This window comes from Dermacentor variabilis, chromosome 8 (assembly GCF_050947875.1).
Source record: "Dermacentor variabilis isolate Ectoservices chromosome 8, ASM5094787v1, whole genome shotgun sequence".
NCBI lineage: Eukaryota > Metazoa > Arthropoda > Arachnida > Ixodida > Ixodidae > Dermacentor > Dermacentor variabilis.
The window spans coordinates 55,810,104-56,315,358 of record NC_134575.1 but is presented as its reverse complement, the minus strand read 5'-3'; the positions used below and the strand labels follow the sequence as shown (position 1 = coordinate 56,315,358).

General features: G+C 44.6%; 3 protein-coding genes and 2 long non-coding RNA genes across 11 annotated transcripts; all 5 read left to right on the top strand.

Annotated features, from left to right (window-relative positions):
- The first annotated feature begins 28,696 nt into the window (after positions 1-28,696).
- LOC142591405 (uncharacterized) lies at positions 28,697-61,583 on the top strand. The gene is made up of 7 exons (XM_075703733.1): positions 28,697-28,786; positions 29,308-29,420; positions 38,257-38,283; positions 38,876-38,902; positions 53,326-53,399; positions 56,136-56,237; positions 61,362-61,583. Exons 1-7 carry the CDS (start codon positions 28,697-28,699, stop codon positions 61,553-61,555), a joined length of 627 nt encoding a protein of 208 aa, XP_075559848.1. The 3' UTR covers positions 61,556-61,583.
- Positions 61,584-79,338: 17,755 nt separating this feature from the next.
- LOC142591036 (uncharacterized) lies at positions 79,339-335,860 on the top strand. 7 transcript variants are annotated; one of them, XM_075703412.1, is made up of 8 exons: positions 79,339-79,489; positions 89,499-89,585; positions 100,809-100,900; positions 103,453-103,604; positions 108,561-108,587; positions 331,008-331,081; positions 333,073-333,174; positions 335,614-335,860. In XM_075703412.1, exons 2-8 carry the CDS (start codon positions 89,528-89,530, stop codon positions 335,805-335,807), a joined length of 699 nt encoding a protein of 232 aa, XP_075559527.1. In that variant the 5' UTR covers positions 79,339-79,489; positions 89,499-89,527; the 3' UTR covers positions 335,808-335,860. The 7 variants fall into 7 exon arrangements, with proteins under 7 accessions (XP_075559527.1, XP_075559532.1, XP_075559529.1 ...); XM_075703414.1 differs by having other exon boundaries at positions 79,348-79,435; XM_075703417.1 differs by lacking the exon at positions 89,499-89,585 and having other exon boundaries at positions 79,345-79,489.
- LOC142591037 (uncharacterized) lies at positions 115,426-123,243 on the top strand. The gene is made up of 3 exons (XR_012830311.1): positions 115,426-115,519; positions 118,109-118,210; positions 123,006-123,243. It is a non-coding gene; the product is annotated as an uncharacterized LOC142591037 (long non-coding RNA).
- Positions 151,886-229,088, top strand: LOC142591035 (uncharacterized). Its single transcript, XM_075703409.1, has 9 exons — positions 151,886-152,041; positions 162,017-162,258; positions 164,088-164,172; positions 183,811-183,872; positions 191,613-191,764; positions 199,004-199,030; positions 201,571-201,597; positions 219,105-219,206; positions 228,786-229,088. The coding sequence occupies exons 3-8, from the start codon at positions 164,115-164,117 to the stop codon at positions 219,166-219,168; spliced, it is 390 nt and encodes a 129-aa protein (XP_075559524.1). The 5' UTR covers positions 151,886-152,041; positions 162,017-162,258; positions 164,088-164,114; the 3' UTR covers positions 219,169-219,206; positions 228,786-229,088.
- A 46,344-nt stretch (positions 335,861-382,204) lies between the features above and the next one.
- On the top strand, positions 382,205-404,711 carry LOC142591034 (uncharacterized). Its single transcript, XR_012830310.1, has 3 exons — positions 382,205-382,292; positions 385,296-385,478; positions 404,631-404,711. It is a non-coding gene; the product is annotated as an uncharacterized LOC142591034 (long non-coding RNA).
- Positions 404,712-505,255: the final 100,544 nt, after the last annotated feature.

Below are 505,255 nucleotides of genomic sequence, written 5' to 3'. Positions count from 1 at the left end.
CAGCACGCTCAAAGGGTGGGGGAGGAGCTGAAGTGGGGCAGGTGAGCGCGCGTCTCCTTTTAAAGTCCTGATGTTGCTGCAGTTGTTGGCTGAGCGGGTGCCCAATCTTGAAGGTAATATGCGTTCAGGTAGAAGGTTGGCGAGCTGCTCACATAGATACCCGGGATATCTGTTTGTGGTGGATTCTAGGGCGCCTAGTGTTCGAGGGCACGTAGCATCAAGTTTCTGCATTATGAGGAGGCAACAGACAGCACAAAGCGTGTGGGTCTCTATTGCTGCAAGTCTTCACTCCAGTGGTGCGACAGTAAGTAATCGCAGTCGTTTATTGTGATCCTTCAAGTGTTGCCCAAGCGTTCGTGATGACATTCCCGTTAATTTTATTCTTGAAGGAATGTCATTTATACAGCCGATAAAACCCCGACAATTATTCATGTAGTTGTCTTTCACTTCGGCATTGCTCTAAATGGCTGGTTTTTTGGGCGGAACAAGGAATTGTTAAGTCTTTAAATTAACTGGGCTTTGCTCAAATACCACTGTAGCGTCTTTGATTTAGTGACAGAATTGTGCAAATTTAGGTATCCTACGATAGAAAAGCATTAACAAAAGGTTAAGAAGCATAAAAGAAATCTGAAACTTTATTTTTAAGGCTACACAGTTCCCTAATATTTTACTGAGACAAAAACGTATTTCAAAAGTGAGGTAAAAACATACTGAGATATTACATGGCAAAACCAAGATATGATTGAGTCACACCATAGTGGAGGACTCCGGAATAATTTTGATCACCAGGAGATTTTTATAGTGCCCCCAGTGCATGAGACACGGGCGTTTTTATATGTTGCCCCCATGGAAATGCGGTCACTGCGGCCGGGATTTGATCCCACGACCACGTGTTTAGCAGTGCGATACCATAGGCGCTAAGCCACCATGGCGGGTACAGGTGAGGTCCTTTACAGCTCTCTGCTTATGAGTGCTAAGGCTAGCGCAATCTATGGTCAATGGTGCGTACGCGGTCGTTGCATGGCGGTCATTGCCTTTGTTATTTACCGGCAGTTAATAGTAAAGGTCTTGCTACTGAGCCTAATGAATTGCTTTCGACTGAAATGTTCGTTTACTTTTCAATCAAAGGCCGCAAAGATAGCCTACAATGTCTACATGTCTACGGAAAGCACCAACTTGCTGTTAATTGCGCTACTAAAGAAAAGCGTCAAACGAAAAAATTTCATGCCTACCAGACCACAATGCCAAAGTACTTTGATGGACTTCTGATTTTTAGAAAATGCGGCTGTTTTGGCGTTTTAGTTTTTATTCCGTTAGCATTTGAATGCATTCAAATTCATGCGGCACTTCACGCATTTCTGGATGTTTCTATCAAGAGTATGTGCGGCTTATAGGACGTGTTACAAGATACGACGTGTGGCTGGCTACCTGAATATTAATGGAGACTAAACTGATCAAGGTTGTCGCGAAAAACTCTACCAGGCTCATCAATAAACACCTTCCGTAGGGGTAACAGACTGGTGCAGTGTGCGAGGTACGACACAACGTACCATGGGGTCGCAGCGCCTAGAAATTTACCTGAGTTTTCTCGCTGGTCTCTCGCCATCGACCATCACCATGTCTGAGAACGGAGGTGGACAAACGCCAGCGCCAGTTGTACCTGCCCAAAGGTCAATGCCGGTTGGACGTATGCAGCAGTATACGGAACAATGCTCGTTCGCGTGAAAAGCGCGCCAGGATGTCGACGAGTGAGCTGCTAAAGCCGTTGGGACTCAGTCACTCACCTTAAATATGGCGTACTGTTTCTGGGTGAGACAGGGTTGATGGGATGTGACAATCCGGAAGACTCCCTAACAACGTGGAAGCGCTTCTTCAAGAAAATAATCGTTTTTGGCGACTCCAACACCAAACAGGAACACGTGGACCGAAAAATAGCTCAAAGAGCTCAAATTCCTGGTGAAACGTACAATACATACAGGGAAGAGAACCTCAAGTTGTGCAAAAGAATGAAGTCACAGATGTCTGAGGACGACCGAGCTGTACATCTCCCCAAAGAAATTGTGGATGTCGACAATTCTCCTATAGACAGAGAATACGTTGATTCCGCCACAGATTTTGGACGTCACTGCCGTACACTGCCGTCTCACCGGCGTCGGTGAGAGCCCGGCCACGGATCTTTCCTCTGCTTTACGGCTGGTGGTTCGCGAAGACCTTCTGTGACACAAGGTACATGCATGCAACGTTATGTGACAACGTGCTGCCTATGCTCCGCAACACACTGTTCCTGCAGCACCATGAGCTTCGTAAGACCGTCGGTATGATTCACGGACATCAACCACAGAGGAGTTCCGTGACCACATGATAGCACACTAACGCCCGCACAAGGACATGGAGAACACTCTCACCGCGGCAGGTTCGCACGCAGGCCGACCGTTATCCTATGCGGCAGGCTCAGCCATTTTGCTCTGCTACACGCGACCCGCCGCCGAGCGCCCATAGGAGCAGTTCATCAATCGTCGATTACCTGTGTGCATCAGCCAGTGAAGTTCGGCCGACCGATGATGTATAGGCGGTACCGCGTTCCCCTTGTTGACAGCACTCGCCATCGCGCACACAGCCAGGAAATGTCGCTCCCCATTACCAGGAGACGCTGTGGAACCGTTCTGCAACATACGACCGGGGCTTAACACTATCACCCGCTCCACGCGTTAGCCGGTAGCCGTCTCCGCGGCATCACTACCCGTCGCCAGCACCTGAAAACTGCTCAGCTCGCCCGTTGCAGGTGAGACAGCTAGACATTCTTCGATGTCGACGGAAATACCTCCACACATTTGAATGTTTAAGAAAAAGGTGTTTCAATAACGGCCTTACTGGACACGGAGGAACCGTTTCAGTGATGAGCTTTGTGCTTAGACGTATCCTAAAACGAAAAGTAGTATTCGTTTGGATCATGCCGATACATTTCGCCGAGTGAATGGGGAGTTGTTGCATCTTTTCGGGGTGTGCAATGTTGACGTTATTTTGGATGGTGAGGTACATAAAGGAGAGTTCACTGTTCTACCTCATTCTACACATGACGTAATCTTGGGCCTTCTTTTTTTAAACTGTGTGGTGCTACTGTCAACTGCACAACGGGAAAAATTATTGTAGGTATGAGCTTTTCGGCTGCCTTCATGAAAGGCCCGCCGTGTAACAAAAGAGTGATTTATGTATCCTGTGATACAGCTGTGCCTCAATTACCTGCAGCCTATCTTTCAGTCAGCTGTTTCCTGACCATTGAAAGAACGCCTGACGCGACCGTGGGGCCCGTTTATGTGAGATGCATCAAGAGGAATGTGCTGATACCCTATTGTTCGCTGTCAATTCTTCACGGTCACGCTAGCTTGTGGACTGTAACCTCTCTCATTGAATCTGCAACACTACCTGGGCTCCGAAACTTGCCGCCTACCATGGGAATGAATTGTAGTCACTCCCTATTCTTACAGCGGCCCGTGATTCTAGGTTGAACGCAATTTCGTTATTACAAGCTCTTCTGCGGGCTCCTTCCCTCTAACTATTGCGTACAAGTCGTTTAGCACTAACCAGCGTAATCAAGCGCCAATATTCTTCTGAAACATGCCGGACCATTTGACATTTCATAGCAAGTTTCCTCCACTTTGTGACGCTATTTCGGACCCTGCAAGGTCACTCGCCGTATTGGCACACAGGATTGCGAAGTCATGCCAGACGGCAACAGGCAATCACAGCGGCGCTCCTCGTGACCTGAAGTCATCCATGTTGTGCGCTTTAAGCCCTTGTACCAGCTCTGCGAACTCCCAGACTGTTTCTTTGTTTGTTTGTTTTCATACAACATGTGCTTAATTACTTGCCCTCATATTTGTAGCATCTGGATGATGCTCCCAAGAGGGCGGCATTGATGGTTGGTCTTATTATATCCCTTTTGCAGGACTGTATTTCACCCGCTAACTTAAATTTATTGCTAGGCGCAAAATGCGCCTTCGTAATTTAGAACTTACTCGAATCTTATCATTGATTCCATCTGTTGTGTATGTTTTCGCCGAACATTGCGCAATATTATCGCACGCGGGGCACGAATTGTGTAGTGCTCTCTGGAAGCTACGCAGGCGTTATCTGATTACTCCTAAACGTTCGATGAGTCATGCAGAATAGCCGGCGTGCTTGATTCGAAGGTCACACGATCACCGGCTATACTCGGAGCTATTCTTGTGCTTGGAGTGTCACTTTTGGGGGTATAATTTCGCCCCAAAAGTTAGCTTGGTGATTTAAGTTTTCCTACTGTGTTCCTTATCTTCACTACATAGTGAGAGCATGTATCAAATTTCCACGGCTCAAACATACGCCTTACGTGCTCAACCTGCATGTCAAACACTAGCTTGAGTGTTTGTGCTGTTGTTTCCACTTTCTCCACTCAAACGCTAAGGAAAAGATGCACGATACCAGCAGTTTATACCGATACGTCTGACGTCTAGTTTATAGAACATACGTCTAGTTTATAGAAAAGCGTCTGACCCGAGAGCATCTGAACAAGTTTTGTGACTTCCCAAACATAATGTAAACGGAAATTCTGGGTATTGTGCGATATACTGCTGCTCTACTAGACTACTATCAAGGAATCACGGTATTGGTAAATGTGGGAACACCTGCACGACGAGCATAGATAGTACGAGAAATATGACGCCCCTCCTTGTTCTATTCTTGGTGACTCACCAAAAGAAATCGTGCTTTGAGACCATATGCATGATCATATCGTCTTTCTTGGCTCCTTTACTAAATAAATAGGTGCTTGGAAGTGAAATGAGGAAGAGATCTCAAGACAACCGTACGATGATAAAGGTGTCCAACGCGTTAAGGTATGTAGGACACTACTTTATCATCCTAAAATGTACGGCAGGTGCTGTAGGTGAGGTCATCAAGATACATACATCATTTTACGGCGGCTCCTTGACGGTGCAGTAAAACCACAAGTATCGGTATTAGGCAAACTAAATACTTAAGATTTAGTGCTCTTCTTTAAACAAGGACATAGAAGCGGCCGGTATGCGACCCCTCCTCTAAGAACAGACTCTGTTATTGGTCAGCGCACTACCTTCGTGTGCGCTGACCAATAACAGGATTTGCCCTTCGGATTTGACCTTCGGACTTAGGATTTGCCCTTTTCTCATAATACCTGCAAGTTCAAGGGACAAGTGCAAGACTGTCTCTGCAGGTTTTGCAAATGACCTTCTGGACAGCTTGGCTCAACGGCTTCTTAACCTTTGAGAAGATATAGAAAAGTGTAACTGTCATATTTGCGTCAGTTCCAATATTCATAGTTTACCATATAGGCTCAAGACGTTCGTACAACGAAGAGATCTACGAATGAGGTCCCCACTGCAATTTATCTGGCCTCTGCGCAGGCAGAATTTAACCCACAAAGGGCAAGACGCTCTGCTTGCGATAAAAGAACCGAATAATGCTTTCACAGAGTGCATAAAATAAACGTGGTTAACGACATTTCATACATACGGTAAACCTACGTAGGTCTCATTGGCAGCCAAATGAATTATAGACTGCACGAGAATGCCACTTTAAAAGTTGACATTGACTTTAACATACCCTAAAGTAATTCAAGGCGAAAGCACGCCGGCTCGCTAGACATTCGTTACATTGACATTTTAGTTCTATGCGTTCCTACTTTCTATGGTTTTCTTCCACTAAGATCGTGGGTTCGTGTGATGGATGGTTCAAGAGAAAATTCATCGACCGTGAGTGCAATCACATCTGCAAGGTGTGTTATAGAATGTGGTTTGATCACAGCCTCACGCAATTCAAGAGTGTGCGCAAGCTGGACCCGAAGCTCGAATCTAGCAAAACTGCGACAACAAAACAAAACACTCCTAACAATCGCGCTAAACACTACTTCAAACTTGAGAAAACGACCACCAGCGTCGCCGTTTTGACAGCTTTCACTGCGTGGAACTGGCTTTCCTTTCTAAAGATTGTGGTGCATTACGAACGAGAAAGAAAACTGCAGGAACGTGTTAACGAACATCGCATTGAGCATGGCGTGCTGCTAATAAAAAAATTACAATGTCGGGGCTGATGCGTTTACCGTGCCATTTATAGCAGTATGGAGTTTGCGCCACCATGGCTTATCGTAGCGGTCAGCAAACCAAGCCACAGACGCACTGCTCCTCCATATACAACACCCTGTTTTCTTCTTATCCTTCTCTCCCTTCTTCCCCTTGCCCACATGTAGTAGCCGCACGTTCCGCGCCCTGCAACAACAACGCGCAAGCAGCCATGTCACCGTTATTTTACATATCTTATGGTCTTTATTGAGGGCGTTGAAATGGTGATCAACTAAAAGTAGCACATTAGCAGCTGCTGGATATAAATATCTTTACAAAGCAGGCCACAACTAGCTTTTTGGGAATATTGACATTAAGGTAGCAGTGAGAAAGGTAGTAATTAGGTAGTGAGAAAGGTAGAAAGGTAGTAGGCAATTTGGCAGAACACAAAAATAGTTGGACTACACCATTCACTAGCACAACACTACCGTAACACCAATCGAATTTCAACAAAGCAATATTTGTATATGTGTCCAACCTCTAAGTATCCAGTAGTTTCAATATATTCTTATGTCATTCATTTATTCAATATTGCAGAAGTTATACACATCAAAGCCGGGTGGGTAAAAAGACAATGCAAATATAAACAAACTTAACTTTAGAAACATCAAAGTGTTACCAAAGGCAATAAAGAATAATTTCAATCGCTCACAGTAGAAAGGAAAATGAAAACTTGAATAAATCTCACCGTGAAAAATAAGGTGTCAGCCAATTAGGATGATGCTGGGGACTATGCCTTGATGTCAAAGACGATAGATAGTGCTATGGTTTAATTGATAGGTCTCGATTACAAAGGAATAAACGAAAATGCAAACGTAAAGATTTCCTTCTTTGTTGGAGACATTGAATGATAGTAGGTTGCATTATCTCAGAGCGCACAAAGGTAACAATTTTCTTGTAAGTTCTATCTTACGGACTCCTTAGCAATTTCTATAAAATTATTGCGCACCCTTTCATTCATTTCTGATGCTCTCTCTAAATTATTTAGTCTCATTTGGTCTTTATTTCAATTACTGTTCTTTTAAAAAATAATCACTGTTAAGTAAGATTTCAAAATTTATGGATAAATAATGCTTTTTGTATGTTGTTTATTCACACCAAGTTCTGTCATACTCTTTTTTATTTAGTCATAGTTTCCGCACATGCTAAGACAAATGTTGCTGTTACATAGCTGTCGTGTACAAACTAAACATACTTCCCGTGTGAACAGTTAAAAAAACAATAAGGGTAGGGAGGCATAACATATAAAGAAATACGAGAAGAATGAACCACGTTAGTTACATATAAGACACGTCATGCTATAGGTGAACAAAAATAATTGAGTGATGTTGAAAAAAAAACCGCTGATGTGCCAAACAATTCCAACCGACAAACTGTTAACAACAAAACTCATTCTCAACCATTCACAAATTATTGGTTGCTGCTTTTACAAAAGCTTGCAAATCGCGACACTGTACTCTGTCTTTTGACAAGTTACTGCCATCTTTATTGCTTACAATCAGGAATTCAATGCTTGAATGAATCTGTTGTATATCTACGTGGCTTAATGTGTTTGGAATTGTTTGTGATAGCGTTAACAGGATTTTTTTATGTGAGGTGTTTCTCTAAGTCTACTTTAGTGACCCCGCTCTAAACGCAAAATAAATGTCAGACTTCGAAGCTGCATTTTCTGCCTGACCATTACGTGGCCAACCTTGCTTCTAAGTTCGCTGACGTACTTGGTTTCAGCGCATGCTTTAAAATTAAACATCAAGACCTTATTTTGTACTCGCCCACACATTAGCGTGTTTTCTTGAGTGCACGACTCCTATACATTACATGCATAAGTCACTGCAGGAAGTACAGCCATTTTGTAAGTAATTGCTGTCATGTCTGGGATGCGTCGTGAAGTTTTTGTCGTAGTAACCAAAGTTTACACATTACCTTATAATAAATGTTGTTCACATGTACCGACCAGTTAAATTTATGTTTGAGGTGAATCCTTATGTATTTGAATTGTTTAACCTCAGCTACTTCTGTCCCGATGGTGCTGCTGGGAATCTTTAGCGGATCTTTTTTTTACATATCATAGGCATACAAACTGCTTTTGGTGCATTCAGTTCCCTTTTCCACTCGTCATACCAGAGATGAATTTATTTAAATAGTTTCTAAGTTCCTCTTGGACATTAGAGTGCATATTTTAGCATACACAATGGTGTTATCTGCTTCATATTTGATGACTATTTGTGGCAAAAACCAGCGTCCATATCGCTAATATAAATGGAGAAATGCAAAGGGCCTATAACAGCCTTGGGGCACACGCGATTGAACTTATTCATTGGTACTGCAAGCATAATTTAGTGAAACGAATTGTTTCCTTTGTGGCAAATGTGCGTCTATTCGTTTCAACAGCTGACTATTAAAAGGAAACGAGATGCCGTCCTATGCACCTTTCTATGGAATATTCTATGGAATGCTTGCCGGCAAAAATATGTGTTTGACTCTTCCCTATTGGAAAATCTCGTATATACGTGTTATACGTGGATCGTACATATGACATTATTGGATATGTGTATCGTATACCACATATACCACATATGAATTCCAGGGCACCATATTCAATGTATGAATATGAAGGCCACGTATCCCGTGTATGCGCCGCGATACGAGGGCCTCGTAACCCACATATGCACAGCAATACGATGGGAGGGCCTTGTACCCCATGCGTGCGCTGCCTTACGCTGAATTTGGGCTTCGTGTGCTGCACAACAAACACATATTATTGTAGGATTCATATCCCCTGCACCACCTGCAACATGAGGTCGTCTTGTGACGGACTGTGCATTAATTTAGCCTATGCGGAGATCTTCATTTAAGAGATATACATTCGTTGGTTAATGTATATCTTCTCAAAAAAGAGAGCACGTGCATTCGAGGCGTTCTAGAAGTGAATTTCTGCATTGGACGTGGGCCGGGCACATACCGTCCATGCCCTCCAGAACTTACTTACCTTATAAATGCAATGTACCATGGGGACTGTGTGCCTCCGTGCTTTTACAGGAATGAGCCCTCATATACTGATAACACTTTATTTACGAAAATATATGCACGATGTCGAATGCCGGTATGCACTTTATTTACACAACTACATGCCGTAGAACTTCGATATTTCAAACCTTAAACTCTGGTCACAGGTTCCTCTCGTCTATTCCCTGTTTCAAGATACGGTGCATGTAATGTAGGCATTCGTAGAAATGGTGCGGAACAGTGTTCTCTTCATGCTTGCATGCTGGAAGAATGGTTGTTGAGCTCATGTACACATTCAAAAGCTTCTATAATGACATATGTGTAACTTGCACATAATGGTCCATGGCAAAACAGCACACAGCAAGATTAGCCCTTTGAAGGTTGAATGTTTTCGCCAAATACGACATTCAAGGGTATCTTCTTTTGCGTATTTGTAAATTCTTCAGGGAACAAGTTCAAGAAAAGTGTCTTAATTTGTTCAGAACAACAATAAACTGAGAACAAATCTTTTGCATTGGTACAGCATAATCCGTCCATACCATAAATAAACTACATAGGTGGGTGCACTCAGGAAAACTACGATCTTGGGCTCTTCAGAAAACGAAAAGAGTGAAAAACCTTTGAAAATCTCTCCTCTTGGCAACGAGAGGAAATGAGTGCGCAAGTCTCCCCAAAAATGGGGGGACGCAGGTACGGCAGAATTATTTTAGCGTACCAGTGCCCGCGTGAAAACAGATGTACAAGCACTCCCGTGAGCATTAAATCAATGAGTATCAAGCGGGCACCCTTTCGAACATTAGAAACCAGATAGTCATTCCTTTTTCGAGTGAAAGAAGCAGAAACTACCTGTGGGACGAAACCGCAACTAACCACCGTGTGCCCAGATCTGCGAGCAGTAGCAGACACACCGGTGTAAAAAGAAATGAAACAAGAACCAAAGCATGTTTACCATGCCATGGCAAGGTAAACATGGCATGTTGAGACATGAACAAGGTATGGTTTGGCATGGTTCATGCCAAACCATACCGTCTTTTCTTTCTGTTCTTTGCAGAACGGCTTGGTTAACATTTCCTGGTTTACCAGTTGAATGCTCAGGATGATGGTTTGTTTTTTCTTGTCTCCCGACAGTCTGCTACTTACGCGGCGGCTGCTGCTGCGGCATGCAAATATGAGTTAGTACGTGATCCTTCCTTGGTTCTGTCGGCGTTGTTGCAATTTTGATATCTTATTCACGTTGCGTTCCCCTCTGATTTCCTTCCACAGTTTAGTGTCGTCTAGCTTGTGGTTCCTCCGGCGACAGAAGGTCATTGTTGCCGGTTTCTTCGCTTATTTCTTCTGTGAGAGCGGATTTCTCTACGCTCGTTGCAGAAATTTCTTACTGCGTTTGTATGCCTGTTTCCATTAGCTTCACATGCTTTGGCGGATTTTACCGAAAAGATTGCGCGCATACTCTACTTGCATTGTTTTAAAGTAAAAGAACATTGGTCTTGAACAATAATGTGACAATTAACAGACTATTTACTGAAAGAGAGATATAACACCATTATGATATTAGAAAATTGTGCTAAATGTCTGACTAACACCATTCCAATAAAAAATTTTGCCTTATTGCAAATCTAAGGCCATACATTCGCATTAAAATTGTCAGGAAATGTCAGTCAAATATCTCCCTGGCGTCTTTTCGTGTCTCTGCCATCATATGCGTTCACATAGTAACCTAAGGTTGCCGACTTCAATATCTGTCATAAGAATTAGAATAAAGCAATCTCACCTTTAATAACATATTTCGTAGATCATCCATCAGAATGAATATCTTCCATGCAGGTAATAAATATCAGACGTGAGGGAGATATTTGATATATGTAATTTCCTTGCACTAATGTAATACTTTCTTGTGAAGAGAACATAATTACAATATGGAACAACCAATGCTATACGTTGTAGCGACGACATTTTGAAATATTATTCTGCACGTAAAAATAAAGGAGTGCACTCCATATCTTTCTCAATATATCTAGCACACACATTTTACGAAATGCATGAAGACAGCGAACGCACTAAATAAGCTCAATATACAGATGTCTACTGAGGCAGCAGCCGGTATAAACTCCTTCATAGTCAAATAAGGCTTAATCGTGGGGGCGTAACTAAACGGTATGGCTAGGTTAACGAGACAATATTACAAAGAAACTTGAGCAGGATGTCTTCAAATATCGTAGTGACGCGTAAAAAACAGTTACTGCAGTAACAATCTGCGTCTAGTGTCTAACTTTCTAGGTACATAACTGATCGAAGCTGTCCAAACGATTTTTATTTTTTCAAATTCACACTGCGCGTGGCAACAGCAGACTGGGAGTGATTTGTCATATCTGCAAGCGAATGTTAAGAGGGAGAACATGACAGGAGGGTGGGCAGCATAACCAATTTATGGTGCGTTTTCTGATTTAAAAGTCATAATAAAGTAAGTAAAAGTGGCAAAAATCCGAGGAACCATTTCCGCCTGACCTATGTTCTGAGTTTTTGTTATCGTATTTCTGCATGACATAATTTTTTTCATCATGAAGATGAGGGAGGGTGCGAGAAAAACCTGAAAAGAAGATTTAGTAGCTGCCGCCTCCCTGAAAATACACTTTGGCAACTACAGAGCACGACACGCATTTAATCGACATCATAAGGTGGCATGTACAGCAAAACACAATAAAAAAGCAAAATAAGAACAGTATTATCAACTATAACACAACCCATTTTCTTTGCAACGCAACATTCAAAAGAACACACTGAAACAACTTACAGTATCCCAATAAGCACATGATTAGAGACTACCAAACCAATGAATCAAAGCACTTTTAGAAATTTGAAAAGAAATCACGCAAGTTCTTTCTGGATGACTCTTACGGAGCGTTGTTCTGGCTGTCCCATTAGTTCAGTAACTCAGGAAGTTTGTGTGTATGCATTTCTGTCCCCTAATTACTTCTACCTCATTGTACTTACCAATTTTGTGCTTGACGAACTTGAAGATTTCTAGATCTTCCTGTTCAAGCAGTCTATTTATAGAGAAAGTGTCCATTGCTTTTTCTTTATAACTTGTATGCTACAATAAGGCGATTGCGGTACAGAGAAGGTATCTGTAAAATATCATGCGCAAGAAAAAGCGTCATTCAGAGGCGATCGAGACCTAAGCTTGATATGTGTAAGAGTTTTTTTTTAAGAGAGTATAGCATTCGTAGGTTCGTGGAAAAGATAGATCACCACACAAGATGACAATATGCCACATGGGAAAGAAAAAGGAAGTTAAAATAAGTTTAACGTTCGCGGGGAGAGTTTGTTTCTTAAGGTAAGATATTCCTACGCTACTGTATAACTCTTTTGTAAACTAAGGTGGTCGTCCCAAGACATTGTATCTGAACATATTGCTCAAAGTATCTTAAATGTCTTTACTGTGTGTAATCTTGAGGCAGCATATCCTAAAACTGTATCAGTGACCGCGTCCCTATTTCCTGGGCGGACAAGCAGAGCTTTTTTTGTTAGCATTATTCTTTAGTGCATTGTAACGAGTCATCTTACGTAGTTGCGTTAATGTTGTGTTTCGCTTATTCATAATGTCTGATAATGATATGCCTACGAAGAGAATAGCCGTGTCATCTGCGTAATTTACAAATTTTATGACTTTATTGGTATTTATAATGTCATTTATGTACAAGGTAAACAGAAATGTACCAAGAATACTTCCTCGTAGAACACCAGGCTTTTCATCGGATGAGTGGATATCTTTAACTACGAACTGGTGCCCGCAACCTAAACGAGAGAGAATCGCCATGACTATGCCATGAAATCCATACTTTTCAAGTTTTCTAATAACGAGATATGACTAAAATTGTCCAAGGATTTGTAAATTGTACATATATCCCCAGAGACAAAGTGTCCTTTATCAAAAGCATTCAAAATCAACTCCTGTTGTAATAGATAGAGATCTGTGGAGTGCATTTCCTAAAGTGAAATAGTGCCGAGTGTATTTTCTCATGCTTATCGCAACAGCTGGACCATCTTGACAAAATTTCTTTTTCCAAGCCTTTCGAAAAATTGTTTATAGTGACATCGGCCTATAGTTAGCGATATTAATTTTTCTCCTTTTTTATGCAATGGAATTATCTTTGCGACTTGGATTTTTTTCGAAAAAAGCACCTTCTATTAAACAAGACATGTGTTAAGCAAGCTGTTAGAAGGTCTGTAACGTATTTGACAGGTGTTTTTAATACCATCTGCTTCGCTGCTAGCACTGTTTTTGAGTTGTAAAAATGTGGAGATTACCTCACTCGTTGTTACAGGGTAAACAAAAAGGTTTTTGTCATTGCAGTGTTCCAAGTAATCCAGAGTGTTATCAGTAGCTTCTCCAGTATCGAGATTGACAAAATAAATGTGGAACAAATCAGACAATTCTGTCTCAGTGAATTCTTCATTAATACGACTCACTTTCACTAACTTATCAAACGCGCTCAACGGCTCATTGTTATATCTAGTTTTTTTTTTTCATGTTATATCTGGTCTTGACGCTGAAATAGAAAAGTGCTCCTAAAGACGGTTCTCTTTTGCCATAACGATTTCTTCCGTTAGGCTTCGCCGAAATACTTTATAAACTATGAGCAAGTCAAGATCACGAGTATTATGAAATTTCTTAGACATTTTATTCTTATTCTGAACTTTGCATAATAATTCCGGTGTAATTCATGGCGTACTAATTCTTTATCTTTGTGAAAACTTGAGCGATAATGAAGCGTTGTACAGTGAACAAAAATAATTTAGGAGCCTATCATACGTGCAGTGAGGATTTTTTTTCAAAAAATATTCCGCTCCAATGAAACTTTCAAACTTTCTATGGGAAAGCTTCCAACATGCGAGGTGTAATTTCTTGAAAGGGCAATGGTTGTGGTTTATGGTTCTTAGTGCATCTTTATGTACACATACATATACCCTATCCCAATCGCTGATATTTGTACTCATAAAACCCACCTGTAAACGAGATGGCTGTAAATTTGTTATGAACAGATCAAGGAAAGAAGAAGAGGAGACGGTGATTCTTGTAGAAATATGGTGGTAAAATTATTGCACGAAAATGAAACAAATACCTCTTCTAGTTTTATTTTGATAGTGACATCTGTTTATTTCATCAAGATTTTTTTACAGTAAGCCGTCACATTGAACATGATGCAAGAGAACACTTCCTCCTGGAACTTGCGTTTAGGTCATGGCTGGTTTAAATAATGGAAAGGTGAGCCGGACCACGAGGACGCCTTTACTTACGGTGACGTCGGCCGGATGTACCATTGCCTATGTAAAAACATCAGGCAGCATTCGTACTCATTCATATGGGTAACCTGGTTGCACCGTCCACAAGTTGCAATGGGGAGGTCAAGACTGCGAAAACTAGGTGTGTACAAAGCGACGCCATGCATACCGAACCATGAATACAAGATGGTATGTGTGCTCTATTTTCTCCGGCCTCATTTCATTGGGGCTCAGCAAACTCACAGAAATATAACAGCGAACTACGCATCCAGAACCATGCAAGTCCTCCACGTGGCGCATAGGCTTTCTTGACCCAACTCAATTTCTCCGAGTAAAACGCGACACAAACGTTGTAAAGGTCGATGTACACACAACCTACAAACAAAATAGCGTCGATTTGCAATTTGAATATATGAGAAAAAAATAATTCTGCTGGCGCGTCTGATACACGCCCCCCTTTTCGAACTGCCGTTTCAGGTCTGTCTCAGTAGGAGCGGCTCGCCCCACTCAGTTCTTTGCAACATCATCCAGATGGCACTCGCTTTAGCACATTCGCGGCAGCGGGCAGCACCAGCCAGGGGGGAAAGAAAGAAATAGTGCCAGAAAGTTCACCTTCGTGCATTTGCCGCCAGCGTTTCCAGGAAACATTAGGGTTACATAAGCAGTGGTTGTCGGGAACCGTGACAAGTAGTTAGGGACCTTTGAATCCTATCGCATTCCACTCCTAAGGGCAAAGCTTAGGCGTCTTACATGTTTTTCCTCTAGCATTGTTTAAGACATAACGAGGGATTGCGCAATCGTATCTCATAAGAAATGTCTAGGCCCTCACTCTGCCTCTCGACTGCATCTCAAGCTGCTGCGTATTCCGTAATGAGAAGTGTCGGTACTTACAGTTAAAGCCTTTTGATGGTCGTAGGTGAGTGAGGTAAACATTATTGCGAGTAATGCGCTTTACTAGTAAAAAAGCGACTTCCCAAGTAGCGTTTTTGGCGTTTGGTTTGCGTGTTCATATTTTCCTACTGAACGGGACCGGTTTTGTGCAGACTTAGTGCATTTTTTTCGTGTGTACATATACGCTTCCGCTTGAAGCATCAACTCCAAAAACTTGCCTGGGCATCTCGATTTCTGTTTTGTTTTCAACCACCCCTTAGTCATGTTTTCCCATCTAGAGCGTCTTTCTCAAATGTGAAAAGCGAACGAGTACTTTCTCAAGCTTTGATGGCTAGTAATATTTTCCCATAGGTATTTCCAATGTGTAAGCTCTTTCCAATACTTGCATTTTTCGTACTTTCCAATTTTTTCTAATATTCAGTAAACTATTTTCGTAACCAACAAGATGATCACAGACAGGCGACATGAAAAACTCATTACTAATAATGTAGGTGATGGAAGCGGGAAGTTAATTTACGCGCAGTCGCTTAATTCTTGAATCAAACATTCTAGAAGTTGTTCTATAGCCAACCCTAGTTGGCAGTCCACTGGGAAGAGGAAAATAAGATGGAAAAAAATTTTTATGCTTTCGTTTTAAGTCAGTGAATAGAATGAACATTAGGGCAAAGGCCGCACATAACGTGAGCCATTACTCCAAACGTAATAAGAGTTGGCTAGGAAAGAGCTTAGGCAGTATGAGTTTAAAAGTGATTGCGACTATTTTAGATATGATCTATACGTAAAGTGAAATATATGCAAACAAGCACACACACGTACACACACTTTAACACAGTGCACTGGATGAACGTATCCTTAAAAGAACAAATATAGACTGGGCAAGGCAGTCGTTCATACTGTGCAACACCAGAACACAAAATTCATAACGCCGCTCGGAGCTACCAAGAAAGTACACCTATTCGTGGCGCAATAATATCCACTTCAAATATTTTAGGATAATATATTTTAGCCAAGGGTATGAAAAGGCAGCAATGTCTGACAAGACAAAACGGTCGAGATTCGCTATTGCTATTGCGCAAGGTTGTATATGTGTAGGTGAGATTGGAGGTAGCACAGTATCAACAACTAAACTGTCTTGCTTATAACAGCATTCTTTTAAAAAATTAGTTATGCCCCAGACAATTATTGGACACAATGATGGCACCAAATCTGGAAAATATTTTTCAGCGCACACATACTATATATGTTCCCAATTACTTACCAGACATTTCTATATCACATCAGTCAGGGACCCTTTGTGCTTCGTACATGTGCTCCAATAATTAAACTTGAAGTGCGTCAGTGTAAATGAGTTAAGTGAGGTAAATTTCAGAAGGGATATCTGGTTGGAGGTTACCTTACCTTACCTCTTCTTACCTCTTACATTTCTACTGGTAAGAGGTCACCTTACTTCTTACCAGTGGAAAAATTCTGTGCTGACCGAACACATAATTTACTCTATTCACGTTCCAAAGTAAACCGCTAAGCGTGCCTCTGGTAAGGCAATTCCGAGATGAATACCTTAGACGCTTTCTGCTACGAACAAGTTCGATACCACCACGTCCGTACTTAAGCATTATTTCTAGAAATATATAAAAATCCTCAAGTCTGTTTTGCTGTACCTTTGTCGCCGAATAAGGATAATTGGAAAATATATGGCATAGCATAAAGGACGGTAGTTGATATCTTTTCTAAACAGCAGATACGTTCGCTAATTGAGAAATAATTTAAATGAGCTTAATAAATGTAGCGACATTTCTAGTGATTCCAGTGATTGAACTTTAAACTAAAGCACACACAAGCTGAATGTTCGTGACTTGTTCGCTTATTAAGCTGACTGAGACTGCAGGAGCTAGATGGACGTTCTTAAAAAAGAGTTTGCAATTACCATTCTTATCACCATGCTACACATGCTTTCTCACGATAGCTTTTAAAGCATTGAATGATGAGGCAATACATTTTTCATGTCAAAATGGAGGATAAAAATGTCAGACGCGATACCATTTGCCAAGCGGATCACAGCTGTTTGAGGACGACCTTAAAGTTTACGAATTACAGCCGGGTCCGTCATTATTAAAGCGGGAAACAGAGGCCTTCAGTGCGCAGTCTAAGCAGGATCTGTACTTTCGTGCCTCCATTCTCGGTTGTTTCGCACTGGCCCCGGCGAGGTACTTGCGCAACTCAGCCAGCTAACCGCTCTTTTGAAGAAACACTATCACTGGCGGATGCCAGTCGATGCACGAAAAGGTTTCAATCTTTGCATATTTGTATTCTGTACAACAGAAGAATAAGTAGAATAAGGTATGTGGTTTTGAGCTTTCTATGCATTTAATTTGGTAATTGTGTGGGGTGTCCTACCGTGTCGATTGCCTTGTTGAAACCAAAAGAGATGTTAGCAATTACTGAGGATTGGCCCAAACTTGAAATCAAATTATATGCAAAGGCTAAGAATTCCGTGTTGTTAACTAGCAAAAAAAAATGCGCGACGATTACGATACTCTAAAGTGTGAAAGTTGAGCGCAGCTCAAATGCGCCTTTTCACTCGGCTATATATACACGACCGTGGGCAATCGATCGCCGGTGGAGCACGGAAAAGGGAACAAAGTGTGGCGCAACTGCATTACTTGTTTGGATATCGCGAGAGACAGCGCATAGGCCATGTTCGGGCGTGGTGTAAAGCAGGCGCCGCAGGCAGACATCCGCTAATGCAGCGCTTCGTTTCCATACATAGTATCGGTGGACGCGCTCGCAGCATGCCATCGGAAAACCGATGAAGCCGCGCTACTCTGGCGCCATGTCGTAACGGACGCCACCGCAAAGCCCGTCTTGCCCTGCAACACGTTTCTTCTACTCACGCTTTCGCCATACTCACCTCCTGCACTTTGCTTCTCATGGCTACGCTTTGCTCCTGCCGTTCGCTTTACTATCGCCGCTTTTCATCTTCCGCCGCGTTCCCCTTCGCTCTTTCATCCTTCACTGCGCTCCTTCTGTCGGCTACGCTGAGGGACAAGACCGGGGCAAAATGCAGGAACCGGTGCCTAAGAGCTGCGCTATAAAACGTTATGTTCAAGCAAAGGACTCAATTTGTAATCGCATATTCTAACGACTAACATGGAAGAAAAATTCCGTAGAAACATGATTTCCAAGTGGGCCTGAACGAATAAAGGAAAGCTAAACGAGCGCACGAGAGAGCGAGAGAGAGAGAGAGAGAGCAAACTAATGAAGAACATTCTTGCCGAGTCCGATTGAAACCAGTAACGTCATAAACGTGCAAAATACTAACAAAATATTGCACGTCAAAATTTAATAAGATGCGGCGGTAACCCGGAGGGCTCCAAGAGCAAAATCTTGAGCAAGGATCATATGGAGCTGTCCTCAGTCATCACGTATTAGCCCACGCCCTTAATACAAGTGCGTATAGATTAATTAGAAGAACATATGAGTACGCTTGTGTAGTTGTACGAAATTTGTGACTGTTGTAAACACCGCCGGTGACGCATATATTTTTGCATGTCAACTGATACTTCAAATGCATTTCCGTTGGCTCAGACTTCCTGAATCTTGGATAACAAAAAATTATGAGTGCATCGGGAAGTAGCTCATTGAGTGTTTGCAAAATATAGCAGGCAAATATCGCTCTAATAATATGACCAACAGTTCCAAGCTACCTTACAGTTTGCATACCTTAGTGGCATGCGGGAACTTATTCAACAGAAGTAACCGACAATGAAGTAAATTTAGCGGTTTCAAAAGGAACAATCTCAGACTAAGTGAAGAAGAGACGTGGGTAACTGGTGGACTCTGATGATCATAAATTCATCTATATATAATGAACATCCCAAGGTATCAAACGAATAGAAAAGTCGCCAATCGAAAATAATAAAGAATATGCTGTTAGACCAAAAAGATTGCAGGTGCTTGGGCAATAACTGAAGCAAAATGCATCAGCATTACGTCGCCCCTCCACGAAGTTCAGGATTCGCGATATATAACGACTTCACCACTTTGCAAAATCTTGTGCAGGAGCTCACTCGGCGCACGTCCTAGCTCTCTGACGATATAGAAGAAATAATGGTGGTCTGGAGCAGACCTGCGTCTATGTTGGTCTGCTCTTCACTGGGTCCTGTGAAAGGTGTTGTCAAGGGTTCGGCCAAAATTCATTTAGTCAGCTAACACGGTTGTGAAGTTGTGGTCACTGGCCAAGTAAGTGGCTGTTATGTTAGAGACGAGATGAATATTTGACAGCCCTACCTGCTGCAAAAATAAACAGAAAATGTAACTAAGGTTCGCCGGTTCGCTTCACTCATGCCAAGGATAGACTCCTGCAAGGCTAGATAAACTATACAAACTCTTTCTTTTTTAGTCCACTTGTTAAATAACAGCCGTCTGATAACCGAATGCTCGTGCCCGAAATGTCTGTTAACCTTTTTCTTTACATACACCTGAGAGGCGGTGTATTCGCTATAATATAAAAAAGCACAATTTTTTTAGAAATTCAGTTTCTTCCAAAAATGGTCAGTATTCAGTTTCTAGATGTCTGTGCAATTTTAAACGTATAAGGACATTTTCAAACTTGCTGCCTGCGCCAATGACGAGATTTAAGCTTTTCAAACAATGTTTAGGGAGTACGCGACAAATGCACCACTTATAAAGCGGGAAGCGATTGTCTTTTCACGCTTACAGTTTCTTAAAAAGCAAGGATTAGCTTCCGTAGCCCTTTGCCTCGCCAAATTACCAATTGTATATGTAGATGTTGGAAGAGCTTCTTCGAAGATCAGAGGGATAAACAAAGAACGGCCCCGAGTCAATGAAGAAACAAAATTAAATGTGTGTTTACTACACTCAGTTAAAAACAAAGGCCGCCTCAGTTGAAACAATTACGGGTGAGAGCTTGTCGACACAGGCTTCGCTCGTACTTATCCGCGCGACTGTTCTTGTTCTGTACATGTGGCCTCTGACGAACCAACACGTTATTTATTGTAGTTTTCGTTAAGTTTGTGCATTTCTTGACGCAGCGCGAAAGCCACGGTAATCATCCAGGTTGCCTAATAACAAAATTAATTTTAGACTGGACATGTTATAATGGACATAATAAAGACGCCGAAAAATCTCCGAATCTCGCAAACGTGACATTTTATTTATACATCTACAGAAACACGTCGAAGTGTTTCTGTTGCTAACGAAAGAAGCAAATATTGACTTTCAAAATCAAATAATGTTAACGCGGTATTTCACCCCTCTCTTTATTGGAGATTGACCAAACTGTCCAGGCGTTGAAGTCAAGAATTGACATAAGTAAAATTTACAGATTCAAGGGGGGGGGCTGTCCGTAACAACAAGGGGGGTCGGAAAATCACTGAGTGTCAGGTAGCCATGTCATATGTCCTTTTTGCAGGTTCGCGACCAACATGCACTACAAATTTATCTGTTCCCTCCTTTTCCTCTCTCGCTCTATATTCCTGTGCAAGCCGTAAATTTTACAGAAGTCACATAAGACGCGCTAATAGAAAGGAAACGCAATCGAGGATGGCATAAAATTAGGTGGGATGATGAAATTATCAAATTTCCTAGCACAGTTCCCATTCATCTAGCCAAGACAGGAGCAATGTGACGTCACATGCAGATGATTTCATCCTGCAACTGGTAAGAAACTAGGCTGATGATAAAAATTCTGTACGAGAAATTGTTGCCCAAAAATCAGCAAAACCTGTTCATTTGCGTGGGAATAAATACGTAAGTATGCTTCATTATACAAAAAACATTGAGTGTTCTTATTTTTTTTTCCTATATTGGTAGTTCCGCCGAGTTATAACTAAAATGTGCGTCAAAAGCAACGCGGTGCAGGCTTGCGTTACGTAATCTATGAACAAAAAGAAGCATAATAATCAATAAGTATGTTTGTCTATGCTTTCATCTAACAGCTCACAATTTAAAACAAAATACTCTCATTCATGTTAACTTCACACCCACAAGAATTAGTCACTGAGCAGCTGTATTCGGTTGCATAATAATTACCACTGAGCTTCGATTTTAATTAACGCATACTGAGTATATTTCTCTTTTTTTGCATTTATAAGACTAAGCTGCAGCTGCATTTTAGGTAATTTCCGGGAGATCGCATTTTCTTGCATAACAAATGTTTCAGTGATTACCATTCAATAGTCCCTATTAAGGTTGTCGCTCGAATGTTATTTTACTAGGACGAAAGAATTGCTTTCGTTTTGGAACACACCGCGGAGTTACGCAATGAAGGCCTTTCTTATTGTGTCTCCTCAGTTTATATTGGTGAAACAAAAGGACAACTGATATGGTACTGCTGTTGATAATTGTATTTACATGGGAAGTTTCACAGATCACGGCATGTAAGTGAAAAGTTTTATGACTGAGTTGTGATTGAGGTGTCCTCAATTTCTTTTTAAATGAAAAGTATTACATATTGTGCCGTGCGTAGCTGCTCCATACGAGTACTTATATGAATACACAAAATTTGATTCTTAGATCACGTGTAGTTTGTAAATCATGAAGCAAATAAAATAACTTAAACCTGCGATGAAAGAATATGATTCCACAATTTTTGTTAGTTTTGCGTTTGGCTTTTCTACTAAATTATTGTATGTGTGTGATGTTTGGATGCACATGTCTGGACAATGGCCAGAACGTGGCAGGAGCATCCATCTACAAGCTAGAGAATGACCTCTTATGTCACACTACTGCTAAAATGACCAATTAATGAGCGAAGATGTGTCTACTTTCTGAGTTACATATTTACCAAGCCATGTGTAAGCAGAGAGTTTCTGTCTATTAAATATCAGTCCTCTCTCCCTCTCCCCTTCGCTTTGCGGAATTGTGGCTATGGTGTTGGGCTGCTAAGCACGCGGTTGCGGCATAGAATCCCAGCCACGGCGGCATCATTTCGATAGGTGCGAAATGCTAAAACAGTCGAGTAATTAGATGTATGTGCACGTTAAAGACCCCAGGCTGTACGAATTTCCGGAGTCCCCATTACGGTGTTCCTCATAATCATCAAGTGGATTTGGCACCTAAAACCCCATAATTTTTAGCAACCGTCACCAAGTCTGGTAGAATTGTTAAGAGACGATTTGGCAACGGAGTTGATGAATAAGTTTTGTTCTTGGTCGATTTAGATCGACCACAAACAAAGCTGAGATCAGATAGAGATAGAGATCACTAAGGGCTCTAGGTTTTTATTCATGTTCGGGTGTCCGAAATACCACGCGCGATAGCACTTTAATTTTGCAAAATCTAGGGATGGTGCTGGAACGTACTTCCGTGCGGCTGAAAGCACGTTCCCGCATGACGCGCTAATTTATTGTGCCGGACGCATATGTGGTGCGACGTGGCGCTGATGTCACGCTGGTTCTACTTAAACTGCTTTGGAAATAAAGATGAGGCTTTTTCGTTCGCCGGCGGGTTGAACTACCGACGCCTTCGGTGGTTCGCCGATAAAGCACTGATAGCGGTGGACATCACTACCACAAGGTTCTTTTCTTTAGCGATTCCTGTCTCAAGACTGGTTAGCGCAGTTAAACCACAACATTGGTTAGTTTTGAACTGAAGAACGCATAAATGTGACTCTAACACCACTTCACATTGCAGAAACAAATATTTACCGTTCTCCTAGTTTTGTCGACTGCAAAATTCCTTTAGCTTGTGATACATAAAGTGGTACCACAGAATAACAGATCAGTTCGTGGAATGACTCAATTTGCTACGCCAATAAGCTGGATGTATCGGAACGTTATATTCAATTCTATATCCTATGATGTTTACGAGGCCACCCTTCATCGTGCCTTTATGCTTGCCTTCGAGATTTGGGCAGCTTAAGCTGACATAAACGCTTTAGAACCAAGTTCCACGCAAGAAGGTGTAGCCGTCGAACTTTCTTCGGAAGTTGCGCTGGTAAAGTGTGCATCCTTGCCGCTATTGTACGACTCAAATTTCATAATTTGACAAAACACCTGGGTTTCTTCGTGCGAAAAGAGTTTTCCCGTCCGCCGAATTTCAGTGTACCAACAATTACCTACCGCGTCGCGCAGGCGCTTGCACGACGAGCACTCTTTAGAAATTCTTGCGTATAGATTTCTCTGTTGTGCAGATTCGTAGCCCATGTTAAGGGGTAGACGTTTAGCGGTGCTGCTTACCGGAATAATTGACTCGCATATGCTGAGTTTCTGACAAAACTGTAAAGTTATAAATGGATCCAGTTGATTATGCACTGCATTCAACAGCGCCGATTTTCGCTATAATCAGAGGGCAACTTCAGAATGTGGTGGCAAAACAGTCCAGAATGCTCTCTTTGCGGCTTATCCTGTCACTTGTTGAAGTCATTGTTGTCATTGTGCAAAACATACCGTTCACTCAATCGTCTGTTAATTTCTCCTGAAGCAGCACAGTGCAAAACGGGAAGCGACATGGGCACGCTTGACATATTTCACCATTGCGAATGCCTTTACAAAAGGTTATTGTTGCACTACATAAATATTGACAATTCGCAAAAGAGTGGCCCTGTAAATTGGCCTTAAACATGCCCTTCGTCCAGCTATTTAGGATATACCTGAGTCCAATCATTTTTGCTCTTCACATCTATTTCACCACCACCGTTTTGCAACGTCGGAAACAAATCTAATTAGGCCTGTCCTTCCTTCCAGTGTTTCATCCCGGTATATTGTTCTCTATGACCCTCGCTAATGGTATGATGGTTGATAATGAAGAAATAACGTTTAGAAGAGGTAATGGGATGCTGTACCAGAGTGAACTTAGACAAGGCTTTCGCTCGAGCCCTGAAGACCAGCATCGCCTGGTGAGCAGGGCCAAGCTATCAGCTCAAGCCCACGGCATCCTGGACGAGGGACGCCGCCCACCTCGGACGATTTTACCGTCGGCTCATTTCAACTAATAAAGTTTATTCCTCCTCTTCCTCTTTCTATAATTGTCAAATGCACTTCAGAAAGACAAAATTACTCGTGAAGAAATTGAAATTTCTACGGCTACATTTATTACACGAAATATTTGTTGGCGCCCAGTGTGTCTAGTGGTAACTCAGTCGGCGATATTCATAGGATACTACCTCCAGCGAGTTCAATGACTCCTATGTTTTACGTATAACTGATGTTCTTCACAGGAAAGGAGTGTGATTAAGCTCTCGCTCGAATGCAATCGTGAAAATGCGCGTCTACATTACGTCATTTTATGAAGAGCCATAAAAAATCAACGGTTCTCCACCTTCTCACAGCTTCTTTACCAGCTGTATTCTGCTTACATATTATGTCAGCGGTCTGCCGGGACAGCAGGAAATGAAATCGCTTCGTCAGGGTGTGCACATGTTATCTACGTCCGGCGCCGACAAATACTTACCTAGAGTGATTTGCTTCTCCAATTTGGACTGTTGGCTAGTGTGACTTGAAGTATATGAGTGTTGATTATGTATTTGTGTAAAATGCATTTTTCATCGCTTGACACAAGTACGTTACACGGAATAATGATAATTAACTTTAGAGAACCCTGCTTTAAATTGCTCGAAGGAGCTTCTCAGCGGTGCCCTTATAGTAAAGATCCTTAGGTAATTTAGCTCGACTGCTTCAAATGATTAATTTAAGTGCAAGTTGCTTTAGCTAACTGCACCTTAATGCATTTCATGCTCGCAATAATGTGCTGCAGCCGGTGACCAGAACAAAAGAGACCCTCCTGCTCCTCTGGAAGCTCGCAGAGATCCTTTAATTCCAGAGATATGCTTAGAAAGACTTTTCCAAGTACGTATTCTCCAAAATTATTTCGTTCTCATAAACTCTATTGAGTGTATCGCCATATGCGAGCAGAAGGGTCAAAATAAATTCAGCAGACCGGTATCTTGAACATCACAATTTTACTTGTTCGTGTTCGGGGGCAAGCGCACATGTTTCATACATGTCTTGTGACATCACTACCCGATAATAAATAAGCTGTTACCGGCAGCTGTCAACACCTAAATAAGCTTCATTTTTCTGAATACGATGAACGCTTTCCCCAGAGTGCAAGGGTTTACTATGGGATAAGTTCTTAGCGCTTCAATATCGTTTTATTAGCTGCGATACCATGTTTGTCGATCGGAAGAAAACACGCCTCGCGTTATATCTTGGGCTGGTGACATGAATATAACGCTTTCTGTTCCTTTATATTCTGTCCAGGTGCAAACTGCAGTGAGATTAGTCATTAGGTACCACCTTGTGCTACTGTGTGCACAGCCGCATTCCAACGCACATTCTACCCATCCACATATCACAAAATTTTGCTCTTTGGGCACATTAAAAGGCCCCACGGAGGAGGACGGCCTTCTCACGTGCACTGTCATAGACGTCAGCATTGACTACGACTAAATATTGCGTTTGGTCGGCCTCTCACTGTAGTTTGTGACGTCAGCTCGCAGTAACGATGATGTAGGGCCCAGCGGGCGTTCGTCTTTATGGGATATTCCCTGTTTCGTAGCGGCGGAATCACACAAATTTATACTGGTGTAAATATACCGGTATCAATATATAAAAACATATATATAAGTACCCCACTGAAATACACACACACACACACACACACACACACACACACATATATATATATATATATATATATATATATATATATATATATATATATGAGAGTGATGCTACAAGGTAAACCGAACAAGTATTTAATTTCAACAGTTTTGATCGGTGGTCCGATCTTCATCAAGGTTTACAAAAAATGGCAGTTCGGCCGTGGTAGTGAGGACACTAGACCGGCTACCCGGTCGTTCTTAAATACATAAAACCGAGAGGGACACTTGTGACAGTGATTGACTTTCGGCGCCTTGGCGGATTTACAGCTGCCTTTCGCAACTATGCAGAGCAAGAGGAAGGCAGAGTCCCATTTATGGAGAGCAAGGAGGTCAGCGAGAAGAAAAAAAAGAAAAGAAGAGGAAAAAAGCTAGAAAAGAAAAAGAAGCAAGGACACAGGAGGAGGGAGACGTAAGTCGGAGAGCGAAGGCGGCAGGAAGTAGCGGCAGCTAGCTTATTGTCAACCCGAGGCAAGGAGGGAGACAACGGTCGCGGCGCAGCACCAGTGCGCGTGCTGCCGTTGTAGCGGGAGAGAGGGCAAGTTGAATTGGACAGCGGGGGGCACAATAGAGAAGGGGCCCAGAAGGAAGACAGAAGAGCGGCAGAAGAGACAAGTTGCCGCTCTTCTGTCTTCCTTCTGGGACCCTTCTCTATTGTGCCCCCCGCTGTCCGATTCAACTTGCCCTCTCTCCCGCTACAACGGCAGCACGCGCACTGGTGCTGCGCAGCGACCGTTTTCTCCCTCCTCCCCCCGGATAGGCGGGAACCTAGCTGCCGCTACATCCCGCCCACTTCACTCTCCGACTTACGCCGCCCTCCTCCTGTGTGCTCTTTTTTCTTTTTCTTTTCTTTCTTTTTTTTTCTCTTCTTTTTTTTTCTTCTCACTGACATCCTTGCTCTACATACATAAGACTCCGCCTTCCTCTTGCCCTGCATAGTTGCCAAAGGCAGCTGTAAATCTGCCAAAGCGCCAAAAATCAATCACTGTCACGACTGCCCCTCTCGGTTTGATGTATCTGAGAACGACCGGGCAGCCGTTCAGATGTCCTCACTGGTAGGGCCGAACTGCCATTTTTTTGTAAACCCTGATGAAGATTGGTCCACCGATCGAAACTGTTGAAATTAAATACTTGTTCTCTTTACCTTGTCGCACCACTCAAGTTCATTACTTTTGAAATGTAGCCTGAAGAATACCTCCTTGCCCGCTATAATATATATATATATATATATATATATATATATATATATATATATATATATATATATATATATATATATGTGTGTGTGTGTGTGTGTGTGTGTGTGTGTGTGTGTGCTTTATTTATTAGACACTAAGATTCTCTTCTCTGGTTCCATTCGCGGCAACACTTGTTAAGTGAAAATACGGCATTTTCTCGGTAATCGTATTTAGGTTTGATGAAAGAGAACTACATTTTCTACAGTTCTCGTGCGGCCATCGGAGGTTGCTCAGCGCCGGTAACACTGCGTTCTGCAAATGTAGACGCACCAAGCAGTTAACAATCTCATGGTTAGAGAATAGTTACAATTTCTTTCTCTGCCTTTGGGAATATAGGTTTTTGAGTGTTATGCCGCAAAGCGTATATCATTCCGTAGTTCCTGGCATGCCTGCTCCTGAAGGTGAAACTATATCGTCATATTATTGGCCCATATTTGAAGAATCTTTTTACAATCTCTTGGTACGCGCTGACAATATTTTCTTTTAAGGTTCAACCTAGTGCGCCTGTTTTGTGATCGTAAACACATCGCACGGGTATGATTTTCGCCACTTGGACCAAAATTTTCATTATCACAGATATCTAAGCACGTATAATTACATGTGTGCGTGAACAGCTTTGACTGTTCCAGCTTTATTATGTGTAGCTATATTTCGCTTCAGTGTCCATTTCTTTTCCCGTAAGTTTCTTCAAAGTCATTCAGAAATTCATCTACAAATGATGGACCAAGACGATTGGATTATCAGTAAATGCTACTGTGTGAAGTCTACGTTCCAAGCAAGTCATACCGGTGGATGTGAGAGGAAGATATACTGTTACAAATATGTGCCAGTCAGGTAAGTACATTCTAAAATTATTTTTCGGCTCCAAACTATCGGGGCAGAGCCTGAAAAGGCAGTAAATTACAACGCATTGGTGGTGTAGTATGTAAGTGCATGTAACTTTTTAAGTATGAACGGTGTTGCCAATACTGGCATTAAGCTAAGCTGATCTATCACAACATGCTACGCACTTCAGCAAATGTAAACTATGTGCTTAGCATAGCTCACTGAGGAGACCGGAAAAAGTAAGTACAGGACTTTTGCACCGCTTGAAGACTAGAAAAAAGTCTATAAAAATTGTTTTTCACCCACATGATTCAGCCCCCGAGTGCAATTTTTCAGTTGGAGTCGCTCTCAAACGGCTGTCATTTGCATTAAATATAAAACTTGGGGCATATTTGGGCATATCTGTCGTATCTGTGCAACTTTAGCCATTTCACGTGTCACAGGAAATATATGGTAGCCACAAAGGAATAGATGGTATCAGCAGGCATATGATTTTTCCCTTCGAATGTGGTGCCTGAATTTAGAAAATTAGAAAAATCTTAAATAGCTCATCTCTAGGTGACCGCATATCTACACGCAGTGTCCTGGTAGTGTAAAAGTCTGATTAGTGTATGAGGACTGACGGAAGGTGGGCTTCGCGGCTGTGGAACTCACAGACTGCTAACCCGTACATCCTGATTATGCAGGTTTTCTACCGTACCATGGCCCTGCTGCCCACGTCGGCCCTACTGGCAGCCTCACCTGCCACACCTGGAAGCTACCCGCCTGCTATCACTGATGGTGAACTTTATGTTTGTCTCTCCCTTTCGCCCATGCTTCAGGACGTCCAGCAGTGCCTCCACTCCCGCTGTGGATCGTCGATAAAATCCAGCTGCCCTATCGCCGTCGACAGCATCCTCTACGCGACCTATAAAGAAGCAAGCACCTTTCAGTGCGCACTGTGGGCTTCGCGACTGCGCCGCTACACAGACTGCCGACCTGTTGATTCTGATTTTGCAGGTTTTCGCCCGTATTATCGCCCGGCAGCTCATGTCTGCTCTACTGACAACCTTGCCTGCTACTCGGGGAAGCTACATGGCTACTAACAATGAAGGCGAACTTTGTGTTTGCCTCCTCCTTGTCGCCGATGCTTCAGGACATCCGGCAGCTTCTCCACCCGCTGTGGATTGTCGTGTAAAATCCAGCTGCCTTACCGCCGTCCATAACATGCTTTACGCCGCCTATAAAGAAGCGACCACATTTCAGTGTGCACTGTGGTCTTCGCGGCTGTGCCACTACACAAGCCGCCTAGCCGTTCATTCTGATCATGCAGGTTTTCGCCCGTATCATCACCCATCTACTCATATCTGCCCTGCTGGCAGCCTTGCCTACCACTCCGGGAAGCTACCTTCCTGGTTTTCCAGCGTCCCCTGGTTCGGTGTTATTGTGGGTGGCATGTGCTGCTGCCAAAAATTATATACAGCTATGAAAAATTCTATGTGATCTGTCACACACACTGTGATCACACTATGTGATCGGTCTCAGAAACTGGGGTGCAGCGAAGTTTTCAAATTGTTTGGCATAAATAGTGAAACTCTGCGCCATTTCATACAATCTACTTGTAAAGATTTCACTAGGGTACTGCCGGTAGAACCCCATTTATTGCTCTATTTCTCCGGCTAACCTCGTCGTCTTCTTCTCTTCTTCATTATTCCGCTGGCGATGTGGATTCCACACACTACCAATCGGTTGTCCTCGCCCGCACGATGATAATACGGTAGCACGTTCCTAATTCAAGCCTTTTCAACTTTTTCACAGGGTCCATGGTAGTATATTGTCTTCAGCAGTTTTTGTCTAGCTGTCGTGATAACGTAGTAGGGTCCTGTAAACGGCGTTTTGGAGTCAAGTCCCTTTCAGACCAGAATCCACGAATTTGGTTCAATCTCCGGAATTTTTGTGCAGTGTCTGCGGTCAAAATTCTTTTTCATCGTCGCTCTATATTTTTTTAGCTGATGAGAAGTCTTGGGATGTTCATTTAAAACAATTTGTTTCACTAAGTCCAATTCGTAGTCCGCTGGTAGCCATGAGCTCGTTCCCAATGCTCCAAAATTGGGGCCGCATCCCAGGCCTACTGTATGTGATCTGTTGTGATGTGGAACAGCGGCTTCCAAGGCGCATTCTTCTAATCTTCAAATCCCTTATCACTCGCTCTGCAAGGGAATTTGCTTCCGTATAGTAAGGTGTTGGGGAGTGAAGGGTGGTATTTCTTTTCTCAGCCCAAAGTCGCAGTTTTTCGCTTTGAAAGGCTGGGCCAATGTCTGCGACGACGACTGTGACGTTCTTGAAGAGTTCTCGTTCCAGTAATGATATCACGCAGTTTGCGTCCTCCTTTCCAGCTTTCGAGGCTGCAAGATGCGTTCATTTGTCCATGGCGGCAAGGAATGCTTGCGTCCTCCTAGCTTCACCGCCCTTTTTGATTTCAGCGACATCAAGATGAACAACTTTGAAGGAGATATCGCAATGCTCTGGCAACATCGTCCTGTTGCCTCTAAGCTTCTACTTGGCTTTAAAAACTGACACTCTTGACAAGTTTTCACATAATTTGTCTTCTTTCATGTTTTTCCAAGTGAAGCGCTGGACTATATTATGGTGTGTCTTCCAGAATCCGTCATGTCCTCCTGACTCTGGACTAGTGTGGTAAAGCTTCGAGACTGTTGATACCTAGGTCTCCGGGACGCAAATTTTGCCATTGTTCAATTTCATTTTCCGCGTGCCTTCCCAAAGCTCTAATACGTATATATTTCTAGTTGGGGCTTCATGCGGCACGTGGAGTCGAGATAGAGCATGGGAAAATAATGTCTCTGTCCAGGGCAATGTATGACGTCAAAACTAAATTGTACTTCGCTAACACATCGAGCTATTCTGCCATTCGGCTTCGATAGCTCTGACAGGTATGTCAACGCCTGGTTGTCTGTAAACAGCATAAAGTGGTTGCCTTCCAGGCAGCTTCAGAAATATCGCAAGGCTAACACCAGCGCCAGTGCTTCCTTTTCCGTAGTTGCATAATTATCTTAAGTCTTCGTAAAAGTGGAAGAGTAGTGACCTACTACCCTCAGCTCCTTTTCTTGGTGCTTTGTAGCATCAGCTTCGTAGAGTATGGTGCCCCCTCCATAACAATATGCGTCGGTATAGAGGTCAAACGGTAGCTGGAAGTCGGGGAGCATTAATACAGGGTCCAATGAAATATTACGGACAGGCTCAGTGTAGCTATTATCACACTCTTCTGACCACACAAATGGCACACCCTTCTCGCTCAATGAGGTGAGGTATTTGGTTTTTCTGGCATAGCCTTTTACAAATGCACGGAAATGGCCCATCAGTCCCAAAAACACTCAGAGGGAGTGAACATCACAACGGTTTCACCATTTGCTTTATCCGTTGAACACTCTCTTCCTTGGTGCTTTTCGTTTCACCATCAAACACCCTTCCGGGGAAAAGCAGCTTATTACAAGAAAACTTAAATTTCTCCAGGTTATTTTCATTAAAATGAAGAATTCATTTCATTTCTTCATGTTAATAATGTCACTGATCTCGGGACCGCATGGTCCCCAGATCAGTGACACGCGACACACCAAATTGTTTCGCGTGTCAACATTTCTTTCGCCTGGAGAGAAGCATTCGTTTTCCTATACTCGAAGAGGGCAAGGACCTTGCCCATTCATTGGTTATAGAGATATAGCTCTGACGAATTCTTTATGCAAACTATAACAGAAAATTATTGGGCATCGCGTCATCTATTGTCTGCGAAGCAAGAATATACTCGGTCCCATACAGTGCAATTCTACGGAAGGTAGATCCAAAACAGATCACGTTGTTCTATTTGAGACAAATATCCGTGATGCTTCTGTCCACAAACAATTTTTCTTATCAGTATTTTTAGATTTAGAGAAGGCTTACGCCACAACTTCGCTCTTTATAATCCTCTGCGATGTGTCTGAAATGTGTCTGAGACAACTTACAGAATGTGATGAATGTGATTCAGAGCTGCCTGTCCCATTGTACGTTCCGTGTTAGAGTTTGTGACGTTCTGTCCCATCCTTTTATGCAAGAGTCTGGTGTGCCACAAGTCGGCTTGCTGAGCTGCTCTCTTCTTACGGTCAGAATAAACTCGCTCCATACTGTATTCCACGTAGTATGGATAATATTTGAATGAAATCCAAATAGGTTACAAATCACGTATTCTAAGTATCTGCAGGCGATGAGTACAGCTTTTCTTAATTAAACTGTCCAAGTGGGCGGAAGAAACGGTTTTAAACTATACCCTGAAAAAAAGTAAGTGCATGCTGTTTTCTGACAAGACAGGTATGCAGCCGGACTGCATAAAAGACCTCAAGGGAGATCGGCTATCTGTGAGCCGTGAATGAATATTTTTAGACATCCTTTCGGATAGCAAATGAACTTCTTTCCCGCACCTTAAGTATCTGAAAGGAAAATGAATCAAGGCTATGAATCTTCTGAAGCTCTTGTCGCACACATCCTGGGCAAGCGACAAGGAATGCCTCATAAGATTGTCGAAAAGCCTAATATTATGATGTCTTGACTACAGCGCTATAATATACAATTCTATCAATCACTGCGCATTGAAAACGTTAGGTGCTATCTGCTAATTACGCATCCGCCTTGCTACAGGCGCCTTGAGACCTAGTCCTGGGCAAAGCTTGTACGTTGAACCTAAGGAATGGTCTCTATTGTTCCAGAGGACATATTTAAACATTTCCTACGCCTTAAATTTAAAATCAGCTGTAGATCATCGGTGTAATTCAATTATTCACGACTTCTCCAAGGCCACTCTGCTACGTTACCACCCAGCCATTAGGCCTCTTATGTCCCTCCGATTGGAAGCACTGTCGGAAGAAACCGGAATCCCCCCTTTAGAGAACGTCGTGGTGGCTCCTACTAGGCTCCCACTGCCTTGGCAGTAACAGATCATCCAATGCGACATTTGTTTTGTAGAAATATCGAAAAGATACCTGATGCGCATACACATTCAAATTCTTTTAACCTTAAGGAGAAGTATGCCTGGGCTCAATTTTATGCAAATGATTAGCATGCTCCTCCAGTTCAATTCATTAGACAAATTTCACCCGAGCTATTGAGTTTATTGTCTCATTTAGTCTAGTTCGAGACCTAATCAGTTTTCGAAAATGTAAGAACAATGTTTTTAACGAACTATATGCTTTTATATGCTCTCCTTATATGGATAGACAGGTTATCACTCTTTGCTGGGCACGTGACCACAGTAGCATAAAAGGCAACGAAGCTGCCGAGAAGAACAGCGACACCGACACAAGCATACCCCTTTCAGCCACGGACCTTAAACCTTAGAATACGTCGCAATTTTAAGAAAACCCTGGCAGGAACATTGGGATACTCATGTATCAAATGAGCTACCCTTGATCAAACCCAAATTAGATTACTGGATAACAGAGAAAACACCACATTTCAAGGAAGTGTTCCTTTGTCGAATAAGAATAGGTCATACCTTCGACACACACTCTTAGCTTTAACTGGAAGTGACCCTCCCTCATGTCCAAGGTGTGGCGACAACCTTACAGTTCAGTTAAAGTACGGTCTTCCACAGCAGAAAAATAAAAATTGAGCGTAAAAAGTACTTCCATTCGACGAGTCATCAACGCATTTAACTTCACAAAACAGTTTTTCTAAGTACTGCTTTTTAACAAGGAAACACTTTTCTTGCTCTTTAGATGACGTTAGCATCTTATAAATCATTTGCCCGGGTCGTGTTTAGCATATGCTAGCCTTTGAGGCTGCAGCGGCACTGCCATAAGTTTACAGAGCACGTGCCTCTTACCCCTTGCTTTACATCAAGAGCCCTTTGAGGAAGTAGTGCTTGTATGCATCCTTTCATATCACTTCTTCCTACCGAAACTTAATGCCTTTTTATCATGATTTATTGTAATTGTTCTGATGCTTATATTGTTACCTAGGAAGACGCAAACGGAAAGCTATATACAAATATATTTACAAGGGAATACGCCGCACCTGGCCAAGAGGCAACAGCCCGCGCTAGCCTCCAATCGTCGTCGTCTTCTCACTGCTTGCCTCTTCGTCATTGCGAATATTGTTCCGTAGCAACATATTTTCCGCAGTTTACAGCGAACCATTTTTGTGAATCCTTACAGCCAGATCACATCTACATTTGGAACTAAATTTCACCACTTCACACATATTGAGCCATTCATTATCATATGCCATGGCACTCTTTGGCCTTCGGCCTGGAGAAAGTCTGGTAACAAAGCGTTATTATTGAGCACAGTACTGAAGACACCGACCTCTGGCTAGTGAAAGATGAAGGCGACGATACATTGTCCTTGGTAGCGCACATTCTGTCCCCCGTAGCGTTTAGGGCCGTTAATGGGTGCCTCTCCAGGCGCCGTAGTAAATTTGGTTATACGCTCGAAGTTGTTACGTGTCCACTAGGGAGCGTTCTGCCGGAAAAATTATTCATGTCGGCTCATTGATAACCGAGGTAGATGTCCGTACCACGAACCTATGCATATCGAGACTCCTTCCCCACTCGCCCCGTTTAGCTTTCGCAAGCGAAATTCCTTCACTGGGTTCTTCCATGCAGGACTTCGAAGATCGCGTGATATCTACGTCACTGGCCCCGCCTTCTCTTTTCTTTGGTCTTCGCTTTTTTTTCTGGCGCTACGAATTTCCGCTGACGGCGTCGCGGGCGAGCTGTTGCCGCATTCGCGCACCGCACGATTTTGCGCGTTGCGCAGTAGAAAACATGATTAGCAGTATAATTCACTGCTACATGAGTACTGAGGTAGAACAAGCGGACCGCAGAGCATGATCACGCGCTGGAGCACGGTAGGAAATGTGATAGTTTCGGTACCTGCGCACCTGACCGCACGACGGTGGGAACAAGCAGATGAAGCGGAAGTACATCTCTCTTGCTTTGGTGCGAAGTAAAGCGAAAAGCACGCAGACATTCCGTTTGGGGGTCTTAATATTTCTCTAAACTTCAATTCGTCAATTCAAGCAACAGATCGCACAAATAAGAGATGGTGCCCTGAATAGTTCTCAAAGTCACGTGTCACCACGAGCGACGTCACACTGCGGACTCGAGTAGGCATGCGCAGGGACGCGACTACGTCATCCTCCGGCTTGGAGCGCAGCGGCCGCGAGGATAGTGAAAAACTGCGTTCGGATTGAAATTTTCAATCCTACCGTGGCGCATAGCAATGTAATACTTTGCAGACACGATCGTTATTACGCAATCTGTGCTCGACGCTTGTGAGCTCAATATGGCAAGGCTTGGTGAAAGGGCCTTTAATAAAATCTGCTGCAAGTCTGCATTGAGGAGTTAGAGCACCGTACTTAGTGGACGTGCTGGGTTGTTTTGCATGATACAGGAACTTTAGAGCCGGATGCCTGACCTCCGGTTCAGCCATCAGAGATCCCAGCTCATTGCATGTGCCTCCCATACCCCGACCCACCATCTGTACAAGCGTGCCGCGGCAGCGCGACACCGCTTTCTTTAGCAGTTCAAGCTGCAACTACGTGAAGAATTGCACGGCCGAGTATGACCGAGTAAGTGCTTATAAGAAGCAGAACGAGCACCTGAAGCTCACAAATATCTTATTTCACCTAACTGCCCTGCCTAACCTCTCGTTCTGGAATCTTGAAGCCGACCGCATTTCCTGCCCGGATTTCTCGCAACTATGACAGGTGCTGAGCCATGCCGCCATGCACCGGCTTGGCGCGGTGTAGTACTTGAATAGTCGAGCTCGACGCAAGGCCCAGGGGTCCACAAACTGTATCCTAAATGTACTCTCTCTTTGGAAACGCGTCAACTGTAATCTATTGTCGAAGCGGACAAAAAAAAGCACACAGTGCGCGAAATATCTGACCACTCCTTGCACGTGGTTGTTGCTAGAAACACCCAGATGGCATCGACTTCATTTATGTTCGCTAAATTAATGACGACCTTTGCAAGAAGGATGCCTGAGCATGCCTTGCAGCTCATGATATGGCAGACGTTTCCGCGTTGGACCTTTGCGACGACGCGTCTGACCACATGGTTTCATCCCTACCAATAAATTTATTCACAGGATGTAGCATCGTCAACTTTCTTTCTTCAGTAGTGCAACTGTGCCGGTGGCGTACATTGAGACCCAAATCCGCTAATTACTCACAGGTGTTCCTCTAAACCTGCCTGTTGCTGTACCCCACACTTAAACTGCCACTCACGCCCGACCGCGTGGTATCCGTTTGTGATGCGCAAGATCTACTGGAACTTTTACACGTCATCAGCGTCTTCACGTCCGGTTCCCTCCCCCCTATTTCTCCACCGCACCTGTTGTGATTAGTCCGTGATATACATTTATAACCTGCACAAGTGTTTACGATACGAACACATGTCGTGAACACGAATGCACGCATATCCGTATGTGTCTTCCAGGTCTGTGTCCGTATGTTGGTTTAGCTTTATTTACCGCCTTGGGACACTTGTTTCACTTAATGCAGACACCTTCTTTGCTTCGTGCATATAAATTTGCATATAAATGGCATTTCTTAATTTTAGTTTGCCTAGAACCTATAACAATTTGCCTAACCGGACGTGTAATTCTTCTTTACACTTTGAAATGTCACACGAAATGAATAGTGCGAAATTTCCGCACGTCCCCAAAATTTGTACATTCCCCCTTCGGCCATCTGCCAAACTCCACGGCCTCGCCGCAGCGTAGCTCAGTGGGCTCTGTTTTTATAACACGCTGATAAAAAAGCCGGTCCAAATTTCAAGAACTGTCAAATATCAACGTTGAGGAAATGCACCCTTTTATACGAAGTGTATTTACTTGTGAGGACTTTCGTACGTCGCAGCACAATTTGGGCCGGAATTAAAACACTGCCATCACCTAGGAGGAAAGTTGCGAATAAGTTAATAGAAGGGCAAACTCCCTTAACACTAATAACCTGAGGTTGTTGAAATTTTGGAGACCTTGTAGCATGGTATTTTAAAAAAATTCTGTCCAATAACTTGGGCTGGTACATCGCCGCAAAAACCAACAAATGGCTACAGAGTTAAGGTTACAAAATACATGGCATGAGTGGGGCTAGAATTTATTAAATGTACGTCATGAGTAAGTAGTGATGACTGTGTAATAAAGAATGTTCGTCTCTCTAAACGCCATTCGTACAGCCCACTGCAGACCGGCTATTTCTCTAATATACCACAATATGGTGCCACATGCAAGTTGGGTATTCTTGCGCTATGCAAGTTTGGTGTTCTTGCAGTGTTGCTGTTCGTTAAGGTGACAAATAGCAAAGCTGAAAGGTGGGTGTGCTGGCAGTCATGCATGGTAAAGTGCGCAGCTGTGGGTGAGTGAGTCATCTGCTTTAATCGCTAACAAGGAGTCACCATTTCGATTAGAGTTTAATAGAGCATATCATGATCATATTTCCTGCATTTTCCATAAAATGCACATGCTCATTGAGTTCGCAAGGTGCATATATATATATATATATATATATATATATATATATATATATATATATATATATATACATAGATGAGAAGAAAGGGGCTTAACCAAGGGGCCAGTTGTTTTTAGTCGTATCTTAAGAAGCCCAGTAACACTGAAACTAAGGACAACATACGGGATATTACTTGTCTTTCATAAATGGAATAGGGAAGCGATAACTTCATGAAAATTAGAGTGGAAAAAAGACAAGCTTGCCGCAGGTGGGGAACGATCTTACAATCTTCGCATTACACGTGTGATGTTCTGCCAATTCAGCCACCGTGGCGCCGTTTGCCCGTGCACTTCCTTGGGTATTTTTGGTTCCTAGTAGAACCCTGAGAGTGTTAGCCAGCGCCACCACTCACAGACCTTGCCGGCGGACGTAGAACATCTTTCCTGTCGCAGGCATCCCAAGAACGTGATCTTTTTGGATGAAGGTAATTGGTCAATACACCGACACAATGCTAACTGAAGGCTTCAATGCTACCGGATTCGAGACCCTCGTTATGTAATAAACGAGAAGAAAGGGCGTTAACTGAGGGCCCCGATTTTTATTAGTCATATCATAAGAAGCCAACAAACACTGACACCGAAGAAAGGATAAGGAAAATTACCCGTACCTAATAAATGGAATAAAGAAACGCTAAATTCATGAAAATTAATGTTGCTCAAAAAACATCCGTATTGAAACAAAAGCAATGCTAAAATGCCATTTTATCTCTTTTCAGCTATGCCCCTGAAACAGTCAAAGTGCTGTAAGTAAATTTAAAGCTACCTCAGCATTGGTGCAGCGCTGTTGCAGTTAACAAGGAATAAGAAAGATGTCTATATCCCTCTGTGAAGAGGACGTTTGTTTTATTAACAGAGTTGATGCTAGCTTGCTTGTTTATAAGTTAATTATTCGACCATAAAGCATAATATTCTCCATCGAGTTGTGATGAGTTGGACTGGAAATTATAACAATGGGGGTGTCATCCTTACGATTCAACGTTTACAAAACAGTGCAGTAGTAAGAAAACCAGTTAGCCCTCCGTCATATAGAGCAGTATAATATTTCGACTACGGCAAGAGAGGCTGGTAATAAAATGAAAAAAAAAACATATTATCCTTAGTATGCTTTAAATCAACCATTTATTCGCTTATTCTGCCTGCTTTAGTTGGCCGGATTTCCGCAATTGCGGCGCGTGCTATCTCAGGGCATTTATTTATTTATTTATTTAAATAAGGATGCAAGCTGCGAATTTGGCAACGAAGGCATGGGAGGTTCACAAAAACAGTAAAGTTACTAATTTCTGAATGAGTGCTCATAAAAAGAAACTATTGAAATGGCATATTTTGCATTTTCAGGATCGGAAAAGAGAGGATGATAAGAAAGTACGTAATGTTTTTACTTTTTCAAGATTCTTCCCCTCTTCACTGGAAAGATTAACGGTTGGAACGCAATGCAAAGTGTACTTAACGTCAATAAAAATGATGTGTTCATGAATGTGATGCGGGAAAAACGTGATGCAAGAGTCATATATATTTTGAGAACCGCGCCGGACTGTCAACGTCTGATTGACGTCGACTGGAGATTGAATCGTCTTTCAGCATTTTTATACAGCGTTCTTAAGCTTCATTCGCAATTTCTTATTGTGTGCCATGGTTGTCTGAAGACGGAGCGAGTGCGTGTCAGCGCTAGTCTCATTCCATTGCGCTCCCCGATGTAATGACGCTTCCCAAATGCGAGAGTGATGCCCGGCTCCTCGATGGCATGAAGGCGGAGTCACTGCGAGTGACCACCTCTGACGTCACTCATTTTGTGACGAGAGTGGCAGGAGCGTTGGAGTTAAAACAGCACGAGCTTCGCGATTGTGTAACGTTTTTAATCTGCACTATCTCCTGCAAAGGCGCATTCAAGACGCTAGAAACACAGATATGCAATATGTAAAAGCGCAGGTAAATCGCTACAAAAAAATCGCCTTTTACAGCGGCGGTACATGTAAAAGTTAACGTGGTTATTTTAACAATATAAATGAAGAATTTGGCAATGTAAAACATGAAGTAGAAAGCCTAACAAGATCTAATAAATGTTTTGTTGACGAGACATGAAACTGCATGTTGTAACTATCAACATCATTATCATCATCATCAGCGTATTTATTTCCTGGCCTCTCGCTGCGATCCTACCGGCGATCTACAATTACCCGACCTGTGCAAACCTATTCCAACTAGCGCCCACGAATTTCCTAATGTCATCACCTCACCTCGACATCTGCCTTCCTCGACTGCGCTTCCCTTGGCACCTAATCTGTAACCCTTATGATCCACCGGTTTCCTAGACTACGCACAGCATGGCTAACCCTGCTCCGCTTTTTTCTCTTATTTCAATGAAAATATCGGCTATCACGGTTTTCTCTCTGATGAACATCGCTTTCTTTCTGTGTGTTAAAGTTACGCCTAGCATCTTCGGTCGATCACTCTTTGCGCGGTGCCTAACTTGTTTTCGAGCTTCTTTGTAAGTCTCCATGTTTTGCCCCATATGTGAGGTCCTGTAGAATGCGCTGATTGTATACCTTTTTTTTCAAACATAATTACAAGCTTCCACTCAGGATCTCTCATTGTCTGTCATATGCGCTCCAACCCAGTTTTATTCTTCTGTTAATTTCATTCTTTTCATCAGGGTCCCCTGTGACTAATTGAGATAGGTAAAGGTACTCCTACACAGACCATAGAGGCTGACTGACGATCCTGAACTTTTGTTCCCTTGCCTGGCGATTTATGATGATCCTTGTCTTCTGCATAATAATCTTCAACCCCACCCTTACACTGTCTATACTATGGTTCTCAATCATTTGTTGTAGTTCTTCCCCAGTGTTCCTGAACAGGACAATGTCAACTGGAAATTAAGGTTACTGAGATATACGCCGTTGATCCTCACTCTTAAGTCTTCCCAAGTTAATATCTTTAATACTTCTTCCAAGCAGGCACTAAAAAGCATTGCAGAGATTCCCTCTCCTTTGTAGTTACCTTGCTACTTTCCTTGTGCAGAATTAAGGTAGCTCTGAAATCTCTCTAGATATTTCCAAGATATGTACATAACTCCTACACTCCTTGATTACGCAATATATCTTATTCCTGATATCTCTACTGAATCAAATGCCGTTTCGTAATCCATGAAAGCCATATAGAAAGGCGGATTGTACTCTGCGGATTTATCGAGTCCCTGATTGATGACAAGGATGTGATCAACTCTAGAGTATCCTTTCCTGGAACCAGCATGTTTCCTTGGTTGACTAAATTCCAATATTGTCATTCGTCTGTTGAGATGAAGCTCGGTAAATATTTTATGTAGTAGAAGAAGTAAGCTAATGGGCATTTAATTTTGCAATTGTTTAAGGTCTCCCTTCGTGGGGATTACTATAATGTTGGCATTCTTCTAGTCCTGTGGGAACTTCGAAGTTGATGGAGTGTTTGTATAAAGGACCGCCAGTTTTCAAGCATTAACCTTGTTCTATCTTTGATTATATCAGCTGTTATTCCATCTTGTCGTGCCGCCTTCCCTCACTTTATCTCTTGCAAGGCGTTTCTAACATCATCGCTAGGTATAGAAAGAGTGTCTCCAATCAGCTCATTACTACTTCGAATGGAGGTATCGTGGGTGCTCTGAGAACTGGACAGGTCGGTAAAGAATTCCTCCGTTTCTTTTACTATAACTACGAGATTGCTGATTATATTACCTTACCTATCTTTGACTGCATACACCTTGGTTTGCCCTATGCCAACTTTGCTTCTCATTCATTTCGTGCTGTGTCCATATTATACTGCCTCCTCAGTATCTTTTTTGTCATACTTTCTAATATCGAGTATTTTCTCTTTGTTGATCAGTTTTGACAGTTATGCGAGTTGTGTCTGATTTCTTGAGTTGGACAGTGTCATTCTTTCACGTTTCTTTATTAATAGCTATGTTACTTGGAAGAGCTTACCTACTGCTTTCCTTGGTGCCTTACTTCCCACATCAATTGCTGCCTCACAAGCCAGCTTAGCTACGGTCTCATTCATTACCTCTACGTCATCTTCATATCTCTGTTCTAAGGCTGCATATTTATTTGCAAGTACCAGTCTGCATTGGTCTGATTTTACCCTCACTGCGACTAGGTTGGCCTGTTCCGTCTTGAGCAATTTTATAAATATGTGAAATATGGTGTTTTACGTGTCAAACCACTTGCTGATTATGAGGCACGCCGTAATGGAGGACTCCGGAAATTTGTTTCATGCACATGCACCGATAAGTAAGTACACGGGTGTTTTCGCATTTCGCCGCCATCAAAATGCGGTCGCCGTGGCAGGAATTCGACAGCAATTTTACTATTTTGCTCTTCATATTGAGATAAGTCCTTGACCTCACCATCTTATAGTTACCACACGTTACGCTAACACTTCTACATCGTGCAATATGCTGTGATCGGCCGGAGGTACGAAATATGTTTCTTGTTTCTCCAATAGAGCTTCCCCATGTCCACTTCCTGTTTCTAGGCTTCCTGAAGAAGATGTTCATTATTCAGGGCTGTTCCTATCCGCAAATTCTACCATCTATACTCAAGTGCTTACGTGCTTGTTCAGCAGCCACCTTTTTGCCAACTTTTGCATTCTAGTCACCCATGACTACAGTATGCCGAGTCCGCACTTTTTCATCGCTAATTCAACATCTTCATAAAACTGTTTTTTGTCATCAATATCGTGACTGGAGGTTGGAGCATAGGTTTTTACTAGCTTCATTATAGACCTCCTATTTACAATAATACGTGTACTGCTACCCTCTCATTCTTGTTGTAGAATTCATCAATGTTTCCCGTTATGTCCTTATGAATTAGGATACCTACCCCGTATTGCTTCTTATCTGGTAGTCATCTATAGCAGAGTATGGGGCCGTTATTAAGGACTGCATAATCCTCACCAGTTCTAACCTCACTAAGGTCAATGATATCCCACACAATGTCTGATAACTCCCGAGAGTCTTGCTAAGCTCACGTCAAACTGCAATTGGCGCCGAAAGGACATATTCATTGGCAGATTTCTGTAAAACTGCGCCCTCAAAGCCCAAATTTATCTGCTTTTACCCTTAGTGCGTCTAGGTTGGCCTATTTCTTCAGGACGAATTTGACTAACGACGAATGGGCAGAAATATTGGAAGGTCTTTGGCATACCTGCACAATTTGGGCACATACTTTAATATAATAGACGCGGGAATTCGCATCGAAAAGCCAACGTCCTTGGTTCGCCCTGCTCAAGAGCGTTGACCAATAGGAGCTACTGCCAAACTCGTTTGACGATTTGAGGCTTCTATTGGCCGAGAGAGGAACGGGTGGATGTGGAAGTCACTGCACGGAGATTGTCGCGTAGGGTTGAACGTTGTGGAAAGTTTTTCATGGGTGGTGGCTGCAGACGCCTGGCGAAGCGTCGCCGAAGCAAGAGATCGGGAGATCTGGAGTCAGCGCTCCAGCCTGACTTTACTGCTTCGTCAACAAACTTGGAGAGTACCTGGTGCCTCTTCGGACGCCGCCATTCGATCATCAAAAAAGCTTCCAGTAAAATACGCGGTTCCCACATACAGTTTCCCGCAAGGTCGATTGAGTAGACCTCGTTAAGTGAGGACTAGATTTGCGCACCCAAACCCAGATACGCCCAGAATGGAGCGGAAAATCATCCGCAACGATGACTATTCGTCATCAGACAACCACCTCGCCGATACTGACATAGAGGAAAACAAAATTCAAAAGAGGAAAGGTAAGAGCGTCCCGGCTGGACCATTACACTGAACTTTAGTTAGGCATAGAGTGTTATCGTGCGTTGAAGATTCAGCTTGAAATCGCCATCGTAAATAGGGGCACTGCCACGCGTGTGCGAAGTGATGTTGGAGAGTCGACACATGAGAGCGGTCACCTGAGGGTGAGGCAATGTGCAAAAGTCTTTGAGGGAGCATTCAACAAATTTTCATAAGAAGGTGAAGCAACAGTACTGGGAGGGCCAGTTGTTAGCAAGCTGCAAAGGAACACAAGACGCCGTTGTGGTCGCGGTAGTTGCCGAATGGTTGACACATCCATCGACGCTTTTTCCTTTTTCACGCGAGAGCAAGATCGGCACTAGGCCACGATAAAATTAGCCGCCCTCGAGGAGGTAAGACTGTTCTGATCACAATACTACAGGTGGCTTTACGGCGAATCTATATACTTCTACCCCCAATGCATATGCCGTGCCTGTTGTCAAAAATGTTAACCTGTCCCAGGGATAGTGAACTACCGGGTCTTCACACGGTGGAGTGGGTGCAGTGTTTAAGCACTAATAATATTATACTTAGTAATAATAGCCAATAATAATAAATGGAATAATTAAATAACAATTTCCATGTATTTCTCGTATTTATACGTCCACAATAGAAAAGGGCATTGTGGGTCAATCCCGCAGATACCTGACCAACCCTCGGTATAGCTGAAGCACCCTGCAAGCCCTCCGCCTCTAGTATTAATGATAAATAATAAAAATGACTGACATAATCAAGATGCGTTCTATTACGTCGATGGATATACTGGAAGCGTTTGTGAACAGCACATGTGCTCAAGAGCAGGATGGATTGTCTTTTACGCAATGGTCAAAATGTATGAGCAACTATACACCTTCGACTTGGGAGAGGACAGTGCCGCTTGGAGTGAGAATTTTTAAAACGTACAGAAGAAACACGGAGTTGTGATGTCCACTATATATATATGTATGTCCACTATATATATATGTATGCATATATATATATATACCCCGCAGGGGCGTCTGCGCAAGCAGGCGTTTGGTGTGTTGCGACACCACGTACCCGAGCACACGAGGGTTGGACCCTCCCGCGTTTAACCGTGCGTGGCTTAGCCGTGTCCGGGGAAAAGGGGATCCTGGGGGTTGAGCCGATGCTGGGCGTCCGGACCTTTAAGGCCCCCCGGCGGAGGCAACACACCCCTTTGGCCTCGGCTTCACGTAGACGGCACCCCCGGACTGACCCACCCGGGGGAAATCGGTAGTTGCCTTTTCCTGTCCTTCTCTCAAATCTTCGTCTTTCTCTCTAACTTTTGATCTCTCCTGTCTTCTCTTCATTTCTTTTTTACTTCCGCTCTTCCCGGCAGCAAGGGTTAACCATGTGTGGTGCAATCAACCTTGGTTGTACATATTTGGTTATAGCGGAAACGTACAGTTGGCGTCCGCAGGACTTGTTTCTTTATAAGACCTGTGGCGTCCCCTTGTTGGGCTCCATGGTGGGCGGCTGCCGTTACTGCCGAAAACAGCATTTCCTTATGGATTATTCCTTTCCAAAACTCCCTGATCGCCCTCATAAGCGAGGGCGCACCGAAGAAGTATTTAAATTTTTTGGCCGACACACTGAAAACTTTCCCCGCTATCAAGTCATACATTCTGAGAAACCTGGAAAGACAACGAGAATGATCTCGCCTTTCCTGGTTTCCAAATGTCTCACTGAAGCTCTTGGCCCAGGCTATAATGCATCTAGGCTAGCAAGTGGCGACCTCCTCCTAGAACTCCGTGACAAAAACCAGTACCAAAAACTAAGTAACCTAGTGTCTATTGGGGACACCCCTGTTTCAGTGGCCCCACACCGCACCATGAACACCATCCGTGGTGTGATCTCTGAAGACGACTTAATGAACCTGACCGAGGCTGAACTTTTGGAAGAGTGGAAAGATCAAAATATCATCAACGTAAAACGAATTAGAATCAGGCGCGACGGTAAAGAAATCGATACTAAACACCTAATTCTCACATTTGGCTCCAGTGTACTACCAGAAACAATAGAAGCAGGTTACATTAAGATCCGAGTAAGGCAGTACATACCTAACCCTCTCCGTTGCTTCAAGTGCCAAAGATTCGGCCACAGCTCGCAAAACTGCCGAGGCCAATTGACCTGTGCTAAGTGCAGTGCACACGAACACCCCACTGAATCCTGCGATAAACCTCTACACTGTGTAAACTGCGATGGGGACCACGCGGCATACTCGCGGTCTTGTCCATCCTGGAAAAAAGAGAAAGAAATCGTAGCAATTAAAGTAAAGGAGAACCTCTCATTCAAAGAAGCGCGTAGGCGGGTGTTCAACCTGCCAAACAGCTTTGCCGATGTGGCGCGTCAGGGGGCAGCGCCACAACGGATTCCGGCAGCTGTCCGACCCACAAGCAGTGAGTCGGCAGTTACGCCACCTGCCCCCGCGGCGGTTGCAGCTAGCGCTGCTCCGTCACCCCAGCAGAAGGGGCCATCCACCTCCGGGCAGATGCCCCCAAAGGCCTCGTCCAACGCGCCGAGGCCTTCTCGCCAAACAAAGCGCTCGGAAGAGCGCGTGTCCAGCGCATCGCAGGAGGCGATGGACACAACAACCAGCCAGACGGCGCCACCAGCGCCTAAGGAGCGGCGAGCATCACTCGACCGCTCCAGAAAAGACAAAACTCCCGTCACGGCGCCTGCAAAGCGCTCGTGAACTAATCTCAGTCTCTTAAACACACAGCACCCTACACATATAGCATAATGGATACACAAATACTACAATGGAATGTTAGAGGACTTATCCATAACCTCGACGACATTCGAGAACTCCTACACAAACACAATCCCAAGTTGCTGTGTGTTCAAGAGACACACCTAAAATTAACGCAGACCGACTTTCTAAGGCAATATGCCACTTTTCGCAAAGACCGTGATGATGGACTCTCCTCCGCGGGGGGTGTAGCCATAATAGTCGATCAGGGTGTTGCATGTCAGCAATTAAGTCTCCGAACCCCCCTCGAGGCAGTTGCAGTACGAGCTGTGCTATTTGGTAAACTAATAACGGTTAGTTCGTTGTACGTCTCTCCTTCTTCTCACCTTACTAAAACAGACTTTGAAAGCTTCATCGATGAACTCCCTCCGCCATATATAGTCGTTGGTGATTTAAATGCACATAGCCCTCTGTGGGGAGACACGCGCTCCGATGCACGTGGGCGCCTGATGGAAAACTTTCTATTTTCTTCAGGTGCATGTTTATTGAATAAAAAAGAACCAACGTACTACAATGTTACACATCAAACGTACTCGTCCATTGACTTGAGCATAGCTTCCAGCTCATTATTTCCGTACCTGGAGTGGTCTGTTCTCAAGAACCCCTATGGGAGTGACCATTTCCCAATTACATTAAATCTAACAAAACCAGATACATGCTCGCCCCATTTCCCTCGATGGAACGTCGAATCAGCAAACTGGGAACTGTTTCGAGAACTCACATATTTAGGCGAGTACGACATTTCCGATTTTAATATAGACGATGCTGTGGCATACCTAACAGGTTTTATTATTGACGCTGCAACAGAGTGCATTAAACAATTTAACGGACGGGCAAAGAACCGTCGCATCCCTTGGTGGAATGACGAATGCCGAGAAGCACGCAAAAATCAAAACAAAGCTTGGGGATTGCTTCGCAATTCTCCAACAGCTGAAAATCTTATTAATTTTAAACAGGTCAAATCACAAGGCAGGAGAACACGTCGACGTGCAAAGAGAGAGAGCTGGGAGCGGTACATATCTGGGATAAACTCTTACAAAGACGAGGCAAAGGTGTGGAATAGGCTAAATAAACTAAAAGGCCGGGAGACGAACCCCCTGCCCTTATTAAGTACCCAAGGAGATGGCCTGGAAGACCAGGCAGACTGCCTGGGTGAACATTTTGCCTATATATCCAGTGCATCCCACTACACACAATCCTTCCTCAAGTTCAAAGAACGTGCAGAGCGACAGCCCCTTGATCGGAAATGTGGCCATTATGAAGATTACAACCGCCCGTTTAGTCTAGCTGAGCTCAAAAATTCTCTTGCTTGTTGTAACAGCTCAGCACCAGGTGGTGACCGTATCATATATGAAATGGTCAAGTATTTGCACCCTGAAACACAGAAAGCACTCCTCTCACTTTTTAATGTAATGTGGGCCGCTGGACATATTCCATCTTCATGGAAAGAAGCTATAATAATACCCATACTCAAACAAGGAAAAGACCCGTCCCTACCTTGTAGTTACAGACCTATCGCTTTGACAAGCTGTCTCTGCAAGCTCTTTGAAAAGATGATAAACCGACGCCTAATCTATATCCTTGAGAGCAATGGACTACTAGATCCTCACCAGTGTGGTTTCAGAGAAGGTAGATCGACCGTAGATCACCTTGTCCGCATTGAGGCAAATATAAGGGATGCCTTCATACATAAACAGTTTTTTCTCTCCGTATTTCTTGATTTGGAGAAAGCACACGACACCACATGGCGCTTCGGCATTATTCGAGACCTTTCCGCTATGGGTATCCGCGGGAGTATGCTAAGTATCATTGAAAGTTACCTTTCTAACCGCACATTTCGTGTTAGGGTGGGCCATGCCTTGTCAAGGTCTTTCACCCAGGAAACTGGGGTTCCACAAGGTGGTGTGCTAAGCTGCACACTGTTTATTGTGAAAATAAATTCTTTGGGCATGGCTATCCCACGAACAATGTCATACTCTGTGTATGTAGATGATGTGCAGCTTGGTTTTAAATCGTGCAACTTAACTATCTGCGAACGACATGTCCAGCATGCCCTAAATAAAGTGGCAAAATGGGCTGAAGAAAACGGTTTTAGGTTGAGCCCACAGAAAAGTACATGCGTTCTGTTCACGAATAAGAGAGGAATAGTATCATGTCCTGCTATTGAGCTGTCTGGTAGCAGATTACCGGTACGCGCCGAGCAAAAGTTTCTCGGCATTATATTGGACTCTAAACTGACATTCATCCCGCATATTAAATACTTGAAGGCTAAGTGCCTCAAGACAATGAACTTATTGAAACTTCTATCAAGTACAACATGGGGCAGTGACAGGAAATGTCTCTTGAACTTGTATAGGTGTCTTGTTGGCTCACGTCTTGACTACGGCGCTATAGTATATCAGTCCGCTACACCAAGTGCTTTAAAGATGCTGGATCCTGTCCATCATTTAGGAATCCGCCTCGCAACCGGAGCCTTCAGGACAAGCCCCGTACAAAGCCTTTATGCAGAAGCAAATGTATGGTCCCTCCATCTTCAGAGATCATATAGCAGTTTTACATATTTCCTCAAAGTAATTTCAAACCCTGAACACCCCTCTTATTTATGCGTAAACGATATGACCGATGCCATGCTCTTCAATAACCGACCTGCAGCGAGAAGACCGTTCTCTTTGCGTGCAAGAGAACTTAGCACGGAAATGGATGTCCCAGTTCTCGAACAACGCCTAATGCCTCCAGCTAAGCTAGTACCGCCCTGGGAGTGGCAGCTGATAGAGTGTGACACATCCTTTGTAGAGGTCACTAAACATGCGCCAGAGACACATATCAAAATGCATTTCTTGGAGCTCCAGTATAAGTACTCGTGCACAGAGTTTTACACAGACGCTTCTAAGTCGCATGCCGGGGTGTCCTACGCAGCCACTGGTCCATCCTTCTCGAAACCCGGTGTGCTGCACCCTGAAACAAGTATATTTACGGCTGAGGCCTATGCACTGTTGTCGGCTGTGAAACATATCAGAAAATCAAATCTTCAAAAAACAATTATATTCACAGACTCCTTAAGCGTCGTAAAAGCATTGAAGCCACTCTGTAAACACAAAAACCCTGTACTTACTGAGCTATATTCCATTCTCTGTAGAGCGTATGTCTCTGGCCAGCATGTCATCATATGCTGGGTACCTGGCCATAGAGGCATCGAGGGGAATGTACTAGCTGACGAAATGGCTACATCACTCACCTCACATGCAATTATTCCTACGGCTGCGGTCCCTGTTACAGATCTGAAGCCTCTCTTACGGAAGAATCTGCGAAGCCACTGGCAACGCTTATGGGACATGGAAACTAAGAATAAGCTTCACTTGATTAAGCCAAAGTTAGGTTTCTGGCCCCCGAAAACGAAAACACGACGTACTGATGTCCTATTCTGTCGACTCAGGATAGGACACACCTATGGCACCCACAATTTTTTACTGACAGGAAATGAGCCTCCAACGTGTGGTAGATGTGGTGAGAGGCTGACCGTTCTTCACGTGCTCCTGGAGTGTCGGGAATGCGAAGCTGAGAGAAAGAGACATTTTCCTCTTGTATATCACCACCACACCCCTCTCCATCCAGCAATGTTTCTTGGTGAAGAAGCGTTCTTTGACACCACAGCCGTCATAGCTTTCTTGAACGATGTAGACTTGCAAGTTTTTAGCCCCATAAATTCATAGCACATCCTCTTCTTAGAGGATGCCGCTGTGATGGTTGTCTTGCAAAGCACGTGCTTTCAGGCCCTTGCATCCCAAGGGCTCTGTTAAGGCAGCAGTGCTTATTGCAAAAAGTATATCTATGAGATATGTCACTATGTGATAATTATCTTACAATGCGTATTTCGTGTTCATTGTACAGCCCATTAATCATTGGCATAATTTTATCTTCTATAGGTTTTTATGCACACTAGAGCAACTGTTTTTAGGCTCCTATACAGCCACCGTATCATCTGCATTCGTCAATCATAGCTCCATTGTGAACACATTAGCACCGGCCTGGCGCTCTTTGGCCACACTTGGCCCTTGCGCCAAAAAACACCACACATCATCATATATATATATATATATATATATATATATATATATATATATATATATATATATATATATATATATATGTAGTCATATGACAGAGACATGCCCAAGTAGGTTATCAGGAAGTTCATGGGCCACGCACATTGCATGGTTCAGCCGTGATGACAGCACCCTTGTGATCATCGTTGCAAATTTCGATGTGTACTTTTCAGGAATACACCAGAAATGGCGCACTCCGTGTCTACTAGAGAAGTTCCGTTTGAAGTGCCGCACCAATCCAAGTCGCTTAAGTATTCAAAAACAGTCGTGTATCAATTTAACTTTCGCCAAGAATTACCCTAATTTTGCGACCGAACCAATCAATGTATAACATAGCACTCGCAAGCTTATCATCACTAGCATTACTTGATAAAAAGAAGTAAATGTACCCCTGTCTAAACATATGCGATGCGCTGCAGTTTGGCAGGTAATCCACCTCCACAAAGTGAAATGGCTCCAGAATTCTGTAACTTTGGAAGGCAAAAATTGGGAAGGCGTTCACCATTCCCATGCGCAGCTATCTGAAATGATACGGAGAAGCATGAGGGGCATTGTCTCTTAAGCAGCTTCTGGAAATCCTACCAACTTATTCACAAACGCTCCAGTACTCTCCCAGTACTCGAAGCCCTTCCTCCACTTGGCCTAATTGAGCATAGGTCAAGTGGAGGAAGAGCATAACTGAGCCTGACCGAAGAAGACACTACATTTATTAAGCATATCTGGGCAATGTGAAGAAAGTGAATTGCCTGTTTCTTTTGAGGAGTGGCATTGCCATCAAGGTCCTATCGATTAGGTGCAATGCTGAGTGGAGGAGCGTCTTAAGTTGGCCCTAGTGGCGGGCTATTTGAAGGCACGCCTATTGGAAGAAGATGCCAAGCGTCTACAGCTTTGCCATGGCGAGAAGTGATTTCATGCCACCTAATTAGATCGTGGTTTCGGCACGGAACACCCTACACAAGCTCAAAATACCTAGTTAGGGTTTCGAAACGCACGCAAGAAGGTGCATAGGCCGTCGACCAGGTGCTGGCGACACATCCCAACCATTCACTGTTTCTGGTGTAGAACGACGAACCAACTCACTGCCCAATGCCCCAACGATCACGGAGACAAAAGCGGGCACTGTTGAAAAATCATACCAACCAGATTGCATGATTGGACTCGTCTCTGTATAAAGGGTTATTTTTACCGCCAAAGGTTACAAAGCTAGGGATTAGCGTGAGGTCACGTCGACCCTGTGTCTGACGTGATTGACAGTACAGGAGCGGGTGTAATGCTACTGTGGGAGTATGGGGTGCTAGTTGAGGAGAGTCTGCCTACCTTCAGCACTGGACAGCGGTGACGGTGAACCTGGCTATTCTGCTGTTGTCTGCGTGCGATGCAGCACACACCGCGATGACAGTCTGTGGTATGAGAGATGTAATCGCTCACACAATCAGCCTGATTTCCGCAAATATTTGGTGGTAGCTATACCGTTCTCGTCAACCCAGTGGTTGACGTGAATGACAGCCCAGCAGCGGGTGTCATGGTTTTCTGGGAGAATGTGGTGCTAGCTGAGCAAGCTGTGTCTAGCTTCTGCTCTGCGCAGCTGTCATGGCAAACCTGACGGTTCTGCTGCTGTCTGCGTGAGATACAGAACACTCCTCGCTGAGAGTCTGTGCTCTGACAAATGTACTCGCTCACGCAGTCATCCCCATTTCCGCAAATACTTGGCGGGAGCTGTAATACTGGCGTCCAGTAAAGGGAACCGTATCAGAGCTTTCTATAGACTATAATCAAGGCCTAAGAGAGACAAAAGAGAAAAAAAGACAAGAAATGCAGTCAGCCTCAGTACCTGCTCGCTACCGTGTGCTGCAGAAAGGGTAAAGGCACTGAACGATGAAAGAAGGAAGAGAAAAAATAGTCAGAAAAATTCACACAATAACGCGATGATGTGATCCAGTACTTTCAAAGTCGGTCGCCCAATTCAAAAGCGTTCAAAAACTTGAGCAGAATTCCTAATGTCTTGAGTGCCGGAACTCGTCAGCACGCGAGCCCTTGAACTTTTTCCTTAGGCCCAATGTTACATTTAGTCTTAGGCAGTAGTCGGTTACCATTGAGATAAAATCCGATCCAGAAAATTGATTCCGAGCAACAAGATTTTGTTTTGCAGTAAGGACTTCATAGTTCAAGGGTATCACCGACACCCACGGCAGCCCGCCTTTGTATGCGACTGCAGTTGTTCCTAAAGAAGAAAGCAACTGCAATGTTAGAGCCAGGCAAGCGCAAGCAATCGAGTCGCACCTTTTGAGTACGTAGAATAGAGACACTGCCTCTCAAGCTCATACTGGAACAGTAGCCGCTCGGTTTGGGGGACCATGGGTTCACGCATGTGAGCATCGTCGTGCGAGTCTAGACTGCAGTGGAATTGGCTTGATGCGAATGTGATGGCGGAGCTATGAAAACATTGAAGGCCAGCCGTTTATGCGTGGAGTGTCGTTTTTTTCTGACGCAAAACAACGAAAGTATCATACATTGGTGCATGTTGTAACAAGGCCTTCTGTTCGTATTTCAACATTCGCACAAGTTACGACGAAAACCACCTAAAGCCTTTCGTCAATTTTGTTATCAACGGCGTGCTTCTCAACACATGTCTATTTCTTTCTTTCTTGATGGCTATACCGCTTGAATTAGTTTCGTTTTTATGAAGCATGTACATATATTCTCACGGTGCACGTTTGTTGCGCCTACAATGCATGCACAGACCTTGCATACTGCTATATGTTTTTAAATTTTTTCCATAACTTTTTGTGATTTATTTGGCGCTATGGATGTTTACTTCCAGGTAATTTTTACTGTTTGTTGTGCTTATAGTTGTTTTTATGTGTTCTTGCTTTTAAATGGATGTATATTGACGCCGCTTGTTTTGAAATTTGCAACTATTTCCTGATAGCAACCCCACAATTCCCTTTGAAGATTCGGCGATTGCGGTTATTTGAAGTAAATACAGAAATAAAAAAACTACGTTTTCATATCCTAGACTTTTCATTTGTATATTTGCAAATCATGCATTGCTATAAATGAAGCGTTATTTGCAAGAGTGTCTGGTTAAATGCATGCAGTTGCAGTTTATCTTTCAAAGCATAGATTTTTTTTTTCTCAGGGAACAGTTGGTTGACTTCCAAGTAAATACCATAGATGTGCTGATGAGTGTCGATATCAAGACCATAGACGGCAGTAAGATATCAATATTTTTATTACTTTTTGCGTGAAGAATAACAAATAAGTGTAATGTTAAAACATGCATACTGTTTAAAATGTCCTGTTGAGTGTTTAAACGAGATATTTATATGCTATGTGTGCTTTCACAAAATTGAAGAAAACGTCGTAGTTTGTTGATCACTGATGGGCAATGACATTTGAAGTTGTCGTGACTAGCGCAAAATATAGAAGAAGTTTGCGTTATGAGGTTTACTATTAAAAATACAAAGCTATCCATCATTTACTCAACTAGCTGCAAAATCAATATTCCAGAACGCCCTACATTAATAGTACCGCTCAATACAGGTAAATTCTTGTAACGATGTATTCGGTCAATTGAATTTTTCATGAGCTGAACAACCTTCGCCAAGTATAACAGGATGTAAATTGACAATGCTGCACTTCGGCGACGTACTCGCCGTGGTTGCTCAGTGGCTATAGTATTTGGCTGTTGAGCACGAGGTCGCGGGATTGAATCCCGACCACGGCGGCCGCATTCCGATGGGGGCGAAATGTGTAAACACTCGTGCACTTAGATTTAGGTGCACGTTAAAAAACCCTAGGTGGTAGAAATTTCCGGAGTCCTCCACTATAGCATGACTCATAATCAGAAAGTGGTTTTGGCACGTAAAACCCAGTAAATAAATTAATTATATTAATTACTTCGGCGGCAGTGTGTCAATAGGACGATGTCTGCTTCACTATCTCGAAGCAAGCCTAAAACACAAAACAAGACTAAAATAGGTATGCAAAATCAGGACGTCCCTTTCCCCTCTCCTTGTGCTTAGGCGAAAACATCAATCGCGCGGATTCTACTGCTTTCCGGGATGGCTAAATGAGTGTTAGAATCATACTAGAAGAGCATGGTTAAAATATGTCCTCTGCTCACCCCGTGGGACGGAAATTTTGGAAAAGCAAAAGGCTTACGTCATGATGGTGTAGAACTCTTGACTCCTGAGCAAACATTTCGACAAAGAGAATGTTGTATGGAGATGAAAACTTGAGGTTACAGCCATCAATTCCTGCAGATGGTCGTAATAAGCGACGAAGCTTTGATTTCTGAATGCACTATCGAGCTGAAGTCGGAGCGGAAAGTGTGTAAAAACGAAGGTTAGTAAAACTCAACAATCTTGCTAGAGAGCAAAGCAAAAAATCAAGGGATATTGATCGTTCTTTGCAATTGTGCATAACGAAATCATACCGGTAAATCAAACTTTTATTCAGGCTTCACACATTGAGGCCCGAAAGCGTTTGAAATATTGTTTGAACAGCGTGCACCAAATTTATCAAACGAGGGCTGCTGGATTCTGCAACATTATCATGGCGCTGCGCTTTCCAATTCATGGTGCGGGAGTTTCTCGCACGATATTTCATGACCGTTTTGAAGCGCGCTACCTTCACTCCTAGCTTGATTTAATCACAAAAACTGTTTGCTTGTTTCCCAGTTGTAAACTGGGGCTCTCGGGTCGTCACATTGGTGATGTGCGTACAATTCAAAAGTAAGCGGAATTACTGCTGATGCGATTCAGAAAACAAGTTACAATGATGTTTTCAGCAAAGATAGATGAAATGGAACCTGTGGAATGTTTCTAACAGGCAATATATTTAAGGTGAGGATATTGGTGTCAGAAAGTTTGACATCAAATTTTCTATGAGTACTTGCGGAATTAGGGATCAACAAAAGAAATTGTTGTGATAAATGTGGCGCAAAAAATTACTTCTGCAAAATTTGCTTCGGTGCACATCAGTGCACCTTAGTACTGTGTTTGTAAATGTTATTGTGGCCAAAATATAAGTATCTATAGCAGCGATATGCCACTTGGCAAATTGTGAAAGTTCGTATCGTTTATGCCTTGTCATGGTTATAACGTGCAGTCAGAGTGTACGCCCCTATTTATTTATGTTTGGCGAACCACGTGATGACCTCAAAATATACCACTTCGTGGTGAGCTCAGAGCAACAAAAGACACTGAAGTATAGAGTTCAAGAATAATTAGACGTGCTTGGACATTTCCCGAAGAACCTTGTTAGGCTATTGTAACTAATGCGTGAAGAAGACGATGGATTGACCACAAATGTAGCAGAGATCAGTTAGAATTCCTGCATACAAACTTGCTCAACTCACAGTCTTCCTATAAGGACACCCGGTATGTTATTATGGTCAGGCTCTTTGGGAGCAAAAATATGAATATTTGTTATCATTGAATATATTTGAAACATGCCCCAATAAACAGCACTAACATTCAGCTGCAAGAAACGTTTGTCAGGGAGTCGATGAAATCCTGAATCTCCCTGTGTTGAAGTCAGACAGCCATTGAAATCTCAGTCAAAGCTGTGGGTTCTATATCTTAAGCATTCTATTTTGGTTAAAGCTCAGTTATGCGGCATTTGCCACTCATTAGACACTGGCTCAAATAGAACAAACTTAAGCACACGCCCTTTGAATAAGGCAATGAGAAGTGTTCAGAATATTTCTCGTAGGAGAAATAACGAACATTACACGTTTACGATACTGTCATGGATGCGTTGTTTTAGAATAGTGTGTCGGTTATTTCACACGAGACAATTACAGCTTACAAGAGACCTGTTCGACTACTGCTTAGTGAAGTGCAAAAGTGCTAAAACTGTGCATTTTATATAGATAAATTTCTTCTGTGTAAACTGAAGGCACTTCTGGACTCTAACAAATATCTTATTCTATTTTATTACTAGTTGTGCCCACAGAAGACGCACCTAAGGAGTTTCCTCACACTTACCTTGTGTTGAAGGCTGAGGAGAATTGTTTACTTGTTTCATATGGTATAACAGATAATGGTAAGATTTTTGCCTATCCTATAGGCACAGTAGAGGTGAATGTTTGATAGACCACAAATCACCAGGAAAATTTATAATCTACTTTAACGAGTGCCATATTACTCTGTATTGAACGGTGGGACTCCTATTCCGCTACTTCCACTACGCTTACCTCTTTTTTGGCGTCGAACCTAATTGTGCTCTTGGCGGGAACTTCATTTGCATTTTGGAGAGATTTGGAGAGAGTGGTTGCCATTGTGAGATACTCATTTAGCGAGGCCACAACTTTGACCCCATCCCTTGTAATTCCTGCACTGCATTAGTAGAACAAGGCTGTTTGTACCAACGAGGCTGATAGCTTCTAGCCGAAATGTGGGCTCAGAAAGACTGCCTTTTCCACAGCGGCAGCAAGCACTGAGAGGCGCGGTTTTCGCAGAGAAACAGAACTATGCAGACCACACGAATAATTCATAAACTGTAGCTCACCTGCCAACGATTGCTCCTATGTGCAGGGATGTTCTCCCAACAGTTGTGAACCTTACTCGACAGCGCTGAATAAACCGCTGATCATTGTCTTTGACAGGCCTGGCAGCTTCTGCACCCTGTTTAACCTCAGATAACATTAGGTGTTGAAATATTTCTTCGTAATTCTTGAAAGCTTTAAAAGTTTCTAATGAACACAGCATGTGCTTCGCTATGATCGTTTGGACTTGGCCGCTGCTCAGGAATATTTGCAGTGGTGACGATTTCCGCAATAAACTCCGTCGTGCTTTGGTGGAAGACTGCGTATGAGATCGCTGAACAGCTTGGGACGAACTCACAAGAGCATTTTCTCAAGTGATTGTCGCCATTGGCCCGACATCTTTACTAATACTACGTCCAGAATCAGAATTGGCAGAAATTTGCCTTTAAGAACAATTCAAATTTAAGAGCTCTTTTTCAATATGGGCATTTCTCTTTTGTTTCGCTAATGAAGTACTGCGCTTTGTTTTCTTTCTGATATTTTAGAATGGTACACCCTCTACATACTGGCAACGCACTCGGTCAGAGTCAGCATACACGTTCGTTATCAGCAATGAGAACTGTTATGGTTGTTATGATGCCAGCAACGAAACTATTATTACGGCGACAGGTACACCATTAAGAAAAAGCCCTAAGGCTACAATAGTTCGCAGCAGCAACATTCAGCTAATCTTTATGCTGAATATCAGGTTATAAAAGAAGGTAAGGCAATGCCGACAATAATTGACGAATGACCCCGATTGAATACGAACCCAGATTTTCACAGCTCACATAGCACTCACGCATATCATCTTGCGGGCTTATGCGAACATTCATTACTGCACCATTTTCCTTGAATGCTTGCAAGTGGTACAGCTTTGCAATGAACTGAGCCAGTCTCACCTGTCTATAAGTATGGTTGTGATGGAAGTGCTTAGTTGCTTGCGGAGTGCATCGTAAAATCAATCGACGTCATACGTTGTACAAATGCTCCATAGGCATAACGATAAGATCCCGTGCCTTTTTGTCCTTCTAGGATATGTTTCATGGGCAGACTTACCTCCTACTGTAGAAGATTTGTAACCAGCAAAACAAAACCTCTACAACAGCATTATACGTACTTGTAACAGCACGTCTGTGATTGGAGCACAGTCTACTTTTTCTCATAATGCCGCAGCGTATACGCAACACCAGATGACATCATTACTGAATCTTTGGGCTAGTTTTGTTATCTAAAACATCTTTGCTGCGCGGATGTTGTTTTACTTATTGATCAATTCCCTCATTGGTTCTATAGACGCTTCTATAACATCTGTGTACTGTGATGAAAAGATACATAAGAAAAGGCACAGTTTGAGAGGCAAAATGAACGATGCGCGATAACTGAAAAATACAATATTTTGTGCGATCAATAACTTTATGCAACACACAGTATAGAAATTTACGTCAAGGTGACCTGAAGCTTTCTCTACTTGCGTGCTTGTTATGCTTTGAAAATGATAGCTGGAACAGAACATTGTTTAAGTAGTGCCCTGGTGCAACCCCCTGTATTGTGATAATGCAAGTTGCCAATCTCATTTCAAATATTTCTTATCGTCAGCAAAATCCTTCACACATTTGGCAGGGATGTGTGCAGTGGTGACGAATTCCGTAAGAAACTCCTTCGCAATATTGTAGTAGACTCGTAAGAGCCCACTAAACAGCTTGAAACGAACTGAAAAACATTTTCTCATCTTCTCGTACCCATTTACCCGTCATCTTCTCTATTAATATTACAATAAATAAATAATAATAATAATATTAACACATATTTCCACATCCATAGTTCTCTGAGGTCCAGAAAGAGTGCAGAAGCTGCCAGGCCTGTCAAAACCTATTATTGGCTCTTTGTTCACTGCTGTCGAGTATGATGCAGAACTGTTGCTAGAACATCTTGCCAAATGAGTTTTAACAAACGCGAACACAAAACTCTCTTAGCTACGAATAAGCGAACCGAATGTTTTTAGGGCACTGCGCAAGTTTTCAAAAAGAGTTCATCAGCCTAAGCCACATTCTGTGAAAATGAGTAATAGTTGCAAGAATATATTAACTACATCTGCAAGAACAATTCACACTAATCGAAAAAGCTGTCGCAGAGATTGAAAAAAAAATGATTTTCTAGGAAACTCTGCGCAATTTTTTTAGTAATGACCCTTCCTTGTAGATACTATCTCTTTTATGAAGTCACAATAACATTTTTATACATGTTTATGGCTGCAAAAAGATCCAATATACCCCTAAAAATTGATATAATTGTAGTTTCTGAACTTGTTTCAAATGCACAAGTCACTCGGTAGTATTATCATTTTTGTTATCTATACTTTGGAAGAAATAATGCTCAGCTACAATGTACAAGACCGGATATACAATGGAACATTTGTAAAACAAAAATAAAACCATATTCTCTTCTCCTCAAAATTTGACCATTGGCCACATTCTATAAAGTTCGGAACGTTTATATTTGTATTCAATGCTACTAATGATATTTAATGTCAAATGCAAACTGCCCATTTCCGGCACGAATGCTTAGGTATAGTTCTACACCTAATTTTACTAGCTGAACAAAACGCCTGCCTCAGTATAACAGGTACCGACAATAATATGCACAATAGTGCAGCATTCGTTAAATGCCTTAGTCGGTTTTAGAAGTATGTTATTCGTGAATAGAAAAATAAGAGTAGAAGGAAACTTTTGTTTCTTATCCGGGTTGAATTCGGGGATCTGCACTTCCCTAAATCCAAATCTCATCAACTTCCCATCTTCCTCAGAGTCAGCGCCCCCAGTAGGATCAAAGCAATTACAGAAAGACGCGGCATGACACTGTGAACGACGTCGTTCCCACAAAAGCTCATTTACCGGAGTGGCTGTCATCTTTGCAATCACTGTGTCACATTGCAAGGCACTTGGTTAAGTTGCCTCCACAAGAAAAAAAAACAATTAGTGAAGAAACGAGTCCTTTCCGCAGTCCCTTCTAGGTTGGACGGCAAGTAAATAGAAACTTCTTTAGCCCTCAAATCAGGTGCGGCACTAGTAAATTGCCCCTTCCCCGTGCACAGTCATTATAATAAAGACACGTGACCCTGTGGTGCTACCCTATGTTACCAAGCTATACCCGTTTCATGATTGGACATTTTGGATATACCACGAACTGGTAATTTCTGGTTTATGGAGTCTTAGCCTCTTATTAATAAATGCATGTGATATTGAATACCACGTTTGACTTGATTGAATTGTCACTTGTCGTGAATACGCCGAAGGAAACGCACTGAGCTCCAGTGACATGTTCGTAGCAGGCCCCATTTAGATGTCCAGCATGAGCTTAAAGGGGTCCTGATCCACTGTTTATTGAAGTGAAGGAAGGCATCGAAATTGAACAAACGCTATATCAGAAATATTGTGCCGCAAGAAGTACTTGAATGTGTTCAGGAGAAGCGGAGTTATTGGCACTCAAACTCTGCCTGCGCAGTGTTCCAGTTACTTCTTCACTGCTTTGCACTGCGAAGGCTATGGCGCTGTGGGTCGTGCCCCCAACGCACTGTCTTGTAAATGTCAACGTGGCGTGCAGTTGAAAATTCATGTCGGATGGTAATGTAGACGCCACGACTTCCGCCTTTGGTGGCTACGTCGCGCTAAGCATAGATGGAATGCGGTTGGCCTCAGCGAGCCGCAGTGCGCTGAGCCAGTGGACTCTTGGCGGCACCCCGCGGCGGCCGCGGTAACTACTGCATGTAGCCCACCGCAGCTTGATGCCAACTATCAGCCAATAGCACCCGTCTAAGAGAATGACGAAACAGCGTGCCTAGAAGCGGGTGAGGACCGGGTCTTATGTTGCAATGAGAACATTTCAGAGAAAAAAAATGTGACTTCCCTATCTGTTCGCGAGCTTCACGCCCCGCTTACGACGGCAAAACTTGGCTGAGAGGTTAACAGCAGCGTATGCTACCCGCGGGCTATATTATTTCACCAAGCCTCTTTAAAGCTACCTCTTTAAACCTCTTTAACCTCTTTAAAGTTACGATGCATTTCAGCATTCGGAGGTGGGCTCTATATCCCAACAGTGAAGCAGTTTTGACGTATTATTCTCAACGTAGAAGTGTGTGATCGCTGCCAAAATGCACACTACAACAACAGAGTCGGAGAGTTTTTCGCCGGCCAGCGCCTTTTGCTATGTTCAGAATCTCCGCGTAGCAATGTGTCGGAAAGAAGAATGGTTAATCGTAATACCGCTACATGCACTGTATCATTTCTTGCTCGTTTCCCTTTCCACTGTGCTAGGGCGATCTTTGTTTAAGAACAAACATATGTTTTTAGGTTGCTGTCATTTTATGCTTCATACCAGCTTTTATCAGAGAATATGACACGAAGTATGGTTACTTTCCTTGGTGGGTGGATTTACTTTTTATATGGTAATGTAAGCAGTTTAAATAAAGTGCGAATGTCAAAGACCACACATGCCTTAATAAGTCAGTGATCTAAATTGATTTCTATCTAGGTACCCATAAACACTTGTCAGAAGCTTATTTCCTTGGCCTGCTTCTCTCCTTCAGCGGTCATTGCTATTTGAAGTTTCATATCCTTTTGAGTATCGTCACTTGCTGCTTTCAGGAGTGCAAAAGTGTCTGCTTTGGGGATTATCCGGAAGCAATGTTGACAAGAAAACTGAGTGCTATAAGGCCCTACCGTTGTATTGCCCTGAAAACCTATACGATATGACGGAAACTAATGGTCCATGCCTTCAACTCGACCGTGACGAAGAGAGACGTAACAAGAAAGCACAGCGGGATAAAAACGCACATTAGCACAATGACCAACAAAGCATTGAAAATAAAATAAAGACCTTGTTATTGTGACCATAGCCTTCCTATAGCATGATCTCAATACTACTTCCCCTGCTGCGGATACGACGTGGTTCGTCCTGTCATCCGTAGCTTCTGCTATTTCATCCAACACCTCGCGCAAGAAATTCTTAACAAGTAGGGCTCTGTTTAATTGTAGAACAAGTTGGCCTGGAATACAAGCCGCGTAAGGATCCCAGAATGAATGACAGCGCTAAACAAAAGCAGTGAAGAACTGAAAGTGACACCTACTAAGCTTGGTTAGTTGCTTATTCTTCGAAGAAAAGCAGTAATAAAAATATGAAACAATTGAACAAGGGGAATAATACTCGACAGTTTTGTAAGTTCCAGTGTCAAAGATGTTAAAGTTGTAATACGGCTTCAATAGCACGCAACGTAGCTATGGCTAGGTAGACTTTTCTCGTTGTTTGCATTCCCTTCAAAGAATACTCAGTCATTGATTTAATATATATGGCTATGAATTGCGCATTGCAAATATTCTTTCAGTGGTTTTCGATGCTTGCACTGCTATGGTGAAAATGTTCATGCAACACTTTCTTAGATTACCCCAAAAGTCCGAACCTATTTACCACCGAACTACGTGAGTGAATGGATTCGCAACCAGCCGCCACAGTGCCTTATCAACACTAACGTCTAAAAGAATAATACAGCACACACTGGAAGGACAAATAGCTACACATAAGTTAGTGGACGCAACCTGATGGTAACATGCGTAAGTTTAATATAAAGTAGCTATTCTGTAGAACGTGTGGCACATTGAAAATAACTGTGTAACACAAGAGTTGAATGCCCTTCGTACATGCGCAGCCTCAACAGCTATCACTGCTGGGCATGAAGAGAGAGAGAGACAAAAGTGGAGGAAAGACAGGGAGGTTAGGCAGTATAAGTATCTGCTGACGACCCTGTGCTAGGGAAAGTGGTAAATGGACTAATATGTACATATATGCTTCAGTTGCTTTGTTTTCTTCTTTCCCCAGTTAGTCCATTTACCTATATATATTGCGCTTATTCGCGCTCAGAATAATCGCCAGTTAACTCTGAATACTGGTATAAGTGTGGTGAACCGGAGAGAAAAACACTTTAGTCATGCTCAGGTTCGATGTGTTTCCATATTGTACTGATTCAACTGCGGTTAAGTTAATAAAAACATTATGATCAAAAGGCGGTTACAAGAAGTTCAAACGAATACATATGCGTTATTCTCGGTGCGGGCTAGGCGTTTTCGCTCCATGTTTTGAGTTTGCCTGATGGCTTTAAGAGGTTTGACCGTACGGCTTCCTCCAAATTTCCGAGTAAATGATGGTATGAAGTGTTCTTGCTTAATATACTGGGCTCGATGCTTTGATGCTCCAGGGCTGTCAGTATTCCTAAACATGCAGCTCAAGACACTCTGACAAGGATGACATGAACACAGCGAAATGAAAATTCCGAATTTAGCACGGTGGTATCGCTACGACAGCGTGACGTCGCTAGCTTAAGGTAAATGGGGTGACTGCGAGAGCAGACCACGATGACTTGATCATGATTGTATGACGGCGGCTGTGTGAGGACAACAGCGTGAACGACTAAGGTGTTACGAAGATGGCGTTCAGATGACAATATGAAAACAAAAGGTTAATTAATATGAAAAGGCGGTGGTGCGACCCCAGTGGTTCGTCGATGATGACATGAAAATGAATGGATGACATCGGCTGTATGAAGATGGCATGCCAATAGCGTAATTAGCACGACTGAAGATTTGTTTAATGATGGTGGGCAGATTTTTCTAGAGAAACTGGCCACACTGTATACGCAATGCCTCATGACCTCGAGCGTACCGGAATCTTGGAAGAACGCTAACATAATCCTAATCCATAAGAAAGCGGACGCCAAACACTTGAAAAATTATAGACCGATCAGCTTACTGTCAGTTGCCTACAAACTCTTTACTAAGGTAATCGCAAATAGAATCAGGAACACCTTAGACTTCTGTCAACCAAAGGAGCAGACAGGATTCCGTAAAGGCTACTCTACAATAGACCATATTCACACTATCAATCAGGTGATAGAGAAATGTGTGGAATATAACCAACCCTTATATATAGCTTTCATTGATTACGAGAAAGCGTTTGATTCTGTCGAAACCTCAGCAGTCATGGAGGCATTACGGAATCAGGGTGTAGCCGAGCCGCATGTAAAAATACTGAAAGATATCTATAGCGGCTCCACAGCCACCATAGTCCTCCATAAGCAAAGCAACAAAATCCCAATAAAGAAAGGCGTCAGGCAGGGCGATACGATCTCTCCAATGCTATTCACAGCGTGTTTACAGGAGGTATTCAGAGGCCTGGATAGGGAAGAATTGGGGATAAAAGTTAACGGGGAATAGCTTAGTAACTTGCGATTCGCTGATGATATTGCCTTGCTTAGTAACTCAGGGGACCAACTGCAATGCATGATCACTGACCTGGAGAAGCAAAGTAGAAGAGTGAGTCTAAATATTTGTCTGCAGAAAACTAAAGTAATGTTTAGCAGTCTCGGAAGAGAACAGTAGTTTACGATAGGTAGCGAGGCACTGGAAGTGGTAAGGGAATACATCTACTTAGGACAGGTAGTGAGCGCAGATCTGGATCATGAGACTGAAATAATCAGAAGAATAAGAATAGGCTGGGGTGCGTTTGGCAGGCATTCTGAGATCATGAACAGCAGGTTGCCATTATCCCTAAAGAGAAAAGTGTATAATAGCTGTGTCTTACCAGTACTCACCTACGGTGCAGAAACCTGGAGGCTTACGAAAAGGGTTCTACTCAAATTGAGGACGACGCAACGGGCTATGGAAAGAAAAATGATGGGTGTAACGTTAAGGGATAAGAAAAGAGCAGATTGGGTGAGGGAACGAACGCGAGTTAATGACATCTTAGTTGAAATCGAGAAAAAGAAATGGGCATGGGCAGGACATGTAATGAGGAGGGAAGATAACCGATGGTCATTAAGAGTTACGGACTGGATTCCAAGGGAAGGGAAGCGTACCAGGGGGAGGCAGAAAGTTAGGTGGGCGGATGAGATTAAGAAGTTTGCAGGGACGACATGGCCACAATTAGTACATGACCGGGGTTGTTGGAGAAGTATGGGAGAGGCCTTTGCCCTGCAGTGGGCGTAACCAGGCTGCTGCTGCTGCTGATGATGATGATGATGACGAATGATGATGAATGACTACAATTTGATTAAAATGAAGTGACGGAGGACTACCAATGATAAACCATGCCGGCATGTCGCCAACGTGATGAGTATGACGACAACAATGTGGCAATAACACCATGACAGCTACAGCCTAACGATGACAGCGTGATAAGTTTGGTATTACGAAGCTCTGAAATGAAAACAGCGTGAAGGCGTCTGTTCGATTACGGAGGCGGGATGATAGCGTTTGAGTACAACTACATTACGAGGCTGTATTGACGATATTCGAAAGACGAGGACTGCAAAATCACGACGATTGCAAAATGACGACATGAAACTTCAGCTTGGCACAGAATGCATCAGACCGTATAATTCATCACGTTTGTGTGTGCTCGAAGGCGGAGACTAGGACCCTTCAATGAACGGACCCGAGTATGACTCAGGCCAGCCAAAATAGGCATTTCACGGCCTGGCGCGGGCCGCGCTGGGCCCGGGCCGGGCCCACGCAGTGCTCTAGTAGGAAACGTTTAGATTGCCGAGCCCGGGATTTCAGGTTACGAGGTCACAAAATTATCGTAAGCGTGCGGGCGCACCACAAAAAGAGTTTCATGTCCCAACACGAAGAAGGCCAGTACAGGCAGTGCCGTGAGTCGTATGTTTGCCGCCGCTGAGGTAGAGAGCAAGGTGTTCGCGACGTCTGTATTTGGTTGTGACCATAAGAAAATCAGGACTTGACGTAACTTGCAACCTATCGTGATTATTTTCGCACGCAAACATATTGGTGAGCTTGTAAGAGGGTTTTAAAATCCGTCTTGTTCTCTTGATTTCGGACATTTCTTTAAAAACTTGAGAACTGTGGGCACGTTTGTTTTCAGGAACATATACATTCCAATTTTCTACCTCCAATTTCTGCATTCTCTTATAGGTTCACCGAAGCATAATTTTGTATAGTTGTTGCGGCAAAGAGAAACGTGATAATCCGTCAATCATAGTAAATTTGGACATTAGAGGCTGGCAATACCAGGAAATCTTAGAAGAGTAATACGAATAATAGCATACAATAATACGAAATCTTAGAAGTTATGATGCATGTGTTGTTTCTTGGAACAGCATGCATCAAAGTAGGTTTTTCTGCATTTTATACGATCGAGCAAAGCAACTTGAATATTCCACCCTTGATGTCATTGCCCTCGGCGTAGATAAATACAGCCTGGAGAGCAAGCCCATGAAATATATCAAGGAAAATTCTAAAACCTGTTTAGAAATGTCCGCGAACTGCTCATTTGAGACGTAATTACGCGCGGCTATGGCCCTTTGGGAAAAATAAGTGCGCCAGAACCAATCTGACGGCGACTGTCGACGGTAGTGCGTAAGAAATAAATCGATAAAGCTGCACAACACATAGCCCCTTTCGAAACGAGTTATGTATGAGGTGCGTAAATCAGCAGAACACCTTTTTCACGCTGCCCTAAGAAGACTCCGCATCATTTCGTGTGGACTCCGAAATGAATGGCACGTCGGTACCTGCGGATGCTGAGAAACGCACAAGGTGGAAACCGAGCTCCTTTCTCGCGCTTTATTTTTTTCGAAGGCGGTGTGCCATTTGGTGGCACTGTCGAGATCTACGCGCGTGGCCTCCGAGAAGAGAAGCGTGGCGCTGCGGTGATTGCGAACGCTAGGCATTGCTTCCTGGCTTGCCACGTACTCAGCGGCACACGCTAGGGTACCTACATTGGAATGATGGTGAGATAGAAGAGCACATGCCCAGTGAATCCAAGGTCCGGCTAGTAAAGCGTTGCTGTTAAAGGTGTTCTTTGAAAGGCGGTACGTACCAAGTTCATTAGTGGCGCAGCCTGCAAATTTGCCTTGTTGCTTATCTTGAGGAACTCTTTACACGATGCTTACATTCCCCTCAACATCGGATAAATTTAAGGGATCGTTTTCATCCTTGTAGCGCGCCGCATTCCCGCTTGCGAATACCTAAAGGCGTTCTCTCAAGAGCGGTGTCTCTCAAAAACAGTTTATTTTAATACCAGCACAGCTCCAGTGGCCCATACCCAGCGTTCCACATTGCCGTCAAAGAATTTCTTCGAACAGCGATGACTACCCAGCTACACTTCTACCCTGAAATATGTCGACGTCAAAGATGTTCGTTGAAGAGCGGCACGTTTGGGAAGATTTCCGCATGATGACTGACCCAATTTGGTGCTTTGGACGGCTAGGAACTGCGTTACCTAAGCACACAGCACGATGCACTACCCATTTGACTACAAACTACCCATTAACGCCGCTACGCAGGAAAGCGTTTAGACACAAAGATAGATAAGAACATAAAAACTTATAAATATATAACACCCAAAATTACGTGATATATACAGCGCACACAGTACTGTGGACACGATGCTGTGTGGCTTCTTATCTTGTTCCACGCCTTTTTAACGCTTGGTAAATAAGCATGAAGCCCGAATACACCCAATTTATTCAACTGTTATTCTCTAATTGTGATATTTGCAGTCGCAAGCGGCACTCACGAGACCCGTGAGGCGAGAACTTTTGTTTGAATTTCTGAATACCACTCATTATGGAAACAATCCCCGCTTGGCCAGCTCTTTTACTCACTGGGATATGTATAGGGGGAAGTTAAACCACTGCATTCAAGATAATCCACAGTAAAATGTCTGCTTAGCTATTCAGGGTTCGGCTACGATATGGCTCGTGGTCCATGAAGCCACATTGACATTGTGGGAGAAAATTAGCATCAGTGACTTACCACCTACGCCAGCGCGGACCAAAATAGGCGGGAAGAGTCCATGGTCAAAAAGTTCACAAGCTTATGAATTTGTCAGCACGTATGCGGAACAGGTTTCTAGAACCTTCAGGCGTGGAAACTGTTTTGTGACTGAACGAAATAGAGTATATGACCTAATGCGACGTGTCAACTTACGTGGTAATTCCACATGTTACCTGTTTAGCCTCATAGACCCCCCCCCCCGCACACACGCGCACACATACACAGATGACACTCGCGGAGTTCTTTTTTTTTTCAGGAATCACTCCCGTTGAATATGCGCCGAAGAATATTTTATCGGACTGTACAACCATGACTGCACTGGGCATTTGAGTATGCCTTAGGACTTATATTCTAGGAAGTGACATAGGCGCCTTATCAAAACTGCTCAGGGCTCTTGTCAAGAATAATGTCTAGAAGAAGCACACCACAAACATAGATGGGTTCGTTCATTGGCACGTTTTCAGTGATAAAATATTCGTGGATGCCTGAACATCGCGAAAATCTGATACCCTAAGTTTTCCGCTCTATTTCGACGTAAGACCAAGAACAGTTTTTACATTTTTCTAATTGACTGTGAAGAGACTAATATCTGTACTTGTAAGTATTGGTCATTACGAAAAGATCACAACCTTATCCGCATAAATCTATAAGTGTTAGAAGCCAAAAAATTATTAACGCCTATTCCAAGATAATTGCTATTGGAGTACTCATATGCTTAAACGACGAAGCGTGAAGTAATGTTGCGGGTTTTATCATAACAGTGACCTTGTAACAAAACCATTCGCAAGATCTCGCGTTGAAAAAGCAAGAAGGGCTTTCGTGTACCAAAACCTGGATTTCATGTGAGCCACGTTGTAGTGGTCTTCGAATGTATTTGGGGCTCACGTGATTCAATCAGGTGCGTCTAAATCAAATTAACCGAGTGTTTTTAAACTTTGCCTTCAGCGAAATGCAGCCAATGTGACTGTGATTGCGATCAAATGAGAAACCCCTACCTCCTTCTGCGCCTAGTTACCGATGAGCGTCATTTCTGTTAACCCGTTTCTATTGAAAGCTCAATTCATGTATATTACCTTAGAATTGCGAGCGGAAAGAATGAAAATACTGGCTTTAATTAAAGAAAGAATTAGGGCGAATGTACAGATATGTTTACGTCACTGAAAAGCTCGTGATTCTTAAACACTTCAGTTACTTAACTAACAAAACGCTGGTTTGTGCATTCAACCCCAAAAGTAACCTTAACGCTATTGCATTTCTCCGCAAAGACCGGGAATTACCTCGAAACTGGCGTTATCCTCAGAATTCGTTCTAAGTGGATACGCCTTGTGTACTCCAAGCCTACGAGGAGACACATACCCACACGTTTAATAGTCTGTAAGACGTGTTCTATCTAGAGAAGAAGAAGGAATCGCTGCCAGGTGGCCGATGACACGCGTTGTCACGGGGAACTATCACGCCCCGCAATAGAGCACGCAAAGTTCGCTGCAGCAGGCGGGTTCACGCACTTCCGACTTGTGGTGCGCATGTAGGAAGTGTCCTCACAACCGGAAAGAGCGTTTCCAGCATCTTCACGGATACTGGCACTTTCTGCGTTCGTATTAGCAGGCGGATACTGAACTAGCTGGGCCCTGTTCCTGCACCAGTATCGATGTTAACCCAGTAAGACCAAGGCTCATCAGCTGGAGCTTGTACTGTCGCTTTGCAATTGAAGTTTGTCAACCAGACCATGTCTATGTTGAAGAGCTACGGCAGGTCGTGGACTTCATGAAGTCTTCCGAAGCTTTTCCTTTGACGTTGCCGGTATTGTTCCATAGTTCCAAAGGGTCTCTTGATTTCGCAGTTGGTGTGTCAGCTGGGTGGAACTGAGAGGAAGCTTGGTTCTTAGCCGACGACCTATCAGTAGTTCCGCAGGGCTATACCCATGCTTCAAGGGAGTCGACCTGTAAGCTAGTAGCGTCAAGTAAGGGTCTTTCGCCTTTGTCGAGGAAGTATTGATGATTTTTACCGCAGCCTCAGCAAGCCCATTGCTCTGAGGTAGAGAGGGCTAGAGGTAATGTGCTTGAGGGCATAGTCCTGAGCGAAGAGTGAAAACTCAGTCGACGAAAACTGCGGGCCGTTGTCGGAAACCACTTCCTCAGGAAGCCCGTGGCGTGGGAAAAAATGACTTGCAGTGATTGACTACAGCTGCGGACGTAGGCTTTTCGAACCCAGCCAGTTCAGGGCATCTTGAATAATAATATGTTGCCATAAACCATCACGGGCTCTTATAGTGAAATAAGTCCACTGCAATGCGTTTCCAGGGTCCTCCTGCAAATTCGGAACCTTTAGTGGTATTTTTTGTTATTTGTTGCTTTGATGCATTGCTGCCATTGCTTCACCAGGGACGTGACATCAGCTCGTATAGTGGGCCACCAAACACAATCTCTGGCTCGAGCAAGTGTCTTTGTTATGCCGAACTGCCCTTGCCGAAGGATTTCGTTTTCGCAAGAGGCAGGGACGACAACTCCAGCAGCGTAGCGAAGTTAATCGTTCTCCAGAGTGAGCTAGAGTCGAGGCTCGTAGAAGGGTTTTAGGGCCACTGGTAAATCTCGCCTGGAGGGCCGCTCTTTATTTTCTTGCTCCACCGGTGAAGTTGTGCACAAACAGGGGGTGTTTGTTGAGATGTCTCTAACCATTGAAGGCCGTGTCTTCTGTGTTTTTTTTCTTTTTTGGAGAGGCGCTCTGGAAAGAGTGTCTGCGGCTAGAGGGTCTTTGCCTGGAACGCATACAATCTCGTACTGGTATCGCATCATTCTCATCTTTAGCCTCAGTAACGTGGGTGTCAGGTGTTGAAGGCTCTTCGACATGAAGCTGGTAACCAACGGCTTATGCTCCGTCTCCAGGTTGAACAGCTTGCCGACAGGATAATCCCCAAAATTGTCACATGCCCAGACAAAAGCAAGAGCCTCTTTCTCGATTTGAGCCTAACGCTTCTCGGTCTCTGAGGGTAATCGTGAAGCATAAGCGACGACAGAAAACTTGCCTTTCGTTTGCTTCTGCCGGACTAATGCACCAAGTCCGAAGGACCATGCGTCTGCACTGACGATCGTTTCTCTTGATGGATCGTAAACTCCATGAACAGGGCGTGGCGAGAGCACCGACTTTCATTTGTTTAACGCCCCGCTGCTGTGGAACATTCCAAGCAAACCATAGCTTCTTTGACAGTAAGAGAGTAAGTGGCTGTAGCACTTACAGTGATTTGGAATGAATCTGGCTAATTGTGTTGCCATGCCGAGAACTCTCTGCAGCGCGGTCCTATCTCTTGGAATCTCCATTTACAAAATGGCTCCAAACTTCTTTTCGTCCTGTCATATTCCACCTTGGTCTAGCCAGTGCCCAAGGAACACAAGGCACTTGACCTTAAACAAACATTTGCTTCGTTCAATGCCAGTCCAGCCTTGACGAGTATCGGAAGCCGATTTCTGAGTGCCTCATTATGGTCATGCTCGTTCGAACCCCAGATAAGGATTTGAGAGACAACCCTGTTGATGCTTTCTCAAATGCGTGACATTTGCGTCTCAAAGTGTTCAGAAATAGACGCAATTCCAAAAGGTAACCGGTTGAAGTGGAAATTCCACAAAGCTGATATGAATGTGCTGAACTCGTTAGAATCCCCGAAACGCGTAATTTGCAAAATGCAGAGTTAGCGTCCAGCTAGACGAACCCTTTCGCCCCATGAAGTAGTCCGAGAGTGTGCTCCACGGATGCTAAAGGATGCCATTCTCTCATTACATGGTGGTTGAGTTCTGTAAAGTCCTCGCAAATTCTGACGTCTCCGCAGAGCTTTGAGACAACTACCATTGGTGTACACCTCTCAGTCGGCTCCTCAACAGGTGATATAACACCAAGTTTCTGCATTCTTTGTGTTTCCATCTTTGTATTTTCGTATAAGCAAATCGGGATGCATCTCCGTAAGCTGAGCGCAAAAGGTTTCGCTCCTGCTCAGAGCTGCATCCGGTGTTCTCTGTGCAGCTTGCCAAGTTCCTGGCACAACGATGATACTTCTTCTTCTGGGTTCACTTTCACAGCAATGGCGTTTATAAATGTGAACATTCGGAGTTCTCTGATTGCTGGATTACCTGGGTATGGAGTGCTCACCTCACTTAGGATGTAAACATAATGAGTTGTGCCACGGTCGCGGTAAATGAACTCGAGTTGTGCCGCTCCTGCGGTTACAAGAAGCTTTCGATCTGGACCATATAACTAGCAAGGAGAAGCTGAAAAAAGGTGTTTTCTTGAGTGTCTGAAATATCTGCTCTGGGAGGACGGTTTCGTCAGCGACAATGTCAATTTTGAAGTCTACTTCCTTGCCTTGAACCACCAAGAATTTCGCCTCCCACGTTCCAGCATCCGATTGCCTTCAAGAATCGTGCTTCTAAGGTTATTCATTGGGTTCCAACACAGTCAAGGCTCCTCGACATGCATACGAATGCGTAATGACACTTTTACGGCAGTTCCTGCAGACTAACGTGCGTGCTGGGCAGAGTGGGAGGGTGCCACTCTTGACCGCGCCAAGCGCATGTCTTCTGTAAGCGGTTTTTGCGGGAGAATCAAGATGACTTGTTACGGCCCCGTGAATACCTTCCGTTTTTGTCCTGGTTTGAAGAACGCCCTCTTGTTTGGGTACCGCATGCAACTTTGTCCACAGATGGCACTTATTTGTCCAACTTATTTGGTTTCTGACGGACGCTCTCGATCTGGCGGAAACACTGAGGAGCGTTTTAAAGAATGAGCTCTGTATCGAGCTGTGACCTGGTGGATAACTTCTTACCTTTTATGCCACTACCGGGTGGTGACGCACGTACTCTTTTCGAAGGGAGCTGCACTCGCAATCTTTTGAAAGTGTAAAGCAAAGTAACGAAATCTTCTGCCTACTCACCATCTTGCTGCTTTCTGGTGTTGAATCTGGCTCGTTCAAAGATTACATTGCGTCGCGGCAGAAAGTATTTGTCGAACTCCTTCATGACTGCATCGAATTTCTTGGAGCCCGTCTACTTGATGTTGCTTGATCTTCGCGCACAACCCTGAAGAGGTTCGGAAACGTTCATATATTTGTTCCCACTTCGGCCACTGGTTGGGCTACGAGTAGTTGAAGGCATCCGTTGGTTGAATTGCGAACGACGCGATGGCCTCGAACGTCATAGGTTCGCCGGCGTTTCATTGATGGTGCCTCCCTTCGCATGGAGGGTCACTAGGAGCCGCTGTCCACTGGTAACACCTGTTCTTTTGGCACCATTGTGCAGCCAAGAAGGAAGAGCGAGATGGCCAGACGAGGTGTCACATAATCACACGTTTAAGAGTCTCTCAGAGGTGTTCCATCCAAAGAAGAAGAACGACGCGCTGGAGATCGCGATCCACCTGCCGTCACGGAGAATTATAACGCCCCGCTTTCACTAGATGGCAGCATCTACAACCAAAACACCCCGCCTGTTCTTTTCGTTTTTGAACACGGTAGCGTTAAGGGCATCGGGTCGCCATTAACTGTTAAAGAAAACTCTTCCGGAACAACTCATCCCAAACCACGGAGGCTTTCCGCGTGGCACGTAGGCATTACTGAACTAATTGAATTTATCGAAGTAAAACGTGTCAGCGAAATCGTAAAGTACGAATGACACACAGCCTGTAGACACGATAGCGAGGGATTCTTATTTGAACATATCATAAAACGTAAATCTTTTACGCGAAAACTCAAACTCAAACCGCTTTTTCAGCTGCTGTTTCAGGTGTTCCTTAGTAGGAGCTCCACGCACCACTAGGTTCGTTGCAACAGCATCCAGATGGCACTTGCCCCCGCGCAAGCGTAGCAGCGGTAGCACCCGCCCGGGGGGGGGGAGATAAAAGAGGGCAGAAAGCTCGCCTTCATGTCTAGCGCTCGCTATAAGCGCTTCCGGCTAAACATTGCGGTTACATGAGCAGCGGTTGCCAAGAAATGAGAAGCAGCCAGGGATTTTTGAATGATATAAGCGAAGTAGTGTTTAATACATAACTAAGACTTGCCTGATCGTATCTGGTATACTCTAGTCATTCGTAAACAATCTCTCTCACTCGACTGTATCCAAAACTGCCGCGTCTTCAGTAACGAAAAGTGTGGGTACGTAAAGCAGAATCCCTTCTGCATGGTCTTAGATGAGTGGGGTACATAATATACTGAGTCATAGGTTGTACTATTAAAGAAAACGATATGTCAAGGACAGGGTTTGGTGCTATGCTTGGCGTGTTCATATTTTCCCTTTGAACGAGATCCGCTTTCTACAGGCTGAGTGTAATTTCTTGTGCGTACATATACGCTTGCGCTTGAAGAATCAGCTCCCACAAGTTGTTTGGGCACCACGATTCCTGTATTCATTTGAGTCACCCCTGTCGTCATTTTTTTCTGGTTAGAGCTACTTCCTCATAAGGTAAAAGCAACGAGAGCTTTTTCAAATGGTTAATGGCTATAAATATTTTCCTTTAGGCATTTGGAATGAGTAAGCTCCTTTCTTTCTCAATTTTTATTAAATTCAATAAGCAATTTTGGTAACCGATAAGATGGTCAGAAAAAACCGACAGTTGGAACCCATTACTACTGGTGGAGGTGGTAAAAGCGGGAAGGCAATTTGAGTACGCGCTTCATTCTTCAATCAAATATTTTAAAAGTTGTTCTTGCATTGCTACGCTTCACATTTGGCATCAATGGCCAGTTGTAGATGACAATTAATTTAGAAGAAGAAAATTAAATCAACTGAAATTTTTAAGCCTCATTTTTGGTCAAAAAAGACAATGGACGTCTGGGAAAAGGCGGCACGTTACATAGACCATTACGCCAACAGTTGCCGATAGAACAGCCTAGGCAATACGACTTTACATATGATTGTAGCTAGTTGAGACATGTGATTTGTATGTAAGTAAAATATATACACAGATGTCGTTACAACACGAATTATTAATGGCTTGAGGCACTGGTTCATCTAGTGGGACACTGCAATGCAGAAGTCAAAAAGGTGCACGGAGGTACCACGAAGGCGCACTTCATATAAAATTATACGGACGTCCTTAATGTTTAGTGAATGAAGGGTGAAACACACACAGTATTCGTAATTCAGTATTATTCCCTAATGTATTTTAGGGTGACATTATTTTACCGCCACATGACTGAAAAGACTGCAACTGCCAGGGCGAAACGGTCCAAATTTGCTAATGCTCTGGCGAAGGTTTACCTAGTCGTATGTGAGGTTGTTGGTAGTACATTATCAATAATTAAACGTTGTTGGATATTTATTCATTTATTTATTTCACAGTAACTCTAAAGACTTCTAGGGAGGGCATTGCATTGGCAAAGGTTGCATCTGTGAGGCAAGGAATTGTGTGTACATATAAATACAGTACAAAAACAAAACTGAAATAAAATTAATTACAGTGCATCAACCCATTAAAAAAGAAGAAAATAAAAAATAAATATAGTTTATCAGTACAACAACTTTAAATGATTTGCACAAACTGTGGCAACATCACGGAACCTTTGGTTATCGGCGCATGAAAAAAAAATATGTTTACAAATCAGACAGTGTAACGTTATACATTAGTTGTGCACGGTACTGCATAGAGGGACTGTAAATTTGCAGGGATTTGTTTCCGTGACAATGTGCGATGGCAGGTTATTCCACTCTATCGTGGTGCGAGGTATAAATGACTGACCAAATGCCAGGGAGCGACACAGGATTCATTAGACTTCGCAAGAATGATCCCGATGCGGAAAAATGCCTGAGGGTTCACACATGAACTCGTTGTGAAGAGATACGCGATAGTAAAGCTTATGGAATAGTGTAAAACGACATATAACAAGTTTTTTTTTTAAATCAGTTTTTCCATAGAGAAATATCGAACACATTGACAATACCAAACTAGGAGTATATTTTTAGGTGTTGGCATGTAATGTATGTTCAACATTACTTACCGGACGTTCCTATACAACGTCGGTAAGGGACTGTTCGTGCTTCGCACATGCTTTCCAAACAGTGAATGCGGAAGTGGGTCAGAATAAGTGAATTATGTGAGGTAAATACAAGAAGTAACAAATGGTTGGAAGTTATTACTTTAGATCTTACAAGTAGGAAAATTCTATGCTGACGAAACACATAATTTACTCAATGGAATTTCGATCTTAGACATTTAGGCGTGCCTCCGAGTAGAGATTTTCGAGATGGTTACACCTAGACGTTTTGTGCTATGCACACCCGCGAGCAAACGAATACGGACCAGCGATCGCGCGATAAAAATTATTTTCGCCTCTGTCTCTGAATGCAAGGTGAAAGTAAAGATTGCAGTCCAAACTTGGCATTACGAATTTTCTAGTGCACTCGTCAGTTGCCGTTTATTCGTGTTATTCACGGAAAATTTCTCTTATTATGCGATCCTCTGGTCCGTATACTCTTGCTCACGGGTGTGCAGTTTTGATGCCATCAAGTCTGTGCTTAAGCATTACATTACAAAAAAACAGAAAAATCCTCAGGTGAGTATTGCTGTACTTATGTCGCAGAAAAAGCCCAAGTGCAAGATACGATGCGTAAAATAAATGTCCGGAGTTCATACCATTCCTGAATAGAAGATATGTTAGCTAAGTGAGAATCACTCAAAATGAGCTAAATTAAATGTAGCGGCTTTTGAACTGAGTCCAACAACAAGCGCTAAAGCTTAGTGAAGCTTAGGGTGCGCGATTACATTGCATAGTACATTTCACTAAAACAGCAGCAGCGAGATGGACTTTCCTACAAAGAAATGTGAGTTTACAGTTAGCTTTGTCATCATCATCATCATCATCATCATCAGCCTGGATACGCCCACTACAGGACAAAGGCCTCTCCCATACATCTCCAACAACCCCGGTCATGTACTAATTGTGGCCATGCCGTCCCTGCAAACTTCTTAATCTTATCCGCCCACCTAACTTTCTGCCGCCCCCTGCTGCGCTTCCCTTCCCTTGGGATCCAGTCCGTAACCCTTAATGACCATCCGTTATCTTCCCTCCTCATTACATGTCCTGCCCATGCCCATTTCTTTTTCTTGATTTCAACTAAGATGTCATTAACTCGCGTTTGTTCCCTCACCCAATCTGCTCTTTTCTTATCCCTTAACGTTACACCTATCATTCTTCTTTCCATAGCTCGTTGTGTCGTCCTCAATTTGAGTAGAACCCTTTTCGTAAGCCTCCAGGTTTCTGCCCCGTAGGTGAGTACTGGTAAGACACAGCTATTATATACTTTTGTCTTGAGGGATAACGGCAACCTGCTGTTCATGATTTGGGAATGCCTGCCAAACGCACTCCAGCCCATTCTTATTCTTCTGATTATTTCCGTCTCATGATCCGATCCGCCGTCACTACCTGCCCTAAGTAGATGTATTCCCTTACGACTTGCAGTGCCTCGCTGCATATTGTAAATTGCTGTTCTCTCCCGAGACTGTTAAGCATTACTTCAGTTTTCTGCATATTAGTTTTTAGACCCACTCTTCTGCTTTGCCTCTCCAGGTCAGTGAGCATGCATTGCAATTGGTCCCCTGAGTTACTAAGCAAGGCAATATCATCAGCGAATCGCAAGTTACTAAGGTATTCTCCATTAACTTTTATCCCCAATTCTTCCCAATCCAGGTCTCTGAATACCTCCTGTAAACACGCTGTGAATAGCATTGGAGATATCGTAATCTCCCTGCCTGACGCCTTTCTTTATTGATATTTTGTTGCTCGCTTTATGGAGGACTACGGTGGCTGTGGAGCCGCTATAGATATCTTCCAGTATTTTTACATATGGCTCATCTACACCCTGATTACGTAATGCCTCCATGACTGCTGAGGTTTCGACTGAATCAAACGCTTTCTCGTAATCAATGAAAGCTATATATAAGGGTTGGTTATATTCTGCACATTCTGCACATCAGCATACTACAAATTTTTGATGGATGAGATACTCACGGTATCTACAATTATACTACAATTATACTACAATTCCATCTCTCTGCTCGGTCCGCCATACAAACACCTACCAGATTTCTCCGGCCGCTCGCTCCCAGACGCAAAGCTTTCCGCCCCCTCGTCGCAACCCAGCTGACTGGCGCACAGCGGATGATAAACCTATCTGTTTTAATTGTTCTCACATTGGACACATCGCCCGTCATTGCCGCAAACATTGGTCGTCGCCTGCTCGGTGGTCGTCTCCGAGTCACTACCGCCAAGTACCAGACAATCGTACTTTCTCGCCATATACGCCGACTAGGAACATCAACGCCGACAGTGCTCCACCAAGATCCAGCCGATCCCCGTCTCCGCACGGTCGTAGGTACCGTTCGCCTCTCGTTCAACGCTCTTCGTTGCCTTCTGCAACCGGTCGCTTCCCTTCGGGAAACTAGGCGGTGCAGCTCCCGGAGGTGAAGCTGCAACACCGACCCGGCCCACAAATCCTCTGTTGACCCTGCCTACATGTGGAAACCTGCTGGACATTGAAGTTGATGGCGTTCCTGTTCGATCTCTCGTTGACACAGGAGCGCAGCTTTCAGTTATGAGCGCTGCTCTCCGCCGAAGGCTCAAAAAGGTTCGGACACCCGCCGTACCGTGCACTGTGCGAGTCGCCGATGGGAGCACTTCACCTGTCCTTGGAATGTGCACAGCACGTGTGACCAGTGGGGGCCATTATGCCGTTGTTCTTTCTATCGTCCTTGAACACTGTCCACCCGACCTAATTCTCGGCCTCGACTTCCTTTCGAAACACTCTGCCCAAATTGACTGCTCCGCAGGTGTACAGTTGGACCTGCCGCTTCCTGCCGACGCAACCACTCGTGTTTCACACCGCTTATGTTCTGCTGAGTTTGCAAGACTGTCTCCACAAGCGGCTACAAATGTCCTCCTTACGTCCTGTCCTCCCGTACCTGATGGCGAGTACGTCGTGTCGCCGCTTACTGACGTGGTTTTGTCGCGCAGTATTACCCTACCGAGCACCATAATCCGGATCCGCGAAAACTGCGCTCGCGTGCCCATCCTCAATTTTGGATTTTCGTCGCGTGTGCTGCCACATGGTATCGCCATAGCGCATATCACTCCTTTGGAAGAATTTGAGATTTCTTCTTTGACCTCTGAATCCTTCGTCAGTACCAACGGACCTTTGTCACCCACTCCTCCGTACTCGACGCCTGCGGACGATGTTTCTATGATCGCCCCTGACCTTCCTTCCGAGCAAACAACAGCTCTTCGTCACCTCCTGTCATCTTGTCGGGACATCTTTGATTTGGACGACCGTCCACTTGGCCAGACATCTGTTGTCACGCATCACATCAAGAACGGTGACGCCAGCCCCATTCATAGGCGGCCATATCGTGTATCCGCAACAAAAAGGGCCATCATACAGACAGAAGTAGACAGTATGATGGACAAGGACATCATTGAACCTTCCAGTAGCCCGTGGGCATCACCGGTTGTCTTAGTAAAGAAAAAAGACAACTCATGGCGCTTCTGCGTTGACTACCGTCACCACTACAGGATAACAAATTGTAGCCAGCAAGTAATAAAATCGGCCACATGGCTCTGTCCATATTGTTTCTCCGCTTGAATAAAGAGAAAATGTTTCTACAGGTCACAATGCAGGATACATATGTCAGACGCTGTAAAAGTTCTCAAGTAGAGCAGAGTTGGTCTAAGTTAACCTTATAATTTGGCAAACACAGCCAGAAAGGTCAATATTATAACAACGAGCAGAGACCCTCAGTTTATCGTCTAAACTGTATGTCTTCCTTCCTTTTTTTCTCAGCTGTGTCGCACTGCGCACGTCCGAAGAAACAGAACCACTGAGGGACGCCAATCGTAGCCCGAAAAGGTTTGAATGTGTTCACCTATCTCTTCTGAGCAGCAAAATAATCAGTAAATTTAGGTGAGTGGTTCTCAGCTTTATATGCACTTAATAATTGTGTGGGATGACACACGATGTCGCATGTCATATCGCAATCTCAGGAGATGCTACCAATTACAGTGGATTGGTCCAAACTTCGAATCAAGTTATATGTAAGGGCTAATATTTGCACCTCAAAAATCTAGTTGGAGAAATCTGTGCTGATATCTGTGTTAAAAAGAAAACGGACGCTTAGAGTACTCCAAGACGCGAAATTTCAGCGCAGCTCTACAGGTGTTTTTCTTTTGCGATATATTGGCTGGTGCGGGCATTTTGTCTCGTGCGGCACAGGTCAGACGGAGCAAAGTTTTCCACGACCACCGTTTTTTTTTTCGGGAGAGCGCAAGAGGCAGCGCGTGTGTGCCGCGTGAGCGTGATTCACAGCAGCTGCCGCAAACAGACCTCCACTCATGCAGCTCTTTGTTATTATTTGCAATATCAGTGGGCGCGCTCGCGGCATGCTGTCGGAGAAGAGACGACAGCGCGCTACTCTGGGGCCATCTAGTAGCGGCCGCTGCCGCAGAGCCCGTCTTGCACAGCACTACGTTTTTTCAGCGAATCTGTTTTGACTAGGTTCTTTGGGATTTCGCGTCCGTCGGCATAGACCAACAGTTTATACACCTCTCCACCGACAACGCCTATTTCGCAATCCTTGCCACGAACACCGCCTCTCTAATAAGATTGTGCGATACCGCTGCACACGCAGTACGCCGGCCACCTGTGCGGTGCACTTGAGCACACGTAGTGATTGACGTAGCCGCGATTTAATAAAACACGATTGCCTCTACACATATTTTCGTATTATTGCCTTGTGACGTAGAGATCGTGCCACCGCCTTTATCATGTTCACTTTGGAATCAGCATGGGCACGACACCTATTGTTCAATCGACACTGCAGATATTACAGATACCTAGGAGTCCATTTAATCTCTATTCTTTGCTGGTCTTCACACATCGACAGCGTTATAAATAAATGTAATGGCATCTTAGGTTATATCCGTTGAAACTTCTCTTCCGTTCCATCATCAATAAAGTTAATTTTATACAAGACGCTGCTTAGAAGTAAAATGGAATACGCTTCACCAATTATGGGACCCACATGCTGAGACACTAACACAGTCTCTCGAACATGTTCAAAATAATGCCTAGCGTTTCATCTTAAGCAATTATAACCGTACGGCAAGCGTAAATTCTAAAAAAAAACATCGTGTAACTTCCACCGTTTACTGCTCGTCGCAAATTCTCACGCCTAGCTTGGTTTCATAAAATATGCTTCCATAATTCATACCTGCGCGATAATCTTACTTTATCCCCAACCTACATAGCTCCTCACATTGATCATCATCACAAAGTTGGAGTTTTACAGTGTCGCACTAGAGCTCGTCACGAATCTTTTCTTCCGAGGACGAAACCGCCTTCTCAGTGCGTTGATTGCTTTAAAATCCACGCACAATCTCGTACAGCCATAATCGACAGCATCGCTTCGGGCCTATGACAATGTCACTTGCTGCCATTATTTTGCAACTTTCTTTTGCCCACTCTGTAATAGTTGTCGTCTCGAGGTTATAATTAATGAAATTAAATTAAATGGAAGAAGACCAGCGGAAATACAATGAGCGTCGACACAAATAGAAGTGCGAACGAGCGTGCCGCGAACGTGAGGCCGCCCTTGCCGCTGCATCCAGTCCGACAGAGACGACTGCTGGCGCAGCTCTCCGTGAAGAAAAGCAACTCGCACGTGTCGAGTGGCTTTTGTGCAAGCGGCGCCGTCGAGCGAATACCCCCGATGATGATCGGGCCCGTAAGGCGAAACGCAAGCTCGACGCTTACCAAGAGCTGCATATCACGCAGTGCAAAATGCATGTCGCCCCGCGAGGTCCCACAATCAGAACGCTTCCCAGTTGCTACGTCGACGTGCGGAGACATAGAAAAAGCAATCATAGCACTAGGTGCACTGGACTGCTTTCTTCACAGGGTGCAAGGGTTCTGAATTTTCTTCTAACGCTTTCGCCGTTCTCTCCTCCTCCGCTTTCCGCTTCAGGGTTCCGACGCACCCCCACATCTACGCTTTCCTGCCTTCCACTCGCATCACTATCGCCATCTTTCATCCCCCGCTGCGCTCCTCGTTGGCTTTTTCATTCCTCGCTGCGCTCCTCCTTCTATCAGTTATGCTGAGGGAGGACACCGACACGAAACGTAGGATCGGGTGCCTCAGAGCTGCGATTGACAATGGTATGTCAGAGCTACGCTTTAATATGTTAGCGCTTGCACCATTACCCCTTTTAAGATTCAAGGCACTATCTCATATTTTATTCTGGCCTCAAAATGTTCTATGTTTAATCGTTGCGGCATTCTTCCCATTTTTTTAAGGTCATCTTTGTGTGTGCTTCAGTAAGCCTTTTCTTCGTTTATGTTCGCGCACAAATACTTGTATTGCTCGACTACGGGAATGACTTGCTGTTGAATTGACACTATTAGATTACTCGTCCTTTCATGAGAGATCATATTTCCTGATTTGTTGGTGCTAAAGTGAAATCCTAGATGCGCCCCTTCAATGCCAAATATTTTTTGCAAGTCTCTGCAAATCTTCCGCATTATCTGCTAATAGCTCCATGCCTCCGATTGCTTCAACACCAGAACCTCCTTGCCACCGCTTATCCATTACGCATGTACGGCCAATAAAAAATAATTCACTGGTCCCATTCGTCTTTGTACGCCCTTAACATAAAGCGCTAAGACCAATGGAGATAGACTGCATTCTTGTCGATGTACTTGCTGAATTTTCCCGACTTCGTTACCTTTTTCGGCCTTCCCATGCAAATAGTTCTCGGTTGGCTCCCACTCCGAACACGTGCAATCCTCCATCTCTTGTCGCCTAAGAACTTGCACGCAAGTTGCGGTATTGCTTCCAGGTAACGTCAACTCGACAATGTCGCTAACAATATACGTGTCCGTTGCAGTCGAGCCTACGCTGAACATCCGTCCATGCCGATTGAGCCTTCGGCGGCCGATCTGACTTCACTGCCTCCCAGAGTACTATGTACTACCCACAGTACATAGTACTATGTACTACCCACAGTGGCGTCCGTCACGTCCAACGCGGTATTATTGCTGCTATCGAGGCCATATTTCACGTTTCTGCTGCAAGTGCGAGCTGGAGGAGCGTCGGGAGTAGGACCTGTCTGAACGCAATTTTTCCAGTGGAGCCTCTTTCCAAAGCCGGCGTTTACCTTCACCTCTGCTCCGCTCTACATCTCCGCCCGATTCGACAGAATACTTACCGTTCAGATAGACGCCGCTCACATTCGCCGTTCCGCTGCTTCACGTCGACAGTATGGCGTGTTTCACTCAACTCCAGCGTTCGTCCGGAAAACTAAGTGTGCAGTTCTTGCAGGAATAACGGCACACATCAACCGGACTGAAATTCCTCGAGTGTGGAGGTCCAATCTACTTTCGGTGTTTGTTCAAGGGGTAGCCGTAAATTCTTTGGTGAGCACATGCGCGACAATTTCAGTTATTCATGCTAAGGCGGGAACGGTTCCCGCCTCAGGACGGTCACGGCGCATAACGATGAATCGAGGCTAATCGCAGTCCAAGGGCGCACGCTTCGCCCTTCTGCTCTTCGTACTGTCAGTGTCCTGACCGATGATATCTTGCGCCACATGCAGTTAACTGTGTTGGCCCTGTGCGCTCATCAACAAATTTCAGGGTGGAATTCTATCTTTTCTGTTCCAATGACCATTAGTTGTGGGTAACGCGTCGTGCATCTTATCGGCACCAATTTATTGCCTGGGGATCAACCTTGCACGAAGTTATGGCCGATCGCTGGAGACTGCCGCCCCACCTACAGCGATGAATGCATCGTGCCCAATAAACTTATCTCCTCTACCGGCCTTCATAATTGTGATGCTGTTTCTTCCTATAGCCTTACTACAGCTAGAAGCAGCGACTTGCCTCCTTCACAGGTGCCCGCATGTGCCCACTTTGTTGAAGAAATACGCAATTCCTTTTCGAGTCCGTTCGTCGACTCTGGGCCAAACCACAGCTGCAGCGCATCGCATTGAGATAGACGAAGCGTCTGTAGTGCTCCAAAGTCCATACCGCGTTCCTCACCGAGAAGAAAATCACGGAAAGAAATGTCGCGGATATTCTACAACAGGAGCGCATCCAACCTTCTTCTAGCCTTTTGTCATCCCCTGCTGTTTTGTTCAGGAAAGAAAACTATTACCTACTCTTCTGCGACGATTAGCGGGCCCTCAGTAAGATCACTCGAAAAGACGTATATCCTATGCGATGCATTCATGAGGCCCTTCATTCGCAACAAGGCGCAGAATACTTTTCAAGCCTCGATATGCTTTCTAGCGAAAGGGCTGATTGCTATGCATAAAGATTAAAATGAAAAGAACAGCGCTTGCCACACATATGGACTTTATGAATTCAACGTCAGCCTCCCGGGCTACGTAATGCACCTGCGAACTTTTGACCGCATGATAGACACCGTGCTCTGTGGTTTGAAATTAAAAAATTACCTCTGCTACCTGGATGACATGGTCGCAATTTCATCAACATTTCTTCAACACCTGCAACGCTTGAATAAATTTCTAATGCGCCTTGCCAATACAGGTCTACAGCTCAACACGAATAAATGTATTTCAAGGTCCTGCGGCATGTCCTCAGCAAGGAAGGCCTACGTCCTGTCCTTGATAATGTTACTGCGGTCCTTCACTTCCAGCCCTCAGAAAGACCTAAAGACTTGCGAAGCTTCCTTGGCCTCGTTTTCTATTTCCGTCGCTAATACTACACCAACTCCTTGTTACCAGTGTACCCTTCGTCTGGCCTCAAGAATGTGAAGGAGCCTTTAACATGTTGAAATGACCCCTTACGTCTGAACCTGTGTTTTGCCACTTTGATGAGACTGCATCGACTCTCTTGTACACAGGCGCTAGCGACCGTGGCACAGGTGCAATTCTTCTAGAACGCAATGGCTCTTCGCGAGACAGAGTCGCGGCACACGCCAGCTACGTTCGCAATGATGCCCGGAGCAACTATAACGTCACTAAGTAGGAATGCTTGGCTGTTGTTTGATCCATACAAATGTTCCTTCCTTATTGGCGCGCGCGTCATTTAAGAATTGTTATGGAACACCACGCCTTACGCTAGCTCTCCAGGCTCAAGAACTTGACCGAACGTCTGAGACACTAGATTCTCCACCTGCACAAGTATGACTTTTACGTTATTCATAAGTCATGCAAGAAACACGCAAGACACTGCTGCCCATGCTCGTTGGCCGTTTCCTGCTCGAGCCGCTCGACACCTCTGGAACTGCGCCGCGAAGCCGCTTTTCCAATTTCACCTTTACGCTGATTTCCACCCTAGTCTCGATAGAACGCCTTGGTGCGGATTACGATCTGACATTCACATCTCGCCAACTGGCTGACCCGTATTGTCAGTGTATGACAAAACACCTCTCTGACGCTTCTTCTCCAGCTGACGCGCGGCTTCTGCGCCAACTCAAACAATTCAAGCTGATAAATCGTGTGCTGTACGGCGCATTTACCACCCTGACGATCAATGCTGGGTAGCCGTTCTGCCATGCATCTTCGTGTCCATATCCTTGAAGTATTCCACGATGACATGATAGCTGCCCCCCATCTCGGTTTACAAGAAACCTACGATTGCATTCGAAGCCGCTACTATTGGCCTGACCTTTCTTCTAGTGCATCGAGGTACGTCGGTTCCCGTTTCCTGTGTCAGCGTCACAAGCTCCCAACCTCACTTCTGCCGGTGAATTACTACCCATTCTGTGTCTTGCAGGAGCCTTTGAGGTTGTTGGTATCAACCTTCACGGGGCTCTCCCTGCTACTCCTGTAGGCAATCGCTGGATCGTAACCGCCATCGACTACCTGACGCGCTACAATGAGACGTCAGTGACCGCAGGCTCAGCTTAGGAAGTTGCCGACTTCATTCTTCAAGATATCATTTTATACAACGGTTCACCTCGGTCACTGCTGAGAGACCGTGGAAAGGCCGTTTGCTCACCGCCACTAAACCGCCGAATACCGCCAACAAAACTCCTTCGAACTATCATCCACAGAATAACGGCTTGACGGAGTGATTTCATCGCACGCTTGCCGACATGATCACCGTATACATTCAAATTGACTATAAAAGTTGGGACAAGCTTCTGACATTCGTCACTTTCGCCGGTGGTGCGTTCAACGCATCACCCGCTATTCGGCATTTTACCTATTTTACGGACAGACACCTCCTTCACTTCTCGAAGTTTACTTCTTCGATTCCCCTCTCAACCCAGCAACATCAAAGAAATCGTTTCACGAGCGGGCAGTGTCACAGGCTTGCTCGCTTTAACACAGCTGCCAGAGAACAGCACGGGAGGATTATTTAGGAAACATTCCATCGCGTTGTGTCCTTCCGAAATGGTGATGAGGTAGTCCAATTGACGACCCCTCGAACTCATGGTTTGTGTGACAAGTTCCAACCGCGATTCATCGGGCGATACTTACTAAGGGAGCTCACATCGTCCATCAGTTATTACACGACTCTTCTATTTGCTACAACAGACCGCTGTTTCGGCAGCACTGAGGTCGTTCGCACCTCCCGTACGAAACCCTTCACTTGGCGTTCTGCGTCGACTTTACATGCGGCCAGGGTTGCCGCTTCCACATGGAGGGACGGGAGGGGGAATAGTGTGGGCGTTTATTACACACGCCTCTTCTGTATGTATATTATCATCATCGTACGGTCGCCGATCCTCCCCTGCAGTGCCGGGGGCTCACCATCGGGTTTGTGCCTTTCCCGGTTCGACGCGGGGTACTGAGGCAAAATATGCGTCGTTCCAACAGACATAATAGCATACGTATATATATATATATATATATATATATATATATATATATATATATATATATATATATATATATATATATATATATATATATATATATATATATATATGGGTAGTGGCCGTGGCTAACACTCCCAGGGTTAGACCTAGTAGCAAAACTTAAGTACCCCAGAAATTGGATGGGATGACAGCCGAGCCGTAGCTCCATTGGTAGAGCATCGCTGCTGTAATGCGAAGACGTGGGATCGTTCTCAATCTGCGACCTGTTTTTTCTGCCTCTTTCAATTCTATTTATCTACATTTTCTTTATTTCAATTTGTAAGTACAAGTATTGTCCCCTGTGTTGTCCTTGGTGTCTTTCTTTGTTGTCTTCTTGCTAAAAAGAAAAGGGTAATCGATACCAGCTACTGTCTAATGAGTAATATATTGAGGGATCAATGCACGACTAAATATTTGGGCGTGATGCAGTCGGGCAACTGCTATTGGCGCGCGCACGTGGACTATGTAGTTGGAAAAGCGGCAGTTGCTATGAATTACATTCAAAGAAATTTAAAATGTGCAAATTCTAACCTTAAAAGCACGGCGCACCTAACTTGTCTACGACATATGTTGGAATATGCTTGTACCCTTGGGGACCCGCCACAGATATGTCTTATAAATGAGCTAGAAAAAATACAGAACAGAGCGGCCAGGTTCATCTTGGGTAGGTACGGGAGGAAGTACAGTTGCACACCAATGAAAAAACAGCTAAACAGGGGATCCCTGGCGTCTTGCCGAAAGAAACTGTGGCTAAAGCTTCTGAATGAAATCTATCACAACAAAACTGGAATTGGTAGGGAAATGCACATAAAACAACCAAACTCTATATCGGCGCGCACTGACCACCAGCGCAAAATTTTAGAATACCGGGCGAGGACGGGCCTGTATGCCAATTCTTTCTTTGTTAAATCTACCGCTCAGTGGAATCGACTGTCATGTGGACAAGTGTGCAGTGTGAATCAAGATGCATTATTCTCATGCTTTTAACCCCCCTGCTGTAACGCTTGCCGGATAAGCGGTGATATGTCTGAGTAAATTAGTAAAGAACAGCATTATATATATATATATATATATATATATATATATATATATATATATATATATACATATCGAAAGAGAGAAAGAGTTACGGTAATATTTCTCTAGAGGAGCGTCGATGAAGAAGACGTAGTTGATCTGGCACGCGCATTCGACTGTACGGTTCACTGCTTCATATCCTTGTAAATATATTGTAAATACGTTTCCCTGTTACATTCGCCACCACGTAAAACCTTTGTGGAAGTGTTGTGGTTCTCACGCAAGACGGACCACTATCAGACTGGTCTATTCCTATGCTGCTGGTGAAGGTGTCAGGAATGGACGTTCTTGTGTTTTTCTTTCCCGAGCATCGGTTTCTGCCACCGCTCCTTCTGTTATCTCTTTCAGACACACGAGAGCCCACGGCCACTAGCGAAGTTGGTAATAGAGAGGCACTATCCACGCCGGTTGACAACGGCCGTTGGTCGGTGACTTCTAGATGGCCGACGGGCGGGTCCCCGACCTTGTGCAGAGCACTTCTTTATTCGAAATTCTACAGCCTCGCCGCTAACACAGCTTCGCTCGTTGCCACACACACCTGCTTTTGCCCCTTCTCTCCTTCGAATGAACTTTATGTATATATACTGCGCTGAGCAAAGCACACATATGTCGTTTTGAAAAATAGAAGTCCACTTGTCGAAACGTTTACTCCTGTTTCACCTTATTCTCGTTTAGTTCATCGTCTTGAATTTTCATCTCCCGCCTTCTCCCTGTTTACCCAAGAAATAACTGAGGATGTTAGTCAAGACAGATAGTAGTGTTGAAGAATAATATTCAGAAAGCAAACGATGTGTTGAATAGCCTGGCAAGAAAAGGAATCATGCTCGCCAGGTAGCCTCTATCATCTCTGCTGGAGTAGGCTTACCTAGGTCAGATACTGAAAGGCGACCCCAGATCTTGAGAAGGAAATTGACAGAAGATTAAACTAGGGCTTGAGTGTGTAGGCTGGACACAACTAAATCCTGACTGAAAGCTAACTTCTGTCATTGAAAATAAATATACAATCATTGCATCGTACCTTTATGAGTTTAGCACCGCGCATGGGACGATGGAATGAGATGTTTTAGGCATAACGTTAAGATAGAAGAAGAGAGTGGCTTGGATTAGACAGCAAACTATGATAGCCAATATTCGGGTTGATATTAGGCGAAAAAAATGGAGCGTAGCATGACATGTAATTGGTAGGTCAGATAATGGGTTTGCCGTTCCTTTTACTTAAGAGGTGTGAAAGGAAGGGAAATGCTGTTGAGGATCGCATAAAATTAGGTGGGTTGACGAAATTGGGCAATTTCCTAGCACAGTTCAGAATGAGCTAATCAAGAAATCAATATGAGGTCATATGCACTGGAATTCGTCCTGTAATAGATATGAAACTAAGCTGACGATAAAGATTGTGACTATTAGAGAAATCACAGCGCAAAAATCTAAAAATATATGTTCGCTTGCTTGTGAATAACTACGTAAGCATGGTTGATCCTACAAATAAAAGCACTCAGAGTTGTTATCTTTCCATAAATGGGTAGTGCCACGAAGTTTTAAAGATTATGTGCTTGACAAGTAAAACGATGCAAGCTTGGGGTATGCAATATATGAAAAGAAACTACCATAATAATCAAAAAGCTCATTTGCTCTGCATCCAACTTATAGCTCACAATGTAAAAACAACACTCATGTATTTCAATTAGCTTCTTTGCTACATGAATGCAAATCACTAAACAGATGCAATTTCTTGAATAATAGTTACCACTGTGCTCTCGCATTTAATTGACGCACATGTAGTATACTTGTTCTGTTCTTGCAATTCATAGGACTAAAAGCTCCAGTAGATTTTTAGGTAATTTTCTAGACATCGTATTTTCTTCCATAACAAATATTTCATTGATTACCATTGAAAAGTCAGTTTTGAGGTTCTCGTTCCAGTGGTATTCTACTAAGACGAAAAAATTGCTTTGTTTTGCAAACACCTTACATTGCCGTGTACTGAAGGCTTTTGCTATTATTACTTCTCAGAATATATTGGTGAAACAAAGGGAGAACTAATGCTACTGCTGCTGATGATTGTCCTAGTTACAACTGATGTTTCAAAGATCACAGCATGTAAGTGAAATGTTTCGTGACTGCAATGTAGTGGGGGTGTCCATAAGGTGTCCAACTGAAGTACTTGTGCCACTTAGAGGGAGGAATGATTACGTTGGAGTTTCCTTAAGTTCTCTTTTTAGACGACATTGTTATACTGATGTCGATACATAGGGATGAATGATCAACTAAAATTAGAAGCACTCACTCACTAAAAAGACCTATTTGTAAAAAAAAAGTTCGATCAGTGCACACCATTCAATGCAAATCAATGCGATCGCTTTAATTCTGCACAAGTAAATGTTACTAAATACTTAAAATAAACTTATTCTCAAAATATGTAAAATAAATAACCTATAGTTAGGATGGACGAACCTTTCTTAATTGGTGCATCGTACTATATTTATCATACACCAAGCTTCATTGTCGTTATTTCGTAGTCGCTCCACTCTAGACGGAACTAGATTTATAAGTAATAAACAGCTTTCTAATCCGATGAACCTGATACCAGTCGTCCGCCATAGGATCCCGCAGTCTAATCGCCTATTCCGTTTTAACATAAAACCTCAATGGGGGCACATCCTTAGAGAACCAAAATTTAAGTGGATTAATACCCTTTTATGGAATGCGTGTTCTAGTAAATGCTGATGTTGATGCAATCTGTTTGTAGCGATAAAAATACTTTTGAAATAATCGTTTCGGAGTTTACGCATTTCGATTTGCTGTGTTCTGCACTCCTCCTGCGCATTATGCCGGAGATGAGTGAAGAGATGAGGTGCCATAAGTAAGAATTCCTCTAGCGTTTCGGAACACTAATCTTTGCTGGACAGAGGAAGATCTCAAGTGCATTGTAAAGAAGGCTCATTTTCAGCCAAACTCAAGTCTGAAGCACGTTTCTGGTAGCTCCATCCGTGCACGTGCTAGTCTCGCAAAGCTCAAGGCGGACGATACAGTTGCCACAACGTATTTTCTTCTGGTTAATTTGGAGCTCTTACTGTAAAGAAATAAGTCGAGACAATCTGTCTCCCTTCTTGAGTATCGAGGTCAAGGCCTGGTAAACCGGCTTGTGTGGCAGCTCCTGCCTATGGACTAACTCCATTTATTGGGGAGCTGATACCTCAGCACTAATTGCATAAAAATGTAGAGTTTTTGGCGTCACGAGAGAGCAGGCAGTGTCGCAGTTCTGCTCCTCGTCCAGTGTTAGCATGTTGGCTCTCTTGAAAGCTGTATCTGGGATTGCGCTGGCTTCAAAGAAAAATTGAAATCATTTCAACCAAGACGTTCAGGACGAGCCGTTAAATTCTGGTAGACAGCTTGTAAACCTGTGGGTAGCTATGGCGTACAGACAACGTTGCGTAGCACGGGTGAAAATCCACTTCGCCGTCGCCACTACTATGAGCCCTGTTGTTTTTCACATGTGCGTACGTGCAACCCGTCGTCGTCCAAAAAAAAGGGGGGGGGTAGCCCAGAACCGTTAAATACTTCATTATTTCAAGGACCGTTGGAGGTGGAAGCCAAGCTGAGCGCCGAGGGAAAATCGAGTGTTGTGCTCCACGTGATACAGAGTTACCAGCTGAGGAGTGCGTTCCCCGAAACCGCACAGGAGCACTAGTCGGGCGCCTCGGGGACAACGCAGCCTGCACGGTAGCGTCGGAGGTGAGGCGCGCTCGAACGCAGCACAATCTTCCCGGGTAAAAGTAGGTGCGACACACACAAATCTTAGTTTAAGGGAGCTGATACGCCAACCTAGCTTTCGACCGAAGGACGGTGGGAGTTGGCGATATTTTTTGCTTAGCTGTAAACGTCTGTAAATTCTGTAAACATCTGCCTTGCCTAAAAATCATAATCTATAGATTGCCCTAATATAATCTTTTTCTTCGAGCCACTTCAACAGCTCTTAATTGGTGACCTGAGTTGTCATTCTAAGTATTGATGCCAATGTTTAACTGCTCCCTAGAGGCAGGGCTTATTTCTACAATCACTGCCTTTTTAAATAACCTTCACCCGGCAGTCACGCCACTTAATAGGAATTTTGAATGCGTTAACATAAGGCACGTCAAAGAGTAAGAAGTGTATCTGTGCCAAGCGGGGAAAACGGTTTACGTGGTAAACCGTTTTCGACGGTTTACCACGTCGAAAAAGGTCGACGGGAAACGGGAAAACTTAGCCTCGCCGCTAACACCTCGCCGCATGGGTTTATGTGCCTCGCCGTAAGGGTATATGGGCAGTGAAGCCAACGGTATTCTGCTCCAGACCACCATCAGTGCATTTTCCTTCTCGAAGAAAGGGGGCATGTAGAGTGAGCTCATAATCAGCGTTTTACAGTCAGGTGAATGCGGTTTAAATCACGAACCCATAACCTTATTAGGGTGGAAAGTATTGCTAACGCATTTCTGTCGCCAATACATTTCTTTTGTAATTATTGCGTGACCAAATTTTTTAACCTTCTCATTATTTGTTGCGACACAGTCAAACATCGTTTTTTTATTTTGCTGTATGCTATCACTACGTCTCCGTAAGTATGCCACTCCTAGCAACATCTTGTTTGATTTCCATGTACCCCTAATCCATATATGCTTTTTACACGTCGATTTGAGCATTTGCTTTCCATACTTCGCTAAGGAGCGTGCTTTCTCCTCCCCCTAACTGAGGCACAGTCCTTCTCTTGTAGTTTTCCCGTGCCTTTAGGCAACCGTAGAGACAACCTATCTGAGACACTAGGTTAGCATGATACTAAGCTAGACAGGGTAACTGGTGCATATGGATGGCTATGTCATGCGATCTCATGCTGGCACGCTTGCACCCCTCAAAAACGACGTGCAGTTACCCGGTGACGTCGACGATAAACGTTGATTGTAGATAAATTGTAGCTTAAAATAAGAAACGTCAGCTATGATAAATATCTAGAACTGGCTTTCGGAAAAACTAATTAATTTTATTATTGTAGGCAAGATATATATACACTATAAGTGGATCTGTTTGCTGTTGGAATGGTATAAAAATTGGGCGAGTACAGTGTTCAGCAGGGAATTATTTTTCAAACAACGAACGCACAAACTCCTGGGACACCTGAAAAAATTGATTATTCATCCCCTTATATTGCTGGCTATGACGCTGCTCAGCGCAGCACGAGATTGTTGGTTACGTCACGGGAGAGAGCGACAGAAAAATAATATAAATAATGTCCTTACTGGAGTCAAGGGGGGCGGGATCCGGGAGACAAGCCCCATCAGGACTTCCCCTTCACAGGCGTCGGCCAGACATTGAGTCGTGGTGGCGTTGTTGGCCAGCCGGACTTCCCATAGTTGGTTCTGCAGGCAAGTGCAGAGCAGCGCAGCCTCCCACTGCTCGGGCATGGAGATTTTAAATTTAGCGTTGGTGCTGTCTTTATAGGCATGTGTCACTACGGGACAGATTGTGTAGTCGAGGTCGGCGCGAGCCACCACGCGCGCTTCGCATTGTGATGTGTGAACATCTGGGTAGATGTGACTGTACCGTGAGAGAGGGAAATGTGCATGTGTTTTATATTCGTCATGTTGTTGTCTGGTACTTATTGATTGACTTGTGACGTGGTCGCGCCTAGAGGCGACTGCATCTTCTTCAGCCTGCTGGGTTGTGTGTCGTCGGCGAGGTTGCTTCTCTGATGATTGGTGACACGCCTGCTGGACGATTTCTCGGGCAGCGTCGTGAGCGGCTTCGTTTCCGGCAAGGCCCGAATGGCCTAGGGTCCATATTAGCTGAACTTGGCAGCGACGGGCTGGGTACGTCCTTGAGAGTGTGTGGTTTCCTTGGGGTAAGATGGGGCTTATGGTGAAGTGGCGGAGAGCCCTCTTGGAGTGACTAATAAGTGCATTTCTTATAGAAGTAATAATTAATAATAAGGCACTTCTATTGAAGTGCATAGTAAGGTTCTACAGGCGGTGAAAATTATTCCGGAGCGCACCACTACGACGAGCCGCATAATCAGATCGTAGTTTTGGTACGAGAACTCCAAGTTTATCAGAATGAAGATTGTTTGCTTACTTCATTCATTTTATATCTTTCTATCATCTTCTTTCTATATCGCAATTGTCTATGAATATATCTATCTAACCTCTTACGCCAACCCAGTCGACCTAGTTATCTATCTGCATAGGTCACTAAGCGGTTAGTTCAGGATCTTGATGCCGCCGTCTTTGCAGCTTCGCGATTAAGCTCTCGTCACGCCGTCACCGTGATGACATCATGGTCATGCAGTAGTCATGAATTTATTCTGATAGCGTCGCCCTGAATTCTACGTGGTCACTCCGGCATTGCAAGTACAGCTTCGACATTCTACTTTTGTCATGCCATCGCCGTCATACACTGGTCTTCAACCTATTGTCATTGTTCTCATATAGTTGTCTGGCTATTGTCACCATTTTCACGTCGTCATACAGTCGTTGCATACATTCGTTTTTGTAAACGTGGGCTTCTCGGCAACGCCACGCGATATCGCAGGAAAATGTACCAGAGAGGAGCACGGCTACCATAATGAGTTTCGCAGCGCTTGCACGCATCGGCGCGCCATGCATGTCTGACATCACTCGCAGGGTTGGTGGCGGTGGCACTAGATGGTGTTCATTTCTTTAAGGCAAATGCGAATGAGGACTCGCGCTGCAGCACACGCCGCATACAAAACACAAATCGACGATGGCGATACATTCGCGCGCTATACTGATTCCATGATAGAGTTACCGTGGGGACTCATTGTGAGATGAGTTGTGGCAAATATTTCTTGAATATGACACGTGGGGAAATGGACAAGGGGTCCCATGCAAACGCCGTCTACATGAATACATAAGCCCAGTATCAACGAATACAATTCGTTGGTAAACCAGAACAAGTAACAATTAGTGCGTTGCTTTTGAAGGCGTCCGAAGCTCGAACACTATCGTGCAAGATACCGTCGAAGGACTGCTCCAAGGGTGATGTTCTAAGGAAATTTTTTGACTGGAATTGGAATGCCGTTGTGGGACCTTGGTAGATTACACGTATGAAGACAATTCGGACAAGTTGGTTCGGTCTCGCCAAATCACGTTAATGTTTTTTTACGCTTTGCAGCCTTTTAACGTGAAAGTACATTGATATCTCGATCCCTATCTCTAGAGTGGTTAGCGCCGTTAAGCCCTCACATTGGTTAGCTGTTAACTAAAGAACGCAAAACTGTGGCCCCAGCATAACCAAACATTGCCGAAACGAATACACACCATTATCTTATTTTTGTCGGTCGCGAAATTCATTTAATCAATCACACATACGGTGGCATTAGTAAAGAATAAGGTACTTTTTTAAATTGCTAAATATGCCACGTGAATGAGCGGTGCGTATAAGGCCGTTATATACGATCCTATGACTTCTGAGTTTTACGACTCCGCCTTCCATAGTGCCTCCATTCTTGCTTTTGACATTGGGCCACCTTATACGGATATAAACTACTGACCACAGTTGAGCCATAGCTCCACGTAAGAAGCTAAAGCCACAGAACTATCTTCTTATTTTCCATTTGTTAAGTGTACATCTTTGAAGTAACTCCTTGTGCCTCAGGTTTTCAAATTTCACGAAAAACCCTAGCTGGTTCTTGTGCAATGAGTTTTGCCGTTCGCGAAATTTTATTGTAACGGCTACTGAGCGCATCACTGAGGCGCTTAAACGACGCGCAATCCATACAAATGCTTGCGTGCAGATTCATTCGGTTATTTATATTCAAGGTATATGTGAAAGAGTAAACTTCTAGCAGTGCTGCTTACCGCAATCAATTATACACATCTGCTGAGTCTGTGAGCAGTGTATACAATGTGGCTGGTTGATTCATCTTTAGCGCTCTGTCCTGTTTACTCGCTCGTCCTGTGTTGCGCTATTGATGTTTTTGTTCTAATGAGTCTGTGAATCCATTGTAAAGCTACAAATGGAGTCTGGTTATCATGCATTGAATTGGATAGCGCAAGTTTCTGAATAAGCCGAGGGCAACTTCACTGTGGTGGTACACAGGCAATCCGGAATGTTGTCTCTGCGGCATGCCCTGCCATTTGTTGAAAACACTGCGTTTATTTATTAGGCTGTTGCTTTAGTCTGAAGCAGTACAGTGCAAAAGGGAAAGTGCCGTGAGTAAACTCAGCATATTTCTCTATTGATAATTACATTAGAGGTCTCATTAAGGTGAATCCGTACTATTGGTAATATTGATCGTTATCTTCATCATCGCCAGTCTATTTTATGTCCACTGCAGGATGAAGGCCTCTCCCTGCGATTTTCATTTAGCCTATCCTGTGCCAACTGACTCCAACAAGTGCCCGTGGTTTTTCTAATTTCATGGCCCCACCTTGTCTTCTGCCGTCCTCGATAGCGTTTCCTTTCTTTTGGCACCCATTTCGTAACGACAAGCGTCCACCGGTTATCTGACCTGTGCATTATATGACCTGCCTAGCTCCATTTCTTTCTCTTAATTTCAATTAGTATATCCCGTTCGCTCTCTGATCCAAACCGCTCTCTTTCTGTCTCTTAACGTTATGCCTAGCAATGTTCAATACATCGCACTTTGCGCGGTCCTTAACTTGTCCTGAAGCTTCATTGTCAGTCTCCAAGTTTCTACCCCATACGTCAGCATCGGCAAAATGCACTGATTATACACCTTCGTTTACAATGATAGCGATAATCTTCCAGTCAGGAGCTGATAGTGTCAGTCGTATGGGATCCAACCATTTTTTATTCTTCTGTAAATTTCCGTCTCATGGTCAGGGTTCGATGTAAGTAATTGATCTAGGTAAACGTACTCCTTTAAAGAGTCTAGAGGCTAACTGGCGATCCTGAACTCTTGTTTCTTGCCAGGTTATTGATCATTACTTTTGTTGTCTGCATATTGATCATCAGCCCCCCCCCCCCTCTTATACTCTCTTTGTTAAGGTCTTCAATCATTTGTTGTAACTCGTCTCCTGTGTTGCTGAACAGAGCAATGTCATCTGCAAACCGAAGTTTGATGAGATATTCGCCGTCGATCCTCACACCTAAGCCTTCGCCGCTTAATAGCCCAAATATTCTTCCAAGCACGCAGTCAATAACATTGTAGAGATTGTGTCTCCATGTCTGACCGCTTACTTTATATTATCTTCTTACTTTTCTTGTGTAGAATTAGGTAGCTGTCTGTACGCCTTGACTACGTAATGGCTCTGTGACTGCTGGTATCTCTACTAAATATAGTGCCTTTTGGTAATCCACGAAAGCCGTATAGGGAGGCTGATTGTACTCTTCGAATTTCTCGATTACCTGATTATTGACATGGATGTGAGCCACTGTAAAGCATTCCTCCCTGAATCCAGCCTGTTCTCTTTGTTGGCTAAAGTGCAGTGTTGTCATTATTTAATTGTAAGTTATCTTGGCAAGTATATGATATAGTACAGTGAGTTAACTAATAGGCCTATGATTTTTCACTACGTAGCGTCTCCCTTTTTCTTGATTAGTATATTTTTGACATTCTTCCAGTTCTGTGAGGCCCTTGAAGTCAATAGAACCTTAGTATAAAGCGTCGCCAAATCTTCAAGCATTATGTGTACTCCATGTTTGATTAAGTAGACTGTTATTCTATCTTCTCCTGCCGCTCTTGTCCATTTGACGTCTAGCAAGGCCCTTCCAACTTCATCGCTAGTTAAGAAGGAGCTTCTGTAACCTGTTCTTTACTACTTCGAATGGAGGTGTCGTGGCTGTTTTGGGTGTTGTGCAAGTCAGTATAGAATTCTTCAGCTGCTTCTACCATATCTTCGAGATTGCTGTTGATATTACCCTGCTTATATTTCTGTACATACATGTTCGTTTGTCCTATGCTAAGATTCTTTATCACTGATTTAAGGCTGCGTCCAATTTTTGACGGCTTTCTCAGTATTTCTCACGCGATAATTCGAATGTCCCTTATCTTCACCTTGTTTATCAAGTTTGACAGTTCCGCGAATTATATCTCTTGAGTTGGACACTTTCAATCTTTGTCGTTTCTTTGTTAGGACCTTTGTTACTTCACAGAGTTTGCCTACTGGTCGCCTTGGTACTTTGCCTGCCACTTCATTTGCTGCCTCGGAAGCTATCCTAGTTATGGTTTCATTAATTAACTATGTTATATTCGTCTTCCTCTTATAAGGCTGCACATTTATTGGCAAGTACCAGCCTGAATTTGTCTGTCCGTACCCTTACTACAACAAGGTTGGCAGGTTTCTTCTTGACCAATTCCTCTTCAATTTGAGGTGAATCCTAGCCCTCGCCTACCTATGATCACTGCACTTTGCTCTGCCTAAGATTTATGCATCATGCGCAATGCGAGGTTCGGCAGAAAGTATGAAATCAATTGGCTCTATTTTTCACTGTTACGGCTTTTCCATGTCCACTTTCTGTTGGGATACGCTTCCTGAAGAATGTGTTCATTTCTCGCAGCGTACTTCTTTCTGCGAATTCTATCAGCATCTCTCTCGCGTTCTTAGAATCGACGCCATAGTTGCCAATTGGTTGTTCACCCACCTTCTTTTCCCCCACTTTTGCAATGAAGTCGCCCATTACTACAGAATGCTGAGTTTGCACTTTCCTCTTCGCGAATTCAACATCTTCATAAAAGTGATCTACTTCATCATCATCGTGATTGGAGGTTGTAGCGTACGCTTGTACAACCTTTATTCTAAACCTCGTATCATGTTTGACTATGATTACTGCTTACTTCTGGGAACTGCTGCAGGATTCGTCAATGTTGCAAGCTATGTCCTTACAGATTAGTAATTCTACCCCGTATTGCTTCTTATATGGGAGACCTCGAAAGCAGAGGACAAGGCCTTAGTCAGCACTGTATAAGCCTATCCAGTTCTAATTTCACTAAGGCCGATGTTGTCAAACATTGTCTGACAGTTCCTCAAAGAGTCCTACTAAGCTAGCCTCCCTCGACAGAGTTCCCGTGGTCAGTTTCCAACGGCAGCCGGTCATGACCCAGATATTCTTAGCACCCTCTGCTGATGTTACAAGTCTCGCCGTCCCCCTCGCAATATGCTCCGCAGCTGCTGGGGTTGGGGTGCCATGGGTTAATTTTAAGAATCATCAGGAAGGTAGTGGCCGAATACTGTACCAGGCAGGTCAATTCGTGTTCTGGTGACGGAGTGTCGTTGTTGACGCTTAGAGGGCCTTGCTATTTGGTTGTAAGTGGAAAAGGGTAGGCTCACTTGATCTCGACATCTTTTGTTGGTGTGAGGCGTCACTCCGAACTTGGATATTTGGCACACTTGAAGAAGTGAAAGTCGAGCTCACCATCCTCAGTTTAAAAAAATTCATACGGGGTTTGTAACGCCTTTCCCACTTCTGAATGGTGCTTGCCTCAGCTCGTTAGTTGCACCTACTACAACTTGTTTCCAGCGGAACGTAATCACAAGGGCAGAAAGGGGCAATGAAATGCACTGGGCTAACAATTGAATGCTTATTGTTTATTTTCCACATTTTTGAGGTAAAAGAAAGCCAATACTTATTTTTTATTTTCTCATGGAAATCATCCCCCTCTCAGGTTGAAATGTCGTCTTTGCGCAAGAAGCCCTTTTCTTTTTCTGTTAGTACTATCAGTGGTGTACTTGCGTCTGAGTGCCCGCTTATATCAATACTGATGGCTTCTAGAACTTTGCACGTCAACTTCCATCTGTCTTTTTTTTCAAAAAGCTCCCTAAAACAGGACAAGTGAGCATGCAGCATCTTTGGAAAGAATCTACGCTGGGCAACTCGCTTTTCATTATTGCCAGCACCACTGCACCATTCAATTTTACGACATCAGAAATGTATATAAAAGTCCGTACAAGCTGATGTGTGCAATTTTAGAGCCATAGCCATTGACAGAAGCGGGCAATTATGCATCTGTACACCATCGGTAATAATAACAGAAAAGGAGAACGGCTACTTGAGCAAAATAATATTTAACACTGAGAGACGAAAAGTGGCATGGCGAAAGAAATAACAGATAACAAGCGTCATGCGCTACAAAATGAGGGGGAAATCAACATAATACACATTCTGTTGCAAGCCCAGTGCCTCTCGTCATCCCTTCCTGTCCGTATCAGTAGGTTCTGCTGCAAACCAATTGTGCCTTTGCTAAAGATTATTGTAGCACTATGTAAATATTCGTAATTCACAGCTGCACAATGGAGACTGCGGGAAAGTGGCCATAAATATGTCATTCGTCCAGATATTTAGGATGTGCCTCAATCAATACAATTATTGCTGCTCTTGATGTCAATTTCATTATCCACCGTTTGCACGGTCAGAAACATGGTACAATTGAGCATATGCTTCATTGCAGAGTTTCATTCCAGTTTATTTTTCTCTAGGACTGTAACTAATTATATAACGGTCAAAAATAAAAGATATAAATTTAGAAGAGGTACTAGGGTACTCTTCCCGAGTGCACAGACACATGGCCTTCACGGAAAATGGTCTATCCTAACAGGCTTTTTAGTCATGACCTTATTTTGTTATAAGTCTGAAATGTGCTTCAGATAGACACGATCTTTCGACAAGAAATTCAGGTCTCCACGGCTACATTTAGGGCACGGAATATTGTTTGGTGAAGAATATTTGTAGTTATAACTGGGTCTGCGATATTTGCATGATATAACCGTACAATTAGTTATATGAAATTCCTCCGTTATAAATCTAACTGATGTTCTTCACATGTAAGGAATGTGATTCCACTATTGCTCGAATTGAATCATGGAACTGCGCGTCTACATTACGTGATGTAATGATAAGCAATGAAACATCCAGGACTCTCCACGCATTCATAGCTCCTTTACCAGCAGTATTCTGTTAACATACTACGTGCGCGGTCTACCATACAAGCAGAAAATAATATTGTTGTTTCATTAGGGAGTGCGAATGTTTGCTACGTAAGGTACTCTCAGCCGGTAAATACCTCCATACAGTGATGAGGTCCGCCGATCTAGACCATTCGCTATTTTGACTCTACACATAGGTGGGTTGAATAATTATTTGTGTCAAAGATACTTCTCATCTCTCGGCACAAGAAGTCTCAACCAGATTAATATAGTAGTTATAATGTAGAGAACAACCATGCTTAAACTGTGCGCGATAACTGAGTGTTGCCCTTATAACGAACATATTTAGGTAATCTACCTCAACTGCTTCAAATGGTTAATTTATGTAAATTTTTTCCTTAACGAACTGTGAACTGATGACTTTCATGCATGGAATAATGGGCTGCAGCCGGCGACCAGAACCAGAGAAACCCTACCGCACAAAAAGAACCTGACGGAAAATCTTTATTTCCACGGATACCTTTACAAAAAGTTATGCGGGTACGTATTTCTCAATATTATTTCGTTCCAGTAAATCTTGCTGGGTATATCGCCATTTCCGAGCATCAGAAATACAATAAACTCGGCTCACTGGTGTAGGGAGCATCAAAATATTGCTTGTTTGCCTTAAGATGCAAGCGCGCCTTGTTCATATATGTATTTTCGTTACAGCACTACCCGACTAGAGATTAGCTATTACCCGCATCTTTCAACGCCAAATTATGCTTCATTTTTTCTGAATACGCAGAATACATCCTTCAGAATGCAAGGGCCCCATATGGTATCAGTTCTAATTGCTTAGGATTACCACATTTGCACGATCATACGATGTTTGCACAAGCACACCTCAATTTCTTGTTCAAGTTTTCCAAACCAAATATAACGCGCCTGGCGTTATATTCCGGTTGGTAGTATGAACATACTGCCTCTCTTTCTTTATTTTTGTTCAGGAGGTTCAAACTGCAGTGAGCTAAACCATTAGGTATCACCGTAATTGCTATTGTAGACAGAGCCGCGTTCGAACGAACACTCTATCCATCCAGAAATCACAAGACTCTGCGGTGAGCACTTCCGAACTCTGCCATGGAGGACGGCGGCAATGTCACGGGCAGTGTCAAAGGCGTCAGTGACTGTGGCTAAATGGTGTCTTCAATCGTTCTCTCACTGAATTTGGTGAAGAGAGTTCGCAGTAACCATTAACAGAGAGCACCGCGGGCGTCCGTCTTTATGGGAGATTTTGTGTTCCTTCGTGGAAGCTTCACTTCTAGTTATGCTCTTAATACCATGTATATTATATTTTTTTTACTTATTTTATAGAGCTGCCCAAGAACAGCTTTACGCCTTAATATTGGTGCACTTGTGTCGCATAAGGAACATAAAACGTAAAAACTAAACATTATATCTCGAGCAATAGTGGCACAAATGTAAAAAAATATTTGATTATTCAGAGGCAGAAGTCAGATGATGAGCAAGTAATAGAACTGAGTAAATCAAAATCACACACACGCAAACACACACACACACACACACAGACACACACATATTGTCACGTGGTTGTGACGTTGAAGAACACAGTAGCAATACTGTGAACGACAAAACTAACTTGGAATGGGTGAACCTGTGCCCACAAAACAGGCTACACATATAGCACAACGATAGCGGCTAACACCGTCGGCGACCGCCGAAAATCTGATCAATGGGTCATGCGCGTCGGCTTCTGTACATCAATCGTCGAATGTTCCAGACTAATCGTTGGGACCCGCGTGCCTTCCACAAAGTTCCACACCATTCGCATCAGGCGATGAAATCTGATAACATAAGGTTCGGCGACAACAGACACCGAATAGAAGCATCGATAACTTTCCAGAAACTTCGGATACATGCAGGCGCGTCCCGCGCTGTGCGATAACATTTGTTAGGCGGCAAAACGTGGTCGCCCTATAAATATATTTACACCTGTTTTATTGGGCGAACCTGTGCCCACAAAACAGGCTACACATATAGCCCAACGATAGCGGCGAACAGGGTCGGCGATCGTCGAAAATCTAATCAACGGGTCAAGCGCGTCGGTTTTTTTATCCATCTCGTCGAATGTTCCAGACTAATTGTTGGGACCCGCGTGCCTTTCAAAAAGTTCTACACCATTCGCGTCAGGCGATGAAATCTGATAACATAAGGTTCGGCGACAACAGACAGCGAATAGAAGCATCGATAACTTTCCAGAAACATCGGATACATGCAGGCGCGTCCCGCGCGGTGCGATAACATTTGTTAGGCGGCGAAACATGGTAGCCCGATAAAGATAAGTACACGTGTCATTACCCCCCTCTTAAAAAGCATCGACATGTGTGTGTGTGTGTGCGTGTGTGTGCGTGTGTGTGTGTGTGTGTGTGTGTGTGTTTGTGTTTGTGTGTGTGTGTTTGTGTTTGTGTGTGTGTGTGTGTGTGAGAGAGAGAGAGAGAGAGAATCCTTTTTCTGAGAAGAAGAGTTCCTCCTCATATTATAGTCGTGGCAGCATTGGTGAGGAGAAAATACAGTATTTTCTCTTCAATGCAATCTCCGTTTCACCAAATATTTGCATTTTCTACCATGCGCGAGCGCACATCAGCGGTTGTGCAGTACTGCAAACACTGCGTTATGTAGAAGCAGGTGCGCTGTGCAGTACGCCACGTCATAGTTCTAGGATACATACAATTTCTTGCTCTTCCTTTCGGCATATTCGCTTTCGAGTGTTGTGCCACAACATTTCCTTTACTGCCTGCTCATGAAGATGAAACTCTATGATCATATTATTGCCCAATCATAGAGGAGTCACTGTGCATCCTCGCTGGACGCGTGGACAATAATTTCCTTTTGGAGTTCCACCAAGTGTGCCCGTTTTGTGATCGTAAACGCATCGTGTGCATCTCATTTTCGCCACTTTGACTCCGATTTTGATTATCAGAAATAACTAAGTATAAATCTTTAAACGTGCTCATGAATACCTTGCAATGTTCCCAGATTTGTTATTTGTAGCTACCATTTCACTTCAATGTTTATTTATCTTTCCCAAGTTTCTTCAAACTGATAAAGAAATTCATCTACAAATGGTTGACCTAGAGGATTGGATTAACCTCAGATGCGAATGTGTGAAGTCTAGGTTCCAAGCAAGACATAGCGATGGATGTGAGAGGACGATGCACTGCTACACGTGGGTGAAGGACTCGTAAGTGAAATCTCACATCAATTTTCATCCCAAAGCTCTCGAGCCAGAGCCTGAATAAAGCAGAGTATTCCCATGCAGACGCAGTGCAGTGTGTAAGTGTGAAAGGCATTTTTGCCAAGACTGACATAAACCTCTGGAGATCACTCACAACATCCTTGGCACAGCATCATATACAAGCTACCTATATGTATATGTATATATATATATATATATATATATATATATATATATATATATATATGACCCATAGATGCGATGCTGTTGGATATAGCGTATGTGTCATACGGGTGATGTGGGGACAATAAATGCAATGTGGAAGTGTGTTTTTTGTGTGGAGGAGTTAAAGGCAGCGCGGGATATGCAGTGATCTGTGTTTGAATCATTTGTTTCATGAGCACAGAAGCCCATGTAGATGTGTGCAAAAAGAAATGTGCACCTTACAGAAGAAAAAGGAGGCGTAAATAATTTAGCCTTGAGCACTATTTAGTTGAATCGTTCAGCATCTTTGCGATAAATCAGTTCATCTTTCGCATTCGGTCTACTGTTGGCACTTCCGGTACCTTGTTTCGACGCAGGCGACAAAGTCATCTCTTGAGAAATACGAACGTGCATTACGTATTAAATAGTTAGGTCAGTTGCCCGTGTGTAAATTAAAGTGTTTTTCAAGATGTGCTAGGTTAGATATACTCACTCGTGATAGCCTGCAACTTCTCAGGTGTCAATGCCTTTCTCAGTGGTGCCTGCTCATCCTGCTTGATGAAGCATTGTCAAGCTGCTCGTATGAGGCTCCTATTCCTCAAGTTAGGGATACGCCACTAGGTTTGTGGCTTCCTTACAAAACACGCAGTCTTTTGCCCGTGCCTTTTTAAGAAAGACTCCTTTGTCAAGGTGCACCTACATGGAAGAGTAACGTTCAGAGCCAAGTAATAACTTTATCTTTAAGAAAAATGCTGTGTCATAAAAATTCTCCTATAAAATAAATATCACCTAAAAGATGAATAACAAAGTGCTTTACATGAAAGGCACCCGCATTATGTTGATCTGGTCATGAGATTTTTTTTGTTGTACCAGTAATATTCAGGTATAATTTTCAAAGTTTCATTAGATCTATAAGGAGCCTATGTGTATGTTGTGGAAGTCATCGATATATAATTGATAAAAGCCTTTGAAGCAACAAAGGGTTTGCATACTGTTCTCTGGAAAAAAGGGAGTTGGTATGATTTGCAATGCATTGTGTAGCAGAGAATTTTATTTCCCTGTGACCATGCTACAATGCTCCGACAAAAGAACGCTGTGAAAATATCTAAGCTGAAACGAGCTGCTTAGGCTTGTATTCTAGTGCTAAATAATCATAGAGCGACGGCTTTGTAGTCGCCTCTGAACACTCACATGATGCTAAAATTAGCAACTTGATGTCCAATTTATGTTCTTGTGCGAGATGACAATATTGGTGCGGCACTTGTACAATCTCTGGAATTCATGGAATAATTTGAAAAATTTTTGTAGTAATAAGCTCCTTAGAGGGCATATAACAACTTCCAACATATCAGCAAAATTTGCTACGCAGCCTCATCAGCGGCCCTTTAAAGTGACATTTTTATTTTGAATCTAACCATTTCCTCACAGTTGTTAAAAATGTGGTAGGGTAAATACAGTAAGCACAGTCGAAATCGGATATAGCAAACCAACAATATTATAAGTATAACAATTTTATTAAGCATAAAAAACGGCAATAAAGTCCTCTTAAAAGTTTTTGTATCAATTTTTATTTTGTGTACCGAATTACATATACATCGAACTTTTTGTGGCCCGCCTTCAGATTTAATATAAACGGGTTCGACTTTATCAACACGAAAAATCACAAGCATGGTGCAATTTGGATACTCGGCTTATATGATGATGGTAGTGAGCTACCATCATCATATAGCAACAAGCAATAATGCATCAGTGGTGCAAAACAATTTTCTGAAAGATAAGTGTACTCACCTCACTATTTATGCTAACCAATAGTGGAGTTAGCTTTGCCACAGCAGTTGAACCCTAAAAGACAAAAGATAGAGGGTTAACAACTAGCATAGGTAATTGATTCCACACCCTCACACCAGTGCATGTAAGCTTGCTCTTTCTTGCATATGCACCTACCTAGCTATGAGAGACATATGCATCTTTATGGATATGCCTAAATGCGCGCAGTAACATGTTACCGAAATGAAAATGCACTTTTGCTTTAAAACATAATAGTGCTAGTGCACTTCATCACAACTCTGTCCACTGCTTTCAAAGCGATATGGCGTTTAAACTCCGAGGAACGTTAGCCACAAGAATGGCTTGTCCATTGCCTACCCTCCCTTGAACATCAGTTCAATTGAAACATGCATAGATGTGACCATGCACCATGGAAGACTTTCCTCCTGTGAGTTTCATACAGTTCCTTAATGGTTGGCTATTGGAACCTGCAGATTTATTTTAGCTGCAAAGCACCTGTTCGCGCGACAAAATGTAAAAGAAATTACTGAAGATTTGAAGGCGTCAGCCACAATCTGATAACGAGGCGCGTCAGAGTAGGGGGCGCCTGGTTAATTCGTACCATCTGCTGTTCTTTACTGCGGATCTAAATCAAGATGGAATAAATTTACTACAAGAACTTAGCTAAATGAAAATTTTACAAACGTAGTACGTTCACGGTACTCTACACAGAACCATGTGTCCTAAGACGAACCCGTCTTCACACGCACTTGCAGTGTCCGATAGGCAGGGAAGCTCAGTTAATCGCGACAGGGGTGGTGTCACGCCCAGCGGACGCAACTTACGCTCCCATTGAAATTTGTGCGCGTGCGCTACTCTTGCTGAGGTCGTCGCTTCGCCCCGTTATAAGTCACTGACCGGCGGGCCCGTAAAGGCTGGCACGGTATGGCAAATGTAAACTGTGCAGTTCTACGCAGATGTCTAGGTTGGCTTTCCTGCAGTGCGTTTCCGGTGCTCACGCACGAGTCAGTGAAACATAGAAACCTTCGGTTTGAAAAAGTAGATTCGTAGGTGACCATTTTACTAGGAAGCGCTACTATGGTAAGTCGGTGTTTTCCTTGAGTAGACCTCGCACAGTTAAGCATCGCGTAGTTTCTGAAGTTAAGCTTTATAGCAAATTATGTTGTAGAGTATTTATTTTTTCGGTAAACTACGGCAAATTCTAGCGTTGGCAATCGGGAACAATTGGTAAGTTCTGTTAGTGACGCATGCCTTCCCTAAGTTTGATAAATGTATATGAGCCGTGGATATATGTAAACATGTTATATGTCGCTGAATGAAACTACCAGCAAATGCGGTGATGTAACACTGCTATCTTCACATACGCACACCTCTGTCCTGCGAAAGAAAACCATCAATTGAAGACATTTCAACGCTCAATACAGCTACCGCTTAATCTGCGCGTCTGTCGCGTCCCTTGGAAAGAGTATTGGATGTGTCATCTAATGAATGATAAAAAAATGAATCGCAGGCATCTTATGGATGACGATGAAGTAAAAAAAAAGTTATGAGTCAGCGTTCCAACGAACCATGTTGCACGCCACAAACAATTCTACCAACGAGATTATTAGGCGTTGTAGGAGTTGTAATAGTGTGTGCCAGTAGTAAGAAGGGCAATATAACCGAACCTAATCGAAAATGTATCAGAATAATATCATACGGCAGAAAGAACAGAAAAAGAAGGTGTAGACATTTAACAAAAGCTATTTTGAGAAGGCCTACATGTATCAATGTAGATACCTAATACTAAAGCAGATATTTTTGTTTGCGTGCCTTACTACATATCATGCCATGATGAGGGACGCTTACGAGATGTCGCTCACTAAGACAGCACACTTGGTTCTACGGATCTATTTCGAAGTTTGGGTGTACTGCATAACATCGTCTGTATTTGTTTTTCCCGTGTGTCTCTAAGTGTGTTTAAATAATTATTATCTCCACATTACTGACAGAACTTTTATGATATACATAACAAGAATCAACGATTTGCGAAATAATAAGAGTACCAGGCTTCGGTGTTAGACACTCTTTGTTTGAATCCTGTCGTTCTACAATTCTGCTCCTACCTATTTATTGAAACATGTATATACTTAGATATATCCAGACCATCATCGCGGCATCGACGCAGATACGAGAAGTTTCCTTAGGTGTTCATGCAGTTGATATCGCGGTACAGTACAACAGATCGACTAGGTCTCGTTATTGCTTCAGCAATCTCTGAATTAGAGCTGCATCTTGTTCAAGTATACCCTAGCAGACATTCACTGTTACTCTATTTGGCGCACACTGAAAAATGAATCCTACATGAAATGGCACAGACATGACCCCCAAACGATGCCAAATCATTTGTACAAAGCACTGGCGTGGATGGTGTGTCCTCTGAGGGGTGATATGGTGAAGCTGTTTAGTAGCGCGAAAAAGCAGGCCTAGGACTGAATAGGCAAAGAACACCGTCGGACACATTTAGTAAACACTCCCCGTTAGAGAAACTTGGGAAAACCTCAAAGCGTGGATTGATTCAAAATTGACGTCTATACGCAATAAACTGCACAGATAAAATCAGCTTAGGTGCCGTACATAGTGCCTTTTAGAGTAGAAAGGTATATTAACTCAATTTTCTTCTAGTCTTCCACTGAGTGATACAGGCAATAATAGGCTACTATTTCTCTATTTGTATTCGCCTACTATGTACGCTCCCTCATTTCACTTGTTGTCATGTTTGATAACATCTACGCAGAAGTCACTAATCATTCCTGTGACACTTGCTTGTCTCATAACGTTGATTGGCAGGCTGTGTGTGCGTATTTATTTTAATTTGCTACGATTTCTATCTGAATTAAAGAAACAAGGGCTTGGCTTGTGCCCTGGATAATGTTTATGGTGTTATAAATAAAAAGAAATTGTGAAAATGGCGCATTTTGCATTTTTCAGAACCGGAAAAGAGACGATGATAAGAGAGTACGTAATGCCTATTTTTTCGAGGTCCTTCTCTTTTCTAGTGCAAAGATAAACAGTCGGACGGCAATTCAACGTGTAGTTTACGACGATAAAGGCATATCTTTGTGAGTTAGTTGAGGGGAAATTCTGAAGCATGAACCATATTAATTGTTGTAAGAGCCAACCCGGCATGTCTACATTTGATCGACGTTGACTAGAGGTTGAATCGCCTTTCTGCATTTTTGTAGTACAGGCATAACTTCCGTTCGCAATTCCTTTAGGTGTGACATGGCAGCATGAATACGAAAAGTGTACATGTCAGTGCTGGCCTCGGTCCATACCGCTCTCCAATGGGATGGAATTTTTCCACACGACGGTGATCCACAGCTTCTCACTGCGCTGAAAATGGAGTCACCGCATGTGACAATCTCTGACGTCATTGCTTGGGTGTCAAGAGCAGCAGGATCATCGCACTTAAGGCTGCTTGAGTTTCCCGATTATTCTACATCTTAAACTGCACTATTTCTGGCAACGACGCACGAAATACGCTAGAAACTCACGAAGCCATTACACAAAAGTACTGGTAATATGTTACAATATATTGTCGGTAAAAACGGCGGTATCTAAGAAAGTGACGTTGTGATATTTAGAATAATACTGAGATTATTTACTCTGAGCCATACAGTAGAAACGCTCAGAAGATCTATAAATTTCAGGTTCACAGCAGCCGAAACTGCATGAAATATCTATAATTGCTTATAGATATTGAAAAGTGAGTGGCATATATGCATCATTTCGACGCACATTTTAAAATAGGAGATGCGGGAATGCGCCTCTAAAGACCAGCGTCCTCGGTTTGCCAAGCGCAAGCGGTTTGACCAATAGTAGCCACTGCCAAACTGATTTGCCGAACACAGGGTTGGGCTGACCGAGAGAGGCAGGAGGACGCGGAGGTGAGCGCGGAGGTACCGTTGTACTCTACCAGCAATTGCGCTTTGTGATCCTCGAGTGTTGCTCATTGCGCTTTCTATGTGGTTCTCGAAGTCGTGGTCCTCGCCCCTCTGTGCCGCTCTAGGAGCAATGCCTAGTTAGTCATGTTGGCGGATAGAAGAATTCTGGATGGCTGGGGCAGTATATATCCACAAAGGTTGGTTCCGCTGGCTGCTACCCACAGTAAGTGGCAAATCTTCGGCGCCGCCAGAGATAACGCGACTGTTCGTTGGTAAAATGAACATTGTTGCAAGATTACGTGCAGCCATGAACCCATGGGAACCAAATGGGCAGTTCTTATGCAAGTGGCTGCTTGTTTCGGCAATGCTTCGCTTAGCGTCAGATAACAGCACCAAATAGGATATCAGCGCACTAGCCTGATTTTTCTGCTTAATCAACGAAAAACGAAAGTGTCTGGTGTCTCTTGGGACGCTGCCACCCGACCATCAAATAATCAAATAAGCTTCAAGTAAAATCCCTGTTTCCCACACACAGTTGCCCGCAATGCCGACTGAGCAGGGCGCATTAGAGGGCAACTAGGTTTGAGTACCTAAGCCCGGATAACCTGGCACCGTCATAGCAAACAGGACGGAAAAAGTTGCCACGACGATGACTCTTCGTCATCAGACAGCCCCCTCTCCGATGTTGACGTAGAGAAACGCAAGAGGCCAAAGAGGCAATGAAGGTGTGTCCCGAGTGGTCAAATACACTGAACTCCCCTTAACCATAGAATATTACCACGCCTTCAAGACCTAGCTGGAAATCATAACCGTAAATAACGACACTGCCTCCAGTGCGGGAACTGATATTGTCCAGGCGACACATGAGACCAGTTACATGTGCGCGTGGCTATATACAAAAATCTTTGCGGGAGCATTCGAGAAATTTTCCTTAGACGCTGAAGTACCAGTACTGATTGAGCCAGTCGTTAGTTAACTCGAACCTTATTAGGTTGCAAAGGAACACGTCACGCAGATTGTAATTTAATAATTAATTTCTTTAATATTTGGGGTTTTACGTGCCAAAACCACTTTCTGATTATGAGGCACGCCGTAGTGGAGGACCCTGGAAATTTTGACCATCTGGGGCTCTTTAACGTGCACCTAAATCTAAGTACACGGGTGTTTTTCGCATTTGCAAGCAGATTGTGCTCAAGGAGGTTGCCGAACGGATCACGTATCTATGAACGCTTTGTCATGCCCGGTCCAAATCGGGACTAGGCCATGATAAAATTAGCCGTCCTCAACGAGTTTAACTTTTCCTCGTCAGAATACCACAGGCTGTTTTACGGCGAAGCTATATAACTCTAACCCCAAAGCATTTGCCGTGTCTGTGAGCAAAAATATTGCCGATCCCCAAGGTTGTGCAATAGCGGGCCTTCGAGCAGTGCAAGGGGCGCAGGCTTCAAGCACTCCGCCCCTAATTATATTATACTTAATAATATTAGAAAATAATAATAAATGCAATGTCTGAATCAAGATTTCCATGTGCTTTTCATATTTGTGCTTCAACGATCAAAAATGGCAGCAGGTTGCCATTATCCCTCAAGAGAAAAGTATATAATAGCTGTGTCTTACCAGTACTCACCTACGGGGCAGAAACCTGGAGGCTTACTAAAAGGCTTCTACTCAAATTGAGGACGACACAACGAGCTATGGAAAGAAGAATGATAGGTGTAACGTTAAGGGATAAGAAAAGAGCAGATTGGGTGAGGGAACAAACGCGAGTTAATGACATCTTAGTTGAAATCAAGAAAAAGAAATGGGCATGGGCAGGACATGTAATGAGGAGGGAAGATAACCGATGGTCATTAAGGGTTACGGACTGGATCCCAAGGGAAGGGAAGCGTAGCAGGGGGCGGCAGGAAGTTAGGTGGGCGGATGAGATTAAGAAGTTTGCAGGGACGGCATGGCCACAATTAGTACATGACCGGGGTTGTTGCAGAAGTATGGGAGAGGCCTTTGCCCTGCAGTGGGCGTAACCAGGCTGATGATGATGATGATGATGATCAAAAAGGTGGGCGTAAGCCAATCCCGCAAATACCGGGCCGACCATGGGTGGAAGTGCAGCACGCTACGCGCCATCCACTTCTAGTAATAATAATAAATAATAATTAATAATAAAATCAAAAACTAGATAAAGATGTGTTGTTTTAAGTCTGTTGATATACTGGAAGCGTTTGTGAACAGCATATGGACCAAAGACCAGGAGCCATTCTGATATACGCAATGGACAAAATGTATGTAAAACCACCCGTCCTTGACCCTCAAGGGGACAAGACCACATAAGGAATTTTTTTTGTGCCGTCTGAATGAAATGCGCAATTGTGCTATACACTATGTATATATCTACACGCACACCCCAGTTTGATATCGGGAAGTACATGACGGCGCACTTTGCATGGTTTAGCCATGATGACTCTGCCCCTGTGATCACCATTGTAAATTTCGTTGTGTACATTTCAGAACGAGACAAGAAATGGCGCGCTCAGCTTGTGCTAGAATTGTTGGGTTTCAAGCGCTGCACGAATCCAAGTCACTCAACTATAGTCGTACACAACTTTATAAAAAAGCCGGAGTCCTCCACTGCGGCGTGCCTCATAATCAGGAAGTGGTTTTGGCACGTAAAACCCCGAATATTATTATTATTATTAACTTTATAAAAAAGGGGGCGTTTACTTATCCGAGGCGGAGGCACATGAGCACCCACCAATGGGCGCGCACTCTGGACTAACGTCATCACCCGGACTGCCGGTGAGCCCGCCGACGGAGAAGATGGCCGCCCGCGCCTCGAACTGGGCGAGGTCGCGTCAACTGTGTGCTTCAGCACCTCGTCAGAGTGAATTCCAGAACTGTTTATGATGGTCTATCATGCCGGAAATATTACTACGATCTTACGATGCCGCGTTTGTGCCATGTGCGTTTATTCTGATCCGTGATCCGGCGAAGGAACATTGCAGCGAGCGTCGCTGGCGCTGCGCTACGCTTTGCCTGAAAACAGGATTCCGCGGCGACCGCTACGAACCCTGCGTGTTTGTTCCATGTTGTTTTATTTCGCTCGCGAGTGACGTTACGATGAGGAAAGTTTTCCAAAGACTGGTGCCTGCTGTTAGGGGCGGGCGTGTTCGTGTACTGTGTCGCTGCGTTTTTCGTCGGACGAAGTGATGGAGCAAAACCATTCTCAGGAGAAATCAGAAAAGTGTGCGCGCATGAAACAAACCTACGAGTCTCTCAACAGAAAATATTTACAGAAGCAGCCTTCAATGCAAAGATTTGTCGCCGTCAACTTAGCGTGAACGATTATTGTCAGCAGTGAGACAGCCGAGCGTCTAGCGACGGTGTTCGAGCGTTGTGTAGCACCGTCGATTGATTGCTGTCTACAAGTGCTCACTGTACGCACAAGCTGTAGAATGCGTGCTGTGAAATTTCGAAAGCACAAAAATATTATGCTATTTAAAACCAAGAGTGTTTATTTAAAACGACGAATGAAGCATTTTTGTACCTTCCCGCCTCGACCGTATTCTCGCCCCAGTATTGTATAATGGTTGCGATAAATGCATTGTTTTATATAAGTACTTTTTTCAATAGCAACTGATTCATATTAAGCTTGGAAAACGAGTAGTAGATACGCCGTGTACATGTAAACAAGCGCAAAAGCCATGCAGCGCTGCTCTTTCTACTTTTGTCACTAGCAATGAAGCTAAAGAGCAGACGACGGGCAGCGTTGTAGCTGTAGCTATCCGCTACTATTTTTCTGTAGCTATCCGGCATGTGCTGTAGCACATGAGAGCTCTACTGAACCAGTCATCAAAATACAAAAGTCTTTATTTATACCGAGAATTACGCGTTTCAGGAGCATGATTTTTCGAGCGGGACTATTTTAGTCGCGGAGGCAATCGGCTGTCGCGCTTCGGTCATCTGGGTGGGGCCTCCCCTTTTTTCTAAAGTTGTATACGACTATAGTCCAAAACAGTCTTGTATAAGCTTAACATTGGCGAACATTTTCCTAATGTTCTGACCCAACCAATCAATCTATAGTATAGTAATCCCAAAGAGATTGTTACTACCGTTATTGAATGAAAAATTAGGTATATGTACCCTTGTCTAACCCTGTGTGATGCACTACGGCTCCGCAGCTCATCAACCTTCCCTGAGAGGAATGGCTCCTCTATTTCTTGTTAACCAGGATATGGAAAGTTAAAATTGCGAAGGCATTTGCCACGCATCTGCACAGCTATCTCAAATAGTATGTTCTAAGCATGTGAGTTGTCCTTTAAGTAGGTTCTGCAAATGCTACCACCGTATTCACAAACACTCCTCAACTCGTAGCTCTAGCTTCACTTGACCTAATGGAGCATAGCGCCGTGGCCCGACCGAAAAAGACACTACGCCTCTTGAGAATATTTGGGGGATGTGATTAAAGTACATTGCCCATTTCTATATGGGGGCGGCACTGGCACCAAGGTTAGCTAGTTTGTGTGCAGTGCTGACTGGAGGAGCTTTGTAAATACGGGCTAAGTCGTGGACCAACTGAAGACACGCCTATGGGGAGAGCTTTTAAGGGCCTGAAGCACGGTGAAGGCGGGAAATGGTTGGCCGTCAAACCAGGGCTGGCGGCATGCCCTGTCCTTCCACTGTTTTGCGTGCACCTCACTTCTTGATGCCCCCACGAGCACGGAGACAAAGCGCAGACCGTTCAAAAATAAGAATCCCCAGATTGTCTGATTACACGCGGCTCCATAGAAAGCATAACTTCCGCGAGCCCAAATCTGCAAAGCTAAAGGTCAGCGTGCGGTCACATCAATCCTGTGGTTGGCATGATGAACAGTACGGGAGCGGGTGCCATTATTATCTGGGAGAATGCGGTGCTAACTGAGCAAGCTGTGCCTTAGAGCATGGTAGAGCTAGGCGCAGAGCTGGGCAGCTGTGACGGCAAACCTGGTTGTTCTGCTGTTGCCTGCATGCTCTGCAGAACACGCCACGCTAATAGTCTGCACTCTGACAAATATAGTCACTCACACAGTCAGTCTGATTTCGGCGGATGCATGGTGGGGGCTGTAAAACTCGCGTCGAGTAAAGGGACCCGTAACAGAACAGTCTGTAGAGTCAGGGCCCGAGAGACAAGAGGGAGGGAAAGACAGGGAGCTTAGCCAGTGTAAGTACCCGGTGCCTACCCTGTGTTAGGGAAATGGGTAAGGGGAATGAAAGGTCAAAAAAAAAGAATTGAAGTAAAGAACGCTCACACAATGACGGGTATTACATGCCAAAACTTTCGAAATCGGTTGCACGATTCACAAGCCTTCAAAAATTTGAGGAGAGTTCTGAATGCCTTGAGTGCGCAAAGCCGGACTCAAGGCATTCTTACGGACGAGTTTCTTAAAATTTTTTTTTCATTTAGCCCAAAATTCAAATAGGCTTAAGCAGCAGTCGGTTACTGTTGAACTAAAATCCGATCCCGGAAAGCAATTCTTTGCTTCAAGACTTGGTATTGCAAAAGCTAAGTATGTCATTGGAGCCACCGATACCCACGGCAGCGCACAATTGTATGCGACTGGCAATTGTCCCCAAAAGAAACAAGCATAGTGAAGTTTGAGCCTGAGGCAAGTGTTAACAATGTCGTCGCAGTATTTCCATACGTAGAATAGAGGGAACGCATATCAGGCCTACACTGGACAGTAGCCGCTTGGTTTCAGGGACTGTGGGCTCAATCATGTGAGTATTGTCGTGCGTTTCTAGACTGCAGTAGGATTGGCGAACAATGAAAGGGTAGATTTTGTTGTTCGCCAATCTGCATGTAACGCGTTGCTCTGAACGGAGCGTAACTTGAACAGTGCCTAACAAAATACATGCAGCTATCCTTTGTAATTTAATCGCTTGAATTTCGTTCCAGGGAAGGTTGGGTTGACTTCCATGCTACTAGCATACGTGGGTTGACGAGCGTCGATCTGAAGACCATAGTAGGGAGTAAGAATCATAATTTTTATAAATTTGCTTGCTTTATGAAAGCAAAAAAGAATACATTTGCCACTTGTATATGGTTTTAAATCTTTCGCACATTGTAGCAATAAGAAACTTTGATCTTCCGCTCCCTTTCAATTTTTTTTTTGAAATTCACGCTTTCGTGGTCACTGAAACGAATAGCTTGACATCTTCAGTTCAGTTTAAAAAGCGATGTTTTATATAATGATCTAACCCTAAAATCTATATTCGAGAACGTCCTAGATGTTATCAGTACTCCTGAATGCAGTTATATTCTTGTAATAATCTGTTCATTGAATAGAATTTTCTTTAGCTGAACCTGCACCAAATATAACAGGATTTAAATTGACAATGCTGCGCTTGAAGATGTTGCACTTAGCTGGATGACAATCGACCATACCCAGTGGTAGGGCCCGCAATGGTGTTTGAAAAGAACATGGTTCAAAAATTGCGTCTGCTCGCCCCGTGTTCCGGCAGAAATATTCGAAATGCTAAACGCCTGTGCTATGATGGTGCAGGAACTCTTGCCTTAATGGCAAGAATTTTTACTAAGAGAATGTTGCACTAAGAGTAAAACTTCAGGTTACAACTATTAATTTTTTCATACGGTCGTAAGCAGCGACGACGCTTAGACTTCAAAATACGCTATCCAGCTGAAGTCACAGCGCAAGGAGCGTAAAAATTGTTGGGAGCTTGGTTTAGCGTAGCAAAGTAATATTCGTTTGGACAGGTTGAGAACGAAGAGTTCTCAACCGTTCTCAACGAAGAGTTGAGAACGAAGAGTTCTCAACCGTTCTCAACGAAGAGTTGAGAACGAAGTGGCTTCAGTGGTGGTACTCCTGTCGGACAGCCATCTCAGCTTCCGAGAAAGAGCAGGGGCAATAAAGGACCCCCACTCGGAGGGCAGGCGAGGTAATTGAGTTTCCCACAAATGGTGAACAAATCACAGTCACAGATGGTCGCTACAAAATAAAGTAGAGCAAATGTGAAAAATTTTGCGGGAGTACAAAGAAATACTACAACTGATGTTTACGGTTTTTTCGAATTGTGCGCCACAAGATCAAACTTAAAGTCGAGTTTTTAATCAGGCTTTCCACATTGAGGCCCGGAAGCGTGTGAAAAATTTTCTGCGCCGTGTGCGACCCAATTTATTGAATGAGGGCTGCCGGATTCTATACCAATATAATGACGTTGAGCATTCTATTAGATTGTGCGAGAGTTTCTTGCACAAAATTTCATAACAGTTCAGTAAAGCGCTATGTTCACTGCTAGCTTGATTTAGACACAAAACCTTTTTCTTTCTTTCCCAACTCTAAACTGGTTCCCTGTGGTAATGACATTGGTGATGAGCCTACTATTGAAAAGGAAACATTACTGCTGAAGCGCTTCAGGAAATATAACTTCCAAGGTAGTTTTCAGCAATGGAAGATGAAAGCGAACATGTGTATTGTTTCTAAGAGAGAATATATATAAGGCGACGACATTGGTGTGAGAAAGTTTGTTACAGAATTTTCAATGAGTACTGCGCTGAATTCAGTATCGACGTACAAAATTTTTGAGATGACATGTGTAACCAACATTTCACATTTTTTCATCAAATTTTTCAATGGTGCGCATGAGTTCCATATATTACATTATTTGAAAGTGTAAGTTTAGCCAAAATAGCATTATATTTAGCAAAGGCATGTCACCTGGGAAATTGGGAAAGTTCGCCCCGTTTAAGTCTTGTCGTTGTTAGAACGGGCATTAAGAGTGCTCGCGGCTATTTATCTTAGTTTGGCAAACCACGTGCTGATTCCTAAATATACCACTTCCTGACCAGCCCTCAGCAACAAATGACCTTTATGTAAAGAGTTTCGACATTAATTAGTCGTTCTTGCGCATTTGGCGAGAGACTCCGTTAGGATAGTGTAACTAATTCGGGAAGTAGCACGACCAGCCAAGCTGGAAAATAGCAGACATTAGTTACCGCGAATGCATACAAACTTACCCAAGTCACCATAATTATATTAGGACACCCGCTATGTTATTAATGTGAGTCTGTTGGGTGCAGAAATATAGTTTTTGTCATCGTTGTATATATTTCGTACTTGCCGAAATAAACAGCATTGATATATAAGAGGAAAAGCCGCTTTTCAGAGAGACGCCACAAACCTGAATCTCCCTATGGTGAACTCAGACAGGCATTTGAATTACACTAAAATTCTGCGTTCTATAATTTGAGCATTGTGTTTTGGCGAAAGCTCTTTTATGTAGCATGAGCAGCCACGATGACAAATGCTCAAAGCAGAACAATCTTCGGCGCACAACCTTCGTTTAAGGCACCGAAACGTGTGGTGAATATTTCCCGTAGGAGAGTGAGTGAACCTTGCACGTTTGGTTTCATTAATTTAGAATTGTGTATCGGTTATCAGAAAAAAAAAACAATTTGAGCTTACAAGAGACCTTTCACATTATTACGTAGCAAATATTTATACGCGCCACAACTGCACAATTTATACAGCTGGTTTTGTTCCGTATAAATTGAAGGCACTTGTGGACTCTAACAAATAATTTATTGCATTTTATTTCCAGTTGAGCCTACCGAAGATGCACCAGAAGAGTTTCCTCATACGTACCTTGTGTTGAAGGCTCAAAAAAATTGTCTGCTTGTCTCATATGGTCAGTCAAGTAATGGTAAGAGTTTTGCGCATCCTGTAAGCACAGTCGTAGTGATTCTTTGATATACAACAAATCATCCAAAAAAATGTGTTACCTAGTGGGACAAGTGCGGTCTTATAGTGTATTGGACGACGTGACCCATATTTCGCTACTTCCTTTACGGTAACGTCTTTTCCGCGTGGAACATAATTATGCTCTTGGTCAGCACATCATTTTTATTTAAAAGGAATGCGAATAGAGTGGTTAATATTTTGAGACACTCATTTAGCAAGGCAGGAACTTCCAGTCCCCATTGTCATTTTTGCGGTGTGTTGTGGAGCAGTGAGCTCTACACCGGCGAGGCAGGTGGCCAAAATGTGGACTCGCATAGATTACCTTTTCCACTGCTAGAACTGAGACGAGTGGTTCTGACGCAGGTGTGCAACTACGCAGAGCACACAATAATTCATTAACTGTAGCTCACCTGCGAACGATTGTCCTTACGTCCTGGGATAATGTTCTCATATCACTTGTGCATCGTCCCCGACAGCTCTGAAAATGGGCTGATAGTAGGCTATGATATGCCTAGCAGCTTCTGCAATTAATTGTTCGGGACTTTCGATAACACTAGGTGTGGATATATGTTTTCGTGTTTTTTGAAAGCTCTAGAAGTTTCTAAGTATTTGCTCCCTCACGATCACATCCAATTGACCCATACTCAAGAATATGTGCAGTAGTGAAGGTGTCGGTAAGAAACTGCGCCGCACTTTTGTGGATGGCTGCGTACGAAACCACTGAACAAAAAGGGTCGAACTCACCATGGTATTCTTCTTCAAGTGCTCGTCGCTATTGGCCCGATGTCTTTTCCAATAATATGCGCGGCATCACAGTGGCCTGAAATTTCTTCTTACGAAAATTCTAATTTAAGACCTTCTTGTGAATACGGATAATTTTCTTTCCTTTCGTGAACGGAGTACTGCGCTCAGCTTTATTCCGCACAATTTTTTTAATGATACACCGTCCAAATACTCGTTTTGCACTCGGATAGCATCAGCATACGAGCTCGTTAATAGCAATGACGACTATTATAGTCGTTCTGGCGCCAGAGTCAATTCTCAGGGCGTCAGGGGCATCATTCAGAAAAAGGGCTAGCGCTAGGATTGTTCGTAACGGCAACATCCAGCCAATCCTTATGCTGAATTTAATGTAATGAAAAGTGGCAAAAATACCCAAAAAGATTGACGAAGGAAAAGGTTTCTGAACACGACCCCAAAGTTTTACGGTTCACATCGCACGCACATATGCCATCTTGCGGGCGCAGGTTGGGAAAGTTCTGCACCACGTTTATTCAATGATTGCGAGGGGTATAGCGTTGCAATAAATTAAACCTGACTTTCATGCCTTAAAGATAGGGTGTCATGGAAGTTGTTATGCGCCTACTGAGTGCAACGGATAATGAATCTACGTCGTGCGTTGTATACGAGCTCCAAAGGTGAAATGATCAATTCTTGGCCCTTTTTTGCTTCTAGGAATTACTTTATGTATAGACTGACCTCGTTCTGCACAAGATTTCTCACCAAAAAAACAAAAGTTTACACAAGCAACATACGTACGTGTAACAGCCTGTCTCTGACTGCAGTGCAGTCAATTATGTATCATAATACCGCACCCTAATTGCGACACCAGGCGGCATCACTATCCAACATTTAGGAAGCTTCTGTTGTCTTAAAGCTCACTGCTTTCACGATATGGCTCACGCGATTTACCAATTCTGTCTCTGGCTGTGTAGATAGCTCTTATGATATTTCGTATAGCGATGCAAAGATATACTTAAGAAAATGCACATTTTGAGAGGCAGAATAATCGATGCGCGATAGTTCAAGAAATAAAACAATATTTCTTACGGGATCAGCAATTTTCTACGGCAAACAGAAGTATTCTTCAAGGAGACTTATACCTATTTCTGTTGTGTGCTTGTTGTGCATTAAAAATTTCAGCCGCAACAGAACTTTGTTGACGGCGTCTCCCCGTCTAAGCGCTTATAGTCGGATGATGCAAGTCGCAACACCGATTTCAAACATTTCGAATTGTCAGAAAAATCATTCACACATTGCAGAGGGTTTCGTTGAGTTTTATGAAACACAAACACATACCACTCTTAGCTGAGAAGCCGTCAACTAAATCCTATTAGGGCACAGCGCTAGTGTCAAGAGAGTCAATCAGCAAAATCTCATCCCATGGGAGTGAATATTATTTTAAGAAATTAAACTACATCTGCAAGAACAATTGACACAATTTGACAAGACTGAAATAACCTTTTTTGTAGAAAACTCTGCAGAAGTTTTTTATGATTAACAACACTCATAAAAATGACTCTATTATAAAGTCCCACTAATATTGATCATTTTGATGTATTTTTCTGGCTACAATAAGTTCCATTATACCGTTGGAAAGTCTCATATAATGTAATTTCTAAATGTATTTTAAATGTAGAATCAACGGGTAGCATTGTGAGATGTGTTATTCATATTTTCATCTTAAAACTTATTGTGCTCAAACAAACAGGGACGAAGAATAGAAGAAACACAAGGACGAGCGCTTTCTAACAACTGGTTTTATTTTTGAAGAACCACCTGCTGAAATAACCACAGATCTGCGCGATCTAGTCAACAGAGCACGCCTATAGCGCATATAATACACACAGATCTGCGCGATCAAGTCAAGAGAGCACGTTTGTAGTACATACAACACTTGTGATAAGAAACAAAGACGTGGACCAAAGCCACCCAGTCAACATAAAATCGCAAGGTGTATGAAACAACCACTTACGATAGAATGCGTTAAAGATGTGAAGATAGAAGTGAATTTTCTTTGCCTAACAATGAAACCGATGGAAGGCTGATGCATTTTTGTTTTTGTTTTTCAATCCAGTGTGCTTCCAGAATTTCCCTCGCAGTTTGATTCCTATTCCTATGCAAAATGTTGGTGCTACTAAGACAGGGGGAGAAATCACGTTCTTGGCAATGCATTGCCAAATGCGTGCTAGGGTGACCTTTCAGACTGGACAAGCAGGTGGTTCTTCAAAGATAAAAGCAGTTATTAAAAAACGCTCGTCCTTGTGTTTCTTCTATTCTCCGTCCCTGTTTGCTTGCGCACAATAAGCTTTAAGATGAATCTGTTCCAACTAGGCCGACTCGCAGTCTTGATCCATATTTTGCAACGAATCATGCTGATAACAACATAATATATACAATGTTGCAGTGATAAGACAAAGATATAAACAAAATCTTATTCTGTACTCCGCCTAACCTGCCATTGCCTATATTATATAAATTTTTCAATGTTGAAACATGTAAAGTTAGCAGCGACTAATGATGCTTCTTGTCAAATGGAAACTGTCCATTTATGGCACGAGTGCCAAATTTTATGCATAATTTTCCACTCATTTCTACTTCCCAAATAAGAACGCCTGTCATAACTTAGGCACCGAAGACAAGAAGCATAATAGTCCAACATTTGGTTAATTTCTTAGTGGGTGTGAGAAGTACGGTATTCAGGAATTGCAAAAAAACTAAAGTTGAATAAAAGAAAAGAATAACAGTTGATGGCTATCCGGGTTGGATTTAAGATGTGCACTGCCCTAAATTGAAATCCCATCAACGCCTCATTATCGTCTGAGTCAGCACCACCAGTAGCACCCAAGTATGAAGACGCAGCGTAATAGTGTGATTGGCGTCGTTCCCACGAAAATAAAGTTACCGGAGCGCCTATCGTCCTTGCGATCACTGTGTACACATCATTAGGGACTTGGTTAACTTGCGTCTACTGGGGAAAGAACAATCACTGAAGAAACTTGCGGCTGCCGGAGTACGTTACAGATTGAACTACACGTCAATAAGAGCATCGTTAGCCTTGAAATTAGGTATGGCACTCGAAAACCACCCCTTGCTCGCGCATAATGGTTTCAGTAAAACTGTATTATGCAGCAGTGTTACCACATGCTGTTATAGAATAACAGCTTCATTTTTATGCTTTCTTTGCTTGTCACAAACTAGTAATGACTTGTTTATGGAGTCTTAGCCCCGCATTCAGTAATGCATCTTAAGTTGAAGTCCACGCTTGACTTGATTTAAATGGGGATTGTCGCGAACACGCCGAAAGAAACGCAATGAGGGCCTTGGACAGGTTGACGGTAGGCGCCATTTAGATCTAGTGGAGCATGAACTTCAACTTACGATGCACTACAGAATACGAGAGTTTGGCTCGATATCACAACAGTGAAGTTGTTTCGGCCCGTGATTTTCCATGTAGAACACTGCTGTCGATTTCCAAAACACTCCGTGCAACAACATGAATAATTCATCACCGGCAGCCAGTTTTCATATGATCAGAATGTCCGTGTAGCAACGTATCGGAAACAAGAATGCTTTTTCGTAGTATGGCTACAAGCACTGTATTATTTCTTCCTCGTGTCCCTTTGTCAGTGCGATACGGCAAAATATGTTGAAAAAGAAATAGCTATTTTAAGGTATTTTGCTTTTAAGCTTCATACCAATCTTCGTTAGATACTTTAGTACGAGGTATTGATGCTTGGCTTAGCTGCATTGATTAACTGTTTATATGTCCCGGATTTATTGTTTATTGTAAGTAGTTTAAATCAACTGCTAATATCGAAGACCACGCAGGTCTCACTAGATCAGAAACCTAAATTGATTTTTGTATAGATAGTCCATAAAAACTTGCCGGCAGATTATTTCCTGAGCCTGTTCCCATTTTGAGTAGCCACTCAAGGTTTCTTATGTTTTTGAATATCGTTTACTGCTGCTTTCAGGAACGCAAAGGTGTCTGCTATGGGGATTATCTGGAAGCCATGTTAGCAAAAAAACTCAATGCTATAAGGCCCTCAATTCGTTTTGTGCTCCAGACATATACGATATGACGGAAACTGCCAGTCCGTGCCAGCAATACGATCTTAATGAAGACATGTGAAAGGAAAGCACAACAATATGAAAAGAGACATTAGCACCACGTCAACCAAATTGTAGAAAATAAAAAAACCTTGTCTATGTGCCCACAGCATTTCTATAGCATGATCGCAATGCCACTCTCCCTGCTACATATATGATGCAGATTGTCCTGGCATCACGTAACTTCTGCTATTTCAAGAAATAGCTTGCACAAAGAACGCGGAACGCGTAGGACTGTTCAATTGTAGACGAAATTGGCTGGGAACACAAGCCGCGTAAAAAGACATGAATGAATGACAGCGCTAAACAAAAGTGAGAAAGAACTGAAGGTTACATCTACTAAGCTTAGTGAATTTGCTATTCTTTGAAGAAAGCGTCTTATAAAAATATTTCATAATATAACAAGCGGAGTCATATTCAACATCTTTGTAAGTTCCAGTGTTAGGGTTTGCAAAGTTGTAAGTTGTAAGCAAAGTTGTAAGTTGTAAGTTAAGAGAAGCCTACGTAGTTAAGGCTACGTAGGCTTCTCTCATTGCTTGTATTATCGACAAGAAATACTCCGTCATTGATGAAAGAATGATACGGTTATGAGTAGTGTGTTGCAAATGTTTTATAAATGCTTTTCTAGGCTCGAACTTTCATGTTGATAATATGCATGCAATGCTTTCATGGAAGGTGGCAAATGTCTCAAGCTATTTACCACAAAACAAGCTAACTGACTCATTCCTGCAACCAGCCGCTACAGCGCACTACCAGCACTAACGCCCAAAAGAATAGTATGTCCCACTCTGGAAGTACAAATACGTACGCATAAGTTATGGGACGTAACCTGATGGTAACCTGATGAACGTAACCTGATGGTATGAAGTACTCTTTTGCAGCTCAGGGCAGTAAGCCAACGAGAACATGAATGCAATGAAATGACACTTATGAATTCACTGTGGTAGCACGACGACAGCGTAGCGTGGTTAGGTTGACAATAAAGGCGTGACTGCGAGCGTATGGCGATGATGGCTTGATCTTGATTGTACGAAGACGGCTGTGTCAACACGATAGCGGGATGACGACCGCGTTACGAGGATGGCTTGGCGATGACGGTATGACAAGAACGGGACAAGGAAACCGAGAAGGCCACGCTGCGACTCCGACAGTTGGTCAATAATGACACGAAAAAAAATGCATCACGACCACTCTATGAAGAAGTGGCAGCACAATGGCGTCATAATCAAGATTGAATAGCCACAGCTTGATTAGAATTAAGTGATGGAGTGACATTGATAAAATTATGCCGGCGTGTCGACAATGTGATGACGACGAGTATGACGGCACTGCTGTAATGATAGTAGTATGACGAATAGAGGTTGATAAGGTTGGTATTTCTAAGCTACGAAACGACAATAACGTGACCCCATCTGTACGACGACGAGGGTGTGATTTTGGCGTCATGACTACAATTACAAAACGAGCCTGTGAAAAAGACATTGGAAAATCGAGCACTGTATCATGACTAGCACGAGTGCGATAGCAGCGACGACTGTATCATGACCAATAATGCGAAACGACCACGTGTCATTTCAGCTTAGCACAGAATGCCTTGGGCCATGCAATGCATAACTTTGGCGTGTGCTCGAAGGCCGGACTTGGGCCCTGTAATGAGCAGGCTCGAGTCCGGCCGGCTCCCGCCGAAAGACGCTTTCGACTGCCCGGCGTGAGGTGAGCCGCCCCACGTTATATCTGTTTCGTGTTCTGAGAAATCTGTAATTTTTTTAGTGAGTGAAAATTTTTTTTCAGCATCGCACTGCTAGAGTGTCGAATTTCAATTGTCGGGGTCCGAGGTCAATATCAGGCACGTTTTCTGTCCCGGCGGTGCTCGTTTACTTCTTCTTTCGGTCGCAGTGATTATGGGTGGTGTTATATCTGTAATCTGCTCATAATTCAACTCCTACTCAAATAGTAAGCGTTTGCTCGGGCACTATCCAGCGCCTCAGAAGGAAGAGTCCCAGCAACCAGCGCCACACTGGCTTGTATCGTGTATGGTAAGGGGCCAGTGCCCATGGATTTTGAAAAGTTTGCCAATGATGTTTGTCGGTTCTTAAATTTTATGGGGTGGGAGAAGTTAGGCCTTGAACGGAAAAGTATTGACAGATGCTATTCTCTAAAACCAGAGTAATCATCGCTTTACTAACGCATCGTCAAGACATTTTCTTCTAAACATACATTTTTTTTCTTTGCGATACCTCATTCACAAGAAATACCCACTGTTTTCAATGCATTTCAGCATAAAGCGAAAAAAGTGGCTAAAACTGCATTCCTGAATGCACTTTCAGACCACGGTAGAATTTTATAAAAGTTTACCTTAAGCCACTCCTTTCCAAAAGCAAGCTTCAGTTGATATCGTCACCAATTTAATAAATATTGTTGTGTCTTGACGAACAAAGAAAAGTATCTATGAGTTCCAGTTGAGTAGCGCAGGACGCCATGAAAAACTCAATTCAGCGTCAGTGCGCCAACCTATAACAAGATAATGGACCATCTTTACGAGATATAATGCAAGAAGGCGGCTTTTGCGATCAATATTTGAAGAGGTAGTTGCTTTTTATCTGTTTATAGAAATCTTGCGTTCAAAAACCGCGTAGGATGAAAGTGAGAAGATGAATAATTAGGTTGTACGCATGATGTGTTTCACGTATGACCATGACTAAATGCGTTTGAAAATCCATCTACCCAGCTATTTCTAATGATAAAAATATCTGGTAAAAATTACGCATAAATAACACATTCTAAGTAGGCTATGTGGAAAGCAGACATCATACTCCCAATGCTGTTGACTCTACTTCTGAACTAGGTATACCAGCAGCCTCGCTGCCAGTCAACCGACGTAACGATAAAAAATTATTTCGCAAAACTGTTTAAATGTTCGGATCTTTTAAGTACAAATGATTCTTCCACGTCCACAGGAAATCATGTATGCAGAGAAATCGGCGGCTTACATGTTTCTAATAAGTTTTTGATCACATTTTTTAATGTCAAAACCCATATAACTATATGCTCTGTGATTACTACGTTTATAAGTAATGGAGTACCATAATACTTCCAAGAACATATCGCCTTAGGATTTTAAAAGAAATTTCTGCATTTCAACTATGCATAATATGCCGTTGATTCCATAAAGGGCCACAAACTGCTCTTTTGCAATGACACAGTTATTCCAAGTTTTACCTATATGCAGGCAAGTAAAGAAAAGTAATTTGTAGCCAACAAAATTGTTCAAATAGTTCACCACCATGGCGGCTATAGCATTCTGCTGCTAACATAAACTGAGGACTTGAAATTGCCAGTCATGGCAGTCGCATTTCTATAGGAGCCATAGGTAAAGAAAGCTCTTGCACTTAGATTTAGTTTATCACATTTATTGATCCCTTAAACTTTGCAAGACTATTGAATACGGGAGCATGCACCCACAAAATATAACAAGCAATTCCAAAATCAGCCGAAAGAAAGGGCACAATTGTAGAACAAGCATCTTTCCTGGTACTTCGAGTGCGGCAATATTTATTGTATCAATAATGTATTGTTCCACAGCACTGCACAAATAAGCATGATCAGGCGTAGTAAGCATTTTATCAGGTAGCTGGTTCTACATATGTCTAAATGTGAAAAGACTAGAACGCTCATGCTAGGCACATTATGCAGATAGCACAAAGAAAGCTTTTTGAAGAGTTTTGTAAAAACATATAGGAGGTGCCTTGCCATGTCTCTTTTTCAGTCACAATTCCCCTTATGGGCATCTCCTCTTTGTGTGCTTTTACAGAGAGAAATATATTCAGGAGATCCCTTTTTGCACCACCTGTGGTATTGTTGAGGTTTTGAAAGTTCATGTCATCATACAGAGCCAAAGTTTTCTTCCTTAATTCTTTCGGTGAGCACTTGACGGGCAGGAAATACTTTGATATTGCTTGTTGAGCTGTTTCTCAGAAGACCACTTTGGGAAGTACTACGAATCTCCCCACTTCGTCAGACAAAAGTAGTGCTAAGTTTGTTTTTCTCAAAACAGAGCGTTGACGAATGAAGAATGGCTTCAAAGGCGTTGACTGTCTTATGTCTAGAAAAGTGCATAGTAATGCCAGTTTTCATGTTTGGCACACCAGTAAATTTTTGAAGGAAAGTAAATTAGCGCTACCCGTGTGTCACGAAGAGGCTAGAGTCACGGCCCTTCCTAAGGTAGTCTTCTGAAAAAAATTCATCAAGGAGTATCATAAAATTTCATAATGGTCAAGTGGTCAGGGAAAGAATTAAGGTGAACTTGCAAAGCACCGGCAAGGCACTAGGCGTTGCAAAAGAAGGAAGCGCCTCGATGTCTCTCCTCAGAGAAATGCAGAAAAATGGGATGTCATTCAGGGCTCTTTGTGATTCAGAAAGATTTACGGCAATGCACTTTCTCTAAATTATTGCAAGGGTATCTGAGATTGCTTCAAGTGTATGACTGTTAAGTCATGCCCAATTTGGAGAGTGTCCTGAGCTATCTTTCCAAGCATGAGTATCTAGTGCAGCTGCTATTTACTTTTTTCTACTGATGTAGTAAAGCTTTCTGTTTATATTCCATTCCGCAAAGCCAACATTTTGTGTTGTCTGTAATGCATAGATGATTTTGTTTCTGTTGGGTTTGAAAACTCTGCTAGTTAGAACATCGAGAACTTTAAAGAGTTTTTATAAATTTAACCTTGCTCTACGGCAGTCGCTTTTAATCGCACCACTGTCCTTCAAACGGAAGGGATTTTTACAGGATCATGTACTGCTCCTTTTTCAGGTTATGTCTTATTCTCTTGTGACAAACGCATTTCCACATCCCTTGACACAGCATACGCAGCTAAGGCGTTAACATTTTCAGATTTGTTGATGATTACTCAGTTATACTAAAGGATGTGTCGGCAGAGCATTTGGAAGAGCCTGTGAACCAACTGCTTCGTGTTTTTCATTCTTCCGGCAAAGGGCTCAAAGTCACATTTCAGTTGTCTGAAGAGGGACACCTCCATTTTCTCGATATCAGTAACATTTTTCAAGGTGGTATGGTGTGCGGAAGATATCATCCACGGTCCAGGAAATTAGTCATTAGCGAGAATTTCGGCCATCACAAGATCTTCAAAAGGGGCACCGCGAAAAACTATCAATAACTCTAGTGAACATCACGTTGCATGCAGCCTTAAGCTTCCAAGTTGATCGCCTGAGCAGTGCAGGCGTTCCCGCAGAATTGTTCGCTTCGATATCGAGAAGCCTGACGAAAGAAGTGAATTTGAGGAGCCAGGCATACCACAATAATACTGAAACCAAAAGGACGTGGCTTGTATTTTTGTCATATATTTACGACCTGTCCTACAGTATCAAGAAGCTGGCTGGGAAATGAGGTATCCCAGTCGTTTTTTATGTGCCCGGTAAGCTTGCACACATGTGCAATATTGTGAATTGTGCTGCCAAGGCTGGCTGCACAACAAAGCACACTACACGTTTCGAGGAGCGCTGAGTGGGTGTGGTGTGCTTGATCCCAGTTTTAAATGGGAAGTGTCACTTAGCCTGGCCGGCTAATGCGCCAATGAAAGCATTGAAGGAGGGTGAGCATTCGGTAGATCACTTCCGGCAGTACTCATGCATGTACTAATTTAAGGCACCTGGTTCTGGTGAATGCTCCAACGAGCGAGCTAGAAATATCTTCGACGCCTTGTGCATTAGCAACAAAACTGATAGATGTGTGAGCATTCCTTCCCTAGCATCATTTAAAAATTAAATTACAGACTTTTACGAGCCAAAACCACTCTATGAATATGAGGCACGCCGAAGTGGAGGACTCCGGAAATTTTGACCACCTGGGGTTCTCTAACGTGCCCCTAAATCTAAGTACACGGGTGTTTTCGCATTTCGCTCCCATCGAAATGCGGCCGCTGTGGCCGGCATTCTATACCGCAAACTTCTGCTTAGCTGACCAACACCGTAGCCACTGAGCAACCGCAGCGGCTTTCCCTAGCCTTACATGCCAAGGAAAAAGGGTATTTCAAGCGGTGCTTGTATTCTTTGCAGTTACCCCTGCACCTTCCGCTTCTTCTAGTATTTTAATGCGCAAGTATGTGCATTGCTCTTTCTTCGTCATTAAACCCTTCAGTTGATGTCTAGCAAACGTCTTGTCTATGTGTCTCTTCTTTGTGTTCGCGTTTCTTTGTGCATCTTATCATGTCCAAGTTCACGTACCTCTGTGTTTATGATTTATGTAATGATTGCCTCATAGCTTCAGTTAAGTGTTATAGAGGTACAAGCTGTATTTTCGCTATCAAAACTGCTCACACTGTGATCAGATGCACAAAGTGGGAGAGCTTTCTTTGTTGGCTGGAACAACCTGTAGCTCTTTCTGCACATTCCTAAATACTCTGCTTGGTCTCGCAGAAATTGCCTACGTGTTGCTTGTACATCGTCTTTAAAGATTACTTTCAAGCAGAGGAGTGCCATAGTAATATATTTTCAGCCCTTACGCTAATGCCACTACGTGCAATATATTTTCAGCCCTTACGCTAATGCCACTACGCGCACCTGCTCTCTCCGGTTACATTTCTTGCAGAGTTAGACATGCTTCTTTTATTAACAGTACTTATTGGCAAAAACTGGCAATGCGGTATACTTACTAGATGAAAAAGTTTTTACTGATTTCGAGAAAAACTTAAGCCAATGCGCTCTATGAAGATGGTTGATCAGCGAAGCAATGAGGAGCAACCTCCAAACTGCTTTTTATATTTTATCTAGGAAAGATAGTGTTGGCTGCCAGCACCGCGGCAGCCTAGGCACCCTCAATCGAAAAGCGTATGCCAGGAGCGCTACGCGTTTGCCATTGCTAACGGGCTAGTGGCGTCACTCACCACTTCGTGCACTGGTGTTGCCGCGGCCGCATATGTAGCAGCTTTGCTGGGAACACATGCAAGGGGTGCTACGCACTACTTGTTACGTGCCTAATCATGAATCATGCAGTCTGCATGTTTGTTGTGTGCTTTTTCTTTATTGAAAAAATGCCGTGCTGTGGGTTGTACGTGAGATTCCAAAGAAGGTAGACACTTTTCGCCTCAAAATTCATGGAATGGTTTCTCTGTCGACGGATGCAAAATAGGCAGGATTCGAGCTATAGATGACAGCCTTGCTACAAAAGAATTTCCAGTGATGTCAAAAATTAACTTTACCGGCAGTGCCGCATCTCCCGCGAGGATCACAGGGCGCAACTGGGTGTGGACTGAGAGCTTTCACAAGAACTCCAAGTTTCATTACAAGCTTCTACTAGTCATCAGGCTGAGGTTCCATTTAGTCAACAATAAAGAAGCTAAGCAACTCAGCCGTAGCATTTTGGCTTGACAAATTAATTGGTTACAAGGCAACAAAGCGCGTGCGACGAATTTTGGTGCACTTCGATTTTAGTGCTCATGTTTCGCTAGAAAAATCAATTTTCATTTATTATACTAAATAAATGAATATTTCCGCTGCTCCTTTTTCTCATATAATACAGTGAGTTGTAATCTCCAGAAAAGCATAAACTAATTGGCCGCCATAGTAAATAGGCATAGAGCAGCATGAAACTGAAGTAATATGATCCAGGCTTTTGCCTATATGGATATTTGATGACTGCTAGAACATTACAAACACATCAGGAGGCACGAAAAAGAAGACGTCACACCAGGATACAGAAAGCACCAGGCTAGCACAAAAACACATTACGTTGAACACACCAGGGTGGGCTCACTGTAAACAACAGGATCGGTACTCCAGAAAAATCGCACCCATATCCGAAAACGCACTCTAGTGTAAATTATCTGATGTATTTTTCAACTCGGTTATTGCACATAGGTGCCAAAACTACAAAGTATTATCAATGAATATTCGGACATAATGTAGAGTATAGAAGATTTTATTGTTTTGTATTGTAGGTCATTGATCACAACTATACGAGTATGCTACATTTTGAATTATTTTTGGTCTATTGGCTGCGATGGAGGATGACCCAGATATCTCAGTAGCATTCTTATGTAGTTGGAATGTAACTGTCCGTAGACAAGTTGCAGTATATAGATTAGAGAAAAAACAAATCATTATGTTCCATTTCTATAAAGGCATTGTTTTGAGTGATTATATGTACAGCAATTTCACTAAACACTTCATTGCAATTCAGGCGTGGAAGATTTCTGTAAATAAGGAAAAAAATATATCTCACTGGGAAAATATATTTATTTTTATGAAGGTACACATTAAAGCAAATCCAGCACATTGTTTTGTGCAGTACACTAAATATGAAACTGTAACGATAAATAGGCCTTGTAGAGTGAGTCTAAAGCATAGATACTTTAATAATATGTGAAAAGTCTGTCACAAGATTGTAAGTGTAGGTGGGTAGAGATATCTTTAAATTACAATGCGTAGTTTTCACAGAGCCTAACTGGCAATCTCTAGTTCCTGTATGTGCATTCCAGGTTATGAATTATTCTCTCAGTACAACACTTTTAAGCGGTATAGAATTACTTCTATGCAATTTTTTTCTCAGCATGCTACGGGACAGTTGTCGTTGTTCTCTTGCTTCTTGTTCTCTCAATAAATGCTCACGATATTCCACCGTCCCATACAGCCCACCTCTATGGAGCTTTGAGCAGACGAGATGCTGTATTGCACAAGCACTGCACATAGCACATACAATAATATAGGCCACTTAGTGGAGCATTACCACTGATGTTCCAGCCTGTCATATCCAGCATGACACCGAGCATGCTGCCCACCACCCAGCAAGATGCCAGTCACTTAGCATGCTGCCCTTAACCAAGCATGCTATTACCATAATCCACCACAGTGATGGATGATGGATTCCATCATGCCTAGCAACGGGCAAATTTTCAAACTGGTTTCCATAGTTGTTGTCACAACTGTGTACAGAAATATTAGGCAGTTACGCCACATTTCGAGAACAGAGGTCTGAACCCTTTCTTTCTAGTATTCAACGAGGTAGCTTTTTTCTGCAACGCAGAAATGCTTTCTCAAAGGCGAATAAGTGATATATTATAGGGGGGCGTAAAAAGTATCGCAAGCTCGTTTTCGCAACTTTTGTTGAAAAGAAGGTAATGAGCACATGAGCAACAGTTTGCAATGTGATGAACACGGTTTAAAGTATGGGTCAGGTACTTGCGTTAGTTCCGACGGAATCACAATTCATTTTTCTCGTATTTATCAGTAAATCACCACTGGATCTTTATGGATGCCAAGCATGTTTGCGTAGCCACGTATGTGGCAGTTAGCAGATCCCGAGTATGGTTAGAAAACAGTTTCGGGTGTTCAAGCGCCCTGCTAAACGATTTGTCGCTGTCGGTGATTCAAGATTTGGGCGAAATGGCTATATTTTTTTGTTCACACTAGCGCACAGCGTCCGATACCGCAGGCCATGGCTAGTCTGCTGGCGTGTGGTAGAAGCACAAGACTTCCTCGTGATTCCGACGTACTTTTCGCCGTGTCGCCTTGTATGCCTATAAATATATATAATTTCTCTAGGTACAGTGCAAGGCTTGCCTGCTACGCTCTTCTGTTTAGGACTGCACATTCCCTGCCTCTGTTAACCTTCGGGGGCATCGTTCGCACGAATTCTATACAATAAAGGTACGTTGGTCACGCTGGTCATTTCCGATTTGCAACATAAAAGTGCTTGATGATCGGTCCCACCACGAATTACGTCGCGTACGTATCACGCGAAATTCACGTCCCTTAAGGTCCACACTAGTTTTCTCCCTTACGCACGAGATGGCACCACTTGCACGAAAGCGCTGTAAACCAGGCGTCGCATGTAGATTCTCGCGTCTCAAACGTCACGGAAATGGCGTCACGATAGGGAACGCTATTTATAGAGCATCTACCACGAGACGGCGCCATTCTGCCGTTCTCTGGGCTTCGTTGTTTGGCGGCTTGTGGTAATGACGCATGTTGCACCACGTGGTTCCTCCTCCACGTCGTTTTAGCCTGCGAAGCCTGGCTGCCTCGGGATCTTAATAAAAAAACACAGCAGCAGTAGTTGCGCGCCACTTATTGTTTCACTTGTATTAGCACCAAATTATGCGTCTGCGTAGACTGCCGCAGAAATGCAACGACGTTGACGGGGGAGTGTCTGAAGCTGACTGCATAGATCCGACGAGAAGCATGTCATCCGGGTGCACAATGCACACTGGTAACTGTGCCTCGCGCATTTGTGGAGGTGAGGACGTCGCCAGTTACCGCGCTGCATAACACACTTCCGAGCAGCAGCAAAAGGCTCTTATTTTCGGCGAAGCTGCTAGCCCACCCGAAGCCGCGTACAAAGAGAAGCCACAAGAAAGCCGCCGACCCCCAAATACTCTGTGGTTCTCAGCAGCGGACAGCGACTTCATCAATCTATTTACAGAGAATCCCTTCGACTCCGCTTATACGGTTTGCTAACACCTGTGCTTTCAGGTGGACAAGCGCAGTGCTTTATTACGTGCGATACGATGTCTCTGGGGAATGCTTCCCGGTCGCCAGTCGTTCGGCAACTTTCGATTTTGTGTCAATTGTCGGGGATCTCTGGCACAGGTAGAGTGCTCGTGATGTCTACTTGAAATGGCTTCACGTACCATCTGCCGTCTCTCGATTGTATGTCCAAACGACCAACAATGCTGCAATTAATTCTGTGAGTGCACCTTTTACTATTGTGTTAGGACCGCTTCCTATGAAGGCGGCAAAGAAAAAAAAACGAAATGGTTGTTGGAAATGCACATGTTACGAACGTGTTCAACATCACAGCGTTTTTCTGTTTGTACGTACGATTCAGCAGGTAACGAGATAAATGCGGAAGGGCACGTGTACTCCTGGAGTGAACGCAGTCGACATTTTAGGAACGTGAGTGGCGACCGACCAAAAGTTTGACTAGTGCAGTCAACATGGTGACGAGGACCATCCAAATTATTTATGCCGCCTTCTCAACATGGTTTCACGGGGCAAGGAAAGATCTTGATAGTGCAAACTCGTCGTTCTCGAGCGTAAGCGCTGCAATTCTTCATCACCGATGTTTGCGTATGCCGGTTCTTTTAGCACTGGTACAGTTTTCAATATTTCGACTTGATTTAATCTCTCACGTTTTTCATTGTCCTTTTAGCGTGCTCAATTTGCAATGAAGGCTCACCAAAACAAGCCAACTGCCTGATCTCCGGTGGTGAAATAGTTCATTAAACCAGAGCCTAGCGCACTGATGAGTGCCGTATGTTCGCTGAATAGGGTGAAGCAACATCCTGTGAGAAAATAGTGGAAGTGCTCATGAAGAGGTAATAACATGGCGAGTTGAAACAAGCGCGGTCCTGTCTACTTCCTTTCTGTGTCCACGTCATATGCGTGCTTCAACCTAATTTCAAACGTGAATGAAGAGGTAAGATGCAAGAGGCTTTTAATAAAAAAGAAACACCGCAGTGCATCTCCGAGCCCATGAGTTTATTTGAGAAGCATCTCAACGGTTTTCAGGCGCGATCACTGAACTGCTGAAGAACTGCTCCATTAGCTATACCAGGAACGGCCACCCCAAGACTTGTGGGGCACCTTACTTCAGGTGCGTGAGAAGTATTCCTTCAGTGAGTAGAGCCTTTATGGCCACCAAAACCATTTCTGCCACATCGGTCCAGGCTGGAGTTGATACCACAAATTCTTTGTAGGTCTTCTTGTGTTTAAGCCTTGTGGCACAGGTACCGGTAAAAGTCTGTCGATATTTCTTGAGCCAATGAAACATAATAATATTCTATGAAGTAAGGAAGACTTCCAAAGGTTTCCAGATTGACAAGCAAACTTTGATGCCGTAACTCTTCTTATTGTGGCCTAGAATATCCAGAAATGTTAAGCCGAACTGGTACTTGGCCAAATTGATTACTAGGTCATTCTATTCAAGTCCGTTGTAGAGCAGCCAAATGTGTTCAAGATGAGTTTCTTGTGATGCGTTGGCAACCAGTAATTCATTTATATTAGCGAACACGAATGAAAGCCGATAATTTACAGCGTCAGTAAACCGTTGAAATGTCCTCTTTAGGCACTCTTTAGGCACAAGAACATTTAGAGAAATTAAAAAAAAATCCAAACCGGGTTGTAAAGGTGCTTTCAGCAATATCTCCCGCCATGTAAATGTTGTGGTAGGCATATGCCAGTTTCATTTTATTCCATTCTCATTCTTGTTGTACTTCACATACCTTCCTGGTGCTATCTAACAACCTAGGCTTGTATCTATGTAAGTGTCTGTGTTTCCTTCTAACTATTTCCCACCTACCTGGGTCAATGGGTAGACTATGGTCAAATGGTTCGCGCATCGGACTGTTTTGCTGAGGTAAGAGGGCTCGAACTAGCTCACCTACCCGATCAACTTTGGTAACCCAATGTAACCCAATGTGGTAACCCAAAGTCTCGAGGCAGGCGTCCAGGGCCGCTTGAATGATACGGTTGTGCAGAGTGGACATGTCATATCTAGCACGAGGCTTGATAACCACTGTGTACCATGATGTCGTTGGCGACTCCTGAGACGTGCGTGTCGGTCGTGCAGGCAGGCCTTCTGATGAGCGAGGTCTTTTCAGGGCTGCTGGAGCTATATTTTCATCCGATGGAAGGCGAGTAGCTTCCGTCGTTCTCTTGGCCGAGGTGTGCGCCACGACAGCAGGGCTGTTCTGCTCCATGTTGGTGGTATCCATCCTAAGGGTACCGCCTTCGCACGTCGCACTTATCCCCATGAAGGAGACGCTCCTGACTTCAATATCAGTTCCATCGGTAATGTTCCGCTCTTTCGACGCAGCGGACAGCAGCTTCGATACTCCGCACCAACGCGGCGAGTGACGCGGGGGTACTCGGACTCGTGAAGCCGCGTAAGAACTCGAGTTGGACGACGCAGCAGGAGGGTGTAGATGACAGACGTTTTTAGATAGGCACCAGTAGTAATTACGAACCGGCAAAGAGGTCCATAAACAACAGAGTTCCAGTAGCGGGGAGAAAAACCAGCAAACAGGGCGAAAATCCGGAGCTGCGGAAAAACATGTACGAGCGGAACGAGTGCTCAAAGTAACTTTTATTGGGCGAATCTGTGCCCACAAAAACAACCTACACTTAAAGTACGGCGACAACGACCAACACAGTCAGCGATGGTCAAAATCTGATCAGCGGCACAAGCGAGTCTGTTTTATGCATCAGTCGTCGAATATTTCAGAGTAATCGCTAGGACCAGCGTGCCTTCCACAAAGTTCTACATTATTCGCATCAGGCGCACATGCAATCAGATAACACAATGTTCCGACACAGAAAGCGGATGGAACCATCGATAGCATTCCAGAAACTTCCCATACATGCGGACACGTCCTCCGCTGTGCGATAACTTTTGTTAGGTGGTGAACCGTGGTCGCTTCATAAAGATAGGCAAGTACACGTGCCAATAACCCCCTCCTAAAAAGCATCGACTCAATGCTGCAAACAAACGAAAGTAATAAAAAACACCCGCAGCAAAGAAAGAACTAAATAAGGAAGTTCGTCAGCCTGCGTAAAACAGTTCAACACGCACTACGGGGACCACATTGTGCGCGGCGTCGCTGTGACTGCGAAATGCCGTCTGGCACGACCTCATAGTCCAGTGCACAAATACGTCGGGTCACCTTGTAGGGTCCGAACTAGCGTCGCAATAGTTTCTCACTGAGTCCTCGTCGGCATATCGGGGTCGAAACCCAAACACGGTCGCCGGGCTGGCACTCGGCGGAGCGTCGTCGGTGGTTGTAGTGTCGGCTGTCGGTACGCTAGTGGTTCTTGATCTATAGGCGGGCGAGCTGTCGGGCTTCTTCGGTGCGCCGGAGATAGGCACCGACGTCAATAATTTCTTCGCCAGGGAAGTGCGGCAGCATGGCGTCGAGCGTCGTCGTCGGGTTTCTTCCGTAAACCAGCTTAAACGGCGTGATCTGTGTTGTATCTTGAACCGCCGTGTTGTAAGCGAAGGTTACGTACCGCAGAACGACATCCCACGTCTTGTGTTCGACGTCGACTTACATTACTACCATGTCAGCGAGGGTTTTGTTCTGGTGCTCCGTGAGAATATTCGTCTGCGGGTGGCAGGCAGTTGTTCTCCTGTGGCTTGTCTGGCAGTATTGCAGAATGGCTTGGCTTAGCTCTGCTGTAAAGGCCGTTCGTCATCGGTGATGAGACCTTCTGGGACACCATGTCGCAGTACGACGTTCTCAACGAAAACGTTTGCCACTTCGGCTGCGCTTCCTTTCGGTAGAGCTTTACTTTCAGCGAAGCGGGTGAGATAGTCAGTCGCCACAATGATCCACTTATTTCCTGATGTTGACGCCGGAAATTGTCCAACAAATCCATCCCGATCCGCTAAAATGGTCCGCAAGGTGGTTCGATCGGATGCAGTAATCCTGCTGGCCTTGTCGGTGGTGTCATGCGTCTCGGCATGTCATGACGTAACGGGCGACGTGGGCGGTCAGACGCGGCCAGTAACACTTTTCCTGTATCCTCGACAGCGTCCGGGAGAATCCGAAGTGCCCAGCGGTTCGATCCTCATAGATAGCGCGCAGGAATTCTGGGCGTAGCACTAACGGAACAACACTGAAGTAGTTGGCGCGGACTGGTAAGAAGTTCTACTTCACGGGCAGGTGCTTTTGTAGCGTGAACGAAGGCAATCTACACTTAAATGCCCTATGGCCAGCATCGATGTTCCCTTGCAAATACTCGACGAGGCCTTTAAGCTCCAGGTCTGCTCATTGCTGTTGAGTGAAATCTTCTCCGCTTATTATTCCAAGGAAGGTGTCGTTGTCCTCATCGTCTTGCGGTGGGTTATCGATGGGAGCGCGTGATAGGCTGTCGCCGTCAGAATGTTTTCTTCCGGACTTGTAGATTTCTGTGAAGTCATAGTCTTGCTGTCTGAGGCTCTACCACGCCAGCCGTCCGGAAGGGTCCTTTAATTTAGATAGCCAACACACCGACTTTGAATGGCCTACCATATAGATAAGGGCGGAATTCTGCTGCAGCCCAAATTATGGCGAGACATTCTTTTTGGTCATAGAATAAATGCCTTCCGCTTTTCAAAACGACTGGCTAGCATAAGATATCACCCGTTCAAGTCCATCTTTCATCTGGACTAAGACGGCACCGAGGCCTAAGCTACTGGCGTCAGTGTGGATTTTGGTATCGGCGTCCACGTCGAAGTGCGCAGTACCGGCGGCGACTGCATGCGTCGTTTGAATTCTTGAAATGCGTCAGCCTGCGGCGTTTCCCACTTGAACTCGACATCACATTTGGTTAGATGTCTTAGCGCCTCTGCGGTGTGTCAAAAGGTATTGACGAAGCGCCTATAATAGGCACACATGAAAAGGAATCTACGCACTGCCTTCTTGTCGATGCGCTGCGGGAACTTTGCGATGGCAGCTGTCTTTAGCGGGTCGGGGCAGACTCCAGATTTACTGATGGCGTGGCCTAGGAATAGAAGCTCATCGTAAGCGAAGTGACACTTTTCCGGCTTCAGAGTGAGCTCAGATGACTTGATGACCTCTAATACTGTCACAAGCCGCTTAAGGTGCTCATCGAAATTTCCGGCGAAGATGACGACGTCATCCAACTAAACAAGTCAGGTATGCCAGTTCAATCCCGCTAAAACCGTGTCCATCACGCGCTCGAACGTTGCAGGTGTCGAGAAATGTCTAAATGGCATAACCTTCAATTCATAGAGGCGGTCTGGCGTGATGAAGACGGTCTTTCGCGAACCCTGTTCTTGACTTCTATTAGCCAATAGCCAGACTAGAGGAACATGAAAGAGAAGTACTTAGCGTTGAGGAGACGATACAATGCGTCGTCTATCCGTGTGAGGGGGTAGACTTCCTTCTTCGTGATTTTGTTCAGTCGACGATAATCGACACATAAACGTACGGTTCCTTCCTTTTTCTTAAATAAGACAACAGGAGACGCCCACGGTCTTTTTGATAGCTGGATGATGTCGTCGCGTAGCGTTTCGTCGACTTGTTGTCTTATAACTTCGCGTTCTCTCATCGAAACTCTGTAAGGGCTCATGCGGAGTGGTCGAGCGCACTCTTCGGTTATTGTGCGATGCTTTGCGACTGGTGTTTGTCGAATTCTTGATGAAGTCGAAAAGCAGTCTTTGGATCGTCGAAGCAGACTTCTGAGCTGTTGCTGTTTAATCAAGGGGACACTTGGATTTATGTCGAAGTCTGGCTCAGGAACTACGGTCATCGTGGTAGATACGGCAGAATCCGAGAGGACAAACGCATTGCTGGTCTCCAGAATTTCCTCGGTGTATGCGATCGTCGTGCCTTTGTTGATGGGCTTGAACTCTTCGCTGTAGTTTGTCAGCAACACTTTCGTGTTTCCTCCACGCAGTTGAGCGATCCCTCTTGCGACGCAAATTTCACGGTCGAGCAGTAGACGTTGGTCGCCTTCGATGACGCCTTCTACGTCAGCGGGTGCTTCGCTGACGAAGGAAATAACAATGCTGATTGACCTTCGAGCGCACCCAAGGCGTGGTGACTACGAGTGCGCTCCGAAGGTATAGCTTGAACTTCCGACAGCGTTATTGACTTCGACTTCAGGTCGATGATTGTGCCGTGTTGGTTCAGGAAGTCCATGCCGTGAATGACGTCTCGTGAACAGTGTTGGAGGATAACGAAGGTGGCAGTGTAAGTCTGGTCATGCATGGTAATTCTTGCCGCGCAGATTCCAGTCGGCGCTATGAGGTGTCCTCCAGCAGTCCGAATATACGGCCCTTCTCATGTAACCTTAACTTTCTTCAACTGGGCGGCGGTGGGTCCATTCATGACGGAGTGATCGGCTCCTGTGTTTAGGAAGACGGTGACTGCGTGGCCGCCGAGAAGCAGTCGACGTCGGTGGTTCTTTGTGTTCGCTTACAGTTAGGCCTTGATGTCGGATCCCCGCTGCGTCGCGTTGCTTGTCGCTGGTACGTGGCGTCGTCAGGTTGTCTTACGACTGCGTATTCTTTGCTTCCATCGGGACGGTGGCGTGTCCTTATGTCGTCGAGGTAGTCTCTTCGTAGTCTTCGTAGGCGGCGGAGGGTCTTCGTCAGTTCGACGAACAGCAACCGCACCTCCATCGGTTGCTCCCTTTAGTTTTCCGGATATGGGCTCACGAACCGGCCCCGGGCTGGGCCAGTGTATGAACGGCGCTGAGGTGACTAGTAGCGGCCTGGTGACGGCGAACCGGACGCTTGTCGATGTCAGCGATGTCACGAGGGCGTTTACCTTCCTTCAGGCGCGCTGCGTTGACGGCGATGCCTCGAAATCCCAGGTCGCGGTATGGGCATCGGTGGTATACATGGCCGGCTTCACCGCAGTGGTAGCAGAGCGGGCGGTGGCCGGGGGCGCGCCAAATTTCTGTCTTTCTCGCGTAGGTGCGCTGGGCGATGGGTGGGCGCGCTGGCGGCGGCGGCGCTGGACAACAGAATTGGGGCGTTAGATGGCCGTGGAGCAGTCGAGGAGGGGGACCTTCACGGCGTGCGAAAGCAGCATAGGTCATCGCTTTCGGCTGGGGCCGCGGTAATTAAGGTTGGACCTCAGGAATTCCAAGCGATCGCTGAATCTTATCTTTCACAATGTCAGCGATTGAGGCCACTTGAGGCTTAAACACACTTAAGATATCTAAATAGAAAGCACTCATCTTCTCGACGGGACTAACAAAGTCGTCCTAAGTGAGATGATTTGAGCAGACCAACGGAATCTCACTCATCTCTTTTCCAATGCACAAGCTTCTTAGCCATGTGACTCTCCGTTGTGCGTTATCAGCTACTTTCAAGACACTATGAAATAATGAATCGATATCTCTTCACTGCGATGACCCGACATAATGACAGACAGCAAAATTATTTCTACATCCATTTCTTCGGAGCTTTCAGCGTGACGACATCACGTAGATTTGTGATTGCGAGTAAATCTTGCAGCGCACGCTTTAACATGAGAACCTGCAGCTCAGCCTAGATCGATTGGTTCTCGACACGGCCGCTAGGGCGAAGATTTAGTTGAAGTTGAAAACTAAATGTTATCTTGTAGTATAGATTAACTCTGTGCCTATTACATGGGAAAAGGGTGGTCGTACAGTTCATATAAAGACAAAAACCTCAAAGAGTATATTAAATTTAGTACCAGGCACAAAAAATTTTCGAAATGGAAGAGTAGGTGAAGTTAAGAATGAGGGTTAGGTGGTGGCATAATGTGCTTTGTGTCTTGGTGGATATGAGAATTTCAGATTTATATTACCGCAAATAAAGATTCTAAGTTGACGCGTGCCAAAATTATTTCCTTCGGGTGTAGGCAAATAAACTTGCTTATTAGGTATGATTCCGTATATTTCCTTTCGCGAGGTGAACGAAAATTTGTAGTATATAGAGCCTTGCTTTCTCCAATATATGACCATATTCATTAAACTGGCTGGCTACTCTTTTAGGTAAATTGTGTTTTGTGTCCGCGCGGTGACCGTTCAGTCTTGCATGAATTCGTTGTTCAGTCTCACCTAGGTATTGTTTGCTACAAGTGGCCCATTCTAGACAGTAGACTACGTTGCTTGATCTACAGGTGAAAGCCGAAGTTACCTTGTGTGCGTAATTCGACGCTGTACTTTTTACTGTAGTGGCAGATTGAATATGTTTTTATGTAGAGCACCTGGGGCGGCCAAAGGGACCGGTTCCCAACATCATCTTTTTCTTCAGTCTGGCATGCACAAGAATATATTTAAACCTAGTGTTGCCTCTGTAAGCTACTCTGGGCGGGTCGGGAAAAATCTTATTAAGTTTCTGGTTGCTGGTGAGAATTGGGTAGCATTTACTGAGGATGTAATTCACGTTAGGAAGAGCGTTTTAGAATTTAGTAGTAAGAAGAGGCGTTGATATTCTTGTGATCCTCGGGCGGAGCTTAAGGACCACGGCTCGATCAAGCTTGGTTGCAGAGGTGTAGGCTATTCGAAGGTAACTGTTGGGGTGGGTCCTGTTTAATAGGGTTTCTTTAAGGTGATCGAGTGTATCTATGTAGTCTTGGTTTTCAACGCAAATGCGACGTAGCCGTGTGGTTTGGCCATTAAAGGTGCCTTGTTTGCAATGTCTGGGATGGTGTCTTGTATATTCTAGGTACTGTTGTCAGTTGAAAGGTTTCCCATTCAGCGTTGTCTTTAGCCCCCCATTGTCAATGTATATTGTTGTCTCCAGAAAGTTTATGCGCTCATTTGAGAATTCTGATGTGAATTTTATTGTTGGGTGAAAATAGTTTACAAATGCTACATATTTATCTAGACTGTCTGGACCATGTTCCCATATCATGAGTGTGTCGTATATGTGTCGTAGGTACGTGTGGAGCTTGTCAGTGCAGCGCGATAGGAAATCTGTTTCTAGATTCCCCATAAATAAGTTCGCGCAGGTTGGTGCAAAAGGCGTACCCATGCTTGTACCATGTCTATGTAGGGAGTAACTCTCCTCAAATTCGAAGTAGTTATGTGCTAGAACTAATTCAAGGAGAGACAAGTAAACTTCAGTAATGTGTTGTGCAATGAGTTTAGACAGCGTTTCCTTTACAAAAGATAAACCATCAGGGATTGGAATGTTGTTGTACAGGGCCGTGACGTCTAGTGTTGCGAGAATTGTTTTGTTTGGTAGTGTGCCTTTAGTATTAATGTTCTCTATAATTCTCAACAGATGACAGACAAATGACAGAAGTGCTTTTGGCAAGTCACCAAGGAAGTGGTTAAGGAATGTGGAGATGCTCTCTGTCGGGGTGTTCCCGTTTGATACTATCCGACGACCTGGAATAATAGCGGTATAATAATAAGTATAATATAAATAAGTATACTTCCACCCTTATCTGCTTCCTTAATAACAATGTTATTCCGGCAACTCAGATTTAAAATGATATGACTCTCCAATGCAGTTATTTTTTAGGTCGCTTAGATGTCTTGGATTTGCTTATAATTTCTTTAGTGACAGTTTTGAGGTATATGTCAAGTTCTGTGGCTCGCTTTGGCTCGGTAGTTCAAGTGTATTCGGCTCAAAGTGGTGCCGTCCCGGTGTCTGGTGTGTCTGCGAAAAAGTGTCTTATAGGCATTCGTTGGTAGAATTCTGAGAGGTCCTTCTGAAGCTCAAATTCATTTGTTGTGTTTCTTGCCGGAAAAAAATTCAGGCCCATGCTGAGTACGCCTATTTCTTTTCTACCTAATGTTTTTGAAATCTCTGCAACATTTGAGTGGTTAATTTTGTGGAAGCTTCCTTCACGTTTGGTACTACTAAACTCGAGGTTCCCCTTGCCGGCATGTGGTGGCTGTTTGGCTGGAAAGTTATTTTTTGATTAAAGCTGGCTTTTTTTCCTTTGTTATTGAGCCAATTTTCTAGACTGTTTTTCGTCGTAATGCTTTCAATCTCTCTTCTCATCCGGTATCAGAGCTACGTTCCAAAGTCTGTGGCTAAAACTTTTGTTTTGTTCTTCGCAGTCTTCCTTGAGGACATTCAAAAGTCAAAGTGAGGCATTGTGCATTGTTATTTGCCAGTTTGCACGATTGTGTGGTGGGAGTGTTCCTAGAGGTGGTACAGCCTTCAGTGTTAGTCCTTTAGGGAATATATTTTTCCCTGTGTAGAGTGTCTAGGTTTTCAGATCGGAGGTGTAGCTCGCATGTTTTTTGGTAAGTTTTCTCTGAAGTATCTCGCTTTATAACAAACACCCGCACGTGACGTTACTGCACTAACCCTTTAAAACCAATATGCCGAGGATGACGATGCTGCCTTTGACGAAGATGGGTCCTATCGATACGTTCGCCAGCCTTTCTGAGGCACCTTATCACTGTTTACAAACTTTATGCCACAGTGTGCTATTCCATCTGTACGCCCCTTTCTTGATTTTAGACATTATTAAGAAGTACGTAAGGAAGCACGGGTAGGGCAGAAAAAAACGATGTTCTCAAGGATGAACATAGGAGTTAACCACGGTGTGCCACGGTACGTGAGGTGTGATTTTGTTACGCGTCATGCTTCAACACATTTTTTGCGTCTCTACGCAGGTTATAGTTTTACTTGAATTGAACAAATCATTTTAGCGGCACAATATGCATTATTTCGACTTTCTTCGTCCACGCTTGTCCATCGCAAGCCTACATGTCACGCGCATTTGCGTAACAAGAAAGACCCACATAGCGTTTCGCGGATCACACAGAAGTCCAATGGGGCGAAATGGTATCTTATACAAGGTTTACTTTTCTCAGCTATTGATGAGCCAATTTCAAACATGTTTCCCACAGAACTATTCCTCGAGGAGTCATAAAAACTTCCGCCGTATAACCATAATTTGCTATGGGGCCTTGTGAGGGGCCCTTTAGAGGCCCATATTACAAAGCGTCGCTGGTCATCTTTCTTCACAAAGCGGAAGGACACTCAGTTTTTTTTCGGTTCTGTTGTATATTCGCACATATGTTACTTGCGTTGTTATACAGTGCAAGAATACCGTCTTCAACATTGGTGACATAATTAACTAAGAGCGCTACTAGGACGTCCTTTTTGCACTAGGATGTTGCGTTAAACGTCTGACTAACGTCATTGTATTAAAAATCGTAGCTTTGCTCTAATGCTAGGGCCACACTTTCGCATTAAAATGGGTGGGAAATGTCAGTCAAAGAACTCCTCGAGATCGTTTCGTGCCCCTGCCGCCATATGCGTTTATAGAGAAACCAGAGGTTACTGATATAAATATCTGCCAGAACAACTAGTCGAACTATAACGTTTTCACCTTTAAGAACATCATTCACACTTCATCCATGAGAATGAATTAAGTGAAAGCAGAGAAATAAATGTCATAATATATATACAGGGTGTCCCAGCTAACACGTACCAAGATTTACCAGAACTATGCGTTCTCCAGAACAGAAATCGCGTTGATGTTTTTAGCCTTAATGTATACTTACGGTACCATTTCTGCTCGTCTTTCTTGAGTAATTAGTCGAGATACAATATTTCAATCTTTAAATATAGCTTCAAACGTTCAGGCGTCAAAAAGAAAGTTGTGGAGCTTCCCAAATATTGCCCAGCCGAGTCACTTCCAACGAGATAGACTTAGCGTGGTCGTTTTTATTCGGGAAAAACGAATGCCCGCGGAGCTCTAAATATACCAAGTGACAGCGCACTCCGCGCTCCTGAATGCACCACGGCTACAGAGCTCTCAACCGTGCTTTGTGAAATACATCGCTCGCTTTGCGCCTTTCGTGCTGCTCAGGACAGAGCTTTGCGACAGACCCCAACAAGCAAGCATGCAATATAGCGTGTTTAATAACGTCGTCTGATTCACACTAGTTGTCACAAAAGGAACAACTGTAAACTAAAACTGAAGGTGTCTTTTTAGCTTCCTGTGCATATTTGTCAGAAGAGAATTTGTAATTCTATATTACTTATGCACCTTTTCTACGTCGTACAAAAGTTTCACACAGATGGCTCTTTTCATGGACAACGGTTGTAGAGATTTATTTTCTCTGTGACGTCTGCCTAAAGAATGTGTTCAAAGAAATCGCTGTCTGCTATAATACAGTGTTGACACCTTTCCAGCACGTCCGATGTAGCTTTTTTTATGACGCAAGGCGCTATCTCGCTGCAGGCCTCAGCAATCTCTGTCTTTAGAGCTTCTGGTGTGGGTGTAGGTTTGCAGCACACTCGGTCTTTCACATTTCCCCACAATAAGAAGTCAACATCCGTCAAGTCCAGTGACCTTCGTGGCCATGCCACTGGTCTATGTCGCCCGACCCACTGGTGTTTGAAAGATTCGTCAAGGAAGGCTCGGGTAAGTCTACTGCTGTGAGCTGGTGCACCGTCGTGCTGATACCAAGTTCGCTTTAAAAAATGCAACAGGCAGATCACAGCGAAAATCTTCCAGTGAGCCTTCCAAGATGTCGATCACGTAACACTGAGCAGTGAGCAGTGAGAGAAATCAAGCAGCCATTGAAGGTCTTTCTCGCAGCTTTTGATGCAGTTGCGCGCTGATACGGGTGCATTTAAGCCTTCCTAAGAACACTTGACACTGAATACATTGAAATGCCAATCTGACCCCTAACATCAAGCAGGCTGGAATGAGTGTTTGCAGTTATGAAAGTCAAAATGTCTCGTTCCGCCTCTTCACTGATGGTATCCTTTTCTGTGCCGTATCTTCTTGAAGCTACCTGTTTCTTTCAGCGTCAAGTAACTCCTCATAATTGTGTTCGCTCTAGGTCTACCCCCTCATTGCCCATTTCGGTATACCTTCGCAGCTTTCCTCTTGTCGCCCCGTGGCGCTCCCAAGGCTATGACCATGTTCGCCTTCTGCTCGCTTGAGTACAGCATGCTTTAGTGACTGCAAACAAATTCTTCAAAACGGTTGCGCTGCACGACAGTAATAGACAGTCGAGCTCACATGCATCTAGCCGCTGGCATAGCTTGGAAGAAAAGCGGCGTTGTTACAAATGATGCTCTCTCTCGCACAGGTTTCTGATATATGATGTTTGGGTGTATATATGTTTTGGGTGTATTTTTTCTGTTCCGCATTGACTTGAACGCTGGAAAAAACCTTGCTCTTCTCCTCATATTAGAATAAACGGTTGATAAAGGCGCGTTCTCCGGCGACGGGCGTGAGCGGCTCCTGACGATGGACTTTTTCGGAGCGCCATCGTCAGCTGCTGCCGGTAATGTCAGAGGTGAGCGAAGGTTGAAGCCCTTTCTTATAAGTGAAGAGAAGGCAGCGCTGGCGATGCTTCTACAAATAACTCATGAGAGCGCTGTAATCGCGGCGCATTCGGGCCCACAGAGCGTGCTGTCACTTGTTATTTTTTAAACTTCATCGGCTATCATTTTTCCCGAATAAAAACGGCCACGCTGTCTATTTCGTTGGAAGTACCTGGGTTGGGCAATATTTGTGAAGCTCCACATCTTTCCTATTGACGCCTTTACGTTTCGAGCTATATATAAAGAGGTAATTAATTTATCTCGGCTAATTACTCAAAAAAACGACGAGCAATAAATCTGTACCATAGGTTTAGATAAACGCAACAAACATCCACTCAATTTCTGTTCTGAAGAACGCATAGGTTTTTCAAAATCTTGTTCCAAGTTAGCAGGGACACCCTGTATATATTTCATTCAAACCAATGTAATGCTTTCATATGAAGCCAACAGGACTGCAAAACTCGACACCAATGCTAAATATTCTAACCGCGACGACCTTTCGAAATGTCAATTGTTCATCTAGTAATAAAGGGGCCCCCCCCTCCATACACAACATCTTTCTGAATAATGTTCTAATGCATATATTCTAGGAAAGACATCAGGACAGTAATCGCAGCATCGTAAGCTGAATATGCGGACTTGTTCTGAGGCATCAAGCAGTATAAACAACTTAATTGTCAGTTAAGGCTTAATGGCGTCTACATTAGTAGATGGAACGGCTAGTGTCAGCGAGACAATATTGCGGCACAACTTCAGTGACATGTCTTCAAGCACCAAATACCGCGCAAAATAGTTACTGTATTAGCAATCTGCGTGTAGTGCGTAACTTTATAAGTACTTATTTGATACAATTCATGTAAAATGATTTTCACTTCTTCCATCTCACCCTGCGTGTTGCATCGTCAGATTTGAACTGATCTGTCGTATCTGCAAGCCAACGGCAAGAAGTAGAACTGGCCAGGAGGAAGGACATCTCAGCACATTTACGGTGCGTTCTTCGATATAAGATGTATAATAAAGTAAGTAAAATAGTAAAAATGCAAAGAGATATTTTGCCGCGATATATATGTCATTTGAAGCTATTAGAGTATTGCATAAGTTAGCTGAAAAGCCGATACAAAATCTTAGAAGCTATGATGCATCTGTTTTTTTTTTAATCAGCATACATGAGCGAACGTTTCTCTGTCGTTTTAGTTGATCTAGCAAACAAAATTCAGAATTCCGTGCTTGATGTCGACGGCTTCGGTTCCGCCCTATTTAAGTGGAAAGCTGGGCGCGTTGCTACACCTTCATAATGGTAACAATATAATCAAATCGACCACAGGGTGAAATGACACATCGCAGCACTCGTCCTTTGTCATTTCACTCCGTCGTCGTTTTGATGGCGCTGTTACCATTATATAAGGTCCGCCTTAGCCACACCAAGGCGGGCAGAAGCGTCGTCCGCAAGATCAAATGGCAAGATTTACACTACATCCGCCGCGGCCAATGGCCCGAAAAGTGGACTGAGAAGTTGCCACCACCGCGCCAGAATGAAACCCAGAAGGCACGCCGGACGACGCGACGCCCGGGCAAGAGCCATCTCCTCGATACCAGAGGAAGACGACACTTATCCTATACAGAGACGCCTCTCTTCCCAAACGCTCCACGAGGGCAATAGTACCAGTCACCGGACTGGACAAGCTAGTCACGTGCGCAGTAATGTACACTCCGTCTTCGGAGGAAGTAGAAGAAGCGGCGATAGTCATGGCACTCCTGCAATCTAACGTCACCAAGATCGTCATGGACTCAAGCTGTGTACAAGAACTACAAATCTGGCTAGGTGTCCCTTGCGGCACTGAAAATCATCGGGAAAACTATGCCTCCTTAGAAAACAAACGAAAAAGTTAGGGTCCTGGCCCACTCCTCACTCGAGGGCAACGAATATGCTCATCAACAGGCCCGAGCGCTCAACTCCCGGGCCACTGAGCAGGACGCAAGAGGATAACAACCCATCACCAGTTACACAGATATGGTCAAGTGTTGCAAGTACGGCAAGAAGACATGCCCAGACCCCCCAACTCTTTGACCAGAGCCGAACAAACAATATACAGGCAAATCCAAGCAGGATCCCTTACCCACCCCTGCGTCCAGAACAGACTATACCCAATATATACTAGAACACATGTCCTCAATGCAATGCACTAGGAACCCACCAGTACGTCATAGGAGAGTGAAATTTCCTCAACAACCGCCCCCCACGTATACCAATAATCACCCCTACTATCCGCACCTTGTACGAGCGATGGGAGATCTTGCGATTCGGCCTCGCTCCGGAAGACCAGCTCCGACTGATCCACACGGTCCAGGCGGCCCTGGAAGCATATGGAACCCGTGAACAGGGAGCCACCCCATCAGGCGCTTAACGCGCTGCATTTCATTATGAATCAATAAAGTTGTTGCTCTTTCTCAGAGTGACACACTCACTGGCACACACTGAGTGTCCACGTTGTCGAGATGGTCAATAAATGGCGGCACATGCCCAGTGAATTCTTGGTGCAGTAAAGTGTAGACGTTAAAGGCATCGAAAAGTGGTACATACACAGTTCATTTGTGGCGCAGCCTGCAAATTTGTCTGGTTGCTTACCTTGATGAACCCTTTAAACGAGGCGCACTTTCTGCTTAACAACGACTAAATTGAATGGATCGTTTTCGCCATTATAGAGCTTCACATTCCCAGTGGCAAATGCCTAATTACCCCAGATTGTGTCAAATACTTTCATTCAAGATCTACACGTGGGAGCGGTTCGCTTCGGGCTAAGCAGCTAGCGTGACCAGAAGGACTCGACTACAGTTTCTTATACCATATCATGCACTCCTACTGGCATTTACCCAGTGGCATAGGTTGGTATCAACGAGTTTTGTCAAAGACCAGCACAGATACAGTGTCCGATACCCAGTGTCACACATTGGCATCAGCTTCATCGAGCAGCGGTGCCTACCGAGTCACGCTTTTACAGACACATGTAAACGTCAAAGATGTTCGTTGAAAAGGGGCACGTTTGTACGAATTGTCGCATGCTCAGTGACCGAAGCTTGTGCCTTGGTTGGCTAGGAACTGCGTTACCGCAATATAAGCACAATGTACTACCCTTCTGACCCCAACTACCCTTTATTTCAGATAGGCATGAAAACGTTTACATACAAACATATATAAAATTTCAAAAACGAACATGGATAGCTCCTGAAACCTTCGTGACATGACCAAAACACACACCACAGAAGACACGCTCTGTGGTTACTTATCTCGGTCCACACCTTTTTAATATTAGATAAAAAAGAATCAAGTCAAAATACACCCAAAGTAGTCAGAATTTATTATCTAATTGTGGATTGCAGCCGCAAGCGACACTAACACGACCGACGAAGCGAGAACTGATATATGGACTTCGGAATATCACTTATCGTTGAAACGATCATGCTTGGGCAGCTCTCACTTTTGCTCACTGGGAAAATTATAGGTGGAAGTTCAACCGCTGCAGCCGAAATCCTGTGTAGTTAGATGTCTACTTAGCTATGCAGCTTTCTGGTATGATATGGCGCATGGTCCATGAAGCCGCATTGACATTGTGGGAGGAAATTCGTTGTCACTGACTTGCCACCTACGCCAACGCGGACCGAAACAGGAGGGAAGAGTCCGTGATCAAAAGTTTCCCAACCCTATTGATGGTGTCAACGCGTACGTTGAACAGATCTGTAGACCCTTACATGTGCAAACTCCTTTAATATACTTGAAGAAAAGAGCGCTACGAAAACGCGGACGAAAAGAGGAACATGTACGATGGACAAGGCGCTACTTCCAACTAAATGTTTTTTTTTTGATTAAATAGGATTTTAAATAGATACAACTTATAATGGCCCATCGTGACATCATGACCTGCCTATCTCATTAGCAGAGCTGAAGAACTTTCATGTATAACCATTAAAGTTTAACATATAACAACATTAAAATATAAGAAACTCATATTAGCTCTCGTGCCACCGCATCATGTCTGCTTTTAATTATGCACTTTTCTATCTTTAAATTCCATTCTTTCGGGAGTTTTTCGCAACAACCATCGACAAATGGAAACACTTTAAATTTACATAAACAAAAAAGAAGTCAAGAACACTGTTTTTCATTGTCCCTCTCACTGTATTCTATCTGATGGTGTTTCTCTTTGTGAAATGTGGGGGAGAAGCGTAAAAAGCCGCTTTGCATGACAATACAAATTGAATCACGGCTGCGTAAAAAAACAAACACTGCTCAGACAAGACTGGAAGCACCTTGTGCTTTCGGCGAGAGCTCTCTGAGAGCCGCGGAACAGTGAGGACGCGCGCTGTGCCTACGGTTGGCATAACCGCCAGAAAAGCGTCTTCGGTGCAAAAATATGGCGCCAGGCAGTGTTCTTTTTTTTTTTGTCTCGATTCCGTTATTCTTGAACGGCAAGCTACGAGGCTTCAATAATACTGTTACTGATTTTGTAACCTGTGCTACGTTGTACGTATGTTGCAGTAAAGTACGCCATGTATGTTTCCTATAATTGTTCCTAAATTGCAGTCGGTTGTAAAGGTGCTTCAGCCTTCCACAAATTGAATGTCATGTTGGTGCCCGATGGCCGCCATTTAGCACGCCAAGAGTCGTGCTACATCTATGTTCGCGGTAGATGTAGAGCACAAATTATTATTGTAACTGCGATATCTGGATTCGGCAGTTAATAAAGGTAGCCACGTGGCTATATTGGTATTGTTATTTCGTTTATTAAGCCACCTGTTGTATCAAGACAAAACGTTTTGAGAAGTCTGAGTGTAGGACACAAATGTTTGACGCGATAGAAGTTCCCAAGCAGAGCGCAGCTGTTTGAAGGCAACCTTATAACTTGGCAAATGCAGCCAAGGACGTCATTATTATAACAAAAAGGAGAGGTCCTCAGTTGATAGTCTGCGTAGGATCTGCACTTTCTGTTCTTCTTTATCTGTTGTTTCGCATTGCCCACGTCAATATACATACTGAGCGCTTCCAGCAAACCACGGTTGTGAAGCAGCAGAGACACTGAGGGACGCCAGTCGTTGCACGAAAACATTTGAGTCTCTACATCTTTCTCTTCTTTACAAGAAGACTCCGTATATTTGGTAAAGTAGCTTTTAACTTTCAACGCACTTCATTTAATAATTGTGTGTGGTGTAGGTGGTGTTGCAAGGCTCAGGGAAATCACGGGTGTTGCTAGGAATTACTGAGGATTGGTTTACAATTCAAACCAAGTTATATGTTAAGGTAAATAATGCCAGCTTACAGAAATCTAGTTGACGAAATATGCGCTGCTAACTTAGTAAACGAGAAAAACGCCTTTGTTTAGGATGATCCAAAATGCGAAATTTCACCGCCATTATATAATGTGTTTACAGATCGCGATATATTGGCAAGCGCCAGCAATCTGTCTCGTGTGACACATGAGAAAAAGGGAAAAGTGTGTCGCGACTGCCTTGCTAATCGGGAGATCGCGAGAGGCAGCGCGTTGGTAAGGCGAGGGCGCATTTTACAGCAGCCGCCACAGACAGACCTCCGCTCATGCAGCGCTTTGTTTCCATATATAGTATTGGTGGATGCGGTCGCCCCGTGCCGTCGGATAACAGACGACGGCGCCCTACTCTAGCGCCATTTCCTTGCGGTCACTGCAGCTGAGCCCGTCTTGCGCGGCACTATCTTTTTACAGCCAAACTGTTTGTGGCTACGGCCTTGCAGGTCTCGTCTCCATGGACATAGAACAACAATTTACAATCCTCTCCACCACGGATGCCCCTTTCCTAACTTGTGTCTACTCATCGCTAACAGCCACGTGTCTCTCATGATATTGCTCAATACCGTGGCAGACGCTCTTCGGCCGCAAGCTGTGCGGCGTCCTAGAGCACACGCCGTGATCGGCGTAGCCGCACTATATAAAACACGATTGTCTCTATCCACAAATTGTTTTGTATCATTGTCTTTGTACGCAGAGATCGCGCCACTGCCTTTATCCGTTGCACTTTTCCCTCTGCATGGGCGAGACGCGTGTTGTTTGATCGGAACAACACCAAGCAGAATACAATGAGCGTCGGAGCGTGAGGTCGCCCTTTCCGCTGCACCTAGTCCGACAACATCGAATGCTGGCGAAGCTTTGGGGCGAGCGGCGCCATCGACCGAATACCGCCAACGATGATCGGGACAGGGAGGCCAGATTCAAGCACGATGCATGCCAATACCTGCATATCGCGCAGTGCAAAACGCACGTCGTCGCCGTGAGATCCCACCATCGAAACGTTTCCCGTGTGCGAGGTCGAGGTTCGGAGACATAGCAAAACAACCATAGCGCCAGCTTTGCTGCACTTCCCTCTTCACAGTGTGAAAGGGTTCTGAATTTTCTACTCACGCTTTCGCCATACTCTCCTCCTCCGCTTTACACCACATGGTTCCGCTGCACCGCCCGTCTACGCTTTCCCCCATCCGCTCGCTTCACTATCGCCGTCTTTCATTCCCCGCTACGCTCCCAGTTCGCTATGTCAGCCTCCGCTGTGCTTCTTCTCTCAGCTACACCGAGTGACGACACCGCCGCGAAACGCAAGAACGGGTGCCTGATCTTTGCGGTTTAAAGCGTTATGTTCCACTAAGCCAAGGAGCTTGTATAGGGGTATTGTAACGAGTGTAATAGAAGAAAAATTCTGTAGAAATAATGATTGCCGATTAGGCCTGAACGAACAAACGAATGAGAAAGTCGCACATGAGAGAGCGAGAGAGAAAGAGCAAGCGAACAAAAAAGTTCTTGCCGAGTGCATTTGCAAACAGAATCGTGGAATATGAGCGAAATGGCTAACAAAATTTTCCACCTTACAATTTAGTAATATGTGACGAAATTACGAAGGATTTGAACATCAAAACTGTGAGCTGCAATCACATGAAGCACTCCCCAGTCATCATACCGTGTAGAACATGCTAATTACAATTCCTTATAGGAGTACGCTTGTGTAACTCTTGTGTACATATGAGTGTATATGAGTATGGTTGTGTCGTCTTACGAAATTTGCTAATATCGGGTCAGTGCCGGTTACGAATACCATTTGCTTGTCTACTGAGGCTACAAACATAATTAGCGTTGACTGAAATATGCTAAATTTTGAAGAACGTATCATTACGACTGTATAGGGGTGTGGCTTATGAGGCATCTGAAAAAGATAGCAAGTCGATATCACTATAATCGTTCGAAAAATACTATCGGGATGTTTTATTTGCAGGGTGTCTTTTCAAAGCTACCCTTCAGCTTGAATATTCTAGTGGCATTGCGAAACTTATTCAACAGAAATAACCAACAATGAAATTATTTAGCCGATTCAGAAGGAACAGTCTCAAACTAAATGGAGAAGAGACGTGACTAAATGGTGAACAAAGCGAATGAGAAATTCCTTTAAAGGGACATTAAAGGCTAATATTAAGTGAACGTAGACTGTTGAAATACCATCCCAGAAACCTCGACACGCTTGTTTCGTGCCAAGGAGAGACTTATTTTAAGAGAAAATGCGTTCTGAAGTGTCCGCGTACCTCTAGCGCAGTTCAAACCGCCCGCCCTCCGATCGAGGAGTACTGACATCATGGTCTCATAGTGAGGTTGCGCCATCGGTGAGTAGAACGGCGTCCGCAGACGGCGCTACGGCTTTTCTGCGCAAAACGCAAACGCGCGGCCAGAAACAGAGCCAAGACAGAGCCGACAGCAGATCGAAAGCGGGAGTATGGTGGCTAGCGGAAGGAGAAACGCGCGACCATAAGCTGGTACTTTATTCTATGACGCAAACTTCGACGCTCGTCACAATGGACCCTGACAACGACAGATTGGCTCGCGATGCTGGGCTCAACTTCAGCGATTTGAGCACTGACGAGCGCGACCTGCTGCTGAGGGCTCGCGCGGCCGGGGTCGTTGCGTACTACGACGGCGGCCACGACACCGGCTCTCCGGAGCGGGAAAGCAACGAGGGCTTCCCACGGCATCACAAGGACGTGGCATTCTCACTGCTTGTTCGAAATGAAAGTTTCGCGAGACAGCGGAACCCGCACAGCACGACGCGATAACGAAACTACTGAAACTCCAAAGCGTGCGCGGCGCAGAGTCGAGCGCGCAGAGTCCAGCGAAAACAAAACCTTTCGAACACCCATACTACTGAAGGGTAACGTCAAAATGTTATTTTTTCTTAGAATCGAATAGATGTAGACAAGTAGCATTTTCTTCCGTCTTATAATCAAATAAAATCATATTTTAATATCATATTTTAATACGAGTAGTTGAGTATTAGTAACACAAATTATGAGGTGTGCTTTCGTCATCGGGCTAGTACCGGAATGTCGCTGGGGGGTCTCAAATCGTGTCATGCATTTACCTCGATTTCCCGGTTACTAAAGCTCTGTTCGCGATTAGATTGACGCCTTAGACGTTCGAGAACATTGCTCTACCACTTTAACTTGACCTTCTGGTAACCTTTAGTGTGCCTTTAAAGATTATCAACAGACCCAGCTATTGTCAGAAAATTGATATTGCTAATAAGAAGTATTGGACAGAATGCAATTTACCTGACAAAAGTACCGGTGATTAAGAAATAATTGCTGGGAAATGCGGCATAATTTCGTCGACTTTCTATGACGTCCCGGATTCACAATGTATAATGCGTTCACCACAGTTCAAAGTGTTGTACAGCAGTTCACTCGTACGACGTCCTGCCTATTCGATGAACGAAGGGTATTCTCTCTCTCTCTCTCTCTCTCTCTCTCTCTCTCTCTCTATATATATATATATATATATATATATATATATATATATATATATATATATATAGAGAGAGAGAGAGAGAGAGAGAGAGATAATACCATCAATTGCTTGGCCATCCTCGAATGGGTGAACATCAGTTGGTAGCGACGAGGTCAAAGAAGCAAGGCCCAGGGCTACAACCTCTTAATTGATGTCACCAAGTTGACGCAGTACCTCATAGAGCCCAGTGCAACGTGGGAGGAGCTTCTCTTATAGGCCAACGTGGAGGTCTGGCGACCATAAGAGGACCAGAGAGACAGGTATGACGTGCACAATTCTATGTCGGCTGCCGTAACAGGACATATGGGAGTCTTTTGAAGCACCGAGTTGGTCCAGAATGAGATGACGAGCTGCAACGGCTCGACCAACCACGTGACTCGCGTGTTCAGTAGGCTAGTGAGGAGCCGATGGAAGGAGAGTCTCGAATGGCACTGCGGTAACCTCGTGTCCATTTGTGTATCAATTGTTCCGTAACAATATATGCACACATTTAGACCCTCGTAAGCTATCCCATCCCCTCTCCATTTCTCCTGCTTGAACAGCTTCCCACGATTTATCCACACAAACTTTTTTCACTTCTACACTTCTAAAGCAAAACCTATAATATTGCCCCAGACAAGCGTATACTTCATCAGAACTCCAGGGCGTAGCACTGCACTGTCGGTAACAAAATGCAAACATCAAGCGCTTGCTCTTTATGTGTATGTAAGGGCGCGCAAATTCAAAATTTGATGGAAGAACTACTTGAAACGAAACAGTCTTAGATGAGAGCTAGATCAATCAGCATTACTACAGGGAATCTGGTTCTTCTACGGTCTCTCTTCAATATTGACCAACTCCTCATATGTTTTCTTCGATTTTCCGGTTTCGCAAGTGACTCGTTGAAACGAACAGTCCAACATTGCATAAGCCACTGCTCCTTGACGCTCCATATTTACCGATATTCGTAAGGTGGTTGAAATGTTTAAATTTTGTGCGATGTCGAAAGCTAACTCACCAAATAAAATTGCTGCAGAACATGGTTGACAATGAGTGTTGACGGAAATACGTTCAGCAAAGAATCACTATAGCGACACAATACATTGCCACAATCGCAAAGCATTATGTATGAGGCGCGTGCTTAAGTTGAGCTTCGTTTTCCTGCTACGGTGATAATGATGGTTATTTGTTGGTATCCGCTTCGAAATAGGGTCGGGAGAAATAGTTACCTAGCCTGCCTGGGCTAACCAGGTATGCATACATTCTTCTCATTCAATCATTTTTTGTACATATCTCCTTACCCTTTTATTCTCTTCCTCGGGACTCCTCTATGTACGTTGTACCACTACCTATGCCTGTACCAGGTGGTGTCTAGTCAATAATTCCGTAATTTTATTTCTACCAACCCTCCCAAAGGACTCATAATTTATCTCTACTGCTGACCACCCCATACTTTCCTTAAATTTAATTTCACAGGCTTCTGGTAGGTGCACGTTACCTACCTAACCTGCCTATACATTCCATAGAAAGTGCCGTGTGGTCTTCCAATTTTTGCTGCAATATGCACATGCCTCATATTGTTTTGAGTATTTTCTCCGGCATGAATTTTTATAGTCAACCGGCATGAGTTTCAAATAGGAAGGCACTGCCCTTTCGATTACCATACTGATTTCGCCTTCTAATTACGTGCTTCCCGTTCATGGAAATCCCCATGGTCTAAATTTATTTACATTCTTCGCATCAAATTCATTTCCTGTTTTCTCTGTTCTTTTTATTTCGCCTGATTATTTATTTACATGTGGTCGCCTGCTCTTGAGTACCAAGACAGCGAGAGCCTGTAATTTTCAACGGCACCGACGAGCACGACATGGAGGAGTGGCTCGCTTCGTATGAGTGAGCGGGCGCCCACAATAAATGGGATGGCTGCGATAAACTCAGCAACGTAAAGTTTTACCTGTCGGGCCCGGCACAGCTGTGGTTCTCCGCCCAGGATGCTGATATTGCCAACTGGTCGTCCTTTAAATGAGCTTCGCGCAAGCCTTCGGCCGACCCGCTGTTCACAAGCTCCTCGCAGAACAGTGCCTGCGCGGTCACTCCCAGCAATCCAGCGAGAACTTTCCGCTCTACATTGAAGATATTGTCCACTTCTGCCGTTGCATCAACCCTGCTACGTCGAAATCTGAAAAAATCCGGCACATCATGAATGGATCGAGTACGACGCCTTCCAGATGCTCATTGCCGAAAATCCCGAAACTCTCACAGGCGTCGTTCAGTACTGCCAGAGCTACGACGAGATGCGGAAACGGCGTACTTCTACACGCCTGCAGAGCTTTCAGACGACCAACATGTCAGAATTAACTGTCGGTGCTCCTGCTGCTATTGGTACCTCAATGTTATTGCAACAAATTCAACAGATTGTCCAACAAGTAGTGGCAAGACAATTGTCCCCTTTTCCCCACGTCCAGGACTTCGCACAGGCGCTTGCTCCCGCGCTACAAGCCATAGAGGAGCAAATTTCTGAGGCACTGCCAGCTTCCTACCAGCATTCGCCTGTTTCGGCTCCTCTGGCCTATGCTGAAGTCGCACGCAGGCAGTCACCAGCAATGCCGCTAGGTAGGAATCCTGGTCGACCTGCGAATGACTTCTACGCTGGGCGTGTACCTGTCTGTCCGAACCCGCCACGTTTCCGCCATCCCGCACCGCTGTCAACTAATCTTTGGTGCACCCCGGACAAATTCCGGCCTTACGTATATGACCGTCCCTTTGGCGTCGTGACCGATCACCAGGCCCTGTGCTGGTTGTCGTCATTAAAAGACCCATCTGGGCCGCCTAGCTCGCTGGGCGCATCGTCTACAGGACTATAACATCCCCGTTTTCTACCGGTAAGGCAGTGAGCATTCGGATGCCGATGCTCTTTCGTGCTCACCATTGTCTGATGAGCATAGTACTCGTGTCTCCAGCTACAATTTTTCGTTTCTTCCATTCGCCAACATGCCAGGAGAGCAGCGCAGGGATCTTTGGGTAGCCTCTCTTCTATAGTATTTATCTCAACATTTATCTCGCACCACTGACCGCTTCCTTCGTCGCACTGTTCGCCACTTCGCCATCAGCGAAGAGCTCCTGTACCGCCGCAACTACCTACCTAGTGGCCTTAAATGGTTGCTAGTGACACTCGCCATTTACGTTCCAATGTCTGTGCCTCTTTTCATGTGGATCCGCAATGCACTGATGCCGGTGTACTAAAGCTGTACGCACACCTACGGTTTCGATACTACAGGCGAGAAATGTACCGCTTCGCTCGGAAGTACGTCCACTCCTGCTCCAAGTGGCAATGCCGCAAGAGGGCACCTTACAAGATAACAGGACCGCTCCAATAATTGCCTTGCCCCTCGCGGCGTTTCGACCGTATCGGCATCGATCTCTACGCAAGCTTGACTTTTGCATCATATTCAACTGGAACGCTGGTATGGCCCCGTGTTAGTTCCTCTACTACTGGCCTTTCTACAAAGTTCAGCTCAAAGTATGACCGCCCTTACAGGGTTCTACAACAGACGTCCCCGGTGAACTATGTCATTGAGCCTATTAAGCCACCTACTGACCAATGGCGTCGCGGACGCGAAACGGTCAATGTCAACCGACGAAGCCGCACTACGACCTACCAGTGCTGCCTGTTCCATAAGTCGCATTGAAGGCTCCTATTTCGTCAGTGAGTGAGGTAGTGCGAAATACGGGCGCCAGCAGAAGGAGAAGAGGCAGAAGACGGTTGTTGTCGGTCGCGCTCGCCCCGCTCAGCCGTTGTCTCCTTCTGTGCATTCATATAAAACGCCGAGTGCATCTAGCCTGAAACGAGTACTATCATACGTTTTGACTACAGGTATGACTTGCTGTTGAATTGACAGCATTTTATTACTCGTCCGTTCATGAAAGCTTATAATTGCCGGTTTCTAGGTGCTACACTAAGTCTTCGATGTATCCCTTCATTGCCACACATTCGCAAGTCATTGTAAGTTCACTGATTGCACTATGTCATCTGCATACATTACCCCTGGGACCTTTTATTACCTCTTTCTTCATTATGCATGTAGGGTAAAGAACCTTAACTGTCTTGGAGTCGTCTTTCTATGCCTTTATTGTACAGCGTCAGCCCGTATAAAAATAGGCTACATCCTTGCTTGAATCCTTGCTGAATTTTGAGAAATTCATACTCGATATTCGCATGCAAATGGCAATCTTTGGATCGCGACCGCCATCAACTACCAGACGTACTAAGCTCAGACAATGTCAGTAATCACTGGCCCAGCTGGGGAATTTGGCGACTTCATCCATCAAACATTCATCTCCACCATGGTTCTCCTCTGTTACTGCTTATAGACCATGGAAAGGCATTTTTCTCGCAACGACTAAACGAAGTCCTGCAAACCTCTGGTACCACCCACAAAACAGCTTCGAGCTACCACCGGCTGGCTAACGGATTCGGAGACACACTTACCGATAACATCGCCGCATATATTCTACCAGACCAAAATATTGGGACAAGCTTCTGTCATTCGTCACTTTCACGTACACCACGGCTGTTCAGCGCACCACCGGCTACTCGCCATATTACCTCGCTTACGGATGGTCGCCCACTTCACTTCTCAAGGTTTCTTTATTCTATTACCCTGTCAAACCATCTGCATCGTCGTATTCCTATTGACACCGCATCGAACTCTTGGTTTGCGTGACAATTTCAAACCGCGATTCATCGGACCATTCATCGGCAGCGGTTGTGGCAACAGGAACACACAGTGACCAACGTTCGTTCCATCCGCAGGCTTGTGTCGTCGTCTTCCACTGCCCGTCACCAACGTCCCGCTATCTGTTTCCGCATGTGTCCTGGCCTACAGCAGTTGCGCCGTTCAAGAATCTTCGGTGCTATCGGAGCCAGCGTTGCGCTTGCGCCACGAGCTTGCCGTGAGAAGAGGATAAAAGAAGGCGCAGCGGTACCGGCACCTTATTCTGGCAGCGGTTGTGGCTACAGTAACACACACTGACCATCGTTCGTTGTTGTTGTAGCCTGTGATGAGTGTGGCTCCTACCCACGATGGGGGATTGGCCAAGAAATGGGTGGATTATTCGAAATTATGATGGAGCATAAATTTCCTAATAGGTATTGAAATAGCCCTGAATAGCGCAGAATTACCTCTTAAATAAAATCAGGAAGGTCATATTGAATGGGTAATAACTATCTTAAAAGTAAAAACAAAAAGAAAGGAATTTAGCAGGGCATTCGTTTAGATTCCGTAAGGAATGTTCGGACAGCGAAGCACGCATCCCTGTGACTGAATCGCAACGTGGACGCTCCGAACAAAATAATTGCAGGTTGTGTCAAGTCCAGGCCAATTCTTCGAAAAGGTATTCCCAAACATCTTTTTCTAACCGTAGTGAAGCGGCGACAAGATAGAAGAAAGTGGTGTATCGTCTCTTCCTCATTGCAAAAAGAACAGAGGGGGGAGGGAACCAAACCCGACCTGTGCAAATGGAAATTCAGCGAGGGTATTCGGCAGCGTAATTTGGTCAGGCAGCCCTCAAGCATCTTTGTGTCACAGGATTCGCTATGCCAGGGAAATGCCAAGTGCTTATGCTCTGGAGAAGCACTCAAACGTGGGTTTGATAAGGCTAATCTTATTGATCGCATCCGAAATCTTGCCGCCGTGATCTGTGCTGTCACTGGTAGAATAGGAAGAACCGGGCCGGATAGTGATGCATTTGCCAGTGAATCAGCAGTTTCATTAAAAAACAAACCTTTATGCCCTGGCACCCAAATCAAATGAACACATTGCACATGGGCTGGAACTAGTAAGTGGAAGAGTTTTAGCATGGGTGACTCATTAGAAGCGGTAAGGCAAGAGCATACTGAAAGGGAGTCAGTCTGAATGGCAGCCGTTGTAATCATAATGTCTAATTTACGTAAAGCTAGGATTACTGCTAACAACCCGGCCAGAAAAATAGGCACAAAATCAGGCAACCTTAAAGAAAAACAGCAGTCGAGTGCAGGACAAAATATTCCAATGCCAGCTTTTTCCTCGCACTGTGAGGCATCTGTTGCAATGATAACGTTTGTTTCTAGGCTGCTTAGGTGGTCTTGCAACATGGCGTTTAAGAGGCCGTTAGGGAGTAGTTTCGTGTGGTTTGGGAAAATGTCATCGAACCTGATCTTTGGGTAATTTGAATGCGTATTATCATGAAGTACCTCGCGAATTTGCACAATTAGTGGTTCAAGTAATGTTTGCACAAATATAATCTGTGGTCTTTGCATCCGCAGGCTTGTGTCATCGTCTTCCACTCCCCCTGACCAACGTCCCGTTATCTGCTTCCACGTGTGTACCGGCCTACAGCAGCTGCGCCGTTCAAGAATCTTCGGTCCTATCGGAGCCAGCGTTGGGCTTGCGCCACCAGGCCGCCGGGAGAAGATTATAAAAGGAGGCGCAGTGGTACAGGCACCTTATTCTGGCAGCGCTTGTGGCAACAGGAACGCACACTGACCAACGTTCTTTGCATCCGCAGGTTAGTGATATGCGTATGTGTCGTTGTCATTTGTGATTCTAATATTGCTGCAGCGGCTGCCGAACATTGCTGCTGAACTTTTGTTAACTTGTACTGCCAAGCTTGCGTCGTCTCGGGCGGCCTTCCGTGTCTGGTCGGTGAACAATGCCTACAAATTCGGAGCTGGCCAAACGAATCAATGACATTGAATCCAAGCTTGGAAACGTAAGCGAAAATTCTCTTGATGACATTTTTGGGAAATTTCTGCTGAGGGCAAGCAGTTCGGGCATAGACGTCGTAGAACTTACGAAAAGAACGGATAGTTTGGAAACTAGCGTGGAATTTCTAAACAAACTCGTCGAAAAGCTGAGTGCCGAAAACAAAGAGCTAAAAGCCGAAAACAAAGCTTTACAGGCAAACAACAACACTCTCATAAAGAAAGTTGGCGAACTGGAGAAATATTCTCGACTAAACAACGTCGAGATTAAGGGAATTCCTTGCACACAAGAAGAGGACTGTGCGACAGTCATACAAACTATTGGCAACGAAATTGGCTGCCCGGTAAGAGCCACTGACTTCGAAGTTGTTCATCGTGTTCCTATAAAAAGAGAACATAAAAATATCATCGCCCGCTTCTGCTCGAGAACGAAGCTGAGCTCGTCGCAAAAGCATGGAAAGCCAGACTCTGCCTGAGTGATATTGGCCTCTCAACAGCAAAAGAGAATCCTTTCTTCGTTAATGAACATTTAACACTTTAAAACAAAGCTCTCTTTTCTGAAGTCTTGGGTCTTAAGAAAACGAACAATTGGAAATTTCTCTGGACAGAAAACTGTCAAATGAAGGCCCAAAAAACAACTGAAAGCCGCGTCTTTTGCATCGCAAGCGAATCCGACCTTTCAGTGGTGACCTAACTCTAATCCACCTTTGCGCCACGCCTGTCACCTAGGCAAGTTTCACAATTTCATCCTATCTAACAATTAACCAGTTAAACAATCTTCTTTCAAATCATCAGCGATCAGTATTGCACTTGAACACGCAGTCTGCGCAAGCCCTTCGATGAATTCTCCGATCTCGTTTCTTCATTCATAGAATTTCACGCCCGTATCTATGAACTTCCCGAGCCTATATTGTCGCAGGAAATTTTATTTCACGCAACACTCTGTGTCGAGAGTGTCGGTTATCTTGACACACAGATTGTCGAAATTGTCGGCTGGTCAGGCCATGTAACTTGTACGGAAGATAGCTACAGAAACGGTGAGAAAGGAACGATAAAGCAGTCGATGACGACATGAAATTAGGTGGGGTGATGAGATCAGGAAATTTTCCAGCACAATTCGGAATCAGCAAGCCAATACAGGAGCAGTGTGATGTCACATGCCGAGGATTAGGAAACTATATATGAAGGTAGGCTGATGAATAAAGTTTGCGAATATAACAGAAGTTTCTCCGAAAAAATATAAAAAATGCCTTCACTTGCTTGTCGACAACTGCATAAGCATCCTTAAACGTACAAATAAAAGCATTGAGTGTATACACGCTTTGCCTAAATTGGCAGTGCCACTCAGGTTTAACTTAAACGTGCTTCAAAAAGCAACACCGTGCAAGTTAGAGTTAAGTGATCTATGAACAGAAATAACCATAGCTATCAAAGACCGCATTTGGCTCGGCCTTTAGTTAAGAGCTTCAAGACATCGCATTTTCTTGCTGACAAATATTTCATTGATTACATTTGAACAGTCAATGTTAAAGTTCTCGCTCCAATGTTAATCTACCTCGACTAAATAATTGCTTCTTTTCCGAACACCCCACAGAGTTATACACTGAAGGCCTTTGTTATTCTTTCTCTTCACAATATTTTGGTGAAACAAAGAACTAATATGGCACTGCTGCTGATGATTGTGCTATATACATCAAAAATTTCGCTGAACACGGCATGTAAGTGAAATGTTCTATGACTGAATTGTTATGCACGGCTCCTTAAGTTGTTTTTAGACCACACTATTGTACTTATGCTCATATATAGGAAGGAATGAATAACTAAAATTAGGACTCACTTACTAAAAGGCCTATTTGTACGTTGCAAACAAAAAGACATTACGCCCATTCAATGCATACCTTTTTATCCATCGTCGAGGACGTTTCGTCATACAATCGTTTCAGTACTGCGCACATATATCATAATAAATTCTTCGAATAAATTTAGTAAAGTACTAAATTAAATATATTAAAGAAGCATAAATTGAGAAGCATCCTTGAGAGAGTGTAATGGCACGGAATCTTTTTTTCAATATGGCGAGCATTAGGAACATTCCCAACGATTTCTCCATTTAGCAGGCAACAGAAGACACTTCATTTCATTATACTATTTTAATGAAAAATCATGTTTTTTTTTACATTCATGTGCTTGCCAAAGATCCATGCAAAAAAAACTTCCGCTGTATTGTTGCTGGAGTCCTTGATACATTTACGTCTGCAAATACCGATGACAGTTGACTAGGTAAGCAGTGGTGGCCCAATTGCGCCATTTTGCTGCTATTTGACTTACCTCCTTCTGAACGCACCCACTCAAGCTCCATTTTGTACCAACTATCCAAAAGTGCCGTATTTTCGCGTTCTCATGGGAATGCAATGTTTCTAGTAGGCATATGCCACTACGTACTCAAACACACAAATCGATATTAAACATTCAAGTTTTTATTTCGTGACGCCTGAGTAAAATTACTCGCAACATAAAGTGCACCGTCCGTAGGAAGGCAAGCTTATTTGGCCGCTGTTGGCTTTTACTTTTGCTTCACTCTTGAGCTGCAATTATTGATTGCACAGCAATAACATCCTTCGTCAAATGGCTGCAGATTACCGCAGTAGTGCATAAGATGTTCCTAAAGAAATAATCTTTCTGCTTCAAAACTGCGTCAAGAATGATGATGTGGTTGCTCTTAAATTGCTCCGGAACGACATTTTTGCTGCTCCAAATGGGGCTCCAAATTATAAACTGGCTGGACTATCCCCGGGTAAGTAAAACGCGCTTGGTTCTTCCAAGACCATCCCATATATGCAATGAGTGCTGTTTCAAGCCAGCTCACTGAAGCTACGCAAAATTCTATTGGACAGCTGATATCGCAAGAAAACAGACCATCTGGACACCAGTGACATGACTGAATTTTAGCGTCTAGAGGCCATTTCAAATAGTCATGTTGGTCCATGTGCTGCTCCTGAAAATATGTTAGATGCTGAACTAAAGTTTTAGAGATCAAATCCGTTGTATTTTGTACAGTATTTATGTATTTACAGTCACCATGTTTCTTGCTTATTTGTTTCTTCTGAGTTCTTTTTCTTTAAAAGGAAGAATTCAAAACTTCACGGAAACCATTCTGCGTTCAAATAATCTACATCTTTTTTTTTACATTTCGCGTCCTTTGCAATTTAGGCTAATACTTTGACTGTGACAATATTTTATAGTCATGTTATTTGAGGACTGACCCGCCGTGGTTGCTGAGTGGCTATGGTGGTGGGCTGCTGAGCACGAGGTCGTGGGAACGAATCCCACCCATGGCGGCCGCATTGCGATGGCGGCGAAATGCTAAAACACCCGTGTGCTTAGATGTAGGTGCAGGTTAAAGAACCCCAAGTGGTCGAAATTTCCGGACTCCTCCACTACGGCGTGCCCCATAATCAGATAGTGGTTTCGGCACGTTAAAACCGATAATTTAGTTTTTAAGGTATTTGAGGACTCCTCTGTATTTTTTCTAAGGCTACGTGTAGCCAATGGTGAGTTCTTTCTTCACCTTTGCAACACAATGTGTATTCCGGTAAACGCATGTTTAAATTGTTGAAGTGGGTTGTAGTTTAGTGCGTATTTTGACTGCCACTACGCATTGCTTTCCTTGTTTCGCTATAACAGTAAGGACTCTGCTGTTAGCAACAAGAAATGCTTTTAACTCCGGTTAACTCCTTCATGTGACCCTGAGTGAAAAGGCAGAGCCATTATCCAGGCACTCAAGACAAGAACCGAGCAAGAGCATCCCTACATCGTAGCGAGATGCAAACCGAATCATTCTGACAGCCAGTGGAAACTTCACAAAATGTGGTTTCTGGCCTCCGACTCTGTACAGGACATCATTATATACGCTATAAGTTGCACAAATAACAAGTTAACTAGTTACAAAAAATATAGCTACCAATTTCTTCTTTCTGTGTGTTCAGGAAATCGCTGAAGGTGTTATTTCTTGTGTGCTGAAGTATTATTTGTCATTTCCAATAGCGAAGTTTACAAGGGAGATACAGGGCACCATAGACTTGACTGTCATATTTTGGCGCTGAGGCAGTCGCATGTCCCCTTTTCAACGTCATCGGTCCGTGAGTTCCGCGGTGCGGGTTTTGCTCCCCCTTGAGAGCTGGCGTCACGCTGCGTGACCAAGCCGGCAACGTTCGGCGTGCTGCGGACACCTACCTAAGAGCGCAGATTTGTAGCCGACCACTTCTACGCGACATGAAGACGTGTGGTGGGGTGTGCTATTACGAACATACACTACAACGATTTGAAGATTGCAGCTAGAATCACCCCCAACCATTTTGCTTTGCGAGGAGCCATTTCATGCTTACATCTACTGTCGATTAGGTGACAGGCTGCCATTTTTTTCGTGTTTCTATTTCTTGATGTACTGTAATGACTGGCGGATTGCTCCTTGTTAATAATGTATGCAAAACATTAGTTGTAAAATTATCCTCCTGTTTGGAGGCCTAAAAAAGTTCCCAAACCGTGTTAAAATTGAACAATGATAAATGAATGATGCCGTTTTGGCGCTTTTGTTTCCGTTGATGTGCGTATTATGCTTTTTTGCATTCTGTCCATTACGTCAGGGCATTTTCAGAATGAACTGCTGTGTCGTGTTTATTTCTACTTTTCTTGCTTTGCGCATTATACTTTTTTGTAACGTTCTTTAGTAAATACTTGCTTGTGCAGTAGCACACTTTATAAGTTATAAATGGCACACTAAGTTATAAATGAAATGTGTACAAGAATGTATATTTATACTTTACTGGGTTTTAGTATGCACACTGTAGTGAGACGTAAAATTGGGTTCATGGTTATTAGTGCTGTTGGTTTGGTCACATGTTATTCAAGAATACAAGAACGTAGAGCATTGCCTTTGCTTTTTGTCCATTTTGCAGTACCACGAGACTCCCAACCATTGTGATGTAAGAAATGACGGCATTGTTTTGAGTTTCTCAACCTAGGATGTATGCTAAAGTTGTTTTGTGTATATAACAATTCATTTATTCTTTGTTAACACTTTTTCACACCTCAGGTACCTCAGGAATAATGCCTTAAAGCAGTGAACATTTTAAAAATATTTTAGCCCGCAGCATTGGGTATCGAGAGGTAGCAATCGTTCTTTTGTAGCCGTTTATTCAATGCGTGGTTTTCTCTGTTCTTTAGAGTCCATTACCTCCTACTAGGCGCCCTTCGACGGGCATTCAAGCTATGGTAAATAAATAAATATATAAATATGGCGCGTGAACCTTCATAAACGCTTTATATGAATGCGCTTAAATAATGGGGCCATAGTACATCAGCGGCTACTTCTAGTGCCTTAAATGTGCTGTACGCTATCCATTACCTAGGTATCTGCCTGGCGACCGGTGCCTTCAGGACAAGTCCTGTAGAGACTCTCCCTGTAGAAGCTAGTGAGCTGTCACTCGACATCAGAAGTCCTACTTCAGTTTTACGTATTTCCTTAAAGTAAATGCACACCAAGCACATCCGTCAAAGTTAGCCTTAAATTACGTGACATGTGCAATAATGTTTCATAACGGACCTGCACCTAGAGGACGATTCTCTCTTCGTGTAAACAATATTCGTTAGGAATTGGGTGTTAAAATACTAAAGCATAGTCTTATGGCCACAGCAAAGTCATTTCCGCGTGGCATTGACAGCTCATAGACTACGATGCATTGTTTTTAGTGCGGACTTTTCACCGTCTGAGAAATGTTATCGCTCAGCACGGAACGTGCTCGCATGTAACGGATGTTTCTCGAATGTTATCAATGGTTCTGTTGGCCCCGAAGCATGTGCAATCCGAATGCATGTGTGATGCGAATTGTGTAGAACTTCCTGGAAGACACGCGCGTACCACCGATTACTCTAGAACCTTCGATGACTCATGTATAAAAGAAGACGCGCTTGACCAACAGACCAGATTTTCGACAATCGCCTACTGCGCGCGCTTCTATCACCATTCATTGAGCGTAGCCTATATTTGAGGCCCTAGATTCGCCCAAGAAAAGGCTAGTTTTGTCATTCCCAGATTTGCTGCTTTCTTCACCGGCACTACTACGTGACATCTGATGGAGGTGCTAGTGCGTTGATCTACCGAACGCCCCCGCAAAGCCGCTACCCAAGCCCGAAATCTCCGGACAATACCAACGTCGCCAATGACCAGCGAGCGATTCGTATGCAGCAAGCGCTGCTATCGGAATATGGACCTCTTCCCGAAAAGACTTGAAGAATGAAGCCGAAGTCAGCAACCCCCATGGCTGCCGTAGCGTCCCCCATTCTGCTGCAACAAACTCGGGAGCCACCATCCTTTCATGGATCATTGTCTGAAGACCCGAAAACCTGGCTGGAGACCTACGCACGAATGGCGACTTCTAACAACTGGGACTTCGACGACCAGGTGTGGCATGTATACTTCGCTTAGAAGACGCCGCCAGACCATTGGTTGAGAGCCGTAAGCCGAACCTGACAACATATGATGCGTTCTGAAGCGGCATCCTGCGGACTTTTAAGAGTGTCGTTTGCAAGGACAGCACCGAAGCTATACTAGAAGCCTGAGTACAACTTCAGAACGAGAACTTTGCGATCTTCACCGAAAAGATCTTCACCGGACATGCCCGAGGAGAAAAAGAATCGGTTCCTCATGCGTTGGGTAAAGCAGGAGCGCTTCCCCGGATTGAAACGCTACCCGCCTAGGACTCTTGCTGAAATTGTTTCCCAAGCCAAAGCCAAGGAGAAGGTGCTCGATCAAGGGCGTAGCCAGGGGGGGGGGGGCTTATGTGGCTTCAGCCCCCCCCCCACCGAAACTTTTTTTTTTTGCTGTAGTGCGCCGCCGGTGCCGGAACTCATGCTGGATTTTGTCTAGAATGTCCTCAGTGTGGACATTGCGAAATTGGGATGGATTTCGCGCCGTCTGTGCATCGGGAGTCACATATCATAACGCAAAGAGCCCATCTGAGCACGAAGTTTCAAGGGCGCTTCCATGGCGAGCGGGTTCGTCGCGGCATCTCGCGAAGGCCGCGGTATAGACGGAGCGTATGGATTTTAATTCCGAAACATTACGGGTACAAAGTTCTCATAGACTTCTCATGCGAAAGGTGCATTGACATTTCCGAAGTCCTGTTTTAGATTTTCAACTCCGGAACATTCTGAGTTTAATGTTTCCGTAAACTTATTTATTTATTTATTTACAGTACCCTCAGGGCCCAAAAGGGCGTTACAGAGGGGGGTGGGTACAATAATAATAAAAAATACATGCTCAAACAATTATTAGTATTAAGGTGATAAATTCCAAAGATAATCAGTTATTGCAGTCTTGAAAGATGATGCCTCCTCGATGCAGGCGATGGAGGGGGGAAGGCGGTTCCACTGGGCACTGGTTTTCGGCAGAAATGAGTCAGAAAACATTTGTGCGACAGAAAGGAATGAACACTTTAAACCGATGATCAAGACGCGACGACATGTACGAAGGCTCTGAAATTAAGTCTTGTTTAAGCGAGCTGTTTTGGTAAAAGATTTTTTGAAAAAGGCAGAGACGGGAAATTTTTCTTCGAATGTGCAAGTTAATAAGGCCAAGGTTCGACTTCATTAAAGAAACGCTAGATGTGCGGGAATAATTAGAAAGGATGAATCGTGCTGACCAGTTCTGAACTGACTCAATGGTATCTGCTAGTGTTTTTTGACCAGGGTCCCAGACAGATGACGCGTATTCTAGCTTCGGTCTAATTAGTGTTTTATAGAGCAGTAACTTCAAATGGGGTGGGGCTTTTGAGAAATTCCTGCGAATGTAGCCAAGAGATCTGTTTGCATTGTTCGTGATATGTTCGATGTGCGCATGCCATGAAAGATTACTATTTAGCTGGATTCCAAGATATTTATACGAAGTCACGTGCTCAAGGTTGGTTTCATTGATAATATAGCCGAAAGGAGTTGGTGAGTTCGAGCGACGTGAGACAGACATAATTTTGCATTTAGTCGTATTTAAGAACATTAGCCATTGTGAGCACCACCTTGAAATGTTATCTAGATCTTTCTGAAGCATAAAGTTATCATGCTGATTAGTTATTTCACGGTATAGAACGCAATCGTCGGCAAAAAGTTTAATAGAACTATTAACTTCGGCAGGTAAGTTGTTTATATAAATTAGGAATAATAACGGTCCCAAGACGGAGCCTTGAGGAACACCTGACTTCACGGCGCAGCGCGGGGATTTGGAATTGTTAGCTGTTACAAACTGGGTACGGTTGTTGAGAAAACATTCTATCCATTTCAGAATATTAGGGTAAATATTAAGAGTACTAAGTTTAAGAAGCAGTAAGTGATGACACACCTTGTAAAACGCTTTCGCAAAATCTAGAAAGATACAGTCAATGACTTGGCCTTTGTCTAAAGAGGAAGAAATGTTATGTATAAACGATACTAGTTGTGTTTCGCTGGAGTAGTTTTTGCGAAAGCCATGCTGAGATGAAGTGATGAAAGAGTTGGATTCAAGAAATGAGACAAGATTGGAAAATATTACGTGTTCAAGGATTTTGCAAGGCACGCTGGTAAGTGAAATGGGTCTGTAATTGAGAGGAGAATGCGGGTTACCTGATTTAAACAGAGGGACCACCTTCCCCACCTTCCAGTCTGCGGGCAAAGCTGAGCACTCGATAGATTGGGTGAAAAGATACATAAAAAATATAGAGGAGTAGACAGCAGTATTCCTCAAAAATTTAGAATTAATTTCGTCGGCACCACAGGAAGACGATAGTTTTAAATCTTCAATTAACTTCAAAATCCCCGCAAAATTGACAACAAGTGGATCCATGGGAAAAAAATCTTTGCGCATGTGCGGCACTGTATCAACACAGCAAATGGAAAAAGATTTCGCGAAAGTGTCATTTAGGACATTGCAACATTCTGCATTGCTCATGGTGTTACCATTCGTATCTGTAAGAGATATGATATTTTTCTTGTTTATTTTAACAGTGCTCCAAAATTGTGAGGGATTTGTAGAAAGGAGTGAAGGTAGATAGGTATTAAAAAAACATCCTTCGCTTCTTTTAATGCGGTACGATAAGCATGCAGTGCACTAGAATAATCACTCCAACGAGTAGATGTTCGACAGCGTTTTGCAATACAGAAAAGGCGTTTTTTCTTGTTTGACAGTCTTGTTAGTTTCGTGGAAAACCAGGGAGAGCGTTTCTTTCCAGAAAGTCTGCGCAATGGCACATATTTAGCGACAAGGGACGTGGCTTTGTTTTTAAACAAGTTCCAGTTTTCTTCCACGGTACGGCTGAAAAATTCTGGTATACAGCCATCAATGAATGCTGCAAGCTCATTATTAATTGCAGTGTAATCCCCGCTCGCATAATCTCTAATAAATTTTGCATTGTTCTTCTCGCATCTAACGGGGCCTGTTACAAAAAAAATGCAAAAAACAGTGATCGCTTAGTCCTGGGACACAAGTTAAAGAATGTACTAAGTTTGGTTCAGTGACAAGGATCAAGTCTAGAGTGTTAGATGAAGTAGTGCCAGCTCTAGTTGGCGTAGAAACAAGTTGCGTAAGATTAAAGTTCAGGCACAAGTTAAGGAAAGATTGACTTTCTGTGGACGTACCGACAACATATGGCGATACCGAAGTCCACCTTATTCTGGGGAAATTAAAATCGCCTAAAAGGAATAACGGTGAATGTGGAAATTTTGAGACAAGAAAATTCAAAGTGTCATGCAGTTCATCGCAAAAAGTAGATGGTGCGCTTGGCGGCCGATAACACGCACAAAGCAATGTGTTTTGGTGGTTTATGACAATACGCACACAAACCAATTCTAAAGACGACGCAAGTGGAATCCTATAAGACACTATATTGTCGGCGACGGCAATTAAAACACCACCGCCTGATTTTAAGTTGCGGTCATGACGGTGAACAACGTAATTCTTGTCACAGTGGAACAGCTCTTCGCTAAGAATTTTATCGGTCAACCAAGTCTCCGTCAATACAACCACGTCAGCGGCACATGAATCGAAAATAGATGCTAGAGTGTCACGTTTATTAACTGCACTTCGCACATTCGATAATAAAAAAGAGAAATCACGACAAGGTTGGCTGCGTGGCCGGTGCCTAATGTCTGTTAAGAAAAAGACGCGTCAGAATGGTGATTAGTAGCAGTGGATGATAATTCAACAGTGCAGGGAACATTGCCCAATTGAAGTTCACAGACACTGTCGTTATCAGGAGAGTAAATATAACATTTTTTGTTGATATATAGTTTGTTGTATTTCACCGTGAAAAATTGACCGCTTTCTTTGCCAAAGTCGTACAGTTTAGTTCTGACCGCTCTAGTTGCCTTACAAAAATCTTCACTTACGGAAACACCAGTTGTCTTTAGCTAACTTTTAGAAGAAAGAATCGTTTCCCTTAGCTTAGATGATAAAAATCTGACAATAATTGGCCTGGACTTGTTGGGGATAAAACGGCCAAGTCTGTGTGCTCTGGAAATGCGGTCATCACCTTTATTTAGGTTCATGCCTAATGCTGAATTTAAAACCGAGCAAATTTTTTCTTCTGACTGCGCCCAAGTTTCCGCAGCGCTATCTGCTACCCAATGAAATATTAAGTTTTCGCGACGTGAACGGTCTTCAAACTCGTTGAGCCGTTGGTTCAATACGACCACTTGCGGCACGAGGCTTTCACCCTGTTGGCCTTCAGATGTTCGAATGCATTGTTCAACAGCCGAGAGCCTGTTGTCGATATCGGCTATTCGTTGCTCCATTGAATATTGAGCCTCTTTGACTTAACTCAAGGCAGTCATTACTTCTTCGTGTTTAGAATCAATTTTGTCGTGTAGAGATTTAACTAGCTGTAGCAACTCCTTGTTAAACAGGCTAGGGTCTTCTTTAGGGGGCCCAGAGTTTAGCTCTACGTTGCCGGACATAAATAACAACTTGGAAACAAGAACACATTCACATGCTAATTGGAACAATACTTGTGGGCCTGGAAGCACTAGCAGCCAAACATTGTTTGACTTTTTACAGAAAAGTTGAGGTGCTGTTCTCACCTGCATCCAAAAACGAAAATGTGTTTGAAGCATGTTGGCGGCTGCAGTGCTTCCATTCCCACTGAAGTGGCGCCAGCCATTCCAGCTACTTTTAAAGCGTGCCGGCGTTGATGCGTCTGTCGATTTGGCAGCCGGAAATGACAGCGCTTCGGTGAGGCATGGTTCGCTGGCATGAAGGAAGGCTTCAGTGGCCTCACAGTGGAACGGGTCCTCAGTCGACCGGTCGGGCGAGCTGGTACCTCCAACCTTTGCTGCCGGAATAGCCAGCACATGCGCATGGGCGACGTCGATCAGGTTTTCCCACGTAGCGAATCCGATGAATATCTGCATCCAAAAACGAAAATGTGTTTGAAGCATGTTGGCGGCTGCAGTGCTTCCATTCCCACTCGAAAGCTGCATTGCAATGGCGCGAAAGCTGCAATGGCGCGAAAGCTGCATTGACTTTCCTAAAGTCACGCATCGGATCATACAACGATACAAGGTAAATCAACACAGTATCTGGCAAGTTGTAAAAGCACGCAGCGAGGTCCGATGAGACAAAACGTTGTGATGGTTCAGTTGTGCCGGTGTGTCACAGAAAAGAATACCAGCATTTATTTTCACCTGCGCCAAAGCATTCATGCCAAGACACTAAAACAAGCAAAGGGAACTCAGGTCTTATTTATTCTTCTACTTTGACTTTTATTCGCGTGGACGCATTGATCTTCTACATACTTTTTGTTCTCACACCACCCTCATGCTCCCGGAACCAGATAGAGCGCACGCGTTTTGCTCGTGTTGCCCCGACCACCACTGGGCGTACTTCGGTGCGCGTTCGTTTTTTTTTTTCTGGCAGAGTGGATTTTCGCCTGGCAGATTTTTGGCCGCTTTCTGGCTAGCAGACCAGAAAAAGAAACACTACACTGTCACTTCCCGGCATCACTGCGCGGAATCGACGGATTGCGACACGTTCGCTTGAGCGCACCCTCAGCAAAATTTTTTCTCGTGGGTGTAGAATACCGAGCAATATGCCTATGGCTCTCTGTGGACCAAGCGTCTCACGTTTCCTTCAATATGCCTTCAATAGCCAAATGAGGTGCCCAAAATAGGCACTCGATTATGAACAACATGCTTTCCCTGAGCTTTTTTTTTATTTCCCGGCCCCCCACCCCCACGGAAGAAAAGAAACAACAGATTGTTGCGGCGCAGCTAATTGTCGCATGGTGAAATTTCAATGTTGTTACTTTTTATTTTGCGGAAAGTAATGGACCATGGGATGCTTCCGTTGCCGGATAAGGTTATTATATTTTTGCGATAGCAACTATAAGGACACTCTAGGCGCATTCCTGCTGTCGCCGTCGCCGTCGTGTTCCGTATAAAGTCCAAGAGCGATAATATCGTGACCGCGCACCGCATGCTGTATGTGCGAGTGAAAATTTTAGGGGGTGGGAGTGGCATGGTTGAGCTGACGATCGTGGATCAGTCTTGTTTGCGCAAGGGAGAATAATTTAATGTTTAATTATGGGGTTTTACGTGCCAAAACCACTTTCTGATTATGAGGCACGCCGTAGTGGGGGACTCAGGAAATTTAGACCACCTGGGGATCTTTAACATGCACCTAAATCCATAAGGCAGGTATAACGGTGTCTTCAGAAACAAAGATTTTGCGACAATGGTCCTTATGGTAGGTGATAATATCGGTCGAAAACTGAAACCGCTCGTTTTCGGCGCGGGCGCAGTCAATGATCGCATGATGAGTGGAGAGAAATCCTAACCTGATGTGACGTCGTGTGAACATGATGGCAACACGATGAATTCTATGATACAGAGGACCTCCGGAATTACGACACGAGCAGTGCAGGCACCAGACGGCTCGATGTGCTCCGCGTTGGCAGTTCGAAGAGACAGTCCAGAAAGCGGCGTTGTCACTTTTCGTATCTTGCGGCAAATACTAGCATCTATCGCTGAAAGTGCAGCGCTGGTGTCGACAAGTGCTAGCATCAATGTTCCTTATTGCGACTTGAATAACGTTCTTCGGGGAAGTGTGAGGCCTTATACATTTCGCTGGCACCGCAGTTCTAGCCTCCTGAACTGCGATATTTAGTTTTCTTGGCGCAAAGGGCTCCGATGCCGGTGCATGGGGGAAAGCGAGCGGCGGCGAGGAGAAGGTGAACGGCGAGCGACGGAGAATGCGGTGTCGACAACAGGAGGAGATTCAAAGGTGTTCGAATAGTTGCGGTGTTGTTGGAAACGTGGCGCATATGGACGCACATTGTTGGGGACGTTCAGTGTAAAGAGGCGACAGTGACGTGCTGCGTGTCCAGCGCGGCCACAATAAAAACAAATCGGGCGATCGTCTTCCGTGCGCGAATGATCTTGAGGTCGTGCATACTGCACCAGTGGCCCGACTGGAGCGGATACGGGCGGGCGCAAAGGCGGGCAAAAGGGACCGTAGGTCTGTGGAGCAGGCCTCGAAGCGACTTCGGCATACGTCAGGGGAGCGGCAACCGGAGCCTGCTGGAGAGAAGGTGGAATGTGGTCGGCTACCTGCTCCTTGATGACAGATTGGAGAACGGGCGCCAACGGAGAATTCGACTGGCCGTGTGTAAGGGGAATCAGAGAAAGCTGACGAGCCACCTCTTCACGGACGAACTCCTTGATCTGTAGCAGTAGCGACGTGTTATCCGGGTGAACAGCCCAGCTCGACATTGAAGTCGCCTGAGGAGGAGATTGGCGGGTGGCTATGCGTTGTTTGCGGAGTTCGTCGAAGCTTTGGCAGAGACTGAAGAGTTCAGAGATTGTCGCCGGATTTTTCACCAACACCATCTGGAAGGCGTCGTCTTCAATGCATTTTAAGATATGGCGGATCTTCTCGGCATCAGCCATTGTGACGTCAACGCGGTTGCAGAGGTCGACAACATCATGTATATATCTTGTAAATGTATCCCTGCACTGTTGCGCACGACTGCGCAAACGTTGCTCGGCGCGAAGCTTGCGAACGGCGGGGCACCCGAATACCTCCGTCAAGTTAGTTTTGAAGGCGGTCCACGTCGTGAGATCATGTTCATGGTTTCGGTGCCACACGCTGGCGACACCGCTCAAATAAAACGATACGTAATTCAGTTTTTTGGTGTCGTCCCAGTGGTTGTGGATGCTCACCCGGTCGTAGTCACCGAGCCAGTCTTCTACGTCATGGGCTTCGGTACCACTGAAGGTGGGTGGGTCCCGTTGACGCAACGGGCCGGGGCAGACCACGGTAGTCACCGGGACAGCGGGTTGTGCTTACAGTGGTCCTTCTTCCGGCATACTGAAGACAGGCTGCAGTGTCCGGTTGCGAGGTTCCAGAATTCCGGTTGTACACAGCAGCTCCACCAATTGTAAAGGGGGTTTACTCGGGTCGTAGAGAAGCAGCGACCAACGCGGCAACAGCAGGTAGGGCGCAGCCAGCTAACGAACTGGGTACAAGCCACGCGATGGCAATAGGGCTTTTCAGCCTGCCAATCTTCTTTGTCACACATGTCCAACTTTTCATTGATCCTTATGTAAATGAAGCGGATTTCCATGCAACCGTAGAAACAAATCTGTTCATTTTTAGTCATGGTGTATGCAATTGTTGGCAGCTCGGTTTAATGGAGGCAAGGAATACAGGTTTTGACAGCTTTAGAATGGAGAGTTCACTGCCTTTAATAAAAACTATAGGCAGCCTTTCTGAGTAGTGGAGGTGGCGCCCCAGTCAGGGAAGCACGGCGCAATGACCGCCACGGCTATGCACGACGAGGTAAACTGGATTTCCAGAGCAACAGGCAATGATGTTCACGGTGAGACAAAATGAATTTCCGAGGAGTGGGGACAGCCAAGTGAGGGACGGTTGCTACACAATAATTTTAGCCACGAAAACGACTTACAGCAAGAAGCCATCACACGGTTAAAAAATTTATATATATAACAACCTTCAAAACATCAGTACTGAACAAAGCCTAAGCACCAACCACCACGTTGTTTTCTCATGGATAAGAAAAAGATAGATTTAAGAGATAGCATCACTCTTAAAGAGCAAGTATTTTTTACACTCTGGCATCATTCTGCAGAAGATTCCGCAGAGCGTGCCGCTCCAAGAAGTGTCGCTACGTAGGCGCTCCGTATGCACGACTGGCTGCTGATTCAATGGCTGTTGATTTAGTAGGATTTAGTAGTGATCACTGCAGTTAGCAGCGACTAAAAACAAATCAATGTAAACGGTGTCCTTCCAACCGTTGCTAAATGGAAGGTAATAAAATCTGCTAAGAGCTCTTGAGAACCATAAGAGGGCCGTCACTGCTGGGCTGTCTAGACGACATGGTGCCTGCATACGCACGAAAGTGTATGAAGGCACCAAACGGAAAATGGTGTGAACTCATACGGAACATAAGGAATGTGGCGTGAACTCTTGCGACATTTTGATGTCTCGGAAGAGTGTAAAAAAAGCACCACGAATCACAAACAAGTTGATGAGGATTTTGTGTCCAAGATTGATTAGGCTTACGAGGACTCGCTGGAATTACACGATGAAAACTCAGCGAACCCGTTCACGAATTCCACAATTGATCATATTTGTGAAGGGCGAGTGCCGTGCTACATGAACGAATAAAGTCTATAGAGAGCGACATTGAGCATATTGTACACGCGCTCTGCGGAGTGATTTGAGGCAGCATTGTGGCCTATTGTAGGGATGGTGGAGCAATCGAAAAGTGCAGCTATTGTATGGCAACCACCATATTAAAACTTTCGATAACATCTTTTATAGGATGAGAATACATAGTTATTTGACGCGTTTCTCACTGCGCTATCTATTTATCTATCTATTTATGTTATATACGTGTTTCAATGTAACCACTTGCCTCCATACCTCCGTCGCTGGGTCATCCATGTTCGAATGGTTAGAGGGGTTCAAAGCCAACCATCAGACCAACTAAGGTGACTATATATTTAGAAATGTGTGCATATTTGGCGCTGTTAACGAACCTCTTTGGGGTAAAAATGGCTCGCTGTATATGTGAGACTGCACTGGCACCACAATTTGCATAAACCCTTTTGCAATGACTAGCAGCACTGGGTATGTGGCACGCGGTCTGTGGGGATCTTGAATGAACTGCTTTGCTGCCAACTTGGGGCACTGGGTATGTGCCAGTAGGTGTGGGCAGTACTTAAAAGAGCGTCTAAGATGAGAACCCATGTAGACAGGTATGTGCCACTGGTACTTTGTCACTCTATAATGACGAATAAAGCTCTACCTTCCTCTGATGCTCAGGGGAATCAAACCCACATCACAAGGGTTTCTTAAAGACTACAACTCGACGCTTTAGGATGCTACGCGCCAAATGCACTCGGTGTGTGCCGCTTCGCAACGAATGCCTTTTGGGCTTATGCATTAGCGAGATGCGCATTGAATGAACAGGGTATGTGCCGCTCTCCAATGAAGCTCTCGCCTACTTGACACAGTGAATATGTGCCACTGGGTACATGGCAAGCGAGGGAGGAATTCTTCGCGTTAGGAGGAACCGGTCCGCCACGCTTCTCGTTTCAGAAGTCAAGTGTTGGCATCTAGGCAACGCCATGTGATGTAGCACATAAATGTACGAGCGAGGAGCCGGGTTACCACTCGACGCGTTTCTCAGCGTTCACGCGTAGCGGTGCGCAGTGAATGTCCGAGACCACGTGCAAGCTTGTTGGCGGCAACCCACGGTGGCGCCGAGTGTTCGCAGGAAAGAGTGAAAGAGGACTCCCGCTGGGGTACACCCCTCATACATAACACGATTCGACGATAGAAATAGATTGTGTCTCCATATCGATTGAATGCTGAACCCGATACCGTGGAGTCTCCTGGAGAGATGAGTTCTGGAAAATGGTCGTTTAAGCATGCCACGGCCAATACACGTGGAAAAATGAAGTACGGGATCCTGTGCTCGTGCAGTGCGTCGGCATGTGTAATAAATGAGTAAAATTCATTCGCAAACCTGAGCAAGTAACAATGTACACGGTGTTTGTGAAGGCTCATGAAGCGCGAACCCCAACGTAGCAGAGGCCGTGGAAGGATTGCTCAGAAAGTGAGGTTGGAAGACAATTTCTTGCGCTGCACATGAAATGCGATCGCGGGAAATTGATAAAAGACCCATATGAAGGCTGGTTGGACAATTCGGTTTAGTCTCGGTAAATCGCGTGAATGATTTTTTTTGCCTTTTGAAGTCTTTGGACGTGATAATACATTCATGTCGGGATTTCTTTCTCAATACTGGTTGACGCAGTTAAAGCTTTACTTTGGTTAGTTTTTAACTAAGGAACGCATCACTGTGATCCTAACACAACACTGCTGAAAGACTTATGCGGCGGTATCTTACTTTTGTCGGTCAAGAAATTCATTTAGCCACTCCTACATAAAGTGGTATCAAAAGATGACACACAAGTTTGTTTAATAACTAAATATGCCACGCCAGAAAACAGGAGGTGCCAGAACGTTATATTCCATTCTGTGAATTATGAGAGTTATCAGGCCGCCTTCCGTCGTGTATTGATGCTTGCCTTCGAGATTTGGGCATCTTAAGTGGACATATACAGTGTACAACAGTTAAAGCCACAGACCCACGCAAGAAGATGCAGCCGCCAAACTATCTTCCTATGTTCCGTTGGTAAAGTGTACATATTTGCAGCTGCTGCTTATGACTGAAATTTCGCAGTGATTGATAATTTTCTTTCTTGCGCAATAAGTTTCCCGTTCGCGGAATTTCAGTGTAACAACCATTACTGAGCGCTTTGCGCAGGCGCTTATACAACAGGCAGTCTTCAGAAATGTTTTCCTGCAGATTCGCTCGCTAGTGTAGGTGGGTAGGCCATGGGATAGGGTAAATCTTTAGCAGTCCTGCTTACCGCAATAATTGACCGTATGCTGAGTCTGTGACTTTATTGTAAAACGGCAGATGGTGCCTGTTGATTATGCATTGACATCTATAGCGCCAAGTGTCGCTATAAAGCACACAAACAATACGGTATAATATATGTGCTGCATGACCTGTTATTTGTTGAATTGATTTTTTGACATTGCGCAAAACATTGCGTCCATTCATTAGTCTGTTGCTTTCGCCCGAAGCAGCCGATTGCAGATGGGGAAGTGTTGTGGGGACGCTCGACGAATTTCGCCATTGCCATTGTCTTTGCTGAAGGTTATTGTCATTACCTCATCATGACTGGGGCACCGAGGGCGGTAACAAGGATGGGCTTCCGGCTTACGATCTACGCCGACGACATTACCCTCTGGGCTGCCGGCGGTACCGACGCCAGCACCGAGCAACAGCTACAAGCAGCGGTTACCGCTATCGAGAAGCGCCTTGACGGCACCGGCCTCATGTGCTCGCCAGCCATATCCGAGCTGTTCGTCCTCGCACCGCTACAACCTGGACGAAAATGCGCTCCCCCTCGGGAGTGCGATCGCAGCAAGATCGTGACTGCATCGGGGCAACGCATCACCGAAGTTCCCACGACCAGGATCCCGGGCCTGCTGCTAAACAAGAGCGGATGCAACGACGAGACCATCAGCAAGCTTACCACCAAGGCAATGGACGCTATCCGTCTCATACACCGAGTCTCGAGACGACTGGCAGGCATGCATAAAGACAGTCTCGTGCGCCTTGTCCAGTCGTTCGCGATCAGTCACATCACCTACGTTGCGGCCCAACTCAACGCGCAGGTCTCTGACACCACCAAGGCCAACACGTGGATCAGACGGGATTACAAGACGGCGCCGGACTTAATGGAGACTACGAGTACGGCTCGGCTCCTGCAGATCAGCTTGGATAACACCCTAGAAAAAATTGCCAAGGCGCAGCTAAACAGGCAAATGGCGCGCCTCTCTACGACCAAGACGGGCTGCAGTATACTGATGTCCCTGGGTTACAACCCCCAAACTCCCAGCCGGAAACCGTAGGAGATAAACCAGGAGCTGCGGGTTCATATCTACTTGGACCATATCCCGAAGAATATGCACCCCGAGTACAACCAAGAACCGCGGCAGGCGTGGGTCAGGGCCCCCACCAAACGTTGAAAGGTGTCTGTATAGCGCAACAAAACAACGACACAAGAAGAAACGAAGGAAGGCGAAGCCAAGCGCTTGTCTCCGTTTCTTCTTGTGTCCTTGTTTTTTTGCGTTATACCTATCAATGATGACCGACCAACAAACCCATATCGCTACATTCAGCGAACCATACGAGAAAGACCTGCACGCTCGGTACGCGGACGCGGGGAATACACGAGGGAAGGCTTCGGCCCAGTGGTCTTTGCGGCGGCTACCGGCACCAATGCGACGGCAGCGAGCGTGCGGTGCTCGGACGCCACCGACACCGAGGAGGTTGCCCTCGCTCTGGCGATCTCCAAGGCCCAGTGTCGCACCGTGCTTAACGACTCGAGGAACGCCGTGCACAACTTTGGCCAGGAGTGAGCAGCCGCGCCGGCGGCCGCCATCATCCGCAAGCTCCACCTCCAAGCACCTCCAAGCACTATCTGTATCAAGTGGTTCCAGGCACATGCCGGCGAATGTCCACCTTCACTGAACCAGAACCAGAGGGCCCATTCCGCGGCGCGAGCCCTTACTTTCTGAGAGTGACGATTCCGCGTGATGGTTCCAAACCAAGGATAGAGTGACCAGTTATGGTGAAATTACCAAATGTTGCCAGTTATCTCCACGCAAAATGCCACATCCCCACCCGGCACTCAGTCGGGAAGAGGCCGTCTTGCTAAGGCAGATACAGACCGGGTCACTCCTCGCCCCGGCAATGCTACACGTGCTTCACTCAGAACTCTATCATAGAAGTGTATGCGGTGTTTGAGCAGTGGGTACGGCGCACCAATGCCACATCATGGAAGACTGTGCCAGGTTCGCGACCGAAGCTACTTCCAGGACATACCCGGCCGAACTTTGAAGTGAAGTGCAGTCTACATACAAGGACACTCAGCTATGGCCCACCCAGCAGGCCCGAGGTGCACTCGAAAATCACAAGCCTCACGACCCACAACAAACGGGCTGAACTGGGTATTGTAGAGTAAGGCATAGCCATGGGTCGATGCTTGGCCAACGTCGTGACCGTTAGACTGTCGGTTGCTGGCATTTTATTAAATTTATTCCTATCCTAAGTTTATTCTCGCAGTGCATAAGTATTCACGATACTAAGCTGCAAAAGAAATACCGTCTGAAAGTTGCCTTAAACATGTGATTCGTCTAAAAATTCAGCATATGCCTTCATCAATCCAATAACTATTGCTCTTGATATCAGTTTCATCACCGCCGCTTGCATGTTCGCAAACATGATATGATCTCCTTTCTTCTAGTGTTTGATTCCAGTATATTTTTCTCGATGACTGTCACTAATGCTATGACCGTCGGCAATAAAGAAATAACATATTTAGAAGAGGTATGGGATGCTGTGCCAGAGTGCACTTCGACAACGCCTTCACAAAAATGATGTTTCATGGTTGGCTTCGTGAAGAGACCAGTGCCTTTCGCTGGTATGCTAAATATAACCTTTCTTTGTATAAGTGACAAATCTACTTCAGAAAGACTTGATTTCTTCAGAAGAAATTCAAATTTCTGCGGCTACATTTAATCCACCAAATATTTGTTCGTGCACAGTGTTTGTAGTGATAACTCAGTCTGCAATATTTATACGATACTACCTACAGCAAGTTAACATAGATTCCTCTATTCTACATATAAGTGGTGGTGTTCACACGAAAGGTATAGGTTTGCGCTCTGGATCGAATAAAATCGTGGACCTGCGCGTCCGCATTACGTGATGTAATGATAAGCAACGAAACATGAGGGGTTCTTAACCTACTCATAGCCACCTTATCAGCTATATTTTGTCCACATATTATGTCAGCGGCCAACCGGAACAGCAGAAAAGAATTGTTCCGTTGAGATGCGCGAATGATTGCTGGCATATACCTACATAGAGGGATGGGGTACTCGAATTTGGATTGTTGGCTTATGTGACTTTAAGCATGGAAACCTTAGTTAGATATTTGCGAAAAAGACATTTTTCATCTCGTGACACAAGAACGTTTTACTGGATAATGATAATAATCAGGATGTAGAGAACCCCAATTTAAGTTCTGTGCAGAAAGTTCTCACTGATGTCCTTTTACCGAACATTTAAGCGATTCAAATCAATTCCTTCAAATGATTATATTTATGCAAAATTTGTCTTAGCTAACTGTATGTTAATTACTTTATTACATGGAATAATGGGCTGCAGACGGTAACCAGAACCAGGAACCCCCTTCACTTCCAGTCGTATCTTTACAAGACATTTTACAGGTACGTATTCGCCAATATTTTTCCTTCTGATAAATTCTGCTGAATGTATCACCATTTGGAAGCACAATAAATGTCCGAAAATTAGCGCACAGCAAAAAGGGATACGACAATACTACTTGTTTGTCTCCAGGGACAAGTGCACACGCTTCATATATGTATTGTTGCGACACTATTAACCGTTGATGCCAACGCCAAATTGTGCTTCATTTTTCTTCAGATGAAGAACACTTTCTTCCGAGTGCCGGGGCTTAATATGACATGAGGACTTAACCCTTCATTATCATTTTATTTGCTGCAATACTATAGTTGCACAAACATACCTGAATTTCTTTTCCAACTTTTCCCATCGAAAGAAAACACCCCTCGCTTTATATTCGGGTTGGTAACATAAACATTACGATTTCTTTACCTTCATTGTCTCTCGACATTGAAACCGCAACGAGATTAGTCATTAGCTACCACCGTAATTACTATTATGTACAAGCTGCATTCGAGCTCATACTACGTTTTGTGACGACAGTTCGCAGAAACGACTAATCGAGCCCACTGCGGAAGCCCTTCTTTATTGAATATTTCATGTTTCCCGGTGGTGGCGTCACTTCACTTTACACTCGTTATATATATATATATATATATATATATATATATATATATATATATATATATATATATATATATATCATCAGCCTGGTTACGCCCACTGCAGGGCAAAGGCCTCTCCCATACTTCTCCAAGTACCCCGGTCATGTACTAATTGTGGCCATGTTGTGCCCGCAAACTTCTTAATCTCATACGCCCACCTAACCTTCTGCCGCCCTCTGCTACGCTTCCCTTATCTTGGAATCTATTCTGTGACTCTTAATGACGATCGGTTATCTTGCCTCCTCATTACGTGTCCTGCCCATGCCCCCATATCTTTTTCTTGATTTCAACTAAGATATCATTTACTCGCGTTTGTTCCCTCACCCAATCTGCTCTTTTCTTATCTCTCAACGTTATAGCTATCATTCTTCTTTCCATAGCTCGTTGCGTCGTCCTCAGTTTAAGTATAACCCTTTTCGTAAGCCTCCAGGTTTCTGCTCCGTACGTGAGTACTGGTAAGACACAGCTGTTATAAGCTGTTCTTTTGAGGGATAATGACAACCTGCTGTTCATGATCTGAGAATTCCTGCCAAACGCACCCCAGCCCCTTCTTCTTCTTCTGATTATTTCTGTCTCATGATCCGGATCCCCAGTCACTACCTGTCCTAAGTAGATGTATTCCCTTACCATTTCCAGTGCCTCACTACCTATCGAAAACTGCCGTTCTCTTCCGAGACTGTTAAACATTACTTTAGTTTTCTGCAGATTAATTTTGAGACCCGCCTTTCATACTTGCCTCTCCAGGTCAGTGAGAATGCATTGCAGTTTGTCCACTGAGTTAATAAGCAAGGCAATATCATCAGCGAATCGCAAATTACTAGGGTATTCTCCATTAACTCTTATCCCCAATTCTTCCCAATCCAGGTCTCTGAATACCTCCTGTAAACACACTGTGAATAGCATTGGAGAGACCATATCTCCGTGCTTGACAGCTTTCTTTATTGGAATTTTGTTGCTTTCTTTATGGAGGACTACGGTGGCTGCGGAGCCGCTATAGATATCTTTCAGTATTTTTACATAAGGCTCGTCTACACCCTGATTACGCAATGCCTCCGTAACTGCTGAGGTTTCAACTGAATCAAACGCTTTCTCGTAATCAATGAAAGTTATATATAAGGGTTGATTATATTCTGCACATTTTTCTATCACCTGATTGACAGTGTGAATTTGGTCTATTGTTGAGCAGCCTTTACAGAATCCTGCCTGGTCCTTTGGTTGACGGAAGTCTAAGGTGTTCCTGATTCTATTTGCAATTACCTTAGTAAATACTTTGTAGGCAACGGACAGTAAGCTGATTGGTCTATAATTTTTCAAGTCTTCGGCGTCCCCTTTCTTATGGATTAGGATTATGTTAGCGTTTTTCCAACATTCTGGTACGCTCGAAGTCATGAGGCATTGCGTATACAGGGTGGCCAGTTTCTCTAGAACAATCTGTCCACCACCCTTCAACAAATCTGCTGTTACCTGATCCTCCCCAGCTGATTTCCCCCTATGCATAGCTCCCAAGGCTTTCTTTGCTTCTTCCGGCGTTACCTGTGGGATTTCGAATTCCTTTAGCTCATTCTTTCTTCCATTATCTTCGTGTGTACCACTCGCGTTGTATAAGTCTCTATAGAGCTCTTATATATATTGTTGGGAAGAGAAATTCCAGGCGCCACAGCCACTCGCCAGTCGCCCGGCAGGCGCGCGCTCGAGATTGCCGGTGCTGCTCTGGTGGAGGCACGCTTCCTGCTGCTCTCTTGTGTGTATTCATATAAGATTCTAGTGGAGCTGCTACGGTTATCCCCAACCTGGAATTACGCACCCAACCTCTGCCATCCGTCATGCCTGAAGACCCCAGCCCGACGTCCCCAACGGTTACTCCAGCCATCGTATGTGTCGGTGCCGAGCGTCTGCGGGATCCTGATATCTTCACCAGCACCGATGAGAAAGACATCGAAGATTGGCTGGAATCCTATGACCGCGCCAGCAACACCAACAAATAGCTTGATCCCCTAAAGCTCGCCAACGCGATCTTCTATTTATTGGGCGTCGCCAAGCTGTGGCTCAAAAACCACCAAGCCGTTCTCCGCACTTGGGCTAGCTTCAAAAGCGGCATCGCAGAAGTTTTCCGCCGCCTGGCGTGCGCCAGCTTCGCGCTGAACAACGCCTACGAAGCCGATCCCAGCAAACAGCTCCTCACTTCGTTCAACCGCCGTACAGCAGTAGACAATGGCGCCCTCCTGACAACCGGTCAATATGTTTTGCATGCGGTGTACCTGGCCACGTTGCACGGTTTTGTCGTCGCCGCGCAACGTCCTACCGCCGTAGCTTTGACGCCGCACCATACGGTTCCCATACTCGTCATCATCCACATCTCAGAACCGCGGCCAGATGTCTTCCTGCTCGGACCACCGCCCTCTTGTTGACCACCGTTCGCCACCGCCTCGACGCCGCTCGCTTTCGCCGATGCGCCATCGTCCTTCTTCGCCGCAACGGGAAAACTAATCGTCGCAATTCCAGAGGGAAGACTGCGTCACCCACGAACACACCGAGGCCTCTCCCTTCTCCGACTAATGTTATTGACGTATATGTGGACGGCGTCGCTGCACTCACCCTCGTTGACACTGGCCCTGCAGTTTCAGTTATCGGTGCCAAACGTTGCCGTTCACTCAGAAAAGTCACGACGCCACTGTACAACGTGTTACTAGGTGCTGCCAGCGCGGACCGCATCACGCCTGCAGCTGCGTGTACTGCACGCGTTGTGATCAACGGCCTCCTGTACATCGTCGAAGTTTCGGTTCTGTGTTCTTGTTCCCACGACCTTATTTTGGGGTAGGACTTCCTTTCCGCTTATAAGGCCGTCATTGAGTGTTCTCCTGCTGAAGGGGGATTTAAAACGCTGTGTAATGCCTCGCTCCTTGACGCTCATGCACCTGAAGATAAAGTATTTGTTGCCGAAGACGTTACAATTCCACCGCACTCATCTGCCCTTTCCACAGTGTTATGCAACATCGTTGCTGATGCCAGCACACTTTTTATGTCATCTGCAATTCTCGCTCGTCGCAAATGTTCCCCGCTACTTTTCGCTCTTTTCGACGTTTATGCCGGCGCCAGCAGATTGCTCGTCGCGAACCGATTATCCTGTCCTCTCACTTTGCTTCGTGGGGAGTGCGTTGGTCGCGTCCAGTGTGTCTACCCTACTGCAGTCATTGACCTGCCAACGGGTCCCATCGCCATTCATGAGGTCGCCGGAGTGACCTGTAACGCAGCGCAGGAGCCGACATCGCCCGATGTTTTATATAGCTCCATCGCCGACACGTTTACTGTTTCTCAACGCGCCCAGCTTCTACGCCTTCTCGACAAGTTCCGTTCGTCTTACGACTGCCAGCATGTTCCCTTGGGCCACACGTCAACTGTTTCTCATCGCATCGACACGGGTACGAGTGCGCCAGTGCGACAAAGATCATATCGCGTATCCGTGACAGAGCGCCGTGTTATCGATGACCAAGTAGCTGACATGCTCAAGCGCGGCGTCATTGAGCCTTCGGAGAGCCCCTGGGCATCTCCCATTGTTCTCGTTAAGATGAAGGATGGATCGATACCATTCTGTGTCGATTACCGTCGTTTTAACAAAATAATTCGTAAAGATGTTTACCCTCTTCCGAGAATTGACGACGCCCTTGACTATCTCCAAGGCCCGGAGTTCTTCTCTTCTATCGACTTACGCAGCGGCTATTGACAAGTCCCCATGGCACTCGAAGACAAACCTAAAACGGCCTTTGTAACACCAGATGGCCTATATGATTTTCGTGTCATGCTTTCAGGCTTTGCAATGCTCCCGAAACATTTGAGAGTATGATGGACAATCTTTTGCGTGGTCTCAAGTGGAAAACGCGCCTGTGCTACTTAGATGATGGGATTATGTTTTCGCCCGATTTTCCCACCCATCTCTGTAGGCTGGAGGACGTGTTGCAGTGCCTAACTGCCGCCGGCCTCCAGCTCAACCTGAAGAAATGCCACTTTGGCGCAAGTCAACTCACCATCCTTGGCCATGTAATATCTAAACACGGTATTCTTCCTGACGCCGTCGAGTTCCGTGCAGTTTCTGATTTTCCCAAACCTTCCTCCGTAAGAAAATTTCGCAGCTTACTTGGCCTGTGTTCTTACTTTGGCCGCTTCATTCGGAATTTTGCGTCCATTACCGCTCCCTTAAATTAGCTTCTATGGAGCGACTTGAATGACTACGCCTAGTCGGCCACTTGTGACGATGCGTCCCGAGTTGCGTCATCTACTAAACTTGCCGTCTATACTGCGTCACTTCGACCCGACCGCTCCGACCGAAGTACACACCGACGCCAGCGGTATTGGGCTCGGCGCTGTGCTCGCGCAGCACAAATCTGTATTCGACGAGTACGTCATTGCACACGCAAGCCGCACCCACACCAAAGCTGAGTAGAATTATTCCATTACGGAGAAGGAATGTTTGGCCATAATCTGGACACTTGCGAAATTTCGACCCTACCACTATGGCCGCCCCTTCGAAGTGATTACAGACCACCACGCACTTTGTTGGCTGTCCACGTTGAAGGACTCCTCTAGTCGATTAGCTCGCTGGGCTTTGCGGTTGCAAGATTTCAACGTGCGCGTTATCTACAGATCTGGCCGCCGCCACACCTATGCCGACGCACTTTCCCGTTCGCCCGTCTCAACCAAAAGCGATGCCTGCCTCTCGCCGTTGACCAAGTACTTTCGTTCCCAGCAGGCTGCGGCATAGTTTCGGAGCAACGCAAAGATGCCTGGATTAGCACTCTTATCCGCTTCTTTTAAAACCCGCCGACTGTTCTTTCACCTTCTCGAGCTTTGCGCCATCAAGCATCTTACTTCGAAATTCAGGATGAACTCCTCTATCGCCGGAATTACGTCTCTGACGCCCGCAAGTGGTTGCTGGTGATACCTCGACATCTTCGTGGTAAAATATGTGCTGCCTTCCACACTGAGCCGCATTGTGCACATGCGGGTGTCTTCAAGACGCGCACCTGGCTTCGCTGCAGTTTTTTTTTTTTTTTGGCGTGGCATGTACACCTTTGTGTGCAAGTACATTTGGTCGTGCCCTCAGTGCCGACGCCGCAAGGTTCCTGCTCAGCATGCACCCAATTCACTGCAACCAATCCCGTGCCCTTTCAGGCCCTTCGATCGCATTGGCGCTGATCTGTATGGACCCCTCCCGAGAACGGCTTCCGGGAACCACTGGATAGACATCGCCATCGACCATTTGACGCGATACGCAGAAACAGCCGCTCTGTCTGATGCCACCACTCGCGATATAGCATCTGTTGCGCCTCGCGAACGTTTAAGTGATCTAGGACGCGTCTTCCTCTCCGAAGTCGTAAAAGCGCTCCTTCCTGAATGCAGCATCGCTCATCGCTACCACCACCGCCTACCATCCTCAAACTAATGGGCTGACGGAAAGGTTTAACCGCACCCTTGGCGACATGCTCGCCAAATACGTCGCCTCTAATCACACTGATTCGAACCTCATTTTGTCATTCATCACGTTCGCCTACAGCACTGCGCCACAGGCGATCTGAAACTTCTCCCCATTCTTCCTCTTGTATGGCCGCGAACCTTCGACTATCCTCGATACCATTCTTCCGTACAGACCCAACTCATCCGAATGTACGCCCCTCTCTGAAGCTGCCCGTCGAGCAGAGGAATGCCGTCAGCTCGCCCGTTCCCTTACAGGCGTCGACCAATGGACACAAAAACCTAGACTTGACGATGATCAGCGGCAGTGTCACTTTCTTCCGGACACCTTTGTGTGGCTTTGGGTTCGCGCCGTTCCTGCTGCACTCTCATCCAAGCTTGTGTCCAAATATCAAGGAACCTACCGTGATGTCGCGAAGACATCGCCTGTGAACTACATTGTCGACGAGGATAGCAATAGGGGCTTGTTGGTACGGCATATCTTATTTTGTTATAGCGCAAGCTTGACACGGGCAACAGAAGGCTCATCTGATAAACACAGCGCTACTTTCAACAATAGATTTATGTTTAGTTCTCGTCGCTATATATACACCTTTGACCCATCATACAACACGTGCAACGCTTTTGGAAAATTAAACAAAATATATAAACTGGGAACCACACCTAGGCAATTTCTTGACTCACATATTCACAGACATGTACACGTTCAACGCGAACAAAGATGATTCAACTCTTTTGAAGATAATGAAATGGCAGTTTTACTGGCGCATGCTTCGCCGAATGTTCATATGTGTCTGGCTTCTATTATCAAGCGCATCATTTCACACCTGCTTCTACTCATGATGACTGTTTCTTTAAAACTTGGTTTGCACTTGCATCTCTGGCAATGGATGGCAAGAAAGCCGTCAGCGGCCACGTTGTTAACTTTGTTTCTGTGTTCTCGTAGACTGTAATTTATGCATCTGCCTGTTTGACTGATGTAGGATTGTCCACAGCCGAGAGTAATACGTTATACCACGCCGGCGATGCAATCAATCAATTTGTTCTCATGTTCCTTTTCGCATGCGGTACGTGGGATTCTTGCTGGCCTTGTGTTTTTACACAAGGCCACAAGGCCGTGTCGAGCACTGACATGAACAAAAGAAAGGCTGCCGTCATCCCCTACATACACGGGTTCTCCTTTAGAATGAAGAAGATTGCTTGAAGGAGCGGCATCTACGTTGTATTTTCGGCACCTAATAAATTGGTCAGCATCTGTAAAAACACAAGGCCAGAAAGAATCCCACGTATGTAGGCATATCAGCGTGTATCTCATTGCGTAGTTCCTGGCCTGCCTGTTCATGAGAGTGAACCTATATGGTCATAATATTGGCCAATATTAGATGCATTATTCGGCATTCTCGCCGTGCGTGCGGACAATATGTTCCTTTTGGAGTCCCAACTATGTAATCGTTTTGTGATCGCAAACGCATCGTGCCCATCTAATTTGTGCCATCCACACCGACTAAAATAATAAATACCACGAATTTCTAAGCACCAATAATTTGCATGCGCTTAAGAATAGTTTTGCCTGTTCCCCGATTTATTGTGTGTAGCTACATTCCACTTCAATGTTTATTTTCTTTTCCCAAGTTTCTTCATACTCAACAGGAAATTCATCTGCAAATGATTGACGAAGACGACTGGATTAAAAGTAAATGCGAATGTGTGAAGTCTAGGTTCCAAGCTACCCATTCTAAAGGATGTAAGAGGACAGTGGAGTGCTACAAATATGTGAAGGTCTCGTAAGTACAATGTCCATCATTTCGTTTCCATCCTGTCAGGCCAAAATCTGAGAAGGCAATATATTCCCATGTAGATGCCGTGTATTATGCAAAGATTTAAGTGTGAAAGGCGGTTTTGCCTAGGGTGCTATTAACCTAAACTGATCCCTGACAACATGCTTCAAATTTCAACAAATATAAGCTTCCTGCTTCCGACATCTCACCGAGGAGACAGGGAAAAGTAAGAAGCAGCCTAGTATACCGCTTCAAAATTAGAAAAGAAGGGTATTCAATAATTATTTTGAAGCCAGATAATTGCGCCCTCCTAGTGTAGTGTAATCTTCAATCGGATTGACACTAATATGGCTGCAATTTCCAGAAATACTATAACATTTGTGCTATATGTAGGCATATCTGCCTTATGCGTACAACTTTACCATTTGACATGTCAAGGTTAAAACACGAGGAAAATATTTGTGATTGATGACTTCAGTGCTCATGTGTTTTGCGCTGTGCAAGGGGTGCCTGAATTTAGAAAATTAGCAGCCTTCTAAATTACTCAGTTATCGCAATCGAAGTGGGCCAGTACTTTGGGCGTTTCGATTTTACGCCACGACACGATGTGCGGAATGTAAAAACGGGAAGGGAAAAGGTAGAGGAGGTTTCGGCTGGCTAGCTCAATACCGTTGAGCGCTCGGCGACCGACGTGGAGGCTACCTCTAGGTGGCATTTCAAAACACCCCTCTCATGGGTGTAACATCGTGTTGGATGCGCGTGGTACAACACAACGTTCCAGGTGCTCGCAATGGCCAGAACTTCATCGGAGGCGCCGTCTTGCCAATCTCTTGGCAACCGCTTCGCCATGTTTTAGTACTGTGATAGAGGCACGCCATTCCCAGTTGTGCGTGCGCAAAGGTCAAGGTAACTTGGACATGTTCAGTGCTGTGTGGACCAACGCTCGTCCGCATGAAATGTAGGCGAAGGCGTTGAGTGGCTGGCACGCTGTACAAGTGTCAGATACTACAACCTTTGATTCTCCGTGACCTAGCTTGATTCTCTTTAGCTATGTCTGAGTGGGACAACACGGATGCAGTAAGAACATCACGTGGACTCGAGAAGAGCGTGGAGCCCTTTGTTAAGGAAAATAAAAAGTTTGTTGTCGACTCCTGCACCAAATGCAAACGCATGTAAGAAGCAGTAGCTCAAAAGGCCGAAACACCCACATAAACATGCACTACACATATACGAGAAGCTATCGAAGAGTCTCAAACAGTGTATTCAAGAGTATCTAGGGAAGCCTGTGTTGTACATACAATAGAAAAAATAATGGAGCATGTTTGCAATTTTCTTATAGGCAGAAAACACTTTATAGTCAGTGACAATCTAAAACTTCCAAGCAATCAACGTCCACAAAAACGAAACGCACTTTCTTTCCACCTATGAAAGAGAGACAAATGACGAAGCGCCCTTTCACAATTATATACAACCTATGTGCAACCAATAAACTTATTTGCCTCGCTTCATGCGGTAACGCATGTATAAAGAGAGCTGCTTCTTCCATACAGATCTTGTATTATAGCCATAGTTTCAGAACCTCTCCCACCGCACGTTCCGTGTTAGTGTTCGTAACGTATTGTTTCGTGATTTTGTGAAAGAGTGTTTCACAAGTGCGTGTGCGGAGCTGTAGTCTTTTTATTGTCAGATTGACCTTTCTCTATATTGTATACCGCGTAAATATCCTAATGACATCCAGATAGGTACAAATCATGCAATTCAATTGTCTACGAGGGACGAATACAGGTTTCCTCAAATATATCGCCTAAGGGGGCACACAATAACACTTTGAATTTATATAATCGAAAAGGGCACGTGCATCTTGTTATCTAACAAGACAGGTATACGGCCGGACCCCATGTTACGCGTCAATGGAGAAAGGCTATTTGAGAGCCATGTATATAAATGTTAAGGTTGCCTAATAGGCAGTCTTAAAGACAGCAAACTCACTTTTTTCCCGCATATGAAGTATGTAAAGAAAAAGTTCCTCCGGACTATGAGTCTCCTGAAGCTCTTGTCATGCACATCCGGGGGGAGCGCCAGGGAGTGCGATAAATGTTTCTAGAAAAGTGTATTGTTACCACGTGTTGACTACGGCGTTATGATATACAATTCTACGCCTACTGCAATGAAAGCGTTAGATCTTATCCGCCAATTAGACATCCACCATTCCAAAGCGTCTGCAGGCGTAGTCCTGTGAAAAGCTTGAACGTTGAATCTAACGAATGGTCTCTATACTTCCGAAGGACATATTTAAGATTTTCTTACTTCCTGAAGGTAAAACCAGATGTAGATCATCCATGTCATTTATTATTCATGACCTGTCCATGGTCAGGCTTTTCCGTCCCCACCCAGCCATTGGCCTCCTCTGTCCATCCGGTTGTAAGCACTGTCAGAAGAAACAGGCATCCCCCCTGTTGAGAATTTCCGGGTGGTCCCTACTAGGCTTCCCCAACCTAAGGGGTAGCAGACCATCGAATGTGGCATCTCTTAGGAATATCACAACGGGCCACTGATACCCATATACGTTCGCATTTCCTTAAATTAAGGAAAAGTATGCCGCTGCTCAATCTTATACAGATGCTTCGAAGTTTCCTCCTATAGTTGCCTACGCTGCTCAAGGACCATCATTTTTAGCATATAGTACACTGAATCTATATGCAAGTGTATACGCATCGTTACGCACTTTATATTACGGCAGAAGCACACGCGATCATCCCTGTAGTTAAACACATTAAGCAAAGAAATCTCACAAGCGCTATTGTGTTTGCGCACTATTTGAGTGTATTTCGAGGCCTAATGGGTTATTGGAAATGTAAGAACAATGTTTTTACAGCGATGCTGTATACCTCTACCATTCAGAGAAACTTTCGTGCCATTTTTAGCATGGTAAACAAAAAAATACGTGGGCCGATCCCGGAGATGGTAAAATGCCGGGCCGACCCGCGGCCGAGGTGAAGGAGGCGATAAGCACCCCCATACGCGAGCCGATCTCGATGATAGTGTCATACCGGCCCGGCCCGACCCGCGGCGGGTCTGGAGCAGGCCTTAAGCGCCGCCATACGTCGGTCCATCCCGAAGATAGTGCCATACCGGCCTGTCCCGCGGCGGAGCTGGAGCATGCGTTAAGCACTCCCCATTAGGGGGCCGATCCGGAAGATAGTGCCATACCAGCCCGACCCGCGGCGGAGCTGGAGCAGGCGTTAAGCACTTCCCATACGTGAGCTGATCCGAAAGGTAGCCCAATGCCGAGCCGACCAGCAGCGGAGGTGCGGTTCCGCATTAGGCACCCACATACAGAGATTCGCTGGTCATCCTTCTTCACAGAGTGGAAGAATGAGTTTTTAATGAACTATCTGTATTACTATGCTCTGCTTGTAGGGGTAAATAAGATATCCTTTGCTGGTCCCCTGACCACAGTGGCATAAAAGGCAATGAAGCTCCTGACGAGAATGATGCTTATTAATATGAACAAGTTTTAGCTTTTTAAAGACCTTCGCATCTTAGAAATCCTTTGTCCGGTTGGTGTGTAGCATATCTTCGCCTTTCGGGCTATAACTGAAACTGACAATATTTTACAGCACGTGCCTCTTAGCCCGTGCTTTTCATCACGAGCCCTGTGGAGGTAGCCGTGCTTGCATTCATTCTTTTATATCGATTCTTCATACCGAAACCTTTATGCCTTATTTCCATGCTTCATTGTCTTTATTTTGATGTTTATATGTTTTCTAACGTTTACAGCAAGCCGTCTTCAGGCTTCCTTACCGCCACATCACATCCAAATTTGCAACTCAATTTGAACCCTTTCTACATATTACACAATTCATTACCAAAAGACACGGCACTCTTTGGCAACAGGACGCCTTTCCACCATTAATGACTATACCTCGTAAACAGAGCAAAAAGGCGCTGTTTCGCAGGAAAAGGAAAGAGACAATTCCCACTAACCCACCATGGTTGCTCAGTGGCAATGTTGGTGGGCTGCTGAGCACGAAGTCGCGGGATAGAATCCCGGCCACTGCGGCCGCATTTCGATGGGGGCGAAATGCGAAAACACCCGTATACTTAGCTTTAGGTGCACGTTAAAGAACCCCTGGTGGTCGAAATTTCCGGATTCCTCCACTAGGGTGTGCCTCATCATCACAAAGTGGCTTTGGCACGTAAAACACCATAACATATATTTTTTTTTAAATTTTAGGATTCCTACTAGGCATATTCTTACGGCACTAGTGCTTAGAAGGCACAAACATTGCCGCGTGTGCGTGATCCATCATCATCATCTTCTTCTTCTTCATCAGCCTGGTTGCGCCCACTGCAGGGCAAAATGCCTCTCCCATACTTCTTTAACTACCCCGGTCACGTAATAATTGTGGCCATGTTGGCACTGCAAACTTCTTAATCTCATCCGCTCACCGAACTTTCTGCTTTCCCCTGCCACGCTTCCCTTCCCTTGGAATCCATTCTCTAACCCTTAATGACCATCTGTTATCTTCCCTCCTCATTACATGTCCTGCCCATGGCCTTTTATTTTTCTTGATTTCAACTAAGAAGTCATTAACTCGCGTTTGTTCCCTCACGCGGTCCGGTCTTTTCTTATCCCTTGACGTTACACCCATCATTCTTCTTTCCATAGCTCATTGCGTCGTCCTCAATTTAATTAGAACCCTTTTCGTAAGCCTCCCGCTTTCTGCCCCGTATGTGAGTACTGGTAAGGCACAGCTGTTATACAGTCTTCTCTTGAGTTGTATGTGAACATAGTTCTACAATTATACCACTATTAGAAACTGTACCACTGAGGTGGGGTCAACTTTTACAATAAACTCCTGTAAAGAAGCGTTAAGTATTGAGCATTTTACTGAAGACAACCGACATCTGGCTGGTGAAAAATCAAGGCCACGATACATGGTCTTTGGAGGCGCACTATCACACCTACTGCCGTTAATGAAATCTGCTGCAAGATAGCATTGAAAATTTACAGCACACCAACACATTATTTGTACTTAGTGGACGTGCTGGGTTGTTTTTCATGATACTGGCACTCCAGAGCTAGGCGCTACTATCCGCTTTCACCATCATAGATGCCAGCTCATTGCATGCGGCTCCCATACTCCGCACCAGCGTCTGTACTGGCGTATCGTGGCAGCTCGACAACGCTATATTTATCAGTTCACGCTGCAACTATGTGGAAGATTGGATGGCCGAGTACGGTCAAGTAAGTGTTTAACATAAGCCGGACGACCACGTTAAGCTCACCAATGTCTAGTTTCACCTGATTGCCCTGCCTAACTTCTCGTTCAGAAATTTAGAGGCCGACCGCATTTCCAAGTCGGCTTTCCTTCAACCGTGACAGCTCCTCAGCCATCCCACCATGCACCGGCTTCGCGTGGTGTAGTACTTGAGCAGCCGAACAACTCGAACCCGCCGCAAGGTTGAGGGTTCTACTAACTGTATCATAAATTTGCTCTGTTTTTGGAAACGCGCCCAACCTAATCTTTTGTCGAAGCGTAGGACAAAATAAAGCACGCAATGAGAGAAATATCTGACCACACGTTTCACTGAGTTGTTAGAAGCGCCTAGATGGCCATCCACTTGATTTAGCCTTGTCAGAATAATGATTACCTGTCCAAAAAAATCAGTGCCAATCTACTCTGAAGAAGGATCACCCAAGAAGCTGTGCATGTGGACCCCTTAATGGCGAACTGCAACTCCGCCATGGGTAGGGCCGGCATTGCGCTGTCATCGGGATCGGCCCACGTATGCAGAGTGCTGAACGCCTGCTTCACTTCCGCCGCTGGTGGGCCCCGCACTGCACTATCTGCGGTATCTACCCATGTATAGGGAGTTTTTTTTCTTACCGCTGCAACAACGACACGAACAGTCGACGAAAAGACGACACCACTAACCTTACAGTTTTATTCTTACGAATAAAACAATTTATGCACAAGGATGTTGCAAGTGAACTTTCTCTTTTCGGTCACGCAACTGAGCTGGTGGCGTACGCCCAGACCCAAGTCACTCAAGCACTAACACCTGTCCTTCTAAAGTTGCCTGTCACTGCACCACATACTTAAGCTGCCACTGCCGCCCGACCACGTGGCACTCCTGTTTCTGGTGCGCACGAGACCACTGGAACTATTTACACGTCGTCGCCGTCTTTACTTCCGGCTACCAATGCTTATTTCTCCAGCGCACCTTCGGTCATTAGTCCATGACATACATTGATAAGCTGCCCATATTCTTACAAGACGAACACAGCGTGAACACGAATACACACAGATCCGTACATGTCTTGCCAGTTTTTGTCAGTATGTTGGTTTTAATTCATTTGACGCCTTGGGAGAAGTGTTTCACCTAACTAGAAACAGCTTTGTTGTTCCATGCAAGTACGACTGCATATAATCTGCATACTTTCGTTGTAGTTTCGCAACAACCCATAGCACTTTGCGCAACCTGAATTGTAATAATTCTTCACTTTTTCAAATGGTGCATCAAGTGAATGCTCTCAAATTTGCGCTTGTCCAATAAATTTCGGAATTTCCTGTTCCACTATGTGCCACACTCCACGGCAGCGCTCCAGCGTAACTCAGTAGGCTACGTTTCTACAACGTGGTTATAAGAAAGCCAACCCAAATTTGAGGAACTTTAAGATATCAACTTTGAGGGAATGCAACCTTATATACTAAGCGTATTTAGTGTACTTAGTTTTGACCTCTTTCATGCATTGGAGAAGAATTTATGTCTGGATTCGAACATTGATATAACGGAGAAGACAAGTTGCGAATACGTTATTATAAGCGTACATTCCCGCAACGTTAATAAGCTAAAGTTGTTGTAATTTTAGAGACTTTGGCGGAATATCATATTTGAGAATGCTACCAAATAATTTAGGCTGGTGCATAGCAGTGAAGTTGAACAAATGTCTGCGTAGTGAATGTTGCAAATTTCACTGCATGAGTAAGGCTCAAATTTAATAAATGTACGTATTAAGCGAGTAGTAACGACGTTGTATTAAAGAATGTTAGTCTAGCTTAACATTCTTCATACAGCGCTCTACAGACTGGCTAGTCCTTAAATAATATAGCACGAAATTGTGCCACATGTCAGAACTTGTTTGTAAACAACGTAATCCTTCTTTGTTTGTTTGCACGACAGCTTTACAATAGTCAAACAGAACCAATACTAAAATGGTCTTCTTCTATTTTTCAGCTATGCCCCTGATACAATCAAAGTGCTGTAAGTAAATTTAAAGCTATCTCCGCCTTGGTGCAGCACTGTTCCATTTAACTAGGCATTAAAAATGTCTATAGCCCGCTGTGAAGAGGACATTTCTCTTAAGCAGAAAGTTGATGTTTCCTTGCTTATTGATACGTTAGTCGTTCGCACATAAAGCTTAACAATCTTCATCGAGTTATCATGGGTTAGACTGGAAATTCCAGTAATGTGAGACCCTTACCATTCAACGTCTACTAAGCAGTGCATAATAAGGAAACCAGCGAGCACTCCGCGATATAAATCAGTACACCATTTGTGCACTGATAAGATACCCTGGTAATAAAATAAAAAATAGCTATTATCCCTTATATGCTATAACCAAAACATTAATTCGCCGACTTTTTCTGACTTGGTTGGCTGCCTATCCGCAATTGCGTCGCGTGCTACCTCGGTGGATATATTTATTTATTGATTGATTGATTCGGTCACCCGTTTGGCAGCCAAGGCAGGCGAGGACCACAAGAAAAGTGCAATTACTTTCGAAAACGAGCATGAAATGAAGAAAGTCACAATGCGCATTAAAGCCAAAGTTCAATACAAATTATGGTGCATTGCACACACAACTAACGAAATCGTACACAAGCAAAAAATAAATACACACACAACAAACAAACACAACCAGTACACATAAGTGAGACAACAAAAATGAGTACATTTATCTTTACCGCAACTGGCATTCGTCTACGGCACTTGTGAAATGCAAGAAAAAAGTCATAAAAACTTGACGATGCAAGATCCCGTCACGCATAAAAAAGACGCAAAGCTAGGTCCGAGGGAAATGAGGTACAAGGATGAAGTAAGAGCGCGCAATATAAAATAAAATCAAAAGTCGTGCACCAAACTTCTGACGATACAGCCATTACAAAAGCTTCTACAGGCAAAAAAAAAAAACGTACGACGTGCTTTGGAACTTCATCCCTTTCTGATGAAGGTCTCAGAATACAAAAGAAGATTGGTAGATGAGCATTCTACTAATTGTGCTACAACTACTAGAAGAAGCATTGGGGGCGTCACCTAGCAAAAATTGCGTTGTAGAAAGTGGATAGCGCGCAACTTACGGCTGACGATAGAGTAAAAAAAAATGTTATCAGTTGGCGTTCCAACGCATCATGGTACACCACACAAACACTTCTAACAACGAGATAGATACGCGTGTTAGTTGGAAGAAGAACGGCAATAACAACAAAGTCGGATTGAAGAGTTGTCAGAATAATATCATACTGCAGAAACAGAAGGAAAGCAAGGTAAGGACATTTACGAAAATTTATTGTCAAAACGTTTACAGGTACTGATGTAAATACATAATGCATAGGTATATATTTCCGTTCGAGTACCTTCCTTTATAAGGTGACATGGTGAGTGAGGCTTACCAAGCTAAAGCTCACTAAAGAGGAATTCGCGCTTGGTTATACAGGCCCACTTTGAACTTTCCTTGAACTTTATTGCATGGTATCTATTTTTCCTTCCCGTGCATCTACAAATGTGTTTTAAATAATGTTGTATACCCGTTACTGACAATATTACCATGCAATACACAACAAAATAAGTGCGTTGCGAAATAATAAGAGTAGCGCACTTCGGTGCTAGACGTTTTTTGTTCGAATTTTCTTGTTTAACACTGCTGCTTATGTTTATTTATTGAAATTTGTGTAAACTTAGATATATCCAGAAGGTCATCGTGGCGCCAACGCCGGTGGCGATAATTTCCCTTAGGAGTCCATGAGATTTATATCGCAATATAATACAACAGGTTCCCAAAGTCTATTCGTTTTTCCGAAATTTCGGAAGTACAGCCGCATACACTTCAAGCATACTTGTTCGGGCATTCCTGGTTACTTTATTTCGCATACTAGTGGAGATGAATCCTGCGCCAAATGGCACAAATTTGACGTCCCAAACGTTCTGAAGTTATTCGTAGAAATCACTTGTGCAGATGGTGCGTAATCCGGGGGGTGATCAGGCGATCCTGTTTAGTAGCCCGGACATTGACCTAAGACTGAATGAGGAAATACCACTGTTGGCCACATACGCAAACACTCCCCGTTAGAGAACCTTGGGAAAACCTCAAAGCGTGGGTTGATTGAAAATTGATTCGAAATTGACGCCTATCTGCTAGGACCGCATGGTTCAAACCCGCGTAAATGCCTTTCAGAGTGCCTTGAAGGGTAGAGACGTTTTTTGACTCAGTTTTTTCTAGTCTTCCACTACCAAGAAATAAAGGCAATAATGTGCCACGTTTTCTCTGTTTGAATGGACCTACAATGTAAGCTCTGCCATTTAAGGTGAGACGTTTGATAGGATCTACGCACATGTCACAAATCATTTTGGGAAATTTCGCTTGACTCATACAGCTGATTTGTAAACGATTTCTGCATATTTCTTTGAATTTCTTACAATTTCTCTCCGAAATAAAATACGTGGGTTAGGTTTCTTCCCTCTCTAAATTTTGATGGTGTGCTCATAGTAAAAACCATTAAAATGCCATATCTTGCACCTTTCAGGATCGGAAAAGACAAGATGATAAGAACGTACGTAATGCATCTGTTTTTTGACGATTCTTACCTACTCGACTGGAAAGTATATATATATATATATATATATATATATATATATATATATATATATATATATATATATATATATATATACATAGTTGAAAGGCAAAGCTACGTTTATTTTACCTCGATAAAAATGATGTCTTCCTGGGTGAGTTGAGGGGAAAACGTGAGGCATGACGTATGTAAATTATTGAGAGCCGCGCCCGAATGTAAGCGTTTCATCGATGTTCACTGGAGGCTGAATCACCTTTCAGCATTTTTATACTGTATTCAGCAGTTCCGCTCGCAATTTCTTCACGCGTGGCATGGCAATCTGAAGACCAAACGAGTGCGTGTCAGCGCTGGTCTCAATTCATCCCGCTCTCCAATGTAATGGCATTTCCGCGGTGCGAGGGCGATGTATAGCTCCTCAATGGGCTGAAGGTGGAGTTACTGCGCATCACAATCTCTGACTTCATTCCTTGGATGACAATAGTAGCAGCAGTATCGGACTTAGAACTGTACAATTTACGCAATTGTCCCACATTTTTAAATGAAATGTCTCCGGGAAGGGCACATGCAAGACGCTTGAAACACACGTACCCGATACGTAAAATTACGGTTCATTCGCTACAAAAGAAATTGCCGTTAAAACAATCGGCATACATGTTAAAGTTATGATATAATCAAGAATGCGTAAAGAAATTTGGCTGTGTCAACGAATCAGAAGAAAGGCTAAGAACATCTAATAAATATCTTGTTGACATGACTGAAATCCGCATGATATCTCTGTCATCATTTTCAGCCTGTGTTATGTTCACTGACGGAAGAAAGCAGGACCTGCGATCTCCAATACTCGTCCTGCCCCACCCTATTCCAACAGGCGCTTACAAATATCCTAATTTCATCACCCCACCTAGCCTTCTGCCGTCCTCAAATGCACTTACCTACTACAGGCACCCGTTCCGTAACCCTAGTGATCTACCGATTATCTAAGCTACGCAATACATGACCGGCCTAGCTTTGCTTCATTTTCTCTTAATGTCAATTGGAACATCGTCTATGACCGTTTGCTCTCTTATCCACACGGCTTTCACCCTGTGTCTCAAAATTACGCCTAGCATTCTTCGGTCCATCGCTCCTTGCGCGGTCCTTAACTTGTTTTCGAGCTTCTTTGTAAGTCTCCAAGTTTCTTCCCCTTATGCTAGCACTGGTAGAATGCACTGATTGAATATTTTTTTGAATTATAATGCTAAGCTTCCTTTGAGAATCTGACCATGTATGTCGTATGCACTCAAGCTTATTTTATCATTCTCTAAATTTCATTCTCATGATCAGGGTCGCCTGTGAGTAATTAACCTTGGTATGGGTACTCCTTGAAAGACTCTAGAGGCTGACTGGCGATGTTGAACTTTTGTTCCGTTGCCCGACTATCGATCACAATCTTGGTCTTCTGCAAATTGATCTTCAACCCCCCTCTTACACTCTCTCTGGTAAAGCCCTCAATAATTGTGTAACTTGTCCCCAATGTTGCTGAACAGGATAATGTCATCTGCAAACCGAAGGTTGCTGAGATATTCCCGGTTGATACTCGCTACTATACATTCCCAGTTTAAAAACTTCAATACTTCTTCGACGCACGTACGGAATTGCATTGTATTGATTGTGCTTTCTTGTCTGGCCCCTTGCGTTTCAGGTATCTTTCTACTTTTCTTGTGGAGAGTAGAGGTGGTTATGGAATCTCTGTAGACAACTTTCAAGTTTTTTATGTGAGCCTCCTTTATTGCTTGATTACTTAATGGCTCTGTGACTGCGGACAGTTCTACCAAATTATTTCCTTTTCGTAATTTATAAAAGCCGTATAGAGAGGCTGATTGTAGTCTGCTGATTCCCTGATTATCTGGTTGATGACATGGATGTGATCCACTGTACAGTTTCCCTTGCTGAAACCAGCCTGTTTCCTTGACTGACTGAAGTCCAGCGTTCAGGTTATTTTTTGGGGGAAATTATCTTGTTGAATATTTTCTACACTACTAGAAGTAAGCAAAAGTACCTACAATTTTTTTTTATTCTTTACCGTCTTTCTTGTGGTTTACCATATTGTTGTCATTCTTCCCATTCTCTGGTAACATTCAAGTCGATAGAGTGTACGTATAAAGGGTCGTGCCTTTTTGAAGCATTATGTCGGCTCTACCTTTGAATAATTTGAATGTTATTCCAAATTCACCGCTTTTCCCAATTTTATGTCTTGCAAGGCGCCTCTAGCTTCATCGCTAGTTTCAGAAGGACCCTCGGTAGTCTCTTTATTACTACTTCGAATCGGGGTATCATGGGTGCTCTGGCTCATGTACAGGTCAGTACAGAATTCTTCCGCTGTTTTTACTCTATGTACAATACCCTGCTGGTCATTCAGACCTAGGTTAGTCCAATGCCAATTTTTCTTCTGTCTGATTTCATGGGGCCTCCATTTTTTACTGCTTCTTCGGTCTTTCTTACGTTATAATTTCGAATATCCTATATTTTCACTTTCTTGATTAGTTTTGACAGTTCCGTGAATTCTATCTGATTTCTTGAATTCGATACATTAGTTCTTCCTCATTTCTTTATTATGTTCTTTGTTACTTTGGACAGCTTACCTGCTGTTTGCCTTGGTGCTGTACCTTCCACTTCAATTTCTGCTTATGAAGCCGGCCTTTCTACGGTTTCATTCGTTGCATCTATGTCTTCATCTTTCTATTCTAAAACTGTATATTTGTTTGCAAGTACCAGTCTTGATTGGTTTGCTTTTACCCTCAGCTCCTGTATGCTGGCCTGTTTCTTCTTGACCACTTTTACTCTTTTTCTTTTCATATTGAGCTAAATCCTAAACCCTACTAACCTAAGATCACTGCACTTTACTATAACACTTCTGCCACCTGCATAATGGTTCAATCGGGAGAAAGTATGAAATATATTTTTGTTGTTTTCACATTAGAGATTTTTCAGGTCCATTTTCTGTTTCTACGCTTCCTTTAGAAGGTGTTCGTTTTTCAGAGCTTATTGTTTTCCCCAAATTCTACCAATATCTCTCAAGCGTTCGTAGAATTGATTCCATAGCTACCAACCGCTCGTTCACGGCCTGCATTTCTCCCACTTTTGCATTAAAGTCACCCGTGACTACAGTACACTGAGTTTGCACTTTTCTTATCGCTAATTCAATATCTTCATAAACCTGTTCTTTGTCATCATTATCTTGGCTAGAAGTTGGAGCGTAGGCTTGTAATAGCTTTATTATATACCTCTCATTTAGCTTTAGTACGTCCACTGCTACCTTCTCATTGCTTTAAATTCGTCAATATTGCCCGCTATGTCCTTATAGATTTGGAATGCTACCCCATATTGCTTCTTATCTGGGAGTCTTCTATAGCACAGTATGGGCCCGTTATTGAGCACTGTATAAGCCTCACCAGTTCCTCTACCCTCACTAAGGCCAATGAAATCCCAGAGAATAGCTGAGAGATCCGGCTAGACTCGCTAAACTCTTGTCAAAGTGCTAATAGAACCTAAGCTTTATCTCCATGGCCAGATTTGTGTAAAACTGCGTCCACAAAATCTCATTTGGCCTGCTTTTACCCTAACTGCGTCTATGTTGGTCTATTTCTTCTTGACCGATTTCACAAACTATAATTGGTCAGAAATAGTTAACAGCCCACGTCATGCCTGTTCAGTTTGGCGGCAGATTTCTAAATAAGAGACACGGGAATGCGCCTTGAAAAGCCAACGTCCTTGGTACGCCCAGCTCAAGCGTGTTGAATAGGAGCCACCGCCAAACTCGTTTGCAGATTTGAGGCTTGTGTTGACTGAGAGAGGAAGAGTGTACGCCGACGCGTCCGCGCGGCAACTACCACGGGGGGCTTAAATGTTGAGTGAAATGCTGTATAAATTGTTGTAAAAACTATGATTTCACCAAAGAACAGCCTCTTTATCGAAGATCTCGCATTTGCTGTGAGCAGTAGATGGTGAAACAAAGCTGTGTGGATAGATACTGCACACAGAATCCGCCTATACGCCATAATGACTGGCTAGGCATTGCTACTAGAGCAAAAGGGAGGGTTGAGGACCACCCAGCCGAAAACCGCATACAAAACGGAATGAGCAGCGTTCGAAAGTCACAAAGCTCCATGGCCGGTAGAGCGGTACAACGGTACCTGGCAAACCACGAGGAATCCCCGAGAGCAAGCACAGTAATTAAGGGCTCCGAGGAGAGAAGCGAGAAGAGAGAGAGTCAGCGCATCAGCAAAGCTTTACTGCTTGATCAACGAAGCTGGAAAGTGTCCGGTGCCTATTTGGACGCGGTTATACCATCATCAAAGAAGCTTCGAGTAAAAGCCGTTTTTTCGAAAAACACTTCCACACAATGTCGATTGAGCAGACCTCGATAGATGAGAACTAGGTTTGGGTACCTAAACCCAGATAAACCTGGCACCGTCATGGCAGAATGGAATGACCCGCAAAAGCAGCAGCGACGCTGACAGTTCGGCGTCAGACAAACACCTTGCCGATATTGACGTAGAGGAAAGCAAAATGCCAAAATTGTCAAGGAAGGATTGTCCCAAGGCAACAAATGCACCGAACTTTAGTTAGAAATGGAACATTGTCGTGCCCTGAAGATTCAGCTGGAAATCTCCATTCTAAAAAGCGGCGCTGCCGCGCGTGTGCGAATTCATATTGGCGACTTTACACACGAGAGCGTTCATATGAGAGTGAGGCTATACATGATAGTCTTTGAGGGATCATTCAAGAAATTTTGATAAGATGGTGAAGCTCACAGTATGGATTAAGGCAGACGTTAGCTGGCACCATATGAGTTTGCAAAAGGAACACATGAGGCCGTCGTGCTTGCGCTAGTGTCCGAACGGGTGACGCATCTGACGACGCGTGCTCACAGGCGAGCAACATCGGTACTAGGCCACGAGAAACTCAGCCGTGCTCGATGAACTAAAACTTTTCTAGTTGAAATACCACAGATGGTCTTCTTAGGGTGGTCTTAGCCTTGCTTAGTAACTCAGGGGACCAATCGCAATGCATGCTCACTGACCTAGAGAGGCAAAGCAGAAGGGTGGCTTTAAAATTATTCTGCAGAAAACTAATGTTTAACAGTCTCGGAGGAGAACAGCAGTTTACGATAGGTAGTGAGGCACTGGAAGTGGTAAGGGAATACATCTACTAGGGACACGTAGTGACTGCGGATCCGGATCATGAGAGTGGGCTGGGGTGCGTTTGGCAGGCATTCTCAGGTCATGAACAGCAGGTTGCAATTATCCCTCTAGAGAAAAGTTTATAACAGCTGTGTCTTACCAGTACTCACGTACGGGGCGGAAACCTGGAAGCTCACGAAAAGGGTTCTACTTAAATTGAGGATGACGCAACACGCCATGGAAAGAACAATGATAGGTGTAACGTTAAGGGATAAGAAAAGAGCTGATTGGGTGAGGGAACAAACGCGAGTTAATGATATCTTGGTTGAAATCAAAAAGAGAAATGGGCATGGGCAGGACACGTAATGAGGAGGGAAGATAACCGATGGTCATTAAGAATTACGGAATGGATTCCAAGGGAAGGGAAGCCTAGCAAAGGGCGGCAGAAAGTTAGGTGGGCGGATGAGATTAAGACGTTTGCAGATAAACATGGCCACAATTAGTACATAACCGGGGTAGTTGGAGAAGTATGGGAGAGGCCTTTGCCCTGCAGTGGGCGTAGTCAAGATGATGATGATGATGATGATGATGATGATGGTCGTGTTAGGGCGAAGTTATCCCCTCCTCTACCCCCAATGATTTTCTCGTAATCTGTGGGCAAAAATTTCAACCGAGCCCGGAGGTATTGCAATACCAGGGCTTCCTGCGGTGAAGTAGGCGCAAGTGTTCAAGCACTCCGCCCAAGACAATATTGTTACTTGAGGATAAAAGAAGAGAAAGAATAAAAAGATCGCGAGACGCTCGCTGGGGCCGGCGTGTTGTTGGTTGTCAGTTATCCTGACCCCACTGACGTTGCTTGTATAAATATGTACATACTTTGCAAATATATTCTATCTATACTCCTAACATCCCTGAGCCAACGTTTCGGCAATTGGACTTGTCTTCTTCAAGGCGGCGTATGCTTTCCTCGCCACAGTGTATCTAGGTGGGGTTCTTCCAAAGGGGAGAAGGTGTAAGGCGGGAGAGTGCGGGAACGAGCGAACGTGTGTTAGCGTGTGGAATTAAGAGTAAAGGAATTTTGTGCACAAGGCCAAGGCCAGGGTCAACCCCCCCCCCCCGGTCTGTCAACGCACGCGTGTCAAGGACGTGTCAAAGACGTCTGATGCGCCGGCTGAAAAAAGAAGAGGAAAGGAAAGGGGAAAAAGGAGGGGTACGCCAAGAAATCAAACAAAGTGTTGTTGCCTACAGCTTGAATTTTGCATAGTGAATAGATTCTAAAGTTCCCTATGAAATGTTTATGCCTATTGGTTGCAATGTCTTGAACTTATGGATAAGGTATGATTCTCTGAATTTTCTTTCTCGTTGAGAACGGAAATTTTACTGTAAGATGTAGAGTTTACGTTCATCAACGTTATAACCTGGTTGGTTGAAATGCTCGGCGACGGCTTTCGGAAGCTTTTTAGCTGTGTCCGCGCGATGTTTGTTTAATCTGACGTGCATTGATTGTCCTGTTTCACCGATATATTGTTTCTTACAAAAGAAACATTCAAGCATATAAATCACATTCGAACTTGTACAAGTGAACCTAGATTTGACTTCATCTGTATAACTATTTGCGGTGCTTTTGATTTTAATGTCACTGCGAAGGTGCCTGCAGGTTTTGCACCTAGGGCGACAACATGCTTTTATTACGGGGGAATGCTGTTGGCTGACTATTGCGTGCACTAACATGTCTTTAAAATTCCTGTTTCGGCGATATGTAACCCTAGGTACATCCGGGAATGCTTTTCGCAGACGCTCGTTACTTGATAATATTGGGTGGTATTTTATTAGGATGTTGTTTATGTTTGGGAGTGCATTAGAATATTTTGCCATAAAGGCCGGCGGTGTGTCAGATACTAGTTTGGGCTGTCTCTTCGCCAATTCTGACCGGCTCTCCAATCTTGACGCGGCATCATAAGATCGAGAGCAAGTTGTGGATAGTTGCTTTCTTCTAGCGTTGTTTTAAGGTCGTTTAGGTGGTGGACATAATCGTGGTCTTCGCTGCAGATTCTTCTTGTACGTTTCACTTGTCCGACAAAAATTCTTTGCTTGAAATGTCGCGGGTGATGACTGCTGTAGTCTAAATATTGCTGGAAGCCTACAGATAGCCAGCCATATTTAGACTACAACAGTCATCTCCCGGGACTTTGCAAGCTAGGAATTTTTTTGACGTAGACTTACAGCATGAGGTCACGGAAAACCTGTGGTTGACGTGATTGCCAGTACAGGCGTGTGTGTCACGGTTCCTCGTAGAATGTGGCGCCAGCTGAGTAGGCTGTCTCTAGCTTCAGCACTGGGCAGCGGCGATGGCAAACCTGGCGTTTCTGCTGTTGTCTGCATGCAATGCAGAAGGCGCCTCGCTGATAGTCTGCGCTCTGACAAATATACTTGCTCACACAGTCGGCCTGATTTCGATAAGTAGTTGTGAAAGCTTTCATACTCGCGTCCGGTAAAAGGAACCGTGTCAGAGCAGTCTATAGAGTCAGGACCCAAAAGAGACAAAAGGGAAGAAAAGACAGGAAACTTAGCCAGTGTAACCGCTGGCTACCCTGTGCTGGGGAAAGGGATAAAGGGAATAAATGGTGAAAGAAAAGCAGAAAAAGAAATAAAGTCGGAAGAATTAACACAATAACGCGATGCTACGCACTACAACTTTTATGTTTGGTCGCACAATTCAAAACCTCTTACGCACTTGTGCATAGTATTTAATCCCTTGGGTACCCTAATATTAGCCTTATTATTGTTTAATCGCCTTAATATTGCTAACGCTTTATTAAACAGTGTGAACTAGTGTCCTAGAAAAGTTTCCTTTGGCTCAAGTTTCAGATAGGCCTAGGCAGCTGTCGCTTACCGTTGACATAAAATTCGATCCCGAAAATCGATTTTGAGCCTCAAGATTTGCCATCCCAAAAGGTTGCATAGGTTATCGCACTGCCTACACCCACAGCAGCCCACCATTGTATGCGACTCGCAATTGTACCAGCACAAAGGAAGCAAATGCACTGCTAGCGCAAAGAGGGTGTGAGGAATGCAGTCGCACCATTTCCGTATGTTGAATACAGGCGATTCGTGTCAGGCTCACACTGCACAGTAGCTGATCGGTTTTGGGGACTATGGGCTCAGGCATGTGAGTGGCATAATGTGTTTCTACAGTGCAATGGAATTGGCTTGTTTTTTGTGTGAGCGCTGGCAAAGCTATGAAAACATTGAACGATTGCTGTTTATGTGTGGAGTGTCGTTTTTCTGCCGCAACCCCGAAGAAACTATCAAGCAATCACGCCTGTTGTAAGGCCTACTGTTTTTAGTTCAAGACGCGCACAAACTACTGAAACCACCGACAGCCACCTATAACTTCTGTCACGAACGGTGTACTTTTCCACAAATGTTTATTCTATTTTTTTCTTAATGGTTAGCACACTTGATTTTTTTTCATTTTCTATTAATTATGTACATCTTTCACGCGGTGCACGTTTGCTGCCTATACAATGTATGTACGGATATTGCATACCCCTATATGCTTTTAAATTTTTGCATTATTTACTGTATTTGAAGTAGCCGCTATTGAAGTACACTTTCACGTCATTTTCAATCTTTGTTGCGTTTATGGGTATTTTTATGTGTTCTTGCTTTTTAAGAGCTCTAGAATGACGCCTCTTCCGAAATTGAAAACTCTTTTCTCATACTGACCCAACTCTCCTCTTTAAAGATTCGGCGTTTGCCGGTATTCGAAATATATAAGGAAGTAAAAAAGCTACACTGTGATATTCTTGAATTTCCATTTGTATCTTTCTAAGTAATGCATTGCCATGAATGAACCGTTCTTTCAATAGTGCCTAGTGAAATGCAGACAGCTATGGTTTATCTTTCAAAGCGTTGAATCTTCTCTTTTTTCTCAGGGAAGACAGGGTTGACTTCAAAGTGACTGAGGTGAATGGGCTAACGACTGTCGATATCAAGACTATAGAACCCAGTAAGATATCATTAAATTTACTGCTGTTTTGCTTTTTCAATTGCAAATAAGAATAGTGATGAAACATATGTGCGGTGTGAAATGTCTCGCGGAGTCTTTCTATAAGACATTTAAATATTAAGCGCGCACTCACAATATTTAAGATCACCGCAGGGGCGTCTGCGTCAGCAGGCGTTTGGTGTGTTGCGACACCACGTACCCGAGCACACGAGGGTTGGACCCTCCCGCGTGTAGCCGCGCGCGGCTTAGCCGTGTCTGGGGAAAGGGGGATCCTGGGGGTTGAGCTGATGCTGGGTGTTTGGACCTTTAAGGCCCCCCGGCGGAGTTAACACACCCCTTTGGCCTCTGCTTCACATAGACGGCACCCCCGGACTGACCCACCCGGGGGAAATCGGTAGTTGCCTTTTCCTGTCTCTCTCTCCCTCCAGCCTTCGTCTTTCTCTTACTTTTTCATCTTTCCTGTCTTCTCCTAGCTTCCGTTTACTTCCAATTTTTCCAGGCAGCGAGGGTTAACCTTGTGTGAATAGCCAACCTAGGTTATCTCATATTTGGTTATAGTAATAACGTACAGCTGGCGTTTACAGGACCTCTTTTTACAGTACCTGTAGCGTCCCCCTGTAGGGCTCCACGGTGGGTGGCTGGCGTTATTGCCGAAAATTAAGTTCTCCTATGGCAAATTCCTTGTCACCCCTCCTTGATCGCCCTCAGAAAAGAGGGCGCACCGAAGATGTATTCAAGTTCTTTGGTCGTGAAACACCCAACTTCCCACGATTTCACGTGATTCACTCCGAAAAGTCAGACACACAAGTACGCACAATCTCCCCATTTCTAGTTTGAAGTCTTTAACTGAGGCTCTTGGTCAAGGTTACAAGGCAACAAGGATGGCAAGTGGAGATCTCCTCTTGGACCTCCAGAATCTGAAACAATTTGAAAAGCTACCCAGCCTCGTGTCATTTGGGGACGTTCAAGTGACAGTGACTCCGCACCGCACTATGAACACTACCCGCGGCGTTGTCTCAGACGATGATTTGCTTCAGCTAACAGACGCAGAGCTCTTGGAGGGCTTTAGTGAGCAAAATATTGTCAATGTGAAAAGAATAAAGATGAGGCGCGACGGTAAAGAGATTGCGACCGAACACATAATACTCACCTTCAATTCAAGTGTCCTGCCCGAGTCAATCGAGGCCGGGTACATCAAGCTCCGTGTCAGGCCGTACGTGCCAAATCCACTGCGATGTTTCAAATGCCAGCGCTTCGGCCACAGTTCGCAGAGCTGCCGCGGCCGCCAAACATGTGCAAAATGCAGTGCCCACGAACACACACCTGAAGCTTGTGAGAATGCTCTCCACTGTGTAAACTGTGATGGGGAGCACGCCGCGTACTCGCGTGCGTGCCCATCCTGGAAAAAAGAAAATTGTAACAGGTAAAGTAAAGGAAAATATAAGTTTCAAGGAGGCATGCAGGCGGGTATCGTACCTGCCCAAGAAAACCTTTGCCGAAGTGGCGCGTCAGGGGGCAGCGCCACAACGGTCTCCGGCAACTTTCCGACCCACAGGCAGTGAGTCGGCAGTTACGCCATCTGCCCCCGCGGCGGTTGCAGCTAGCGCTGCTCCGTCGACCCAGAATGAGGGACCATCGACTCCGAAGGTGGCCGCCGCCGAGGCTGTCCGAACCTCCCCGGCCCCTTCCAGCGCTGGCAACAGCCGGCGCAGCCAAATCCCGCAGGGTGCCCCATCGACCTCTGGGCTGGTGGGCGCAGGGGTCTTGCCCTCCAAGGCAGGACTCTCTCTTGTAACTTCTCGCTCGCAAGAGCACGTGTCCGGCGCCTCACAAGAGGCAATGGACACAACACCTATCCTCAAGGCGCACCAAGCGCCTAAGGAGCGGCGAGGCTCCCTCGAACGCTTCAAAAAGGGCAGAACTCCCGTTACAGGGCCTCGAAAGAGCTCTGTAACCTAAGACATCACCACCGTTTCCGTAAACACAGCACCAATTTTTTCTTTAATATGGATACACAAATAATTCAATGGAATGTCAGAGGTCTTCTTAGGAATCTCGATGATCTACAAGAACTCATCTACCAACACAATCCAAAAGTGCTGTGTTTACAGGAAACACACTTAAAATCCAAACACACAAACTTTCTCCGACAGTACATAACGTTTCGTAAAGATCGCGATGATGCTGTCGCATCATCGGGCGGTGTCGCCATTGTTATCCATAAGAGCATTGCGTGTCAACTTTTCCCCCTACAAACGCCTCTCGAAGCAGTGGCGGTTCAAGCTGTTCTCCTAAACAAACTCATCACCATTAGCTCTCTTTACATACCCCCACATCACAAATTAACGAAACAAGAATTTCAGTCCTATATAGATCAATTGCCAGAACCTTATGTTGTTCTCGGCGATTTCAATGCGCACTGCTCCCTGTGGGGCGACTCTCGTACAGACGCGCGAGGTCGTCTCGTTGAACAGTTCCTTTTCTCTTCTGGTGCTTGTCTTCTGAATAAGAAGGAAGCGACACACTATTCTCTCGCAAACAAAACATTTTCTTCAAGAGATCTTAGCCTAGTCTCCCCGTCACTACTGTCTGAACTCGAATGGGAAGTAAACGACAATCCTTACGGAAGCGACCACTTCCCTATACTACTAAGAACATATAAAGAACACGAATGTCTACCACAGGCTCCCAGGTGGAAAATCGATACAGCCGACTGGGAGAAATTCCGAACTCTCACCAGGATCTCATCGGATGGCATGCCCTCTTTAGAAATTGATGCTGCCGTTCAGTATTTTACAGCCTTCATTATAGATGCCGCGTCTAAATGTATATCTGAAGTAAGTGGTTTCGCATGCAAACGGCGCGTCCCGTGGTGGAACGACGAGTGTAGGACCGCCCGTAAGAATCAAAACAAAGCGTGGGGGTTGCTACGCGCCTCTCCCACTGCGGAGAATCTTATTAACTTTAAAAAAGCAAAATCTGAAGGTAGGAGAACGCGCCGACAGGCCAGAAGAGAGAGCTGGCAGAAGTTTTTATCGGGTATCAACTCTTATACTGAGGAGGGGAAAGTCTGGAACAGGGTTAACAGGATAAAAGGACGACGAACTTATTCACTCCCTCTAGTAAATACACAGGGCGGTACACTGAAACATCAGGCCGACTCACTTGGGGAGCACTTTGAGAGTGTATCAAGCTCAAAACATTATTCGCAATCCTTCCTAAAATATAAACAAATAGAAGAATGCAAGCCACTCGTCAATAAATGCCGACAGAATGAACCGTACAATTGCCCTTTTAGTGCTGCCGAGTTGAAAGCTGCCTTGAGCGCATGCAAGAGCTCTGCACCGGGATCCGATAGAATCATGTATGAAATGCTCAAAAACTTACACAATGACACGCAAGTAACACTACTTACACTTTTCAACCCTATCTGGGACGCAGGGTACCTTCCAACGGCATGGAAAGAAGCCATTGTGGTCCCTGTTTTGAAAGAAGGGAAAGACCCTTCTTCAGTGTCAAGTTACCGCCCGATAGCCCTCACAAGCTGCATGTGTAAGGTATTTGAAAAAATGATAAATCGGCGACTCATCTATTTTCTTGAACAAAACAAAATGCTTGATCCCTTTCAGTGTGGCTTCCGAGAAGGGCGCTGCACAACCGACCATCTTGTACGTATTGAAGGACATATTCGTGACGCGCTTGTACACAAACAGTTCTTCGTATCGATATTCCTCGATATGGAGAAGGCGTACGATACGACCTGGCGCTACGGAATCTTGAGAGATTTGTCAGAAATGAGCATTCATGGTAATATGCTAAACGTAATAAAAAGCTACTTGTCCAGTCGTACCTTCCGGGTGAAAGTCGGCAATGTGCTGTTACGTCCTTTTACACAAGAAACTGGTGTACCCCAGGGAGGCGTGCTCAGTTGCACACTTTTTATTGTTAAAATGACAACGCTTCGTGCGTCCTTACCACCAGCCATATTGTATTCCGTCTATGTGGACGACATTCAAATAGGTTTGAAATCCTGTAATCTCGCAGTATGCGAGAGACAGGTACAGCATGGCTTGAACAAGGTGTCAGGGTGGGCAGAGAAAAATGGTTTTAAAATCAATCCTCAAAAAAGTTCTTGTGTGCTGTTTACAAGGAAGAGAGACCTAGTTCCGGATCCTTGCTTACAAATGTGTGGACAACAGATTCCTGTAAACAAAGAGCACAAATTTCTAGGTATTATACTCGACAATAGACTCACTTTCGTCCCACACATTAAACAACTCAAAAAAAGTGTCTGAAAACAATGAACCTAATGAAACTTCTATCCCAGACTACGTGGGGTAGTGACAGGAAGTGCCTAATGAATCTGTATAAGAGCCTCATCCGGTCACGATTAGATTATGGTGCCGTGGTATATAACTCTGCCGCCCCAAGCGCGCTAAAGATGCTAGACCCGGTTCACCATCTAGGCATCCGTTTAGCCACGGGCGCTTTCAGAACAAACCCAATTGAAAGCTTATATGCCGAATCGAATGAATGGTCTCTCCACCTACAGAGATCATACAACAGCTTTACATATTTCCTTAAAGTACGCTCTAATCCTGAACATCCATGTTTTGATACCGTTACCGATATGACGTGGGCTACACTTTTCAGCAACCGTCCCTTCATAAGACAGCCTTTTTCGCTGCGTGTGAAGGAGCTTAGCAATGAAATGCATGTCCCACTCCTCGAGCATCGCTTAATGCACACAATCAAGCTCTTACCTCCTTGGGAGTGGAAGGTGATACAATGTGACATATCCTTTATAAAAGTTACAAAGCACGCTCCTGAGGCCGAAATCAGAATGCATTTCCTAGAACTCCAGCACAAGCATTCCTGTGCAGAGTACAGACGCTTCGAAGTCAAATGCCGGGGTATCCTATGCAGCCGTCGGCCCATCCTTCTCGGAATCCGACGTACTGCATCCGGAAACAAGCATATTTACGGCTGATGCCTACGCATTACTCTCTGCTGTGAAGCATATAAGAAAATCAAAACTTCCAAAAGCAGCGATCTATACAGACTCCCTAAGCGTCCTGAAGGCCTTGATGTCAGTCTATACACACAAAAATCCAGTACTTAGTGAACTCTACACCGTCTTGTGTAAAGCGTACATATCTAACCAGCGTATCATTATATGCTGGGTGCCTGGCCACAGGAGCATTGAGGGTAACGTTCTGGCGGACGAGATGGCCACGTCAATCGCATCGCAAACTGTTAACCCTACCGCTGCGGTGCCTGTCACAGATCTGAGGCCTTTCTTGCGAAGGAGATTGCGGGACCACTGGCAACGCATGTGGGACGCGGAAACGAATAATAAGCTCCACCTGATAAAACCACAGTTAGCATTCTGGCCCTCTACTACAAAATCGCGCCGAACAGATGTCCTATTCTGTTCGGCGCGATGAAACATTTTTCCTTAGCTTACAGACAGCACATCCCTCTTCATCCAGTAATGTTCCTCGGCCCAGAACCGCTTTTTAACACAGACACAGTCCTAGGTTTTCTGAGAGATGTGGTCCTACATGATATTAGCCCCATGCACTCCTAGCGCTTCCTCTCTTTAGAGGATGCCGCTGGGATAGTTGTACGGTATAGCACATGCCTCCAGACCCTTGCGTTTCAAGGGCTCTAAGGAGGCAGTAGTGCTCTAGCATTTATTATAATCTGATATATTTTACCTATTGTATCATTCTTTTTAAATGCATCGAAATGTTCATAGTACAGGTCATATGTCACCGCCATAATTTTGTTACACAGATTTTACGCACTGTAGAGCGTATATTTTAAGGCCCCTTTACAGCCACGTCACACCAATTTCATAGTAATCATAGTTACAATGCACACCCACTACCACAGACATGGCGCTCTTTGGCCATTCCTGGCCCCTGCGCCATAAAGCCCCATACATCATCACAATATTTAAGAATTTTCATACTTTGTTGATCACTGAAGCCAATGGCATGAAGCTTGCAGTTGTATTGAATAGCACAGAATATATGTGAATTTGCTTTATTTGGCTAACTTCTAAAACTTAAAAACAATGCATCATTTATTAACTAACTGTAAAATCCATATTGAAGAGCGCCGTGTATAATAATAGTACCACTCAATGCAGTTCATTTTCGTGTAGTGATAGATTCGGTCAAGGAGGAGGAATAAACTTTATTTGTGCACAGCAGATTTGAGACTTCGCTCAATTGAATTTTTTATCACCTGATAAACCTCTGCCAAATAAAACAGGACGTAAATTGACAATACTGCACCACAGGGATAATATTTGCAACAGAGTTTGAAAAGTACGATGCCTGCTTCACTATCTCGCAGCAAGCCTAACACACAAAAGAAGACTTCAAGGACGATGCAAAAACAAGACGCCTCACCCCTCCCCCATTTTCTGGTTGTGCGTAGGTGAAAACATCAGTCGGGCGGAATCTAGTGCTCTCATCTCCCACCAGATGAGTGGTACAATGTTATAAGGAAAACAAGGTTTAAAAATGTCTTCTGCTCGCCCCATGTTGTGACGCAAATTTCGGAAATACAAATTGCTTGCGCCATGATGGTGTCAGAAATCTTGACTCCTGAGCGAACATTTCGACAAAGGAATTGTTCCTTTGAGAGGAAAACGTGAGGTTACAGCTATTAATTTCTGCAGAGGGTTCTAAGCAGCGGCGACGTTGAAATTTACCAATGCGCTAAACGACGTAGAGCAAATGCCAAAAAATTTGCGGAAAACAAAGCAACAATCTAAGTGATGTTGATCATTCTATGGAATCGTTGACCTGGAAATCATACCTTCAAGTCAAACTTTATCTACCTTTCCGCATTGAGGCCTGGAAGTGTCTGAAAGATTGTGTGCCCCACCTGGCACCAATTTTGTCGAATGAGGGCTGCTGATTTTTTTTTTCACTATAATGACGATGCGCATCCTACTTAAGTTTTTCGCACTCAAGTTCATGACCGTTCTTCAGCAAGCTACCTTCACTGCTAGCATAATTTAGCCAAAAAATCTTCTTTCTTTCCTAACTGCAAACTGATGCTCTCGGTTCGTAACATTGGAGATGTGCCTAAAATTGAAAAGGAAACGACCTCACTGCTGAAGCGCTTCAGAAAATAGGACTTCCAAGGATGTTTTCTGCAATGGAAGACGGAATGCAACCTGAGGAATGTGTCTAATAGGGAATATATTTCTGCTGACCACATTGATGTCAGGAAGTTTGTGACAGAATTTTGTAGGCGTACTGCACAGAAGTCAACATCGACATAATTTTTTTAGACCGAGATCGCATGCGGCGCATAAATTAGATCTTGTCCCCAAATTTACGCCAATGCACATGACTTTGTTGTATTACAGTTTTATGCAAGTGTTAGTTTGGCGAAAAAGCATTATTTTTATCAAAGGTACGTACGCCACTTCAAAAAATGTTGAATGTTCATGTTGCTTCTTTCTTGCTGTGGGTATAACGTGCCTTGAGAGTATTCACGGCTATTTAAGTCTGCCGAACCACGTGCTGTTTCTATAATATGCCACTTCATAACGAGCCCACAGCAATACATCAGATTTAAGTATGGAGTTTCAAGACGCATTAGACGTTCTTGCGATCCATTAGGCCATTGTAAATCATGAGCGAAGAGGACGATGAGCTGAGAACAAAAGTAACAGAGATAAGTTGCGACAAATGCATAGAAACTTGGTCAACTCCCAGTATTTCTATTTGTACACCCACTATATATTATTGTCAGGCTGTTTCGGAGAAGAAACATTAATTTTTTGTCATCATTGGAGATATTTGATAGGTGCCGCGGTAAACAACGTTCACATACAGCAGCAAAAAGCGTTTCTTAGAGAGTGGCGGAAAACCTGAAGGACAGCAATTCAAATCTTACTAAAAACTGTACGTTCCATACCTTAAGCATTGTATCTTGGTAAAAACTCTTTTATTCGGCATGTGCCACTGAGAACATAATGGTAGAACAAACTTTGGCACACATCTTTCAAAGAAGGCACCAAAACTTCTGCAGAATATTTCTCATGGGATAATGAAAAACTACAGGTTTACAAGACTGTGAGGGGCACATCATTTTAATATGGCGTGTCAGTTGGGTTTAGGTCCCACAAGTCAAATGCGGCTTACAAGGGACTTGTCGCATTACTACGCTGTGGCGTTTGATACGAGCGGCAGATGTACAATTTAAACAGATGGTTAATTCTGTACAAAATGAAGGCACTTTTGGACTCTAACAAACAATTTATTGCATTTTATTGCTAGTTTCGCCAACAGAAAATACACCAGAAGAGTTTCCTTACACTTACGTTGTGTTGAAGGTTGCTAAGGATTGTCTACTTGTCACATATGGTGAATCAACTGATGGTAAGTGTTTTGCGCATCACATAAGCACAGTCGTAGTGAATCTTTGATAGGCCACAAATCCCCCTGTAAGTGTATTATCTAATGGAACGAGCGCCATCTTAGTGCTTATTGGATGGCGTGACCGATATTTTGCTCCTTCATTTAACTTGACATTTTTATCGCGTGAAACATTATTGTAATCCCGGCGGGAACTTCATCTGCATTTAAGAGGTAAGTGGAGGGAGTGGTTGGTATTCTGAGACACTCATTTAGCTAAACCACAATTTCGACTCCACCTCGTCATTTCTGCAGTGCGTTAGTCGAGCAGGGAGGTGTGCCCTCACGAGGCAGATAGTATCTAGCCGAAACAGGTGCTCCTATAGGCTGCGTTTTCCACAGGAGCAACAAGCACTGAGAAGAGTGGTTCTGGTGGAGCATAAGCAGAGCGCACTATTAATTCATAAACTGTTACTCAGCTTCCGACGCTTGTTCTTTGTGCTGGGATGAGATCCGCATAACACTCGTGCATTGTCCTCGACAGCGCTAAATGAAGAGCTGACTGTATGCTTTGACAGACCTGGCAGTTTCGGCAATTTTTCTGGAGTTCAGATAACATTACGTGTGGATATATGTCTTCGTTGTTCTTGAAAGGTCTAGGAGTTTGTATTAGACAAAGTATTTGCTTCAAGGGAAAACACGGGGAAGGCGGAAGATGAAGATTCTAGATAATGAGCAAAATGAGTAAAAGGTAAAAGCCGGAGCCAACGTTTCGAAGAGTGGACTTGTCGTCTACAATACCTTCAAGAAGACAAGTCGCCTTGTTGAAACATTGGCTCCTGCTTTCACATTGTTGTCGTTCTGTTCACAGTATTTGCTTTAAGACGATCATATTGACTTGGCCCTTGCTGAATAATATTTACAGTGGTGACCATTTCGCTAAGAAACTCCGCTCCACTTTTGTGGGTGACTGCATACGAGACCATTGGACACAATGGATTGAAGTCACACAGATTTTTTTTCTAATGGTTGTCGCGATTGGCGGAACACCTTTTCTCATATTATGTCCAGCATTACAATAGCAAGAAATTTGTTCTCACGAACAGTTATAACGTAAGAGCTTGTGAATACGGACATGTTTCTTCCATTTCGCGAATGAATTACTGCGCTTCGCTTTCTTTCTGGCATCTTGTAATAGTACACCCTCGACATACTGGCAACGCACTCGCTCGGAATCAGCCTATAGACTCGTTGCCAGCGATGAAGACTGTTATGGTTGTTCACAAAAAGCGCCAATGCTAGAACTGTTGGTAATGGCAACTTACAGCCAATCCTTATGCTCAATACCGTGTTATGAAATGCGGCAAGCCGATGCCCAATATGCTTGACCAACGACAAGCTTTCTGAATACACCCCCCCCCCCTTTTTCACTATTCACATGGCACTCACGCATGCCATCTTGCGAGCTGAGGCAAACAGTCGTTACCGCACTCCGTTCCTTGACTGCAATGCTACAGCGTTCCAGTGAACTGAACTAATTCTTCACGCCTTTAATCAGGGTGTCACGGAAGTTCTTATACGTTTACGGAGTGCAACGTATAAAAAATCGTCGTTTTAGGTTGCAAACATGCTTCAACAGTGAAACGATCAGAGCTAGTGCCTTTTCCTGCTTCTAAGGTTTGTAGGATGTGTGCGCATACCCCCTCTTGCACAAGCTTTGTCAACAACAAAACAAGAGCTTTACAGAAAAAATAAATGCGTATGTAACAACCGGTCTCTACCAGCAGCACAGTCTATTTTTTCACTTGATGCTTCAGCGTGTGCGCAACCGCACGGGAGATTGTTTAACATTTAGGTCACTTTTGTTATCTCAAAGCTCACTGCTTTGAGGATGCAGTTTTCGTGATTGATGAGTTCTTTCTTTGGCTTTGTAGATACCTTTAATAATATGTAGATATAGTGATGAAAACAAGTACTTAAGAAAACGCAGTTTCAGACGCAGAAAAGAAACGATGCGCGACGATTGAAGAAAAATAACAATATTGTGACGCACCAGTTATCAGGACGTTTATTCCGCGTCAAAGACTGGGCGAACCGACCACGCCCACAGCACGGATCACACTCGAGAGCCAGCCCCACAAGCGATGATGAAGAAGAACCCCATATGGACCCCACATGATGATGATCATGTACAGATGACAAAGAATAGCTTATAAATTCCCCCACTAATGTCCCCTTGCGCGAGAGCGGCCATCCTGGCCGCAATTCAAAAGGGCGGTGAACGTCTCGTAAAAGGCTTCATACGGGAAACGTGGACAATCTCAGCGGCGCGGCAGCGGCGGTCATTTGGAACAATAACTGGTTCCACGCGATAGTTAACCGGAGAAGTCTGCTCCAAGATTTTGTATGGGCCGATGAACCGAAGCTGAACCTTGTCACACAAGCCAGGAGTACGAACTGGTGTCCGGAGTAGCACTTCCTTGCTAGCGCGGAAGCACACGACGCGATGAGAGGCGTCGTAATGCTGCTTGTGGTCCTGTTGCCGTGCTTCGGTGTTGATGCGGGCGAGCTGGCGACAACGCAAAATGCGGGACACATATTCTTCGCAGGAGGAAGGACATTGATGGACAGTTGGCGCGAAGAAAGAGACCTCAAGATAGGAAGAGGGCGAACGACCATAGACAAGGTAAAATGGCGAGTAACCGGTCGTGCGTTGAACGGCGGTATTATATGCAAAAGTCACGAATGGCAAAATTGCGTCCCAGTTTCTGTGATCCGGGTTGATGTACATGGCAAGCATGTCTGACAGCGTGCGATGAAATCGCTCTGTGAGGCCGTTGGTTTGCGGATGGTAACTGGAGGTGGTCTTGTGGGTGGTTCCGGAGGCTCTGAGTACTTCGTCTAGTAGTTGCGAGAGGAATGCTTTTCCACGGTCGCTCAGGAGGACGCGAGGAGCACCGTGACGCAGTATTAAGGATTGAAGTATCAATGCAGCAACTTCAGAGGCTGAGGCAGAACTCACACAAGTTGTTTCGGCGTAGCGTGTCAAGTGATCAACGGCTGTCACAATCCATCGTTTACCGGTGAGAGTCACAGGAAGAGGACCATACAGGTCAACGCCAACGACCTCAAATGGTTGCGACGGACAAGGAACCGGTTGCAGTTGTCCGCTTGGAGCTGATGTAAGGAGCTTTCGACGATGAGATAGGGCGCAGGAAGCGACATATCTCGCTACACTGGTGGACAATCCAGGCCAGTAGAAGCGACCTTTGATGCGGTCATAGGTTTTCTGAAAACCGAGGTGACCAGCAGTCATGTCATCATGAGAAGCCTGCAGGACACGAGCACGTAGAGAGCGTGGCAGGACAGGAACCCAGCGTTGACCGTCAAGGTGATAGACATGACGGTACAGGACGCGGTTGTCTGTCTTAAGTTGCGTCAGCTGCAGACGAAGGCGGGCGTTAGGCGGGTGCGAAGCCCCTTGAAGGTGGTCTATGATGCGCCGACAGTAAGAGTCGGCAAGTTGATGAAATTGGAAGGATTTGTTGTCGTGTGGAGGCATTTCGTCGACAGTGGCCAACAAGAAAGCATGTGAAGAGGTATCGTGCGAAAGCTTGTCACGGACGGCAGTTGGAGGTCCATTGCATGGTGTCGTAGGAAGCGGACAGCGAGAAAGCGCGTCTGCATCTTGGTGTTTTTTTCCGCACTTGTAGGTAATAGTGAAGTCGTATTCTTGCAGACGAAGAATCCACCGACCAAGTCGTCTAGACAAGTTCTTCAGCGTTGAAAGCCAGCATAATGCATGATGGTCTGTAACGATCGTAAAGTGGCGGCCGTGAAGATAAGGTCGAAACTTCTGCACAGACCAAATGATAGCTAGGCATTCCTGCTCCGTGATGGTGTAATTCTTTTCGGCCTTTGTCAGAACGCGACTTGCGTATGCAACGACCCTCTCACCTAGAGTGTCGTCTCGCTGTAGGAGAATGCCACCAATTCCGTGACCAATAACATCCGTATGCAGGAGGGTAGGAGCAGCTTCTTCAAAATGGCGTAGTACTGGTTCAGATGTGAGAGCGCGCTTCAGATGGGCGAACGCAGATTCACATTCGGGAGACCACACAAAGGGAACATTAGAACCCAGTAATTTGTGCAGAGGTGACGCTATTGAGGCGAAGCCTCGTATGAATCGGCGAAAATAGGAAGCCAGGCCTAGAAAACTACGCAAATCTTTGGTCTTTTCGTGACGAGGGAAGTGCTGAACTGCCGAAACCTTGTCAGGATCAAGACGAATGCCATCTTTGCTCACAATGTGACCTAGTACTTTGATCGCCTTGCTCGCAAAATGGCATTTCTTGGTGTTTAGCTGAAGTCCGGCGTTGGCAAGGCACGTGAGAACTTCATCCAGACGTTGCAGGTGCTGAGAGAAGGTTGATGAGAAAACAACAATATCGTCCAGGTAGCACAGGCAAGTCTCCCACTTCAGGCCACGAAGAACGGTGTCAATCATGCGCTCGAACGTTGCGGGCGCATTGCAGAGGCCGAATGGCATGACATTAAACTCGTAGAGCCCATCTGGTGTTGAAAACGCTGTCTTCTCCTTATCGTCCTCATGCATAGGTTTCTCCCAGTAGCCGGAACGCAGATCGGTGCTGGAGAAGTACTCGGCACCCTGCAGGGAATCCAAGGCCAAGGCGTTGTCTATTCGCGGCATAGGGTACACATCCTTGCGTGTGATCTTGTTAAGTGCTCGGTAGTCGACACAAAATCGAACAGAGCCGTCTTTTTTCCGAACCAAAACAACGGGGGAAGACCAAGGGCTAGCAGAGGGGCGTATTATGTTTCGTTGGAGCATGCCGGTGACGTTCTCGTCAATGACTTTCCTCTCGGCTAGCGATACGCGATACGGTCTACGGCGCACGATGGATGTGCCATCTGTCTCAATCCGATGCGTCGTTATCGAAGTCCTTCCCAACGAAGCTGAATGCGCATCAAAGGAAGCTTCATGTTTTTGGAGCAAAGCAAGCAATTGTTGTGACTGCGAAGGTGTGAGATCGGAACTGATGGCAGCTGCAAGAGCTGAAGAAGATGCGGCCCGTCCGATACAAGGAACTTCAGAGGAAGCTGGTTTAATGGAAACAGCAGATATAGACTCCGATTGAGTGGCGCAAGCCAATGTAGTGCTTTTAGGGATGAGAATCTTTTCGGATGTCGGGTTTGTAGCGTAGAGAAGTGCAGAGCCATGATCAAACCTAACGAGCCCTGATGCAAAGGCTATCCCTCTTGCGAGACAGCGTGCAGATGGTAATACGAGCACGTCGCCGCAGTCAATGATGTCAGACGTGATGGTAACGATGCTTTGATGGCGAGGAGGTAGCGCGGTATCTTCTGCAGCAAGCAAGTGAAGCGGTGCGTCAATTCGCACGAAGTGAATAGGTCGTGTCGGTCATGTGGAGAACGCGTTGCCCACAGCAGATGGAGGCGGAGGCCGTAGAAAGAAAATCCCATCCCAATATGAGCTGCTGGGCACACGAACTTAGCACTGCAAATTGTACGTAATGCAGAAGTCCATCGATGGAAATACGAGCAGTGCACATGGCGATAGGTCGAATGGAGGCCCCTTGAGCAGCAAGTAGCGTAGGTCCATCATAGGGGGTCGTAACTTTCCGAAGTCGCGAACACAATTCACGGTGGATGACTGAAACACTAGCACCAGTGTCTATTAAAGCTTCTAATTGTACACTTTCTACTACAGCCAATATCACATTGCACGGACGCGATGGAGGAATTTCTGTCCTGTCGTTCGATGCAGCTTTTCCTCCAAAAGCTGCATAGTTTAGTTTTCCGGACGACGCTTGGTGAATTGAGAAGCAGGTCTCAGTGGGGACGTAGAGCGGCGAAGGGGTGACGGCGAGCGGCGTCTTGCAGCATGGTGCGTCTGAGCCGTCTCGGATGTTACAGTAGGCGATTGAGAGCGTCCGCGCAGCGGACCATAAGGACGACGTTGGTCTTGGAAGCTCCCTAGACGTTGGAAAGTAGCTCCGGGCGAAAAGTCATCGCCTTCGTATACGTCATATCCGCGAAGCTCGTCTTGCTGGCGCTTGCGGCAAAAACGTGCTATGTGGCCACGATAGCCGCAGTAGTAGCAGATGGGACGAGGAGGACGCCACTGCGGATTGTTGGCTTGGGTAGGTGCGCTGGTAGTCATGGAAGCGATGTGGGCCGGTGTTGGTTTAGGAGGCATCGGTGGAACGATGACTGGAGTACCTGCGGCTACTTGTGCGCACGTTGATGGGGCCCTAGGGGTTAGAGGGTCCGTGTACGCTGCACCAGCCATGGACGCCAATTCCTCCTTGATGACATCTCGCAAATTGGTATCGGAGGTATGAGAAGGCGTGGGCCCTGCGGCTAAGCCAAGATACTGGAGCTCTTCTCGAATTATTGCACGTATCATTGCTCGTAATGTAGGGTCGTCGGCGGTTGTGTTTGCAGTGGTGTCTGGCTCCAACCGTACTGATTCGAATTCGTCAAGGCGCTGGCAAGTAGCGATGATATCAGCGACGGTAACAGGGTTCTGGATGGCTAAAGCATTGAAAGCAATAGCTCCGATGCCTTTGATGATGTGGCGAACCATGTCTGATTCGGTCATGGCCGTGTTCACGCGTCGACAAAGAGCAAGCACATCCTCGATGTACGACGTATAAGATTCACCGGGTTGTTGCTTGCGAGTGTCGAGCGTCTTTTTTTGCGAGGGCAGAACGAACAGCCGGTGTGCCGAAGATTTGGCGGAGCTGTTGTTTGAAAGCGCCCCAGTTCGTGAAATCAACCTCATGGTTGAAAAACCAAGCCTTCGCTACTCCTGTCAGATAAAAGGCGACGTGACGTAGCTTGGACGCATCGTCCCAACGGTTAGCTGAACTCACACGGTCATAGTCGTCCAGCAAATCCTCGACGTCTTCACCGCGAAGTCCAGCAAACAGAAGGGGATCGCGCTGGTGCCCACTGACAACCCAATACGGAGAGGCTGGGGTAGCCGATGCCGAGATGGTTGAAGTAGAAGTGCCTGTTGGCTCGTCCTGCGACATGCTGGCGGACAGCTGGCACAATCGGCGACCCGATAGAAGCTCCAGGAGGTTGAGCGGGGAGTCAGAGGACGGAGGACCGAAGAGCACACTCCACCACTTGTGACGCAGCAGTTATCACGACGTTTATTCCGCGTCAAAGACTGGGCGAACCGACCACGCCCACAGCACGGATCACACTCGAGAGCCAGCTCCACAAGCGATGATGAAGAAGAACCCCATATGAACCCCACATGATGATGATCATGTACAGAGAACAAAGAATAGCTTATAAATTCCCACAATATTTCTGACACTATCAACAATTTTATACGACAAACAGAATAGAAATTTTCTTCAAGGTGGCTTGTACCTAGTTGTAATGGTGTGTTGGTTATGTATTGAAAATGACACCTGCATCAGAACCTTGTTGACCCTGTGTCCCTCTCTCGCCCCCTATGTTGCAAGAATGCAAGTCGCAACTCTGGTTTCAAGCATTTGTTATTGTCAGCAAAAACATTCCCACATTTCGTAGCGTCTCGCCTAGCTCTGTGTAACGCTAACACAAAGCAATCTAAGCTATGAAGCTCTCAACGAAGTGCTATTTGGACACTGCTCCAGTGCTCTGAGACAGTTAATCAAGTGAATAACACTTCGTGAGAATGAATACTATTTCCAAAAACGTTATCAACATCTGCAAAAACAATTCACCCAAATTGACAGGGCTGAAGCAAAGAATCCATGAATCTTTTTGTAGAAAACTCTGCGGAAGCTTCTAGTGCGACCCTCCCTAGCAAAATATTGACCTCTTACAAAGTAACACTAATATAGACTTCTTGATATATTTTTATGGCTACCCCATAAGATCCACGATACCGTTAGAAAGTTTATTATAACATGCTTTCTAAAATATGTTTGAAATGTACAAGTCACGGTGTAGTATTGTCATATGTGTGATCAATCCTTTGCAACAAATGCTGCTCAGAACAACATATAATTTATACAATGTCACAGTGGCAAGGACAAAAATAAAATTAGAAGCTTATTCTGTAATTCGCAAAACGCTGCCATTGCCTACGTTCCATAAAGTTTTCGGTGTTTATGTTTATGTTAAGTGCGACTAAGCTTGTTTTTTTTTGTCGAATGCAAACTGCCGTATTCTCAAACGAGTGCGAAAACTAAGGTGTAATTTTCCACTTATGTCTACCAGCTGAACATAATGCCTGCCATAATGAAAAAGGTACTGAATATAAGATAAATAATAGAGCAGCATTCGTTCAATGCCTTGGGCGGTGTTAGAAGTACGTTATTTGTGAATTGAAAGAAAACAAACTTGAGTAGATATAAACAGTTGATGCCTCTCTGGGCTGAATTCGAGGATCTGTACTGCGCTAAGTTCAAATCCCATCAACTACCCATCATCATTAGAGTCGGCGCCGCCAGTAGCACCCAATTTATTGCGCAAAAACGCAGCAAAGCAGTGGGATTGAAGTCTTTCCCACAAAAACTCAGTTACCCAAGTGCCTGTCATCTTTGCGATCACTGGGTGCGCATTACTAAGCGCTTGGTTAAATAGCCTCCACTTGAAAAAGAATCACTGAACAAACGTGTCCCTTCCGGAGTACGATACAGATTGAGCTGCAATTGAATAAGAGCGTCGGTAGCTTTGAAATCAGGTGTGGCACTAGAAAATCGCCCCTTGCTCGTAGCGATGGTTATGGTAAAACTGCGTTACACCACAGTGCCACCCCATGTTGTTATAACATATCTGCTGTTTTTTCCTGTTCTTGTATTTACCAAAAACTGGTAATTGCTGGTTTCTGGAGTCTTAGCTTCGTATTCCGAACTGCAACTGAAATTGAAGCCCACGATGGACATGATTTAAATGACGCTTGTCGAGAACAGGCTGAAAGAAATGCGTTGAGCTCCTTTGATCCGTTCATTGTAGACATCATTTAGATGTAGTCTAGGATCGAGTTAAAGATGCATTTCAAAATACAGGACTTAGTCTCCATATCCCAACATCGAAGTTGCTTCGGCGTATGATTTTCAATGTCGAACAGTGTTATCACTGCAAAAAAGCACCGTGTAAGGACACCGTGTAGCGGCTTTCGTTATGTTCAGAATGCCCGTGTACCAACGTACCGAGAAAAATCGGCTTTTAGTAATTTGGCTACACGCACTGTGTGGTTTTTCCTTCTATTTCATTGCTGCTACAGGGCGAAATTTGTTTAAAAAAGACCTATTTTTAGGGTATTGTCATTTTACGCCTCATACGAGTTTTTATTAAAGGCTATAGTACATCATATTCTTATATTTGTTTGGCGCCACAGCTTTAGCTTTTATATATCCTGGATTTTTTGGTAATGTAAGCAGTGTTAATTTAAAACACCACGCAGGTCTGAGTAAATCAGCGACTGAAGTTGGTTTTCATATGAACCCTCCATAAGAACCTCTCCGCAGTTTATGTCGTGGGCCTGATTCTCTCGCTTAGCTGCTATTGAAGTTTCCCATTTTTATGAGTATCGTTTACTGCTGTTTTCAGGACGGCTAAAGTGCTTGCTTTGGGGATTATCCAGAAATAATGTTAGCAATGACACTGAGTGCTATGAGGCTCTCTCCTTGTATTGCCCTGAAGACTTGTACGATTTGACGGAAACTGAAGGTCCGTGCGAGCAATACGATCATACCGAAGACAGACTTAACAAGAAAGCACAGCAGGAGGAAGAAACACTTTAGCGCCGTGTCTAACAAATTTTCGAAAATAAAAGAACCTTGTCAGTGTACCCGCAGCCTACTTACAGCAAGATAGCAATACTACTCTGCCTGCTAGCTATGGATATGATGTGATTCGTCGCGTATTCTGATATTTCAGCCAACAGCTTGTACAAAGAATGCTGAACGAGTAGGACTGTGTTCAATAGCAGACCAAATTGGCCGGGAACACAAGCCGCGTAAGCAGCTCCGAATGAATGGCAACGCTAGGAAAAAGCGAGAAAGAACTGAAGGTTACAGCTGCTAAGGTTAGTGATTTGGTTCTCCCTCGAAGAAATGCTGCTATGAGATACTTACAGGCGGAAAAAGCGGAATAATACTCGACAGCTTTGTAAGTTCCCAGTGTCAGAGATGGTAAAGATGTAATACCGCTTCAATAGAAAGCAACGCAGCTAAGGCTGAGTATACTTCTATCAATGCTTTCGTTCCCGACAAAAATACTTCATCACTGATGAAAGAATGATAATATTATGATTGTGTATAGCCCAGGTTTTATCAAATGTTCTCGAGGCTTGTACTTTCATGTTAAAAATATTCGGGCAATACTTGCACGGAAGCTGCCAAAGGTCCGAACTTATTTGCCCGCAAAGAAGCTGATTGACCCGTTCCTGCAACCCGACACTGCGCCGCATTACCAGGACTAACATTAAAGGAATAGTACGTCGCAGACCAGAAAAACAATTATGTACACCGAAGTTATAGAATGTAACCTAATGATAACATGGGGAAGCTTATTATATGAAGTAGCGATTCTGTAAATAGTGTTCAAGATTGAAAACAATTTTGGGTGACACCAGAGCTCAATGCCTTAGCTACTTGGGCAGTTTCCACAGCTATCACGGCTTGACATTAAAATGAGCACAGGTATACGATACAATGTGTTACGTACGTGAAATATACTAATCAATTACCTCGCATTGCTATTAAAATAATTCTGGCGAACTGAAAAAAATGTTTTCACTCATGTTCACGTTCGATTTTCTCCTAGATTATACTGATTTAATTACGGCTAAGCTAATAATAACAAAGCGATCACAGGGGGTTACAATATTTACAAGACTAGGCGTTCTTGCCGCCCGTCTTGAGCTCGCCGAATCACTTTAGGTGGTCGGTAGGTACGGCTTCCGTCTTGAAATATAAGTGTAAAAGATGTTTTAAAGTGTTGTTGCTAAAACTACTGGGCTCCTCTCTGATGCTTCAGAGCTCTCAGGATTCCTTAGCATACACTTTCGCAGCTGAATGCAGTATGACAAGGATGACATGAAGACAATAAAATAACACTTTGAGTTGATGACTGTAGTATCACGACGACAGCGTAGCGTCGTTAGCTTAGGATAATGAGATGGCCGGGAGCGTATGACTACGATGACTTGACGATTATTTGTAAGACAACAACTGTGTGACGACGATAGCGTGACGACAATGACGTTACGAGAATGGCGCGGCGATGACAATAAGACAAGAACGAACTAATGAAACAGAAAAATGATGGTGCGACTCCAACGGTTCGTTAATAATGACATGAAAATGATTTTGTGATGAGGACTGTATGGCGAAAACGTAAGTGGATTGCGTCGCATTCACGAGTGAAAGACCACAGCTTCGTTACTACGAAGTGACGAAGGAGTGACTTTGATAAAATAGTACCGCATGTCGCCGATGTCATGACGATGACCATGAAGACAACGGAGTGGCGATAAAAGTATGACTGATGGCTACGGCCTGACGATGACAGCGTCACCCGCTTGCTATTACGAAGCTCTGAAGTGACAACAGTTGCGTGACGACGTCTGTACGACGACGAAGATGTGATAATGACAGCATGACAACATTTACGTGACGAGGCTGTAATGACGACACCGCAAAGACGAGGACGGCATCAAGACGAGTACAACGACTGCGACGACGGTGACGACTGCATCGCGACAACGAATGCAAGACGACGACGTGTCAATTAAGCTTGGCACAGAATGCCTTGGACGATGCAGGGTATAACGTTCGCACGTGTTGTAAGGCCGGACTTAGGCCACTTATTGAGCCTGGGCGAGTCTGGCCTGGACCCGTGCAGTGCACTAGTAGGAAAGGTTTAGATAACTGAACACCAGATTTTCAGTTACGAGGCCACACAGTGAGGTCAGTAGAGGCAGTGCCGGTTGTCCTAAGTTTTGCCGCCGCTGAGGGTTGGGGTGGAGGGAAGAGTGTGTATTTGGTTTTGACCATTTAAATATCGTGAGTTCTTGACGTAACTTGCAATACCTGTCTTGATTGTTTTCCCACCTAAACATATTATTCAGCTTGTGGGAGGCGTTCTAAAATTCATCCTTTTCTCTTGACACTACTGCCTTAGATCTTGAGGACTGGGGGCAGTTTTGTTTGAACATAGACTCTTACATTTCTTATCTCTAACACTTGCGTACCCCTTCGTAGGTTCATCAAGGTACCACGTCATCAATTTCTTATGGTAGATATAGATCTGATGATGCGCCAATTATGATGAACCTACATATTGGTACCTGAAGAATACCATCAATGCTTATGCACAGTTCGATAATAGGCTTGTTTATTATATTGAACTTAATAAAACTTGCCGAGTTGCCCGCAACCTGTATTTACACATTGTTTTATTTGTTACTTTATTAATAATGTTACATGTATATCGGCAGGTAAACTCACCAGAGGGATTATTTAATTTTTTTGACAACTGAGAAGCAGACAAAATAGCTTTATTCTGCTTGTCGCACGCAGTGCATAGGGCAGATTCCTGCTGCCACAGAACGAAAAGACAAGAAGGTGAATATAAAGAAGCTGTGACAGGAAAAATAGTGAATTCTTCTTCATTTTTCAGCATCGCAGCATGCTAGACTGTCGAATTGAAATGTTGGGGTACGATATTGATAGCAGGCAAGCGCTTTTTTTCGGCGCTCTTCTTTTACTTCTTTTTTTTACTCCCAGTGCTTACGAGCGCAGCCATATGTATGATCTGCGCATGACGAAATTGCTCCAGAAATAATACGCCTGTCTTCGGGCATAATCTGGCACCTCATTAGGGCGAGTGCCAGCAACCAGCTCAACACTGCTTCAGTATTGTATGGCAACGACCAGTAACAATAAATTTTGAAAAGTGTGGCAATCATGTTTATTATTTCATTGATATTTTGCTATGGGAGAAGTTAGGCTTTGAACGGAAAAGTATTGAGAAATGCTTTTGCGCAATACAATACTAATTTTCGCTTTGTTATTGCATCCTGCCTTAATTTTCTTCATATTCATACATATCTTTTTCTTTGTGGTACCTGATTCATATTAAATACCCGTTGTTTTCAATGCTTTTCAACATAAAGGCTAAAAAAGTGCCTAAAACTTTATTCCAGATACATTTTCCGATGACGGCAGAACTTTATCGAAGCTTACATTGGGCAACTCATTTCCCAAACCGATCTTCCGTTGTTATTGTCGACAATTTGTTGGGTCTTGGCAAACAAAAAGAAAGCATCCGTGAGTTGCCGTTGCGTAGCGCCCGACGCCATGAAAAAAGTAGAATTCAGCATGAATGCGCCAACCTATCACAAGAAAATGCATCGTCTTTCTCAGATTTATAGTAAAAACGCTGATTTCGCGATGAATATTTGAAGAGGCGGTGGCTTTCTCTTTGTACAGAGATAACCTGGTATGAAAAACAGCCCAGGATGCAAGTGATAAAGTAGGTTGCATGAATGGCGTGTTTTATGTGTCATTATGACCGAACCATTTTCTAAATACATCGACCCAGCTGTTTCTTACTATAAAAATATCTGCGAGAATATTACAGCGGCGTTAATTCATTAGAATATACAAAAATATTTTTTTAAAGTTAGGGTGTGTGGAAGGACGACACCACATTCCCAATGCTCTTCACACAACTTTTGAACAAAGTATTCGGCCTTCCACACTGCGAATGAACTGGTATAAAGATTAAAAACGAAAATATCAGTAACATCTTAAAATAAACTTTTAAAATTTTTTGCTGCCATAAAATAAAAGCACTACTCCTTTCGACTCTGCCGGCCAAATTTGAGCCTCAGGCGCATTTCTTATGGGCAGCCCGTTCTGCCGTGTCGTGTCTCACCGCACAAAGTGGGCTCGTCTAGGCTACAGTGTAATAGTAACCTAAGTCCCTGCTGTAGCACATCGAAGCAAACGTGCTAACGTGCTACATTCATCTGACAAAAGTGTACAATAATTGCCCTAGCAAGTGTTGCTTTTTTTTCTAGAAAGCCCGACCTCACTTCGTAGTTTATTCGCCACTATCTCCTTGTTTGAAGTTTGTATCTCGCGGAACAGACGTAGTGGCGCTTTCTGCACAAAACACGGATGGAACAAGGCGGGTTGCAATTGCTGTCGTTCGTTGGGAGCAATTTATAGTCAATTGCCTTGCTTCAAAGACGTGGAAGATTGTAATCGTGGAATGAAGACGTGGTATCGGCAATGGATAAAGTCAAAACAAAATACACTATACTGATGAGCGACTTCAAAGCCAGGGTAGGCAAGAAGCAAGCTGGAAACAAGTCAGTCGGGGAATATGGCATAGGTTCTAGGAATAGCAGGAGAGAGATATTGGCAGAGTTTGCAGAACAGAATGATATGTGGATAATCAATACCTTCCTCCGCAAGCGGGATAAGCGAAAGTGGACGTGGAGGAGCCCGAATGGCGAAGCTAGAAATGAAATTGACTTTATACGCTGCGTTATCTCTGGCATCATACAAGATGTGAACGTGCTCGGCAAGGTGCGCTGCAGAGACCATAGGATGGTAAGAACTCGAATTAGCCTAGACTGGAGGAGGGAACGCAAGAAACTGGTACATAAGAAGTCGATCATTGAGTTAGCGGTATAAGAGAAAATAGAGGAATTCCTGATGAAGCTACAGAACAAGTATTCGGCCTAAGCTCAGGAAGAGGACCTTAGTGTTGAAGATATGAACGAGAATCTTATGGGCCTCGTTAAGGAATGTGCAATATAAGTTGGGCGTAACTCCGTTCAACAGGATGCCAGTAAGCTATCGCAGGAAACGAAAGACCTAATCAGGAAACGCCAGTGTATAAAATTCTCTAACCCTACAGCTAGAACAGAACTGGCAGAACTTTCCATGTTAATCAAAAGCGTAAGACAGCTGACATAAGGAAGTATAGTATGAATACAATTGAACATGCTCTCAGGAACGGAGGAAGCCTAGAAGCAGTGAAGAAGAAAGTAGGAATAGGCAAGAATTAGATGTATTCGTTAAGAAACAAAGCCGGCAATATCATTATTAGTATGAGTAAGATCATTCAAGTCACTGAGTTCTGTAAGATTTATGCAGCACCAGTGGCACCCACGCCGACAATGGAACAGATAATAGTCTAGAGGAATTTGAATTTCTAGAAGTAACGCCAGAAGAAGTAAAGAAAGCCTTGGGAGTTATGCAAAGGGGAAGGCAGCTGGGGAGGATCAAGTAACAGTATATTTGTTGAAGTATGGTGGGAAGATTGTTCTAGAAAAACTGGCCGCCCTGTATACGCAATGCCTCATGACTTTGAGCGTACAGAAATCTTGGAAGAACGCTAACGTAATCCTAATCCATAAGAAATGGGACGCCAAAGACATCACAAATTATAGACCGATTAGCTTACTGTCTGTTGCCTAAAAAGTATTCACTAAGGTAATTGCAAATAGAATCAGCAACACCTTAAGCTTCCGTCAACGAAAAAAGCCGGGCAGGATTCCATAAAGGCTACTCATCAATAGAGCATATTCACACTATCAATCTGGGGATAGAGAAATGTGCAGCATATAAGCAACCCTGATATATAGCTTTCATTGATTACGAAAAACGTTTGATTCAGTAGAAAACTCAGCAGTCCTCGAGGCATTAAGAAATCACGGTGTAGACAAGCCGTATGTAAAAATACCGAAAGATATCTATAGCAGCTCCACAGCCACAGTAGTCCTCCATAAAGAAAGCAACAAAATTCCAATAAAGAAAGGCGTCAGGCAGGGAGATACGATCTCTCCAATGCTATTCACAGCGTTTTTATTGCGAAGCAACACTACTTTAGGTCGCACTTCAGCCCGTTCCGTGGCGAGGCGGTGGTAGGCACCATTGACCTTTAGCGTGACCTCGCTGCGTGACGTCACACCACGTGACCTAGAGTGGCGTCACATCAGCTGTGTAAAAACGGGGCCCCATCTCACGCCGTCGCGAGGCGAGGCGGTAGCCACCAGCCGCGGCCTAACTCCCGCTCCTCTCACCAGGGGCGCTACGGTCGGTGTGACGTCACACCAGCTGTCTAAAAACGGGGCCCCATCTCACGCCGTCGCGAGGCGATGCAGTAGCCACCAACGGCGGCCTAACTCCCGCTCCTCTCACCAGGGGCGCTACGGTCACTATTGCTTCGCAATCACCAGGCTTAACCAAGCTAAGCCATGGCCGTTTTTATTACAGGAGTTATTGAGAGACCTGGATTGGGAAGAATTGGGGATAAGAGTTAATGGAGTATACCTTAGTAACTTGCGATTCGCTGATGATATTGCCTGCCTTAGTATTTCAGGGGACCAACTGCAATGCATGCTCACTGACCTGGAGAGGCAAAGCAGAAGTGTGGGCCTAAAAATTTATCTGCAGGAAACTAAAGTAATGTTTCACAGTCTCCGAAGAGAACAGCAGTTTACGATTGGTAGCGAGGCACTGGAAGTAGTAAAGGATTGCATATACTTAGGACAGGGAGTGACTGCGGATGCGGATCATGAGACTGAAATAATGAGAATAATAAGAATGGGCTGGGTTGCGCTTGCCAGGCATTCTCAGATCATGAATAGCAGGTTGCCATTATCCTTCAAGAGAAAAGCGTATAACAACTGTGTCTTACCACTACTCGCATACGGAGCAGAAACCTGGAGGCTTACGAAAAGGGTTCTGCTTAAATAGAGCGACACAACGAGCTATGGAAAGAAGAATGATAGCTGTAACGTTAAGGGTTAAGAAAAGAGCAGATTGGGTGAGGGAATAATCGCGATTTAATGACATCTTAGTTGAAATGAAGAAAAAGAAATGGGCATGGGCAAGACATGTAATGAGGAGGGAAGATAACCAATGGTAATTAAGGATTACGGACTGGATCCCAAGGGAAGGGAAGCGTAGCAGGGGGCAGTTGAAAGTTAGGCGGGCGGATGAGAGTAAGAAGTTTGCAGGGACAACATGGCCAGAATTAGTACATGACCGGGGTGGTTGGAGAACTATTGGAGAGCCCTTTGCCCTGCAGTGGGCGTAACCAGGCTGATGATGATGCTGCCTTGCTTTGTACCGATGATTTCTATGTAACAATTGCGGTTTGAAAAGGTCAATGCCAACCTAAAAGACAGGAACTATGGCTTGATTCTGACTTATAACTTATCACGTATTTGCAAAATGGGGACTTCCTAAACTTAATCACCATGATTCTTACTTTTCGGTACATACATCCATAACCTTCACTGATCTGCCGTGGTATAGCGTCTCGATACCGGCAGTGCATCTATACGCGTCGAGATGTTTTGCTTTCCGGGATTTTTACTGGCCGTTGAATTCGTATAATTTTTTAACGTAGAAATTTGCGTGGCCCCTAAGGCTAAAGAACCTGCACAGTTTCATACGTTGTGAATAAATAAAGTACGTATGATATCTGCTTTCTAGTATTTTATCCTGTGTTCCCAAACGTTTAGCACGCATCACTAACTTTGACACTGATTTTGCCTTTTGAAACAAAACTGCAATGGAAGACGCTTGTCAACGCACTCATGCCGGTATTTGTAAAGGCGAAATTCTGGTATACATGGACAATGCTGTTGTCTTGTTAAAGACTGAAGTTAGCTTAACTTGTGTCATAGAATTTCATACAGTCTCGGGAAGTGATTAGAATTCTTGGCGAATTTCACTCCATTTGCAGGATGTTTTTTTTTATACTAACATCTTTTATATAACCAGGGGCCAATCTGCTAGCTTCCGGAACTAGATATGTCATCGCTTCAGCCATTCTGAGCAGATATGTGCTATAACAGACAGCTTCACTCTTTGTGTGTGATAATGTTAGGCGCCCATTCATTGGCATTCCCCTTCATCGGATTTCCTAAGCTGTCATAATGGGTATATAGAAATTGACATACGAATTCCTATCTACCCCGTTTTTCGCCGATAACGGCCGCTTGATGAATAACTAGCACTGCGTAGCTATTACTACGTTGCCACTAGATTACGCGGCGTGTCCAAAGGGAAGCACGAAAAAGTAGCCCCTTATACAGCACACACCTAATGCAAGGTGTCAATACCTCGTCCGGTGAGCTTTCTGTCTCCATGCATCGCCGAAATATTAATACCACTCAGGAGTTTGAAGAAAATAGTCGCCACCGCACCTTAGCCGTTGGCCAACGCTCTCTTGGAGCAAATGCGCCCGAGGAGAAACCAACGCGTGCCACTGAAAGGAAGCAACATTGATCAGAATGTTCTATACGCATTACGTCATAGCATGCGAGTCATCACCAATTGTAAATTCATAATAAGTATTTCTAGCCGCCATAAAGTCGCGAATTACCTCCAAATTATGGATGCGCAGTCACTGTTTTACATTGAAGGGAGCACAACAGTCGTCTTGGTGCTACACTGTGGACCTCCATTAGGACCTTCAAATTCTATCGCGCGAAGACGACCATGACCTCGGTGCATAAAACAGTTTACTCGAAGTTTTCACAAAATATACAGAACGTATTGACAAAGACATGTTCATTGAAAGTTTGCGAAAGTGCGCTATTTGCTCTCAAGATGTCAACGGACCAGTCTTGTCAACAATTGCATTTTGGCTTCGTATACGGAGGTTGTGAATGGTGTGTTTTCAGGATACACGTTTGAAGCCGATTTGTTTCACGTTTGTAGCTATGTAAATTATAATGCCTTTTTTGCATCACTTCTCGAAATTCGGTTGCTTCCAGCGCTACAGGATGTCGTAGAAACGGTTTGGTAACTGTAGGTACTTATTTTCCAAAGTATAGGTTACTTAAGGACTGTATAAGATAGCGTCCTCTAGTGCATTTTCGGACCAAAGGTACTACGCCTTGTTGGTAAACCATTTCTTAAACTTTAGCCCGGAATCGCTTTTCGCCAGGGTCACCCAAGGGTATCCAATTCACAGCGACCTGTTTATATATATATATATATATATATATATATATATATATATATATATATATATATATATATATATATATGTATATATATATATATCTGTCCTTACTGGCTATTTATCTTTACGATATTGGTACTCCGAAGGCAGATGTTCTTTCCTGGGCTTGTTATATATTGTTCTAGGGCAATGCCACAGAAGGTTTAACTTTATGGATCTCATCTTCCTCCGAATTGTCCCTACGCCAAGTAATGTTATGAGAGCTATTACGGATGACAGCGTTTCAGTATTTTATTCATAATCTAAAGGAGACTTTTGTTCCAAAGTCTGTATTCACTTTTCACGAAGAACAACTAAATATCGTCCACTATGCGGTTCTGGCGAAAAGCTAGACTCTCTAAGAGGGCGTTTCATCCCGCTGTATTTCATCTAGCAATAGTTTTTTTAACACACAGTATTCACGGTGAAAAGCACGAAAAACGTAAAATGATACGACTTTCCGTTTGCTCTTGGCCGCGTATTCTACATGTCCAAGGTTATAGCGTGTTGCCCATAGGTGGAAGTGTGTGTCTAAAAACGTTTTGACCCTTTGATTGTGAAACCTTCCGCCTTACATTAAATTTTTAACGATACACGAGCAGTTACCCCACGTGGAGACGTAAACAAACTTCACCACTAAATTTCAGGGGCACTGTTGCTAGCATTGGTGCTCTATAAAGAAATGGTGCGCTCTCTAAACTTGTATTTTGAACCAGGACACGGTATTTTACCTGCCATTTGGTTTGGGCAAATATATATATATATATATATATATATATATATATATATATATATATATATATATATATATATATATATATATATATATATTTGCCCGCATAAATTGTTCTCTGCCTTGTAATTTGTGAGGCAAATATTTTAAAATATTTGCTTTTGTCAAAAACTAATCTTGGTACTTTATAGTAGACAATTACAAACACCGTATATCAGTGGGATGACCGACGAGAGGTAACGTGCGATTTGAAGTGGCAGCGTACGCTGCCTGTTGATGGTCAATCAAAGCTGAGCAGGTGGTGGCAAAGCTAGTTAGTTTCCTGTCTACCTTTTGGCAAGTTGTAGGATTTGCTTGTTATAAATATTACGAGTAAGCCATAAATATTTTTCAAATATTCCACAGGCAAGCACGTTTTCACTATAACGTAGTTGTCGGAACAGAATCGATTTATTCAACATCGACATGCGGGTGTACCACGAGCCGAATATACGTCTAATGGTTTCGAAATGTGAAAGGGAACTAAGGAGCGTCAGAACCACGGGAAATAGGGAGCCTCGTCATACACAGCTCATATTTTGGAATTATTTGTAAGGCCAAATAAGCAGCGCAAGAAAGTTATGAGAACACACCTGTCAAAACATCTCATTGCTGAGTGCACACAGATACTTAATCTAAAAAAAAACGTAGTGACTATGTTGAAATTCTGACAGAGAGATAATAATTTAGCGAAATGGACGCTCTCTGTTTGCGTGAATAGGTGAGTAAGCGGGAGAGAAGCTTTCGCAATATGGAAGCTTCGTAAGCAAAGCGCTATAGCGAGATAATTGTCTTCTTGGCGCTAGCCCCATTAACAAAGAATTCTTGAATTTACTAATCCAAACCAGCAGCTGATCAGGAGCAACGCTGTAGATGTGGGCATCGGATAATTTTGACTACTTGACGTTCTTTAACCTGCAGCCAATAAAATGTCTTTTTTTTGCATTTCACCCACCTCTCGCTACAGCCGGAGTTGCGAGGATTTCACCCCCTGACCTCGTGCTTAGAAGCACAATGCCATAACCAATAAGCAACAATGACGCGTACACTGCCTAACTGTCGGACCCATTCGTCGAACGATGTCACCTCCTTAAGCCATTCCCCGCAGGGGCGTCTGCGTCAGCAGGCGTTTGGTGTGTTGCGACACCACGTACCCGAGCACATGGGGGTTGGACCCTCCCGCGTGTAGCCATGCGTGGCTTAGCCGTGTCCGGGGAAAAGGGGATCCTGGGGGTTGAGCCAATGCCGGGTGTTTGGACCTTTACGGCCCCTCGGCGGCGGCAACACAACCCTTTGGCCTCGGCTTCACGTAGACGGCACCCCCGGACTGACCCACCCGGGGGAAATCGGTAGTCGCCTTTTCCTGTCCTCCTCTCCAATCTTCGTCTTTCTCTCTCGCCTTTTTCATCTTTCCTGTCTTCTCATCACTTCTCCTCACTTCCTAGTTTCTCGGCGGCAAGGGTTAACCTTGTGTAGCTAGCCAGCCTTGGTTATGCTGTATTTGGTGATAGCAGCGATGTGCGGCTGGCGTTGGCAGAGTTTCTATAGCAGGAGCTCCTGTCACGTCCCCCTGTTGGGCTCCGTGGTGGGTGGTCGGCATCACGGCCGAAAGCCCAACTGTACTTAAGGAAAACGCTTTTCCTAAACTCCCTGATCGCCCTCAGAAACGAGGGCGCACCGAAGAAGTCTTTCAGTTTTTCGGACGCCAAGTCCACAATTTTCCTCGTTTTCATGTAATCCACGCAGAAAAACCAGCTAAACAAGTACGAACAATCTCCCCATTTCTAGTATCCAAGTCCCTTACCGAAGTTTTTGGTCCAGGATATAAGGTGTCGAGGATGGCTAGCGGTGACCTCCTCCTGGAGCTCCGCGACCAGAAGCAATTTGAGAAGCTGCCACAGCTAGTATCATTTGGGGAAGCCCAAGTAGTAGTAACCCCGCACCGCACGATGAATACCTCCCGCGGCGTTGTCTCGGACGATGATTTGCTGGAGCTCACTGAGGCTGAGCTCTTGGAGGGCTTCAGCGAACAGAATGTTATAAATGTCAAAAGAATTAAGATGAGGCGAGATGGAAAAGAAATCCAAACAAAACACCTGATACTCACTTTCGGCTCAAGTGTTCTCCCCGAGTCCATCGAGGCCGGTTATATCAAACTTCGTGTTAGGCCATACGTGCCCAATCCTCTCAGATGCTTTAAGTGCCAAAGGTTCGGCGACAGTTCACAGAACTGCCGAGGCCGGCTGACATGTGCCAAGTGTAGTGACACTGAACATTGTTCCGAAACATGCCAGAACACTCCACATTGTGTCAACTGTGATGGCGAGCATGCCGTAAACTCGCGGTCCTGCCCGTCATGGAAAAAAGAAAAGCAGATTGTGACAATCAAAGTCAAAGAAAACATATCTTTCAAAGAGGCACGTAGGCGGGTGTCATACCTGTCTAAGAGCAGCTTTGCCGATGTGGCGCGTAAGGGGGCAGCGTCACAACGGCCTCCGGCGGCTGTCCGACCCACAGGCAGTGGGTCGGCAGTTACGCCATCTGCCCCCGCGGCGGTTGCAGCTAGCGCTGCTCCGTCAACGCAGCAAGGGGGACCATCGACCCCGAAGGTGGGCGCAGCCGAGGCTGCCCCAACCGCTCCGGCCCCTTCCAGCGCTGGCAACAGCCGGCGCAGCCAAATCCCGTAGGGTGCCCCTTCGACCTCTGGGCTGGTGGGCGCAGGGGTCTTGCCCTCCAAGGCAGGACTCTCTCTTGTAACTTCTCGCTCGCAAGAGCACGTGTCCGGCGCCTCACAAGAGGCAACGGACACTACACCTGTCCGTAAGGCGCACCAAACGCCTAAGGAGCGGCGAGGCTCCCTCGAACGCTCCAGAAAGGGCAGAACTCCCGTTACAGGGCCTCGAAAGGGCTCTGTAATTTAATCTCTGTAATCTCCATAATCACTACTTCTGTTTCTGTACACACAGAACTTATTAACTTCCAATATGGATACACAAATAATTCAATGGAACGTCAGAGGTCTTCTCAGAAACCTTGATGATGTGCAAGAACTGATGCACAAACACAATCCAAAAGTGCTGTGTTTACAGGAAACACACTTAAAATCTATACACACAAACTTTCTCCCAAAGTATGTTACGTTTTGCAAAGACCGCGAGGATGCTGTCGCATCATCTGGCGGTGTAGCCATTATTGCTGACAGAACTGTAGCATGTCAGCATTTAAAGCTCCAAACGGCCCTTGAGGCAGTGGCTGTTCGAGCCGTACTTTCAAATAAACTCATAACCTCCTGCTCCTTGTATATACCACCACATTATCACCTTCACAGACGAGACATAGAATCATTAATAGATGAGCTCCCGGAGCCCTATTTGATTCTTGGTGATTTTAATGCACACAATTGTTTGTGGGGCGATTCACGCTGTGATGCGCGAGGTCGCGTCATTGAACAGCTGCTTTTTTCTTCTGGAGCATGTCTCTTGAATACAAAGGAGCCTACGTATTTTAACCTGTCTAACAAGTCATACTCTGCCATAGATCTTAGCATTTTATCGCCGACACTTTTACCGTATTTTAAATGGAGTGTGCTTAATAACCCGTATGGCAGCGACCACTTTCCAATAATCTTAAGTACGACGGAACAAGATCAACTTCTCCCGCAGGTCCCCCGGTGGAAGGTTGAATCAGCCGATTGGGAACGCTACTGAGCTCTTACTCATGTGACGTGGACTGAGATGTCCGGTATAGCCATAGACGATGCTGTCACATATTTTACAGTTTTTATACTAGATGCCGCCTCTAAGTGTATTACTCAAGTGAGCGGCACTGGTTCTAAGCGGCGTGTTCCCTGATGGAACGATGCATGTAGGCAAGCGCGGAGGAAGCAGAACAAAGCATGGGCGCTGCTTCGCGATTCGCCAACTGCAGAAAACCTGGAAAACTTTAAGCATGTAAAATCACAGGCGAGGAGAACGCGCCGACAAGCAAGACGAGAGAGTTGGGCAAAGTTTATCTCATGCATTAACTCCTACACAGATGAGAGAAAAGTCTGGAATAGAGTGAAGAAAGTTAACGGGCAACAAACGTATTCCTTACCTTTAGTAAACAGCCACGGAGAAAGCCTGGAAGATCAAGCCAACTCTCTTGGTGCACAATTTGAATACATATCGAGCTCCTCGCACTACTCCGAAACCTTCCTAAAGAACAAAACGCGAATAGAACAGCAAAAGTTACAAAGAAAATGTGCTAAAAGTGTGGCGTACAACGAACCATTCTCCATAGCAGAACCGCAGGCAGCACTGAACTGTTGTAATACATCCGCCCCAGGTTCAGACCGCATAATATATCAGATGTTGAAACAACTACCCCCCGAAACACAAAAAAAACCCTCCTTTACCTTTACAACAATATATGATTTTCCGGTGAGATCCCCTCTGTTTGGAAGGAGGCTATTGTAATCCCAATTCTAAAGCAAGGAAAGGATCCTTCCTCTGTATCAAGCTACAGACCCATAGCATTAACAAGTTGCATCTGCAAAGTTTTCAAAAAAATGATTAACTGTCGCCTACTACACTTCCTTGAATCAAACAATTTGCTCGATCCATACCAGTGCGGGTTTGATCTACCAGTGGCGAAGGGTCGATCTACCAGTGGCCATCTTATACGCATAGAGGCACGTATCCGTGAAGCTTTTGTCCATAAGCAGTTTTTCTTATCTGTATTCCTTGATATGGAGAAAGCTTATGATACTACATGGCGGTTCGGGATATTGAGAGACCTCTCACACTTAGGTATACACGAAAATATGTTCAATGTTATTGAAAGTTATCTGTCAAATCGGACATTCCGTGTTCGAGTGGGCAATGTTTTGTCACCGAAATTTGTACAGGAGACTGGAGTGCCGCAGGGCGGGGTGCTCAGCTGCATGCTCTTTATAGTAAAAATGAATTCTCTCCGTCTACACATACCACATAACATCTTTTATTCAACATATGTTGACGATGCGCAGATAGGATTTCAATCAAGTTCTCTCGCAATCTGTGAGCGACAGGTCCAGCTTGGTCTTAACAAGGTCTCCAAATGGGCTGAAGAGAACGGGTTCAGACTGAACCCACAAAAAAGCACCTGTGTTGTTTTCTCTAGAAAAAGAGGCCTGCACGCTGATCCTGAAATTCTGTTGCATGGTGAGCGTCTTCCCGTAAACAGGGAACATAAATTCTTAGGCATAATCTTAGACGCGAAATTAACCTTTATACAAGACATAAAATATCGCACAACCTGGGGCAGTGATAGAAAATGTCTCATGAACTTGTACAAAAGCCTCATACGCACACGACTAGACTATGGAGCCATAGTTTACCAGTCGGCTACTCCAACTGCTCTAAAGATGCTAGACCCTGTCCACCACTTAGGAATTCGCCTGTCCACAGGCGCCTTTAGAACAAGCCCAGTGGAAAGCCTGTACGTTGAATCGGATGAGTGCTCACTGCATCTGCAGAGAACATATTCGTCTTTCATGTATTTTCTTAGAGTTAACGGAAACAGTCAGCATCCCGCGTATTACACCATAAACGATTTCTCCAGTTGTCAACTTTTCCGCAACCGGCCCACAGTGGCACAGCCTTTCTCCATGCGTGTTAGAGACATGGCTGAAAAAACAAGGGTTCCACTGCTTGAATACCACCTTATGTACCCTGCTATACGGCCCCCGCCGTGGCAGTGACAACCAATAGACTGGGATACATCTTTCGTAGCTGTTACAAAGCACGCGCCTGTCGCGCATAAATGAATGTACTTCCTCGAATTACAGCACAAATACTCCTCTCCTGAATTCTTTACAGACGCATCAAAGTGTAATTCTGGCGTATCCTACGCAGCGGTCGGTCCATCGCTTTCAGATGCCGGTGTTCTGCACCCTAACCCAAGTATTTTCACAGCAGAGGCCTACGCGATATTGGCTGCTGTCAAACACATTAATGAATTTAATATCCCAAAGGCAGTTATATACACAGACTCTTTGAGTGTCGTAAATACTTTGAAAACTGTCAGGAAATATCAAAACCCTGTAATTCTATCTCTTTACACAGCATTATGCACAACCTATGAGTCCAAGCAGCATATCGTCGTGTGCTGGGTGCCGGGGCACCGAGAGATAGAGGGAAACGTGTTGGCTGACCAGCTAGCCACATTTGTCCACGCGAACGCTTCCAACACTTGCACGACTGTCCCTGTAATGGACCTCAAGCCCTCAATAAGAAAAACACTAAGGGCTTTCTGGCAGCGCTTGTGGGATAAAGAGACAGAAAATAAATTACATGTTATCAAGCCGTATCTTGGCAACTGGCCGCCGGTATCAAAAAATCGCCACACAGAAGTAACACTTTGCAGACTCAGGATAGGACACACATACAGCACACACGCATACATCTTGTCCGGTGGCGATCCACCCACGTGTGATAAATGTGGTGAGCCACTTACCGTGCTTCACATCCTGCTGCAATGCACTCAATTAGACGCTAATAGGAAAAAGCATTTTCCATTACCACATCGACAGCTAATTCCACTCCATCCTCAAATGATTATAGGTATAGAACCTCTGTTTAAACATGAATCCCTGTTTCGATATTTAAAGATGTACATAGTTTTCAAATTATAGCCCCAGGAAATCCGTAGCACAACCTCTAACAGAGGTTTCTGATGCGGTAGGTGCAATAAAGCACCTGCCTCCCAGCCTTTGGGCTCAAAGGCCCTCCGGAGGCACAAGTACTATTTACATATTCTTGCATTTAACTCCATGATCACTTATCACGCGTACTATATTCACAGACCACTACATGTATCACAATCATAATTTTAGGCTATATACTATTTTACGCTTCCATGACACTGATTTTAGGCCACTTTACAGCCATGTTACATCCCACCATCGCCACTCAAAAGTCAGCGTTTAAGACAACATTATCAGTCATGGCGCTCTTTGGCCATACCTGGCCCTTGCGCCACTAAACAACACACATCCATCCATCCATCCAGCACTTTAATCTACCATGCTTGAGGCTGCTCAACGAGCCACGACACCAGCGCAGGATTTCGATCTAAGCAAACCAGAGAGGACGGGAGACTCTGCGGTTAGCGCCAGAGATTCGATGTGTGGAGAGCAATGTTTGAGCGTACTAGTTGGTGTTTGTGCAAAAGACGGCTCAGACAGCAAGTGAATTTCCCTTGCTTTGTTTTCTAACGTAGACGGACGTCACAAACTTTATTCAATTCTCAATTTCCGTTAAAACTAAGAGATGGCAAAGAAAATGTCTAATCTTTCCGTTTTACTTATACGGCATTTCAACAATGACAGACCAGAAAATGTAAGAGCGTGGTGCGAAAAGAAGAAATGCGGGTGAGTATAACTAGATATTTCTTTAGACATTCACGTCAGGTAACATGAGTAGGACAGAAAAAAGAATGTTTTTGAGGATGAACATAGGAGTTAACCAAGGCGTCTAATGGTACATGCGGTGTGATTTTGTTACGCGTCAAGATTCAACACATTCGTTTGCGTCTTCACGCAGGTTACACTGCTACTTGAATTGAACAGATCATTTTAGCGAAGTTTTAGCGGCTCAATATGCACGGTTTTGACTTTTTTTCACGCTTACCCATCGCGAGATTACATGTCATGGGCCTTTCCGTGATAAGAAAGGTCGACGTGGCGTTTAGCGGATCAAACAGAAGGCCAATGCGGCGAAATGATAGGCCACGTTTGCTTTTCTCAGCTATTCATGAGCGAATCTTAAAAACTGTTGCGGCAGAACGCTCCCTAGAGGACACCTAACACCTTCCACCGTATAACCGAAATTTGCTATGGGACCTGGTGAGGGGCCCTTTGCAGGCCCACATACACATCTTCGCTGGTCATCTTTCTTCACAGAGTGGAAGGGCACTGAGTTTTATTTTCTTTCTGTTGCCGTATATGCGCACATATTTTACTTGCGTTGTTATACAGCCCAGGAACAGCTGTCCTGAACAATGGTGACATAATTAACAAAGATTATTTCGGGAAGGAGCGATAGTAGCACGTCCTTTTTGTGTACGATGATGTTGCGTTAAACGTCTCACTAACGTTATTGTATTAGAAATGGTACCTTCATTGTTAAGCTAGGGCCACACTTTCGCATAAAAAATGTTTTGGAAGTGTCAGTCTAAGAACTCACTGACATCTTTTCGTGCCCCTGCTGTCATATGCTATTATAGAGAAAGCAAAGGTTACTGATATAAATATCTCTCAGAACAACTAGTTGAAATATAATGATCTCACCTTTAATAACAAAGTTCACACGTCATCCATGAGAAGGAATACACAGAAAGCAGGGAACAAATGTCAGAATATACATATATAACTTCTTCAAACCAATGTAATGCTTTCATATTAAGCCAACATGACTGCAAACTGCGACAACCAGTGCTAAATATTGTAGCCGCGACGATATTTTGAAGTGCAAATTGTTCATCTAGCAATAAAAGGGCGTACACAACATCTTTCTCAGTAAAGTTCTAACGCACAAATTTTACGGCAGACATCAAGACAAGAAACGCAGCAGCGTAAGCTCAATATGCGGATTCGTTCTGAGGCATCAAGCAGTATAAACAATATAGTAGACAATTAAAAGGAGGGAGAAAAGTTTTCCAGAAAAAATGAGTAAAGAGTTGTACGTAATGGTTTTCAACCCTCCGAATTCGACTATTGCATCGAAGTTGAGCGAAAGAAAGCGCAGTCTTCATTTCGACGAAAAGTTTAGCAGCTGACTCGGGGCCTCGTTTGCGCCTGTGATTGGTCGGGCACCTCGTGACGTCAACAACGGTGTTTGTCCGGACCGACAGCGGCCGCTACGCATGAAGCACGGTGCAAGGTGATTTGGCGTTGTTGTTTTGCTGAGACGGTAATGGAAAATTGAGAGAGCTTGCGTTTCTCTGAGGCGTTCGGCGTTGCTCCCTACATGTACGAGCCGTTTGCGAAGAGACGGCTTCTCGAAGAAGCAAAAGATGCTGGTAGCAAGCAGTGGTTTCGACGGGAACGAAAGCGAAGTGTTAGTATCTCCTCGTCTTAGAAATGTTCTTTGGTGAGTATGTTTTTTGCAAAGCTGCATTCAGCGATCCAGTGAGTTCGTTTCCGGGCAAACAACTGTAGTTATGTTCCTACATGCCTCCTCGTGGAACATAAGCGGGGATGTGATCGCCGGAATTTGAGCACTGCCCCAAAGTGCTCAGCAATCTAGGCAGACGGTTCAGATGGGCGAAAAGTTTTCCGGCTCTTGCAGCACGTGTAGTGACCTTCATCAGCGCTCCATCGGTACGCTAATTGTGACCGGGGCCGTAAAGACGGCGAATTCCGTCGTCTGCGTGGGAAGACCGATTTCTCCCTGTGCGCGAGAGAAGGGGGAGCGCTGCGTCCTGGCGTGCGCTGGCTTTCAAACATATGCAAATTCTACACTTGCACTAGGTTGTGGTAGCTGCATGTAGGCTCTTTTACAACACATGTGCAAATATAAAATTAACGGCTGTTTGCGGCGAAACCTGCGTCAAGGCTGCGGTATAAACATGCACCTTCCGTTCAGCGTGCAAACACGAAGGAGCTAGCAGTAAATCAAAATCCAGGTTTGGACGGGTTTGTGTATTCATAAGGCCTTCCAAGACCAGTTACCATCCGTCCGCCCGCACCCTCCCCGTCTTTATGTGTTCGTTGCCCCGACCTTTTCGCGCTGCGTTGAGAAAGCATGCTAGCAGCAAGTCGTACTTTCACTCATTCGCGCATAATTGATAAACTCTGGCAGTAATAGTCGTCACCAAAGTGGTTAGAGCACAACACTGTAGTTCTTAAGCGCTTGAAATTATTTCAATTCACAGCAGCTCCCACTTAGCTGAAAGCTTCTTGTCTTGTGTGAAGTAATGGAACACCGGAACGTCGTTGCGGCCACTGGTGTTCGTGCTACCGTAGGCTGCACAGAACGCCGGCATGATCGGCCCACCACTTCAATTGATGCTGCAAACTTCAACTACCACTCTGCATACACACGAACAAAGGAATTGAAGGTCGAGCGAAGGAGATTATGACGGCACGCACGAAGCAACAAGCACGGTAAAGCATGGTCGCGGAGACTGCGAAGGAGCGGAACACCAGTGCTGACGTCACTACGCCGTGGTTTCCGGTCTCCGCTCCCATCGTCAGCGTCAGCAGCAGCGCGTGGCGCTCGACGGGCGGGGCGGAGCGAGAGCGCAATTTTAACCCACGATTACGTTTCTCCTAAGTGACAAATCCGCCCCAAAATTTTACCTGCATGGTTTATAAGGTTCCCGAATCCGTATATGAGCGGCTCATTGAATTCGAAAGACTCTTCAGTTTCTCTTTAAGGCTTAATCGCGTGTGGATGACTAGATGGTACGGCTAATGTTAGGGAAAGATTATTACGGCAGATCTTCGGCGCCATGGATTCAAGCACCATAATGACGCGCAAAAATAGTTACTGTATTAGCAATCTGCGTGTAGTGCGTAGCATTATCAGCAGTTATTTGGTCGAAATCATATGAAAATGATTTTCACTTTTTCAATGTAACCCTGCGCGTGGCAGGGGCAGACATGGAATGATCTGTCATAGCTGCAAGCCAACGGCAAGAGGCAAAACAAGCGAGGAGGGCGGACAGCGTAACCTATATGCTGTGCGCTCTCCGATATAAAATTTATAATGAAGTAGGTGAAAGGCGTGACAATACGAAGAGCTATTTCGCTGTGTCACATAATCTGAGTTGAAGTTGTTAGATTACTGCATGAGTAAGCTCGAAATCCGATACAAAATCTTAGAAATTATGATACATGTGTTTTTTTGACCAGCACACATGAACGAAGGTTTCTCGGCATTTTATCTTATCTAGCAAACTAAATTCAGAATTCCATGCTTCATGTCGACGGTTTCAGCGCAGATGAACACGACTTGGAGGGTAAGGCTATTAAGGATATCTAGGAAAATTTCTAAAACCTATATAGACATGATGTCTGCGAACCGATGATTTTAGATATTGTAACGTGGTAGTGACGTCAAAGAACACAGTAGCAATACTGTGAAGGGCAAAACTAGCTTTTATTGGGTGAACGTGTGCCCAGAAAACAGGCTACACTTAAAGCACAACGAGAGCGGCGAACACAGTCTGCGATCGTCGAAAATCGGATCAACGGATCAAGCGCGTCGGCTTTTATACATTAATCGACCATTGTTCCAGACTAATCGCTGGGACCCGCGCGCCTTTCACAACGTACTACATTATTCGCGTCGCGCACACGTGCAATGAGATTACAAAAGTGTCCGTCACAGACAGTGGATGGAACCATCGGTAACATTCCAGAAACTTCCCACACATGCAAGCGCGTCCTGTGCTGTGCGATAACATTTGTTAGGTGGTGAAACGTGTCGCCCGATAAAGATAAGCACACGTGTCAATGCCCGCCTCATAAAAAGCATCGACCCGATGCTGTAAACAAACTAAATTAATAAAGAAAAGCACTCGTAGAAAAGAAAGCAAAAATAAGGAAGTTCGTCAGCGTGAGTTAGAGAGCTTCAGAAGCACTACATGGACCAATTCAGATCGTGCCCGGCGCCGCTGTGATTGCAAAATGCCGTCTGACACGACCTCATAGTCCAGTTCGCCAACATGTCGGATGATCTTGTAGGGTCCGAAATAACGTCGCAATAGTTTCTCACTCTGTCCTCGTTGACGTATTGGGCTCCTAACCCAAACACGGTCACCGGGCTGGTACTCGACGAAGCGTCGTCCAAGGTTATAGTGTCGGCAGTCGGTACGCTGCTGGTTCTTGATCCGTAGGCAGGCGAGCTGTCGGGCTTCTTCGGCGCGCTGGAGATAGGTAGCGACGTCAAGATTCTACTCCTCAGTGACGTGCGGCAGCATGGCGTCGAGCGTCGTCGTTGGTTTCCTGCCGTAAACCAGCTTAAATGGCGTGATGTGTGTTGTTTCTTGCACCGCCGTGTTGTAAGTGAAGGTTAAGTGCGGCAGGACGGCATCCCAGGTCTTGTGTTGGACGTCGACGTACATTGCTAGCATGTCGGTGAGATATTATTCAGGTGCTCCGTAAGACCATTCGTCCGTGGGTGGTAGGCCGTTGTCCTCCTGTGCCTTGTCTGACTGTATTGCAGACTGTCGGTGACGAGGATTTCGGGGGCGCTATGTCGCAGCAGGATGTTTTGGACAAAGAATTTCGCCACTTCGGCTGCGCTATCTTTCGGCAGTGTTTTAGTTTCAGCGATGCGGGAGAGATAGTCAATCGCGACGACGATCCACTTATTTCCGCATGTTGCTGTCAGAACGTACCTAAGAAATCCCTCCCGATTTGCGGGAATGGCCGGCAAGGTGGTTCGATCGGCGGTAGTAATCCTGCTTCCCTTGTCGGTGGTGTCTTGGGTCGCTGACAGTCTCGGCATGTCTTCACGCAACAGACGACGTCAGCGGTATGACGCGGCCACTAATACCTTTTCTGTGCCCCCGACAGCGTCCGGGAGAATCCGAGGTGCCCATTGGTTGGATCGTCATGTAGGGCGTGCAGCGCTTCTGGACGCAGCGCTGACGGAAAACCAAGAATGTAGTAGACGAGGATTGGTGAGAAGTTCCTCTTCACGAGCAGGTTGTTTTGTAGCCTGAACGAACACAATCCGCGCTTAAATGCCCTAGAGACAACGTCGGTGTGCCGTTCTAAATACTTGACGAGGCCTTTTAGCTGCGGGTCTGCGCGTTTCTGTTCAGCGAAGTCTTCCGCGTTTATCATTCCAAGGAAGGCGTCGTCATTCTCGTCATCTTGCGGCGGCGGCTTAAAAGGGGCGCGTCATAGGCAGTCGGCATCGGAGTGTTTTCGTCCGGACTTGTAGGTTACAGTGATGTCGTATTCTTGTAATCCGAGGCTCCACCACCCCAGTCGTCCTGAAGGATCGTTTATATTCGCTAGCCAACACAACGCGTGATGGTTGCTGACGACTTTGGATGGCCTGCCATAAAGGGCGAAATTTAGCTGTAGCCCAAACGATGGCGAGGCATTCCTTCTCGGTCGTAGAATGGTCGCCTTCCGCTTTTGACAGCGACCTGCTAGCGTAAGCTAGCAGCTGTTCGACTCTGTTTCTCCTCTGGACTAGAATGGCACCGAGGCCTAGGCTAGTGGCGTCAGTATGGATTTCTGTATCGGCGAACTCGTGGAAGTGCGCAAGTACCGGCGGCGACTGCTTGCGTCGTTGAGTTCTTCAAATGCGTCTGCCTGCGGCGTTTCCCACTTGAACTCAACATCACACTTAGTTAGACGTGTGAACGGCTAAGCGATGCGTGAAAAGTCCTTGACAAAGCGCCTGTAGTAGGCACTCATGCCAAGCAATCTACGCATTGCCTTCATGTCGATGGGTTGCGGGAACTGTGCGATAATAGCTGTCTTTTGTGGGTCTGGACGGACACCAGATTTGCTGATTACGTGACCTAGCAACAGAAGCTCATCTTAAGCGAAGCGGCATTTTTCCTGCTTCAGAGTAAGCTTTGATGACTTGATGGCCTCTAGTACTGTCGCAAGCCGCCTGAGGTGATCGTCGAAATTTCCTGCGAAGACGATGACGTCATCTAAGTAAACGAGACAGGTCTGCGAGTTCAATCCTGCTAAAACCGTGTCCATCACGCGCAGGAACGTTGCAGGCGCCAAGCACAGTCCGAATGGCATAACCTTGAACTCGTAGAGGCCGTCTGGAATGATGAAGGCCGTCTTTTCGCGATCTCTTTCGTCGACTTCTATTTGCCACAACCAAACTTGAGGTCCATCGACGAGAGGTATTTAGCGTTGCAGAGCCGATCCAATGCGTCGTCTATTCGTGGGAGGGGTATACGTCCTTCTTCGTGATCTTGTTCAGAAGACGATAATCGACGCAGAAACGTAGGGTTCCGTCCTTTTTCTTCACCAGGACAACAGGGGATGCACACGGGCTTTTCGACGGCTGGATGATGTCGTCGCGCAGAATTTCATCGACTTGTTGTCTTATAGCTTCACGTTCTCGTGTAGAAACTCGATAAGGGCTCTGGTGGAGTGGTTGAGCACACTCTTCGGTTAATATGCGATGCTTTGCGACTGGCGTTTGTCGAATCATTGACGACGTCCAAAAGCACTCTTTGTATCGTCGAAGTAAGCTTCTCAGCTGTTGTTGTTTAATCACGGGGAGACTTGGATTTATGTCAAAGTCTGGTTCTGGAACTACGGCCTTCGGGGTACATGCGGCAGAATCCGAGAGGACAAACGCATTGCTGGTTTCCAGAATTTCATCGATATATGTGATCGTCGTGGCCTTGTTGATGTGCTTCAACTCCTGGCTGAAGTTCGTCAGCAACACTTTCGTGTTTCCTCCGTGGAGTCGAGCGATTCCTCTAGCGACGCAAATTTCACGGTCGAGCAGTAGACGTTGGTCGCCTTCGATGAAGCCTTCTACGTCAGTGGGTATTTCTGTGCCGACCGAAATAACAGTGCTCGAGCGAGGCGGGATGCTCACTTGATCTTCGAGCACACTCAAGGTGATGTGACTACGATAGCTCTCCGGCGGTATCGCTTGATCTTCCGACAGCGTTATCAATTTTGACTTCAGGTTTATGATTGCGCCGTGTTGGTTCAGGAAGTCCACGCCGAGAATGACATCTCGTGAACACTCTTGGAGGATAACGAAGGTGGCAGGGTAAGTCCGGTCATGAACGGCAATTCTTGCCGTGCAGATTGCAGCCGGCGTAATGAGGTGTCCTCCAGCGGTTCGAATGGGAGGGCCTTCCGATGCAGTTTTAACTTTCTGCAACTGGGCGGCGATGTGTCCAATCAATATGGAGTAATCGGCCACTGTGTCCACTAAGGTGGTCACTGCGTGGCCGTCGAGAAGCGCGTCGAGGTCGGTGGTTCTTTGTCTGGCGTTGCAGTTAGGTCTCAGCGTCGTATCACGGCTGCGTTATGTTGAACTGAAGCTGGAACTTCGCGTCGTCAGGTCGTCTTTCGTCGTTGTATTCTTTGCTTCCAGACTCCGTCGGGACGGCGGCGTGTCGTTATGACGTCGAGGTAGTTTCTTCGGTGTCTGTGTCGGCGGCGGAGGATCTTCGTCAGTTCGACAAACAGCAACCGCACCTCCATCGGTTGCTGCTTTTAGTTTACCGGATATATGGGCTTATTACCAGCCCCGGGCTGGGCCAGTGTATGGTCGGCGCTGCGGCGGCAGGTAGCGGCCTGGTGATAGCGAACGCGACGGTTGTCGAGAACTCCACTGAGTAGCGGCGAGGTAGTCGGCGATATCGCGAGGACATTCACCTTGCTGCGGGCGCGAAACGTTGACGGTGAAACCTCGCAGTCGCATCTCCCGGTATGGGCATCGGCGGTAGACGTGACCCGCTTCTCCGCAGTGGTAGCAGAGTGCGCGGTGGTCAGGAGCGCGCCAAACGTCTGTCTTCTTCGGGTAGCTGCGCTGGGCGACGGGTGGGCTTGCTGGCGGCGGCGGCGGTGGCCGAAGGAATTGCGGCGTTACGGGGCCCTGGTGTGGTCGTGGAGGGGGATCTTCACGGCGGGCGACGGCGGCGTAGGTCATCGGAAGCGGCTGAGGCTGCGGCGACTCTGGTGCTACTCCGAGTTGTTGTTGGAGCTGTTCACGTACGGCGTCAGCAATCGAAGCCACTTGAGGCTGCGATGCTGGGAACAGCTTCCGTAGCTCCTCCCGCACGACCGCTCGGATAGCATCGCGTAGGTCGTCGGTAGCCAGTGAATCAACTCCGGCGTAGTTTGTCGAGTTCGTGCGGTGGCCGAATTGCCTGTTTCGCATATCGAATGTCTTCTCGATGCTGGAGGCCTCGCGAAGAAACTCGTCGACGGTCTTCGGTAGGCTTCGTACTATTCCGGCAAAAAGTTCCTCCTTCACACCACACATGAGTAGGCAGACTTTCTTCTCCTCGGGCATTTCAGTGTCGGTGTGGCGGAATAGACGGCCCATTTCATCCGTGAAGTTCGCGGTTGTCTCATTAGGTAGCTGCACCAGGGGGGGGACACTCCCCGGTTCCGGTGGCACAGGAAATTGGCGCCATCTCTGTAATGGGCGACGCAAAAATCCGTTTCCCTTGCACGGCCTCGTAGATCGTCGCGCGCACGCGCGCCGATCCAGGTGGCCAAGCCCTTCCCCACGCTCAACTCCTCTCTCTACGCCCTCTCTCTAATACCCTCTCAACTCCCTCTCCTTCGACTGTCTACCCGCCGGCCCGGCTGCTGCTTAGTCCGCTACGTAACGCTTTATTTTTGTTATCTACTGTCATCGAGATGCGTGCGCTGCTGTGCGTTGACCGACGTGGCTAGTTTCGTCAGTTCTGTGGTCCTCGGTAGCTGTGTGCTTGTGCTCCGCGATGTTTCACCCGTTTCACGACTCGTACCGCTCGTGCATCGTGCAGTGGTGCACAAATACCTCAAAAACAAGTCCTGCAAGGTTGTTCCGGGTGCCTAAAGACAACAGGTGAGCGCTCAGACCCAAGGACATCAGAAGGCGCATGTACACGAATACAGCCCTGTCCATTTGTGTACTCCATGAGGCTCCGGACGTCGTTGCGCCTTGATTGTGCTACACTTGCCTCTTCCCGGTAGAGAAAGCTGACAAATAGATGTTCCTCCTCATTGTCACCTGGTCTGTGACTTGTGTTTTTCTGTGCCAAGTCTCATTCTGCAACTTCAGTAACTTGCCCAGCTTTCCATATCGCCCTCAGTGCTTTTTCTGTGTATCACGTTCTACAAACCGACTAACAGCTGAAAAATTACTGTTAGTGTTTGTGTAATATCTCAGTAACCCCCGATGGGAAAACCGCGCGAACAACCTTCATGTGTAGGCATGGTACGCTTTTTTTTCCTCTGGAAAGCATGAGAATTGCAAGTGTCCTACATGCAGATTTTTGCAGTGCGTGTTTATTATGCAAGGGAGAGCCCAGTAGGTACGACTTAGTGCCTTAAGTGACGTAATTTTATTGCTAAGCATTGCATTCGGGTAGAAAGAAAAGTCGTGTTGGCCTGTTTTACCTGGTCTTTGAGGAATAAGCCTTTCTGCGAATGTTTTCTATGTGCTGCTGCAAAAGCCGACTATCTTCTGTTCCCTTGCCACCGTTACTCAAGTTGTGGCCAAGTGCAAAATAATGTGATAATGTGTGTTTCAGTTTTTAGTACAATGGTATTTTTCTGCCATGTTTTTTTCAATTTGTTCAGCAGTAATGAACATGTCAAGCATTTCATATACTTTCGTGCAGATTTATAAGTAAGCTTTCTTTTGGTATGGCTCTCAATCAAACAATCTTAGCATTTTATTCTATCTTTCAGGTATTTTGCGTGTCATTGTTTTTGCCATTACTAGTGAGTTTTCCCTTTTTATAGTTGTCATGACTATGTCATACACGTCGTCCAATTTTGTGCAATATCTTAGTGCACATATCAGGAGCTCGTCTACATTTAGGTCTTGAGAACGTTATATAAAAATCTTGTTTTATATGTGTGTACATGAAATGGCCTTCGCGTTTTCTAGCACTTTCTTTTGTTATTTCACCATCTGTGAACTCTTGTCTTTAGTACTCTTGTATATGTCATGCACCTCTCACTTTTGCTCATTTTTTGAGCGTGTATCACACCACGTTGTAAGAAAAATCTCTTTTCGGAAACGAAGTCAATAAAGCGAGACTAAACATCTGTTGTGTTGAAAGTGGAATTTTTTTTATGTCCCGGCACATGCTGGTATAATATAAGTATGGGCAAGACTGCGTGCGTGCCAACGCATAGCCCACGGCGCACCACGCGCCAGCTCGCAAGCAATGCCAATGCGCGGCGTAGCGCGCGCATTGCTTGCGAGCTGGCGCGCGGTAACAAGCGCGCTATAAAAAAGAAAAAACGCGCCGCTTACGGGTAAAAACAAAAAAAAGTGATCGGCGCGCGCGGCATGGGGGAAAGGGGGAAAGAGAGTGGAGCGGGTCGGCATAATAAAAACAAAAAGGAAAGAAAAACGTTTGGGAGAGGAGGTGCCGCGCGTCTGCTGTTGCTGTTGCCATGACAACGTAAACAATCATGTGCGCCGCCATTTTGCTTAATGCGTCGCCCATTGGTTAGGGCCGTAACTGAAGGGGACCTTGGCGCTAGCGTCGAAAGAGCGTCTGCTCGAAAACGGCCAATGGGATGTATACGGAGTGTCCCCCCCCTGGCTGCACCCGGGTGTCTAATAGTGCTTGTGCTCGTTCTCGGCGCACGACGCTTGCGAATGTCTGCAGGAAGCCGCTTCGGAACAGTTCCTAGGTCGTTAAAGTGGCTTCTCAGTTCTCAAACCATGTGCTGGCCGTGTCTTCGAATGCGAAGAAGACATGTAGCAGTTTGTCGTCGCTGTTCCAGTTGGTGGATGTAGCGACTGCCTCATACGTCTCGCGCCAGCTTTCCGGGTCCTCGAACGTTGAACTGCGGAACGTCGGAGGCTCCCTGGGCTGCTGCTGCACGACGGGGGACGCTGGGGCTGCCATTGGGTTGGACTTGGTGGCGATCTTCCTGGTCGTCTCAGGCAAAAGTCCGTGCTCCGGGGGCGGTCTTTGCAGCCTGCGGCTACCTCGCTGGTTCTTGGTGACGTTGGTAGTGTCTTCCGCGTGATGGCTTCGGTCACCGCTTTGTGGGGGCATCCGGTACATGAACGCAAAGCGCCTCCACCAGATGTCACGTGGTAGTGACGTCAAAGAACACAGTAGCAATGCTGTGAAAGGCAAAACTAGCTTTTATTGGGCGAACCTGTGCCCACAAAACAGGCTACAATTAAAGAACAACGAGAGCGGCGAACACAGTCAGCGATCTTTTAAAATCTGATCAACGGGTCAAGCGCGTCGGCGTTTATACCTCAATCGTCGAATGTTCCAGACTAATCGCTGGGGCACGCGAGCCTTCCACAAAGTTCTACATTATTTGCGTCGCGCACACATGCAATCAGATTACACACGTTTCGGTCACAGACAGGGGATGGAACCATCGATAACATTCCAGAAACTTCCCACACAGGCAAGCGTGTCCTGCGCTGTGCGATAACATTTGTTAGGCGGTGAAACGTGTCGCCCGATAAAGGCTCACGCGTCAATATAATGTTTTCGAAAAATAAACTGCGCCACAACCCATCTGACAATGAGTTATGCTACTGCCGAAACGAATTATGTATGAGACGTGTTCTGCAGCAGAAAAATTTTTCTACGCTTACCAATGAGCACTGCATCATTTCGCGGGCCTCCGATATAAATGGCTTGCGACTACGTGCGAATGCACACACTGGGTGACACAACTGAGAGAGGTCTGCCTTATTAAGCAGGAAAGTTTGGCGAGTTGGTATACATTCATAATGTTAACAGCGTGATGTAAAGGACGACCGAATGAAAGGACACCGGGCAGCGCTCTTCCTGTGTCCTTTCATTCCGTCTTCGTTTCGATCACGCTGTTACCATTATATAAGGTCCGCCTTAGCCAGACCAAGGCGGTCATAAGCGTCGTGCACAAGATGGGATGACAACTATCACGCTACATCCGCCACGGCCAATGACCCAAAATGTCGACTGCAAAGCTGGAATGCAAATCACTACCGTGCAACATGAACCCCAGTAGGCACGCATGACGACTGGCCGCCCGGTCAAGAGCCATTTCTAGGACCCTTTAATAAGACGAGACTGTCCTATACAGCGACACCTCTGTACCCAAACGCTCCCCAAGGGCAACGGTCGTGGTCACCGGGCTGGAGGAGCTGTTAACATGCGCAATATTCAACACTCCGTCTTGGGAGGAAGCAGAACAAGCGGCGATAGCCTTAGCACTGCTGAAACCTAACATCACCAAGATCGTCACGGACATACAAGCTGCGTACAAGAACTACAGATCAGGCTGGGTGTCCATTGCGGCACTGAAAATCATCGGAAAAACTACGCCTCCTCACAAAACAAACGAAGTAGTATGGATTCCGGCCCACCCCTCAATTGAGGGCAACGAATATGCTCATGAACAGGTCCGATCGCTCAACTCCCGGGCCACAGTGCAGGAGGCAAGCGGATGGTAAGCTGTCACAAGTTACACAGATATAGTCAAGTATTGCAGGGACAGTGGGAAGACGTCCCCCCCCCCCTCCTTGTCCACAGCCAAACCAACGGTATGGATGCAAATCCAGGCAGCATTCTTTCGCCACCCATGCCTCCAGAATAGAATACACCCAGAAAGATAATAGAACACATGTCCTCAATGCAATGCACAAAGCACCACCCCGACACGTCATATGAGAGTGCAATTTCTCCAAAGGCCACCCCGCCTACTATGCCCTCAGTTTACGAGCGATGGGAGATCTTGTTATCCATCCCCACCCTGAATGTCCAGTTCTGACTCATCCACAAGGGACAGGCGGTCCTGGAAGCCTATGGAGCATGTGAAGAGGCAGCCACCCCCATCAGGCGCTTAACGCGCTCCATTTCATTTAGGATTTATAAAGTTCTTTCGCTTTCTCTATGATTGACCGCTCAGTCGCACACACTGAGTGACCCTCGCTGGCTAGATGGTAACTAAATAGCGGCACTTGCCGCGTGAATTAGTGGTGCAGCTAGTAAAGTGATGGTGGTAAAGGCCTAGATTGGAAAGGATTACATACACAGTTCATTTGTGGCGCAGCCTGCAAATTTGTATGGTTGCTTATCTTGAGGAACCATTTAAACGCGGCTTACACTGTGCTTAACAACGAATAAATTTAAGCGATCGTTTTCGTCATTATCGAGCTCCTAATTCCCAGTGACAAATAACTATTTAACCCAGTTGGCGTCAAAGACGCTCATTCTAGATCTACACGTGGGAGTGGCCCGCTTCGTAATAGGAAACTAACGCGACCTAAAGGACTCGAATAAAGTTTTTCATACCATACCATTCGCTCCTACTGGCAATATACCCAGTGATATAAGCTGGATGCTAACTGACCAACGTGCCTTGGTTGGATACGAGCGGCGTTACCGCAGTACAAGCATAATACACTACGCATTCGACCGCGGACTACCATTTAATACAAGTAGGCAGGAAAAAACTTGGACACAAACACAGGTAAAAATTTAAAAACAAACATGGATACCTCCCGAAACGTGCGCAAAACGTGCGTGGCATATCACACGCAAGCAGGACCGAAGACACTATGCTTCATCGTACTTATCTCATTCCACGCCTATTTAACGCTACATAACAAAGAATCAAGTCAAAATAAACCCCAATTAGTCAAACATTCTTACCTAATTGTGATATTTTCAGCCTCAGGCGACGCTAACAAGACCGACGAAGCGAGAACTGTTGTATGGACCTCCGAGTACAATCATCATTGAAACGATCCCTGCTTGGCCAGATCTCACTTTTACTTATTGAGAAATTTATAGGTGGAAGGTCAGCCGCTGCAGACAAGATCATGAACAGTAATATGTCTACGTAGATATGCTGGTGTCTGGTATTATATGGCTCGAGGTCCATGAACCCACATTGACATTGTGGAAAAAATTCGTTGTAAGTGACCACGTACTCCAACGCGGACCGATATAGACGGGAAGTGCGCGTGGTCAAAAATTTCACAACATTTTTGGAGGCGTCAACACGTACGTTGAACAGATGTGTAGACTCTTACGTGTGCAAACTCCTTTAACGTATAACAACGGTAAAGTATAACCAACTCACATTAGCTCTCGTGCGACTGCATCATGTCTGCTTTCAAGTATGTGCTTTTCAGTTGGTAAATTCCATTATTTCGTAATTTTTGCACAACAACCATCGACAAATGGAAATACTTTGAATTGGAATAAGCCAAAGAGCAGTCGACTACACCGTTTTTCCATTGTTACTCTCGCCGTCTCCTATCTGCCGGTGTTACTGTTTGAGATATATGGAGGACAAGCGTAAGCAGCCGCTTTGCATGAAAATACCAGTTAAATCACGGCTGCGTAGTAAAACAAACACTGCTCAGACGTGACTTGAACATATTGAGTTGCACTTCATGGCGCGGAGTCCCTAGAGCGCCTCGTGCTTTCGGCAAGAACCCTCTCAGACCCGTGGAACAGTGAGGACACGTGCTGTAACTGTGGTTGGCATAACTGAAGGAAAGTGCTTTCTGTGCTGAAATACGGCGCAGACAGTGTTCATTTTTTTCTTTTGATTCGATGATTCTTAAACGGGAAGCTACGAGGCTTCACTTATAGGATGACTGATTTTGTGATATGTGCTACGTCTTACGTATGGTGCACTAAATTACGCCGTCTACGTTTCTCATAATTGTTCCTAAATTGATGTCTGTTTTAAAGGCGCCTTAGCCTTCCAAAAACTGCATGTCACGTTCGAGCTCCATGTCTGTCATTTACCACACCAAACGTCGCGCTACATCAATGTTCGCGGTATGCTTCTGCTGGAGATTTTTCTTGACAAGAGCAAAGAGCAGTTTTGATAAGGCGCCTATGTCACTTCCTAAAGTGAACTCATCAAGCATACTCAAATGCTGAATGGAGTCTTGGTTCTACAGTCGGCAAAATATTCTAGAGCCCTTAGTGGATGGGAGTCGCTCGTCAAAAAAAAAAAGAAAGAAACAACCCCGGGAGGCTCATTTGATGGGGTGAGGAGAATGCTGAACAGCTAACATGTGATATTGCCGGGACCGTTGACACGTCGTGTTACGTAATGTACTCTGTGAAGAGGTGAGCGGATCGTGATACGGCTGGAGCTTGTCAATGTGCACATTCTCTCGCCCGCGACGACGGCTATCGGGAGACTGCGATACGAGCTCCACCAACTCAAACACTGGTGATATTTGCGAAAGTACGTGGTTGGGGGCGTGGTACTTTGGGAGGAGTTGGACTCAGGGCCAGGAGCAGGAAAAGGCGGCACCCAAAGCCACACGAGTGAGTGGATGGAGACGGGGTGAGGGGATGGGTTTAGGTGATGACGCTCTTTTTGGCGACACTGTTGAGCAAACGTGAAAAAACAGGCTAGTTGTCAGCTTTTCTTGGCATCCTGAGCGACCGTAGAAACGGGAGCATTCAGCAGTACCCGGGTGGTACGGGAGAACCGTATCAATAATGCTGGAGGGATGGCGGCAGTAAAGCAAAAAGAATAGTAAGAATCCAGTATTGGCTTGAGGGGCAGTGTTGTATTCGTATGCGATGAATGGAAGTACACATTCCCAGTTAAAGTGGTCAGCCATAACATACATTGATAGAGTGTCATCAAGAGTTGTTTAATCTGGTAGTGGCTTGAGAGGCAATGTTATATGCGCAGGTGACGAATGGAAGTACAAGATACCAGTTGAAGTGGTCAGACGCTACATACATTGATAGCATGCCACCAAGAGTTCTGTTGGATTGTTCTGTGAAGCCATTGCTCTGTGAATGATAAGCGGCTGTAGTGCGGTGAATAATTTTGAATGCAGATAGGAATAGAAATGACTGCAGGACGTCGTCGAGGAATACACGACTCCGATCGTTCAACAGGTCACGAGCTGCGCCGTGGCGACGAACGAAGTTGTTGAGAATAAACGAGGCGACGCCTTTTTCTATGACGACGACATTCCATCAGTTGCCAGCGCCAGGAGATGGAAGAGGCCCGTATCGAGTGTATCTATACCTGCTGCGTTTTCCGTAAGGAGAAGTGTCGATGCTTAGAGCGGAAGCCTTACTGCATGGTCCTAGGTGAGTGGGGTACATAATATTGTGAGTCATGTGCTTTACAATTAAAGAAAACGATTCCTCAAGGAGAGTTTTTGGTGTTAAGCTTGGCGGGTTTATATTTTCCCATTGAACGGGGCCCATTTTGTGCAGGATCAGTGCCGTTTCAGGTCTGCCTCGGAAGAGCTGCGCGAACCGCTCGGTTCTTCCAACACAATGCAGATGCCGCTCACCCCCTGGCATCCGTGGCAGCGGCACCTCCGCCATGAGGTAAAGAATAAAAGAACCAGAATGCTCGCCTTCGTGCATAGCGCTCCCAGCCTGCGTTTCGCGGTAAACATTAGGGTTACATAAGCAGTGATTGCCGGGAGGCATGACAAGAAGTCAGGGATCTTTAAATGCTGTCGCATTCCACTCCTAAAGGCGAAGGTTAAGCATCCTCAAAGATTTTTCCCGTGGTATTGTTTCGCAAGTTTTTACTAGAGTACTTTATTAGAAATTATTAGTCTAGCCAATAAAAAACGCGAGCCCCAATAGAGCGCATCTAACTGGATGTCGCCGTACACCGACGGCCTTCATTGCGTGGACGCGCTCCATCAGAATGTTACGCCGGTAAGTACAGAGTGCAGTTAGGTACACTAAGATATAGAAATGGGCGAAAACTTTGTGAATACCAAACAATCTGTTGCTTTATTGCGGCAAATATGCAGCAAATATCAGCCAACTCAATCGTGTTGTAGCGACCATGTTGGCAGTGATGTTAGAGGAGTCATGTCGACTCGTCATTAAATGTTTTGGCATGCTTAAGTTCAAACTACTGCATTTAAAAAGACGATGGAAAGAAATGAATAGGTTTAGTTGTTCGCCCTCTGTCTTTCTTGTTGTTAAATGTTCAATTCAGACCGAACGAGGCAGTCCGGTGTCCTTTTGGAAGCGCTGGATTGAGTATGCAGTCTGCGATAACTGAAGAAAGAAATGGGCAGGCTCGTTCGAGCTATCGACCATAAAGAGGCCGCGCCTTGAATCAGCGACATAACCGCCGATTCGAGGCGCGACCTTTTCAGTAACTATGGAAAAACGGTGTAGTCTACTTCTCTTTGGCTTATGCGAATTCAAAGTATTTCCATTTGTCGATGGTTGTTGGGCAAAAATTATGAAATAATGGAATTAACCAACTGAAAAGCACATACCTGAAAGCAGACATGATGCATTCGCACGAGAGCTAATGTGAGTTTGTTATACTTTAACGTTGTTATACGTTAAAGGAGTTTGCACACATAATAGTCTACAGATCTGTTCAACATACGTGTTGACACCCCCAAGAAGGTTATGAAATTTTTGATCACGCGCACTTCCCGCCTATATCGGTCCGCGTTGGAGTACCTGGTCACTTACAACAATTTTTTTCCCACAATATCAATGCGGGTTCCAGGACTTCGAGCCATATAATACCAGGCACCAGCATATCTACGTAGATATATTACTGCACATGATCTTGGCTGCAGCGGTCGACCTTCCACCTATATATTTCTCAATGAGTAAAAGTGAGATCTGGCCAAGCAGGGATCGTTTCAATGATGAGTGTACTCGGAGGTCCATACAACAGTTCTCGCTTCGTGGGTCTTGTTAGCGCCGCTTGAGGCTGAAAATATCTCAATTAGATAAGAATGTTTGACTAATTGGGGTTAATTTTGCCTTGATTCTTTGTTATGTAGCGTTAAATAGGCGTATAATGGATAAGTACGATACAGAATGGTGTCTTCGGTCCTGCGTGCGTTTCATATGCCACGCACGTTTTGCGCACGTTTCGGGAGGTATCCATGCTTGTCTTTAAATTTTTACCTATGTTTGTGTCCAAGTGTTTTGCTGCCTACTTGAATTAAAAGGTAGTCCGCGGTCGAATGGGTAGTGTATTATGCTAGTACTGCGGTAATGCAGCTCGTATCCAACCAAGGCACAAACGTTGGTCAGTTAGCATCCAACTTATATCACTGGGTGTAACGCCAGTAGGAGCGAATGGGATGGTATGAAAAACTTTATTCGAGTCCTTCAGGTCGCGCTAGTTTCCTATTGCGAAGCGGGCCTCTCCCACGCGTAGATCTAGAATGAGCGTCTTTGACGCCAACTGGGCTAAATAGGTATTTGCCACTGGGAATGAGGAGCTCGATAATGACGAAAACGATCGCTTTAATTTATTGGTTCTTAAGCACAGTGTAAGCCGCGTTTAGATGGTTCCTCAAGATAAGCAACCATACAAATTTGCAGGCTGCGCCACAAATGAACTGTGTATGTCATCCTTTCCAATCAAGGCCTTTACCACCATCACTTTACTAGCTGCACCACTAATTCACGCGGCAAGTGCTGCTATTTAGTTACCATCTAGCCAGCGAGGGTCACTCAGTGTGTGCCACTGAGCGGTCATTCATGGGTCACTCGAGGGTAATTCATGGAGTATGGGCAGGCTCGTTCGAGCTATCGACCATAAAATGTCGACGTTAAAGGTCGCGCCTCGAATTAGCGACAGAACCGCTGATTCGAGGGGCGACCTTTTCATGGTGGAAAGCTCGAACGAGCCTGCCCATTTCTTTCTTCAGTTGTCGCAGACTGGATGCTCAATCCAGCGCTTGCCAAAGGTCAGCGGACTGCCTCGTCCGGTCTGAATTGAACATTTAACAACAAGAATGATCTAGAGGGCGAGGAACTAACCGTATTCATTTCTTTCCATTATCTTTTTAAATGCAGTAGTTTGAACTCAAGCATGCGGAAACATTTATAGACGAGTCGAAATCACTCCCTAACTTCACTGCCAACGTGGTCGTAACTACATGATTGAGTTTGCTGATATTTGCTACATATTTGCCGTAATAAAGCAACAGATTGTTTTCTTATTGACAACCTTTTCGCCAATTTATAGACCTTAGTGCACCTAACTGCACTCTTTACTCACCGGATTAACTTTCCGATGCCGCGTGACGACGATATGCAGGCCGTCAGTGTACTGCGACATCTGGTTAAATCCGCTCTATTGGGGCTCGCGTTTTTATTGGCTTGGCTAATAATTTCTAATAAAGCACTCAAGTAAAAACTTGAGGACCTGATTATCGTGTCTAGATGCTCCTCTATCGACTCAGGAAATTTTGCATCCGCGCAAGTTCTACTTACCGCTAGGACACTTTCCTACGAAGGGGAAACGCGTGCAAGCACAGAGACCGGTGTAACAAATATTCAAAAATGTTTTTCTTGCTTAAAACAAAAAATAATGTGATAAAGTTTCTGTTCGTAGACAATGAATGTTTCTAATAAATACATTATTTAGCGTATTTTTACCCCGACCACCTCAATGCTAAATTTACGACTACACATAGGCTAAAACTAAATTTTTGCAAATTTGTCGGCAGCTGTACATGTCATGTCATTTCACGTTATATTCGTCCGAAATTAATTTTCACTTACAGCACAAATTCCTGGCAGTTAGTTGCTATATTATATAACCTTTCGAATAAAGTTATCATTCCGCAAAAAGAAATTTCCAATATGCGCCAAATTTCGCATATTTAGTGCCGTATAAAAAAACTCACGGAAACGTAAAGATCCATAACACCTTTTCAAAGTGAAAAGACATCTTAATTCTCAAGGGAAAATTTTGTGCTCGCCTAAGTTAAGAGAAAATTTTTGGACAATGAGTTTTACGACTCATACTTTCCAAATTTCAAAAAAAATTTTGAGATGTTCCTAACGGTGCTCAAATATTTTTTTTTGCAAAAATGTTTTACAGAAACATTTCGTGCTTTGATTTGATGGTCCTCAATTTTTTCAAAGAAATCGCTGATGGTCGAGCGAAAACTTTCGGGCATTTGGCGTGGAATGACCGATATAGGAAAGGAAAGTAAACATTGTTAATGCAGCGACAGTAATAAATACAACTTAAACAAATTAGAAAGACAGCATTTATAGAAACAGTAGAACACTAATTAAATCAATTAAGCAAACTATGGAAACATTACCAATTTAACAGAAAATGGGCTGCCTTAAACAGGTTCATACGTGATTAATTAGCACGATATAAACTTCAGCATTCACCAATGAAAATGCAAACGCATGAATTATGCGGCATATGCAAAAAATTTTATGTAAGGCTCGGTTGGCTCAAAAGGCACTTTTTGAATTCTGCAATAAATGAATGTAGTGTCATTATTTTAAAACAAATGGTAGTGAGTATCATAATAAAAACGCGCTGAAATGAACAGATTGCTTGCCATAGTTGGTGCGAAGTTTAGGTAAGATGAGCTTCTTCATAAGAGCAAATCTACTGCTGTTAGTGTCGTCCAGGAAAGAAGATGGAATTCATTTTAATTTCATTTCATTTTATTATACTGTCTGCCTCATTTGGGCTATAACAGGGGTGGGCAGGAGCATACATACTGATAAATAAGCACTCTTTATACAAACAAAAAGAAACATATATGAAGGATTGACAAAGGATAACCAAAGCTCTTTACTCTGAAGCACAGTAAACAATGCATAAAATATACTGTACATCTTTACACAATAAGTCATTTAGTTTTTTAACGAAAGAAGGTACACATTCAGATGAAACAGTGCAGTTTGGCAGCCTGTTCGAATCATTGATCACCTGCGGGAAAAACAATACTTAAAGCAATTGTCGTGGTGTCCCGGAGGAGGAATGTACATGGAATTGCGGTGCCTTAATTTTGCCCCAGTTTTTATTTCTATGTACTTTGATCTGTAAATCTTTAATTTATGTTTAATTATTAGAAAGAGTAATTTAAGCCTTTCATAATCGGTGCATTGTTCTAGGCATTGATGGTGAGCTAGTTTACAAAGTGGAGTTGGCGAGTGCAAACGCTGGTATTTGTTAAATATGAAACGTGAAGCCAGTCTTTGTATTCTATCTAGCTCATTGCAATTACTTTTTGCATACAGACCCCACACTACCTTTGCGTACTCCATCATCGGCCGTACTAGTGCCTTCTAAGCGTAACGTTTGATTTCTGGGCTGGCATTGTGCAGATTTCTCCGAAGACTCCATAGCACTTTGTTGGCCTTAGCACAAATGGAATCGATATGTAAATTCCATCGCAGATGTGAAGTTATCAATAAAGCCAACTATTTGTGTTGTTCGACTCTGGCAAGCTCGTGATCGCCCATGGAGTACGACCATTCTAGGAAGCTTTCTTTCCTGGAAACGCTCATTGCAATGGATTTTGCCGCGTTTAAATTCATCTGCCAGGTAAATGCACCAGTTATTTATCTTCTGGATGTTGAGATTTAGTTCTGATTGAACCGTAGGAGATTTAACTGGGTTTTAAATTACGCAATCATCTCCGAAATACCTTATAGGGACCGAAATATATTTAGGTAAATCGTTGATTAAAATCAAAAACAACAGCGGGCCCAAGACATAACCTTGGGGAACTCCGAAAATAACTTCAGTAAATTAGATTTCTTAGTGTTGACTTTAACGTACTGCTTGCGATTGGAGAAATAGGAGGAAAACCATTGCGTTATGTATGGGTTTTTAAAGATAGCATTTGTTTTTAACAACAGTTTAGCATGGGACACCTTATCGAACGCTTTGGCGAAATCCAAAAATATTCTGTGAACCTCAACCCGGAGTTTAATTCAGATACGAGATCGTGAACAAGCTCAAGGAGCTGAGTATTTGTGGATGGGCCTTTTCGAAATGCATGTTGCTGAGGGTATATTGTGAACATTTAGATATGCCAAAATATGTTCGGAGACAATATGCTTGAGCAGCTTGGAAAAAGTATTTGTAAGTGAAATGGGACGGAAATTTTTGCAGTCGTTAGTACTACCACCTTTGTGTATGGGTATAATCCTAGCGTCTTTCCAGGCATTGGCAAAGCAACCACAGGTTATTGAGGACTGGAAAATAATTGTAAATACTTCAAAACCCAAACAGCCTACCTATATGAATTCATTTGGTATTCCATTAGGTGCTGCGCTTTTCTTTTTATTGATTTTAAGGAGCAAGTTCAATACCCCTTCTTCACCAATCGCTATTTCTTCTACGGCTGGTGTGTCAGAAGCCTCATTAAATGTCGGCACTTGTCAATCATCGTGGGTGAACACTGACGAAAAAAAGCATTAAAGCTTTCAGCACGTGCTTGCAGCTCTTCTTTATCGGCACTAAGACTGGTTTGTGTATTTGGGTTCATGAATCTCCAGAATTTTTCGGGCGTTTCGTGTAAGAATTTTTTTAACTTATCATTATAAAAATTATCTTTGGATTTCTTAACAAGACGCCTCAATTGCGTGCTCATGACGTGAATAGTTCTCTTCCTCACAGGGCAAGTTTTCTTTGAGTGTGCTTTACGTTTCCGTTTCAGTTGCCTTTTGGCAAGGATTACTTCACGTGTTGCTCGAGGATTTTTCGCTATCTTTTTTTGGCGTGTTGGAATAAACATATGAATGCATTCAGTGACAACCTGCGAGAAATAATCCCATAGACTATGCGTACCTGCATTACATTTTTGCAGGACAAGAAATATATCGAAGGAGTTTTCAAACATTTCTAAAACAGAGAAGTCATCGGCAGCCTCAAAATTCAAAACTGCATTTTTGTAATCGCTATGCAGCTTGGCGGGTGCCATAGCTAAAAAAAAGTTAGCCATCCTATGATCACAGATACCCGCAATTACATCACAAGCTGTAACGTTTGCTTCCAGGGTCGATGATAGAAATACAACGTGAAGAATAGGGGAAGCAGCCTTAAAACATGTGTGCATTCTGGCACAATTTGGCATAGGTTAAAACAAAAGGCAAGGTCTAAAACATGTTCACAATGTGCTACTTTGGTTCCTTTACCTCCGCCATGGGGTAAAGAATAAAAGAGAACCAGAATGCTCGCCTTCGTGCATAGCGTTCCCCGCCCGCGTTTCGCGGTAAACATTAGGGTTACATAAGCAGTGATTGCCGGGAAGCATGACAAGCAGTCAGGCAACTTTAAATGCTGTCGCATTCCACTCCTAAAGGCGAAGCTTAAGAATCCTCAAAGATTTTTCCCATGGTATTGTTTAAGACATCACTAGCGCTTTGTGAGACTGTATCTAGTACACATTGAACTTTCTCGTAAACAATCTCTCGGCACTCACTCTCTCTCTCGACTGTATCCAAAGCTGCTTCGTCTTCCATGACGAAAAGTGTCAGCTCGTAAAGCGGAAGCCTTTCTGTGTGACCCTATTTGAGTGGGGTACATAATATTGTGGGTCGTACGCTTTACTATTAAAGAAAACGACGTCTCAGGGAAACTTCTTGGTGTTAAGTATGAACGTTTATGTTTTCCCATTAGAATCACAATCAGAATCAAATTTTATTATTGCATACCAAGGTATTACAGGATGTAATGCGCAGGAGGAGGCCCTGGAGTCGGAGATGGAATTGGGACCTCCTGTACATGATATATGGGTCATTCCACACCAACTGTCCAAACGTTTGCGCTCGACTATCAGAGATTTCATTGAAAAAATTCAGGACCATCTATTTAATGCGAGAAATGTACTTGAAAAAATTTTTGCGAAAAAAAAATTTTCAGCACCGCTACGAACATGCTAATTTATTTAGAGAGCTCGAAAGTATGAGTCGTAAAACACATTGTGAAAAATTTTCTTTTCATAAATTAGGTGAGCAAACTATTTTCCCTTGAGAATGAAGATGGGCTTTTCACTTAAAAAAGGTGCTATCGATCTTCACGTTTCCGTGACTTTTGCATACGGCACTAAATATGCAAAATTGGGTGCATATTGGCAATTTGTTTGCAGAAAGATAACTTTTTTCGATAGGGTATATATTATAGCAACTAATTGCCAGGAAGTTGTGCGGTAAGTGAAAAATAATTTCGGACGAATATAACGTGATATGGCATGTACAGCTGGCGACAAAGTTGCAAAAATTTAGTTTTAGCCTATGTTCTGCCGTAAATTTAGCATTGAGGTTGTCGGGGTAAAAATACGCTAAATAGTGCATTTATTATAAACATTCATTGTCTGCGATCAGAAACTTTATCACATTATTTTTTGTTTTAAGCAAGAAAAACATTTCTGGATTTTTGTTATACCAGTCTCTTGCTTGCCCGTGTTTCCCCTTCGTAGGAAGGTGTCCTAGATGTAAGTAGAAATTGAGTGTACGCAAAATTTCCGCAGCAGATGGAGGAATATTTAGACAAGATAATTTGCTTCTCAAGTTTTTACTAGGGTACTTTATTAGAAATTATTAGTCTCGCCAATAAAAAACGCGAGCCCCAATAGAGCGCATCTAACTGGATGTCGCCGTACAACGACGGCCTTCATAGCGTGGTCGCGCGGCATCAGAATGTTACGCCGGTGAGTACAGAGTGCAGTTAGGTACACTAAGATTTAGAAATGGGCGAAAACTTTGTGAATAACAAAACAATCTGTTGCTTTATTGCGGCAAATATGCAGCAAATATCAGCCAACTCAATCGTGTTGTAGCAACCATGTTGGCAGTGATGTTAGAGGAGTCATGTCGACTCGTCATTAAATGTTTTGGCATGCTTAAGTTCAAACTACTGCATTTAAAAAGACGATGGAAAGAAATGAATACGTTTAGTTGTTCGCCCTCTGTCTTTCTTGTTGTTAAATGTTCAATTCAGACCGAACGAGGCAGTCCGCTGACCTTTGGGAAGCGCTGGATTGAGTATCCAGTCTGCGATAACTGAAGAAAGAAATGGGCAGGCTCGTTCGAGCTATCGACCATAAGAAGGTCGCGCCTTGAATCAGCGACAGAACCGCCGATTGGAGGCGCGACCTTTTCAGTAACAATGGAAAAACGGTGTTGTCGACTTCTCTCTGGCTTATACCAATTCAAAGTATTTCCATTTGTCGATGGTAGTTGTGCAAAAATTACGAAATAATGGAATTAACAAACTGCAAAGCACATACCTGAAAGCAGACATGATGCACTCGCACGAGAGCTAATGTGAGTTTGTTATACCTTAACGTTGTTATACGTTAAAGGAGTTTGCAAACATAATAGTCTACAGATCGCTTGAACATACGTGTTGACACCCCCCAAAAAGGTTGTGCAATTTTTGATCACGCGCACTTCCCGCCTATATCGGTCCGCGTTGGAGCTGTGGTCACTTACAACAAATTTTTTACCACAATATCAATGTGGGTTCCTGGACCTCGAGCCATATAATACCAGGCACCAGCATATCTACGTAGACATATTACTGCACACGATCTTGGCTGCAGCGGTCGACCTTCCACCTACAAATTTCTCAATGAGTAAAAGTCAGATCTGGCCAAGCAGGGATCGTTTCAATGATGAGTGTACTCGGAGGTCCATACAACAGTTCTCGCTTCGTGGGTCTTGTTAGCGTCGCTTGAGGCTGAAAATATCACAATTAGATAAGAATGTTTGACTAATTGGGGTTTATTTTGCCTTGATTCTTTGTTATGTAGCGTTAAATAGGCGTATAATGAGATAAGTACGATACAGAATGGTGTCTTCGGTCCTGCGTGCGTTTCATATGCCATGCACGTTTTGCGCACGTTTCCGGAGGTATCCATGTTTGTTTTTAAATTTTTACCTATGTTTGAGTCCAAGTGTTTTCGTGCCTACTTGCATTAAAAGGTAGTCCGCGGTCGAATGGGTAGTCTATTATACTTGTACTGCGGTAACGCAGCTCGTATCCAACCAAGGCACAAACGTTGGTCAGTTAGCATCCAACTTATACCACTGGGTGTAATGCCAGTAGGAGCGAATGGTATGGTATGAGAAACTTTATTCGAGTCCTTTAGGCAGCGCTACTTTTCTATTGCGAAACGGGCCTCTCCCACGTGTAGATCTAGAATGAGCGTCTTTGACGCCAACTGGGATTAATAGGTATTTGCCACTGGGAATGAGGAGCTCGATAATGACGAAAACGATCCCTTAAATTTATTCGTTGTTAAGCACAGTGTAAGCCACGTTTAAATGGTTCCTCAAGATAAGCAACCATACAAATTTGCTGGCTGCGCCACAAATGAACTGTGTATGTACTTCTTTTCAATCAAGGCCTTTAACCCCATCGCTTTACTATGGGCATGCTCGTTCGAGCTATCGACCATAAAAAGGTCGACGTAAAAGGTCGCTCCATGAATAAGCGACAGAACCGCTGATTCGAGGCGCGGCCTTTTTATGGTAGAAAGCTCGAACGAGCCTGCCCATTTCTTTCTTCAGTTATCGCAGACTGGATACTCAACCCAGCGCTTTCCAAAGGTCACCGGACTGCCTCGTTCGGTCTGAGTTGAACATTTAACAACAAGAAAGACCGAGAGGGCGAGGAACTAAACGTATTCATTTCTTTCCATTATCTTTTTAAATGCAGTAGTTTGAACTCAAGCATGCGAAAACATTTATAGACGAGTCGAAATCACTCCCTAACTTCACTGCCAACGTGGTCGTAACTACATGATTGAGTTTGCTGATATTTGCTACATATTTGCCGTAATAAAGCAACAGATTGTTTTCTTATTGACAACCTTTTCACCAATTTCTAGACCTTAGTGCACCTAACTGCACTCTTTACTCACCGGATTAACTTTCCGATGCCGCGTGACGACGATATGCAGGCCGTCAGTGTACTGCGACATCTGGTTAAATCCGCTCTATTGGGGCTCGCGTTTTTATTGGCTTGGCTAATAATTTCTAATAAAGCACTCAAGTAAAAACTTGAGGACCTGATTATCGTGTCTAGATGCTCCTCTATCGACTCAGGAAATTTTGCATCCGCGCAAGTTCTACTTACCGCTAGGACACTTTCCTACGAAGGGGAAACGCGTGCAAGCACAGAGACCGGTGTAACAAATATTCAAAAATGTTTTTCTTGCTTAAAACAAAAAATAATGTGATAAAGCTTCTGTTCGTAGACAATGAATGTTTCTAATAAATACATTATTTAGCGTATTTTTACCCCGACCACCTCAATGCTAAATTTACGACTACACATAGGCTAAAACTAAATTTTTGCAAATTTGTCGCCAGCTGTACATGTCATGTCATTTCACGTTATATTCGTCCGAAATTAATTTTCACTTACAGCACAAATTCCTGGCAGTTAGTTGCTATATTATATAACCTTTCGAATAAAGTTATCATTCTGCAAAAAGAAATTCCCAATATGCGCCAAATTTCGCATATTTAGTGCCGTATAAAAAAAACTCATGGAAACGTAAAGATCCATAACACCTTTTCAAAGTGAAAAGACATCTTAATTCTCAAGGGAAAATCGCGTGCTCGCCTAATTTAAGAAGGGAAAATTTTTGGACAATGTGTTTTGCTACTCATATTTTCCAAATTTCAAAAAAAATTTTGAGATGTTCCTAACGGTACTCAAAATTTTTTTTCGCAAAAATGTTTTACAGAAACATTTCGTGCTTTAATTTGAAGGTCCTCAATTTTTTCAAAGAAATCGCTGATGGTCGAGCGCAAACTTTCGGGCATTTGGCGTGGAATGACCGATATAGGAAAGGAAAGTAAACATTGTTAATGCAGCGACAGTAATAAATACAACTTAAACAAATTAGAAAGACAGCAATTATAGAAACAGTAGAACACTAATTTAATCATTAAGCAACATATGGAAACATTACCAATTTAACAGAAAATGGGCTGCCTTAAGAAGGTTCATACGTGTATAATCAGCATGATATAAACTTCAGTATTACCCATGAAAATGCGAGCGCAATAATTATGCAGCATATAAAAAAACGTTATGTAAGGCTCGGTTGGCTCAAAAGGCACTTTTTGAATTCTGCAATAACTGATTGTAGTGTCATTATTTTAAAACAAATGGTAGTGAGTATCATAATAAACGCGCTGAAATGAACAGATTGCTTGCCATAGTTGGTGCGAAGTTTAGGTAAGATGAGATTTTTCTTAAGAGCAAATCTAGTGCTGCTAGTTTTGTCCAGGAAAGAAGATGCAATTCTATTTCATTTCATTTCATTTCATTATACTGTCTGCCTCATTTGGGCTATAACAGAGGTGGGCAGGACCATACATACTCAAAAATAAGCACTCTTTATACAAACAAAAATAAACATATATGAATGATTGACAAAGGATAGCCAAAGCTCTTTACTCTGAACCGCTGTAAACAATGCATAAAATATACTGTACATCTTTACACAATAAGTCATTTAGTTTTTTAACGAAAGAAGGTACACATTCAGATGAAACAGTGCAATTTGGCAGCCTGTCCGAATCATTGATCACCTGCGGGAAAAACAATACTTAAAGCAATCGTTGTGGTGTCCCGGAGGAGGAATGTACATGGTATTGCGGTGTCTTAATGTTGACCCAGTTTTTATTTCTATGTACTTTGATCTGTAAATTTTAATTTATGTTTAATTATTAGAAAGAGTATTTAAGCCTTTCATAATCGGTCCATTGTTCTAGGGATTGATGGTGAGCTAGTTTACAAAGTTGAGTTGGCGAGTGCCAACGCTGGTATTTGTAAAATAGGAAATGTGAAGCCCGTCTTTGTACACTATCTATCTTATTGCAATTACTTTTTGTATAGACCCCACACCACCTTTGCGTACTCCATCATCGGCCGTACTAGTGCCTTCTAAGCGAAACGTTTGATTTCTGGGCTGACATTGTGCAGATTTCTCCGAAGTCTCCACAGCGCTTTGTTGGCTTTAGCACAAATGGAATCGATATGTAAATTCCAACGCAGATGTGAAGTTATCAATAAACCCCAGTATTTGTGTTGTTCGACTCTGGCAAGCTCGTGATCGCCCAGGAGTACGACCATTCTAGGAAGCTTTCTTTCCTGGAAACGCTCATTGCAACGGATTTTGTCGTGTTTAAATTCATCTGCCAGGTAAATGCACCAGTTATTTATCTTCTGGATGTTGAGATTTAGTTCTGATTGAAACGTAGGAGATTTGACTGGGTTTTAAATTACGCAATCATCTGCAAAAAACCTTATAGGGACCGAAATATATTTAGGTAAATCGTTGATTAAAATCAAAAACAACAGCGGGCCCAAGACATAACCTTGGGGAACTCCGGAAATAACTTCAGTAAATGAGATTTCTTAGTGTTGACTTTAGCGTACTGCTTGCGATTGGAGAAATAGGAGGAAAACCTTTGCGTTATGTATGGGTTTTTAAAGATAGCATTTGTTTTTAACAACAGTTTAGCATGGGACACCTTATCGAACGCTTTGGCGAAATCCAAAAATATTCTTTGAACCTCAACCCGGGAGTTTAATTCAGATACGAGATCGTGAACAAGCTCAAGGAGATGAGTATTTGTGGATGGGCCTTTTCGAAATGCATGTTGCTGAGGGTATATTATCTTGTGAACATTTAGATATGCCAAAATATGTTCGGAGACAATATGCTTGAGCAGCTTGGAAAAAGTGTTTGTAAGTGAAATGGGACGGAAATTTTTGCAGTCGATAGTACTACCAGCTTTGTGTATGGGTATAATCCTAGCGTCTTTCCAGGCATTGGCAAAGCAACCACCGGTTATTGAGGACTGGAAAAAGAATTGTAAATACTTCAAAACCCAAACAGCCTACCTATATGAATTCATTTGGTATTCCATTAGGTGCTGCGCTTTTCTTTTTATTGATTTTAAGGAGCAAGTTCAATACCCCTTCTTCACCAATCGCTATTTCTTCTACGGCAGGTGTGTCAGAAGCCTCATTAAAAGTCGGCACTTGTCAATCATCGTGGGTGAACACTGACGAAAAAAAGCATTAAAGCTTTCAGCACGTGCTTGCAGCTCTTCTTTATCGGCACTAAGACTGGTTTGTGTATTTGGGTTCATAAATCTCCAGAATTTTTCGGGCGTTTCGTGTAAGAATTTTTTAAACTTATCATTATAAAAATTATCTTTGGATTTCTTAAGAAGACGCCTCAAGTGCGTGCTCATGATGTGAATAGTTCTCTTCCTCACAGGGCAAGATTTCTTTGAGTGTGCTTTACGTTTCCGTTTCAGCTGCCTTTTGGCAAGGATTACTTCACGTGTTGGTCGAGGATTTTTCGCTATCTTTTTTTGGCGTGTTGGAATAAACATATGAATGCATTCAGTGACAACCTGCGAGAAATAATCCCATAGACTATCCGTACCTGCATTAGATTTTTGCAGGACAACTAATGTATCGAAGGAGTTTTCAAACATTTCTAAAACAGAGAAGTCATCAGCAGCCTCAAAATTCAAAACTGCATTTTTGTAATCACTATGCAGCTTGCACAATCACTGCACTATGCACATAGCTAAGAAAAAGTTAGCCATCCTATGATCACAGATACCCGCAATTACATCACAAGTTGTAACGTTTGCTTCCAGGGTCGATGATAGAAATACAAGGTGAAGAATAGGGGAAGCAGCCTCAAAAACATGTGTGCATTCTGGCACAATTTGGCATAGGTTAAAACAAAAGGCAAGGTCTAAAACATGTTCACAATGTGCTACTTTGGTTCCTTTACCTCCGCCATGGGGTAAAGAATAAAAGAGAACCAGAATGCTCGCCTTCGTGCATAGCGTTCCCCGCCTGCGTTTCGCGGTAAACATTCGGGTTACATAAGCAATGATTGCCGGGAAGCATGACAAGCAGTCAGGGATCTTTAAATGCTGTCGCGTTCCGCTCCAAGGCGAAGCTTAAGCATCCTCAAAGATTTTTCCCGTGGTATTGTTTAAGACATCACTAGCGCTTGTGAGACTGTATCTAGTATACACTAAACTTTCTCGTAAACAATCTCTCGGCACTCACTCGCTCTCTCGACTGTATCCAAAGCTGCTTCGTCTTCCTTGACAAAAAGTGTCAGCTCGTAAACGGAAGCCTTTCTGTGTGACCCTAAGTGAGTGGGGTACATAATATTGTGGGTCGTATGCTTTACTATTAAAGAAAACAACGTCTCAGGGAAACTTCTTGGTGTTAAGCATGAACGTTTATGTTTTCCCATTAGAATCAAAATCAGAATCAAATTTTGTTATTGCATACCAAGGTATTACAGGATGTAATGCTCAGGAGGAGGCCCTGAAGTCAGAGACGGAATTGGGACCTCCTGTATATGATATATGGGTCATTCCACACCAACTGTCCAAACCTTTGCGCTCGACTATCAGAGATTTCATTGAAAAAATTCAGGACCATATATTTAATGCCAGAAATGTATTGGAAAAAATTGTTGCGAAAGAAATTTTCAGCACCGCTACGAACATGCTAATTTCTTTAGAGAGCTCGAAAGCATGAGTCGTGAAACACATTGTGAAAAATTTTCTTTTCATAAATTAGGCGAGCAAACTATTTTCCCTTGAGAATGAAGATGGGCTTTTCGCTTAAAAAAGGTGTTATCGATCTTTACGTCTCCGTGACTTTTTCATACGGCACTAAATATGCAAAATTGGGTGCATATTGGCAATTTGTTTGCAGAAAAAAAAACTTTTTTCGAAATGGTATATATTAAAGCAACTAATTGCCAGGAAGTTGTGCTGTAAGTGAAAAATAATTTCGGACGAATATAACGTGATATGGCATGTACAGCTGGCGACAAAGTTGCAAAAATTTAGTTTTAGCCTATGTTCTGTCGGAAATTTAGCATTGAGGTTGTCGGGGTAAAAATACGCTAAATAGTGTATGTATTAGAAACATTCATTGTCTACGAACAGAAACTTTATCACTTTATTTTTTGTTTTAAGCAAGAAAAACATTTCTGAATTTTTGTTATACCGGTCTCATGCTAGCACGTGTTTCCCCTTCGTAGGAAAGTGTCCTAGCTGTAAGCAGAAATTGCGCGGACGCAAAATTTCCGCAGCAGATGGAGGAATATTTAGACAAGATAACTTGCTTCTAAAGTTTTTACTAGAGTACTTTATTAGAAATTATTAGTCTAGCCAATAAAAAACGCGAGCCCCAATGGAGCGCATCGAACTGGACGTCGCCGTTCACCGACGGCCTTCATAGCGTGGTCGCGCGGCATCAGAATGTTACGCCGGTTAGTACAGAGTGCAGTTAGGTTCACTAAGATTTAGAAATGGGCGAAAACTTTGTGAACAACAAAACAATCTGTTGCTTTATTGCGGCAAATATGCAGAAATATCAGCCAACTCAATCGTGTTGTAGCGACCATGTTGGCAGTGATGTTAGAGGAGTCATGTCAACTCGTCATTAAATGTTTTGGCATGCTTAAGTTCAAACTACTGCATTTAAAAAGACGATGGAAAGAAATGAATACGTTTAGTTGTTCGCCCTCTGTCTTTCTTGCTGTTTAATGTTCAATTCAGACCGAAAGAGGCAGTACGGTGACCTTTGGAAAGGGCTGGATTGAGTATCCAGTCTGCGATAACTGAAGAAAGAAATGGGCAGGCTCGTTCGAGCTATCGAATATAAAAAGCTCGCGCCTCGAATCAGCGACAGAACCGCCGATTCGAGGCGCGACCTTTTCAGTAACAATGGAAAAACGGTGTTGTCTACTTCTCTTTGGCTTATGCTTATTCAAAGTATTTCCATTTGTCGATGGTTGTTGTGCAAAAATTACGAAATAATGGAATTAACGAACTGAAAAGCACATACCTGAAAGCAGACATGATGCACTCGCACGAGAGCTAATGTGAGTTTGTTATACTTTAACGTTTTTATACGTTAAAGGAGTTTGCACACATAATAGTCTACAGATCTGTTCAACATACGTGTTGACACCCCCAAAAAGGTTGCGAAATTTTTGATCACGCGCACTTCCCGCCTATATCGGTTCGCGTTGGAGTACGTGGTCACTCACAACAAAGTTTTTTCCACAATATCAATGTGGGTTCCTGGACCTCGAGCCATAAATTACCAGGCACCAGCATATCTACGTAGACATATTACTGCACATGTTCTTGGCTGCAGCGGTCGACCTTCCACCTATAAATTTCTCAATGAGTAAAAGTGAGATCTGGCCAAGCAGGGATCGTTTCAATGATGAGTGTACTAGGAGGTCCATACAACAGTTCTCGCTTCGTGGGTCTTGTTAGCGTCGCTTGAGGCTCAAAATATCACAATTAGATAAGAATGTTTGACTAATTGGGGTTTATTTTGCCTTGATTCTTTGTTATGTAGCGTTAAATAGGCTTTTAATGAGATAAGTACGATACAGAAGGGTGTCTTCGGTCCTGCGTGCGTTTCATATGCCACGCACGTTTTGCTCACGTTTCGGGAGGTATCCATGTTTGCTTTTAAATTTTTACCTATGTTTGTGTCCAAGTGTTTTGGTGCCTACTTGCATTAAAAGGTAGTCCGAGGTCGAATGGGTAGTGTAATATGCTTGTACTGCGGTAACGCAGCTCGTATCCAACCAAGGCACAAACGTTGGTCAGTTAGCCTCCAACTTATATCACTGGGTGTAATGCCAGTAGGAGCGAATGGTATGGTATGAGAAACTTTAGTCGAGTCCTTTAGGTCGCGCTAGTTTACTATTGCGAAGCGGGCCTCTCCCACGTGTAGATCTAGAATGAGAGTCTTTGACGCCAACTGGGCTAAATAGGTATTTGCCACTGGGAATGAGGAGCTCGATAATGACGAAAACGATCCCTTAAATTTATTCGTTGTTAAGCACAGTGCAAGCCACGTTTAAATGGTTCCTCAAGATAAGCAACCATACAAATTTGCAGGCTGCGCCACAAATGAACTGTGTATGTACTTCTTTCCAATCGAGGCCTTTAACACCATCACTTTACTATGGGCAGGCTCGTTCGAGCTATGACCATAAAAAGGTCGACGTTAAAGGTCGCGCCATGAATAAGCGACGGAACCGCTGCTTCGAGGCGCGGCCTTTTTATGGTAGAAAGCTCGAACGAGCCTGCCCATTTCTTTCTTGAGTTATCGCAGACTGGATACTCAATCCAGCGCTTCCCAAAGGTCACCGGACTGCCTCGTTCGGTCTGAGTTGAGCATTTAACAACAAGAAAGACCGAGAGGGCGAGGAACTAAACGTATTCATTTCTTTCCATTATCTTTTTAAATGCAGTAGTTTGAACTCAAGCATGCGAAAACATTTATAGACGAGTCGAAATCACTCCCTAACTTCACTGCCAACGTGGTCACAACTACATGATTTAGTTGGCTGATATTTGCTACATATTTGCCGTAATGAAGCAACAGATTGTTTTCTTATTCACCTTTTCACCAATTTCTAGAACTTGGTGAACCTAACTGCACTCTGTACTCACCGGGTTAACCTTCCGATGCCGCGTGACGACGATATGCAGGCCGTCAGTGTACTGCGACACCTTGTTAAATCCGCTCTATTGGGGCTCGCGTTTTTATTGGCTCGGCTAATAATTTCTATTAAAACACTCAAGTAAGAACTTCAGGACCTGATTATCGTGTCTAGACGTTCCTCTATCGACTCAGGAAATTTTGCATCCGCGCAAGTTCTACTTACCGCTAGGACACTTTCCTACGAAGTGGAAACAGGTGCAAGCACAGACACCGGTGTAACAAATAATCAAAAATGTTTTTCTTGCTTAAAACAAAAAATAATGTGCTAATTTTCTGTTTGTAGACAATGAATGTTTCTAATAAATACACTATTTAGCGTATTTTTACCCCGACCGCCTCAATGCTAAATTTACGACTACACATAGGCTAAAACTAAATTTTTGCAACTTTGTCGCCAGCTGTACATGTCATTTCACGTTATATTCGTCCGAAATTATTTTTCACACGCAGCACAACTTCCTCGAAGTTAGTTGCTATATTATATAACCTTTCGAAAAAAGTTATCATTCTGCAAAAAGAAATTTCCAATATGCGCCAAATTTCGCATATTTAGTGCCGTATAAAAAAACTCACGGAAACGTAAAGATCCATAACACCTTTTCAAAGTGAAAAGACATCTTAATTCTCAAGGGAAAATCGTGTGCTCGCCTAATTTAAGAAGAGAAAATTTTTGGACAATGTGTTTTACGACTCATACTTTCCAAATTTCAAAAATATTTTGACATGTTAGTAACGGTGCTGAAAATTTTTTTTCGCAAAAATGTTTTACAGAAACATTTCGTGCTTTAATTTGATGGTCCTCAATTTTTTCAAAGGAATCGCTCATGGTCGAGCGCAAACTTTCGGGCATTTGGCGTGGAATGACCGATATAGGAAAGGAAAGTAAACATTGTTAATGCAGCGACAGTAATAAATACAACTTAAAAACAAATTAGAAAGACAGCAATTATAGAAACAGTAGAACACTAATTAAATCAATTAAGCAACATATGGAAATATTACCAATTTAACAGAAAATTGGCTGCCTTAAACAGGCTCATACGTGAATGATTAGCATGATATAAACTTCAGTATTAACCGATGAAAATGCAAACGCAAGAATTATGCAGCACATACAAAAAATGTTGTGTAAGGCTCGGTTGTCTCAAAAGGCACTTTTTGAATTCTGCAATAAATGAATGTAGTGTCATTATTTTAAAACAAATGGTAGTGAGAATCATAATAAAAACGCGCTGAAATGAACACATCGCTTGCCATTGTTGGTGCGAAGTTTAGGTAAGATGAGATTCTTCATTAGAGCAAATCTAGTGCTTTTAGTATTGTCCAGGAAACAAGATGGAATTCATTTTCATTTCATTTCATTTTATTATACTGTCTGCCTCATTTGGGCTATAACAGGGGTGGGCAGGTGCATACATACTCAAAAATAAGCACTCTTTACACAAACAAAAATAAACATATATGAATGATTGACGAAGGATGGCCAAAGCTCTTTACTCTGAAGCACAGAAAACAATGCAAGAAATATACTGTAAATCTTTACACAATAAGTCATTAGGTTTTTTAACGAGAGAAGGTACACATTCAGATGAAACAGTGCAATTTGGCAGCCTGTTCGAATCATTGATAACCTGCGGGAAAAACAATACTTAAAGCAGTCGTTGTGGTGTCCCGGAGGAGGAATGTACATGGTATTGCGGTGTCTTAATGTTGCCCCAGTTTTTATTTCTATGTACTCTGATCTGCAAATCTTTAATTTATGTTTAATTATTAGAAAGAGTAATTTAAGCCTTTCATAATTGGTGCATTGTTCTAGGCATTGATGGTGAGCTAGTTTACAAAGTTGAGTTGGCGAGTGCAAACGCTGGTATTTGTTGAATATGAAACGTGAAGCCAGTCTTTGTATTCTATCTAGCTCATTGCAATTGCTTTTTGCATACAGACCCCACACTACCTTTGCGTACTCCATCATCGGCCGTACTAGTGCCTTCTAAGCGAAACGTTTGATTTCTGGGCTGACATTGTGCAGATTTCTCCGAAGTCTCCACAGCGCTTTGTTGGCCTTAGCACAAATGGAATCGATATGTAAATTCCATCGCAGATGTGAAGTTATCAATAAACCCAAGTATTTGTGTTGTTCGACTCTGGAAAGCTCGTGATCGCCCATGGAGTAGGACCATTCTAGGAAGCTTTCTTTCCTGGAAACGCTCATTGCAACGGATTTTGCCGCGTTTAAATTCATCTGCCAGGTAAACGCACCAGTTATTTATCTTCTGCATGTTGATATTTAGTTCTGATTGAACCGAAGGAGATTTAGCTGGGTTTTAAATTACGCAATCATCTGCAAAAAACCTTATAGGGACCGAAATATATTTAGGTAAATCGTTGATTAAAATCAAAAACTGCAGCGGGCCCAAGACATAACCTTGGGGAACTCCAGAAATAACTTCAGTAAGTTAGATTTCTTAGTGTTGACTTGAACGTACTGCTTGCGATTGGAGAAATAGGAGGAAAACCATTGCGTTATGCATGGGTTTTTAAAGATAGCATTTGTGTTTAACAACACTTTAGCATGGGACACACTATCGAACGCTTTGGCGAAATCCAAAAATATTATGTGAACCGCAAGCCGGGAGTTTATTTCAGAGACGAGATCGTGAACAAGCTCAAGGAGCTGAGTATTTGTGGATGGCCCTTTACAAATCCATGTTGCTGAGCGTATATTATCTTGTGAAGATTTAGATATGCCAAAAGATGTTTGGAGTCTGTATGCTTGAGTAGCTTGGAAAAAGTATTTGTATGTGAAATGGGACAGAAATTTTTGCAGTCGTTAGTACTACCACTTTTGTGTATGGGTATGATCCTAGCGTCTTTCCAAGCATTGGCAGAGCAACCACTGGTGCTGCGCTTTTCTTTTTATCGATTTTAAGGAGCAAGTTAAAATACCCCTTCTTCACCAATCGCTATTTCTTCTACGGCGGGTGTGTCAGAAGCCTCATTAAAAGTCGGCACTTGTCAATCATCGTGGGTGAACACTGACGAAAAAAAGCATTAAAGCTTTCAGCACGTGCTTGCAGGTCTTCTTTATCGGCACTAAGACTGGTTTGTGTGTTTGGGCTCACGAAACTCTAGAATTTTTCTGGCGTTTCATGTAAGAATTTCTTTAACTTATCATGATAAAAATTATATTTGGATTTCTTAACTAGACGCCTTAATTGCGTGCTCATGATGTGAATAGTTCTCTTCCTCGCAGGGCAAGCTTTCTTTTAGTGTGCTTTACGTTTGCGTTTCAGTTGCCTTTTGGCATGGATCACTTCACGTGTTACTCAAGGATCTTTTTTGCTATCTTTTTTTGGTGTGTTGGAATAAACATTTGAATGCAATCAGTGACTGCCTGCGAGAAATAATTCCATAGACTATCCGTACCTGCATTAGATTTTTGCAGGAAAAGAAATATATTCAAGGAGTTTTCAAACATTTCTAAAACAGAGAAGCCATCGGCAGCCTCAAAATTCAATACTGCATTTTTGAAAACACGATGGAGCTTGACGGGTGCCATAGCTAAGAAAAAGTGAGCCATCCTATGATCAGCGATACCGTCAATTACATTACAAGTTGTAACATTTGCTTCCAGGGTCGATGATAGAAATACAAGGTGAAGAATAGGAGAAGCAGCCTTAAAAACATGTGTGCATTGTGACACAATTTGGCATAGGTTTAAACAAAAGGCAAGGTCTAAACCATGTTCACAATGTGCTACTTCGGTTCCCGTAATTTCATGTGAATCACACTCATTACCTGATAAGTTGAAATCACCCAGCAAAATTATTTTGTCGTTATGGCTCATATTTGAATCCATAAAACATCTTAAGTTGTCGAAGTCGTAACAGGACAGCAGGGGATCTGTACATAACTCCAATGTACACGGGAGATGATTTATACGAATCTTAACCCATACCGCTTCAATGGCATCAGGTACTTCCACATCATGTACATCACTGTGCAACCATGTCTCGGTGATTGCCAATATGTCAGGATTATATTCAAGGGTAAACTTTCAATTAAATGGCTTTTATTCAATCCGCTTCGAGCATTTAAGTTTATGATTTTAAGGTGAACTGCTTTGGCCAAGTCTTACAGGTCAGTGCTGTTTGGGTTGAGCACATTCTTTGTACCGGGCCTTTTGCTTGGAATTTTCATCCGAGGTGTATATAGCATTCTTCATCAGGACTGTGTCATAAACCAGTATTACTTTCACTCCTTTCTTTCTTCTAGTGATGAGATCCATATGTTTCTCCATATTTCAGTAACTCGTTTAGAGTAGTCCTGACTAATCTCAATGCGAGTTCCCTCTAGCTTTGAACAATATTCAATAGTTTCACTATCAGGTCAAATATGTCGGCCTTTATTTTTTTTAGTAGGTTGTCGTCATCCTCGGGGCCTTCTTTTACTCCTCTAATAAGAATGTTATTTCGTCTCCAGCTGTTTTCTAAACCGTCAACCTGTCTACACAGAGCGCTCACTTCAATATCGCTCATATCAATTGCAATCTCAAGTTTTTCCAGCCTGTCAGCCACTTTATCTATGCACTATAATTTCTTCTCAATGGTTAGTATTCTGTTCTGTACTTGAATCATAGTAGACTCAGATGAGGCCTGTATCCCTTGCACTTGCGAAATTTTAGACAGAATTGCTTTTTTTTCGTTTCTAGTACTTCCTGAAGCATTTAATCCGTAATAGATCCAGGGTTTACCTCGACATCTCCTGACAATGAAAGCAACAGACCTGCCAGCGCAAAACAGTCACTTATGCAGTTTATATTACTGTGTGGACATACAAAATTAAGCAAAGATCGTCACTACAATAATAAAATTTCCAGCCACCAAGCGGCACAACTAGGGGTGCATTAGGTGACATCGTCACGGCATGGTTGACGTGTCCACTGCCGCTAGAAGCAATAGACGTCTATTTTATAGGCACTGGCGTGGTGCTGGCGGAGTAGATTGATGATGTCGTCATGCCACGTAGCTGTGCTCAGCAGAGGTGGTGCTCGTCATGAAGGAACGGTGATACCGGATTATTGGAGATATCGCCACCATCGATGGCCGTGCCAAGCTTGAGCGATGTAGCAACGGTGGGACGTAGGTGTTCAATCTGGTCCGCGCAAAACTCCGAAGAGCTGGTCGACAAAGCAAGGCATCCCGTGAAAACCTGCACAAGTAGGGGTACATTAGGTAACATCGTCACGGCTTGGTTGCTGTGTCCACTTGCATTTGCCACTTGCAATTGAAGAAAAGGGGAATCGAATGATGATATCTTTATATAACCAGGTACCTAAATTATATTTAATTATGCCCGATACTTTAAGGGTACTATTGGCTTGTAATGATTGTTTGGCCGTGTGTGTCGTATGTGCTAAAAGCTATGGTTTTGGTTGCTATATTCTGGATGATTTGTGGTGGCGCAAGATGAGTGCCGTATGTATAACCCCATGTAATTATACAGTAGTTAATATGTGAATTAATGAATGCACAATACAGTGATAACACAATAGAAGGCGAAAAAAAGGGACGAGCTCGAATGAGGATGCGTGTACCATAGGACATCTTTGAACATTGAACAGTGCCTATTTTTCGCAGGCTCAGTATAATTTTTTGTGCATGCATATACCCTTGCACTTGAAGAATCAATTGCAGCAATTTGTTTGGGCACCTTTATTGCTGTCTTGTTTTCAGCCACCCCCCTTCGTCAGGTTCCCCTTGTAGAGCTACCTCCTCAGAGGTGGAAACCCAACAATTGTTTTGGCAAACTTTAAGGGGTCTAAATATTGGCATATAGGCATATGGAATGTGTAAGCTCTTTCCGAACTCTTGCATTTTTCTTTCTTTCCCAGTTTTTCTGATATTCAATTAACGATTTCGCTAAGTAATAAGATTGTCACAGGCAGTCGATATGAACAACCCATTACTAGTGATGGAGGTGATGGAAGCGGGAAGGCCATTTCTGCACTCGGTTCATTCTTGAATCGAAGATTCTACAAGTCGTTCTTGCAATGCTACGCCTCAAGTTTTGTTTCTATGGCCAATCCTAGATGGCACTTTATTTGGAAGATGAAAATAAAATAAATTTTTACTTTAAGCTTCATTTTATTGTTATAGAATTGATTACACATCAGGGAAAAAGCCGCACGTAACACCAAACGTGACAACACTTGGCGAGGGAACAGCTTAGGTAATACAACTTACGCATGATTGCAACTAGTTGAGACGCATGAGTTATATGTAAATTAATATAGATGCACGCGCAAAGACGCATTCCAAAACAGTGCACTAGATGAGCATATCGTTAAAACACGAAATATTAAGCGGGCCAGGCAGTGGCTCATGCAGTAGGACCCTGAAATACAGAATTCATAAAGGTGCGCGGAGGTACCGGGAAAATCCCCTCAATATATAATTCTACGAGCGTCCTAAATGCTTTGTGGATGACGGTTAAAACAGAAATGTTATTCCTGGTGCAATAATATTCTTTTCAAATATTTTAGCTGAACATAATATTTTAGCCACACGTATCAAAAAATGCCAAATCTGACAACGGGAAACGGTCAAGATTTTTTATTGCTATGACGCAGCTTTATCTATGTGTACGTGACATTGAAGGTGGTACGGTATCAATAGATAAATGCTTTTTTATATATACTAGCATTCCTTTTAAAAACTGAGTTTTGTGTATTTATTATTTTTCAGGGAAAGCATGCTATGTATGTTCACAATTAGTAATGCTTTCTATACAACATCGGTCATGGACCTTTTGTGCTTCGTACGTGTTAACGATGCAGTAAAAATGGAAGTGGGTCAAGATAATTTGTTGAAATAAATACGTGAAGAAAGAAGTGGTTGGCATTTATTACTATAGCACTTGGATGTAGAAAAATTCTGCGATGACAGAACACGTAATTTACTCTATTGACTTGCTGTGTTAAACCGTTAAGCATGCGTCTGATTAGGTAATTTCGAGATGATTACTCCTAGACATTTTTTGCTACTTACAGTTTTGATACAGTCATGTGCGCACCTAAGCATAGCATTCCAAAGTGTAGAGAAATCCTTAGGCCAGTTTGGCTCTACAGATGTCGCTGGAGAAAAGTAGGTGGAAAATACGGTGCGTAGCTTAAAGACCGGAGTTCATATATTTACTGAATAGAAGACATGTTCGCTAATTAATAATGAATTGAAATAAGCTGAATTGAATGTAGTGACTTTTGAAGAGATTCCGATGATTGACCTCATGACGCTAATATTTAGTGATGCTTAGCGTACGTGGCTGTTTTTCGTATTCATTACACTGAGACGGCAGCAGCTAGATGAATGTTTCTAAAAATGAAAATGAAGTTACATTAGCTTTGTTATCACCATGCTACACATGTTTTCTCACGATAACATTTATATCATTCAAGCACGAGGTACTGACCTTGGTCGATGAAATCTAGAGCACAGATATTAATGTAATAACTGGAACAATTGGACTCAGCAATTATTCAATCCGGCCACATGGCTATATAGATAGTGTTATTCCGTTTATTAAGCCAGCTGTTGTATCAAGACACAACGTTTTCAGAGGTCAGAGTGTAGAACAGAAATGTTTGACGCCATAAAATTTCCCAAGAAGAGAGCAGCTGTTTGAAGGCAACCTTATCAGTAGGCGAACACAGCCAGCGACGTCATTATAACCAAAAGTAGAGGCTCTCAGTATATAGTCTACGTAGGACCTGCACTTTCTTTCCTTTTTTTCTCTGTCATTTTGCGCTGCGCACGTCAATATACATGCTGAACTCGCCCATCAAACCACCGTTGTGAAGCAACAGAGTCACTGAGGAACGCCAGTCTTTGCACGACAAGGTTTGAAACTCTGCATCTTTTTCATCTTTACAAGAAAAGACTCCGTATATTTAGTAAAGTTGCTTTAGCTTTCTATGCACTTCATAAATAATTGTGTGCCGGGTCATGTGGTTCCGCAAGCCTTAGGGAAATCACAGGAGTTGCTAGCAATTACTGAGAATTGGTTTACACTTCAAACCAAGTTAGATCTAAAGGCTAATAACAACAGCTCACAAGAATGTAGTTCACGAAATCTGTGCTACTAATTTAGTAAAAACAAATCACCGACGATTACGATCCTCCAAAATGCGAAATCTGACCGCAGCTACATACGTGTTTCCATTTCGCGATATATAGGCAGGCCGCAGCAATCTGTCCCGTGTGGCACATCGCAAACGGAGAGAAGTGTGGCATACCTGCCTGGCTAATCGGGAGATTAGCAAGGCAGTGACGAGAAGCTGCATGTGGGCAACGCGGGGCGCAATTTACAGCAGCTACCACAGATAGGCCTCCACTCGTGCAGTGCTTTCTTTGCATATATAGTATTGGTGGGTGCGCTCGCCGTGTGCCGTAGGAAAAAAGACGACGGCGCGCTACTCCGGTGCCATCTCGTTGCGGTCGCCGCCCCTGAGCCCGTCTAGCGTGGCACTACGTTTTTGCAGCGAAACTGCTTATGGCCAAGGTCTGGTGGATCTAGTCTCCGTGGACAGAGACCAGCAATTTATACTCCTCTCCGCCATCGTCACCCATTCCCCAAGTTGTGCGCACTCCTCGCCACAAACGCCGTCTCTCTCACGACATTGTGCGATAGCCCGGCACAAGCACTTCAGCGGCAAGCTGTGCGCTGTACTAGAGCACACGCCTTGATCGCCATAGCCGCGCTATTATAAAACGCCATTCTCTCCATCTCTAAATTGTTTTCTATCAATGCCTTGGGAAGCAGAGATCGCGCTACTAGCTTTATGAGTTGCACTTTGGACTCTGCATGGGCAGGACGCGTGTTCTTCGATCGGAAGAAGACCAACTGGAATACAATGAGCGTCCGCGTGTTATGCCGCCGTTGCGGCTGTACCCAGTCCGACAACATCGACCACTGGCGAAGCTACTCCCGAAGAAGAGTGACTCACACATGTCGAGCGCCGACGTGAGCAAAAAACATTGATGCGAGTGCCTCCGTCGACCGAATACCACCGAGAATGATCGGGACATGGAGGCGAGTCGCAAGCGCGACGCATATCACGCATTGCAATATGCACGTCGTCGTCATGAGGTCCCACCATCGGAACGTTGCCCGTGTGCGACGTCGAGGTTCGTAGACATAGCAAAACCAACCACAGCACCAGGTTTGCTCGACTTACTGGTGGCTCCGAGAAGAAACTCGTCTACGGTCTTCGGTGGGCTCCGTACCATTTCGGCGAAAATTTCGTCCTTTACACCACGCATGACTAGGCGGATATTTTTTCTCCTCTTACATTTCTGGGTTGGCGTGGTGGAATAGGCAGCCACCATTCTCGTGTGGTAGCTGAACCCCGGCTTCCAATAGAACCTTTTTTTCCGGGCGATGCTTGTGAAGGTGTGTAAGAAGTCACTTCGGAACAGCTGCCACATTGTAAGGGTCGGCTCCCGTATCTCGAACCACGTCCTCGCGGCATCTTCCAAGGAAAAATACACGCGGCGCAGTTTGTCCTCCGAAGTCCAGTTGTTCAAGACCGTGAACCTTTCAAAAATCTCCACCAGGTTTCCGGATGCCCCGACGAAACTCCACGGAATGTGAGTAGCTCTCTAGGTTGTTGAATAGCAATTGGGGACGCAGGTGCTGCCATCATGGTCGTTGGCTTGGTAACGATCTTCTTGGTTGTCTCCGACAAACGTCCGTGCTCCGCTGTCAGTCCTTTAAATCTTCGGCTAGCTCGCTGGTCCTTGGCGACCGTGGTGTTGTCTTCGTTGTTCGAGCTTGGATCATGGCTTAGCGGGGGCGTTGGTTACATGAACGCACTAGCACCTCCACTAGATGTCACTTGGTAGTGTCGGTGAAGAAAACAACACGGTGAATGGCAAGACTAGCAATTTATTGGGCGAACATGTGCCCACAAAAGGAAGTTACACTCAAAGGACAGTAATAGCGACGAACACGACCGGTGGTCGTCGAAATGTGATCAGCGGGTCAAGCGCGTAGACTTTTATACAACATAACATTTCTTGGGTCTATTTCAATCCTTTCGTGTGTTGGTCAGATATTGGAAACACGTCTGCTCAAGACAATGACCAGCTTTTTAAACAAGCATTGCGTGTTATCTCCTAGCCAGTACGACTTTGTTCCGAATCGAGGCAGGCAGTTGCTGCTTCAAATTTTTTTTCCATACACTAAACTGTGTATTTGAGCCTAATCAGATTGCGTGTGGACTGTTTCTCGACGTCCTCAAAGCGTTGGACAGTGTAGGTCACAGTATATTACTAACCAAACATTCTTTGCTAGGCTTTCGGGGTGCATTTTTGAGGCTTCTGAAAAACTTTTCATCTCACAGGCACCAACTTGTGTGTATTGAAATATTTCGTAGCAACCTGACCGAAATTAACGCTGGCGTCCCCCAAGCTTCAACTTAAAGTTCAGTATTAATTAATTTATATATCATTGAATTATCTAATGTTGTGAACGTCAAATTTTATCAGAATGCTGATGACACGGCCCTTGTTTCATACGATGGATGTCACAATGACGCCATCTCTTCTTTACAAATTGCAGCAATAAAAATGATGGACTGGTTTCGGAGTAATGTAGTCAATATCAATGCGTCCAAAACTCAACTAATCTGTTTCCACCACCCTGCCAAGCAAGTTACCCTATCGTTCCCAATATATTTGCACACATCACATAGCAATCCCTGTTGGTGGGGCCCCACCCAATACGTTCGTTCAATTAAGTATCTTGTCGTTTTTTCTGACAGACGTTTATACTGGAATTCTCATTTCGCACATATTTGTCAAAAACTTCGCGCAGTGTCTTTTGTTTTGTATAATATCAAATTTTCCATGTCATTGTTTGTCCGAAAGCTTGTAGTACATGCCTTATGCTACAGTGTAATCCGGTATGGGGTGTCTCCATATAATCGTGACGCTCAGCACTTGGTAAACCGGGTCTATTCCGTCCTTCGTTGTATTCTGAAGCATGTTGCATATGATGTCTCCTCCAAATTTGATGTGTTCATACTTTGTGCTTACCTGATTTCAATTCTTTACTACTAGAAGCTGTTGTCTTAAAGCATTTTTGGATAAGCCATTATAAAATACCTCATGCGTCTATTCGTTGCCTTAGACCACAGAATCCTTATGTTACTCTCCGCTGTACGACCTGATACGGTCGAAGACTCCATAATTATTATGTCCCCGAAATGCTTAATTTACTTCCCGAAAACATACAAGACGGGCAGACGAAATGTGGTCTCAGAAAGGCTCTTAGACACATTAATGCGGGATCGGAAGCCGGTCGCGTGTTTTTCCTGTTTTTTTTTTCACAGTTGTCTACAAACTGATAAACTGTTACTGATGGCTCCTGTCGCTGTCTGCCAGGTGCGGCCGTTCAAGCCCACTGCGGCTTTGGCAGACCCGATTCTCCCATTGTATTATACGCAAGTCGTCAATAAAGTAATATTAGTATTATTACTATTAGTCCTGGAATGTTCCAGAGTAAGCGCTGGGACGCCCGTGGCTTCTTCCACAAAGTTCTACACTATGTGCGTCACGCATACATGCAATCAGACTACAGAAGGTTCGGTGACAGACAGCGGATGGAACCATCGATAACATTCCAGAAACTTCTGATACATTCAGGCGCGTCCTGGACTGTGCGACAACATTTCTTAGGCGGTGAAACGTGGTCATTCGATAAAGATAAACAAGTACACGTCTCAATATCTTGTCTTCTGTGTAACTCTAGATACCTGTTCCCGTATTCTGTCCGGAATGTCATTGTTCACGCACTTGTGTACAGCTATCTCAGATATGCAATTACCACATTTTATCACTATTTGTTCACTTGGCGCTCAAAATTGAATTCTATCCTGAAATCTGTACTTCGAAATGTTGCATACATTAACACCACCCCCATTCCACCTAATAATATTCTATTTTGTTTTTTGCAGTTGCCTTCATTTACTGCATTATTTTTTCAAACTGTGGTAGTAAAACAGTTTTGGAACAGTGATTTTCTTTTTCCTTTGTCTCCTGTCAGACCACTGAGACACTATCATACTTTCACTAGCCCGTGGTGATATACCAGTATTGGTAGTTATACCAGAAAATACTATGTTCCTAACGTTTTTTTCTTTATCCCCTGAAATGCGCTCGCCCACATCAAAAAGGGCCCTCACACTCTACCTCAGAACCAAATATTCTTTGTTTAGCCCGTGCCATAATTTTACTTTCGTTTGGTCTGGATTGGTGAGTATGTTCTGTAGCTTCATTTTGGTCATAGTTCGCTTTTGTTTTGGGCACTTTGGTGTTGTAGCCCTCTTTTGTGTTGGAGTTTGCTTTTGCTTTGTGGCTTGCTTCAGTTTATAGCTTTCTAACCTTGCTTTCTTTTGTGTTTCCCTGTCGCTAACTGGCGGGTACAGTCCGACAAGCCTTCATGGCTTGGGTGACTTGTTTTTGAATTCGAACTAGTTTGAAGAAATAAAGCATGATATGATTATTATTATGTTAAACGCTTACGCATGCTTATACATATAAATAAAAGCATTTAGCGTTCATATTTGTTCCCTAAATTGGTAGTTCTGTCCAGCTTTAACTAAAATGTGTTTCAAAAGCAATAGTGCGCAACGTCGAGACATGCAATCTATGAACAAAAAGAAGCATAATATTCACGTAGAACACTAGGATATGCATTCAACTAACCGCTCGCAATATCAAATATTTGCTCATATATTTCATCTAGCTTCACACTGACTTAAAATAAAAAACGAGCTGTATTTTATTGAATAATAATACCACTGTGATCTCGCTTTTAATTGACACATGCGTAGTATATTGCTTCCCTTGCTTGCATTCACAGGACGAAGAAGCTTCAGTTGGATTTAGGTAATTTCCAAAACTTTTCCAAAATTTCTTGCATAACAAATGTTTCATTGATTACCACTGAATAGTGAATATAAGGGTTGTTGCTCCACCGTTATCCTACAAGGACAAAATAACTGCTGAGTTCTTCGAACGCTTTGTAGAGTTATGCACTGAAGGACTTCGTTATTGTTTCTCCCCAGAATATATTGGCGAAAGAAAGGACGGAGTAATATGGCACTGCGGCTGATAATTGTGCTATTTACATCCGAAATTTTGCAGATCGCGGCAAGTAAGTGAAATGTTTTATGATTGAATTGGTAGTGTGGCTGTTCTTAACTTTCTCATACACCAAAACTGTTCTACTTATGCTTATATATAGGAATAGTAAGGAATTATTAACTAAAATTAGAAGGTCTCGCTCATTAAGAAATCTTATTTGTCTGTTGCAAAAAAAACCATTAGGCTCATTCAATGCACGCATTGTAATCCATCGGCAGGAAAGTTTCACGATATAATTATTTTCATTCTGCACAAATAAATGGTATTCAATCCTTCAAAAAAATTTATTATGCTACTGAATTATTAAAAACTAAATCACGAAATCTAGGATGGGCGAATTCTGAGCCATTCCTTCAAATAGTGGGATGGCACTGAATTCTTTCAATATTTGGAGTATTAGGAACGTTCCCAAGGATTTGTCCATGTAGCAGGCAACAGAAGACACTCCATTTCTTTATAGTAATGCTATAATGGAAAGTTGTGTTCCTACATTCATGTGTCTTCCAAGGATTCATGCAAGAAAAACCCGTTATACTGTTGCTGAAGTCCTTGATATTATTACATCTGCAAATCTCTATCGCTGTGGACAAGGTAAGCATTGCTGGATCAATAGCGCCATTTTGCTGCTATTCGACTTGCTCATGAATTTACCCACTCAAGTGCCATTTGGGCGGACTATTCAAAGTGCCATATTTTCGCACTTTCACGGCAACGCAAGGTTTTCAGTAGGGTTATGCACCTACGTACTCAACTACAAAAATCGATTTGTAGTTCGAGAAGCATAAAGCGTCATGTACCACATGCATTGTGTCGTGGATTTTATGTCGAAGGCAGATTAGGATCATGAGCACTTGCTGGTATCGCCAAATGAAAACATAGTGAACCCGCTCATAAAGTCCAGAACTGAAGAAAATTGCAAGTAAATGGCCATGCACCCTACAATCACGAACCAATAACGTCTAGAGAGAACGACATTCAGCAGCTTGGGGCTTACACTCTGCGGTGTGCCTTGAGGCAAGGTTGTAGCCTATAGTTGGGATGGGTGAGCAACCAAAAAGTGCCGCTAATGAGCCGTAACCACCATAGTAAAACTTCGTATAGGTTTGTTCATAGCGTTAGAATTCATAGGTATTTCACGAGGTTTCTGGAGGGCTAACTGTCTATTTATCTCTCTTTATATGTGCATTTTTAACACTTGGCCGGCACATCCGGGTCACTGGGTCGTCCATGGTCAAATCTTTAGTGCATTAGGCTGCCGTGTTTAGGGAAGAAGGGTTCCAAATCGATCGTAATTCCAACTAGGGTGACCGAGAATGTAGCAGTGTGTGCATAGTACCGCTCTCCAATGATCCTCTTTCGGTCGCGGCAAATGGGTCGCTGCATATTAGGGACTGCGTTCGTACTACTCTTTAGATAAACTCTTTTGCGGTGGCTCGAAACACCCGGTATGTCGCCTTTGGTCTGTGGTACTCCTCAATGAACTGCTTTGATACCGACTTCGGTCACTAAGTATGTGAAAGTAGGTGTGTGCCGTACTTCAATGAGTGTCTTTGATGACAACATACGCAGCTATGTATGAGCCATCAGCAATCTGTCGCTCTACAATGACGAATAACGCCCTCAATTTCTCCGATGCTCAGCAGAATCAAACCCACGTCACAAGGTTTCCAAAAGACGGCAACTCGATGCTTTAGCGGGCTGCGTGACAAATGCACTGCATGTGTGTCGATTTTCAATAAAAGTCTTTCACGCCAATGTTTTTGTGAGATGCGCAATAGATAAACGGTATGTGCCGCTCTTCAATGAAGCTCTCGACTGTCTGGCTCACTAAGTATGTGCCACCGGGTGCGTGGCAAGTTAGGCAACAATTCCCAGCCTTTGGAGGAACCGGTCTATCACGCTTCTCGTCTTACAGGCTAATCGTGGGCTTCTCGGCAACGCCATGCGATGTCTCAGAAAAATGTACGGGAGATCTTCCCGGTTGCTACATGGCGCGTTTCTCAGTTTTCGCACCTACCGGCGCGCCGTGAAAGTCCGAGGCCACAAGCAAGCTTGGTGGCGGCTACGTTACATGGCGCAGAGTGCTCGTACGGAAGAGCGCAAGGGGACTGCCGTAGCAGTGCACGCCTCATACGTAACACAAGTCGACGATGGAAATACACTGTGACGCAATATCGATTCCGTGCTAAACGAGTTCCCGTGTAGACTCATGGTGAGAGGAATTCCGGCGAATATTTGTTAAATGTGGCACGTGCAAAAATGGGATTCCGTGCCAATGCCGTCTCCGTGAATGAATACGGCCAATATAAACGAATAGCCGTCATTCGTAAACTTGCGCAAGTAACAATGTGCGCGTTGCTTTTGTAAGGTTTCGAAGCACGAGCAACAGCGTGAAAGTGGCCGTGGAAGGATTGCGCAGAGGGTGACGTTGTAACGAAATTTTTTGCACTTGAATTGTTATGCAGTTGCGGGAAATTGGTAGAAGAGCAGTATGAACACAACGCAGAGAAGTCAGTGTGGTCTCGCAGGATATTTTTTTTTGCGCTTTGAGTCTTTTGAACAAGATAATATGTTCATATCTCTATTCCTGTCTCAAGACTGGTTAGTGGAGTAAAACATTCAAATTGGTTAGCGTTTACCTAAGGAACGCCTAAATGTGGCCTCAACATCGCCTTACACTGCCGAAACAAATATGTGCCATTATTTTGCTTTCGTCGGTGACGAAATTTATTAACCAGCAACACATAAGGTGGCATCAGTAAAGAGTAAGTCAATTTGTAAAATTCTTAAATATGCTATGCATTCAATAAGCGCTATGTGCCGAAACGTTATGTACAATTCTTTGACCTCTGACTTTAACGAGGCCGCCCTCCATAGTGCCTCGATGCTTGGGTTTGAGATTTGGGAATCTTATGCGGACATGAACAGTTTATCACAGTGGAAGACGTAGTTCAACCTGAGGAGCTGCAGCCATTGAACTATATTACTAGTTTCCGTTTGTAAAGTGTTCATATTTGAAGCAACTGCTTATTACTCGGGTTTTGCAATTTCCCAAAAAACCCTGGCTGGTGCTTGCGCAATGAGTTTTCCTGTTCGCAGAATTTCAATCTAACAGCTACTGAGCGCATCGCTTAGGGGCTTAAACAACGAGCAGTCTATAGAAATTCTTGCGTGCAGATTCATTCGGTTATATGATCCATAGGACAGGTGATGAGGTAAATTTCTAGCAGTGCTGCTTACCGCGATGAAATCAAATCAGATCATCAAATTATTTTTTTTTCAAAGAATGATTGCAATGAGAAGTAAATGCAGAAGAGTGTCCCAAGGGTACAAGACCGCACCGGCACCTTCTGAATCACAGTCTCACCTCTGCTGAGTCTGTAAATTTATTGTAAACCTGGAAAGGGCGTTTGTTGATTATACATTTAATTCGATAGCACCAAGTTTTGCTATAAACCGAAGGCAACTTGAGAATGTGGTGGCACACGAACCCTCCAGAATGTTGTTTGTGCTGCATCCGCGGTCATTTGTTGAAACATTGCGTTTGTTCATTAGTCTGTTACTTTAGTGTGCAGCAGTACAGTGCAGAAGAGAAAGTTTTGTGGACACACTCAGCCCATTTAGCTATTACCAATTACATTAGAGGTGGTCTAATGAATGTGCGACCATACTAATAGTAATACTAATACGGACGCATTTACTACTTCAAAACAGTGTTTGCATGAGCTGGTTGGTTGCACATTCCACAAATGGTTTCCAGCGGAACGTAGTCACAAGTACATAATGGGAGGACGACATGCTCTGGACTAACAACTGAACGTTTACTATTGCTTTCCCACAATTTTTATAGCACTAGACCGCGAATCCTGTCGTCATATTTTTTTCTCTCATAATGCCAATTACTTGCTTCTTAGAGTGAAATATCTTCTTTGCACAAAAAGAACTTTACCTTTTATCTGTTAGTACTGTAAGCAGTGTACTGACGCATCATCGCCCGCTTCTTTCAATGTGCATGGCTTCTACAATTACGCGTGTGAGCTTTCCTTTACTTTTTTTTCCTAACACAGACAAGAAAGCATGCAGCATCATTTGAAGGAATCTCCGCTGAGCATCTCACTTTTCATTATCGCCAGCACCAAGCAACGATCAATTTAAAGCATCACTGTTTTAGGAAAATGTAAATATAGGTTGATGGTGCGAAATTTTAGAAGCTATAGCCTCGATACTAATACAGTACACACTCGATACGAATAACAGAAGAAGAAAAGGGCTGCTTGCGCAAAACGATATTTCCCGCTAAGAGACGGATAATCGGCGTGACACAAGAAAAACAGAAAACAAGCATTGGCTCTCTTGCGCTATAAAAAGTGCTGGAAATCAATAGAAATTCATGCCGGTAAAGTGCGTCTCATCGTCCCTTCCTCTCCGTGGAGTACGTTATGCTGGAAACGAATTGTGCCTTTGCTAAAAGGTATTGTAGCACAATGTAAATACTCCCAATAACAAGAACACAAGAGAGAGTGTGGGAAAGTAGCCTGAAATATGTCATTCGTCCTTCTATTTAGGATGTGCCTGAATCAATCCTATTGTTGTTTCTCTTCATGTCAGTTTCATTCCCCACCGTTTGCATGGTCATAAACATGATATATTTGAGTCTATGCTTCGTTGAAGTGTGTTTTTCGGGTCCACTTTTCTCTACGATTGTCGCCAATGCAATGAGGGTCAATAATCACGAAATAACCTATTTATAAGAGGTGATGGGATGCTCTTCCAGAGTGCATTTAGGCAAGGCGTTAACAAAAATAGTCTATCCTAGAAGTCCTTCTGAGTAGACTAGTGACTTTCACACAAAATCTAATCATGACCTTTCTTCCTAACGTCTCGAATGCGCTTCAGAAAGACAGGATCTCTCGAGGTGAAATTCCGATTTCAATGGCTGCATTTTTTGTGCCAAATATTGGTTGGTGAACCATGTTTGTAGGTGTAACTCAGTCTGCGATATTTATATGACACTAGCACAGAGTTAATGTATTACTTTCCTCTCCTCTAAATGTAACTGATGTTCTTCACATTTAAGGAATGTGATTCCACTCTGGATCGAACAGAATCGTGGAACTGCGTGCCTGCATTACCTGATCAATGAAAACCAATGAATCATGAAGGGCTCTCAGCCTACTCCTAGCTTTGAAACACGTCAAGTGGCTAGTTGGTGCATAGCTTTCACAAAATGAAGCGCCAACAGTGACGTCACATTTGGAAGACAGGGCAGGGCGCCATCCGAAATGACCCCTTGCTCTGTCTTTGTTCCTTCCTAGTGTGCCGTCACTGTTGGCGCTTCATCTTGTTGAAATACTCCTAGCTCCTTTACTAACAGTATTGTGTTAACATACTATGTCCGTGGTCTTCCAGAACAGCCGCAAAAAATTGCCGTTCTGCGACGAAGTGCGAATGTTTGCTACGTTAGGCAGTCTCAGCTGGGAAATACTTGCTTAGAGTGACGAGTCCGCCGATTTGGTCCATTGGCTCAAGTAACTTTATGCATAAAAGCGCTGGTTAAATATTTGTGTAAGAGGCATTTTTCCTCTCATGACGCAGGAACGCCCCACCGGATAATGATAGTAATTTAAATATAGAAAATAACCCTACACAAAATTGTGCGCGAGAACTGAGCGTTGCCCCTATAACGAACATTTTTGGTGATTTAGCTCAACTCCATGAAATGATTAATTTCTGTAAAGTTTATGTCAGCTCACTGTGAACTCGTGACTTTCATGCATGGAATAATGTGGTGCAGCCGGTGACCAGGACCAGAAAGACCCTACCGCAGAGCAAGAATCTGACGGAAAATCTTTATTTCCGCGGATACCTTTACAAGACGTTTTGCCGGTACGTATTCGCCAATATTCTTTCATCCCGGTAAATTTTGTTGAGTATATCACCATTTGCGAGCATGAGAAATAGAATAAACTCAGCTCCCTGGTGCAGTGAGCGTCAAAATATTGCAAGTTTATTTCCAGAGGCAAGCGCGCACACTTCGTATATGTATTTTTCCTACAGCAGCACCCGACTGCCGATTAGCCGCACCTATCCACGCCCAATTATGGTTAATTTTGCTCAGTACAGAGAACATATTCTTCGGAATGAAAGGGCCCTATATAGCGTCTGTTCTTAGTGCTTAAGTATAGATTTGTTTGTACCAATACGATATTTGCACGAGCATGCTTCTATTTCTCGAATCTGAATATAACGCACTTCGCGTTATATTCGGATTGGTAACGCGAACACAACCTTCACATCCACAAATCACAATACTCTGGTGTGAGCACTTCCAAACGGTGTCACGGAGGATGACGGCATTCTAGCCAGCAGCGGCAGCAGCGGCTGCGACTAAATGGTGCATTCAATTCTGGTCTTATTGTAGTTGGTGACGACAGTTCAGAGGAACGATTCATAGAGCGCTCTGCGGACGTCAGTCTATGGAAATTTGCTGATCCTTGCCGGTGGCATCACTTTTCTTTATACTCGTTTTATGTATATATATATATATATATATATATATATATATAGGCGTGTGTGCGTGTGTGTGCTAATTCTTTTTCTGAGACAACAGTTCCTCCTCGTGATCTATTCGTGGTAGCATTATTTACGCGAAAACGCGGTATTCTTTCCTCAACGCCATATCTGTTTGAACAAATAATTGCATGTTCTACCGTTCGCGAGCGCCTATCGGCGGTTGAGCAATGTTACGAAGAGTACGTTGCGGAAAAGCATCCATGCGTTGTGCAGTGTACCATGTCATGGTTCCAGGATACTTGGAATTTCCTTTATTTGGGCATATTCGCTTTCGAGTGTTACGTCATAGCGTGCATCTTATTGCGCAGGTCCTTTCCTGCCTGCTTGTGAAGGTGAAAGTATATGGTCATATTATTGGCCAATATTAGAGCAATTATTGTGCATTCTCGCTGTACGCGTCGACAATTACTTCCTTTGGAGTTCCATCAAGTGTGCCCGCTGTGTTATCGTAAACACATCGAGCTCATCTAATTTTTTATTTCAATTATCCAAAATATCAATAGATTTCAATTTTCCCAAATATCTAAGTACAAATAAATACACGTGCTCGTGAATAGCTTGCACTGTGGCCACATTTATGATTTGAAGCTACATTTCACTTCAATGTTTATTTCTCTATCCCAAGTTTCTTCAAACTGATCAAGAAATTCATCTACAAATGATTGACCTAGACGATTGGCATAACCTTAGATGTGAATGTGTGAAATCTTTGTTCCAAGCAAGACATACAGATGGATGTGAGAGGACGCTGCACTGCTACACGTGGGTGAAGGTCTCGTAAGTACAATCTAACATTATTTTTCGTTCCAAAAGTCTCAAACCTGACCCTGAAACGGCAGAGTATGCCGATGGAGCGGCCGTGTACCTAAATGTGTAATCTTTTTTTGCCAAGACTTGCGGAAACTTCAACTGATCGCTCACAACATTCTTGCCATGCCAATAAATATAAGCTGTATATATCTTTATTGCCGAACTCTGACGGGTGAGGCTAGCGTGGCAAGACTCTTTGAGGAACTATCAGATACGGTTTGGCTTATCATCGGCCCTAGTGAGATTAGAACTGGCGAGGCTTAAACATTGCTGAATAACGGCCATGCTCTCCGCTATAGAGGTCTCCCGCATAGGAAGCAATACGGGGTAGGATTCCTTATTCATAAGGACATAGCGGGCAACATTGACCAATTATACCGCATTATTGAGAGGGTAGCTACTGTCGTAATCAATCTTAATAAGAGGTACAGATTATAAGTACTACAAGCCTACGCTCCAAAGATGATGATGAAGTAGATCAGCTTTGAGAAGGTGTTGAATTAGTGATGAGAAAACTGCAAACTCAGCATACTTTAGTAACGGGGTAACAGTAACAGTAAGGGTGTAGTAACAGTAATATTGTAGTAAAAGTGGGGCAAAAGCAGGCTGCTGTACAAGCCATTGACAACTGTGGTGTTGATTCTAGGAACGCTAGAAGAGAGCTGCTGGTAAAATTCGCAGAATGGAATAAGCTGCGAATAATGAACACTTTCTCTAGGAAGCGTAGCCACAGAAAGTGGAACTGGAAAAACTCTAGTCGTCAAACAAAAAATGAAAACGATTTCACACTTTCTGCCAATTCCAGCATAATGTAAGGTGCAGAGTTATTTTTAGGTAAGGTAAAGTGCATAGATCACAGGTTACTCAGCGCTGAAATTTTTTGCCTCAATTTGAAGAAATAAAGAGTTAAACTGGTCAAGAAGAAACTGGCCAACCTAAATGTAGTAATGGTAAAAACACACAAATTCAGGCTGGTACTTGCCAACAAATACGCAGCCTAAACACAGAGACATCAAGATCACATAGTAGTAATGAATGAAACCTAACTAGGCTGGCATCAGAGGCAGCAGTTGAAGTGGGAGGCCAGGTACCAAGGGAACCAGTAGGTAAGCTCTCGCAACTAACAAAGGACCTAATAAAGAAACGATAAATAATGAAAACGTTTTACTCAAGAGATAAGATAGAATTCGCGGAACTTTCAAAACTGATCAACAAAGTGAGAATAAGTGATATTCGAAACAATAATGTGAGAAAGACTGAAGCTGTGAAAAGTGGACGTAGCCTGAAATCAGTGTGAAAGAAACTTGACATAGGAAAAACCAAAATGTATGCACTAAACGATAAGCAGGGTAATATCATCAGCAATTTCTAACATAAAGTAAAAGCAGCGGAATAATTCTATACTGACCTGTACAGTACCCAGAGGAAACACGATACCTCCATTAGACACAGTAATGGACAGGATACGGAAACTCCTCCTAAAACAAGCAATGAGAACAGAACATCCATGCAAGACATGAAACGTGGAAGAGCGGCTGGACAAGATGGAATAATAGTCGATTTAATCAAAGATGGAGTAGACATCATGCTTGGAAAACTGGCGGCTCTTTATGCAAAGTGTCTGTCGACTGCAAGGGTCGCAGAATACAGAAAGAAGGAAACATTATACTAATCCACAAGAAGGAAGACGTTAAAGAATTGAAAATATATAGGCCGATTACCTTACCCCGAGTATTATATAAAATATTTACGAAAATATTCTCGAATAGAATAAGGGCAACACTGGACTTTAGTCAACCAAGGGAACAGGCTGGCTTCAGGAATCAACAAACTACAATGAATCACATCCATTTTATCAATTAGATAACCGACAAATCCGCCAAGTGCAATAAGCCTCTCTATATGGCTTTCGTAGATTACGAAAAGCATTTGATTCATTAGAGATACCAGCGGTCATAGAGGCATTACGTAATCAATGGGTAGTCAATATCTACAGAGCATCCACAGCTAACTTATTTCTACGCAAGAAAATCAGGAAGATAACTAAAAGAAAGGAGTCAAACCGGGAGACACAATTTCCCAAATGCAATTCACTGCGTGATTGGAAGAAGTACTCAAGCTAATAAACTGGCAAGGCTTAGGTGTAAGGATCGACGTCGAATATCTCTGCAACCTTTTGTTTGCGGATCATATTATTCTATTCAGCAACAATGCAGACGAGTTACAACAAATCACTGAGGACATTAAGAGAGAGAGATTGTATCAGAAGAGAGAGATTAATGTGCAGAAGGCAAAGATACTGATGAATTGCAAGGCACAACTGTTCAGGTTCGCCAATCAGCCTGTAGAGTATATGAAAGAGTACGTTTGCCTAGGTCCATTAATCACAGGGAGCCCTGATCATGAGAAGAAAATGCGTAGAAGAATAAAAATGGGTTGGATAACATACGGCAGACATTTTCAGATCCTGACTGTAAGCTTACCATTATCATTGAAAACGAAGTGGTACAACCAGTGCATTTCAGCGGTGCTAACATATGGGGCTCAGACTTGCAGATTGACAAAGAAGATTGAGACCAAGTTAGGGACCGCGCAAAGAGCGATGGAACGAAAAATGCTAAGCATAACATTAGGAGACAGAAAGACAGCGGTTTGGATGAGCGACCAAGCAGGTATAGTCGATATTCTAATGTACATTAAGAAAAAAAATGAACTGGGCAGGTTATGTAAGGCGCAGGTTTGGTAACCGTTAGACAATTAAGGTTATAAAATAGGTACCAAGAGAAGGAAAACGTAGTGAAGGACAACAGAAGACAAGGTGGAGCGATGAAATTATGAAATTTGCGGGCGCTAGTTGGAATCGGTAGGCGCAGGACAGGAGTAATCGGAGATCGCAGGATCGCAGGGAGAGGCATTCGTCCTGCAGTGGACATAAAACGGGCTAATGATGATAATGCCATACGATGTTGTTGGATGTCGGGTATGTGTCATACGGGTTATATGGGGGCATATTGATGATGGTGGCATATGGGTGATGCGGGGGCATATGATTGATGGGGGGCAATATGGGTGGTATGGGGGCATACGAGCAATATGGGAGTGTGGTTGTTTTTTTTGTGGGGAGGGGTTATGGCCAACGTGCAATATACAGCAATCTGTGTTCTTATCATATGCTTCATGAGTAGAGAACAACATATACACATGTGCAAAAACAATTGTGCACCAGCATGATCACCATCATCATCATCCACATCAGCCTGTTTACACCCACTGCAGGGCAAAGGCCTCTCCCATACTTCTCCAACTACCCCGGTCATGTACAAATTGTGGCCATGTCGCCTCTGCAAACTTATTAATCTCATCCACTAACCTAACTTGCTGCCGCCCCCTGCTACGCTTCCCTTCTATTGGGATCCAGTCCGCAACCCTTAATGGCCATCGGTTATCTTCCCTCCTCCTTACATGTGCTGCCCATGCCCCCCCTCCATTTCTTTTTCTTGATTTCAACTAAGATGCCATAACCTCGCGTTTGTTCCCTCCCCCAATCTTCTCTTTTCTTATTCATTAACGCTACACCCATCATTCTTCTTTCCAAAGCTCGTTGCGTGGTCCTCAATTTAAGTAGAGCCCTTTTCCTAAGCCTCCAGGTTTCTGCCCCGTACGTGAGTAATGGTAGGACACAGCTTTTATAAACTTTTCTCTTGAAGGATAATGGCAACCTTCTGTTCATGATCTGAGAATGCCTGTCAAACGCACCCCAGCCAGTTCTTATTCTTCCTATGATTTCGGTCTCATGATCCGGATCCGCGGTCACTACCTGCCCTAAGTAGATGTATTCCCTCACCACTTCCAGTGCCTCGCTACCTATCGTAATCTGCTGTTCTCTTCCGAGACTGTTAAACATTACTTTTGTTTTCTACAGATCAAGTTTTAGAACTCCCCTTCTACTGTGCCTCTCCAGGTCAGTGAGCATGCATTTCAATTGGTCCACTGAGTTACTAGGCAAAGCAATATCGTCAGCAAATCGCTAGGTACTAAGGTCATCATCATCATCATCAGCCTAGTTACGCCCACTGCAGGGCAAAGGCCTCTCCCATACTTCTCCAACTACTCCGGTCATGTACTAATTGTGGCCATGTTGTCCCTGCAAACTTCTTAATTTCATCCGCCCACCTAACTTTCTGCCGCCCCCTGCTACGCATCCCTTCCCTTGGAATCCAGTCCGTAACCCTTAGTGACCATCGGTTATCTTCCCTCCTCATTACATGTCCGGCCCATGCCCATTTCTTTTTCTTGATTTCAACTAAGATGTCGTTTACTCGCGTTTGTTGCCTCACCCAATCTGCTCTTTTCTTATCCCTTAACGTCACACCCATCATTCTTCTTTCCATAGCTCGTTGCGTCGTCCTCAATTTCAGCAGAACCCTTTTCGTAAGCCTCCAGGTTTCTGCCCCATATGTGAGTACTGGTAACACACAGCTGTTATATACTTTCCTTTTGAGGGATAGTGGCAACCTGCTGCTCATGATTTGAGAATGCCTGCCAAACGCACCCCAGCCCATTCTTATTCTTCTGGTTATTTCAGTCTCATGATCGGAATCTGTGGTCACTACCTGCCCTAAGTAGATGTATTCCCTTACCACTTCCAGTGCTTCGCTACCTATCGTAAACTGCTGTTCTCTTTCGAGACTGTTAAACAATACTTTAGTTTTCTGCAAATTAATTTTCACACCCACCCTTCTGCTTTGCCTCTCCAGGTCAGTGAGCATGCATTGCAATTGGTCTCCTGAGTTAGTAAGCAAGGCAATATCATCAGCGAATCTCAAGTTGCTAAGGTATTCTCCATCAACTTTTATCCCCAATTCTTCCCACTCCAGGCCTCTGAATACCTCCTGTAAACATGCTGTGAATAGCATTGGAGATATCGTATCTCCCTGTCTGACGCCTTTCATTAGGGGGATTTTGTTGCTTTCTTTGTGGAGGACTACGGTGGCTGAGGAGCCGCTATAGATATCTTCCAGTATCTTTACATATGGCTCATCTACACCCTGATTCCGTAATGCCTCCATGACTGCTGAGGTTTCGACTGAATCAAACGCTTTCTCGCAATCAGTGAAAGCTATATATAAGGGTTGGTTATATTCGGCACATTTCTCTATCACTAAGGTATTCTCCATTAACTCTTATCCCCAGTTCGTCCCAATCCAAGTCCCTTAATATATCCTGTAAACACGCTGTGAATAGCACTGGAGAGATCGTATCTCCTTGTCTGACGCCTTTCTTTATTGAGATCTTGTTGCTTTCTTTATGGAGGACTACGGTGGCTGTGGAGCAGCTATTAATATCTTTCAGTATTTTTAAATACATACGGCTCGTCTACACCCTGATTCCGTAATGCCTCCATGACTACTGGGGTTTCGACTGAACCACACGCTTTCTCGTAATCGATGAAAGCTATATATAAGGGTTTGTTATATTCCGCTTCTCTATCACCTGATTGATTGTGTGAATATGGTCTATTGTTGAGTAGCCTTTACGGAATCCTGCCTGGTCCTTTGGTTGACAGAAGCCTAAGGTGCCCCTGATTATATTTGCGATTGCCTTAGTAAATGCTTCTTAGGCAGCAGTAAGCTGATCGGTCTATAATTTTTCAAGTCTTTGGCGTCCCCTTTCTTATGGATTAGGACTATGTTATCGTTATTCCAAGATTCCGGTAGGCTCGAGGTCATGGAGCATTGCGTGTACAGGGTGGCCAGTTTTTCTAGAACAATCTGCCCGCGATCGTTCAACAAATCTGCTGTTACCTGATCCTCCCCAGCTGTCTTTGCATAGCTCCTAAGGCTTTCTTTACTTTTCCAGCGTTACTTGTGGGATTTCAAGTTCCTGTAGCCGATTCTCTCTTCCATTATTGTCGTGGGTGCCACTGGTACTGTATAAATCTCTGCAGATCTTCTCAGCGACTTGAATTATACCATCAGTATTAGTAATGATATTGCCGGTTTTGTCTCTTAACGCATACATCTGATTTCTGCCAATTCCTAGTTTCATGTTCACTGCTTTTAGACTTCCTCCGTTCCCGAGAGCACGTTCCATTCTATCCATATTATATTTCCTTATGCCAGCTGTCTTGCACTTATTGATTAACTTGGAAAGTTCTGCCAGTTCTATTCTAGCTTTAGGGTTAGAGGCTTTCATACATTGGCGTTTCTTAATCAGATCTTTCGTCTCCTGCGATAGCCTACTGTTATCCTGTCTAATGGAGTTACCACGATTTCTATTGCACACTGCTTATTGATGCCCATAAGATTGTCGTTCAATGTTTCAACACAAAGGTCCTCTTTCTGAGTTAAAGCCGAATACCTGTTCTGTAGCTTGATCGGGAATTCCTTCATTTTCACTCTTGCCGCTAACTCATTGATCAGCTTCTCATGTACCACTTTCTTCCATTCCCTCCTCCAGTCTAGGCTAATTCCAGTTCTTACCATCGTATGGTCACTGCAGCGCACCTTGCCCAGAACGTCCACATCTTGTATGATGTCATGCTTAGCGCAAAGTATAAAGTCGATTTGATTTCTAGTCTTGTCAGTCGGGCTGCTCCACGTCCACTTTCGGCTATCCCGCTTGCGGAAGATGGTATGCATTATCCGCATATTATTCTGTTCTGCAAAGTCTAATAATAACTCACTCCTGCTCTTACTAGTGCCTATCCCATATTCCCCCACTGACTTCTCTCTAGCCTTCTTCTTGCCTACCCCCCCCCCCCCGCAGGGGCGTCTGCGTCAGCAGGCGTTTGGTGTGTTGCGACACCACGTACCCGAGCACATGGGGGTTGGACCCTCCCGCGTGTAGCCGTGCGTGGCTTAGCCGTGTCCGGGGAAAAGGGGATCCTGGGGGTTGAGCCAATGCCGGGTGTTTGGACCTTTACGGCCCCTCGGCGGCGGCAACACACCTCTTTGGCCTCTGCTTCACGTAGAGGGCACCCCCGGACTGACCCACCCGGGGGAAACCGGTAGTCGCCTTTTCCTGTCTCTCTCTTCTCAAACCTTCGTCTTTATCTCTCACTTTACATCTTTCCTGTCTTCTTCTCTCTTCTATTTACTTCCTTTCTCCTTGGCAGCAAGGGTTAACCCTGTGTGGCTATCCAACCTTGGGTAAACCATATTCGGTTATAGTGACGGCGTACGACTGGCGTCGTGCAGACTTGTATGCAAGCTCTGCCGCGTCCCCTCGTTGGGCTCCATGGTGGGCGGTCGGCGCTGTTGCCGAATGTACACATATTTTCACGGAAACTTCTTTCCCCTCCCTTGTTGATCGCCCTCGGAAACGAGGGCGCACCGAAGATGTCTTCAGGTTTTTTGGACACCAAATCCAGAATTTCCCGCGCTTCCACGTTATCCACTCTGAAAAGTCAAACAAAGCAGTTCGAAACATTTCCCCATTCCTTGTCTCAAAGTCCTTGACTGATGTTTTTGGTCCAGGTTACAAGGTGTCGAGAATGGGAAGCGGTGACCTCCTCTTGGAGCTCCGCGTTCTGAAACAATATGAGAATATACAGAAACTAGTGTCATTTGGGGAGACCCCCATAACAGTAACCTCACACCGTACAATGAACACCACCCGTGGTGTTGTGTCAGATGATGATTTGATTGACCTGACTGAGGCGGAGCTCCTGGAGGGTTTCAGCGAACAAAATGTGATCAACGTCAGAAGAATTAAGATGAGGCGGGATTGTAAAGAGATCCAGACGAAGCACCTAATAATTACTTTTGGATCAAGTATCTTGCCCGAGTCAATCGAGGCCGGGTACATCAAGCTCCGTGTTAGGCCGTACGTGCCAAACCCACTCCGTTGTTTCAAATGCCAGCGCTTCGGTCACAGCTCGCAGAGCTGCCGAGGCCGCCAGACTTGTGCTAAATGTGGTGCCCAAGAACACACCTCTGAAGCTTGTGAGAACGCTTTCCACTGTGTAAACTGTGACGGGGATCACGCCGCGTACTCGCGGTCGTGCCCCTCATGGAAGAAGGAAAAAGAAATAGTAACGATCAAAGTAAAAGAGAATATATCCTTCAAAGAGGCACGCAGGCGGGTAGTGTACCTGCCAAAGAAAAGCTTTGCCGAAGTGGCGCGTGAGGGGGCAGCGTCACAGCGGCCTCCGGTGGCTGTCCAACCCACAGGCAGTGAGTCGGCAGTTACGCCATCTGCCCCCGCGGCGGTTGCAGCTAGCGCTGCTCCGCCTACTCAGCAAACGGGGCCATCGACCCCGAAGGTGGGCGCAGCCGAGGCTGCCCCAACCTCCCCGGCCCTTTCCAGCGCTGGCCACAGCCGGCGCAGCCAAATCCCTCAGGGAGCCCCATCGACCTCCGGGCTGGTGGGCACAGGGGTCTTGCCCTCCAAGGCGGGATCTTCCCTGGTAACTTCTCGCTCGCAAGAGCACGTGTCCGGCGCCTCACTAGAGGCAATGGACACAACACCTATCCTCAAGGCGCACCTAGCGCCGAAGGAGCGTCGACACTCGCTCCAACGCTTCAGAAAGAGCAAAACCCCTGTTACAGGGCCTCTAAAGGGCTCTGTAATCTAAGGCATCTCTTCCGTTTCCGTAAACACAGCACCTATAGACCTCCAATATGGATACACAGATAATTCAGTGGAACGTCAGAGGTCTCCTTAGAAACCTTGATGATGTTCAAGAACTAATCCACAAACACAATCCCAAAGTGCTGTGTTTACAAGAAACAAACTTAAAACCCAAACACACAAACTTTCTCCGACAGTATATAACATTTCGCAAAGATCGCGATGGTGCTGTCGCATCATCGGGCGGTGTTGCCATTGCTATCCATAAGAGCATTGCATGTCAACTTTTACAGCTACAAACGCCTCTCGAAGCAGTGGCGGTTCGAGCTGTACTCCTAAACAAACTCATCACCATTAGCTCTCTTTACATACCCCCACATTACAAATTAACGAAGCACGAATTCCAATCCTTTATTGATCAATTGCCAGAACCCTACGTTGTTCTTGGCGATTTCAATGCGCACAGCTCTCTGTGGGGCGACTCTCGTATAGATTCGCGAGGTCGTCTCGTTGAACAGTTCCTTTTCTCTTCTGGTGCGTGCCTTCTCAATAAGAAGAAACCCACATATTACTGTCTTGCAAACAATACCTTTTCTTCAATTGATCTGAGCATAGTTTCTCCGTCCATACTGCCTGAACTAGAATGGGAAGTTACCAGCGATCCCTACGGAAGCGACCACTTCCCCATACTATTAAGAACACTTAAAGAAGACGAATATCCACCACAGGCTCCTAGGTGGAAGACTGAGACAGCAGACTGGGAGAATTTCCAAAACTTAACCAGTATATCATGGGATGACATGTCCTCGTTTGGAATTGATGCTGCCGTGGAATATTTTACAGCCTTCATAATAGATGCCGCAACTAAATGTATATCACAATTAAATGGATTGGCATGCAAACAGCGTGTCCCGTGGTGGAACGACGATTGTAGGATTGCTCGTAGGAAACAGAACAAAGCGTGGGGGATGCTACGCGCCTCCCCCACTGCGGAGAATCTTATCAATTTTAAAAAAGTAAAATCCCAAGGCAGGCGAACCCGCCGACAAGCCAGAAGAGAGAGTTGGCAGAAGTTTTTATCTGGTATCAACTCCTATACAGATGAGACCAAAGTCTGGAACAGGGTCAATAGGATAAAAGGGCGACAAACATATTCACTCCCTTTGGTGAACACACAAGGTGAAACACTGAAAGATCAGGCGGACACACTTGGAGAACACTTTGAGAGCGTGTCGAGTTCAAACCACTATTCGCAATCATTTTTGAAATACAAACAAATAGAAGAATGTAAGCCAATAATACAAAAATCCAGACAAAATGAACCTTATAACCGGCCGTTCAGTATTGCAGAGTTGAGAGCTGCTTTGACCACATGCAAAAGCTCTGCACCGGGACCTGATAGAGTCATGTACGAAATGATCAGAAACTTACACACTGACACCAAACTTACACTACTCACGCTCTTCAACGTTATTTGGGCTACGGGATACCTCCCATCCACATGGAAAGAAGCGATCGTGGTCCCTGTTCTTAAGCACGGTAAAGACCCTTCCTTGGCGGCAAGCTACCGTCCGATAGCTCTTACAAATTGTCTTTGTAAGCTTTTTGAAAAAATGCTTAACCGCAGACTAGTACATTTCCTTGAACTCAACAATATCCTCGATCCCTTTCAGTGTGGCTTCAGAGAAGGGCGGTCCACAATCGATCACCTTGTGCGCATTGAGGGAAACATTCGCGACGCCTTTCTACATAAACAATATTTCCTATCCGTATTCCTCGATATGGAGAAGGCGTACGACACTACGTGGCGCTATGGAATCTTGAGAGACTTGTCGGGAATTGGCATCCGTGGCAATATGCTCGTGCTAATAGAAAGCTATTTGTCCGACCGTACATTCCGCGTGAAAGTCGGCAATGTATTGTCGCGACCTTTTATACAGGAAACTGGTGTACCTCAAGGAGGTGTACTCAGCTGCACTCTCTTCATCGTGAAAATGAACACCCTTCGTGCTTCATTACCGCCAGCCATTTTTTATTCTGTTTACGTAGACGACATACAGATAGGTTTCAAATCCTGCAACCTTACTGTATGTGAGAGGCAAGTTCAACAGGGCTTGAACAAAGTGTCCAAATGGGCAGAAGAAAACGGATTTAAAGTTAACCCCAACAAAAGTTCTTGTGTGCTTTTCACAAGAAAGGGAGGGCTTACTGCAGAACCCAGTATCGTAATGTATGGCCAGCAAATTCCTGTGAACAAAGAACACAAGTTCTTAGGCATCATACTTGATTCGAAATTAACCTTTATTCCACACATAAAGTACCTCAAGGTCAAATGCTTAAAAACAATGAACTTACTTAAAGTGCTATCCCACACAACATGGGGCAGCGACAGGAAATGTTTAATGAACCTTTACAAGAGCCTCATTCGATCACGGTTGGACTATGGTGCCGTGATCTATCATTCTGCAGCCCCGAGCGCGCTAAAGATGCTAGATCCGGTCCACCATCTAGGAATCCGACTGGCCACTGGAGCTTTCAGAACAAGTCCCATCGAAAGTTTATATGCAGAATCAAATGAGTGGTCACTACATCTGCAGAGAACATACATCAGCCAAACATATTTCCTGAAAGTCCACTCTAACCCTCAACATCCATGTTTCAATACCGTTAACGATATGACATATGCTACACTCTTTCATAATCGTCCCTCCGTAAGACAGCCTTTCTCGCTGCGTGTGAGGGAGCTTAGTGATCAAATGCATGTCCCACTCCTCGAGCTCCGCCTAATGCATCCAGCGAAGCTGCTACCTCCTTGGGAGTGGCAGCTCATACAATGCGATATATCTTTTGTGCAAGTGACAAAGTATGCTCCTGAGATAGAAATCCAAATGCATTTCCGGGAACTCCAGTACAAACATTCCTGCACGGAGTTCTACACAGATGCATCGAAGTCACGCGACGGGGTGTCCTATGCAGCCGTCGGTCCATCCTTCTCGGAATCCGACGTACTACATCCGGAAACCAGTATCTTTACGGCTGAGGCCTACGCACTCTTGTCGGTTGTAAAGCATATAAAGAAATCAAACCTCCAGAAATCAATTATATATACGGACTCCCTTAGTGTTGTGAAGGCCTTGATGTCATTCTGTAACCACAAAAATCCGGTAATTAACGAACTCTACTCCGTACTGTGTAAAGCATATATATCCAACCAACATGTGATTGTATGCTGGGTGCCTGGGCATAGGGGCATTGAGGGAAACGTACTAGCGGACCAGATGGCCACATCCATTTCATTGCATGCAGTTAGTCCTACTGCTTCGGTCCCTGTCACAGACCTGAAGCCTTTCTTAAGAAGAAAACTGCGAAACCACTGGCAACGTATGTGGGACGCAGAAGTAAATAATAAACTGCACGTAATAAAGCCACACTTAGTTTCTTGGCCCTCCGTAACAAAATCACGGCGAACAGATGTCCTATTCTGTCGCCTCAGAATAGGACACACGTTTGGCACGCATAACTTTCTGCTCACTGGAAATGATCCTCCAACCTGTGGTAGATGCGGGGAGAGGCTGACTGTCCTCCACGTCCTCCTGGAGTGTCGGGCAGCCGAATCTGAAAGAAGGAAACATTTTTCCCTAGCATACCGGCAGCACATCCCCCTACATCCCGTAATGCTACTCGGCCCAGAACCTTTATTTGACACCAACGCAGTCCTAAGTTTTCTGAAAGATGTTGTCTTGCATGTTTTAGCCCCACATGTTCGTAGCGGGTCCTCTCTTCAGAGGATGCCGCTGCGATAGCTGTTTAGTATAGCACATGCCTCTAGGCCCTTGTGTTTCAAGGGCTCTGGCGAGGCAGCAGTGCTCCATGTAATTTTACGTTCTTATATATTTTATATTTTGCATCATTCTTCTACTATGGATTTTAATCTTCATAGTATTCGTCACAAGTCATCGCCATAATTGTATACCACGTAGACTCTACGCAATTTACAGCGACTATTTTAGGCCACTTTACAGCCAAGTTACATCTTCGTCACAGAACTCATCAGTCCACCGCGAAGTCACTAACACTGTCTTGGCGCTCTTTGGCCATATCTGGCCCTTGCGCCACTAAACCACACACATTCATTCATTCTTGCCTACCTTGGCATTGAAGTCGCCCATCAATATAGTGTATTTTGTTTTGATTTTATACATAGCCGATTCCACATCTTCATAGAAGCTTTCGACTTTCTTGATATCAAGACTGGATGTAGGGGCGTCAATTCAAAGTACCTTTAATTTGTACCTCTTATTAAGTTTCACAACAAGAGCTGCCACCCTCTCATTATTGCTATAAAATTCCAGTATTTTACCAGGTATATTATTATTAATCAGTGATCCGACTCCTAGTTCTCGTCTCCTCGCTAAGCCTTGGTAGCACAGGAAGTGTCCGCTTTTTAGCACTGTATATGCTTCACTTGTCCTCCTAACTTCACTGAGCCCTATTATATTCCATTCACTGCCCTCCAATTCCTCCAATATCACTGCTAGACTCGCCTCACTAGATGACATTCTAGCGTTAAACGTTGCCAGGTTCAGATTCCAATGGCGGCCTGTCCGGATCCAGGGATTCTTAGCACACTCTGCTGCGTCACAGGTCAGACCGCCACCGTGGTCAGTTGCTTCGCAGCTGTGCACCATGTGGAAGAAAAAACGAGGCGTAAATGTTTTCCTCCTGACCACTATTTGTTCAAATCCTTCCGTATCAGTCGGTTCATCTTTTGCGGTTGGTCTGCTGCTGGCTCTACCGACGATTTGTTATCGACGTAGGCGACAAAGTCATCTGTTGCGAAATAGGAACGTGCGGCACATTTTAAATAGCTAAGTCAATTGCTCATGTATCAAATTTAGTATATTGGAAAACATGCTAGGTTTAAAATACTCACTTACGACAGCCTGCAGTTTCTCAGGTGTCAGTGCCTTTCTTGGTGGCCCCTGCTTAACCTGCTTGATGAAGCGCCGTCAAGCGGCTCCTGTGAGGCTCCTATTCCTCAAGTTAGGGAAACGCCAGCGGAGCTTTGTGGCTTCCTTGTAAAGCAAGCAGTATTTTGGGCATTACGCCATCCACATCCCCTACGCCTCCTTAAAGACTAATTTGCCAAGATAATGGAAGAATAATGTTCAGACCAAATTAATAGCTTTAATATTTAAAAAATATGCATTGTTCTAAAAACTATCCTATTAAATAAATATCACCGAAAATAAGTATTTAGAAAGTGCTTTACATGAACGGCACCAACTTTGTGTTGATAGTATCATGAGCTTTTTCTTTTCTTGTACAACTAATGTTTAGGCCTATTTATCAAACTTCTATTAAGTGAATAAGGTGCCTATGTGTATGTTGCAGTATTCATAGAGAAATAATTGATAACAGCCTGTATCGCTACATAGTGCTTGCGTAGTCTTTCTGAAAAAAAATAAAGAAATCTGTTATCGTTTTGAAATAACCTAGTGAAAATATTGCATCCCAACCGTTGTGATATCAGTAGTTCATTATGCGCGTGCTCGCACATAATGAACCAAACCAATACTGCGTGAGATGGGTTGGCATACTTTCATTTGACTCGCCTTCGTACATTATAAATGCGAAGATACAGCTTGAAAAAGGGCAAGAAAGTGTCAACGGAAACAAAGTTTACTGCACGTATACATCAAACCTCGTGACAAGATATTTAAATATACGTATAAGTCTCCAATATATCTACGTATCTAAGAAAAAAAGCCGCTGTATATTGTGCGTCAAACGACGCACATAAACATGTTGCCGAACCGCAGATTCATAGACCACAGCCCCCCCCCCCCACTCGCTCCAACTCCCCCTGATGTATCGCGTGCAACGGAAGGCGGCGCACTTCCACCCGGCTTTTCTTTTTTATGCACACAGGTTGAACCACCACCATCGTCGGCTCACCCATGCCACCCTTTACGCTTTCACTCGCACATACTGCATGTGGCAAGCAATCACGATGTTATCGCCCTTGGAATATGTACGGAACATGAGGGCGATGGAGACGGTTGGAACGCGCCTGGAGTGTCCATATAATTGCTATCGCAATTATATAATAAGATCACCAGGCAAATGAAGCGTCCCGTGGCCCATTAATTTCCGCAAAAGAAGTAACAAAATCAAACTTTCACCGTGCGACAATTTGCAACTCCGCAACTATGTCTTTCATTTATTCTCTTTTGGGGCGGGGTGCCCCGGAATGAAATAAGCGCAATAGGAAGCATGTTGGCCACAATAGAATACCTACTTTGGGCCCCTAGTGTGGCTACGGAAGGAATATCGAAGACAACGTGACACACTTGGTCCACACAGAACCATACGTACACTACTGCTTGGTGTCCTACACCGGCGAAACAAAATTTTTCGGAGAGGTTGCGCTCAAGCGAACGCGTTGCAATACATCGAGTCCCTCCATTGATAGCGGTGAGCGACCATGCGTTGTTTCTTTTTCTCGTCTGCTAGCCAGAAAGCGTCCAAAATTCTGCCAGGTGAAAATCCACTCGGCCAGATAAAAGAAAAAGGCCATAGAAAAAGAAAAGATAAAAGTGCATGCGCTCTGGTAGGTTTGGCAGCCCGCGGGTAGCAAGAACGAAAGAAAATGAAGGGACTCAACGTGTGCTCACGAATAAAAATCAAAGTCGAAAAAAGAAATAAGAACATATTTACCATTTCTGGCTTTTGCGTCTTCCCATGGATTCTTTGGCACAGCTGAAAAGAACATGTTCATATTCATTTCTGCGACATGACGGCACAGATGAACCATTACAAAGCTTCGTCTCATCGCACCTCGCTGCGTGCTTGGTCAACTTGTCTGAAAGTGTGTTCATTTGGCTTGTCTTGCTTTATTATCCGATGTAAGACTACAGAAAAGTCTCTGCACCTTTGGCGTCAACTGTTTATAACAACATTAAACCCACAAAGTTCAGGAATTCAATATCTAAAGCACGACTTTGAAATGTGAATGCACCGTTTGCATCAAACATTTATGAGAACTTTATACCCATAACGTTTCAAATTGAAAGCCATGCACTCTGTAGATGCCACGGCCTCCACGATATGTCGCGACGAGCCCGCTCGCCATCAAAACGACTTTGAAACTTTATGCTCGGATGAGGCTCCTTGCGTTACGATACATGAATACAGTGGATAGGAACATTGCGAAGCGCGATTTGCCATTGTTCGTGCTGAAATGTCTTTTGGAGCGTGAAAACAACGTTCTAGAAAAAATGTAGCATGATTTCCGGCGAGTGGCCTGTTTTTGTCGGCGGCGCATGACAGCACGAAGAAATTTATTGGCAGGGGCTGAAGCCCCATAAGCACCCCCCCCCCCCTGGCTACGCCTCTGCTTGTCCATCGTCAACCCTCGCATGAACCTCAGTTCTAGTAAAATACTAAATTCATGTCAGATTTGCACAATGAAAGATGGTAAACATTGTGGGGTTTTATGTGCCAAAACCAGTTTCTGATTATGAGGCACGCCGTAGTGGGGGACTCCGGAAATTTCGACCTCCTGGGGGTTCTTTAACGCGCACTTAAATCTAAGTACACGGGTGTTTTCGCATTTCGCCCCCATCGAAATGCGGCCGCCGTGGCCGGGATTCGATTTCGCGACCTCGTGCTTAGCAGCCGAACACAATTGCCACTAAGCAACTACAGCGGGTTATTGAAAGATGTTCCTCACGCGAGATTCATGCAGTTCTTTAATAGTTGCTATTGGAACCTACAGTTTTAATTAAACTGCAAAACACCTGTTTGGTAAGCCGAAATACAAAAGAAATTGCTCAAATTTTAAATGCCTAAAGCACCATCTGATACCGAAACACACCATATTAGGGGACTCCGTTTTAATTCAGGGCATCTGCTGTTCTTTAATGAGGATATAAATTAAGATGGAATGCATTTACGACATAGATTCAGCAAAACAAAAATTGTGTTAACACTGCACGTTCACGGTATGCTACACAGAACCATCTGTCCCATCTAGTAATGCTAGCATTCACAATATTTGATTGCCTGATTATCAATGGAACAATAAAGAGACGCTTGCTATACCAACACAATTTTAATTACTAAAGGAATCCACAAGCCTGTATTAATTTTGCACAAATGAAGTGTGGAAGATGCAGATACTGCCATTTCGTGAAGAATTAGCCCTTGCAGCAGAGAGTACCTCATGACTTCCTTCGCGCTGCGTCCACAGTGCAAAACAGTCACACCTTCATCTGAGAGATGCTTCATTACAGCGTGCACATTCCTGCGTAATTTTTGCAAGTGAGCTGACAGAAAACTTATAGTGTGTCCATTATAATGTAGCTGGAAGGTTGGATGTCAGCGTGCAGACAGCAGTAGAATGACCCTTCATCACTGACCGCTTCACATGCGCTTGTGACATTGCGCGCGCGCTGGACTGAACCAAACAAACCTACTGCATGCTACAACCACTGCGAATGAAACAGTGGTCGCTATCAACGCCATTATGGATGGTGACTACGCAGTTCTGAGGACATGCAACCCTGTTATGAGCTATCAACACTATTAGCTCATTTTTCAGGCCAACTTTTGCTAATCTCTGTAGTCATATCTTATCTCGCAACTTCATATGTAACATTACAAATGCGGGAATCGTAAAAAATGGACTTGGTTTTTTTACTTGTTACAAAGGGTGAGCAAATCAATGAGCGAAATGCCGCTTGCCATACATTCTGTAACTTATCAATCCCAAAGTACGGGTTATGCAATCATTCTGCTATACATACATGGCTGGTGTCTTCTGCATGAACTGCATCGGAAACCATATTCGGTTGCTGTGGAAGCAGGATTGGTAGCTATGGCGGCATTAGCTGTTGTGAGCCATCTGCTGTAATCAGTGACAGGAACTCACCATTTTGAATAGTATAGGATGTTTTGATATTGCTGACATATACTGAAAAATGCACACGCTCATTGCAGTTCGCTAGGGTATATATATATATATATATATATATATATATATATATATATATATATATATATATATATATATATATATATACATATATATATATATATATAATCGTTTCCTGTAATGAATATATATTTAGGTAAGCACTTCTTTGTCAACAACTTGGATCCTCTGTTGTTTGTTTGCTCTGCAGTTATACCGCAGCCAAACAACGCCAATGCAACAATTCTATTTTTTTCAGCAATGCCGAAAATGATTGCAACGTGCAGTAAGTAAATGCAAAACTACTTCGCTTTTAGAGCAGTGCTATTTTTTTTTTGCTAGGAATAAGAAAAATGTCTATATCCCGCTATGAAGAAGACATTTCTTTTATTCACAGATTTGACGTTGCTTTGTCTGTGGTCATGTTATAGTCTTTCGCATATCAAGCACAATAATCTTCGTTGAGTGGTCATGGGTTTGACTGGCAATTATATCAATGTGAGAATCTCACCATAGAACACTTACTAAACTGGGAATTAGTAAAGAAAGCGGCAACCAGTTCACAATATAGATCAGCGCAATATTTCTATTACGCAAGCGAGGCTCGTAATAAAATAGTACAGAGGTATTATAGCTAATTTGCTTTAAATCAAACATTTTGTCGCCTGCTTTTTCTGCTTCTGTGTGACTGCGTATCCGCAATTACGTCACATGCTATCTCAGCGCATATGTTTATTTATTCATCCACATAATACTGCAAGCTGCCCTTTCAGCAGCCAAGTCAGAGGTGGGTCAAAGCAACAGTACAATTGCTTACAAAAAAGAATATGAAATAAAGGAAGTCAAAATGCGCATGAATCCTCAATGTGAATGCACGATATTGTGCATTACACACATAACTAAGCATAGCGCACATAAACAAAACACAATTTAGATGTATCTCGAGGCAAGATACACCTGGCCTACACAATACAAAGGAATAGAGCTTATACAAAAAATGAGAACAAAAATGATTACATTAGGCTTTACCGCCACTTGCATTGATCTAGAGCATTTGTAGAATACCAAAAGAGATGAAAGCAAAACGAGTAGAAGCAAAATCCGGTCACGCTCAAAAAGAAAAAAAAACACAAGGCTACGTCCGAGATAAATCAGGCACAAGGTTAAGATAAGAGCGCAATTTAAGATAACATCCAGTGTCATGCGCCGAATTGGTGACGATACAGCCGCTATAGAAGCCTATACGTGCAATACGCACGTAGTGTGCTTTCGTAGTTTATTCCTTTGCGCAATATATCGCGCGAAAATATCAAAGCCCCTTTCTTAAAGACAGACGGTTGAACGCGATGGTTCAACGCAAACTGAATCAAAGTCAAAATTCAAAGTCGACGACCACACAACGAACCAAAGAAATGCTGAGTGGCCCGATGCTATGCATATGTGATTTTTTGCTTGTTTAGGATTTTATTTTTGAACGTTGAAGTTGAATGAACATTTCGTTATGTTGCATAGCCTTTAAGTCATGTAGCCATTGCTTACACGCCCACACGGCTACTTTCAGGGACGGCTCCACACGTCCGCAGTATACAGGGTGTCTACCAAGTTGACATTTCCAAATTCACTGAGTTTTCCAGGTTCTCCCCGAGCACCTTTGCTAAATTCCCTGAGTCACGCAGAACCTCGTTTTATGTCAAAATAAGCTGACCCCATGTTGCCCGATGCTGTCAATTTCTAGTAAGCATGCTAAAAAAATAAAAAGATAGCTTAGTCTAGCTTGAATATTAAGAAGCAGCATTTATTTTACTCAAGAAGAAATCAGAAGAAAGGGGTTACTAAAATGCACAGCGAATGAAATACAGTTGAAAAAAACAATCTACCTCATTGAAAATTGAGCTGAACATTATCAAATACGAATAAAAAGAAGATGCATCCAGAAACAATTATTTTCGAATATCCGCTTCAGTCACGAATGATGATTGACTGTCAATACATGTGTGAAACACAGATGCCGCATGAGACTCCGCTTGAGACTCCGCTGAAAGCAAAATAATAATTCTTTGAGCATTTTATGCTGACAGAGTAACTGAATATTTGAATAATGTGAAGCAAGTAATGTTACGTTTCTTCCTAAGAAGGGTAAAATCTCCTGCTCTAATTACAATTCACAAGTATTCTATTCATGCACTACATGCACGAGTGCTCTGTTCTTTGCCACCACTGCACAGAAAAGGCAAAGGATTGGTCCAAATATGTGGAAGGCGTGAATGACGGGGATGGGATCCATTTCGATCAACTGATAACAGGTTCACTGGCATGAAGCCCGATCATTATCACAAGTGAGATTCTTTCTCAGCAGCTGGTTGGTCAGCCTCAACTTTCCTGACGTATTCTAGGCCCGTGCACAACGCCTCAGTGTGGCGTTTCACTGCTTTAAATCGTTTATTTCGGTTTCACTGAGGGACACCTGTATCTCGGTGTCAGCCAGCACTTTGTTTTTTGAGGTCAAGCTTCTTGAAAGAAAGGGAGGCACGCTTCCTTTCTCGTTCATTCATCAGTGCAAAGCCCCACTCTGTTATTGTTCTTCTTCCACCGCGCGTTCGTCCCACGGACCATTTGAAGCATTTGCCCACGTCGCCGATTGCTTTTCAGACACACGAGCGCCGGCAAGGCGCCCCTTGGCGTCCGCCAAACGCGTCTACTACAGCCTCCGCAATGCGCGTGGCCAACGTCATAGTACCCGCCGCGATTTTCTGCGCTCTGTGCTGATGCGGGGGGCGAGGAATAAAGCCCATTAAACTTCCTAAAGTAGCGACACTCCCCTCCTCCGCCTTCACTGCACCTCGTTTCTCCTGTCTTTCACGCTCCCTCCTCGAACGTGGCGCCATCTACACTGCTCAAGCGTAGCAACAGCGCCAACATGCACTCCTCGGCACTCCGTATACGTTTCTTGAGCAAAAATGGCGCTGATGCACAGTGCCAGGGCCTAAGTGATGCTATTGGGCCAATAGCGACGCGGCGTCCGCCTCGGCCAGAGCGCGCGAGAAGGAGGCGGCATACTTCAAAGTGTGCCGCTACTTTACGAAGTTTAAGGGGATTTAGCGAGGAGAACATTAGAGAGTTTTAGCTCAGCGGGTTTACGTTTCGCTCCGCTCGCGGTCTCCGCCGTTGCGCCAGCGGAGCGGTTCGCGAAAAAAGAATTTTAGCCCGGCGGATCACTCACCCGCTCGAGCGGAGAGAGCGGGGCGCTCTGCTTCACCATCTAGTGGTCTGAATAGGAGTTACTGAGAAGTGAATTTGAATTACGCTTGCTTTTATAATGCAAGAAATGTTGAATAAAGATATATTACATGTTCTCAGTACATTATTTGTTAATAATATACTGAGTACTAATGTACGGGTCAGCGCCGCAGTTGCCGTCGTCGATGCAGAACTGCCGGCGTTCATGTTCGCGGCTGCCATCTTGCATTTCCCATACACGCCCGCGCGCGCTTAGGCACGCTCGCGCGCTGCGTATACCCTCCGCTGGGGAGTGCTTTCCAGCGGGCGTAAACGCTGCTCCGTAAAACCGCTGGCCGCCTCAGCGTTGTGCGCATGCGCAGTCGTGTCTCCGCTCGCCCGCTCTGCTCCGCTGGCCGTAAACCCGCTGGGCTAAAACTCTCTATTGAGGCCCCCTAGCAGCCGCCGTAGAGAAAGCTCCTCGACCCTCGACTGACTCCCCCCCGCCCCCTCCGCATCGGGTGCGATAGGAGAGTGCCCGGATCCACGCTGTATCCCACGCCCAAGCATGCGAGATCGAACCGCGTTTGCCGGCTCACGCTCCAACGCTTGCACCATACGGAGTGATACGGTGATGGCGACAGCAGAAGTGCGCCTGGAGTGTCCATTTAATTGCTATCGCAATAAAAGTAGTTATGAGACAGCGTTACAACGCATCATGGTACGCGTCGCAAACACTTCAACCATCTAGATAGATACGAATTTCGGGACTTATAACATGGTGTGTCAGTAGTAAGAGCGGCAATATCAACAGAGTCGAATTCAAGAGGCATCAGCATAATATCATATGGCAGAAAGAGCCGCAAAAAGAAGGTATGGACATTTAAAAAATATATTGGCATAACATCTAAATGTACCCACGTAAATACGTAATACTTAAGTATATATCTGTGTTTCTGTGCCTTACTATATAACATAATATGACGATGGACGCTTAGAAAGTTATCGCTTACTAAGACAGCAGTCAAGCTTTATTCTACGGGTCCATTTCAAACTTTCGTTGAAATGCATAGCATCGTCTGTATTTGCTTTCCCGTGTGTTTATGAATGTGTTTTAAATAACGGTCTCGCCACATTACTAACCTTTCATCCATGCAATACAGAAAAATTAATGAGCGCGTTGCCGAATAATAAGGCTACCGGGCTTCGGGGCTAGACGTTCTTTGTTCGAATCTTGTCGTTAAAATAAGTATAATGTTAGTTTATTGAAACGTGTATATACTTAGATATATCCAAAACATCATCGCGGTGTCGAAGCAGATTGCAAGAATTTTCCTCAAGTGTCCAAGCAATTGCTATCGCAGTACAACAGATTGGCTAGGTGTCGCTCATCTATCTGTAATCTTTGAAGTAAAGCTGCATCGAATTCAATTCTACGCTTGCAGGCATTCACAGTTAATTTATTTGACACACTAGTGAAGATAAATCATACGTCAAATAACACTAATATGACCATAAACTAAAGCAATTTATAAGTCATAATAAAATAGCTTATATTAGTGTCCTCCTAAACGATGTCAAGTCCTTCGTAGAAAGCAATGGTGCCGATCGTGTGTCGTCTGAGTAGTGATCAGATGATCCTGTTTAGTAGCCCAGACAGCTGGTCAAGGACTGGAAAGGCAAAGACCACTGTCGGACACATGCGTAAAACAGTCCCCGTTAGAGAACCTTGGGAAAATATCAAAGTGTGGATATATTCCAAATTGATTCAAAATTGACACCTATGCGCAATAAACAACGCGCATAAAATCATCCAAGTGCCGCCTTTTAGCGTAGATACGTTTCTTAGCGCCGTTTTCTTATTGTCTGCCACTGGGAACTACAGACAATAGGCTACTTTTTCTTTCTGTGAGTGAACGTACAATGTGCGCTCCGTCCGTTAAAATTTCATGTTTGATGTAATCTACGCATGTGTCACTAATTATTTTTCTTACAGTTTTCTTGTCTCGTAGAGCTGATTGGTAGACAGTTACTGCATGTTTGTTTGGATTTTCTACGCTTTGTATCTGAATTGAAATACGAGGCATGGTTTGTTTCTTCCCAAATTTGTGGTGGCCTGCTAATAAAAACGCATTATTAAAATGTAATATTTTGCATCTTTCAGAATGAGAGAGATGGTGGTAAGAGAGTACGTAATGTCTTTACTTTTTCAATGTTCTTTCCCCTCCGCTCTAAAGGTAAACAATTGGAATGCAACGCAACGTCTAGCTTAAGCCAATAAAAAATCATGTCTTCGTGAGCGAGTTGAAGGGGGAAACGTGATGCATGAATCATGTGAACTGTTGTAAGAGCCGCGCCGGAATGTCAACGTTTCATCGACGGCAAGCAGAGATTGAATCACATTTCAACATTTTTATAGTGCATTCATCACTTGTGTTAGCAATTTTTCAGGCGTGGCGTGGCAGTGTGAAGACGAAAAGAGCGTGGGTCAGCACTGGTCTCATTTTATGTCGTTCTCGTATGTAAAGACATTTCCCCGGCAAGGGGGCGATGTACAGCTCCTGAGGGTGGAGTCACTCCGTATGGCCATCTCTGACGTCACACCTTGGGTGACAACAATAGCAGAAGCATAGGACTTGTCTTGAAGAAAACCGCAAAGCTGCATGAGCTTCGCTATTGTTGAACATTCTTAAGCTCTACTATCTCCGGCAAGGGCGCATAAAATATGCTAGAAACACACGTACAGTCAGGATCAATTTGAAGGTGATCGCTCGAGCTGCGACCGAAAATAGGAGCAGCGCCACATTACATCATCACCTTCAGTCAAGAGGGAAACATCAGATAGCTGCCCCTCTCTCTTTTGCTGTTCCCTGAGCAGGTGTCACCACCGTCTGGCAACTCGCAGCTTTTCGTCAACCTTCACGAGATAACCTGCGAATTCATTTCGATTGCCTTATCAGCTATTGCACAGAGATGTTATTGTTAGACAATGTACGCATGAGGCAGGGACGCGCACGCATTATTGCCATGAAACAGTAACGCACAAAAATGTGGCGAGATAGTCTAGGGGGGGGGGGGGGACGATTGCGGCCTGTACGAGCGTAAAAGGGGAAGAAGACAGCGCAATTTTTATCTTCGCAGTTCCGACATCCGCCGCTATGCTGCTTGGAAGGCCCGCCGGTCGCAGCTCGAGCGATCACCTTCAAGTTGATCGCGACTGTACCCGATGCGTAAAAGAAGTAATTGGTTAACGCGAGAGCATTAAGGAAACTGTGTCGCAGAAAAGCCGGTGTCGGACATCGCATCGGCGAAAAGGTTTTCGAACCACGTATACCCAGGCCTTCCATATGATGCAAGAAATTGACTGAACTAATTGAATTTCTCAAGCTAAATTACACAGAAAAATCGTTACCTACGACTTGCGCACCACCTACATACATGGTAGCTCTTGGTTTGTAATTTGACTGTTCGAGAAAACACAATTCTGTTATGCGAAAACTCAAAGCAACGCCCTCACGCACAAACAATCATAAACGCGCCGCAGCGTTCTCAGACCAGTCGCGGCGTCCGCCATTTGGCCAGGGAGCGGCATGCCCGGTTCCTTCCATTAACTCCAGCTGGCGCTCGCCTCCGCCGAATCGCGGCCCACCGCAAGATGCCGTGGTTCCACCACAAATCTCGCCTTCGTGGATACGGTCCGCGGTAAACATAACGGTTGCATACGCATAAGCGTGAGAAGCAGTCAGGAATCATTTAATGCTTTCGCGTTCCACTCTTAAAGGCGAAGCTTTAGCGTTCTCCAAATTTTTACAAAGGAAATTGTCTTTTATTAACAATAATAATATTTGGGGTTTTACGTGCCAAAACCACTTTCTGATTATGAGGCACGCCGTAGTGGAGGACTCCGGAAATTTTCACCACCTGGGGTTCTTTAACGTTCACCTAAATCTAAGCACACCGGTGTTTTCGCATTTCGCCCCAATCGAAATGCGGCCGCCGTGGCCGGGATTCGATCCTGCGACCTCGGGCTCAGCAGCCCAACACCATAGCCACTGAGCAACCACGGCGGGTAAAATTGTGTTTTAAAAGGCAGTGTATATAATAGTAGAAGCTATGACATCCAATTAATGCAGAAAATTTGGCCAGTGTGAACAATGCAGTACAAAGGATAAGAACATCCAAAAAAATATATTTTCGACAGGACCAGGAACCGCGTTATATGACTATGATTGCTTAGAAATATTGAAAAGTCACTGGCATACCTGCACAGTTTTGGCGCACATTTTAAAGTAAGAGATGCGGGCATGGGCCTCGAAATGCCAACGTCCTTCGTTCACCCAGATCAAGTGGGTTGACCAGTAGGAGCCAGCGCTAAACTCATTTCCCGAATTCAGGGTTGGATTGACCGAGACAACAAGCGGAAACACGGAGGTGAGCGAGGAGGCACCGCTGTACCACTCTACGAGCAAATGCATTTTGTGATCCTTGTTGGCTGCTCATTGTGCTTTCTATGTGATTCTCGGCATAGAGGTCCTCGCCCATCTGTGCTGCTGTATGAGCAATGTCTTGCTAGTCATTGTGGCAGATAGACGAATTCTGAATGACTCGGGCGGTATATAGCCCCACAGGTTGGTTCCGCGGACAGCTGCTCACAGCAAGTGGCATACCTTCAGCCAACATTTCGCCAAACGTTTTAACTGAAGCTATGTCAGTACCATTACTAATTGACGAAAATATATAAATGTACCCTTGTGTGAGCCTGCCTCATGTTCTACAGCTTTGCAGGTCACTCACCTTCACCGACTGAAATTGCTCCTCAATATAATGTTACCCACGAAATGGAAAGTAAATATTGCGAAGGCCTTTGCCGCGCACTTGCACAGCTATGTGGATATGTAGAAGTACCTGACGTTGCGTCCATTAAGCGGCTTCTAGAACTTCATCCAACGTATTCACAAACGCTAATTGAACACTGCGGCGCCTCCTGACCGAAGACGACACTAAACTTCTCAAGGATATCTGGGCAATGTGAATAAAACGCAGTGACCATTTCTGTCGAGCGGTGGCACTGCCATCAAGATTATCTAGTTTAGCAACAGTGTTGAGCGCATGAGCGTTCTAAACATAGGCCTAGTCACGGACCAACCAAAGGCATGCCTATGAGAAGAAGCTGTGAAGTGCCTGTAGATTTTCGAAGGCTAGAAGTGGTTTTATGCCACATAACGACATCGTGGTTCTGTCAGGCCAAACCCTACAGAATCACCGAGTACCTAGTGGGGGTTTCGCGACGCGCACGAATTTTCTATACCTTCGACCTGACCATCCATTGTTTTCTGCATTGAAGCACGAAGCACCTCATTGCTGAATGCCCCCACGAGCACGGAGACAAAAGGAAACAGTTAAAAAATTAGTACCACCAGGTTGCTTGATTGGACGCGTCCCTGCAGAAGGCGTAATTTTTACGCGTCCGAAGATAAAAAGCTAGGAGTCAACATGAGGTCCCGTCCACGGTTGATGTGATTGCCAATGCGGGAACGGGTGTCCTGTTATTCGGGAGAATGTGACACACCCTGAGCAATCTGTGTAGAGCTAGCTTCAGCGCTGGACAGCAGTGATGTCAAACTGGCTATTCTGCTGTTGTCTGCCTTCGATGCATAACACTCCACGCTCATAATCTGAGTTCTGACAAATATACTCACTCACACTGTCGGCCTCATTTCGGCCGATACATGGCGGGAGCTGTAATATTCGAGCCAGATAAAGGGATCCGTATCAGATATATACCCACTATAAAATTGTGCGATGACGCGTCGCCAGAGCATCGGTACGATAGCGGCGGCGGATTGCGGTGTGTGCTCCCCAATCCGAAACGCACAACCGCCTCCATCCGGCACTAAGTGTTCTGCATGTGGTTGTCTGTTGTAGAAATAAGGCAGCAGCTGCGCTCGAAGATTGTATTACCTAGAAGCGTAATTGCTGGACAATTTTGTATGGATTTCGCTTTGAGAAAGAGATTATGCTCGAAATGGGCGTGCCATTCGTTCTTGTTAATAATTGAACTATTTGTTTAAATAAACACAATTTCCAATTCATTTCCGTGATTAGGAGTAAGGAGGCAAATGCTCGCTTGCTCGCTCAGTCACACAGGCACGCCTGCTCCCACGCGCACACACTAACACGCGTATGCTCGCGCACGCATACACGCACTCATGCGCCTGCATATTCAAATACGGAGACACAAACGAGCGTGCCTATGCAAAAGTACACGCGCACGCACGCTCAAGGCGTGCACACGTATACAGACTCCCTCTTCTTCCATGCTGCCTCAGAAAAATACGCGCGTGCAAGCAGACTGAATGATACTCGCTTTGCAGTTACCGTTCCAACGCCAGCTCTCATAAATCGCTTTACGGTATAAATTTAGCGCTTCTTCAAGTTAATATGCCCTCTGCAGAGAGAGCGTAATACTATTTGCTCCTTTCTTGTGACATACCCGCCCATTCCTAAGGAAAACACGGCTTTAACACACCACGAATATTCTGACTAAGGGCCACAAATGGATATGTTTTTAGAAAGACTACCCTCTCAGTGCAGTCAATTGAAACTTATTGATAACAAGCCGATATATTGAAATAAAATTCTCTAAAATTTTGGCCATTTAGTTACGCATGCGCATTGATTGCCCTAAAGTTCCATAGGATGATGAAGGTACGTGTCCAGAATTTCTGAGAACGTACAAGCTAGAAAGCAGGATATTTTTTTTATTTTGTACAGACATGTACATGCTTGTTGTTATCTTGTTTGAATAATAAAATTTAATAAGAACGTCGATATATTGACAAATAAGCAACCGATCGCTACGTTTTACGAAGTAAAAATAGAAAAAAAATGTAATATGGGAAGAGCCCTCCTGAAACTACAAACTAAATCTTTTCTTTCGTGCTTCGTCCACCTGGTGGGAGACCCGCTGCCAACATGACACGGACCTTTATATGTGAGCGATTAAACTTCTCGGCCACGGCTTCCAACGTGTTCGCGAGTGATAATCCCGGGCTTTTATAGATAACACGCGAATTTGGACGACTGTGTTTCAAGAATGGCTTTTAGGAACAGTGTTATGCCATACGTAGAGAGTAAAAGGTAGATATGAATCGTAAGCTGAGTAGCCGTAGTTTTATGACAGCTACAGTTTATGTCTCGAAAATTAAGTGCAAATTTTCGTGGTTTCCATAGGCTTCCATTGCTGAATCTTTAACTGCTCCAGGAACAAAATTCAAGATTTCTACAGAGTGGTCAGTGCATTTGACTCGTGGGGATTGTGTTCTAGAACACGTCACCTACTTTTTCCAATAATTGACCCGCAGCTTTAATTATTCGCTAAAAATCCGCTCGTTCTATTGAAACCGGCTACCTTGGCGCCGAGGCCGCTTGGGACGCTACTCGGTACTTGCCCACAAAAGCTGGATATGATTGGCGCCAAGAATACCCAGAGCAGCCCACTATTTGTACGTGGCTTGCTATTGTGTTCAAAGGAAGAAAGCCAATGCAATGTTAGCGCCTAGCAGTGGCAGTTGTTAGGAATACCATCGCACCATTTCCGTACGGAGAATAGAGGCAAACCATGTCAGGATCACACTGTACAGTAGCCGCTCGGTTGGGAAGATCGTGGACTAACGCAAGTGAGCTGTTGCTTGCATTTCTAGACTGCAGTGTAATTGGCTTATAGAAATCGCCGTGGTTCTTTAAAAGCTACGGTGTTGGACTGCTAAACCCGAGGTCGCGGGATTGAATCCCGGCCACGGCGGCTGTGAAGAGGGCGAAATGCGAGAACAGCCACGTGCTTAGATATAGACGCACGGTAAAGAAACCCGGGTGGTCCGGATTCCACCACTTCGGCTTCCTCATAATGTTGTCGTGGGTATGGCACGTAAAACCCAAAAATTTATTTTTTCATTGACTTAGGGTTTTATTATCGGCAAAGCTATGAAAACACGGAAAGATGGAAGTTTATGTGTGCAACGTCATTTTTTCTGTCGCAACACCGGCAAGTATCAAGCAATTGCGCGTGTCGTATTAATACCTCCTGTTTTACACGAAGACCCTCACAAGTAACTAGTGAAACCACCTTCAGCGTTCTATTAGTTCGACAACCAACGGTGTACTTTCCTGTAACAGTGTTTTGTTTTTGGTTGATGGTAATGACGCTTAAATTTCTTTCCTTCTTTATGAATAATGTGCACCTGTTCTTGTGGCGCACGTTCGCTACACTTATAATGTATGTACGCATCTTCCATACGGCTGCATGTTTTTAAATTTTTTGCAATATTCTATTGTGTTTTAAACTATAGTAACAGCTAATATTTTTCGACTTTTGAAATGCTTTAAAAAATAAGCACACTCTCCTCTAAAACGCCTCAGCATTTGCAGGCACTTGAAACATAATATATATATATATATATATATATATATATATATATATATTTGTTACATATATATCGAGACATAAATATGTTAAGAGTTGCATTGTCGATCTTTGACTTCGTGGTTTCCAAATCTGCACGTAATGCATTGCTATGAAGGAAGCGTAACTTCAACAGTGCCTAATAAAACACACACAGCTGTGGTTTACCTTTAAATGCCTTGGTTTTTGTTCCAGAGAAGGCTGGGTTGACTTTCGAGCTACTGAGGTGAAGGGGTTTACGAGTGTCGATCTGAAGACCATAGTAGGAAGTAAGAAATCCTAATCTTCGTGCGAATATTCAGCATAATTTTCATGCATATTTTTTAGTATACAATTTTCGTGTGCGTTCTGCTGCTCCCAGGGACTGCCAAAAGACTGTTAGAATGATATACCTAGAACATGGTTCAAAAGTGTCCTCTGTTCACGCCGTGTTCTGACGGAATTATTGAAAATGCAAAAGGCTTGAGCCATTATTGTGCCAGAACTCATGTCTTCTGAGTAAAAATTTCGACAGAGACAATGCTGCATTGAGAGAAAGCTTGAGGGTCCAACTATGAGTTTTTGCGTACGGTCATTGCCAGCCACGACGCTTAGATTTACGAATTAGCCATCGAGCTCAAATCGCAAGGGAAGGAGTGCGAAAATGAAGTAGAGAAAAGGTTAAACATTTTGCGGGAGAACGAAACAGTTGTGCAAGTGATGCAGATCTTGTTGTGAAATCGTCCCTCACGAAATCGTACCTGTAAATGAAGCTTTTGTTCAGGCTTGAAACATTCAGGTGCGGAAGCATCAGAAAGATTGTGTGCACCTCGTGGGACCAAATTCATCGAATGAGGGCTGCTGGATTCTACATCATTTTACTGACGCTGTGTACTTTACTTGATTTTGCATGAATTTTTCGCACGCAATTTCATGACGGTTCTGCAGCGAATTACTTCCGGCGCTACCTTAATTTAGTCAGAATCACTTTTTTTCTTCCCAACTGGCGCTCTCGGTTCGTCACATTAGTTTTGTGGCTAATATTGAAAAGGAAACGACATTACTGCTGAAGCGCTTCTCAAAATAGAACTTCCAAGGACGTTTTAAGCAATGTAAGATGAAATGGAACCTGGGGAATGTTTATGACAGCAAATATATTTATGCTGACCACATTGGTGGCAGAAAGCTCGTGATAGAATTTTCTATGCGTACTGCTCGGAATTGGCGATCAACATAATAAAGTTTTGAGATGACATGTGGCGAAAACGGTTACACATTGCTTTCTCCTGCAAAATTTGCTTCGATGCGCATCACTTCTTTATATTAGAATGTGGTGCAATTGTTTGTTTGGTCAAAATATTATTATTTTAGCAAATCTATGCCACTCGTAAAATTGTGAAAGTTCGTACCGCTTATGTCTTGTCCTGGTTAGAACGTGCATTGAGAGTGTTCACGCTTATTTATTTATGTTTGCCGAACCCCGTGCTGATACCAAAATATAGCAATTCATGGCGAGCCCACAACAATTACAATTACACTGAATTACACCAATTACACTGAAGCACAGAGTTGAAGATAAGCTAGAAGTTCTTGCGCATATGCCGAGGAACTCCATTAGGGCATTGTAACTAATACACAAAGAGTACAATAAGCCAAGCAGAAAAAAAACAATTAGTTGCAATGAATGTATAGAAACTTGCCCAACTCACAGTAACTCTATAAGGACTCCCACTATAGTATAATTGTCAGGCTGCTTGGGAGCAGGAAGATGAGTTTTTTGTCATCGTTCAATACATTTGATACATGCCGCTATAAACAACATTCACATGCAGCAGCAAAACCGTTTGTCAGAGAGTGGCAGAAAACCTGAATCTTCTTTGTAGAAATCAGAGAGCCAGTAAAATCGCAGTAAAAACTGTAATTTTATCTGTTAACCACTGGTTTTTCGCGAAAACTGTTTTGTTTGGCACATGTTACTATGAAGACAATGACTCAAAGCAGAACAAACTTTGGCGCACATCCTTAGCATATGGCAGTGAAACGTGTGCAGAATATTTCTCATAGGAGAATTAAAGAACCTTGCATGCTCACCATACGGTGTCGCGTGTGTTGTTTTAAAATAGCGTTTTAGACAAATACAGATTACTGGAGACCTGCTGCCCTATCAAGTAGTAAATATTATACGTGCTGAAACTACCCAATTCATGCAGATGGTGTTAGTCTGTACAAATTGAAGATTCTTGTGGACTCTAACAAATATTTTATTCCATTTTATTGGTAGTTCAGCCAACGGAAAATGCACCAGAAGAGTTTCCTCACTCCTACGTTGTGGGGAAGGTTGCTAAGGATTGTCTGCTTGTCACATATGGTCACTCAAGTGATGGTAAGAGTTTTGCGTATCGTACAAGCACAGTCGTAGTGAATCTTTGGCGGGCCAGAAATCACGCAGAAGATGTATTATCTCGTGGAACGGCCTCCATCTTAGTGTGTTTTGGACGGCGGTACCCATATGTTGCTACTGCGTTTGCCGTAACGTCTTTTCCGCGTGGAACATTATTGTGCTCTTGGCGGGAACTCAAATTGCAATAACAAGAGATTTGGAGAGAGTGGTTGCCATCATCAGACACGCATTTATTGAGGCCACAAGTTCCACTCCCCCGTGTCCTTCCTGCAGTACGCTAGTGAAGCAGGGAGGTTCCCACCCACGAGGCAGATAGGCTCTAGCCAAACGTGGGCTCCAATAGACTGCCTTTCCACAACGGCAACAAACACTGAGTAGAGCGGATTTGACGGAAAAACAGAACTACGCAGAGCACACGAATAATTCCTAAACTGTAGCTCACCTGCCAACGGTTGCTCCTATGTGCTGGGATGATGTCCTATTAACAGTTGTGCATCGTACTCGACAGCGATGAACAGAGAGCTGATCGTAGGCTTTCACAGGCCTGGTAGCTCGTGCAATCTTTCAGGCCTTCAGATAATATTAGTTGTGGAAACATGTATTCGTGATTCTTGAAAGAACTAGAAGCTTCTGATTACCAACACAGTATTTGCTTCACGACAATCACATTCATTTGGCGGTGGCTCACGAATATTTACACTGGGGACGGTGTCGGTGAGATACTCCGCCGCACATTTTTGGAAGACGGCGTACGATACCACCGGACACCAGAGGTTGAATTCACAAAGCTTTGTGTTTCAAGTGCTCGTCGCCATCGGCTCGACGTTTTTTCTAATATGTAGGCATTTTTCTAATAAGTAGCATCATTATCCAACCTTTAGGCTACTTTCGTGGCCAACCCCGTTTATTTGAGGATGTAGGTCACGCAATTGATGAAATCTCTGTATGGCTGTGTAGATACCTCTAATAATACCTAGGTAAAGTGGTGCAAAGTTGTACCTAACGAAACGCACAGTTTCAGACCAACAACAAATGGTGCGCCATAACTCAAGAAAATTTACGATATTTTTAAGCGATCAGCCACTTTATAGGACAAACAGAATAGGAATTTTCTTCAAGGTGACTGGCACCCATTAGCAGTTGTGTGCTTGTCGTGCATTGCAAATGACAGCCGCAACATATCTTTGTTCACGCTGTGCCCCTGTCTAGCCCCCTATATTGTGATACTGCAAGTCGCAACTGTCATTCCGAACATTTGTTATTGTCAGCAATATCCTTCACACATTTCATGGGGTTGCGTTTTGTTTTATGAAACGCGAGCACAAACCACTTAGCTGCGAACCCGTGAACCATATTCTATGAGGCCACAGCGCAAGTGTTCTAAGAGTGTTAACCAGTAAAGGCGCACTCAATGAGAACGAATATTTTTGTAAAAATTGTCAACTACATTTGCAAGAACAATTCATAAAAAATGACAATGTTGTCGAAAACAATGACAGAATGTTTTTGTAGAAAGCTCTGTGAAACTTTTTGATAATGTCCTCCTTTGTAAAATATGGCTCTTTCATGAAGTCGCATTCATACTGACATTTTTACATATCTAAAGCTACAAGAAGATCCATTATACCGTGAGATCGCTGGGAGAGGCCTTCGTCTTCCAGTGGACATAAAAAGGCTGCTGCTGCTGCTGATGATGATGACACTAGAAAGTCTAATATACTGAGCTTTGTAAATGCTTTTTAATGCACAAACAATCTGGTAGTGTTGTGATATATGTTACTCATACTTTGGAAAGCATGGGCTTAGCATTGGCATAAAGTCGAGGTGCGTTTCAAAAGAAAGGACTTTGTTTCTCTATAAAAACAGAGAAATTGCTTCGGCGTATGATTTTATATGTGTAGCAGTCTTATCGCTGCCAAAATGCCCTGTTTAACTACTTCAATAGTTTCTCACCGGCAGCGGCTTTTGTTACGTGCCGAATGTCCGTGTAGCAACGTACCAGCAACAAAAATATTTTTCTGTAATATAGCTTCATGCCTGTGTGATTTGTTCCTCGTTGTATATTGCAACTTTTGAAAGGGCAAAATTTGTTCAAAAGGAAACCGTTATTTATAAGCGATAGGAATTCCACGCTTCATACCACTTTTTATGGAGGCTATAGCTCTATGTCTTGCTACTTGGCTTGGCTGCATGGATTTATTTTTGATATGTCCCGGATTTTGCCGCCAATATAAGCAGTTTCAATAAAGTGCAAATGTAGAAGACCACACATGTCTAATAATAAAATCAACGACTTCGATTGGTTTTTCGTGTAGATAGACCATAAAACATGTCCGCGGTTTATTTCGTAGACCTGTGTCCTTCTCTCAGCGGCCATTGAAGTTTCTTATCTTTTTGAGAATCGTTTACTGTTGCTTTCAGGACAGCAAAAGTGTCTGCTTTGGGGATTATCCGGAAGCGAGGTTAGCACTAACACTGAGTGCTATAATGCCCTCAAATCGCTTTGCCCTGATAACATGTACGATATGACGGAAACTGACGGTCCGTGCCAGCAATACGATCGTGACGAAAACAGCCGTAAGAATCAAACACAGGTGGATGAAGGAACACATTAGCACCTTGCCCGACAAATTGTTCGAAATAAAACAACCTTATCAAATGTAAGGACTTTCAAGAGTATACATAATTCTTTTAGCGACATATGGACAGATGCCTTGAACACTGCGTCACGGCACATCTTTCTTAGATTATTTTTCTTTCTATTTATTTTATTACAATTTATTCTTTTCGCATCGCGAGCTGTGCTTTCCGAGGCATGTGGTCTTATTCTTTCCGCAGCAGCCCATTTACAACCAGAATAGAAAGACAAACGTACTTTCTGCAACGACATCTGTAAGGGCGTTGCTATCGCGAACTGAGAGTGTACTGGCCTATAGAGCATGCGTGCAGCTGGGCTGCGCATGGCATGTGCGCACACTACCGGCACAGCTCGCTTGAGAAACTCTGTTGTTCCGATCAAGTTTGCGGGGCGTCGCTTCCGCGGTGTACAAGGCACGAGCCGCACTTTCCTTAACGGCCTCACGAGAACGCGGCGGGTGCAGATTGCGCGATGTGATACCAAACTGTGCAGGCGCACGCTCGCGTAAAAAAAATCGCTACAACACGACAATGGGCCTGTAGCCTTCCTGTCAGTGGCGAGAAATTGGAGTGGGGCTCTCTCGCGAGTGGCGTCCCGGCCCGGACACCGCTCGCTCCGGCTCGCTCGGCTGCCACGCGCGCTCGTTCCTTTCGTGTATTGAGCCGTACTTATTGATTGATATGTTCGCTTCTTTCTGTTGCCATGCCATATCCACAGTTCCTTCTTCAATAAAGCTTGAGTAGGCAAAATTTTGTTGCTTGTATATCGCAAGCTATGTAGCGTTCAAGAAGTCTACAGGTTCTACAATGCATATATGCGCCTCGTCTCTCCATAAATTTTGCGTAAAAAATGTCTGCAAATTCAACAGACGAAATTGTCTATGAAGCTTTGCTAAACAATTAACAATCCCGTAGTATTTAGCTATGAGAGGCATAGCATTTTACATGGAAGAAAAATCCTTGTATTTCGTGTAAACATGCTATCCGTGTTAGAAAAACACTTCAGAGCAAAGCTGCCATATTGATTCTTAATATTCTGATCGGTTGTTGCGCGAATGCGAGCTTTCAGTTTCTCTTTCTTTCTTCTCCTGCACTCCCGGTTCCGCCACTGCCACAGGTGGATCGATGGATGCTTTGAGCGTCACGTTTGGAAGAGGGCAGTGGTTTGCGCCACCAAACTATTGCCATTATTTAGCCTATTGTCCTACCTATCATGAAAAAAAAACGCGTATTCCGATCGCCAAACTTTCTCAACTACTATTGGGAACCTTATCTTTGTACGCCTCCGTTGTTTGCCGTCTCCCTACTTTTCTTCCCCCAAACTTCCAATCGGCTCGCACTAATCTTTACTGCCGAAATGTTTTACTTTCCCTAGTTCTCGGTGAACCCAAGTGTTTCTACTAAGCGAAGGAGCTTAAATCGACCGCTGAGCAGATATCTAGCGTCAACGTGAGCTCTATCTCGTGATGTTTCAAGGCTGCTTCCTCGGCTTTCCTACTCCGGCTTCCGCTCCACTTCTCGTCCCCACTTTCCTCTTTGCGCTCCCTTTTTTCTCGCCGTATTTCATCCGTCACTACTTTCTCCGTTCGTTCTTTCATCGTTAGCTGTGCTCGTTCGCTCGGTTACGCCGAGTGAGGACGAGTCACGCCGACGATCAGCGCAAGAACGGATGTCTTAGAGCTGCGTTCTAAATTGTTTCAAATTTGGTGATATTTGGTGATGCTTAAATCCCTGTGACACTACATCGATGGCTGAATACATGCAAATCTATGATAGCAGACGAGATTACCTTTTGAACTTGAGGGAAGAGCTCTTAGCGGGTTTGAAGGACAAGAAGGTCTTACACCTGCATAGAATAAAGATAAAGTCGGGTAAGAAATTCCAACAGTACATCTGATACTTACTTTTTGTACAAGTGAACTGCCTAACATAATCGAGGATGGGTATGTAAAGACTCGACTAAGGCTGTACATCCCATACCCACACCGACGCTTCAAATGCCGATGGTATGACCACGTTTCACAAAGCTGCCGAGGCTGACAGATCCATGTAGGTGGCAGTTGCTTTACCTGGTTTGTTGGACGAGATTTTCGCCCACTAATAAAATAGTTTGGGTCAGTAATAACAGCGTAACGTACACTGTGAATAACGCTTGTAGAGAGGTCTATAGACTGTCTGTGGAGTGCGCGAGTGTCAGAAGCAATCAAGGCAGAAAGCTGGGCTAGTTGGCTAGCGCTCGTCCTGTCGTCTTCTATGTCTGTGTCCCTTTTTTGCGCTAGTTTTTTATTAATGTCAGAAGCAGTTCTAGATGCTGGGTAATAAATATTTGTTTCACGTAGCGTACTCTTGGCTGGCGACGTTGAATCAAACCCAGGCCCCGAAAAGGTGCTAGAACAACTGAAGAAACTGTCTGATGGACAGTCACATTTAGTCGCCAAGGTCCAAGGACTTAGAAATCAAGTTACTACTACGGTACAAGCTATTTCTGATCTGAGTAACAGGTTATCCGCCCTGGAAACTAATTATCAAGATGTTGTAACCCTACGCACCGACATAAACACCATTTGCGCTAACACCACCCAAACAAGTAAAGAAATCCGAGGTATAGAAGCCCGTTTGGATGATGCCGAAAATCGCTCACGACGTAACAATTTAATTTTTTACAACATTAAAGATGAGAATGCATCCGAAACATACCCCGAATCTGAAGAAACAGTCCTCCGCCTGTGCCGTGATCACTTAAACTTATCCATTGACCCCAAAGAAATTGAAAGGGCTCACCGTCTCGGGCGCCATTCTGCTAATCGCATGCGACCCATGATAGTCAAATTTACATTTTATAAAACCAAGGAGCTGTTTCTTTCAAATGGCCGTAAGTTAAAGGGTACCAATTACAGCATAGGCGAGGACTTTTCACGCCCTGTCCGAGAAGCGCGAAAGCACCTTGTAAAGTTTGCCAAAGCTACTAACACTAAATTTTTCTTGCGCTATAAAACCTTGTGTATCGGTACTAAACGTTATGCATTCGACGAGTCATCACAATCTGTACATGAAATCTCATAGCATACGACTTATCGCCGCACTACTAATCTTCCTTGTAAAAGCCTTCGCGGTAAACTGCCAAATCTTTCTTTTTCTATTATCTTTACCAACATACGTAGGTTCCTCCCAAAGCGTGAACACATCTGTAATCTTGTTTCTTCATCTGCCAGCAATATACTCGTACTAACAGAACCGTGGCTAACAGACGACGTCACCAATCCGGAAGTTTTGGCTGATTTGCCGCAATTTAACGTTTTTCGCAAGGACCGCAAGAGCTCACGAGGAGGAGGTGTTCTTATTGCCACTAACCAGCTGTTGCCTTGTTCTGTTATTAACATCCAATCGGAGCTTGAAATACTATGGGTAATCTGTCGTTCTATACCACAAATCGCCATACTAGGCATCTGCTACAGACCCCCCTCCAGTAATGCAATCTTTTCTTCGCAGTTAAACGATAGTCTGAATCAAATAACTGGCAAATATCCCAACGCGCGCATTATTCTTTTTGGTGATTTTATTTACCCCTCCATTGACTGGCTGAACCTAACACCAACAGGCAACACCGAAATAACTAACTTCGTTGACGTTTGTTTGAATTTCAATCTCACCCAGTTAGTAACTGAACCCACACGAGTCACACATGAATCCTCCAACATCTTGGATCTTATTCTAACTAGTCACCCAGAAAGTTTATCATCGCTTACTTACCTCCGCGAAATAAGTGACCACAAAGTTTTACACGCTACTTTCACCGTCACCCCTGAATCGCGTCAAACTTTCCACAATACAATTCGCCTCTATGACAGAGGGAATTACGAAGAAATTAATAATCACCTGACGGCGTTTTTTCCAAACTTTGAGACGGGTTTCGATGATCGATCCCTGGAGGATAATTGGCTCACTTTCAAAACTAAAATTGCCGAACTCACCGCGAAGTTTATTCCCACCATCACATTTCGTGCAAGTCACAACAAACCATGGTTTTCAAAGCTCTTGAAGACACTCGAGAACAAAAAAAAAGAGACTTTTCCGTGCAGCAAAACGCAACCCAAGCGCATGCGCCTGGGAGAAATATTACACAGCCGAATCAACATACCTGCAATCTATCCGTAACGCAAAACGCGATTTTTTCCAAACTGACCTCCCCAAGATCCTAATGAATAACCCGAGGAAGTTCTGGAAAGTACTAAATCCGCAACAGGCTCCGATCATCACACTAGCTAACCCACTTGGCGAGATGACAAGTGACATTGACTGTGCAAATATTTTTAACACCGCTTTCTCATCCGTCTTCACACACGAAACCGATATGCCACTTTCTACCGCAACTACCAACCTAAGTTTGCCTATGCCTTCAATCACGTTTTCAGCGCACGGCATTATATGTATTATAGAAAATATCAAGATGTCATCTTCAGCGGGTGCTGATGAAATCACCCCCAAGTTCCTCAAAAATACTGGCCATGCTTCCGCACCGTATCTATCAAAACTTTTTGCACAATCACTTTCCACAGGTAGCATTCCCAGCGATTGGAAGGTGGGGAAGGTTGTTCCGGTCTTCAAATCAGGTAACAAAGAATCACCCCTTAACTACCGCCCCATCTCTTTAACAAGCGTGCCGTGCAAAATCATGGAACATGTCATTTATTCCCACATAATGAATTTTCTTGACTCTATTAATTTTTTTCATCCTGCTCAACATGGCTTCCGTAAAAACCTATCCTGTGATACACAATTGGCTATTGTCATCCATGACGTGCATATGAACCTTGACTGTAACCTTCAAACTGATGCAATGTTCCTGGACTTCGCGAAAGCATTTGACAAAGTACCCCACCAACGCTTGCTACTAAAACTTTCATGGTTAAACCTTCATCCTAAAATTTTACAGTGGATAAGTGAATTCCTTGTTAACCGCACCCAGTGTGTTTACATTAATAATCAAGCCTCTAGTACCCTTCCCGTAACATCAGGTGTCCCGCAAGGATCAGTCCTTGGCCCGCTATTATTTTTAATATACATTAATGACCTACCAACGCATGTCTCTTGTAACATCCGTATTTTCGCCGACGACTGTGTCATCTATCGCACAATCAATAACACCTCTGATCAGCACTCCCTCCAGAATGACTTAAACAGCGTACAGAACTGGTGTAACCAATGGCTCATGGAACTAAACCCCAATAAATGTAAACTCGTGTCTTTTAACCGAAAACGTAATCCTCTCCTCTTCTCGTACAAAATCTCGCACGCCACGGTAGAATTAACTCACACTTATAAATACCTCGGCGGAACATTGTCCAAAGATCTAACCTGGAACGCACATGTCAAAAAATCGTATCATCCGCTAACAGAACCCTTGGATTCTTAAAACGTCATCTACGACATGCCCCACAAAACGTAAAACTACTTGCCTACAAATCACTTGTCCGTCCTAAATTAGAATACGCCTCTGCTATTTGGAGCCCTAACCAAAATTATCTAACAATTTCCCTAGAATCAGTACAAAGTCGACCCACAAGATTCATATATTCATGCTATTCATATAACGTTAGTATATCATCATTAAAAGCAGAGGCAGGTTTAACATCTCTAGCTTGTAGACGTCGTATTAATAGTATGTGCTTGTTTCATAAACTTTATTACAGCTCACTTCGTCATCCGCCCTACATCAATCCGCCGGCACGTACCTCCCCCCGCATTGGTCATCCCCTTCAAGTTGCACGGCTTCGTACGCGCACTGCTACTTTCGCATCTTCATTCTTTCCACACTCAGCCCCGGACTGGAACGGCCTTCCACACGACATCGCCGCAATCATCTGTACATCCAAATTTCTGAATTGTATAAGTACTATATTTAACAGCGAATAATTTATGTTCATTACGTGTTTTCTTTGTTTATTATGATTTATACATGTAACCCACCCCTTATGTAACACCCCCAACCCCGGGGGCCTTTAAGGTAATAAAGTGAAGTGAAGTGAAGTGAAATGAAGCATGTGGCATGGTCATGCGAGCCCTTACAGCGGCATTCACAGATTCATTTTTTTTTCGCGAAAAAAGACAATGACAACTGCCTTTTTTCAGCCTTTCAATAATAAATGGAAAATGACGCAAGCGCCTAATCGTAGCAATTGCTACAAAGGGAACCCCTACGGGTTCCGCGAAAGAATAGCCTCATATTTGAAGAAAAATTCGTCCTGGTACCGGCCAGCTTTGCTTGCCTCGTTTTCTACGACGCAATCTACCATCTTACGCAAATTGTGTTATCACAAAAAGCCGATGGATTCTATTCTTGTGGTCCCCTTCGGATATTACTATATTACATGCCAAAAATACAATATTTCATTACAAATCCTATATATCGCGTTCGCTTACCAAGCGCAGTGATCACTCTGTTGATCAAGGTCATCGACGTCATACGAGGCGGCTAACATATCTAACGGTAGTGATTTTAAGTCGACTTGCCTAGAAATTCACGAGAACGATGCAAGTAGCTCACACAAATATTTATAACGACAGCGGTTCGATGTTTCGGGGTGACACTGGGCTGGCCAAACGCGAGCATGCACCTTTATATTTTAGTTCCTACGCTAAGCAATCAAATATTGAGAGCATTTTTCAAATAAAGGTTTTAATTCACAGCCTGTACAAGGACAAATTCTGCTTCAACTGCGAGGCTCTTCTTTCTGAGAAACCTGTATGGGTTTCCTTTCTAGCTTCGTATTACAATTCGAATGGATGCCAATTTTTCCCTTTCGTGTGCTTTCCTCCACCTTGTGGACTTCCGCAGGACTGATTAGCCATCTTCAAGTCTTTACACGGCAAGCGACAGCAAGATATTCAAACAGCGCAGTGCCGGTTCAGACAAGCCAGAGAGGAAGAAAGGCTCGCCGCGCGCCCTTTCCACATCGCTCTAAGAAAAGGTCTTTAAAAACGAAATACACGTTTAAAGCTTTTAGAAGTGTTCATGAGGTCAACGAAACTTTATTAACATTTATTCCGCGTGCGTGCGTTGGCAAATGACAAATTTTTGGCGCCAAATGTGAATGCCCTTGCCGAGGTTCGAAAATCATTATTCATACACGTCATGGAGACGTTCATTTGGACCCCTGCTTTTTCTTCCGAGTCAACCTATGTTAAAAAAAAACCTTCATACTTAATATTTAGATAAATGTCTCGCGAAGAACATTACTAAAGTGCATTTGTTTTCGTTTTAGGTAGATATTCAGTGATGACACATAGTCCTTCGTCGAAAACTGAATGACCTTCAACTGACGATTTTGAAGACATTGTAATTGCCAATGCGTATAATGCGCCTCGAGGTATTTATTCAAGTAAAATGGGCCTTTACCACGAAAGCCTTATGACCACTACACAGGAGTTTCTTTATATGCGCCAGCATATATCTACGCCGCGGAGAAAATCCACTACATGAGAAGCAGCTATTGCATCTGCCGAGTTTTCCACAAGGAAAATACACGGGTGTGCTAAAGCAAAATATGCGCGTCTGTAATAACACGCCAAATGAGATTGGAAGATGGAAAGGAGAGGATATTGGGATAGCATATCTCCTGGCTTTTTCATCCTTGTGAACCTGCTACTATTACGGCGAAGTGAATGCAAAAGAAATAAATAGGAGCAAGGTAACAAGCCGCGTTAAGCGAATACTGACAATTTCGAAGTGGAGTTAACGTGTGAGATCGATTTATGTGGGCACACACGCACACTGTCTGCGAAATATCTACAGCGAATACAGCTTAGAACATATTTCAAATCGATTTTAAATTACGTGCGTGCAGCCAATTGCAAAATGCAGCACCTCGCGACAGCGACATCATGGAAGGATTGCAAACAACCCAGAAAACGCTACTTTTTTGTCTTGATTTCGTGACTAATAAACTGAAAGCAACGAGGCTTGAACTCGAGTATCATTGATTTGTTCACGTGTGCTACATTGCACGTACGCTGCAGTAAAGTGTGCTGTGTAAGTTTTTTTATAATTGTTCCTAAATTGATGTCGGTTGTATAGGGCATCATAGTGTTCTAAAATAATTAAATGTAATGTTGGCACTCGTTGCCCGCCAATTACGACACCAAAGCTCGCGCTACGCCTGTGTTTGCGGTATGATTCTTCTAGATAAGACCCAAGAAAAAGAGCAATAAGAGGCCCGAGCAGTTTCAATAAGGCGCATATATCACTTCCTAAAGCAAAGTCTCAAAGCAGACTCAAATGCATAGTAGAGTCATGGCTGTACTCTCCGATAAAATATGGTAGCGCTTGTTGGAAGGGAGTGATTCCCCTAAAAAAATATCCGCAGGTCACATCTGGGGGTGAAACTGAGGCTACACATATAAGATCTGCTGTTGACAGGTCAGTTGACATTCGCACTAGGTATTCTGCTCTATGGCGATCAGTCATAAATGTGTTTGCACGCCTGAGAAGTCTAGAGCTTCGTTCCGCCAGTGTGTTGACACCCTCTATGGGGTCGTGAACTTTTTCATTGCAGACTATTCCTACCTATTTCGCTCAGCGCCTTGCATACGTGGTAAGTTACCGGCGACGAATTTCCTCCCACAATGTCTATGCGGCTTCATGGACAACAAGCAATATCATAAAAAAACGTCTACATACATAAGTGCGCATTATACTGCACAGAATTGTGACTGCAGCTGTTGAACTTCCACCTATCAATTTCACAGTGAGTAAAAGTGAGAGCTGGCCAAGTGATGATCGTTTCAATAATGAGTGATATTCCGACAGCCATACAATAGTGCTCGCAACGTGAGTCTTCATCAGTCTCGTTAGTGACATTTGCGTGGCGAATAGAACGATTAAAGAAGGATGGTTCACTAATGGGCGCGTTGTTATATTTGACTCGTATTTACCTAGCGCTACAAAAAATGTGGAATGCGATAAGCAGGCAGCATCACGTCTTTCTGTACTGTGTGCGTTGGGTATATTTGTTTTTAAGTTTTTGTTTTAAGTTTTCTTTTTACTCATGGGGAGTGCTTTACCGCCTGCTTCATCTCCACCGCGGGTCGGGCCGGCATTGCACTATCTCCGGGATTGGCCCACTTATGGGAGTGCTTAACGCCGGCTTCACCTCCAGCGCTGGTCAGCGCGGTATTGCACAATCTCCGGGGTTGGCCCGCTTATGGGGAGTGCTAAACGCCTGCTTCACCTGCATCGCGGGTCGGCCCAGTATTGCACTATTGCCCACTTCTCCGGTATCGGCCCACGTATATGGAGTTTTTTTTTTTTTTGCTTACCACGCCAACGACATGAAAATTTCCTTGGACCGTACAGGCGTGCAGCTTCACTGTAAAATGATGTGATGCTATTCTCCGCTATTGGTTGTGATGTCTCCACCTAGAACGCTTTACTCCAGCTCACATTTAAGCGTAGTTCCTGGGAACCGGTTTCATGTTGCTCACTGATCGCGACCGACGGCTGGGAAAATCGTGGCCGTTGTGGCTTTTTAGCAGGTCTGATACTTCAAAAAATATTCACTGGTAGTGTTTCACATATTCACTTTAGCATAAAGCCACAGTACCCCTCGCAGTAGCTCAGTGGCTGTGGCGTTGGGCGGCTCAGATCGAAGTCACTTGTTCAGTGCCAACAGCGGCAGTCGCATTCCAGTGACAGGGATCTCCAAAACGCTTATGTGCTTGAATTATATTACATAACATATGCACTGCGCTGCGTCGTTTGGAAAAATAATGAATATTAGATTGCGCGAGGAAGAGCTACTCATTTATATGTTTTAGCTTGACCACGTTGTTGTTTTCGTCGCATATTCTCTGTCCTAAGAAGCAGCAACAGGCGCGGAAATGCTGGCTTCAGAGCGAACCGGAAAATTGTCAGTTCGCCGCATGCAATCTCACTCATTCACCAGCTACGTCGTATGCTAAGATGAACTACATCCAAACCAATTGAAAACTTCCAACGCATTGTTCGAAATGTTGTCTATTCTATAAACGTTTGTCAAACTCCTATTCGCGCGAAACATATATCTTCACGGGCACACACGCGTAATACTGCGTTCATCGCCCAACGCCGTTTTGTAACACCTCTGTAATAATGCGGCACGTGTCACTTCCTAGTGGTTCTTTCTTTAACATTCTCTTTGCCATAGTAATATCAGCTTCAAAAGAATGAAAAAATCAGGACGTATGCTATTACCAATTTTCGCTCATTCACATCTTCCTACCTCTTTTTGTGAGTTACTACGGACGCGATTATTTAGTTTTCGCAGACGCACAGATTTCTCGCTGGGGCAAGTTCGGCAGATGCAATACTTGGCTCACATGCAGTGACATTACTCAGCGATGTTGATATATATATGTAGAGTGGCATATAAAAATTACCTGTGTTGTTGTTATAGGGCTTTCGGGGATAAGCCTCCTTTTTCGTTAATAAGTTCCAAGCGCCAAATTGGCATTGCAAATTAGGACGCTTCCGAAATCTCCAGTAGAAGGTCATTAACTTCTCGCCGGCATATAATATTTCTACAATGAACATGTACTTACAATGAAGACCTAAGTGCTTTAGTGATTTTCTTCGCAAGCCATGTTGCAAATTTTAAAGATGAATATTTATTTTTAACTTGGGTGCACTGGGATGAAAAATCAAGGGTGCAACTGAGTCTCCATGACGTGTATAAAGAAGAAGAAAATAAGCTTTATTAAAAATAATGGTCTGGGAGTTTTGGTTGTGGCGGGTTCAGGTGGCTCCTCGAAGTCCTTCGACTCGGGCGGCATCTTCCGCCTTCAGCTTGCCGGATGGCCCAGAGCTGGTCTTCCAACTCGGAATTTTCGAGAACCGCCTCACAGCGGCCGCGACGCCGATGAAGCCCTCCGTTCCCTGCAGCTGGGGCGGCGTCGGGAAGACGCGAGCTGGAGGCTTCCTGAACGCTGGTGACAGCCGCTCTGATGGACGCGTTGCGAATGACATGCATGAATAATTATGTTTTTCTCTCGGAAGGACATTCACATCTGCCATCCTCTGTCACTTACAGCTACGTGCGCACAGAACAATTATTATTAAAGTTTCAATGAGCTCATCAACATTGCTACAGATTTTTCACCTGTATTTTCTTTTTAAAGACCTTTTCGTAGGGCGAAGTGGAAAAAGTCCAAGGCGAGCTTCACCTCCTCTCTGGCTTATCCTTACCGGCATGGGACTGTTTGAATGTCTTGCTGTCGCGTGCCGCGGAACAATTCGGAGATGGCAGATCAGTTCTATGGAAGACGGCAAGGTGAAGAAAAGTACACGCAGTGGCGAAATTGGCATCTGCCTGTACCTATACAGGTTTCCCAGGAAGAAAAGCCTCGCAATTGCGGAAACATTCGTCCTGGTTTGGCACTCGAACCCAGGACCAAAGCCTTCCGCGGGTACATCATCTCAGCTAACTAGAGGGCTAGCCGACTACAGGGCGAGGGCGAACTAACTGGCCACTAGACGCACTGGGACACTGAAAGTGGTAACTCATTTTTGCTGAAGCCCCAAGGTGGAAGAAAATACATGAAAGAATATGATTTCAAGCTATTTAGCTTGTTCATTATAAAAATTATGTGATGTCAGCCTAAACAAGGTCGTCGGAAAACTACCGTATAGGCTTTCGGTGCTGCGGTCACTACAGCTTTCGGAAATTTGTTTTGGGTGCTTGAATAAGCGACCTACATCATCAGCCGAGGTTTACGTGTTCTGAACTATTTTGGCTGTATCGAACAAAAGAACAAGCGCGTGTGAATTGCCAGCTATATATGTAAAAAAATACTCTCAATGTCTGGTTGCTTAGGGTGGGAACTCAAACATGAAAGTGCGTGTTCTCGTTTGGCGAACCTAATGCCACCGTGAAACAACAAACTCCAATCGTTATAAAATATTTGCGTCAGCCATCTGCACAGTTCTGACGCATTTCAAGACGGGTCGACTTGAAATCACTATACTATGTTATATTAGCGACCTGTATTACGCCGAAGCCGTTGCTTATTAGTTCGATCACTTCGCCTCGTAAACGAGCAAGATACATAAGCCTTGCAATTCAACAGTGAAGTTTTCAGCTGTAAAGTGGTAATATTCCAAGGGGATCACATATAAGAACCCAGCGGCTATTTGTGGTGACACAATTTCCGTAAGATTGGTGATGCGTTCGTAGAGAACGGTGAGAGCAGGAACTTAAAAGATCGGTTCTTATTCTCTTATTTCGCAAGACAAAAATAATGAAACGTGCTGACGCCGCATTAAGGCCTCGAAATGCCATTCCGCACGCTTAGGCAATGCGCTATGTCAAACAAACGTAATTATTACCCTGCATTTACAACGGCTTCGGATGCTCGTACAGTCAACAGACAGTCTATCAGCCTCTCAAAAAGTGTTATTCCCACTGTGCGTGAGGTTGTTGTTACTTATCCAATATCTCTTTTAGTGGCGAATACATCGTCCAAAAAACCACGTAAAGAAGGTGCGAGTTGCCTCGACCAGTAAGCCTCGATAGCTTTGCGAACCGTGGCCATACCGTCGACATTTCATGCACTGGCGTGGGTTTGGGATATAGGCCCCTATGCGAATCTTTAGATAGCCAGCCTCGATTAGGTCAGGCAGGTAGTAAGAAAATTATGTGCCAGATGCATTGATGATATTTTTTCGTTAGCTCACTTTAGTTTATACTTTTTAGGTGTCACCCAAAGGCGTTCTTGTCTGTCAATCCCTCTAGCGACATGGCAAACGTTACTGCGTATATATCGTGGCATGCTATGCGATATACTTCCACACGAGTCATGTCACGGAGTTGCCTTTCAATGTTGAAAACAATGAGGTATAGCGCCTTTAGTGGTAAGGCTACTCCGGGAACAAGTCTTTGGATCCTTCGGTGGCCCGAAAGGTGCAACACGTTTTTAATCTCCGGCTAGCTTGAATTTTCTATGTGTTTAGAAAATACTTCGGCGGCTCAGTGTATAGGCCGCGCATTTGCTGACACAGAGCAACGATTTGCGCGGCTTCGTCCCTGGAGTGCTCGAGGCCGATCACAATAAGGTAATCGGCAGTAAGGGCTCTTTCGGCTTCGACGAAACGTCCCTATTCTACGCTACAAGCGATACACTTCAGAAAAACGGCAAAGGAAACAGCTAGCGCGAATAAGTGTTTCGTAGCTTTGTCTGTCTGCAGAGCGTTACCAGCACAAGTAGCAGATTCCGGAGTAGCCGATGATTGCGGAATCCATTGCGTGTTATCCACTGCAGCAGCTCCTCTTTCAGAAAATTTCTCTGAAGTGAAGGTGGTATAGGCACCAGCAAATCAAGCCTGCCTAACCGAGCCAGATGGAAAACCGTCCTTTACGTTTAGTTACAGAATCTTAGACTACTACCACAGCTACCGCTGCGGAATATGTTTTAAGCTTGCCGAAACCGAGTGTGGATATTTAAAGGGACACTAAATGCAAATGCCAAGTCGTAGTTCAGTGTTTAAACATGATTCCAGAAACCTCGGAGCCGTTGTTTCATGCCATTAAAATACATAATTTATTACAAAATTGTGTCTTAAGGATTTCGAATACCTTTTACCGCAATTCAAATCTCCAGGCATCCAACCTGGGAGTAACGACGTTGTGTAAGCCATCAGCGCCTTTTGCTGGATCGGTGAGTAAAATGGCGCCCGCCTGATGGCGGCACCGTTTATTCCCAAAACGCAAACGCGCGGCCATGGAGAAACCGAGCGAGGACAGAGCGGCGGATTCGCAGCTAGAGCTGCTTTTAGTCACGTTACATGGGCCATTCTGGCGTACCACGATCTCACATAGAAATAGAATTCAATACTGCTTGCATTTTGTGGAAGTTTCGAGAACCAGCAAAACCAGAGCAGCATTACGGGATAACAAAACTGCTGAAACATGATAGCGCGGGTGCGCAGGATCGAGCGTATTCATTTGTGTATTCATTTTAGGGACATGGCAGCACCTAGATGGATGTTGCTACAAAGAAAAATCAGTTTGCAATTAGCCTTGTTATCACACATGCTACTCAAGCTTTCTCAAGATAGCATTTAAAATTTTCAAGGACGAGGTGCTGATAGTGGTCGACGAAATCTAGAGCACATAAATAATATTGTAACTGTAACAACAGGAATCGGCAATAAGTAAAGGCGGCCACATAGCTATATCGATATTACTTTCCCGTTTATTAAGCCACCTGCAGCATCACGGCAAAATGTTTTAGAGGTCAGAATATACAAGACAAATGTCAGGTGCGATAAATGTTCCCAAGCAGAGAGCAGCTGTTTGAGGACAACCTTATAATGGCAAGCACAGCCAGAGGCGCCATTATTTTAACAGAAAGCAGAGGCCCTCATTTTATTGTATTTGCTGTGTCTGCAGTTTCTTTGCTTTGTTCTGTGTTGTTTCGTGCTCCCCACCTTAAGATATATAACGAACTAGCCCACCAAACCGCCCTTGTGAAGAAAGAGAGTCACAGAGGCACGCCAGGTGTTGCAAGAAAAGGTTAGAATCTGTACATTTTCCTCTAATGCACTAGAGAAGAATCAGTAGATTTAGACAAGTAATAGTTGCTTGTGGTGTTATACGGTGTCTCATGTCGTAACAAAATCATATGAGGCGCTAGAAATTACTGGCGATTGGTCTAAAGTTGAAATCAAATTTTACGTAAAGGCTAATAATTGCAATTAACAAAAACGTCGTTGATAATATCTATGCTGCCAACTAGTAAAACATCACGGAAGATTCGGATATTCCTAAATTCGCAATTTGAACACAGCCTTATACGTGTTTTTATTCCTCGATATATTGGCTGGCGCCGGCAACCTGTCTCGTGTGGCACATGTGTAGTATTGCTTCAAAGGGGTGGCCTACGTTAGACCTATGGCGTGAGGCCTGACCGCCGGGGCGAGAAGTGCCGCAAGAGCCGGACTGATCTAGTCGGGAACCAGACAAAGAATGCCTTTTTTCATTGAGCGGAAAGGACACACGGCAGGGTACACTTACAGCGTTGGGCACGCAGTGGCGCTGGCGCACATAATGGTTCGAAACCTAAACTGGGTTTCGAAACAGGACATTACATCACCTCTCCCTGAAAAGCAAGAGCCATGACTTAAAATAGAGCACAGATTTATAAGCAGTTATACAATGCATCGCGGGTGACATTTTTATACAGTAGAAAATTCAAGTATTCAATAAGAATACAATCAAAATGAACGTAAGTTCATGGACAAAATTGCATTGAAGTTCGCAAAAGTACCCGTCTGGGGTGGACAACGAAGACATGATAATATTTCCCTGAATACAAGAAAGAAAGAGACAATGCAATTATCCATATACCTACTTGGACAATATGAATGGGTGGCTCAACCGCTCTAAGCTTAAGTCTAGAGAGCATTTAGGCAGTCATGGATTGAAGAATGCGCGTAGTGGACGTTGACGCTGCCAGAAATTCCCCCCTTTTAAGGATACTACTTGTATACTCTTTGCCTAACGAAAATGTAAGAAAAACATTTTTAGCGTAAGAGCCGAATTCGCATGGGAGGGCTTAAACCTTTGTAGAAACTAAATCAAGGCACTAAAGCTACTTGGAAGCATAATCCTTAAACTGTACCGGCTTTTGACTGACGTTTACACCTACGGATAACAGATTGTGGTTGTGGAGTGGGATCACAGGGATTATTGTTCGGGAATGACCTGAAATCTGTGTCGGTGCCCTGAGTGCCTTCAGGAGGGAGTGTTGGACGGAAGCCCAGGAGATTATTCTGCAAGAGATAAACCCGGTCGCCAAAAATTAGGATGAATTGGAGACACCTTTTCGACGTCAACTCGAGTCCACGGTTGACGACTCTGAAGCAGCATACCTGGTGACACACCCGTAATCATATGTGGCGTAAACCTTTAAATAGCCAAGTATTCTAAGACTGCAGACCTGAGGTCTCATTGTGCCAAATAAACAATCTGTATGAATTCTTTGAGGACATGGTTGAATCTTTCTATGTGGCCATTAGCATGTGGGCAGTAAAGCAAGCGAATAAATGCTTAATGCCTCTCTCCTTCAGGAAGTTCTGAAATTCTGCAGAAACAAACTGCGGTCCATTGTCGGACCCTATGGCATCAGGCAATATTTCTATGTTCAATATGGAAAAAAGAATGTGCATGATGTCTTCAGATGCGACTGAAGACATAAAAGCAACTTCGGGCCACTTAGAACGATAGTCAACAATGACTTAAAGCAAAACGTGCATACTATGGAGCTCGACCAAGAGGACCTCTTATGTCAATGGCTAATTTTTCGCATGATTTTACTGCCATTCGATAGATTGTAGTGAAGCATGAGAAGGTTCGGCCAATTTATCTCCTTGTTGACACACAAAGCAGTTTCCCCCGCGTTCTTCAGTTTTCCAGACATGTGAGGCCACCAGTGTATGCCTCTTATTCTGAGCTTTCTTTTAGTGATGCCTAAATGACCCTCATGATCAATAGAAATCAGTGCGTGACGCAATCACGCAGGAGGAACGATGCGTTCGCCGCGGAGAAAGAGATTATCCATGTAGGCTAATTCAGGTTCTACGGAAGTATAGGCCTGTAAGATGGAAGATCCGCAGCAATTCTCCATCATTTGACTATTGTTTCCTTTAACGCTTCGCAAACTGGATCAGCCTGTGTAGCAGCTTGAAACTCTTCCTTTGGGATGCACGATGAAAACAAAACCACTATTTCCTCATCCAGTGATGGTTCAGATGCGAGAGGAACAGGTAGGCAAGACAATGCATTCGCTCCGACAATTTGGTCCACCTTGCTGTACTCAATGGTGAAGTTGTGAAAGAGCAATCGTGCACTCCCCCTTTAAATTCTTAATCGACCCTGTCCAGAACCCTATGAAGACAGTAATGTAAGAAGGGCTTGGGGATCAGTTTTTAGTGTGAACTGTCTACCCCACAACTAAATACGCTAAAGTTCACAAACAAAAAGACATGCCGATGCTTTCAGTTCGCCCACAGAGTACCGGCGTTCTGTGGAAGATAACGTTCGAGAGGCAAAAGCAACTCTCATTTCCACATTTTTGCTGAAGGACGGTTTCTACGCCAACGCGAGAAGAATCGAAAGTTATAAGAGGACGATGCCGTTGAAACATGCCTACCACCTGACGTGATGCAAGTACGCCTTTAATCGCTTGAACGCTGTATTCAGTATCCCGATCCCAGACGAAGGCTTTGCTTTGCCTTAGAAGTTTCCTTAGCAGTTCCACGAAGTCAGCATACTGCTGAATAAATTTTGCATAATATCCCGTGAGGCCAAGAAATGAATGTAGAATTTTTTGTCGTTAGTCTGTGGTGCCTCTACAATTGCCTGGATTTTCCTATGCATCGGCGAAATGCCGTTCGAAGATATTTGATCTCCTAGGAAAGTTTATTCTGGGACACTGAATATTCACTTGTGCTTAAGCTGCATGCCTGCATTACCTATTCTGGACAGGACAGTTTGCAAGATTCTCTTGTGGTCACATTTTGTATGAACCCACACAAGAACATCATCAAGGTAGCACAAAGAATCTGGACAGTCTTTTAAAACAGACGACATAATCTGCTGAAAACCGGGAAGCATTGATGCAAATCCGAAACACACAAGCAGAAAGCGAATGAGACCGTCGTGAGTGACGAATGTAGAATGCTAACGATTTTCTTAGACAATAAAACTTGATTATAGGCATGCTGTATGCCCAATTCACTGAAAGCAGTAGCACCAGCGAGTTACTGCTAAATTTCGTCAGCCGTCGGTATTGAAAAGGCGTTGATCACGATAGCCTTGTTGGATTCCCTGAGATCGTCGCAGAGTCTAACGAAATTCGCTTTCTTCCGAACCCCGACAAGCGGAGAAATACACTCAGACGCTGATACTCGTTCGATGATATCAGCTGATTGCTACCATCGCAATTTGGCGGAGACTTGCTCACGGAGAACCAGAGGTACAGGACATAGTTTCGCTGAGACTGGTTGCACAGTAGCTCGAAGACGAACGTCGCGGATGAAGCCCTTCAGAAGTTCCATTTGTCCTCAGAACAGATGGTCGAACTCTGTTGGAGCGTTGTGCGGTAGAGACGCAAGCTGAATGCTTGAGTCAGCAGGAACTCTTGATACATGTTCAGATGTGAGTGAAGACCCTTCAATGCCAATGCCCAAAGTTTGAATGGCGTCTAGGCCCAGAAGAGAATTGGCTTGGTTCGTGACGTGAAATGTCACTAATGCAGCCTTGTTGGGGTATTTGACGAGCATGGAGGAATACCTGGGATGCAAAATTTTTTGCTGCGAAAAATTCTTGAGTCGAAGACTCGAAGAAGACAAAGGGAAAACCTTGAGGACTTCGCAATTAGGACATTGGCGGAAATTATTGCCGGACGGGAATTTGGTGCTTGAATTGTATGCAGAGACGAGACTGAAGTGGCTGATTCTGTCTCAGCAGTAGAGGAAACAAGATAAGCTCGAGTAGGCGACTGGCGAAGAGTTTCGTTCTTCGAACGGCAAACTGTAGCATTATGTCCCAGTTTTCCACGCGCACGTCAGGTAACGTGCTTGTCCGGGCAGCCTGGATCGGATGCGATGTGGTGCGGTGAACCACAATGGTAGCAATGGACTATGATGTCTCGACTGGCTTCGCCAAGTTCGGGCAGGGCGCTGGACGTAGGCACTGCATCGAGACGTGATGAACAGGCAAGCGGTTCAAAATTTCCAGTTCCTTGAGAATTTGCTCCACGCTTCGTCCGATTTCCTCGACCTTCTTGAGCATGAGGGACGGTCCTGTGCAGTCTTTCTCGTATTCTTGATGATGCGACGCCTTGCAAGATTTCCTTGCGAAGGGACTCATCGTGCCAAGCGCCGAACGCACAATCAAGCGCTAGCCTTTGCAATATGGTGACGGAGTCCTGGAAGGTTTTCCCGGGTCGCTGTTTTCTGTCCCTCAAGATAATATGATGTATGAGGGTAGTTGTGCCTTCCTCAATATGTCGGTCAAAGATGCCAAGGATATCTTCAAATGTTGCAGCTGTCAAGTCCGTTTGCGACGCCTGGTCGTAGTAGAGACGCTGCCCCTCAACGCCTAAATTACTAAGTGGGCTTCCGCCTCTCGTCTCGTAGTGTCTCGCATCCGGTAGCCTGGATAAACATGCAAAAACAATGTTTCCAAGTCAACCACGAATTCGTAGGAGTACCGGGTAATGCAAGGAAAGGTGGCATGGGGGTGCGAACGCCATGCTGGGCACCGGGGACGAAGACGGGGAAGTTGGGGTTGACGGAGCAGAAGTAAAGTAGTTGTAGCGTCTTGGCATGCCGGAAGCCGTATATGAGCAATATTAGAAATCCAGAGGCGAGCAGCAAGCAGAACAAATGGTTTTCCTCGTCGCCAGTTCGTGGTATTGCTTCGACGGGGTGGCCGTACGGGAGACCTATGGAGTGAGGCCTAACGGCCGGGGTGCGAAGCACGGCAAGAGATGATCCGGACTGCTCTAGCCGGGGACCAGACAAAGAATGCGTTTATACAGTGAGGCGAAAGGGAACGAGGCAAGGTACACTTACAGCGTTAGGCACGGAGCGGCGCTAGCGGTCATAATCATTCAAAAGGGAAACTGGGTATCGACACAGAATACAACAACATGGAAAACAAATTGAAGTGTGTCATCACTGCCTTCCTAACCGCGAGATCATGAGACGCATCGTGTGAGCGATGCGTTGGTGCGATTTACAGCAACTGCCGTAGAATGACCACCGTTCATGCAGCGCTTTGCTTCCATATATGGTGTCGGTGGACGCTCTCGCCGCATACAGAAGGCGGCGCGCTACTCAGGCGCCATGTCATAGCGGTCGCTGCCGCAGAGTCTGTTTTGCTTGGCGCTACGCTTTTCTACTCACGCTTTCGCTATACCCTTCTCCTTCGTTTTCGCTTCACCGTAGCAGTGCACCCTCCGTGTGCGCTTTCCTCTTCTGAAATGCCACGCTATCACCTACTTATATCTCTCGCACGTTCGCTCTTACTGCTTCGGTGTGCTCCTTCACCCGGGTATGGCGAAGAATGGAATCGACGGGAAACGCAGGAACGAGCGCCTAAGAGCGGCGCTTTAATACCTAATGTTCCTGTAAGCCAGCGAGGTTGTAATGGGGTACTGTAACAGCTGGCATCAAAGAAAATTGGGCTAGATCAAGGATTGCCAATTTTGGCCTGATAAACGAACGAGACAGCCGCACACATGAGGGCGAGAAGGAGAGCAAACAGACGAACAATTTCGTGGTCGAGTTGAGCTGTCACCAAGCGCCGAACACGTGTGAGAAGGCTAAGAAAACCTTTCACGTTAAAATTCAGTAACATGTAATGGCTAATTGAAGGGTTCCAAGATAAAATTTGTAATCTGAAATTCTATAGCGCTCACTCCAGTAAGCGCGTAACAGCGAACGCACTAACCACAAGTGCTTATTGAAGAATTTCGAAAAAACATGAGAAGATTTGTGTCCTCTTACGATATTATGCATATTGTTCTCAGTGTCGGCTAAAAAAATCCCAGCTTGTCAACTCAGATTACCGATACGGTTTGCATCGACCGAAATAAGCTAAATTTCGAAGGACATAAAATTAAGAGTGCGAAGAAAAGTGGCGTATTGGGCGTCTGAAAATGATAGCAAGCCGATATTGCTATAATCGTCCGAGCAATAGCATAGGGATATTTTAAATCCAGGGCCTCTTTTAAAAGTTACATTTCAGTTTGCGAAAATAATGACATTCCAAAACCTATTCACCAGAAATAATCGACAATGATATAAATTTAAGTGTTTCAAAATGAACTATCTCAAACTAGATGCACAAAAGACGTGGCTAAAGGTTGAACACTGACAATCAGAAAGTCATTTATAGGTAGTTAGCAGCCCCAGGTAATCAAAGAAATTTAATCCTTTTGGCCCTGGAGTACCACAAAAGGGACACGAAGAGAAAATGTTCTAAATTGCGACGGAAACGCTTAGCTATCTCCAAAAATAATTTGACCTATTATCCATGCATATCCGCTAGCATAGGTGACAGTTTCTGGTCCTTGTCTTCCTCAGAAGGCCAGAGTGGTGAAAATGGAATGGCGGAAGGCAAGAAAGACGACAACAGCAGTATTTGATCATATTTCTCTCAATGCCTACTGTCTCGATAGGAATCATAATTTTATTTGTTGTTTCTAATATGTTCTGGGGCGTATTTATATCAGGAAGTTTTGCCCTTCATTTGCGCATAGCCTACAGAACGCCACGATCTACATGTTCTAAATATATGACACCAGGGCTTAGTGGTTGTGAATGCTCCAGCATGAGTTAAATGTAGATTTCTGGCGCTGTTTCTGTGACCCCTAACGATTTCTTGTTTTATTATTCCAGAAGCGATAATTGAGACTGAACTGGTGTAGTCAGTGGCAAGGGCCTCCTATAGGGTCATTCCATGTGAAACGTCCCAGACACCAAAAGTGCCCATCACTGATTTTCTAGAAAAAAAAATTTGCCTGAATGGCTATGGTGAGAATAATGTTTCACCAAAGTATTTCCGTTGCAAAAAATGTTTTGATCACGTGAGCGCTCATGGAGATTTCCGCAAGGAAGGAGAAGTTAGTTGAAGGTACTTATTTTTTAATGGGGTCTACAACTTGGTGCAATAACAACTTTTATCTTAGATCGTCGTAGTGGTATTCTTCACTCAACTTCACGTCGACTCATGGGTAACCCTATCATCCTTGCGGATAAGAACGGCAGATTGCTCCTCGCATCATCGGTTCATACCCCGCATGCTCCGCTGGAGAAGGTTAACGTTGCAATCGACCGCCCAATCATGGACAGACCACGTTCCACGACGACATTGTTTACTGCTATATGAGGGCCCCGGCAGCTCCCATCTTCAGTGGGCGTGGCGACAGTGGCGTGACCGGCAGATTGCTCCTCGCATCGTCGGTCCACATCCCGCATGCTCCGCTGGAGAAGATTAACGTCGCAATCCAATACCCAGTCATCGACAGACCAGGTTCTATGACAACTTGGTTTACGGCTATAGAAGCGTCCTCGGCAGTTCGCTTCTTCAGTGGGTGAGGCGACAGCGGCACGGGCACAACGCTGATCTGCTGTCTGTTTATCACGCAGATCGCCGGCTACTTTGCTGCCTCCATTATCGAGAATGCTGCTGTGCAGGTCCTGAAGTGGCTCTCCACTTGGCATCACCGTCGTTCCCTCGCCGTGTCATGGATATGACGGACGGTCAACGCGTGATTAACCCTATCTTCCTTGCGGAAAGGATCGGCAGATTGCTCTACGCATCATCCGTCTATATCCCGCTTGCTCCGCTGAAGAAGATTGTCACAACCCACCGCCCAAGGATCGACAGACCAGGTGCCACGACGACATTGTTTACTGCAATAAAACAAATTTGCGCTCACCTCGCAAAAGGAAATGTACGGAATCATACCTCATACACATGTTTAACTGCCTACACCCGACGGGAATTAATTTGGCACGTGGCAACTTAGAATCAATAAAAGCGGTAATGTAATCTGAAATTCTCATATCATCAACCGAGGCACAAAACACATTATGCCACCAGCTAACCTTAATTATTAACGTCAGCTACTCGTCTCGAAGGTGACGAGCAGGCTCCTCGGCAGTGGCACTACATAGTGAACTCACGAGAAACAACGCGCGAGAGGAACCCCGTTGCCACATGACGCGTTTCTCAAAGTTCACGCACACGGGTGCGCACGCAATTCAGAGGCCACTCGCAGGCTTCGCGGAGGCGGCGCTACACGGTGCCGTGCGTTCTCAGCGTAGCGGCGAACGAGGGATCCCGCTGCCGTTCACGTCTCACACATAACTGGGTTAAGTTTTGGCAATAGGCTGTTTCGCTCTATTTATCGAATCCTAAGCGCTTTAGCGGCACCAGTCATTGTAAGGTTGGTTCCGCCACTCCTAGTAAAGCGAAAGTCTTAGACGGCTCGTTGAAAAGAAATTTGACCGTCCGGCGTAACGCCGTCCGGTGTTCGTGCACCAAAATTAGAGGTCGAGTCTTCGATCTTTGGAGGCAGTCCGAAACATGACCTTAGGTGTCAATTAGGTCAAAGTGAATTAAGGCACATTTCATGAATGTAGAGTTAAGGCACACCAATCCACGATCATTGGTGGGAGTCGGACACACCACCAGTGTTATTAATTATGGAGAATAAATTAAGGGACATTTAATTAACATAGATTGAATGAGGGGCAATTATTATGAGAGTGTTAATTGGGACGCTCGTACCTACGACCTTTGGAGGTAGTCGAGCACTCGACCTTTGGTGGGCGTCGAACGCACTTGGAGATATGGGTGAACTGGCCATATCTCCATGTTGGATTCCAATTGGCATCCCGAAGGAGGAGAGCCGAACTCACTACCTTTGTTTTTAATAAGGCATCGGTAATTAAGACAGCGCTAATCGACGCACTTGATATCATGGCTTAGGTGGGAGACCAACCCACGACCTTTGATGCTATTTAGAGCCACGTTAAAGTAGGAGTTGCGCTCTCGAACCCACGTCCTTTGGCGGAAGAAAACAATAGGAAGTAATAACGAATCACAATGAAAATTTCAAGGCAATGAATGTCCCGTGAGTGGGCATGCTGCTGCCTTGAATGTCTTTAGCGTAAGTTAAAGTCACTGTCAACTTTTAAAGTGGCATTTTCGTGCCGTCTGCCACTGATGTGCCCTCCGAAAGAACCTACCCAGGCTTACTGTATGTATGAAATGTCATTAACCATACACATAGTGAAAGCGTTCTCCTGTTCTTTTGTCGCAAATAGAGCCTCTTGCCCATTCCGTGTTAAACTCTGCTTGGACAGAGCGCAGACGGTTTCGAGCGCTAACGTTAGTTGTACACCTTAGCCGTTGTGGGGTGTTCTTGAGCCTATGTGATAAACCATGAATCTTGGAAATGACGGAAACGTCAGTGTTCTTACATTTTTTTTACAGCTGCTCGGACAATAAGAAAGGATTTTATCAAGCTGCCCGAATGGTATGTTCCGAAAATTGCAGAAATGAACTGTTACAACTTGCGTGAGGAAGTTCACTTTAATTTTGGTGTTGGCACTTTATGAGAAGGGCGTGCTTGAAGGCAGGAGGAGGCACTAGCACTAGCTTGGAGAGCGCTGAGCAATAATCGAAGATGTCCTGAGAGCGTAGAGCATACCGGCAGCATATATCACCATGTTCAAACAGCAGTAATAAATCTAAAGCATTTAGTACGCCTAATACCTGTAGTTTGGTTAATGCGCCGCAAATGGGAGGTCGTAAAAGGGTGTGTATATTTTGATGCCCTCGCTTACTGCCCTTGGAATAGATTTTCAGATGACGAAGTGGTGTTTTAAGTGCCTGAACACATTAGACCCGTTTATGATTGTACGCTTTTCCTGAGATCTTTATCTTATGGCGCAAGCATCAAGTCACTTAGAAAAGAAGTGGGTGAAGAAATTAAGACCACGCGTTGATTCTCAACGGACATTCTTTTCTAAATCACCAAGGATAGAAGGAGGTGGGATATGATATTTCTCGAGCTAACGTCCCTAGACTATCTGTAGTCGTCGCGCAGGTGTTCACACATTTACCGACGCCGTAGTTCTTTGTGAATAGCAGTGAATTAGTGTGAATAGCAGTTGTCTGAAGTCCACCCAAAGGCCGTGATTCCTATAGATCATGCACACTCTTAACATGTTTACAGTTCTGTGGGAGATCGGATAATAAAGGAGTGTTCCACAATAGCAAAATACAGGTGCTTATGCTTGTATACTCTAACCAGATATTTGCGTGAGTTTTTATCTGACACTAAAACTTGAAAAGAAACAATGCCTTATGCTTTTTGTTGGTGAATAAGGGGTGATGGAACAGTGCTGTACTGTTCCTGACAGAAAGCATGACTTTATTGAAATTGACCTCTTTGAGCACATTCTTTTCCTATTTTCAATGGTTGCCCATCAACTTTATGGAAGTTCGAAATTATGGCGGCTTCCTCTCGTCGGACCTAATTCTCATAGTTTTACACCGCAAAATTCTCTATTTTGTGCGAAAATACCAGCTTCAAGTCGGCACGCTTTATCAAAAAAACGGCTTTTCTTACACCGACGCATACAATCCTAAACGAACGCCAGGGATGCGCACAATGCTAATCAAACCACACCTGCCACATTCCTGCCGAGTGCTTCCCTTTCCAGCAGTATTTTGCAAAGCGCCCAGCGTTTCCAACTCCTTTGCGTTCGGAGTGTCAGAAAACTTCAAGTCATTTGCTAGGCGTTTCTTGGCGTCAAGAAGAAGAACAAACTCTTTCCATCCTACGAGCGTCTTGCCTTGCCGAATCGGCTGCATGTCTCTTGGGAAGCGACCTTGAGAAGCCTCGGCCATGTGGTCAGTGACCATATTTGGCAGTTGAAGTTTTTGAGAAAACTTTTAATGATGGCTGCTAAAAGGACTCGCTGCAATGCAGGGCTCAAAGAGAAAGTTGAGTGCTGTTCTAATCCGTTTACAAACACTTTCAATCATTTTGTCCTCTATTTTAGTTCTTGTGTTGGTTTATTCCTAGTTTTACACCTGGTATATCATCATTTTTATCAAGAACGAAATACTCCTAGGTTTTTGCGTGTATTGTATTGGAAATTATTTTGGTGAGATTTTATTCAATACTGGAGGTAAGCTGATAAGTCTATAGGTTTTTTTTTCAATTCCTCAACGTCTGCAGTTTTGTGGATTAGTATAATGTTGGCCTTATTCCAGTTCTCGGAACCCTTGATGTCGTGAGACACCTTGCATAAAGGGGCGAAACATTTCAGTCTATCTTTGATTAAATCAACTGTTATTCCATCTTCTCCTGCTATTCTCCCCCGCTTCAAGACTTGGGAGGCCGTTGTAAATTCACCGTGATTTTTAGGAGCCTCTGTACCCTGCTCATTGCCACTTCGAGTGGCGGTATTGTGGCCGCTCAGGGTAGCGCACAGATCAGTATAGAATTATTCAACACCTTTTACTACATATTAGAAATTGTTGATGATATTACCTTGCTCATCTGTCAGTGTCCACTTGTCCTGTGGGAAGTTTTCTTCTCCCTGATTTCTTCTTGCTTTCATTTTTTACTGTTTGTTTAGTCTTTCCCACCTTTAATGGCAAACACCCCTTACTTTCTCCTTGTTGATCAGTTTTCACAATTCTGCGAATTCTATCTGATCTCTCGAGTTGGACTTTTTCATTGTTTGTCGTTTCTTTATTAAGTCATACATTCCTTGGAAGAGCTTACCTACTGGCTACCTTGGTGCATTGCCGCCCACTAAAAGTGCTGCTTCTGTAGCCAGCCTAGTTATTGTGTCAATCATTACCTCTATGTCATTTTCATCTCTCTGTTTTAAGGCTGCATATTTTTTGCAAGTACCTGGTTGGATTGGTCAGCTGTTACCCTTACTGCTTCATGGTTGGCCTGTTCCTTCATTTCCGTTGTTTACATAAACAAACGACCTACATCAACAGCCGCTGTGCACGTTTTGTCAACTGTTTTAGCTGTATCGGTTTCCACTCGGCTAAGAGAACCAACGTCTATGAATTGCCACCGCTAATTGAAAAATACCCTACGTGATAGCTTATCGTAGAAACTAAAACATAAAAGTGCTTGCGCATCTAAGTCCAACCCGATGCCACCACGAAATATCAAGTGCCAATTGGTTAAAATATTTGCCTCAGCCACCTGCATCGTTCTCAGGTATTTCAAGACCAGTACACTTGAAATCACTATGCTGTGTCTATGTTAGGCAACCGTATCACTGCAGAGACGCTGCTCAATAGAGTGATCACTGCACATGGTACGCCATCATCATCATCATCATTATCCTGGTTACGCCCACTGCAGGGCAAAGGCCTCTCCCATACTTCTCCAACAACCCCGGTCATGTAGGTAAGCCAGCATGGTATAGAAGCTTTGTATTTGGTAATTGTATTTTTGTCCTCTGATAGAATAATACCAGAAGGAGATCACATAAACAGAATTCAGCGGCTGTTTGCGATGATGCAATTTCCGTAAGGTGGGTTATCGCGTCGTTGTGGTGGAGTCAGTAAGCTTGTACGGGAAAATTTCAATGTAGAATGTATTCCTCATTTTTCTTGTGCGACTGATCATTATGAAATCTTTTCTGTTCTACATACTCGCACCGTGTACTCTGTTGTATGCCGCGTCCGCCGTGGCAATATACAATTCTTTTCGCATTCCTGGAAAAATTTGTCAACTATGGTGCTGAATCGCAATACAAAATTGTACTCTGAATATTTTAGTATCAACATGTTAGACCATTCCAGTATTACTCGTGACTTTGAATTATTATTAAAGGTAAACGGCCTTTATTGCTCCCACAAGAATTACACCTGACACAGCTAAATCCCTTGATCTATTCATCACTAATTATGGCTTTAACAAGTATAATGGTGGTGTTCTGTTATGTAGCCTTTACGATCACAAGCAATTTTTTTTTTCACTTTGAAAAGAAGAGCTGAAATAACACCTGTAAATGACATTCCGTCCTAAATAATCAGGCATGATAGGCTAGTCCGCTTTCGTAATGAATTAAGTCATGTTGGCTGAAGCCCTGTGCGAACTGTATTTTGTGCTGAAGTGGCTTACAACACATATTTGCAAATATTTATTGCCCCCTATTGAAACATTTCCCTTCGCATTCACACTGCGCAAGGCGTTCAAAGATAAGCAAGCGTTGGGCTACGAAATATTTATTTGAAAAGTATAAAAAGAAGGGAAGATCATTTAATAAAATTCTTAAATCGCGAGATCTATCCGATTTAAAGCACTTGAACGTTTGCGCAATGGTCTGAACGAAGACTTATATACTGCAAAATTTGCTCTCTACCACAAATCATTCGCGCTATGCAACAACGATAGTCGATAGCTATGTCATAAGCTCAATTTATTGACGAATCTAGTACCCACTCCTACCACTGCGTTACGAATCGTGCATGACGGGGCTGAACTGAGCGGCCACTTCTTGCCTGATTGTTTCAATAATAATTTTGTCTGATTGCAGCATCAACCCTTTAGTGCCAAAGCCTGCCACTTCATTACTACCACTTGCCCAGACTCGATCTTCATTAACCATACAGCTGAATCAGAAATCATTTCACTTATTTCTGAGCCTAAGAACTGCCATGCCTGTTACGGTGCTAATATTCCAATCAAAGCTGTTAAGTTAGTCCTGGGCATAAATGCGCCAGCATTATTCCTTATTTATAATGTCTGCCTCTCGTGAGGAGTATTGTCACGAGAAATGCAGCCTGCGAAAGTAATCGCAATATTTAAAAAAGGTTGTAGAACCATGTTCTGATATTAAGTACCAGGCCACTGTTGGTTCTTCCAGTTTTTTCTAAAGGCCTTGGATACATTATGTCTTGCAGGATAATTAACTGCTTGGACAAATATAACCTTTTTACGAACCAGCAGTATGTTTGGCGCAAGTCCACTCAGCTCGCTCTACTCGAAGAAAAAAATTTATCTTACATAATATTGAAAAAAGTGTGCTTACACTGGGGGGTATTTTTCAATTTCTCGAAAGTTTTTGATTCTATTAAGCATGGGCTCTTGTTTTCTAAAATGAAATATTGTGCCGTTCGTGGAAGTTCCCTTGACCTCATTAAATCCTAGCTAAATCACAGAAAACAGATTGTACAAATAAACAAGAACGCATCTCAAACTCGTTCAGGTAATATTGGTGTTCCACAGAGCTGCATTTGAGGGCCCCTTCTTTTTAATATTTGTGTTAGTGGTTTAGTTAAAATTGGCCGAGACTCACATTTTATGATCTACGCTGATGATACCACGTTATTTCTTTCGTCTAAAACGCAATTGATTTAGTCTCAAAGGCTAATATCGTATTGGAAAAATTATATAAGGGATCAGTCCAAAATGGCCTGAGTATTAACTCCTAAGAAACTAAAGGAGTGCTATTTCGTGCTATAAATATGCAGGCCGCTTTACAAGAAGACCTAGGGGTTAATATGTCTACCAATGAAGTCGCTGAATCTGTAAAATCTCTACGCGTACACTTTGACATGTACTTTTGACATGTACATGCACTTTGACATGAATACATGACCTGTAATTATCATACAGATTTTGTTATAGGGAAACTGTTCCAAATTGCTGGTTTGATATACTAACTGGACTTTCTCCTCAGTTAAATTAAACAGTTGATATATAATTCCTGTTTGATGAGCCGCTTAAACTAATGCTGGCTTGTGTGGAGTACGCCTTCTGCAGCAAACACTAGGAAGTTGTACGTACTACAAAAGAAAGCAGTTCGCACTATATGTAACAAGCCGTTCGATTTACCATCTGCCCCGGTATTTCAAGAGCATAAAATTCTGAAAATTACAAATCCTGTGGAATAACGTCTGGCAATAGCTTATAAAAAGGAGTACAAAAGCAATTTGAGCCTTAAGTGTCAATGCTGTATGCAATGCAACACCAAACGCCTGCTGACGCAGCGCACCTGTGGCGGTAACCTTACGAATGGCATATCATGATATGTCATGCAAGGCACGAATCACGTTCATGTATGGTATGAGTTAGAGAAATAATTTACATGGCACGCAACATACATGGATGATATGTTGTGGCATGACAGGCATGACCACCTGTCTAGTCAACCGAGCTAAATTTCTACGACATGATATAAATGATGTGACACGAATAGCGTAATTGAATGTAAATGCATATCATTTATGCCATGAATGTCATGCATGTGAAGTCATAATATACAATTATGTAATAGATCCACGCCGAAGAATCGCATGCACATCTTGGACACATGTCATTGCTATCATGATATGCTACTTTTGACGTACATATCATGCGCTTGTCATACATAACCTGATAATGGCCGTCGCAATTACACTATAGTATAGTGACGGCGCAAGAGTGTAGGTCATCGTATTCATGTCACTGATGTCACGCATATCATTTCATGGAGGTAAGTAATCTAATCCCAAGTCATGATTAACTTAAAATAAATGTGATTTAATTAACGAAACGACCACAACGGTATCACATTGTTGTGAGAGGATACATGGATGATAACTGGGTCGATATATAGGGAGACAGATATGCTGGCAGACAGGATCAAACTGTATAAAATAAATAAGCAAGAAAGGCATAAAATAAGTATAAAATAAGCAGGCAAATTATGACCGTACAAATCTAACAATGGGTGTCTAAGGTAACGCAATAGCACTCGAACACCGTGCTACCCATCCTGAAGGTTCCTATAATATGGCGAGCCAACGCAGGGCATGATGGTCGCATGTGAATTTAAGCAGCCTGCCACATACGTTAGAACACAACAAGGTGGTAGACTAAATTATGGCAATGCATTCCTCTTTCGTCGTTGAATAGTTAAATTCCGCTTTCAACAGAGATCGACAAATATAAGAATTGACCATCTCAAGTCCGCATTTTCTCTCAATCAGGACTGCGCCAAGGCCTACGCTGGTTTAGTAAATGTGTATTCCGGTATCGGCGTCTTTACTGAAGTGGCTGAGTAGTGGTGGTGACTACAGGTGTTGTCTTAAATTATCAAATAGTTGGACTTGCGTTGGTAAATTCGGCCTCAAAGACGACGCCATGCGAGCCAGAAGCAAGGACACGTGAAAGAAGTTCTTCAGAAACCAAGCACACCATACCAGAAAACCTACGCACTGCTTTCTTGTTGGCAGGCTGTGGAAAGTTTCGAATGGGAGCTATTTTCTGCGAATCAGCAAGGACTCCTGACTTGCTGAATACTTGGCCCAGCAACACAAGTTCTTCGTAAGCGAAGCAATATTTCTACGGTGTCAGGAGAAGCCGAAATGACTTGATGGTCTGTAGTACTGTTGCAAGGCGCTTAACAAGGTCGTCGATGTTCACCACAAAGTCGACGAAGTCTTCAAGGTAGCCTAAAGAAGTATTACGTTTTAAGATAATCATTACGGTGTCTATTACAAACTACATAGTGCCGGATGCGGAGCAAAGGCCGCATGACATGCCCTTGAATTCGTAGATGCCGTACGACGTGATAAAGAAAGTCCTCTTTTTATCCCTCTGGTCGACTTCTATTTCTCAGTTGCCCATCTCGAGGTCCATGGACGAAAAATACTTTGCAAAACCGCTCCAATGCGTCGTCTAACCAAGCGAGGAGGTGTACGTTGTTTTCCGTGATTTTACTAAGGCGACGGTAATGGCCGCACAAACGAAGAGCTCAAGGCTGGTTTTGTACCGTGGATCATCGTTGTTTGTTCAGCTGAGACAGACTGAACAAACTATCGCTTAAAGATGTGTGTTCTTCCATACATGCAAATTTCGTGCCGTTGTTTACAAATTTAGCTTGCAGACTGAAGTTGATCACGATTGCCTGCCCTTGTGCTTGGCGAAATTGCGCAATTCTCCTTGCGACGCCGACTTATCGATTGAGCAGCTGCTGTCGGCCACTCATAACAATGTCTTTCATGTCACTGCTGTGTTCTGCTCTGATGGAAAACGTAACACTGACGTGAGGTGGAATAGTCAATTGATCTTCGAGCACGCTCAAAGAACACAACTCTGACATCTAGTAGTTAGTATCGCTTGGCTCGCTTCGTCTCACTACTTTCAAAGTACGTCTGGGCTGCATCTTCCAAAGACAACTACACATGGCGCATTTTGTCGTCGGAGTTCCAACTGTTGAATGTGAGCATATGTTGGTTTATTGACCGGTTGCCTTTACCCAAAAAAGATCACGTTCTTGTGACGTTTGCGGCAGAAAGGATGTTCCACGACCGCTGCCAAGGTAGCGCAGGCTAACACTCCCATTTTTCTACTAGGAGACACAAATATCCACGAAAGTGTACGGAGAAACGGAGCCGCGGTAGCTCATTTGGTGGAGCATCGCACGAGAAAGGCGAAGGTGGTGGCATTGTTCCTCACCTGCGGCAAGTTGCTTTTTCATTCACTTTCATTTCCATTATTTATCGTTTCTATAATTCATTCATTAAGCACAAGTAATTTCCCCTATGTTGTACTCACTGTCAGTGTTTGTTGGCTTCTTATCAAATGCAATAGCAGCCACTCTATACCAAGCATTTCGTAGAGGCGCAATGACCTTTACGGGATGCAACTAGCGAGAATGACTCTTGCAACAGCGAGTGCAACACCAATACCAATATACAAATAAAATCACACATATTAGACTGCAAAGGACCAAATAAACATTATGCAGACTCGAAGTGTTAAAATGAAGGGAACAAAGTCCTCAAGAACTTGCTTTTCCTCCATGGAGTGCTATCTCCATGCGGTTACTGCTGTTAGGTAATTTTCTTTGCCCCTTTGATCCTTTCACTCTCATGTTCGTTACGAGGAACATGGAGGAGTAGTGAGGGTTAGCTTACACAGTCCTATGTAGGATACTGTACCAATGGTTGAGATAGTTCAGTGAGAATCCCGTGCTACATACCCATCGATTTACCTCCTCAGCTGGTTGGAAAATAAAAAAAGAGAAGTTTACTGCAAGAACCGCCAGCATGTTGATTACAGGAGGTTCTATGCCCCAGCATACCACCTGCGCACTGTCCCCTGCGGGAAATTAGGTGCACGGGAACGAAATACTTCTACAACAGAAGTAAAGGGGCATGCGCCCAGAAGGACTGCGATAAGTAAGACTGCCCGTATTCTCAGTATACGAGGCGCTTTCGCTAAAAAATTACGTCGAATGTGGCTAACGATGCCAGTGCTAAAGCATGCTGTTTTATTATGCACAGAGCAGCTGCGACAGCGGTAAAAAATCTGACTGGAAACAGTGTTGACTTTGCTCATTCGACCACCTGGTCCATTAGGCTGACAACGACCACGACTGCTAACGCACGGTTGTTCTCATAATTCCGATACAGCCTTGAGACGAGACACTAAACACTGTTTCGCGATCCAGTAGAACACTTTTCAGGAATATGCTCATCAACAGGTCCGAGCGCTCAACTTCCGGGCTACCGACCAGGAGGCAAGGGGATAGCAACCCATCACCAGTTACACAAATAAACTCAAGACGATGACCAAAACGAGTACAAGATGAAAGAAGGAACCAACATTTCAACAAGTGTACTTGTCTTCTTGAAGAAGCAGTAGCCTACGTTTGTACAAGTGAACTTGTCTTCCTAAAGGTCTCCTTGAAGAAGACAAGTACACTTGTTGAAACGTTGGCTTCTGCTTTCACCTCGTTCTCGTATTGCTCATTGTTTTAAATTTCCATCTCCCGACTTCCCCCTGTTTTCCACAGGTATAGTTTAGTATGACAGACACGGTAGGAAGACATTCCCAAACACCCACCACTCCTTGATTAGAGCCAAACAAACGATATACAGACAAATCCAGGCTGCATTTCTCCACCGCTACCTCCAGAACAGAATATACCCTGAAAGGTACAAGAACACATGTCCTCAATGCACTGCACCAGGTGCCCTCTGGCAGGTCACATAAGAGTGACATTTCTCAAGATCACGTCCCACATATACTAATAACTAACCTCCAACTATCCCCACCCTTTACGAGCGATGAGAGATCTTGCTGTACAGCCCGTCCTGAAAGACGAGCTCCCACTGATCCACAGGGGTGAGAAGCCATAAAAGCACAGGAAACCCGTGAAGAGGGAGCCTACCCATCAGGCATTCAAAGCGCTCCATTTCATTATGGATCAATGAAGTTGCTTTTCTCTTCTTGAGTGACATACTCAGGGACAAAAACTGAGTGACCCACGTTGCCGAGATGGCTAGGGAAGGGTAGCACATTCCCAGTGAATTCGTGGTGCAACTAGTAAAGTGATAGCGTTAAAGACCTTCATTGAAACGCGGTACCTAGACAGTTCACTTTTGGCGAAGCCTACGAATTTGGATGCGTATCTCGAAGAAACCATTGAACGACGCTTACATTCAGCTTAACAGCGAATAAACTTAAGGGATCGTTTTCGTCATTATAGAGCTCCGCGTTCCCAGTGGCAAATACTTAATTATCGCAGTTGGCGTCAAATAATTTCTCTCAAAATCTACACGTGGGAGCGGCCCGCTTTGGGCTAGGTAACTAGTACCGCCTGAAGGACTCGAATAAAGTTTTTCATACCATACCATGCTATCCTACTGGCATATGCCCAGTGACCTAAGTTGGTGTCAAACACTTTTGCTAAAGACTAGCACAGGTCCAGTGGTCCATACCCAGTTTGCACGTTGGCTTTAAAGAGTTGATACCCGCAAAGTTAATCTACTACAGTGACGCATGTGGACGTCATAGATCTTCATTGAACCTCGAGACGTTTATGCAAATCGCCGCATGCTCACTGACCAAAGTTCGTGCCTTGGTCAGCTAGGAACTGCATTACCGCAGTACAAGCATAGTGCACTACCAATTCGACCACGGAGTACCCTTTAATGCAGGTAGACAGGAATACTGTTAGATATAAACATCGGTAAAAACTTAAAAACAAACATGGATAGCTCCACAAACGTGCGTGGCATACCCAACGCATACAGGACAGAAGACACCTTGCTGTGTGGTGACCTATCTCGTTCCATGCCTTTTTAACGCTAGTTAAAAAAAAGAATCAGGTAGAAATACACCCCCATTAGTCAACAATTCTTATCTAATTGTGATATTTGCAGTCGCAAGCGACACCAGCGAGAACAACGAAGCGAGAACTGTTGTATGAATCTTCGAATATCACTAATTATTGAAACGAGCACTGCTTGGCCACCTCTCACTTTTACTCACAGGAAAACTTATAGGTGGAAGTTCAACCGCCGCAGAAAAATTCTGTGAAGTAAGATATCTACATAGCTGTGCAGGTTTCTGGTATGATATGGCTCGTGGTCCGTGAAGCCGCATTGACATTCTGGGAGGAAATTCGCTGTCAGTGACTTACTATGTACGCCAGTGCAGACCGAAACAGGCGGGAAGAGTCCGCGATCAAAAAGTTCACAACCCTATTGAGGGTGTCAACACTTATGTTGAATAGATCTATAGACTCTTGCGCGTGCAAAATTCATTTTTCATATAACTTTAACTATACCAAGCTCATCTTAACTGTCGTGCCACAGCTTCATGCCTGCTTTCAAGTATGCGCTTTTCTGCAAGTTACTTCCAATCTTTCGTAATTTTTGCGCAACAAACATTGACAAATGTAAACACCTTGGATTGGCATGAACCAAAGAGCAGTCAAAAACACCGTTTTTTCATTGTTACTCTCGCTGTCTTCTATGTGCCGGTGTTACTGTTTGAGATATATGGAAGACCAGTGTGACCAGCCGCTTTGCATGACACTAGCAGCGTAATCACGGCTGCATAACAAAATAACCACTGCTCAGATGAGACTAGAACATCTGGGGTTGCACTTCATGGTGCGGAGTCCCTAGAGCGCCTTGTGCTATGCGCGAGAACTTTCTGAGACCCCGCATCAGTTAGGATACGTGCTGTAACTACGGTTTGCATAACCACAGGAAAGCGCTTTCTGCCCCGATTTATGGCGCCAGACAATGTTCTTTTTTGTCTCGATCCGATGATTCTTAAACGGCAAGCTACGAGGCTTCAAATATACTATTACTGATTTTGTGACGTGTGGTACGTTTTACGTATGCCGCGGTAAAGTACGCCGTGTACGTTTCCTATCATTGTTCCTAAAGTCCTGTCAGTTGCAAAGGCACTCCAGCCTTCCACAAATTGAATGTCGTCTTGGAGCGCGATGGCCGCCATTCAACACACCAAGAGTCGCCCTACGTCTGTGTTCGCGGTATGATTCTAGAGATTTTTCTTAACAAGACCCCCAGGAGCAGTTTTGATAAGGCGCCTATGTCACTTCCGAAAGTGAAGTCATAAAGCATACTCAAATGCTCAGTGCAGTCATGGTTGTACAGTCCGGTAAAATATTCTAGACCGCCTATTGGATGGGAGTGATTCCTGACAAAAAATTAAAAACAAACACTTCGTGTCTTATCTGTCATGGTTGGCGTGGGGGTGGAATAAAGCTACACACCTAACATGTGCAATCTTCAGGTCAACTGACACGTCGCGTTACCTAATGTACTCTAGGAAAAGGTAAGCAGATCAAGATACGACTTGAGATTGTCAATGTGCCCAGTCTGTCGCCCGCGACGACGGAGATCGGGACATGGCGATACGGGTTCTACCATGTAATTAACTAGTGATGGTTGCGCCACCAAAGGGCAGGGTCCGTCGTACTTCGGGAGGAGATGGACGCAAGGCCAGGAGCAGAAACAGGCGGTACCCAAAGCCACACAAGTGAGTCCATGGGCAAAGGAGGGGGTGAGATGAGGTCATGACGCTCTTTTTGGCGGTACTGTTGATCAGATGTCAAAGAAGGAACCAGCTGTTGGCACTTCCTGGCGTGTTAAGCGATCGTAGAATTAGGTGAGCATTCAGCAGTGTGCGGGCTGTGAGAGAGAACTGTATCAATGGTGCTGGAAGGATGACGGCCACAAAGCAGAAATAATAGTGAGAATCTGTTAGCGGGCTTGAGAGGCAGTGTTGTTGTTGCCTATGTGATGAATACAAGTAAAATATCCCAGTTGTAGTGGTCAAATGCAACAAACATTGATAGCCTGTCCCGAAGAGATGTTTAATCCAGTAACGGTTTGAGAGGCAGTGTTACACGCGTGTTTGACGAGTGGAAGTACAAGGTCCCAGTTGGAGTAGTCAGACTCAACATATAGTGATAGCATGTCACCAAGAGTTCTGTTGAATTGTTCTGTGAAACGATTGCTCTGCGGATAATAAGCAGTAGTAGTGCCATGAATAATTTGGCATTCTACAGGACGTGAGAGAGTACAGGGCGTCCGAGAGGAATACACGAATCCGATCGCTCAACTGGTCCCGAGCTGCGCCATGGCGAACAACGTTGTTTAGAATAAACGAGGCGACGGCTTTGTCTGATGCGACAGGCAAGGCGGTGGTTTCACCATATAGTGTCAAATGGTCTACAGCGACGACAGTCTATCGGTTGCAAGCACCAGTAGATGGAAGATGCCCGTATGGAGCGTATCCATAACTGCTACGTCTTCTGTAACGAGAAGTAGTTTTGGTGCCTAATGCGGAAACCTTCCTGCGTGGTATTAGGTGAGTAGGGTACGTAATATTGCGAGTCATGGGCTTTACTATTAAAACAACGACTGCTCAAGGAGAGTTTTTGGTGCTAAGCTTGGCGTGTTTATATTTTCCGATTGAAGGGAGCCCATTTTGCGCAGAATCAGTGCCGTTTCAGGTGTGCCTTAGAAGGAGCTGCACAAACCACTCGGTTCTTTGCAACACCATGCAGATGTCACTCGCCCCCATGAATCCGCTGCAGCGGCACACCCGCCATGAGGCTAAACGATAAGAGAGAACCAGAACACTCGTCTTCATGCATAGCGTTCGCCCCCAGTGTGTCGCGGTAGACATTACGGTTAAATAAGCAGCAGGGAAGCGTGGCAAGCAGTCAGGGATCTTTAAATGCTATCGCGTTCCACTCCTAAAGCCGAAGCTTGAGCAACTTCAAAGCTTTTTCCCCAGCATTGTTTAAGGCATGAATAGGGCTTGCGAGATCATACTTAGTATAGACTCAAGTTAGTCACAAACAATCTCTCGGCACTTAATCTTTCTCTCGGCTGTATCCAAAGCTGCTGCGTCTTCCGTAAGGAGAAGTGTCGGCGCGTAAAGCGGAAGCCTTGCTGCATGGCTTTAGGTGAGTGGGGTACATGATATTGTGTCATAGGCTTCACTATAAAAGAAAACGATTTCTAAGGGAGAGTTTTTGGTGTTAAGCATGGTGCGTTTACATTTTACCATTGAACATTACCTATATTGTGCAGGCTCAGAGTAATTATTCACGCATACATTTACGATTGCGCATAAAGAATCAGTTCCAACAAGTTGTTTGGGCACCTCGATTCCTCTTTTGTTTTCAGCCGCCCCCTTTCGACAGGTTCCCCCATTAGAGCTACTTCCTCATATGTGAAAACCCAACAAGCGCTTTTGCAAACTTTAAGGGCTCTAGATATTTGCCTATAGGCGTTTAAAATGTCTAAGTTCATTTCGATCATTCCATTTTTCTTTCTTTCCCTATTTTTCTGATATTCGATGTACAATTTCGCTTAATAATAACATGGTAACTGACAGCCGATATGAACAACCCAATTGTAGTGATGGAGGTGGTGGAAGCGGGTAGGCCATTTCAGCACTCGCTTGATTCTTGAATAGAAGATTCTACAAGTCGTTCTTGCATTGCTACGCCTGACATTTTGTTGCTTTGGCCAGTCATCGATGGCAGTCCATTGAGAAGATGAAAGTAAAATATTTTTTTTTACTTTAACTCTTATTTTATTGCTATAGAATAGACTGGACGTGAGGGAAAATGCAGCACGTAACATTGCCCATCGCACCTACCGTGAGAACTTTTGGCTGGGGAACAGCTTAGGTAATACAACTTACGCCGGATTACAACTAGTTGAGACGCATTGTTAGGATTGGGGGCTCAATCCCATCGCTCGTAATTAGTTGTGAAGGTTGGAGTCGGGCATGAATTAGAAGGTAGCTGGCCCATGCCATCGTCCAACTTATCCACGCTGGTGACATTCTTGAAGGGAAGGACTGCTTCTCATCGAAAACGACGAATATGTGTTTATTTACAGTATCTACATCAGGATGTTACAGTTTATCAGTCTAGCATGACTGCGAGAGAAAAGTACACTGAGCAGCCGCACAACAGTGGTTTATAAACACTCGGTCCTGCCTCGATCCCAAGTTGAGAGAAACGGCCGTCCATTCATCGTTAACAAGCCGCCTCTCTGCGGGACGGCTTACACACACACACTTCCCACTCCCTTGTTCACAGTGACCAGGTTGGCGGTGGCGGGTTCAGGCAGAAAGCCTGCTTCGTGGCACTCATCTTGGCTCCAGTGACGGAGAGTCGAGGACGCGCGTATTGTTCGTGCATTAGATGAACATATCATTAAAACACGAAATATTAACTGGGCAAGGCAGTGGCTCATACAGTGGGACCCTGAAGTACAGAATCAATGAAGGTGCACGCAGGTGCCGGAAAAGTACACTTCACATATAATTCTACGAACATCCTAAATGTCTTGTGGATGACGGCTGAAACACGAATATTATTCGTGGCGCACATAAAATGCTTCACTTCAAATTTATTTACTTCAAATATTTTAGTGTAACATAATATTTTAGACACATGTATTAAAACAATGCAATGTCTGACAAGGCGAAACGCTCAAGATTTGCTATTGCTATGACGCAAGTTTATGTGTACGTGCAATTGAAATTAGTGTGGTATCAATAGTTAAACGTTCTTGGATATAACAGCATGTTTTTTTTTTAAATGCAGGTATGTATTCTTAATATTTTTCAGTGTCCGCATGCTATGAATGCTCACAATTACTTACCAAAGGTTTCTATACAACATAGGTCATGGACCTTTTGTGATTCGTACGTGTTCTACATATAATACAGTAAAACTAGACGTGGGTCAAGATAAGAGAATTAAGTGAGGTAAATACATGAAGCAAGAAGTTTTTGGATGTTATTACCTTAGAAATTAAAAGTGGAAAATTCTGTGATGAGAGAACACATAAGTTACTCTTCATTTTCGATCTTAAAAGCTTAAGCGTGCATCTAATTAAGCGATTTCGAGACGATTACTCCTCAATGCTTTGCTCTACGCGCAGTTTCGGTACAGTCATGTCCCTACTTAAGAACAGCATATCAAAATCCTCAGGCCGCGAAATCAGCCTCAGCCTCAGGCAGAGAAATCCTCAGGCCAGTTTAGCTCTACAGATGTCGCGGAAGAAAAGTAAGTGGAAAATACGGTGCGCAGTCTCAAGGTCCGGCGTTCATATCTTTGCTCAATAGAAGATATGTTCGCCAATTAAGAATCAACTGATATAAGCTGAATTAAATGTAGCGCTTTTAAAGTGATTGCATTAATTGACATTATGATGCTAATAATTAGTGAAGCTTAGGGTACGCGGCTGTTTTGCGTATTCATTTCACTAAAGCGGCAGCAGCTAGATGGATGTTTCTACACAGGAAAATGAGGGTACAGTTAGCTGTGTTGCCACCATGCTAGACATGCTTTCTCAGGACAGCATTTATATTTTTGAAGGACGAGGTACTGATCTCGGTCGACAATATCTAGAGCGCACAAATTATTATAACTGTGACATCCGGACTCAGCAATTAGCACAGGTGGCATCATGGCTGTATTGATATTTTTATTCCGATTGTAAGGCCACCTGTTGCTTTGAGACAAAGCATTTTCAGAGGTCATAGTGTGGGACACAAATGTCAGACTGAATAAAAGTTCCCAAACATAGCGCAGGTGTCGGAGGCAACCTTATAATTTGACAAACGGAGCCAGGGACGTCATTATTATAACAAAAAGCAGAGGCCCTCAGTTAATAGTCTACGTAGGATCTGTACTTTCTTTCACTGTTGTCTCGCGCTGCATACGTCAATATACACACAGCAAACTGCCGTTGTGAAGCAACAGACCACTGAAGGACGGCAGTCGTTTCACGAAAAGCTTTGAATATCTGCATCTTTGTATTCTTTAGGAGAAAAGACTCGCTAGATTTATTAAGTTGTTTTTAGCTTTCAAACTGAATTTATTAGTTGTGTGCGGTGGAATAAGGTGTCGCAAGCTTTAGGGAAATCACAGGGGCGGGGGGGGGGGCTACAAATAAATGAGGAATGGTCTACACTTTAAACGAAGTTCGGTGTAAAGCCTAATAACTGCAGCTGAGAAAAATGTTGTTGAAAATAAAACGCGCTGCTGACTTAATAAAGAAAGAACCGACAATTTCGATGCTCCAAAATGCGACATTTGACGCAAGCGTGATGCATGCCAAGACCTACATACCACGCAATGCAAAACGCACGGAACCGCCGTGTACTCCCACCATAGGAACGTTTCCCGTGTGTGATGTTGAGGTGTGTGATGTCAACCATATTGCCAAGCGCCAGCTTCATAGTGTGAAAGGGTTCTGACATTTCTACTCACGCTTTCGCCACACTCTCGTCCTCCGCGTTAAACCTCAAAGTTCCGCTGCACCCCCCATATACGCTTTCCTCCTTCCACTAGCATCACCATAGCCATCTTTCATCCCCCACTGCGCTCTCCGTTCGCTCTTTCATTCTGCGCTGTGCTCCTCCTCCTCTCGGTTATGCTGAGGGACCACACCGAAACTAAACGCACCAACACGCGTTTCAGAGCTGCGCTTTAAGATGTTATGTTCCAGTAAGCCAACGAGCTTGTAATGGGGTATTGTAACGACTGGAATACAAGAAATATTCTGCAGAAACAATGACTGCTAATTGGGCCTGAGCGAACGAACGAACGAACGATAGAGGAGCACACGATAAAGCGAAAGCAAACGAAGGAATTTTTTTTGCCGAGTCCGATTGGAACCAGCAACTTCTAAAATGTGCGAAATGACGAATAAAATTTTCACGCTAGAATTTTAATATGTGACGGTATTTTAAAGGGTTTGAACATCAAAATTGTCAGCTGCAATCACATGGAGCTTTTCCCAGGCATCACGTCACATTGAAAGTCCTAATTACATTCGCTTATAGGAAAATTTCAAAAAAATTCATATGAGTATGCTTCTGTGATTTTATAAAACTTGTGCATATTGTAATCAGAGCCAGTTAGGAATAAAGTTTACCTTCTCTACTGAAACTACAAATATCACTTTGCTTGACTCAAATGTGCTGAATTTTGAAGAATATAAAATTACGATTGTATAGGAAAAGAGCTTATTTGGCATATGAAAAACATAGCAAGTCGATGTTATCCACCGTGGTTGCTCAGTGGCTATAGTGTTGGGCTGCTGAGCAGGAGGTCGCGGGATCTAATCCCGGCCACGGCGGCCGCACTTCGATAGGGGCGAAAGCACCCGTGTACTTAGATTTAGGTGCACGTTAAAGAACCTCACGTGGTCGAAGTTTCCGGATTCCCCCACCACGGCGTGCCTCGCAATCAGAAAGTGATTTTGGCACGTAAAACCCTGAAATATTTTTTTAAAGTCGATATCGCTATAATTCGAGCCATAGTATCGGGATGTTTTATTTTTAGGGTTTTATTTCAAAACTACGTTTAAACTTGCTTATGTTAGTAGCATTCCGAAATTTATTCAATAGAAATAACCGACATTGAAATAAATTGAGTGCATTCAAAGGAAAAATCTCAACCTAAATGCTGAAGAAATGGGGCTAAGTGATAAAGACTGATGACGAAAGCTAATCTATAGTAAACAGCAACAGGTCGTGACATAAATTAATGTCGCCAAATATAAATATTGGGCGAAGTGCTATTTTACTTAAGAAAATACTGGTGCTTAAGCAATAATTGAAGGAAAATGCTTCAGCATTACGTCGTCCATGTATTAAGTTCTGCATTCACAATTTATAATGGGTTCATTACATTGCAAATTGTTGTACAGGAGTCACTCGACACACGTTCTACCTCTTCGAGGAGGGAAGCGCAACTAACGATATTGACACATGTGCTTGGCTTTGTCGGGTGACACTTTTCACCGCCTAACAAATGTTATTGCACAGCGCAGGACGCACCTGCATGTATCGCAAGTTTCTGGAATGTTATCGATGCTCCCATCCGCTGTCTCTGACCGAACCTTGCGTAATTTGATTGCATGTGAGCGCGACGCGAATAGTGTAGAACTTTGTGGAAGGCACGCGGGTACAAGCGATAACACTGGAACACTCGATGACTGATGTATAAAAGCCGACGCGCTTGACCCGCTGATCAGATTTTCGACGATCGCCGAGCGTGTTCGCCGCTATCGTTGTGCTATAAGTGTAGCCTGTTTTTGTGGGCACAGGTTCGCCTAATAAAAGTTAGTTTTGTCTTTCGCAGTATTGCTACTGTGTGCTTCGACGTCACCACCACGTGACAGTTATGAATCTGATAAATATACGTAACCGTCGGTTGTTACGGGTAAATAAGTGTGGGAATGCCACTAAGGCATGCAAGATTATATATATATACTCTAAGCTCTCCCGTCCATCTTCCAACTACCCTACTTGACAAGTTTCGCACGCTTCACCTACAAACACTTTTTTTCACTTCTGATACTAAAGCAACAATATTGTCTAAGACACGTGACTTTCATCAGAAGTTTCAGGCATAGCATTGGGTTGTCGGTAATAAAATCCAAATATCAAGCGCTTTCTATCATAGTGTACGTTAGCCCACGCAAATTGCAAGTGTGATGACAGAAGTACTTCGAACGAAAACGCTTGGATGAAAGCAAAATAAATTAGCAATACTGCAGAAAATCTGCTTCTCCTTGCACGATCTCTCTTAGATATTGACGAACTGCCCATGTATATATTTGTATCGCATGGTTTCGGAACTGACTCGTTCAACCGAAGATCCCATCATCGCAGAAAAAATTTTTACTTTCTGCTCTATATTTGCGAACATTCGTAAGCTGGTTTATATGTTTATTGTATGTGCGATGCCAAAAGTTAACCCACGAAAGAAAATTGCAACAGTACCCAGTTGAGAATGAGCGTCGATGGAAACGCGTTCAGCGGAGCATCAATAAAGCGACACAACGTATTGTCATAATCGAAACGAGATATGCATGAGGCGCGCGCTTCAGCGGAACTTTTCTTTGACGCTTGGATGATAATAATGGTTTCTTGCCATTTCCTTAGAAACAGCGCCATGATAAATAGTACCTAGCCTGCTTGAGTTAACAAGCTATGCAATGCATTCTTTTCATTCCAGAATGCTTGTGAACATCTTCTGCACAAAGTTTATCGCACCTCTTTTAAAATGTAACTACAATGACAGCGCAGCAAAGTGCCGCTTCTAGAGAGAACCAAGAGCTGATGCCCATTTGTGCAACGGCTTACTTCTGTCTCGGATATGGCCATTCTAAGTGCACTCAGTAGAATTCGGAGCAGCACATAATGCGTACCCTAGAATCCTCATGCTGTCAACTGTAGAACTGATGTCAACTTCGTTCTTTGTAGATATTATCAAAGTGTATGTCGCCATGCAGTCACGTTGTGATATCAGCTGAATTTGTGCTGGCATATCATGCTGTTTGTGTTGTCAGTGCAGAAAGCCATGCTGTGACGTCATCGTGTTGTGATGCTATAGAAGAAAGTTGTGTTTTCTTGTCAAATTTTACCGGTATTTCAAAAACTTGTGTTGTAACCATGAAACAATGACAACCATTCCACTCCGTGAAGATGGAATGACGGCGAGAGCTGACGACAGTCAAAGCTCTCAAACGAAAATCGAAGTTCCTTCGCTGCCATTTCATCTTGACAGAGTAGAATGGTTGTCTTTTTTTTTGCGTTGCGAGTCTGGTGTCGTTGCTCGTTGGGAGATGCCCGGACTCGCAATTGTCGTTTTCGTTCCGCAACCCGGGAAATGTTCTTTGTCGGTGGTGGTTTCGCACCCATGCCGTTTACATTTTTTTGCTGTTCCATCCGGTGCCTCTCGTACTCATGTTGTTCATCGGGGGTACAAACTATACGAGTCTGCCCCATCAATAAGCGAGCTGTCTTTAGCGCCGATACCTCTCCTGCTTATATGCTGCGATAACCTTTACGTCACGCTATTGTTCACGGCGAGCGTTCTAATCTGACGCGCATTTTGACATCTGCGCCACCGCAGTGAGTCCGTATGGGTGTGTCAGAATTCTCTAAGTCCGTCTCTGTTGCCGGACGTCGAAGGAACTACGGAAGGTTAGTCACATACAGCTTTCGCTGTAAAAGTAGGTTGTGGAAAGAAAACGTTCTACTGCAACAAATACTTATTTTGTGCTACAGAGTTCTTTGTTTCGCCTTTTCACTGAATAAATTCTGTTCCTAAATTTGCTCTCAGCTGCAGGTGTTGGCTTTAGTTTCTCGTGTGAAAAACATATAACATGTATTCTAGATATGGTTTGAGTGTTATAATCCGCTCAAACGGATAAATAATTTCTTTCCCTTCCCAATTCAGCTAGTGCCATTCAAGAAAAAAGAAAAAAAAATTATGTTACATTATGGAAGCCGTGCAGAAGAAATAAGGCAGATCAGTAGCTTGCTTAGATGGGCAGTAGACAAAATACCACTATGCTTTTTAGTCCCAATTTTACACGTGTATATTAATATATTTTGTGCATTGAACTGGTAGTGAGAAATCTGAGCACAAGTTTGGGAAATGTGAATATATCAATTCTGTTCAAAACTTTGAATCATTGCTTTTCACGACTCATTGTCTTAGTTGTCGCTTCAATGTATAATCGGTATAAAAAGATACGCAGCCCGCGGCTCTGGGCGCCTGCTTTGAGGGTGCACCAACTTACGCCAATCTTCAGCCTCACTCGCATGCGGCTAAGACACACGCTTGATAAATTTCAAGCGTGGTCCTCAGCTGCTTAGCGGCTGATGATAAGTGCATAGGAGGGCGCTGCCATTATGCATCGTTTGCTGTGTCGCCGTAGTTCTAAGGCACGGCAGTGGCAGACGGCTTCAGGCCACGGCTGGCATGTTCGCACGGTTTCTACAATGTGAGCGTAGTAACGCTTTCGCCTTGAACGAGAATGGAACATCAGTAGGTCGTTGACAAGGGCGTTGACACCGACAAAGTGGTGACTCTTTGCTTGCTTCACGTATGCACCAATGTCTTGCCATGGCGTCTTTCGTTGAGAGCATGGGTGCACGTGCGCTGTTCGTTCAATTGCCGTGCACGGAGGCCCGGCACACATGGGTGTGCGGCGCAAGTCAACATTAAGCGTGAAGCCAAATCGGACATTGCCAGGCAGGTGTTTCGTGCGCATAGCCGAAAGGCCGAACGCGCGCCTGCCGGAACCGGTACGTGTATACAAGATATTTGAGCTGGCGCGGGGAGAAAGGGAAGTGCCTCAATCACGAATCCTCTTTCCAACTTGCCGTCAGCATAAGCGTCAGCTCCGAAACAGCCGAACGCCGCACTTGGAATATGTCAAGCGCGTGAATTGGCCGCACTAGAGTGAGGGCGAAGATTGGCGGTGAACTCGGTGCACCCAAAAAACAGGCGCCCAATGGAGACAGCAGCACCCCGGTGGGACCCCGCATCCACTCCTGCGCTCGAAGCCGTGGTCAGGGTATTTTTGATCTCAATTGTACATGTTCAAGAAGTAAAGCTCTGTAGCTTTTCTCGAATACTGCACAGATGCATACTCAGTGCCATTGCGTTTTGTTCTCCAGCAACAGAGTTGACCCCATGGGGAACTTTACTCTGACACTGCCACTAGTCATCGTGCTTTTTATATGCAGTGTTAAAGTTATCATGACATGTAAGTGACCTGTTTTCTAACATTATAATGGTAATAGTGCTTTGAGGATTTTGTATAACATTTATAGGAGTACTGAATATTCTGATGAATAAAACGCAGGTTTCCAATGTGTGCACAGTACTTTATTATGACTCTATTTCTTGAGATCATTACAGAATAGATCTCAGTCAATTAGCAAAGATGCACAATAAGGTTGTCAATTTTCAGTTTAAAATATTGTAGGAAGCTCATTATATATATATGTGTAATCGGTAGCACCATTTACCTTAGAGTCACAAGTATGTAAGAAAAATCTAGTACCTGATATACTTTATAGCTTATCACCGAAGTAGAAGTGTTTACAGGAATTACCTTATTGTGCCAAGCTGACACACACACACATATATATAGGGTGTCCCACTTCACTTGAGCCAAGATTTTAAATATGAATTGAGCGTCGGATGTGAATTGAACCAAACGCATATTGTTCGCACTGGCCAATAGTAAATCAGGCATTTTTTTTTATTTTTCCCATAACTCCATCACTATTTAAGTTTAATTACCCAAACGTTTTAACTATTGGATGATCACCCAAAGTATGACACGCCGATTTGTAGAGCACCTTCAGAAACAACCGATCGAGTTGTTGCCTGCACAATACGTATCCCGTAGTCCTTTTTCCGGAATGCAAAGATATCCCGCGAAATATTAAAAAAATACGTGACGGAGCATCTACGCAGTGGCATCGTGCTGCTGTGAAGCGTGCGTTCGGTGAACAAGGTCGTCTGCATCGTGACTAGCGACGGCGAAGAAGCAGAGCGCTCTATGTCTCATCGGAAGCACTCGGTCACCAACATCCCATAGCAGCCGTTGGCGCCTTCATCCCATGGGAGCCGTTGGCCCCAGCTGCCTACAACCATCATAACACGTAAGGACTGCCTCTTTACCGTCGCCAATCACGGTGCAGCCATTCTTGTTCACCAAAGGCGCGCGTGAGAGCAGCATGATACTACTGCGCAAGTGCTCCGTCCCGTGGCTTTTTTCGTATTTCGCGAGCTTTCTGCGTAACCCGGAAAAAAAACGATTACTTTAGACGTATCGTACAGGAAACAACTCAATCGATGGTTTCTGAATGTGCTCTACAAATCTGCGCATCATACTTGGAGTCCTCAGTCAATAATCAAAAAAGTTGAGTAAATAAACTTAATTAGTGAGTTAACGACAAAACAAAAAAAATTGCGTGCGTTACAATAGGCCAGTGCGAACAGTATACGTTTGGTTTAATTCGCATCTGATGCTCCTTTCATTTTAAAAATCTTGACTCAAGTTACTTGGAATGCCATGTATGCTTGTCAAATTTTTCAACCTATTTAGGTGCCTAATGCAGCCCGTAGACCTCTCTCAGCGATCTCTATTTACCTCTGTCTTGCACTAGCTGTTTCTATATCTTTCCTTCAAAGTTCCTAGTTTCATCACACCAGCCTAGTCTTCACTATTGTAGACGGCTCTTCCCTCGTCTCGGCACCCATTCGGTAGCTTCTTAGAAGACCGGGTATCTGCTCCACGTCATTATTATCCTGCCAAGATCATTTTTTTAGTTTAACGTTAATTAGAATTCAGGCTGCCCTGCCTTGCTCTGGTATTCGCGCTGTCTTCCTTCTTTTATTGCTACGCCTAACATTTCTTGTTCACTCGATGTTGCGCCCTCCTTAACTTGTACTGAAGGTTTCCACAGTTCCACATACTGCACTAAGTTGGGCTTTTCGCAACCCATGCCAACCATTTGATTTATATTTCCCTGTTAGGGCTTTTCCAGGTCCACTTTATAAATATCGCGTGAAGCAGACGACTTTCATTTATTCAATTGAATTCCTTGCAGCGTGATCTACCAATCGCTCTTCACTCTTCCATTCCTAGAGTCTACGCCGTAGCAACATAAAGCAACGCGCTATCACCCTTTATTATCTTGGCCAATTTCCAGAACGGCGCACTATAAAAATGTAAACTGGTCCTGAATATATTGCAGTCTGAGAATTTGGGCCAATCCCGAACACAGTGGACTCAAAAAAGTATACCATTTCTGCACTTCTACTGCCGTCCGCCGACGAGTGACGTGGTGGAAGGCGTTGCTCAGTGACTTCACCAATTTATGACCTCAAACTCGCTCAGCAAGTGTTTCTCTTTCTTTTTTATTACGCTTAGACAAAGTTTAAACGCCTTCGACGATTCATTGTATTCGGCCAAAATAAAGCGAGAACTTCCGGAGATGCTAAAGATGGTGAAATACGTAAACTGGGGGGGGGGGGCTATCTAGAAAGCGCTTTACCGTCTTAAACGCTAGCTGCCAGATGCCAGCGAAAAGTATCAGAACTGGTGTACTGTCGCGTTGATATGCGTTGGGAAGCAATCCGCAAATATAAAAGCGCTAGCTTGCAGGAGCGAAGAAAGTGGCCCAGGATAATGAGTGCAGCAGTGTGTTGCAACACTAGGGGATCGAAACATTCGTGTGTGCGGGTTTCGTTGCCAGTAAATAGAGAAATGTACCGAGAAAGATGTCTGCTTGCCACTGCTTGACTGAATGTGTCTTGTTAGAGCCAAACTATGCCTCCTAATTATCAGCGCTAAGTATGTAGGGTATTTACGTGAGAAGTGATCATATGAAGTCACTTTTGTGGTACACTGCACAGACAGCCATATATGTGCTTTGAGATTACCTAATATAACGCACTTTTACTCCAGACGTGATAGATGTGTGCTTACCCAAGAAATGCGATGTCATTTCTGTTCATGCGCAGTATATTTTACCAATGTAACTCATGCGTAGAAAATGTGCTTCATAAAAACTTTTTACTTCTTGAAACTCAAAATTCGTGCCACCTCGTAAAAAATTAACCGAATAAATACTTATTTTTTCTCCAAATACATTTCGAACGAAGCAACGGTAAGGTTACCTCTGCCTACTTTTCGATCACTAAAAACTATGCATTTTTGAAACATATTTGCCAACGATTCGTCTTGATTCAGCCTGTCCAGATAAAGAAGAACCAAGTTTCTGCCAGAGTAATGCTTACGTCCCTCAAGTATATTGCCCTGGCGTCGAGCAACAAGACAAGTGGGAGTGTAAGAAGAGGAGTTATGGAAGGTGTGTGTGCAGTCAGCCTTTCCACAGAAGGAAAGATGGAAAATGCGTACTCGAGAGCGAATGTGGTAAGCAAGCATTTCAGAGGGTCTCAATAATTAGGGTGGTTAAACATCTTCAGTTATTGATTGCAAACTTCGATCGCATTATGAAGAATATAGATAGAGAAAGGTAAAACAAATGACAGTAGGCTAACTGGGTAAAGCTTTCCGAAAGTTTTCAAAACACTTAAACTTGTATTGGCCAGAGGCCTTTGAAATGTATAATTGCGTGATTTGCTGGTGTACGACGTTCGCATGTTTGCCCCTCAAAAAGAATCCATACCTTACTGGTGTAGTTCTCACAAAAAAAAATCGGTGAAGTGGATCTTGCGGACAGCTACATGTCATATGACAAACCAAAGATCTGTACAGAGAAGGTGACTATTAGGGTCCTTGCCTAATTTCTGGGCTTAGCGGTCAGAGAACTCCTGAATCGTATACAGGAATATTTACAAACTTATGGACGTCACTGCATAATATACGCTCCACCAATTCGAGTTTCAGAACAAAATTGAGTAAAGGGTAATTCACGCACACGTCAAGGAAATTCCACAAGTCGAAAATTTTGTAGAACTCGAAGTTTAGCTTGCCGAGTCTATTGCAGCCCCTAAGCGTACCAAACTCAGTTCAATACCACTAAAGGAGGTCCAATCTGACATGCATGGACAATTTCCCGAGTACGTGGCCTTAAAGTCTAAGATGACATGCCCCAACTAAGGTTGCAGCGGAAAAGTTCACGTTAGATACATTAAATGTGGTCTGTTTGTTTTCCTTGTGAACAGAATCTGCTTTCATGATTTTCACTCAGCTTAGGACTGATGTACTGAAATGGGTACCGGCATTTGCTCCTCCCAAATTAGTTTTTGTTTTTCCGTCTTCAGAGAATTCTTTCGTGTCGCTAAAATGCTTACAATAAAGAGTTTGAATGAGTTTACCTTGTCTGCCTTTTTCTCAGCTCTGAATAGGATCACCTAGTCACTCGCTCTCCGTATGCAAAAGTAAATGTACAACCAGTTGGCGTTGGGGCAGAGCAAATATTGAAGTGTTCCTTTAAGTAAGTTGTAACTTAAAATTACTAAACCGTCATTTTCGAGCTGTCTAGAGGGGCCGTTTGAAAAGCTTAAAAAAATTCCCGATTGCTAAGGGTAGACAAACAGATACAACAGCTTTATCTCTGGTGCGTGCATTTGTGATGTTCATGCGCACAAGAAAAATCAATAGCGTACAGAAATTTGGTCTCTAAATACTTGTTTTTCTCCTATTTCTACGCGTTAGAAAAGCAGCGCGGTAGCTCTCCATTTCCTTCGTTATCCAGGATGCGCAGACCGTATTTAAAGAGTTTACTGAATTGGTGCTTCGCACGAAGTATTTTTACTGATACGTCCAAAGCCTTATACCGCAGATATCCGCAATGCTTCCATAAATGCTACAATTTTTGCCTAACATTGAGTTCACAGTTAGCAAAAATGGGATTAATATTGTGGCTGACGTGAATAAAGCCTAATGGCTCTGGCCTAATTATGAGCTCCCTATGTAATTATTTACATTCATTATTCACCTACATTAAACTAATCAAGTTACAAGAACTACAATGCCATAACTGGGGGAAGTAGATGAAGAGTCTTTTTCAAATATTTGATTTGCCTCGTTCTTAAAAAAGTTACTTGGTCCCAAGGCAATCACTTGGAACACCCCTAAATTTCCCAAGAGGAAGTTTTCTTTGCAATTAAGACAACATCAGCATCGTTTGATGATCTATTGCCCTTTGTGTCTTCCGAAAAATACCACATCTCATCACTGGCTGAGTTACTGTGGGATTCAACATTCTGCAAACGTTTTAAATCCCTACACCATTAATTAAGTTTGAACAAAAATTCTGCAGGAGACTATTTGTGCAAACATACTACTGTTTTCACGCCAGCATAACCAACCGGAATGCTTAAACCAGTAAACACATAGGATTGCGAGCACGTTAGTGTTTTATGCGGAAATTTGTGCAAAATCAGTAGTAATTAAATTTTACAACAGAAGATTAATTTTTTTATTTATAAAGGCTCTTTTTCTATGGTATGCAGGATTTCTATTAAAATGTTCTGAACCTATAGGACGTAGAATTTTACTACAGGAGTTTCTGCGCTAGGCGGGCATATTTTCCTACGTTAGCATTACTCCGTGTAATGCACTAAACTGTCACGAGCGTACATTTCGCTTTCAGGGAGGTATCGTTGAGTTCGCGATATGAATACTAACTTTCCTTATAAAATGGTGCCAGTATTTCTAGGTGATCGTGTTCCTTATGGCAAATAAACTAAAATGGTTTCTAATCTTCTTGTTCAGTGATTTCGCGCAGATTTACACAGGCCTATATACAAGGTGTCAGTTTGGTGTTACCTTACAATGTTGCCCCAGCTGAAAAACCTGCAGGCACTTTTAAAGTGACATTAAAATTAAAAACATCGCAAATAGGTACACACATGAAGTCAAATCTAGCTTCACATGTACAAGTCCGGGTGTGATTTACACGCTTGAATGTTCCTTCTGTAAGAAACAATATATCGGTGAAACGGGACAATCAATGAACGTCAGATTAAGCGCACATCGCGCGTACGCCACTAAAAAGCTTCCCAAAGCCGTCGCCAAGCATTTCGAAAAACCAGGTCACAACATTCATGAACTTAAACTCTACATCTCACAGTCAAATTTCTGTTCTGAACGAGAAAGAAAATACAGAGAATCATACCTTGTCCAAACGTTGAAGACATTGCAACCAATATCGTAAACGTTTCAAAGCTGGCTTTAGAATCTATTCGCTATGCTAAATTGCAAGCTATAGGCAACAACACTTAGTTTGCTTTCTTAGCGTCTTTTTTCTTTCTCCTTCTTGTTTTCGTTTTTCCGCTTTTAGTAATTCATTTACTCCATTTCAGTATTTTTTTTTCACGAGCGCCAGTTTTTACCGCTATTTCTATTATCTCTCTCAGACACACGATAGCACACGACCACCAGCGAAACCGATAATAGAGGGCGGCTGTGCTTGTCGCTGACACACCGGCTGACACAAGAGGTTGACAAGTGATTGACGGAGGCCGTGTCCCTGGCTTTGTGCACATCACTCCTTTATTCTCCATTCGACACCCTAGCCTCTAACACACCTTCGCTCATTGCCGCACCCACCCTCCTTACGCCCTATCCGCTTTAGAAAAACCCTACCTATATATACGGTGGCGAAGAAAGCATATGTCGCCATGAAAAAAAGTCCACTTGTCCAAACATTGACTCCTGCTTTCACCGTGTTCTCGTTTTGCTTATCTGCTTTCAAATGTCAATCAAAATTTGCCTTTAAGATGTTTCTCATCTTATGGAGAGTTTGTATATGCTGTATTGTCATGCAAAGCAAAACTCCGTTGTAGCAGGACAGATTACAACTTTATGATCATAACACCGTGTCCTGTAGACCGTAAGGGCTGCAATATGAAGAATATTTTGTTGTCAATCTTTGCCATTTACTGTAGCTAGTACCATGTTCCACTACTCACAGTGATAATGTACCTATACAATAACGTATCCGATGAACATGCAGAAGAGTACGCATTTGGACTGATTGGTTCACCACTACGCGCAGAAAACGACACGACGAAGAGGACACAGAACACAGCAGTGAGCTCTGTGCCCTTCTCTTCGTTCTCTCGCTTAGCGCTGTTTCTTACTCGTACTGATGAACATGTTCTTATTTTGAAGATGATTTGATACAGGCAAATTTAATAGCACCATTATATTGCAAAAATTAAAATATAATTATTGTTAGATTCAATTTAGGTTCAGGTACTCCTCATGCACAAGCTAAGTAGAAGAAAGCGCTTGAGCAAATAAACTGCCTAGGCTTGCCTTTGTCCTGCCATGCTGGCTCAATTAGCTCACAGAAAGTTGCCGTGCCAACTGACCCAATACACAACCTAGGTGAAAAATATAGAGAATATGCAATTCTCCTCTACAGTACTTTTATTTTGTCACACTATTTTGGCTCGCTGGTTAACAACAAAATAAATTATGTAAATAATGAATGACCTTATACGTTCTTCGAGAACAAACTGTATTGTAACTATTCGATATAGCACTTTTCATCTCGAAAAGCGCTGGAGAAAGTAAGCTGTCTAGTCGTGCCTTTGTCCTGCCAGGCTGGCTCAGTTAGCTCACTCAATGATGCAGTGCCAACTGACCCAATACGCAACCTAGATGAAGGGTTTGTCCACTTGTAATCTTCCTCAGAGCACTTTTATTTTTTTCACATTATATTCGTTCATTGGTTTACACAAAAAGCATTTATGCAAGTAACAAATGTCCTTATACGTTATTCGAACGCCATCTGTATTGTACCTATTCAAGTAACTATTCAATATAGCGCTTTTTATTGGAAGTGAGAAGGCCCCTTCAAAGGAAAACACGGAGAAGGTGGGAGAAGATGCAAATTAAATACGGGGAAGGTGGGAGATGGAAATTGAAAAAGACAAGTCCAATTCTCGAAACACAGGCTCCCGCTTTTACCTTGTTCTCGTTTAGACCCCTTCAAAAATTCATTCACTGCTCATACCTCTCTGTATCTTTATTATGTGCAGTCTATCCACACTTTTATGAAACAATTATTATATGATATCCGTGGACTCTATGTTATTTGTTATGGATAATATATAGGGTAAAGCTGTTAGGCTCTGCTTCATTTTTTGGTGCACTACTTTCAAACACCTTTTGTTACGATGACTTTTGTGGATACTTGAGAAAGCTTACTCTTAATCGTAAACAACCTGTCGTCTGATCTTGAATAACCATGACTCAATATTATGTTCATCCTAACTTCAGTTTCTTTTTCTTCATAATACTATACCCGAGCGCGAAGATTGATGGCGGCATACTATCTCGGTGTAATAATTCTCCTTGGCCGCCCATTATGTCATGTTCTAGCTCGAAACTATTTTTTTCTTACCCGCCTCTCCGGCGTACTCCCAGCTGCTGCGGATACAGGTGCTGTTACTAGTGCCTTACGAAAACTGTGAAGTACGATAGTGAAAATTCTTGATGGAAAAGCATCAAATGGCCCAATTAGGGAAAAATGCGGCGTCTCTAGCAGCAAAACGGCTCGCTAAATTCCTATTGGTTGCGACGCAACGTCACTTGCGCCCTTAGACTTAACAGAGCGGGTGAAAGGGTACGTCTGTTGCCGCACTGCCGTGCCAATTCTTGCGTGAGGGGAGAGGGCGTCGCCGTGACTTGACGTCACCCTGGCTCTCCCTGACACTAAAGCCCCTTGATAATTTGAAAGTAGCGACACTCTCCTCCTCAGGCGCTTTCCTCCTCGATTCTCCTCACCCGCCGGCTGCGCACGGCACGCTATTCCTCCTGGGCTCCCGCGGATGGGCCGCAGGATTCTATGGAGGCGTGTTCTTTTGGGCCAGTTGCGCGCCCCACTGGGGTTCAAAATTATGAGAAATGGTAATAACAGCATCGATAACGCTGAAGGCAACGTTTATGAGGAGGTTGTTTTTTTCTTAAAGCCGTATGAACGGCGTATACCGATGTAAAGGGAGCTTTGGGGCGAGTGCTATGCTCCAGACAATTTTTCTGCCACGTGATCAGATGCTTTACTTCGTGCGTCTGATCTAGTATTGCTTGTTACACATCCTTTTGTGCGTGGTTTATTAAGCGAAAGCCTTAGACCTCTGTTTCAAGGTCCCGTTGTGAGCTACAGAAAATATCACGCGACCGAAGAAAGGCGGGAACCGAACCAAAGCATGTGCAGCCGCGCATAGGAGATGATTAATCATTAGCAAAGTAATGATGATTAGTGATTGGATTAAGATGAATTCGGGTGTATTAAGGAGCGTTAAGGTGGATTAAAGTTCATGAAAGTGGATTAAGGTGCATACAGGAGGACAAGGTTGGATTAAGGTCGATAAAGGTGGATTAGGGTGGATGAAGGTGCGCTGAGGTGCATTAAGGACGATTATTGTGGATTAGGGTGGATTAAAGTGCATGAAGGAGGATGAGGGTGGATTAAGAAGGATTAAGGTGCATTAAGGATTATGGTGGGCTAAACTGAATTCAAGTGAATGAAGGAGGGAAAGGGTGGATTAGGGAGGATTAGGGTGGACTAACGTAAATGAATGTGGATTAAGGTGAATTGAGGACGATTATATTGGATTAGGGTGGATTAAAGTGAATGAGGAAGCAGTAGGGTTGATTAAGGAGGATTAAAGTGCAATAAAGATGGTTATAGCAGATTAAGGTCGATGAAGGTTGATTAGGGTGCATTAAGGAGGACTCTCGTGGATTATGGTGGAATAAAGTGAATGAAGGAGGATTAACGTAGATGAATGTGGATTCGGTGGATTAATGTGCATTAGGAGGATTGTGGTAGTCTAATCAGTCTTAATACTCACTGAACCCTAATTCACCTTAGTCCACCTTAATCCACCTAATGCTCCTTCATCCACCTTAATCCAGCTTAGTACTCCCAATCCACCTTAATACAACCTAATCAACGTACATCGCCCCTAATGCACCTTAACCTACCATATACGGTCTTAATTCTCCTTTATCAATCCGCATCCATCATAATCCGCCTTAATCCTCCATCCACCTTAATCCTTATTCATACACCTTAATCCAACGTTATCCTGCCTAATAGTCCCAATCTACCTTAATACACCCTAATCCACCTTAATCTACACTAATCCAACCTAATCGGTCTTAATCCCCCTTTATCAACCCTAATTCACCTTAATCCATATAATGGACCTTAATCTTACTTTATCCACCATAATCCTCCCTAATCCTAGTTCATGCACCCTATTCCACCCTAATCGGTCCTAATACCCTTTCATCAACCCTTCACCGTAATCCACCATAATCCGCCTTAATCCTCCTCCACCCACCTTAATCTTTATTCATGCATCTTAATCCTTCTTAACGCACTCTAATCCACCTTAATCTTCTTTAATACACTCTAATCACATTAATCCTCTCTAATCCACCTTATGTCAATCACTAATGATTCATTCATTGGGTAATATTTCCCAATTAATGAATCATTAGTAAGAATGATATCATTCTCTTACACAGGGGTGCACATGATTTGGGTCACCTCTGGCCTTCCTTGGGTCACGTGATACTTACAGTTTACAACGCGACCTAGAAATATATAGATCTAACGGCTTTCGGCTTAAAACTAAAAAAAAACAACTAAATGTTGACTAGCTAACGTTTATCACCTGCAATATACGGGTATATTTGCCACTAATTTTTTCAGGGCGCAAAGCAGAATCTATAATGCTGCACTTCCGACTGAATAACAACAGTTAGCAACGTGCGAGGGTAATATTAAGCATACTGAGGACAACCGCAACAAAAGCGCTGGTGAGCAGGCCGGAAGAAAGAAAAAAAAAAGCAGCATTACGGGATGCTTTGCTACGAGCTCTAAGAAAGACGCCTCAGCTCGCGAACAACGCTGTTCTTTGTCGGAATAAAGTTCATTCGGCCAATGTCACGCAGCCACTGCTTCCTGCGCAAGCGGTCACGGTTTCCTTGTGGTATCATAAAAACCGCATAGCCATCTTGAGGCTTCTTGCTGCAGTTATATGCGCAACAGCCCGGCATAGCGCTAGCACAGAGAGCAGGAAACACGGCGTACAACGTTCGCTACGCCGAGCTAAAGCGTCGAGCCAGCAGTGCTCAGGAGGAAAGTGGCGCGAACAAAAAGAAAAACACAAGCAAAACCCAAGATAGGCGTGTTCCCAAGGGCAACGGCAGGGAGACCAATCGGCGTGCAGAAAAAACGGGGGCAAAACTGGTTACCGCGGGGGGAACGCACAAGGGGCGAGGAGGAGGCGAGGAGGTCGCGCGGCGGCGGCAGAGCTCAAAGAGTGTCGCGACTTTCAAATTATCAAGGGACTTTACCTGACACAAGCATCGGTGACTCCTACCAAGAAACTAATCTATAAAAATTGGCTTGCCATCCCCGACCTGGCAACGCGGTAGTGCAGCGAATCAGTAGAAAACCACTGCTGAAAGTCCTGATGGGGGTATGCAATGCTCCATGTCTTAGGTTCAATGGTATTAATGTGAATTTAGAGTAAAGAGACTAATGGAAGTAACGGTAATTTTGACAACACGCCGCCGCTCCTAGCAGGGCGGCAGCAACATTGAAATCAGTTGCTAGGCTGGGTGTCTGATATAGGAAATGCTAGGGATGTCACCCTACACGTCGCAAGCTGACTTTGCCGAGACAGATTACGCAATAGTATTATTTGCATGGAAACGTTTGCTAGGAGCGCTACGTGCTTCAGATTCTTATCAGCAGTGCCGCATGATCAATTATGTGATTCGGATGCTTGTTGTGAGCTTGTTCTTTATTGAACGTATGCTGTTCTGTCTGTTGCATGAGTCATTCTAAAGAGTTTATGTACTGTTTGCTTCATTTGCTGAGTGTTTGTAGCCTCCAGGAAGCTACAGCGCACCCAAAAACAGGCTTAGGTGCACTCAGTGAACGGGTAAGCAAATTAGAGGACGTCGATGCCAAGAGAGAACCCACGCCCGCTCCTTCGCAGGTCGCAGCACGACGTCATGTACTAGCACCACCGACGGAGGGCGCGAATCTCAGGGCCGTTCAAGCCTCCTCTCAGCCTAGCCATGGATAGTGCGGACGAGAACTTTAGTATTTGGCAATGGAACAGCGGAGGGTTTCCCAACAGGAAGCCGCTTCTTGAGCAATATTTAAGAACCCTCACAGTTAAGTCCCAAATCCTCGCTATTCAGGAATTTGCAACTAGTACCCCTATCAAACTCGCAGGTTATCTGGTAGTGTTCTCACATTCAGGAAGTAGGGGAGCGGCTACCCTTGTAAACAAAAGGTACAATTGCCTCTCTCGTGACCTCGGAGCAGTTGGTGATGGCAAATCCTCATGAACCCCCCCAGAAAGGGCCTCAGAAGAAACAGCCTCTTTATCCCCAACGTATAATGCAGCCCCTGCTACCACAGGGCGAGGGCGAACTCTCTTCTCAAGAGGGCCGTCAGCCTGGCTGGTGAGCACCCCCTTGTCGTCGTCGGGGATAGCAACACCCAACATGACTGTAGGGGTACACCCATGACACGCTCAAGGGACGCGAGCTGTGGCAGACTGCGATGGAACTGGACTTGACCCTTATCACCGATAACAATTTCCCCAATAGGAGAGGCAACTCCACATGCCGGGACACTACCCCAGACCTCTATTTTGTCAAGAACGTAGGGGAGGCCAAGTGGGTCAACACGGCTCTAGACCTCGGAAGTTACCACTACGTCATCGTAGTCTCCCTCGCGATTGCCCGCTATAAGACGAGGAAATTCAAGCTGATCGACTGGGACGTTTTCCGCAAGATCAGAGCCGAGCGCGCGCCGATGGCGGAGACAGATTTTGAAGGTTGGTGCAAAGGGATCAGGGATGACGCCGCGGCGGCAACCAAGGAGGTCGTCACTGAGCTCGACGTTGACAAGATGGATAGCAGATTGGCGCACCTGCTGGAAGCCAAGCAAGCCCTCCTCACGAGATGGAAGGGGCAGAAGCATAACAGGCGGCTCCGCAAGAAGGTTTCGGAAGTTAACAGGCAGATCGAACATCACTGCAAGAACCTGTGTAAGCAACAATGGGATGAGCTCTGCGAATCCGTCGAGGGTCAGCTCAGATCAGGCAAGAGCTGGGGTCTGCTCAAACACCTTCTCGATGAGGGCAGCACCAGATCCAGCCAGAGACGATCCCTCGCGCGAGCCATCCACCTCGCTACGGACTCTACCCCGGAAGTGTCGATTGTCGACAGGCTCATAGACAAGTACCTGCCGGTCGCGGATAGCTCTACCCCTACCCAGTTCCCGGACTACGCGGGGTGTGCGGTGCCGGAGTTGGACCAGGACTTTACCGCGGCCGAGATCCGAGATGTCTACTTCTCACTCAACGTCAAATCTGCCCCTGGTCCAGATGGCGTCACTAACAGGATGCTGAGGAATCTCGATGATGAGTCGATCGACTTCCTCACTGAAAGAAATAATGAAGTCTGGCGCAGTGGACAGGTCCCCACACAGTGGAAGGCGGCCTGCACGGTACTCATCCCCAAACCCGGTAAAGCACCAGGAATAGAGAATCTAAGACCAATTTCCCTGACGTCCTGCGTTAGTAAGGTTGCAGAGCATGCCCTGCTCAACCGGCTCAAGGTGCACATCGAGGCCAATGACATGTACACCCACAATATGATTGGTTTCAGAGCCGGCCTTTGGACACAGGACGCACGAAGCTGATAAAGCATCAGATCATAGATTGGAGCACGGGAGATACCAGAGCCCAACTTTGGATTAGACCTGCAAAAGGCATTCGACAATATCTCACACGAAATCATTCTCCAGTCTATTGCCGGCCTCGGGCTCGGGAAGAGGGCCTATGATTTCGTCTGATCCTTCCTTAGCCAGAGAATTGCCAAGCTCAAGATCGAAGGATACCTGTCGCAAGAGATCACGCTCGGTACACTCAGCACGCCTCAGGGCTCACTCATCTCGCCAACAATATTTAACATCGCAATGATCGGGCTTTCTAAGGATCTCGCGAAGATTCAAGGAATCGACCATACCATCTACACAGACGACATCACCATCTGGTGTGTCCGCGGGAGCGACGGCTAGGTTGAAGCTGCCATGCTGAGCGCCATCGATTAGACCAAGCGCTTCCTGCGCCCCTCTGGGCTCAGATGTTCTCTCATAAAGTCTGAGCAACTTCTCTACAAGAAAAGATCCAGAGACGGTGACCATCTTGATTGGAAATCGGCGTCCGAAAGCGAAATACGGCCTTTCACTGGTGACGGGTCTCCGGTACCCAGAGTGGACTCGCTCCGAATATTGGGGATGTATATTGAGTCTAACGGTGCCAATGGAACCGCACTTGGAAAGATCACCGCCAAGACGGAGATTGCCTTCGGCCTCATTCGGAGGATCGCCAACAGGCACCAGGGAATCAAGAAAGACAATCTCATCCGCATTATACATGCTTTTGTTCTCTGCCACCTTTCATACTAGGCGGCCATGCATAATTCGCATGTTGCAGAGAGGCACAAGCTCAATTCGCTCATCAGAAAAGTCTTTAAGCTTGCCGTGGGCTTACCTGCAAGCACCCACACCGAAATCCTGTTGAAGGGCGGAGTCCACAGCACGCTCGAAGAAATTATGGAGGCACAAGAGCACTCACAGCTGCTCAGGCTATCCGGCACCCCAACGGGCCGCAGAAACTCGACGAGGTGGGCCTCAATCCGGTCGACCAGTGTCCCGACGCCGTGCGGATTCACAGCGGCATCATGTCTCAGCTGCACATCGCGCCCCTTCCCAGCACTATGCACCCCGCAAACAACGTCGGCAGACGTCGAGCCAGGGGTACAGGTCTACTCGAGCATGTCCGCAATAACCACCTTGAGGCAAGTTTCGTGGATGCCGCGGCATATGTCCGCGCCATCCACGAATATATATCCACGTGACATGGCATATCGGCATTCGCCGTCTCCATTGCAGACTTTAATTCAAGGCGCACTTGCTGCGCTACGGTACGCACTTCGAGGACCGTGGTAGCCGAACAGGTTGCAAATCGCGCTGGCTGTGCTTGATGGTCGCAGAGAGGCAATATGTATTGATTCCAAGGCAGCCATTAAGGCCTACCAAACCAGTATGGTCTCCTCCCAGGCCCTCCGCATTCTACAAAGCGCCAAAAGTATCTCTCCGCAGTCTCTCATTTGGTTTCCAGCTCACTTGGGGTCGATTGAGGGTTCTCCTTCTAACCCTAACGAGGGCGCGCACGAGGCCGCGCGAGGAGTCACTGACCGCGCCGCCTCAGCAGTCCCCCTGCCCCACGGGGAACCTTTGCTCAGTTTTAATGAAATCACCACACACCACTATCTGTCAAGACGGGTCTTCCCCCTCCCACACCCCACCTTATGCAGGGCGCGAGCGGTTATCCTTCGACTTTTACAAGCCCGTGCGTACCCTAACCTCGCGGTTCTTCTTGCCATATACCCTGAAAGATATCCCAATTCGGACTGCCCGGCCTGTTGACTAAGGGCAACATTGGACCATGTGTTGTGGGAGGGCGAAGTCAGCGGCTCCTCCTTCAGCGAGGATAGGTGGGCTGCGCTCTCGGGCAGCCCCGAACTCAACGACCAAACCCTGGCCGTCCAGAGTACCCGTGATTGGGCAGTCAAGCTCGACTTGGCGGTCCCTACGCGGGACTAGCCGGGTGGCGCGGGGTCTCCCCTACGGCTTCTCTGGACCAAAATAAAGACCCTCTGTGATGTTGAGTGCCTCTTGGACATCACAGAGTGAGTGAGTGAGCGAGTGAAGTGAAGACACGGGCCTCAGTCTGTCACCAACCAAGTCCGAACTATAGTATAGGCCCGACCGACGGGGGTTAGGTGCGCTACGCCCTTAGGTCAAGTTCCCATAGCCCTTTATACGAGGGACGGACAACAAATCCACAGAGTGGATACCATCAGGGTCCTCGGACTCTTGCTGGAATCTCGTTGGGGCAACTCAAAGACTATAGCTCGCATTACCTCGAAGACGGAGAATGTGCTTCGGCTTATCCTCAGGATCTCGAAACGCAGAGGGGGTTTAAGCGAGAGCTATGTCCTCAGACTCTACCGCGCGATTCTGTTGAGCCACGTTAACTATGTAGCCTCTGCGTTGCGCTGGTCTAAACGGGATGATGCCAAAATCGACGCGCTCATGCGCAAAAGAATCAAGCGCGTGCTGGGTTTACCACTCTCCACCAGCACCGCGCGTCTCATCCAACTAGGCATGCACATCACCCTATCAGAGTGGATCGAGGCTCAACGGGTGGCCCATATAATACGACTCGCATCATCGCGAGCAGAGAGACGCATCGTCGAATCCATTGGATGCGATCACCAGGAAATCACGGAGCGCAACGTGACCCTATCACCCGTGGTCCGAGATTCGTTCAAGGTAGACCCCATGCCACGTAACGTCCACCCTCAATACAATGTAGAGCGCCGGGTAGCCAGGGCTCGTTCCCTGTTAAAAGCGGCTGCGGCCACTCCGAATGTCGCATGTTTTGTGTACACCGCCCAGGACGAGCGCTCTGATCACTATGCCGTAGTTTCGGGTGACTCCAACGGCACTCTCATTAACTCAGCATCCGTGCGGAAGGTTTCTGCAACAGTAGCCGAGCAGGTTGCTGTAGCTATAGCGCTGAAAGGCCCTCTACGTCCCAATATCTTTACAGACTCCAGGTCTGCAGCCCGAGCTTTTGCCTCCGGCTCGATCTCAAAGGAGGCGGCAGCCATCCTCGGCAGCGAGGGGGCTGCTGGTCTTCATAGCATCAAATGGTTCCCGTCCCATATGGGAATCAATGTGCCCTCTGACGTTGTCAGCGCCAATGGGTTGGACCGTGACTGTGCGCGAGGTCTTACACACCGCAGCGGTTCAGGTGGACTCACGGGCGGCAACTTAGGACTGTACAGGGATTCACTTGTCACCTTCCATGAAATCTTGGCACATTATCAACTCGCTTGATGGGCCTTTTCGCTACCACACCCTAAACTTAATAGACCACAATCGTCGGTATATCGCATGCTACAAACGGGGTTGTCCCCCTCCAGGGGCCGATTCAGTCACTTTGCGCCTAATGTAGAACCCCACTGTCCAGACTGTAGGGAGGCGTACTGTTCCTGATCCCATATGCTCTGGCAATGCCCTGCGTTAAGCAGGTCATCGCTAACCACACTAAGAGACTGGGAGGCGGCCCTTAAAAGCGGCGACCTCTCAGAGCAGCTACGGGCTGTCCAGAGGGTCTGCGAAAGGGAGGAGGACCACAACCTTTCTACCCCGACGTGGGTGCGGCCCGCGACGCCTACGGGGACTCCCCGAAAAGGGAGGTATCCTAACGCTGTTACTCAGGACCATTAGTAAAGTTCTTTGCCTGTCACTCACTCTTCTTTACGGCAGGGGTATGAGCCATTACATTTTTCCTTCTTTAAGGGGTATGAGCCATTTATGAGCAACAGCATTTAGCTTCTGCGTTACTCTGATATCAGTCGTTGTTCTCCTCTACTCTGAGCTGCCGCTGAGATCAATCCACTATTGTTTTCTGTCGACGTGACGTCACGCTAGCATCCAGGGGTCATAGCCCTTGGCAGCTCCGCTATCAAACAGAATAAACTCGAGAGGAAAAGCATTGGCGCTAGCAAGTTTCTAACCTACGACCCCACGCTTAGACGATGAGTGTCTTACCCAGTGGACTGAACCAGCGCCTCCTAGATAGCAGGCCTGTGGCTGGTGCACTCTGCTGCATGATATCATGCTAGTTGGACGAAAATTTTCATTGTCAAGCCCGGCATGACGAAAGTGGTGACATCCACTTTATATTCAAATCACCGTGGCTTGCTCACGAGCGTCCCCATTAGATTCTATTTCGATTGGGCAAGTTGCATAGCGTCACAGACTGAAGTGTACTGGCCTTCTGCTATATAGAAGGCGTCGGCCAAGCCTCTAAATGAGCTTGATTGCTTGCAAAGATCTCATAACTCGTAGGAGCGATCAGCGACGTTCAATGCAAAGTTAATGCTTTCGCATTCACAACTCCCAAGAAGTGATTTGGTGCCCTCGCCTTTTTTTTGTGTCCTCGTATCCGTAACTTTCAAAGTGATCACAGGGAGAGCCCGGCTGGGAAGCGTAAAGCTCGCGACGATTTTACTCACTGTTATGTTTCGGTCAAAGCGCGAGGGGAGCGCTCAAGTCTAACTGCATCACTCTGGAAATCTAGAACACGTATACGCAGATAGCTAGTATATGGTGCTGATTATTGTCGCCACGGCACTCGTACAGATACGGCTGAGTCAACATCGCAGTTATCTTACTATATGGGGCCAAAGGTCTGGACAGTCGAAATCCTTCCATCATACCAACAGATGATCAAACGGCCCACTCTGGCTGCAGCATGCTGGGAAGGTCTCAGGTCTTGTGTTTAGAAATCACCAGTGTTCGTAGAACATGTGGAACGAAACACTGCCGCCGTAGGCACTCTCGTGGTACTGCGCCTTCTTTTCGGGGCGTGCGTGTGTGTCCCACATAGTGGCACTTTTCTTAATGTCATTTTACACAGTGGCTGAGACTGGCAACAAATCGAACGGCGCAGATGCATATATTTTGGAGCACCGTTCTAGGATCCAATGCGCATCTATTTGGGCCAATGACACGCACAAGGCTTTTTAGCGACATTTTTGCCAGCGTAAGAGGCTCGATGGTATTGCGCGTAATGCTCAGTTTGTTAAATACGGTTAGTTTGGCCAATTAAGCGGACAATTAATACGGCGGTATCCGTCAAGGAGAGCCGCGCCATCAGGGAGCCATAGCGGTGTGTCCTACATGACATAGAGGCCTCGGCCGCTGACGTATAATTGCCGCTAATGGACTCCCAGTCCGTTTGTTCGTGAGCGTTTGCTTGCAAATGGCGATTGTAGTTTCTGGTTGCTGCTAATATTTCAAACCTTAAGCGAACATGGTAACGCGTGAAAGACAGTCTCCAGAACTTTCGTGTTAGCCTTGGTTTGCCTTGTGCTTGGGCAATGTGCAGACACTACAGCGCGCCATTTTCTGCTAACTGGCTTCCTGGAGCTGTCTCGTGCACTATCGCGCCCATCTGCGGGCTGCTGACTTAGGTGAGGCAAGCGGAAGCATCTTACCGAGCGGTCACTTGCAGAGACTATAGAACACTTGTGCCGTAGTGGACACTGCAGCAAGCGCCTTTGGCAGGCTGCCATGCCCTGAAGCAGACTTTGAAGAGTGGATCGAGCAGCTACCATCCGACCAAACGAAATAAGTGGCGCATCATAAGCTAAAGTATTCAGCGTAGTACTACTGGTTCGCCATGACGGCTGGAGTTCTATGGTAACGTCCGCAAGGATCGTCGGCATAACTGCTGGCTTTGGCAATTAAAAAAACCAAATGGGAAGGGTTGTTTGTGATTAAGCAGTTGATAGCGTAGTCTGTAGACACAAGATCCTGCACTAAACACAGCAGTGGGCGAGGACTTCAGCCTTAGCGTTATCGTAAGGTGTTTCGCTCGACAGAAGGAGGGGCGTGTGCATGGTTATGTCAACGCGAGGGCGGATGGCATACTGCAGAACCTGAATCTTGATATATTACATGATAATAAAGTTTTCATCTAGGACTGCCTCTAGACTTACGAACGAGCATTTAATATGGCGGAGCTCGAACTGGAAAAGCGGTGGGCACAACTATGGTTTTATTGAGGATGGCACCAAAGAGGAGGCAGTGCGGCGGCCATGCTTTCGTATGGTCTGGGGCGTTTGCAGCACAAATGCCTTAGACCCATTGAAAGTAGCGCACACGTCTTAGTCTCTGGCCGAGGGTGACACTGCCGTTTTTCGCTTGAAGGGCTCATCTGACCTGGTAACAAGAAAAGGTCAAGCTCATCGTAGGACTGAATACCGAGTTCCAAGCGGCTCTTTCCATGGAGTGATGGGAAGAAGGTGGACTGCGTCATGATGCTTGTGTTTTTGTTAACTGTCGCGGTAGCCGAACAAGTGGGCCTCCAACTGGGAGATCGAGAAAACTTGCTTGATCTTATAGAATTTAACAATTTATCATCATGATCCACAATTTTAACGCAGAAGAACGATAGGTCGGGACAATTAGCTTTTTTGACCGCGCTATAATTAAGATCCCTTGTGAATGTGTGCATTTGACGCTTTCTAATAATGATATATTTCTTCCTCCCAAGCGCCGCAATGCTTCTCTAATCTAGGTCTTCGTTGCGGTTACTGGCCGATTTCAATTTCTCGAGCCAACGATTAAAAGCTTCTTTTTTACTACCAACGATTTTTACAAATTGAAAGCAATACGTTTCGGACTATGCGTCACTTCCGCCATAGTTGAGACGATAACGGAGAATCCTCTTCACCGGCTCATTTCTAAAACTTGTCAGTGTTATTGACAATTTCGTGTATTCTTGCACTTAGTCTGGCTATTTCAAATGCGTGCTCCACTCTGGTGGCTTTGAATTCTTCGTAAAATGTAGCTGCGATAATACAATTCCATTGCTGAGCTTTCCTTTTTTTCACTGTAACGTGGCATCTAACGAGCGACAGGCGTGATATGCACAGTGCTCTGCTTTACGCACTGGCTACGCACAAATAAATTGTCCAACTCAACCGGCCGAACTTTGTACTCACGGCACTTCATGCAGAAAATTATATCCCCACAAGAACGTCCTTTCGTAAATTTCTAAATCAAACAAATTTGTTATCGGTGAAGGATAGACGGTGAGGTTGGCTGCACTTCACTAAGTATCTCAATCACCTGATGGACGTCTTTATTATGAGCCACTGAAGAGTATCCTTTCTTGAAGCTACCCTGCTCTCCAGGCTCTCAGACATATTATCTTGACAAGAATCTATAGGAAATTACCTTGCTAAGTAATTTGTTCAAAAGTGAAGCAAATCATTCGGCCTGACTCTTATTTTTTGCGATTATTACTTTAAAAGCACTTTATTTTAAAAGCACCGTAAACCAGTTTAACGTACCCGCCAAACTGGTTCAGCATTGCTGATCTGCCAAGAGGGAGCACAGAAAACACTAAGTTGTTTACTCAATCGGCAGATGCGTATTGCGTTTTAAGCGTGTTCAGGCGATTTATTGATTGTTAACACAATCGATATACTAGTTTTCACGAGTTCCTTTTTGTGAAGCAGACAGTGCGCTAAAAACATGGCGGCAGTGCTCTCTGAGGTGGAAGATCTCGTGTTAAGGAGGAAATCCGCGTTTTCGCTCAAGCGGCAAATGAATAAGGCATTTTAACTGCTTGTATACCCTGAAACGCAAAATACATCGATGCTGAGCAAGGAGAAGTAGCTGTATTTAAACTGAATTTTTCCAGTGCACATTGAAAAATTCAATACATGGTGGCAAATGAAAAAAAAAACTTATATTCATACGCTATTCATAACTGATGTATGAATTGCAGATATATAATGGCTTTATAAAATTAGGCCTTAGACAAATGTACGCAATCGCGTCATGTAAAAAAAACTGAAACATTTATTTTCTAAACTGAGACATGCAGACACTGTTCATTAAATGATGGCCTGTGACTGTAACAACCTTGCGGGCTATCTTGGGAATAGCTAGAATAAGGAGTTTTCACCTGCGTCAATGAAACACACTTAGGCTATTGCATTGTCTGTAAATTCAATTATATGTTTACTAAACGTCAACACAAGTTTTAAGTCAACTTACTCTTCTCTTATTTTCATGTTTCACATATAGAAGCTTCAGAATATTTTTTTATATTATGTGCTTGCGCTAATTTGTTCGCGTTCATATGTTGCTTTCTGGCATAATATGTCTTCTTTGTATTCTCTATTGCTTAAAGCCTTCGGCTGGCAAGAGAACTTTACAAAACAATGAAAGTAGAATATGTGACTTAGCTAGCTTTGTTAGAACTTAGTGATTCCTCAGAAAATGAGGCTGTGGCAACACTGTTCATGTGGGTTTAGTAGTCCTGTTTATAGTCAGGTGAAAACAGGAGAATGTTGCTTGTTATTCTCTAATCTGGATGTTTGGCTAAACGTCCGCCAATACCATTCACCCAAGAACTAATAATTATTGGTGCTGATAAGAGTAATCATGAACCTAGAACAACTCGATCATCGAGGATAGGATAGGAATAAACTTTATTTGTCCAGCGGTTGTTGATGTTGGCGCCCGGGGCTAGGCTGCCAGAGTTCCATCGCCCGAGGAAAATCTTTCGAGATCCTCGGCAACGGCCCTGGCCCGCTGGACGGCCCACTCCTGGTCTTCGGGTGCCTCGCTGAGGAGGGCGGCTTGCCATCTCTCAGCGAGGCGCCCCGCTTCAGAGGGTTCTTTCCCCACGGTGGCTTGCCAGCGTTAGGTAAGTTAAGGCAAAATAATCTGACCTAATGCAGGCAAGCGAAATGACCTGAGTAAAATTTTAGTTCAATCTTGATGCTTCCCATGTTCATTCCCTGTTTGCCGCTTCTGCTCTCGGTTTCCTCTAATAATTTGCCCTTTTCAAACTATGAGTGAAATATCTATTTGGTTAACAGGTATGCTTTCTACAGCAGATGGTAAAACGGAATCAACCCCGGAAAAGCCCATTGAAGTCGATAAACCCCCAGAAGAAACACCTGCGCACTACGCCAATGTTTTAAAGGTAAAGTAATTACCGGACCATTCCAGATTTCTGGCTATTAAACTGAGAGAAAATAGCGTCGTGCTAAGGTATTATGAGCGCCTCAAAAGAGGAATGGTAGAACAATCATCAAGCATTCACTAGCCATGACTACAAGCTAACCATGAAATCTTGCACGAGCTATGAATTGTGGCAGTAAGTACGGCATGCACCAATATGACCTACAATAATTATTTTCTTGCCCTGACTCAACAAAATCCGAATAACCTGTCCGCCTCGTTGTTGCAGACCGCAGTGGTTGTTCTCTTACCAAAATAAAAGCCTCTACACTACACAGGTTCCTTCTTTTAAATAGAGTCCCACTAATGTTGGAATAGAGCTGGCAGAAATTTCGAAGTTAATTAACAAGCGTGAGAGAGCTTACATAAGTAACTATAATGTTGATAGAATTGAACATGCTCTCAAGAACGGAGGAAGCCTAAAAGCAGTGAGGAAGAAACTAGGAATTGGCAAGAATCAGACGTATGCGTTAAGACACAAAGCCGGCAATATCATTACTAATGTGGAAGAGATAGTTCAAGTGTCTGAGGAGTCCTATAGAGATTTATACAGTACCAGTGGCACCCACGACGACAATGGAACAGAGAATAGTCTAGAGGAATTCGAAATCCCACAGGTAACGCCAGAAGAAGTAAAGAAAGCCTTGGGAGCTAGGTAAAGCGGGAAGGCAGCTGGGGGTGATCAGGTAACAGCAGATTTGTTGAATGATGGTGGGGAGATTGTTATAGAAAAACTACCCACCCTCTATACGCAATGCCTCATGACCTCAAGTGCACCGGGATCTTAGAAGAACGCTAACATAATCCTAATCCATAAGAATGGGGACGCCATAGACTTGAAAAATTATAGACCAATCAGCCTACTGTCAGTTGCCTAGAAACTATTTACTAAGGTAATTGCAAATAGAATCAGGAACACCTTAGACTTCTGTCAAGCAAAGGACCAGGCAGGATTCCGTAAAGGCTACTCAACAATAGACCATATTCACACTATCAATCAGGTGATAAAGGATTGTGGGGAATATAACCAACCCTTATATATAGCTTTCATTGATTACAAGAAAGCGTTTAATTCAGTCGAAACCTCAGCAGTCATGGATGCATTGCGGAATCAGGGTGTAGATGAGCCGTATGTAAAAATACCGAAAGATATCTATAACGGCTCCACAGCCGCCGTAGTCCCCCATAAAGAAAGCAACAAAATCCCAATAAAAAAGGCGTCCGGCAGGGAGATACGTTCTCTCCAATTCTATTCACAGCGTGTTTACAGGAGGTATTCAGAGACCTGGATTGGGAAGAATTGGGGATAAAAGTTAATGGAGAATTCCTTAGTAACTTGCGGATCGCTCATGATATTGCCTTGCTTAGTAACTCAGGGGACCAATTGCAATACATGCTCACTGAGCTGGAGAGACAAAGCAGAAGGGTGGGACTAAAAATTAATCTGCAGAAAACTAAAGTAACGTTTAACAGTATCGAAATAGAACAGCAGCTTACGATAGGTAGCGAGACACTGGAAGTGGTAAGGGAATACATCTACTTAGGGCAGGTAGTGACCACGGACCCGGATCATGAGACTGAAATAATCAGAAGAATAAGAATGGGCTGGGGTGCGTTTGGCAGGCATTCTCAGATCATGAACTGCAGGTTGCCATTGTCCCTGAATAGAAAAGTGTATTATAGCTGTGTCTTACCAGTACTCACCTACGGCGCAGAAACCTGGAGGCTTACGAAAAGGATTCTACATAAATTGGGGACGCCGCAACGAGCTATGGAAAGAAGAATGATGGGTGTAACGTTAAGTGATAAGAAAAGAGCAGATTGGGTGAGAGGACAAACGCGAGTTAATGACATCTTAGTTGAAATCAAGAAAAAGAAATGGGCATGGGCAAGACATGTAATGAGGAGGGAAGATAACCAATGGTCATTAAGGGTTACGGACTGGATTCCAAGGGAAGCGAAGCGTAGCAGGGAGCGGCAGAAAGTTAGGTGGGCGCATGAGATTAAGAAGTTTGCAGGGACGACATGGCCACAATAAGTACATGACCGGGGTTGTTGGAGAAGTATGGGATAGTTTTGCCCTGCAGTGGGCGTAACCAGGCTGAGGATGATACTAAATAGACAATTATACTCCGTTCTGTGCACTATAACTTTTCTGTCGAAGAGGCAGATAACCAAGGCACTCAAAATACTGAATTTTGTAACACGTATTTCATTTGGAATGCTGTGGAATGTTATTCAAGCTTTGATGCAACTGTTTACGTTAGAGCCAGAGCTAGGAATACAATGCACACTTAGTCACAATAAGGGCGAGTCCTATATTTTATTTATTGTTGCCTATTTATGTTTCATTGTATCATTTTTTAATAATATTTATTTAAGTGTCTTTGGATGCAGCGCTGTTCTTTCTAGCTCCGGTTTACTTCGGTGAAAACATAAGTTCATCTGCTGGTCCTCGCTCCCTGCTCGGTCGTGATGGAAGTGGACGACCCCGCACTTCTGCCGGCGATGGCGGCGGCGTCACCGGCGGCCGCCTCCAGGAAGTTCATCGGTTAGCAGAGCGACAGCGAGGACACCCATGTCTACTCTCTCAGCAGTCAGGACACTTCCGATGACGACTTCCAGCCTGTGCAGAGCCGCACAGCGAAGAGAAGGAACACCGGACGTCCTCATCGTCAAGCACGCAAACAGTGAGACAGACGCAGACGCCGGACGCCAATAGCATCATATTTGTGCCCCTGCTTCCCACCGTCAACATGAAGCTATTTAAACATGAAGCGACAGACAATCTGCGTCGATGTCAGTGGAAGCCCTGGTGCCAAATGAAATATCGGACATTCGAGTGAACACCCCAAAAAATCTACTGGCGGTTGATGTCCAGCATGCGGCTGATTTGACCAATCTACGCAGCGTAACGGACCTCGATGGCATTCAGGCGCGCTCTTACATCCCTCTGGGATCTGATGTAGTCACCAGCGGTATCTACGACGTAGACGTCGCCATCCTTAATAGCGACTTGCCGATTCTTATGAAGCCAGCCAATGATCAGCTCATTGTTGATGTTACGCGGCTTGATAGTTCACGCTGCGTGAAAATAGCATTCAAGGGGATATACCCTCGCATGTTAAAGTGGGACACTTCAGACATGCAGTGCGACCTTCCATTGCAAAACCTCTTCAGTGGCACAAATACATGAAAGTGGTACACATGAGCAGCGTCTGCGAATATCAGGCAGCATGCCATCACTGCGGCGAGCCCCACGCTGCAGATAAATGTGGCGTGACTGTAATGAAGTGTTCAAACTGCGGAGGATCGCATGAAGCTTCATCGATGAAATACCATCATATTAAGAAGGAAATGGCCATCTTGAAAGAGAGGGCGAGAGATCATTCATCTCATCGCGAAGCCGCCGATAAAATCAGGATGCGACTTTCACGTCGCCGGTGCTCCTCAAGGAAGGCTGTTGCCTCTGCGATGCTCATGCCACTTCCTACACCACCTTCTCCTCTAGCGCCCAGGCCAGACAATGTGGAAAACACCGCGAAGAGCAATTCCACTGAGAAGACCACATCTGCCGAATCTTGGCCGGCTCTACCGAAAAGACAGCATTCACCAACAGATTCACAGCAAACTTTCCCTGGACAACCCCCGACATCTATTGTTGGCGATTCGTGCGACCAATACAGGCAGGTGGCCGATATGCTGCAATCGCTAATTAATACAATGCGCCTCATACTGAACAAGCTGCAAACACCAGCAGCTCGAAGTACTCTGCAAATACTGGATGCACTAAATCCAGCGCTTGTACCAACGCTTAAACATCATGGCTCGACCAATAGTCCCCTTCCGCACTCAAGTTAAAAGTGCGTCGATCTTTCAGTAGAATGCCAGGGGTCTAAGGACCCGTATAGCAGACTTTCGCCTATTCATTTTCACAAATCGCTTCCCCATACTGCTCATTTGCGAACCAAATATATCAACTCCACTCAGACTGTCCGGTTACGAGTCTTTCGTCTCGTCCACATGAGGTGCAAGGACGAAAGTTCTCATCTACATCCGCATGGACTTAACATATGTCGCTAACGCGGTAGAGCCTCATGACGGCAATCAATATGTCTGCCTAAATGTCCAAAAGAAGAATGCGTAATTTACACGACTTGGTGCCTACATATCCCAAGCGAGTCACTTTGACGGCGAACTACTTCAGAAAATATTACTAATGAACAATGGCCCCTGGGTTATCACAGGTGACTTCAACGCGCATCATCTGCTATGGGGAAGCGCTAAAATTGACTACAAAGGCAGGAGTCTTGTCTCCTTTGCTGCCGACCATGATTTGTGATGTGTGAATGACGGAAGCCCTAAATTTCTGTGAGGCACGACCTATAGTAGCTGCTTGGAGTTAACTTTGGTGTCATGGCGCTTTGCCTCGAGCGTCCAATGGTTTACGAAAATAGAAACACATGGAAGCGACCATATTACAATATACATAAATATTAGAGAAATTGAGCTACGCTCCTCTAATGTCTTGCGTACAGTTGATTAGGGAAAGTTTAAGAAGGATATGGATGACACATGTCGGGAAGTCCTTTCACACGCTATCGAAGAAGCAATCGCAGAGGCATTGAAAACATTCTTCTGCGCGCTTACAAGGTCAACAAGGCGAACAGACTTGGACTTGGAGCTAGAGAGGCTGCGCGTGGTACAGCGACAGGCGGAGAGGAAGTATCGGCGCACGAAGTCCGTCTTGGATCTGATGGCTTTACGACGCATGCAAAAGAAAGTCCAGCGTCACACGGATAAATTGGAAGATAAGATCCCCGAAAATCGCTCTCACACATATGGAGCATGGTTAGTGGTATTCGCTCATTTCCGCATCAAAGGAAGCCCTTTGCTGCTCTTGCCCTCCACCAACTCCGCTCGGAACTTCAAGTGGCTGAGGAGTTCTGTGCACGGGTTGCTGGGTCCGTGGCCGGATTACTGACGCAGCATTAAATGACATCCCTGAGGCACGTGTAGCAAAAATGAACGTGCTGTTTTCACTCGAAGAGCTCGATACTGCGTTTGCGACCTGCAGGCGTACTTCGTCTCCAGGACCTGATGACATCACGTATGCTGCCCTAAGCCACCTAGGACGTGACGCACGGGATGAGTTGCTCAACCACTACAATGAGTCTTAGCAGAACGGCGCCGTTTCTAAACAATGGAAATCGAGCCGCTTGATCCCCATTCTGAAACCTGGAAAGTGTTCGCTTGAGATCTCATCATATCGTCTGATTGCGCTTTCGTGCTGCGTCGGCAAACTGATGGAAAGAATTATTCTTTCTCGCTTGGAATGGTATCTAGAACGATTCAACATCTATCCTGACGCCATGACAGGCTTTCGTCGAGGTCGCTCGTCCATCGACAACGTTATTGACATTGTAACCTGGGTCCCAAATCAAAAAAGCCTCAAGCGCCTATCTGTGGCACATTTTCTAGATATAAAAAGAGCATATGACAACGTCTCCCATGAGGCCATACTGAACTCACTTGAGGCTGTTGGAGTTGGTGGCCGGATATATCAATGGATTCAGGACTATTTGACTGAGAGGCGCTTTTTCTTACAGACCGAAGAAGGCCCAACTTTAGACCAATACACCTGCCGTGGTGTGCCGCAGGGTGGAATGTTGAGCCCTATTTTGTTGAACCTCGTCCTGGTAGGACTAGCGGAGTACCTGCCACAGACAGTTCATCTCTCAATACACGCTGACGACATTTGCATCTGGGCCTCTGCGGCGACTCGCCCTCAGCTAAGAGCCAGGCTACAGCGGGCGGCAACCATGACGGCGTCTTATCTTCGAGAACAAGGCCTCAGTGTGTCTACTGAAAAGTGCGCATGACTTGGTTTCACCCGCAAACGAATGTCATTGTATCCTGTTTCCATCAATTGTCAAGCTGTATCCTATGTTAAGGCGCATCGCTTTCTGGGCGTCATCATTGACCGCAACCTCGCGCGGAGCCCTCACTGCGTCAATCTGAAGAAGTTAGTCGACATTGCTCAGGTCTTCAAATTTCTCTGCGGGAAAACCTGGAGTACACCAGTCCATTCTATGATGTAGCTGTACAAGGTATTGTGTCTCGGACTCGTACGTTACAGTCTACCAGTGTTGTCAAACGCATGTAAGACGAACCTTCGCGCCTTGGAGAGCATACAAGGTCAAGCCCTACGCACGTGTTTAGGGCTGCCTCGGTGCACCTCAGCAGCAGCAACAATTGCCATCGCGGGAGACCATACAATCCAGACACATGTAGCCGTCGACTCTTTCAGAGCGGACATTCGCCATCTGTCAAGGATGCCCGACCATTATTTGGCCTCCCTACCAGCCGAGAGACCTCAAGCAATTTTTTCACGAGTGATTAGCGCTCATCAAGAGTGCATACCATCTTTTACACCGGCGGCGAAGCCTTCACCTCCCCTTTGGTGCTGGCGACAGCTTCAAGTGAATTTTGCTCTTCCTGTAATTACAAAAAAGTCCAATCATCCAGCACCGGCTCTGAAACAAATTACGCTCCTTTTACTGGACCAGACGTATCATGACCACATTCGTATATATACCGATAGTTCGACCTCACTTACCAGCTCAACTGCCGCGTTCGCCATTCCAGCTAGGCAGGTTACAGTTAGATTCAAATTGTCACACATGACTACATCTACGTCGGCAGAACTTGCAGCTCTCCATGTCGCTATTACGTACATCACCGAACAGCCAACAGAGAAGTAGGTCGTGTCTTGTGATTTTAAGGCAGCTCTTCACAGTAGCATATCTGCGTTACATCAATGAACTTACGAGTAGATCACGTCTGACATCAGGGAAGTGCCCCACCAAGCTCTGCAAACAGGACACCACATTATATTTCACTCGATTCCTGCTCACTGTAGCATCGTCGGCAACAACCTAGCTAACAAGGCTGCCCGGTGTGCCCACGAAGATACCAAGACGTGTCCAACACCTCTGGCGAGGTCGGACGCTGCGAGGGAGCTTCGCCTACTTGGACGCAAGAAGTTACAAGATCTCTGAATTTCAAATGCCTTCAATTGCAGATTACGCAAATTGGACCAAATGCTGCGGCTACAACTACCATGTAGCCTTACCCGCGGCGAAACAACCTTGCTTTGCCTCTTCTGGCTGGAAGTGGCGTTCACGAACCCGTGCTCCTATCGTTTGGGAATGGCCGAGAGCCCGATATGCGAGTCCTGTCGGTGCGAGGAAGCCATCGAGCACCTATTGTGTACCTGCCCTCACTACGATGTCCAACGCCTCTCTCTGCGGGCAACTTTACACCGACTGGACTCGAGACCGTTCACCGAGTCAAAGATACTCGGACCCTGGCCACACCCATCACTGTCTCGAAAAGCGACTCATGCACTAGTGCAGTACTTGAAGTGCACCGGTTTAAGCGACCGTTTATAGTGTCCGTGTGTGTGGTGCCCCCTCCTACACGTACTCAGTGCTTACTCCCTCCCTTTCTTTCTTTTCCCCTTTCTCCCACACCCAATGTAGGGTACCAAACCGCATGCTGTTCTTGTTGACCTCCCTACCTTTCCTATCCTTGTTTTCTTTCTCTCTCCTCTGCGTTCAATCGTCAGGTTGCCTCTTCCAGCCATCATCAAGTCAAACGCGTTGGAATGTTCCCTCAATTTTCAAATGCGTCCTGCAACATGTTGAGAATTAGAGTAATGTGTGTGAACATCAGGATTGCAGCTGTTTGCATTAGTACACACATACCTCCTGAAAGTGCTTTCGGTTGCAATAATAAACAACTCGCAGTCCATCTCTATGTTCATGCAGCTCATGGCCGTTTCTCAAAAGCAAAAACGAACGAATATATGCCCATCTTGTAGAAGCGGCCGCTGCTACCTTGCATCTGCTCCCCGACCTTGTGCTCAGCTATAGCCACTCAGGTACCACTCAATTACATGTATATTTAAGGCAGCCTCTCAGTAGAAAACCTTTAGCCACCCGAATGGCTAAGCAATTGTGGCAGTGCAGCTCCTTGCGCTATCGGTAACGTCCTCGGCGACTGAACGAGGCACGTGCTGAGGATAGTATCACAAAGTAATGAAGTTGGCACGCCAGCAGAAATATAGCAGTAGTACTGGACAACAGCTCACTTTAGCTACTGAACGTTTTCTGAAATTCTTATTTCTATCTCTGTTGGCAGTTTGTTCGTCACAGTCAAAATATGTATGCACAAATGCTAATAAGCAATCAATTGCCCTATACTTTTAAAAGTAAATGCCAATGCTTGAAATCAACATACATAAATAATACTGTAAACGGGGCTCGACGGTCGTTGGAGTGTAAGACGGAGCTGCCGAAAAAGTAAGTGTGACGATATCTTTTCTTGGTTATTAACACGATGAATTCGAGTACGGTTATATAACTTCAGATAAGCACATTCAAGTTCAAATGACTCGGATTTTGATGTGTAATAATTTACGTGAACGCAAAATTTTATACTGATCCGCACTGTGGAATAACATAAATAAACCCTTTAGTTTCCTCCTAATATATGCCTGATTGGTTGCTGTAATATAACTGATCTTTTATTCAGTGCTGCCACAACTAAAGGTATCTACTCAATTCATATACGTAATAATAAAAAGTCCAACGTCTATCCTAAATGAATTGCGCAGTTTTTGAAAAATTTGCCATGCCAAATTTATTGTTGTGTAATAGAAGTCGAAACCTTCTTGCACACACGTACTTAAGGAAGAGAGCTTCCATTTAACTCAATAAAGCCTTGTTGCAGGTTCCGCTACCTTTTCCCCTGAAACACTCCGATAATACTCCTCTATAGTTTAATATTTCCCTAACTAGGCAATTGCAGTTTACTCCTAAACCTACAAAAAAATATTGCACCTTCACACGAAAGTTGAAGCTTCGATTGGTATAGAGAATTGGCAGGAAGGTATACGAATAAGGATAGTAGTTTGAACGCCCGTATAAAGTAGGAAAAATTTCTTTAGTAAAGTAATTATCAAGCAGCGTGTCAGCGCGCCTAATCAAACATAAACCCATCACACTCGATGTGCGCGGCCTTTCACTGTCAACAGATTGGACGCTGGTGTGAGCAAGCACGGCAACAGCAGCGAACGAAGTGACTTTCGTGCGATTTATCGCTTTAGAGCGAGAGCGGCGTAAAAAACAGCGTGCACAAAGACATGAGCCGTGTGCATATCCCTTTCAAGATACGGCACGCGCGATCGCGCACGGCCGTGCAAAGTACTCATTGTTGGTGGAGTTCAAGCCACCGACTCTCCCGCGTTACCTCTCCACTAGATTGAGCCGCGACCGTCAGTTCCCCTTGCGCCCGGTCACGAAATGCACAGTTGCTGCCGCAGCACAACGCTGCCCTCTCCTTCCCTGTGGCCTTCCCATCCCCCCCCCCCACAGCTTTCCGCGCCACGGAACGCGCGCGTTTGCTCTCCGTTGTCTTCTTCGCGCCTCCTTCACGGGCGCCAGATTGAGCCGCGGTCGCCTGCTTACCTAACGTGCTTTCACTCTCACATCCAGCATGAGACGTGCAGCGACTGTATTATCGCCCTTAGATTTTATAGGGTATACAACGCGGGGGCGACGGCGACGGCAAAAGTGCACCTTGAGTGTCCATATTGCAATAAATAACACACGTTGAAGCAATTTAGCGTAGCCTACTATGAAGCGCTGCGCGTGCTCGTTGTTGTATGTTATGTTACAGACTTAGCCACGTATGGTTATGCAATAATAAACATGCAACGCGGCACAAAATTTGTGTCTAACATTGTCTTTTGGGTTTTGCTTGGAAACGTTCACGAACCGCCTTTCAATTCCTTCAATCACGGTAGGAGCCGCCAGTCCACATATTCACTGAAGTCTGTGTCCTCCAAACCATTATACCTACTGACCATAGGAATAACTAGGAAGTATATTTTTAACATTGCAGGCACGTTTTAGAGCACCAATTTACCTAAAATTATCGTATAACGTATGCTTTAACTTGAAGAACCGGTTTGTCAGTTGCACCTTTTTTTTATAAGAATCGCTCCTACTGTAAGGAAGAGTCTTCACGCTCTTTGGTCATTACTCGCCTCTGCGCAACAAAATCCTATGCATCATCATCATTACGCATCACCAACAGTGTTGTGTAATATGCGCACAGGCATCGTAGCATGCGCGTCACCAAGGAAGACTCCTGGATATCCAATATCATTGCTCAGGAGCTTCAGGACTTCTTTACTATAGGAGGGTGCTGTGACATGTCTGTTTTTATGTTTGCCGACTTGCAACAATGAAGAGGGTGGAGACTCAGGGGGTATCTTCGGCAGTTCAACGAACGGCAACCGTAGCGCGATCGGTAGCAGTCGTTAGTTTTTGGAATACGGGACTTGGGTTGGGGCAATTTAATGTCGGCGCTATAGCGATTGGTAGCGTCGTGGTGATGGTGAACGAGACTGTCTTCGGGGTCTCGAATGCATTGCGATGAGGTTTTCAGCGATATGGCGTGGCCGTTTGCCTTGTTGTGGAAGCGGCGCATTGACGGCGAAGCCCTGGGGTCCCATCACATGATACGGGCAATAGCGGTCGACTTGACTAGCTTCTCTGCAGGGATAGCATAGTGGGCGCTAGTGTGGAGCGTGACAATTGTTCGTTTTTTATAGGGCCTTGCACGGGACAACGCGTAAGCGGGCTGGTAGTGGCAGCGGCTGGCCATGGTATTGCGGTGCCCTGGCGCGGTGGTAGCGATGGAACTTGTTGGCATGCGGAGCACCGTAACTCGTCTTTTGCGACTGACATTGTAGCGGTTAAGGAAATTCTGGCGAGAGAGAGAGAGAGTAAACTTTAATAACTTTAATGACGACCAGCAGTTCAGTCGGCTGGGCCTAGGCCTCCAACGATGGGACGTCGAGGTCTTGCCTCTTCGCCGCTTCGTAGGCCTGCTGGGTCGTCCAGAGTTGGTCGTCGAGATGGGAGCTGCGCAGGGCGGCGTGCCATCTCGACGAGAGGGTCACGGGATTAAGGTCTTGGTATTGATCTTTGCACTCCCATAGCATGTGGGGGAGTGTTGCCGATTCCGTTTTACAGACCTTGCACGTCTGGCTCGGGTAGATGTCGGGGTATATAGTGTGATAGCGTGTGAGGGAGGGGTATGTATTCGTCTGTAACAGGCGAAGGGTGGTTGCCTGTGCCCTGTTTAACATGCGGTGAGGGGTGGGGAATGTTCTTCGTGCGAGGTAAAACGACTTTACAAGGTCGTTGTATCTTGTAAGGCGGTCGCGTCCTGCGGGTGCACCTGCACCGTCTCCGGCACGGTTGACTAGTCCTCATGCTATGGAGTGTGTAACCTCGTTGAGGTTGGTGAGGTGCGGGTGGACAACGCCGGCGTTCGCTGGGATCCAGACGAGGGTGATTTGATTTTCAGGCGAATGCGAGGCTTGTCGTAAGATACGGAGTAATTGATGAGAAATACGACCTTTGATGCAGTTGTTGACTGCTGCGCGAGAATCACTCAGTATGGTGTGACAGGCTGGGTCAAGAGTGACCAGGGCGATGGCCACTTCCTCGGCCGTCTCGGCATTTTTGGTAATGATGCTGGCAGCATGTCGGAGCAAGCCGCCTAGAGCCAGATTTTTTCGCTGCCAATGTCGATGATTGAGGCCATTCGAGGATGCAATCCAGGGGCCATTAGACGCAGTTTTTTTTTGCATATAGTTGCCCTGGTGGTCTCTCGGAGGTTGTCGGAGGCTATCACTTACAATTGCGCTCTCGGTGTGAGTACATGACCGTAATATTACCTAGTGCGTATTTGGAGCGCCTTTTCAGTGGCCAGTGGGCCATAGGTCATTGGGGGAGGGGCCGTGGCAAAGGATTGCGAATCACTCCGGTGCAGAGTTCTTGTTTCATGCCACCATAAAAATTCACAGTTCCGTCCGAAAGGAAAAGCAGCGATTGCGATAGCAAATTCGTAGATAGCTGTACAAAGTGAGGATATTAGTTTTATCAGCCGTATAAACTTGTAAACATTCGCGTACTAACGGAATTCACACTGATAGAACCTGTAAGCATGGGTGAACTAGGACGTAGAAAGAAATTGACATGCAGAGACAGCGCTGTTCTTGTGTGTCTGCTTCTTCCTGCGTGCTTGTTCAGCTGTGCTTACACATAACATGGATTAACAAAAAAACTAGCCTGCCAACGTGTTTTAAATGAATTAACAAGCATGGTCATTAAGGGTTAAGGACTGGATTCAAAGGGACGGGAAGCGTAGCAGGGGGTGGTAGAATGTTAGGTGGGAGGATGAGATTAAGAAGTTTGCAGGGACAACATGGCCCCAATTAGTACATGACCGGGGTATTTGGAGAAGTATGGGAGAGGTCTTTGCCCTGCAGTGGGCGTAACCATGATGATGACGACGACGACGACGACGACGATGACGACGATGATGATGATACACGCGCACAGGTAAACATGAATACATCCCGCACGATGAACGCGGAAACTTGCCGTAAAATGCTCGAGTGAGGAATCACGGCAGCAGCAGCGATCGAATTGACCATCGTGCGTCTATCGCTTCAACGGAAACTAAACGTCGAAAGCACAGCGCACAGGAAACTATCGGCACTACGCGCACACTCCAAACATCGCAAATCGCTTTGAACATGAGGCCTGTGTGGACGGGCAGTTTGGCCATGTCGCGGATGACTTTCAACAAACACGAGCGCTGTCAACGCGTCTCCATGGCGTCCACCGAAGGCATCTACTACGTGTCCGCCATTCGTTGCTCAACAGCGAAGCAGCCGCAGCGGACGTCTCCGCTCTGTACGGAGTAGCGGGTGAGGAGGACATCGAGGCACCCCAGCACCCCGCGCGTGACAGCAGAGTGCGCGGTTACAGCCCGTGTTCCTCGCTGGCGTAATTCACAGGTCAGGGTTGTCATTGCTGACTAAGCATCCACCCAGCCAAGCCTCAGTCATCTGGTTTCCCGGTCACCTGGAACTACCAGGAGGAAACGAAGCCGCTGACAGGCATGCCCGAGCTCTTCTATACCGGGCGTCTCCCCCTGATGACCGTGAAGAGTGCTGGGACCTAACTGCTTTAGCAGTGTATGCTGACAATCTCGCACCGTACAGAACAGCCAGGAAGGAGTACCCAACACCACATAAATCCCTCGATAAGTTGGAAGAGAACACTCTTAGGAGACTACAAACTAATACATACCCAACGCCAGCTAAGTTACACCAGTGGTACCCTACACTATACTCCCCGCAATGCCCACACTGTGGAGAGGTAGCTGACCTCTACCACATGGTGTGGGCTTGCCAATTTAATCCCATAGTTGACCCCATTCCAAATCCCTCAAAAGAGCAGTGGGAGGCTATTCTGCTCAGCGATGATCCTGACCGTCAGCACTGGCTGGTGGGGAGGGCCAGCGCAGCAGTAGTAACCAGTGGGCTACCGGAATAGGCGGCCCACCCACGAGTTCTACGAATATCCTACAAATAAAGATGTTTTCAATCAATCAATCGCTGGCGTATACGAACTTTAACCGCGTTCACCGACTCACACTCACACATACATCATACGGCGCGCAGCGACGGTTTTATAGCCCTTGGTCTTTATACAGAACCTCCCGGCAACGACGACGACGACGGCAGCATACGCCTGGAGTGTTGATATTCCTATCGCAATAAAACACGGTCCTAGGTTTTGTCTCTTGTATGGAGGTTGACACTGCAAACAGAAGCGACCGGTCATTTCCTCCGTGAATATGGCATTGTCCTCATTGGGCCGCTGTACTCTGAATTGCAGTAGGAATTCCAACCTTTCTCTTCGAACAACACTCGTAAAGGCATTTACGATGCTATTCCGAGACAGGTCCACCATATTTAGAGTGGTGTAACGATTCTCGAACCAAGTCTTTGTGGTGTCGTCCGAGGGGTAGTACGCATGGTGCAGTTCGTCTGTAGAGTTTTAGTGGTTGAATTTTGAAACAATTTCGAATGCCTAAGGCCAGCTTTTCGGGCATTCAAAGAATGATCCACAGTATATTGATGCCTCCCTCGGTTGTTGGACCACGCTGCTGCAAGCGACATAAGGGCTGCCAGTGTGGCTATCAACTGCATCAATCTTACGGGTGTTTTCCATAGAAGTGCCTACTCTGGTGGCAAAGGTTGTAGCGAGCTGCTAGTTCGCTGGTCCGTGGCAACGTTGTTGTCTTTTCACTGTGTGGGTTGAACGGCTTGCCCATGCCCAGAGTTTGCGCAACATCGCGGAGAACCTCATGCAGATTGCAATTTTAGTGACGTTGGAAAATAAGACAGTCGCACTACTCTGAGCCCCGAAGCTAACTCATACTCAAAGCACAACGATAGCGCCGAATACATGCGGCGATCCTCGAAATGTCATCTATGTTTGAAGCCCGTTTGTTTTTATACATGATTCCCCGAAGGTTCTAGTGATATGCCTGCCGTCCATGTGCCCGCCAGAAACTACTACACAATTCCCGTCAGTCATGCACTCGGATTACACAAGCTTCGGTTAAAATTGATAATATGAGAACCTTCAAAAGCTGTCGAGGGACTTTTACACAAGAAGGCGCGTCTTGCGCTGAGAGATAACTTAACATTTGTAAGCCAGTGAAAATTGTGATTGGAATCAAGCAAGTGTGCATGACTATATCTGTAATGTTCCAATATAACTTTCTAAAGTTCTACACAGCCACAGCTTGCAGTGATTTTGGCAGGTATGATGCTTCAAATATCCAGAAGCTTCCATCTGTGGCAAAAGCGGAATATATCCCATAATGATATCACTACAATGTTTAGAGTGCGTGTAATACGATCTGTTCTTTATAAATGATCTTGAAGTAAAGCGGTCAGTGGCAATACTGGCATTATACGTAATATTTATGGTTACTGACATATTGATATTGATATGTACATGTATGGGTTGTCTTTATTTGCATATTAGCTATGTGGTTATTTAAAAATTTACAGCGAATGTGGTATTACTCCAACAAACTGAAAATATAACTTCAAATACTGATATTCCATAAGTACGCCTTTGCATGTGATATATTGTATTTGGCCGGTAATTAAGATTTGTCCTGTAAGTAAAGTTTGACATTGGTGTCCTATTTTCTTTTCCAGAGGAGCTAAACCATCAGCAGCGGAAGAGTGCGTAAATTTTTATCTATTTCTTGTGAAAGCAGAAAGACTTCATCAGTAGGAAAAAATATTGAATCACGTTGCGTCATCAACATTTAGGAAACTTTAGTCAGCTGTTGGAGAGAAAAGTCTTATGTGAACGAATTTCAACAAAATATTAACCCACGGCTACTTGAAGAGCAGTAAAACAGCAGCGACAACAACAACAAACCAACACTGAACTCGTTAACTTATAATAATCTTGTATCTAAAGTGTAATTGTATTTCAATGTTATCATGCAAGTCAGACACCTCGTTGTTCAGAACATAAAAAAAGACTACGCAACATGTCCGACCAACCAGGCCCGCATTCTCACTAAATTTCCTTCAAATGCTTTGAAAGATTTAAAGATATTCCGAATAATGGCTTTCGCAACCTCATGATGTATACAAATGCTTAAGTCCGACTTTCACACTCAAAATTTGAGCAGTAATGGTGGCTTCAGAATGTGACGCACAATCTAAAGTGCCTGCCGGTAGGATATGCCTAACCTAAGAGGAGCCAAACTTTTCTCCAACTCTCTTAACTAACCATTGAACAACTGAATAAAAAGGTAAGACCCAATTGGCTACAAAACGTCGTCCGGCTTCTGCAGCCATTAGGTCCCTGCGTATTCGGTGCAGCGAGTGCTCCATGCTCCAGCAACCGCTTTTTGCTTTCTAGGTATATGCAGGTACGTTCTTGACCGGCTACTGGTACACGCATAAAATGCAAAGCCGGCTGCATTTGCCTACCTTGCCACAGAACAACGCTAGCATCGGCAAATGTAGGTGAGAATAGCATGAAAAAAAACCAAATCACAAGAAAATACTTCTGGACCCCAAATATTTTTGTGGATAGGGCCAGCGTGCAAAGAGCACGTGGTATATTGACACGTGTACTTATATTTATCTGCCGACCACATTTCGCCGCCTAACAAATGTTATCGCACAGCGCGGAACGCGCCTGCATGTATCCGAAGTTTCTGAAAAGTTATCGATGCTTCTTTACGCTGTCTGTTGTCGCCGAACCTTGTGTTATCTGATTTCATCGCGTGACGCGAATGGTGCAGAACTATGTGGAAGGCACACGGGTCCCAACAATTAGCCTGGAACGTTCGATGACTGCTGTATAAAAGCCGACGCGCTGGACCCGCTGATCAGATTATCGACGATCGCCGACTGTGTTCGCCGCTCTGGCTGGGCTTTAAGCGTAGCCTTTGTGGGCACAGGTTCGCCCAATAAAAGCTAGTTTTGCCTTTCACAGTATTGCTACTGTGTTTTTGACGTCACGACCACGTGACATCTGGTGGACGCGCTTTTCGTCCATGTACCGGATGCCCCCGACAAGCCGTGATCCAAGCCCGGACCGTAATGAGAGCACCAACATAATCACGGACCATCGAGCAAGCCGTCGTCTACAACACCTACCCCCGGAGCACGGACTTCTACCTGAGAAGACCAAGAAGATTGTGGCCAAGGCAACCACAATGGCTGCCCCAGTCTCACCCATCGTACTTCAACAAGTCAGAAAGCCCCCTACCTTCCGTGGAGCTACGTCGGAGGATCCTGAAACTTGGCTCGATACCTTCAAAAGGATGTCGACCTTCAATAACTGCACCTCTGAGTATAAGCTACGACACCTGTACTTCTCCTTGGAAGATGGAACATGGGACCTGTTCTGCAATAACTTCCTGAGGATGTTCACGAGCGTTGTCCGAAAACAAAGGGCAGAAGTTCTGCTGCATACCCGAGGCCAACTACCCAATGAGACCATCGCCATCTTCACAGAAGAGATGACCCGTTTTTTCCGGCACGCCGACCCGGAAATGTCCGAAGAGGAAAAAGTGCGTGTCTTGATGCGAGGCGCAAAGCAAGAACTCTTCGCCGGACTAATGCGAAACCCACCGAAGAACGTAGCTGAGTTCCTGACAGAGGCTACGACGATTGAGAATACGTTAGAAATGCACACTAGGATATATAACCGCCAAGTGCTCACGCCTCAGTGCGCCATGCAAGCGCTGGGCTCCGTTGGTCTCCAAGAGACCATAAATGCCATTGTACGCGAAGAACTCCGCAAGGTCTTGCCTTCGTCGCAACTTCAAGTAGCCCCGATCGCTGACATCGTGAAAGATGAGGTTCAGCGATCGCTGGGAGCTCCTGAGGTGCAACCTCAATTACCGCAGCCCCAGTCAGAAGCGAAGACCTAAGCTGTCGTCGCACGCCGTCAAGGTCCCCCTCCGCGACCGCGCCAGGGCCCTGTCACGCCGCAGTTCCGTCATCCGCCGCTGCCGCCGCCAGCACGACCACTCGTCGCCCAGCGCATCTACGCGAGGAAGACGGGCATTTGGCGCGCCCCCGACCACCGCCCGCTCTGGCACCACTGCGGCGAAGCCGGCCACGTCTACCGATGATGTGCATACCGGGAGACGGGACTGCGAGGTTTCGCCGTCAACGCTCCGCGCCCGCAGCAAAGTGAACGCCCTCGCGATATCGCCGACTACCTCGCCGCTACTCAGTGGAGCTCTCGACGACCGTCGCGTTCGCCATCACCAGGCCGCTACCTGTCACCGCAGCGCCGAGGATACACTGGCCCAGCCCGGGGCCGATCCTTGAGTCCATATCCGGGTAACTAAAAGCAGCATCCGATGGAGGTGCGGTTGCTGTTCGTCGAACTGACGAAGATCCTCCGCCGCCTACGAAGACTACGAAGAGACTGCCTCGACGACATAACAACGACACGCCGCCGTACCGAGGAAGACTGGAAGCAAAGAATACGCCGACGAAAGACCACCTGACAACGCCACGTATCAGCCACAGGTCAACGCGACGCAGCCGTGATCCGACGCCAAGGCCTAACTGTAACGCAAGACAAAGAACCACCGACCTCAACGTGCTTCTCGACGGCCATGCAGTCACCGTCTTAGTAGACACAGGAACCGATTACTCCATCATGAGTGCACCGATCGCAGCCCAGTTGAAGAAAGTTAAGACTGCAAGGGAATGCCCGTTAATTCGAACCGCTGGAGGACACCTCATCACGCCAACTGGAATCTACACGGCAAGAATTACCATTCATGAACGGACTTACCATGCCACCTTCGTTATCCTGCAACAGTGTTCACGAGACGTCCTTCTCGGCATGAACTTCCTGAACCAACACGGCGCTATCATCAACCTGAAGTCGAAGTCAATAACGCTGTCGGAAGATCAAGCGATAGCGCCGGAGAGCCCTCGTAGTCACCACGCCGTGAGTGTGCTCGAAGATCAAGTGAGCATCCCGCCTCGCTCCAGCAGTGTTATCTCGGTCGGCACCAAAACGCCCGCGGACGTTGAAGGCTTTATCGAAGGCGACCAACGCCTACTGCTCGACCGTGAAATTTGCGTCACAAGAGGGATCGCTAGACTGCGCGATGGAATCACGAAAGTGTTACTGACAAACTTCAGCCAGGAGTTCAAAACATCAACAAGGGCATGACGATCGCACGCATCGAGGAAATTCTGTAAACCAGCAATGCGTTTGTCGTCTCGGATTCTGTCGCATCTACCCCGAAGACCGCAGTTCCCGACCCACTTCGACATAAATCCAAGTCACCCCGTGATTAGGCGGCACCAGCTCGGAAGTCTGCGTCGACGATACAAAGACTGCTTTTCGACGTCATCAAGGAATCGACAAACACCAGTTGCAAAGCATCGCATAATAATAGAAGAGTGCGCTCAACCACTCCGTCAGTGCCCTTACCGAGTTTCGACACGAGAACGCGAAGATATAAGACAAGTCGACGAAATGCTGTGCGACTACATGATCCAGCCGTCGAAAAGCCCGTGGGCGTCTCCAGTTGTTTTAGTGAAGAAAAAGGACGGAACCATACGTTTCTGCGTCGATTATCGTCGACTGAACAAAATTACGAAGAAAGACGTTTATCCCCTCCCACGGATAGACGACGCATTGCATCGGCTCTGCAATGCTAAATACTTCTCATCGATGGATCTCAAGTCTGGCTACTGGCAAATAGAAGTCGACAAAAGGGATCGCGAAAATGCCGCCTTCATCACGCCAGACGGCCTCTATGAGTTCAAGGTTATGCCATTTGGACTGTGCTCGGCGCCTGCTACGTTCCAGCGCGTGATGGACAGGGTTTTAGCAGGATTGAAGTGGCAGACCTGTCTTGTTTACTTCGATGACGTCGTCGTCGTCACCAGAAATTTCGGCGATGACCTTAAGTGGCTTGCGACAGTATTAGAGGCCATTAAGTCATCAGGGCTCACTCCGAAGCCGGTAAAGTGTCGGTTCGCTTACGATGAGCTTCTATTCCTAGGCCACGTAATCAGCGAATTCGGGGAACGCCCCGACCCGCAGAAGACAGCTGCCATCGCAAAGTTCCCGCAGCCAATCGACAAGAAGGCAGTGCGCAGGTTCCTTGGCATGTGTGCCTACTATAGGCGCTTTCTCAAGGACTTTTCACGCATCGCGTAGCCGCTAACACATCTAACGAAATGGGATGTCGAGTTCAAGTGGGAAACGCCGCAGGCCGACGCATTTAAAGAACCCAAACGACGCATGCAGTCGCCGTCGGTACTTGCACACTTCGACGAGGACGCCGATACTGAAATCCACACTGACGCCAATAGCCTAGGGCTCGGTGCCGTCCCAGTCCAGAGGAAAGACTGACTTGAACGGATTATATCCTATGCTAGCCGGTCGCTGTCAAAAGCGGAAGGCAATTACTCTACGACTGAAAAGGAATGCCTCGCCATCATTTGGCCTACAGCAAAATTCCGCCCTTACCTCTATGGCATGTCATTCAAAGTCGTCAGCGACCATCACGCGTTGTGTCTGCTAGCTGACCTAAAGGACCCTTCAGGACGGCTGGCGCGGTGGAGCCTCAAGCTCCAAGAATATGACGTCACCGTAATATACAAGTCCGGAAGAAAACGCTCGGACGTCGACTGCTTATGACGCGCCCCCATCGATGCCCCGCCGGAAGACGACGAGGACGACGACGCCTTCCTTGGAATAATAAGCGCAGAAGGCTTTACTAAAAAGCAGCGAGCCGACCCGGAGCTAAAAGGCCTCGTCGAGTATTTGGAAAGGAACACCGACGTTGTTCCTAGCGCATTTAAGCGCGGGTTGTCTTCGTTCACGCTGCAAAACAACCTGCTTGTGAAGAAAAACTTCTCACCATTCCGCGCCAGCTACTTTCTTGTTGTACCGTCAGCGCTGCGTCCAGAAGTGTCCAGAAGTACTGCACGCCTTACACGACGATCCTACCACTGGGCGCCTCGAATTCTCCCGGACGCTGTCGAGGATACAGGAAAGGTATTACTCGCCGAGTCTGACCGCCGACGTCGCACGTTACGTCAAGACATGCCGAGACTCTCAGCGACGCATGAAACCATCGACAAGGCCAGCAGGATTACTACATCCGATCGAACCTCCTTCAGCACAATTTTAGCAGATCGGGATGGATTTGTTGGACTTTTTCCAGCGTCAACATCAGGAAATAAGTGGATCACTGTGGCGACTGACTATCTCACCCGCTTCGGTGAAAGTAAAGCTCTACCGAAAGGAAGCGCAGCCGAAGTGGCGAAATTTTTTGTCAAGGACATCCTGCTGCGACATGGTGCCCCAGAAGTCCTCCTCACCAACAGAGGACTGGCTTTTACAGCAGAGCTCACCCAAGCCATTCTGCAATATAGCCAGACAAGCCACAGGAGGACAACTGCCTACCATCCTCAAACGAATCTTCTAACGGAGCGCCTGAACAAGACCCTCGCCGACATGCTAGCGATGTACATCGACATTGAGCACAAGACGTGGGATGCGGCCCTGCCGTATGCAACATTCGCCTACAACACGGTGGTGCAAGAAACAACACAGATCACGCCGTTCATGTTGGTTCATGGCAGGATCCCCACGACCACGCTCGACGCCATGCTACCGCACGTCACTGACGAGGAGAATCTTGACGTCGCTACTTATCTCCAGCGCGCCGAAGAAGCCCGTCAGCTCGCCCGCCTACGTATCAAGAACCAGCAGCGTACCGACAGCCGACACTACAACCTCTGACGACGCTTCGTCGAGTACCAGCCCGGCGACCGTGTTTGGGTATGGACCCCGATACGCCGACGAGGACTGAGTGAGAATCTATTGCGACGCTATTTCGCACCTAGAAAGTCATCCGACGTATTGGCGCACTGGACTATGAGGTCGTGCCAGACGGCATTTCGCATTCACAGCGGCGCCGCGCTCGATCTGAAGTGGTCCACGTGGTGGGCCTTAAACCCTTTTACGGACGCTGATGAATTTTCCTTATTTTGTTGTTTTCTTTGCTACGAGTGCTTCTTAATTTCTTTCGCTTCTTTGCAGCATCGGGTCGATGCTTCTTAAGAGGGGGGTATTGACACGTGTACTTAAATTTATCAGGCGACCATGTTTTGCCGCCTAACAAATGTTATCGCACAGCGCGGGACGCGCCTGCATATATCCGATGTTTCTGTCCGCTGTCTGTTGTCGCCGAACCTTGTGTTATCTGATTTGATCGCGTGACGCGAATGGTGTAGAACTTTGTGGAAGGCACGCGGATCCCAACGATTAGTCTGGAACATTCGATAACTGCTGTATAAAAGCCTACGCGCTGGACCCGCTGATCAGATTTTCGGCGATCGCCGACTGTGTTCGCCGCTCGCGTTGTGCTTTAAGTGTAGCCTGTTTTGTGGGCCGAAGTTCGCCCAATAAAAGCTAGTTTTGCCTTTCACAATATTGCTACTGTGTTTTCTGACGTCACGACCACGTGACAATATTTCGTGCGTGTAGAATCGTCGCACGAGCTCAGGCTGGCCCCCGTCGCCAAGCCCACAATCTGGCGCTCGTAGTTCAACACCGCAGAGAAAGCGGTTTATAGCTATGCATTACATCCCTTCGAAAAAATGAAACTAATAGAGAAAAAAAGAATGGGAGATATTTATTTTTGTTGAAAAACTGAAAGCTCAGCCTAAATCACACTTCTCACCTCCTATTCAGCATTGAGATAGGCAGATGGGTGCAGAAGACGAGAGAGAGAAATATAGCTGTTTCAGATGAGCCTGAAGATAGTCGTAAGTTAACTTCAGCAGCGATGACTCTTCGGAGTTTCAAATCTAGACACCTGTTTTGCATGAATCCGCTGAGAGCCTTTACAAAATCACGCCCACAATATCCGGCGAAGGTCCCAATAGAGCCATTTAAAGTAAAAGTTGATGGGGAGGCTTGAACAAATGTTGTACCAAAGATTCTCTTGGCACAGCATATCACGGTCAAACGCACAATACGTGCTCTAATGTCCCTAATACCTCGCACTCCTCGCATCCTCACTGAGTGACCGTCAAGGTTTCCTCTATGCCATTGGTGCCACAGGCGGCGCTGACTTTTCTAACGTCATCTGTATCAAGCATTTTGTTTATCTTTAACTGCAGAAAGGAATATAATTTCATTCATATTGTTGTTTCTCTGGATTTGAACGGCTATTATATCAACTTGAAAAAGCCACCGACATGAGGAACCTGGTGGCTGGCTCATACCTGTATTTTTTTACAATATTGAAGTTGAATATGACGAAATGGTAATTTCATACATAAGAAAATTCGAAGCATAAGTAAACACCAGTAATAATGGCAAAATATTTCTGTCTTTTTGTAAGAGCGCTCATTTTAATACCGCATCTGTAAAGTACATTGTTATCGTGGGAAAAGAGGATAATGTCGTGCACGGTGAAGATGACGAAGTGGCAACAGTCTTTTGGGATTCTCGGCTGCTGTTCATGTACGCCTTTTAAATATTTCGTGTAAATAGTTTTATACCCGTGACATTTTGGGGGCCGGTAGCCCGTAAGCGTCTTCGCCACGGAGCCCGCAACGGATGTCTCACCCAGCCTGCGGCTATGCTTACAGTGGAAGGCACCGCATCTCCCGTTGCAATGCCATCTACGCATACCCAGTACGTTGCTCTACCTCAACCGCAAGACACCGGCAAGTTCACCGTTTCGATGGAGTTTGCTTAAAGAATGGCTGAAGAAGTATGAGGGCGACAGCAAGGTGAGCAAGTGCGATCCGACCATAATGCTGGCCAATGTCGTGTTCTATCTCGACGGAACACTGCGAGCATGGTTTTACACACACGAGGAAGAGCTAACCAGCTATGACTTGTTGAAAGAAACGCTGTCAGACGTTTTCGCAATCCAACTGGTCCACAACTAGCCACCAAGCAACAGCTCGCCAGGCGTGCCCAAACTGCTACCGAATCTTATGTCTCCAACATTCAGGACATCCTAGCCCTCTGTCGGAAAATCCACACGTTCATGGCAGAGGCCGACAAAGTTGACACGTTATCAAACGCATCGCGGACGACGCATTCAACCTTCTGGTCTTTAGAAACTTATCGACTGTCGACACCATCATGAAAGAATGCCGCCGTTTCGAGCAGGCGAAGAGTGACTGTGTATACAATCAGTTTACACGGATTCCTAATTCTGCAGCGACCCCTTCCTGTCGTAGCGACCTACCAATTTAGCTCGCCACCATCAAGTGAAAACGTGACCCAAATTGCCCGCCGCGAACTCGAAGCAGCGTTTCTTGCCTCAGTTCAACAGACGTTTTGGAACAACACTGCTGAGACGATATCGCTGATCCCGTCCATGGTTCGCCAAGAAATCGGTAATGTGGGCCTTCCCAGCGGCTGCTCCTTAAGTCGCCCTCCCACCCGCCCTGTTTCTATACCTCGGTCCTATCGCAGTCCACCTCACAGTGCCCGTTATCCCTACACTACCAGGATTCCGTCGGACTGGCATACACCTGACGACAGGCCGATTTGTTTCAACTGCGACCGAATCGGTCACGTTTCCCATCACTGCCGGAGCCGTGTCGCTTTTACGACGTTACCGACGCCCATACCTCGACTCGCCGCTATGCTCGCTCGACCTCGCCTCAACATCGCCAGCCACGTCCGCCCCAGCTTCAACGCTCGCCGTCACCTACCTACCGAGGACCATCCCGACCGGAAAACTAGGCAATGCGGCACCTCGAGGTGGTGCTGGAATGTCCGAGTTGCCAAAAATCCTCCTTTGACGAAACCCGTCACATCACACATCGATACCGCAGCACACATATCGATTGTAACCAGCCACCAACGCCGCTTTTAAAGATAATTGTTACGCCTGCTGTTACTCGGTTCGTACGAATCTCCGAGAGTAGCACGGTGACCGTGGCCGGAATGTGGAAAGCATTTCCGGCCGCCATACAGTCGTTCTTTTCACTGTGCTTGACCAATGCCGCAATGACCTCATAGTAGGCCTAGACTTCCTCTCCACCTATTTCTTATTTGTTTATATTGTTTAGTCGTACTGTTGGCCCGGAGGCCGTTACAGGGGTGAGGTTACAGCACAGGAAATAAAAAAATAACATAATGTAAATTATGCACATTGCACGCAAAAAGTACATAACACTCTTTTTGAGCATACATTCATAAAAAAACCGGGAAACTAGTCACAGCACAAATACAACAGCAACATGCAGAGACAATAAACGCAAGCTGTGTTAATCTAGCCTAATGTACGTAATTTTGTTTAGGACATGATTTGCCTCAGATTGTTTTGAAATTGTGTTACGCTATCACATTGAATGATGGTTATTGGTAGTCTGCTCCATTCATTTATTTTTCTGGGGAAGAAAGAATTGGCGTATGCATTAATGCGCAGTTGAGATATCCGGAAATTACGCTCATATGTACCTCTTGAGGTTCTGCTTTGTTTTGGTGCTAAATAGGGAGTAGTATTTGTGTTAAAATGCCCTTTCGAAAGCAAAAAAAGAAACTTAAGTCTGGCTACATGGTGTCGTTCGGCTAAGGAGGGTAACTTAAGCAATTGCAAACATTTCTGCAACAGAATCAGTTTGCGAGTAACGAGACAAAAAAATCGAGCAGCTCTTCGTTGGATTCTTTGAATCAAGTGTATGAATCCTGTTTCATAAGGGTCCCATACAATACTGGCCTTACTGGCAATACTGGTCTTACTAGCGGTCATCGGTTGTTCCTCAAGTAGTGTGCCTCTTGATATGCCTCTACTGGTCGTTCCTCCAACACAACACAAAATTTCCCTAAGACTACCAGATTTTGTTCAAGTTGCACCACAGGTCTTGAAATACAATGAAATGTACCCTTCTACGCGAGTTCCTGGTGGCGATTACGTCTTTGCTCCCACACCTGTCATCATTCTTCACACAACGTTAATGTCCCGCATACAATACTGAGGGTTACAGACAATCGCACGTACTTCTCTGTGGTGAATTTCGGGCTCGGTAAGCGAATTCTGCCTCAAGATAGCACCATGGCTACGATCACTGCTTCAGAAGGTCGCTGCGTCGAGACTTTTGCCGTCGACGCTTCCTGTGAGCCTTTCCGGACTGCCAAATGTACCGACAACTACATTCGAAAAATAATCGCCCCGAGTCTCACTCCTGCGGTGGCTAAGCAGCTCTGCAGGCTATTCCTTTCCTATAAGGATATATTCGACCTGAACAATCGACCTTAGGGCCAGACGTCACTTGTCAAACATCGTACACATACAGGCGATAATCCCCCCATCCATCGGCGACCTTACAGAGTTTCAACTTCGGAGCGTCACGTCAGCGAAAAGGAAGTAGACAAGATGCTAGCGAAATACATCATTGATCCATCGTCAAGTCGCTGGGTGTCACGTGTGCTGGTCAAAAAGAAGTACGGCTAATGGAGATTCTGCTTCGATTACCGCCACATCAACCGGATCACGAAGAAGGACGTCTACCCACTACCTAGTATCGAGGACGTCCTCGATTACCTATACGGCGCACAGTATTTTTCGTACATCAACCTAAGCTGTGGATATTGGCAAATCACTGTCGATTATCTAGATCGTGAACGGACCGCCTTTAGAACGCCTAACAGTCTTTACCACTTCAAAGTTATGCCTTTTGGGCTATGCAACGCTCCGGCAACTTTTCAGCGTATGATGGACTCGTTACTCCAAGGATTCAAGTGGTCGACTTGTCTGTGCTACCTGGATGATGCCATTACTGTCTCGCCTTCATTCAGTACACACCTTGAGCGCCTTTCAGCTGTACTTATTCTCCACAAGGCCGATCAACAGCTCAGCTATAAGAAATGTAACTTCGGTCACCGTGAGATTACTCTTCTTGGACATGTCGTCAATACGACTGGCATCTGACTGGATCCATAAAAAATTCGGGCTGCGAAAGAGAACCCTGCTCCACAGTCCGGGAAAGGTGTCCGAAGTTTTGTAGGCCTTTGCTCTTACTTCCACCACTTTGTTAAAAATTTTGCCACCATAGAACGCCTTCTCAGAATCTGAAGAAAAGTGGGCCGTTTTCATGGGGAGGCGCTCACGCCGCTGCTTTGTCTCGGCTTACCACCATGCTGACCGCCCTGCAGATTCTAGCACCCTTCGCTACTTCAGCCCCTACAGAGGTGCGCGCGGATGTCAGTCGCCACGGAGTTGGTGCCGTCTTCGCACCAGTTCAGCACGGCCCTGAACGTGTCATCACGTACGCTCGTCGTCTTTTGTCTCCTGCGGAGCAGGATTGCTCATTTACCGAGCGTGAATGTTCGGCCGTTGTGTTGGCAGTAGCGAAATTCTGTCCCTATAGATACGGCAGGGGCTTTTCTATTGTAACGGACCACCACGCCCTCTGTTGGCTTTAGTCCTTAAGAGAGCCCACAGGGAGGCTTGAACGACGCGCTTTGCAGCTACAAGAGCATTCCTATTCAGTGGCGTATAGGTCTTGTCGCCTACACAAGGACGCCGAATGCTTGTCCCGTTACCTTGTACACACTCCTGTAAACGCCGATACTGACGCTTCCGCAAGTGCTCTTTCCATTCCCAGCTTTTGGACAGGAACAACGAGCAACCCCATGACGCTACTTTGAGAACCCTCATTGACCGAATGGAATCTGCTCCTACTGAGCCCTTGTTACGATGGTTCGTCCTCAACGACGGGGTATTGTACCGACGTAGTTTTCATCCTTATGGTCCTCCTCTTCTCTTTGTCGTTCCTCAACACCTCCGCTCAACTGTGCTTCAGGAGCTTCATGACGCCCCAACTGCCTGAAACCTTGGGTTTGCTCGCACTTACGACCGCGCACGGGGTCGTAAGTGCGAGCACTGGTCCGGCCTCGCACGCTTCGTAAGGCGCTATGTAGCTGCTTGCAAGCCCTGTCAACATCGCAGAAAGCCAGCAACGCTTTCTGACGGGCACTTACAGCCGATCGACATTCCACCTGAGCCATTCTTTCGCGTGGGTTCGGATCTCCTTGGCCCTTTCCTCGAGTCCAGCTCCGGCAATGGGTGGATCACTGTGGCTACTGACTACGCGACTCGCTATGCCATCACTCGGGCACTTCCTACGAGCTGCCCAACCGACGTCGCAGATTTCCTACTCCGGGATATCACTTCACTACAAGGCGCCCCACGACAGCTCCTTACTGACCGCCGCCACACTTCCCTCTCCCAAATCATCGCCGATATCCTAAGGTCACGTTCTACCAAGCACAAGCTGGCTACCTACTGTCATCCCCAGGCCAACGACATTGCTGAGCGACTTATTCGGACCGTTACTGACAAGCTATCGATATACGCTGCACCCGACCGCAATGACTGGGTTCTGACGATCCGCTTATGTCACGTTCCCTTATAATTCGTCACGCCACAGTACTACTGGGTATTCCCCCGTTTACTTAAACTTCGGTCGTGACCCTGTATTACCATTGGACACGTCACTCCCCTTGACACAGCATTCGAGGACCGAGTATGCCCGCAACGCCGTCGCCCACGCTGACCATGCGCACCAGCTCACACGTACACTTTTGTTGACATCGCAGTCATCTCAACGGAACGCTTACCCCCCCCCCCTCCCAATCGGCCTCCATCGTGACACATATTTTTCCTCAGTCTCTCTCATGCTACTTTGGTCCCCGTTAAGTGGGGACCAAAGTAAGTCGAAGAGCCCCCGTTGAGCGGGGCTCTTCGAGAAACTGTCTTCGCGCTACCAACGCCCTTACCGCGTTCTACGTCAAGTGACCAATGTCACTTACAAGATACTCCCAGTGATGTCCGTCATGCCACTCGTTTCCACATCACCTGACGTCGTACACGTCTCTCGGCTTAAGCCTTACTGCGCCCTTTCTGACGGCCCCGTCTGAAGCACCGGGACGGTGGTTTTTCTGGCGAGGGTCCTGTTACGGTAGGAAAAGAGGACAATTTATCGACAGTGAAGACGACGAATTGGCAACAGCCTCTCAGGATTCTCGGCTGCTGTTTATGTAGGCCTTGTAGATAGATCGCGTAAATAATTTTATACACGTTACAGTATATTCTTTCCAACCCAATGAAGAAGTGAGATAAGTGGAATATTTTAAAACAGTGCGGAAAGCTATGCTGACATCGACTACAGCACCCGGCATCGGTTGCAGTGTTTTGAACTCAGCTCTGAAGGCGGAACAACACGTACGCTTGCCGGCGCGGGAAAGTTCGCGTCCGAGCGCCTTCTATTTGCCGCGTCTCGAGAGTAATGGGAGTGTCAATCTACAAAGCGCGCGCCAGTGCGCGTCCACGTGGCTAACATTTTCACCTTGGTAGACGTCATTTTTTATTTTAGTCAGGCAGCCAGAGCCCCTATATTTGTCTGAAGATAGACCATTTTGGAATAACGTTTGTCGACTTACGTGCATTAAAGGCAAGCATCTTTACCGGGCGTATTGATGTGCGTCCCTTTAAGTCTTAGTTTAACTTGCGGGAACTCAAACGCAAGGAAGCTTTCTTGAGCTTGATGTTGAAAACTGATTTGCCTTAATGAGAAAATGCAGCAGCTGTGGAACCTTTCACTTCTCGACTCACAGACTGAACATTATGCAACACGTACGCGAATACGAACTCCGCAAGCGCCAGCACAGAAATCTTGACGTCGTAATTTGCGCAGGTTTAATTTGCAGGTTCTTGCTCTGACATCTCCGAGGGTTTGGCGGTCGTAATCGTTTTCTGTGATCACAAGACCAAAAAAATGTTCTCTCTTGCTTTATTGCGCATCATGTTATAGACATGAGCAGAAGCTCCATGTTGCTGCACCATTCGCAAACATTTTAGTCCAAAACATAGATGAACTCGATCTCGAAGGATGGTTCTGAAAAACGTCTTTCGGCCACAAGTGGTGTTCCCTGCTGCTGTTGGCGCTAAGAACAATGCTGTTTAGTACCCCCCAATTTATAGTTCACAGCGGCGAAAAAAGTGTGCTTGCTAATCTTCTCTGAAGTAGAAATACCACCAATATTTGGGCTTATCCGCCATCGGAGACGAGCTACCGCTAGCGATGCATGCCGCACCTTTTCTGTCGTAGAATCTTGAACATAGCAACTTGCAGACACGCGATAACAGAGACCTGTATCCCTCAGTACATGACAAATTTTTCACGGTGGGTGCTTCACTCGTTGCGTGCCGTCTGCCACAAGCACCAGACGAAATTCACCGTGGTGATTCGTTGTACTGAGCAGCGCCACTTTTAATCATGATACGGGGAAGTGGCGAACTGCATTTTAGACGGGTCGGCCATGAAGCATTTTTATATGGCTAGGTCGGCACACCGGTTCCTCTAGCCACCGTAATCCTGTTGCTATGCGGACGCATCTCATTAGGCCTACTGGCGCCGAAATCGCAGAATTATCTCACAAATTCGACGCGCTATACGCTTGTAACTAACATTACAGGTAACTGAGCACGTGCTGGTGGGCGAGCTTGTTATGCATGATTAGAACGAAGGCGCCAAATGAGTTCAGGTAGACCGAAAGCTCATTTCAATAGTGCCGGGCGATGAACGAAAATGAGAACGTCGCCATCACGACAATTCAGGCTGAAGCGGAAGCCTCGGGGGCCGCAATGTTGGACAGCGCTGTTTCTTAGCGTGCGTAAACGTTAGATATATGTGTTTGCACCGCTCCTGGATGCGTGCGATCCGTACTGCTCTATCTGCGCATATGTGAGGCGCCTAGGCGTGAACTTTTGCGCACCGGCAGGCGTATGTGTAGTTTGGCCTTTAGGCACCCGTTCCTGCGGCGAGCGTCAGAGTCGGCGTTAGCGTCGGCGACGTGACTGACCGAACGAGCACAACGAAAGATGAAAGACTGAAAACAAAATGGGAGATGAAAAACGAAAGCCGCGAATGGCGGAGACCTATGAAAGTGGCCCCTTCAGTTACATGCGAGCGAGCAACTAGTCTCATGTGGACCTGTCCAACCTCACGTTCCTACTATCGTCTGCTCGCGTCCACTCTCACTCGTGCTTGTTTGCTTTGCTATCGTTCACACTTGTTTCCATTGTCAGGATTTGCGATTCTTCTAATGTGATCGCATGAACAACGCGAATTGTTTAGTACTTTCTCGAAGCAACGCAGGCACCAGCGATTACACTGGAACATTAGAGGAGTCATGTATAAATAACCGACTCTGCTCGCCGCTATCGTTGTGCTGGAGTGTTAGTTGTGTTGCTGGGCCCAAGTTCGCCCAATGAAGAGTTACATTTGTAACTCACAGTTTCGTCACTGTCGTTCTTCACTGTCGCTACCACGTGACAATATAATAACAATACGAAATAGTGTGAGCCAGTTCTTTGTGAAGTAACCACTGGAAGTGCTTCGTCTGCCGCAGCTGCTAAACTAGCTGCCCGAGGTGAGGTTCAGTGCAGCCGCCGAGAGGACCATGTCGTTCAAAATTAAATTATTTGCCAGAATTCAAAACTCCTAAACGGCTGCGCTCAAAATTTGCATTAGGGAGTTTCGTAATTCTCGATGAATTGTATTGCTAAGAAATCCTATTGTAGACAAGCAAAAAATTGGTCCCGGTAAGTATACTACACGTGGGACTACTACTCACCCCATAAAAAGGCTATTGTATCTATAAATTTGCTGTGCTTCTTTTAGCTACAAAGAAATAGAATTGAATTGAATTTTTATTCGCCTTGAACAAATACACAAAGAAGCAGTAGCCGCAAAAAGCTACTGAGATTAGTAGCTTGACGAGGTGGCTGCCCTTTTACAGAGCAGCAGCAGTTATTAAACAATTTTCGTACAAATTACTGCTTTCATACATATGCACGGACAATGATTGCATAAGACAACATAAGCATTTTGAAAAATGGAAAGGAAAGCTTGACGTTAATGAGCAAAATATGAGGAAATAGATAAATTCACCATATTTCACAGGAAGCGATCTCGCATTGCTTTTTGGACAACTGTGACGCATCTACAGATTTCCTGGCAATATTATTGAGCAGAGCTGGAAGAGCAAAAGCGATTGTTTCACATAGTTGTATTGAGGAGCAGGTATGTGCCAAATACTGCGGTGACGCGTAGTGTATACGGCAATATTTTCTTAATTCTGAAATTTCGCTGTAAAAAGATTTGTTCTTTTTTGTGGCCGAACAGATGTCTGGAGTAAACGATAATGATAAAAATCATGGACATTTATAACCTTAAATTGTTTAGACTTGCTGCGGGTGAAAATGTAATGGGACGTTTGCAATTATTCGCATAAACTTCTTTTGAACTAGGAACAGTAGGTTTAGATTCGTTTTTGTTGTTGTGACCCATACTGGGGTGCCGTAGGATAACTGAGAAAGGGCTAACGAGTTATAGAGTAGTAGTTTTATACGTTGGGGATTGATATGTCTACATTTGTTTAGCATACCTGCAGTTATGTACAATTTTTTTATGAGTTTCGCGGATATGGTCATCCAAAGTTAAAGTACTGGAAAATATACGCCCAGCACTTTCATGCATTCTACTATTTTAATCACATTGCGACCAAGTGTATTCAACGGCAAGTTTAAAACATTATTTTTTGGTCTGAACAGTATTCCTTTTGTTTTTGCGGTATTAATAAGGAAGGAATAGCACTTTGTCAATTTCAGTAACAGCGGCATTGTCTCATCAGTATCTTTTTATATCGTCAGTTGTTTTACCGGTGAATAATAATGTAGTGTCATCAGCATAGCTAATTGATGTTGCATGTGGATTCAAGGTAAAGGAGTGTAGGTCGTTAACGTAAACACAAAATAAAGTGGCCCCAATATGCTGCCCTGCGGCACTCCCATCTCTATGCGTTTAATATCTGAAGAAGATATTCCTATTGATGCGTATTGCTTATGATGCCTTAAGTAAGAAGCTAGGAGGTCATGCGCAATGCCGTGTACACCATATGACTGCAATTTATCAAGTAGTATTTCATGCTGTAATGAATCAAAGGCTTTCGATAAGTCTACGTATACTGCCAGTGTTAAATTACGGTCTGAAAAGGTTTAAGATTATTTACTTTTGCTTTAGCAGCGCGGTTTCCGTCGAACAATGGTGACGAAATCCATTCTAAAAATTGTGTAGTAGTAATTGCTTAGAAAAAAAGTACAAGAGCTTTTCAAGAGCTATATATATATACAAGAGTATATACTATACATATACTATATACAAGTGCTTTTCTATCACTTTGAAAAAAAAACGGGTAAAACCGATATGGGTCTACAGTACTTCACTACATTTCTGTCACCGCCCTTAAAAATTAAAGTTACTTTTGCAACCTGCAGGTTTTTTGGAAATGCACCAGGGGAGAGGATGAGGTCAAAAATGTGCGTTAATGGACGCGCTATTTCATGCACTACATATATTAGTGGTTCTATTTGGAGGTTGTCTACGTCACAAACGCTACTGTTTTTTAAGGTTTATTATTGCGGAAGCTATCTCTTGAGCGTCTGTTGGGTAAAAAAAGATGGTGTTTGGCCTTGTGCAAGGTCTTTATATACTTTTGTGTTGTTGTATTGCATTACTTGTGAATTGGTTACTGAAAAATCTGTTGAACAGATTGGCTAAAGCTTAAACAGAAACATAATCTTTACCGTAACATATTGATTCAATTTCATTGGATTCTTGGTTAGGCCAGAGCACAGTGTTTATTTTTTTCCAGGTCAAGTCGCTATGCTTAGTGTCATGTGAAAATAGATTAGAGTAATACGCCGACCTCGCTTCCCGGAGCAACTTCATAACATTGTTTCTAAGCCACTTAAATTCAGCAAGTACATTTAGGTCCTTGGTTTTAAGGAAGGTAGTGTAAAGTTGTTCTTTGGTTTTAATTTTATCGTATATATATATATATATATATATATATATATATATATATATATATATATATATATATATATATATATATATATCCTTGCTTACTCAAGGTTTCCTTATTGTGTGTGTCCGTTTGGCAGTTTTTGTGGGAAAGCTTGCGTGATAAGCATTTTTGACTAAATTAAGAAATTCGTCATATGCTTTATCTGCATGTTTGATCTTATATATGCACTCCCATGTAACATCCTGCAGGGATTCTTTAAATCGCGTCAAGTTAGCATCCGAAATATCTTGATAAACGGGTTGATGTCCTGCTTTTTTAAGGCAAACTGTGTCTAAACGTAAAAAACCGGGTAAATGATCCCAAGCTATAGTGCCAGCGGTAGTTTTTTTCGAACATGGTATTCATTATGAATAAATCTAGTAAAGTCTCTGATGTGTTCGTTATCCCGTTGCGCTTGTCGGAACAATATCAGAGCCATACATACTAACAGTCGATAACAAAGTCATTTGCTTGGAATCACGTTGAAGTATAATAATATTAAAATCACCTGCGACAACAAGTTTGAGATTCTGCTCAGTTGAAAAACATTATAAGCATTCAAAAAAACTAAAGAAATTGTCAGGGCTGCCAGTGAGCGGCCTATACAAGCCTTCAGTTTTCATTTGCACGGACGGCTACAGCTTCATAGTCATCAGTTACACAGGTGTAGTCTTTTTCAAGGTGGCAATCGATGCATTTTTGCTAAAGGATAGATACACCGCCCCCTCTTTTGTGGTTTCGCGTCACGAAGAAATGAGCAAACGGTGGTGGCGCATACATTTCCGAGTCCCTTTCATACAAGCTTTCTGTTAATGTAATCACAGAAGGGGAAGCTTACGCGACGAAAAAAAAAGTTCTAGGTCATCTATTTTTTTATTTTGCAGACCGACAATTGAGAGTAAGAAAAGACAAAGAAGAATTTCGTGGCTTTACTTTTTCAGAGAACTGGTGGGGTAAGACTATAATCATACAAGCAATGCTACTAAGGCAACGATTGCAACCGCGTGTCTTTCTTGACAACAGTCGCTCGATCCCCAGTAGCCTTCCTCATAAGAATTTTGCCGTTCGCAAGCCACACAAAACGGAAGTTGTTCGCGGCTGCCCAGTTTTTTGTTGAGCATTGAAGTTCTCGGTTCTGTTTCCTTACATTTTCTAGGAATGAAGCGTGATTCCCGACGTCCCGTAGCCTCTTACCTTTAGCGTACCACATTTCTCTCTGTCTTTGACGACTGAAACGAAAAATTATACCGGGAGTTTTGTTTGGCCTTGCGCGAAGTCGGTGTATGCCAGTAATATCATTGTCTTTCAGGCAAGGTACATCAAGAACAGGTGCAAGTTCATTCACTTTATCGAGCAAATTTTCACCAGGTGTCCTTGGAATACCATGGAACTCTAAATTTAGACGCCTGCTGCGCCATTCGAGTTCATTGATGGCCTCCTGTAAATGCATCTGTGTTTCGCTCAATCGCGCTTCGTCAATGTTGTCCACTTTTTTCTTGAGCGACTGTATATCCTTGTCCTCTTTATCTAGACGTTCCATGATGTCGTCAAACATTTGTGACATATGGTGAATCGATTCTTCTATTCCGTGAACAGATTTGCTTAGCGGTAATAGTTTCTCTAGCTTTCTCCTATCATCGCTAGCTGTAAGGCAACATCGGTTGCTTCGGATGCTGAACTGGAACTTTTTGCCAATACGACAGCGGATTGTGCTTCCTGACAAGATTCGCACTTCCATGTTTTCCAGTAGGTATCACTTTTAGAGCGGAGTACCTTTTGTATTACATCGCAACAGCTTTCAGCAATGGAAAATGTTGTTGCACCCAATACAAGAGTCAATTCATCGCGTGTGGTAGGCTTTTCACAGACAGAGCACTCTGTACTAGACATAACCGCACAAGTTCAATGTGAGCAGCGGCAGGCGAGACAGATTAAGGGCACGAATAGTACAAAGCTGTGGTTAACGGACCTGCGTAAAGCAGCAAGCAGAATTATGATGCGCTCTGATCACCGCCGCTGCTGCCAGTGGACGCCCAGGCAGACATCGCTGGGTTTATATTGGGACAATCAGTGTTCAGACTTCGCTGCAGTGCCGTGACGATGCGTCGAAGTACGATGCAGTGGTTCAGCTTGTAGATATGGTCCTTGTGGTCGGCATACCGTGGCGAGATAACAGCGACCTTTCTTCTTCTTTTCCTGCGTAAGGCAGCAAGCAGATTTACGATGCGCCGTGGTCACCTCCGCTGCTGGCAGTGGAAGCCCAGGCAGACATCGCGTTTATATCGTGCCAAGCAGTGTCCAGATGTCGCTGCAGTGTCGTGACGTAGCACCGAAGTATGATGCAGTGGTTCAGCTTGTAGATATTGTCCTTGTGGTCGGCGTTCTGTGGCGAGATAACAGCGACCTTTCTTCTTTTTTCCCTGCGTAAAGCAGCAAGCAGATCTACGATGCGCCATGGTCACCGCCGCCGCTGCCAGTGGAAGCCCGGGCATACATCGCTTTTATATAGGGCCAAGCAGTGTCCAGATGTCGCTTTAGTGTCATGACGTAGCAACGAAGTACGATGCAGTGGTTCAGCTTGTAGATATGGTCGTTTGGTGGGCGTTCCGTGGCGAGATAACAGTGACCTTTCTTCTTTTTTCCCTGCGTAAAGCAGCAAGCACATTTACGATGTGCTCTCGTCACCGCTGCTGCTGCCAGTCAGAGAGTAGGAAGAATAATTCCCAAAAGATGATAATCTGCAAAGCACGCTTTTTGATAAGGTTGTCATAAATAATGAGTTGCATTTGTATTGCTTATGCAGCGGACAAAGCGAACTGATAAAAGTGGTATATGACATAGAGAACAAAAAGCAATGCATCAGCGCATCAGGAAGCTGCTCAAAGATCAAAGCGTGTTCGCCATTTATCGCAAGCTGAGATAAGCTTATTTCCAACGCTCATAAGAGCCTTTAGGCCTAAAAATTATGTGGGCTAAGCTAGGAGGTGCATTCATTTAATCACAGTCTACAAGTATATACGATAGTTTGCCTTAAACGGTACCAGCGCCATTGACTGGTAAACTTAAACGGCGTGGTACATGGCTAATCATTCTTTCCGCCTTCAAACTACTGTTTGCTGTATGTATTAAATGTTATGTTTTTTCCTTAAGGCACAGCACCACGCTGCAACGGCCTTCTTTTCGAAAAGGAAACCGAATGCTTTTATTGTTTTTGTTTTTTAGCGATCCACTGACATCTCACAGAGAAGGTGATGTGGAGTTTGAGGTGCTTGTTGAACACTATCGCGTGAACATCGTTCTCAACCTTGATTCAGACGGTAAGAGTTCCTTACTGATAACATATACATGGTGACACATGTGTAGTCAGCTGATTTATTACTTGCTTGGGTAGTTATCATCATGTTTCGAAGTACGTCAAAAGCATTTCTTGTCAATGGCGTAATAACATTTGCCACCAAAGTGAGCTAAATTGGACTTGTAAAAAAATCACGCAGAATCAGTCTCGCGATAATTGTCGACGGTAATTCTGCCATCATTTAAGCGCTGTAGCGAAGCACCGATTGCCAGTGGCCGCAAAACGGCTATCAGACGATGACACAATGAAAGCTATGGCATGACAAAATATGTCAGAATCATGCTTGAATAACCACGGCACGAATACGCTAAAGTTACTCAAAAGCAATGATATCAATTGAACAACAAAAGAAGTATAGGACGACAACGGTATGAAGACAATGAGATAATGTTTGTCACATAATGACGATGGCAAAACGGAAGCTTAGCAACATCAGTACGAATACAATGGTATGCCGACGATTCTATGACGACGTTGGCGTGATGGCGATATCATAAAGAGACCGGGATGACAACGGTAGAATGATGACAATGGAGCAATCCCGATGTCATTATGACGACTGTACATAAACGAATGCATGACGACGACGGCAGAAAAAACGCAATCAAGTCAATTGCATGAAACTGATGTGAGGACAACGAGGTGACAACTGTATGCTACGAGGCGTGACGACGAGTGTGTGACGACGATGGCCTGATGAAAGTTGAAAGACGACGCCGAAGTGACGGCGATATATATCGCCAAACGAACGACCGCATCACGACGACGGTATGACAATGAATACCTCACGACTGTATGACAGCGGACGCATGACAACGACTTGTTGACGTCGATGGCATGACAACGGTGACATATGCACAATTGATTTACGACTGCATGAGTACGTTACAATGCCGGAGAAGGAATGTCATCGATTGAACGACAACGGGATGACGTACCTGAAATGATGGAGACTGTAAAACGCTCACATGACAATAACCGCATAAAGGCAATAGTCTGAAGATGACTGTGGGATGATGATGGCGGGCGAGAGTGGGACGACGAAGTTAGGATTACGATGTTATAAAGATCACGACTGCGTCACGATAACGGTGGGAAAATAAATACATGATTATGACTCTGAATCGACGGCACAAGCTTAACGATGGCATGACAATGGTATGAGGACAACGGAATGACAAGTACATATGATAATGGCGTGAAAACTATAGTACGGCAAAATCAACGACGAGGGTGACAGGACGACGTCATGAGCAGAGTAGGGTTAGATAGAATGAATGCCGGCAATAGAGACCACGATGGCAGCATGACGACGGTATGACAACAAATGCCTGAAGATTTATTGACGACGATGACGTGACGACGATGGAGTGACGAGAGTCTCGTGACAAAGAATAAGGATGATGCAATGACCACAATGGCATCAAGACCTCAATAACGTACCTAGTGGCCAATGGTATTAAGAACTTGGGCCACTTGGTCGGCCTAGAAGGCGTGACAACGGCAGGACGATGGCCTAATGACAATAAGCAAATACCAAGTACCCCAAGCTGCTAGAAAACTTGAGCCACTGGTTCGTCGTAAGTGGATAGATGGGTAAATAGACAGACAGACAGACAGATAGACACAGACAGATAGATAGATAGATAGATAGATAGATAGATAGATAGATAGATAGATAGATAGATAGATAGATAGATAGATAGATAGATAGATAGATAGATAGATAGATAGATAGATAGATAGATAGATAGATAGATAGATAGATAGATAGATAGATAGATAGATAGATAGGGATGCAGGCAGGCAGGCTCAAATACCTTCAAGTAGGCAAAGAATAGCATGCCCACTATAATACTGATGAACCCATTTGACAATCACTGTCGACAGAAATGTAATTAGCGTTCGAGCTAAGTAGCACACACCTTATCTCTCAACTCACGTTTCTTTAACATATGTGCTGACCATTCTAAGGCTTCCGCATCTTCGGCTACAAATGACATATCCTGTATCGTCCCACATTCCTATGGGACGTGCTTGCCAAATACGTGCTTGCCATGAGCCTGGTAGGACGACGACGACTGTAGGATGTCGACGCTGTGATGACGATGTAAGGAAGAATAAGCATGCCCATGGAGAGACAAAAGGATGTATCACAACAGGGACATGAGAAAGTGAGATGGCGATGTTGAAGTGAAGTCGGTGGTATAGGAATTACTGCATGACGACGACGTGATGACAACAGTAAGATGACAATGTTTAACGAGGGTAGTAGGATAATCTAGCGACGAACCTGAAATAACGATGATGGCACAACCACAATGACACGATAACCACGGCTTGTCAACCGGTGTGTTGTACCGACTGTCTGACAACGATTCAATAAAGACGAGCACACGACTACGGCGGCATAATACCGTTTGGTTGACGACCACTATATTACAATAGAACGTTCGGGATGGAATGACGTCAATGGAATGACGAATTTGGTATGACGGCGATAGAATTGCTACAATTGTTTGACGGCGATTGTTGGAGGACCATGGTATGATGTTCACCGCGTTACGACAGTCAGATGACGAAGTTATAATAATGATGATGGATCAACAGACACAACATTCCAACAATAATATGACAACAAATGAGTGACGATAACTCTCGGGCAATGGCAAAAGGACAACAATTTCATGCCATTTGCATGGAAACCATTTGATGACGACGCCTGTATGAGGACAATATCGCCACAAAGACTGCATCACGAAGCCTGTGCGACGGCGATGCCGTGACGACTACGCTATGAGCAAAATGACATGATGACAGTCGGTGTACTACGCTGGAATGAAGACCATGCTACGAACCGGATCGCATTATTACGACGCGCACATACCTAGCGGGCAAAGTTATTAGAGAGGTTGGGTAATTGGATCGCGACGTAAGAGGCTACACAGACAGGCAGACGGACGGAAGGACAAACAGACAGAGAGGCAGTCAGACAGACAGACACACGGACAGACAGACAGAATTCCTGAAGTAGGCAATGAATGCTCATCAGATTAATATTTCTTAAGTTTCCGTCAAATAAATTCGTTATAGTAATGTTCCTTGTCTAGCATTACACTACAATAAACCATTGAATCAACACTTAAAGTATTATTATTGCTTGTGAAAACTGCTTCGCGAAAATTTTGCGGAAGTCACCTCTGCATGACTGCCGACGGTAACTTTATACCATTTAAATAATATACCGACACAACGTATTGACACCAGCAAAGAGGGTTATGTATGTGGCGGGTACTGCAGCAGGATTCCTCCCTTAAGAACACGTGATGAGATCGATCACCACAGCAGTGCAGCTTGCCCATGGCCTCTTAAATGTATAGTGCACCGGTTCGTGGGAACCCTAAGAAACGCGGCAACCGCTCTCCTTTCTCGATCTTTTTATACAATAATTATCAGCGTTCGCAGGCACTGCGAACGCTGACAGTTGTTCGCTTGCTTGCCCCTAATTGAGTGGCACATAATCATTGCTTCAATTTGGCGAGAAATTTATTGAAAAGTGTCACATTCTCGGTGTAATAATAGAGCCGCTTTCAAAAGCGTAGGGGTGAAACACATTCGTCGAAAATCCACACATACCTAACGCATGGGTGGCGTAGAATGTTAATGCGTGAGGTTGCTGTTCTCTAAGAACCCATTCTGACGTGGGTTCGACTCTGCTCAGCTTCGGAGAAATTGAAGGAATATTTTTCGTGATTTTAGGGTGCCACTTTCCCAGTGCCACATCGTTACGCAAGTTGGCGCCAAAGACATTATTTCAAGAGCACCACACACTTTCTGGCACACATCCAGTAACCAATGTGTCAAAAAGGTTCATTCAAGTCGAGCACATACCCAGTGGAACATGCCCAGTTCTCGATAGCCACCCCGTTCCGTGTCTACCATGGCCAATGTCGGCATGAAAGTGGTTCGTTCACGATGGTACCTATTGTCACACAGTAAAACGAGATGGTGCATTGGGTAGTTTCGAAGCCTGTTCCCTAATCACAGCAGCCTGATAGGCTGCTGCTTTGACAAGGGACTGCGCAGGGACCTAGGTAGGCGGTACAACTGTTAGATACAAACGTGAACAAAGGCAAAGCGCTTGGAAAATGTGGGAAATTCCCGAAGCCCGTGAACCTATATAGAAAAGCTGGAACCCATGCCACGATGACTATTGACTGAAATAAGATTTGCATTGAAGCAATAGATTGGCACACCGTATCGCGGCCCCTCAAAGGTATAATCTATTAGGCGAGCATGCAGCCAAGTTCCTCTCTCAGGCATCTCTTTGAATACGATGTGTCACTCAGCGGGACCATAAAGTCCAACCGTGGCGTGTGTCTGAATAGGTCGGGCGTTTCCACGAACACTTTACACAATTCTTCAAATTTGCCTTTGGCAGATAGCAAAACTCTTCTCCTTCGGCTGGTATACTCTAAGTGGCGGACATTACTTGCACAATAAGTTGAAATGCATAATAGACTAACTAGGAAGAATACACTAATTAGGTTTTGTTTAAAAATATTGTGGCGCATATTGCAATTTACAAATTGTAATCTCTAAAACTACAAGAAATATCCACTTGAAAATATTTGTGCCGATGACACCATTTTTTAGATGTGCATCACTATAATTGCGATAAATATGCGCTATCATTCCACTTACGTTCTTAACAGACTGTCATTTTACGCATTGTAGCACAAGAGTAACTGGACTGCCATTGTATTATTAACAACGCTGGGGCACTCTTATCTCGAAAATGATGTCATCCAGAGAATTTGTTCCAATTGGATCCGCCTTGCAAACTGCGTGGCTTGAACTTTCAATTCGCACTCTGTGGCATATGGTAAGTAGGTAAAACATAGCTTATGTATGTTTACGATTATTCATTTCAATTCATCGTGCAAGTAATGTCAGTCTCTTCCATTAGACCAGCGCAAGGATTAGAATTGTGCTATCAGGCAAAGGCAATGTTTCAGAATTTTTCGAAGGGTTCGCTACAACACCAGGTATAATGAGACACAATCTTTTTTTCAATGAAGGAGAGCATATTAGGATATAACACTGCACTCCTCTCAAAACCTAGAATAGAGTTCTCTTTTAAATTTATTGAAAATATTACACTTTATATTCTCATAATTTTTCGGCATGGGTACTTACTCGCTGATAGAGACTCAATTTACGTCGATGATTTGTTCAAACCATGTTTGCTCAGCACAGCAGCGTGAGGCTGTAACCATTGGACCATACGCTACCTTGATCCACGTTCAAGGGTTCATGGTTAGAAACATGCATAAAAACAATCTTAGCCTCTTGACCGTGCGTGAACTACTGTAATAATGCTGACATACTCCCGTGTTCTCCTGGTGTTCCCGTGGTGGCACAATCTCATCTTTTCATGGAGGCACTCTAGAGAACCTATGAACGTTCGCTCGTTCTTATTATCATCAAACTCTTACCGTACGTGATTTTCCAGATAAGATCGCAGCAATACCAAATCAGCCCGACTTACGAGAAAGGTTCACGGTTTTGGATGTTACAGACGAATGCTTACTGGTGGACTATGGAAGTTATGGATCCCGTAAGTAATGGCAACAAGAAAAGTCCGGCATATAAAACACAGTGCTTTATGCAGTATATTTACAACTTTCCTCCATTAACGTAGCTTCTCATAAAGTGCTCATAATTAAACCAGCTGGGATGAAATGCTACAATCTCAAAATATTGCCTTAGATTGTCTGCACGTTATTAGACCTGGTGAGTCTATAGCATCACATGTCCTCAGGCCCACCATTGTAGGTGTTGGCAGAATAATTTAAATTTTACTCTCAACAGTTACCACTTTCAATCTACAAGTGACAAAAATTCGCTTGATCTCACGGATGCGCACGCGTCTTAGCTAAATAGCCAATTAATGGCAAGCCAAATACGCACAAAAAATTAAAAAGTCTACAAGGTATTAATGAGCACATGGCGGTACAGGAAAACATTTTAATTAAATTACGGTGTTTTACACGGCAAAATCACGATCCCATACGAGGCAAGCCTTAGTGGCAGATTCCGAAATAATTCTTACCACTTGGGCTTCTTTAAGGTGCACCTTAGTCTAAGTGTTAAATCTAAGATGATGCAGCGGTGGCGTGGAGGTAGAGCATCCGCCTCGCGTGCAAGATGACATTCATTTCATTGCGCCTCACTGCAAACCGCGTGGTTGTGAACCTGCTTTAGAGTAATGCGTTAATATAGGTCGTAGTGCTAATCAGATCACAAGAGAAATTATCGAAGCCAAGGCTCTCATAGGTCTTAGTCATGCATGTGTTTGCTCACCTTCATTATCATTATCAAACAATGAATTGTAGTATCTCAGACTTCCGCCACAGGCTGTCTGAATATGGTTTCACCTGGTTATGTTCGGTTTTATTGCTTCGTTTTGTGTAATCCCTTGATGTCACATGGCGCGCTCAGTGTATGAGTAGCCGTCGGTGTCACGAAATACACCATCAGTTGGAAGTTAGCGCTCACTCTGTTAACCGTTGCTTTGCATTAACCCTTCAACTTTCCTTTTTTGCTCTTCCTGAGCTGCACTACAAGCCTAAAAAGTCGTGACATTCGAACTCGCCCAAACTGTCACGCTTTTGACCTTCATTTGTAGTTTAGCGGGCCCCTCTCTTGCTACGACTCGTGATCCGTATGCTACTGTTTCGCTCATTGCGCCCAGCGTGTGCAAAGCCATTGGCATTCTGTTCTCGCCGCAAGATCGTCCCACTGGAAGTAGGTTCCCTCTTTGATGGATTCATTCCGTCATTCGGACATTCTCGCAGAATCTGCAAGATTATCAAATACGAGTTGCACAGGGAGCCTCTACTCTGCCGCCAGCTGCTCTCTACTCAGCTAAAGGTTTCTACGCAACCTTCTTCTCTGGGTCCGACATTGCGGAAATTTCTACGCTTCGCTGACCAGAAAACCGAGTGCTTGTCACAGTGCCAGTTGCCTGAACTTCGCAGTCGTTCTTCTGAGAGAAGGCCGGCTCCTGGAAACACTGTTCACTCGCTAAAAAACTTAGACCTACCAGAACACATCCACAACATTTTAGCGTTGGGACCCAAGTTCGCGGTGGAATCTAGTAAACCACCGGAAGAGATGCTGTCAATGCTGAGGCAGATTTCCAAGTTCTCGGTAGAAGAGGATGTCTGGTGCATTATTTCCGAAGGTGTAGGGGCGATATCCACTCTACACAAGCACTTTAAAAGGTTTCTTCCAGACGTGTAGCTATCTGCGTGACAATTCGATTTGCATGTTACCGGCAGATAAAGAATGCGGGTTCTGTGCACTCCCAGAAGAGAATTTTCTTACAACAGCTGGTCAAGCAATTTCCGGCGTTTTAAGCGACATGATACAGTGTCCTTAATTAACGTAAAAGCTAAGGCTAATAAACTTTGCAGCGAATGTAACCTGGACAAAATGTTGAAAAGCATTGCTTGCAGCAAACGAGCTCACCTAGAGGCGTTTTTAGCGCGAAAACGAACCAACTTGACGTGTAGTTGAGGGTAATTCTTTCCGAAAAGGACACGTGGCAGAAGTCTGTCGTACTGTTTCTGCAAGACAAGCTAGCTGTTTTACCCGTGAATGACCCGTTTTTAATACGCAACTCCGATGAAGTGATTGACTTTTGGAAGGACAACTCTGATCGAAGCTTTCAAGTCTTCTCCGTGAATGTGAAGGACCTGTACTATTCTTTTCCTCATGATGACCTGCTGTCAGCTATTTCGCAGAATATTGCTGAATTTGGTGTTATCCGTTTTCAGAACAATGCTGGGCTGCCTAGTAAAATTTTTAGAACTTTTGAGCTTTTATTAGTCATCAACGCTCATTACATGGACTCACACCCTATATTTGAGAAAAACGGAGTATGCATCGGTTCGTGCATTGCCATGTTCGTGCAATGTTTTTAAAATATTTTGTTGTGTGGACACATTTTTGTTTAGTATTCACTGTTCTCTGGCTGACCATGAGACTTAGGTTGCCATGGTGGTGCCAATAGTCAAAGAACGCCTCGCGCCCTTTGATGTTACATAGGAGCTCCCACAGAATCACAAGATCCGGTTTTTGGATCTGCGCTTAGCTTGTTGCGATTTTCACATGTGTTCGTACAGTGAACCTAGTGCTAACAAACCACTGCTTCCATTTCATTCTGCTCATTCGAAGTTGGTGAAGAGAGGCCCTGCTTACCTTTGCCTAAATAATGCTTTTAAAAAATGGTGCCACCATGCCGTTTCGTCGAGCTTTGCCTCTCATTGCCAACGGCTTTCGTAGGCTGGTTATCCTGTGTCCCTACAAGTGCCAGTAGCAGAGCGGAATCTAAGAGAGTTTAGAAAAAACAACCGGCACAAAGATAATCCTGCAACGTCTAGGGATAGGACTAGCATTATTCCTTATATTCACACCGTCTCACCTAATCTCAAGAAAATCGCCAAGCGCGCAAATATTCGTGTAGTGCTGTCTGTCCCTAATAAGCTTATGAGGATTTGCAAGCTCAATAGGCCGAATAAGGAGGCTCCTCCTAGCTGTGATAAGAATCATAAAAAAGATGTCCATTAATTGCACACATTATGCTGTTATTGTTTTCCGCTCAAGTGCGGAAAATGCTACATTGGTCAAACGGGCCGATGTCTGAATGAAAGGTGGTTAAAATGCTAAGAATTGTATTACAGCTGGCGAGTTTCTTCCGCAGCATTGCAAAACGTGTGGTCGCGAATCTGTTTTTGAGGAATGCGTCAATCTAGGTCGTAGTCATAATCAGATCACAAGAAAAACAATCGAAGCAAAGACTATCGTAGGCTTGGGCCACGCACGTGTAAGCTCACCTTCATTATCATTATCAAACAATGAATTGGCGTATCTCAGACGGCCGCCACATGATGGCTCAATAAGTTTTCACGTAGTTACTTTCGGTTTTGTTGCTTGGTTTTATCTAATCTCTTGAAGTCACATGGCTGGCTGAGTTTATCAGGCGGCGCTCCAGGGCCAAGCCCAGGAGTGCCGCCTGATCCCGGTGACCAGAACCGGTGACGCACTTCCTCACCACAACAGGGCTGGACACCCTGGTGCAGAACTTGCCACAACCTTCTATATGAATCATCATCATTATCATCATCATCATCAGCCTGGTTACACCCACTGCAGGGCAAAGCCCTCTCCCATACTTCTCCAACAACCCCGGTCATGTACTAATTGTGGCCATGCCGTCCCTGCAAACTTCTTAATCTCATCCGCCCACCTAACTTTCTGCCGCCCCCTGCTACGCTTCCCTTCCCTTGGGATCCAGTCCGTAACCCTTAATGACCATCGGTTATCTTCCCTCCTCATTACATGTCCTGCCCATGCCCATTTCTTTTCTTGATTTCAACTAAGATGTCATTAACTCGCGTTTGTTCCCTCACCCAATCTGCTCTTTTCTTATCCCTTAACGTTACACCTATCATTCTTCTTTCCATAGCTCGTTGTGTCGTCCTCAATTTGAGTAGAACCCTTTTCGTAAGCCTCCAGGTTTCTGCCCCGTAGGTGAGTACTGGTAAGACACAGCTATTATATATTTTTCTCTTGAGGGATAACGGCAACCTGCTGTTCATGATTTGGGAATGCCTGCCAAACGCACTCCAGCCCACTCTTATTCTTCTGATTATTTCCGTCTCATGATCCGGATCCGCCGACACTACCTGCCCTAAGTAGATGTATTGCCTTACGACTTCCAGTGCCTCGCTGCCTATTGTAAATTGCTGTTCTCTCCCGAGACTGTTAAGCATTACTTTAGTTTTCTGCATATTAATTTTTAGACCCACTCTTCTGCTTTGCCTCTCCAGGTCAGTGAGCATGCATTGCAATTGGTCCCCTGAGTTACTAAGCAAGGCAATATCATCAGCGAATCGCAAGTTACTAAGGTATTCTCCATTAACTTTTAACCCCAATTCTTCCCAATCCAGGTCTCTGAATACCTCCTGTAAACACGCTGTGAATAGCATTGGAGATATCGTATCTCCCTGCCTGACGCCTTTCTTTATTGGGATTTTGTTGCTTGCTTTATGGAGGACTACGGTGGCTGTGGAGCCGGTATAGATATTTTCCAGTATTTTTACATATGGCTCATCTACAGCCTGATTCCGTAATGCCTCCATGACTGCTGAGGTTTCGACTGAATCAAACGCTTTCTCGTAATCAATGAAAGCTATATATAACGGTTGCTTATATTCTGCACATTTCTCTATCACTTGATTGATAGTGTGAATGTGGTTTATTGTTGAGTAGCCTTTACGGAATCCTGCCTGGTCCTTTGGTTGAGAGAAGTCTGAGGTGTTCCTGATTCCATTTGCAATTACCTTAGTAAATACTTTGTAGGCAACAGACAGTAAGCTGATCGGTCTATAATTTTTCAAGTCTTTGGCGTCCCCTTTCTTATGGATTAGGATTATGTTAGCGTTCTTCCAAGATTCAGGTACATTCGAGGTCATAAGGCATTGCGTATATAGGGTGGCCAGTTTCTCTAGAACAATCTGTCCACCATCCTTCAATAAATCTGCTGTTACCTGATCCTCCCCAGCTGCCTTCCCCCTTTGCATATCTCCTAAGGCTTTCTTTACTTCTTCCGGCGTTACCTTCGGGATTTCGAATTCCTCTAGACTATTTTCTCTTCCATTATCGTCGTGGTTGCCACTGGTACTGTATAAATCTTTATTGAACTCCTCAGCCACTTCAACTATCTCATCCATATTAGTAATGATATTGCCGGCTTTGTCTCTTAACGCATACATCTGATTCTTGCCAATTCCTAGTTTCTTCTTCACTGTTTTTAGGCTTCCTCCGTTCCTGAGCGCATGTTCAATTCTATCCATATTATACTACCTTATGTCACCAGTCTTACGCTTGTTTATTAACTTCGAAAGTTCTGCCAGTTCTATTCTAGCTGTAGGGTTAGATGCTTTCATACATTGGCGTTTCTTGATCAGATCTTTCGTCTCCTGGGATAGTTTGCTGGTATCCTGCCTAACGGAGTTACCACCGACTTCCATTGCACACTCCTTAATGATGCCCACAAGATTGTCGTTCATTGCTTCAACACTAAGGTCCTCTTCCTGAGTTAAAGCTGAATACCTGTTCTGTAGCTTGATCTGGAATTCCTCTATTTTCCCTCTTACCGCTAACTCATTGATCGGCTTCTTATGTACCAGTTTCTTCCGTTCCCTCCTCAGGTCTAACCTAATTCGAGTTCTTACCATCCTGTGGTCACTGCAGCGCACCTTGCCGAGCACGTCCACATCTTGTATGATGTCAGGGTTAGCGCAGAGTATGAAGTCTATTTCATTTGTAGTCTCGCCGTTCGGGCTCCTCCACGTCCACTTTCAGCTATCCCGCTTGCGGAAGAAGGTATTCATTATCCTCATATTATTCTGTTCCGCAAACTCTACTAATAACTCTCCCCTGCTATTCCTAGTGCCTATGCCATATTCCCCCACTGCCTTGTCTCCAGCCTGCTTCTTGCCTACCTTGGCATTAAAGTCGCCCATTAGTATAGTGTATTTAGTTTTCACTCTACCCACTGCCGATTCCACGCCTTCATAGAAGCTTTCGACTTCCTGGTCATCATGACTGGATGTAGGGGCGTGAACCTGTACAATCTTCATTTTGTACCTCTTATTAAGTTTCACAACAAGACCTGCCACCCTCTCGTTAATGCTATAGAATTCCTGTATGTTACCAGCTTTATTCTTATTAACCAGGAATCCGACTCCTCGTTCTCTTCTATCTGCTAAGCCCCGGTAGCACAGGGCGTGCCCGCTATTTAGCACTGTATATGCTTCTTTTGGCCTCGTAACTTCACTGAGCCCTATTATATCCCATTTATGTCCCTCTAATTCCTGCAATAGCACTGCTAGACTCGCCTCACTAGATAACGTTCTAGCGTTAAACGTTGCCAGGTTCATATTCCAATGGCGGCCTGTCCGGAACCAGTGATTCTTAGCACCCTCTGCTGCGTCGGAGGTCTGACCGCCGCCTTGGTCAGTTGCTTCGCAGCTGCTGGGGACTGAGGGCCGGGGTTTGATTGTTGTGTTCATAGGAGGTTCATTCTATATGAATAGCACAATCAAATCCTGGCCGGCCCTCCCAAACAGCTTCGAAGCAGCTCACCACAGGGGCGGTAAGACCCGTGACGCATCAGAGGGTGCTAAGAATCTCTAGATGCGGAGAGGCCGCCATTGGAATCTGAACCGGACAACGTTTAACGCAAGAACGTTGTCTCGTAAGGCGAATCTAGCAGTGCTATTGGAGGAATACGAGGGATTTTATGAAATATAATAGGGCTCAGAGAGGTTAGGAGCACAAATGAAGCATATGCAGTGCTAAAAAGCGCGCACGTCCTGGGCTACCGGGGCTTAGCGTAAAGACGAGAACTACGAGTCGGATTCCTGATTAATATATAGCTGGTAACATATAGCAATCCTATAGCAATAACGAGACGGTGGCAGGTCTTGTTGCGAAACATAATAAGAGGTACAAATTGAAGTACGCACCCACATCCAGTCACGATGACCAGCAAGTCGAAAACTTCTATGAAGACCTGGAATCGGTGATGAGTAAAGTCAAAACCAAATACACTATACTGATGGGCGACTTCAATGCCACGGTAGGCAAGATGCAGGCTGGAGACGAGTCAGTGGGGGAATATGTCATTGGTTATAAGAATGGCAGGGAAGCTTTACTAGTAGAGTTTGTAGAACAGAATTTGCGGATAATGAATACCTTCTTCCGCAAGCGGGATAAGCGAAAGTGGGCGTGGGGGAGCCCGAATGGCGAGACTAAAAATGAAATAGACTTTATATTCTGCTCCAACCGTGGCGTCCTACAAGATGTGAATATGCACGGCAAGGTGCGCTGCAGTGACCATAGGACGGTAAGATCTAGAATTGGCCTTGACTTAAGGAGGGAAGGGAAGAAACTGGTACATAAGATGTCGATCACTGAGTTGGCGGCAAGAGGGAAAATACAGGAATTCCGTATGAAACTAGAGAACAGCTATTCGACTTTAACTCAGGAAGAGTACCTTATTGTTGAAACAATGAACGACAATCTTATAGCCATCATTAAGGAGGGGGCAATAGAAGTCGGTGGTAACTTAATTAAACAGGATACCGTTAAGCTATCGCAGGAGACGAAAGATCTGATTAAGAAACGCCAATATATGAAAGCCTCTAGCCATACAGCTAGTATAGAACTAGCACAACTTTCCAAGTTCAGCAAGAAGCATCAATATATCTGACATAAGGAAGTATTGTTACGCGAACGACGGAATATTTAACTGGATACTGTTTAGAAAGTGTATTTACAAAGCATAATGCAGCGCTAGCCAGTTCAGCCGACAGCTCGAGACCAGAGAGTGCTGGTTATCTTCGTCGGGCAGCCCGCGTGCATCGGCCACACGATACGCGATAAGCATGTATCATTATCAGCGGTGGCGCAAGCACAGTCCCGGTGCATCTAAAATCGGTGATAACGGTGGAGTAATATGGTTTGAGGCGTGCGACATGCACAACGCCAGTGGAATTCGGGCAAGATGCGGTACTCGTACTGACCGGGGCGATTTCGTACGTAACTGGAGTTACGGCATGCAGCACTCGACATGGGCTTGTTTACAAGAAAGGAGAGTTTCTGACAGGCCAACGTGGCGAGTTTGGAACCACAGGAGTGCCAGAGATCCAGGCGAAAAGCGGACGTCCCTGTGTTCGCGATCGTGCAAAGGCCGTTGCTTCTCTTGCGAGGTCAGGAGGAGAGCGCAGGCAATTTCGCGCGCTTGGGCTGCCTTGCTGATGGCATCAAGTGGATACTCGCTGGTCTCTGCTGCGGTGGATAGGAGGGATGCGTCCAGTGGCAATGTGGGTTCTCGGTCGAACAACAGAAAAATCGGCAAATAGCCGGTAGTGCCATGACGCGAAGGATTGTACGCCAGACTGATATAGAGTAGGGCAAGATCCCAACCAGTATGGTCGGACGAGACATACTTTGCAAGCATGTATGTTAGGGTAGGATGCAGACGCTCTGTGAGAGCATTAGTCTGTGCCTAGTAACATGTAGTAAGTTTGGGCTTGTTTGAGCAGGAGAGCAGGATGTCGGCGATGACTTTAGAAAGAAATGTCCGACCACGATCAGTGAGCAATTGGGGTGGAGCGCAGTGCTGCAGAATCACGTCGCGTAAAACAAAATAGGCGACATCTGTGGCGCAGCTTGTTGGAAGTGATCTGGTGATGTTGCAGTGCGTGGCGTAATCTGTCGCCATATTGACCCACTCGTTGCCAGATGTGGATATAGGGAAAGGGCCAAGCAGGGCCATTCCAACGCGAAAGAACGGCTCCGAAGGAATGTCGAGCAGTTGAAGGTACCCGGCAGGGAGCGTCTATGGTGCTTTTCAGCTATGGCATTTCTCACACGCCGCAGCGTATTTCTGGACGGAGCGGGCAAGACCTGGCCAAAAGAAGCGTTGGTCCGTTCGTAGGTGCGGGAGACGCCTAGGTGACCTGCGATTGGTAAATTGTGAGGTTATTGGAGAACAGCTGACCGGAGATGCAAGGAAATGAGGAGCAGTAAGGCAGGGCGGTCAGGGCGTACATTCTGGCGATATACTGCACAATCGCTGTAAACAAACAGCTGAAGGGACGAATCACAAGACAAAGATTGCAAACCACCAATGATGGCGCACAAGACGGCATCACGCCGTTGCATGTCGGCAACGTGTTGCAGCTGAGAAACGGAGAAAACGCAAGCGTCGGCGTTGGGGTCAGGGTCGGCCGGTGGTTCGTGCTCTGGATAGCGTGATAAACAGTCTGCGGCTTGATGTAATCGGCCCGACTTGTACACTACTGCATAGGAACATTCTTGCAGCCACAGAGCCCAGCGGCCAAGCTGGCCGGTAGGACCCTTGAGTGAGGAAAGCCAGCAGAGCGCGTGGTAGTCCATGATTACAGAGCAGTGCGTGCCATACTATTACGGGTGGAATTCGGAAACCACCCATGCGATAGCCAGGCATTGATGATCTGTAATCGAATTGGTGCGTTCCGCTGTGGTTAGGAGGCGTCTAGCGTAGGCGATAACACGATTTTCACCCTGTTGGCGAGGGGCTAAGACGGCGCCGGTATCGTGACCTTTGGCATCGGCACGTACCCTTGTAGGAGAGGAAGGGTCAAAGTAAGCCAGTATAGTTGGCGTGGTGAGAATGTTGGTGAGCTGGGCAAATGCGCCAGTTTGAGAGGGGCCCCACGTAAACGGCACGTCCTTCTTCAGATTATCAGTAAGCGGTCGGGCAATCGCTGTGAAGTCTTTAACGAAGCGTCAGCAGTGAGTGCAGATTCCTACAATACTTCGGATGTCTTTGACAGACTGAGGTACAGGAAAAGAGGTGACAACACTAATTTTCTGCGGTTCTGGTTAAATACCGGAAGCGTCGAAAAGGTGGCCCAGCTCACCACGTTGGCCTGTCAGAAACCCTCCTCTCTTGTACACAGGCCGATATCGAGTGCTGCATGTCGTGTCTCCAGTTACGTACGAAATCGCCCCGGTCAGTACGAGTGCCGCATCTGCCCCATATATCATTGACGTTGTGCGTCTGAAATGTAGGTGAAAATATGAGAGCGTCGCCTAGGCAGCAGAGACATGCTGATCATTATAACGCTTGAAGTAAAGAGTCCATCATACGTTAAAACGTTGCTGGGGCGTTGCATAGACAGAGTGGCATAAGTTTCAATTGAGATAGGCCAGCAGGGGTGACCAACACGGTCTTCCCTTGGTCCTTTTCATCCAAAGAAATTAGCCAATAACCAGACCGAAGGTCTATTGATGACAAGTATAGGGTACCGTGGAGACAATAGATGGCGTCGTCAATCGAAGGCAAAGGGCCGGCGTTTTTCTTGGTAATGCGGTTTAGATGACCATAATCTACGCAGAAACGCCCTGTGCCATCTCTATTTTTAACAAGTGCGATGGTCGACGCCCGAGGGCTCGACGAAGGTTCAGGAATACCTTTGGCAAGCATCTTGTTCGCTTCATCTTGAATAACCTTATGCTCTGAAGCAGAAACTCGATATAGCCGGCGATTAATAGGGCTGGCATCACCAGTATTTAGGTGATGCATAACAATTGAATTATGGCCTAATTGGGGATTGTTGAGGTCGAAGATGTCGTGTTAGGAAATCAAAAGGCGACAGAGAGCCCCTGTTTGTTGAGGCAATAGGTCCTCAAAAATCATACGACGAAATGTTGCGATAGGGTAAACAGCATCCGATGCACATGGTTAAGAATCTGAGCAGACGTTACGAAAAACGTTCTGACGTGGTCTTCTCCGATTTCACGGAGCGTTGCAACCGATATGCCTTTGGGTAAAAGTTCCATTGTCAGTCCAAAATTGACGACGGGGAGTTATGGCCGGTTATCGGCGACGGTGACGACCGAGTGGGGCACAGTGATATTGCGCAATAAAAGGACATCGGGAACACCTATGGCGACGTAATCACCATAGGGCGCACCGCAAAAGATTATAGCAAATCTACGAAAGTGAAGGCATTAGGCGGCAGGCGGACGAAGGTGGTCGTACTAAAGTTCTTCGGCTGTTCGGCATGACTATGCGCAAGTAGAGGAAGTTTGAGGCAAAATATACCGGCGTAACAGTCGATCAAAGCTGGATGCGCCGTAACAAGGTCGAGTCCGAGGATTAGGTCGCGGGGACAATTGCTCAGTACTGTAAAAAGAACAGGAAGGCGGCAGTCGGATACTTATACGGGAAATACACATTCCAGTGACGTCAACAGTGCTACCATCGGCCACTCGTACGGATCGAGTAGTAGGAAGCGTGAGAACCTTCCTCAATCGACGACAGAGGTTTAACTCATGAAAGACAACTGTGCTCCAGTATCTATTAACGGCGTCAAAGGGACACCGTCGACGTAAAGATCAAGTTCTGGTTCGTTGGGAGCGTCAATGGAGGATTTCTGCACGACAAAGATAATGCAACAATATGGATACAATTGAGCATGCTCTCAGGAACGGAGGAAGCCTAAAAGCAGTGAAGAAGAAACTAGGGATAGACAAGAATCGGATGTATGCCTTAAGAGACAAAGCCGGTAATATCATTACTATTGGGAATAAAATAGTTCAAGTGGCTCAGGAGTTCCACAGGGATTTATACAGTACCAGTGGCATGCACTATGATAATGGAAGAGGGACTGGTCTAGAGAAATTCGACATCCCCCAAGTTACGCCGGAAGAAGTAAAGAAAGCCTTGAGAGCTATGCGAAGGGGGAAGGCAGCTGGGGAGAATCAGGTAGTACCAGCTTTTTTGAAGGGTGGTGGGCAGATTATTCTATAAAAACTGGCCAACCTGTATACGCAACGCCTCATGACCTCGAGCATAAAGGAATCTTGGAAGAACGGCAACATACTCTTAATTAATACGAAAGGAGACGTCAAAGACTTGAAAAATTATAGACCAATCAGCTTTCTGTCCGTTGCCTACAAAGTATTTACTAAGGTAGTCGCAAATAGAATCTGGAGCGCCATAGCCTTCTGTAAACCAAAGGACCAGGCAGGATTTCGTAAAGGCTACACAACAATAGACCATCTTTACACTATCAGTCAGGTGATAGAGAAATGTACGAAATAAAACCAACCTTTATATACAGCTTTCATTGATTACGAGAAAGCGTTCGATTCAGTCGACATCTCAGCAATCATGGGGGCATTGCGGAATCAGGGTGTAGACGAGCCATATCTAAAAATACTGAATGGTATCTGTAGTGGCACCACAGCCACAGTAGTCTTCCATAAAGAAAGCAACAAATTCCTAATAAAGAAGGGCGTCAGGCAGGAAGATACGATCTCTCCAATGCTATTCACATCGTGTTTACAGGAAGTATTCGGACACCTGGATTGGGAAGAATTGGGGATAAGAGTTAATGGAGAATATCTAGCTAACTTGCGATTCGCTGGTGGTATTACCTTGCTTAGTAACTCAGGAGACCAATTGCAATGCATGCTCAATGAAGTGGACCGCGAAAGCTGAATGGTGGGTCTAAAAATTATAGTGCACAAAACTAAAGTAATGTTTAACAGTCTTCGAGAGAATAGCAGTTTACGATGTGTTGCGAGGCACTGGAAGTGGTAAGGTGATCCATCTATTTAGGGCAGGTAGTGACCAGGGATCAGGATCATGAGACTGAAATTATCAGACAAAGGAAAATGGGCTGGGTTGCGTTTAGCAGGTATTATCAGATCGTGAACAGCAGGTTGTCATTATCCCTCAAGAGAAAAGTGTATAACAGCTGTGTTTTACCAGTACTCACCAACTGGGCAGAAACCTGGAGGCTTACGAAAAGGGTTCTACCTAAATTGAGGACAAGGCAACGAACTATGGAAAAAAGAATTATGCGTGTCACGTTAAGGGGGATAATAACACTGCAAATCGGGTGAGGAAAATAACGCGAGGTTACAATACCTCAGTTGAAATCAAGAAAAAGAAATGGTGCATGGGCTGAACATGTAATGAGGAGCGAAGATAACCGATGGTCATTAAGGGTTACGGACTAGATTCCAAGGGAATGAAAGCATAGCAGGAGACGGCAGGAAGTTAGGTGGGCGGATGAGATCAAGGTGTTTGCAGGGACAACATGGCCACAATTAGCACATGGAAGTATGGAACAGGCCTTTGCCCTGCAGTGGGCGTAACCAGGCTAATGATGATGATGAAATCTAAGTAGACGGGTCATTTCGCCCTCAGAGAAAGGCGGCTGCCGTAGTCGGGATTGATCCTGCGGCTTCTTGGTTAACAGTCCAATACCATAGCCACTAAGCAACCACCGGGGGTAAGAAAAACATGTGCATGAGTTGTGAAATTAGGAGATGCACAAGCTTTAAACTTAACATTTGTTCGCAAAAAATCGAACTATTTTAAACTAATAGTGTTTATACAAAGTGAAAAGTTGTTCATTAAAAAAACGCGTTCTCATTCAATGCTTTTGAAAGAAGACTGATACATGTTTATTATGATGTATGTGCCATTATTGGATAATTTTCAACTTGCCCCAATGTTTGTTTTTCTGAGGCATCAGCAATCCCTAATATAGGACATCCTGCGGGTGTCTAACAGTTTTGTGCTTTTAAGCATCAACTCCTTCGTTGGTACAAGCAGGTTCTTCTATGTTTTCATTTCTAGCCGCAAAACTTCCGCGTAACGTAATGTGATCGCTTCATAAAGCGCCTGCAGTGGGCGCACGGAGGCGCTGGCGCAAGTATATATGGGCAAAAAGCTGCAGCCTTCCGACAGAAAGGACAGTCATTCTGTGCGTACGTGCACTCTTGCATAAGGGTCAGGTGCCTTTGTCGACGTATAAATATAACCGCCCGGATTCTGTACCGTGTTCAAAACTTTGAACTTTGAAAATGGCTGCAGATGAATGTAATGTCACACTCTTATGCTGTCAGTGTAAAAAGCCTGCATTGCTGTTTTACTGCCTCTCATTTCAGTTTTTGCAAGGTGCATCTTTTTTGTGTTGTCACAGCATACTTCTTGACGTGTCAATGCTTAGCGTTTGTTGTGTACTTACGTGTCAGTAAATCTTCAAAGGTGCTTAAGTAACATGACTAGTGCAACTAATTAAAATGATATGCTTTGTTTATGAACAAATTTGATAAATTATACCTAATGAATGTAACTAATAAAACTTATCAACAAAATACCACAACAAAATTCAATATATTCAATAACAAACAAAATAAATAAATACGTACCTGAAGTAGCAAATCTAGCTTACTAATATAATGGTCAAAGTACTAAGTAGCCTTAGGATTGTATTAAGGTATTCTAAGGTAATATACAATACGATATAAAATGCAATATACAACACAATACACAATACAATATACAATCATTAATAAGAATCATTGGTTAGAAGACCGTTCCAGGGCTTCTTTAACAATGTAATGCCAAATTACTATAATTAGTACAAGTCACCTAACTTGTACGTTAGCTTACTTTTTAAATAAAGGAAAATAATATTTTCCTAAGTAACGTAACTGACGCTAACCTACTAGCGAAATAAAACTTTAAATAGTAACATGAAAGGCAATCTAATTCACAAAACAATTATTATCTAATCATATGAAGTATAAAATATTTCAAATACTAACAACTACCAAAAGAAATGAACTACAATGCTAACAAACTAGCGAACTAAGGTATGTAACTAGATTGATTAATTATTCCCTAACCAGTAGCGTATTGAACTTAAATTACTAAGAAAACAAAACTAACTTACTAACTAACCTAGCTAATCAACAAAGAACCAACTTACTGAAATAAATAACCAAACATACACTTTTAAAATAAAAGTAGCTTCAACTGACACTCTTCGGGGTGTATCTGCTCGTCAAACATATGATGATCTTTTGGGTGGTAACACGTACTCTCTTGGAAATACAGTACCAGTGACTCTCTCCCACAAGACCTACTGAGGTGTGTATATTACTCCCAAAGCAGGAGTTGATGCGACTACCTCAGTGGTCCATGCAAGTACCAATTGGTAGTCAGAGGAACACCTCTGGAATGGCAACAATTACCCTTCCTAGGGTCGTCATCTGAAGACTTACAATGGTGGCGTACATGACTACCATCGCAAGAGTTGGTGAAACTACCACTTGGTAGTCAACGGAACCCCTCTGGAATGGCAACAATGACCATTCCTAGGGTAGTCATCTGAAGACTGACAATGGTGGTGTACATGATTATCATCACAAGAGTTGGTGAAACTACCTCTTGATAATTAACCAGACCCTTTGCAGCAACTGCTGTGACATCTGCCTCTGTAGTCAATAGACTATATCTACGCTAAGATTCAGGCTCACAACATAATAGATTTTTGTTTGCATGTGCAACAAATGCCAAGTTATTCAGCTACCATTATATGTTACAATAAACTTCAATACTATAAACAACTAAGAATAAACACTAAGCACATAGCACTACAGTGAGTGAAACACCAAGAGCAAATATTTCACTACTATCACTGTATTGACACGTGTACTTATCTTTATCGGGCGACGACGTTGCGCCGCTTAACAAATGTACTCGCACAGCGAGGGACGCGGCTGCATGTATCCGACGTTTCTGGAAAGTTATCGATGCTTCTACCCGGCTGTCTGTTGTCGCCGAACCTTGTGTTATCTGATTCCATCGCGTAACACGAATGGTGTAGAACATTGTGGAAGGCACGCGGGTCCGAACGATTAGTCTGGAACATTCGACGACTGCTCTATAAAAGCCGACGCGCTTGACCCGCTGATCAGATTTCCGACGATGGCCGACCGTGTTCGCCGCTACCGTTGTGCTATAAGTGTAGCCTGTTTTGTGGGGACAGGTTCGCCCAATAAAACCTAGTTTTGTATTCCACCGTACTGCTTCTTTCTTCACCGTCACCACCACGTGACAGTATTAACCTCAAATGCATCGATGCACTATACCTGGCAAAAACAGAAGACAGCAGTCTGATTTGCGAAATTGGAATCAATGGCCAACCTCGAAAAAACACTATGCTTCAGTTTACAAGGCATACTAAACAGCAGCAGTATTTACAAGCTTATGAGGTAATGTAGCATTTCAGGCATTTGAACAAGGATTTAATCATTTGCCATGACAAAGGGCTCATTTATTTCAATATGCCATGGAGGCATACATGGACAGAGGAAGTAAATTTCAATATTGATATTGAACGGCAAATTTACAATCTCGCCAAATTAAAGCAATCATAAAGCATCGATGCTAATGAAAGAAAAGAAATATGCCTAAAGATCAGATAAATGCAAGACCGGACATTATAAGTAGCGCCAGTTCAATATTTCCGTGGTGCCTGCATAGTAAGTACATCCCATAATGCTTCAAAAGTGCAACTTATTCGCAATCATTTCATTCAATTCGTCAAAAAAGACTGTTGTTTCACCTCCTAAATGTTTCCGTTAGCACTGGCTCCATGTTTGCGTCAAATGCTGCCTGCTCCGGTTAAGATCTCAAAGAACAGCACAACTGTTAAATCTTTGCAAACACTTTATTGAATAAGAATATGCACAAATCACAGTAACTTTTAGCAAGAGCACATATAGTGATCACAAAGAACACTAATTTCTTTATAAGCAGAGAATCCAGATTACAGCAGGAAGAGAAGAGCCTGAGAATAGCTATAATGCATCCGTTGATGTTCTCTTTGAACGAACCACAAATGGCCTTGCCATCAGGGTATATCATAAGCCCACGCATGTGGATACCCAATAGGCTGAACATACCTGAATAAGTATAAGTATATAAGTATAAGTTTATTTTCCTGATTCAACTGGAGGGCAGGTTTTTGGCGAAAAGCGGCCTGCACAGCTTGACTATCTCCAGAAAACCCCTACAAGCAGAAGCACATGAGTGATTCAGGAAATATTCAACAGACACACATACAATAGTCACATGCAATAAAGAGAAACATTCACTATTTATGCATACAGTCTAATAATGCTTGCACAAAATTTGAACAATAAAATCGAAAATCGAAACGCTGAAATGGTCGTACATATGTTTAGAAATAATAAATGTAATAACCAAGGAAACATGCGGCATCTACAAGCAAAGACATAAAATCCCATTTCAACAAAATATTTCCGCAGCTCAGCTCTGGTATATCCTTTTGTATGTTTATACGTGTTTAGAACATGGGGCAGGTTATAAGACAACATTTGTAATTTATAATTAGCGCGGAAACGTGGTATATTCCTTGTATTAATAGGTCTTGTTTGTATGTTAGCATGATGCATGTCCAAAGATGTCAGAGTAGAATAAAAATCGGCAGTGGATGCCGTTGAAAAATACATTTTTTGTACCAACATAAAGTTATACAAATGATTGATGCGGACAATGTTATGTGCTTCAAAAGCATACTTGGATGTTGTTGTATTATCAACATTGTCGATTATTCGAACAATTTTCTTTTGCAATACTAGAACCTTACTTATGTTTCTTTTCGTCATTGTGGCCAATCCTAAACTGGAGTAGTTAAGGTGAGAATGTACATAGCTTCACTTTGCTGTAATTTGAGACAACAGCTGTCTTCCAATAATGGGGCTCGCTGCTGTGAACTTAAAGCATAATGCCTTCCAATGGCACATTTTTACGTGCACTCTACAGAATGTTTGTATTATACATGGAGGAAATGCAAGCTGTGATTATGTCGAGGAATTGCACTGAGCTAACGCCTACTAAACAATCTGCATAAGTGTGAATGACGGCATCATTACCAGGACTACCCTGCTGCTTTGCAAGGAGTCACTCCATCTCAGTAACATCAAAAGCGGGTTGCGCACAACACACAGATGAGACAAAGTTCCAAATAAGGGCCAGAATTATGTAGTATTGTTTATTGATCAAATAATGCTCACTATGTTCTGTCAAGTTAACAATGGCACGCAAAACAGCTAACTCTAATGGCCGCCGGCAACTCAGTGCTGTGACATACTACGTCTAGCGACTGCCTCATAAATCATGATCCTTATGTAATACTCTACTGGCACTGTCCTTTTGCAGCAAGCTGTTAAATTATTAAAGTACTGCAATGCACTTGCAAAGCACAGCTGTTTCCCCGTAGTGGGATCAAGACCACATAATAAAAAGGACACCACAGGTACAGCGTAGATGAAGTGTATTCTGCGGTACTCTATAAGTGTTTCTTGGTAATGCTGAGTGATTTTCATGCTGCCTAGTTCCTGTTTCTTGGCCTCACAAAGATTGTTTATTGATCAACACATTGCGACTAGAGTCGCTAAAGTTATACATTCACATTCATTGGAACCACTTTATTTGCTTAACCCTTTAATGACTACGCATATAAATACAAAACAAATTGTTTCATACTTAAATGTGCAAAAGACATCGAGAATAAGCATAATCAACGAAAAGAAAAGATATATTGTAGAAACTGCTTTTGTAATATGGGGGACGTGGGCTTCTCCCCAAGCGACATATGACTGCGTTTGGAATTTGTACACAGAGCACTTTGCATATGTGTACTATAGGTGTACATTTCTTCGCATTGTGCGTCTGAGATCACTACAGCAGATCTTTCACCGGTCTGTCTCCTCTGACAGTGCTTTCCAACGAAAACGAGTCCCATATATTTTTTCCCATCCTGTTTGCAGCTCTAAACCGACAAATGACACTTTCTGCCAGTCATACAGTGTTGGTTCAATACATTTAACAGGAAACTTCTTATTCAATGCCAAAAATCAGCACGAAAAATTGTTATTCTTTGGTATGCTGTATGCACAACTCATCAATGAAGGCTCAAAACAACTCAAGTGTCAGAGTCGCATAGCCACACACTATTCACTACATCTTAGCATGCATATCGATATACATTACAGTAATAATGCTGTATAACTAGGCTATAAATGCATCTACCACTACATCTTGAACTAATGTTTCACTCTAAGTTCAAGGTGGCCATGCTATATGATATTTTGCTTCTTTGATCACCTACAAAGTCTCTGATGACATCATTGCAGATATAGTTGCTTTAGCCGGATTGCAAATTTGCATTTGTTAAAAAAATGTAAATGGAACGAACAGGTACATCAAGAGAAGCAACTAAATGTTTCAACTAAGCCACATAACAAAGAAAGGAGAGTCAGTTTCTCTAATGAAATAGGCATACAAACTCGCAGCTGATCACCTGTCTTTGAAATCCAGATTTTGAGCATGTGACACAACTTTCGCTTGCCTTTCTTCCTTTGACTTCTGCATCGACTTCAGGGCATCCTGGTGGCATTCCCTTTCACATGTTTTGTACTTGTTTCTTAGGCACATATACCATCAGAACTGGAACAATATGAAAGTAATTGACTTTACGTACCTAATCAACCGTTCAATGACTTCCAGTATTCAGGTTTTGAAAGAAACTGCAAACACCGTACATAGTTAAGCATGGAGTTGTCCAAACCTTAGCTTGCTTTTTGCACTGTTTCCTTCATGTTCCAAAATCTACTTAGTGAGCTATTTTAGCACACCTTTCAACACAATATCTGAGGATTACTTTCAGTATTGGTGTTGTTCAAAACATTAATGCATGAAAACAGCTACAGGTACAAAAATATATAATTTAACTAAATATATACATAGCTGAACATGCAATTAATTTTGCAGGAGGTGACCATATGCATACCAGATGCAGAGGTGCTGTTGATATCTTCATATTTAGTTAAGCTGCAAAGCTTTAAAACCACCACATCTCTACTCAATCACACGCTCACAGACCTGAAACGCTGCAAGCAAGGATGGTCATAAACTTTAAAAAGTGCTAAGAAAGGTTTTGACAGCATGCTTAACGTGAAAAACAAAAATTATGGGGCTTTATGCGCCAGAACCACGATCTGATTAAGAGGCATGACGTAGTGGGGCACTCCGGAAATTCGGATCACCTGGGGTTCTTTAACGTACACCTAAATATAAGTACACGGGTGTTTTTTGCTTTAATTCCCCCATCGAAATGCGGCTGCCTTGCCCAGGATACGCTTAACATTTAAAAGTGCAAAAGAAATCACAATAAAAGAAAGTTATGAGAAAATGCTCTTACATGCCCAAGGTCCAATGTGTCCCTCAGTGCTGGGTACTGGTTTACAAGGCTCCTTGCAGCAACATTGCACAATTTATTTGGGTACCTGATGTTTAGAAAAGCATGAATCAACTTTCCACATAAAACAATATGCAACAGCACTGTAGGATAACCATTTCCATGAAATAATATCAAACAGTTAAACTGTGATTCATCAGATGGGACACCTTAAGTAAACTGCACCATAAAAGCATTAGGTGCGTGACGAGACCGAGGTTGGAGAATTCATCAGATGAATTTGACACAGGACAGGGGTAACATTTAATCCTTTTGTCCTGCAATAGCCGAGATAAACTGATAATTATTACCAGAGTTCACAAACTCTTAAAATACTTTCACCAAACAAGATGTTATAAAAGGTTTTAATTATTATTTCAAATTAGCTCATTAGTAAAACATGCACACAAGGAAAAATTAGCCATAAATAGAAGCTTGAAGGACCATCTCCTATAACTTAGCAGGGCAGCTTATTAAGCTAGTTGTTCATCCATTATCGTGAGTGTACAGCGCAAAGGTTAAACGAGGCCGTAGACACAAGCACTGACTATTAATGGAGGTTTTATTGCCGAATTCACACAATAGTGATATAGCTAACTGAAAAATTACTGCTAAAAGGAGAACAAAGCAGACCATCAAGAGGCCCACGAAGAAATTCTGGCTGTAGGTTTGACTTCCCAGAAACTTGAGCTCTCTTTCTGATAAGGCAATCGATGGGCTGCTGATGCATGCACTGTGTTCCTATGCCAATTGTGCTACTTCAAGTATGATATCGGTATGACCATCCCTGTGCTTGTGAATACCTGCCATTCTTTCAAACCAGGGAGTGCAGCCACGCATGCTAGTATGATGTGCCAAAAAGCTTTCGCTGCCATAGCGCACATTATATGCATGTTCGCACATCCTCTCATGAAGGCATGTGGCAGTCTGCCCCATATGAAAAGCGCCGCACGAAAGAGAAATTTCGTACACAACCTTTTATGTGGAGTCAACATGCCAAATCTTGCGCTTGCAGATGCCTTTCTGACTGCCCGATCAGAATAAGAGCTAAAAACTTTTTCTGGAAGTCCCGTGAACGGCCTGTATTTGTGATGTAATCTTGTATTTTCTTGTATCTCGATTTAAAGCGTAGTTCATTTTTTGCCCACTCGTCTGCTTTTCTTGTTTCTATCTTCTGAAGTTAATGTTTTTTCAGATAGCTGTTTCACTTGCTTGTGTAAATTCGGCACATTGATTAATCACATCTCAGTTGACAGTCGGCACTTCTGTCTATGTACTCGTTTACCGTTGTGGCGTACGCTACGTATGAGAACTGTAACCAGCAGCTAAAGAAGCTTTATTCAACGTGTCATTCTAGCGCCCTCGCCCACTGAATAACCCAAGACTCATTGCAAGGAAACCACGGAGGATATTGCTCCATTGAAGCATGACATAAATTATGACTGAGTGTTAAACTTTCTGTAGCTTTCATGACTGTTTTTTGTGAAGAAAGAGGAAGGGAAGTAGAAGAAATGCTGCTGGTGGTAACCGAACCCACAAATTTGACATGATGCATGCAGCGCTGCACCAATTCATCTAGCCATGACTTTCGTTCCCTCCTGGTAGCCAAACCCCCATATTTCACATGAAACCTGCAGCACTGTACGAATTCGTCTAGCCACAACTGTCTTTCCATCTAATTCACTTGTTATTCGTATACCCGCATAAAATGTAGCACTGGGAGTGTTAGGGTTCGTGTTGTTAACCAGAATAAAGCAAATGGGCTCAGGGCTGCAATGCCGAAATTGCCATTGAATATATAAATTTCGAGGTCGTGAGTGAACTGTAATTCAGAACTAGTCAATGATGTATCAGTGATAAAAACATTTCGAACCAACAATGCCATATAGACTGCTAAACACTTAAAAGGCACTAGACAATTTGAACATTGTTCACTGCCCCAATGCAAAGCTTTAGGAAAACAATTTTTCCCCTCAGTTATCGAGAGTTTTCAAGGGGAACTATGCAGCAACTAAGTTATAATCATGAATTCAATAACAAAAAACTTGTTTTGATTATAGACACTTCCCACTTGCCTTAGTGACATAACCACATGCGAATGGGGGGGGAGGTAATACACTTTCTGATTAACATTGTGCTTACCATTCATATTGCAATACAACGTTGGGAAAAATGCGTGACCGAACATACTTGAGACATTTACTTTAGAATGAATTTTCCTTAAGTACATTCTATCCCAACTTTATTTACATCTGGCATAGGTCGGCAAACTGATGCATGAGTCGACTCACTCAGACTGATCTCGAAAGTAAGTCTCAGTGAGTCCGACTGAGTCGAATTTTTGTAGGTCTTAGCCCGAATAAACCCGGCTGAATAGAATTTTGGTGAGTGTTAGTGAGTTCTCATTATTTTGCTGACCTATGCATCCAGGTTTTAGTCGTGACTTTCATTGTCTGAGATGACGAATTGTAGGCAATCCACTGAATTTTCTTTTGAAGATTGTCAGGCGCGTCTCCTGCTGTGATATTTCAGAGGTGTGCAGCAATGTCAATGAGCATCGGAGGCAGTTTGTACGTTGACAATTCCTTGTACAGTTCTTTGACGGCATTCTCCACATGTTCAACTGCACCACCAGACAGCCTTAAAAAGAAAAGTATTCATTGAAATCAACAACAAAATACAGTGCTAGAAAAACGAAATATATGCCATCACATACTATCACTCCACATGCCCAAATTTACCTACTATAGTTAGTGACGAGCTAAGAGAACAGGAATGGCTCTTGATAAATATGAGCACATATGCCATGGCAAATGGAGCCCATTGCTGTTCAAGGATAATGATGTAAGAATAGCAAAAATCACTGACTGAGACAACCGACTCGTTACATCATGAATGGGCTGTTAAAACCAAATTTAAAGAGGATTTTTACCACCCCCTATACAGATACCTCCTTACCAACACACCATAACCCCGCTCCCCCTTTTCGCATTGGTACCATGCACAAGGAAGGCGCATTACTGGTCCCTTCACTGACATTGGTACCATGAGCGAAAAGCTCCCCCACCAAGGTGAAAAAAGCAACCATAGTGACACACCTGCAAACATTCCTTCTGAGGAAAACTTGTTGCTAGCTACATCGTCTACAGAGCTATCGCTTTGTGAAGGACAAATACTGGGCCATACAGTGCCAAGTCCAGACTAGCATTGTCTCGGGACCAGAAAAAGAGAACAAAAGCAGGTCAGATAAAGGCCAAGGATGATTTGATCGAACAAAAATATACTAGAACCTTCTGGTTCTCAAATACACAAACTAGACTGCTTGTGTTTATCGAAACATCATTAACTCCCTATCACATTTCTGGTGGCTAACCAATGAATATTTCAATGAATGTATTTTTTCTGATACCTTCTTGGTTCCTTTGCTTATGAGCTTTTTGTGTGAAACATGGCCATTATTTCAAACAGGAAGTCAACTTTTCCCTCAGCATTACATAAATCTGAGCTACTGAGATAGATACAAATGTCAAGGTCGGATAAGACTTTGAAAGGTGATATGGAAGGAATGAGGAGTCAAGCTCTTCCCATATCATCAGTTATATTTGGGATGTCTAGGCTGCACAAATTTTTTTAAAAATGCATTCCAGCTTTTTGTTCTTATGTTTTCATAAATACACCTCATTTGTCATATTTAATAGTAGCAGAGCATTCCAATATTTAACAAGGACAGTGGCATGCTATAAAAGTGGAACTTGGACTATATAGATACATAAAGATATTAGGGGAAAAACTCTTATTTTTACATAGTGGAATTGCCCCTATGGCATGCATTTATTTGTTTACTAAATTCCCTTGAGCTTATTCCCCAAAGTTAAGATACAACCAAGGGCAGAAAAAACCTTTAGGATAGGAATGAGTGTCACTTGCTACTACTTTATTGAAAGCAAACAGTATGATATCTATAGGTGAAGGTGGCCATGTGCGCACATATCTTTCCACGCAATACTCAAACAAGTTTGCATTATTATTCAGTCATACAGTGCTGAAACTGTCGTTCGGTTCAGTTGAGGCCACATATGTATCACTGACATAGACGTCACATTTCATGTTGATGAAACAGGCCTCCATTAATTCCCCATGCCAGAGAATCTTTAGTCTTACCAATAATGCGGATATGGAAAATGTGTGGCTCACACGTGGGGGAGTAGCAGTGCATAGGCAAATGTGCATTAATCTTATTCCTGACAGATAGCTCATGTTCCCTTGCCAAATCGTTGATGTAACAGCCTGTCTGGCTGATATGCACCCTGCCGCAGTTAAGCGCAATATCGTACACTATACCGATTGCGCAAGTCACGTATGGCCTTGTATGATTCTTATCACAAAGAGTCAACTTCTTTGGGTCTGAGATGCCTGGGGAGAGGCCAGTGCGCTTCCGTTGAGCCTAGAAAATAATAGGTACTTTGCACCTGCTGGCCACTTTCTTTAAATCGTAAGCCACTTCATACATGTATGAAACAACATGCAGCCTTTTCTCCACTAGTGGCTTGGCAAGGGACATCCAAGCATTCTTTTTGGCGGTGACGCTCGCCTCCTTAAATCATGGGTTTGTGGCACTGCAATATTTCTATCTAAGCTATTAACGAGCCAATTTGAAAAGTTTTGCAATAGAATGCTCCCAAGGGGGCACCTAACAACTTCCAGCGTATAATTAAATGAGCTATGTGGCCTGGTGAGGGGCTCTTTAAAGTACTGCTAAAATACTGGTATTATAGCTTTTCAGCATACGACAGGTTTTAATGTTATACAGAGTTAATGCATGAGTTCAGATTGAATAAGATCAGGTGCATACGGCTTTTTTGGTGCCTCTCATGTTTCAGAGTGGCTTGGGGAGACAACCAAGGTAATCAATGCTCCATGACACACTGTCGTGCTTTCACCCGTGTCGACGTAGCACTGGAACCAGTCATTGAAAGACCTGAAAGCACACCCAGATAGTTTATCAATAGTTTTGCACATTAGGAATGAAGCAATGGACACTGAACAGGCATTGATTAATTAAACAGCCTTTTTTATGGTTGCTGTACTGTCCCAAACAGGTTTGTTATTTAGAGCCATCACAGCACAGCACAGCACTAATCCTGCTGCCCATATGTGAGCTAAGTACAGGACGCACCAAGCAAACAAGGCTAGGCTTACTTATGCAGTGTCAGCAACCATCAGTGTATAAGAACAGATGATTTCACAAAGATAGAGCGATATTGCTGAATGCACAAGGTTTTCATAGTCATAGTGCTGAAAATGCCAGCATTTTTTTTCCTCAGTTGTTTCAATTTAACTTCATTGCTGCGTGATTGTTGCAGCGCATAAATGACGACAAAGATTGAACACGCAAACAACAAGTCTGTTTTCCTCGTCTTGCCTGTTTTATTAGTTAAACGCTGCAGAAATTTGCAGAATATGGCATACTGCAACCCGTTATGCTAACTAAAGCACCATTACATTGACTGAAGTTGTTACTGCTCCTTCTCCTACCAGATAGGGTAGCAATTGCACACCTGACCTCAATATCAGTAGTAAACCAACTGCACAAGTTTTTAGAAGATGGAAGTCCTGAAAAGGCTAGTCTCATTGCGGCTTCTCGACACGGCATTAATTATAGTTCAGCAACGTTGTGTTCGTGCGGGCAAGTATGCGCTACACTTGTCAATTTAAGGTCAAGTGCATTGGCTGCGACGAAACAAAAATATTAGTAGTTGGCAGCACAGTGAAGTGACACAGGGCAATTCTGTAACACTCGATGCGCGGCAACCGAACAGTTATTAATCGTGCTCGACATTACCGCTACGCATAATGTTGCTACTTTGCCCAAATGAACCAAACAATGACCAAATCCTTTTGGCGCTCCATAACGCGCAGTACATTTACGCTCACCTGTATAAGAAGATCGTTGCCTGTCATCAGGTATGCGAACCCTCCCGTCCGCAGGCTTTCGTGAAGGTCGGCGAGTTTCCGGGTGCCTGTGAGCCTCACGATTTTCTTTGATGGCCCCTGCGAAACGAGGCAAGCCGCTTCTTCAGCATCAGTGGGCGAGCGCTCAGTTGAAGCTGGATCGGACAACGTGCTGCCACCGCTGTCAGGTTTCAAAGGCGCAACGCAAGCAAGAGGTAAACCGCTCCTTCCGCATCAGTTGGCGCGCGTTCAGTTGAAGGCGGATGGGACGACATACTGACACCGCTGTCAGGTTTCACATGCGCAACGCAAGCAAGAGGCAAACGGCTCCTTCCGCATCCGTCGGCGACCGTTTAGTTGAAGGCGGATCGGACGACATGCTGCCACCGCTGTCAGGTTTCACAGGCGCAACGCAAGCAAGAGAATAATGCCACTCGCGTTTAGATACTCGTTTACCGCCGTAGATAGCATGGCGTCGTTAGAACCAGTGCCGCGCTTCTCGGCTTCTCATAGTTGCGAATCCAAAGTCGAAGTAAATTCGCGAAAGATTTTTCGCTCATCTAAGCACTAGCCTTGCTCAAATTTGGCAGAACGACCACATTTTGGCGTCTACTTCGTTTAGTATAACACTTAGCACAGTTCATTGCCTGATCTTTTTTAAATGCAAACTTACCGGCTCTTATAAGAATGCGAGCTGTTGCCGCGACGGTGCAAGCATGAACTTGTATCGCCACCTGCGGTCAGCTGCAGAAAGCAGCATTTCAGGGAGCGCTGCCGCGTGTTGCCTGCTCCTGGAACAGGCGACTGTCCTCCGTAAGACGCTGCTTCTTAAAGCTGAGGCAGGCGGCGACACAGGTTTATGCTTGCACCGTCACGGCAGCTGTTTGCATCCTCATGGGCGCAGGCAAATTTGCGTGTTTTTTCTTACAAACAACGCGCTTAACTGAGCCAAGTGTAAAGTCAACACCAAAATGCAATCGTTTCACAAAATTTGAGCAAGAACAGAGCAGCGGTAGGCACGTTTTTTTGCACAGGGGTTTGTAAAACAGTACACAAAGTTTCCACATTCCATTGTGGCCGCAATGATTGTACAGAGCACAACGTTTTTAGGTTCTAATCTAAAACGTTGACAGACCACCACAACCCACAGAAGCTTTCGTACGAGGCAATACTCCTCTAAAGGGCATTGCTTCTCAGAAGTGGTGCCTATTCGGACTTTTGCCTCAGACTTCCGCTTCTAGAATTCTAGAGGCAAACGAAGGGTGGGAAGTTTACCTCCTATTCAGAGAAGTTGTAGGTATGCTTTTGTCTGATGAGCTTCTCTCAGAGTCTCTTGTTCATGTGGAGGTGAAAATGCAAGAATTTTTCAGTTCATTCGCTACCCGCTACCCAGAAGCCAGCATAATCCCTTAGTTGCATTACCTTGTGCACTACCCAAGCATGATATCTCTTTTCGGACCATTCAAAGAAATCTGGCGTATGAGGTTCGAGGCTAATCACCAGTACTTTAAGAATGCGGCATCAAAGATCAAAAACTTCAAAAACACTTGCAGAGCTCCACCAACATTCGCAAACCTATGAATTCCGTGAGATTGTCTTCAACCAACACCATACCATGTCAGGCCTGAAACCTGTGCGAAGACCTGTTTTACATACGTGCACTGAGGAGCGTCTGCCTGAAGGTAACGTATGGCAGGGAAAGTCAGTCACTATGCCGCAAATGGCATACCATGTGGGAGATGCGCTTTTAATGGCCAAGGTAGACGAAATCGACTTATGGGGTTTTATGTGCCAAAACCACTTTCCGATTATGAGGCACGTTGTAGTGGAGGACTTCGGAAATTTCGACCACCTGGGGTTCTTTAATGTGCACCTAAATTTAAGTACACGAGTGTTTTCGCATTTCACCGCCATCGAAATGCGGCCGCCGTGGCCGGGTTTCGATCCCGCGACCTCGTGCTCAGCAGCCCAACACCATAGCCACTGAGCAACTACGGCGGGTAAGGGAGACGACCCACAATTTGCACAGATTGCAGGTATTTTTGCGGCTCAGGATGAGGTTCTCTTCTTGTTAGACAAGATGGGACTTGTTGAATTCATGAGACACCGATAAGCACTTAAGGTATCTAAACGCAATGTAGTCTGTGCGGCGCTGCCAGGAGACGAGGTATTACCAAAGTTCCTCGATCTTTATCTGGCAGGGGAAGTGGTACCCAGATGTGAATTAGCGTCGTTTCATTAAAAATATTAATATTTGCTTAGCTTTATGTCATGAACTCTACGTGGTGTACTTCTGAGTTTGTGTTCTGTTGACATTGTGTGTATATTCGTGTTATATTTTTATTCTTGTTTTTTCCAATCCATTCCCAAAACCACGTGCCCTTAAGGTATCTTTATATACAAAATATATATTAATGTACAGCGTATTGCATATATATACCAACCAGTGTTATCACTTTTGGAGTTTGGCGTTGTACCATCCTGCTTCTATTATTTCTTTCTGAATAATTAAAAAAACAATTTGCATTTCTTGCTATACTGATTATGCAGTAATGCATGTAACGCATTTTACTTTTTGCGGCTATAGAGTTGAACTCGGGTAGTTACATATTCTGCTGGTTTCTTTGGTATAGTCAATCAGTTATTTGATTGAGTGAACCAACGAATCCACATTCGTTGCAACCTATAACATCACATGTGCCTTTCACTGACTCCCTTCAAGTAGCATGGGAGTCATCCATTTCATGCGTCATTCCTGACTTCGTTTTGTGACTACCCTTGGAAAAAAAAGGTATTCAGCGACTGAAAAAAGAGAGTCGAGGTAGCGGTGACCCTTTTTTGACTCTCTTTTTTTAAGAGTGTACCTAACCTATCGGACTAACTAGACAATAGACTAAACAGAGACAGCTCACAGAAACAAGTCTGGCAAGGAATACGACTAGAGGGCGGCGGCACATCAACCGCACAATGGTGTCGTGTAAAACATAAGCAGAAACGTATCGCATGTAAAATTATTTTTCCAAAACATCTCGTTGAATCTTCACTACGCATACACGGTAAACAAATGTGGCCGAGGTGTCTTTCCTTGCGAAATATTTGCCTGGTCGCGCAGCCTTGCCTTCTGGCGCGTTAGATTGATTCCCTTCAAGGTACACTGGAGCCTCTTGTGTCAAATTTTGACCGTAGATAAAACTTTCGTGGAAGTTTCGTTACCGGAAATAAAATTCACGTGGTCCCTTGAACAACCTTTGTGGCTTCAGAGAGGGAGCCTCTATCTGGCCTAATACCCTTGTCCCAGAAGCAAATCAAAGGGCGCTTTAAGCAAGTGCCTTTGTGCGCGCTAAGTGTCGTTTTGGTGGCGCACTGCTGCACAACGAAGGAAAGTGTTCTTTCGTATTGGCTGCGATGGCGATTGGCAGTCAGAAGGCAAAGCATGTATTTTGAAACCTAGAAATATCCATTAGCATTCAACTATAGTGCAAGTGAAGTAATTCGTTGCAACCGCAATAACACGATGAATCATCTCGAACCAAGACAGGACAACAAGGTTTGACTGATACCAGTCGAAACCACGCATTCCGATAGAAAAACTTGAAATTCTAGGCCACTCTTGTTCTGCCAAACAACTGCGAGGCCATTACCCGGAGTGTCCGCGAAAATTTAGCCCCCAGTGAGATTAGTATTCTACTTTTTTTTAATGTGGCACATTTTCATTAACTTGTAACGTTAGCAATTTGAAGCAAATACTATTAAAAATTACTCATTATATTTTTTGACTATTGCATTACTTATTTTTTACGCATTGATTACGAGGTTACACACTTCGCCGCCGTTAATTGTGTACGAAAAACACACTCGCCGACGAGTACGACTGCACGATCTTCTGGATCGGCTCAGGTTTTGGGAGTGCTTAACACCTGCTTCACCTCCAGCGCGGGCCGCCGTGGCATCGTGCTATGTCCGTTATCGGCCCACATATGGGGAGTTTCTTGCTTACAATAACGACACGAAAATTTCTTGGGCGGTAGAAGTATACAGCTTCGCTCTAAAAATTTATAAGGAATTCTACTTACGCTCAATGGCTCAAACTACATCTCGTTTCAGTTACAAGTTCTTTTTTCTTTCCTAATATTCGTTCTTTCTCGCTTTGTCGCGCTTTAATGACAGCTGCAACATACATTTTTTGATGTCGGTGATGATTTGTGCGGAACCGCTTTTCGCTCCAAGGTTAGCGACCTATTTGGACCGACCTTGGAACCAGCCTGGTGAAAGACTGGGTGCTGCCTCATATTGTTGAATATTCCTTCGCCGCGGTATTTGAACGTGCAAGTACATTTGAATGCATGTAAAAATGGACAACGCATTGTTTTTTATACACCTAGGAACTAAATCTAGCTGCAATAAAGAAAACATCTACAGGGAGCGAAAATATCTGGTAGTTGGTGAATATGGAATAAACAAAAACAGAAAAACTGTCGTAATAATGTCTTTCACTACAATACTGCGAGCAGTTCTCGTTGCAGTCAAACTGCCTAATTATTTCGATTTCTTCATCTAACCTTTATTTCAACTGCACAGTAGATGCTTGTTGCAACTGAGGTGTACCAGTGTCAACGTTCAGGATGTCCCTCTCGTACGCTGGCTTGAACCACCAATGAAAAGGGGGCCACCTTTGACGATTACAATATTCCCATATATTATCGTTTCTTTGGATGTGTAGCTTTAAGCATAACGTAAACGATCCTCATAAATATATTGTGATACTAGTAAGCCGTCAAAAATATATAGTAGAACAACATGACTAAATTGGCGCTCCAATAATTGCGGACGGGTACGATAGAATGAACAACGCTTTTATTTAGAGAACGAACAAAATACTTTCTTTTTACGAAGGACAGACCCATATAAATATGTCGGATATTATTTTTCAAAAAAATTGCCCTGTTGCCAACAACAATATTTATGTTTCCTTTCTAGGAGGCCCGAAGTGCATATTGTGGGGCATAAGACCGGAGACAAACCATAGGTCCAGATGTTATAAAACGATGAATGAAGTGTGCAGGCCAGACATGGAAGAAATGTGGGGAGAAAGTAAACTTTGCAGGGATTCTAATGCTCAGTAGCGGCAGTACAACGACAATAGGGAGAAATAGCAGCAGCTACACCAGCAACAATCACTCAAGCACGAGCAGCAGCCGCAACCACTGCAACAGCAATCCAAATATGCCGCTTTCATTCAATACAAACTGGCCACTATGCATCGCTGGCACGAGCATACAATGTGTTCCACGCAACTTGCCCCAAAATTTTCAAATATGCAAGGGGCACGCAGCTGAACAGAACCAACGCAATTTTGTTAGCCCTCATAAAAGCTTTTTCGAAGGCTGAAAAAAAAAACGCGCCAGTGAAACGTGCCTTGCGACTTCTTCTGTGGCATTTTTCTGGTGATTCCCGTGCTCTCTTTTAGGCTTCAGAAAATGTTTATGTAGCATATACCGCACATCAAGAAACTGGTTCGTGAATTTTCCAGCACGGTCCGCAATGTTGTTGTTCAAATTTTCGCTCTGAAATAATTATTTATTGATTTTTAATAGAGTTCTCGACAAAATATGTAACCACCCAAAGTAATTAAACATATGGTCTGACTTGCTCCAAATAATGGCAAAAAACATTACCTTGTTTCTGTGCAGAGAAGTGGCGCTTCCATATCTTTTTGTTTTAGCAAAGTTTCGCAGGAAATACGTTATATGTGTTGACCTTAGTCCTCCATGCTAAAGCAAATTGAATTCCTGTGGGTTTCGATAAGCCTTCAATATCCATTTGTAAGTAAAAAAGCTTTAGCTGCTATAGGTCCACTGCACTGCACTCGCTAACTTGCAAGTATCATGTATGTTTTTTTTTATATCCAGCAGAACACATAAGAAGAGTCAACTCAATAAATCGCTGTTTAAATCTCACAATGTATCTGTTTATAGCTGCGAGAAAATAAAGTGCTGGCGAAAGCATGCACTTCTCTCCGCTCGCTGTACTTTTTTTCTTCAATCATCAATGACGGCTGCGGTACCTCTGCAATTATTCTGTGGCATGGCTGAGCGTGATGTTATAGTTTATGCGGCGATCGCCTAGTGAGATTGAGGTGCACGCAGAAAAATGCAGTTGGCGAAAATTACCACGGAGCCTTCCGCTATGGCGTGCCTCACAATCCTGCCGTAGTCATTCGACATAAACCCCGATAATTTCGGCGTTCTTGTGAGCACCGACATTAGATTTGAAATGATGTAGTTGATGCACAGGCACTCGTGGTGACTGCAAAATGGAAACAGATACGTTTTCATTGAGGATGCGATATCCTCAATGAAAACGAACAAAATGAAAATGAACAATAAAAATGAGCAAGCACACTTATCTTCAAATAACAGGGGAAAACATATTCCATGGCTAATCCCAATGTCCCAGATGAGCGATCTACTTTTGAGATAAAAACTGCAATGAAAAATTTATGTATTGAAGCTTATAGGGCATCGTTACATGCCGGAAAGAAACATATCTAGAAGAAATATATAGAAAAGAAACTTGGAGTTTTAGGAAATAAGCTGGGGAAGAACTTAGGAACCCCAAAAGATTGATAGAACAAACATTTTTTAGGCGTATGCAGTAATACAATGTTGGGGCTTAGAAAACAATCCCGCCTTATAGAAACTCTGCTTATTAGGGGGAAATAATGGGGGTGAGCAGGCCAAGTTGAGGGCGTAGGACAGAAAATCGGTGTTCCATTAGAACGACAGAATGGGTGTTAGAGGAAGGGAACTGCAATCGCGGTCTGCAGGAACGTAAGAGGTATAGAGGAATTGGGAAATTTGCAAGCACACTTCGAACCAGTTAATGCAACACAGGGGTAATTGGAGATCGCCTGGAGATGTCTCCGTTCTGCTGTGTATTACATAAAGATAGGCTGGTGAGGCTGATGGTGGTATACCACTAGGGCGACAGACTATGTGCCACTCTGCAATGAACATCTTTGCAGAGGCGTATCTACCGAGGGAGCAGGAGGGTGGCACTTGCCACAGAACTTGCCGCAGCATTATAAAAAGCGGAGGGGCGCCACTTTATAAAGTCGGCACTGATGGCTGCAGGTTGGAAAACCCAACAAAACAACACCTGATGCGAACTTTTCTTTTAAAATTTCACCCTTCGGAAGAACGTGCCAGATTTTAAATAAATAAACCAATAAAATTCTCTGATGGTCGGAGTCAAACAGAAGACCTCTATAGCATAGATGCCAAATGCTGTATGAATGACGCTATGCACGCTTTTTCCACGCGGTTGTGTGCCCTATACTAAGATCGTAGTTTTGGCTTATAAAAGTCCAGATGATATTTAAAATTTATTAAGACGTCATCATACGACAAAATGTAGGCGTATCCTTAAAATATTGCCTTCTCAAAATGTGTGCAGATGCCGAAGATAGCGCCGTTAATAAATGTAAGAGTTCGACGCTCCCGGTACTCCCCTTCACGCAAAGAGTGATGCGATCGTATGCCCTGCGGAGTGACTCTGCCCTTATCTCTCGGCCAATTTGCTCACAAAGACATTGGTTTTCGTCTACATCAACTTGGGGGTAAATCGACTTCCAACATCTCTGTTACGTATTCCAAATAAAGCAGAGACGATTGTATTTCAGGGACCAATGGCCACGCGCTGTAGCAGGTGACACTCGGCCGGCCGCACTAAAGAATACGGTTCTTCGTGGCGGGTGCAGCCTGGATGCGACGCAGTGCACCCTTGTACTGCAGAGGAGGCTGTCGCCGGGTAGTAGGAAGCAACTTTCACCTTCCGCCTCTTTCACAACACCGTGCCCTTGTAACCTCTCTTTGAAACCACTAAATAAGCTTTGCTTTTCACAATGTACCGGTGTGCAATGAGTGTTGCCATTTTAGAAATTTTGATGTTACATTGAGCGACTTGCATTTCTGTTAAGCGACAAAGCTTTCTATTTGCCGATTGGCAAATATTTAGATGATTTAAATGAACAATTGGCGACATTTAGCTACTTCGAAATCAGGAATGTTGCTTCTAAAATGGGCTTCTCGAACGCAGTTAACTGTTTAAAAGCTAAATATAAGCGACCAAAACTTACACCACGAGGCACGGCTGCATGAGCCTGACGAAGCAATGTCTTCCGTCATATTCGTAGTCTTCACGTTGTTGAAAAATCGAGGTTTTTTATTGTATATATCGTAGATAATCCAAAATGGGTTGAGATGCTGCGAACTCAATCGCATCATTATATGCATTCGGTTGGTGGACGTTCGCTAGCGTAGCAGTAAATTAGTTGCCAAAACCAACTCAAATATATTTTATATCCAGATATACAAAACGCCAGGTAAATAAGGAAGATGGAATGCATAAAAAGGCGCCGATTGTTCCGGGGGAACGGAGGGTCTCACATTGAAGCTGCGCTTCCCTCTCATGGAATTTGTCCAAGGATAAAGTAGATGAATAATAGCTGCATTGTTACTGCGAAAGATGCTGCAAACGAATTTTTCAACGCTACGCAATGTCAAGATAAGAAAAATATGTATTTTGTAGTAAAAGAATATATTCGTACCTCCCGAATATTGGGCCAGAGGTAACTGATATCAATGCTTCCATGTTTTTTGGCCATTTAATAAATAACGAAAATATCACACAAAATTTGAACTATATAAGTTTTAAACCAGCAAAGCAGTGCTTGCCGCGGATATGCAAAATGTAAGGGCCATGAAATGAACAAATTTAGGACAAATATTTTAACAAAACCTAGTCATTCAAGAACCTTGCTTACATTTTTGCACATATGCAACGACCATGGAAAAATCGAAATGACGCTGCCCTTGGTTCCAGCGTATTGAGCAGGAACAGCTGTCACCTGACGTGTATTGCGAGGAAATGCGCCAAAATTATAGTCACAACAGAGAGCACACATAAAAAAACTGGTTTTGTGCAAAATATACTTTAATTAAGGGAACCAGCAAATGCGAAAGTAGCGGTTGATAAATGGTAAAAAAGTGTTACTGGACACAAAGTTCACTGCAAGTATACACAAAACCTCGCCTTAAATTATTCCTACGGAACAGCATTTGCGAACACGAAGAGGCGAGCAGTGTGAAGACGACGACGACGATTAGAGGCTAGCGCGGGCTCCTGCCTCTTGGCTAAGCGCGGCGTATTTTTTGCAAATGTACTTGTATATAGCTTTTCATCTGCGTCTTCCTACGTAACAATAGTTATATATACCTATGAGCTTCCAATAAACCTACGTAAATGAGCAAAGTCAAGGTATATAATGCGTCAAACAAGGCAAATAAACATGTTGCGCAATAACAGATAGAAAAATTTACGCATTGAAAGACAGGCAATCCATGCAAGAACAAAACTATGATAGCAGGGCCGCTATGTTGTAACGATGCCTTATATGCTATTCTTATCATCCACCACACACGGCCCCCTGATCTCGTCGATAATGTGGGCAGACCGTCGCTCGGACCACTGGTCAAGCGCGAAAAGCCTGAAAAAGCATAGAATCGGAAAAGGCATCGCTACAAAATACCGGCCCTGAAGTCGTGATATTGACAAATGTACTTGTTTATCTTTATCGGGCGACCACGTTTCACCCCCAAACAAATGTTATCGCACAGCGCCGGACGTACCTGCGCGTATCGGACGTTTCTGCAATGTTATCGATGGTTCCATTCGCTGTCTGCCACCGAACATTGTGTAATCTGAATGCTTGTATGCGCTACGCAAATCGTGTAGAACTATGTGGAAGACACGCGGGTCCCAGCCATTACTCTGGAACATTCGACGACTAATGTATATTAGGCGACGCGCTTGACCCGCTGATCAAGTTTTCCACGATCGCCGGCTGCGTTCGCCGTTTTCGTTGAGCATTGACTGTAACCTGTCTTTTCTGCGTGCTGGTTTGCCCAATAAAGTTAGTTTCACGCTTCACAGTTTTCTTGCTGCGTCCTCAACCGTCACTACCACGCGACAATATGTACTTGGGCTATGCTGCGGTTGCGACCGCACCGTACGGGCAGAATAATTGAGGAAGTAGCAGCAATCAATACGAAAACGCACATTTTCATTTCCTGCACAGCTACAGCAATTATTCTGGACACAAAATTAAAGAAGAATATTGATTTGGTTCAAACAAGATGTTAAAGCAGGTAGCTATGAAGGAAAGATAAAGACGAACGAAAGGTACAGATGATGCGGTAAGTTGAACTATCCGATATCCGAGCGAGTAGGTTGGGAAACGTCGTGTGGGACGGTCTTTCAATGAGCAAGCTCGGTCAAAATTGGTTATTGATGTCCTCGTAATTTTCATATTCGCATGATAGCTTTGATTATTATGCTTGCTGCTCCAATAAAGGGCGAAATTTTCTGCGCGTTTAAATGTTATCGAAGTCTCGTACGTTTTCCTAATTACGCGTCTTTGGACTTAAAGGAATACAGCTTTTTTAGTTGCATAGATTTTTGCTGCTTCGCTATCTAAAGCGCAAACTACATTCGGCGGGGAAGACCCGCCGTGGTTGCTCAGTGGCTATGATGTTGGGCTGCTGAGCACGAGGTCGTGGGATCGAATCCCGGCCACGGTGGCTGCATTTCGATGGGGGCGGAATGCGAAAACACCCGTGTGCTTAGATTTAGGTGCACGTTAAAGAACCCCAGGTGGTCAAAATTTCCGGAGTCCTCCACTACAGCGTGCCTCATAATCAGAAAGTGGTTTTGGAACGTGAAACCCCAAATATTATTATTCGGCTGGGAAGGTAAGCGAAGTGTTCAATGATTCGGTCACGTTGATGTCGGCGTCTCTTTTAGCGTATAGAAGCGCCAGCCCAACCGTGCGTTCCTCAGGCATTGTCGAGCGCAAGTAGTTTTCTAGTAATCTAATGCTTCAAAATCTTCTCTTTGCGCTGGCAGTGGGGACTGGAAGGGTGACTAGAATCTGCAGCAGTTTGTGCACATTATGATAGATCCTAGAGTCGCAATAAGAAAGGGCATTTGTTCCTATGCTGAGATGGTGACTTGCTGCTTTGTTCGCCCACTTTCACCCATTGGTGATATAGTGGAGGGTACAGTTACCGAAAAGTCCTTTAAGATTGTCCTGTGCTCTTCCAACCGTTGGTGTAAGTGTGCTAATACGTAGTCCATGAATGTAATGAACATATTTCTCCGGAAATATTCCTGAGCATTTTCTGATGCAATGCTCGCATGAGCCTGCTGTCGGACACCGGCTAGCGGACAGGTGATTCCCACGCCCAATTTTTTTTGCCAGTTCCTGTACTTGTACAATGGTTTTTGAGAATGAAACACTTGCATTCTTGCGGTCATTTTCTATCACCTGCTGTACAATATTTATGTCGTCGATGGTGGCGCTCATGTACATGTTCCTCATCTGCAGCTTCTTTCACAGACAGAGTCACTGCTAACACATCCTACACCACATGCAGGCTCACAAGCAATGCTGGTGAAAAAAGTGGCAACGCCTATTTTCCTATACAGGACTTTCACCACTGCCATTTAATTTTAACTGCTCCACTGCCACGATCATTGGTTCAAACCGACTCACAGATGAAAAAACTGCATCGTGCTTATCAACCCAGCGCGTTTCATATAATCGAAAAAGTCGCTGCCTTGTGTACTCAGGACACATCAAACTTGTCATTTATCGTAAAAAATGAGAACAGTTGGGATATTTGCGAAAAATTTTCCACGTTGCCTTTAGCGTTTCTAAACAGTTTTGGATATCTGTGATGGATCACGACGCACAGACAACTAAGTTGAGCGAGTAGCTGGCGCAGTGTATGCATTGTGCGGCTAGATGTTTCTCGCTAACGACAGCTTGCATACCATTCATTTTATCAGCTCGCAAGCTGGCACCCTCATAACCTTGGCCACGAAGATGATGCATGTTGATTCCAAGGTCTAGTAGAAATTCTATAATCTTGTTAGCGATGGACCAGAAAACACTTCTTGGATGTCGTTGGCAGCCATGTTTGGGTGCCTTGAACAAACGGTAATCTGTTCCATTCGAGCATTATCTTTCATTTCGGGTGCAAGTGGGGAGAAGAAGGCTGCAGTGTTTACTTTTTTCTTTTGAAGGCTTTCATTGATAATATCACCACAAATTTACATAATTTTGTCTTGTACATTCGGACTTAAATACCAGGCATTACTAGGGCAACTTGCCAAATGGTTCTTCAGATCTGTATCTCCACAGTCAGCTCGCATGCAAAGAAGGACTCTAAATATGCCAGCATTTTCAACGGGGGCTTTGCTTAAATCCGTACGACCATGTATAACTTACTTGTTTCCACCTTCTGCGGATATGAAAGAAGCAAATATTTAAGACATCACTATGCAGCAAGGCATGTGACTGCGCTGCTTTCAAATTTTGTACTAATTGAACGAATAATTCAGGTGAATACTTCAACGAATAAAAATTAGGCGGGGATTATTACCAGAGGAGCATTTTGGCATAGGCAGGGCAGGCTCATAGAGCACAGTTTTCCGGTGATTCTCTCCAATATGTCTCGTCATCAGTGGCGGTAGAAATATTTTATCTAGAAGCAGTAGCTGTGCAAACATGAAGCGGAAAAAATCAAGCGGTGGCTGTGAGATGTCGCTGTTCCCCGTGAACGAGAGGGTTTCCAAGTTCGGCGAGAAAGGCACGTGCCAGCCGTACAAGAATCCACCTTATCCACCTTTTTTTGTTCTTGTTTTTTTTTTAATTACGGCACGTCGTGCATGGCAGCACTATTACGTGTGAAGCTGCAGCTTTTGCCTCCATGGGCAAGGCCCTTCCGGCAACCTGGCAGCGTAACGCACTGGTTCATGGTTTCGTCACTTGATTGAAAAGCTGTTTCCGGACAAACTGGCGTAAACCTGCGGCATTTAACTTTCCTTTGTTTTCTTACGGATGTGTTGGCAACTTTGATCCTGCCGTCACTACAAATTTATCAGTATTATTATCGCGGTGCATATTTGTCTCTACCCCACCAGAGAGATAGTACGTAATATTTGAAGGTAATAATTTGGCTTGGTATTACATTTAGCGCAATTCAGCAAGCAATAGTGCTACACGTGTAGACTAGCTATTAGGGAGCTTAACCATCTCAGAATTGAGAAAGCTGCGAAAAACAAAATTGGCAAATTACTAAGAGTAAGTTGGTCATCCCCTTGAAGGAGCCGCTCTTGCGGGAGAACTACCTGCCCAGCATCAACTTCAGTGATCGTCTGACGCTCTAGGCAAGTAATTGTTTCGTTGGTGAATTATGGTGAATTATACGGATATATAGTAGGATAAACGCATTACGGGAGCTTAGTACAACTTTTAGAAAATATATGTGTAGCCTATCACAACCATCGTGCGCCTAGCTGTATTTAAAGCACAGGTTATTCCAACGCTAAGATACATTACAGCAAATTGTCAGTCAGTCATGAGGGACAATTCTAGTTCGTGAAGCTGTCAATAAATTTTTCTCATAAACAAGTGTTGATCTGAAATTATTTGCCAACTCTATAAATGGATTACTTAATGACCACGGTGTGGTTTGAAGAGTTGCTCGGCATGTTTAGTAAAACAGACACAGTTTCGCCGGAAGTGCGAATATACGATAGCAACACATTGAAAAAATATATCAACAAGCATGGCGTCCCGTACACCCATCTCATTCCAGGACCGTAAAAAAATCGGCCTGAAAACACTGGCGTGCGCCAGTGCGGCAGCAGCAGCTACCCTCGTGCTGTCACAAGCATCAACATATTCTAAACCGAGAGCAAGGCGACCGGCACACGACGCACTGTGTCCCCATCGCATAGCGCCCGCGTGGCCGCTGCACCCAAGCCTTTAAGGTCGCTTTCAAGCTAAGGCGCAAGCGGCTGCGCCTAATGAAGCCAACCCTACCTTCCTCCCCTCCCCCCCCATGTATTGCGTGCGACGGAAGGCGGCGCGCTTCCTTCCTACCTTTCTCCCTTACGCACAAAAGACTGAGCCACTCTCGTCAGATACCCCTCCTCCCCTACGCTTTCACTCACACATAGAGCATGCGACGCTGTTATCGCTGACCATGTTATCGCTTTTGGACTTATTACGGAACCTCACGGTGGCGGCAGGAAGCCGCCTGGAGTATCCATATTATTGCTATCGGAACACTACAAGAGCAAGAGGCCACTGAAGAGTTCCGTGGCACATACCGCAAGTAACAAAATCGAACTTTCACCATGCGACAATTCGATGCACCGCAATAATCTTTCTTTTCTTTTTCTTTTGTGGGGCAGGAACGCTGAAATGAAAAGAAAATACGCAAAGGAAAACATGTTGGCCACAATAGAAAGCCTAGTTTGGGCACCCATTTTTGGCTGCCGAAGGAATAACGAATAAAACGTGAGACGTTTGGTTCACAGAGAAGCATCCTACACCGGCAAGACAAAACACTTTTCGGACAGATTTCGATAACATCGAAGTTAGGGTGATGTCCTCACCGCAACGCGTTGTAATCCATCGACTCCCAACAGTGATGGCGGCGAGTGAACATTTTTTTTTTCGTTTACTCGTCTCCTATCCAGAACGCGTCCAAAATGCCGTTAGGCCAAAATCCACTTGGCCAGAGAAAAACGAACATGCACTCAAATGCGGCGCGCGGTGGTCGGGACCACATGAGAAATACGCATGCGCTTTTGCGGACCTTGGCTGCCCGCGGGTAGCGAGAACAAGAAATTGGAAGAGGCTCAACGTATCATCGCAAATAGAAGCCAATTTAGAAAAAATAAATAAGAACGTAGTTACCTTTGCTTGCTTCAGTGTCTTGACATTGACGCTTATGCGCAGGTGAAAAATAATGATGTTATACTTTTCGTGATATGATGGCACAAATAAATCAAAACAACGTTTCATATTCGTCGAATTTCCCTGCGTGTTTTGTAAACTTCTCTGTTACTGTGTTGATTTGGCTTCTGTCGTAGTATAGGCCGATGTACGACTTTTGACAAGCCGATGCACCTTTGGTGTCAAAAGTTTATAAGAACATTAGACACATAACGTTTCGGAATGAAAGATCTACCGAGTGACCTTGGAAATGTCAGAGCACCTTTCCAATCAAAAGTTTATGAGAATTTTATACTCGTAACGTTTCGCAATTGAAATCCATGTCCTCCGTAGATTCCGCGGCCGACGCGAGATGCCGCGATGCGCCCGCTCGCCATCGAAACGCCCGTGAAAGTTCGTCCGCGGATGGGCCCACTTCCATTGTGCGACTCCAGGCCACGAAACCCAGCCCGAGTTCCCAATGTTCGCGCCGACATGTCTTTTCGAGCATAAAAAATACAGTGTATACAAAATACAGAACGAATTCCGGCGCCGGGGCTTGTTTTGGTCGGCGGTGCATGACAGCATGAAAAAAATATCGGGGGAGGGACTGAAGCCACATAAGCCCCCATCCCCTCCCTGGTTACGCCCCTGTGCAGGAGTGCTTGATAAGCTAGTCATTTGGTTCCTTTCCTCCATTGATGTGGGTTGGTGGGTGACGCCTCGAATATTGCTACGTGTACAAAGACAGAGACGGAAGAGGCTATTTACGAGCTATTTAGACTGGACTGGAGCAAGAGCGCCAGACCGACGTTTTCTCGCGTCAAGGGCACAGACCCACTTCTTCGTCGTTCTCGCGGCGGCTCGTCTCTCGGGTATCTACCGATAATATCGTAATACTACCCCCCGGCGGCAAAAGCGCCGTCACGGTGCTTTTAAATATCCAAGGCACGTGGAGAGTCACACTTGTCACACCGGAGGACGTAGTGGGCGTGGCTAGAACAGTTTCATAGGTGACATCGGTCACTTCGCGGAGCACGCGATATGGACCGGTATAACAGGAAAGCAGTTTCTCACAATGGCCAACTTTACGCGATGGTGACCAAAGCAACACGATGGTGCCGGGCGCAAAATGGACTGATGGAGGTCATAGCGTCGCTTCTGTTTGTCTTTAGAGACTTGTAGACGAACGCGCGCAAGTTGACGAGCATTGTCAGCACGGGCGATTGCATCACGTGCATACGCGCTAGTTGAGGCTGTGGTGGATGCGAAGCACGGTGTCTAGTAGTAGCGTCGGTTCGCCGCCATACAAGAGGTAAAACGGGGAAAAGCCGGCAGTTTCGAGACGGGACGAGTTGTATGCAAATGTAATGTAGGGTAGAGCCAGGTCCCAGTCACGGTGGTCGTCTGAAACGTATTTTGATAGCATGTCTGTAAGGGTGCGGTTCAAACGCTCAGTGAGGCCGTTCGTTTGAGAGTGGTAGGAGGTAGTAAATTTATGCTGAACGGAACAGGCCCGCATGATGTCGTCAATGACTTTCGCCAAAAATGTACGGCCACGGTCTGTTAGCAATTGACGTGGAGCACCATGCATCAAAATGATATCATGTAGAAGGAAGTCCGCAACGGCAGTTGCGCAACCGGTCGGAAGAGCGCGGGTTATGGCGTAGCGGGTCGCGTAGTCAGCCGCGACTGCAACCCACTTGTTTCCTGATGTAGATTCCGGAAATGGGCCGAGAAGGTCTAAGCCAACACGATGGAAGGGCTCGGCAGGGATGTCGAGCGGCTGCAGGTAACCAGCGGGGGGCTGGGAAGACTTCTTGCGTCGTTGGCAAATTTCACAAGCGGCGACCTAACGTCGTACGGAACGGGCAACGCCCGGCCAGAAAAAACGCCGATGTACACGGTCATAGGTTCGAGATACGCCGAGGTGTCCTGCCGTTGGTGCGTAGTGGAGCTCTTCTAGAACGGCTGAGCTCAGGTGTTTAGGTACGACAAGTAGGAACTCAGAGCCGTCCGGATGAAGGTTACGACGGTACAGAGAAACGTCGCGGAGGACGAAGAGGCGTAGAGTGGCGTCAGCCGGAGAGTGTTGAAAACGGTCGATGAGTGCTCTGATGTTGGCGTCACGACGTTGCTCGTCGGCGAAATGAAGCAGCTGCGACACAGAGAATACGCAAGCAGTACTGGTAATATTGGAGGAGTCAGGGTCGTCAACAGGGTAACGCGACAGCCTGTCAGCGTCTTGGTGCAGGCAGCCAGACTTCTAGACCACAGAATACGAAAATTCTTGTAGTCTCAAAGAACATCGACCAATCCGGCCTGTTGGATCTTGTAGGGATGAGAGCCAGCAGAGAGCATGATGGTCAGTGACTACGCAAAAATTGCGACCGTAGAGGTAAGGACGAAACTTCGCAACCGCCCAGAATAGAGCAAGGCATTCTCGTTCCGTAATGGAATAGTCGCGCTCTGATGGTGTGAAGAGGCGGTTTGTATAAGCAATAACGCGGTCCTGGCCACGCTCAGGCTGGGCTAAGACGGCACCTACGCCATGACCGCATCTGTACGCAATTCTGTAGGGGCATCAGGGTCGAAGTGGCCGAGAATGGGTGGTGAGGAGAGAAGTGTGACGAGGCGAGAGAAGGCGGCGGCTTCAGCAGTGCCCGACGAGGATTGTACGCCTTTCTTCAAAAGATTAGTGAGGGGTCTAGCAATTGCCGCAAAATCGTGAACAAAACGACGCAAGTACGAGCATAGTCCGACAAAACTTCCAACGTCTGCGGCAGTCTTCGGAACGGGAAAGTCGCGGACAGCGCGAGTATTGTCGGGATCAGGCTGTACTCCGGAAGCATCAACGAGGTGGCCCAGAACAGTAATTTGGCTGTGGCCGAAACGACATTTCGACAAGTGGCAGCTTCGCCTTTCGAAATACATAAAATTTAGCTTTTAGACGCTCAAGATGAGTGTCGAAGGTGGGGGAGAAGACGTTGACGTCGTCGAGGTAGCAGAGACATGTGGAGCATTTGAAACCACGGAGCAAGGAGTCCATCATACGCTCAAAGGCGGCAGGGGCGTTGCATAATGCAAACCGCATTACTTTAAATTGGTATAGGCCAACAGGTGTGATGAACGCGGTTTTTTCTGTGTCCATATCGTCAACAGCAATCTGCCAGTATCCAGAACGAAGATCGATAGAAGAGAAATAGCTGGAACCGTGGAGGCAGTCAAGGGCGTCGTCTATACGTGCGAGCGGGTACACGTCGTCCTTAGTAATGTTATTCAGATGGCGGTAGTCTACACAGAAGCGCCACGTGGCACCCTTCTTCTTAACCAACACTACAGGTGACGCCCAGGGACTCGAAGAAGGTGAATGGTGTTTTTGTCTAGCATTTTGTTGACTTCGCTTTGAATAACTCGGCGTTCCGACGCAGAAGCTCGATACGGTCGTCGGTGAATAGGAGTAGCATCGCCAGTAAGAATCCGATGCTTGACCACAAGCGTCTGGCCTAAAGGGCGATCGTCGAAGTCGAAAATATATCTGTAGGACGATAATACTTGATAAAGGTCTTCAGCCTGCGCACAAGACAGGTCCGTCGCAACCATTTTCTGTATCTTGGATAGGCGGCCGAGCTTGCAAGAAGCGTCGGTTGATAACGCTGACACGTGATGGTCGTCGAGACAATCAACGATGGCAAGGCATTCTACCTTGCGGTAGAATTTTCTTTGCCATTCCAAAGTTAAAGATAGGCATACGAGTGCGTTCCGCAGTAATATCAAGTATACTGTGAGGCACTGTAGCATCATACCTTATTGGAATGTCGGGCAGAGGAGTGACGAGGTACTCGCTATCAGGAACTGGTGGGGAAGACAACAATTCAATAAAGGTTATTGACTTTGGCGGTAGGCGAAGAAAGCCGGCGGGGCGTAAGCGTCACTGGGGTGCGTCAGAAGCTACTGCAAGAATCGGCAACTCTAGGTGAAGGGTACTGGCAGAGCAGACAATAAGGGCAGAATGTGCGGAGAGAAAGTCGGGGCCGAGAATTAGGTCGTGGGGGCAATGAACAATCAAGGTGAAGAGGACAGGAGCGTGGCCGCCAGCGATACTGACACGTGCCGTATACATGCCGACGATACGCACAGTACCGCCATCCGCAACGCGGACGACCCGTGCGGACGCCGGGGTGAGGAGCTTTTTGAGTTGTCAGAAGGCAGCACTCATAATAGAAAGATATGCGCCTGTATCGATAAGTGTAGTGAATGGATAGCTGTCAACATCAACGTCAAGAAGGTATTGGTTCGTAGGTAACGCGAGCAGAGGATTTGAGGGGAAGGTCGGCAACGAAACTTCCCCTCCAGAAGCTGCAGTTCCCATTTTTCGGCTGGGTCCAGGAGGCGATAGGCGGCAAAAAGAAGCGGCGGGTTAGGTGCGAACGAGACTGATGGCGTCGAGGTGAGGCCGAGCGGTTGGAGCGAAGGTTCGGAACAGGGGCATCAGCGGCAGTGGGTTCATGGCGGGTGCCATAGAGAACAGAAGGTACAAAGGGCAGGCAATAAGTGGCGGCGTATGTGCGAGCAGGTGGTGGCCATCGGTTGCGGCAGTGATGAGCGACGTGGCTGATGCGACAGCAATGGAAGCAGATCGGCCTGTCATCAGGGGTACGCCATTCGGACGGGTTGCGGCGAGATGTGGCAGAAAAGGACTGCCGCGGACGAGGAGCGCCGGTAAAGAACTGCATCTGCATCTGTTCTGCATCTCAACCCTGTGTTCCCCGAACACAGGGTTGAGATGCAGAACACATGGAGTTCAGACCCGTGTTCCATGTGGTTCCACATGGTCCACAGCAACCACATGGGTCCATGTGGACCCATGTGGTTGCTGGCGGATCGGGAGGTGTCGTGGAGAAAGCTGGCGAAGAGGCCACTTCGAGTTCGCGGCGAAAAATACAGGTTACGTCATCACAGGTGGTGGTCTTACGCGGCCGACCCTCACATGTCGACGTAGTAGCAGTGTTGGCTACACACTACGTACACACAGGTGGGTACACACTACGTAATACATAATAACTTACAAATGAATGATACTATATTTTAAGCTTCGCTACTTGCCGTTTAAGAATAAACGATTCAAGAGAAATGGGTAACACTTCCAGGCACATTATACTGCAGAGGAACCGGTTTTCTGCGGTCAAGCTAATCTAATTTACAGCACTGGTCCGCACATTGGGCGTATCTCAGTCGGTTCTAGCCGAAGCACTAGGCAGTCTGGATATTCTGCGACCATAAAGTCCTTCCCTACAGGTCCTAGTGTGGTCTGAGCTGTCTTTGGTTTTTGCGGCAGCCATGATTTCCCTTGAATTTTCCTGTAATGCGGCTGCTCAGACTGGTAACCCATATATCAGCAGGTAGAAGGTAGCAGGTAGAAGTCAAAGATGGTGATCGTGGAAAAAACGATCATTTTGAGTGCTTTAGGTTGTAACCATTCAAGGTCTCTCTATGAGTCGATGTTTCCTTTTCTGCAAAATTAGAAAACCAAGTCAGTAAGGTAAAGAAAACCGCTGTTCTTAGAAGCAGCGACGCCATTGCAGAGGACGTACAGGGAGCTAGTTTTATCCACTCTATTGGTCTTTACAGAGCAAGCTTCCGTTGCTTCAAATGGCTCCACAATAGCATCTTGGCTACGGTACATGTCTTTAGTTTTAATTACCTGTATTGCGCTTTTTGTATGTGCGCAAGGAAGAATTCTAGTAAGGCACACGGCACAAAATGGTGCTGTTTAAGTACGTCCCTTGAGTTTCCGAAATTTTGCGCAGAAAAGAAAAAAATTTTTGAAAGTAAAAATAACGGCAACTACTTTTTCAACGAGCCCAACAAGCACTTTTTTAAACTAAATACACTTATCTCTCTATTTAAGCTGTTTTCGACTTCATATTTTACGGTGTCATGTAGACTACTGTGAGTGGCAGAGGTTCCGGGCCTACTTTTAGGACGTCGTAGCACCTTCAACGAAGTACAGGACCTGTCTGGAGTGATAGCTATCTAATAGTTCCCAAAAGCATCACTGCTGTTTCCATGAACTCAGGATCCCTGACCATGTGATAATGGCAGAATACGCTCGCAAGACCTTTAGAAGCTGTCTGCAATAACCGAATACTGTTGTAATACGACATGAACCTAATTTAGTGGGTTTAGCACTTTCGCTAACTAGTTTATTATTACTGATCTAATATTCGTGGAGTGATGAACATGTCAGAAATCTTGTGCACCTACTTGTGCCATTCATTTGGAAGGAAGGCAAAGAACCGCTCTAAAGTTCTCCTTTTTAACTGCAAAAGGCGTACCATCTACTGTGGTAAACATTAGTCCACATCACCACATCACAGCATTAACTCGGTATATTTAGTACAAGTAGAAACGACGAAACTACAGCAGATCGAACGTGCCCTGTTGGAGTCTATATAGAGCAAAGTTTATGAGGCAGCGTTCGCACAAACCTTCTCATCTGACTCAAGGATGCACCAAACTAGTAGCTGTGAAATTCAATACACCTTTGAACGCAACCAGCGTTATAAGGATCGAAAGAGGCAAGCTGACTTTGTGCGCCACTTGGTTAGGGTGCCCGACCTCCCCTTGGATGCACACAAGCGACCATTCATGCAAATTAAAGGTTGCACAACCCAGGCATAACGTGCGACCCCCTTCTTCGATGCCATCTATCTCGTCTAAGCGCGGCTCTCCACGTTGCACCACAATCGCCCTCTCCACCAGCAGTCAACGCCTGCATGTTCAGCCCGGCATCCGTAGTCTCTTTAAATGCCGTGGGCAAAGTAGTGCGAGCCATCACTCCTAGATGGCGCCGCCAAGTCGCAGCCGAGTGTAAGCCAGGTGGCGACAGCGCAGAGCAGCAGCCGCAGCGGCGGTGGCACGCCGCAGCCACGGCCAGCAACAGGGGGTTTGTAAAAAAACCTTAAAATTGGGGTTCGTTCCGAGATGGTTTATCTTAGAGTTCCCGTATTAATAAACTTACAATGAGTACAGTAGCGCGCTTTATTTATAGTAACAGTGACCTTGTAGCAATACGAGCCCAAGAACTCGCAATGAAAGAAATCAACCAGGCCTTTATGGACCAAAACCATGAGTAGCATAAGAACCACGCTGTAGTGGACTCCCGATTTATTTGCACCAGATGAGGTTCAATGACCTGCAACTAAATCTAATTTGTGGTCCCAGCGGAATGCGGCCAATGCGTCTGTGAATGGTATCAAATGAGAGACCTAGAGCTTAGCAGCGCACTCCCTTCTTCCCTCTCTTAGCTCTCTCTCTCTCTCTCTACTGTATTTACTGGCTGCTGCCTCTTCCGTAACGACAAGGGCTGGTATGTAGAGCGGAAGCTCTTCCGCCTTGTCTTACGCGTGTGGCGCACATACTATAGTGAATAATTGGTTCGCCGTTGAAAGATAAATTCCCTATGATAGCCTTCGTCTTTTCTTCTGATTATAATTCTTCTTTAATGTATTTTTCCACTAAACCTGGCATGGAGCGTTATAACGTAAAATTGTTCTGTTCTGTTTTATTGCGCTCTGTTATGAGGTATTTTACGTTACGCCAACGCAATCATCAGGCGATAGGCAAATATGCAAGTCTCCTCTAAGCAAATGTCACATCTACGCAAATATCTTTATGCGAAAGTAATTACATTCTACCCGGCAACTCAAGCAGTGGCGTAGCAAAAAAAAAGGGGGGGGCGCCGTAGGCCCCGGGTGCAAGGGACCAGTGGGAGGGGGGGGATGTCATATACGCCTGAAGACACCCTTCTTTCCGCCGGCTTGACTGAGCGCAAAGTGCAAAGACTGCTCCTGTATCCAGTAGCCCGAGCTCATGCACCCAATGCATTGCGCCGCAGAATTGTCGGCAGCAGCTCTATCAACACCCCACGAAATAATTGCACGAATCTGCGGGCGAAAAGGTTAATTCGCGAAATGGTCGCTGGACTACTCGCCTTAGCAGAACGTTTCATGTGGGGTGCGCGCGTGCTGTGCGTTCATGCTGGGAGCAGGAGTCACTAAACATACAGTGAGGCGTTGTCAGGCGTTGGGGCTCTTGGGTCCCTCTTCTGTTCAGAACGCGCGGCGAAGACGAACAAAGACAGCAGCAAGAGGGCGTTCAACCAGCGCTGCCTGCGCTCGCGTTTACGGCGAAGCGTTCGTTGAGAGCGACGTTGCATAAGTAGGGCCGTCAAAAGTCGCGAATGGGATTCTCTGGATCGCCTTCAGACTCGGTTCGGCCGAAGAGTTTGGCGGCGTGTGACTCGACAGGTTGAAGTCGCGGGCCCACTGCGATGTCCGGCACGCTTTTATGCGAAGCATATTACTAGAGCTCAACCCAGCTCCTCAGGCGCGGCGGTGTCGCCTTCAATACCACGTGACACCGTGACGTCACGACAGAGGAGAAACGGGGCTCCAACTCGCGCCGTCGCTCGCGGCGTCGCCTTCAAGGCTGACCACGTGACACCGTGACGTCACGACAAAGGAGAAACGGGGCTCCAACTCGCGCCGTCGCTCGCGGCGTCGCGGCGGTATGTAAGCAGCTGCGCTTGTTTCTAGGTGGCTTTGGCTCAACTCTTGCAAGATGGGCTGGGTGGGAATCGAACCAGGGTCTCCGGAGTGTGAGACGGAGACGCTACCACTGAGCCACGAGTACGATGCTTCAAAGCGGTACAAAAGCGCCTCTAGTGAATGCGGTGTTGCCTTACTGTTTCTAAGGCTCAGGCGTGCGTCGCTTGCTCAGGCGCACATTTCGTTGCCGCGCCGAACGCTGCGTTGCTCGACGCTCACCGCGTCCAATGCGGGGCGCGTAGTCGCTGCGCCGTAGCCCATTGTCTTACACCCCTTGGCGGGTCGACGGGAACGTTGTCGCATTCCACTCTTGAATGCGAAGCAGAGTAACGCATGAGTTGTTTCTTCGTCTAGCCGAACCAAATATAGCCAAGCAACAGTAGTTCACTAGGCTAAACAGTGCTTCAACAACTAAAATGAAGGCTAGTATGCTTCGCATCCTGGGCTTAACCTTAGCTAAGCCACAGCCAATCTTTTTTTAGTTACCCTCTCCCGCTCGCTCCGAGAAACCACTGCGAAACCTGCCGTTATGTTTCACGCTTTCCTTCTTACTCTCGAAAGTTTCAGAAAACTGTTGTTGTTGTGTGAATTCATGTCACAAGTACGGTGTCTATATCAGCTGCACAGAATTTTATTAAAAAAAGGCGAATTTTGTAAGGATATTTCCCGACCAAAATTCTATGAAGGTATGTCTTTTTGTGATTACTAGGAACTCGGTAGTGCGAAAAATATGGCAGGTAAGTAATAACCATATCCTTAATAATCCCGTAAATAGTAATTATAGAGGAAGCACCTGAATTCGAGAATTGAGGACTGAAAGTCATATTATTACCTCAACAAAAACTTCTTAAACAAAATCGTTTTGGGTGCTACAACCTACAGTACTTTGGCACTGCGGGCAGCAGCGGCAGCAGCGAAAGAAATATGAAATAGTGGACCAGTGACCTTGATCTCTTAATCCTCTCCATTGCGAGTGCAGACGAACAGTAGTGCAAGCTTTCGCTGGCGCGGGCTTCATCGCGGCCATTTCTTTCTTTTTTTATGGTGACGCCATGAATCGACGCGAAGCGTGCTCTATTCTGTTCCCAATCATTCGGTGGTACCGCAGCTCGGATAATCACGGTTGTCCGTATACCAGCAAATGAAAACAAGGCTTTATTGATCAGAATGAAGAGAACTTGTAATTGTCAGAGCATGGCCTGAAAACTTTTGACGAATAGCGAAGAACTAGTGATGAAAAAAGCGTAGACTTGGAAATAATTTTGCGGGGACGTATAATCACTCGTAATCATTTTGCACGTGTCAAATCAGATAGGAAGTTTTCGTCCTTTTTGTTTCGTCGCATAACAGACAGGGGAAGTGTGCGTGTGGTTGAGGGTGGGGTGTGTTTCATTTATTGGGGGGACTGATTACAGAAATAAGATAGAAACTGCGCGGAATAGCCGTACGTTTTTAACGCCCTTCGTTTGTGCAGGGTCGGTCAAATTTTTTGTGCGCGCGTGTACCCTTTCACTCGAAGAACCAACACCAGCCACTTGTTTGGGCAGATCAATTCCTGTATTTTTCGCTGCCGGTCCCTTTGTCTCCTTTGCCATGTTTTCCTGCATAGTGCTGCATACTTGGATGTAAAGTCCAGCGAGTGCCTTTTGATGCAGAAATGAGTTTAAGTATTTGCACAGAGGCGTTTGCAATGTGTATGCAACTTCCCATATTTGTATTTTTCTTGATTCCTAATTGTTTTTATAATCAATTAACAACTATAGAAAACAATGGATAGTCACAAACAAACGACATGAATATTCCGATATCAGTGATGAAGGCGATCAATTCGATAAGCCAATTTGAGTACTCGCTTGATTCGGGACTAGAAAATGCCAGTAAATTTGTCGTTGTATTAGTATGCCGCACACTTTGTTCGATGGGCCATCTGAGATGGCGATCCGGTTGATGGAGCAATAAGAAATCAACCGGGAAAAATGTTTCCTTTATGCGGCCCATCGTGCCAACAGTAACCACGGGAAGAGCTTAGGCAAGAAGAGTGTACCCATGATCTAACCTAGTGGAATCACACAGTGTGCATGTCGTGTATATATATATATATATATATATATATATATATATATATATATATATATATATATATATATATATATATATATATATATAGATTGTTCCGCGTGAAGAAAACGAAGACCAGTGAACGTGCTGGTGGTCCCGAGGGGGGGGAGCGAAGACGACGAGAACGACGCTGAGTTGATCAACCAGCTGGCCGCTCTTGCGCTCACCTTCGCGACCTAAAGTAAACGGTCCCCTTCGTCCGTAAGGGTCATAAATGGTCTCCTTCGCGCGTAACAAAGTGGTGGAGGTTCTGGGTACCGCTCACAACAACGGAACCGCCACTGCCGCAGCTTTGTCGAAGCGACGACTTGCCGGCCTCCCGCCATCAGCCGTGACCGTCTTCGAGATGCCAGAAGAAGTAGCCGCTCCGAGGGCAGCGCCTAGCAGTCCACTGCCATACTACCGAGTTCCACCCACCTTCAGAGGCAAAGCGGGGGAAGATGTCGACGAGTGGCTCGTCCACTACAAACGAGTGAGCAAGCCCAACGGGTGGAATCCAACCACTCAGCTCACCAATGCGGTGATCTCCCTGACCGATACCGCCCTCGTGTGGTACGAGAACCGCGAGGACGCGCTTACGACGTGGGAACTTTTTGTTGAAGAGCTAAAGGCGTGTTTTGGGGACTCAGTAGCCAAAAAGAAGCGTGGGGAGCAGACACTGTCGCAACGGGCGCCGCTACCAGGTGAGACATGCACAACATATATCGAAGAAGTGTTAAAGCTGTGCAAGGTGGTCAGTGCTCGCATGTCGGAAGAAGTTAAAGTTGGACATTTGCTGAAAGGAGTGGCTGAGGGTGTGTACAATTTCCTAATTCGAAAGGAGAGCCTCAGTTCTGTGTCCGATGACATGTGGCACTGCAGAACTTTTGAAACGCTCAAGATGCGTCGGATTGCGCCAAAGTTTGGTCGGTTGGCAAACGTTACGACGGTTGCCAGTGTGGACACGAGTCTTTGCCTCGACCTTTCTTCGACGATCCGACAGAATGTCCGCGAGGAACTTTCCCGCCCCGAAGAGTTGTTGCATTCAACTGCTGACCACCATGGTGTGTGCACGTCACGTAAGGCTAAGACGGCGCCACATTCGGCCACTTGGCAACCGATGGTTACCGCAGCGGCCGTAGAGTATAGCGCAGCCCCACAGTCGAGGATGACAACACGCCCTCCGACTCCACGCTATGACCAACGCGCTCAACGCACGCCTTCTCGACGCCCGATGTGTCGTCGTGACACACGCCACGAGCCAACTCACTACACGCGGGAAAATGACAATATCCGCTTCATGATAATAATAATAATAATAATAATAATAATGTTTATTTCCCATCAAGCAAGATGGAGGAGGCTGCAGGTAAAAGCTGCACGAACGAACGGCAGCTTGACAGGAGCCCGCAGCCCCCTCTACAAGGCGGCAGTAAAAGGGTTACAGAAAAGAACATCGAAAAACATACATAGGCACCGAAATGGACACCGGGAATGAACACAAAAATTATTCAATGAGAAAGATTAGCTACCTTATACATAGTGTTGTCGTATTGCAGCATTAGTTACTTTTAAAATATCAGTGGTAGTTTTGTTGTAATTATTCAGGAGAGTGGGCAGGGTGAAGGACAGTTTTTCTGTAGAGTAGTTAGCGCGAGGGGTTATAACATTCCATTTTTCTTTGTGCCGGGTAATGTGTATGGAAATGTTCTCTTTTAGTGATGATAAGTCGCGTAGAAACGTTCTATTATCAAATACTTCGCGTTTGAAGGCTAGTGTTAGCTTATAGTAATAAAGATTTTTGACTGGTATAATGTTTGTTTTTGAAAAAAACTGTGTGTATGGCTGTTATATGGTAAGTCATAAAGCAGTCTGACCATTTTTTTCTGGAGGACAAAAAGTTTCTGTAAGTTAGTTTGAGTAGTTGTGCCCCAAACCAATAAACAGTAATTTAGATTAGAGTAAAAAAGCGAATTATAGAGAAGTAGTTTGACCTTGAATGGCAGGCATGTCCTTAGGCGAGATAAGGCGCCAACTACACGAGTTAACTTGGTCAAAAGAGTGTCAATGTGGTTATCCCAAAGCATATTATCGGAAAATGTTACGCCAAGGATTTTAATCTGATCAGTTATTTGTAGTGGTTCGCCCCCATACGTTAAGTTTGCTGGAGCATTGAATTGTTTCGATTTCGGCCAATATATAACAGCTTTTGTTTTATTAACATTGATTTTCAGCTGATTTGCTATTGACCATTTTTTCAGGTGTATAAGGAGGGAGTTTGTTGCACTTACCAGTTGATAACAATCGGGAGCTGTTATAAAAATACTGGCGTCATCCGCATATAAAATATATTTTGATTTTGTACAGATATTTGTAAGGTCGTTGATGTAAATATTAAAGAGCAGTGGACCCAGAATGCTCCCTTGGGGAACACCTCTAATAATAGATTTCAAGTCAGATTGATATGATTCAATTTTTACAAACTGTTGCCGGTGACTAAGGTATGACTGAATTAGTTGCAGGAAATGTCCACGGATTCCACATATTTCAAGTTTTTTAAGTAGTGTACAGTGATGAATACAGTCGAAGGCTTTAGAGAAATCCACATAACTACCCAGTACTAACATTTGTTTTTCAAAATGTGATAAAATAAATTCTTTCTGTTCAAGTAACGCCATTTCCGTAGATTTGTTTTTGCTGAATCCAAACTGTGCAGGAGAGATTAAATTGTGTTTATCAAGGAAGCTGGACATTCGAATATGAATAACCTTCTCCAATCCCTTAGAGAATATGGGTATTACTGAAATTGGTCGATAATTACCCATGTCATTCGCATCACCCTTTTTGAACAGTACAGTCACTTTTGCAATTTGCATTCTTTTCGGAAATAACGCACTCGATAAGCAGATGTTAAAAATGTAAGTTATATAGGGACACAGAATGTCAAGAACATATTTGATTGGGCGAATTTGCATAAATTCTGCGTCACAGCTTGGACTATTTTTAAGAGAGGAAAAAACTGACATCACCTCGGATCCGGTTACTGGACTGAGAAAAGCGCAACGTTGGTTGTGAGCAGGCATGAAGTCGATGAACTCATTGAGTACTCCACAATCAGAATAATCAAGGAAGTGATCATTAAAAGAATTGGCAAGTGCATTGCCGCTTACTTCTCTGCCATCCAATGACAATTTCCAGATACCTGGTGTCGATTTTCTAGGCCTTATAAAAGTATTGAGTTTTTTCCACAGTTGATCACTTTTGTATAGACAACTCTCGAATTCAGAGTAAAGGTAACGAGATCTGCTCGTTCTAATCTCCTTGTTTAGCTTATTTCGATATGTTTTATATTTCTTGAGAAGATTCGGATCTTTTGTTTTAACGAAGCTATGGTAAAGCGAGTTTTTGTAGTTAATTTTGCTGCGCAGTGCGGGTGTAATCCAGGGCTTACGAATATTTCTACCCAGGGGAAACGTTTTTAGCGGGAAATGTTTCTTATAAATCTCCGTTATTTTATTAATAAACCTGTTGTATGCGTCTTCAGCATTTTCTATTTCTAGAAGCCATTCAAAGTCAGACTGCAGTAATTCGTTTCTAAAACTGTCTAGACCAGCCTTCGTAATGGGTTGACAAACAACGCGCTGTCGGATTTTACGGGCTTCCATATTGTGTTTCTGTACCATGAGAATTATCGGGAGGTGATCACTAAGATCGGATGATACAACTGCCGTCGTGATGTTCGTTTTGTCAATGTTTGTTATGAAAAGGTCAAGTAATGTTTCACAGTCTTTTGTTACTCTTGTGGGTAATGTAATTGTATTCTCACACCCATTTGAGATAATGAGCGTTTCCATTGCTTTTTGCAGATTAGTATTTGCCAGCATATCAATATTAAAATCACCGCCAGAAATCACATAGTAACCATTGTTAGAAATGAAATCCAGGAATTGCTCATAAAAGTTAAAGAAATTCGGAGCATTTCCATCAGGAGGCCGATAGCAAACAGAAAATACGTGTTTGTTCACACGTGCCGAGAGTATTTCAAAGTCATTTCAAACAACGTAAAACGAATCAAGCAGTTCACAATTGACACCCGGTTTTATCAGCAACATAACACCACCACCACGGCGCGTGGCTCGATTTAACGAAAATGACTGATAAGAGGAGAATGTGTAGTTATTTTGGCCGTCTTTACACCAAGTTTCCGTCAACATGACGACATCAAACAAAAAAGAAAAGCTAGCAATAAACATCGACGAACAACCAAGGTTTCGACCTCTCCAGGTGTGTTATTCCTGTGGTGTCGCGGGTCATATATTACGGTTTTGTAACCAGCGTATGAGCACGTGGTATGGCTAGCACTCAGAGTTTTCTCGGCCCTCCGAACGGCCACACGGTGCCCCGTGGCCAGCACACGTATCATCTGGCCCCGAGTATTGGCCGAGCAGCTCCCGGAATCACTCCCCGGCATCTGACAGGAATTTGACACCCCCGCCGTAACGTCGGGCTCCCCGTTCTCCCTCACCGCTGCGTCGCACCACGTCCCCTTCGTCACCGGAAAACTAGCTAGCGTGACCGATGGAGGTGAGGTCGCTGGACACGTACTAATGACAGAAATACCTCCTGCGTTGATACTGATAAACAAAGTGCACGTTCTTGTAGATAATGTCCCTGTGATGGCTCTGGTGGACACAGGCGCAACAATTTCGGTCATGAGTGTCGCTTTCAAAGTTCAAAGTGAGTGTCTGATTCAAAGTTCTGTGGAGTGAGTGGCGAGCCGTTGCGACCAATTGGTGTGTGTAGTGCTGACGTGTTTAAGGGAGGGCATGCTATTACGACAGAGTTTGTAATTATTCCTCGGTCGACCCATGATGTTATTCCCGGCATGGACTTCTTGCGGCAGTGTGGTGCTACTGTCGACTGCCGCATAGGGAAGGTCCTCATAAGTGGTAGGATTCTATCAGGACTCCTGGAGAACCCTGTAGATCGTGAAGATACGCTGTGTGTTTGTGGTGATACGGTCATACCTGCATCATCTACCGTTTGCGTTCCCGTTGTCTGTTGCGGTTCCGATTCCGACAGCTTCGAAGCTACCGTAGAACCGATGCACTTTAACTGTGTGAAGAAGAATGTGTTGGTGCCACATTGTGTGGTATCGATCAAAGGCGAATGCACTGGATTATGGACCGTAAACAGTTCTAAGGGGCCCGTTATATTACCAGACGGCATGAAATTAGCCTTCGCCAGGGAACACGCGTCCTTATCAGTGGCTGTACTTAGAGATGTGCAGGAAGAACCTGATGGCCACAGTTCGGAAACGGCCCTTTTGTCGATGGTAAACAAATCGCTCAGCACGAGTGAACGCCGAACGTTAGTGCGTGTGCTTTCGAAGCACATTTCGGTTTTTGCCTTTGCGCAGAAGGACAAAATACCTGCAATGCCTGCGTCTCCAACGCGCCATACCATCAACACGGATTCGGCAATCCGATTAGACAAAAGCCATATCGTGTTTCACCATCGGAGCGCCAGATTATCAACGAACAAGTGCACAAAATGATGAAAAAGGGAGTCGTACAAGAGTCAGCGAGTCCGTGGGCAGCTCCAGTGATTCTTATTAAAATAAAGATGGATCTTGGAGATCTTGCGTCAACTATCTCCGTTTGAATGCTGTAAAAAAAGGACGTGTACCCACTCCCACATATTGATGACGCAATAGACTGCCTTCATTCCGCCTCTTACTTTTCCTCGGTAGATTTACCATCCGGATATTGGCAAATTCCTATGCATCCTGACGACAAGGAGAAGACTACCTTCGCAACCCCTGACGGGCCCTTCCAATTTAATGTGATGCCATTTGGATTGTGCAACGCTCGGGCAACTTTTGAAAGATTTATGGACACTGTTCTGCGTGGCTTGAAGTGGAAGATATGCATGTGCTACCTCGACGACGTCGTCATCTTTGGCCGCACCTTCAGCGAACACAACTCGCGTCTGGATATTGTCCTGAACTGCATCAGAAACGTTGGTCTAGTTTTAAACTCTAAGAAATGCCACTTCGGAGACCGCCAAACCCTTGTGCTTGGGCACCTCGTCGACAAGGATGGTATCCGCCCTTATTCCCAGAAAACAGCAGCCGTTGAAGCGTTCTGTGCACCGCGCTCTGTCAAGGAGCTCCGTAGTTTTCTGGGGCTTTGTTCCTATTTCCGCCGATTTATTCCTAAATTCGCCGAAGTCGCGTATCCGCTGACATGCCTGCTACTAAAGGACACCCTCTTTTAGTGGACTCCGGAGTGCGACTCTTCTTTTCGTCAGTTGAAGTTCCTGCTGACGTCACGACCGGTTCTTTAACACTTCAGTCCTTCAGCTCCGACGGACCTCCATACGGATGCCAATGACATAGGTATTTGTGACGTCCTAGTTCAACGCTACGGTGACCGCGAACACGT

Coding starts and splice junctions, on each gene's coding strand:
- LOC142591036 (XM_075703410.1), top strand. CDS start 294,154: ATGGCACTGCGGCTGATAATTGTGCTATTTACATCCGAAATTTTGCAG. Junction 319,422..331,007: donor GAAAATGATTGCAACGTGCA/GTAAGTAAATGC, acceptor TTTTTGTTCCAG/AGAAGGCTGGGTTGACTTTC. Junction 331,082..333,072: donor TCTGAAGACCATAGTAGGAA/GTAAGAAATCCT, acceptor TTTTATTGGTAG/TTCAGCCAACGGAAAATGCA.
- LOC142591035 (XM_075703409.1), top strand. CDS start 164,115: ATGGCACTGCTGCTGATGATTGTGCTATATACATCAAAAATTTCGCTG. Junction 164,173..183,810: donor AATTTCGCTGAACACGGCAT/GTAAGTGAAATG, acceptor AATGGGCTGCAG/ACGGTAACCAGAACCAGGAA. Junction 191,765..199,003: donor TACAAATATGTGAAGGTCTC/GTAAGTACAATG, acceptor TCTATTTTTCAG/CTATGCCCCTGATACAATCA.
- LOC142591405 (XM_075703733.1), top strand. CDS start 28,697: ATGGCCCTGCTGCCCACGTCGGCCCTACTGGCAGCCTCACCTGCCACA. Junction 38,284..38,875: donor CCTGAAACAGTCAAAGTGCT/GTAAGTAAATTT, acceptor TTGCATTTTCAG/GATCGGAAAAGAGAGGATGA. Junction 38,903..53,325: donor AAAGAGAGGATGATAAGAAA/GTACGTAATGTT, acceptor TTTTTTTCTCAG/GGAACAGTTGGTTGACTTCC.